General features: G+C 47.8%; 7 protein-coding genes and 5 long non-coding RNA genes across 25 annotated transcripts; 5 read left to right on the top strand and 7 right to left on the bottom strand.

Annotated features, from left to right (window-relative positions):
• Nucleotides 1-63868: 63868 nt before the first annotated feature.
• N4BP3 (NEDD4 binding protein 3) lies at nt 63869-75422 on the top strand. The gene is made up of 5 exons (XM_072840577.1): nt 63869-64029; nt 69333-69683; nt 69926-70456; nt 70818-71072; nt 71187-75422. The coding sequence occupies exons 2-5, from the start codon at nt 69363-69365 to the stop codon at nt 71721-71723; spliced, it is 1644 nt and encodes a 547-aa protein (XP_072696678.1). The 5' UTR covers nt 63869-64029; nt 69333-69362; the 3' UTR covers nt 71724-75422.
• A 3584-nt stretch (nt 75423-79006) lies between these two features.
• RMND5B (required for meiotic nuclear division 5 homolog B) lies at nt 79007-94677 on the top strand. Of its 3 annotated transcripts, none has more exons than XM_072840570.1 (11): nt 79007-79238; nt 80979-81202; nt 87316-87466; nt 90247-90392; nt 90524-90664; nt 91153-91253; nt 91386-91552; nt 92376-92541; nt 93727-93829; nt 93922-94076; nt 94163-94677. In XM_072840570.1, exons 3-11 carry the CDS (start codon nt 87328-87330, stop codon nt 94224-94226), a joined length of 1182 nt encoding a protein of 393 aa, XP_072696671.1. In that variant the 5' UTR covers nt 79007-79238; nt 80979-81202; nt 87316-87327; the 3' UTR covers nt 94227-94677. The 3 variants fall into 3 exon arrangements, with proteins under 3 accessions (XP_072696671.1, XP_072696672.1, XP_072696670.1); XM_072840569.1 differs by lacking the exon at nt 79007-79238 and adding an exon at nt 79656-79880; XM_072840571.1 differs by lacking the exons at nt 79007-79238; nt 87316-87466 and adding an exon at nt 79654-79880.
• Nucleotides 94678-95518: 841 nt separating this feature from the next.
• NHP2 (NHP2 ribonucleoprotein) lies at nt 95519-99835 on the bottom strand. Of its 2 annotated transcripts, XM_072840575.1 has the most exons (5): nt 99694-99835; nt 98727-98968; nt 98575-98644; nt 96448-96553; nt 95519-95871 (listed from the first exon to the last, which is right to left on the bottom strand). In XM_072840575.1, exons 2-5 carry the CDS (start codon nt 98884-98886, stop codon nt 95746-95748), a joined length of 462 nt encoding a protein of 153 aa, XP_072696676.1. In that variant the 5' UTR covers nt 98887-98968; nt 99694-99835; the 3' UTR covers nt 95519-95745. The 2 variants fall into 2 exon arrangements, with proteins under 2 accessions (XP_072696676.1, XP_072696677.1); XM_072840576.1 differs by lacking the exons at nt 96448-96553; nt 99694-99835 and having other exon boundaries at nt 98727-99023.
• Nucleotides 99147-114739, top strand: LOC140641151 (uncharacterized). The gene is made up of 2 exons (XR_012037662.1): nt 99147-99812; nt 114366-114739. It is a non-coding gene; the product is annotated as an uncharacterized lncRNA (long non-coding RNA).
• Nucleotides 105656-115119, bottom strand: LOC140641152 (uncharacterized). 3 transcript variants are annotated; one of them, XR_012037664.1, is made up of 3 exons: nt 114578-115119; nt 113938-114132; nt 105656-106213 (listed from the first exon to the last, which is right to left on the bottom strand). It is a non-coding gene; the product is annotated as an uncharacterized lncRNA (long non-coding RNA). The 3 variants fall into 3 exon arrangements; XR_012037665.1 differs by having other exon boundaries at nt 105656-106210; XR_012037663.1 differs by lacking the exon at nt 105656-106213 and adding an exon at nt 110226-111284.
• A 65-nt stretch (nt 115120-115184) lies between these two features.
• LOC140641150 (uncharacterized) lies at nt 115185-120934 on the top strand. Its single transcript, XR_012037661.1, has 3 exons — nt 115185-115387; nt 118943-119138; nt 120374-120934. It is a non-coding gene; the product is annotated as an uncharacterized lncRNA (long non-coding RNA).
• A 5756-nt stretch (nt 120935-126690) lies between these two features.
• Nucleotides 126691-133093, top strand: HNRNPAB (heterogeneous nuclear ribonucleoprotein A/B). 2 transcript variants are annotated; one of them, XM_072840572.1, is made up of 8 exons: nt 126691-126848; nt 126932-127163; nt 127892-128060; nt 128729-128887; nt 129083-129214; nt 131277-131394; nt 132066-132206; nt 132483-133093. In XM_072840572.1, exons 2-8 carry the CDS (start codon nt 126955-126957, stop codon nt 132551-132553), a joined length of 999 nt encoding a protein of 332 aa, XP_072696673.1. In that variant the 5' UTR covers nt 126691-126848; nt 126932-126954; the 3' UTR covers nt 132554-133093. The 2 variants fall into 2 exon arrangements, with proteins under 2 accessions (XP_072696673.1, XP_072696675.1); XM_072840574.1 differs by lacking the exons at nt 126691-126848; nt 132066-132206.
• Nucleotides 130169-164188, bottom strand: PHYKPL (5-phosphohydroxy-L-lysine phospho-lyase). 2 transcript variants are annotated; one of them, XM_072840568.1, is made up of 13 exons: nt 164049-164188; nt 163153-163271; nt 161758-161917; nt 158715-158789; nt 158087-158174; nt 157893-158009; nt 156860-156942; nt 156402-156627; nt 136516-136670; nt 136012-136101; nt 134351-134481; nt 133839-133908; nt 130169-130601 (listed from the first exon to the last, which is right to left on the bottom strand). In XM_072840568.1, the coding sequence occupies exons 1-12, from the start codon at nt 164105-164107 to the stop codon at nt 133859-133861; spliced, it is 1353 nt and encodes a 450-aa protein (XP_072696669.1). In that variant the 5' UTR covers nt 164108-164188; the 3' UTR covers nt 130169-130601; nt 133839-133858. The 2 variants fall into 2 exon arrangements, 1 of the variants encoding a protein (XP_072696669.1); XR_012037660.1 differs by lacking the exons at nt 130169-130601; nt 133839-133908; nt 134351-134481; nt 136012-136101; nt 136516-136670 and adding exons at nt 137419-138208; nt 140421-150130.
• A 4083-nt stretch (nt 164189-168271) lies between these two features.
• Nucleotides 168272-490285, bottom strand: COL23A1 (collagen type XXIII alpha 1 chain). Its single transcript, XM_072840567.1, has 29 exons — nt 490001-490285; nt 465969-466035; nt 234873-234917; nt 215874-215881; nt 214382-214408; nt 195589-195615; nt 193897-193923; nt 192563-192589; nt 188066-188182; nt 187224-187259; nt 186890-186916; nt 186408-186434; nt 184725-184778; nt 184149-184211; nt 183688-183732; nt 182203-182280; nt 180293-180346; nt 179609-179653; nt 178726-178815; nt 177812-177874; nt 177413-177469; nt 177112-177138; nt 175838-175900; nt 175699-175752; nt 175458-175484; nt 172142-172195; nt 171868-171954; nt 169790-169828; nt 168272-169355 (listed from the first exon to the last, which is right to left on the bottom strand). The coding sequence occupies exons 1-29, from the start codon at nt 490283-490285 to the stop codon at nt 169353-169355; spliced, it is 1623 nt and encodes a 540-aa protein (XP_072696668.1). The 3' UTR covers nt 168272-169352.
• LOC140640841 (uncharacterized) lies at nt 320416-343311 on the bottom strand. The gene is made up of 3 exons (XR_012037450.1): nt 343067-343311; nt 342037-342198; nt 320416-320618 (listed from the first exon to the last, which is right to left on the bottom strand). It is a non-coding gene; the product is annotated as an uncharacterized lncRNA (long non-coding RNA).
• Nucleotides 432172-452699, bottom strand: LOC140641144 (uncharacterized). The gene is made up of 2 exons (XR_012037659.1): nt 452534-452699; nt 432172-432392 (listed from the first exon to the last, which is right to left on the bottom strand). It is a non-coding gene; the product is annotated as an uncharacterized lncRNA (long non-coding RNA).
• A 10799-nt stretch (nt 490286-501084) lies between the features above and the next one.
• CLK4 (CDC like kinase 4) lies at nt 501085-527584 on the bottom strand. 7 transcript variants are annotated; one of them, XM_072840560.1, is made up of 13 exons: nt 527454-527584; nt 520507-520667; nt 515715-515937; nt 514506-514596; nt 514049-514115; nt 510135-510251; nt 509878-510044; nt 509588-509682; nt 509202-509331; nt 505921-506003; nt 502575-502654; nt 501837-501927; nt 501085-501747 (listed from the first exon to the last, which is right to left on the bottom strand). In XM_072840560.1, the coding sequence occupies exons 2-13, from the start codon at nt 520665-520667 to the stop codon at nt 501607-501609; spliced, it is 1446 nt and encodes a 481-aa protein (XP_072696661.1). In that variant the 5' UTR covers nt 527454-527584; the 3' UTR covers nt 501085-501606. The 7 variants fall into 7 exon arrangements, with proteins under 7 accessions (XP_072696661.1, XP_072696660.1, XP_072696667.1 ...); XM_072840559.1 differs by lacking the exon at nt 527454-527584 and adding an exon at nt 523981-524167; XM_072840566.1 differs by lacking the exons at nt 514506-514596; nt 527454-527584 and adding exons at nt 517073-517130; nt 523981-524065.
• Nucleotides 527585-550608: the final 23024 nt, after the last annotated feature.

The following is a 550608-nucleotide window of genomic DNA, read 5'->3' as shown; positions in this document are numbered from 1 at the left end:
ATTTCCTATTCTGTTCCATTGATCTACATGTCTATTTTTGTGCCAGTATCACACTCTTTTGATTATTATAGCTTTGTAATATAACCTGAAGTCTGGAATTATGACTCTCCAGTTATGCTTTTCAAGATTGCTTTGGCTATTTGGGGTCTTTTATAGTTCCATACAAATTTTACGATTGTTCTAGTACTGTAAAAATTGCTGTTGGTATTTTGATAGGGATTGCATTGAATGTGAATATTGCTTTGGGTAGTATAGACATTTTAACAATATTTGTTCTTCCAATACATGAGCATGGAATGTCTTTCCATTTCTTTGTGTCATCTTCAATTTCTTTCATCGGTATTTTATAGTTTTTAGAGTATAGATCTTCTACCTCTTTGGTTAGGTTTATTTCCAGATATCTTTATGATTTTTGGTGCAGTTGTAAATGGGATTTTTTTTTCTTAATTTCTCTTTCTGCTGCTTCACTATTGGTTTATAGAAATGCAGCAGATTTCTGTACGATGATTTTGTACTACGACTTTACTGAATTTCTGTATCAGTTCTAGCAGTTTTTTGGTGGAGTCTTTCAGGTTTTCTATGTATAGTATCATGTTTTCTGCAAATAGTAAAAATTTTACTTCTTGCAAATCTCAATGCTTTCTATTTTTTTGTTGTTGTTGTTGTTCTGCTATGGCTAGACTTCCAGTACTATGTTGAATAAAAGTGGTAAGAGTGGACTTCCCAGCAAAGAATCATCTGGCCTAAGATGTCAGTAGTCTTCACTTTTGTTTTTGGGGAGCCTGGATGGCACAGTTGGGCACCTGACTCTTGGTTTTGGCTTAGGTCATGATCTCAGGGTAGCAGAATTCAGCCCTGCATTGTGCTCTGTGCTCAGTAGTTGGCTTGAGATTCTCTCTCTCCTCTCCCTCTGCCCTTCCCACCCCCACAAATGAATAGATACATCTTGAAAGAGATAATTTATTATTATTATTCTTAAATTTACTATGAATGCCTTCTGTGCAGAGTACCACCAGCCTGCTCTATAAGCGAACTGTTTCACCTTTTCTAAGGCATTTAAGTTTTTCAACCTTTGATCCACCCATTTTCTGAAGAAGCATTAAATAGGCCCTCAGGGAAGGCCCTGCTTCATTTCTAGAAGAGATGCAGAGTCAAATCTTTTCACTGCAGTAATTCTTAAAAAGCTTAATTTTGGTTGATCTTAAGTAAGGCTGAGGCTCTGGGGAACACTGACATATATGTATTGGTCACTTATTGTAGAGAGGATAGTAAAATTGTTTCTTTTTGTGGTGACTTTTTGACCTGAGTGTCTACAGAGAGAAAGTTTCCAAGACCTGAAACCTCTTCCAGGAAGAACAAAAGAAGGCAAACCTCCTTCTGGAGGCCCTCCTGAGGCTAATCTGTGCCTTCTAGAAGAATGGTATGAGCTCACATTGTGTGTGTTGCAGTGGAATGCATTGTATGTTCACTGCTGTGGCTTAGTTGAGACTAGGTTATTTGATTGTTCTGGAAACCACCCAGTGCTAAGAGACTAAAGAAAACTGATTAAGATGTCAATAGGACTCCATTTTAATCTCTTTTGAAAAAAAAAAAAAAAAAAAGCAGAGGTTTTAAATGACAAAAGAAAGAGTACTGTTTGGGACAAGCTCTTACCTGGAACTAACACTGGAGCTGGAAGCTCTGAATTAGCAGATCACCACCACCAAAAGGCATTTTTACTTGTGTGTGTGTGTGTGTGTGTGTTTAAGATATTTATATATTTGATAGAGGGAGAGATTTAACGAGTGGTGGGGAGGGGCAGAGGGAGAAGCAGACTCTGTACTGAGCAGGGAGCCCGATGTGGTAACTATCCCGGGACCCTGAGATCATGACCTGAGCTAAAGGCAGACACCTAACCAACTGAACCCCCCAGGTGCCCCCATTTTTTATTCTTTTAAATAAAAAGGACATCTCTCCAGGTGTCCCCCTGCCTTGCACCTTTCAATCACCCCACATACCTCATAAAAGTACACCAGCTAACCTAGGACAGCAAGTTGCAGAATCTCTAAGGGGGGCAGCAGGTGTCAGACCTGCTTATGTCCTACTGGTTCCAGTTCTGGTCCTGATTGGCTTCTGACTCTTGACTCTTTTCTTTATTAAAAGAAAAGGACCACTCCTGTCCCAGAGTCCAATAGAAGTATTTGGACTCTCTGGATGTCCTTTAAAGACTTGCCCTCCAGCTGTGAACACCTCTAGTAGAACAGCCTGCTCCCCACTGGTGGTTCCGGAACCACTTCCAGCTCCTCACATGGACAAAGATTCAGAAACTGATGCCTTTTCAAGGCCAGGATCACTGGGCTCTCCATTTTGCTCAAGAAGGTAAAAGAAGCAGGTAGTGGCCAGTCCTTCAGTAATTATCTGTTGAGGGGCACCTGGATGGCTCAGTGGTTGAGCATCTGCCTTAGGCTCAGGTCATGATCCCAGAGTCCTGGGATCGAGTCCAGCATCTGGCTCCCTGCATGGGGCCTGCTTCTCCCTCTGCTTATTTATGTCTCTGCCTCTCTGTGTGTCTCTCCTGAATAAATAAATAAAATCTTTTTAAAAAAATCCCTATTGAAATTATCATGTAAAAATGTAATTATCCCTTCTGAAAATTATCATATAAAACTACAATGAAGTAGTTTCCATAGTGACCCCTCAGAGAGCTTTGAATAAATTTTTGGAATTATCCTTCCATGAATTGATAGACTCTTCTGAATGAATTGGAAACTGCCCTCCAGATTAGGTTCCTGGACCCCCAAGGCTTCAGATTTTTCCTTTAGGTGGGAATCCACAAGACCTGCCAAAGTCCAAGGGCATCCAGTCAATTCTGAATAGCGCGGTGGTGGCAGGATTCTTTAAAATTATTCTCTCCGGGATCCCTGGGTGGCGCAGCGGTTTAGCGCCTGCCTTTGGCTCCCGGTGCATGGAGCCTGCTTCTCCCTCTGCCTGTGTCTCTGCCTCTCTCTCTCTCTGTCTCTCTCTCTCTCTCTGACTATCATAAATAAATAAAAATTAAAAAAAAATTATTCTCTCCAAGGTAAAAATATTCAGGAAGATGGTGTCTGTCTTTAGGCAACATATGTTTTAAAAGTTTTTTTTTTTTTTTAATTCATGTATTCATGAGAGGCAGAGAGAGAGAGAGGCAGAGACATAGGCAGAGGGAGAAGCAGGCTCCATGTGGGGAGCCCAATGTGGGACTCGATCCCAGGACCCCAGGATCATGACCTGAGCTGAAGGCAGATGCTCAACCACTGAGCCACCCAGTCGTCCCTATATACTTTTTTTTTTTTAAGATTTCATTTTTAAGTAATCTCTACACCCAGTGTGGGGCTCAGACTCACAACCCCAAGAACAAGCCTTGCATGCTCTGCAGACTGAGCCAACCAGGCAACCTTGGGAGTTATTTTTTGAATGAATGAATTCATTAGAAGAGTACTTTCAAAAAAGGAAGAATACTGTGTTGAACTAATTTGAACAAAAAGGGGGAGGACACTGGACAGATATGACATGGATTGCTCCAGTTCCCTACAACTCCAAGTAAACTCTCAAATATCTTATAACTCTTCCTCCTTTTTTTTTTTTTTTATTTATTTATGATAGTCACAGAGAGACAGAGAGAGAGGGGCAGAGACACAGGCAGAGGGAGAAGCAGACTCCATGCACCAGGAGCCCGACGTGGGATTCGATCCCGGGTCTCCAGGATCGCGCCCTGGGCCAAAGGCAGGCGCCAAACCGCTGCGCCACCCAGGGATCCCCTCTTCCTCTTTTATGCACCTCATGCCCAGGGGCTAATCTAAAATTTATTGGAAAAACCTTTATTTTGTTTAAGATGTGCATGTTGAAGAATGTACTCTCCTGGGACGCTTGGGGGGCTCAGCAGTTGAGCATCTGCTTTCAGCTCAGGGTGTGATCCTGGGGTCCTGGGATCAAGTCCCACATTGGGCTCCCTGCGAGGAGTCTGCTTCTCCCTCTTTCTCTGTGTCTCTCATGAATAAATAAATAAAATACATATATTTTTAAAAAGAATGTACTCTCCTTAGATGGAGAATATAGCTTTCAATAACCACTTACTCCCACAAATGAGTTTGGTCAAGTTTCTAAATTTCTTATGACCTTTAGTTTCTTCTTCTATAATAGATATTATCTATCCTGTCGGTTTGTTGTAAGGGTTATAAATAAAAATGGTTGGGATCCCTGGGTGGCGTAGCGGTTTGGCGCCTGCCTTTGGCCCAGGGCGCGATCCTGGAGACCCGGGATCGAATCCCACGTCGGGCTCCTGGTGCATGGAGCCTGCTTCTCCCTCTGCCTGTGTCTCTCTGCCTCTCTCTCTCTCTCTCTCTCTCTCTGTGACTATCATAAATAAATAAAAATTAAAAAAAAATAATAAAGTGTTTTTTAAAAAATAAATAAATAAAAATAAAAATGGTACACAATAGGCAATCAATAAGTACTATCATTACCATCACTATTACTATTATTATTTAAATAATTTCTATGCACAAGGTCGGGCTCGAACTCAAGACCCTGAGATCAAGAGTCACATGCTCTACCAACTGAGCCAGCCAGGCGCCCCAATCATTATTATTTTAGGACTCTGTGTTTATTCACATAGCAAGATTGTCCTGGTGGCGTGAAGCAAACAGTATTGCTTCACTTGTGTATATACACTGAATACAACCAATAATTTATCCCATATCTAACTCTGAATCCATGGAGGGCTGCCCAGCAATGGATATATTGTGCTAAAGAATATAACAAAACTCTGCTATGACTTAGGCAAACATTAGTTCAAAGATGTTCAGTATGATGGGTGGACAGGGCAAGAGAATCTAGGCGATGGTTTCACTCAGCAAATATCCAGTGACTCACTCTGTGCCAGGCAATTTCTTAGGACAGTAGATATAGTGGTGCATAAGGCAGTCCCTTTCTTTTACGGAGCTTACTTTACCACCTAACGGGGGTGTGGGGGGGTGGGCAGGCAGAGAGCACTGTAACCTACCTACTGGTGGATTGTTTAAGAATAAATGCTGGGAGGGTGGCTCAGTCAGACAAGCATCTGCCTTCAGCTCAGGTCATGATCTCAGGGTCCTGGGATCAAGCCCAGCATCAGGCTCCTTGCTCAGAGGGGAGTCCACTTCTCCCTCTGCCCCTTCCCCCTACTCCTACATTCTCTTTCTCTCTTGCATAAATTAATTAATAATTAATTAATTAATTAATTTAGCCCCCCACAGGCAGGGGCTAAACCGCTGAGCCACCCAGGGATCCATAAATAAATTTTTTTAAAAGAGTAAATGCTGGGAGGTCACTTGAAACTGTTGCAGAGGCACCTGGGTGGCTCCGTGGTAGAGCATCTGCCTTCAGCTCAGGTCCTGGTCCTGGGGTCCTGGGATCGAGTCCCATATTGGGGTCCCCACAGGGACCCTGCTTCTCCCTCTGCCTATGGCTCTGCCTCTCTCTGTGTGTGTTCTCACATGAATAAATAAATAAGATCTTTAAAAAAAGAAAAAGAGGGACACCTGAGTGGCTTAGCAGTTGAGCATCTGCCTTTGGCTCAGGGCATGATCCAGGGACTCCGGGATCAAGTCCCACATCAGGCTTCCTGCATGGAGCCTGCTTTTCCCTCTGTCTGTGTCTCTGCCTCTCTCTCGGTGTCTCTCAAGAAATAAAATCTTAAAAAAAAAAAAAAAAAAAAAAAGAAAGAAAGAAAGAAAGAAAGAAAGAAAAAGAAAGAAAGAAAGAAAGAAAGAAAGAAGAAAGAAAGAGAAAAAGAAAGAAAGAAAGAAAGAAAGAAAGAAAGAAAGAAAGAAAGAAAGAAAGAAAAAGAAAAAAAGAATCTGTTGCATAGTTCAGGATTTTTCATCCTTGACTTCATATGCTGTTCTTCCTTGAACATTCACTCACCTCCTTTACCTGGATAACTCCTGATTCAAAACTCACTTCTGGTGTCACCTGCCCTGGAAGCATTCTCAGATTCCCCCCACCCACCATGAGAGGCTGGGTTATGTGCTCTCGTTTTCCCTCATGCTCTGATTATCCTGGTGTTTCCCACAGTTCTTTGTACTTGTTTATTTATTCAATTTATTTACTGTAGTTGTCTATTTAAATATTTATTTTATTTTTAAAAGATTTTATTTATTTATTAAAGAGAGAGAGCTTGCCAGTGAAAGAGAACATCAGCTGAGGGAGAGGGAGAAACAGACTCCCGGCCTAGCAGGGAGCCCAATGCAGGACTTGATTCCAGGACCCTGGGATCACACCCTGAGCCAAAGGCATACACTCAACCACTGAGCCACTCAGGCGCCATTATTCTATTTATTTTTTTTTAAAGATTTATTTATTTATTTTTGATAGACATAGAGAGAGAGAGAGGCAGAGACACAGGAGGAGGGAGAAGCAGGCTCCATGCTGGAAGCCCAACGTGGGACTCGATCCTGGGACTCCAGGATCACACCCTGGGCCAAAGGCAGGCGCCAAACCTCTGAGCCACCCAGGGATCCCTATTTATTATTTTTTAAAGTAAGTGCTACATCCAACATGGGGCTTGAACTCACAACCCCAAGATCTGGAGGGACACACTCCACCCATTGAGCCAGCCAGGTGCTCTCTATTTAGGTGTCTGTCTGCTTTCTACACTAGTTATTCCTCAAGTGCGAGAAAGTGTTTTATGTAACTGTATGTAACTCAAACATAAGCTATCCCTAAATATCCCTAAATTTTCCAGGTTCTAGGAATCACTCTTTTCTGTAAAACCCCAGTAGTGGGATGTCTGGGTGGCTCAGCAGTTGAGCATCTGCCTTTGGCTCAGGGCGTGATCCGGGGTCCTGGGATCAATCCCACATCGGGCTCCCTGCTTCTCCCTCTGCCTGTGTCTCTGCCTCTCTCTTTCTCTCTGTGTCTCTCATGAATAAATAAATAAAATCTTAAAAAATATATAAAAATAAAACCATAGTAGCAGTAGTCCAGAGCCCATGAAATCACTAGTCACAGCACTCACTCTCTGGATCATTTTCAAGTCGTCTCTACCCTCCCCATCCCACTCTGCCTGAGTATGAGCAGAAGACCCTCTTCTTATTCCCCCAAATATAGATAAGAACAAGATATAATAGGAAATAAAACCTTATTGAAGACTTCAGGATAAAAGAAAGGAATTTCAGTGCAAAGAAGGTAATTTAAAAATAAGATAGGGGTCCCTGGGTGGCTCAGTGAGTTAAGCTTCTGCCTTTGGCTAGGGTAATGGTCCCCAGGGTCCCAGGATCGAGCCCGGCATCAGGCTCCCCGCTCAGTGGGGAACCTGCTTCTCCCTCTGCTTCCCTCCTCTGCTCCTGCTCTCTCTCTTTCAAATAAATAAATAAAATATTTTTTTTTAAAAGTATGTGTTGAGTATGTGATGTAATTGTTATCTATTATCTTATTGTTTTTAAGATTTTATTTATTTATTTGAGAGAGAGAGCTTGAGAGAGTACAAGGAGTGGGGAGGGGCAGAGGGAGAGGAAGAAGTAGATTTGCCACTGAGCAGGGACCCTGGGGACCATGACCTGAGCTGAAGGCAGATGCTTAACCGACTGAGCCACCCAGCCGCCCCTCAACACAGACTTGTAAGGTTCTGCACCAATCACTGTTCAAGATATTGGGCATAGAGCTATAAAGAAGACAGATAACAAGTCCCTACCTTCAGGAGCTTGCCTTCTCGCCACGGGAGAGAAAGAACATGAGTACACTCTGATCTCAGGGAGTGGTAAGAGCTATAGCTATGATAAACCAGGCTGATGAAGGGGAGAGTGGTAGGGATGGGGGTGCTTCTGTGGGGTAGGAGGAAGGCTCTTTGACCAGATTTTCTCTTCAAACCAGGATGTGAGGCCAGATAGTAGCAGCTTTGAGACAGGATCATTAAAAAATGTGTAGGCACATGGTGAAGCTCCTGGAGGGGGTGGGGGCAGGAGCAAATGCTGGGCGAGAGGGGTGGGCGTTGGTGGAATTCTCACCCCAGCTGCTGCCCAGATTGGTGGAAAGGAAGGTGTGGGCACAACTTGTTAAGGAGCTCAGGGCCTTTTACAGACAGCTTGCTCCAGTGTCTGAATCATCCATCTCGAGTCCCCTTTCCTGCAAGCTACATAGAACACCTCCTAAAAAAGCCAGCTCCCTTCTACCTCCCTGGAAAAGTCAGAGGCGGTCTCTTCAGGAGGCAACAGGAGGAAAACTTGTTTTGATTAAGGATCATCCCTATGTTAATCACAAGTCTGTTTCCCCAGGAATAGGACACAGAGGAACCGAGAAATGAGCTGGCTTGCTTCTGCTCCCTATTTATGCACAGTCCCACTGAGGGCAAATTGCAATGTTTCTGCTTGTAAAAATATCTTAATGATTTCTCCGATGTCTTTAAAAATGACGCAGCCAAGAGTCTGCAAACTAATCAGCTTCTCGCACTCAAACCAATGGCTCCCTTGTGACTGTTTTTCTAGAACTTTGCATTTTAATTCTATTCTTTTCCTCCATTGGCCTCAGCCTCTTTTTGGTAAAATAGCATTCCAGAAATGAGGATGGACCTCTAAGATTCAGCGATTTTGGTCTTTATCCAACAAAATTATTCAGCCTCTGAGCTTTTCTAAATGAAAGGTAAAAGTACCTCTCAGAGTCTTGCGGATTAGGTGAAACCCTCATCATGCCAACTCTTCGTGCCAACAAACCCAGAGGTTCACATTCTCTTCTACAAAAAGGACTGAGCATAATGTTGTTCTATATGCAACATAAAGTGAAATGGCATTTTTTTTTAATGGCATTCATTTTTCCAGGGACTTCAGATTTTTTTTTTTAATTCATTCATAGACACAGAGAGAGAGAGAGAGGCAGAGACACAGGCAGAGGGAGAGAGAGAAGCAGGCTCCATGCAGGGAGTCCCATGCGTGACTCGATCCCGGGCCTCCAGGATCACACCCCAGGCTGCAGGCTGCACCAAACCGCTGCGCCACTGTGGCTGCCCTTCCAGGGACTTCAAACAAGGAAGGAAAAGATTCCTCAAAAAGCTAAACACAGAGGAACACCTGGGTGGCTCAGTGGTTGAGCATCTGCCTTTGGCTCAGGTGGTGATCCCAGGGGCCTGGGACCAAGCCTCGCATTGGGCTCCCTTCATGGAGCCTGCTTCTCCCTCTGCCTGTGTCTCTGCCTCTCTCTCTCTCTCTCTCTCTCTCTCTCTCATGAATAAATAGATTTAAAAAAAAGCGCTAAACACAGACATTTGCAATGACATGGATGGAGCTGGAGAGTATGATGCAAAGTTGGTCAGAGAAGACAAATACCATATGATTCCACTCATATGTGGAATTTAAGAAACAAAACAAACAAGCAAAGAAAAAGAGAGAGACAAACCAAGAAACAGACTCTTAACTGTAGAAAACATGGTTACCGGGACCCTGGATAGCTCAGTGGTTGAGCGTTTGCCTCAGGTTGGCTCAGGGCGTGATCCCGGGGTCCTGGTCCTGCTTCTCCCTCTGCCTGTGTCTCTGCCTCTCTCTGTGTGTCGCTCATGAATAAATAAATAAAAGCTTAAAAAAAAAAAAAAGAAAGAAAACATGGTTACCAGAGGGGAGGAAATTGGGGGACAGGGGAAACAGGGAGTAAGGAGGGCACTGGTTTGATGAGCACCAGATGTTGGATGCAAATGTTGAATCACTAAATTGTACACCTGAAACTAATATAACACTGTATGTTAACTAATTGGAATTTAAATAAAAGCTTTAAAAAAAAAGCTAAACATAGAATTATCATATGACCCAGCAATTCTGCTCCTAAGTATATGCCCCAAAGAATCAAAGACAGAGACTCAAACAGACACTTGCCCATCAATGTTCATAACAGCACTATTCACAACTGCCAAAAAGTGGAAACAACTGAAGTGTCTACCAACAGTTAAATGGATAAACAAAAAGCAGCCTATCCATGCAATGGGACATTAGTCAGCCCTATGAAGGAATGAAGTTCTGACACACGCTACAACGTGGATAAACCTTGGGAATGTTATGCTAAGTGAAAGGAGCCAGACACAAAAGACACATATTGTATGATACCACTTGTATGAAATATGTAAAAGAGGCAAATTCATGGAGATAGAAAGTACATCAAGGGTCACCAGAGGCTAGAGAGAGGAAATGGAGTCTTACTGCTCTAGTGGGGTGATGAGAAAGTTCTAGAAGCAGATAGTGGTGATGTTTGCACAACATGCGAATGTAACTAATGCCACAGAAATGCACACTTTAAAATGGCAAATTTTCTATGAATTTTGCCACAAAAGAAGTTGCTTAAGAAAAAAAGTTAAGGGGGACACTGGGGTGGCTCAGCAGTTGAGCAACTGCCTTCAGCGCAGGGTGTGATCTCGGGGTCCTGGGATCGAGTTCCGCATCGGGCTCCCTGCATGGAGCCTAATTCTCCCTCTGTCTGTGTCTCTGTCTCTCTCTCTTTCTCTTTCCCTCTCTTTCTCCCTCTCTGTGTCTCTCATGAATAAATAAATAAAATCTTAAAAAAAAAAAAGTTAAGGGAGATAGGACAATTAGGATAAGTTAAAGTTGGGTTGCAGGGTGCCTGAGGAGCTCAGTTGCTGAAGCATCTGCCTTCAGCTCACTCAGGTCATGATTTCAGGGTCCTGGGATTGAGCCCTGAGTCAGGCTCCCTGCTCAGTGGTGAGTCTGCTTCTCCCTCTGCCCCTTCCCCACTTGTTCTCTCTCTCTCTCTCTCTCTCTCAAATAAATAAATAAAATCTCTTACAAAGGGATGCCTAGGTGGCTCAGCAGTTAAGCGTCTGCCTTCAGCTCAGGGTGTGATCCTGGGGATTGAGTCCCACGTCGGGCTCCCTGCATGGAGCCTGATTCTCCCTCTGCCTGTGTCTCTGCCTCTCTCTGTGTCTCTCATGAATAAATAAATAAATAAAATCTTAAAAAAGAAAGATAAGATCTCTTACAGAAATAAAGTTGGGTTGAAATACTTAGTATCCTATTCCTTTCTTATGAGACACTTATTATTCTAAGAGATATGATTACATTCACCTTCTGCTATGCCTGTAAAATGGTTAGATAGCGGGTTTTCTTTCCACATTTAGTAAACAGAAAGAGTGTTTGAATCAAAGTCTAGAAGAGTGATGTGCTCCCTCCTGGTGAGTTTGGAATAGCACTGAGACTAAGATGGGTCCACAATTACATGATATGTATGGAACTAGGATCCAAGCACCCTGTCTTAATGATTTTTTAAAAAGTTATGCAAGTGGGGCACCTGGGTGGCTCAGTGGGTTAAGCGTCTGCCTTCAGCTCAGCTCAGGGATCGAGGCCTCAGTCCAGCTCCCTGCTCTGCGGGGAGACTGCTTCTCCTTCTGCCTCTCATGAATAAATAAAATCTTTTAGAAAAAAAGTTATGCAAGTAATACATGAATGTTCTCATTGAAAACGCATGCCTTTTTTCCAGGAAAATTCAAAAGTTCCAAATTGCCGGATCTCTCTGGGTATTTAAGGCGGGGTGGGCTTTCATGATCGCAAACCAGATTCCACCCTTTGATCTCCCTGTTTTTTATTAGTTGAGCTCCACATGTCAGAACTATCCTCGGTGCCTTCCTCTCCCCAGCTCCACACTCCAGTCAATCTGTAAACTCTTCCTTTGAAATGACTGGTTCTTAGACTCTCTCTGCCAAAGTGCACCATCCTCATCACCTTGTGACTGGGTCCTATCACATCCCTGACCTGAGCTCCTGGCTGTCTGATGCAGGTCTCTCTATTCTATGATATACACCAGGGATTAGCAAATTCTTCCTGTGAGAAGAGCCACATAAAAAATATTTTAAGGGCAGCCCAGGTGGCTCAGAAGTTTAGCGCCGCCTTCAGCCCGGGGCCTGATCCTGGAGACCCAGGATCAAGTCCCACGTCAGGCTGCCAGCATGGAGTCTGCTTCTTCCTCTGCCTGTCTCTCTCTCTCTCTCATCCTCTCATGAATAAATAAATAAAATCTTAAAAAAAAAAATATATATATATATATATATATATATTTTTTTTTTTTTAAGCTCTGTGGGCCTTACACTCTTTATAGCAATGATTCCATTCTGCCCTTGCAGCATGAAAGCAGATATACATAAAAGAACGGGTTTGGCCGTGTTCCAATAAAATTTTATTACAAAACCAGGTGGAGGGCCTTAGTTTGACAACCTCTGGTGTATGCTGAGTATATACCTCCATCCTCAAATGTCATTTAAAATATGATTCCCCTTTAGAAAACAACCATCAATTGCTCCTGGTCATCTATGAGACAAATTTCAAACTCCACAGGTTGGTATTCAGGGTTCACATTATCAGATCTCAACCTGTCTTTCCAAGCCTATAAGTGCTTCTGCTAATTGCATGACTCCTCTGGTCTCACCAGATGGTCCCCTAAGTCAATTCAATTCCTCCCATCTTAACTGTACTCTTAAGAATTCTCTTAACTGGAAAAAAAAAAAAAAAAAGAAAAGAAAAGAAAAGAATTCTCTTATCTGGAAGGTCTGTTTTCTTCCCCAAGAGATTCAGATCATTTCTGTCCTTCAACCCCTGTCTCAAACCCTACCTCTTATGGAAGGCATCCCTGCCAAGCCCAACTTTTTGTTTTGTTTTGTTTTAAAATATCTTATTTATTTATTCTTGAGAGAAACAGAGAGAGGCAGAGACACAGGCAGAGGGAGAAGCAGACTCCATGTGGGGAGCCTAATGTGGGACTTGATCTCAGGACCCCGGAATCACGACCTGAGCCGAAGGCAGACGCTCAACCATTGAGCCACCCAGGTGCCCCACAAGCCCAACTTTTGACAATTATTCCTTCTGAACTCATGGCACATTTTGCCTCTCTTTTGGCATTTAGCTTCAAGTCTTCATTTGAGCTGTGATAAAGAGAACAAAGTACAGCTATTGTTCATGTAGAAGTGCCAGACTTCTCAGAGGACATGGCTTGCAGTATTTATGATGATCCATGGTCTCAACTTTTAGTCCATAAATGGAATACAGCCAAGACTGAGGAATGGCTTCAACTGGGTAAGTGAGACACCAAAACAGTAATTTATGGTGAACAGGTTAACAAATTCCTTAAAGTACAGTCCCCAGGGAAAGTGTAATGATTACTGGAAGGTTGCTTGAACCAGACTGACCCTAAAAGGTCCTCAGGCCCAGATGGGATGCCACCACCATCTCATTGCAGGGACAGACCTGCCAGGGACACTAACATGGTCTGATTCTCTATTAAGATGACCATGTGGTTTTTTCCTTTGATCTATAAATATAATTTTTAAATAATTGATTTTTGGATGTTAAGCCAAACTTGCATTCCTGGGATATATTTCTCTTTGTCATGATGTTAAAAAAAAAAAAAAATATATATATATATATATATATATATATATATATATATATATATATATATTTTCTGGCTTTGGGTTGCTAGTGTCTTTTTTTTTTTTTTAAGATTTTATTTATTTATTCATGATAGACACAGAGAGAGAGAGAGCCAGAGGCACAGACAGAGGGAGAAGCAGGCTCCAGGGAAGGAGCCCGATGTGGGACTCGATCCCAGGACTCCAGGATCAGGCCCTGGGCTGAAGGTAGGTACTAAACCGCTGAGCCACCCAGGGATCCCAGGGTTGCTAGTGTCTTATAGAGAATTTTTGCACCTACATTCATAAGAGATATTTGAGTTTTCTTGTGATGTCTTTGTCTGATTTTGAATAAAATTAGGATAATTCTGGCCTAATTGAATGAGTTTGGGGAATCTTTCCTATCCTTTCTATATTTTGGAAGTTTATAAATGATTGGCGTTAATTTTTCTTTAGTGTTTGGAAGAATTTATTGGGTTTTTGTGTGTGTGTGTGTGTGTGTTTTTTAAGATTTTATTTATTTATTCATGAGAGACACAGAGAGAGAGAGAGAGAGAGAGCAGAGACATAGGCAGAGGGAGAGGCAGGCTTCATGCAGGGAGCCCGACGTGAGCTCGATTCCAGGTCTCCAGGATCACGCCCTGGGCTGAAGGCATTGCTAAACCACTGAGCCACCCGGGCTGCCCGGAAGAATTTATTGTTGAAACTATTAAGATCTGGGCTTTTCTGTATGGCAAATTTTTAAATTACCAATTTAATCTCTTTATTTGTTATAGGTCTAGTCAGTTTTTCTATCTCTTCTTGATTCAGTTTCAATACTTTATGTATTCCTAAGAATTAATTAATCTCATCTGAGCTATCTAATTTGTTGGCATACAGTTGTTTATAGTGTTCCTTATAAGTCTTTTTATTTCTGTAACATTGCTAATAATGTCCCTTCATTCATTCCTGATGTTAGTAATTTTAATCTCTTTCTTTCTTTGTCAGTCTAGCTAAGTCTGAATTTTTGTGGATCTTTTAAGGAATGAACTATTTTTTTAAGTTTTATTTATTTAAATAATCTCCACACCCAACATAGGGCTTGAACTCATGACCCTGAGGTGAAGAGTTGCATGTTCCTCCAACTGAACCAGCCAGCATATGATCTGTCCTGGAGAATGTACTGTATGTGCTTGAAAAGAATGTGTATTCTGCTATTGTTGGCTGGAGTATTATTCTATAGGTGTCTATTAGGTCTGTTGGATTATAGTGTTGTTTGAGTGCTCTACATCCTTTTTGCTTTATCGCCTCATTGCTGTATCTATTCTTGAAAGTCGAGAATTGAAGTTTCCAACCATCATTGTTTTTGCTTTATTTTTTTATTTTTTATTATTTTTTAAAGATTTTATTTATTTATTCATGAGAGACACACAGAGAGAGGCAGAGACACAGGCAGAGGAAGAAGCAGGTTCCATGCAGGGAGCCCGATGTGGGACTTGATCCCGGGTCTCCAGGATCATGCCCTGGGCTGAAGGAGGCACTAAACCGCTGAGCCACCAGAGCTGCCCTTATTTTGTTTTTTTTTTTAAAGATTTTATTTACTCATTTGACAAAGCACAAGCGGGGGAGCAACAGGCAGAGAGAGAGAGAAAAGCAGACTCCCCTCTGAGCAGAGAGCCTAACGTGGGGCTCAATCCCAGGACCTTGAGATCATGACCTGAGCTGAAGGCAGATACTTAACCAACTGAGCCACCTTAGTGCTCCATCATTGTTTAACTGTCCAGTTCTCCTTGTTCTGTTGTTGAATTATGCATCATATTTTGGGGGATTTTTGCTAATTGCATATAGTTTATAAAAGTTGTAACAGAATAGATGAAACTTCATGGCAAATATCTTACTCTAAAATTATAAATAGGGGGATTCCTGGGTGGTGCAGCGGTTTGGCGCCTGCCTTTGGCCCAGGGCACGATTCTGGAGACCCGGGATCGAATCCCACATCGGGCTCCCGGTGCATGGAGCCTGCTTCTCCCTCTGCCTATGTCTCTGCCTCTCTCTCTCTCTCTCTCTGTGACTATCATAAATAATAAATTTTTAAAAATTTTAAAAAATTTATAAAATTATAAATAGGGATCCCTGGGTGGCTCAATGGTTTAGCGCCTGCCTTTGGCCCAGGATGTGATCCTAGAGTCCTATGATCGAGTCCCACATTGGGCTCCCTGCGTGGAACCTGCTTCTCTCTCTGCCTGTGTCTCTGCCTCTCTCTGTGTGTGTTTCTCATGAATAAATAAATAAAATCTTTAATAAAATAAAATAAAAATATAAATAATGCATTGCTTCTATGAAGCATAAGAACAAGGAAGAAATAACAGCAGTTGGGGTAGAAATCGTGAGCAAAAAAGATGAGAAAAAAAAACAAGATGAGATAAAACATAATCTGTCAGAGCTCAGGAAAGAGGCAGAAGAAAAATAAAATAAACTCATCGCTCCAATGATACTGAAATTCAAAGCCCTTAGAAACAGATAAAGACACTAAAGTGTCCTAATGGAGGATACACATGAAAAAAAGCCATCAGGATGAAGCTGATCTAAAGGTATTAAAAGAGGGCACCTGGGTGGCTCAGATAGTTAAGCATCTGCCTTCAGCTCAGGTCATGATCCCAGGGTCCTTGGGATAGAGCCCCGCATCAGGCTCCCTGCTCAGTGGGGATTCTCCTTCTCCCTCTCCCTCTGTTATCCCCCTGCTTCCCTCTCTCAAGTAAATAAAATTTAAAAAGTAAAATAAAAGTATTAACACAACTAGAGAGAAAATTATAGCTATAGAGGATAGACAGAAAGACACACGTAAGGACACTCCTTGAACAGGAAAGTCAAAATAAGACAACAGAATATGCAAATATTTTTAACGACAAGGAGATTATAAGTTACTAAATTACAGGCCTGTGCTATCCAATAGAGCAGCCACTAGCCACATGTGACTATGTAAGCTGTAATTAAGTAAAATGTAAAATTCAGTTCTTTAGTCATACTAGCCACATTTCAAGTGCTCAGTAGCCACATGTGCCTAGTGGCTGCCATGCTGGACCACACAGATTAAAACATTTCATTGTCACTGAAAGTTCTATTGGACAGCATTGTCATAGACCAATAACTTCTCATGAACATAGATGTAAAATTTCTGGACAAAATATTAGCAAATCAAATCCAGTGATATGCAAAAAGGATGATGTATCTGACTAAGGTGGGTTATCCCAGAAACACAAGGTTGCTTTAACATTAGAAATATCAACCAGCCACCACATTAACAGAATAAAAAAAAAAAGCACAAGATTTGCTCATCTGATGTGGAAAAAGCATCTGAAAAAAATTCAAAACCCATAAAAACAAACAAACCTTGGTGAATTATGAGGCAAAGGGAATTTCTTCAGTCTGATGTCATCTACAAAAAATTTCAACTAACATCATAATTAATGGTGAAATAGCAAATGACTCTCCCTCAAGATTAGGAAGAGGAAAGGAAGTCTGCTCTCACGATTACTATTCAATAGTGCCCTGAAGATGCCAGCAAGAGCAGTATGTCAGGAAAATTGAATAGAAAGCATAAAGATTGAAAACAAGGAAGTAGGGGTGCCTGGCTGGCTCAGTCAGTGGAGCATACCACTCTTGATCTCAGGTTTGTGAGTTCAAACACCATGCTGGGTGTAGAGCTTACTTTAAAAAAAAAAAAAAAAAAAGGAAAAACATGAGGGGGATCCCTGGGTGGCGCAGCGGTTTGGCGCCTGCCTTTGGCCCAGGGCGCGATCCTGGAGACCCGGGATCGAATCCCACATGGGGCTCCCGGTGCATGGAGCCTGCTTCTCCCTCTGCCTGTGTTTCTGCCTCTCTGTCTTTCTCTCTGTGTGACTATCATAAATAAATAAAATTTTTTAAAAAAATTAAAATAAAAGAAAAACATGAGGAAGTAAAGTGGTCTTTATTCACAAATGTCATGATGGTATATATAGAAAACTCTAAGAAACATGCTAAGAAAAAAACCCCACTTGGATTAATAAATGAATTTAGCAAATCACAGGGGAAAGGCAAATTCATAAATTTAATTGTATTTCCATATACTACCAACAAGGAAGTGAAAAACAAAAAGTTAAAAAATATATTTTTATATATTTATAATAAATATATATTTTTATATTTTATGAAAAACATAAAATACTTAAAAATGAATTTGCAAAATATCTGCAAGACTTTTCCATACGTGCAATGACAAAACATTTCTCGGAGAATTTAAACACTTAAATAAAATGGAGAGATACACCATGCTCATGGATTAGGAGATTCATATGTTATTAGGATGTTAATTCTCCCCAATTTGATCTATAGGCCAATAAACACATGAAAATTTGCTCAATATCATTAGTCATCAAAGAAATATATGTTAAAACCACAATGAAATACCACTTCACAATCACAAAAAATGGCTCATATCACAAAGACTGACTACATATTGTCAAGGACGTGGCATGACTGGAACTCCCATATGTTGCTGATGAGAGTGTAAAACTGTACACTCATTTTGGAAAAGCATTTGGCATACTCTTGTAAAATTAAACATACACTGACCCTATAACCCAGCAATTCCACCCCTACCTATTTACCCGGAAGAAATGAAAACATGCCCCAAAATATACTTACTCAGGAACATTCATAAGAGTTTTACTCACAATTGCCCCAAGCTGAAACCAAACATGTTCATCAATAGGAAAATAAATAGACAAATTGTGGTATATTCATACAACAGAATACTGCTCAGCAGTAAAAAGGACTTATACGTGCAACAGCATGGAAACATTTCAAAACTGTTGTTTAGAGGCACCTGGCTGGCTCAATCAGTGGAGCGTGCAATTCTTGATCTCAGCGTCATCAGTTTGAGCCCCACATTGGGCATGGAGATTACCTTTAAAAAAATATTATTTTTTTTGAAAACCAAAAAACCCACATTATTTAAGCAAAAAGAAGCTAGACACAAGTAGTACATACTCTATGATCCCATTTCTGGGAGGTTCAATAAAATCCTACTATTAGGGATGCCTGGGTGGCTCAATGGTTGAGCCTTTGGCTCAGGGCATGACCCTGGAGTCCCAGGATCAAGTCCCACACTGGACTCCCTGTGAGGAGCCTGCTTCTCCCTCTGCCTGTGTCTCTGTCTCTCTCTCTCTGTCTCTTTGAATAAATAAATAAAATATTTTTTTTAAATCCTACTATTATGTTACAGAACAGAGCCTAGCATTTCTCCCCAAACTGACCTATAGATTTCAATACAATACCAATCAACATCCCTAATAGATTTTTTTTTAGTGTAGAAATTGTCAAGCTCCTCCTAAGACTTATATGGAAATGCAGAAAGCCAAGACCACACAAGTCTCCAAGAAAAAGAATGAAGTGGGTTGACTTTCCCTACTAGACAAAGAGATGATATCTACACTGTGGGGAAGGCACAAGGCTAGCAGACCAAGAGAATAGCCTAGAAACAGGCTCAGGCATGCATGGATATCTGGTTGACAACAAAGGTAGTCAATCAGAGCAGTGTGGAAAGAACAGTTATTTCAATAAATCCTTTTTTAAAAAAGATTTATTTATTTATTTATTTTAGAGAGAGTGTGTGTGAGCAGGGGGAGGGACAGAGAGAGAGAATCTCAAGCCAACTCCCCGAGGAGCACAGAGCCCGACATGAGGCTCAATCTCACAACCCTGAGATCATGACATGAGTCAAAATTAGGAGTCAGAAGCATAACTGCTTAATCAGCTGAGTCACACTCACGCGCCCCAAGATTTTATTTTGAGGTAATCTCTACACCCAGCTTGGGGCTCAAACTCATGACCCCAAGATCAGAAGTTGCATGCTCCACTGACTGAGCCAGCCAGGTGCCCTTCAATTTCAATAAGTCTTGCTCAGACAATTGAGTATCTATTTTTTTAAAGATTTTATTTATTTATTTATTCATGAGAGACACACAGAGAGAGAGGCAGAGACAGGCTGAGAGAGAAGCAGGCTCCGTGCAGGGAGCCGGACACAGGACTCGATCCTGGGTACTCAGGTTCAGGCCCTGGGCCGAAGGCAGCACTAAACTGCTAAGCCACCCGGGCTGCCCGACAATTGGGTATCTAAATGGAAAAATAGAAACAATCCATACGTCACCTATACACAAATATCAGTTCCAGGTGGATTATAGATCTGCGTGTAAGAGGCAAATCCATAAAGCTTCTAGAAGATAACAAAAGATAAGTTTGGGCTGGAGAAGGATTTTTTAAATGGAACACAAGAAAGTGTAACTATAAAGGAAAATATTGACCAAGCCGACTATTTTAAGAACTGTTAATCCGGGATCCCTGGGTGGCGCAGCGGTTTAGCGCCTGCCTTTGGCCCAGGGCGCGATCCTGGAGACCCGGGATCGAATCCCACGTCAGGCTCCCGGTGCATGGAGCCTGCTTCTCCCTCTGCCTGTGTCTCTGCCTCTCTCTCTCTCTCTCTCTCTGTGTGTGTGTGTGTGTGTGTGTGTGTGTGACTATCATAAATAAATAAAAATTAAAAAAACCTGTTAATCCTGTGACACTATTGAGAGAGCAAAAAGGCAAGCCACAGAATAGAAGTAAATATTTGCAATACAAATAACAAAGAGAGTCTGTGTCCAGAATATCCAAAGAAACTCTATAAATCAATAAGGCAGACAATCTGATAGAAACACAGGCAAGACATTTATTCAAGAAGACATCTAAATGGCTAACCTGGGGCACCTGGGTGGCTCAGTCAGTTAAGCATCCAACTCTTGATTTTGGCTCAGGTAGTGATTTCAGGGTTGTGAGATCAAGCCCTGCACAGGGCTCTGCACTCACCAGGGAGTCTGCTTAAGATTCTCTCTCTCTCTAAAAAAAAAAAAGATTCTCAAAAAAAAAAAAAAAAGATTCTCTCTCTGTCTCCCTCTCCCTCTGCTCCTCTCCAGGTTCTTGCATGCTCTCTAAAATAAACAAATAAATCTTTTTTTTTTTTTAATGGCCAACATGGGACGCCTGGGTGGCTGAGGGTTGAGAGTCTGCCTTTGGCTCAGGGCGTGATCCTGGAGTCCTGGGATTGAGTCCCACATCGGGCTCCCTGCATGGAGCCTACTTCTCCCTCTGCCTGTATCTTTGCCTCTCTCTCTCTGTGTGTGTCTCTCATGAATAAATAAATAAAATATTTTTAAAAAAATAAAAATGGCCAACACAGCACGATTTTGTTTAACATCACTAGTAATTAGGGAAATGCAAATGAAGACTATATTAAGATGCCAGTCACCTAAAAAAAGCTAAAATTAGAAAGATTGGCAATACAGAGTATTCGTGTGAATGCCAAACGCTTAGAACACTCATACACTGCAGAGAGTGGTGTGAACTGATTCAACCACCTAGGAGACAGCTTAGCACCATCCTCTACAGTTGAAGATATGCATACCCTGTGGCCCAGAGATCCTACCCTAGCTCTCCTGAACTAACGTGTGCATATGTGTAGCAAGAAACATGTGTGAGAATGGGCAGAGTAGCACCATTTGTAATGGTAAAAAACTAGAGACACTCCAGATGTTGATCACAGTAGAAAAGATAAATGCATCATGGTGTATACATGTAATGGAATATCACAAAGCCATGAACATGAATGAATTCTAGTTTTCCACAATATTGATGAAGCACGCAAACATAGTTAAAGAAATAAGCCAGATTAAAATATATTTATGTATATATGTATATGGTCTATGATTCCACTCTATATAAGGTTCAAAACTGACAAACCCAAACAGCAATGTTTCAGGGTACATTCTTCATGGTAAAACCGTGAATATGAAGACTGGGCAGTGATTAAGACGGAGCCTGAAGAGGGCTTCTGGGGTGCAGATGGTGTTCTTGCCCCAAGGGGTGGCTGTAAGGACATTTGCTTCACGGTCTCACTGAACTTTACGTTTTTGCTTCATTCACTTTTCAGGGTACCATATTTCGTGACTGAAACACTTGAGTTTTTTCTTTTTTTACTTAAAAAATCTCTACACCCAGTGTGGGGCTCAAACTCACAACCCTGAGATCAATAGTCATGTGCTCTACTGACTGACCCAATCAGGCGCCCCACAGCTGAAAGAAGTTTAAAAGAATATGTAGTCCACAAAAACTTGCCTGGAGTAAAAGTAGACTTGAATCTACATGTTGGAAGGGAACCCTGCATCACCCAAAAAGATGATCACATTGGACAAAACTGAGTCATATCCTAGAAAAGTAATTGAATTTTAAATATAAAGATAGACTCCTTTATGCAGCCAAGCAAACAGATAAGGTTACTTACGAGGCAGAAAAAACAAGCTGGCCTCATACTTTCCCACAGCAACATTCCATTTTAGAAGGAAATGGAACAACTGCTACAAAATTACCATTGAAAATTGACCCAACTGGACTATAATAACATACAGGGATCACAGTATTCACATACACAAAAAATAACCAGTAAGAAGCTCTGGAAGAGAAGATCCCCATTCACAGAAACAACAAGAAAGAGAGATGATACAGGCTTAAACCTTTCAAGAAATATGCAAACCAAAAAAGAGAGAGAGAGAAAAGAAAAAAAAAGAAATACACAAAACTCCATAAGGAGAACTACAACACTCTTGAGAGACAAAAGTAGACTTGAACAAATGGAAAAACATATGTTCTTGGACAGGACGACTCAACATGACAAAGATGATAATCCTAAGATAATTTATAAATTAAATGATCTCAGGGCACCTGGGTAGCTCAGTTGGATGAGTGTCTGCCTTTGGCTCAGATCATGATCCTGGGGTCCTGGGATCAAGCCCCACATTGGACTCCCTGCTCAGTGGGGAGTCTGCTTCTCCTTCTACTCCTCTCCCCTCCCTCCTGCTCATGCTGTCACTCTTTCTGCCACATAGATGGAATCTTTATAAATTAATCAATTAATTAAATGATTTTGATTGAAAAATACTAATAGGCTTTTTTTTCTGATGCTAGGTAAGTTGATCTAGTTAATATGGAAAAATAAATGAGAACAGGCATTTTATTTTATTTTTATTAAAGATTTTATTTATTTCTTAAAGTATTTTATTTACTTATTTGAGAGAGAAAGAGCACAAGCAGGGGGAGCAGCAGAGGGAGAGGAAGAAGCAGGCTCCCTGCTCAGTGGGGAGCCTGATGCAGGGCTCAGTCCCAAGACCCTGGGATCATGACCTGAACCAAAATCAGATGTTCAACCCCTGAGCCACTCAGGCGTCCCAAAACAAGACATTTCGATAAGCGAATAGCCATTTGGGGAAAGATAAAAGTGGATCCACCATGCATTCCATGTGCCAGAGTTCAAAGTGTAAAACAATGAAAACAACCTCAGAGCAAGTGATGAGGGAAGTTTCTCTTTGGGCTGGATCATTCTATTGTCAGCAGGGCTAGTCTGGCTCTTCCCAGAACTCCCTTCCCCCATCAGCTGAAAGAGGAGCATGCAGGCAGGAGTGAAGCAGTGGCCGTGACAGTTCCATACCTGGTCTTCCTAATGTGACACCTGCAGTAGCCCCAGGTTTACCACTAAGTGTTTGGTTATGGTCACACAGATGCACTAGCCAGCCGCCCCTGCATGGCCTCACTCCAGCTTCCCTGATGCTCTGATGGCTCCTCTGAGCCTCAAACCACTCCTTTCCAACCTTTATTCTTGACTCCTCTCACACCTATGGAAGGTTGAGTTCCAGTGTTAAATCTTCCAACTTGGGGTGCCTGGGTGGCTCAGTCAGTAGAGTGTCTGCCTTTGGCTCAGGTCATGATCTCAGGGTCCTGAGATGGAGCCCCATGTTGGGTTCCCTGCTCAGTGGGGAGTCTGCTTCTCCCTCTCCCCCTGTTTCTCCCCCAATCTTGCTCTCTCTATCAAATAAATAAATAAAATCTTTTTTTTTTAATCTTTCAGCTCATGGCAGTCCTGCTTCCCTGGTTGAACCCCAAGCTGATGGATTTACTGGTGCCAAAAGTGGGTGCTTGACAACAAAACCCTCAAGCATTGGTCTGGGGACCAGTCAGGAGGCAGAAAGCGGAAGAGCAGCAAGGAAATTGCCATGAGATGTATTTAGAAGAATGATGTGTGCCTAGTGGTGAAACATTTGGAAATATTCTCGCCTGTGCTAATACTAAAGCTAGCACATGCACCTAACAGCCTTGGATATCTGGCTAAGGAGATTTCTAGGCAGGAAGACAAAAGTGCCAATCGCCTCTTTTAGCCGCCTGTGATAAAGAACAAGAAGAGAGAGATGAGCTAAAGAAGGCACAGTTTAGGAATAAAGCAGAGTTTAGAGGAAATATTTCAACCCAGTACTATTCAAAACCTTTTCTCGCAGCCAGATTTTCAAAGTAACAAAATAGCTTGAAGGTTAAGATCAAATCTAGATACAGCTGTAAAACTCTTTGTTAAAACCTCACAATGAGAGGCATCTGGGTGGCTCAGCGGTTGAGCGTCTGCCTTCAGCTCAGGTCATGATTCCAGGGTCCTGGGATCGAGTCCCACGTCGGGCTCCCCACAGGGAGCCTGCTTCTCTCTCTGCCTGTGTCTTTGCCTCTCTCTGCGTCTCTCATGAATAAATAAGTAAAACGTTTAAAAACACAACAAAACCTCATAATGATTTAGAAGGATGCCTCATGGACCCTCTCAGCTAGAGAAAAATGCTCCTAAGAATCTTAAGGGCATTGTCCTACAGCTGCTTGACATGCCTGATTCAGGACCTTTCTCTTGGAAGGAATCATGCGTATGTATTTTGGGGTATGAAGCAAACCCCAATCAGATTCATAGAAGACTTAGAGATTTTTTTAAAGAGAATTGCATTGGTGAACACACTTCCTGCTTGAACTAAAGGAGACAAACTGTTCACACTCACCAAGACTGAGTTGCCAGTTCTCTGCAGTTGTGGAGAAGGCTAGTAAAAGCCCCTCCATGGCACACACAGGGTATTTCCCTTAGAAGAGGATTTCTTAGTGAAGTCAAGAGCAAGTGAGAACAGAGGCTGAGGAAACCACTCCCAGAAAGCAGATCTGGGTCCTAATCAAGAAACATTCCTTGCTTCTGGAACATTCTAGGAATGTTCCTTGAATATGTGTTGCTTGCTGAATTTCAAAGTTTTCATGGATCCATGATTGCTTTATATTTCCCATTCTTTCCCTTTTTGAATAGACATGTTTATTGTGGTTTTCCTTACCTGGTTTTTATATTACACATTGGATGTATGGTGGGGGGTAAGGGTGGGGGTGCAGACACCAGAGGAATTGTATGTAGGGAACACCATCCATATTTGAACCTGACATTGTTTTTTTGTTTTGTTTTTTTTTTTTTTATGATAGTCACAGAGAGAGAGAGAGAGGCGCAGAGACACAGGCAGAGGGAGAAGCAGGCTCCATGCACCAGGAGCCCGATGCGGGATTTGATCCCGGGTCTCCAGGATCGCGTCCTGGGCCAAAGGCAGGCGCCAAACCACTGCGCCACCCAGGGATCCCCTGACATTGTTTTTTAATATTTTATTTATTTATTCATGAGATAACACACACACACACACAGGCAGAGACACGGGCAGAGGGAGAAGCAGGCTCCATGCAAGGAGCCCGATGTGGGACTCGATCCCAGGTCTCCAGGATACACGCACTGGGCCAAAGGCAGTGCTAAACCACTGAGCCACCAGGCTGCCCTAAACTTGATTTAGATAATAAGATGACAGACATTAACATGACTATGATATTAAAATGAGATATAATCAGGGTGCCTGGATGGCTCAGTGGTTGAGCATCTGCCTTCAGCTCAGGTCATGATCCCGGGGTCCTGGAATTGAGCCCCACATCCAGCTCCTTGATTGGTGAGAAGTCTGTTTCTCCCTCTGCCCCTCATCCTACTCATACCCTCTCTCTCACTCACATTCTCTGTCTCTCAAATAAATAAATGAAATGAGATAGGATCTTTGGGGACCTTGGGAGGGGGTGAGCTATTTTGCATCTGGAAAGGGTATGAGTTGTGGCCAGAAGGTAGGTAATCTCCAAAAGTGGCCACCAGCAATTCCTTCCCTTTCTATCAAATACATGTCAGTTCTCACAGCATGTGGTGGGTTCTATTCTATCTCTTGAAACTGGGCAGATCTCCTGACTTGCTTTGACCAATAATGGAACAGAAGTGATGCTGTAGCAGTGAAAGACCTACCTTTTAAGAGGACTGTCAGGTTCCACTTCCTTTCTTGAAAGTCTCCATCTATATAAGAACTCTAACTGCCCTGAGACCATCATGCTGAGGGAAAGCCCAAGCTAGCCATGCAGAGAGGCCATACAAGATAAAGAGGTGCCTGGCCTGCTCTCAGATGTGCTAGCCACCTGACTGACGCATCAGACTAGTGAGTGAAAAGCCCACTGTATATTTCAGGAACAGAATACACCGTGTGCAACTGAAGATTTGCCCAATAGATCTGGTTTCAGAATCATGAAAGATAATAGATTGTTTTTTTTTTTTAAGATTTTTTTTTATTCAAAAAAAAAAAAAAGATTTTTTTTATTCATGAGAGACATACAGAGAGAGGCAGAGACATAGGCAGAGGGAGAAGCAGGCTCCTGTGGGAAACCTGATGCAGGATGTGATTCCAGGACCCCAGGGTCATGACCTGAGCTCAGCCACTGAGCCACCCAGGCATCCCAATAATAGATTGTTTTAAGGTACTAAGTTTTGGGGTTATGCAATAATAGAAAGCAACCTCCATGATACATTGTTGAAAAGGCCCAGAACAGGGGTGCCTACCTGGCTCACTTGGTGTGGCATGTGACTCTTGACCTCAGGGTTGCAAGTTCGAGCCCCACATGAAGTGTACAGATTACTTAAAAATAAAAAAAAAGGGCAGCCCAGGTGGCTCAGCGGTTTGGCGCCTGCCTTAGGCCCAGGCCATGATCCTGGAGTCCCGGGATCGAATCCCACGTCGGGCTCCCTGCATGGAGCCTGCTTCTCCCTCTGCCTGTGTCTCTGCCTCTCTCTCTCTCTGTTTCTCATTAATAAATAAATAATTAATTTTAAAATAAAGAAAGAAAGAAAAAAGGCACAGAACAATGTATACAGTAAGCTATCTTTCATGTTGAGGGAGAGAGATATGAAAACAGAATCATTAAAAAATGTGCAAATAGGGGCAGCCCCAGTGGCGCAGCGGTTTAGCACCGCCTGCAGCCCAGGGCGTGATCCTAGAGACCTGGAATCCAGTCCCACGTCGGGCTCCCTGCATGAGGCCTGCTTCTCCCTCTGCCTGTGTCTCTGCCTTTCTCAATCTCTCTCTCTCTCTCCCCTCTCTCTCTCTTTCTGTCGCTCATGAATAAATAAATAAAATCTAAATAAATAAATAAAATAAAAATTTTAAATGTGCAAATAAAAAAACAAATCCAGGGATCCCTGGGTGGCACAGCAGTTTAGCGCCTTTGTTTTTGTTTTGTTTTTTTTTTTTAATTTTTATTTATTTATGATAGTCACACAGAGAGCGAGCGAGAGAGAGAGAGAGGCCTGATTTAGCAGGCTCTAAATCACTGCGCCACCCAGGGATCCCTAGCGCCTGTCTTTGGCCCAGGGCGCGATCCTGGAGACCCGGGATCGAATCCCACATCAGGCTCCCGGTGCATGGAGCCTGCTTCTCCCTCTGCCTGTGTCTCTGCGCCTCTCTCTCTCTCTCTCTCTCTCTCTCTCTGTGTGTGACTATCATAAATAAATAAAAATTTAAAAAAACAAAAAACAAAAAAAAGAAATCCAGTGCAGTTCCTGGCAAAATCTCAAGAGGGCTTTTTCATAGTGCTTGATAGGCAAATTCTAAAATTTACATGGTTAAAAAAAAAAAAAAAAAGGCCAAGAATGTTTAGGCACTCCTGAAAAAAGTACTAAGTAGGGAATTTGCCTATCAGATATCAAGACTTGTTAGAAGGCCATAGGAATTAAGATAACATAGTATTGGCAACAGGGGTAGACAGACCAATGAAATTAAATAGAAAGCCCATAGACAGGCCTATAAATGGGTGTTTGAGCCCCACGGAGGTAAGGAAGGCGTCCAAAGGGCACATCCCTTTAAACATACATACGAGGGACGCCTGGGTGGCTCAGTCGCTTGATCGCCTTTGGCTCAGATCATGATCCCAGGGTCCTGAGATCGAGCTCTGCATGGGGCTCTCTGCTCAGCAACAAGTCTGCTTCTCCCTCTCCCTCTGTGATTTATCTGGCTCTTGCTTTCCTCAAATAAATAAAATATTTCTTAAAAAAACATACATGGTAAAATATTTACATGTGCAAATATATGATGCTTATGATTTGTTTGAAAATAAAGATGTGGAGCAACAATAAATCTCATGCACTGTTTATAGGAGTGTAAATTTGTTAACTAGTTTGGCACCATTTAGCCAAGAAAACTCACACTGGTGCTCCAGGGGACAGAGGGGAAAAGATGCAAGCAAAGTGAGAAGCTTACTTATAATTTAAAAAGAAAAAAAAAGGAAACAAGACAAATGTCCAAATGGGATCACACATTAGTAAATAATGATTTACAGTAAAATGCCACAAGTGGTGCAAATGAACTACCTGTATTAGCACAAATGAATCCTTCAAACACAATGCCCAGAGAAAAAAGGCACATCACAGAAGACAAATATAGTCCCTTTTCATAAAGTTCAAAACTGAGCAGGGTAGCCCTGGTGGCGCAGCAGTTTAGCGCCGCCTGCAGCCCAGGGCGTGATCCTGGAGACCGGGGATCAAGTCCCACATCGGTCTTCCTTGCATGGAGCCTGCTTCTCCCTCCGCCTGTGCATCTGCCTCTCTCTCGCTCTCTCTGAATGAATAAATAAATAAAAATCTTAAAAAAAAAAAAAAAACTAAGCAGAAGTAAACAATATTTTCTTTAACAACATACAAACATAAATACATATATGGTCACATAAAAGAAAGCAAAAGGGAGGGATGCCTGGGTGGCTCAGTAGTTGAGCATGTGCCTTTGGCTCAGGGCGTGTCCCCCGGGGTCCTGGGATTGAGTCCTCTATCGGGCTCCCCGCAGGGAGCTTGTGTCTCCCTCTGCCTATGTCTGCCTCTCTCTGTGTCTCTCATACATAAATAAATAAAATCTAAAAGAAGAAAGAAGAAAGAAGAAGGAGGAGGAGGAGGAGAAGAAGAAGGAGAAGGAGAAGAAGAATCAAAGAAAAAAGAAAGCAAGGGAGCAGGGGTGCCTGGCTGGCTCAGTGGGCAGAGCATACAACTCTTGATCTCAGTGTCTTGAGTTCAAGCCCCACATTAGGTGTAGAAATTACTAAAAATAAATAAATAAACTTAAGGAAAAAAGCAAGGAAAGAATTAACAAGTCAGGGCCGGGTGACAGTGTGGGGTGAGGAAGGAGAGGATGCATTTAGGGAGAGGCTTCCAGGGAGCTTCGGAGAAAACCTTAGTGTGTTCTATTTCTTAAGCTGGATTTTGGGCACAAAAGGGTTCATTTTCTTATTTTTGCACTTTATACATACATTTATACATACTTGTTTCATATTTACAAAATATAAAATCCCACAATAAAAAACTGCAGCTTAAACAAAAAGACTATTGGCATCCCTCTGGCTGTTACAAGTGACAAAAACTCTTTTCTGTCACCACTCTGGGAGAACTCAGGTGAGCACACCTGTGGTTTATGCCAGTCCCCTCAACATCTCCTATGGAGCCCCTTTGCACTTTCAGAGTTCCCCAGGTGGCATCTACTGACAAGAGGGCCCTGTGCTCCTCGTGGCAGCAGCTATCACAATCGTTTGTCCCAGGACAAAGAGAAATGCCAAAGGAGAAATGGATGTGGTCTGTGGAATAAGGTAAGTGAAACCTTCTAATTATTTTTTTAAGGTTTTATTTATTTATTTATGAGAGACACACAGAGAAAGGCAGAGACACAAGCAGAGGGAGAAGCAGGCTCCCTGTGGGGAGCCTGATGCCAGACTCAATCCCAGGACCCCAGAACCATGATCTGAGCCGAAGGCGGACGCTCAACCACTGAGCCACCCAGGTACCCATCTTCTAATTATTTTTTTTTTAAGATTTATTTACTTTGAGAGAGAAGGAGGGACGGCATGGGAGGAGGGGCAGAAGGAGAGAGTTTTAAGCAGACTCTGAGCTGAGCACAGAGCCCAACTTGGAGCTCGATCTCATGACCCTGAGATCACAACCTGAGCCGAAACCAAGAGTGAGATGCTTAACCATCCGGTGCCCACCCAGGTGCCCCGAGGCCTTCTAATTAAATCATCACTTCCACTTATTTGGAAAGCCTCCTTTAGACCTAGTTTCTTCATCTGTAAAACAGACCTGATTGCTACCTTATGGGGTCGTGAGAATTACATGAAATTATCCAGGCTCAAGATGCAAGGAATGGAAATCTTTTTCAAATTACATTAGACATCCAAAATAAAAGGCCTAGTTGTGGGGGAAAAAAAAAAAAAAAATTACATTAGACAACAGCTCCAGCACCTGGCAGGAATCTAGTATTACCTAGTGTGGGTAGGAAAGGCTCCCCCACCTTTCTGCATCAGAAAGACTCCTCCCAGGCTTCCACAGTCCCATGAAGGTCACTGTAGATTAAAAGACATCTAAGGGACACATCCACCAAGTGCAGCGTGTGGACTTTAGATGGATCCTGAGCCAGACCAATTGACCATAAAAACAGATTCTTAAGAAAATGTCAACAAGGATTGAATATGAAAAGATACCAAGGTGTGATAATGGTATTATGCTTGGGATTTTTTAAAAAAATGCTTATGCTTTAGAGATACGGCCTAAGATATGTTGGCTAAAATGTGATTATGTCTAGGATGTGCTGTAGAAGAATCCAGAGGTGGAAGTGGAGAGGAGGTGGATACAGGTATAGCTGGCTGGTAGTGTCCGAGGGACTTCATCGGTCTCTTGGTTCTACTTTAAGGCATGTGTGAAATTCTCCATGGAGGAGGGCGGGGAAGAGGGAGGAGAGAAGATCCCAGGAACATTCCGGACCCCGCAGAGAAGAGCTCCAGTCTCAGAGCACAGCTCAGCTCTGTGTGGGTTTGCGAACTGCCCTCCTGCAGGAGATAACGTCATCAGCCCATGCGAACTTCAGAAGACAGTGGTTCCACACACTGTGCCACGTTCACCCAATCTTTTTGGGGCCAAACCCACCCAAAGGACTGCTGTACCGAGAGTGCACACAGGGCGCCTGGGTGGCTCAGTCAGTGAAGCATCTGACTTTGGCTCAGGTCAGGATCTCAGGGTCCTGGGATCAAGTGTGGAGTCTGTCTCTCTCCCTCTGTCCCTCCTCCTGCTCATGCTCACTGTCTCTGTCTCTCTCAAATAGATAAATAAAATCGTATAAATTAATTAATTAATTAATTAATTAATTTTAAAAAAAGGAGTGTACCGCATGAGCAGGCTCAGACACCTGTCCCTCCTGGATCCCACAAGCTCTGCGCTCTCCATCCCGGAAAACCATGCATATAAGAAGTGAGTCCCTTTCTGGGCCCCTCTCCCTTCTTGAAATACACCAACCGTTTCCATCCCACCCATTCCGGCACAGCCTGAGGGCCCTAGAGGAGCTTCCATCTGAGAACAAAAGAGCCTGGCCTTCCCCCACCTCTACCCCCCACACCCCCCAACCCCTGCTCCCGCCTGCTTCCTCCAGTAATTTCTGTTCCTCCCCCAACCAAATACCCACAAGAAGACTTCTTGCTATAAAAGCGCCACGAGGGGATCCCTGGGTGGCGCAGCGGTTTGGCACCTGCCTTTGGCCCAGGGCGCGATCCTGGAGACCCGGGATCGAATCCCACGTCGGGCTCCCGGTGCCTGGAGCCTGCTTCTCCCTCTGCCTGTGTCTCTGCCTCTCTCTCTCTCTCTCTCTCTCTCTCTCTCTCTCTCTCTCTCTCTCTCTGTGTGACTATCATAAATAAATAAAAATTAAAAAAAAAAGTCCTACAATAGACGTTAGGTGCTATGGGTCCCCAAGCTACAAGTAAGGGCAAGGAATCTTCAGGAAGCCGCCGGTACCGAAGGGCAGCCGTCCTTTCCCTATCACATCCACCGGCTCTTGCTGCCCCCTTGTGGTCACCTGCCTCCCACAGCTGTTCTTGCCATCTGGATTTCCACCCACCCTGCCCTGCCACAGGTGACAAAACTGGCCTCCTGCAAACCCTATATTGGGCCAGTCTACACAGATGGGCAGACATTTGGCTCGTAATGAGAAACTTCCTCCCAAAGCATGTCCATACATGAATATCTTCCAATTTCTTTGCTCTTTAAGAACTTTATTGTTTGAAATTATTTTTTTTTTAAGATTTATTGATTTATTAGAGAGAGTACATGAGGGGCACCTGGGAGCTCAGTGGCTGGGCATCTGTCTTCAGCTCAGGTCGTGATCCCGGGGTCCTGGGATCGAGTCCTGCACCCGGCTCCCTGCAGGGAGCCTGCTTCTCCCTTTGCCTGTGTCTCTGCCTCTCTGTATCTCTCATAAATAAAGTCTTTAAAAGAGAGAGAGTGAGAGAGAGCATGAGCAGGAGGGGCAGAGGGAGAGGGAAAGAATCTCAAGCAGACTCTGCACTGAGTGTGGAGCCCAACACGGGGCTCATCTCAGGACCCTGAGATCATGACTTAAGCTGAAACCAAGAGTCGGATGCTTAACTGGACTGCGCCACCCGGGCGCCCCTGAAATTCTGCAAAATAATTTGGGGATGAAGAAACTTTATGATGTGGCTTTTGGGAAAGGGAGCAGGAAAAATGCTCCCTGCCTCTACGTGGGTGAAGGAAGCTCTAATTCCTATAAAAATGCCGCACAGGACCTTGGGCTTGCTCCTAGCAGGGTGTGAGTGGATCTAACTCCCATGTACCTTTCTCAGAGCCCTGTCACTCTCAGTGACTTAGCCTCTGGTCACAGCAGAAGAGCATGTGGAGGTGCAGACAGTGTGGCCAGAGGCGAGAAAGTGTTACCCCAGCCTGGGGCAAGCCTCAAAAGCCTCCTGTTTGGCTGCTGCCTCCACTTCAGGGGCACAGTGGGGGCGGTTTTGGACTCCAGCGGGGGAAGGGCACAGGCAAGTGATCTGATTAACCAGTTTGTGGCCAGCCAGCCGCTGCTTTCTGTCCTGTGTAGGCCGGTTCTCAGGACACCAGAGAGCAGGTCTGTCCAAGGCTGATCCAGAGCCCACAGCGCCCGGGACAGCGTGGATTGTTCTTACTCCCAGAGATCCTTGGCTGGAAACCTCTTCCTCCGCCTCATCGCTGTAGTTGGGTGTTAAATTTATTTATTTATTTATTTATGGCAATGCAAGTGCCCAGTGTGAGCTTTTGATTGCCTACGCGTGCACTTCAAAGCCTGCTATCTTGAACAAACCCATTACCAGCCTCCTGACTAGGTACTGGGCCAGGCTGTAACCCCTGCAGTTCCTTTGTTGTACAGATCTTTGATTTGGTCATTTGTTGTTGGTTTTTTTTTCCTGAGCTGAGCTGTAATTCCCCTTTTTGGGTTTTACAGTCACCAACAAAGAGTGAACCCAAGAAGCCAAGGCCCCTATACTTGACCTCAATAGAAGCAGAGCTCTAGGTTCTCCCTCTACCTGTAACCTTGTGGTGTGGCCCTGCAAAGCATGCCGTGTAACCTCCAGGACTCGTAATAAACCGTTTTCGTTTTTCAAAGTTTTCTGAGTTTTGCCGACACCGGTGTATCTTGCAATTGTATCAGGAATCCCAAAGGCTGATCCAGCCACAAGCCTGGTTATTAGGCTGAGGCCAGCAAAAAACATCTGCTTTGCCCAAAGGGGCCTTCGTTTGGCCTCTGACATTCGTCAGCAGCGTGTCTGGAAAGCAGCGTTTTGGGGGCCTTGTAGGAAAGCTTGCCTTTCTGATGTGCTGCAGCCACAGCTCTCCTTGAGAGACTAAAAAATTGGGAGGGAGAGCAGTGCCGTGCAGATGCTCAGGCTGGGCAGCTGGAGAGTTCCAGATCCAATAACAACATGTCCTTGGGAAACTGGCTAACCCCCAAAGCCTCTTTTCTCAGTTCTGTAAGAGGGTGAATACCAGCACCGACCCTAAGGAGTGTTGGTGGGATATGCGTGCAGGAAGGTTAAGATCTGGGATCCCTGGGTGGCGCAGCGGTTTGGCGCCTGCCTTTGGCCCGGGGCGCGATCCTGGAGACCCAGGATCGAATCCCACGTCGGGCTCCCTGCATGGAGCCTGCTTCTCCCTCTGCCTGTGTCTCTGCCTCTCTGTCTCTCTCTGTGTGGCTATCATGAATAAATAAATAAAATCTTTTAAAAAAAAGGTTGAGATCTGTCCATACCGCTGCTTCGATGTACAAATAACTGTGGTCAAGTGCATCTCCTTCCCAAGTCATGGGGGTGGAGGGTGGGTTGGGGGGTGTCAAGATTTTAGCTCAGCATCTCAGTCTCCTCTGGTCCAAACTGTCTGTTCCGTGTCCCTTTCCAAGTACAACTTTGAACTAGGGATAGTTTGACAGTCTCCTGAACGATGATCTCTTTCAGATGAACTTTCTGTCATTCGATGGAAATGATACCATGTCCCCTCCGTGTGTGCCTGTCCGAAATGGCATCTGGGTACATGTGAGAGTTGCCGGAGAAGGGCCAGGAACCCACTGAAGGTCCATGCTGACCCCTGCAGTGGTGGGGGGTCAGTCTGGTTTGGTCTGGCTATGGACATGTGACTACTAGGGGGTGACTGGTCCCATCTGACACTACTCAAGTGTCTGGGTCCAGCCATTTGCCTGTGACCATGAAGGCCATGCATCTTGTCCCTACCCTAGAGTTCTGTGGCCCACTGGCCCCCCTCACCCCTGTCATGTTCTCCCCATGAGGCAGGTAGGAACTTCTAGATTCCCGCATATCTCTTCCAGCCCATGGGGAGCCAGAATCTTGTCTCAGGCTCATCTACCAGCTGCTTCCTTCTGCGCGTGTTAGGGACAGAATCTTAGTGCCCTCCCCCCCACCATATGTTTAAGTCCTAGCTTCTGGGGTGCCTAGGTGGCTCAGTTGTTTGACCATCCAACTCTTGATTTCAGCTCAGGTAATGATCTCAGGGTCGTGGGATCAAGCCCTGTGTCAGGCTCCAAGCTCAGTAGGGAGTCTGCTTAGGATTCTCTCTTCCTGCCCCTCCCCCACTTGTACTCCCTCTAAGGTAATAAATAAATAAATCTTAAAAAAAAAAAAAAAAAAAAAGGAAATTCTAACTTCCAGTGTGGATGGGACTAGTGTCCTTATCAAAGAGACAGAGAGAGCTCCTCCCCTGCCCTCTCTGCCATGTGAGGACACAGCAGGAGGACTGCTGTTTACAGCCTGGGGGAAGGCTCTTGACAGAACCCAAACATGCTGGCACCCTAATCTTAGACTTCCAGCTTCCGGAACTGTGAGAAACACATTTCTGTTGTTCACAAACCACCCAGTCTGTGGTTTTCTGTCGTAGCAGCCTGAAGGGACTCAGACACCTGCTCCTGCTCTCCTGCTCCTCTCTGCATGTGTCTATCAGGGCTCCCCCATCCTGGTTTCACTCTGCAGACAAAGCAAATGGAACATGTGCCTCTGACCTCCCTGTCCTCTCTATGCCTCGCTCTGCCTCGCTCTTCCTGCCCTTGTTCTGTGTGGGGGAGGAGGGGGGGACATCCTGGACTACCTTCTGCCATAGTTCCTTCTGCCCAGGGCCTTAGGGATCACTCAATCTCTTCATATTGGAAGAAACTTTATAATCTGGCCCATTGGTCTCCAAAGTGAGGCTGTTCAGGCACCTGACTGGCAGAGTTGGTAGCGCATGTGACTCTTGATCTCAGGGTGGTGAGTTCAAACTCCACGGGTGGCAGAGAGATTACTTAAAAAGAAATAGTAATAGAGATGCCTGAGTGGCTCAGCAATTGAGCATCTGCCTTCAGCTCAGGGTGTGATCCCAGGATCCTGGAATCAAGTCCCACATCAAGCTCCCCACAGGGAGCCTGCTTCTCCCTCTGCCTATGTCTCTGCTTCTTTCTGTGTGTCTCTCATGAATAAATAAAATATTAAAAATAATAAAATAAAAAATAATAAAAGTAAAATTGTTCAAAAAAATTTAAAACACACACACACACACACACACACACACACACACACACACATTGCTAAAGCTGTTCACCATGTCTTTCCAGCCCTCCATCTTCCAGCATGCAGTAGGGTTATACTTCTTGTCCCTGTGGTTGAGTAGCCAATTTGTGGCAGGAGCAAGGTCACCCCACCATGACACAGAGCCCCCCACCAACCCACAATCACTGTTTAGTGTGGGTGAGAAATTGGTGTTGTTCCAAGATATGAAGTTGTTGGGAATATTTCTTACTATAGCATACCTTGATGATCCTGACTGATCCACTTCTATAGCCCCTAAAGATTTTTAGAATCGGTGTGTACTTGGAGCACCTGGGTGACTCAGTCAGTTAAGCATCTGCCTTCAGCTCAGGTCATGATCCCAGAGTCCTGCCTGGGGTAGAGCCCCATGTCAGACTTCCTGATCAGTAGAGCCTGCTGCTCCCTCTCCCTCTGCCCACTGCTCCCCCTGCTTGCGTGTTCACGCTCTCTCATAAATAAATAAATATAAACAAACAAACAGTGTGAACCCTCTAACACATTTTTAACATGACATCTAAAATAGCCACTAAATATTCAAATTTCTACAAGGGACAGAATTTCCCACCTATTGTAAATACTAATATTTAACATAAAAAATTGTTAATATCAGTCTCCTAAATGTACCCAGTGAATTCTAAATATCATGAGACACCTGGGTGGCTCAGTCCAATACATATCCGACCCTTGATTTCTGCTCAGGTCATGAGATTGAGCCATGAGTCCACTCCACACTGGGCATGAAGCCTGCGTAAGATTCTCTCTCTCTCTCCTTTGCTCTCTCCTTTGCTCTTGCTCTCTCGCCATGCTCCCCCTCTCTCTAAAAAAAAAAAAAAAAAAAAAAAAACCCCACACACATAAAATGAGTAGATAAATATCGAAACACTTTCATACCCACTATCTTCAGGTTTTTAAATCTATGAACAAGCTCTTCTTCAACATTTGGAAATTTTACTCCCCCCACTTTTTCTCCTTAAATTCATGTTTCTATTTCCATACCCTCTGTATATTTTTGCTATAAGGGGATGTATTCTTAGGCTTTAAAGTCTTTTATCAACCACTTTATCATATTTAGCTAGAACAAAAAAAGTATATAGACTGAAATTTTTTTTAAAAGATTTTATTTATTTATCCACGAGAGATAGAACGAGGCAGAGACACAGGCAGAGGAGAAGCAGGCTCCATGCAGGGAACCTGACGTGGGACTCAATCCTGGGACTCCATGATCACATGCTGGGCTGAAGGCAGGTGCTCAACTTGCTGAGCCACCCAGGCATCCCTAGACTGAAATTTTGAAGTTTATTTTATTCCCTATCAACCATAAATCCTAAGTGTTAAATGTGTCTTCAGAACTGAATTGTTAACACAAATAGAATGAGTACATAATTGACCAAAACAACAGAAATACAAAAAAATTTTTTTAAGATTTTATTTATTTATTCATGAGAGCCCAGAGTGGGGGTGGTGGGGTGGGCAGAGGGAGAGGGGGAAGCAGGCTCTCTGCTGAGTAGGGAGCCCGATGCTGGACTTGATCCCAAGACCCCAGGATTATGACCTGAGCCAAAGGTGGACGCTCAACTGATTTAGCCATGCAGGCACCCCAGAAATACAAATTTTGATGAACAATTCTTAAACATAAGAAGCATCTTTTTTAAAGATTATTTATTTATTTATTTTTTTAAAGATTATTTATTTATTTATTTATTCATGAGAGACAGAGAGAAAGAGAGAGGCAGAGACACAGGCAGAGGGAGAAGCAGGCTCCATGCAGGGAGCCCGACGTGGGACTTGATCCCAGGTCTCCAGGATCAGGCCCTGGACTGAAGGCGGTGCTAAACCACTGAGCTACCCTGACTGCCCAGAAGCATCTTTTATTGAGGTATATACTGCTGAACTCTAATTAATCTGGTGCTAGCAATTCCTTTTTATAACACAAATAAAATATATGAAACATTTTGTAAGATGAAAACCGTAACTAGAATAGCTTATATGATTTGATAAAACAGGTTCGACTCCATTCTTGAATAACACGAAGCATCTGAAAGAAACAGAAATATTGGGGTGCTTGGTTGGCTCAGTTGGAAGACCATGCAATTCGATCTCGAGGTTGTGAGTTTGAGCCCCACGTTCACTAGAGAGATTACTTAAATAAATAAACTTAAAAAAAATGGAAATAGTACCTGTCAGTTTCAGCCACTGTGTCCTGAAAAGGTTGATATTCCCAGAGACCGTGCACTTGGCTCATACCACAACCTTCACTGTGCCTGCTGTTGAGAGGCTTGTACCACCTCCCCCCAACTAAGGGTGGTGCCCTCTGCCAAATCCTGCTTCCTCCCCTTTCTTTGATCTTCCAGCCTATAAACTCCTGGGCCCAGAACCCCATCTCAGCGTCTGCTTCCCAGGATCGACCCACAACAAGCCATTCAATAGGTTATGTGACCTTCCCACGGGCTCATGTGGGGGAACTAGCCCAGGGTGGGTCTTTGCCCCTGGAATATTTTCTAGCCATAACGTAAATTTTTAGGATACAATGGCTAACACCCATAGGTAAACCTTTTACAAGGTTTTGGGCTTTTTTCAGGCTCCATGTATTAGTCAATAAAGTAGTAAAACCTATTTTCTGGTTTCCCTAGCCCCCACTGCTGGAAAGACGCTGGGCACCCCAGAAGTTTGTGAGCTTGTCTACTGGGCCTGGGAACTTAAAAAAGTTTACAAAATCCTTCTTGTTTTCAACCCTGCTGGCTCTCAGCTCTGAGCTGGAGTAAAAAGCTTTGCATTCCAGCAAGACCAAGGCAATAATAATAACAATAATAAATGCTTTTGTCAGGGAGGTCACAACCAAGGGAAGGCAAGGAAAAAAATCACAAATAACATAATTCAAAACGCTTCTCCGCATTATAGCTGTAAAGTGCTTAGCGCAGCGCCTGGCAAGAGGTAAGCAGTAAAGGGGGGGCCAAGTGGATACATTTCACACGCATGCGGATCTGAGCCTCAAATGTCATTCACTGTGGCTTTTACTAGCTCGGTGCAGAGCGAACGAGGTAAGGCTCGCGCCAGCCCAGTGAGCTGTGCACGCGGCGCATGCCTGTCCCCCAGCCACCCTGTCCTCTAACTGTGCAAGGACAGCACTGTGGGCTCCGGGCAGGGGAGATGGTAACGGGGAGTCCGGGGGAGGGGGCTGGGCGTCTGCCAGCAGTCCCGGGTGGCCGCTCCAGTCCCCCTCCCCTGGCTGCAGGCTGGGACCCAGGGCAGAAAAGGCAGAGGAGGACTCCGAGAGGAGGACGCCCCCCTCCTTCCCGCCCCGGCTGAGAGTCCCGGGGAGCTGGCGCCGCTTTGCTAACCAGCGACCAGCTGGGGAAGGAGCCCAAGCGCTGAGCCGGGCAGACCCGGACTCGCACTCGGCCGGCCGGCCCCCCACTGACCCAACAGCCCGAGACGACTCTGCCCGCCGCGCACCCCGCCCCGCGCCCCGCGCACCCCGCCCCTGCACCCCGCACCCCGCCCCTGCACGTGCAGAGGAGGCGAGCCTTACCCGATCACCACAGCCACAGCCACGCCCGGGAAGAGCTGCCCCCCGGCCCCGCCCCCGGCCCCGCCCCCCCTGGATTGTCATCCCTCTCGCCCCCAAACGCTGTCCCCTTGATTCCGGAACCCAAGCCGCGCCGGGATGGCCTCTTCCCATATCCGCTCTCATCCTCCCCACCGCCGGGAGAGCGGCCTTTCCCTCATCACCTCCGGGGCTAAGACAGGGGCCCGTGCGCACCAACCTCGTGCGGCCCGACTGCGGAGACTCGGCGCTCTCCCCTGGTCCCCGACGGGATCACGGGAAAGACAGGCTCCAGGAGCACGGGGGTCTCCTCTGAAACCCAGGGAAGGCGCAGGGCCCAGGTTTCGGTGTGGGACGCCTGCGAACTCGCCTACGGGAGCTGCAGGGGCAGGCAGGCTCCGGCAAACACCGCCCTGCAGGGGGCGCCCTCGGCTCGGGGGCGGGGGCGGGGGCGGGGGCTGGCTTCTCGCCGACCCAAACCGAAGGAAGGGCTGGGAGGTTATTTGCTAAGTGTGTAATTATTAAAATCTCTGCTTTGCTATAAGCAGTCCCTGAGAGCTCAAGCAAATAACACTCTTAAAAGTTACAAGAAAGTACATGTATCCTGCAACACACACACGATTGTTTTAGAAATACAGGGGCAGGCGCAGCCCGGGAGGCGCCGCGGTTTAGCGCCGCCTTCAGCCTGGGGCCTGATCCCGGAGTCCCAGGATCGAGTCCCACGTCGGGCTCCCGGTGCATGGAGCCTGCTTCTCTCTCTCCCTGTGTCTCTGCCTCTCTCTCTCTGTCTCTCATGAATAAATAAATAAAATCTTAAAAAAAAAAAAAGAAAGAAAGAAAGAAAGAAATACGCCATCAAACCAATTCTACAACAGGCTTTAGCAAAGCTCAGGGTTGGGAGGCAGCTCCCCTGGACCTTAGAAAATGCTCTGGGCCCGGTACTGGAATCAAAGCTCCTTAAGTGTGTGTGGCAATGTTCTTGATTTGATAGGTAATGAGGTTTGCTTTTTCTTTCTTTTTTTTTTTTAAATATTTTATTTATTTATTCATGAAAGAGAGAGAGAGAGGCAGAGACACACTCCAGCAGGCCCCATGCAGGGAGCCCAACGGGGAACTCGATCTTGGGTCTCTAGGATCAGGCCCTGGGCTGCAGGCGGCACTAAACCGCTGAGCCACCGGGCTGCTTTTTCTATTCGCATTCCATTTCGGGTTTGCTTTTTTCTTTTCTTCTTTTGGTTTAACTTTACTTTTTGGATATGTAAAACATTACCATGATTTTTTTTTTAATTAAAAAAAAATTTTTTTTAAGATTTTATTTATTTATTCATGAGAGACACAGAGAGAGAGAAGCAGAGACACAGGCAGGGGGAGAAGCAGGCTCCATGCAGGGAGCCTGATATGGGACTCGATGCTGGGACTCCAGGACCACACCCTGGGTCGAAGGCAGGTGCCAAACTGCTGAGCCACCCAGGGATCCCTTTTTTTAATTTTAGATTTTATTTATTCATGAGAGGCACAGAGACACAGGCAGAGACACAGGCAGAGAGAGAAGCAGGCTCCATGCAGGGAACCCGATGGGGGCCTTGATCCCTGAACTCCGAGATCAGGCGGAGCTGAAGGCAGAGCTTAACCGCTGAGCCACCCAGGCATCCCCATTTCCATGATTCTAATGTCAAAACTGGGGTGCCTGGGTAGCTCAGTTGGTTAACAGTCTGCCGTCAGCTCAGATCGTGATCTCAGGGTCCTGGAATCAAGCCCCGGATCCAGATCCAGCTCCCTGCTCAGCCTGCTTCTCTCTCTCCCTCTGCCCTTGCCCCCTGCTCATGGTCATGCTTGCTCGCTCACTCTCTCTCTCCCTCTCCCACTCAACCTCTCTCCTTAAATAAATAAATACAATCTTTTTAAAAAATAAAGTCAAGGGCAGCCGGGGTGGCTCAGTGGTGTGGGGCCTGCCTTTGGCCCAGGGCATGATCCTGGAGACCCAGGATCGAGTCCCACGTCCGGCTCCCTACGTGGAGCCTGCTTCTCCCCCTGCCTTTCTCTCTCTCTGTGTGTGTCTCTCATGAATAAATAAATAAAATATTTAAAAATAAATAAATAAAGTAAAATATATATATATATATATATATATATATATATATATATATATAAAAGCAAACTCAGACAAGTTTGTTCCTCTGATTCTACACTCCACCCCAACCTGTGGGTGTTGTCCCCACCACCAAGCGATTATCCTGCACCAGCCAGGTGTCCTACAATTCACCTCAATTCTGACACTGTCCACATGGAGAGAGCATCAGATGCCACAGGTTAAGAGCTCAGCCCCATAAGACCATCCTCACTCCCAATACTTCGGATGCTCATCACAAATGAGGTGGATGCCTGTGCTTCTGACTGATGAGCTATGGATGGGAGGTTCCAATGACCTCCTCCAGGGTTTTATGAACTTGCTAGTGCGGCTCAAAGAATTCAGGGAAACACTTCACTTACTAGATTCCCAGTTTATTAGAAAGGATGGAACTCAGGAACATCCAAATGGAAGAGATGCATCAGGCAAGGTGTGGGGAAGAGGAGCCACTCTAGAGGAGCCACTCTCCCCAAATCTCCATGTGTTCACCAACCCAGAAGCTCTGAGAACCCCATCCATTTTTTTTTCATTATTTATTCATGGGAGACAGGGAGAGAGAGGCAGAGACGTAGGCAGAGGGAGAAGCAGGCTCACTGTGGGGAGCCCGATGTGGGACCCAGGATCATGACCTGCCACCTAGGTGTGCCTTTTGGGTTTTTATGGAGGCATCATGACATAGGCATGAGTGATTCAATCAAGCCACTGGCGAGATTGGTTCACCCTCCAACCCTCTCCCTTCCCCTCAGTTCAGAGGCTAGGACAGAAATTTCCAACTCTGTAATCACATGGTTGGTTCTTTGGGCAACCAGCCCCCATCCTGACTTAAGTGGGGGTGGAGGGGAAGGTGTCTAAAAAACATTCATTAACATAACAAAAGACACCTTGGTCGCTCTCACCACAGAAGAAATTCAGAAGGTTTTAGGAGGTCTGTGGCAGGAGTTGGGATGAAGACTATATATGTATTTGTTGTTATAAATCACAATTATTGGACACCTGGATGGCTCAGTGGTCGAGCATCTGCCTTTCGCTCAGGTTGTGATCCTGGAGTCCTGGGATCGAGTCCCACACTGGGCTCCCCACAGGGATCCTGCTTCTCCCTCTGCCTATGTCACTGCCTCTCTCTATGTGCCTTCATGAATACATTTTAAAATCTTCAAAAAAAAAAAATCACAATCATCACAGCTCCCTTTCCCATCTTGTTATGTGTACATTCCTGCCTCCAAGAGGCCCTCCACACCCACTACTCTGGCTCCCACCTTGTCTCTCTTGGATAGAGGGCTCAGCCGTCTGGGTGGCCGGGAGCGGACAGGGTCCCTATGTATCAGGCAACAAGACGTAAAATCAGTAAAAATTGGAAAGTCAGGCTTCTGGCCATCTGGGCAGGACCAGAACCCAGGCCTTGTGCACGCTCCCTCTAGGAACAGTAAGGCCTCTGGCAGGGCTTGGAGACAGGGTGGGGGAGGCTTTATCTTTATCCAGATGCTTCTACCAACCGATCTGTTTCCATCTACATCCTCTTACAACACCCATGGAGGGCTACTTTACCACCGAAGACCAGAGAGGCAGGAGGAGGTTAAAAGACCCGACTGCCCTGACCCAAAGCCGAGCTCCTCGTGCTGCACCACCAGAAATGTACCATCCTGCCCCTCCTGCTCCCCACTTGCATCCGGATTCCCCACTTGTACCAGCAGCAGCGGCAGCCACAGCCCTGCCGGCTTCCAAGCCAGCACCGTGCAAGCCATTTTTAGCCCTTCCTGATCCTTCACCTGGCATCCAGGCTGCGGGCACGGAATCCAGCCCTCCAAGACTACACGGAACCACAAACGGCATCACGCAGTTCGGCTGCCCACGCAACCCTTGGGTTCCCCGCAAAGGGCGCGGAAGCAATTGTCCTGGCGCAGCCTCAACACTGCCCGCCCCCGGGAGCCGGCCACTTCCTGACATTATCTTGAGGCGTCAGGAGGTTCCAACGTCGGCCTTCGGTGGAGCTAAACCCGCCTGCCGGCTGCCTCCTCTGCCGCCTCCCTCACACACAATTCTCAACGGTCCTAGATTTTTTTCGGGGGATTCACAGGACAGACCCGTCCCCCATCCTTTATTTTATTGTTTTGGGTTTTTTTTTTTTTATTTAAAGAATTATTTATTTAGGGATGGCTGGATGAGGGAGGCTGAGAGAATCCCAAGCAGTCTCCTGCTGAGCACTGAGCTGGATGTGGGGCTCGATCCCACGACCCAGAGATCGTGACCTGAGCAGCAACCACGAGTCAGATGCCCATCCCCGAGTCTTAGTCCTTTTTATTTTTATTTTTTTAAAGATTTATTTATTTATTCATGAGAGACACAGACTGAGAGAGAGGCAGAGACACAGGCAGAGGGAGAAGCAGGCTCCATGCAGGGAGCCCGACGTGGGACTCAATCCCAGGTCTCCAGGATCACGCTCTGGGCTGAAGGCAGTGCCAAACCACTGAGCACCCCCGCCTCGCCCCCGGGCTGCCCAGTCTTAGTCCTTTAAACGTGAAGGCTAGCTAGCATCACACCCCCACAGGGTAAACATCCCCCATTGCTCCAGCTGGGCTTCAGAGGACAGGGCTTCTCTTCAAGTCACTAGCCAGCCTGGCCCCTCCTCTGAGCACACTCCGGTTTATCCAAATCAAGCATTGCAAACTCTGCCTGTGAGGGCCAAGCAAGCAGTGAGTGAGGTAGGCGGAGGCATAATAGGGAGTGGTGGGGACTGTGGCAAAGAGACCCTGTCTCCTGTCTACTGCAAACAGCTATCTCAGTATCAGCCAGTTGTTGCCATGAAGAAGGGAGGCCCCAGTATGACCAGATCTCATTTTCCAGTTGCAACAGGAAATCTGGATTTGGATTTGCAATGTCTGGATTTTTTAGGTCCATGATTCATTTCACACATACGCATGCCTATATCATAGGATCAACGCGATACAGCTAAACAGAAATTGTGGGCACCAGGATGCAAGTTCTCCAGGCATGTGAACACGTGCCACCTAACACTGGGTGTGACCCAGAGGTGGTGGCTGACCTGTCCCATCCACCCTTCCTTGGGAAGGCCTCTTCCCTCCCCCTGCCATATCCACCCTGACTTCAGGTCTTTACCATCTCTTACCAGGATCAGGCCCAGAGTCCCCTGACCAGCCAACCCTCTTTTCCTTCTCCAGCCCTCCTCACCACTGTGCAGTGCAGCCCCGTCATCCAAGTCCCTGCCCTAGGACCTGCTGTGGCCTGAGTCAGCCAGGTCTGGCTCCTTCTGGAGAGCAGGCCCCCTCGGCCCCTCCTTTCCGCCCATGATTCCATACCTTTGCTCAAGCCAAGCCTGGCCACCCTCCAGGAGGCTCAGCACAGATTCCACACACCACTCCTCATATCTGCCCCTCTTGTCTTTCCAGCTAAATGATGGATGAACGTGGAGGAGACTGGCAGACCCGGGTCTGAATCCCTCTCTGCCACGTTTTACCTGGGCAAGTCATGCACCCTCTCAGTCTCTGCCTCTGTGTCTGTAAAGTGGAGCTAATGGCTCCCACCTGGCAGGGTTGTGATGAGGAGCAATGAGGCAACGGCTGCAAAGGTTCTAAGTAAATTGGAAAGAACGGTTGTGAGAAGCACAGGTTTTGAGGCAGAAGATTCCAGACCCACCACCATCCTGCTGGAGCCCAGGGCAGACAGGAAACATTGGACAAATAGCTCCTGAGCAGCTACTCTGGCACAAAAAGAAATGGGGAAGGAATCTACATGTTTCACAACCAAAAAATTAACTAAATGCAAAAGAAGATAGTAAATGCAGGAACTGAGGAACCAAAAAGAAACTATAAGACAAACAGAAAACAAATAGCAGGGATGCCTGGGTGGCTCAGTGGTTGAGCATCTGCCTTCAGCTCAGGTCGTGATCCCAGGGTCCTGGGATCTTACACCTAGCCTTGGGGACAGTTCAGGACCTGGTTCTACTCCTTTTTAGTCCCTACTCACTTTCCTAGGAAAGAAGGCTCTCATGGGCTCCAGGTGCACCGCACTTCCTCAGGATGGGTGCCTTTGCTCTGGCTGTTTCCTCAGTCCCAGGAATCTGGGGAAAGGTCTTTGCCAAGTTAGAGGCAGCTGAACGTCTTCTCAGTAGGAGAGCCTATTCTCAGCCCTTCTCACTGCTGGGGTCCCGGTCCCTCCTCCCCAGGGAGCCTCCAAAGACAAGTGTCCTTGTCATTTCCCCAGCATCCACACAGTGGACACTTAGTATCCAAGTGGACACTTGGGAATCTATCTGCAACGTGCACGGAGGAAGTAGCTGGTGACACATAACCGGTTTCATGGATGGCCACAGAGGTGACCAGAGAGCACCTTCCCATGGAGAGATTACAGAGGGTCTCTCATGGGGGGAGCTCAGTGGGCCTGGGCCTGGATGAATGAGCAGCATGTCACCACAGGGAGGAGAATCACTTGCTGGGTGGCTAGAGGGTCCAGCAGGTGCAGGAAGTTTCCTTCCTCCCTTCTACATTCTTTGGCTGGCCTAAACCTACTTCTCCCTCTGCCTATGTCTCAGTTTCTCTGTGTCTCTCATGAATAAATAAACATAATCTTAAAAAAAAAGTTTAACAACACGTATACCTCCTGTATACAAGGGGAAAGACCCAGGAAAACTGAGCAGCCACCCTGCCCTCCCTCCCTCCCACCTCACTTCCTCCCCCACCCCTGTCCCAGATGGCCCAGGCTCCTCATCTTAAATACCATCTTCAGCTAAAGACAAAGGATGTTGGGGGTGGGAGTCAGTTTGGGAGGGTTGGGGGGAGGGAGCACAGTAAACAAAAGTGAAGTTGTAATGCAGATTTAAATGCAGGCCTTAAATAAATAAATAAATAAATAAATAAATGCAGGCCTTATCCGCCCACAGCAGATTCTAGAGATTTAGATACCCTCCTCTTCCCAGTACTGAAGGGGAGACACCCTAACCAATGAGGATTTCCCTTATAAACACAAATGTTTCTTGCTAAATGGTAACCTACTTAGTTTGCAGAGCTTTGCCTGTATCTGTTTTTTTTTTTTTTTTTTTTTTTTCAGATTACTTATTTATTTGAGAGAGACTGAGAGAGCATGAGCAGGGGGGAGGGGCAGAAGGAGAGGGAGAAGCAGACTGCCCTCTGAGCAGGGAGCCCCAGGACCCTGGGATCCTGACCTGGGCCAAAGGCAGATGCTTAACCCACTGAGCCACCGAGGGGCCCGTGTCTGCTGTTTCTTAAAAATAAGGTTAAGCGTCTGCCTTCAGCTTGGGTTGTAATCCTGGGATCCCAGGATGGAGCCCCCATGTCAGGCTCCCTGCTCATTGGAGAGCCTGCTTCTTCCTCTCCCTCTGCCCCTCCCCCCTGCTCATGCTCTCTCATTCTCTCTCAAATAAATAAAACCTTTTTTAAAAAAATATTTTATTTATTTATTCATAAGAGACACGGAGAGAGAGGCAGAGACATAGGCAGAGGGACAAGCAGGCTTCCTGAGGGGAGCCTGATGTGGGACTTGATCCCAGGACCCCAGGATCAGGACCTGAGCTAAAGGCAGATGCTCAACCACTAAGCAACCCAGGTGCCCTAAATAAATAAAAAAAAAATTTTTTTTTTACGATTTTATTTATTCATGAGAGAAAGAGGGGCAGAGACACAGGCAAAGGGAGAAGCAGGCTCCATGTAGGGAGCCCGATGTGGGACTCGATCCCAGGTCTCCAGGATCACGCCCTAGGCTGAAGTCGGCCCTAAACCACCGAGCCACCTGGGCTGCCCAATAAATAAAATCTTTAAAAAAAAAAAAACCACCAGCATTAAAAAATAATAGCCAGCATAAAATAATCAATATGCCAAAGAGGCATATTTGGGGGTGATACATTTTGCTCCCCTTCAAGAGGCAAATGCATCATGGGACATGCTAGGAGCCAACCCACGTGCCATAGGCTAGAGGAAAAAGGAAAGGAACAGAACAGAGAAAGGTGGAGAGGTCACCTGCCCAGGAAGGGCCTAGAGTCATGCTGGGGAATCTGACCTCAGCCAGCCTTGGGTCAAAACTCAAGGGAGAGCAGGGGCAGTTATGGAGATGAGGCCCAGGGGATCCAGGAGAAGAGGAGACTGGGGCCTTCTAAAGAGAAGGAGCAGGAGCGCCTGGGTGGCTCAGTCAGTCTGATTGATCCCAGCTCAGCTCATGATCTCAGGGTCATGAGATTGAGCCCCACATCGGGCTCTGCACTTAGCAAGGAGTCTGCTGGAGATTCTTTCCCTCTCCCTCTGCCCCTCCCCTGCTTGCATGAGAGAGTGCACTTGGACACACACTTTATCTCTCTCAAATAAATAAATCAATTTTTTAAAAAAATCAAAAGGACAGCCCCGGTGGCGCAGCGGTTTGGCGCCACCTGCAGCCCAGGGTGTGATCCTGGAGACCCTGGATCGAGTCCCAGGTCGGGATCCCTGCATGGAGCCTGCTCCTCCCTCTGCCTGTGTCTGCCTCTCTCTCTCTCTCTCTCTCTGTGTGTGTGTCTCTATGAATAAATAAATAAGATCTTAAAAAAAAAAATCAAAAGGAGAGGCATTCTCAGCTCCTTAGTGACGAAGCCAAGGTAGATAAATAAGCTCAAAGCTGTCACGGTTTCCCATTTTTTGGAGAAGCCAGAAACCCCGTCTTTATAGTGAAATTTCCTGATTGCACACACCACCTCCCACACCCCTACCCCCGCCCCTCCAAACAAAACATGATCCTAAGACTTGGGTTTGTAGTGTAGCCTCCAGGGCAGAATTTTAGGTGGCAAGATCAGAGCTGTGCACTGGCCCACTAATGCCAGTAGCTGGAGCGGGAAATGGCCAGCGTGGAGGCAGGGGGGCTGCTGAGAGGGGGCTGCAGTCATTGCCGTGGGCCCGAGTCAGGAGTGGGATAAAAAAGGAGAGGGGTACGTTTGCCAGACAAAATACAGAAAACTCCAGGTAAATTTTATTGTTTTTTTTAAAGATTTTATTTATTTATTAATGAGAGACACAGAAAGAGGCAGAGACACAGGCAGAGGGAGAAGCTGGCTCCATGCAGGGAGCCTGACCTGGGACTTGATCCTGGGTCTCCGGGATCACACCCTGAGCCAAAGGCAGACCCTCAAGCGCTGGGCCACCCAGGTGCCCCCCTCCAGGTAAATCTTAATTTCAGATAAACAAGCTGAAAATTTTTTTCCCTGAAGTATAGTTGACACAAATGTTACCTTCGTACCAGGCATAGGTACAACATAGTGGCGCTACTATGTTTGTCACCAAACTGTTTTGTGGTATTAAAAAATGGTACCAAAAAAAAAAAAAAAAAAAACCCCAAACCACAAACTCCTTGTTTATCTAAAGTTCCAGTTTACCTAGGTGTTCTGTATTTTTATGTGCTAAATAAACCTGACCACCCTAGAGAGGGGTCCTATGGCAAAGGATCAAACATATGAGAAGTGGGCAGCCACAGTGGTGCAAGGTGTCAGCGGACAAGGTCAGGGCAGCAGCCTCTCCCTGGGGTACCTGGTGAGGGCGGCTGGGCCCTGTAAACCCAGGCCACCATCCTGGAGGAAAGAGCCAGTTGAATCCCGGAAGTCTATACCTCCTACCCCACCCCCGCCTCCTTACCCCAGGCCGTTCTCTGCTGGGTGAACCTCAGGCTGGGCTCAGGACTCTGGGTTCCTGGAGATGAGAAGGAATACAGAACCCCTTCTTTCCTGGAGCCTCTTCCCGCTAGCGCTGCTGCCCCTTGCCTGGTCCTCTCCCTCTGCTTAGGAGGAGGGCTCCCCAACTGTCCAATCTCCCAGCCCGGCTCTGTGCTGGACTGAGTGGGGTCCAAACCAGGTTTCCTCCTCCTCTTGGCCCTGCCCGGCTGGCTCCTCCTCCTCCTTGAACAACCTTCTCTGGGACCTTCAGCCTTAACCTTGAGCCCTGTTCTCTCCAGACATCTCATCGCCTCCGGGGCTTCAGTGACCATCTGTACTCTGAAGACTAACGCAGGATATATATATTTTTTTACCCTGCCTGTTTAAACCCCAAGGGCATGCTGACCTGCTGTACTGGGCATCCTCTTCAGCCCTTCAGCCGGCCCATTCCATCTCCCCCTCTCCCTTCCTCCCTCCCCCTCGGTTCCTCCTTCTCCCTTCTCTCTCTCCCCAAGTCCTGGTATTTTTCTACTCTTCTTTTCTTTCTTTCTCCATTTGTCTTGTTCACAAAACTGCTCCAAAGTTCCTCTTGGAGGGGTGCCTGGGGGGCTTAGTTGGCTGAGCATCGGATTCTTGGTTTTGGCTCAGGTCATGATCTCAGGGTCCAGAGATTCAGCTCCAGGTGAGCCCCTCCCTGAGTCCATGCTCAGAGAGGAATATGCTTGATTCTTTTCCTCTCCCTGTGACCCACCCTCCCAGTGAGCCACCCCCCACCTCCCCCGCACACCTGAGCTGTCTCTCTCAAATAAATAAATAATTTAAAAAAAATTTCTCCTGGATTCCCTAAGAAATGTAGATCTTTATTCCTCCACCCAACCACACAAAACAAAACTGATCACGGTAAAATGTATGGTTGCCTTAAAAATGTTGGAGAAGTCAGCTCTGCTTGACATAACCAAGACCTGCTAAACCTGATCCCAGAGACTGGAACTCGTAGAAGTAAAAGTTGCAAAAGTAAATACAAACTAACTGATGCAGAATTTTTTTTTTAAGATTTATTTATTTATTTATGATAGACATAGAGAGAGAGAGAGAGAGAGAGAGAGAGAGGCAGAGACACAGGAGGAGGGAGAAGCAGGCTCCATGCTGGGAGCCCGAAGCGGGACTCGATCCTGAGACTCCAGGATCGCGCTCTGGGCCAAAGGCAGGCACCAAACCACCAAGCCACCCAGGGATCCCTCTGACGCAGAAATTGATTTCATTTCAAAACTAGATTGAATAGGGACACCTGACTGGCTCAGTGGTTGAGCATCTGCCTTTGACTCAGGTCCTGATCCAGGGGTCCTGGGATCAAGTCCCACAGCAGGCTCCCTGCATGGAGCCTGCTTCTCCCTCTCTCTCTCTGTGTGTCTCTCATGAATAAATAAATAAATAAACAATATCCTTTAAAAAATTAGATTGAAAATAAGTGATAGCCATGAAAATAATTTTGGCAAACCAAAATGTAAATGAAAAAAAATAAGAAGAGAGTGGATTGTGCTGTATCTCATTTTATATCAGGAAGTTAATTTGTGGGCAGCCCAGGTGGTTTAGCGGTTTAGCGCCGCCTTCAGCCTGGGGCCAGATCCTGGAGACTAGGGATCCAGTCCCACACCAGGCTCCCAGCATGGAGCCTGCTTCTCTGTCTCCTGTGTCTCTGCCTCTCTCCCTCCCTCTCTCTGTCTCATGAATAAATAAATAAAATCTTAATTAAAAAAAAAAGTTAATTTGCTATGGATAGCCAAATATAAAAGAATGAAACAGAGCCACTATCTTATACCAAACACAAAAGCTAACTCAAAATTAATTAAAGACTTGGATGGAAGACCTGAAACCATGAAACTTCAAGAAGAAAACATGGGCAGTAAGCAACCTGACATCAGTTTTGGTGATGATTTTTTTGGATTTGATACCAAAAACAAAGGGCAAATGGGGAAAGATTCAGAATACATATCTGTCCAAAGATGTCCTGATGGCCAACAGGTAACATGAAAAGGTGCTCAACATCACTCATCATTGGGGAAATGCAAATCAAAAACACAATGAGATGTCACCTCACACCCCTTAGAATGGCTATTATCAAAAAGACAAGAAATAAACAAGTACTGATGAGGATGTAGAGAAAACGAGCCTGTGTGTACTTTTGGCAGGAATATAAATTAATTGCAGCCATTACAGAAAACAGTATGGAGGTTCCCCAAGAATTTAAAAATAGAACTAGGACAGCCCCGGCGTGGCTCAGCGGTTTAGTGCCACCTTTAGTCCAGGGCATGATCCTGGAGACCTGGGATCGAGTCCTGAGTCAGCCTGCTTCTCCCTCTGCCTGTGTCTCTGCCTCTCTCTCTCTCTCTCTGTCTCTCATGAATAAATAAATAAAATAATAAATAAATAAATAAATAAATAAATAAATAAATAAATAAATAAATAAAATAGAACTACTATATGATCTACTAATTCTACTTCTGGGTATTCACCCAAAGGAAACAAAAACATGAACTCAGGATGATATGTGCATCCCCATATTCACTGCAGCATGATTTACAATAGCCAAATGATGGGAGCAGCCCAAGTGTCCATCAATGGATAAATGGATAATGTGAAATATATATATACCATGGAACATTTAGCCATAAAAAAAAAAAAAAGGGAACTTTGCCACTTGTAGCAACATAGAATGACCCTGACAGCATTATGCTAAGTGAAACAAGATGGGGGAAGGGGGGAGAAATACCAACCGACCTCACTTATCTAAAAAAAAAACACAAGACCAAGCTCAAAGATAGAACAGGACTCTGGGTGGAACAGTCGCATCCAACTTTTGATTTCAGCTCAGGCCATGATCTCAGGATCCTGAGATCAAGTGTCATCGGGCTCCAAATTCAGGAAGGAGTCTGCTAAAGTTTCTCTCTTCCTCTCCCTCCGCTCCTACCCACTCTCTCAATCCTTAAAAAAAAAGTTAGAGAGAACAGAATGGTAGTTGCCAGAGACAGGGGAGGGGAGTATGGCTGATATGGGTAAAGGAGGTCAAATGGTACATTGGGTAGCCTGGGTGGCTCAGTGGTTTAGCGCTGCCTTCAGCCCAGGGTGTTGTGATCCTGGAGACCTGGGATCGAGTCACGTCCAGGCTCCCTGCATGGAGCCTGCTTCTCTCCTCTTCCTATGTCTCTGCCTCTCTCTCTCTCTCTCCCTCTGTATCTCTCATGAATAAATAAATAAAATCTTTTTTAAAAAATGGTACAGACTTCCAGTTGTAAAATAAATAAATAAGCCGTGGGGGTGTACACTATTGAGTATAGCATGGTGACTATAATTGCTAATAGTGTATTGCATATTTGAAAGTTGCTAAGAAAGTAGACCTTAAAAGTTCTCACCACAAGAAAAAAAATTCTGTAACTATGTATGGTGACAGATGTTAACTAGACTTCCTGTAGGTATACAACATAATGATTCAAATGTGTCTATATTGCAGGTTCTGAGCTCATAAGGGAGTCTGCTTCTTCCTCTCCCTCTGCCTGTCCCACTGCTTAATTGAAAGCAGAAAAAAATAATAATTCTAACTAAAATAAAAAATTCTTTTTTTAATATCTTTTTTTAATATCTTTTTTTAAAATTTTTATGTATTTATGATAGTCACAGAGAGAGAGAGAGAGGCAGAGACATAGGCAGAGAGAGAAGCAGGCTCCATGCACCGGGAGCCCGACATGGGATTCGATCCCGGGTCTCCAGGATGGCACCCGGGCCAAAGGCAGGCGCTAAACCGCTGCGCCACCCAGGGATCCCAAATTCTTTTTTTTTTTTTTAAATTTTTTTTTTTTTAATTTTTTATTTATTTATGATAGTCACACAGAGAGAAAGAGAGAGAGGCAGAGACACAGGCAGATGGAGAAGCAGGCTCCACGCACCAGGAGCCCGACGTGGGATTCGATCCCGGGTCTCCAGGATCGCGCCCTGGGCCAAAGGCAGGCGCCAAACCGCTGCGCCACCCAGGGATCCCTCTTTTTTTTTTTTTAATAAAAAATTCTAATCAAGATATTTCCATTCAAGGAAACCACAGGATAAAAATGCCCAACTGTTGAAGACTCAGCAATTTTATAGAATTGCCTGAGCTTCAGACACAAATATGCAACTTCCCACAGAACCTTCTCACTTAGATATCCCAAAGCCTCATCAAATATAGAGGCCCAAAGCCAAACTGTTGATTTTCTCTTACCAAATTGTTCTTCCTCTCAAACACCTGTCTTTGATGTTGGGACCATGACCCACTGGGTTATTCATGGCCAAGATTAACAAGAGAGGAATTGCTGTGCTGAGGTCCAGGAGAGGATAAGATTTCAGACAGGTGACCCCAGTACTTGAGGCTGCAATTGCCCTAGAAGCTTTTACCAATTGGAAAGAAGGTGGATGGGAGGCCAAGCTCACTTCTTGTGGCTTTGTGCAGCTGGCAACAAAAATCAGAGTCAGGATAAGGCACCTGGCTGGCTCCGTCGGTAGACCACGTGACTCTTGATCTCAGGGTTCTGAGTTTAAGTCCGATGTTGGGTGTAGAGATAACTTAAAATCTTGAGGGATCCCTGGGTGGCGCAGCGGTTTGGCGCCTGCCTTTGGCCCAGGGCGCGATCCTGGAGACCTGGGATCGAATCCCACGTCGGGCTCCTGGTGCATGGAGCCTGCTTGTGTCTCTGCCTCTCTCTCTCTCTCTCTCTCTCTCTCTGTGTGTGTGACTATCATAAATAAATTTAAAAAAAAATCTTGAGACACCTGGGTGGCTCAGCGGTTGAGCATTTACCTTTGGCTCAGGCCGTGATCCTGGGGTCCTGGGATTGAGTCCCGGGTCTGGCTCCCTGTGAGGAGACTTCTCCCTCTGCCTGTGTCACTGCCTCTCTCCCTCTGTGTCTCTCATGAATGAATAAATAAATAAAATCTTTAAAAAAAATTTTTTTTAAATAAAATCTTAAAAAAAGGGGTCAGGGGCCTGCCAAAGTTAGGGTCCCAATAAACCCTACATTGGGTTAAGCCCCAAAGGACTGCACCCTAGAATTAAAGGTGAACTGAAAGTAAACTGGCCCTTCCCTGAATTGCAGTCCAGCTCTGAGTCATCCTGGGGCAACATCATGCCCTAAGTATGAACTAACATGATCTCAGTTTCCTAATCCCTTCAGGCATCTGGCAAAAAACAATAACAGCAAATTCGCTTTGGCAAATGACAAACATCACCCACTGCAAATTATTTCTACAAATAATATCACAACTGTAATATTCAATGTACAAAAACAACCAGACACACGAGGAAGTAAGATTCCTTGAACTAAAACCATCAGAAATAACAGTCGACAGAAATAGAAACGGGAGAATTCCAGACTGTGAAACAAATTACACCTACTATGCTCAAGAAATTAAATACCAAAATTGAAACTTCCAGGAGGGAGCAGGAAACTCTATAAAATTATATAGCACATGTGAAAAAAGGAATAAACTGAAACTAAAAACTAAAACTATAAACTCAATGGACTGTTTAACAGCAGATTTGACAGCTGAAGAATGAATTACCGAACTGGACGGCTGGTCAGAAGAAACAATCCAGAAAGAAGTATGGAGAGAGAAAAAAGGATGGAAAATACAGAAGAAAAGTTTACAAATATGGAAGTTACAGTGAGATGCTCACATATGTCTAATTGCAGTCCCAGAAGAAGAGAGAGAAAGAGACCAGAACAGACAACGTTTTTTTAAAAAAATTTTTTATTGGAGTTCAGTTTGCCAACATATAGCATAATACCCAGTGCTCATCCTGCCAAGTGCCCCCCTCAGTGCCCATCACCCAGTCACCCCAACCCCCTGCCCACCTCCCCTTCCATTACCCCTTGTTCATTTCCCAGAGTTAGGTGCAGAGACAACATTTGAAAGATGTTGGTTGAAAATTTTCCAGAATGGATGGAAGATACCAATCTATAGATATAAGAACTGAAATGGATCCCAAGCAGAATACCTAAAAAGAAATCCACACCTTGACCCATTATAGTGAAAATGTAGAAAATTCAAGAGAAAGAGAACAGTAAAAACACCCGGAGGAAAACAATAGATAACAGTGCCGGTTACCTCCTGTCTCTCAGGTCACAGCTACAATCTGTTCCCTGATGCTGGAGCTAGGGTCTGCAAACTACATTTCCCAGACCCTCTTGCCTGCTGACTTCCTGTTTTGTTCTCCCAGTGGGAGGCACTAAAGTGAGATTAGCAGGTGAAGAAGGGGATTCCTCCTGTCTCTACTTCCTATAGGCTTCAATTCAGGCATCTCCAGCTCCTTTCCACACTCCCAGAACCAGCTACGCCATATCCCCTTGTACAAAATAGAGCAAGCTATCAGGACCCCTCTTCTGGGGGTCCCCACAAGGGGATCCTCCTCCAAGACCCTACATGCTAACCCTACCTCTTCCCTCTTATTCTCCCAGGCCCACAGGTGAAAACTGTAAACTGGACTAATCTCAGCACCCTCTTTTGTTCTTTTGGTCTTCCCAAAGCTGTGTAAACAATCCACTTTGTGTATTATATCCCCTTTGTTTGAAAAACTAGAATGGTTTGTTTTCCTGAGTGGACCCTAAGGGATCCAAAACTCTTTAAAGGAGCCACTGAAGGTGTGCCTGGGTGGCTCATTCAGTTGAGCTTCCGACTCTTGATTTTGGCTCAGGTCATGATCTTGGGGTCATGTGATCAAGCTTTGTGTCGGGCTCCATGCTCAGTGTGGAGTCTGCTAGGATTCTCTCTCCTGCTCTCTCTGCCCCTCCAACTGCTTGTAATTGAGCACTCTCTCTCTCTCTAAATAAATAAATAAATAAACCTTTTTTTAAAAATGAAGGAGCCACAGAGAACATGATAGATAGCATCTTTGTTCCCAACGATTTGCCACCAATTCCTGCAGGAAGCTTTTTCCACCCTGTGATGTCAGGCTTTGGCCAGTGACATGCAAGGGTAATGACATCTAAGGATAAGCAACACCTGCTATCACTTCTCAGAAAAAGCTTTAGGAGCCAGCACATGATTTTGCCATTGCTCTTCTCCCTCTGCCAGGAGACCAGCATGTCCCAGATAGGAGCTGCAGCTGACCACCACAGAGCAAAAAGTGAGGTAAAATTAAACCTTTGTCACTGCAAGCCAAGGGATGCAGGGGGATGTTTGTTACTGCAGCATACTCTAGCAAAACCTGACTGATTCACACAACTGAACCACATCTCATTCCTCGGCAGGGAGGGGCAGGCAAAATGGAAGGCAACAGATGGTCAATCAGAGCTTCCATGTACTAAAAGAAAATTAATGCCAACTTAGAATTCTATACTCAGAGAAGCTATCTTTCAAGAAGAAACACTGTAACAGCATTACCAGACAAAAACTGGGAGACTGGGCCACCAGTGCACCACTACACATTACAGGAATCTGAAGCCTGTTTTTGCGAAGAGACAGAAAATGATCTGAGAAGGAAGATCATGGACACAGGAAGGAAGGAAGGAAGGTCAAAAACCATGGAAAAGGGCAGCCCAGGTGGCTCAGCAGTTTAGTGCCGCCTTCAGCCCAGGGTGTGATCCTGGAGACCCGGGATCGAGTCCCACATCAGGCTTCCTGCATGGAGCCTGCTTCTCTACCTCTCTCTCTCTCTGTGTCTCTCATGAGTGAATAAATAAAATCTTAAAAAAACAAACAAACAAACAAACAAACATGGTACATAGGTGGGTCGATCTAGCTGTATGAAAGAGCAGTAATAAATAGAGTGCAGTGCACAGCTGGATCCTGAACCAGGAAAGGGCATTAGTGGGAAAGCTGGTTGAATCCCAAAGCAGCCTGCTGTTTATAGTACTGGACTGCCACTAACCTCTCCACTGTCATCACTGTGCTATGGTTAAGTAGGATGTTAACACAGGGGGAAGCTGAGTCAAGGATATCAGCGAACTCTACTCATTTTCACTTTTCTCTACATCTACAACTATTTGCAAATAAAACAGAACCACTGGGGACTGTGCTGCCAAGTGATGCCCTCTGCCCAATCCTGCTTCCTCCCCTTCCACAGATGGTCCTGCCAAGAGACTCTTAAGCTCCAAACCCCATCTTAGTGTCTGCTTCCCAGAGGATCAACCTGCAACAAGCTGTTCAGGGGTCTGTGGGACCTTCCCACCTGCTCATGCAGGGGAATCAGCCCAGGGATGATTGGTAGTCTTTGCCCCCATCTGCCTGGCAAGCTTCCCTGGGGCTGCTGCAGTATGCAGGGTTTAAGAAGCTGGTACAGGGAGGATCCCTGGGTGGCTCAGCGGTTTAGCACCTGCCTTCAGCCCAGGGTGCGATCCTGGGGTTCCGGGATCGAGTCCCACATCAGGCTCCCTGCATGGAGCCTGCTTCTCCCTCTATGTCTCTGCCTCTCTCTCTCTGTGTCTCTCATGAACACACAATCCTGGGTTCATCCTGCCACTGGACCTGCCAAGGGCATGAGGGACACATGCCTGGAGGACCTTGCCAAAGGCATGAGGGTCTGTATGTGGCCTGGATCTTGGAGGTGGCAGAGCAGGTAGGAGGGGAGCTTCCCAGGTAGGTTTGGTTGGAGGGTGGGGTGGGGGCGTGGCAGTGCCAGGCTGGTGAGGGTGTGTGTAAGCCTGTCTGGCTCCCCTGGGTGGGGCCGGGTTCAGATACATGGCTCTGGGAGTCAGGCCTGCTGTGGGTTGGGGATGGAAGCCAGACAGGCGGGCTGTGTTGCGCACATCTACTCAGTGGGCTGAGGAAGCAGGAGAGCAGGGGCCCGGGAAAACCTCTGCCTCAGCAGAAGACGCAGGGGAGAGAGTGCTGACTTTCAGACTTCAAGGTCTTAGACGCTTCATGTACCAGGGCCCAGGGCAGCGAGGGCTATGCCCCGACTTGGCTGACTGGCTAGATGTGGGTAGATGGAAGGGTGGGTGAGGGGCCCCTGGGTGGAAAGGTAAGTAAGGTAGTGGGCGGGCGGCCAGGTGCCTAAGACACCCCCCACCAGCCCAGGATCTAATCACTCAGGGCTGTGGCTCCCATACTCCAAGGAAAACATCCCTCTCTCAGCACTGAAACCATGTATACTGGCATATCAGCTAATTTCTCCACATAGGCAGGGGTCCTACAGGTGACCCCAAGATCACTCCTCCAGGCCTTTCCTTGAGGGGAGCTGGGCTCTCGGGAGACCAGTGTCAGTGGACAGGTGGCTCTTGTGCTGGTGGAGGGCATAGCAGAGAGGCTTGCCTGTAGGTCACCCCACCTGGCAGATCCCAAGGTGCCTGCACCCTTCAGCTTTGTTTCTGGCCATCGTACCTGGGCAACCACACACCCTAAAAGAAGTCTCAATTACAATTTAAAATATTTTTCTCCACTGAAATACCAACAGATGAAATATCATAATGTCCAGAATTTGCTTTCAAGTAACCTGGGGCAGGGTGGGAGGGGAGGATTCATATAAAGATGAATAAAATCCTAAAGCGGGTGATGAGTACCTGGGAGGGTTTTCGTTCTCTTCTTTCCACCTTTGTGTGTATCTGGAAATTTCTGTAATGAAGCTTTAAAAGTCATCTAGGTGAAGCCTTGCTCAAAAGGAAATCACCCACCTGCCACCAGTGCCTTTCAGTGTTTTCTTTTGTTTTTTAAGTGTAGCTGACACACAATGTTACGTTAGTTTCAGGTGTACCATGTGGTGACTTGACATTTTCTCCTTCCTTCGTCAATTTTCTAAATTGTGGTAAAATACATGTAACACGCAATTTACCATCTTAACCATTTGTATGCGTGCAGTTCGGTGGTGTTGACCACATTCACACCATCGTGCAACTGATTTCTACAATATGTTCATCTTGTCGATATATGATTTCACAGTGACTTCCCTAGACTTCTCTCAATACTCCCCCCACCCTCCAACCCACCCCATCCCACCCCTAAATCCCTTTTCCTTAGGGATTGGAGGCCAGGTCTCTCAAGCTCCAGAGCAAGGTACTCTGTTAACATCCGGGTGGTGGCCTGGCCTGGGGGCTCAGGCCTGGCTGGGAGGTGGGCCAGGTTTCTGGTGACCAGCCAGGGGGCCAGTTGGGCAGCCTAGACTTCCGGGCGGCGCTGGCACTGCAGTCCTGGCTGGCTCTTGCAGGTCTGAGTTCTCCGCCCCAGGGCAGGCACCTGAGCAAGCCCTGGCAGCTCTCAGCTTCCACCCTAACCTGCAGCCTGGGGCTGCCCTGGTCACCGGGGAGGGCGGGCAGTGGGGCTGAATAAAGCCTCCTCCCCTGGCACGGGTGACTCAGGGAGGGCAGTCCAGGTCCCAGAAGTCCACTTTCGCCGCAGGGTGTGTGGCACGACTCCCTGGGTATGGTATCGGGGCTGCTGCACTGGGTTTGACTGCCTTGACCCTGACAGCCGCAATGCCCTGCTGGGACACAGCTCTCCTGGAGGAGCGGCCATCAGCTGGGATGGGCACCAGGAGTCACCTGCTAGCCTGCTGGCTGCAGGCCAAGATGCTCAGGCCACCTCTCCAGGCATACCCAGCTCTCTCCCCTCCTCCCTTGGGCTGGGGCCTGGCCCAGGGGACAAGATAGGACGAGGGAAAGCAAGGAGTGAAAGGCAGGCGGGGGACTCGCTGCTGCCAAGTCCTCCCTTCAGGGCGCTGCCCTGGCACCCTCAAGGCGACTCTGCCTGCTTATACACAAAGAAACTGAGGCTCAGAGAGGTCACTGGGAAGTTACAGACCTGGGATTAGACCCAGGCCTGCCTTTCTTCTTCCTTCTCCTAGTTAGAAAGAAGCCAGAAAGTGGCTTTTTTGCAGATGGTGTGTTGGGGTTGAACACAACCAACTGTCAGGTCCTGGAGGAGGCCCTGGGGTGGGGGGTGTCCTGGACATAGAGTGGGGGCTAGTCGCAGTGTGTCCAGGTCTTGCTGTCTCCTAAAGGGGAAAGACACATGATCCACAAATGCGGCACTGTGACAAGTGTTGCCACAGTGACGGCGGAATGGGGGGGTGGGAGGAGGGACACAATAGGTGCCTTTAATGAATTCTCCCCCGACCAGCACTTACAGATGAGGACACTGAGGCAGAGTAGAGGTGCAGGCCCAGTCCTGGAGCTGGAATGCCACCACTCAAGCAGGGGAGACCGGGGACAGAATTCGTGGGCTGGAATGCACCCTCTGGGGCAAAGTGGGTGACAGCTGGGAGCCCCAGTACAACTGATGCAACAGTCAAGGAGAAAGGCAATGAGGCCAGAGGTGGCAGCTGGAAAGGAGGGGCGATTCCTAGTCTCCATAAGCGGCTCCGGGATTGGAGAGTCCTGGCCAGTCTCAGGCAGCAAGGAGCACATCCTCCCCAGCCCAGGGAGACAGACCCGAGGCACCACAAGCGCGTGCCAGGTACGGGCCGACACTTCAGGACAGGCCCCAGGAAGCATTCTGCCCTTCTGACAACTCTTCCTTTTCCCATCAGAAGGGAGCAAGACAGACTAACATTTGCAGATGCCTACCATCTGCCAGGCACTGTTCTGGGTGTTTTATAGGCATTATTTCACACGAGCCCCTTCTGTGAGATGAGTAACCGGAGGTGTGCAGAGATAAAGTAAGTGGTCCAAGGCCGGCCGATTCAGGAAATGGGCTGCAGCCAATAAGTCTGCTTTCCTTTCCCTGGCCTGGTGCCCTTGGGGCCTCACCCCTTGGCATCTGGGCATTGTTGCTTAATACTGCCAGCCCTGGTCTAGGAGGCAAGAACCCCAGCTCCTGGGCCCAGCTCTGCCAGTAACAAGCTCCAATGTGCGTTTTGGGGGACTTTTTCCAACAGAGGTGGTTGGACTGAAGGGACCCAAGGGTTCACTGTAATGCTCTGGTTTATGCCCTAAGGTTTGTGCTTGTGAGTCTGCACAGGAGGGCATGAGGGCACAGGGCACAGGGCTTGTGGAGGTGGACAAGGAGGCAAGGCTGGATTGGCACCAAAGCTGCCTCTTCCTTGGGGCAGCTGGTCCCCTGGCCCTGCACTCCCCAACTGGGTGATCAGAACAAAGTCAAAGGGCTCAGAGAAGCCAAGCAGGAAGAAGCATGTGCCAGGCCAGCTTTCCAATTTCCAGGGAGGGGTGCTGGTGGTGGCAGGGAAGGAGGACTGCTATTAGCAGCCCAGAGCCCAGAGCCTATATAGGAGGTAGGGGACAGACAGCCTAGTCCAGGCTGGAGGGGGCGTGGACAGTTCTGTCTCTCTGACCCTCTAGCTAGAGGGATAGAGCCAGGCTGCTCTCTACTCCTGCTCCTGTCCCCTCCACTCAGCACTCAGCACCCAGCCCACATCCTCCAAGTGGCTCCAGCTGCCTGCAGAGCTGCCAAGGCTCCAGAGACCTCTGCTCTGCCACTGCTCTTCTCTGCTGTGGGGCCACCTTCTTGGGATTCCATTCAGCCAGGACCCTCCTGCCCTTCCCCCCTGCCCTCTCTGTGTTTGACATCTCTAGGCTCCAGGGTATCTTCTGGTTTCTCTCCCTCCTGTTGGGACATTCCAAACTACTGAACACCCTTCCCCTCCCACCTTCCTCTAGCAACCTAGAGGTGCAGGAAAAAAAAACGTTTGATGGGGGTTGGGGATGGGGGTCAGAAGATCTTGGATAAATTGCCGATGTTTGTAACAACAGAAAAGGGTAGGGCTGAATCAGAGTTTTCACCAGAACTTATCTTTGACACCCCCCCATGTAATTTCTTGCCAAGACATGACAATTCTTTTTTTTTTTTTTAAAGATTTTATTTTTTTTTTAAATTATGATAGTCACAGAGAGAGAGAGAAGTAGAGACACAGGCAGAGGGAGAAGCAGGCTCCATGCACCGGGAGCCCGACGTGGGATTCGATCCCGGGTCTCCAGGATCGCGCCCTGGGCCAAAGACAGGCGCCAAACCGCTGCGCCACCCAGGGATCCCGACAATTCTTTAAACTATCTCATGAACTCCTCTATCTCTTCCTCTCCCCACTGCCCCTGCCTCCCTATGTCTCTGTCTCTGTTCCCTGAGATCCCTACACGCAGCCTCCCTGCCTTGACCTCCTCAGAGGGCTTGAGTACACACCCTGAAGTCCAGCTTGGTCCTCACACCTCTCTCTCTCAATACCTCAGAGGCTCCCGTCGCCTAGTTCTTTATCTTTTTTTTTTAAGATCGATTTATTTATTTGAGAGAGAGCATGAGTAGGAGGAGGGGCAAAGGGAGAGGGAGACAAACAGAATCGCCACTGAGCGCTGAGCAGCAAGCCCAATGATGTGGGGCTCCATCCCAGGACCCTGAGATCATGACCTGAGCTGATATCAAGAGGTGGCCACTTAACGGACTAAGCCACCCAGGCGCCACCCCCCCTGCCGAACCCTGGGCACCTATCTCTAACTTGCTTGTTAAGCTTGCATGTTCCTGACCATGATGGACACCTTCTACCATGGAAATGCTTCCCATCCTTCAAGTGCCACTGCAAAACCCATCTCTCCAGTGAGGCTCTTCCTTGGGTCCCCCCCCAAAAGGTAAAGCGCGTCTTTGTGCCAAACCTTCATCTGTCCTAAAGAGTAACCCTACCAGCCTGGGGGGTGGGATGGGGGGGCTCCTCGAGGGCTAACATCCAGAACAGTAGTGCGTTTTCTTAGAGATGAGCCCCCTAAGTCTGGCACTTAAAGAGGTTAGGACAGCACAGAAGACAAGGGATTCCAAACCAGTCTGATCCACAGGTGACACAACTTTTTCTTTGTTGTGGTAAAATTCACACAACATAACATTAACCATTTTCAGGTGTACAGCTCAGAGGCATTTAGGACATTCACAACGTTGTGCAACCACTACCTCTCTCTGATTCCAAAACATTTCCTCATCCCCAAAGGAAACTATGTCCATGAAGCAGTGGCTCCTGTGTTTCTCCCTACAGCCTCTGGCACTAATCTGCTGTGTGTCTCTATGGATTTACCTACCTCCTGTGAGTGGAATCTTAACCACAGGAGGGCCTTTCGCGTCTGGTTTATTTCACTTAGCCTCATTTTGTTGGCGGCTCATGTAGGCTGTACATGCACTTTACTCTTTTTCCCGGCTGCATAATATTCCATGGTACTAATACAGCACAGTGTGCATACCCATTCATCAGTGGATGGGCTCTTGGGATCCCGTGACCCACCTCTGGCGACTGTGACGAGTCCTGCTGTGAACCTCCGAGTACCAACACTTGTCTGGGTCCCCGTTTTTACTTGTTTGAATCCGGACACCTTTAGGTGTCCATCTGCGTCTCCAACTCCTGCCTTGTCTTTCATCCGTTTGACTCACATTATTTGTCTGGCCCCTGAAGGCATCTGAATTTGCTGCCCCTTGAAGGCTTGAACGGCAAAAAACTTAGAAAAGAAAAAAAGAAAAGAAGGAAAAGAAAAGAAAAGAAAAGAAAAGAAAAGAAAAGAAAAGAAAAGAAAAGAAAAGAAAGCAAGCTCAGCGCCTAATTCAGTCGCTAAGGAGGCAGAGACCTCGGTGAATGTCTCCAGGTCTCGGGTCCTGCCTCGCCGCACCTCGGAAGGGGCAATCATGCTTACCTAAGAGGAGGCGGCGAGGATCTGGGAGGTGATGGACGGAAGGCTCCTCTCCGGGAGCTGCCGAGTTCTGGAAGCCGAGAGGGCGGGCGAGGCCAGCAGGAGGAGGAGCGGGGCGGGCCGGGCGCCCTCCGGGGACGCTGCGGCGCGGGGGGCTGCGGACCCGCCGGAGGTCCGCGAGGCGCGCAGCCGGCAGAGGGACCGGGCGGCTCGGGCGCGGGGCGCGGGGCGCGGGGCGCGGGGCGGCGCGGCGGCGGGGCTGGCGCTGCGAGCCCGGGCGGGGCTCAGGTCGGCGGGCGGTGGGCGGGGGTTGCCCCCCGTCCCCGCCCCCCACATCCGGGGGCCCGGCCGGGCTCGGGGCTGGCGGCGCGCCGGTGAGTCAGGCCGGGTTTTCCCTCCGCCTCTGGGGCAGGCGAGCGAGCGCCGCGGAGCGCGTCCCTCCCTCGCCAATCCGGCTCCAGCGTCCGCCCGCCCGGCCGCGTTTTCCCGGCGTCTGCCGCCCGGCCGCTCCGGCCGCCTCGCGATCCCGCCGGGAGCCGGGGCTCGGAGGGAGGGTTCGGAGCCGCGCGGGGGACCCGCAGCGCGCGAGGAGCGCGGAGCGGCGCCAGCATGGTGAGTGCGACCCGCCGGGGCCGGGGGCCGGGGGCCGGGGGCCGGGGGACTGGGCTCGGGGGTGGGGCCGGCCGCCGAGGTCTCGCTTTCCCGGCGACCTTGGCCGAGCCGCAGCCCTTCGCCGGCGAGGTGCCCGTCTGAGAAGTGGGCGGGGGTGGGGGGCGGTGTGCGCCCAGGTGCCCCCCGCTTCCAGATACTGAAGCGCCGGGGCGCGGGGTCGGGGACCCACCGCGACGCCCCTCCGGAGGGGAGGCGGCGGGTTATGCCGCTCTCAGCAGCCCCTGCAAAGGCGCCGTCTTGGAGCGGCGCCCCGGACCCCTCCGGTGGCTGGGGTGGGGCACGCGTCCTTGGCGCGGGAGCCTGACCTGGGCTTCAAGCGCCCCTGGCTCGGCCGCTCCGGGCGGGCCCCAGGGAAGGGCGGCCAGAGATGCCCCTCCCGCCCCCCAGGTCGTTTGCGGACCTCCCGCAGTTCTGGGGAGCCCACGCCTCCGCCACAATCTTCCCAGGGGGGCAATTCCGTGAGGTTGCCAATATCGTCTGCTCCTCCGCCTTCCCCACGAGACCCCTCTCCCGCCGTCTCCGAGGTATCCCCTTCCTGCTCCAGCCTCCTGCCCTGGAAGGGCGGCAGCTGCCGGCGATCCCGACCTTTGGGGACACTACCAGCTCTTGGCAGCCGGAGCACCATCGCTGTCTGGCCAGAGCCTTTGGCTGAAGGGAGGGCCGGACTGGGGCCAGGCCGCGCGGACAACAGGTCCCTGGCTGTGTCGGGAAAGAGGACTGGGCTGGGACCTGTCACCTCCCACCCTGCACCCAGCGCCGCCCCCCCCCCCCCCCCCCGTGCAGATTGGGGCTCTCCTTTGCACCTGGGGCTTAGCCTGGCAGACCCGCAATCTGGGCTCCCATGCCCTCTCCCTGCCCAGCCAAGAAGGGAGCCGAGGCAGGGGGCCATCCTGCGCCCAGTGATCAGCCTCCTCCCAGGGCCCTCCTGGGCAGGGCTCCTCTGCTGGCTGGCTGAGTGTGGGTGTGTATGTGCGAGACTGTGAATGAATGCGGCCAGTCTGCTCGCGCCACTGCCTCTAGCACTAGCAGCTTCCAGGGCTGAGTCCTCAAACAGCAGTGCTTCCACTATTTCTCTTTGACCCAGGCACAAGCAGGAGGAATTCCATGCTGAGGGGACTGGGGTCCAAACCTACCTGGTTGCAGATGCCCTTGGGAAAAACAAGTGTGGTGAGCTGGGCAGATGCACATACACAGTAGTGTGTGGCCATTGGAGGGCTGCTGGTGACCCCTAGCTGGGACAACCATAGAGAAGAGGACATTGCCCAGGGAATCGGAATTGTTCATCATTGTGGGATCTTGGCCATCTGGCTTCTGGGCCTCAGTTTCCTTGCTTGCCCCCCCCCCCCCTACACACACACTAGGCTATTGCAGAGATGAGCTCAGATGACGAAATACAAGGATTCAGAGAAACTAGAGTGGCATATACCTCTACGTGACTCCACAATGATACTAACACTCACTCCGATGGAGTTAAGATGCTGGGCTCTGCCTCTTCAGGTGTCACTGTGGAACTGGGGGGTTTCAGCCTCTCCCGTCGCTGCCCTGGGCACCCCTCACCCACTGGCCCTCTTGGAGCTGGGACATTCCAGTCCAATTCCTCAGGAGCAGCTGCAGACACTCCCTTCAATAAAAGCTGATCCCCCAGCAGGTGGTGGGACCCTCCCCGGGGCCTGGGCTCTGGAGGCGCCAACCACAGCCAGGGTTTGACTGGGAGCTCCCTGCCCACTTGGCTCTGGATGTGCCTGTCAGCCTAGAGGAGGTTCATGGCAGGGTCAGGGTGGGCTTCTAAACCTGGGGAGCCTGTATACATTCTCCAATGTGGCTGAAGGTGACCTCAGGCACGTGCTTTTAGCTCCTGGGCCTCAGTGTCCTCTCTGAAGTGGAGCATGTCAGTATTCTCCACCTGTATACGTGTTGCGAGGCTGTGGTAAGCCCAGCATCAGGCCAACTAACAGATGCTGGGATGCTTCTCTGTGTGTCCTCTCTCTTTTCATGGCCAGGGTGGTTTCCAAGCTTTGTGTTCCTGTCTCTGGGTTGATCCCGGAAGAGATGCCCCTCTATGTCCAGGGCTTTCAGTGCTGCTGGCTAGTCTTGGGACCTGGGGTTGGGAACAGGGGGCCAGCTGGGGCCCAGCCCAAACCTAGCCAGCATGGTGGTGATGGTGGTGGTGGTGGTGGTGGTGGTGGTAATGGTGGTGGTGGTGGTGGTGGTGGTGGTGGTGGTGGTGGTGGTGGAGGAGGGGGTGGTGTCAACCCTGCGTAGAACTCTGAGCCCCACGGCATGTACTGAGCTCTGGGCAGGGGAGCCCTTGGAGGCATTTGGAGGAGGCCTTGCTTTTCGCCCTGTGATCTTCCCAGTGGGGCTACAAGGCACTTGCTGTCTCTCCCTCCCTCCTCCCCCACCAGATCCTCTCCAGCCCAGTCTGCATAGCTGCCCTGGCCTCACCAGGCCAGTCCCTTGGCCTCTAAGCAACGGGGAAGGAATGTGTGCATTGGGGGGTGGAGGGATGGACCCTTTTAGGAATAGGGACTGTCCCCAGACTGAGACCTAGGCAGGGTGGAGCCTCCTGGAAGCCTGGAGGCCCCAGCCCCTCTGGGATAGCTGATATGATAATACAGCCAGAGAAGTTACCTAGGAGGGGTGGAGGGCAAAGGCCTCGGAGGAAGACAAAAGGAAGGGGCTGTCTGTGTCCCCTTTCTCCAGCTCCACAGCTGTTTTTAATTGCTTAGGTCACACGGGGAGAGAAGCCCTTCACCACACACACACACACACACACACACACACACACACCTTTGCATCTAGCTTGGGGTATGGGGAGGACAACTGGATCTCTGAGCTAGAGTAGTGCTAGAGCATTCGCGTGTCATGTGTGTGTGTCCCAGAGGGTGCTTGGCGCCATGAGGGTGACCTTGTGCGTGACTGTGTGTGCTATTGGATGTGACCGCCCGTGCTACGTCCTCTAACTCAGGAGCTGCTGTGCTGTTCACTGACCAGACTGCGGTTTGTGTGCGGTTTGTGCACTCCTGTGGCCCATAGCTGACTCTGCCTAGTTCAAGGGCTCTCCCCTGGGACCTGAGACCCCTTGTGGGGAACAGGGTGCCCATTATCTCTCCTGGAGACAGGAAGCCAGGATCTGCCCCGGGGGAAGTGCGGTGGTGTGTGTTTGGGGTGAAGTGGACTTATTTGACACCCCTGCCACCATGCCCACCCCCATGCTTGCACTTGGTTTCTGGCCCTTGAGACCTTCCACCCCCAGTGTCTCTGTAATGGAACCCCAAAAGGAAGGCAGGGCGGGTGGTCTTCCCCACTTCAGAGATGGGGCAACGAGGCATGGCAAAGGGAGAAGTGATAGTGTTGGGTCCCTGTGGAGAGACTGTGAGGACAGGGCTGGAGACCGGGTTCTTGGCTGTCCACCTCCCTGAGACACAGTGGTGTCTGTCACGGGGTGCACTTGTCGTGGTAAGGAGGTATCTGACTGGGAAGCAGGATACTTCGATTCTAACTCTCTGGGCTGTGGGTGCCGTCCTGCCCTCCCGTCCCTGCTCAACATTCAACAGTCAGGGATCCCTGGGTGGCTTAGCAGTTTGGCGCCTGCCTTGGGCCTGGGGCGTGATCCTGGAGTCCCGGAATCGAGTCCCACATTGGGCTCCCTGCATGGAGCCGGCTTCTCCCTCTGCCTATCTCTCTGCTTCTCTCTCTTTCTGTCTCTCTCGTGAATGAATAAATAAAATCTTAAAAAAAAAATTCAACAGTCATCCTGCTGAGATCACAGGTGTCTCATTACAACCAGTTCTGTGACCTTGGATGAAGCTACTTCATCTTTGGGAGCCCCAGAGCCCTTAACCTTAAAAGAGGGATGACAGCTATATCACGGGACTCAGTGAGACCGCTACACAGGGCTATGTCGCTAGAGGTGGCCAGCACCTGTGATTCCTTAACTGGATGAGTTCCCCTGAACGTGAGTGCCCTGTGACCTCCTCAGAGGCCCTCAGCTGGCCACCGGGTACGGGTGGGGAGCAGGGCCATGCCTCCCCTGCCTGCCACTCCCGGAGAGCTTTGTCTTCCACAAACACAAAACCTGGAAATGGTGGAGGAAGATGGACCCTCCTAACGACCATTGTTTCAAGTGGGAGTGGGTGTCCCGGAGGCATATGGGCGGGGGGCACACAGCTGCTGTTTGCCTGCTGAGTGTCTGTACTGGGATGGAAGCAGCTGCCTGGGGGGCGGGAGGCAGAGAAGGTGGCATTCGCTCATTTGGCAGGTCCTGTCTGCGTCTCTACTGTGTGCTGGTCTCCGGGCTGGACAGGGGATCCGGTGGGGCACTGGGGCCAGGCCCCACCCTTCAGGGTATGATCTCAGCACAGGTGGGAGCTGGTCCCTAACCTGGTCCCTGGGCCACCTGCCGGGGAGGAGGTCATGTCTGAGCAGCTGAACCTGGCTGCAGGCAACCTGTGTTGACCCTGGCTACAGGCCAGGCCCTGAACAGGACCCATCATCCCAGCATCCCTGAGTGATAAGAGTACATTGGAAACTGGAGCCTAACATGTGATTGGCCACACACTGGGCCAAAATTTGGGACCCCCTGCCTGGTGGTGGGTTTTGGAGTGGCTGCCGAGGCAAGGGTGGGCAGGGGCTCCCACTGCCCCTTCTCCCACCACTGCCCCTATGACTATGTGGACACCTGTTCCGGAAACTGGCCATTGTTCCCACCATCCTTCCTCCCCTCGGGCCCTTCCTGTTTGGATCCCTCCCACTGCAACCCCCAACCCCACCCATGCCAGGTGCTTCCCTAGGGGAACTCTGACCCACTGCAGGAAGAGGCCTGAACTGGGTTTTTTCCCCTCCCCAGAGAAAAAGAAGGAATGGGAGTCATAGGCCACCCCCCAGATGGGGTGAGGAGCCTGGTAGGAGAGTGTACAAGGTCAGAGTCAGAGCCTGCGGCTTCAGCTGGCTCAGTCTTGTGGAGAGCCCTATCCTGCTACTCCAGGCCTATCCCCATTTCCCCCAATCACATCAGGCCCGTAGCTGGAGCTGGAGCATTAGGCTGGTGGCTTTGGAGCCTCTCCCCCTTTCTCTTGCCAGCCTAGGAATCCCGTTCTGGATTTTTTCTGGGACCCATATCTGCCTCCTGGGCCTGGGCCAGGTAGGGAGCTGACATAGAGAACGAGCACCTGGTTTCAGGGCATCAGGAAAGTGGGGTAGCAAGGGCCCACCTGCCCCTGATGGAGGCTTCTGATCCCCAGAGGCGGCTGCTGGTGCCCTGTTGAAACTTCATGGCCATAGCCCCAGGCCCTGCTGGCATTGCCATGGGCAGCGTGGGCAGTCTGTTGGAACGGCAGGACTTCTCCCCTGAAGAGCTGCGGGCAGCACTCGCCGGGTCTCGGAGCTCCCGCCAGCCTGATGGGCTCCTCCGGAAGGGCCTGGGCCAGCGTGAACTCTTCAGCTACCTGCACCTCTCTAAGAAGGACGGCAAGAACACCAAGAGGGCCCCTCGGAACGAGCCTACCGACTATACCACCCTCTACTACCGGGAGCATCCTCGGGCCGGTGACTTCAGCAAGACCTCGCTGCCCGAGCGCGGTCGCTTTGACAAGGTGCGTCTCTGAGCCTGCTCTAGGAGGGTGGGGATGGGGAGCTGGGGGGTCTCCGAGGATGCTGGGATGGGGCTGGGACGTGAAAATCCTACCCTGTGCTGGCCGGAGGCTCAGTCAGAGGCCACTGCGTCCCGGTGACATACACCCCAGGGTCCTCGAGATGATCGTGGAGGCTGTGGGAGCATCGAAGGGCAGAGCCGAGGTCCACCCAGGGCCTCCAACCCACCCTTTCCTCCCGGCAGTGCCGCATCCGTCCAGCGGTGTTCAAGCCCGTGGCGGGCACTGGGAAAGGCTTCGTGTCCATGCAGAGCCTGGCGGCGCACAAGGGTCAGAAGCTGTGGCGTAGTAATGGCAGCCTGCACACACTGGCCTGCCACCCACCCCTGAGCCCAGGGCCACGGGCCAGCCAGGCACAGGCCCGTGCCCAGCTGTTGCATGCCCTCAGCCTGGACGACGGTGGCCCCGAGCCCGAGCCCAGCCTATCTGACTCCTCCAGCGGGGGCAGCTTTGGCCGCAGTCCCGGCACTGGTCCTGGCCCCTTCAGCTCCTCCTTGGGCCATATTAACCACCTCGGGGGCTCCCTGGACCGGGCCTCACGGGTCCCCAAGGAGGCTGGGCCCCTAGCTATGCTGAACTGCCTGCCTGAGCCACCACCACCCTATGAGTTCTCCTGTCCCACCGCCACCGAGGAGGTGGTGGCCGTGCTGCCCGACACCTGTGAGGATCTCAAGAGGGGCCTTGGTGATGAGGACAGCGCCAATCCCTTCACACAGGTAAGGGCACCTGTTCTGTCTTTTGGCATTGGGGTACAGGAAGGACAGGAGGGCCGCCCGCCAGCTCACCTATGTGGCTCTGGCCACAAGAGAGTAAGAAAAGTAGAGGTGGTTATTCAGTCACTCAGACACATACGTGTGAGATGAGGATGTCATGTCCCTGATGGCCCTTGCTAGGAGTTGTGTGGAAAGGAGGAAGAGAGACTCCTGTGTGTTGGGGCCACTTCCTCTTGAGCTCCAGCTGCCGTCGGGTGTTGTGGGGAGGTCTAGCTATGGGAGCTAGCCAGCTGGCAGTGGGTGCCCAGGAGGTGGGGCGGTGCGTGGATCTCCCAGCATGGCAGGCACCTCTTCCCCTCGGCAGGTGCTAGAGGAGCGCCAGCGGCTGTGGCTGGCTGAGCTGAAGCGTCTATACGTGGAGCGGCTGCATGAGGTGGCTCAGAAGGCGGAACGCAGCGAGCGCAACCTCCAGCTGCAGCTCTTCATGGCTCAGCAGGAGCAGCGACGGCTGCGCAAAGAGCTTCGCGCGCAGCAGGGCCTGGGCCCCGAGCCGCGGCCCCCCAGCGCCCTCCCAGAGGCCGACCCCAGCGTGCGACCCGAGGAGGAAGCCCGATGGGAGGTGAGACCAGGCGCCCGGAAACCTTGTGTCCCCCTCGCTGCCTGCCGTCGCGCCCTCTGCCAGCCCCTCCGCCTCCCCGCTCACCCACGCGTTGCCCACGGGGTGCCCCTCCAGGTGTGCCAGAAGACAGCGGAGATTAGCCTCCTGAAGCAGCAGCTGCGCGAGGCCCAGGCGGAGTTGGCGCAGAAGCTGGCGGAGATCTTCAGCCTGAAGACGCAGCTGCGGGGCAGCCGGGCCCAGGCGCAGGCCCAGGACGCAGAGCTGGCCCAGCTGCGGGAGGCGGTGCGGAGCCTGCAGGAGCAGGGGCCCCGGGAGGAGGCCCCGGGCGGCTGTGAGACTGACGACTGCAAGAGCAGGGGGCTGCTGGCCGAGGCGGGCGGCCCCGAGGCCGGAGGGGGTGGCGGGGGCGCCGAGCAGCTGCGGGCCCAGCTGGTGCAGGAGCGGCTCCGCGCCCAGGAGCAGGCGCTGTGCTTCGAGCGGGAGCGGCGGACGTGGCAGGAGGAGAAGGAGCGCGTGCTGCGCTATCAGCGGGAGATCCAGGGAGGCTACCTGGACATGTACCGCCGCAACCAGGCGCTGGAGCAGGAGCTGCGCGCGCTGCGGGAGCCTCCGACGCCCTGGAGCCCTCGGCTGGAGTCCTCCAAGATCTGAGGCCGGTGGATGAGCGGGTGGCAGAAGCACCGCCAGAAAATGGCTTGGACAAGCCCGCCCTGAGGCAGCTGGCTCCTTCCCTACACCATTCTGAGGCAGAAGCTGCTGAAGCCGGCCAGGGGTGGGGAGGCCCACCGGGAGGAGGGGGTCCAGTGGTGCAGTGGGCTGGATAGGGTGCCAAGCAGCAGGAGCCAGGGCAAGACCTCCTGGCAGAGGGGCACCTCGGTGGGGCCCAGCCCTGCTTTCTGGAGTAGATGTGGCCGGGAGAAGGAAGTTGGGGAATGAAGAGCCCCGTGATACAGAAGGGCAGGCAGGAAGGGGGGGAGGCTGGGATGGGAACATTGGCCTCCCCGAGAATAAAACCACATTTTCTACAAGAAGGCCACGGGTGCTACATAGGGCCTGTTCCTGCGGATGGTTGGTGTTAGGGGCCCTTTACTGCACGGTCACGGTCAATGGGAGGGTGTGCCCTCTGCTCCCGTGTGTGCAGCTGCTGGGCATATGTGTTAAATTGGGAAGTGGAGGGATCCTTGTACTGACTCTGCACAGCCCCTTAGCTGCCGTGTGGGCTGAAATTCTTTTCTTCAGTGCCAGTGGGATTTTGCAGAAGGAACAATGCCAGAGAACCCAGAAAAACAAAAGGGCAAGTCAACCAAGGCATTGCTAGAACATGAAACATTCTCTTGGTAGGAAGTCTGGGCCCTGGGTACCCAGCACCCTGCTGGGTTTAGGGCTGGCCTAAGACAGCTTCCCCTGGAGCCACCCAAAGGCTTCAGCAGGGACCTGCCCCTCCCAGAACGCACCTTCTATCTCCATCTAGCTGTGGCGTACCCACCGTCCACAGCGATGGGAGGGGTGCAGGAAGGTACAGGAAGACAGGCAGAGAAAACTTGTGGATGGGTTACATGGTAAAGGGCCTGTACCACAGTGGGGAACATGGCCATTTCCCTGTAGCCACTGGAAGGCCAAGGGATATTTTTAAGCAGGGGTGAGATGTGACCTAATTTGTATTCTGAAAAGCTCTGTCCTGAGAGGAAGCAGCCCTCCACCTCCAGCCCTGCACCAGGCTCCCTGACCGTGGGTTTCAGACCCCTAAAGCCCACTCCCACCCTTAACCTTTCAGCAATCTGGTTTCCCCTCTGGGCTTTTGCTCCCTCTTGGATGGGTGGCCTGGAGCACAGACCCAGTCTGGCAGGCAGGTGGCTATTCCCCACTCCTTGCAGTAAAGTTCAGCGTTCTTATGAGTGTGTTGCTGTAACTGCTGCCAGGCATTGAGCACTTCCTGTCTTCTGTTAGGCCTTGGGTGCATGGGGGCTAACAGTTGAATTAGATAGGCTTCCTGCTCCAAGGGAGTCAGCCCACAGACGTCTCCCCTTCTAGTTGCTGCGGGGCAGCAGCAACCTCTGAGCTGTTTCTTCAGCTCTCTGCAGAAACCCCAGTTTGCACCCTCCAGCCATGATTCCCCCTTCCCAGGGCATGCCTGGCAGCCCCTTGGGCCCCAGCAGGTGGATCCTGGTAGAGTGGCTGTGCAGGGGTACCTGCGGGGCTCTGGAGTATGAGCTGATGTGCCCCACCTTTTTTAGGGTGGAGAATGGGGTGTGTGAATCGTCTGCTGTGGGGATGGTGTGTTTATGGTCATGTAAGTGGCAGGTGTGTGTGGAGCTGTCTTGGTGGTGGGTGTGTCTGGGGGTGTGTTTGGGGCTCCTGTGTTGGGAGGTCAGGAGGGCTGCTTCCTGGTTCCTCCTTCTGCTCTATTTCTTCCCGCCAGCCGCAGCCCCTGTGGCTCTGGCCAGGCTTGGGTAGAGCCTATGGCCAGGACAGACCCCTGCACCTAGCTGAGACCCATCTAGAACCACCCTGAGCCTCGGTCATCTGCCCCAGGGAGGGAAACTGGGAGCACTCAAGTGAGGCAGGCCTATCTCTCACGGGCCTTGGAATTTGTTCCACAGATCCCTCCAAACCGAGGCCTCAGGGCCAGTCACCCTCCAGAAGGCCCTCCCAGAGCTAGATGCTGACCTCAAGCCTGGGTCACTCCCTCCCCACAACCTGGAGCTGGTCAGGCCAGGTGCCCACATGCTTGACAGTGGCTGGGGTCCACCTTTCAGTGTACCATCTCTGCCTAACTCCCCACCCAGCAATTAGAGAGCTGGGCCGGCCAGTACAGCCAGCGGGGAGTGGGTGGGCGGTACCAAAACTTGGCAGCTGTGCCAGAAACCAGGGCTAGACCCAGATGCAGGGGGAAGGGCACAAGGGAGCTGAAGCTGGGGTGGCTCAGAGGGAACCAGATCCTGTTAGCTCATCCCTGCTGGGCAAACCAGTTCCCTGGTCCCCGAGCAGGCTGGGTGGCTCTGGGACCAGCTGATCACAGGTGCCACAGCGGTGGCTCCTGCTTTAGAGTGGCCCCTCCCTCCATTGCCTGGTGGGTCCCTCAGCTCCCCAGCTGCCCAGAGGCACTCCAGCAGACGAGGCTAATTCTCCAGAACCCCCCCACCCTGTGTCCACAGACCCATAGATTTGCTGGTATTTTGGTTTCTCTCCACTGGGCTGTGGGCATTGCCAGGCAGGGCTGTGTCTTCTGTCTTGATCCCTCAGAGTCTGCTCTGACTCCAGCCCAGAAGGCACTGGGGGACTCGAGTCAAGCCCCTTCCCCGACCCTTCCCTGACTGGCATGGGTTTGAGCTGGGGGTGGAGTGGAGTAGGTGGGGAAGTCTCCAGGTCTGAGTGTTAATTCACCATTCACAGGCACCTGTGCCCAGACTGTGGCTGCAGAGCCGGTCACCATCCCCTGCCTGGTGAGGCACTACAACGCCTCCCTGAGGGCCAGGCCTGGGTCTCAGATGAAGAAGCCATAGTGGCAAAGGCCCCTGCCCCCATGACCCTTCCCTGTGGGTAGAGGAGGGAGATAGCTCACATATATGTCCATGGTAGTGACAGGACGAGAAGAATGCAAACATATACACACACTTCCCGCCACGGTAGCAAGTCAGCAGAGCACAGAGAAGTACATTTCTCTGAGACTGAAGGTGGGGGTGGTGGCGATCGGTATTAGGGAGCCTGTCTTCAAAGAAGGTACCTGGCCCACAATGACAGTTCAGACTGTAACTCACCACCCTAGTAGGTGGGGCTTAGTCCTCTATACTGGATTCAGAAAAGAAGAATGTGTTATTTCTTGCAACAAAACAAGAGTGAAATAGGTCACGAAAGGTGGGACATGAGTGCCACGGAATTCAGAGGAAAGCTGGCTCACTTTTCACTGCAGGTGATGAGGGGTGTTTATCTGGGGGAGGGTGACAACAATTGACCACACTTTGGTCAAGTGCTTCTAACCTCTCTTTGCTCCTGACCTTGGAAGGTATCCCTCCTGATTAGTCCAGATCTAGCAAGATTCCTGCCAAGTTAGTTTAGCCAGAGTCCCCCATCGGCCACATCAGATACCCTGTCATCTTCCACCATGCCCAGGTGGTGGCTGGCCTGCCTTCCGCAAGACTCCTGTGAGGTGTGTTCAGCCGGGCTGCCTCCTGACCCCTGGAGGTATCCTCTTAGTAATGTTTCATCCACTGCCCCCCCTCCCCCTACCTGCTCCTTCACCATAAATTTGAATTTTCCTTGTATTTGGAGTTGAACCCACTCTCCCCCCCCCCCAACTACAAAACCCCCACTGCACTATCCTCTCTGAATAAAGTCTTCCTTACCACTCTTTGACTAGTGTCATGAGTATTGTTTTCTTTAGTGGGGCTAAACCTCTCTGAGGAAAGGAATGTGGGGGGATTTCCTCAGGAGCAGTGGGATGAGGGCATTCAGGATCAGCCAGGATTTGAACCCAAGGAGGCAGGGAGGTGTGGGGCAGTCCTGAGGGAGAGCCCTTTCGAGAAGGGTTTGAGGGGAGGCAAGGCAGCCCCTAGACAGACTGCTAAGCTGGCACAGGAGGACTTCAGCTTCGCTGCTGTGGTTGTGGGTGGGTCCATCAAGTAGCCAAAAGGGAGGACTAGAGCCAGAACTAGCTTTATGTGTGTGTGACCTGTGCAGTCACTCAGGACCACACTCAGAAGGTCCCTACACTTGATACAATGCTCTGCTGTTGCCATCTTGTTTTTTGCATGTGTTTTTCTAGATTTTATTTGAGAGAGGGCAGCATGGGTGGCTCAGTGGTTTAGTGCAGCCTTCAGCCCAGGGTGTGATCCTAGGGACCCCGGATCGAGTCCCATGTCGGGCTCCCTGCATGGAGCCTGCTTCTCCCTCTGCCTGTGTCTCTGCCTCCCTCTCTCTCTCTGACTCTCATGAATAAATAAATAAAATCTTAAAAAAAAATTTTATTTGAGAGAGAGAATGAGCAGTGGGGAGGGGCAGAGGGAGAGAGAGAGAGAGAGAGAGAAGCAGACTCCCCACTGAGCAGGGAGTCCAATGCAGGGCTCCATCCCAAGACCCTGAGCTGAAGCCAAACGCTTTAAAGAACTGAGTCACCCAGGTGCCCCCATCTGCTGTTGCCATCTTGAACTTCTTAATGATGTTTGAACAAGGAGCCTCACATTTTTCATTTTGCTCCTGAGCCTACAAATAATGTAGCTGCTCCTGGCCTGAACCAAAGCCTTGCTAGGAGGGACAGGAACAGAGTAGGAGCAGGAGACTGGTCAGGTGCCACTTGGAGGGTGGCAGGAAGAGATAGGACCTGTAGGCAACTTGAACTCCATGGGCTGAAGCCTGATGCTCCCATGTTCCACAGAGGGCAGGCAGTGTCTGTTGCTACCCTAATGCCACCAGCTATCAGGGGAAGGTCCATCTTTCCCTAGCCTGGCCTTCCATGGCCCACTCAGGGAAGCCAGGAACGCAGTATTTTCAGGAGAACACACCAGGGCTTGTCTTGTCTTCCACAAACCTTTTTACTTTCTTTCTCTCTCTCTCTCTTTTAAGTACATCTCTTGTATACCTGCCTCCCCCCCACCCCAGCTTTTTTAGGGTATAATTTACATACAGAAAATGCTTCCTTTGTGGAGTAGAGTTTTTAGAACTTTGACAAATGCAGAAAGTCCCATAACCAACACTAAAATCAAAATACGGACTTGCTCCATCACTGCCCCCCAAATTTCTGTGTTTCAGTCACTCCTCTCCCCCATCCCCAGCAACCAGTCATCTGCTTTCTGGATACCCTTTCTTTCCTTTTTTTCCTCTCTTTGTGAGCAGTGTATAACCCCTCCACGTATCAGAACATATTACACGGTAGCAAGTAAAACAATAAGACACTGGTGTAAAAATAATACATCTCAATGGAAAGAATGAAGAGCCATAAATGGATTCCATTCTGCAGAAAATCTTTTTTTTTTTTTTTTATTGTGTTTATTTATTCATGAGAGACACACAGAGAGGCAAAGGCATAGGCAGGGAGAGAAGCAGGCTTCATGCAGGGAGCCTGATGGGGAGCTTGATCCCAGGACCCCGGGATCTCGACCTGAGCCAAAGGCAGACACTCAACCACTGAGCCACCCAGGCGTCCTGAAAATCCTTTTTTTTTTTTAAGATTTTATTTATTTATTTATTTATTTATTTATTTATTTATTTGAGAAAGAGAGGCAGAGATAGGGAGAGAGAGCACAAGCAGGGAGGAGGAGAAGCAGTCCCCCCACTGAATAGGGAGCCCTATGTGGGGCTTGATCTCAGGACTCCAGGATCATGACCTGAGCTAAGGCAGATGCTTAACTCACTGAGCCACGCAGGCGCCCCAGAAAATCTTAATGTTATGATAAAAGGCTTCCAAACCAGAAGAAAAGGTACGATTGTTTAATAAGATATACTAGAGTAACTGGACAAAAATGGCGGGGGAACAAGTCATACTTTGCACTAACCCTTGCAAAATAAAATGGGCATGTATTGAGGAGTTAAATTTTTAAAAATCAAATCCTAGGAAACTAGCAAAATACTAAGCAGACGATTACCAAGTTAGTGGAGACCAGTTACGTTTTTCTGCTTTGAAGCAGCCCCACCCTTCAACACAAACAAAAAAAACAAAAACAAAAGCCACAGTCCCAACAGGAGAGATGGACAAAATCATCTATGCAATAAAATGGTGCACACTGAGAAGTAACAAGACTGCCAGGCCAGGAGAGTCGGTTTGGGGTGGATGACAATGACAGGTAGGGGTGGAAGTGCCTGATGTGTGTGTGTGTGCTCGTGCCTGTGTGTGTCCTAGGGGAAGCCAGGCTTTGCTCACGGCCCCCTGGGCGGTGAGGCAGACAAGGGATCCCCCAGAGGAAATGAGGAAGCCTAGGGCCACGGGGAAGGTGTGTGCGGTCCTGCTGGCTGGAGGGTGGCTTCAGCCTAGCCCTTGGCCCCAGGCAGGGTTCACTCAACTCTCCGCCCTCGCGGAGCCTATGCTGGCCAGGACCACCCAGGCCGGCGGTGCACAGACAGGCCTTTCCGGGAGGATCCAACAGCGCCCCCGCGAGCCGCCGGTGGGGCCTGGGCCAGCCCTCTTTCCGGTGTGTGTCATACAGGTTTTGGAGTCCTCGGTCCCCATTCATAAGTAGAACATAGTGGCGACCTCAGACTATGTTTGAGCACTTACGGTGTTCCGAGCACATGGTATTGGAGATGCAGCAGTGGTGACCACAAAGTCCTGGCCCCAGTGGCCCTTTTATCCTAATGGGGGTGTATGTGCTTTAGGGGCAGGAAGACAGAATCAACGAATGAACACACAATTTTGAGTCAAATGCTGTAAAGAAAACAAAACCGGATTGTGCAAACGCTATGCAGAAAACAGGATTGTGCAAGGGTGTTGGGGGCTTGTGCAAGGGTGTTGGGGGCGGGGAGCCCTAGTGTGTTGGAGGGGAGGCTGCTCTGGAATGACACTGGCCCTAAAAGAGAGCAGGAAGTCAGGGAAACAAGATAGAGCCCTTTCTCTTGGGCTGTTTTTTGTTGTTTTAAGATTTTATCTACTTACAGAGAGACAACGGACATAGGCAGAGGGAGAAGCAGGCTCCCTGCTGGGAGCCCTAGATGGGGGATCATCCCAGGACCAGGGGATCATGACCTGAGCCAAAGGCAGACACTCAACCACTGGGCCACCCCGGTTCTTGGGTGGAAATGGTGCCGAGGAAATGGGGTGAGGGGCTTCTCTGCTCCTCTCCTGCATAGCAAGGGGCCTGGGAGGACCGTGAATTCAGACCAGGCCTGCGTCTGGGGTCACCGCCCTTCTCTTCCTTCCTAACCTTTACCCTTCCTCCTGGGGACGGTGCTGCAATCCCCGTCGCTTCCCCTCCCCCCTCCCCCAGGAGGGCGGTCACAGGGGCTGGGGCCCCAAGCAGAATCCTTGTGTTGTATACCCAATGGATAGGTCAGGTACAGGTTTGGGGACCCGTGCGGCTGGGGTAGGGGAAGAAAGGACTTTTCAAGATCACCCGCTATTGCCACAAGACCAGCGAGGAGCCACGGCAGGAGCGCTCAAGCCTTGGACCTCTAGCACGCACTGGTGCCGCTCGGGGCTGTCTTCGCTTAAAGGAGGGCGAGAGGCAGGGCGCGCGGAAGGTGCAGTCGTTTCGGATTTCCCAGAGCAGGGATGGACAGCTGGCACCCGGGGAGGGGGGCACCAGGCCCGCGCACCCCGCCGCGCCGCAGGTGGGCCTGTCCGATTCCTTCCCGCACCCCGGGACGGTCGCGGCTCTGCCCGCAGCCTGGGCCGCCACGCCGGGCTCCCCGCCGCGGCCGCGCTCCTGAGGCGACGCCACTGTAGGCGCGCGGGGGGGAAGGCGCGGCGCTGGGCCCAAAGCGCCGGGCCGCGGGACGGACGCCCCTCCGCGGGGCCGCGAGTGGGCGGGCCCAGGCCGGCCGGGCTACCGCGGCGGCTTCCGGTTCCGCTGACAGAGGCGCCGGAAGTCGGGGTCCCGGCCGCGAGCCGAGGCGAGGCCCCGCTGGCTTTCTGGCCGGCGGCCGCGGGCGGAGGACCGGGTGCGTCGGGCAGGCCGACGGGGGCGCGGGGGCGGCAGCTCGGCCGGCGCCCAGGCCCCGGACCTCTCCGGAGCCCGCCCCCGTCAGGCCGCCGCCCGTCTGCCCGCGGGCTGCTTTCTCCTCTGCCGGCCGGCCCCGGGCGGGACCTTCGAGGAGCCGCCTCTGCCAGGGGAGTCGCGAGAGCCGAGACGTCCCGTCCTAGTGCGGCCTGGCCGGGCCGAGGTAACCCGGTGTGGACGTGGACGAGGGGGCCGGGCGGGCGTTCGGGCAGGGTCTTTTGGAGGATGAGTAGGAGTTTGCCAGTCATCTGCACGTTAGTGCGAGGGAAGCTCCCGGTAGGAGCTGCAGCCTAGGGAAAATGGGGGGGGGGGGTTGCCTTCCATCCAGTTTTGGCTAATGACAAAAGAAGTATTTGAAATTTCAAATAGCGATGTGCTGTGAAAAGAAGGAACAGGGTGATAAGATCTTGTGTCTGGTGTGGGGGTGGAGCAGAGGGGTCAGCGTCTGACACTGGAGGAGAACTGGACCCTGATCAGGAGTGTATCCGGCAGCGGAAACAGCCAGTGCAAAGGCCCTGAGACAGAAATGAACTCTTGTCAAGGACAGAAGGGAGGCTGGTGTGGTTGGAGTATGGCCAGTGAGGGGGGGATACGTGGTTGGGAGTCCATTCATAGAGAGCCTTGTGGGCCCTAAAAAGAAGTGGGGGGGGGACGCCTGGGTGACTCAGGTTGAGCATCTGCTTTCTGCTCAGGGTGTGATCCCCGTGGTCCTGGGATCCATTCACTCATCAGGCTCCCCGCAGGGAACCTTCTTCTCCCGCTGCCTGTGTCTCTGTCTCTCTCATGAATAAGTACATTAAAAAAATCTTAAAAAACAAAAAAAGGCAGAGTGGGGTCACCCAGGCTGGCTCTGTCAGAGGAACACTCAACTCTTGATCTTTGGGTCTGAATTTGAGCCCCATGTTGGGTGTACAGATTACTAAAAAAAAAAAAAAAAAAAAAAAAAAACCTTAATAAAAGGAAGGGGATGTTATTCTGATTACAGTAGGAATCTATTGGGTTTTAAGCAGAAGAGTGGTGGGTGGTGGGTAGGGTGGAGAATAGACAAGAGTTGAGGGGTGTGAAAGTCTAAGAGTTGGGTCAACCAAGGCTGTCCAGTTCTGTGTCAGGCAAAAGGGATCTTTCTATGATTTGCACAAACTTCTCACCTGTGGTCCCAGGAGGGGCCCTTCTGTTTCAGGATGCTGAAGACTGGGGACAAAACCCATGCGTACCTTAGTGGGGATTTTAATCCTTCCATCGTTGTTTTTCTTCCTGTCAGCCTCCCTGCAGGTTTGAGCCCAGGCTCCCTAGGCCACGGGTGAGGAAGTGGATGCACCATTTAATCAGCAAGCATTGGCTGAACACACACTGTGGACCAGGCCGTAGGCTGCGCGCTGTGGGGAGAGAGAGGACAAGACTGGTCTCTAGCCCTGAACTGCTCACCGTCTCGTTGGGGGAGACCTGAAGACAGACAGTTATTGTGCCACCGTGCCAAGGACTCAGGTGTGTGGTGTGAGTGTCCTCCACAGAGGTTTGTGAAGCTGAGGAGGAGACAGTGATTTCATTGAGGGCTTTGCGGGGAGCTGGTAATCAAACTGCATCTTGTAGTCTCCGTGCAGAGAAGTGCAGAGGGCATGCTGGACATAGGAACAGCTTGTGCAAAGAAAGCGAATGTGTAATTACATGGGGCATGTGTGTGAAGCCATGCGGTGTTGAGTCAGGGGCTGGCAGGATCAGATGTGTTTGTTTTGGAGGGATCCTCCTGGTGGGTCATTCCTCTACAGGTGAGACCTTGGGGAGGAGGGTTTGAAATGTACATGAAATTCCTTTAAAAAAAAAAGATTTTATGTATTTATTCATGAGAGACATAGGGAGGCAGAGATGGAGTCCCATGTGGGACTTGATCCCAGGACCCCGGGATCACACCCTGAGCCAAAGGCAGACACCCAACCACTGAGCCACCCAGGCATCCCTGTACATGAAATTCTACTGGATTCCTTGAGAAGTTGTCAAAGACAAACACACACTCATCCACCCCAGTGCCTGCTGAAGATGACTGAGTGGGGTTTAGGCAGAGTGGCTCACCATGGACAGACTGAATTAGCCTCCTGGGTTTTTTGGGTGGAATATCTGGAAGCAGTTCTGTTTTCCCAGCTAATTTATCTTATTTTAGATCTTTTGTTGAGTTAATCAGACTTTTCAGTTCATTATACATTTAATTGGTTCAGGCAGGGCCTTTATCTCTTTTGTATCTTCTTTTTTTTTTAAAGATTTTATTTATTTATTCATGATAGTCACACAGAGAGAGAGAGAGAGACAGAGACACACAGGCAGAGGGAGAAGCAGGCTCCACGCAGGGAGCCTGACGTGGGATTCGATCCCAGGTCTCCAGGATCGCGCCCTGGGCCAAAGGCAGGCGCTGAACCGCTGCGCCACCCAGGGATCCCTGTATCTTTTTTTTTTTTTTTTTTAATATTTTATCTATTTATTCACAAGAGACACAGAGACAGGCAGAGACATAGGCAGAGGGAGAATAGGCTCCCCGTGGGGAGCCTGATGTGGGACTCAGTCTCAGGATTCTGGGATCACGACCTGAGCCGAAGGCAGATGCCCAACCACTGACCCACCCAGGCGTCCCATCTCTTTTGTATCTATTGATGTTTTCCCTTTTTTTAAAAAATATTTTATTTTATTTTTTTAAAGATTTATTTATGGGATCCCTGGGTGGCGCAGCGGTTTAGCGCCTGCCTTTGGCCCAGGGCGCGATCCTGGAGACCCAGGATCGAATCCCACGTCGGGCTCCCGGTGCATGGAGCCTGCTTCTCCCTCTGCCTATGTCTCTGCCTCTCTCTCTCTCTGTGACTATGATAAATAAATAAATAAAAATTAAAAAAAAAAATAAAGATTTATTTATTTATTCATTCAGAGAGAGAGAGAGGCAGGCAGAGACACAGGCAGAGGGAGAAGCAGGCCCCATGCAGGGAGTCTGATGCGGGACTCGATCCTGATCCTGAGTCTCCAGAATCACGTCCTGGGCTGCAGCCCAGCGCCACTGGGGCTGCCCGATGTTTTCCCTTTTATCCCCATTCCCCACCACCACCATTGGAAACCACTCTGAGGTATTTGCGGTTGTCTTTGGTTGTATGCATAATTTTTTTTTTTTTTTAAAGATACATTTTAGTAGCTCAGTCGGTTAAGCATCTGCCTTCAGCTCATGATCCTAGGGTCCTGGAGCTGAGCCAAGTCAGGCTCCCTGCTCAGTAGGGAGCTTGCTTCTCCCTCTCCCTCTGCCTCCCTTGCCCCCAATCGCTGTGCTTGCTTACTTTCAATCCCTCATGCTCTCTTCTCTCTAACATAAAATTTTAAGAGAAAAAAAAAAAAGACACCTTATTTAAATTTAATTTTTATTTAGAGAGAGTGCGAGCTCACATGAGTAGGGGAGGGACAGAGGGAGAGGGAGTGCGATGCAGAGATCATGACCTGAACCAAATCAAGAGTCTTTTGCTGAACCAACTGAGCCCTGCAGGCGTCCCCATTTTCTTCTTTTTTTTTCTCTTTTTTAAAGTAAGCTAAAAAAAAATAAAAATAAAAAAAATAAAGTAAGCTCCATGCCCGACATGGGGCTTGAACTCAAAACTCTTAAGAACAGGATCACACATTCTACTGACTGAGCCAGCCAGGTGCCCCTGCATGTATAGATTTTTACTTTACATAATTGGTATACTGCCTAGAGTTCATTTTGATTCTTTTTTTCCCCTCCTCAGTACCATGTTTGGGGATGTTATTGATGTATTGATGCTCTTGTGAGCACATGGTTTCTTTTTTCTTTTTTTTTTTTTTTTTTTATGATAGTCACAGAGAGAGAGAGAGAGAGGCAGAGACATAGGCAGAGGGGCAGAGGGAGAAGCAGGCTCCATGCACCGGGAGCCCGACGTAGGATTCAATCCCGGGTCTCCAGGATTGCGCCCTGGGCCAAAGGCAGGCGCTAAACCGCTGCACCACCCAGGGATCCCCCTTCTTTTTTTTTTAATAAAGATTTTTATTTATTTATTCATGAGAGACACATAGAAGCAGAGACATAGGAAGAGGGAGGAGAAACAGGGGGACTTGTTCCCGGGATCCTGGGATGTGGGACTTGATCCCGGGACCCTGGGATCATGCCCTGAGCCAAAGGCAGACGCCCAACCACTGAGCCACCCAGGCGTCCCTGGAACATGGTTTCTAAATGCTACGCAGGTTTTTATAGATGCATCTCCCACATTTTACTTCCTTGACTTAACAGTTCCCCCAGTGCTGAGGCCCCTAGATTTTCTGCCCCTTGCTATGACAATACACAGTGCTGGGATGAAAATGAAAATTCTTGTATATACACATCTCCTTCCTCAGCATTTTTTTCCCCTAAGATTTTATTTATTTATTAGAGAGAGAGTATGTGAGCGAATGAGCAGGAACTAGGGAAGGGACAAAGGGAGAAGGAGAAGCAGACTCCCTGCTGAGCAGGGAGCCCAACAGGGCTGTATTCCAGGACCCTGAGAGCTGAAGGCAGACGCTTAACTGACTGAGCCACCCAGGCACTCCCTTCCTCAGCTTTGTAATACAATTTCAAATTGCTGACTTGGGCTTCCCTGAGATAATCTTGGCACCAGTTGGTGTTGGATGGGGCCATACTGTTTGACCTTGGCGAGGTCCTGACCTTTCTTTTTTTTTTTTTTTTTTTTATTTATGATAGCCACACACAGAGAGAGAGAGAGGCGGAGACATAGGCAGAAGGGAGAAGCAGGCTCCATGCACCGGGAGCCTGATGTGGGATTCGATCCCGGGTCTCCAGGATCGTGCCCTGGGCCAAAGGCAGGCGCTAAACCACTGCGCCACCCAGGGATCCCGGTCCTGACCTTTCTTAACCTGTATTTATATCTGGTAAATTGTGATTCTGGTTCCCAGACCCTTGGCAAACATTTCTTTTGTACTGCCAATCTTTCCTACTTGATCATCTCACAGGCTCTGTGGTCAGTTTCCTGTTTCTTGTCATCATTAATTGTTGCTATACACTTATTCCTTTTTGTTTTTTTTTTTTAAGATTTTATTTATTTAGGGCAGCCCCAGTGGCGCAGTGGTTTAGTGCCGCCTGCAGCCCAGGGTATGATCCTGGAGACCCTGGATCGAGTCCCACGTCAGGCTCTCTGTATGATGCCTGCTTCTCCCTCTGCCTGTGTCTCTGCCTCTCTCTCTGTCTCCATGAATAAATAAATAAAATCTTAAAAAAAAAAAAAAAAAGATTTTATTTATTTATTCCAGAGACACACACAGAGAGGCAGAGGCACACGCAGAAGGAGAAGCAGGCTCTCTGTGGGGAGCCCAATGAGAAACTTGATCCTAGGACTTGGGGATCATACCTGAACCAAAGGCAGGCTCCCAACCACTGAGCCACCCAGATGTCCCATATACATTTATTCCAACCACAATTATTGGCTGCTTTTACTTCCTGGTGAGAGGGTAGCCTGTTAGCCTGGTCCAGAGAGTAAAGTGAAGTTCCCCAGAGAAGTGACTGGCTTCACTTCTCAGGTCCTCCCTTTCTCACTGCATGACCTTGGGCAAGTTATCTAATCTTTCTGTGTCTCATTCTGTTATCTGTAAGGTGGGTCTAATGTATCTACCTCATAGTGTTTTGATAGGAATTAAATTAGTTGGTGTATGCAAAGTCATTAGAACGGTGCTTGGCACATAAGCCTGACAGAATGTTAACTAATAATAGCAATACTAATTAATGGTTATGACATTGTTTCAGACAGGAGTCCCTGGTATATTTTGCCCATCATGCATCATATTCACTTATAGGGTATTTGCTCAGGGGGCATGAACAGGAAGGCATGTCTTCTGGACATCATGATTATGATTATGAATTTTAATATCAATCACAAGGAAAGAGGGCAAAAACACATCTTTGGTCCTAGTTGCCATTTCCACATGGCTCATCCCTTATCTGGTAAGGAGATGGTAGCTATAGACTGAGCCAGAAGGATGAGGCCAGGACTGTGGTGTGGGTGGGAATGGGGACTCTGGTGAAACTGGAACCATCCCATTGGTCACCTTGGCCGTAGGACCTTTGTGATGTTACTCTGTACCCTTTGAGAGAATGGACAGCTGGCCAGATTTGAACGTTAGAGCCCTTTCATTTCAAATCCTTTAGACAGAAAGATAAGGAGGGACATCTGTCACCAGCATTTTGAGAGTTTTTTTTACATGGTCAGCGTCAGAGGCTGCTCTGGAATACAGAATAGCAGTGGTCCAGAGTGTAAGGGGCTTGGGAAGGGCACCTTGCAGGTGGCACCAGAAAAGTCAGCTTTCTTTCCGTGGTATAATGAACAGGGAGGGGTGTGTTACAAGAGCTGTTCCAGTCTTGTGGGAAAGGTGGGCCCTCAAATAGGTCCCTACTCGGTGATCAAAAACTGAAGCAGAAGGCTGCTGCGTGGGAGTTGAGGGAGCCAGGTGGCAGCTGGCTAGGGATGGCTGCTGGAGGAGGTAGGTGATCTCTGAGCTGACCCAGGAAGGATGAATCTGTTCCTCCAGCAGTTGATGAGGTGACGGCTAACTTAAGCATATCAGGGAGAGGGAGCAGCATGAACCTAGGCCCAGAGCTAGGAGGGAGCAACGGTTCTGGCTGGCTGGACACAGGGTGAGCAGCGGGAGTGGTGCGCCAAGCCCATCAGCCCATGTGCTTGGCAGTTGTACCTTAGGCTGCATTTTCAGTTATCTGCCATTCAAGGGCCGCCTTCATGGCTTCTATGACTGTAGTATGTGGAAAACGAAGTCTGCAGGCAGCCCCGGTGGCGCAGCGGTTTAGCGCCGCCTGCAGCCCAGGGTGTGATCCTGGAGACCCAGACCCTGCATGGAGCCTGCTTCTCCCTCTGCCTCTCTCTCTCTCTCTCTGTATGTCTCTCATGAATAAATAAATAAAATTAAAAAAAAAAAAGGGATCCCTGGGTGGCGCAGCGGTTTGGCGCCTGCCTTTGGCCCAGGGCGCGATCCTGGAGACCTGGGATCGAATCCCACATCGGGCTCCCGGTGCATGGAGCCTGCTTCTCCCTCTGCCTGTGTCTCTGCCTCTCTCTCTCTCTCTCTCTCTCTCTCTCTCTCTCTGTGACTATCATAAATAAATAAAAATTAAAAATAAAAAAATAAAAAATAAAAAAAAAAGAAAGAAAACCAAGTCTGCTAATTGAAGAGAAGGTGCTTATGGTGAATATAAAAATACATGAAATATGAAAATAGGTGGTATTTATATGTATTTCTAGTCGATGTTATTGCCTGCTGAGGACTGGAATCTCAAACCAGTTATCTGTTTTGGCCTGTTATCTCTTCTGATTAAAGAGAGATGAGCAGGGATTATAGAATAAAAGAACTGGAAACAGTAACTTTGTCACCATGATTCAAAAAACCTGTCCTCATGCCTGCCTAGACCTTCCTGGGCACCCCAGCTCAGGGTGATGGGCACTGTGGACACATGTTAAGCTGAGAATTTCTGTGCCTTGACAAATGACATGGGTCTGGTGAGGGGGATCTGGGAGCCCTCCCCAGCCCAGGTTGGGCTTGACACAGTGGACCCCTCCCACCCACAGGCAGAGGCCACAATGGAGCAGTGTGCAAGTGTGGAGAGAGAGGTGGACAAGGTCCTGCAGAAGTTCCTGACCTATGGGCAACACTGTGAGCAGAGCTTGGAGGAGCTGCTGCGTTACGTGGGCCAGCTGCGGGCTGAGCTGGCTGGAACAGGTGGGTGTCCCTCTATCAGAGCCCTCCACAGCTGCCTTCCCCGGGGGCCTGGGAAATGCCGAGGCTGTTTGATGACAGGCTTCCAGAAGGATGGTGGTTTGAAAGTCAGTATATGTGTCCCTAAGGCCTCCCTCCAGTAGGGTAATGGAAGTCATGCTGAGCTATTCCAGAAAGCCCAACAGAAATGATTAGTTTGGGTCCCCTGGATGGCTCAGGTCATGATCCTGAGACCTGGGATCAAGTCCCATATCGGGCTCCCCACAGACAGCCTGCTTTTCCTTCTGTCCATGTCTCTGCCTCTCTGTGTCTCTCATGAATAAATAAATAAAATCTTAAAAAAATAAAAAGTAATTATTAGTTTACCTGAGATTTTCACTTCAGATTTTCATTTTATATTTTGTTTTCCATTTGCTTTTCTATTTTGAATTTTTTAAAAGATTTTATTTATGTATTTCATCGAGAAGAGAGCATTAGAAGGGCGAAGAGCAAGGGGAGAGGAGGAAGAATAGCTGCTTCATGGAGCCCCGTGTGGGGGCTTGATCCCAGGACATGATGAGGTCCCCATTTATGTATTTTTTATGTATTTATTTATTTATTTATTTATTTTTAAAAAATTTAAAGATTTTATTTCTTTATTCATGAGAGACACACTCCCAGAGAGAGAGAGAGAGAGAGAGAAGCAGACACAGGCAGAGGGAGAAGCAGGCTCCATGCAGGAAGCCCAACATGGGACTCGATCCTGGGACTCCAGGTCATGCCCTGGGCTGAAGCCAGCGCTAAACCGCTGAGCCACCCAGAGGTCCCTGGTACCCCCTTTTTTTAAACATAAAGGGTGGCCTCAAGGGCCTGCTTTCCTGCACCTTGCTCCCCCTGCCCGCCCTATTTGTCTCAGTGAATGTTCTGTCTCAATGCATAGATTTCTGCCTTTTTTTTTTTTTTTGAAGATTTTATTTATTTTTTCATGAGAGACAGAGAAGACAGAGACATAAATAGAAGGAGAAGCAGGCTCCCTATAGGGAGCCTGATGCGGGACTTAATCCCAGGACCCTGGGATCACACCCTGAGCTGAAGGTGGCTCAACCACTGAGCCATGCAGGTGCCCCTTCTGCCTCATTCTTGCACCTGATGGCTTATCATTCCATCATCTGGTTGTGCCATGCTATAGTAAATGCCTAGGGTCCTTGCTTTTGATGGCATGTTATCTGTGTGGTAGAATGGTTTCCTCATGCGGGTCTGAAATGCTCTTATGCCATGCTGGTGGTTAACAAATGGTGGTGGCCTGCTGCATGCGTTTACAGGGAGATCGAGTCTTCTCAGAGGGGGGTTTGTCAGCACTAATGGTTTTGGGGGGGTCCTTGGGTAGGGAAGATTTGGGGATTTCAGGTTAAAAGGCTTTGGTTTCAGGGCCCCTGGCTGACTCAGCTGGTGGAGCATATAACTTTCAATCTTGGAGTCATGAGTTCAAGGCCCATGTTGGGCCTGGAGCTTACCTTAAAAAAAAAAAAGCTTTGGTTTCCTGAGAGCTGTTACTTTGTACTAAAGTGAGCATGGCCAGGGAGTGTGCAGAGTGTGGCCCTCCATGACCTGGATGGAGCAGAACGTGAGAGATGAGTAGCGAGCTGGGGTCTGTGGGGGTGGCACTGATGTCAGAGTGGAATGCAGCCCTGCCCCATCTCCCTGTGTAGGTGGGTGGACCAGCTGCTGCCTCCTGTCTGTGTTTGTCAGAAGGCCATTCAGTTACAAGTGACAGAAATCCAGCTCAGACCAGCTTAAAGGAATAGGCAGGGCTGGGGGCCACTGGATTCATGAAGCGTCCTGGCCCCGCTGGATCCAGGTGCTCATGTGATACCCTCAGTCTACACTGTCTTCATTCTCAGAGCCATACTGCCTGCCCCCCGCAGGTGATCACCATACTCCAGCCAGCTCCGCTTCCCATTCTGTGTGTTCAGCAACTTGGTAGAATGCATCTCTCTTCCAGGGCTTGTGGTATTGGAGCCGAGACGCTCTCTGGCTCTCTGGCTCTCTTGGGTCATGTTTCTTTCCCTGAACCAAGGCGCTGCCATCGAAAGAAGGCACTTAGATGCTAGGCTGGAGGAAGGGGCTGGTGCTCTGTCCTCCTCTCTTCTAAAGTCCCACACCCTCTTAGTGGTTGGTCTGGTTCTAGTCTAGCCATGGGGGTAGAAACCACTGCAGGCCTGGAGTCCTGAGCCAAAAACATCCCTGAGCTTCCCTGACAGTATCCTCTGGGTTGATGAGAGGAATTAATACAGGGACATTGCCTTATGGCTAGAAGCCTTCTCATCTGTGATGTCTCACTCAGAACAGTAAAGAGCCATCCGGTGTGGTGGTGAGGAGTGTGTGCTCTAGATCTGTCATTGCCATCGTCACCTGGCAAGGTTCCGCCTCAGCTTCCCTGGCTACAGGACGGGATACTAACAGTGCCCACTGCAGAGCATGGTAGTAAGGGTTAAATGAGCTCAAATAAAGTCCTTCTCCATAGGAAGTGCTGAATCTTATACATTTCACAGCAACAGGACAGGGTCGATACTGTCACTCCATTTACAGGTGGGGAAATGAACCCAGAAATGAAGCCGCTTGACCCACTTGACCAGTTCCAAGGCAGGCACTTAGAAAGTGGCAGGGTCTGGAACAGAAACTGGGCTCTTTCACTCTGGAGTTCAGGGCTGCCCCCTGGGCCTCCAGCTTGGCCTTGAGCATAGAGGAAGCAGGAACAAGGGTGCTCCTTTGTGCCCTTACTCACCACCACCATTTCCCTACAGCCCTCCAGGGGACCCCTCTGTCAGCCACCCTCTCCCTGGTGATGTCTCAGTGCTGCCGGAAGATCAAAGACACCGTGCAGAAACTGGCTTCAGACCACAAGGACATACACAGCAGTGTCTCCCGAGTGGGCAAAGCCATTGACAGGGTGAGCATGCAGGCAGCCTCGGGCCGAGAGTGGGGAGACCCAGGAGCCTAGTGTGTCCTGGGCTCCACAGGGAAAGTGAGTGTGAGAGCATGAATGCTGAATCACAAGGCCCTGTCTCCTGTCCTGGTCAGAACTTCGACTCTGAGATCTGCGGAGTGGTCTCTGATGCAGTGTGGGACTCACGGGAGAAGCAGCAGCAGATCCTGCAGATGGCCATCGTGGAGCACCTGTATCAGCAGGGCATGCTTAGCGTTGCCGAGGAGCTGTGCCAGGTAATGGCCTCACTGGGAAGGTTCTGCTGCTACCTGATGGGTGTCTTCATATGTGGTTCCTGTTATTCTTTATATAAATTTATTTTAGAAAGGAAATCACTGCCCCTGCCATAAATAGAAGGTAGCTCTAAAACTATATATGATGGAAAGTGAAGTCGTGAACCTCTAGCTAGAGTTGGTTGCCAGCCAGGGTTCTGCATTGAGGCCCAACATCTCTTTCTTGGAAAGAGAGATTAGGAAAATGACAAAGTAGCACTTGTTAGGTGTTAGAAACACACTCACAATAAAAGTAAAGGGTACTTTCTCTTAACGTAATTAAGAGGACTGAAGAGGAATACTTTTCTCACTGTGCTGTTCATCACCGATCTCGAAGAGCCTGGGGCTGGGGTGGGTTTGCAGGCTGCACTCTGGGAGGCCAGCATGCAACCTGCAGAACAGCAGTGTCCTGGAAACAGTCCTCCAGCAGTGGGACTGCCCTCTCCCCACAGGAATCAACACTGAATGTGGACTTGGACTTTAAGCAGCCTTTCCTCGAGTTGAATCGAATCCTGGAAGCTCTGCACGAACAAGACCTAGGGCCAGCACTGGAGTAAGTTGGCCTGTGGCTGGGCCAGTGGGGGGCCTGTGCCTGTCTGTGGTCTTTATGTACATGACATGCCTCCAGCCTGTCTCGTGGGCCTCCCATGGGACCCCCTGCCCCACCCGCTCCCTTTCTTCCCAGATGGGCCGTCTCCCACAGGCAGCGCCTGCTCGAGCTCAACAGCTCCCTAGAGTTCAAGCTGCACCGCCTACACTTTATCCGCCTCCTGGCCGGTGGCCCTGAGAAGCAGCTGGAGGCCCTCAGCTACGCTCGGCACTTTCAGCCCTTTGCGCGGCTGCACCAGCGAGGCAAGTGCTGGGGTTGGGATGCTGGGGGCGCGGGTGCCAACAGGGATCTGGTGGTGGGGTTAAGAGTCCCTGCTGCACCTAGAGGGCCACAAGTAGGCAGAATACGTTTCCCCAGCTGAGAACTGGCCCCCCGCCCTCACCGACTCCAGGTGAGGCCCTTCCCCCACATCTGCCTCTGCCAAACCCTTCCAGCCTGGCACAGAGTACTCTGCATACCTACCATGTGCCACCCCCACACTGCACACAGGCCATGTGTGCCTGACATACCCGCCCTCCTGCTGCAGTGCCTCTTCACAGCTGCCTTCCCAAGCCTTCCTTCTGTCACACCAGGATTTCCAAACCTCAGTTGCTGGAGTCTTCCCTTCCAGATGCTTACCATTAATAACCACTCCTACTGGTAGGAACTGGTTCTGGATCTCCACGCCTACCCATTTCTTGCCTCATATTTTATTTGTGAAATCATGACAAATCAAGCACCGTTAGTAAATCTAGATAGCGCCTGAAAGTTTTTGGAAAAGGGAGAGTAGCTAGTATTAGAGGAGTCTGAGTACCAAGCTGAGACTCTTCCCTAGGGCACATGGAAGGATGAGAAGAGAATTCAAACTCTCCTCTACCTGATTGCCCTGTGGCCTTGTCCCACAGAAGCAGCCCCGAGACTCGGCCTCTACACTGGACTTGAGGGAAAACCGGGTTTGCCTGAGGGCAACTCAGCGCCCAGTCATCTGGTGGTGGTGGGGACCTGGGAGCTGCGAGCCTCAGCCTGCTCCCCACCCTGCCTCTGAGCACCCCCCCTCACCCTGACCTGTACCCGATTGCCTTGTAGAGATCCAGGTGATGATGGGCAGTCTGGTGTACCTGCGGCTGGGCTTGGAGAAGTCACCCTACTGCCATCTCCTGGACAATAGCCATTGGGCAGAGATCTGTGAGACCTTCACCCGGGACGCTTGCTCCCTGCTGGGGCTTTCTGTAGAGTCCCCCCTCAGCGTCAGGTACCGGCAGTCCTGTGGGGGCGGCACGAGTGGGAAGGCTTTGAGGGAAAGTTTGCCAAGGTCCTTTCTTGTGCCAGGGATGGCATTTGGTGCTTTCAGACCTATATGGGCTCTCTTAGTCATTCTCCCTGGTAGGAGTTACCTGATTTTACAGTTGGAGAAACTGAGGTTAGGAAGAGTCATGGCCTGATGTCACTGCAAGGTCAGCGGTGACCTTTTGTCAGGTCTTTTAAATGAGGTCTCCTTCTTGCCTGCACCTCACCCCTGAATTATCCCAACACCCTCTGCAGCCTGGCTGCCTTTTTTCAACCTTCTCTCTCAAACATCTTCCCTTTGGGGAGATTTGAAAGTGCCTGAATAACACATATCAGGACCTTTCCCTTGGACTCCTTTAATGTTCTCATGATTTCACCAGGTCCTAGGAATTACAGGTAGTTATCCTCATTTTACCGAGGACAAAACAGACTCAAGGCATGAGTGAACTTGCCCAGAGCCCCACAGGGAAGAAAGGCTACAAAGACCTGGTCCCAGAATCCCATGCAGCAGTGTCACAGTGCCTTTTATTTAGACTGACTGTGGACTCTCCTGCCCAACCCCTTGGGGGGGGCGGATTTTGGTTAAAAAACAGTGTTTCCCAGCAGGAACACCAGGGACAACCCATGATGGTTCCTGGGTGCCCAATTTCCCCAAGCATCATAGGTATTTATTTAGCACCTGAGGCACCAGCCAGTCGACTCCCCGCCCCTGCCTGAGTCATTGTGAGATTTGAATCTGCCCCCGTGTCTAAGTGCCCTGATGGAAGATAAGCAGTTGTAGAGGTGCCTTATGACGGCAGAGTGGGGCAGACAGGCAGGCTGGGGCCCTTTCAAGCTGATCACTGTCCCCATCATACCAGCGACATTCCAGTGGTTTGGAGGAGCAGATAGCTCTCCCCTAGATCTTCCTTTTATCTTTCCCATAGGTCCTCAAACTCTGGGGTGCATTAGTGACTCTAGACTTAGACACACCTAACTACACATGTGGCACTTTATGAGTGACCAGAGAGATTTTCAAGGAGCAGTCTGACCATGTGCCACCTCAGAGCCCTGTCCTAAGACACAGGCCCACGACTGGGTGCTGGTGCCTTGGGCGTGTCTGCTGGGTCCTTGGTCAGGGGCACTGCAGCTGCTGCTCTTTGTTCTGCAGCTTTGCCTCTGGCTGTGTGGCGCTGCCTGTGCTGATGAACATCAAAGCTGTGATTGAGCAGAGGCAGTGCACGGGGGTCTGGAGTCACAAGGACGAGTTACCGGTGAGGCCCAGCAGGGGGAGGTGTGGGCAGAAGACCCTGGGAAGGATAGCTGCTGCCCCTGCAGGGACTCACCCCTTTGCTGGCTTCCTCAGATTGAGATCGAACTCGGCATGAAGTGCTGGTACCACTCAGTGTTCGCATGCCCCATCCTCAGGCAGCAGACGTCAGATTCCAACCCTCCCATCAAGCTCATATGTGGCCACGTTATCTCGCGGGATGCACTCAACAAGCTCATTAATGGAGGAAAGTAAGTTCCCCATGCTCTGCTCCCTCTTGACTGGGCTCTCCAGCTGGCTGGCCCCTGAGACATTTTTTGTTCTCCTCCCTTTGCAGGCTGAAGTGTCCCTACTGTCCCATGGAGCAGAACCCAGCAGATGGGAAACGCATCATATTCTGATACCTGCTCGGGATGAACTTTGTCAGAGGGGTTTCCCACCTATGAGCTGTGGTCTGTCTTGGTGGGCGTGGCTGACTTCAGATTGTGGTTTGCTTCAGAGCAAATGACTGAGTGCCACCATGGGTAGAGGCCAAGAAAGGAGACAAACCAGTCTGTGATGGGCAGCTGGCTCCTTGGCTGGAAGGGTGGGAGACATGGGCCTCTGCACTCCTGGTGTTTCCTGTTTATACCTGCCAGTGACTTGGTTGCGACCGACAAGAAGCAGAGGACTGGGCCAACAACGCAGACGTCCTTTCAGTCACATGGCTAGCCAGGTGGCTTATGGTTAACACCCCTTCTATTGTACAGCTTCACAACTGTATGTATCTGTTCCCCGCTGTAAATAGTCCGGGTTCCAACTGAATGCCACTGTTTTATAACTGAGCAAATATATTCACAGGCCTTCTCTGTATTTCACCTTCCTTTAGCCTCACTGACAAGGAACTACTGCAGGGCCCCCACACCCAGGGAGAACCCCACTTGCATCTCAGACTGGGCAGAGGCCCGGGGATGTCACGCCCTGAGCAAGAGGTTCTTACACAAACACGTATCAAATCTTGCCCCCTCCCTTCTAGGAGGCAGTGCCAGGGGACTTAGGAAGATGAACAGACTTGCCCTATGGGGCTCACAGCTTGTGAAGGAATTTGAACTGGATCTGACCCTCAATCTCAAGCTCTTTGTGGTTTACTGCAGGGTGCCTGGAGCTTGGTTGCTTGCTGCTTGTGCCAGCTGAGCCCTGTGCTGAGCCCTGGGGAGCAGGGAGGCACCTGAAGTCTGGAGTGCTTAAAGGGACTGGGTTACCAGGGTCATTCTGCTCAGCAGGAGAGCTGGCCTGGGGTCTGTCTCTAGCTTCATATACCTACTTCTGATTTGCTGTGTGCATGGCTAAAATTGCTTCCAGGAGTTCCCCAGTGGCATTTCAGGCTTAAGGGGATAGGGGAATGGAGGAAAGAGGGACGGGGGTATCTCCAACACAGGGGCCGCAGGCTTTTCATGCAAAGGGTCTGATGCAGCAGCCTTATCCTGCAGCACCGACCTACCATGGGAAGCGGAAGCTGGGGGTGGCAGCAGAGTCTGTTCGCAGCTCTGGTCTGACGGCGGCCCTGGCAGCCCAGCAGTAGCACTGAACACCCTCTGAGTCCTCCAGGTTCTCTGGTAAGAAAGGCTGCTTCCACTGTCTTCTGCCCACCACCTCCTTGGCCTTACCAAGCAGCTGCTGCTGCTGGAAAAAAACACCCACAGGCTCACCACACTTTAGTCTTAGCATTTACTTCCCCCACATTACATTCTCAGAGCTATCTGCGTTGATGCTCAACAGAAGACGCCGGCATTCCTTTAATGAAAAAGCTGGCAGAACTGCCTGGGAAGAGGACAGGCCACAGGGGCCCAGAGTGATGTGCGAGCAGAGCACAGACAGCGGCAGGGCAGCCAGCTGGCCCACTGCCAGGGCAGCAGCTTCCAGAGCAGGTGCCTGAACCCTTCACATGGGTGGGGGCAAGGCTTGCACCTCCTCCAGGCACTCGTCGTAAGCCTCCTGGTACTCCTCATGGGGCTTGACCATGATCACGCAGGTGGGACGCTTGGAGCCAGCGGCAGCACCCAGGTCCTGTGGGGGAGGGAGGGAAAAAAAAAGGGCTGTGTGGGAAAAAGGCTGCATGACCTGTATGCCAGGGAGTCACAAACCCCTGACCAGCCCACAGACACGTGCTGTTTGGTCCATGTTACACCATCATTTCAACTCTGCCAGCTTTCAAGCATGGTCTGGCAACACTGGGCCTACACAGCCACAAAGCAAGCATGAATGGGCTTCCGCCCCACGGAGCCTGCCTCTCTAGGCTGGGTCAGTGTTCTGGTCCCTGCGTGAGGATAAGGCCAACCACAGGTCCCTTGAGCAGCCCCCTCTCCCCCAAGTACTGCAACCACCTGACAGGGCTGATAGAGAGAGGCACAGCATCTTCACTGACAGGGCACGTCCACGCACACCTACTTTTTCATTCCCACGGTCCATAGGGTGGGAATTCCCAGTTTCCGAGGAGTCTGAACCAGGAACCAGCCAAGCCAAAGGTCCATCAGTGTCTGTCTCAACTCCCAAGCTTGCACTCTTTCCCACTGTGGCCTGCTCCCACAGAACCCCTCCTCCAGTGCTCCCCAAGATCAGGAAGGGGGGCTCATATGTTCTTACCGTCTTAGAGGGAATATAGACGTAGGGCAAATTCCGGTCCTCACACATAACTGGGAGATGGCAGTATACCTCAATGGGCAATGTGTCCCCTGCCAAAACCATGATCCTGAATTGAGAGAAATACTGTCACTTCTAACTTGCCCATTCCCTCTTTCAGTCCAATGTGGTACCTGTGGACTGGGCCTCCAAATAGGGATGGACAAGATGGCCCCAGCCGTCATGGACTCCAGGTGTGAATCTCCTGCTTTCCGAGAGTGCGTGCAAATGTGTTTGGCGAGCACTTCCTCTGGGGAGGTAATGCCTTTAGTTTCTGGCAAATAAGTAAATGTCACACAGTGTGACAAGTGAGATTCCACTGGGACAAGTGAGGTACGGGAGTGACACCAAGGAGTTCAGAGCTCAGCTCTCCTAGGAGAATGAAAAAAGGAACCAGGAGGGGACACTAGATCAGAAAGCTGAATGAAGGTGTCAGGCAGCCTGTGGCAGAGCTCTGGAGGTGGAGGGAAGCGTTTGAGACAGAATCAGAATGGCAGCACATACCCAGGAGCTGGCTGAGGGGGGCCTGGGGTGGCTCTGGAATCCTGGATAGGGATGAGGCCAGAGACCCTGGCAGGGGCCTCAAGTGCCAGGCTGGGAAGCATGAGCGTGGTCCAAGAAGGACAGGGAACTAATGAAGGCTTGCCAGAGAACCCTCAGGTAGGACTCATAGCTGGCAAGGTATCAGGGCTCTGGGACAAGGGCCTTGGGAGTCCTGAAGACACCAAGGAAAAGCGTTCTCTCAGGGTAGGTGGGCGGCAAACTCAAGTAAAGAGCTCTTAGTTCAAAGTACTGCGGCCCACACTCCTAGTTTTCCTTTGGTCTTCCAGGCTCTCCTCCACCAGCACCCATTCCTTGGAGGGGCCATTCAGTGCTGGTGCTGTCCTCACACGCTGATCCCTGACCGACCTGAGCCTCAGCCACGGCGTCAGATGCCATCTGTGTGCTGATAACTCCCAAATTTGTTCTTTCCTGCCTGGCCTCTCCCTTCCAGGCCCCAAATCTGTGCAGCCATCTGCCTATTTGACAGTTCTGCTGGGGGCGGGGCAGAGGGGGGTCACCTGCCAAAAAAGCACCTTAAGAACTAGTCTAGAGGGATCCCTGGGTGGTGCAGCGGTTTGGCGCCTGCCTTTGGCCCAGGACGCGATCCTGGAGACCCGGGATTGAATCCCACATCAGGCTCCCTGCATGGAGCCTGCTTCTCCCTCTGCCTGTGTCTCTGCCTCTCTCTCTCTCTCTCTCTGTGAGTATCATAAAAAAAAAAAAAAAAAAAAAAAAAAACACAAATTCACCATGGCTCACAAAGGCCACGGGAGGGTAATACTTCTGTCCACCACTCTCCCAGGTCAGATTTACTGCAGAGCATCGCACACACAAACACACACATACCCGGCACCAGCACTATTTTTCTCTCAAGCACCCCAACAGAAAAAGCACTGAGAGGCTTTATCTTGTTCTAAAAAGCGCTTACTGGGATCCCTGGGTGGCTCAGCGGTTTAGCGCCTGCCTTTGGCCCAGGGCACGATCCTGGAGTCCCGGGATCGAGTCCCGCATCAGACTCCCTGCGTGGAGCCTGCTTCTCCCTCTGCCTGTGTCTCTGCTTCTCTCTCTCTCTCTTTCTGTGTGTCTCTCATGAATGAATAAATAAAAATCTTTTTAAAAAATAAATAAAAATGAAAAGCGCTTACTGTCTGGCCTGAGAGGGAGAAAGATGTAATGAAGTCAATTCTCATCGCACCCTGCACATCCCCTCACAGTTGTCTCAGGACCTTTGATTTTGTGCGTCTTTGGTTAAAGTCACTGTCTCCCTATAGCACCGTGCCTGAAAAGTCTACGAGTGAGTGAGGCTGGGCTCTACCCGACGTGAGCTGGCTGATTCCCTTCCCTTCCCTTCCCTTCCCCGGATCTCACTGTCCCGGTGGGGCTCCTCCCAGCTCTTGGAAGTGACGCGATGCTGTCTGCCGGCGGGCAGTACCGGAGGGAGCTCACCGACTGCCTGATCACCTCGTGTCCCGGGGGCGGGCCGCCAAGCATTGGAGATGCCCATGCGACCACCCAGAAATGCAAAGTCCGGCAGGAGGGGGGCCTTACCCTTTCTCGCCTTTGTTGATAAACTTCTGTACCTCCTTCACCCCGCGCCGAATCTGTTTCTGCTTCACGGCTGCAACGACAGAAGAGTCAGCCGGAGGCCGGGGAGCCTCGGCCCGCCCCCGCGCCACCACCGGCCACCGCGCCGGCCACACCTTTCTTGATGCACTTGTAGAGCTTCCGCGTGAGACGGCGAGAGGCCAGTGGCTGCGCGATGGGATTCAGGTTCACCAGCAGCTCGTGGTAAGTGCGCTCCCCGAGGCACGCCTCCGCCTGAGCCTCCGGCGCGTCGGGATCCGCCTTTATTTTGGTCATCGCGGCGGCCACGGAAACCGGCTCCCCGCGCGGCAAACCCACGTGGCCCGGGCCTCAGGAATCACTTCCGGGTCGTCCGGTACTGCGGGAAGCGGCCGTACCTTAGCCAACGAGGAAACGACGTCTCCGACTCCAACCAATCGTCGTCCCGCGGCGCTTTAAACGCGGACCGCGGAGGGGCGGGGCCTCGGCTGGGGGCGGGGCCTCGGCTGGGGGGCGGGGCCCGGGCGGGCGGGAAGGGACGCGGACGCGGGCTTAGGCCGGGGGAGAGCTCCGCGTCGCCGGCTCCGGGGGTGGTGGAGGGGGCGGGGTCTGCGGGGCGTAACCACGCCCGAGGGGACCGGACCCCCGCGAGGGGCGGGGCCTGCGAAAGGGAAGAAAGTGGGTTCCTGGGCTCCTCGGAGTCTGGTCCTCCCGCGGTCCGGGCGGAGCCGGGCGCTGCAGAGGCCCCCGCGCTAGCACGATGCCTCGCTCGTTCTCCCCGTCGCCCCGCTCCCTGGGCGTGTCTCCGCTCAGTCGGCCGCCCGCTCGGAAGTCACCCGGGACCGACTCCCCCGCCCCCTTCCCTGAAACTGCGGTCCCCGTCGACCTCCACGGACTTCCCCTCCCCCTTTGTTTCCTCCCGGTTCCTACGGCTGCCCGGCCGTGACCCCGGCGGGGCGCGTGGGGGGAGAGCGAGCGCCCCCTCCCCCGGGGCCCCTGGGCGCGCCGGCCCGGAGGCTGGGACCTGGGGCGCGGTGGGCGGCGGCTCTGCAGCTATCCTCAGGGCGTCGGGGGACGCGGACGCTGGGCTGGGGGCGGGCCCACCTGGGGTGATCTGGCCTTCCCGCTGACCTCCCCCGCTTCCTGGAACGCCGGCTGGATGGTAATTCGACGATTGCTACAGATTGATTGCCGTGGATCAGGAGGCGGTAGGCCGGAAACTGGTAAGGTAGCAGAATAGGCCGGTAAGTGGAACTTTGGAAGTGTCAGGTGACCCGTGGGAGCACAGGTTAGTTAAGCCAACTTAAAAAATTAAACTTTTCACTCTGTCACCAAGTGTAGTCATTCAATAAAAATCAAGTCAATTTTAAAAATTATTTGTTTATTTATTTATTTGACAGAGAGGGCACAAGAAGGGATAGCACGAGAGGGAGAACCAGGCTTCCATTGAGCAGGGAGCCCAGGACCCCCCCCCGCCGGGATCATGACCTGAGCCAAAGGCAGCCACTTCACCGACTGAGCCACTCAGGTGGCAAGGTCAGTTTTTTGTATTTTCCATTAGAATAGCAAAAATCAAGATGCCGGCCATCCTAACCTTAGACCCCAAGCAGTTTTCATAAATAGAAACATAAATCAGTTGAACAATGAAAATATGTTATATAAACAATGAAAAAATAGTTTGAAAGTAAGCAAAATGGTACGCACAACATAACAGGATAATGATCTTTTATAAATGTTTTCACTTTGGAGTTTCTTGAGAAAAGATAGCCCCTGCCTGAAGCTTTGCGGCCGGTACTTTCCTGCCTACGACTCTGCTGTACCCCTGTAGGTCCAGTAGTAGCAATTCTTGCCTTCCTGGGGAAGCCGTCCTGAAGCTGTGAGAGCTGCTCCGTGGGCTTCCCTGAACACAGAACTGCAGGGCTCTGAAGGGTGCTTTTCCTTTCTTTTTTTTAAACCTTTTTTCAAAGGCTGAATTTATTTATTCATGAGAGAGACAGAGAGAGGCAGAGGGAGAAGCAGGCTCCCTGTGGGGAACCCCACGCGGGACTCATCCCAGGACCCTGAGATCACACTGAGCCAGAGGCAGACGCTCAACCACTGAGCCACCAGGCATTCCCCACCCCCACCCCCGCCCCCGCCTTTTTTTTTTTTTTTTTAAGATTAATTTATTTGACGGAGAGAGAGAGCATGAGTGAGCAGAAGCAGGCAGAGAGGAAGAGGGAGAAGCAGGTTCCCCACTGAGCAGAGAGCCTAAAGTGGGGCTCCATCCCAGGATTCTGGGATCATGAAAGATCAGATGCTTAACTAGGCCGCCCAGGTGCCCCTGAAAGGTGCTCTTCTAGTCTTGTCTCTGAGTGGTGTTCCTGTCAACTTTTAAAGCCTTGTAGGACCCCCCCCCCATAAAGTGTCAGGTCACAGAGGGGCCAAGTACTGCCACATGTATGCATGGGACAGGATGGACTGCGTCCTTATGGAGAATTTCATCCTCAAAAAACCTGATTCCAATAAATGTGTTGACCAAAGTCTCAGTTGTTGAAAGCCTCTCAGTTCTGATTGGCAGGAGGAAGGAAGTAAACGTTTATGCACCAAGTACATTACTCGGGGTATTTCATCCGTTGCTCACAAAGAATGCCTTTATTACTCACCATTTTTTTTTTTTATATTTTTTTTTATTACTCACCATTTATGGAGGCCCACGGAGTAAATAGCTCTGTCCAGCTCACACAGAGCTACATCTCAATCCAGGTCCACTTGTCTGCAAGCTTACACTCTGCTTGTGTCGTGTGATATGTCCTCAGTAAACTACATCACGCATTTTTAAAAAAGATTTTATTTATTTATTCATGAAAGACACAGAGACATAGGCAGAGGGAGAAGCAGGCTTCCTTCCAGGAGTCTGATACGGGGGTCCATCCCAGGACCCCAGGATCATGCCCTGAGCTGAAGGCAGATGCTCAACCACTGAGCCACCGAGGCGTCCTTACACGTGCATTTTTAAAGCCCAGCTCAGACCTCTAGGCTGGATCTGAAGTGGCATATGTGACTTAACTGATTTTTTTCGAATGGCTACTTGAGCTCACTTGAAGCAGTGTAGACTGAGTGAGACCATCTGGCTATGCCTAATGGACCAGGGCTCTGAAGAACAAGCAACCTTTGTTAACTCATTTAAACTCTAGGCTTCAGCACTTTGTCTAATAAAGTGAGAAAGTTTGACCCAGATGGACTAAAGTCCCATCGTCTGAAATGTTGGGGAGGTTGTTGTTGTTTGTTTTTTTTGTTTGTTTGTTTTTTAGTTCTGATAAAATTCCCATCCCATGCTGGTTGCCTATTTAAAGTGTACAAATCGATGTTTTTTGTATAGTTAGTGAATCGTGCAGACATCACCACAGTCAATTCGAAGATATGTTCATCCCTTCAATAAAAACCCCTGCATCCTGTGGCTATCACCCTCTGACCCCCACAGCCTCCCCAGCCCTAAGCAACCCCTAATTTAATTTCTGTTTCTATAGAAAGTAGTGTCCCTGTCCCGGACATTCCATCAAATGGGAATCATTGAGTACATCACGTTTTCAAGGTCCATCCATGTTGTCAGCATGTCTATTATTACATCGCATTCTGTTACATGGGTTTTCTGCATTTTATCCATTCATTAATGAATGATTGGATTGTTTCTACCTTTTGGCTACTGGGAATAGGGCTGCTACTTTTCATGTGGGCATATGTTTTCAATTCTCTTGGGTATACACCTAGCACTAGCATTCTTGGCTCTCTTTAGCTTTTTGGGGGGGAACCATCAGGCTGTTTCCCAAAGCGGCTGTACTGTTTTATGCTCCTAGCCACAAAGTACCAGCATTCCAATTTCCCCGCCTTCTTACCAACACTTGATGTTATCTGACATTTTTATTGTAGTAATTCCAGTCCTTGTGAAATTGAACCTGGCTGTGGTTTTAATTTGCATTTCCCTGATGGCTAATGATCCTGAGCAACCTTCCTTGCAGTAAGCTATTTGCATTCCTTTGGAGAAATGTCTACTCAGATCCTTTGCTCCTTTATTTATTTATAAATATTTTATTTATTTATTCATGAGAGACACAGAGAGAGGCAGAGACACAGGCAGAGGGACAAGAAGGCTCTCTGATGCAGGACTTGATCTCAGGACCCCATGATCACACCCTGAGCCGAAGGCCATCTCTCAACCACTGAGTCACCCAGGTGCCCTGAGGATGACTTTTTTAATTGACCTTTTATTTATCAGGCTGGATGCTTACTTTGGGACCTGACGTTCAAGTAAAAGATAACAACATAGTAGATATAGCTGACACAATTTATTGGAACTCTGCTTTAGTTTTATAGGCCAGGATCTCAGTCCTAGTATGGTCAGTATCTGTCAAGATGATTGAGGGAAACCTACATCCCAGCCTGGTTTTCTTAGTGACGGGTTGGTGTCTCCCCAGAAACAAAGCTTGAGATTTTGGGGCCAGATGCTAAGAGAGGCAGTAAGTAGGATTCTGGAGGTTGGACCCTTCCTCAGAAACAACTGTTTGGGATCTGGGACCTTAGAAAAGTCAGCGTGGCTCTTGAGAAGGACACGTTTCTTTAGGGTCTGGATTTGGGCTTTGGAATTTGAAATGTGATATTTTAAAGGTGATAATGTTAAAAAATTTTTTTCAGGTGGCTGAAGAGTTAAACATTCTTCCTAATTCCTATTCCTTCCATTTAAACTCTCCAGAGGGGGGCGCCTGGGCGGTAAGCATCTGCCTTTGGCTCAGGTCAAGATACTGGGGTCCTGGGATGGAGCCACAGGTCTGGCTGCTTCTCCCTCTTCCTCCACACCCCCCCCCCCCCACTTGGTGCATGCAAGCTCTCTCTCTATCAAATAAATAAAACCTTAAAAAAAAAAAAAAAACTCTTTGGAAGTATTCACTATTAAGTTTTTTATGTACACATGTGTACATGTGTTTGTTTATGTATGTTAAATAATATAATGTAGGGGCACCTGCCTGGCTCAGTCGGTAGAGAATAGGACTCTTGATCTCAAGGTCATGAGTTCCAGCCCCATGTTGGGCATAGAGTTAATTTTTTTAAATTAAATAAATAATAAAATAACATGAATTCTCTTTTTAAAATAACAATATGCTATACTGTTCTGGCAGTTTATTTCCACTTGTTAATGTATCTTGGGAAATGTTTCTATGTCCACCGTAGAGATAATTCTTATTCTTTTAATATCTCCATCACATCACAGTGTGTGGATTTCCATACTTTATTTCAGCAGTCCCTACCAATGGACTTTTGTTTTTATTATTACTTTTTAAGGTTTTACTTTTATTTGTTTGAGAGGGAGCTAGAGCACGAGATACAACAGAGGGAAAGGGAGAGATGCCTCAGTGGCTCAGCGGTTGAGTGTCTGCCTCCGCTCAGGTTGTGGTCCTGGGGTCCTGGAATCGAGTCCCCCATCAGGCTCCCTGCGTGGAGCCTGCTTCCCTCTGTCTCTGCCTCTCTCTCTCATGAGTAAATAAATAAAAATCTTAAAAAAAAAAAAACAAAATCCACAACAACAACAAAGGGTGAGGGAAAAGCAGACTTCCCACTGAGCACAGGGCCTGATGTGGGGATGTGGGGCTGGAACCCCGGAATCGTGACCTGAGGCAAAGGCAGATGCTTAACACACTGAGTCACCCAGGCATCCCCTTTAGTTTGTTTTTTTTAGTGTTTTTACTATTTTGAGTGAGTTTGCAATGAATATCATACCTTTGGTACTTTTGTGAGTCTGTCCAGGATAAATTCCTAACATTTACAATCTTTTTTTTTTTTTTTAATTATTTATTTATTTATTTATTATAGTCACAGAGAGAGAGAGGGGCAGAGACACAGGCAGAGGGAGAAGCAGGCTCCATGCACCGGGAGCCCGACGTGGGATTCGATCCCGGGTCTCCAGGATCGCGCCCTGGGCCAAAGGCAGGCGCCAAACCGCTGCGCCACCCAGGGATCCCTAACATTTACAATCTTGATATCTGCAATATTATCCGGTTATTATCTAAAGAGGCACGATTTACAATTGCTCTGAATGGTGTCTCGCCAGCCCTTGCCAAGACAGGATTTTAGCAACTTTTTTGAGAGGGAAGAAGGTTGGTGGTGATCCAGTAGGGACAAATGGTGTCTTGTTTTCATTTGCATTTCTTTAGTTCTCAGGGAAGCTGGAGATTTCATATTTCTATAGCTCATTTGTGTTCTATTCTTGTCCACTTTTTCTATAAGGTTGTCTCTTACCGCTTTAGAAAAGCTTTTAGTGCTTTAAGGAAAGTTTTTAGTGCTTTTGTGGTGTCAGTGTTTATATGAAAATGTTTGATCCATCAGGTTTAATATGATGTTAGGAACAAAAGAGAGCTCCAGCTTGACTTTCTTCCAGATGGCTGAGCTATTGTCCTGATACCATTTACTGAATTCTTACACTTGCCATGCGTTCATTTAAAATATCTCCGTTGTCTACAAGGCTCTAATATGTTTTTGGGCACTACTAAACTGTTTTGATGGTTGTAATAATGTTTGCTCATTGTCTTTAATCTGTTTTTGAACTATTTTTGGTATCTACTGGGGCTTTGGCAGTTCACTAGTTTAAAACCAAGCCTGGGGAAAGGCTAGATATGGGGAGAGAGGGAGGGTCTGGGAATCAAACAGGTCAGGGTTTGAATCCCAGGTAGACAGTTTATCAGCTTTTTACCCCTGGGCAAATTGTTTAACCTTACTGTGCTTCTGGGTTTTTTTGTTTGTTTTGTTTTGTCTTTAAAATCAGATAAAGATTGAATGAGATACTTGGATGAGGAAAGCCCCCAGGCTGCTGACAGGTTTCTGCTGGCTGTCTGGAGGTTCCCTTCTGGGGCTGAGCTATAGAGGGCCAGGCTGAGGAAATCCGTAGGACCTATCTGCACCCCCAGTCCGCCAGCTACAGGAACTCCCTGGCAGGTTGGCCCTGTGTCTGTCAGCAGGACCTGCTCAGCCCTCTCCCCCAATCTACTCTTCTGAGGGACAGCTGTCCCTGTAGATTTGAAGGGTGGTCGAGGTGTGGGTGGGTGGGTCATGGACAGAGTGTGGACATCTAGCTTGGGGGATCCATGTACTTGCATGCAGGTCCCTCATTTTAAGAGCAGGGAGAGGGGGTTGGGGGTTCCATCTGTATTGTCCTGCACCCGCCCAATATGAGGGGTGAGCCTCCCTCATTTCTCCTTTTTCTCTCCAGGATAGATTGCCAGAAGAGGGGGGCAGGGCTGCGGGGAGTGGCAGGGAGTGGGATGTATTCATCTGGTCAGCAAGCAGAGACTGGGAACAGACTGGGTATAATAGTTTTCTAGGGCTCCCCTAATAACGTACCACAAACCAGGGGGCGCTTAAAACAGCACTAATTTTATTCTAGAGATGAGAAGTCTGAAAGCAAAGTATCAGCAGGGGCAGGCTCTCTCTGAAAGCTCTAGAGGAACATCTGTTCCATGCTTTTCTCTTAGCTTCTAGAATTGCCGCCAGGCCCTGGTGTGCCTTGGCTTGTAGACGTGTCACTCCCACCTCTGCCTCCATCCTCACAGGGCGTTCTTGCTGTACCTCTGCCTTCCCATGGTGTTTTCCTCTTCTGCTAAGAACACGGGTCAGATGGGATTAGGACCCATCCTAACAATCTCTTCTTGACTTGATTGCATCTGTAGAGGTCCTATTTCTTCTCCTTCTCTCCTCTCGTCCCCCTTCCCTTTCCCCTCTCCTCCTCCTTCCTCCCTCCTCTCTTTTCCCCTTTTCTCTCCTCCCCTCTCCTCCCCTCCCCCTCCTTCCTCTTTCCTCCCCCCTCCCCTTTTCCCTCCCTCCTCTCCCCCCCTCCCCTCTCCTCCCTCCTCTCTCCTTTCCTCTCCTTTCTCTCCTTCCCTCTCCTTTCTCTCCTCTCCTCTCTTCTCCCTCCTCCTCCTCCCCTCTCCCCTTTTCCTCTCCTCTCTCCTTTCCTTTCTCCTCTCCTCTCTTTTCCTTTCCTTTCCTTTCCTTTCCTTTCCTTTCCTTTCCTTTCCTTTCCTTTCCTTTCCTTTCCTCTTCCTCTTCCTCTTCCTCTTCCTCTTCCTTTCCTGTTCCCTTTTCCTTTCCAGATTTTTATTTAGAGGCACCTGGGTGGCTCAGTCAGTTAAGTGTCTGACTCTTGATTTGGGCTCAGGTCATGATCGAGCCCTGCATAGCCAGGAGTTGGCTTCTTTTTCCCTCTGCCCCTCCCCCACACATGTGTGCTCTCTCATTCTCTCTAAAATAAATAAATAAATACATAAATTAAAAAGATTTTATTTGAGAGAGAGAGCATGAGCAGGGGGGAGGGGCATGACCTGGGCTGTGGGCTGTGGCTCCTGCTGGTGGTGGGGAAGGGGTGGCTGCTGAGGCTGTCATCCACCCCTAAGCTCTAATCAGAACCTGAAGCAGGCTTGACTCCAGGCCACCAACACTGGTCAAAAGTGTGCTTTTCTCCGGGCGCCCGGGTGGCTCAGTGATTGAGCATCTGCCTTCACCTCAGGTCATGATCCTGGGGTTCTGGGATCCAGTCCATCAGGGTCCCTGCAGGGAGCCTGCTTCTCCCTCTGTGTCTCTTGCTTTTCTCTGTGTCTCTCATAAATAAGTAAAATAATTTTTTTAATAAAACTGTGCTTTTCTCAGATAGGTCTTTTTTTTTTTTTTTGGTCCAGGGCTGCCTGGAGGAAGAGGTAGGGTTGGGGAGGGGTGTCACCCTGTTTCAGTTCTTTTTTCTTTTCTTTCTTTCTTTTTTTTTTTTTTTTTGAGATATTACTTATTTACTCATGAGAGACAGAGAAAGAGGCAGAGACAAAGGCAGAGTTCTGGAGAAGCAGGCTCCCTGTGGGGAGCCTGATGTGAGACTCAATCCCAGGACCACGGCATCACATCCTGAGCCAAAGGCAGATAGACACTCAACCACTGAACCACCCAGGCATCCTGTCTCCCTGTTTCAGTTCTGACTCTCACTTCCACCATCCTGGTGCCTCTGGGTGTCACTTGGGGTGGTTCTCCTCCGTGGCCTCCTGCAGCCTGTCCTGGGCTGCACTTCTTTCTCACCAAGGCCTTCATCTGCCATGGGCTTTGCACACTTCCAGAATTTCTCCTCTGCTGGAGACTCTTCTCTGGAGTTTACTCTCCTGTTTTGGTAAAGCTTGGTGGGCTGTAACTGGGTGTGTTGGAGGGTACCAAACCTGCTCCCTTTGCATGGCACCATGCTGCCACCCACAGCTTAATAGAATTCTGGAGCATGAGCTCATGGGCACATCTTCTGTTCTTGTGCCCTTTTAACACGGCCTCCTGGCATCAACATTGGCATGCCTGCCAGACTGCAGGCCATGGAGTGAGTTCTGTTCCGTAAATAGCTGATCCCCAAGCAGCACTGTCCTGGGCTCCACCTGCAGTCCACAGCTAGGGCCAGGCCAGGGGCTAGAAGGGCTGAACAGCTGGAGTTCTTGGAGCCATCAGTGACAGGGCACTTGGCAAACCTTCAGGAGTAGAGGGGTTGCTGAGGAGGTTTTGGATCTCAGATCTCATCTTGGACTTTGCATTAATTCTAGAAAATGTACTGAGCACCTGGAGTGTGTCAAAGTCTGTGCCAGGCATTGGAGAGAGTGATAGTGAACTAGAGTGAAACAGTCCTTGCCTCCCCAGAGGTTCCTAAGAGCTGGGAGAAGGTAGAACTGGAACCTGGGAAGGGATCTGGGAGACAGGGCTCCCTACTGAGACCTGCTGGGTGTGGTGGGTGGGGAGCTGGGGATGCCTGGAGGTGAGGAACTGGGAGGGGGGTGGTGAGGCAGGGCCCTTTGGGATGGCCACCCTCAGTGCTCACTGCAGCCTTGCTCTTTGCTGGGATCTGTTGTGTTATAACAGAAAGCTCCAGAAGGGCATACCTGGCAGGGAGTCAATGCTCAGAAAAAACTGGAGTGAATGAACTTTATTGGTTTTGTCTCAAGCTTACTGGAGAGGAAGGCATTGCAGGAGCTTAAATTGGGGAGCAAGTGCACCTGGCTGGCTCAGTTGGAAAAGCATGGGACTCTTGATCTTGGGGTTGTGAGTTTGAGCCCCACATGGGGGGTACAGTTTACTGAAAAAAAAAAAAATAAACAGGGGCACCTGGCTGCTCAGTTGAAAGAGCATGGATGGGACTCTTGATCTGGGGGGTCCTAAGTTTGAATCCATGTTGGGCATAGTGATTACTTAAAACCCTTTTGTGGTTGTTTGTTTCAACCACAAAAAAGGGTGCCTGGATAGCTCAGTTGGGTGAGCAACCAACTCTTGATTTCATTCAGCTCAGGTCATGATTTCAGGGTTGTGAGATCAAGCCCCATGTCAGGCTCTGCTTAGCATGGAGTCTGCTTGAGATTCTCTCTTCCTCCCTTGCTCCCTCCCTCTCTCTCTCTCTCTCTCTCTCGCTCTCAAATAAATAAAATCTTTAAAAATACATAAACCAAACAAAATAATAAAATAAACTGGGGAGTAAGCCAGATAGCTTTGTGCATGTGGAAGATCATTCGGCCACCATGGGAAAAGAGGGGAGTGGGCAATGGAGCCTGGGGCAGGAGAAGAAAAATGAGGGTGAGGGATCTACTTCAGAGACCGGTTGAGCCATGAGGGGAGCCCAGGGTGGTGGCCATGAGGCTGGAGCTTAGAGAATCCATGTGAGCAATATGTAGGAGCAGCAGGACTTTGAGCCTGGGCGTGGGGGTGGGGAAGAGGGCAAATGGGGTAGACAGAATTTCTAGAGTGGGCCCTGAGAGAGGTCCTGCCCTAATTCCCAGGACCTGGGAGTCCACTGGGCTATCACTCCTGTGAGTATGTGGCACTGTCATGGATTATCCAGGTTGGAAAGCATAGCACTTCCCTGGCTGGTGGCAGTGGGGCAATCAGAGAGATTAGTTGCTGGCTGTGAACACAGGAGCCCTGTGCAAGGACTGAAGAGCAGCTGCAAGGAACCAATGGTACCTGGCTGACAGGAAGGGAGACCCCAATCCAGGGGGTTCCCACAAGGCCCTGAATCCTTCCAACAACCGGAATAAGCTTGAAGAGCAGCCCGATCAGCATCAGGTGAGATCACAGCAGGTGGGAACTCTGACTTTGCCTCCTTGTAAAGCACTGGGCAGAGACCCCAGCGGTGCACCATCCATACTGCGCTACTCTGGTCTGCAGGGGAAGGAATGGACATGGTTTTAAGGCACGAGGCAGTCCTATATCACAACAGCAATAGAAAGTGAACAGGATGGGGCAGCCCAGGTGGCTCAAGCGGTTTAGCGCCGCCTTCAGCCCAGGGCGTGATCCTGGAGACTCGGGATTGAGTCCCACGTCAGGCTCCCTGCATGGAGCCTGCTTCTCCCTCTGCCTCTCTCTCTCTGTATCTCTCCCTCTCTCTAATAAATAAATAAAATCTTTAAAAAAAAAAAAAAAAGTGAACAGGAGAGGATCCCTGGGTAGCTCAACGGTTTAGTGCATGCCTTCTGCCCAGGTGTGACCCTGGAGTCCCGGGATCGAGTCCCACATCGGGCCTCTTGCATGGAGCCTGCTTCTCCTTCTGTCTGGCTCTGCCTCTCTCTCTCTCTATCATGAATAAACAAAATAAATAAATAAATAAATAAATAAATAAATAAATAAATAAATAAATAAAACCTTAAAAAAAAAGCGAACAGGGACATGCCAGGTTTCTGGATACATTCACTGAATTGGAAACAGAGGTGGAGGGCAGGGCAGGACAGGCTGGCAGAGAAAGAGGTCTGGGAGGACTTGCCTCGTCAGGTTATGGGGATAATGGAGAAAGCATTGGAAAGTATTTCTAATCCTGTGGAACTCACACACTGGTCTCAGCTGCATGTGCAGGGAGACCTAGAGACTTGGGTCCCAGATAGAGGGGATGTGGTGGGGAGAACCGAGGCCTGTCCCAGCGTCATTGATTCCCTAAGGTGTATCAGGATGGAGGAAGCAGGTAATACCTGCTGGGTGCAGGTGCAGCCCTGCTGCATCCCCCGAGACTGGAGTCTGTCCAGGGGGCTGGTCCTATCCCTCTCTGGCCTCCACCCCCCTGGGGTGTGCACCTACCCCAGCGGCAGCAAACTGGGAATTGCCAGGACTCTGCTGTGACCGTCTCTGGCTTGTAAACTGTTATGACCCTGTTTGGTTGACAGCTGGTTTCTTGCTTTGCCTTTGGACTGGCCGGGGTGGTCACAGTCTTTCTCCTACAAACACTTTGGGGACCCGTCTCTGACCCCTCATCCTGTAACAGGGGGAATGGGGAGGCTCTGGGAGGCAGCAGGGACCCCCCCTCTGGAGCAAACCAGGGACGGGCTCCCCTCCCTCCTTTGGCCATTGGCTTCCAGCTGGGGATGGAGAGAGGCAGAATTTGGGGAGCAGCTGATGGTTCCCTTCCTAGTTCTGTGCTCCTTCTCCACAGACCTTGCTGAGAAAGAGCAGGAACCCCAAACTGCCAGGCTTCTGTCCGGCTCGTCTTCCTTTTCAGCATCCAAGAAGGAGGAATCTGTTCTCTTCCTTCATGAGGGACAGGGAGGAGACCAGCTGGGCTGGAGTGGAGCAGACCGGGCATCGGAGGCCGGCGGGGATGGTTGAGGGTGGCCTTCTTTGATTGGGAGACCTTGGGTGTCTCGGAATTCATTTGATTTACATCTGGGGTCAGCACATGTTTTCTGTTAAGGGCCAGATAGTAAATATTTTAGGCTTTGTGGGCGGTACACTCTCTGTTTCAGTTATCCATTATTTATAAAAACGGGCAGTGGGCTGGAATTGGCCCGAAACTATAGTTCACTGTAGTTTGCAGACCTGCATGACCGTGATGCTGCTGTGTTGGTGGCTTTCGTTGTCCCCACCATCTGCTGCTGTCATTAGCATTATCTGGAGCCTCACTGTGGAAGGTCCTGGCTACCTAAATCACTTGCTGGTGACACAGAGCCCTTAGGAGACTTTTTAAAAATAGTAGTAGGAAAAAAAAAATAGCAGTAGAATTCTTTTTTTTTTCTGGGATGCCTGGGTGGTTCATTTGGTTAAGCATTCGCTTCTTGGTTTCAGTTCAGGTCCTGATCTCAGGGTTGTGAGATTGAGCCCCACATCAGGCTCCAAACACAGTGGTGAGTCTGCTTGAGATTCTCTCTCTCCCCCACAAAGAATTTTTTCTTTTTCTTTTTTTTTAATATTGTATTTATTTATTTGAGAGAGAGAGAGAGAGAGGGAGAGAGAGAGCATGAGCAGGGGGAGGGGCAAAGGGACAGGGAGAAACAGAGTCCCTGCTGAGCAGGGAGCTAGATGCAGTGCTCTATCCCAGGACCCCAGGATCATGACTCAAGCTGAAGGCAGGTCATGCTGCCTTTTTAAAAAATATTTGAGTAAGTAATACATTGACATGGTTCAAAATTATACCAAAAAGTTGTATGGTGAAAAGTGTCTCTTCCATTCTTGTTTCAGTTTCCTATTTTTCTACCCAGAAGTAGCTAGTGAGAGGCAATTCCTAGGTTGCCTTCCATAGATAGTCTCCATCTATCTACCTACCTTCCTACCTCCCTACTTATCCCCAAATACTGTTTTTTCCCCTTTTTACAGAAGTGGTAGCAGACCATGAACAGCATTATTGCATCCTGCTTTATTCAACAAGAGATTATTCCTATGAAATTGCTTTTATTAGGATAGCATTAACAAGTTAATCAAATGGGCCGCCTGAGTGGCTCAGTTGGTTAGGCGTCTGCCTTTGGCTCAGGTCATGATACCAGGGTCCTGGGATGAAACCCTGTGTTTGGCACCCTGCTCAGCCTGAAGTCTGCTTCTCCCTCTGCCCCTCCTCTCGCCTGCTCGTGTTCTCTCCCTCACTCTCTCAAATAAATAAAACCTTAAAAAAATGTTTACAGGATGTTTGACTTCATCATGATCTCGACTCTTCCTATTCAGAAACACGAAGCCCTTTGCGTTTGCTTACATGTTTTATGTGCTCAGCATTTCCTGCATTCTTCATCTGTTTCTTGTATATTCATTAAGTGTATTCCTAGGTGTTTTATATCCTTTCTTCCTTTGTATCTTCTGATTCTTGTTGACATGCTAAAACCACCTTGCTGAATTCTCTTATTTATTTAGAATGGTGTTTTGGGTTTTCCACATATGTAATCATATGATCTCCAAATTACCTACCTACTCATTTCCTACCTTTTACACCTCTACCTTCTTTCTCTTGTCAATTGCATTAGCTGTTCCTCCAGAAAAGGTTAAAGAATAAATGGGGGATCCCTGGGTGGCGCAGCGGTTTAGCGCCTGCCTTTGGCCCAGGGCGCGATCCTGGAGACCCGGGATCGAATCCCACATCGGGCTCCCGGTGCATGGAGCCTGCTTCTCCCTCTGCCTGTGTCTCTGCCAATCTCTCTCTCTCTCTCTATCATAAATAAATTAAAAAAAAAAAAAAGAATAAATGGAATAAGGTATTGTTTCATACTTTAATGAAAAATGCTTCAGGAAGATGACATTTGGATTGTTTTTAGAAATGTTTATCTTGGGACGGTTGGGTGGCTCAGCGGTTGAGCCTCTGCCTTGGCTCAGGGCGTGATCTCCGGGTCCTGGGATGGAGTCCTACATCGGGCTCCCTGCAAGAAGCCTGCTTCTCCCTCTGCCTCTGTCTCTGCCTCTCTCTCTGTGTCTCTTGTGGATGGATAAGTAAAATCTTCTTTTTTAAAAAAGAAATGTTTACCTTACTCTATTTTGTCAAGAATGTTTATTGAAAATGTATGTTGAAATTTGGGACGCCTGGGTGGCTCTGGTAGGAGCATCTGCCTTGGGCTCAGGGTGTGATCCCAGGTTCTGGGATAGAGTCCACCATCAGGCTCCCTGCAGGAAGCCTGCTTCTCCCTCTGCCTATATCTCTGCCTCTCTGTCTCTCTGAATGAAAATAAAATCTTAAAAAAAAAAGACTACTTTCCCCCCTCATTTTTCCTATTAATATTATCATTATATTAACAGAGTTCCTAATATTAAACCATCCTTAGCTTTCTTCTTCTTCTTCTTTTAATTATTTTATTTATTCATGAGTGACAGAGAGAGAGAGGCAGAGACACAGACAGAGGGAGAAGCAGGCTCCATGCAGGGAGCCTGACGTGCGTGGGACTTGAACCCCGGGTCTCCAGGATCATGCCCTGGGCTAAAGGCGGTGCTAAACCGCTGAGCCACCCAGGCTGCCCTCTTTTTTTTTTTTTTTAAATAGGCTCCATGCCCAACATGAGTTCAAACTCAAGACCCTGAGATTAAGACCTGAGCTGAGATCAACAGTTGGTTGCTCAACCTACTGAGCCACTAGACACCCCTACTTACTAGCATTCTTGCATCAGTATTCATAACTGAGTTCAGTCTGTGGTTTTCTTGTATTGGGCAAGTCAAGTCTGATGTCTGAGTTGACCTCCATGCAGAGGTGTGGAGGCTGCCCTGGGACCTGCGAACCTGGAGCTTGTGATAAAGAGCAGGACTGGAGAGAGAGAGATTGTTGAGTCTCTCACATATAGGCGGTATCTGTGGTAAAAAACAAAACAAAACAAAACAAAACAAAACAAAACAAAACATGGATGAACCTGGAAGCAAAAGTAACCAGACACCAAAGGCTACATATATGATTTCATTTATTAAAAATGTCCAGAACATGTAAACCTAGAGAGACAGAAAGTAGATTAGTGGCTGCAGGGGCTGGGGTTGGGGCGGGTGGGGATGGGAACGACTGCTCAGGGGTAAGAGGTTTCGTTTTTTAGGGGAAGTGAACGTTCTGAACTTCAATTGTGGTGACCAGTTGCTCAACTCTCTGAATATGCTAGAACCATGGACTTGTACATTTTCACCAGGTGGATTTTATGGTATGTCGATCATAACCCGATTAGAATGTGGGGGGAGGAAAAAAAGAACTGGGAGGTGGCTAGACTATGTAAGGGAAATTTGGAAACTGCAATGAGGACGCTGCGCTCACCCTGGGTCAGGCCTGGAAGCCCCCGTGGGAGGCTAGTTCCCAGCTTTGTGGCAAAACGGAGGAATGTTAACTAGAGCCATTCTAGGCGTCATTCTTCATTCTTCGTTGCCGGAAGTAGTTCTGACCCAACCGTCAAAGGGAGGGCCAGTCTTAGAGCAAGCACTTCCCCAGGAGGAAAAGGTTTACCGGCAGGACGGGCCGGGAACGTGGGTGGGCCGGGCCGGAGAGCCTAGGCCAGCGGCGGCGGGCGGGGCGAGTGCTGGGGCTGCACAGGGGCCCGTTCTGGAAAGGCAGAGGCACAAGGACCGGCCGAGTTCAACGAGGGGGGCCTGGGGGTGGCAGGACTAAGATGCTGGGGTCCGGGTGGATGAGAGCTGCGGCTGGGAGAAATGGGGGAGCATGTGGTCCCGGAGATCTAGCCCGCGTCGCAGCAGGCCAGCGAAGTCTCCGCGGGACCCGGGCAGGAACCGAGGGCTGGTGCGGCCGCCGCAGCCCCGAGCCGCCCCCGCTCCTCGCCTGGGGCCCGAGCCCCTGCGCATGCCCAGAGCGCCCGGCGGGCGGGCCGGAAGTGGGCGGGCCCGGCGGCGGCGCAGGGCGGGGCGGGGCGGGGCGCGGCCGGGCGGCGCGGCGGGCGCGGCGGGTGCCCTCCGGGAGGGACCCGGCTTAGGTGAGGAAGGTGGGAAGCTCTTCCAAGCAGGTGAAGGGTTGCACTTACAACGTGATCCAGAAGCCATCGAGATAAGGCGGGGCTCCAGCCACTGGAGGATGAGGATCCTGGGGATCGATGAGGACACTAGGAGAAGGCGACAGGTGAGGCGTCACCTGCACAAAGTACTGAGTCCGGCGAGGGTCTCGGTGGGCAGGTGTTGCGGGCGGAGGTGTGAAGACTGGAAACTTGAGCTAGGGAGACTGGTGATGAAGTCCCCAGCTCTACGGCAGGCGCTGGATGTTCACGCTACAGTCGTTGGAGTGCTGGCCCGGTTTTCTTTCTTTTCTTTTTTTTTAAGATGTTATTTATTCATTCATGAGAGATACAGAGAGGCAGAGACAGAGGCCGAGGGAGAAGCAGGCTCCCTGCGGGCAGCTTGATGCAGGACTGACTCCCGGGACCCCAGGATCACGCCTTGAGCCAAAGGCAGACCCTCAACCACTGAGCCACCCAAGTGCCCCGGCCTGCTTTTCAAATGAAGAATATTGAATATTCCCCCAAGGGGAAATTACTTGTTCTGAATTCCAGAGTTGAGATGCTGGGTGGGAGGCAGGATTTGAGTTGAGCACCCTGATTCCAAAGCCAAATCCAAATCCAAAGTTTAAGGGATGGGTAAATGGCCTAGAACAGAACTGACAAATATTACCCATACAGGATGAGATGGTAAATACTGTATTTTCTGTCTCCTGGGCCAAGAGACATTTCATTATGTAGCTAAGTTCATAATATAAGAAGATGGAAAGGGGTGTCGGCTGACTCAGTCTGTAGAGCACATGGCTCCTGATGTCAGGATGGTGAATTTGAGCCCCACATTGGGCATAGAGATTACTTAAAAAGGGGGGGTGGAAGAATATTAAAAAAAAAGAGATGAAACATTTTTCCAAATGCTTATTGACAAATCTTTATTTACAGACACTGACTTTGAAATTCACAGAATTAAAAAAAAAAGAAATTCATAGAATTTATGTCATGAAATACTATTTTGTTTTTTTTAATCTTTTTTTTTTAAGTTTTATTTATTCATGAGAGACAGAGAGAGAGAGAGAGAGAGAGGCAGAGACACAGGCAGTGGGAGAATCAGGCTCCATGCAGGGAGCCCGACATGGGACTTGATCCCGGATCTCCAGGATCAGGCCCTGGGCTAAGGCAGTGCTAAACCACTGAGCCACCGGGCTGCCCCTGTTTTTTTTTTTTTTTTTAAAGATTTTATTTATTTATTCATGAGAGACAGAGAGAGAGAGGCAGAGACACAGGCAGAGGGAGAAGCAGGCTCCCTGTGGGGGCAGCCCAATGTGGGACTCGATCCCTGGACCCCGGGGTCACCCCCAAGCCGAAGGCAGCCACTCAGCCACTGAGGGTCCCCGCCCCGCCAGTGCCCTTGGAAAGAGAAGTTAAGACCAGCGTTTCCAGCACCAGTGCTGGAGACTCCTCAGTCCTAGTACCCCCACCCCGCCTCCTTAGGCCCCTGAGGTCCTGCCTGCTCTGGCCTCGAGGAGGGAACCGATGTGGCTGCCAGGGCTGTGGCCTCCGGCGCCACTGTCCACGCCCAGGAGCTAGCTGGCTTTGCCTTGCCCTCGGCTGCGGCTGTGGACAGAGAAGGGAGGTGGGAGGTGCCAAGAAGAGGGTACCAGGCTGTGGCTTCCTGTCTCTGGGTGGAGACAGGCGGGGGTTCTGGGTGCATGTCTGTCCTGTGTCTTATTGCCTCTGGCTGCCTGGGCTCAGAGCAGCTCCAGGAGTGCCCAGAGGATACCATCCCAAGAGAGGCCTGGGTTCCAGGCCTAGTGCCACAGGCCACCTCTAGACTGCACATTTGTGTCCTCCCCCTGTTCGTATGTTGAAATCCTTACCCCCAATGTGATGGCATTTGGAAGTGGGGCCTTTCAGGGGGGCAGTTAGATCATCAGGGTGGAGCCTCCCACCCTGTGAGGATGCAGGGAGAAGACAGCCAGCACCCCCCCCACCAGGAAGCGCGGGGGGGGGGGGGGCAGGGGGCAGGCGCCTTGATCTTGGGCTTCCAGCCTCTAGAACTGTGAGAAGTACATTTCTGTGGTTATAAGCTGCCTCATCTACCGTGTTTTTGTTGTAGCAGCTTGAACGGGCCGAGGCCCTTTCCTTCCATGCCCTTTAGTTTTCTTCTCTGTTCATGAGGGGCTTGGACTTGATCTTTGAAATGGATCACTTCTTGATCCTTTGCCTGCGGTTGCCAGGAATGGGCGAGCGCAGTCAGAGGCAGGTGTGGGGCGAGGGGCCTGCCTGCAGTGGTGGGTGGTTTCCTCCTTGGCCGAGGCAGACAGCATCGCCCAGGCCTTCCCTGCCAGGCCTGCCATTCAAAGCCACCACTGGGTAGCTTCTGGCCCAATTTTCCAGCTTCACTGCTCACCTGCCTCTCTGTCTGGAGTCAGGGTTGTGACTACTAGAGATACAACGTTCCGCCCACTCACCTTCCTTAATAAAAAAAAAAAATTTTTTGGCGGGTGGGGGTGGGGGGCTGGGTGGATCAGCGGTTGAGGTCTGCCTTCCACTCAGGGCGTGATCCTGGAGACCCACCATTGGGCTCCCTGCATGGAGCCTGCTTCTCCCTCTGCCTGTGTCTCTGCCTCTCTCTGTGTCTCTCATGAATAAATAAATAAAATCTTAAAAAAAAAAAAGGGTGGAGGTGCAAAAGAAGCACTGAACTCTTGATCTCTGGGTCCTGAATTCAAGCCCCATGTTACTTGTAGAGATTACTAAAAAAAAATAATAATAATAAAAAAATTAAAAATAAAAATTTTTTTTTTTTAAAGATTTGGTTTAGGGCCCCTGGGTGGCTCAGTCAGTTGAGCATCTGCCTTCGGCTCAGGTTATGAACCCAGGGTCCTGGGATCTAGCCCGAGTTGGGCTCCCTGCTAGGCCGGGAGCCTGCTTTCCCTGTCTCTCTGCCTGCTGCTCCTCGTTTGTGTGCTCTGTCAAATAAATAAATAAAATCTTTTTAAATAAATAAAATCTTTTTTTTTTTTAGAGATTTTATTTATTTATTTGAGAAAGAGCACAACCAGAAGGGAGGAGCAGAGGAAGAAGGAGAAGCAGACTCCTCATTGAGTAGGGAGCCTGATGCAAGACTCGATCCCAGGACCCTGGCATCATGACCTGAGCCAAAGGCAGACAGACACTCAACCACTAAGCCACCCAGGTGCCCTACCCCCTTTTAAAAAAAATTGATTTGTTTAAGTAATTTCTATACTCAACATGGGGCTTGAACTCATGAAGATCAAGTGTCTCACATTCTGCTGACTGAGCCAGCTGGGTCCCCCATCCTCCTTGATGTCTTCAATGCCCCTCCTTCCATGGACTGGTGCCATCACCGTCATCACTGACTTCCTGTTTCACGTGGATAAGGGGATCCCTTTGTCGTGGCACTGGCTCATCTTCCCTTTCTCAGGTGGAGCTACCTGCAGTCTTTGAACCTCCTGCACCTTCTCAGGTGCCTTTGCCGGGACCCACTCCTCCCCCATCTCTGCCCAGAGAACCCCATTCAGTGTTCCTGGTGCAGCTGGGCATGTGCTCCTCTGGGAAGCCTCATGCTTCCTACCCACCTCCCCGACTTGGGTAAGGTTAGGGTTCAGGGGCATCCCTCCCACGTGTCCTGTTCCCCAATGTACTGTTCATCCCTCCCAAAGCAGGGCCAGGGCAGGGGTGGCCTTTGACAGTGGAGACCAGCAGTTTACCCAGGACAGGTGTCTGGTGACGGTTTCCGAAAAGCAGACAGACCAAAGGAAAGCTTTCCTCTTGTGTCTCCCTTCGTCGCCACTAACACGCAGTTGCTGCAAGCCTGGCGTGAAGAGTGGACACCCAGTCTGGCCTTGCCTTCATTGTGTAAGTATCCACACTCATTTCTCAGTGTCCCTTGCGGCCAGGCGCTGTCCTTTCTGTTTGCTCCCTCTGCCAGCTGTGTGCACCTGATAAGGCCCAGAGTTGGGGGATGGTGGCGCTGCAGGATGAAGGGGCCCATGTCCTTACATGCCACATGGAGGAGAGGGCCCCTTCTCTGGCCTGAATGCCTGGCAGGGGCTGTTAATCTGTAAGACACGATCTGCCAGGCTTGAGATCCGGTGTGGTTCGTGTAGAGTGATGCCCCTCAAGTGCAAGCCCAGGAGTGGGAGACAGAGACGGAGAGGCACGATGGGGCCTGGATGGCCCTGGATGGGTGGGGCAGGTGAGGGACAGAGGGCCACCAAGGCTGGCCCCATGTTCTGGTCTGGCATGGGTAGCTAAGGAGCAGACTACACACATTCTCTGTCGCCAGCGACACAGCAGAGGGTCAGGGCTCCGGGGAATGTGGTGCGTTCAGTTTGGGACATGCTGAGATTGAGGTGCTTCAATGCTCAGGGATACTTATGCCTGAGGGTCTGTCCCTAGGGTCGCGCAGGCCTGCTGATGGCGGTGGCAGAAGCCCAGGTGTTAATAAATGAGTGAATAGGGGCGCCTGGGGGGGCTCAGTGGTTGAGCATCTGCCTTCCGGCCCAGGGCATGATCCTGGAGACCTTGGGATCAAGTCCCACATCGGGCTGCATGGAGCCTGCATGGAGCCTGCTTCTCCCTCTGCCTGTGTCTCTGCCTCTCTGTCTCTGTGTGTCTCTCATGAATAAATAAATAAAATCCTTAAAAGTGAGAGTCCAGTCCCGGGTGGGGGTTCTGGGAACCTGGTTTCCAAGGTTTGCCGGGGATTGTGAGGCCAGGCTGGGCCCCTCTGAGTAGTCCGGGAAGCTCCTGATGACAATGGGAAGGGTTAGGTCTGTACATGGGCCACATGTTCCATTAAGGCCTGATTCCAGAAGGGTGACCCAGGCAATTCTGCTGGGCCTCTGGTGGGCAGAAGCTGTCTCTGAGACTCAAGCTGGGTGCGGGGTGGCTGTTGTAAGAATGTGTCCATGGGGAGCACGGTGCCACTAGCTGGCAGAGCTTCTCCAGATTTTCCATGTTGGTTCTGAGGATTTGACTTGAGGTAGATGGTAGTAGGGGAACCCAGCAGGGGAAGGAGTTTTCTCCTAGATCTGTTGCTATGGTTGTTAGTAATCTGAGCTGCTCTCCTTCACACCTACTTCCTGCAGGGCACTATGCTGAACCCTCTGCAGATGTACCGATCCCTGCAGGAGCTCTGCTGGGCACATGTTGCCATCCCTGTTTTAAAGATGAAGAAGCCTGGGCTTCATGGAAGCCGAGTTAGGGATTGACATCTTGGATGCTTTCAATTGATGAAAATGGTTTTAGGGGCCCAGGAGCAAGATATCAGGAACTGGTGGGGGGATGGTGTCAGCTGGATGGCATCTGCTGGGGGGCAGTGAGTCTCCGCTCCTGCTGATTGTGGACCTGTGGGACTGTGGCCCAGTGCAACTTCATCTGTTTTCTTTCTTTCTTTTTTTTTTTTTCATCTATTTTCTAGAAGCAGCCGGAAATGTGACATTTTGTAGAAAGATCATGCTTTGTAAATGTTGGCAAAGAATTGTGTAAGGTGTTCAAAACATGCAATCAAGCAGGCTCAGTTGGTGAAAAATCTGCCATCGGCTCAGGTCATAATCTAGGGGTCCTGGAATAGAGGCTTGCATTGGGCTCCCTGCTCAGCTCTCTCTGTGTCTTTCAGATAAATAAATAAAACCTTTTTTAAAAAAAAAGACATTGTTTATTCATTTTGCAGATATTAGGGTGCTCACTGGAGGTGTTGGGGTGAAGGAGACAGACCTAGTGCAGAGTATCATTGAGCTCAGCATCCGTGTCTGAGAGGTGCCCTTCCTTGGAGCAGGACAGAGCACTTCCTGGAGGAAGTGGAAGTGTCGTGGATGCTGTATCAGTCAGCGAGGACTGCTGTAACAAAGCACCACAAGTGGTGCAGCATACAACAAAAATGTTTTGTCTCATGGTTCTGGAGGCCAGAAGTCCAAAAGTCAAGGTGTTGGGAGGCCCATGCTCCACCTGATGGCCCTGGGAGAGGATCTGTGCCTCTCTCCGAGCTCCTGGTGGATCCAGCACTCTTTGGTGTTCATAAGAGGTGACACAGGAGGGTTTCCTTCTCCCTTCACTCTCGGTCATGTGAAGATATGAGAAAACAGCCATCCGCAAATTAGGAAGTGGGTCCTCACCTAGAACCAGATCCGCCAGCACCCTGGGCATGCTCCTCCCTGCCTCCAGCACTGAGAAATCAGTTTGTTGTTTAAGCCACTCAGCCTGTGGCATTTTGTTAGAGTAGCCGGAGCTGACTTACACACCTGACCTGGAGACTCCCACCTCAGCCTCCTTCATCACATGGTGTTTTCCTTTTATATCTCTCTGACTCCGTGTGTCCTCTCTCAGAAGCCTCCAGTCACGTTGGATCAAGGGCCTACCCTATTCCAGCATGACCTCATCTTGTCTCGATTTTATCTGCAGAGATTCCGTTTCCAGATCAAGTCACATGCACCCTCGAACATATCTTTTAGGGGGGCTGCAATTCAATCCGCAACAGATGTGTAGAGTAGGCAGGTGAGATTTGGGGAAGAGTATTCCAGGAAGAGGAAACAGCAGGTGCAAGTCACCTCCAGAGGCAAAAGAATGTGAGTGGGTTTCAGGACAAAAGCTGAGCACAGCTAGAGTGGAGAGTGGCCATGAGATGCTGCCATGGTGGCTCCGTTGGTTAAGTGTCTGCCTTCGGCTCAGGTCATGATCCCAGGGTCTGTCCTGGGACAGAGCCCTGTGCTGTTGGGCTCCCTGCTCAGCAGAGAATCTGCTTCTCCCTTTCCCGTTCCCTGTGCTTGTGCTCTCTCAAATAAATAAATAAATAAATAAATAAATAAATAAATAAATAAATAAAATTTTAAAAAGAAAGGAAGAAAAAAAAAAGAAAGCTAGTTTCTTTTGGTGGAGCCAGACTTAGCCCTGCAGCAGGGGGGCTGGAGCCCATGGAGTTGTGGAGTGTGGCCTGGCCACAGTAGTCATAACGCTCTTGGAGCTAACTCCTGCAACTTCCATCTCGCAGGCTCAGCCAAGGAAAACAAACAAATAAGGAGAATGTGAGGGAAATTATTCATATTCAGTTGACCCTTGGACAACATGGGTTTGAACTGTGTATGTCCACTTACACTGTTTTTTTTTTTTTTAAAAAGGTTTTATTTATTAGAGAGAGAGCACAAGCCAGGGGAGGAGCAGAGGGAGAAGGAGAAGCAGACTCCTTGCTGAGCACGGAGCTCAATCCCAGGAACCCCCACCTCTAGAACATAACCTGAGCTGAAGTCACATGCTCAACGGACTGAGCTCCTGGGGTGCCCCTTTTTTAGACTTTTTTTTTTTTTTTTTTAAATTCATAGAGACACAGAGAGAGAGGCAGAGACACAGGCAGAGGGAGAAGCAGGCTTCATGCAGAGAGCCTGACGTGGGACTCGATCCAGGGTCTCCAGGATCACGCTCTGGGCTGCAGGCGGCGCTAAACCGCTGCGCCACCGGGGCTGCCCTAGATTCTTTTTTTTTCGATAAACACAGTGTAGTACTGTGAATATATTCTCTTCCTCATGACTTTCCTAATAAGGTTTGTCTTTTTAGTGGCTCACTTTATTTTTATTTTTTTTTTAATTTTTATTTATTTATGATAGTCACACACACACACACAGAGAGAGAGAGAGAGAGAGAGGCAGAGACGTAGGCAGAGGGAGAAGCAGGCTCCATGCACCAGGAGCCCGACGTGGGATTCGATACCGGGTCTCCAGGATCGCGCCCTGGGCCAAAGGCAGGCGCCAAACCGCTGCGCCACCCAGGGATCCCAGTGGCTCACTTTATTGTAAGAATGTAGTATACACTACATACAACCTACAAAATACGTGTTATGACTATATTATTGGTAAGGCTTCTGGTCTACAGTAGGCTATTAGTAGTTCAGTTCTGGGGGAGTCAAAAGTTATAAGCAGGGATCCCTGGGTGGCACAGCAGTTTGGAGCCTGCCTTTGGCCCAGGGCGTGATCCTGGAGACCCGGTATCGAATCCCACGTTGGGCTCCCAGTGCATGGAGCCTGCTTCTCCCTCTGCTTGTGTCTCTGCCTCTCTCTCTCTCTCTCTCTCTCTGTGTGTGTGACTATCATAAAAAAAAAAAAAAAAAAAAAGTTATAAGCAGATTTTTGGCCATGCAAAAGGTTGGTACCCTTAATCCCTGCATTGTTCAAGGGTCAACTGAAATTTTAAAAACTTCCAAAATGCATTTTGTATCTGTTCTTTTTCTTCTAGGTTGGTTATTCTATGTATTCTTATTGACAGCCTGAATCCCTGAAACCAGGAGACTGTACTATATGGGCCTCTTAAGGGGGTTTCAGGAGGTAACTGGGCTCCTTCCTGATTTGAGAACCTCATTGTCATAAAAGATGTCCTCTGTTCAGTGTCTGTATCTGGGACCCAATAACTGGAGTGGGATCCTTGCATCAAAGGTACTTCCTGCTGTTTCCGAAGAGCCTGGTGTCCTGCCCGTGTCAAAAACCCCATTGGAGGCAATATAAAAGCATTCTGAGCTGAGACTGACTCCCTCTTGTCTGCAGTTCTTTAGAATTTATAAATGCTTTTTTTTTTTTTAATATTTATTTATTGGCGCACCTGGGTGGCTCAGTAGGTTAAGTGTCTGCCTTTGGCTCAGGCCAGGATCTCAGGGTCCTGGGTTGGAGCCCTCTGTCTGGCTCCCTGCTCAGTGGGGAGCCTGCTTCTCCCTCTCCCTCTGCCTCTCTTCTCTGCTCGTGCTCTCTCTCTCTCAAATAAATAAATACAATCTTTTTTTTAAAAAAAAAGATTTATTTGAGAGGAGCAGAGGGAGAGGGAAAGAGAATCTCAAGCAGACTTCCTGCTGAGCATGGAGCCCAACATGGGGCTCGATCTCACGATCCTGAGATCGCAACCTGAGCTGAAATCGAGTCTGATGCTTAACTGACTGAGCCACCCAGGTGCCTCACAAATTATTTTCTAAACTATTGCTTCATTTGAGCCTCAGAATAATCTGATATAGATCTAATTTAGACTAAGGAATTAGGGAGATCAGAGACCCCTTATACTACCATAGCCAGGAGCCATGGAAACAATGCAGAGTTGGTGTGGAGTTGGAGGTCTGGCTTTGTGGCTACAAGTTCATTTTTTAAAAATTATTTTTCATTTTTAAAAAAATTATTTATTTATTTATTTATTTATTCATGAGAGACAGAGAGAGAGAGAGGCAGAGACACAGGCAGAGGGAGAGAAGTAGGCTTCATGCAGGGAGCCTGACCTGGGACCCAATCCCAGGTCTCCAGGATCTTGCCCTGGGCCGAAGGCAGGTGCTAAACTGCTGAGCCACCCAGGGATCCCCCCACAATTTTAGGTATGATTTCAGTGTTTTTGTGCATCAATTATGGATACCGTCATACAAAAATTATTTTGAGGCTCCAAATGAAGCAATTTTGAGGAAAGCATTTTGCAAACTGTGATGGACTGTCCAAATGTTATCCTCAGGTCATGGAAAGTGTTTCCCTAGTTGTGCGAAAGGAATCCGTGAGGTCAAGAGCAGGAGCTTAAGTGAATGTATGCCCTCATCAGTAGTTATGTTCTGTGGCTGCATTTAGACTATTTGACTTTGAACTTAATTACCTGTATTATCTTCATCGCTTCGGCATCTGTGTCCATCATCCCCTGTTGCACCCAGTCCTCCCTGGACCTTATTTCTGTGGGTGGGCATGGGCTAGGGTGGAGATGGGGTGGGGAGTCTGTTAAATTCTGCAAGCCTTTCTATCAGATTTCAGTGAGACAACCACAGTTTTTTGGAGCTCTCAGTTCCAGTTGTGGAATCTGGTCTGAGAGTGACTGTCAGGAGGGCCTTGTGGTGAACTGGAGGGTCTTTACTCACCTGTGGGTCGGTGCCCCTGGTTTAGTTGATGGATACCCTGGAGGAAGGTAGCACTCTGTGACCAAATCTTCAGATTTTCTGGAGTTGATTATTTTTTCTGAATGTGGAACTGTTACATTTTTCATTCTCCCTGGCAACTACTGGCTAGCTGGATTATTAGGGAGCGAGCCTTGGGTCCACACTCCGGGCTTCAGTTTTCTCACTGATAAATTTGTGATGGTATCACCTTCCATTGGGTTGTTAGAAGACCAGGTGAGATGGGTGGCGCAGTGGTTTGGCGCCTGCCTTTGGCCCAGGGCCTGATCCTGGAGACTCGGGATCGAATCCCACGTCGGGCTCCCTGCATGGAGCCTGCTTCTCCCTCTGCCTGTGTCTCTGCCTCTCTCTCTCTCTCTGTGACTATCATGAATAAATAAATAAAATCTTAAAAAAAAAAAAAAAAAAGAAGACCAGGTGAGAAACAGAACCCCCAGACCCCCACACTAGGCCTGGCTGCAGGAACTCAGCGGGAAATGCCAGCTACTTAGGTTCTGTTGCTCTCTGGTAATCCCCAGGCTTCAGAGGTGGTAATCCTGGTGCATTTGGGGCCTCGGCACCCATATGATTATAAGGAATCAAGGGATTAACGCAGGCCTTTCAAGCGTGGTGGTCAAGCAGCTCAGATTAAGGGGTTTGGTGTATTAGGAAAAAAGAACCACTCCTCCCCACCTACCATCTTCATGATTTCAGGGAAATGGTTTTTCTTTTTAAAGAGAAATTTCAGCAGAAATAAGTGAATGAAGTCGAATGGGAAATGTGAACCTCCAGCGTGAAAACGACGCTAATCGCCTAGGTGATGCCGGACGCCCCAGGATCGGGGAACACCCCGGCCCCACAGCGTCTCCCGCCACATCCGCCGAGAACCAGCGGCCCCAGCGGCCCCAGCGGCCCCGACGCCAGCGGGCTCCACCCCCTCTCCGCTTCTGGCCCGAGGGCGGCGGCAGAAAGAGCGGGAGCGCTGGGCCGCGAGGGCACCAAGGTCGAGGGGGAGCCCTGCCGCTGGCCTTGGGGGGCGCCGCGCGCCCCGTCTCGGCCGCCCGCGTTCCTCCGCTTGCAGCCGGACGATCGGGGCTTGCCAGACTTCTTAGAGCCCCGCTTCCTCTTTTGGGAAAGCGGTGGGCGAAGCTAGCGGTGCCGGGCTGGGGCGCCCCGCGACGAGAGCCTGCGGCCTCAGGCCGCGGAGGGGTCGGCCGCCGGCGCCCTCGGCCGCGGGGGTCCCGGGCCCGGCGGCTCGCGGCAGGGCTGGGGTCGCGCCCGGCCCGGCCGACCTCCGCGGGCGCCGCTCGCGCGGGTTCTAAAGTGAGGACAAAGCCCGCCCGGATTTCGCGTACGCGCGCCGCTGCGGCCAATGGGGCGCTAGCGCGCGTTTGAGTGACGGGCGAGCGAAACCAATGAGCACGCGCCTTGTTGCGAGGTGGGCCCGGCCCCGGCATTATAAAGAGCGCCACGAGTCGGCATTGTCAGGCGGCGGCACCGCGCGGGCCCGAGTGAGCTTGTCGGTCGGTGCGTCTGTGCGGCGCGGCGGCGGCGGCGGCGGAGGGCGCGAGGTCGCGGCGGCTCCGTTGGCGGCGGAGGCTAGGCCCGGCAGCGCAGGCGTGAGCGCGGCCGAGCCCGCGGCGCCTTCCCGGCGGGTGGGGACGAGCGGGCCCCGCGGCGTCATCGGCGGCGAGGTGAGCGGCCGGGCCCGCGGGCGGCGGGCGGGAGCCGGGGCGGGAGCCGCGCGGGCCTGACGCGCCGGGGCCGCTCGTTGCAGGAGCTGCCGCGCCTCGGCCTAGCATGTCGGAAGCGGGTGAGGAGCAGCCCATGGAGACGACGGGCGCCACCGAGAACGGACACGAGGCCGCCCCCGAAGGCGAGTCGCCGGCGGGGTCCGGCACCGGGGCCGCGACGGGCGCCGGAGGCGGGAGCGCGGCGCCCCCGGCCGGCAACCAGAACGGCGCCGAGGGCGACCAGATCAATGCCAGCAAGAACGAGGAGGACGCGGGGTAGGTGCGGCCGCGGGCCGACCGGGGCGCCGCCTTTGTTCCGGGGCCGCCTTTTGTTGGCGCCACGCGGCGGGGGGAGGGGCGGGCGGGCGGCCGGGGCCTGCTGGCTGCCCGCCGCCCGGCCCCTCCGCTCGCGGGCTCGCCGTTCGCGCCGGAGTTTGCAGGAGTTTGTTGGGTCGGCTTTGGCGCCGCCCCGGGGCCGCTCGCGCTGGGCCGGGGGCGGGCGGGCGGCCCGGAAAGGGCAGTGCGCTCGGACCCGGGGCCGGGCCGGCCTGGGGTTCGGCGGGGCTGCGTGGGCGGAGTTGGCGCGCGCCCCGGCCGCGGCCTCGCGGCCTCCCCGTTCCCCCCCTCCCCGGGGGCGGAGTCACGGTCTGAACGCGGTCTCCGGCCCCCGGAAGCCTCGAGTTCCTTAAGAGCGAGTTCTCGGGGGTGGCCTGGAGGGGCAGGGACGACGGCCGCTGGAGAGACGTGCTTGTTCGGCACATGGCTCCCTCCGTGCGTTAAGGGCCGATAGGTGCCCGGGCCAGAGTGCCCTTGGTCCCCTTGCCCCGTCGGGGGCCACCGAGTCTGAAGCTGCCCTAGGGTCAAGGTTGTTTGGGAGGGTGGGATTTGTTGACGCCTTCCAAATGTAGGACCCTGGGGGACTCAGGGTAGATCTGTGTGCTAGATGGCGACTTTGCTTAGAACCTGTACCCAGGAAGGGCTGGCACGTGTCTTTACCATTTCAGAAAAATGTTCGTTGGAGGCCTGAGCTGGGATACCAGCAAAAAGGACCTAAAGGATTATTTTACCAAATTTGGAGAGGTCGTTGACTGTACCATAAAAATGGATCCAAACACTGGCCGGTCAAGAGGGTTTGGGTTTATCCTCTTCAAAGATGCAGCCAGTGTGGAGAAGGTAAGCAGGATATTTGATGTCAGTGGTCTTAAGTTCATTCTAAGAGAATACTGATACCATTCTGAGCATGATTAGTTGGTGTGTTCTGTAGGTGGTTGAGCTTTGGGGAAAAACAGGTGAGGAACTTAACTGTTTTTGAAGGGATTAAAAATACAGATTAAGGGGTGGGTAGTAGGTATGGACTCAGGTCGTGCAGGAAGAGTTTAAGTGGTGTTTGATGCCTACACTGGCACTGATAAAGCCATTGTTTTATGAGCACTAGAATAAGGAGTCTAGAGTTGCTGTGGAGTAGGCATTATTTTAGTCTCATTTTACAGAAAATACTCAGAAGTGTAAGTAGAAGAGTTTATACACCAGAAAGGGGTGGTTTCCAACCGAGCAGCCCACCCTCAGCCTGGACTCTTCATCACTGTTTCTTTACTTTTGAGAGACCAGCTTTAAACTGCTGCTCCTGGGAAAGCTGGTGGGGGCCGGGGTGGGCTGTAGGTATTCAGATAAAAGAGCTGTACTTGAAGTTAGATGAAGTTCGGTTGCTAAGTCAGATTGAGGGTAGTTTGGAGGGGATGAACAAGTTTGTGTACCAGTGTTGGGGCCTGTGTGGCTCAAGGAAGGGCCTTGGTGAGGGTGGTGCTGCTGAGTTAAAACTTGGTTTTCTTCTGTTGGGACAGGTTCTAGACCAGAAGGAACACAGGCTGGATGGCCGTGTCATTGACCCCAAAAAGGCCATGGCCATGAAAAAGGATCCGGTAAAGAAAATTTTTGTAGGGGGTCTGAATCCTGAAGCCACTGAGGAGAAGATCAGAGAATACTTTGGCGAGTTTGGGGAGGTGAGTGTGTGACTTTGGGAGTGACTTGCCAGTTGCCTTGAGCTTGCTTTCTCCCTGGTCCTTGGCAGCCTTGGCTGGCCATTGCCCTCGTCAGCAAGGCCTTCCTAGGGTCTTTTCTCCTTGGAGATCCCTACGGGTCCTGGGGGCCAGGTAGGAAGAGGCATTATTGGTTCTGAGCTTTGCATATATTTACAGATTGAGGCCATTGAGCTTCCAATGGATCCAAAGTCGAACAAAAGACGAGGTTTTGTCTTCATCACCTTTAAAGAAGAAGAACCTGTGAAGAAGGTTCTGGAGAAAAAGTTCCATACCATCAGTGGAAGTAAGGTGAGGTATCCAACTCTGTATTTTGGCCTCCTGCTGCTGGAGAGCTGGCTCTCACAGGTGTGGGTTAGGAGTTGGGCTCCCTCTCCAGGGCAGTTTGACCCTACTGTTATTTTTTTTTTGCAGTGTCTGCTGTCCTGATTGGGGCAGATGGTCCTGTCCTTCAGGGAGTCCCTAGGCTGGTGGCATTGGCAGAAACCCAGGATGTGTGGGAGGCAGGAGAAAGGGTGGTTTGTATGGGATGGAGCATGTTGAGTAGCCCCTTTGATTCCTGACTGAAAGCTAGAGATCATGCTGTTCTGAGTCTAGAATCCAAGGTGAATATGGCCTGCAGTTAAGGTCTCAGAAGATTCTAGAATTTGTTATTTATGGGTTGGTTTCCTCTGGGTTGAAGTCTTTCCTGCTGTGGAGCTTTTCCCCTTCTGTCAGAGCCAAATCTTTGTTTACTTCTATCCACTTTGGACTCTGATTAGTTAACTCCCACCTCAGGTGAAGATTCTTCCCAAAGCTTCTAGGGTTTTAGTTTTAGCTTACCCATGGCCGGTTTTGCCTTAAAAATGAGTACAGTGCTGTGCAGAGAGAAGTGCAGCCCTTCCCTCTGAACTCTGGTCAGGCTGGAGCATGGCAGTTTCAGGTATTCTCCAGGTGGCTAAGGAGGCAGTTGAGGGTGTGGCTCACCGGCAGGGTGTGGCAGGTCTGAGCAGGAGTGGCAGCCAGATAAGGTAGGACAGGTAGGGTGGAGCTCCTAGAAGTTTTAATCCTGGCTGGGAATTTAAACTAAATTCTGGATTTTTGGGCCTTTAAAGTACATGAAGTTTCGATTTTTAGGAACAGTTGGGTAAGAAGAGCTCGTTCACTGTTGCCTCACTGCACAGTTAATGACGCAGAGGTGGTTTCTTTCTGTGTCTCGATGTGAAAGGGACAAGAAGTACCTATAAAGTTAACTGCTACTGGTGGTGGGTTTTGAAATAAATGTATTCAGCATTTTTAATTCATTCGACAGGGTAGAAGATAGCAGATGGTATCACTTGGGAAGGGGTGGTTTGCCAGTTTTTTGAAGGAGTAATGCTTGAATGGTGACATAAAAATTTTTGACTGGTCCTAATTAGGGGAGTATCTTAAACTGTTTTAGGCAGGAGCCCTGGGAGGTCCCTGACCATAACCCCACCCACACTGAAGAGATTTTTGAGCAAAAGAAATTGAGTCTGGATCCTCAGGGGACACATCTGGCCCTTCCCCACAATAGGCCAGTGGTTGGGGGAAGAGGGAGGAGCAGTATGGCCCCAGGGAAGCCCTGCCCTGAGCCTCCTGAGCCTCAATGGCTTTCTTCCTCAGCTGGAGGTCAGGTCAGGGTTGCCATCTTAGTGTATTTGAAGGGGATGCTTCATTTCTGTAAAGAGAAGAAAAAAATGAGAGGTTTTTTCCCCCTAAGGCCCTTGATCTGAGAAGCCAGCTCTTGATCTCTCTTGCTTAGTAGGACCACGCTGGCATCACACCTGCTCCCTGCTGTGGGATCTTGCTACAATGGTTGGCATTGGCCTCACTGTCCTTCCTTCCCAGTCATTAGATGCGGAGCTGCCTCTGCGTGGCCATCAGTATATCTGGGGTGATAGCTGTTACCGCCCCCCCCCCAGTAAGTTGTCTGGGGAAAGGTTTGGCCAAAAAGGCCCTAGTGAGTCTAGGTCCATTGAGATTTTGGTTGTAGTCCTGAAAGCTTCTAGCCCAAATGTGGTTTCTCACATTTTATATCAGTGTGTCTTTCTTGTTTTTGTCTTTTAAAGATTTACTTTAGAAAATGAGTGTACGTGCATGGGGGAGAGGGAGAGAAACTTTAGCAGAGTTTGTGCTCAGCATGGACCCCCACATGGGGCCCAATCCCATAACCCTGAGCAAAAAACTGAGTTGGCTGCTTACTGGACAGAGCCATCTGGGTGCCCAGTCCTGGGTGTATTTTATTTTTGAGCAGATGGTCCCGAATGGCCATCTGAGTATCTGTCCACAAAGGTCTTTGTCTACTCAGATCTTGTCCCGGTGGTCTGATCCACCTCGTCTTCTCTGCTTTCAGTGTGAAATCAAGGTGGCCCAACCCAAAGAGGTCTATCAGCAGCAGCAGTATGGCTCTGGGGGCCGTGGGAACCGCAACCGAGGGAACCGGGGCAGCGGCGGTGGTGGCGGAAGTGGAGGTGAGTGCAGCCTGGATGAAGATGGGTCCCTGCCTGCATGGAGCTTCCGTGCCTGTCTGGGGGGCTCTCTGGCCTCTGGTGTGTGGTGTGCCAGGCTGGACGAGTCCCATCGGCTGTGCTGCTGCTGCTGCTGCTTGGCATGAAAGAGCCTGGCTCTCTTCGTGGCCTGGGGCCCTGGGGCGGAGGGACATTCGGCACTTTGGTCCAGGGAGGGTGGTGTGGGTGGGCACGAGGGGGTGCGCTCGGCTCTGTGGCTGTCCTGAGTCTTGGTACACCCGTGGGTGGGTGGGCAGAAGGTAGTGCAGGGCTGTGCCAGGCGCTTTACCTCCTTCTGTCCAGGCCCCTCTGACTCCAAAGCCTGAACTTCATCCTTTTTGTGGCCCAGCTGCCAGGGAGGGCAGGGGTGAGGAGAGGGAGATAGAGAGTGAGCTCCTGCCTCATTTGCCCCTAGTGAAGTTAAGCATTCAGGCCTTTCCTGGCCTTCAGATCCCAGGCTTGGGTCTCAATGCAGGGTCGGGCCCAGGGCCCTCTACATCAGGACAGCAGTCCCTTGATTTCTAGCTCTTGAGTTGCCATAGTAACCCCGCCACCCAAAGGGCAGGATTTCCTCCATCCTAGCTCCTGCGTGTGCTAAATGGTCCACGGGCCCCTGTGCCCTGCTCCCCCCACAGGTCAGAGTCAGAGTTGGAATCAGGGCTACGGCAACTACTGGAACCAGGGCTACGGCTACCAGCAGGGCTACGGGCCCGGCTATGGCGGCTACGACTACTCGCCCTATGGCTATTACGGCTACGGCCCCGGCTACGACTACAGTAAGTAGGAGAGAGGGAGGCCCCATCCACTCACCCACCCTGGGAGGCAGGACAGACAGTGCAGGGGCCGCTGGCAGCAGGGGCTTTGGAGTCGGACAGGCTGGGCTTTGCGGCCTGGCTCGGCCACTGGCGCGCCGCCTGATGAAGCTCTTGAGCTTCTGGGCCTCAGGAAGGTGGGGCGCAATCACCCCTACTGGACAGGGTGCAGGCTCTGGTGAGGATGCATGTCAAGCGCCTGGCACAGGGGTAAAGGCTCGTTGTTGTTCTCCTCCCTAGGTCAGGGTAGTACAAATTACGGGAAGAGCCAGCGACGCGGCGGCCACCAGAATAACTACAAGCCATACTGAGGCTTCATTCAGCAGGATGCCCGACTGATCGCACACGCTTTGTTTGGATATCGAGTGAACACAATTATGTACCAAATTTAACTTGGCATACTTTCTATGGCCTGTCCCATGTGCATCTTATTTAAATCTCCCCCCTGGAAATCAATCTCCTGTTGACTATTTCCAGAGCTCTAGTTTGTAGGCAGCGTGTGGGGTCTCTGAGGCCAGAGCGGCATTATGGGCTGATTTTATTCTCGGGTTCCCAGAGCCAGATTGGAGGGTCTGCTTCCTGCTGCCCCGCTGCAGCCTGGACCTGTGGACCCTGGTTGTAAAGAGTAAACTGTATCCTAGAAAACCAGTGTCACCTTTTTTTCACCTTTTAATTTTATATTATTTGTGTCATACATTTCCTGTTAATGGAAGTGTTAATTTTACTGTACTTTTTGGTACCTTTTGGGAATCTAATGTATTGTAAGGTATTTTACACGTGTCCTGATTTTGCCACGACCTGGATATTGAAGCTATCCAAGCTTTTGAAATAAAAATTTAAAAACCCCCAAAGCCTGGGTGAGTGTGGGGTATCCTGTGAAGAGCGGGGAAGGGCTAGGTGCTCCCGAGCCTTCAAAGCTTTAGTACCCTCCATGACCAGACAGCAGTCCTGTCAGGCAGAGCTGCACTCTCAGAACTGCTGGTTAGCTTCTTTTGAGGATTTGGTCCTACTCAGGACTCACCCTTTTAGAGAAAGTTAAACTCCAGGACCACAGGCCTCTTCAAGAGTAGTGTGGTTGGGGCCAATGAAGGAGGGTGTTCCCCCCCAGGGCAGTGGGGAACATTCTGGGACACCTGCAAAGTTCTGTCTGTACTTGTTGGTAGAAATGGGTATTTGGTCTCCCAGCAAGGACTGAACCTATAGATGGAGGCCATGTCCTAGGAGCCAGCTGCATTTGGACAGCGTCCTTTCCTGGAGCACAGCCTAGCCCCCTTTGGCAGGGCCTAGCTGCTGACTGGATGGGAGCACCCATGGGGCTGGTGGTTGAGGCCTCAGGAGACCTGGTGGCAAGAGGCAGCAGTGGATGAAGCCTGGCAGAGAATGTTTCCCATCACCTCAGAGGAAAGAACTGGCTCAAGGCAGGTGCTATTCCTGCCCTCTGCTGTCCACTATAAAATGCATCATGGAGATTTTTCTGGGGGGTGGCTGGAGATAACCTGGTTAAGAGCAAGGTTTGGCTTGCTTGAGGGAAGGAGCCCCTGCTGTTAATGGTGCGGTCCCCAGTTGTGTGGGTTATGAGGAATAAGATCCACTCACCCAGGGGAGGACAGGATGCCTCAGGGCCGGAGCCTCAGCGTCTCACAACTTCTCATCTTTTCTTCCATGTCTGAAAAACAGCATAAAGTCACCCAAAAAGGGTTAGCAATTCTCCAGTGTCCTTTCATCAGCTGGGTGCAACTCTCATCCCAGCAGCTCAGTGCCTGAGGGAGACCCCAGCCTTCAAGTGAGGCACAAAGGTCCTGCCATCTCTGTCTACATGGCTTCACTCATGACAGTGGGGTCTTTCACCCGAGCTCTGGTTCCCTTGCCCTGCATCCACAGTACCACTCAGGACGGCTAGTGCCTTCCTGCATGCCTGCCTGCTCGGTGCTCAGGAAGTCTGTGAGGTGAGTGCAGGCCTGGGCCCCAGGGCCGCCCCCCCCCCCCCCAGCTCCCTGTTCCTGCACCGCCTGGAAGACTCCTGGCTAGCACCCTGGAACGTCCTATATCCTGGCTGCAGGCAGGCTCTACGGACATAGTCAGCTGCTCCTTGCTCCCCACCCCCTCACCTGTCAGGATGGCATCCATTTTTGCCACCACGTGCTGTGCGTTGTCCACACTGAAGCACATTGGAGGTTTAAACTTGAGGACGTTCCTCCCAGGACCATCAGTGCTCAGCAAAATGTAGTAGTCTTTCAGTCTGAGGAAAGGAAGTGGTGAGGCCCTGCTGCCCACCAGCCAGGGAGCCTTTCCAGGCCCCAGCTCTAGCTACTCTGGCCTGGGGGCCCCATGGCAGACCAGGTACTACCCTCCACCACTGGCTCACCCCCATTCCCACCTGCTGGTCCTTTGGGGTGCCCTGTACCTGGCCCTCAGCATGCTGCTCCATCCCTGGAGCCCCAGCCTGAGCCAGGACCAGCCCTAGCCTACAGCGTGGACAGTAAGCATTCCTGCACATCAGCAGCACTTCTAAGCTGGTATGCTGAACCCCACGTCCCCCTCACTAGCTTCAGTTAACTTCCTTGGCCAACCCTGTTTCTGCTTCTTGTCCAGAAGTAATCTTTGAAATCCCAAAGGACTCTCCAGTTTTAATTTCCGGTTCTTTTTAGGAACGAGGACTTAACCCTCAACATAACTGGTACCTGAAAATGTTAACATTCCACATTGATGCTTTAACCTAGGGAGGTTATTGGGCCAGAGAAAAGAGGTCTGACGTGATTCTATTTACATTCTGACACCACTTCCAATCTCTTATTCCTTTTTTTGTTTAAGCTTGTCAGGCTGGCTCCTTTCTCCCATACCATTCTTCCTGGCATGGACTGTGGTCCTAGAAAGAACAATATCTGGACCTTAATCCAGCCCTGCCACCAGCAAGCAGGGCAGCCGCAGGTGCCACACCTGCCCCTGGTCTAGTCTCACTGATGGCACTAAACTCAGGGTGGGTATGAGGTGGGAGTCAGGCTGGGCCTCATGGCTGGCTCCCTCCTTCCCTCTGATCCCATTGATTCCAGTCCTGAGGCTCCCTGGGGGGAGGCAGTAGGTGTACCTGCCCGCAGAGGCAGGGCTCGGCCGAATACAGGAGGGGTCTTGTGTCAAAAATCCCAAGAACATTTTTACATTGTTTCTGTTCACATGATCTCAAAACAGAATGATGTGTTTTGCAATTGGAATAAGGACACAATCAGACACCAGGAGGAGGGTTTCCCCAGGTTCAGCTCCTGCCTTGGATCCAGGGAACACGCAGGCTGGGGCTGGGGATTTTGGAGTCTGGAGGTCCCAGTCATCTAGAAGCCTTCCACCTAGATGAGCAGGAGGCCTGTCCATCCCAAAAACCCGCTGCTCTGGGATCGGGGACCCCCCAGTCTGGCTCTGCCACAGCCCCTGGTGTGACTGGAAAAGCTGCTTCCCCTTGGGCACCTGGGGAACGTGAAATATGGCTTTTGGGTCTGAGAGCCCCTGTGGCTTTGGCATCCTTGGCCGAGAATAGCCTGCACCCATCAGAAGCCTTTGGCGCAGGGCACAGGCCACGGAGCTGACCGGGCTGCTCTTCCTGTCTGGAGTTGAGTGATGCACAGATGGGTGCCCCCTTCCTGCTCAGGCCGATGTCAGCTCCTTCAGGCAAGCCCTCTGTGAGCCCTGAGTGCCCAAGAACACGGTGACAAGAGCAGAAGCAGGAAGGAGGTTCTTTCCCAGTCAGGGTCCTAGATGCTGTGAAGGTCACCAAGAATACCTGGACACCACATAGTTTGCCTCTTCAGTTGCTGGCGTCCTGGTTGCCTCGTCTTTGATCAGATCCACACCAATAAAGAGCCCAGTGCCCCTAGAGCAGAAAGGTGACATCTTAGAAGACCAGGCCTGGTGGGGGTGGACCCTGGTCCTTGCTCTCCTCCTCTGCCTGGGCCTGTGGGAAGCACCAGGGCTTGTTCTCTGCTTCCTGGGCAGGCTGAGAGCCATAGAACCCTCAGATGGTGGTGACCTAGTCCCAGGGAGTAACTGCAAGGGGAAGGGCCCCAGGTGTGACCGAGGAAAGGTTGGGGGTCAGAGCCAAGTCTGACCCTGGTTTTCCCTTCCCTAGAAGTGTCATCTTGGGCCAGAGCGCACCTCAGTGCTTTAGTTCCTCCTCTGAAGATGCAAGTCCCCACCAACCCAGGTGCTTAGGAGGTCACAGGAGAAACCGCACTTGGCTGCTGGCAGGTGCTTAATCAGTGGGTAATAACTGCTGCCCCAGTCTCACCTGACGTCCCCGATGATCGGATGTTTGGCTTTCTGCTCCTCGAGGAGCTCCATCAAGTAGCTGCCCACAGAGGCGGCATGAGCCTGCAGCTGCTCCTTCTCCAGAACATCTAGGACGGCCAGGCCTACAGCACAGGATACAGGGCTGCCCCCAAACTGAGCCAGGGGACAAAGCGCATGTCAGATGCCTGGAAAAGCAGGCCACGCTCCAGGGAGCATAAAGGCAGCAGAACTGCCACACGCATTCTGAGGGCAGCGACAAGCACAGGCCTGCACCCCTCAGAACTCAGTAATTTGGGGGTAGACAGGGTTCTCCTGAAGCCCCTGTGGGCTGTCCTCTTATTTTTTTTCCGGTGCTAATGTGACTGTAACTCAGGTAAGGTACCCCCAGGGGTACAAGAGGAGCCCCAAGAGACCAAATCAGAAGAGGTGTGCTGTGCATTTTTGTTGAGAGGCTTTAGGAAGCCCCATCTCACAGGTTGGGCCTAGACCCAAAGCATCAGACTAGCCTCCATCACCTTAAAAAGGGGGTCAAGAGCAACATGCCAGAGCCGCACCCAGGAAAAGCCACTCTGTATAATTTGACTCAAGGCTTTATAGTTTTAGCTCAGGGCATATTTTAGGGCACAGAACATGATAAGCTGGTTGCCTGTAAGCCACATGTGGCCTGAATATTCATTTTGTTTGGCTTGTGTGACATCGAAAGCTTTGAATTAGGTGCTAATGTTAAATATGTAGTCCTGACTGAGAATAAACCTGGCCTATCTGGCTACACTGGCAGGGGCTGCCCTGGCTTGCTCTGATTCACTTCCTCCACCTGGTCCTGCAGGTGTCCGAGTGGGGACCTGTGTTACAGAGAGTCAGGAGCAAGGGTGTCTCTTGCAGAGTATTTTTTTAAACTATATTGAAAAAGAAAACTTTATTGAGGCAGAGTTTACATACAAGAAGCTCCAAATGTTTCCAGCATATATAGTTCATTGCAACTGGACAAGTACATGTACCTAGGGGACCTCCACCACAATGAAGATACAGAACATTTCTATCACTTTCCAAAGTTCTTTGTGCCCCTCCACTACAGGCTTATCCAACCACTGACCTGCTCTCTATCACTATTGTTTTGCTGTTTCTGGAATATCCTACAAACAAAATAACAGAGTACATGCTTTTTTGTGCCTGGCCACTTCCGCTCAACACGTTTTTGCAATTTCCTATCTTGTCCTGTGTATCAACAGCGTGTGTTCATGTCATTGGTGCCTAGTATTCCACTGTATGGACGTACAGTCGTTTGTTTATCCAATTTCCTGTTAATGGTCCCTTGGGTTGAGTTTGGGCTATTATGAATAAAGCTGGTAAGAACATTTATAACAAATCTTTGTGTAAACAGAGGTTCTCATTTCTCTTGGGTAAATACCTAGGAGTGCAGTTGCTGGGTTGTAATCATAAATGTGTATTTAGTTTTATAAAAAAAATGGTGAAGCTTTCCCAAAGTAGTTGTGTCTTATCACATTCCCATCATTAGCATACAAGATTCCAGGAGCTCTCATGGAATGATTGGAAATTTCAGTCTTTTGAACTGTAGCCATTCAGTTGGGGGTGTCATGGTGTCCTGTAGATGGGCTTCAGAGCTGGTGTGCAGAGCCCCGTACTTGAGGTCATCACAGGCTTCCCAGGTGATTCTGCCAGGAGGCAGATTTCTGATATGCCCAAAACAAATTACGCGTGAGACGGACAAGGGGATGGGTCGATGCTACTTACTATATAGTATTAACTGTGAACTTAAAGAGGTAGAGTATATATATATTAGTAATATCTTTTGTTTAGAATCATGACCTGGCCAAGATGCTGAACTAGCACAATAGGTAGATCGTTGCCCCAAGATCACCCCAGAGGAGCAACAGGAAGAAAATGAACAAGGTTTGACACAGTTCTGGGAATCTAGAAGGTCATGTGTACACATAGGGCTATGTTCGTGTCCTGTGCCATGTGCGTGTTCAGGAAAGACCTGAAAAGCTCTAAGCTCCTGCCACTGGCTGCCTTGAGGCTCTGCAGGAGGAGGAAGTCAAGGCTGAGGCAGAGTAGTAAGCTGCTTGGCTGAGTATTGAACTAACACACGGAACTACTTGTCAAAGGCTGAGGCACAGATTTTTAAGGAGGTATTTGTCCAATCATTAGATGATCATTAAGCCAGCCAAGCAAAGGCTACATACAGAACTAGTTCAGAAATGGCACTATACAGGTAGTAATAAAAAACACCACCAAACCATAAGGAGGGAATATGATTTCCAAGGTTGACAGATTATTTAAAATGTCCAGGTTTCAACAGAAAATTATGAAACGGGGATCCCTGGGTGGCGCAGCGGTTTAACGCCTGCCTTTGGCCCAGGGCACGATCCTGGAGCCCGGGATCGAATCCCACATTGGGCTCCCGGTGCATGGAGTCTGCTTCTCCCTCTGCCTATGTCTCTGCCTCTCTCTCTCTCTCTCTCTGTGTGACTATCATAAAAAAAAAAAATTATGAAACGTGCAAGAAGCAAGTCTATGTGGGGTGAGGAACAATCAGTAGAAACTGTCCTTGAGGAAGCCAAGACGGCAGCCTTATTAGACAAAGACATTAAATCAGATGGTATGCATATATTCAAACTAAAGGAAACCATATTGCAAGAACTAAAAAGAACTAAAAAGCAATGCATGAAGATGACGTATCACCAAATACAGAATATCATTAAAGAAAGAACTAAATAGAAATTCTGGAGTTGAAAAGCACAGTAACTATAACGAAAAATTCACCAGAGAGGCTCAACAACAGATTTGAGCAAACAGATGAAGGAAATCAGCAAATCTGAAGATAATGTCAATCGAGACTGGTCTGATAACCAGAAAGAAAAAATTAAAAAATGAACAGAGCTTCAGCAACCTGTGGAACACCATGAAGGAAACCATTTGCAAACAGGAGTCCCCAGGAGAGGAGGAGAGACACAAAGACAGAGGGTGGGAGAAATGGGTGAAGGTGGTCGAAAGATAACAAGTTTCCAGTTATAAAATAAGTAGTTCATGGGGAGGTAATGTACAGCATGGTGACTATAGTATTATATATCTGAAAGTTGCTAAGACAGATTTCAAAGTTCTCAGATGAAAAAAATTATACGTACATATGATGATGGATGTCAACTAGACTTGTGCTCATTTCACAACAAATAATTGAATCATCATGTTGTATGAAATAGAATGCTGTATGCCAATTATATCTCAATAAAAAATACTGAAATCAGCATGAGAAGTGACTTGTGCAAGAGATCCTCAACAAGATTAATAGCTGATTCCTCATCCAAAACGATAAAGGCCAGAGGCAGTGGGATGAGATATTTAAAGTAATGAAAGAAAAAGACTGCCAGTCAAAAATTCTATATAAAAGAATCCTTTAAAAATAAACAGGAACCTGGGAAGTCTGGGTGGCTTGGTGGTTGTTTGCCTTTGGCTCAGGGCATGATCCCAGAGTTCTGGGATTGAGTCCTGCATTGGGCTTCCTGCATGGAGCCTGCTTCTCCCTATGCCTATGTCTCTGCCTCTCTCTGTCTCTCATGAATAAAATCTTTTAAAAAAAATAAAAAAATAAACAGGAAACTAAAACAATTCCAGATAAATATAAACTGAAAAAATGTGTCACTAACATACTTTACAAAAAATACTTGTGGTATGTCCTCAGGCTGAGATGAAAAGGCATCAAATAACTCAAATCCACATGAAGAAATAAAGAACACTGGTAAAGACACAGAGGTTGAAAGCAAAAGGGTGGAGAAGATAAACCATGCAAACAGTAACCAGAAGACTTGGAGTAGCTGTGCTAATATCAGACATAAGACTTGCAGCTTAAGGGATCCCTGGGTGGCGCAGCGGTTTGGCACCTGCCTTTGGCCCAGGGCGTGATCCTGGAGACCCGGGATCGAATCCCACGTTGGGCTTCCGGTGCGTGGAGCCTGCTTCTCCCTCTGCCTGTGTCTCTGTCTCTCTCTCTCTCTGTGACTATCATAAATAAATAAAAATAAAAAAAAATTTTAAAAAAAGACTTGCAGCTTAAAATTAGTATTAGCAACACAGAGAAACATAATGCCAAGAGTCAGTCACAAGGATATATAATCATTACAAACACATGTGTACGTAAAAACTGAGCCCCAAAATACATAAAGCAAAAACTGACAGAACTGAAAGCAGAGATGTACAATTCAGTGACAAATGGAGAGTTCATTCTCTCATTTTCAGTAACTGATATGACTGAACAGAAGATCAACAAGGAAACAGAATTGAATGACACTAGAAACCAATTTACACCTAACACAGAGCACTTGAAAAAAAGAATAAACACTTTTCCCAAGTGCACCGATGGGTCAAAGAGGTCACAAGGAGATGAAAATATATAGATGAATGAAAATGAAAAAGGCATACTAAAACTTATGAGATGCAGTGAAAGTAGTATGAATATGAAAATTTATGTCTATAAACATGTATGTTAAGAAAGATGAAAGATTTCAAATGAATAGTCTAACTTTCCACTTTAAGAAACTACAAAAAAGAGCAATCAAAACCAAAAGCAAGCAGAAGGAAAGGAATCTTAAAGATTGAAGTGGAAATAAATAGAAATATAGAAAAAAGAAAGAAAAAAAATCACAAGCCAGTAACTAGAAATAAGGAACTACATGAAAGAAAAAAAAAATCTCATTGGAAAAGGCAAACATAGAAAAGGTAGTGGATCAACCATTTATAAAATTAATGAGGAAAAAATAATTAATGAGGGTTAAAGACAAAAGTACTAAAATCTTTATCTGCAACAATTAATGGATACACAAAACAGACAGATGCCAGAGAGATGTAGAAACACAGGCAGAGCAGAGGGAGGAGCAGGCTCCCTGCAGGGAACTTGATGTGGGACTTGATCCCAGGACCCTGGGATCACAACCTGAGTTGAAGGCAGATGCTCAACCACGAGCCACCCAGGTGCCCTTATACACAGGTTGTTGTATAGGAGCCTCAGGGTAACCACAAACCAAAAACCTGTATTAGTACACCAAAAATAAAGGAATTTAAACATAACACTGAAGAAAGTCATCAAATCACAAGGGATGAGAATAAGAGAAAAAGGAATAGAGAACTGGAAAAACAACCAGAAAACAGCGAACAAAATGTAAGTACTTACCTATTAATAATCAGTATAAATGTAAATGGACTAAATGATCCAATCAAGACACAGGGTGGTTGAATAGATAAAAAAAAAACTCAGTACCCATCTATATGCTGCTTACAAGAGACTCACTTCAGCATTAAAAGACACATACAAACTGAAAGTAAAGAGATGGCAGAAGATATTCCATGCAAACAGAATTGAAAAGAAAAGGGAGGGTAGCAATACTTCTGTCAGACAAATAGACTATTTTTTTAAAAAGATTTTATTTATTTGAGAGAGAGAGCATGTGAGCATGAGCAGGGGAAGGGGCAGAGCGATAAGCAGACTCCCCACTGAGCAGGCAGACTGATGAAGGACTCAATCCCATGACCCTGAGATCATCACCTGAGCCAAAGGCAGATGCTTAACTGACTGAGCCACCCAGGGGTCCCAAACAAAACAGACTCTATTTTGTTTTTTAAGGTTTTATTTATTTATTCATGAAAGACATGAAAGAGGCAGAGATACAGGCAGAGAGAGAAGCAGGCTCCCTGCAAGGGAGCCTGATGTGGGACTCGACCCCAGGATAATGGGATCACAACCTGAGCCAAAGGTAGATGCTCAGCCACTGAGCCACCCAGGTGCCCCCAAAATAGACTTTGAAACAAAAAGTATAATAAGAGAGAAAGAAGGATATATTTTTTAAAGATTTATTTTATTTATTCATTCATTCATTCATTCATTCATGAGAAACACACACAGAGAGAGAGGCAGAGACACAGGCAGAGGGAGAAGCAGGCTCCATGCAAGGAGCTTGATGCGGGACTTGATCCCGGATCCCGGGACCACACCCTGAGTCAAAGGCAGATGCCCAACCGCTGAGCCACCCAGGCATCCTGAGCTGGTTCTTTAAAAAATAAACAAAATTGAAAAATCTTTAGCCAGACTTGTAAAAAAAGAGAGAGAGAGGGAGAGAGAGAGAGAGAGAGAGAGAAAGGATCAAATAAAATTAGAAGTGAAAGAGAAGTAGGGTGCCTGGGTAGTTCAGTCAATGGAGGGTCTGCCTTCAGCTCAGGTCATGATCCCAGGGTTCTGGGATTGAAGCTCCCTGCTCAGCTTCTTCCTCTTCCACTGCCTGGCACTCTCCCTGCTTGTGCGCTACTTGTGTCAAATAAATAAAATCTTAAAAAAAAAAGAAAAGCAAGAAAGAAGTTACAACCAATACCACAGAAATACAAAGGATAAATTAATTGGACAACCTAGAAGAAATGGATACATTCCTAGAAACACAATCTGGGGCGCCTGGGTGGCTCAGTAGGTTGAGCAACTTCCTTCAGCTTGGGTCATGATTTTGGGGTCTTGGGATTGTGTCCCATGTTGGGCTCCCTGCTCAGTGGGGAGACTGCTTCTCTTCTGCCCCCTGCCCCCTACTCATGCTCTCTTACTTGTTTTCTCCTCTCAGATAAGTAAAATCTAAAAAATAAAAATAATAATAAAATAAAATAAAATAAAATAAGAAGAAGAAGAAGAAGAAGAAGAAGAAGAAGAAGAAGAAGAAGAAGAAGAAGAAGAAGAAGAAGAAACATACACTCTTCCAAGACTACAACAGGAAGAAATAAAACCTGAAGAGATTATTACTAGTAAATTCAATCAGCAGTCCAAAAACTCCCCAAAACCAAAAGTGCAAGACCAGACAGCTTCACAAGTGAGGTCTACCAAACATTTAAAGAGTTAATACCCATCCTTCCCAAAATATCAATATATTCCAAAAAGCTGAAAGGGAAGGAATGCTTCCAAACTTATATTTATGAGGCCAGCATTACCATACCTAAATCAAAGATATTTAAAAAAAAAAGAAAATTACAAGCCAATATCTCTGATGAACATAGATGCAAAAATCCTCAATGAAAATATGAGTAAATTAAATTCAGCTAATATATTAAAATGATCATACACCATGATCAAATAGGATTCATCACCAGGATGCAAGGATGGTTCAATATCTGCCAATCATATCTGATACACCACATCAACAAAGGATAAAAATAATCCAATCAGCTCAATAGATGAAAAAATATTTGAAAAAATTCAACATCCATTCATGATAAAAACTCTAAAAAAGGTGGGTATAGACAGAACATACCTCAACGTAATAAAGGCCATTGATAAACTCACAGCTAACATACTTAATAGGAAAAAGCTGAAAGCTTTATTCCCCCCATCTTAAGATCAGGAACAAGACAAGCATGTCCATTCTTGCCAGTTTTTTTTTTTCTCATTCTTGCCAGTTTTATTGAACAGTACTGCAAGTCCTAGCCACAGCAATCAAGCAAGAATAGGAAATAAAAGGCATCCAAATTGGAAAGGAAGAAGTAAAACTGCCACTAGTCACAGATGAGCTATTACAATATAGGAAACTGTAAAGCCTGCACCTAGAAACTATTAGTATAAAGGAATTCAGTAAAGTTGCATGATATAAAATATACAGAAATCTGTTGTTTCTTTTTTTTTTTTTTTTTTTAAGACTTATTTTAGAGAGTGAAAGAGCAGTGGGGAGGGGCAGAAAGACTCTTAAGCAGACTCTGTGCTGAGCCCAGAGCCTGACGTGGGGCTCGATCCCATGACCCTGAGATCACAAGTCTAGCCAAATCCAAGAGTTGAGTGTTCATCTGACTGCACCACCCAGGTGCCCCTTTTGTGTTTCTATCTACTAGTAACAAACTATTGCAGAAATTGAGAAAACGATCCCATTTACAACTGTATCAAAAGGAATAAACTAACTAGGAATCAGTTTAACTGAGGAGATAAAACACCTGTACTCTGAAAACTCTAAGACACTGATGAAAGAAATTAAAGAGTACAAAAATAAATGGTAGGATGTAGTGTGCTCATGGATTGGAAGAATTAATATTAAAATGTCCATACTACCAAAAGCAATCTACAGATTCAATGCAATCCCTATCAGAATACCCAATGACATTTTTTATAGAACTAGAACAAATATCCTAAAGTTTGTATGGAACCACAAAAGACTTTGAATAGCCAATGCAACCTTCAGAAAGAACAAAGCTGGATGTATCATGGTCCCAGATTTCAAACTATACTACAAATTATAGCAATCAGAACTGTATGGCACTGGCACAACACAAAACTAAACATGTAGATGAATGGATCAAAAAAAAACCCACACCTATATGGCCAATTAATCTACAACAAAGGAGGCAAGAATATACAATGAAGAAAAGACAAACCCTTCAATAAATAATAAATAATGTTAGGAAAACTGGATGACTTTTTTTACATCATACATAAAAAGAAGCTCAAAATGGATTAAAGACTTAAACAGAAGACCTAAAACCATAAAAGTCCTAGAAGAAAATGGACAGTAAACTCGTGGGCATTTGTTTTAGCAATACCTTTTTGGATCTGGACAATCACAACAGAAACAAAAATAAACATATGGGATTACATCAAATTGAAAAACTTTGCACAGTGAAGGGAAGTCATCAATGAAATGAATAGGCAACCTACCGAATGGGAGAAGATATGCAAATAATATATCTCCTAAGGAGTTAACATCCGAAATATATAAAAACTCAAAACTCAGTATCAATTGTTTTTTAGATTCCAAACTAAAGTGAAATCAAATGGTATTTGTCTCTGACTGGCTTATTTCACTTAGCATTATGCTCTCCATCTATGTTGCTACAAATGGCAAGATTTCATTTTCTTTTTTATGGCTGAATAATATTCCTGTGTGTGTGTGTGTGTGTGTGTATGAGAAAGAGAGAGAGAGGAGATAGAGACATCTTTATCTGTTCATCAGTAGATGGGCTCTTTATCTTGGCTCTTATAAATAATGCAGCTATGAACACAATGGTGTATAGGTCTTTTTGGATTGGTTTTTTCTTCAGATAGATTCCTAGAAGTGGAACTGCTGGGTCATATGGTAGTTCTATTTTAATTTTTTCCAGGAAAACCTCTGCACTACTTTACATAGTGGCTGCACCAATATACATTCCCATGAACAGTGCATGAGAGGTCCCTTTCCTACACATCCTCACCAACCTGTTATTTTTTTTGTCTTTCTGATAACAGCCATTCTGGTAGGTATGAAGAGATTTCTCATTGTGTTTTTTTTTTTTTTAAATGGATCATGGTGGATTTTTTTTTTTAAATTTTTATTCATTTATGATAGTCACAGAGAGAGAGAGAGGCAGAGACACAGGCAGAGGGAGAAGCAGGCTCCATGCACCGGGAGCCCGATGTGGGACTCGATCCCGAGTCACCAGGATCGCGCCCTGGGCCAAAGGCATGTGCCAAACCGCTGCGCCACCCAGGGATCCCTCTCATTGTGGTTTTGATCTGCATTTCACTGATGATGAGTGATGGTATCTTTTCATGTGTTTGTTGGCCATCCATATGTCTTCTTTGGAAAAATGTCTATTCAAGTCTTCTGTCCCTTTTTCAGCTGTTTTTTTTTTTTTAATATATTAAGTTGTGTAAGTTCTTCTTTTAAAAATATTTTATTTCTTTATTTGAAAGAGTGAGCATGAGTGTGTTGTGTGGGGGGGTGGTGGAGAGGCAGAAGCAGACTCCCCAATGAGCAGGGAGCCCGATGCAGGCTTTGATGCCAGGACCCTGAGATCATGACCTGAACCGAAGGCAGACGCTTAACTGACTGAGCCATGCATCTCAAGTTGTGTAAGTTCTTTACATATTTTGGATATTAACCCCTTACTGGATGTATAATTTGTAAGTACTTTTTCCCATTCAGTACATTGCCTTTGTGTTTTGTTGATATTTTCTTTCTGTTACAAAAGCCTTTTAATTTGATGTAATCCTATTTGCTTATTTTAGCTTTTGTTGCTGGTCAACTTTGACAAGGGTGTCAAGACCATCCAATGGGATAAAAATAGTCTTTTCAGCAAATGGTGTTGGGACAACTGAATATCCACATACAAGAGAGTCAAGTTACCCCCCTACCTCATACCATATGCAAAATATTACCTCAAAATAAACCAAAGACTTAAGTTTAAGAGCTAAAATCATAAAATTCTTAAAAGAAAGCAAGGTGGAAATCTTCATGACCTTGGATTAGGCAGTGGTTTGTTAGCTATGACTCCAAAGCACTGGTAAGCAAAGAAAAAAATAGACTCCCTCACAAATTTTTTTTTTTTTTTTTAAGATTTTACTTATTTATTCATGACAGAGAAAGAAAGGCAGAGACATAGACAGAGGGATAAGCAGACTCCCTACAGGGAGCCCAATGTGGGACTCGGTGCCAGGACCCAGGGATCATGCCCTGCGCCAAAGGCAGAGACGCTCAATTGCTGAGCTACTCAGGCATCCTAGGCTCCCTAAAAATTAAAAACCTTTGTGCTTCAGAGGAGACTACCAAGAAAGTGAAAAGACAACTCAGAAACGGGAGAAAATATTGCCAAAGTTTCTATCTGATAAGGATTAGTACCTAGGATATATAAAGAATTCTTATAACTCAGCAAAAAAAGACAAGTAACCCAATTAAAAAACTGGGCAAAGGACATGAGTACACATTTTCCAAAGAATATATGACTTTGTTAATAACCACATAAAAAGAACCTCAACATGACTAGCCAGGAGGGAAATGCAAATCATCATGAAAAACTATTTCACACTCACTGGGATGGCAATAATAAAAGATGGAAAATCACAAACGCTGGGGAGGGTATGGAGGAATTGGAACCCTCATACATTTTTGGTGGGCATGTAAAGTGGTAGAGTTAGTTTGAAAAAGTCCCGCCATTCCTCAAAAAGTTAAACCTAGGGTTGCCATATGATCCAGAAATTTCCCTTACAGGTACATACTCAGGAGAACTTTTCTGAAAATATACATCCAAACAAATACATGTACACAAATGTTCAGTGCAGCATTATTCATAAGAGCCAAAAAAGGGAAATAACCCAAGTGGTCATTAACTGAAGAATGGATAAATGAAATCTGCAATATTCCTACAATGAAACTCTTTTCTTTTTTTTTTAAAAGATTTTTATCCATTTATTAATAAGAGACACAGAGATATAGGCAGAGGCAGAAGCAGACTTCCCACAGGGAGCCAATGTGGGACTCGTTCCCAGGATCCGGGGATAATGACCTGAGCCCAAGGCAGATAGATGCTCAACCGCTGAGCCACCCAGGTGTCCTACAATGGAATTATTTTCATTCCTAAGAAAGAATTAACCACCGATGAACCTTTAAAGTATGACAGGAGTCAGACACAAAAGGTCACATGGTTTTGTGATTCATTATGAAATGTCAAAAATAGGCAAATCCATCGAGGCAGAAAGGAGGTAGTGACTGCTAGGACTTAGAGAAGGCAATGGGGAGTGAGTGACTGCTAATGCGTATAGGGCTGCATTTTGGGTGATGAAAATGTTCCAGAATTAAGACAATAAAATGATGGTTGCACAACACGGTGAGTATACTAAAACCCACCGGTTTATACTTGAATTTGAACCTACTGAATTTGTAGTTAAAGTTTATTTATTTATTGAAGTAATCTCTACACACAATGTGGTACTCAACCTTACAACCCTGAGATCAAGAGTTGCACATTCTTCTGACTGAGCCGGCCAGGTGCCCCTAAATTCTTATTTAAAAGAGTGAATTTGGGCAGCTCAGGTGGCTCAGTGGTTTAGCGCTGCCTTCAGCCCAGGGTGTGATCCTGGAGACCAGGGATCAAGTCCCACATCGGGCTCCCTGCATGGAGCCTGCTTCTCCCTCTGCCTGTGTCTCTGCTTCTCTCTCTCTCTCTCTGTGTGTCTCTCATGAATAAATAAATAAAATCTTAAAAAAAAAATAAAAGAGTGAATTTGGGCAGCCCCGGGGCGGGGGGGCCCTCAGTGATTTAACCCCTGCCTTTGGCCCAGGGCCTGATCCTGGAGGCCCTGGATCGAGTCCACGTTGGGCTCCCTGCATGGATCCTGCTTCTCCCTCTGCCTGTGTCTCTGCCTCTCTTTCTCTCTCTCATGAATAAATAAATAAAATCTTAAAAAAAAATAAAAAGGTGAATTCTTTGGGTATGTAAATTATGTCAACTGAAAAAGAATGAGTGATTTCTGCCCCTCAATATTGCATTCAGGGTAACAATGGAATATACTTTTAACATGCTGGAGGAAAATAGGACCTAGATTTTATATTTAGCTAAAATATTTAAATATAAGGGCCTGATAGAAATATTCACTCAGGATTTCAGAAGGTAGGTTTGGAATATAAAGGCTTGTACTGAAAATAATTTGGGATGAAATACTTTTAATACAGATACTAAAAAAAAGTATGATAAAGTAAAATTATAAATGAAGATGTTAGCAACAGGTCTAAATATATCAATAGTTGCATTAAATTTATTTTTAATAAAAATTTTTATTTATTTATGAGACACAGAGAGAGAGGCAGAGACACAGGCAGAGGGAGAAGCAGGCTCCATGCAGGGAGCCTGACGCGGGACTTGATCCTAGGTCTCTAGGATCATGCCCTGGGCTGAAGGCGGTGCTAAACTGCTGAGCCACCCGGGCTGCCCTAGTTGCATTAAATTTAAATTGTCTAATCACTTTGAAGTCAAATATTAGTGGATTTAGACTAAACCGCCCCCAATTCTAGATATTTGCTTGTTAAAAGAAACACACCTAAAGCTAATCGAAAGCTAGAATAGCTTTTTAGTATCAGATAAAATACAATTTAGTAGGCAGAATCATTATTTGGAATGGAAAAGATACTTCTCATGATAAAGATTCAATTCCTGGAAAACAAGACTACTATTTTACACCATACATACAAATGAACTGAAATGGATTAAAAATCTGAAAACCTGAAACCTCTAAACTTCTAGAAGAAAACATACGCAGTAAGTTCCTTGACATCACTCTTCACAATTTTTAGGATTTAACATCAAAAGCAAAGGCAACAAAAGCAGAAACAAAGAATTTGGGCAACACTAAACCAAAAAGCTTCTGCACAGCAGAGGAAACCATCAGTAAAATGAAAAGACAATTGACCTAACTGGAGATAATATTTGTAATCGTGTATTTGAAAAAGAGCTGTATGTAAGGATTGTAATGATAAGGAGTTCTATGTAAGAATGGAGCTTTATTGATAGAAAGAAAGGAGCTGAATTAATAAGGAGTTGTATGTAAGAAATCATTCAAGAGCAAAAAAAACAATACGATTAATATGGGCAGAACATCTGAATAGATATTTTCCTACGAAGACATACAGATGGCCAACAGTATGTGAAAAGGTGTCCAATGTCATTTATCATCAAAACCACAATGAGGGATCCCTGGGTGGCGCAGCGGTTTGGCGCCTGCCTTTGGCCCAGGGCGCGATCCTGGAGACCCAGGATCGAGTCCCACGTCGGGCTCCTGGTGCATGGAGCCTGCTTCTCGCTCTGCCTATGTCTCTGTCTCTCTCTCCTCTATGTGACTATCATAAAAAAAAAAAACAAAAAACAAAAACACCACAATGAGATACCACCTCATAACCTGTCAGAATGGCTATTACCAAAAAGACAAGAAATAGCAAGTGCTGGTAAGATGTGGAGAAAAGGAAACCCTTGTATTCTGTTAGTGGGAATGTAAATTGGGGCGGCCACTATGGAAAACAGCATAGCAGTTCCTCAAAAAATTAAAAATAGGGATGCCTAGATGGCTCAGTAGCTAAGCGTCTGCCTTTGGCTCAGGGCATGATCCCGGGGTCCTGGGATCGAGTCCCACATCGGGCTCCCCACAGGGAGCCTGCTTCTCCCTCTGCCTAGGTCTCTGTCTCTCTCTCTCATGAATAAATAAATAAAATCTTAAAAAAATTAAAAATAGAGAACTGCCACATGATTCAGGAATCCCATTTCTGGGTATTTATCAGAAGGAGATAAAAACACTATTTCCAAGAAATATCTGCACCCTCGTGTTTACTGCAGCACTGTTTTCAATAGCCAAGGCATAGAAGTAACCTAAGTGTATACATGTGGTTGAGTGGATACAGGAAATGTGGTATATATGCATAATGGAACATTAACCATAAAAAAGAAAGAAATCGGGATCCCTGGGTGGCGCAGCGGTTTGGCGCCTGCCTTTGGCCCGGGGCGCGATCCTGGAGACCCGGGATCGAATCCCACATCGGGCTCCCGGTGCGTGGAGCCTGCTTCTCCCTCTGCCTGTGTCTCTGCCTCTCTCTCTCTGTGACTATCATAAATAAATAAAAATTAAAAAAAAAAAAAAAAAAAAGAAAGAAATCTTGCCATTTGTGACAGCATGTCCTGTACCTTGAGGACATAATGCTAAGTTAAACGAGTCCAACAGAGAAAGACAAATACCGTAGCTCACATATTTGTGGAATCAAAACAAAAAGCAAAAAGCAGGGCACCTGGGTAGCTCCGTGGGTTAAGTGTCTGCCTTCGGCTCAGGTCATGATCTGGGGGTCCTGGGATAGAGCCTCATATTAGGCTCCCTAATAGGGACTCTGCTTCTGCTTCTCCCTCTCCCCTCTTGCCCCTGCTCACATGCTCTCTCTCTCAAGTAAATAAAATTAAGTAAAATAAAAAACAAACAAACAAACTCAAGATGGAACTCGTAGATACAGAGAACATATTGGTAGTTGCCAGAGATGGCAGTGTTGGGGGACGGGCAAAATGAGTGAAGATGATCAGAAGGTACAAACTTCCAGTTACAAAATAAGTTTGGGATGCCTGGGTGAGGCTCAGCAGTTGAACGTCTGCCTTTGGCTCAGGGCGTGATCCTGGAGTTCCAGGATCAAGTCCCACATTGGGCTCCCTGCACGGATCCTGCTTCTCCCTCTGCCTGTGTCTCTGCCTCTGTGTGTCTCTCAAGAATAAATAAAATCTTTAAAAATAAATAAGTTTTAGGGGTATAATGTACAGAATGGTGACTATAGTTAATAATGCTCTACTGTTTATTTTTGAAAGTTGCTAAGAGAATAGATCTTAGAAGTTCTCATGACAAAAAAATAGTTCTCATGACAAGAAAAAAATCTCTGTAACTGTGTGGTGATGGATGCTAACTAGACTTATTTTGGTGATCATTTTGAAACAAATATTGAATCATTATGCTGTACACCTGAAACTAATATGTTAGTTATACCTCAAATTTTAAAAGGTTCAAGGGATGCCTGGGTGGCTCAGTCAAATGTCTGGCTTTGGCTCAGTTCATGATCTCAGGGTCCTGGGATCGAGGCCTGTGTTAGGCTCCCAGCTCAGCAGGGAGTCTGCTTGTCCCTCTCCTTATGTTCTCTCTCAAAGAAATAAATAAAATCTTAAAAAAGAAAAAAAAAAAAAAAAGATGCAATTCCCTGGGTTGCCTGGCTGGCTCAGTAGGCAGAGCATGCGAGTCTTGATCTCAGGGTAGTGATTGAGCCCCACACTGGGTGTAGATATTATTTAAAAATAAAATTAGAAAAAAAAATTCAATTCCCAATGAACATATAGAAATAAAAAATATACTTAAATATATTTAAAGCTTAAATAAAGCAAAAACTTAACTGTAATACAAGGAAAAATTGATGTTTTTAAATACTGAGATTTCTACACAATTATTGATATGTTACGTAGAGAAAACATCCAGCAAGAATACAGAAGATTCAAACAATACAGTTAACAAGTGTGACCTAAGAGACATTTACAGAGTTCTGCAAACATTTTTTTCTTAAGAAAATGTAGAATAATCAAGTAACAAATCACCTCAACATATTTTACAAAGTATCACATAAGACATGACTTTTGACCTCAGTGTCATTAGTTGTATGTTAATAATAAAAAGATTAAAAAAAATAATAATAAAAAGATTTGAAAAACCTAGAATTGAATAATACTGTGGTCTTTACACTTTTTTTTAATTTTAATTTTTTTTAATTTTTATTTATTTATGATAGTCACACACAGAGAGAGAGAGAGAGAGAGAGAGGCAGAGACATAGGCAGAGGGAGAAGCAGGCTCCATGCACCAGGAGCCCGACGTGGGATTCGATCCTGGGTCTCCAGGATCGCGCCCTGGGCCAAAGGCAGGCACTAAACCACTGTGCCACCCAGGGATCCCACTTTTTTTTTTTTTTAAGTAGGCTCCTCTCCCAGCATGAAGCCCAATGCAAGGCTTGAACTCATGACCCTGGGATCAAGACCTGACCTCAGATCAAGAGTCAGATGCTTAACAGACTGAGCCCTCCTGGTGCCCAGGTCCTCCTACTTTTGGACTTAGAATCCCTTTAAAATTACTGAGGGATCCAACCTACAAAATTGACAAAGGACTAGTATTTTTTTTTAAAGGATGGATTGATTTATTTATTTATTTATTTATTTATTTATTTATTTATTTATTTATTTATTTATTTATTTATTTATTTATGAGAGACAGAGAGAGAGAGAGGCAGAGACATAGGCAGAGAAGCAGGCTCTCCATGGGGAACCCGACGCAGGACTGGATCCTTGGAACCTGGGATCATGACTTGAGCCCAAGGCAGACGCTCAACCACTGAGCAACCCAGGTGCCCCGACAAAGGGCTAGTATTAATAATATATATATGTGTGTGTGTGTGTGTGTGTGTGTATGCCTATGTATATGTACACACACACAAATATACACACACATACAGAGGCACACAGAAGCCTCACAAATAAGAAAAACTCTAGTAACTCAAGTCAAAAAATGGGCAAAAGAAAAAACATTTCACAGAAGAGGAAACACATGGCCAATAAACATATGAAGATATCCAAAATATATATAGAACTTATAAAACTCAACACCCAAAAAACAAACGATCCAGTTTAAAAATGGGCAGGAGACATGAACAGACATTTCTCTAAAAAAGACATCCAGATGGCCAACAGACACATGAACAGATGCTCATCATCACTTACCACCAGGGAAATGCAAATCAAAACTACATGAGGTATCACCTCACACCTGCCAGAATGGCTAATAGCAACACAAGAAACAGGTGTTAGTGAGGATGTGGAGAAAAAGGAACTCCTGTGCACTGCTGGTGGGAATGCAAACTGGTGCAGCCACTGTGGAAAACAGTATGGAGGTTCCTCAAAAACTTAAAAATAGAGCTACCTTATGATCCAGCAATCACACCATTGGGTTTTTGCCCAAAGGATATAAGAACACTAATTCAAACGGATACATGAACCCCTAGGTTTATAGCAGGAGTATTTACAATAGCCACAACATGGGAGCAGCCCAAGTGTCCATCGAATGATAAATAGATAAAGAAGTATCTCTCTATATATACAATGGAATATTATTCATCCATAAAAACGAAATCTTGCCATTTGCAACATGGATGGAACTACAGTATTATGGTAAGAAAATAAGTCAGAGAAAGACAAATACCATATGATTTCATTCATGTGGAATTTAAGAAACAAGAACAAGCAAAGGGAACAAATAAGAGAGAGAAATCAAGAAACAGACTCTTTAGAGCACAAACTGATGGTCACCAGAGGGGAGGAGGGTGGAGGATGGGGTAAACAGGTGATGGGGATTAACGAGCACACTTGTTGTGATGAGCACCGGGTGAGGTACGGAAGTGTTGCCTCGCTATATTGTACACCTGACACTAACAGTACGCTGTATGTTAACTGGATTAAAAGAAGAAAAGGAAACATATACAGAGATGTTTCACATAATTTGAAACCAGGGAATGGTATATCAAGACCATTTCCTGATTTGAGGGGGTACCATTTGACATGCCACTTGCCTGGCAAAAATTCAAAGGTGTTTGAGAGGAAGTGGACCCACAGAATCTTATACACCACTGATAGTTAACTTTTGAACTACTCTGGAAAACAGGTCATCGTCTCAAGTACAGAGTGGACAGAGACCCCATGACCCAGCAAGTCCACTTTTAGGCCTCCTCCTAAGAAAAACTCTTACAAAATAGAAACTTCTAAAAATGTTTATAGCAGCGAAAACCATGGGAACAACCCGAAAGCACATCAACAGGGATAGACAAATCACGGCATGTTCCTATGTGGGATATTATGGAGCAAACTTTGGTGACAAAAAACATGGACTCCTGGTGATATAATGTTAGGTGGAAAAGACCAATCTCCTAAAAGAATGCACAGCATGATACACTCTTTTTAAGGCTAAAAACAACCAGAATGAACAATGAACCTGGTGCTGGTTACCAGGGTAGGGGTGGGGGCAAGGAAACAGCACCAGGGGACAGCCACATGGATAGATGCAGGTCACTGTCCAGGTCCTAACTTCCATTTGGAATGATGGCTTCTTGATGCTTACAACATTAATCAGAGTAATGTAATCAGGTTAGGGTGCCTGGGTGGCTCAGTCAGTTGAGCGTCTGCCTTTGGCTCAGGTCATGATCCCAGAGTCCTGGTATCGAGTCCCACGCTGAGCAGGGAGCCTGCTTTGCTCTATGCCCCTCCCCGCTCCTTGTGATCTCGCGTTCTCTCTCTCTCAAATAAATAAATAAAATCTTAAAAAAAAAAAAAAAAGGTAACCAGTTATCTGGTTAAGAGACGATGGTGGAGGGACAGAGGATGAGTCTTTAAAGAATCAGTTTATATAATCTAACTACAAGCACTTCAGGTTAGGATAAAACCCCAGATAGTGCTCCATGGGGTAGTCTGTCTTTCAACCCACAGGACACATTCCTTCCTGCCCCCAGGGCTACTGCCTCCCGCTCTTCCTCCCACATGATGTCTCCAATGTCTGTCCCACACCTCTTCTCTGCCCCTCTCTGCGTCCCCTATGCTGTCCCTGTGCTCTCCGAGGGCCGAGGTCACATCACTTCCATCATTCTCTTGGCTCAGATGTCTGTGGGTCTGTCTTCCCCTCAACGGGGAGCTTGTCCAGGGCATCTGTCTGGGTGTCCCCTGGGCATCTAGTGACGATGTGCCGAGTCCTTGGCCCTTGCCCTTAACGACCTTCTCTGCCTCCTCTCCACCATCCTGCCCAATCTTGACCTGTTTCAGCCTCCAACTCAAACTGGCTTTCTTGGGTTCTTCTTCCCTTCGTCAACACTGTCCCTTCCTATTCCTTCCCTCTGGCCCACACCCATATTTAGGCCTCCTCCCTTGCCTGGATGGGTCTCCCCACCTCCAGCTCTTTCTCCACACTGATTGCCAGAGATCTAATGTTTATTTTACATCTCATCTGTCCCCAGTGAAAACTGTTCCATGGCTCGTCACTGCCTGCAGGATCGGTCTGGCCTCCTCAGCTCTGAGGAAGCCCCCGGTGACCACCACGCTCCCCATATCCACTGCGTGTTCTCTCAGTGTGACACAAGGACCCACTTCACTTAGGCAAAGCTCTCCAGCCTGTAGCCCAAGGACGGGGAGCCACGTCCTCCTTGAAGCTCCTACTGGAATGTCAACTGTGCTCCCAGACAGTAGGCACCCATACAGATGGAACTCTTGACACATCTGCATCGGCCCAGGAGCAGAGCCTGGCACACAGCAGTAGCATCTGGGGAAGGGAGGGCCCCTTGTATTCTTCCTGCAGACGAGACAAGGCATGCTCTCTTGTGACAGTTTTTGGATCAATGCTACTTTTTAAAGGTTGTGTGTTTTTTCCTCTGATCTGTGGGAACCCCCCGAGGGCAGCATCTTAGAAGTCTGTGCTGGGTATAGGGGAAGGGCTGTGGCCTCTGCCCACTAAGGACAAGCAGGCTGAGGCCCAGCAGAATCCACAGTGCCCCCTTGTCCCAGAGCCTGCACTCACCGTGTTGAAGTACTCAACGCCAGTGGCTTCGAAGGCCCTTGCCACAGCTTGGGTTGTGGCCACGCAGGCTACAGGGTGGCCATTGCCAATGGACTTGCCCATGGTGACAATGTCGGGGACAAAGTCTTCTCCCTGCAGCTGGAAGGCCCAGAAGTGCTTGCCTACTCGGCCAAAGCCCACTTGAATCTCGTCTGCGACAAAGACCCCTCCGGCCCCGTGGATGTGCCTGTAGCAGAGGACACACAGCTGATGGGGTCTGTGGCAAGAGGGATGGGACCAGAGCTGGGGGGTCCTGGACTCTGAAACCTGGCTCTGCCAGCAACAAGGTGGGGGCATCAGGCAGGCGTCTGGCTTTCTCAGGGCCACCATTTCTTTCTGGTCAAGAGGCCAAGCTGAGGCTGGAATTAGGAACAAATGTCGGGAAGCCCCATTATAGCGCCCCCCTCAGGGCTACTCACTCTGCCACTTCCTGGAAGAAGCCGGCAGGGGGGATGATCTGCCCCGCGACACTGGGCAGAGACTCCACGAAGAATGCTGCAATCTGTGGATGAGACAGGATGCTGGGGCCACCCCGTGGAGACATGGGGTGGTATGCTGGCTCAGCGCTGGCTCCTTGGCGAGAGGAGTCGCCAGCGTTGCCATGTGGTCACCTTGAGCTCCGGATCACATCTGGCCTGTGATTGGGTTTTCTCTCGAGAAGCAAACCAACTCTTACCATGTGGGACTCTCCGGGCCCCTTGTATTTAGCATGTCCCAGATGAAACCCACGGATTCCTCCCCCATGGGCTTCCCTGTCCCTGCCTGGTGACTCCTGTCCCCCCCATGGAGAGAAACGTGGCTTCCATCCATGATCCATGAGTCAGCACAGCCTCTGCCTCCTCATTGTCTGCGTCTGTATCTCGGTACCTCCTGTGTCTGTGTCTCCTGCCCTCCACCCAGACACGCCTACCTCCTGGCACATGTGGGGCTTTCTGCCTTGGCCTCCTGCATCCCCTCTTGTTACTCTCCCTTCAAAGGTTCCCGGTGGCCTTCAGCTGCCCAGCACAGACCTTGTGGTCCTATGGCACTGGGGTGGGGGGGTCCCACCTGCCTCTCCAGGCTCATCTCCTGCCAGCTCGGCCAGGCCACCCCACATTGATGGGGTTCCACCTTTTCAGGCCGCCCCTCTGTTTAGGATGCCTTTCCTCTCCTACCTGCCCCTCCCCTGCCCACTGTGAGTGCTAGCTCCTCCTCACTGAAATCAGGCAGCACTTCCTCTGAGGACCCTCCTTCACACCCACACCAGTCCAGCCCGCATCCCTAGACTCTGGTAGCACCTAGGACACGTCTTTATCTAAACTTCCTGCTGAGCACCCAAACCTCCTACTAGATTCCTCAAAGGTGGGCCCTAGTTCCAGGGTCTCTCAGGGTCCCCAGTGTCGAGCACTGTGCTGGTAGGGAAGGAAATGACACTTGCTGTTCCATTTCATGGGACCCTGCAGATGTGGTTACCTTCCTGCCCTTCTCCTGCACGCTGCTCACCACGCGCTTCACCTCGTTGGCGTAGGCCCCAGCAGGATCGGGGTGGTCCTCCTGGTATAGACCCCGGTAGGTGTCTGGGAGAGGTGCCTGTGGGGAGTGACAGCACCGTGTCATTCAGGCCAGGGGGAGGGCACCGACCTATTGCCCAATTTGGCAGTGCATACCACATGGACCCATTCCTTCTGGCCATCCAGGTCTCGGAACTTGTAGGGACTGATGTCGATCAGCGAGCTCAGGTGACCGTGATAAGCACTGAGGGGAGAAGGGAGGGCTCAGGCCTGGGTGGCACGGACTCCATGGCCCAGCCCCAATGACTGTCTCCTCATATCAGGAGCCACAGGAAGACCGACCCAACCCAGTCCCCAAGTTCTGGGGCTGGGAACCAGCAAGACTTCCTGAAAGGCCATTTACTAGCTAGGTATTGGTGACTTATCATTTAACCTCTCTGGATTCAGTGCTCTCCTCTGTGAAGTTGGCGCAGGGGGAGGTTTCTTTTGCAGAACTGTCATGAATCTTGAAGGGGATAATGCTCTAGCCCTGGGCCTCATGCATAGCAGATACTCAATACCTAAAGCATGGGGCCAATTCTCGTGACATTACAAAGCATCCCTTATTCCCAGAAGAGGCCTGGGGGAAGTGCCCCCTGGTGTATGTAGGGGTGTCTCTGTGGCCTGGTCCTTATGCTTCCCTCTAGTAGCCCAGGCCCCTCATCCTCCTGCCCAAGGCACTCAAAGCTTGAGCCTTACTGATCCCCAGTAAGTGGTAGACCCAGGCTCCTGAAAGGGCACTTACTGGTCTAATACCACCACGTCCCAGTGTCCTGTGTATTGGCGGGCCAGCCTCAGGGCCAGGTCATTGGCTTCTGACCTGTGACAGAAAAGGATGGCATTGCTCAGACAGCTGTCCAAGGGCTTTCCTTATGGATATATGCTTCCTACCGAGAAACCAGGAGGAAATGAGGAGCCCTTTCAGCAGCAGGAAGATCCTCAGGATACCACTTGTGAGTCGTTTGAGCTCATTCATTCAGTGAAAATTTTATCAGATGCCTTTTATGTGCTAAGAGTTGGGTGGTGGTAGGGGGAGGAGTAGTAAATGAAAGGTCCTGGCCCTCCTGGAACTTACATTCTAATATGTGTCAGGGAGGCCAAGTCAAGCCGAAACAAAACAAAAATGAAAAAAAAATGAAAGAATGATCATTTTGAGAAGTGTCCCAAGAGAATCACGCAGACGCTTCCTTCAGATAAAGAGGTCTGATGGGCTGAATTGTGTGCCCCCAAATTCCTATGCTGAAGCCCTAACCCCTAGCAGCTACGAATGTGACTGTATTTGGAAATAGGGCTTTTAAAGAGGTGATTCAATTAAAATGAGGTGGGCAGAGCAGGCCCTAATCCAATCTGACCTGAGTCCTCCTAAGAGGAAATGTGGACACACGGAGACACAAGAGGCGTGGAGATAGAGAACGCCCAGTGAAGACTCAGCAGGAAGGTGGCCAATCATATACCAGGGAGACAGCCTAAAAGAAGCCAAAGCTGCTGAGCCCCTCTTCTTGGATGTTGGCCTCCAGGAGCAGGAGAAATACATTTATATCACGTAAGTCTCCCAGTCTGTGGTGTTGTCATGGTAGCCCAACCTGACAGGGGTCAGGGAAAAACTCGGGGAGGAGATGCCACCTGAACGGGGTCCCCAGGGGAAAGGTTCTAGGCAGTGTAAGTAACCCAGTTCAGGAGAGACACTCCGGGGCCTTGCATACAGGGCCTTGGAAGGTGCCGGATTTTCTTCACTGTGCCGTGCCAAGCTACTGAAGAGTTGTTTTGTGTTTTTAAAAGATTTTATTTTTTAAAATAATACGGGGGCCTTGAACTCACTCTGTGTGAAGCTTGAACTCACAACCCCAAGATCAAGAGTCAAAAACTCTGCCGACTGAGCCTGTGCCAGGCACCTCTGAAGAGTTTTAATCTGAGAAGGGACATGATTCAGCTCCTACTTGGGGAGGAGGCCTCTGGCTGTGTGGGCCTAATGGAATAGAAGGGGTGGGGAGGAGAGCTAGGAGGACACCATGGAGAGCAGAAAGATGGTAGAAGACAGAGGTAGAAGACAAACCTGGTGACAGACGATGGGGACATGATGCGAGCCTGGGAGGGTGTGCGGTTCCTGCCTGGAGCAGAGATGCAGATGATACTGCCGTTTATGAGGGAAGACAGGGTGGAGGTGGCCTTGACGGGGGATATCATCCTGGGAATGGCATCCTGGGAATGGCCAGGAGAGCCTGTGCCCTGGTCCCACACCAGGTGTTGGCAGAAGACAACCAACTCCTTTTGGACACATCAAGTTGGAGATGGTCCAGAAGTAGGCTGTTGGAACCTTGCACCTGGCACACGTGGGCAGCGCCTGGGCTTGAGACACAAATTTGGGAATCACCAGCACATGGACGATATCTAAGCCCATGGGAACGGATGAGATCACAGAGGGAGAAGGCTCAGAAAGACAGCTGCAGAAATCTGGAGCAAGACCAGAGAGCATTTCCAGAAAGTGGCAACACTAGCGACACTGCTGTGAGACAGAACAAGACAAAGACAGCAAAGAGGCCACTGGTTTGGCAATGTGGAAGTCACTGGAATCCAGAGTGAATGTGGTGGAGTAAACTAGCAAATATCACTGTCCCCACTGCCCAGGGAGCTCTGACTCCTGGACCTAGCTCTCAGCTCTTCCCAGAGACGTACTGGTGCTGGCTTTGCCTTCTCCCATGTGGATGACCCTGGGCCAAGCTGGATCCTTTCTTTGAACGACTGTTTCCTTATTGGCAAAACGAAGATGGGAAATTCCACTTCCTAGAAATTACTGGGGACTGGTGTGTGAGAATGACAATGATGATGGTAACGCTCATCACTAGATTCCACATGCCAGGGCACAGGATTTGTAGGAACGTGCTCTCCCAGGTGGGCTAGGTTGGTTCTATGCACACATCATCATCTGCCATTTCTGTTCCCACTGCCACTCCTAGTGTGAGCTACCATCACCTGTCAACCAGGCCGCTGAGCTGGTGCCTATCAATGTCCATTCTTGCTCTTCCTCAGCCCTGAGGAAGCCCTCACTTGCCTGGTTAAAACCCTCAGATGGCTTCCCAACACCCTTAGGATAAAAACAAATTTCTCACTTGGAATGTGTTGGCTCATACCCGCCCCTCCCCCTTTGGGTCCTCAAGTGTGCCGGGTGCCATGCTGCAGGGCTTTGCACTGGCTATTCTGGGTGCTGAGGAACCCTGACAAGAACACTTCCACTTCCAATGTGGGCAGCTTCCTTCCTGCTCATCAGCTCTTTGCCCCATAGTGTTCCTTCAGGGCAGCCTTCTCTGACCCTCTCCGAGCAAGCCTGGAGCCCCTCACTGCATCTCTGCCTCATCAGGTCCCTTATTTCTCCTCCAGACAATGGCCCCTCTTAGTAATTCTGCATTTCTGTGAAGGACCACTCAAGGTTTTCATTCCTCACTGAGCAACCTTGGGGCAGGGATTTCGGCTGTAACCCCCGAGCTGCGATGGATATTCATAGGGCAGAAACAAGGGAACAGATCACCTAGGTAAGTCCCAAGGACAATCACGGAACTGGCAGTCACGGAACGGAGGTAATGGCATGCCTTAGTAAGAGACCAGAAAACTGGACCCAACAGAGTCAGCGCCAGGGTCTACAGCTGGGGATGCGGGCACCCGGCCAGCCAGGCCAAGGCTGCCTCTCCCCCAGGGCACATTGGGTCAGCTGCACTAGGTTTCGCCCATGTGAGCAGTTCTGTCAGTCTTCAGCATCTCACCCTCTTGCTGGGGGCTGGCCAAAGTCCACTTACCCAGAATTCAGGAAATAAAACACAGACAGCTTCTCCGGCAGGGTCTCTGAGAGCCTCTGTGCATAATCCACGATGTTGTCGTGCAGGTATCGGCTGTTGGTGTTGAGCACCTGGTTCTGTTCGTGTGCCGCCTGGACCACGAGAGGGTGGCAGTGGCCAACTGGAAGAGGGCCACCTCCATTACATGGTGGCTCTGCTCAGCCAGTCCCACTGGGCCTCCCCAGCCTGGCCCCATCCATAAACCTAGCAGAGCAGTTGTGGGGGAGGGGTGGGGAGGAGAGAGGGGAGTCTGAAGACAGGTGTGTGTGACAGAGATGCTGGTTCCGGAAAGGCGTCCCTGAGATTCTGGCAGAAGAAAAACGTCGTTGACAAAATCCCTATCTAGCAAATCCAGGTCTTTAAGGGAGCTTCTTGAGGCCTGTTCGACAGACAGTATGTGGGGCGCGTCTGCGGGCAGGCCCGACCTCTTTGCTAGTCAGGGGGGCTGGAGGCAATGCTGATTGCCAACAGCCAGGGGTTACAACAGTGAACATGTGCTGAGGGCTCACCACGTGCCAGGCACACTCAAAGCAAATTATCCAAATTAACTCACTTATTTCTCCAAAACACCTTGAGGTAAATATTACGTTTATTTTGCAGATCAGCAAACTGAAGCACAGAGAATTAAGTAGCTTGCCCAGGAGCACAGAGTTAAGTGGAAGGCAGGGACATGAACTCAGGTAGTCTGGACTAGAGGCCCTGCATTTTTTGTTTTGAAGATTTTAATTATTTACTTGAGAGAGAGAGAGATTGAGAGAACAAGTGTGTGTGGGGGTGGGTAGGGGCAGGGGGAGAGGGACAAGCAGGCTCCCGGCTGAGCAGGGGCTTGATCCCAGGACCCTGAGATCATGACCAGAGCTGAAGGAGGATGCTTAACCGACTAAGCCATCCAGGTGCCCCTAGAGACCCTGCTTTTACCCTCTACTTCATTAACTCCTAATATGTCTGCTGGGTTACAGGCTCCCTTTGGCTCCATCAGCTCTGGCAGCCCCACCTGGACAGCTGAATTCCTACTTCAGTTTCCTTGCTTAGCACCTGAGAAGGTCGCTGGGGCTGAAGCCCTGCCATGACCCCCAGCACCTGGCCAGGGCTCTGCTGTGTGGCTGGTCACGGCCAGGTGGAATGACGCTCTCTGAGCTGGCCCCCAGTCCCAAGAGGAACTGGACTTCAGACCTAGGTTTGTCTGGTTTAGCACAGCAGCCGCGCGGAAACTCTACAGTAGCTACACCTGAAAGACTGGGCTCCTCTGCTCAGCTCAAGCTCTCCACCTGTCTCTACAATCTCGGGATCACCCGGGACCAGGTTCACAGCCTCAGCCCCCTCCCCTGCCCCACCGGCCCGCGGTATGATACTAACCATGAGCCACGTTGTTGATACAGTCGAGGTATTCTGCACCCTGTTCATCATACAAATACTGTCCTTGGCCCCGGACAATCTTAATAGGATCCTCAGGATAAAAGAGTCTGCAAGAATTGCTGTGGGGACAGCAAGCAGGGGACAGCCACGTCTGAAGACCTGACGGGACAAGAGCACCCGCCGCAGACACCGTCCCCTTCCCCCCGAGTTTCTGGAAGGCACAAAAGCTTGAAGGGCGCAGTGTGCTTCCCTGCTTCTAGACCCCCACTGTACAGGTGGCTGGGAAGGAGGAAAGTGATGGCTCAGAAGCGGCTCCAAGTGAAACTGCCTAAGTCACTGGGAGGCTGTATGGCCCTGCTCATTTCTGCAGGTGCCCGCCTTAGTCCCTTGGATCCCCAAGGGAAGGTGGGGGCCCCTCAGGGCGGCGAGGGAGGGCGCCCCATCAGGTGGCCGCCGCTCGGTCCTGAGGGTCCCGGCCGGCCGAGCGCCTCCGAGCGTCTCCGTAGCCCGCCGGGGTCGGCCCCTAGCTCCCGCCGGGGCTGCCTCACGCGCCCTCCCGGTGCTGGGTGGACCGTCCCTCTAAGGCTTCCCGAGAAACGCCCCCCCACGCCCACCCTTCGTCTGAACCTTCAGTCCCCTTCCGGGTCACCCTCCGGCCAGGCCCAGGTCCCGGAGGAGGTCCTGCCCGGAGCCGGGGCAGAGGCCTTCAGGGAGCGCAGTGGGGCGGCCCGGCGAGGGCGCGCGGGGGCGGGGGCGGGGGCGGGGGCGGGGGCGGCGCGGAGCTGGGGCCGCGCGGCCGGGGCTGCGGTCCCGGGGCTCCGCCGGCTCCGCGGGCTCCGCGCTCAACGTGCGCGCGTCGTGCGGGCGCGCACCGCCCCTCGCTACCGTCTCGGTACCTTAGCAGCCGCCGCCTCAGGGCCAGCGTCTCGACCTTCCCGCGCCGATCGGCGGCCATGGCACCGGGCGCGTAGCCGCGCGGAGACTGCGCCGAGAGGCCTCTCGCGTGCTCGGCCGCCAGGCCCCGCTCCGCTCCGCCCCGGCCCCGCCCCGGCCCGGCCCATCTCGAGCCCCGCCCCCGGCCCGGCCCCGCCCCGGCCCGGCCCCGCCCCGCCCCGGCCCATCTCGAGCGCCGCCCCCCGCCCAGGCCCCGCCCAGGCCCCGCCCAGGCCCCGCCCACAGGCCCATCTCGAGCCCTGCCCCGGCCCCGCCCTTGCGTCTCTCCCGACGCTGCACTTTCCCTCCGCGAAGGAAGGGCTCCGGGGTGAGCCCGCTGCGGCTCCGTCTCGCAGCAGCCTTCTGAGGTCAGGGCTGAGGCTCCGGTCGCCTCCTGCTGTATCGCATGGGCTGCCCCGTGAGCGTTAACCGGGGATGGGTGACAGACACCTAGCCCGGGGCCTCAGGGTGGGAGAGGAGACGGTCGGTGCGCGGCAGGGGGCTGCGTGCCTGGGGCCGACCTGCGACTTCCGACTTCCCAGTCTCCTGAACCAGCAGCGGGAGGGCTCAGTGTCACTGCCGGGACTGACCGGGGGGGGGGGGGGTCACGGGCATGGGCAGCACGCCTCCTGCTGGCACCCAGGCAGGGGGAGCAGAGACGTCGGAACTCTCAGAGAGCCCATGCAGTGTCGAGGCAGGAAGAGAGTTGGGAGGCCTGCTGAGCCTTCCAGTGCGTGGCCGGGAGACCCAGCCCGGAAGGAGGGAGGCTTTGCTCCCAGGCACAGAGCAAGTGTGGAGCCCAGGCTGGACTCCAGTCAGGGTCTGTCTGATGGTCAGTCCAGTGAATGAGAAGCAAGCAATCATCCCCCATGGGCTGGGCAGCTGGGCTACCAGAGAGCTAACCCCAACTGGGGTGAGGCCCTGGGACTTTGTGCCTTGGCAAGCCTCTCAGAACAAGGGACCTGGGTTGCATCCTGAACAGGCTGAGGAAGAGGAGGTTCCCTTCTGCCACCTTTCATGAGTTTCAGCCTCCTCCCTGCTTCGCTCCCTCATCGCTGATTTCTTCATCTCTTCCCCATTGCTGTAAAATGCTTAACGTATTTATTAAAGAACATTTGGAATTTGTTTTTTTTTTTTAATTGTGGTGGTATGGGGGCACCTGGGTGGCTCAGTGGTTGAGGGTCTGCCTTCGGCTCAGGTTGTATCCAGGGTCCTGGGATCCAGTGCTGCAGGGCACTCCCTGCAGGGAGCCTGCTTCTCCCTCTGCCTGTGTCTCTGCCTCTCTCTCCGTGTCTTTCATGAATAAATAAATAAAATCTAAAAAAAAAAATTGTGGTATCATATAAATAACCGTACCACTGAAACCATTTTTATTTTATTTTTAAAATATTTTATTTATTCATAAGACAGAGAGAAGAGGGAGGTGGGCAGAGACACAGGCAGAGGGAGGAGGAGGAGGCTCCATGCTGGGAGCCCCATGCAGGACTCAATCCCGGGGCTCCACAATCATGCCCTGGGCGAAGGCCACGCTAAACCGCTGAGTCACCGGGACTGCCCTGAAACCATTTTAAAGTGTACAATTCAGTGGGATTCAGTACATTCACATCGTGCAACCATCACCACCATCCATTTCCGAACTTCTTTGTCTTCCCAAACTGATTTAGAAGGACTGTCCTGATTTCCCTCCCCCCCCAGAAAAAACATAAAAAATAATTTGTACCTAAAAATAAATAAATAAATAAATAAATAAATAAATAAATAAATAAATAAATAAAATAGAAGGGGTTGGGGGTGGGTGGGTAGGGAGCCTGAGAATCCTGTTTGGGCCCCATCTTTGGCAGCTCAGAGAAGTCAGGTTGGCTCAGGGACTCTTCCTGCCTTGGGGTAAGGGGGTGAAGGTTGCAGTTCATATCTCATCCATTCCTGGGGTGTCCAGGTCCAGGAGGTAGTACAGCTGGAGGTCTGAGCAGACTCGGCTATTTCCTGGATGGAGAGTGTCTCCCACAGGGTCAGTACAACACCAGGAAGCTTCACCTTCCTGCTCAGAAAAGCCCACTCCTTGCCTCTGGGCCCTATGCCCACTACTCCTCTGTTACCTCATGCATCAGCTTCGAGGTACCATCAGAGGCCAAGAGGGCAGAGGATGGGAGGCAGTGGCTGAAACCGGATCTGAGTGCCAGGAGTGTCCCCCAATCATTGTGACAACCGCACATACCCCATGTGTTCCTAGCAGTATCCTGGGGATCAGGAGGAAGCCTGGGTAAGCCCATTCCTCTTCCACCTCCGTTCGTCTGGAGAAGGGGATAGTAATCCTTGTGCTAGTGTAGCTGCCATGGCACACACTGGGGCTCAGTAATTGTGCTTCCCTCGCTTTGGAAGGGGGTGGTTGGAGGCAGAGCTACCTCTCTTTGCAGAGACGCAAAGCTTCAGTCCTTAAGGCTCAGCTGTGAGGCAGGGGACAACCCCGAGTCTCAGCTGGGACCTGAAGCACATCATTCACTCTTCTAGTCTCTTGTCCCCAACCCAAGCTCTTGGAGGACTCCATCAGCTTGAACTTTGAAGCTTGTGAAATGTGCAGACCTGATGATACACGGTGTGCGGCCACAAGGGGGCAGCAGTGGGCCACCAATGAGCTGGGATGTCTGGGGCCGTGGGAACATGTGGCTTCTGCCCCCCCAGGAGCATAGCCCTACCAATCCCCCATCATCAGGACACTGTCTAGCAGACTCCATGCCCCGCCAGACAATTTGGAAGGATAAACTGGTGGTTATCCAAGAACCTGGGCCCCATCTGCCTGTCACCCTGTCCTGGCTGTGTGTCCTTGGGGAGGTGACTAACTGCTCCATCATTTATAAAGTGGAAACAGGGACACCAATCATATAGGTCCTGTCCTTCATGGGACTGGTTATGGGATCCAGGGAGGCACCTGGCTGGAGGGAGGAGCGGATTACAGACTGTGGAGCACATTCGATTGGTGAAGTTATGCTGGGGCTCCAAAGGATGCTTGGGTGCCCAGTGATCTCCATCAGTTGCCAGAGCCCCATTGTGCTTCTGTCCCTTTCCATACTACTGGCCTCCCCGGTGAGCCACACAACTGGCCGACAAGTAGTATGGCCTGCCACTTATTTCCACTTAGGGAGACAGAGGCGGGGACATCACACTTTCTTCCTCCCTAGCAGTACATGGCCAGGCCTCTTCTGCATAGTGAGGAGGCCATGTAGCTTGGTCTGGGGCAGGTCATGGGGGACATCTCGAACCGTGGCCTCCTTAGATGTCAGCCCTTGTAAGGAGACCTGCAGGCCTGTTCTTGTCTACACTATCCTGGATGTGCTTGATTTTGTCATCTGTGAAATAGACATATTCACTGGGCTTCTCTCCCAGGGTCGTTACAAGGATGAGCTGGGATGAGGGAAGTTGAAACACTGCAAGACTGTGGCCCTTGCTTGCTCCCCTACTTGGTGTGGAGAAGGGAGGAGATTTAGAACCATGAGTGCTTTCTGGTGTCTGACCCATCCCAGGGGTAAACATTGCTGTCCCATTTTACAGAGGAGGTGGTAGGTTTGAATTTTCTAAGTGACAGCTGCAACAAGATCCACTCTCCCACATTTTCTCCTTAAAATAACAGTGTTAATTCTTACCCATTGAATTAGGGTGTACCTCTGATCCCGGCAGGAAGTGATACCATATGATTTCTGAGGCTTGGCCACAAAAGGTCACCAGCCTGCCACTGGTGATCTGGGACAATCACCATGGGGACCCATGCTCTGCAGAAGCCCAGGACACATAGAGAGGGGTCCTGGCCCTCTGAGGTCCCCGCTGCCAGCCAGCATCAACCACCATGCATGGGAGAGCTTGAGTGACAACTACCCGGCTGAGCCCATTGAGAGAGAAATATTATTGGTTTAAGGTAAGCTTGGAGGTGATCTGTCATGCAGCAGTCATTGGTCACTGGATCAGAGGAGCATCTGGGAACTCCATGACATGAGTGAGAGGACACAGGGCTGAGCCGGCATATGGCAGAGCCCGGCTGTGGGTCTGTCTTTCTAACCCCAAACCCTATCTCTGCCCTGACCTTGAACAAACTTCCTCTGGTTTCTGGGGTGGCTCTGATCTGGGGAGCGTCCCCTTGTCCCTCCCCCCACCCCCAGAGGTGCTCAGCGGCAGTGTGCAAGGAGAAGCACACCCATACACACATTGTGGTTTATTACACGCGGCAGTTTCCGTCTATACAGAGAAGGGAGGCAAGCAGCTGTACTGGATGGAGGTTGCAGCTGGGATCCCTTGCCAGGGGTGGGGAAGCCTCTCTCCTCAGGGCACCAGTGGCTGGGTCTCAGACCCCCTGCTCAGGCTATAGCCCAGAACCAGCCCCGAGGCTTTCTTGGTCTGCACAGCTCATCCGAAGGGGCAGTTGAGGCAGGCTGACCAGAGTTCTCTTGGGTGGGAGAGCTGAGGCCGGTGCAACCCAAACTCTGAGCTGCAGGCCAGTCTCCTTGGGCTCTCAAAGTCCTGTCATGACCTTCTTTTGGGTGATGCGAGACAGGCGGGAAGTGGCAGCCACTCCAGTCTGGGACCCACTGTCCTCCACACTCAGGGATCACGAGGCTTCTTTGCAGCTGGGTCCACAGGCAGTGGTGACAGTGCGTGGCCTCTTCTCCAGGCCAGAGGACACATGTTCTCTTGGCAGGCTGGGCTCCTGAAGCCTACTGGACTTGGTGGGAGCTAGGCCTGCTGGGGGTGCCCCCCAGAGCTCCCAGCACCCGGCTGCAAGTGCTGGGCAGGAATCTGATCCTGCCCTGGGGAACCCAGGGCCCAGACGGGCACTAAGGGGTGGGCAGCTGGTTGTGGCTGAGTCCACAGGCCAGAGAGGCTGGGACCCTTCTGGATGGAGTGGGCTCCAGGGCTCCAGGGTTCAGGGGGCAGTCTCTCTGCTAATCAGGTGGCTGAAGGCCCAACCCAGCATCTTTGCAGCCTCTCCTGAGCCAGACACTTTCACCCTCGTCTCCTTTCTGGGATAAGCCAAGTCTCATGGCTGCCCCCTCAACCAAGTACACAGCTCCCCTGGACTGGCCTGTCTACTTTCCGGCCAGCTTCACATGCTGATCATTCTGGCACTGGGCCAGGCACACTCTTGAATGTTAGAAGGCCACAGGTGGTGCATCCCGTGAAAAAAAGATCAATATATTACTGTTTTTTGTTTTTTGTTTTTTTTTTTACAAAAATTAAAAACGTCCACACGCAACTGTACAGGTTGTGGCTGGGTACGGGGGTCACTGGAAGAGAAGAGACAGGCGGAAGGTGAGGAGGGAGGCCCCAGAGGCCTCGCCCTGGTCTGGGTTTCCTGTCCTGCCCAATTTTTCTAGAACAGGTGTGCCCTCAAATCTCTCATCCCCAGCTCATGGCTTCCCCACCCCCCTCAGTAGGGCAGTTGGGACGAAGTCCCAGGGTACGTGGGTGGCTTTGCCCTAGCTGGGCCAGGTGCCGAGTAAGCCCAGAATAACCAACAGGGTGGGCCGTGCATCACCACCTAGGACCACAGCCCCAAGCCCTGGGCCACATGATGGGAGAGTCAAAACTAGGGTCACATCATCATGGGAAACCCGGCTATTCTGTCCCTGTGTGGGGAGCTGCAGATACCAGCCCCCACAGCCCCCCTTGCTGGCCCCCTCCTCCCAATCTGTCCTAGAGACTCTCCCCTGTGAGGTACCTTATGCCAGCAGCCAGGCACTGGCAGTCCATCAGGGCCCTGGAAAAGAGAAATGTTTCAGCGATGGGGATGGGGGACCGATCAGCTCCCTACACTCCAAATAGTCTTGCCCTGGGTGTAGGGAGTCTTGCCCTGTGGGAGGAGGCCCCTGAAGCAGGGCCCAAATGCTCCTTCACCTAGGTAGTTGGGTCACGAGATGAGACACGAGGGCCTGTGTTCACTCTGAGTGAGTGCACCCCTGTGGGGCTTTGTTGGGACATTCCAGCAGGGGACAGAACCAGGACTTGTGCTTGAATGTGTTGGCCAGGAGCAGGGCCTGGCCCTGGCCCCAGCCCTGGCCCCCTGAGGGGTTGCATGGCCTCCCTCCTGGTAGCCATGACAGTGGCTCTGGCCCCTCACACTGGGGGCCTGAGAGCTCTCAGGAGTTTCTTCAAGAGTGTCTGAAGGACAGTCCAGGGAGCAGGATGCCCGTCTGGCCTGGCCTGGTCCCCGTTTTTGGATCTGAGTGGCAGACAGAGTAGGCTGAGGCTCTCAGGGTACAGATCGGGGTGTGAGGGGCTGGGGTTGTCTGGGGCACCAGCGATGCCAATGCTGGCTCAGCACTCAGACACAAAGGGGTGGGGCAGGTTTCAGGTGGCCCAGCAGCAGAGCTGGAGAGGGACAGGCTGACCCATCAATCAGTCCAAAGTCCCTGCAGAACCCCAGTTTGGGAAAACACTGCACTCTGGAGGCAGCCATGGGAGCACAGGCCCTGGAACTCTGCGCATCCACCAGGGCACTGGCTGGGACCCAAAGAGAAGTGGGGAGGAGGGGCAGGCAGGACAGGAAGGCAGGATAGGGGGTGGGATTCAGAGTAGGGGGCACAAGCACCCAGATGTCCCGCCCAGCACAGCACAACACAGCACACAGCAGGCCAGACCTCGTACCACAGGGCAGGGCCCGCTGCCCCTGGCCAGGGCCCTGGAGCCCGGCGCCCCTCGCTTGCCTCCACAGCTAGGATATTCCTGTTTGAAAGATGAAGGCTGAATGACTTGGAGAGAAGTCTTGGCCCAGGGCCGGGGCTGTGAGGCTGGGCCACCGCATCCCCCTGGCAACCCTGCACCTCATGTGTATGCCTACCTCTCTGCTCTTCTTGTTTTTTTCTCATTCACTCCTCAAGACCTCTGGGGATAGGGACGAACACCCCCACTGCACGGATGAGGAGACTCATGGATGAGGAGAACAGAGGCCAGTGTGACTTATGGTCAGAGGACCAGGCCTCTGGGGTTCCTCACCCTGATGCCCCTTTGGAAGGTGGCTGGGAGTGGCTATCTGCTCACTCTTAGCATGGAAACTCCCTGCTTTGTCTTGCCTGTCTTTTCTGAGCTCCATGGGAGAGTCTGACGTGTGAACCCTCTCTGCCCTCGGTACTGGGTGGTTGGGGACTAAATCGTGGTTACTTCAGGCCCAAGGTCTCGTCGCCATCAGAAGCTGATATGAGAGAGAAAGAAAGGAGGAAGGCATAGGGAACAGGGAAGGACTCTGGGGGACACAGAGGAGGCGCATGGGTGTGTCAGGGCCACCCATACCAGCCAAAGCCTCCTCCTTGGAGCACCTGGGTGGCTCAGTGGCTGAGCATCTGCCTCTGGCTCAGGTCATGATCCCAGGGTCCTGGGATGAAGTCCTCCATCGGACTCCCTGCAAGGCGTCTGCTTCTCCCTCTGCCTGTGTCTCTGCCTCTCTTTCTGTGTCTCTCATGAATAAATAAATAAAATCTTTAAAAAAAAAGCCTCCTCCTTGGGGCCTACACCCAGAGAGGTAAGAGTGCCCTGATCCCTGTGAGGGCCAAGGAAGCTGAGAAAAGAAGGGCAGTGACCCTGGCAAACACTCTGCCCTGGGCCCTGCCTCCATCTGTGGAGGGGCTGGGGGGTCTCCTGGAGCCATGCCGACGGAGGGGAGTCAGGACCAGAGTGAGAGGAGTGACACGATGGCAGTGACAGCCATGGTGGTCTCCCCGAGGACAGAGAAGACGCTGGCCTGACCTTGGCCTGGGGCAGCAAAGACCTGGGTCAGGGCTCCCACTCTGCTCCGACACGTACCACAGGACATGGCTGGTCCAGGCCTGGCGGTCCTGGCTCACCCTTCTGGCCCTTCACGCCTTTCCGGCCCGGGACGCCTCGTTCCCCCTGCACAAGGAGGGAAATGCGGGGGATGGTTGTGGCTGCAGGGCCCAGGACCCCTCTTCCAAGTCTCAAAGAGATGGGCCTCCAGCCAGCAGCCACCCCTGTCCTACTATCCCCACCCCAGCCTTCACCTGCCTTGGCTCATATCTTGCCACCACTCCCACCCCCCGTTCTCTCCACCTGCCCCCACCTTCTCTCCACGTTCGCTCCGGTCACCTTTCTCTCCTCGGGGTCCAGGGAAACCCTGGCAAAAAGAATACAGTGAGGTTTGAGGTGTGCTATCCCTCTCCATGACCCTCCCATCCATCACTGCCTTGCCTAGGCAGATCAGTGGTACAAACTGGCCCAGCGCCAACTCCTAGGTGACACATGTGCTGGGTGCCTGGCTGATTTAGAGAAAAGCATGCATTCAAGATGCCAGCACTGCTTCCTCCAGAGGAGAACACCATCGGTGTCTCTGGACAGAAGCCCTCAGGCAGAGGGACACCTGGGTGGCTCAGTGGTTGAGCATTTGCCTTTAGCTTAGGGCATGATCCCGGGGTCCAGGGATTGAGTCCCACCTTGGGATCCCCACGGGGAGCCTGCTTCTCCCTCTGCCTATGTCTCTGCCTCTCTCTCTGTGTCTCTCATGAATAAATAAATAAAATCTTAGGGAAAAAAAAAAGAAGGCCTCAGGTAGAGCCCCTGGCAAGGGGTTTTCTCTCCCATCACTGCCAGATGCAGCAGGGCATGGCTAGGGACATGGAAATTCATGGAAGTTTACGCCACCAATTTTGTCAGACTGAGAAATGGTGACCTGTTGTCTGCCTCTGGCTGAATCTCTTATACACCTACCCACCCCTCCATCCACCTGTCCATTTATCCATCTACCCATGGAGGCAACATTTCCAAGCATCCACTAGGAACTGGGTTGTGGGCTGTATGCCAAGGACAGAGAAACAGATTTGATATGTCTCCTTTCTCCCCCTATTTATTTTCTGTTCCTTATGATGTTTTGACATCTTAAAGAACTTGCTGGGTAGGGAGAGGCTGGCTAGGGGGCGTAGCAGAGGGCTGGTCTGGGAGCACATTTCATGTGTAAGCCAACAATCTCCCAATCACCCCCTTTATCTGCTTCCCACACACCATCTGATGATGCTTCCCCTGCCCCAAGTCATCCCCGGGCCAGGTACCAGGAGAGCGACACCACCCCTCCAGCCTGGAGCCTGCCTGCACTCTTCACACCTTTTTACTAGCCAGTCCTCAACTGTTTCCTCTGCCCTGCCTGCCTTTTGCAAGGAAACCCCTATAAACACTGCCCTCCACTCCTTTCTTTCCCCCCCGACTAAACGTGGTGCTTCCCCATGTGACCCTCCATAGCGAGGTGAGCCCTTCTCTAAGGAAACATAAGTAACGCACTCTTCCTTTACTGGCATTGACCTCTGTGGGTTGTCACTCGGTCACATGCATAAATTAAAACCCCACAGGAACAAATGTGACACTTCCTTCGTGGTCTCATGTGACAGGCAAGAGGGTATAGAAGACAATGGTCAATGCTCAACGGCATAGGATGAACCAGATGCCATGGGGAACCAGGGAGACAGGCTATTCTATCCAGGTATGAGGCCAGGGAGGCTTCTGAGCAGATTCCCCATGTTGGCTGGACCAGGTGGAGTGGGTGCGGAGCCAGAGGCTTGCCAGGTAGAGCAGGTAGGCGTGGCTTTGAGATGCCACTCTGAGCTCCAGGCCTCCTAGGAGCAACTGTGGTCTCACTGCTGGTGGCATGGTCTCTTTAGCTCCACGACATCGTTGGGTCCAGAGCCTGAACTGGATTCAGCATTGGCTTCTTCTCTGGACACTTTTCATGGATGGGCACCATCTTCCCCATCAGAAACTCTGTGTCTACAGTTGCTCTCTAAGGTGGCATTCTCTCCTTAAAGTCTGGCACAGGCACCAGAATCCCTGCAGCCCTGCATCTGGTCACCATTCCCCTTGCAATAGCTACGAGGTGTGAACAACCCTCCCTTCATATAATCCACCCACTCTGCTCCTGGCTCCAGAAGGGAGCATGTGATCCGGGCTGGCCAATCAGGGCACTGCATTTCTTATGGCCAAGCGATATTTCAGCACTTGGGGCCAGTGAGAATTGATAAGATATGTCTAAAAGAAGAGGGTGAAGCAAATAGTCTTTCTCCAGGGTTTGGGTCTGGGAAAATGTGGGTTTGGGGCTACTGTCTCCATCCCATCACCACATGTAACTTGAAATGACACCCCCACAGGGAAAGCACAGACAAGAAAGCATGAGAGGCTGGGTTGTGTGGATCTGTGCATTGTCCCTCTGGATTTCTCAGTTAGGGCTTTAAACCAGTTTGAAATGTTTTCTGTTGCTGGCAACCAAGACACTTGATCCAATCAACTTTAGGCTAACATTTTCTCTCCTTCCCTTCCCACAATAAGGTCCTAGCTGAAGCTCCATTGTCTCACCAGGATATTGCAACACTGCTCTCTTCTTGTTCCTTTAACCTTCCTGTTCCAATGCATCATCCTTCCATCCAGTTGCCCATTACCCATCCACTCATCAACCATCCACCCATCATTCATCCATCATCCATCCACCATTATGCATCCATCATCCATCCACCCATTATCCATCCATCCATTCGTCCATCCATCATCCATCCAGCATTATCCATCCATCTTCCATCCATTTCCCATTCACCCATAATCCACCCATCTTCCACTCATCCATTACCCATCTACCATTATCCATCCATCTTCCATTCATCACCCACCCACCCATCATCCATCCAGTATTATCCATCCATCCACCCATTCATCCATCCATTCATCCATCCATCATCCACCCACCCACCCATCGTCCATTCAGCATTATCTATCCATCTTCTATCCACCCATCATCCATCCACCATTATCCATCCGTCATCCAACCACCCATTATCCATCCATTCATCAATCCGTTTATCCATCCATTCATCCTCCACCCACCCATCATCCATCCACCATTATCCCATCTTCTATCCACCCATCATCCATCTATCTTCTATTCATCCATCTTCCACTCATCCATTATCCATCCATATTCCATTCATCACCCATCCACCCATCGTCTATCCATCTTCTATTCACCCATCATCCACCAACCTATCATCTACCCACCCATTATCCACCTATCATCCTTCCATCTATCTTCCATCCACTCATCTTCCACCCATCCATTATCCATCCATCCACCTATCACTCATCCATGAATCATCCATCCACCCATCATCTATCTACCCATCTTCCATCCGTCTATCACTCATCCATCCATCCACTCATCAAGTACTTACTCTGGGCTATGAACTAGACTTGGCACTGGGGACACAGAGGGATCCAGTTAGTTGGAGTCCCAGCCATGGGGAATGGGGTCACATCCAAGCCAAGCAGATCAGATTACTGTATGGCCAGCAAAGGGCAGAAGGTACATAGAGGAGGAGCCTGATCACAGTGAACGATGAGATACTTACATCTAGTCCTGGCTCCCCGGGTCTTCCCTGAGGAAAGATAAAGAGGAGGTATGAGAGGCCCGTGGTGGGGGGGGGGTGTGTGTGTGCCAGGAACACTACTGCTGAGACGTTCAGCCTTGTGAGTTGTCTACAAGCCTGATTTCTGGCCCTGGGTCAGTGTGTTGCAGGGGTTGAGTCCCCACGGCCAAGTGACACTATAAACGTGCAGTCATACTTGGGAGGCATTAAAGGAGGTTGTTACCTTTTCTCCTTTGGTTCCTGGTAGCCCAATAAGGCCCGGTGGGCCAGCTGGCCCCTGGGTGGAAAAGGAATGGGTCAAGAGGCATGACAGGTACAGAAATTAGTGCCCTGGAGGGACAAACAAGGCTCATGACACTCACAGGCAGGCCGCTGGGGCCTCTCTCACCCGCCACACCCTTCTCTCCCTTTGCTCCATCCAATCCCTGGAAGGAAAGAGTAGACATCAGTCAGGGGAAAGGAGTCAGAGAAACAGCAGGACAGGAAAGCTTGGAGCTGTGCTGGGGTGTGCAGGGCAGGGGGACAGACTCTAGGCTCTCACGGGCTTGACCCTGGCTTCCTTCCAGTGCAAATAGTAATCAGAATGAGCTGTTAAGTGTGGGCATTTTACCTTTTCCGGCATATGAGCTACCTCACAGCCATTTCACAGATAGGTAAAGAGAGGCAGAGAGACAGGCAGGGACAGGTCCAGCCACACAGCCAAGAAGCAGCAGAGCTAAGGACCAGTAGAGTTTCTTTTCTTTCTTTTTTTTTTTTTTTTTAAGATTTATTTATTTATTTATTTATTTATGATAGACATAGAGAGAGAGAAAGGCAGAGACACTGGAGGAGGGAGAAGCAGGCTCCATGCAGGAGCCTGACGCGGGACTTGATCCCAGGTCTCCAGGATCAGGCCCTGGGCTGCAGGCGGCGCTAAACTGCTGCGCTACCGGGGCTGCCCACCAGTAGGGTTTCTAAGCCATAGCGTTGGACTTCGTCTATGCCAGCAGCTGTCTCTTTTAAACATGATCTGGGGGAGGTCTTGGGACAAAACAGAGCCAGAAGCTGCACATCTGGTCAGGCCACAGGCTGGGCTCCGCTCAGCTGTGGGATTCATGGCTGAGTCCTGCCGGCCTCTGGGTTGGAGAATCAGAGATGTGTGCTCCCGCAGGGTGAATGAGAGAGAAACCAGGCGTAGCGAGCAGTGAGGCCAGCTGGCCTCCCCCATGCAGGGCACACGGGCAGGCCATGCTCACGGTTTTAATTTAAGAGCAGAGGACAGGACATTATGTAATACACACCAAACCCAAGACTTCATGTCCAGGCTGTGGGCAGTTGAGAGACAGATGTGCGTATGGGGGCCATGCAGAGAAGTGTGTAAGGAAAGGGGGCATGGTACACGGAGGTAGAGGCAGCTGACTAGGGCTGGGGCAGAGGGACAAGGTGAAAGAACAGAGTCCCCGTGTGGGGCTAGGGGACACCAGCCTCGAGGGCATCAAGGAGGTTGCACTCCAGGGGATTCAGAGTGTTCAGGGCCTGGGGTAACGCAGAGGTGGTCAGGGGCCAAGCGTGGGGCCCATTCGCAAGGCTTTTTGGAACTATGCAGGCTGTGAGTCTGCAGTGAGTAGAGAGGTTCCCCCCACGCCCCAGAACTCACCTTGGGACCCTGGATTCCCTGAAGGCCCTGGAGGAGGACAGAGCAAATCAGAAAGGCCATCAGGTTGGGTCTGGATCTCAGAGCCACATTCCTCTTGCAGTGGTCACCCTGGCTTCTAGGCCACTCTGTAGCCCCTGTGATCCTGACCTCTGCAACCTCCCAAGCCCAGACCCAGGCTCTGCCAGATTGCTAGATATGCCCCCTCCCTGCCGGGAAGTCCTGTCCTTCTCTGGGTCACAGCTCCAAGCCTGGGCTCCCCATCCTCTGCATATCTCGGCTACTTCAAGCCAAATGTTCTTACCGTGGGGCCTGGGGGACCAGGGGGGCCAGGGGGCCCTGGCGCCACTATGATCTGGGCCTAGGAAGCAGTTAGAAGTGGATTAGACACCCCCGCTCCATCATACCTCACTCGTCCACACTTGAACACACTGGACAGTGGATGAGCCCTCTTAGGGGGGCTAGGCCCTGAGCCACTGGGCTGAGTCTTCTTCCCACCCACAGAAGAGTGCACAGGGGCTGGCCTTTGGGGTTCTCAGATGGGCCTCAGCTGGAGGACACAGCCCGAGGCTCCCTCCTTCCACCTCCCTCACTGCCCTGGGTTTGGTCAGGCCACATGGCCTTTCTGTCCCAAGGTTCAGGAACCCAGTTGGCCTGGGCCTGACACTGAGGGGAGACCTTGGTCCTCAGCAGCCCCCCTTACCAGGCTCTCCCGTAGGCTGTCAGATGCTGACTCTCCCTTCTCCCCCTTGGCGCCATCGGTGCCCTGCAGGAGAGGATGGTCTTCAGCCCTTTCTGTCCATCACCAAAAGCACCACCCACGGGTTGGTAGCTCCCCTTCCTTCCCCATGAGGCCTGCAGCATCAGCCACGAGCTGGCCTCTGCAGCTTGAAGCAGTTTCCCCTAAATTGGTGCCACTCTCTGGGTGCCCAGCAAGTGGGTTTTTGGAGAGTCCATTAAAAGCGATATAAACTGTATCCTGTGAGGTGGGTGTTGGGGGCACCCAGCGGCTCTGGAAGCAAAGACCCGGGTTTAAGACCAGCCACCTCTCTAGCTGAAGGAGCCTCATGGATGAACATCAGATGTGAAGAGGTGGCACCTGGTAGCCGCTTGAACCCACAACTATTTGAGTCCAGCCATGATGATGGTGATGGTGGCTATTTATCACGTGGCCACCACTCTCAGCCCTGTTGTACAGGCTCATGTACAGGATCTCACGAGTGGGAGACAATCATCCTCATTTTAGAGGTGGGGAAACTGAGGCCCAGGGGGGTTAGGATGCTCGTGCAGGGTTCCAGAGCTGGCAGGAGACAGAGCAGGATGCCATCCTGAGCGGTCAGCCCCCTGTCAGCTCCCTTCCACCTGTTCAGTGGCCTTGGGAGGCAGGCAGAAGGTAGGTCCTTGTACGGAGAAGGAAGAGAGTTCAGGGACTCCGAGAGTCCAAGCGGCATGGGCTGAGGCAGAGCTTCCTGTCAAAGATCGGTGGCCCGGGGCTGGGCGGTGTCAGCGGGGCCCCCGCTGTGCCCCTCTCCCCCGCAGCTGCAGGTGGGTGGGCACGCATTGGCCTTGGAACCCCCCCGCCTGGGCAGAGCAGGGCAGGGCCAAGCAGCCACTTACCGGGAGGCCCGACAGCCCCATCTCGCCTGCCTCCCCTTTGGGTCCTGTCGGCCCAGCCTCTCCTGGGTCTCCTTTAGCTCCTTTGGGACCCTGCGAGCCACAAGAACAAGGAGTGGGTGGAAATCAGCAGGCAGGCTCCCCGCCCTGCCCCAGCGGGTCCCCGGGGCTTAGTCCGGCCAGGTTAGACTCCCCCTTCTTCAGGTGGGTCCCTGCCTCTGACCCAGGCAGTGACTGCACCAAGGGGCCCGGGTGGGCCAGCGGGGGGAGGGGTGGAGTGAGTGGGACTGGGCAGCCCCCGCAGGGGCCCTCACAGGGCTTGGGAGGGGGGTCAACCCTGTGTTCACATCTCAGACACAGGTGAGTGGAGCCCCCAACCCCCACATACCCCCCACCATCCACTCATTCCCTCTCTCCATCACGTAGTGTCGGAGGTGTGGCACACCTAGGGACCTGGCACTACAGCCACTCCCATGAATGTCAGTGATGCCCCTGACACCGTGCTGTGTGTACAGGAACACACACATAGGTGTGTACACTTACAGCAATGTTCACAGCACTCACTATACTGAGAGTAACTGTAACGGCATTAGGTAACATTTGAAGACTCTTCGCTATATCACGCACAATGCATCGCTCTCTGTTTTCCACACACAGGATTATCTCTTAATAACTGTGCCATCCTCCCCTCCCAGTGGGGAACCAGAAAGTGAGCAGCTGGCCTGAGGCCTCAGGGCAGAACCAGGACATTCACCCAGGCAGCGTACTCTGTTCTGTGGCATCTAACTCTGTACACACGCGCACACACACACACACACACATGCATACACACACACAGCCCCACACTAGGCACCAGCATCGCCAAGCAAATGAAAGGCCCAGAGACCTTCTCTCCGTCGATTCCCGGGGCACCAGGCAATCCCAGCTCGCCCTGGAAGGGAACAGAAAGCAAGAGAGGTTACGGCGTCTGGTGGCCCCTGAGAGAGACCCGTGGCTGGTCTGCTTCTCCCAATCAGCACAATGTCCCTGGGTCAGGTCTCTGTAGTTGGTGGTATCTCAGAAGGTGCCCATTGGGTACCCAGCCAGCCCCGTGCCAGGCACTGGCCCTCTCCTCAGCTCCTCTGGGCAGATACAGACCAGAGTTATAATCTATAGTCTGGGAGGTCACCAGTTTGGAAGTTGAGACTCTGGGGAGGGGAGTATTAAATGACTCATTGCAGGCCACACAGAACAGGGCGATGGCCAGGACCAGATCTTACCCGATTTCCAAGTCTGAGCTCTTTCTCCTGAGCCAGCTGGGTGGGGTAAACAATGTGTATAGGCCGTAAGAACACCTATGTCATCTCTGGGACCTGGGGATGTCTTAAGGGTTTACACTCGTGAATGAGGTTTCCTGGAGGAGCGAGGGCCAGGAGGAAGGCACCACGCTTGGATCGGAAGGAGCAGGGCCACCTTCTATGAGCTCCCAGAAGTTGGGGTGGGATCCAGGAGAGAAGCAGAGAGGAGAGGGGAGGTGGGTGCTGGAATTAAGGGGTTTGGAGGGGGCCCACACAACTGTCCATGAACTGACCTTGGCTCCGGGGATCCCTGGTGGTCCTGGGGGACCCTGTGGCCCGGGAGGACCCTGTATGTGAAAGCCAAGCTGGTGAGTATTTATGCAGATCGTCCCCCCCAATTGTTGGCTCATTCCTTCCCCCCGGGGCCTGGGGCTCTGTCCGGCTGGCCTGCAACAGCTGCCCTCATAGCCTGCTTCCCACCCTGTCAGGTCAGGTCAGGCACTCTTGTCTGGCGGTGGCAGGGGGTAGGCAGGCAGGGAGGTGGCACCAGGGACTGGATGAGATACCATGGTGTCCCACTACCACAGTAGATCCAGAATCCCTCTGCCTTCAGAGCTAGTATACCCCAAATACAGCTTTCTTCACAGTACTCCTCTGCTCAAGATCCTGCGATGGCTCCCTATTGCCTCTTGAAGCATGGGTAAATCTCCTGTTGGTATTCAAGACCAGGCAAAAATTTTATCCCTGACAGTGGCCGAGCATCTCTATCCCTCCCGTGAGCTCTCTGCCCATCAGCTCTGTGCTCTGCTGTTGGCCAGGGCTGGAGAGTCCTAGGTGTCATGAATAAGAGATGGTGTCTCATCCTACTCCCAAGCTCCCATTCTGGCCCAGGCTTCCTACAGGCCACTTGCCCACATGGCTCATCGTCACCCTCTGGATGCATGCCTCCTCCTCAAGGCTGCACCCTGCTCCGTTAGTCCCCTCATCCCAGCAAACTGTCCCCTTCTTGCTAGCACCTCCATTGAGACATCTCTGGTCTTCCTATCTTCTTCCATTCCACCTGCCCAGGCCCAGAGCCCACCCCACCCCACGAAGGCCCCCCTGCCATCACACCCACTTTTATTCACTGTCCACGCCATTCCTCAGCTAGCCTGCCCACAATTTATACACACACACACACACACACACACACACATATTTTAAAAGATTTTATTTATTTGACAGAGAGAGAGCACAAACAGGGGCAGCAGCAGGCAAAGGGAGAGGGAGAGGCAGGATCCCCTCTGAGCAGGGAACACAGGGATCCATTCCAGGACACTGGGATCATGACTTGAGCTGAAGGCAGATGCTTAACTGACTGAGCCACCAGGCACCCCCACAATATGTATTATTAACATTGCTTCCCTGATCAAGAACCAACTGTCAGCCCACTGCCCATTGGCTGGATGCCTCATTCCAGTCTGGCAGCCGATATCTACATCCCACCTCCCTGAACTCAGGTTGGTTCTCCAAGTGGGGCCTGGACGCACCATGCCTGTGCATGCCTTCAGACCACACTGCACCATGCAGGCCTGTGGTGCGACCGGCTTGTGTTTCCCTGAGGCCTGTGGGGGTTAACTGGAATGGAGCTCAGGTGGGGTCAGGTGCCGAGGCTCAGTCTGGTCTCTGATGTTTGTTCCTGTCCCTCCCGAGCTCCCTTTCCTGGAAGCCGTGAACAGCTGGCACCCAACCTCTCTCTCCAGTGGTGATGGGTCCCAAGTCTGTCAGGCACCGGGCAGGGCTCAGCGGCCACGCATTCCCTGAGGCTCCTTGTGGCAGCCCTGCCGCTGTCATCTTCCCCCACCAGCTACTAGAAGACCTAGCCCTCTGGCTTGTTTCCTGGGAAGGTGCAAGGAGGACATCAGGAAATGCTTTGAAAGCTTTGTCTCCTGCCCCTCGCCCCCAGCAGGGAGCTTCCCTTCTATGCTTTGGCCTCCAGGGAGCTCAGGCCCACATAAACCGTGTTCACAGAAGCTCTTAGCACCCAGGGAAGTCTCAGCACAGCCCTGATTTCCTTATCAGGTGTACCTGGGGAAGCTGGGGTCTTTGTGCTAAACTGCCCCCTGTCCCTTGTGCAAAGAAATGCAGGATTAATTTGCATAGTATGTGGTTGTCGCCTCAGGAAGAGAACAAGGGTGGGGTCCTGGTCCTGCCAGGAACCTACCTTCAGGGCATCCAAGATCCTGCCATCGTAGTCGATCACCACTGTGTCTCCTTGCTCGCCCTTGAGGCCCTGGGGACCCTGAGGCAGGAGGAAGAGTAAGAATTTTAGGGCAGAGCCATGGTGGCAACGTCTGTGTCTCAACCAGGGAATCTAGGAACCTGGATCACATGGAGGTCTGTGTGCCGTGTGCTGGCTCAGCTGTAACCTGATGGGACCCCCCACCCTGCCCCTCAAGCTCATTCTCTGGGATCTACAGGGCCACTGGTATCCCAGTCACTGAGAAAACGCTCCAGGGGCCAGGCAGCAGGTGTCCGGGAGGGAAGGGGGCGCAGGCCTGGAGCCAAGAGAGGAACATGCCACTGCCTAGTCCTGCTGTCATTCGTGTGGGAACTGAAGTCCGCTGCCCTAACCCGGAGTTCTCCGGGGGAAAACAGAAAGTCTCACTTTGACATCAAGTTCCTCTGATTTTTAAACGTTGGCAAAAAGGCAAAAATAAACATTCTCCTCCCAAAGCCCAAACACTGCTTAGATCGATACGAGATGTGCCGGCTGGATCTTGCCCTTGTGCCTCCATCTCCCCGGCTCTGGAAGGGGCTGTGGGCGCCGTGTGTGACTAATAAGCACATGCCCACCAGGCCTGCACATTTGTGTGTGCGCACCACTGTCTGCAGAGGCACGTGTGTGGGCAGGCAGGTGCTCTGCTGCAGGTCTTGCCCTTCCTCTCGGAACCTGCCTCTGCTCCAGGCTGCTCTCTGCTGGGGCCATGGCCAGGGGGGCTGCATTCTGGTCAGGCCTGGGGCCAGCCCCTTGCAGAGGGCAAGGGACCCGGCTAGGGCCTCACTTGCCAGCAGCCTCTGTGGTCATGGCCTGCTGGGAACGGTATGGTTCACACAATTCCATACTCTGTGCCCCCTGTACCACCAAGCTATGGGTTAGTCTCAGTTTTGTTTTGTTTTGTTTTGTTTGAGGAGAAAAGCCACCTCTGGGAGCATAAGGGCATGTGACTGCTTGGAGGCCCCAGCAAGGAGAACAGGATGTTAACCGGAGGTGGATCTAATGGTGAATCAATAGCGTCTGGGCACAAAAGGTCTGAGGCCAGTCGGGGAGGCTATGCTTCTGGAGACAGGGAGGAACCTCGAGGCTGGGGAAAGTGCCCCACTTGTGGGGTGACACCACAAGTGATGCACTGAAGGCCTCTGCTTGCACCTGAGAAGAAAAGACTCTGGGAGGCCAGCCACTCTACCAGTGCAGGACTTGTTTTCCATATTTGCATTTGAGCATTTTGCCAAAAGCACGTACCGTGGGATGAAAAATTTAAAAATCGCTAATGAATGATCATTAAAAAAAAAAAAAAAAAAAGAGAGAGACTCCCATTTCCTGGAGCTCTACTGCTTCTCTGGGGTCCCTGGGGTATTGGTCTCTGGGGGTTTTAAGAAGCCGGGGCCCTGGGTCCCCTTGCTGTGGCCAGAGGGGAGATTTGCTTACCCGTAGTCCTGTGGCCCCATCAGTGCCTCGCTGGCCAGGCTCTCCCTGTGGGGATGTGAGGTTGCAGCCATGTGCCCATGGCCACCCCATGCCCCTCTGCCTCCTAGTCACCAAAAAGCACAGAACCCACTTGCTGGAGCCCTAGGGGACTAATGTAGGCAACTGGCACCCAAGGAACAGGGCTCCTGTAAGGGGCCCCATGGCGGGTAGAGATGGGCAACCGAGGGAGGCCCTGGCGCCCGTGGCTACGAGATGCCCTAGGCACATGGCAGAGCTTGGAGGACGCCTTGTCACTCACCCAATGCCACCTGCGCCCATCCCCAGCCAGCCTCTGGCTGCCCATGGAATGAGACCCTGGGGCCCAAGCCCTCCCGGGACTCCCCAGTTAAGAGGGCAAATGGAGGCAAAGCCCTGTCACCCAACGATGGGGCCCCTGGTCTGCGCCACACACTGTAAGGCACCTTGGGCCCTGGGACGCCGTCCACACCATTTTCTCCCCGAGGCCCCGCATTCCCTGGCTCGCCCTGCAACAGAGACATTCGCAGTGAGTGAGTACCAAGGGCAGGGGAGGGGCTGCCTGGGCTTGCTGGCTTTGACAGACTTCTGGGGAATGTGCCTGAGCCCCTCTGGGCCTCAGGACTCCTCCCCAAACCCTGGGGACTCCGGATCTTGCCACCTACTCTAATCTGGGTCTTGGCGCATCGTTAGGGCAGCTCAGGGGCTCAAGAGACATTGTGGAGGCAGGCTGGCCCTCTCCAAGGTCTAGGAGAGCAAGGATGATACCCTGGTCCTAGCCTGGGGACAAGATACAGTGGGGGCCACCTGGGATGGGAGGGAGGAGGGCGTGAGGGTATGCGGGGAGGCAAATGGCTGGATGGGATGCCCTGGCCAGAGGCAAGTGGGGCCCAAGGCCTTCCCACTGCCTTTCTCTGGCCTGCCCCGGGCATCAGCATGTGCCCCTGGCATTGTGAAAGGGCCAGCTAGGAGCCTCCCCGGACAGATGGGAGCCATGGGAGGTGGGAGGCACAGGTACCTACCTTGGGACCTGGGGGTCCAGGAAGTCCTGGCTGGCTTGGCATCCCGTCATCCCCCTGAGGAGAGAGCAGCTGAAGCTACAGCCCTCAGGCCTGGGCATACCAGCCGGCTTTGGCCATCTCTCCCACCCTGCGCTCCCCTGCACACCAGTCCTCTGCTGGCACCGGCACCTGTCACCCTGGGTTGGGACAGGGGTGGGACAGAGCTCCGGGACCAGCGGAGAGCGTGGGCCAGCAGCTGTGCACCAAAGGAAGGGATGGCCAGATGGAGGAGGGGGGATTCATTGTTCAGTCAACAGATATCTTGTGAGCAATGTTGTGGGCTAGGCAGATGGGGTCTCTCACTCAGTGGGTGAGAGGGGCCTGAGGGCAAAGAAATATCCTGATAAACACACAGCACCATGCCAGGGGGTGGAAGCAGTGTTGGGAAGAGAGTGTAGGGAGTGGTGGGTTGGAGGGACTTGGAGGGATGGTCTCCTGTGGGAGGGGACAGATTTTTGGGTGGGGGAAGATAATCCCAGGCCAGTAGTTCCCAAACTGGAGTGCATGCCAGCATCACTCAGGGGGGCTGCTGATTAGACCCTGGCTACGAGTTCTGGTCGCCAGTTCTGATGGTGATTCCAAGTGATTCTCTGCCATCAGCCAGGTGTCCTATAGTTCAACCCAATTCTGATACTTGTCTACCTGGAGAGAGCATCCGATCCCACAGGGTAAGAGCCCAGTCCTACAAGAGTGTCCCCTCTTTCCCACTAACCCACACATTTCAGGCACCAGGAGTAAGCCTGGTTGTCACTTGTGCTTCAGATCAACCCCCTATGGATTGCAGATTCCTGCTACTTCCTCCTTGGGTTCCGTGAACTTGCTAGAGCAGCTCACAACACTCAGGGAAGCGCTTCACTTACTAGATTCCCAGTTTATTAGAAAGGATAGAACTCAGGAACATCCAGATGGAAGAGATACATCAGGCAAGGTGTGGGGAAGGGGAGCTTCCATGCCCTCTCTAGGGGAGCCACTCTCCCCAAATCTCCATGTGTTCACCAACCCATAAGCTCTCAGAACCTTATACTTTTGGGTTTTATGGAGGCATCATGACATAGGCATGAGTGATTAAATCGCTCGCTGGCTCTGGTGAGACTGGTTCAACCTCTAACCCTGGAGGGGTGGAGGGGTGGGGGTGGAGTGGTCCCAAGGTCACCTAATTCACATAACAAGACAACTTCAAATTAGGTTCATCACTCAGGATATTCCAAGGGTTTTAGGCACACTGTTCCAGAAATCCAGAGGATGGAGACCAAATATGGATTTATTGTAAATCCCTATATCCCCGTGGCCCACCCCTAGTGTCTCTGAGGTAGGCCCCCAAATGTGCCTGTCTAGGAAGCCCCTAGCGATGCTGATACCACCGGCCCCAGGTCCACACCTTGAGAACCACTGTCCAGGGCTCTGAAGTAGGAACAAATTTGCTGTGTTTGTGGAAAGGACGAGCAAGTGAATGAACAAACAAGATCCTGGTTTCAGAGATGGAGGCCAGAGCAGCCATCCACAGTGAGGACTCAGGGCTGGTGCCAACTTCCCTGTGGCCGCCCCCTGCCCCCGCCCCGGTCCTGCTCCATGGGGAGCCCCTGCTCATCTCCCCAGCTACTGCCCACACCCCCAACCCAGAAGCCCCTCCTGGGCACCCCTCACCTTCTTTCCAGGAATGCCGGGCTCACCCTGAGGGGGATGCAGGGGAGGTGCAAGAGAGAGGTCAGAGCCCTCAGAGCATGGCCCAAAAACCAGGCCACCTGCTCCTCTGGTGGAAGTGGCCCCAATGACTGGGTACTGCCCAGAGACCCCCAGCCCCTAGAGGGGTACACATGGATGGTGGGTCGGACAGTGCTGGCCTCCACTCCTGACTGGGTCATCCCTCTGGCCCCCCACCTGCAAGCTGAGTGACCTTGGATGAGTCACTGCCTGAGGAAGTGGGGATGTGAAGCCCCATCCTCAAGGGGTGTTTCCGAGATGAGGGAAAAAGCAAGGAAAGCCTTTCCCCTTGGGGCAGGCCACAGCTCTCTTTGCCACCCCTGCTCAGGGAGAGAATGACCTGTGGCTGGCAGCTGGGGGGGGGGGGGGGGCTGGGGAGCCCATGCCTCCCAGGCCTGGGGTAGGGGACAGGGAGGAGCACTCACCTTGGGGCCTGGGGGTCCTGTCAAGCCCTAGAAGAGAAGAGAAAATGTTAAATGGGCTGCTGGGAGCTGCTTCTGGGTGTCTTTCTCATGTTCAGTTTATAAAGGATAACACCAGCTGCCAGACAGCAGGGGATAGGGCCTCGCCTGCTCTAGGCCTGCTCTAGGCCGACTCCCGACTCCCCATGCCTAGGGCTGCTTCCCTGCAGATTGCAAGCAGTGTGGTGGGTGCGCTGCAGGGCTGGGGGCCTGGCCCATCGTTTCCCCACTGCTGGCTGTGAGTGGGACAGGGGCTTCCGGGCTGGGCACCACGGTCCTACCAGCCCCAGATACTGACCATGTCACCGTCCCGTCCAGCCTCTCCTTTGGGACCCTGAGGAGGCAGAAGTGGGGAGCCTCTTAAGGGGGTGCAGGGGCTCTGCAGTTCACTGAGCCCCCTCCCCCTGCCAGGCCCTAGGCCAGGGCTCCAAGTGGTCTCTTGTTTTGTGAGTGGCTGTCATCATTCCCACTTTGCAGATGAGAACGTTGAGGCTCAGGGAGTTAGGTGCCCCACAGGAATAGGAGTGGATGAGCTCCTGGAGTAGCTAGCTGCCCTGAGAGGGGACCCTGGTGGCAGTCTGGTGGAGGAGCTGGCTCTGCATGTGAGGGGAAGCACTGGACTGAGTCCCTGCCTTAGGGGAAGGGCTTACAATGAAGTCTGGCCTCCGGGGTTTGGGTAGAACTACAGGAGGACAACTGAGCCTAACTATTTAATACTGGAGGGAAGGAAGAAAGGAGGGGGAGAGAGGGACAGAGAGGGACTTCCTGTGGAGGAAGTGACCACATACGGGTCTCAGGGCTGAAATCGCAGCCAAGGTCAGGTCTCTGGCTCTATTTGGGGTTAGGGTGTAGGGTAAGAGCTGGGTTTGGAGTCAGGGATCACAGTTAGGGTCTGCATAATAGCCAGAAATGAGGGTGTCGACCAGGATTTGGGAGTGTTTAGGATCAAGGTCTTAAATGGCATTTAGGTATGAGGCTGTAGTGGGTTTGTGCTGGATTGGGGTTGGGGTGGGGGTTAGGCATGGGCCTGGGTCTGGACTAGGGATAGGCTATGGCTGGGGATGTTTCTGGGTCAGGATTCAGAGTCTGGGAAGGTACAGAACCAAGTCTGGAGTGTCCCACCTCCATGTCCTCTCTTACCGCTGGGCCTTGTGCTCCTTTGGGGCCATCTTTCCCAGTGTCACCGGGAGGGCCCCGGGCCCCAGGGGGTCCAGGGGGCCCTGGAGGCCCAGCAGCTCCATCTTGCCCTTGGTCTCCCTGGAAGAGATGGGGCCCGGTGGACTGTGAGGAGGAGGGAAGGGGCTCCAGTCTCCAGAGAGAAGCCTCCACAGACAGACAGCCTGATGCCTTCCCTTCCCCAGCCCTTGGTGGGCTCAGAGGAAACCATTTGGTCACTGGGATTCTCACCACCTCTTAGTGGCCACATGAAGGGACAGGTCCCCATTCTTTGGCATAAGAGGCTAACTGGACCTCTTATACCCCAAGGGATGGGCCTGGAGCCCAGCTGAGAGATGAGATGATGAGAGATGAGATGAGATGAGACACGCTGGGTGCAGAAGCAAGCATGTGGGCCCCAGCGGCCCACTTCTTCCTGGAAAGGACCTTTCCAGGTCCTGGAGGACCTTCCTCATTGGTCAGCTCCTACTTTCTTAGGTGATGGAAGTGTGCTCTGGGTGCTCAACCAGAGAGAGAAAAATTCAGGCTCACACAAAACCCTGCACATGCAGGTTCACAGCAGCTCTAGGTGTGAGGGCCCCACACTGGAAGCGACCCAAATGTCCCTCAGTGTGTGAACAAGTTGGATGCATCTCAAGGGGATGACACCAAATGCCAATAAGCCAATCTCAAAGATGACCTACAGTATGGCTGCGTCTACACGACAGTGTTGACATGGAAAAGTCACAGTGATGGGGCACGGGTTAATGGAGGCCAGGGGTCTGAGATGGGGTGGGGAGGGAGGTGACTGTGGCAGCACGAGGGATCTATGGGTGTGATAGCATCGACCAGACTCAGACACCCAGAGGAGTAAAATGGCTGAAATCCAAATAAAGCAAGGGGAGTGTAACAATTTCCTGGCTGTGAGATTGTGCTCCGGGGAGGCAAGGTGACACCACTGGGAGGGGCTGGGGGGAAGTGGATGACAGGTACACGGGCTATTATTTCTTACAACTAATTGTACACCTACAGTTATAATAAAGTAAAAAATAATATATTTAATATAGAAATATAATAAACATATAGACATAAGTATTATAATAATATAATATAATAAATATAATAAACATAATGAAATATAATAAAATAAAATGTTGGGAAAAAGAAAGAAGAATGTCGAAGGGTCATATGGTCCCTGTCATGCAGCATCCTATTTCCAACTCAAGGACCCAATGTTAGTACTAGGTCAGACCTCAGGCATCCAGAACCTTCACCTTGTGGCCGCATCTGCAAGGAGGGAGGACACGGTGCCATTGGCACTTCCTATTGCCTCAGTGCTACGTTTCCAGTACTGGCGTCAGGTATAGCAACAGGGCAAGCCTGGCTCACAGGGACGGCAGCCCCCAAATGTCCCATAGCCAAGCAAGGAAGAAGCCGCTTGTGGAGGGACCCCTGCTGTGTAGCCCAGCACTGATGAGCCAGAACCTCCCAAAAGCTGGCTCACCCAACCCTTGTGACCACCTGGCCAGGGCATTGCTATTGTCCCATTTTACAGATAGAGTGGTAGGGCACAGAGAGGGTGATGGTTTACCCAGGGTTACAGAGCAAGGAAAGGCAGCACTTCCTCTGGCCACCGAGGCAAGCGACAGCTTTTTGACACATTTGTAACCCTCAGATCCCATGACACGTAAGTTCGCCTCTCTAGCCAAGTGTACCTCAGAGACAGCTCATTTGTTTTCCCAATTAAAGTTAAGTGGAACTCTCAGTGTCCACCACTCAGGTGTGACACTGCCAGGGTCCCGACCAAGAGGCTGTGAGTCCAGGCCAAGGTGAAGAAAACCGCCGGGTTGGTTAGCTCGCCCGTGCGTGGGTGGGATGGTGGTGGGTAACTGCAGTTTCATTTTATGATGTGTCAGGAAGAATCTGAAGCCACCCACCCCGCTCTGCTCCCCCTCACAGCCCAGGGGCCCCACAATGGGCCACTGGCCTGGACTCTACGTATTGAGGAGGAATATGGGTTCAGACACTTGAACAGGCCCCAGGGGAGGTTTTTAGGCTTTGCTTTGAGTACTTGGGACATGAGGCTGGCCAGCCGCCTTGCCTGTGCGCTGGGATCGGATGGCTGAGGTCTAACCCTGGAAACACAGGGGTGGGTCAAGGGAGCACACAAACCAGCAGGCCCGGACACGCCACTGGGCCAGGCTACCTTGAAGATGCGGCGGCTGTACACATGATGCTCTCTACTTATAAAGCCCGGATGGAGCCGTGGGAAAACCATCTAGCCAGTGAGCAGGTTGTGTGGTCAGGAAGGCAGAAAGGTCATTTAGAAAAGGATGAGGTGATTTCTGGAGACAAAATCACTTAACCCAGCCCAGCAACCGAGAGAGGCAGACGATGTTCTCCAAAGGTGGCTGCTACGCCCCTTCCCATCCCAGAGGCCCCTTGCAATGGGACCCCAGCACTCCCCATCAAGGGCTGGGGATGCTCCTCTTCCCCCACTTTGACTCTGGATGGGCCCCATGAATGACGGGACAGATCGTACGCAGTAGAAGGGATGCCATGTCTGCTCCAGATATAGCTCCTCACTGGCCTGGCAGGTAGCTTCCAGCCTCCTGGAATGCTAGTCTTGGGATGCCCCTCGAGGAAGCCCACTGCCATGCAGGGAGAAGCCCTGACTGCAGAGATCATCCCCAGCCGAGCCGGGGGGTGGGGGGTGGGGTGGGGGGGTGGGGGTGGTGGGGGTGGGGGGTGGTGGTGCCAGCAGCCTCTGCCTTTGATGAGAGAGATCCCTCCCACTGCCCCACAGGATCCTGATGGACAGTGACACATTGTCCTTTTAAGGCTCAGAGCTTTCTAGGGTGTCAGTTGTTTCAGAGATGTCTAGAACCCTGGGACAGGGCACCTGGGTGGCTTAGTGGCCTTCGGCTCGGGTGGTGATTCCAGGGTCCCAGGATCCAGTCTAGCATTGGGCTCCCCACAGGGAGCCTGCTTCTCCCTCTGCCTGTGTCTCTGCCTCTCTCTCTGTGTCACTCGTGAATAAATAAATAAAGTCTTAAAAAAACAAAACAACACTGAGACAACAAGAGGATACCCATGAAGAGTGGAGAGAAGGCTTTGGGGAGAATCTCTCAGGACTCCCAGGCTGGGTGAGTTCTAGTGTGTTGAGGACTGAGCACTCCATTTTAGAAGATCAGCTTTCACACATCCACTAGAAAGTGAGCAAAGAATTTTTCTTGGCAGCCACAAAATTCAATGTGGGTGCCTTTTCTGACTTTGGGGACAATGTGTCGGCTTTTGGTCCTGGGGACTCAGCCTGGCCAGCCCCGTGCTCTCAGCTCCTACTCACAAGCCCCTGTGGTGTGGGCCCTCCTAGCCTGGCTGCACAAACTGGGCTCGGAGCTGTGTCATGGCCACAGAGCTGGGACTGGGACCCAGCCCACCCCTGGCTCTGCAGCTGTTTCTCCTGTCCATCCCCCACACTCAGTGCCCACCTCCCACCCTTGCTCCATCCCTGCCTCCAGTGCTTGCAGATGCCAGCTGGGGGTGACTCACTCACCTGGCTACAATTTCCACCCCATATACCTTCTTGAAAACACCTTGGGTACTTGATGGGATGAGCACTGGGTATTATACTATATGTTGGCAAATCGAACTTAAATAAAAACAAACGAAAAAAAAAAAAGAAAAAAGAAAGAAAAAGAAAACACCTTGGGAGTACACCATTCTGCTGCCCTCCTCTGGGCAGCTGCAGTCAGACCTCAGCCCCTGTTGTGGCAGGAAGGGGGGGGGGGGCGTGCGTCAAGGGCCACTTAAGTGACCCTCTGCCTAGATCTGCTTTGTGGGGCCTGCCCCACCGGGGTCTCCATTCTGCTTTGTTGAAGAGATCCCAGGATTGGCACGAAGCACTTCCGGGTACCTTGGGTCCTGGAGGCACTGTGGGCCAGGGGATCTATCTACTGTCCCCACCCTGGGTGCTGGGTGCCTACTTTTATCACTGCCACAGCAGCATGGGGCAGGGGCTGCCACTCCCACCTACCATAGTTGGAGAAACGGAGTCTCAGAGGGGAAAGCGAGTCGCTCAAGGTTACGTGGGCTGATAATGGCAGAGCTGAGCTTTAGGTTCAAGGCTGCCGATCCTGTAACCTGCCCAGGGTGCCAGCCATGGATGGTCTGGGGCCAGCACTAGCTCCACTGTACCCCCCTCCTCCATGCCCCCATCCATGGTGGTAAGTATGACTGGGATGTCTGTCTGCTAGAGACACCCATGTGTGCAGTGGGGGGTAGCCTCAGCCAGCCCAGGTCCTGGGGCTTCCAGCCAGCAGCCACTTCAGTGAAACCACACAGGGCAGAGTGTGGGTAGTGGGCAGAGCCTGAGGACCTGTGTGATATGTGTAAGGACCCAGAAGAAATGCTAGATGTGCCTTATTATACAATAACACGAAGTACATGGGGTGGGTGAGGGGGTCTTGCATCGGTTCTTACCCGAGGGCCAAAGTCTCCTGGTGTGCCCTAAGAATAAGAGACAGGAAGACAGATCACTGCTACTATTATTACTTTGTCATGTGTATTGAGGGTTTATTCTGTGCTCTGTTTTACTCACATCATCTCACCTAAGTGTAACAAACACATGGGTTCTGTTTTTAATCTCCATTTCCAATGAGGAAACTGAGGCACAGAGAACCTGCCCGAGGTCACACAGCCAGCACATGCAGGGTGTGCTGTCGGTGTGCTGTCTGTCGCCAGCCCCTAGATAAAGTATTCCCGCTGCGTCCTCTTGGAATCCTGGAACCTCAACACAGTGAGGCATGGTAATTACTTGATCGTTTTAAGTCACCAAGTTTGGGGGCGGTGATAGATGCCAAGACACCAAGTTGTCTCTGGTTTCGAAGCCTCTGCTTTGTTCAGCCAGAGCCAGCAGGGAAGAAATCACCGCTCCTGCCAACCGCAAGTGTGCCTCACGTCTACAGAGGACACTCAGACCATTACCTCGTGCAGTCTTCCCCCGTGGCTCTGTGAGGTTGCTGTAGCTGACAGAGGGAGAAACTGAGGCCCGCAGAGCCAGCTAACCCATTGAAAGCCATACAGTTGGTGGTGGAGTCCTGATGCAAACCTGATGCTCTGAGCTCTGGGTCCCACGTCCGGCCCAGCTCTGTTGGTGGGCTGGAACCCTGGCTGCCCTCATCTCAGCACGCACATCCCATCCCAGCGGGGCGCTGGGGTGGATGCGGCCCTGTTCACCCAGCCCTTCCCTAGAAGCATCCTGCCACAGCTGCGTCTGCTCTGGGCCCTTCCTGCTCTGATCCTGCTGTGGGACACTGGGTCTCCCCTCTCTCCCCTTCTGAGGCACTAGGAGGTCTCATTTAGTGCCAAATGTCAGGGAAGCCTTTCTCTCAGGGGCTGTAGAGATCACAGGGGCAGCAGTCCATCACCTGTTTTCCTGGGGGGCAAGCACTCCTCACAAAGAACACCACCCACAGTGACTGTTCGATCACCCCTGCCCAGGGCTCTCCTGGCATCCCCCTTTCATGATTACTTGCTTTAGAAGCTTCTCATTCTGGGAAGACTGTGCTTTGAGTTTTGTCATGTTCTGGTGCTGGGAGAACTCCAGTGTAACCCCTCTGGGACTTTAAATTGTTAAACATAACCATGGAACCACTAGGACGGGGGCACTATCAGTCCCACTTTCCAGATGGGGAAACTTAGGCTCTATGAGGGGATATGACATGCCCAGGCCACACTCTGGAGCTGGGGTTTGGAGGCAGTTTTCTGGTGTCCTTCATCATATCTACATCCAGACAGCTTCCAGCATCACTTACCTTTTCCCCTTTGGGCCCTGGAAGTCCCTGGAGAAAAAAGTTGCAGAAAGAACAGGCATGAGCGAGGAGGACTGGGCTGGCTCCCCTTCTGGTTTCCCTAAGGCTTTGGGGGCAGAAGGGCCTGTGAGGCTGAGCTGGGTGGGGAAGCACTTAAGTCTGTCTGCTGTTAATGAGGGTTGCCCTTGCTGGACAACACCTCGGTCTTCTGCATGAGGGAGGCAGGGGACTTGGGGGTCCCCCTGGTACCTCTCAGTTGGGGTAGGGGCACATGTGCTGTCACTTCCCCTGTGAAAGCAGAGCCCTCCCAGCTCAGCACCTGCTGTGCCCAGTGGCTGCTGAACCCTAACTCTCCATTATCCCTTCAGTGGGTAATGCTTTTGCTCATTCATTCACTTAACAATTGTCCATCCAGGCGGTCCTTGCATTCCTCCATCCTTTATTTTATTTTATTTTATTTTTTTCCTCCATCCTTTAATACTGCACATATCATCTGACCACTCCTCAATCACTTGTTTTATTTCATTCATTCCTTCATTCCCTTGTCTGCTCAACCATCATGAATTTGTCCACCCACTAACTCAGCTACTCTCTCATGCATCCGACTGTTGGTACAAATATTGACTTATTACCTCTTTCCATCCAACCATCTTTACTTCCTGCCATCTACCCACCCATCCACCTGTTCATCAACCCATTCATCCATCTATCCATTTGTCCTTCTATTCAACCATTCATAAATCCATCCATCCATCCATCCATCCATCCATCCATCCATCCATCCATCCACTTCTCCATAAATTCATTCATACACCCTTCTTTCCATCCACTCACTCACCCATCTGTTCATCAACCCATTCATCTTTCTATTCATTTGTCTGTCCTTCCATCCAACCATTCATCGATCCATTTGTTCATCCATCTATTCATCCAACATCCAGCCAGTCAGCCATCCATCCATCCATCCATCCATCCATCCATCCATCCATCCATCCTACCTTTGTTCATTCCTTCCATCTATCCATCCATCCACTCATCCTTCCACCCATCCATTCATCTTCCATCAATCCATTCATATATCCTTCCTTCCACCCACTCACTCATCCGTCTATTCAACCCATTCATCTGTCCATCCGTCCATCCATCCTTCCATTCAAATATTTATTATCCATTTGTTCATCCATCTATCCAACCATCCATCCACCCACCTGCCTATCTATCCACATCCAATTATTTATTTAATTATGCTGTCTCCCTGAGCAGCTTATTCATTCTGCTGAAAATGCCTGTGGACCCCAGGTTCCTCATCCAGGTGTTAAGATCTTACCAGCCCAATGCTTACCACTGAAGTGTTGAGACTGTGTCTGGGGCTGGCTAGGAGGGGCTTGTATGCTTTGAAGGCTGACTAGACGTCAGGAATAGTGCTATCCATACTTCTCCACTGGTTAATGTGGGGACGGTTAATTGACCGCACTTGACAGAGCCCAGGCTTGGGAGGTGAAGGGGCCTCCCCAAGGCTGTAGAGTCAGCAAGTAGTGGGTCTGGATTTGAATTGAAGTCTGATGCCCAAATGACGTCTCCATGATGAGCCAGGTTCCAGTGGTCCCTTCCCTCTGGCACCCCCCTCCCCATCACTTCCAGCCCCACAAGTGGCCTGTTCCCAGGACCACGTAGAATTGTCCTGTCATCACTTACAGGCTTGCCATCCAGACCCAGTGGTCCCTGGAAACGAGAGACAAAGAGCAGAGGTTACACACTGGAAAGGCGTTTCCTGTGTGTTTTATTACCCAGAGATACTACAGAGTATCAAAGACCAAAGCCTTACATCAGCCCATGGTCTGAATATGCTTTGCATGGACCTGGAGTAGAGGCATCTGGGTGTTTGCTGCCCAGAATCCCCTCCTCAGACAAGAGATCCTCTCTCCTTCCCCGGAACCACCTGCATCTGCACACAGGTGCGTGGTCACATTCCCTCAACCAGGGTGACTGGTTCAGGGATGAGCATCACGTCTGGAACTTTGAATGGTGGCCCTTTGGCGGAAAGAGGGCTCTCTTCTCCTGGTGGGGCTAAGGTGGAGCTCCTGGGGGTACCATGTGGCTTGAAAAAGAGCCAACAGAGAGGAAGTCGGAACTGAGAGACAGAGAGAAAAAACAAGGCAAAGGGTCTAAAGCTGAAACCACTAACCCCTGCCCACTTCTGTTCGTCAGCAGCTTTTCTTAAAGCCAGTTCAAACTGGGTTCTGCCACATGTAAGTTGGTAGGGACTGAACGTGTCTCCCCCAAACACATGTGTTCAAACCTAACCCCCAGTGTGATGGTGTTGGGAGTGGGTGAGGCTTTGGGGAGGCGATTAGGTCATGGGGGTGGAGGCTCATGAATGGGATAGTAGTCTCTTTATAAGCGAGGCTTCAGAGAGCTGCCTGCCTCTGTGTCCTCCACGTGAGGACGCAGAGAGGGGACGGCTGCCTGGGGCCCCGCAAGAGGGCCCCCACCAGAACCCAGCCAAGCTGGTGCCCTGACCTCAGACTTCCAGCTTCCAAGCCTGCGAGAAGTAGATTTCCGTAGTTTCTAAGCTACCCAGTCCATGGCTCTTTGTTGGAGCAGCCCAAACAGGCTAACACAGAACTGTAAGAATCTCGAAGGCTCTTTCAGTTCCCCGCACTGCCCTGGCCTTCGTAGGCCAAAGCCAAGGCCGAGAGAAGCAGCCCCCATGGGCACCCTCGCCCGTCCAGCCCCTGCCCACTCAGAAAGCCCCCTGAGCTCCACCACCACGTGAGAGTACACAGGAATCCAAGGGCAGGGCCGCAAACTGGGTCCATCTGGTTCCTGTCAAACCCACCCTCCTCCCTGCCATGGCCTCCTCATCCCCACAGACACCGCAAATGTTCTAGGCAGCTCAACTGCCCTGAGCCTTTGCACACGTCCCCTGCCTGCCTGCCTGGCACACCCTTCACCCCCTTGCATGCCATTTTCAGCTCAGTCACCTCCTCTTCTGTGAACCCTCCGGGCTTTTCCACTTCCTAGAGTCAGGCCAGCCGTCCCCACACCCAGCACATTTCCTTAGTGTGCACAGGACCTCATGCATTGTCACTGTGCTGACTACACGTCTTCCAGTGGATCCAGGGAAAGGGTTTGATCCCCATGTCTCCAGTGCTTGGATGAGGCCTGGCACAAAGCGTGTGCCTCTAAATGTGTGTGGAGTCAAGCCAAGGAAGGTAGCTACAAAGATGAAGCACGTGCAGATACATCTGGCATAAAGAGGAAAGATCAGGGGCAGGACAGACAAAGGGTGCCACCAGCTCTGAGCAGGGTGACAGCCTGCCAGGCTCTGTGGGGTACTGGGAAAGATGAGGGCATGCTACCGAGAAAGTAACATCCGGGGTTTTAGAGAGGGCACTGTGGGCAGAGACAGCAGCCCAAAGGCAGGGGGCTTGCAAGCGGAGGGGCCACTCTGCCTCAGCGTCAACCTCCCAGCCTGGTCTCCCTCACAGGGACAGGTCTGTCCCTGTCACCTTTGTGGCTGCACTCCCCGGCCCAGCACTGGATTCCTCACCACCAAGGCCAGCCTCTGCTTTTCGGGTGTCCTGTGTCCCTGGTTTTCCCAAGCTCTCTGCTTCTTTCCCATCTCCATGCCCTTGCATGGGCTGTTCCCTCTGCTTGCAGAGTCCTTCCCTGGCTCCTCCACTTGGGAGACACTCTGGCTCCGGGAAGCCAGTCTCTTTTCTCAGGCCTGCATGCTGCCTGGAAGCTGGCAGCCCTGCCTGCTGGGCCCAGCAGCAAGCAGCCAATCTCCCTAGCTCAATCACCAGACCTCCGTGCCCCAGGACAGCCCGTCCTAGGCCCAGTCTCCATCACTGAGGCTCACTGGGAGCTGCCCTTGCAGGGCTAGCAGGAGATGGCCCTGGATCCACATGCCTGAAGCTTCCACCCCTTAGTCTCCTAAAATTGGGCCCTGCACCTCCCCTCCTCCCCATGCTGGCGCCCTGCTAGGCCTCACCCAGACCTGATCCCCTCTGCTGCCACAGCACACTTGGGGTCCAGTCCCACCCTGGCTGTCTTCTAGGGGGGCTCTTTGTGGTCCCTATACTCAGTCTGAATCAGCACAGTAAGCCTGTAAGGCAAAGGAGCACCTGGGGGGCTCAGTGGTTGAGCGTTGCCTCAGGCTCAGGTCGTGATTCCGGTGTCCTGCTTCTCCCTCTGCCTGTGTCTCTGCCTCTCTCTCTGTGTCGCTCATGAATAAATAAATAAATAATCTTAAAAAAAGGAAGCCTGTAAGGCAGGTGTTCTCATTCCTGTCCTACAGAGGAGGAGACTGAGGCCCAGGGAGGGAAAGACCTTGCCCAGGGCCACATGGCCAGTAACAAGGCAGGGCTGGAGGCCAGAAAGGTGCTTTGGTTCTCTTTAGTGCTTTAGTCCTCTGGGTGCTAAGCCACCTGCAGTGGCCTCGCCTAGATTCCTGGCCATGCTACCCAGTCTGCCTGCCCTTGAGTGCCCTCAAAGCTTCCTGCTCCGTCCCACTGCCCCCTGGGGCTCGGCTGCCTATGGGCCCCTGGCCAACCTGTGTAGCGTGGCTGCCACCACAGATGCTGTGCTCAGGCCTTGTATACATCCCGTGGCCTGCTGAATTGAGCCCCCAAACAGCACCCTTCTGCAAATCTGCAGGGATTAGGGAAAAGCCATACTGCAAACTGAGATGAAAAAGAGACTGAGGTGCATCTTGGCACTAAGTTAATCTCCTTCGTCTTCACACGCTGGGATGGAGGACATAGTGAGCTTCCTGGCCAGTCACTGGCAGCAGCATGAGTTCAGGGGGCCCCTGAGTGGGGCTGGGACACAGTGCAGCGCTGGTCTGGGGAAGTGGGCACCCCACCCCTGGGGCCCCAGAGGCAGGGACTCTCCAGGGCAAGTCCATGAATGCTCTGGTACTCATCCGTATGGATTCCACTGAATCCTGCCTCACCCTTCTCAGCCTCTGCCCTCACTGCTGCCCTGTGAGGCGGGCACCACAGTCCCAGCCTGCTGATGAAGCAGCTGAGCCAGTAGGACTGCCCAGGGGCTGAAACAGGCCCTCCTCTCCATGCAGTGCTTCCTCTCCTGCAGCATAGGCAGCACGGTTGACAAGTGGTTGTCCCCAAGGAGCTGGGATGGAGCCCCGCAGGCCTTGCCTTCCTTCTGGGATTCCTGGTACCTCCATCTCACCTACTGAACAGACCCTCTCTGGACCCTCTGTCACCCTAGCTCTCCACCAGAGGGAGTGTTGAGTTGGACAGACACACTTGCTGTGTGACCCTGGGAGATCCAGTCAACCTCTCTGAGCCTCAGCATCCTCATTACCTGTTCTCCCAGGGCTGTTCCTGTCCTGGGTTCGCTCTAATTTTCCCCTAAACGCTGTCACACCACAGCCTTCTGACAGCTCTTGGGATTCAGAAAGAGATGCTCCAGGGGTCTTGGGTGCTGCTGGAGGCCCATGGACTTTCACCCATCATGCTGTTTCCTGGCCCCAACCTGTGCTTTCCCATTTCCCTCCACTGCACACAGTCCTGCCTCCACCTGGAGAACTCCTACTTATTCCTCAAGGCCCAGTGCAAATGGCCCTTCTGGGAGCCACCCCAAGGAGAAGCAGCATCCCCCTAGCCTGTCTGCCACTGAGCTGGTACCTCCTCCTTCTGGAAGAAAGCCCTATGACTGGGCTCCAGGAGATTTGTGAGGTGGTCAGAGGAGGCAGGCTCTGGAGTCAGACACATCTAGGACTGGATCAGGCTTTCCCGCATGCCAGCTGGTGCCCTGGGCCTCATCATCTGTAACAGGGAGATGCAGGCCTCCCTGCGTTGGAGGCCTGTGTGTGTGTGCACGTGTGTGTGTGTGTGTGCGTGTGTGTTCTGCTGAAAAGGTGCTACATGTGCTAAAGTATGCAGAAAGAGACAGGACAAAGCAAACGTCCTTCCCTTCTGCTCAGCTCCTCTCCCCGGGGGCAGCATGGGCACCATGTCTGCATGACCCCCAGGAAGCAGCTGATGCCTAGGGAAGCACATATAGGGCAATCTGGTGGCTGGCCCCATGAGGCACATCATAGCATTCCTCACTGCATTCCATGAAAGCCCTATGACATACACCTGAGACCTGAGCACCATCCCTATGGCCCTTCCCTAATACCTGCACTCTCCCATGCAATGCCCTGGAGAACTTTCTAGAATGCAAATCTGCTCTCCTGCTTGAACCCCTCTTGGTGGCCTCATTCCTGAAGGATAATGTTCAGACCACCTGATCTGGTGCCCAAAGCCCCCCTACCCCACACTGGGCCCTGGGCATGGGTCCTGGTTCAGCCTTTCCTGATTGGTCCACCACTGGGTCCCCAGCCAGGTTCTAGAATGTCGGCTGGCTGGATGTAAAGCACACAGAGCTGTAGGTGCCCTGCTTTTCTAGAAAAGTCCGCTGGGGAAGGGAGCCCAGGACATTCCCTTGGCTTGGACCCCACAGGAGGAATCTCTTGTTGCCTCTTCTTGAGAGTGACCTTGGGACTCCTGCCTCCTGGGAGGCTTCTGTCCTCTTTCAACTCTGAGATTATTCCTGGTGTTCCCAATGGCTCTTTCTGGTGGGTGTGAGAGAGCCTGCGAGGGGCAAAACCCCCAATTTTCCTTCCTAGGGCCTGCCTCTAACTGGCATCACAGACCACTTGGTTCCCAGGACTTAAGAGTTCTCAAAAAAAGTCAACGAAGTATGTAGTTTCCGATAAAGGCAGGTGATGTGATGAGCACTGGGTGTTAAATGCAACCGATGAATTATCGAATGCTACACCTGAAACTAACGATGTACTCTATGTTGCTAATTGACTTTAAAAAAAAAAGGGCAGAAGGTGCAGCCTGAGCAGTGATCTTGGACACACCTGCCAGGAGGCGGAAGGGAGGTCGTCCTCAATCCCCAAGAACCAAGACTGGGCGTTGAATCTGATGCTGAGCAGATCCCTGGGGCACACACAGAAACCCCACTGCCAGGCCGGCCTTGGGGACCAAGCTGACCCAGAGCCGGGGTCCTGGTCTGGGCAGGAGGCTCTGGGCTCATCTCTGTTGACGTACAGGCAAGAAAACTTGTGCCCGGGCCCCTGAGTTCTTTGTGTGGGGAAAGAGCTGACCCCTAAAGAGGCTGCTGGGTGACCAGTGGTCACTGGGAGGCGATAAGGAGGGAACTCAGTGGGGGCAGAGGAAGGAAACAGCCTGGCTTTGGGGCCAGATGGACCTGCCTGACTTCAGGCAGTGAGCTGATCCCTCTCATCCTGGGAAAGGCTGGGCCCTGGGCTGTGAACCAAGAAAGGACAGATCCCCACTCCTGGTCACCCTAACACTGTCTTGCCCAAACTGGAGTCCCCTGGAACACTGTCCTGCAGAGTGTTAAGGGGCTTGCTTGGAGAATGGGTTCGCCCGTCAAGTAAGTCTGAGAAACACTGAGTTACACGCTATGAAACAGGTTTCCTTCCTGCAAGTTGGGTCTGAACCATCGTCCTGCCTGTGGCCCTTCAGGACGGCAGCATCCCCAGGCTCACTGGGAGGCCGCGTGGACCATCTATTCACCAGGTGTTTCTGCAGGCTGGAGGGAAGCCCAAGCCTGGCTCTGGGTGCTCTGAGAGGAGGAAGACACCCCAGGGAGGGGCCTGGGATTGGTTTGAAGGGAGCCAAGGACAACCATGGGGTGGAGGGCCCGGTAAGCCTCAACCAAGGCAGGGCAGGGTCCACGCTGAGCGTCCTAGCTGACAACAAGCCAGTTTTGTGCAGAACAGGGCCACTTGGGAAGGTGAGCAGTCTGGACTAGCAGAGCCCCAGCCTGGGCGGAGGCACGCCCTTGGTGTCTGGGTCCTACCTGGTCAAGGCAGTGGTCTCCTGGCTCGGATCAGGGGCATCTCCCACAGGAGGAGCAGGAAGGAAGGCACCTGGGGCAGCCCGTGGATGTGGGCAGAGTGCTGGCCTTGCCAGGGTTCAGATCCTCTCTCTGAGCCTTAGTCTGCATGGGATGGGTGCTCCCGAGGGTCAGATGCCACACCACTGTGCCCACAGGAACTCTTCCCACCAGCTCCCTCTCCTGCCTGATCAAGCCATGGAATTTACCAGAGGTTTTCAACACCTTCTGCCCTCCACAAAACCCCACGGCTATTTACAAGCCTCAATTCTGCTTTAAATCACTCTATATCCCGCCCCCCGCCCCCACTTGCCCTGACTCCGTGCAGATCAGCAGAGCTCTGGGATGCTTCCAATGTGCTGCGTACGAGATGCAGGCCAGGCATGCAGAGAGAGCCCCTGTGTGCTGCTTTGGCTCCTTGCCCTGGCTCAGCGACCTGAGCCATCTAGAGCCTCAGTTTTCCTACCTGTAAAATGGAGCACATGTCTTTCTTCTCCCCAAGGACAAGTTTAACAGGAATTCCAGGTCTCTCTCCTCTCCCTCCTCCTCTGTCAGACCAACCCGAGGCACAAGACCCTGTAGCACCTGACACAGGCAAGGGGTCTGCATTGGCCCTGGGCAGGCGCAGCGGGGATGCAGTGGGCAGTGCTGGGATGTGAACTCGTGTGGTCTTCTGAGTGGCAGGCAGTGGGACTCTGCCTTCGTGGGTCTGTTCCCCCCCACCCGCCCTGAATATTTCCTAAGCAGTGTTCCCCAGAGCCATCTTTTGGGGGAAAATAAACAGGAATGGTAAAGGAGGGGAGGTTTCTTAGTGAAAGAAGTTTGGGAGGTGAAGTCTGCTGGTCCATCACTGAAGGCTCAGTGTGTATCAGCTTGGGGTGGAGGAAACTCCAAAACAAAAGGGCTGGGCTGACTGTTTAACCCATACTGGGGGGCGGGGGGGGGGGAGTTATTGGTTCTCTTCTTCCCTGTTAGCTGGGGCTCAGGCCTCCCAATCTGCCAGAGTCTCTGCTGAACTGACTTAATAAACTGGCCATGTTTAGATACAGACAGGAGTTGGATGCTCAGACTGGCTGGAGCGGGGTGGCTGTCTCATTGGCTGGCTATAATTCCTGCTGACGGCTCCTGTTGGGGAATGGAGCCTCCAAATTGCACCAGGATGGGGCCCCTGGATGTGAGGAGGCTTACCAGGATTATCAGTCCAGGGACCAGTAATTATGGTCCAGATGTTGACAATTCATCAAATTACAAGGCTGTTAGGCCCCGGGGTCCCAGCCTGGGACGTGTGCATTCCTATGTGAAGGCTCCCTCATTAGAGTGGGTGGGCAGGTCAGCACCATGTGGTCCTGATTTCTCAGACCAGGCTCCTCACACACATGGGCCACAGCAAGATGGTCCTGGTTCAGCGATTTCCCAGACTTGAATTTTGCCCTTAGGTCCAGCCCAGCTGCAGCTCGTGCCCTGTGGTGGTACCCGGTTCCTCCTGGGGAACTCTGACCTGGTATCTGGGGCACTCTGTAGAGCCACCAATTAATTGCACCCCAAACTCAGCCAGCCGTGAAGACTTTAGCTGGGTGGGGCTCAAGGAACCTGCTGAGGTAAGGGGGCTGCTCAAGCTTCCCCCCTTCTCTGTACGGTGATGGGCTGGCCGGAAGCCAGATTGGGTTTGGTCCGTACAGTTAAAAAAAAAAACAAAAAAAAAACAAATCCAAACCAAACTAAATGAATTAGTTGCAACATTTTAAAATTGTGATGTTCTACAACAACATCGAGAACTTGTACTTTTCTAGAAAAGTTGGAAGATGGTGCCCTCCCACCCTAGGGTCTGCTTGCCTGACAAAGCTGCTGTGCCAAGTGCTCCTGAAGCGTGGCCCTGCCACAGGACTACAGGCTCCGCCCACCCTACTGCCCCAGCCAGGTGACGTGCAGGCTCTGTAGAGGCAGCTAGGCTTGTCAGCCTCTGCCTAGAAAATCTCCTGGGTCCCTTTCAGCTCTACAATTCTGGTGAGGCCAGGAAGCCAGCTGGCTTCTATTTTGGGGAGAGGGCATGCTCAGTATATCCTGTGTGTGCTGGAAGCAATTATACATATGTCCATATTATACATCATGGCTGAAAGAGGGGGTGCTATGCCTTTGAACCGATCCCAAAATACCTGCTTAAATTACACATTTGCCTGCTACATGTCAGGTATCAGGACAAATCGTTCCTGGGTGGGGTAGAGGGAGTCATGAGCCTGACTCCCATTGGGGTGGGACCGTGGAGGATGGGCAGGTGAGGTGCACTGTGTGCGCCTGAGCGGTCTGGTCTCTGGCCTGGTTTCTCTAGCTCAGGCACGTGGGGATGGCCTGGTGGAAGGTACTGGAGGTAGCAGACAGGCTGGGGTACCCATTTTGGTGGCAGACTGTGCTAGGGTGAGGGGCTAGCAGGACAGAGCAGCTGACCAGATGGTAATGATCTGAGTGTGGTGTGAACCACAAAAGGGAGATGGTCTAAGAGAGCTAGAAGGTGCAGCCGAGAGACCAGGGGACAGAGGGACAGAGACAGCTGGCAGCAGACACTGAAGCTGCAGGTGCTCCACAGAGACCCCCCAGGGTCCTGGCTACCCCCAGGCCTCTCTAGTCACCATCCCCTGGGCTGTAGGGTGGGCCCTCCTTGGTTTCCAGACAACACAATTGTCACAATTATCATGGTGGTGAATTGGTTGGAATCCTTAAGAATCCAAAGGTTTTGTGTGAAATTTGGATTTCCAGCTTCTCTTGAACTGTTGGGATGTGTGATATGTGTTATGTGACCTGTGCTATGTGAGGATGATCAACGTGCATGGGCTGAACTGTGGCACCCCCTTTAGGTGGGGCGTGTGTTCCCCAGTTTAGCCCAGGCTCTACCATTCCCTGTGCTCTCCCAAACTTCGGAACCCTGTCCAGTCCCCCACCTGCCCCTGCCTAGGATTTGGTCTCCCTCCTGTACCAGCCTCCACCAGCCTCCCTGCCTCCAGCCCCCACATGCCCAGCCTTCCTTGGGAAGGCCAAGAATTGTCAGGTCTGCCTGGGACAGAAGCCTGAATCTCATGCCTAAATCTTGTGTGCTTCCCATCTCATCATCCCCTCTCGCTTCAGCAAGCACCTGGTAAGTACCCCCACACCTGGCTCCCCAAGCTAGGCTTGTGCATCCTGTCTCACTGGGTTTGGGTCTGAGTGGCCCCCAAAAGAGGCCCTATTGGTGAAACAACTCACTTGTGGGAAGATGACCTACTAGGGCCAGCCTCTCAGATGCCCTTCCTAGTAAGTGAGTGTGCAGCCTTTGCGCACCTCCAGTGACGGGGAACTCACTACTTCCTGGACAGCATGATGGGTTTGCAAATTTTTTGTGTACGTCAGGTCCCTCCCAGGTTGGATGCTGTGGCAAATTCCCTCTACCTTGTGGCCTCTGGGGAGGCAGCTAATTGGTTCAGGGATGCTGGGACTTCAGGGTCACTGGCTTCCTCTTTCTCCTGCCCCCACCCCCCCTTTCCCTAGCCAACCTGGCCTGTTCACTGTGTTCTCTGTCTGGATATACCTCTGCAACATCCTGTGTCAGCACCTACTTGTCTCCTGCCCTCGGCTCACACCCTCCTTGCTCAGGGCAGCACCCCAGACCCCCAGCAGGCCAGGCCCGGATTGCAGGTGGTCTCAGCCCTGACCACAGTGCATAGTGAGTTTGGAATTTCCATGAATTTTGATTCTCTCTCCCGCTCAACCACAACCAACCTAGTGAGAACACAACACACAGTTGAAAGAACCAGTTGCCGGTGGTTGTCTCTATGAATGTGGTTTCCCACCAGTGCTGATGTCTAAACCTGGGATCACCAGGGGGCGCTCTTGACCAGCTGAAGCCTGCCCCAGGCACCTGAGGACTCCTGCCCTGGGTGGGTGGGTGGGGTTGGGGGGGCAGCTACGGTGCTGAGTGCTGGGGACACTGGCCCAAGAAGGGCTCCTTCAGCCTCAAAGGCTCCACTTGCTGAGGTCAATGACCATTCATGGTGGCAGGAACTGTCACTCGCTGAACCCAGCTTGTGTGCCTGACACCAGGGCTCTGTAGGGTCACCTACCTGGTTAGCTCAACGACAGAAGACAGGTTAGGGATGTGCCTGAGGCCACGTGGTCTATGAAGCCCCAAAGCCCATTCTCTTTCCACCGCATGGGCAAGGCATGGGTCCAGTCTCGGGTTTCAGGAAGAGCTGGCTGGACCACCTTTGTACCCAAATAGCTGCTTTCTCTCAAGTCTACTTCCTTAGAGGGCCTGAGGCTGCCTCTGTGACCTGGTGCAGCTCTGTGAACAGGCCTTCCATGCAATGCAGGGAGGCGTGCTTTGTTGCCTGGGGAAGCGGGAAAGGTCCAGCCGGCAATCCTGCACTCTGCAAAGATGTCTGTGCGTGCACTCCTGCAAACGGTGGGGAGGGGTGGGGGACCTCCTCTGCAGACCCCCCACAGGGCTGTCCTGCTAAGTGCTTTCCCAGAGCTGGACTTGGGGAGGAGGCTGATAATCTGGGGTTGGGGGTTCTTGGCTACTGTCAGGAAATGCAAAAAGCTACAGAGGGTAAGCAAAGCATCTGGGAACCCTACATGTGACAATCGAAGGGACCCTGGGGACACAGCACGGGCCTGAGGCCAGGGGCCTGGAGTCAAGGAGCGCCTGCCCCAGGCTGACGCAGGACCCTGGGGAGGAAATCCCTTTCCCTCGGGCCTGGTGGTGTTTCCCTGAGGTTCCAATCTGGGGGCCATTATCGGGTGGCTCGGGAAGTCTTTCATCCCATCCCACTCCACCCAGAATCTGGGGAGCAAGGGAGCAGCCCGGCAGGGGGCCAGATGAAAATGAGATGTAAGTTGTCGAAATCTAAAAACAGATGAATTTGGAATATTACAGATGAATCATTTAACTAATTACATTTTTACAATCAAAGCTGTTTTTGAACTTTGAGAGTGCAAGAAAGCATATGAATGTGTGGTGCTCTGTGGTCCTCTTTTGCTCACTTGATTAATTCCAAACGGTCCAACTGAGTGTTTCATTTCAAAATTGGTCCCAGGCTGAGACCCTGTCTTGCCTAGTACAGTTCAGCTCAAAGCTCGGCTCTCCCTGGGACCAAGGCTGGCAGTGCACCCATTGCTGATTCTGGAGACAGACACAGTGGAGCTCCTGGCCACCCTCTGCCCCATTCATTTCTCCTGCTGGGTGCAGGGTGGTGCTCAGGGGGCAGGGCACTGCCCAGCCCAGGATCTCTGGTTCCCGCCCCTCCCCTGTCACCTGGCCTGCAATCTCTGCCAGCTCTCATTTCTGCCATCTGTCTCCTTTCACTCTGTTCTCCCTGGGGCAGTCTTGACTCAGGCTTCCTCTGCAAATTATTGCCCCCACCTCCTCCTTGGGCCCCCTTCCTTGCCAGGGAGGTCTCTGCAGTGTACACACCTGTCCACGTCACTCAGGGGCTTCTGTGACCTCCAAGCTCTGTGGCTGGGTGGGGGGGGGGGGCGCCCTGCACTCAGCTTTACCACCCTCCTTTCTCTGTGGGCCTGCAGAGTCACTGTTCCCCAGGGACAGGGGACCACATTGTATCCCCTGAGGTGTAATCCTTTTCCAACTCTTGCTCATCCCTCAAGACACACCTTAAATGTCCTTTTTCTGTGAGGCGTCCCCTGGTCCCAGGCAGAGTTAGCCACTTGATCCAAGGCCATCTGGATGTATTACAGCCCCACTGGCAGCACTGGAAAGGTCTCTGTATGGGAGGCTCTCACGGTCTGGGTTTTGGGGAGTTTTCAGAAGGAAAGCCAGGCCCTGAGTCCTTGCCCACCTTGACATCTGGAAGAGCAGCACGCCCCTATAAGCTTCAGCTTTTTAATACATAAAATGGGCACAGATCATAATGTATGGGGTTGGGATGTGCTTATAAACTGTGAAGTGCCACTCGGATCTGATTCCAGACGTTTTCCACTGGGGCCAAGCCTCGCCTTTGGCCAACATGGATACAGAGACCAAGAAGGCCTAAGTGATTGCCAAGGCAGGTCCCCCAGCTGGGCCCTGCTCCATTCAGTGGCTTCTTGACAGGGACAGGACGCTGGCCAGGGAAACAGAATTGGACACTTCATCTCAAGGGGGATGCCTCTCTTCCTAATTTCTAATAGCGGCTATAATACAAACATGAGTGAGGAATAGCAAAGAAGGTGGAATGGAGAAACAGACTTCTTTCTTTAAGTTAGACTTGATTTTCCATTTTGGTTTTGACGGAGAGCAAGAAAGGGTCTGGGCCATGTGATAGCGGAGGTGGCCTGGGGGTGAGCTCCAGGCCCAGGTAAGAGCAAGGGGTAAGGATGAGGAACAGAATACGGACTCCCAATATCATTTTCCCTGGGTGCTAAGAGGAGAAAGAACCTCCTGCCACTGCACAGAGGGTCCTGAGCTCCCACCTGCTACTCCAGCCTGCTTCCTGATGGGGTGGCTATTGTGCCCGAGGTGTCCCCAGCCTATGCGCCAATCTGGGCTTTGTCCTGCGGGTGGGCCTTGTGTCTCTGCCAAGTGCTATTAGCGGGGAGCTCAGCCTCCTCATCTGTCAAGTAGGGAGGAGCCCATGGACCTCCCAGGGTGAGAGCAAGCACTCAAGTGCACTTGCTTCCCTGGCATGCTGGAAGGGCTTGGGGGGAGGGGAGGAGACGAGACTGTTCTGTCTTCCCTCAGAAAGGAGGGGAATCTCCGAGCCCCTGGCAAGGCAGTTTGTGGTTTCTGTAAACACAAAGCCAAGTTTCCTTGGCCACCAGCCTTGGTCAGCCTGTTAGCCTACAGCAGACGAACTTCTCTGCGCAGCCCTGGAGCTCTCTCCGGCTTACCCTTCCACCACACCCCCCTCATCTGCTCGCTCACTCCTGCCCCGCTGGCCTCGCGTGTACTCTGGACATGTGAAGATCTTCCCTACCTCATGACCTCATGCACTTGCTTTTTTTCCCTCAGGAACACTTCCCCCACAGGTCTGTGCATCGTTTTTACCATTAAAAGCTCATCACCCCCAAGAGCCTTGCAATGATTTCATCCTAGTTATGCCCACCCATGCGCCCAGCTGGCACTCTCGATACATCCCTACTTTATTCTCTTGCTAGCACATTTCACCGCTAGTTTATTGGTTTCCTTGTTTATTGTTTCTTTCCCCTTCTCTCTCTCTCTTTTAATTTTTAAAAAATATTTTATTTATTTATTCATGAGAGACACAGAGAGAGAGGCAGAGACACAGGCAGAGGGAGAAGCAGGCTCCATGCAGGGACCCCTACACGGGACTTGATCCCGGGTCTCCAGGATCACGCCCTGGGCTGAAGGCAGCGCTAAACCCCTGAGCCACCCGGGCTGCCCTCTCTCTCTCTTTTTAAAAGGTTGTTTATTTATTTGAGAGAGAGCAAGAGAGAGAGAAAGCACAGAGGGAGAGGGAGAAGCAGATTTTCTGCTGAGCAGGGAGCCAACATGGGGCTCAAGCTCATGACCTGAGCCCAAGGCAGCCGCTTAACCGACTGAGCCACTGAGCCACCCAGGCACACCCTCTCCTTGTTTCTCTTATTCAGTGCTGGTCCAAAGATCTGGGAAAGCATCTGGCATAGAGTCATTGATTGGCTCCCCACCCCCACAGCTCCCCAAAGACTGTGACTGGTCTGATTCATCTTTGTGTCAATGCAATACCCAGCACAGGGCATGACCTTCCAAATTCATTGAACAGAGCCAAGCCTCCTGTGTATGAAATGGCAAAAATCACTTTATCTACATAAATGCTGATCCCCCCACCCCCAAAATGCAAGAAGAGCCCAGTGCCTAGAGCTCCTCTGTGGGTCCAACACTTGACCTACAATATTCGGAGCTCAGAATTACTCCAAGGTTGCTAATTCCAATTCCTGGACAGAATGGGATCTGGAAGCTCTTTTTTTTTTTTTTTTTTAAGATTTTATTTATTTATTCATGAGAGACACACAGAGAGAGGCAGAGACACCAGGCAGAGGGAGAAGCAGGCTCCATGTGGGGAGCGGGACGTGGGACTCAATCCCGGGACTCCAGGATCATGTCCTGGGCTGAAGGTGGGTGCAACCCAGGGATTCCCTGGAAGCTGAGCCACCTAGGGATACCCTGGAAGCTCTTTTAAAAAGTGGTGGGACACCTGGGTGGCTCAGTGGTTGAGCATCTGCCTTTGGCCCAGGGTGTGATCCCAGGGTTCCAGGATCCAGATCCATTTCCATATCGGGCTTCCTGCATGGAGCCTGCTTCTCCCTCTGCCTATGTCTCTGTCTCTCTCTTTCTCTCTCTCTCTCTCTCTCTCTGTATCTCTCACAAATAAATGAAATCTTAAGATAAAATAAAATTAAATTAAAAAATGATTTCCTCGGGCAGCCCGGGTGGCTCAGTGGTTTAGCACTGCTTTCCGCCCAGGGCCTGATCCTGGAGATCCGGGATTGAGTCCCATGTCCGGCTCCTCACGTGGATCCTGCTTCTTCCTCTGCCTGTGTCTCTGTCTTTCTCTCTCTCTCTCTCTCTGTATCTCATGAATAAATAAAATCTTAAAAAAAAAAAGTGATTTCCTCTTTTTTTTTTTTGATTTTTTTTTGATTTCCTCTTTAAACTATACCTGCAATTCTATGCTCTACCACCAGGTGGCAATTAGGTCTGCACAAACTTTATTAAAACTAATTTTAATCTCAAAGACAGTATTTCTCTTTAAAATAGACTTTAAATTAAAACAAGATACATACACTCACATTTTTTTTAACTTATCATACTGGCATAGATTTAAAAGCATGATAATACCGTAGTTGGCCAGGGTTTTGGGGAAATATGCGACATTTGTATGCTGTTGGTGGGAATGTAAATTAGAAGAGCTTCCAGGAGGGCAATTTGGCAACACACATCAAAAGCCTTCAACATGTGCAAACCCTTTTGTCCAGCAATTCAGCTTCTAGACATTGATTTTAAGGAGATAGCCATGGAAATACACCTACATTTATTCCTGGGATGGTGACCATAGGGCTAAAAGATTGTCAATATAAACACTCTAACTTGGACATTGGTCAAATTATACAGACGGTAAAATACTATGGAGCAACTGCCTTCCAGAAAAATTCTTAAGGATGTGCAAACATTTCATGCTATATTATTATTATTTTAAAGATTTTATTTATTTATTCATGAGAGACACACAGAGAGAGGCAGAGGGAGAAAGAGGCTCCAAGCGGGGAGCCCGATGTGGGACTCGATCCCAGGACCCCGGGATCATGCCCTGAGCCAAAGGCAGATGCTCAACCACTGAGCCACCCAGGCGTCCCTCATGCTATATTAAAGGAAAAGAAAGAAAAAGGCTACAAAGGAGTATGTCCAGTAATTCTATTTTTAGAATAACAAATATAAAAACAAACCCACACATAATGAGTCCTGAAAGAACAAACACGGAGATATTGGGAAGTCTTATCTGTGTGTGGTAGGATTATGGATGATTGCTTTGTCCTTTTTTGTGCTTTTCTTTATTTGGGGACGGTTTTATAATAAACACACTTCTGTTGTCATCAGCAGGGAGCTCTTCACAAACTCTTGCAGCAGCAGGGCAGGCTGGGCTCTTTGTAAGGAGGCTATGAACAAGATGACCGCGTGCCCTCATCAGTCCACAACCTGCCCCACTGTCCTGCTTGGCTCCTGCCGCCCCAGTCTCTGGACCTTGGCTCTCAGGTCCACATATGAACCTGGTTTCAGCTGGTCTTACTCAGCGGAGGGGCCAGCCTGCATGAATGCAGAACACAGCCAGCACAGTCTCCACCATGACCCTTCTACTTGACATGTTTCTTGCCCTCACTTCCTTTTAGGAAGTGACGTGTTTTTAACAAAGAAAAAAAGTCCTTCCTGAGGCTGGTCTTGAAGTTTCCCTGAGCTTCAGAAAAACACCTCTTCCTAAAACTGATCATTCTTAAAGCCACTTTATTTTCCAAACACTGTCAATGTATGTTGGTGGATGAGAGTGATTTCTGGGGCATCTGGGTGGCTCAGTTAAGCATCTGCATTTGGCTCAGGTCATGATCTCAGGGTCCTGGGGTCCTCTCCCTCTGCCCCTCCACTCCGCTCGCTTGTGCTCTTGCTCTCTCTCTCTCAAATAAATAGATAAAATTGGGATGCCTGGGGGGCTCAGTGGTTGAGCCTCTGCCTTTGGCTCAGGGTGTGATCGCGGGGTCCTAGGATTGAGTACCGCATCCGGATTCCCACAGGGATTCTGCTTCTCCCTCTGCCTATGTCTCTGCCTGTCTCTCTGTGTGTCTCATGAATAAATAAATGAAATCTTAAAGTAAATAAACAAAAATTTAAAAAAAAGAGTGATTTCCTAAACCTGTCTTTCTTTCTCTTGCGGCTTTCCTTGGTGAGGAAAGAGAGGTGCCATCAAGGGGCTGCCGCATGCCATGCTGCACTTGGATCCTGCGCATGTTACCCTATTTTAATCTTCCAACTCTGTGTGTGTGACCCCAGGCTCCAAAAACCCGAATGCCCTGCCCGAGGCCACAGAGCTGAGCCAGGATCCTGAATGGGGTCTGAACCACTCCAAGCCCGAGGATACTCGGTACACGAGATGCCTCTTAGGAGGCCTGGGCCCCTGTAGCTGTGGCCATTACCCCCACCTCTGGGATGACCATGGTGGAGCCATCTGTACCACACCTCAGGCTGGGAGCCAGGCCCTCCCCAGGCCAAGGGATGGTAGTTTCAGCTCAAAGCACGTGGGCCCTGTGAGCCCACGGAAGGTTCTCCCACCTACCTCCTGCCCGCATGAGCCTGCTTTCCCTCCTGCAGGAAAACTCAGGGTCTCACTCCCACCCTGAGGGCCTCATGGAAAGGACTGCCGTGGAGTGGTACTGCTGAGAGAGAAACAGGGGTGCTGGGGGCACACAGCTGGAACTGGGCCAGGTCCTGGTGCTCAAGGCATGGATGCTTTGGATCCAGCCAGGGGGCAGGGCCAGCCCAGCAGGGGAAGATGCCCATATCCATGTGGAAAGAGCAGTGTGCATGCAAGCCAGGGTGCCCCGGCCTGTGCACTCGTGGGTGTGTTGCCAGAGACTTTGACAGGGTCCCCTCACCCGTTGCCAGGGCCGGCCAGGCAGTGGGGAAGGCTTGCTGGGCCCTGATCCACTTCCTTCCCAGAAAGCTCCCAATTCCCTACGAGAGGGACACACTGCATGCACATTCATACCCCCCAGCCTCCCTTCCCCCAATGCTCAGAGCCCCGTCTTGGGCCCAAGCTGGGCATAAAGCCCCTCTCATGCTTCATGGCCTGACAGCTGGGTAACAGCCCCAGTCACCTGTCCACTGTGATCTTTGGTGTTTGGATGCTCCAGGCATGACCTTACTTCACCTGAACCCCACTGCCCTTTTCACAGGGAGGGAGATGCAGACTTACAGCTTCATAACCAGGGAGCAATAAAAACAGGATTCAAACCCTGGCTTCCTAATTCTGTACCTGGACATGGTAGCTGGTCTGGAACCCCTGTCTTTCACTGGGGAAAAATGATTCCCGTCATCAGCCAACATCCTCTCTCATGCTCACTGCCAGGGAGAAAGGAGTCAACGTCACTCTGCTCAGAGGAGCCAATATGGGGAGAAGAGGGAAGAAGAAACCCATTTACCCTAATGACCACCCACTCTCCTTGGGGCACCCAGCTAGGAGGCCCGGCGTTGGCTTACAGGCCCAGGTCTGCCTGGTACTCAGGGCTGGGCTGTAATCTGCAGCCTCTTGGGAAGGCAGCTCCTGCAGGACTGGTGGACCCCCCCCCCCCCCTTCACCCTCCATCACCAGCCTGTCCGGACTCTGGACAGAGCTGGTCGTTAGTGAGGCCTCAGAATCCACCGTTTTCCTCCTGGCATCTTCCTGGCCTGAGGTCATAGGACAACCCTGTCTCCTAACCACACCCCAGGTCCTGCCATGGTTACCACCAGGTAACCCCTCTGCCCCCTGCTCTGAAGCATCAGGACTTCTGGATGCTGCGGCCGTGATCCTTAACCCCTGAGCAGGACTGGATGTCAGCACAGCTCCATTTCATTTAGCTTTTCCTGCAGTGCTCACCCAGCCTGGGCCAGGGGACATTGATTCCAAATACAAGCCAACTCTTAGGTTTCATTCAAAAGATCTGAGAAGTGATGACACCACAAAGACCCAAATGGAACCAACCAGTCTCCTGTTTCTGAGTGTTGACAGGACGCAGTGGGACGGGCAGCCCCTACCCCCTGGGAAGAGGCTGGCAGTGGAGTCAGCCCTGGTGAACGGGCTGTGGGGGGTGGGGTGGGGAGGAGGGTGCTCTCCAGCCAAGGAGCTGCACCCTCCGCTCAGGGCAGACGGGCCAGGCAGCAAGAGTGTCGGGGGCATCGGGGATGCCAAGAAGCCTGCCTGGCCTGCAGGACCGTGGGGGACTGTTCCCGGCAGGCGAGCCCTGGCAGTGCTGCTGCTGATCCCCCTCCACCTACAGACCTCAGCCGCCGAGAGCAGAAGAGGAGGAGGGCGGCAGGGGCACAGACAGTTAAAGGCTCAGAGGAAGATCAGCTTGAGAGGAAAGGTCAGAAAGCAAAAAATAAATGGCAAATTACCGGGTAGCCATCTCGTCCTGATTGCCCCTGTGGTAATTAATACGTCATTAATAATCAGACTTTGAAGCAGAAAACCATATGGCAACACTTAGGTCGCAATCAGCACCCCCTCCCCAGGTCCCCTCATGCTCTGCGGGGTCTGCAGCAAGGCTGCCGGTTTGGTAATGAGTCCTGGCCGGGAGGGGGTGGCCGCGCTCAGGGCCCCACGGGTCTGCGGATGGAGCAGCCACTTCCCGCCTCTTGGGGCGCGGCTGCAGGGGCCGGCAGGGCGCACACCGCGCGGTCTGGGGCAGGGACGCTCGGGGAGGCCCGCGGGGGTGTGATCCTGAAGGGCGGGACCACAGCCACCGCCCGCAGAGGCTCCCCGCGGAGGGGGCACCCGGGAGCGGGAGGAGGGGGGCGGGGCGCGGCGGGGCGGGGGGCGCGGGGCGCGGCGCTCCTGGGAGGCTCCCGGGGTCCCCCGCGCTGCCCGCGGGCGGCCCGGAACGCTGACGGCGGGCGGGGGTCCCGCACTTGGGCGCCCACGTCAGGCCGCAGCTCGAGAATCTGCGCCGGCCGATGCGCTTCCGAGTCCAACAGCTAAGCGCCCCCCCGCCCCCCCAGGAGGGAGGGAAGGAACGAGACGAAAACCACCCACTGCCGGCTGCCTACAGCCTGGCGCCGGGCCGCGGGGCTCGCGTGCGGGGCGGCCAGGAACGACTCCGCAGCCGGGACCTGCTCGGGCCCAGGGCCCTGCCGGCGCGCACGTCACGGCCAAGCCGTTCACCCGAAGCGCTCCCTCGCAGGGTCCCTCTGGCTCCTGCACGCGGCCAGTGCGGTTCCCGAATTGACTCGTCAGGGTTCCTCGGGCTCCGAAAAGGCGCCGGGAGGAACCGAGGACCCGCGGCCTGTCGCGGTCTCCGGGAGCGTCCCGCACTGCCCCCTGGCGGCCGACCCCTGACGCACACCCTCCTGGGGCCGCGCTGGGGGTGCGGGGGCGGGTGCTGCGGGGCGCTCGGCTGCCCCAGCCGCAGAGGCAGACGCTTCTTGGCAAATCAGGATGCCCCATCGTTGCGGGCATCGCTGCCTGACTCCGGAGCCCTTTGTGCCAAAGCACGCGACACAAAGACATTTCAACAGAAATGAGTGTCAACACTCAGAAAGCCCCGCAGAGTGGTGCTGGCATCTCTGCGCAAGAAGCTGAGCCAGAGAGCGGGCCAGGAACGGCCAGGCCCACGCCCGCTCTCTTGCAAGGGAAATGGTCACGGAACGCACAGAATGACTTGCCCTTATGGGGCAAGTCAAGCCCCTAGAGTTCTGTGATCCCTTCATCTACAAATTAAAAAAAAAAATGCATGGCCCCTGTCCAGGATGAATTATTTGCTTTTTTTTTTTTTTTTTTTTAAGGACACAACACACCTCTCTAACTAAAAGTTATTTTCATGAAATAGCTACAGAAGAGAACGAAAAGTCTTATCTTTCAGGAGCAGAGAGCATAATCCAGGACACTTACAGGAGGACCTGCAAAACACAAGCAGAGAAGCCACAGTCAGTATCAAAGGGAGAGAGGGTCCCCATGCCCAGGCCAGCCCCTTCCTCACACAGCTACTGGCCACCCCTCCTTGCAAGCCTCTGATGCTCTCCCCGGCCCCAAAGCCAAGCAGCAGGGCAGGGGGGTGCTTTTGCCCTTGCAGGGGCAGGAGTGACCATGTGGGCATGGGAGTGGACAATCCCACCATGTATTGGTTTGTGCCTTCATTTCGAAAGGCTGCTGTTGATCCCTGCTTGGGGCCCCCCTGGGTCTAGTTTTGGTAAGCCAGGCACAAATCAGACCGGTTCCTGCTTGAAGGACAAATTTTGGTGCTCACCTAGAGGTCAGTTCATTTCTACTGAAGGGGAAAGCCTTGGGGGAGAAAACATTTGGGGCAGAGGGAAGAGCACTCCTAAGGGTGCAGGTATGTGTGTGGCTGGGCTGACACCACAGGGGGTGCCCATGGCTCAGCCTGGGGTTAGTGGTGCTGAGACGGGGTGTGCATGGGGACGCAGAAGGGGCTGAGGCCAGAAGTACAGGTGGTTGCTCCAGGGAGGGCCGGGACCTGTCCCCCCCCAGCAGATGAGGACTCTCGGAGAACATTTCTGAAACTCACAGCTGTCTTCTTCACTTTACAGTGTACAAAGCACACATTTGACCTTCTCAGCCATCTCTGGGAGGTGTGAGAAACATGCTACTTGACAGACAGCAACACAGACGCCCAGGAGAAAGCAGTGACTTGTCCAAGGCCAGCTAGGTGGTTAGGGGTGGAAAAGAGCTCTCACACTTCTTGAATCCCACCCACTTTCCACTAAAGCCAATCACTGCTCATCTAGCGAACCACTCTGCTCCATGCAGACCGTGGGCCTCACTCTGGATAGAGATGCCGGCACAGGGAGATGGCTCTGGCAGTCCGCAGGCCCACACGTATTTATGGATCACCACCTATGAGCCGAGGGGCCCACCAGTGGGTGTGAGAGGCAGCATCTCGGACTCACAGAATTTTTCTTGGAAGGATAGATGCTTAAGAAAACAATGACACAAGGAGAAGCGCAACAAGCTCCTTGCACATACTGAGGTGCCCCTGCCAGGCTGGGTCCTGAAGGTGAGAGATGATTATCTCAGAGAGGAAGAGGGTAGGAGCCACGTGGTGGAGATGGTGATGCTGCTCCAAATGCACTGGGACACTGGGATTGTTGGACTTCAGAGTGGCTCAGACCCACGGGACAGAGGGCCTGGGGAGAGAGCCAGCTAGAGTTCAGGGCCCTGTTTCCACGCCATGGTGCAAGATTTGAAGAATCCTGCATGGAGGAGTGATGGGAGGGGGCGAGAGTGGGTGCGGGGGATGCCTGTCAGCTGTCCCTGTAGCTGATGGTGGCCAAGACTCACATGCTGACAGTGGAGAGAAGTGAGTCAGGAGACACTTGGTAGTGAGGACCATCAGGGCTTGCTCATCGATCTGATGGTCAGGGGTGGGGGTGGAGGGGTGTATTGGGCACAGAAAAAGGAGACACAAGACAAAGACTTTTGGCTTGAAACAGTGATATACGGTGGTGCTAACACCCAAGAATGGTGACATGGAGGGCTGTGTATCCCCTGAGTCTAGACTAGGGTGGGACAGGGCATTGGCCACTTGGACATCTGTACCACTGACTTCTCACCTTCGGCCAGGCACCTCATGCCTTGTTTTCCTAGGAAAAGAAAAGCCAGTGGATGGATGGACCATCATCTTTCTGATGCCGCATGCACACACCTGCCTGTACCTGCGTCTGGGCCCGGCCTCCTGCCTGTCTCCTCAGGTTAAGGCAGAGGAACTGACCCACCCCACCTGCCAGGGGCCCTGAACCCACCGTGCCTCCCTGCCTGTCGCATCAAACCCACTTTCTCCAGCAGATGCTTCCCAGCAGCTCTGGATGGGCTCCAGTTTCTTCAACAAAGGCACATCCTTTGCTCACACACCCTCCTATGCTCTGGCCCTGGATCTCCTCTCCCTCACTGCTGGGAGGAGGGGTCCCCTGTCAGCACCTTTAATTCCACGCCTTCCACACACCCTGTGACCCTCTGATATGGGTTTCATCCCTATAACCACCAGAACGGTTCTCATGGAGTCCCGCACACCTGCCTCCACATCAGTAAGCCCACCAAGGATTTCTCCTCCTCATCCCACACTGCTGTGTGTTCCCTCCTTCTGGAGGCGCTCTCTCCCTTCGGCTTCCAAAAGGTCCCGTTTGTCTAGCTTCCCTGGCTAACTCAATCTCTCCCAGCCTCACGTAGAGGCTCCTCAGAGCTCACAGCAAAGGCTTTCTTCTCTTCAGTTCTCTGGCAGACTCATCTAGCCCCTCTCTCCTGTCTTCCCCAGGGATCTCATCACGCTTATGACTACACCAGGCACAAGTGTCCCAAGTGGGTGACTTCAGCCCCAGCTGTGCCTCAGAAGCGCAGACTCCTTCTCTCGAACTGTCTGCTTGCCATATCCCTTTGAACAGTCCTGAAGACTCCTCAGACTAAGGTACACAGACACGCTCATGGTCTTCTGCCCACAGACATGCTCCTCTCCTGGTTCCTAGCCTCTGGGGGACATTCCCTCCCTCCCAGTGAGAGGTTCCCCTTGACACGCTCTCCCTCCCCAAGCTATTGGCACATCCATTCCACAACCATTCACTGAGTGCTGTTCTGGGGACACAGGATACAGCAGTGACAATGACAAAGATCCCTGTCCTGAGGCGGTTTACCTTCAAGTGAGGGAGGTAGCCAAGATACCATAAGCATAACGAACCAGTACATCACCTACGAGATGACAAGTGCAACAGAAAGAGAGGCAGTGGGACGCCTGGGTGGCTCAGCGGTTGAGCTTCTGCCTTCAGCTCAGGGAGTGATCCCAGGATCTGGGATTGAGTCTCACACCGTGCTCCCCGCGGGGAGCCTGCTTCTCCCTCTGCCTATGTCTCTGCCTTTCTCTTTCTCTGTGTCTCTCATGAATAAGTAAGTAAACCTTAAAAAAAAAAAAAGAGAGAGAGAGGCAGTGAGGCAGAGGAAGGGGGAACTGTTAGTACCGGGGCACAGATGAACACCGGGTGACAGATGGGCATGTTCTATAGGGTGGCTGGGGTAGAGGTCTTCCCTAGGTGACATTTAAACAAAAGCTCGAAGGACATAAAAGACAGGGCCTGCAGATTCCAGGGAAAATCTGTACCTGCCAGAGGGAACCCCCAGTGCAAAGACCTGTACTCTTGGGGGGCAGGACAGTGCCTGGTGCGTTTAAGGAACAGCCAGGAGGCCACTGAGGCCACAGCAGAGTGAGAGGTGGCTTCAGGCAGGTGGGGGCAGATTCACTCCTAGGACTTTATCTTCTCTCCGAGATGGGAGCCCCTGCAGGGTTTAGCACAGGCATAGGACAAGATCTGGCTGACACATGAAAAGGCTCACACCCTGTGGGGGTGGCAAGGGTACAATCTTGCAGTGACGCCAGAAAGGAATGATGGTGGCTGATGGTGGCAGTGTAGGGGGTGCAAGTGGCAGGGCTCTGGATGGAATCTGAAGGTAGAGCCAAGAGGATGTCTCCAGACTCTGGAGCCTGAGAGAGAGGAGTCAAGAATGATGTCACAATTCTAGCTTGAACAACTGCAGGGATGGAGTTGCCATCAACAGACATGGGGAGACCATGGGTCAGGCAGGTTTGGCTGGAAGGACCAGGAGCTCAGCCTTGCACACACAGCACTCGGGGGGTGTTCCAACTGTTAGGGGTTGGTAAGGAGAGGAGGAAGCTGAGTGGAGAAAGTGCATCGAGGAGGAGGGGGTGGTTGCCTGTGCCCCTCAGTGGACAGCTGGGTAAAATAAAGACCAAGACCAGCCACCGGGGGCACCTGGGTGGCCCAGTTGGTTAAGCATCTGCCTTCGGCTCAGGTCATGATCTCATGGGTCCTGGGATGGAGCCTTGAGGTGGGCTCCCTGCTCACAGGGAGTCTGCTTCTCCCTGTGCCCTACCTCCTGCTCATGCTCTCTCTCTCTCTCTCTCTCTCTCAAATGAATAAATAAAATCTTAAAAAATAAAAAGACCAGTCCACTGGCTCTAGCCACGCAGGGGTATGGGCAGGGGCAGTGATTGGTGTGCGAATCTAGTTAGAGATGGTTTCCGGGAGAAGGGAGAAGAGGAATATGGGCAGTGAGAGCTTTCAAGCAGTTTAGCTGCAAAGGTGAGCAAAGACACAGAGCAGGTGCTTTGGGGCGAGGTGGTGGGATCTGTGGGTTGAAAGATGGATGAGATGGAAGGAACATAAGGGTCAGAGAAGGAGGCGGTGGGCTGGGGTGAACTGTATGAATTGGGGTGCCATGGATGCTGCATTTACTGGTGATGATGAGGCATCAATTAATACCATGGAGGGGAGGTCAGCTGGAGGCCCAGCTCACTCGAGGAGGCCTGGGTGGGTGAGGGGCTTCTTATTTATTTATTTATTTATTTATTTATTTATTTATTTATTTATGATAGTCACACAAAGAGAGAAAGAGAGAGAGAGAGGCAGAGACACAGGCAGAGGGAGAAGCAGGCTCCATGCACCGAGAGCCCGACGTGGGATTCGATCCCGGGTCTCCAGGATCGCGCCCTGGGCCAAAGGCAGGTGCCAAACTGCTGCGCCACCCAGGGATCCCGGGTTAGGGGCTTCTGTGTGCACATCAAGATCCCCAGGGATGGGGATGCCTGGGTGGCTCAGTGGTTGAGCATCTGCCTTTGGCTCAGGGCATGATCCTGGAGACCCGGGATCGAGTCCCATGTCAGGCTCCCTGCATGGAGCCTGCTTCTCCCTCTATGTATGTCTCTGCCTCTCTCTCTCTCTCTCTCTGTGTCTCTCATGAATAAATAAATAAAATCCTAAAAAAAAAAAAAAGATCCCCAGCAATCGACCCAGAAAGAGTGTTGGTAGAAGGGCCGCAGACCCAGGAGCTCAAACCCATGAGCAATGAGGGGGATGTTCCAGGGCCAGGGCTGACTTAACACTCCTCCAATCTCTCCTCTGGTGGCCAGGATCTGTGTTTTCAAGATGCAGATCTGATCATGATACCCCCATCCCCTCATTTTCCCATTGTTCTTAGGACAAAGGCCCCCAATCCTATACCACTTCCATGCTGTCATCTGTCCCTGACTCTTCACCTGAGCCCCTCAAACCGCTTGTGGGAAGAGAGGCGGTGTTACTAGAGGGTCCTGGGCAGACTGGTAGCTATGGGGACAAAGTGAAGTTGGATCCGCGTTTGAGCATGAGCCAGGATAAATTCCAGAAGGATCAAAGACTTACATGTTTTACAAAAAATCATGAAAATCCTAGAGGAAAACAGACCCATAAATTCAGAGAACAAACTGGTGGTGGCCAGAGGGAAGGGGGAGGATGAGCAAAATGGGTGAAGGGGAGGGGGAGATCCAGGCTTCCTGTTATGGAATGAATAAGTCACGGGTGTGAAAAGCACAGCATAGGGAATAGAGTCAATGGTATTGTAATAATGTATGGTGACAGAGCACAGCACAGCCTATAGAGAAGTTGAATCACTGTGTTGTACACCTGAAACTAATGTAACAGTGTGTCGATTATACTTTAAAGATTTTATTTATTTATTCATGAGAGACACAGAGACAGGCAGAGACACAGGCAAAGGGAGAAGCAGGCTCCCTGCGGGGAGCCCAATGGGGGACTCTATCCCAGGACCCCAGGATCACGACCTGAGCCAAAGGCAGGTGCTCAGTCACTAAGCCATTCAGGCGCCCCCATTTCAATTAAAAAAAATCCCAGAGGAAAGGTCCTTTCTAACTGTGCAGATGGGAAGCCTTTTCCAATGACAGTTCATAATCCAGAAGCCATAAAGTTAAAGTCTGATTCAACCAGATAAAACCCAAAATGCCTACAAAGCACCATAAGCAAAGTCAAAAGCACAAGTGGGAAAAATATTTCTGACTCACGTCACAGAGGCAGATACACCTTAATGTAAAAATGCTCCCACAAATCAACCCTAAACACATCAACAACGTAAGAGAAGAAATAGTCAAAAGACACGGAGAGTTTGCAGAAAATATAAGTAATCTCTAAGTATATGAAACAGAAGCGATTCTTCATTTACAGTACAAGGAATGACCGTTAAAACGATCATCACAGCAGATACCCATTTGGCCACATTAAGTAGGGCTTGATATGTATGTGCCGATTGTCACAACAATGATCCTCCTAGAAATGTATTCTGTAGATGTGTTAGCATAAACATAAAAGGACAGGTACATAAAAAATATTCATAGCAGAAATATTTGTGATGGCCAAAAATTAGAAACAGGGCAATGGAACTGTGTAAAAGAAAGGATGGTACGGGGATGCCTGGGTGGCTCAGTGGTTGAGTGCCTGCCTGCCTTCGGCTCAGGGCGTGATCCCGGGGTCCTGGATTGAGTCCCACGTTGGGATCCCTGTAGGGAGCCTGCTTTTCCCTCTGCCTGTGTCTCTGCGTCTCTCATGAATAAATAAATAAAATCTTAAAAAAAAAAAAGGATGATATGTTTCAACTTTAGATGGAATAGCATGCAGTTGGGAAAAAAACTAAGGTGATTCTATAAGCTCTAATGCAGAACAAGCTCCAAGGCATATTGCTACATTTTTAAAAGGTATGGAACAGTCTATTACTCTTTATTTGTCCATTTTAGTTAAGGAAAAAAAACCTGATAGGCTTTTGTTTGGATAATCCTGGTACATCTCTGGGTGTGGACACAGAAAGTGGTCATCAGATTGCCTCTGAGGAGGGGAACCGAACGGTGGGAGAACCGATGTTGTGGGAAGAGACTGACTTTTCACCACTGGGTTTTTTGATGTCACTGGATACACGCATGTGGCTTCTGACACAAGTCCGAAAAGGCAATAAGCTTTATTTATTTATTTTTTTTTAAGTTTTTTTATTTATTTATGATAGTCACAGAGAGAGAAAGAGAGACAGAGACATAGGCAGAGGGAGAAGCAGGCTCCATGCACCGGGAGCCCGACGTGGGATTCGATCCCGGGTCTCCAGGATCGCGCCCTGGGCCAAAGGCAGGCGCCAAACCGCTGTGCCACCCAGGGATCCCGGCAATAAGCTTTAATGAAAAATTGGCTGTAGTGAGGTCTGTGTTTTTGTCTGGTCCTCTAGCTTTGTCTGACTTTTCTCACACATCTCTCTAAATTCCCTCCAAGGAAGCTCAGACTGGGGGGTGCAGAGGGGGGTGGGATGCTCAGTCAGCTGAGCATCCAACTCTTGGTTTCAGCTCAGATTCTGATCTCAGGGTCGGGAGACCGAGCCCCATGTCGGGCTCTGTGCTCAGTGTAGAGTCTGCTTGAGGTTGTCTCCCTCTGCCCCTCCTGCTTATGCTCAATCTCTCTCTCTTCCTCTCAAATAAATAAATAAATCTTTAAAGAAGAAGAAGAAGAAAAAAGAAAGGTCAGACTGGGATTATCATTGTGAATGCCTGAGGCCCTGAGTAGGCAGCCCAGGGACCTGGTGGGAGCAGGAGCTGTAAGAGTAGCCATCACTCACTCATCCTTGTGCACGCTGGGAACTGCAAGGTTTTTCCCAAACATCTCATTTAATCCCTGCTGCGTCCTCACCTCTTCACCGGGCACAGGTTATAGATGAGACCACGGTGCCCAGAGTCACATCCTGCTCTGATCTGGGCAGAACCCAGACTGTCTGATTCTGAGCCTCACAAAGAAGGGTGGAGAGGATCCACTCTGGCAGCAAGAACTCTGATGTTGACTGGGCTTCCCTGCAGTGCCTGGGAGGGCCTGTGGCACCTCTGAGGTCACCAAGCTGGGGAGAGGGCAGCCCAGGCTGGAGGCAGTCTCCTGGGGCCCCAGATCCATGTCTCCAGAGGGGTGGCCAGAGCTGGAGAGTGATCCTATTGCTGGTGGGACAGCTCATATCTAGCCCGTCTGAGAGTCTTCAGAGCACACCAGCCACCACTTCTCTCAGGCCCTGCTGGCACCAGACCACCAAGCCACCACTGCTTCACAGTCTCCTAACTGACTACCTCTGGGCACCCCAACCCACCAACCAGTGAGGCCTCTTGAAAATGCCCAGCCCTTCCCGGGGCTTCCCATGGCATGCGGAGTAACACCCAAATTCCCTCGCATAGCTCTCTGGTGTGGCCTGTGGGTGCCCTTGGCCTCAGAACATTCACATCCACCCTGTCCCCGTGGTCGGCAGGCTGCGGCTTTTCCTCCTCTGCCCTCCCTGCTATTTACCTTCCAACTACTTATCATGATCTTTAATTATTATTATTTTTTACAGATTTTATTTACTTATTCATGTGGGACACAGAGAGAGACACACACACAGACATAAGCAGAGGGAGAAGCAGGCTCCTTGCTTTGGCTGACTTTTTGGGGAGCCCGATACAGGACTCAATCCCAGAACCCTGGGATCGTGCCCTGAGCTGGAAGACTGACATTCAACCACTGAGCCACCCAGGCACCCTGACGACCTTTAATTATTAACCCCACTGCTTTGTGTGTGGTTTATTTTCTGCCAGCCTCACCAGTGAGGCGGCTCTCCGAGTGCTGGGACCCCAGCTGCCTGGCTTCATGCTGTCTCTCTGCTGCCTTGTAAAGGGCCTGGCAGGCGCAGCACTTAGTGGATCAGGGAGACCAGATGGGCAGGCATGCGGAGCTGACTGGCAGGTGGTTACCACTTCCAAACCCTGGGCACCCAAGCCCTGGGCACCCTCATGGCACAGGGTTTGGGCTGTGGCTCCTGTGACCCCTGGAGATGGACCCTTTGACCTGCAGGTAGCTGAGCAGCCATGAGTGATGGACTGGGCTGAGGGCTTGGCTCAGGCCTCCCAGGGGTCGCTGCTTAGAAAGTGAAGCTGGCTGCGGGGCCTCCCGATGACCACGTTCCCCCATGGCCCGGCCTCGTTCTGCACATAGCTTTCAGACATGTGTTCCAGGCATTGCCTGGATCTGTTGACTTTGCCATCGGCATGTGGGAGCAATGAAATAAGAGCCAGATGACTTGGGAACTCAATAAAATGGGTCAGAATAAAGGGTTCACTGATCTCATGGTCTCTTTAAACAGAACTGATGTGGTCCTAAGGGGTTTCCCAAACCAGCCTCTCTTAGTCCCTCTGGGGAAGAGACATTTCTTGGCTGTTTCCCAAAGGGTATATTCCTGGAAAAGTGAACTGGGAAGAATATTTCCTACTGCCTGGCAGGTGTCCAGCCCACACACGGGGGCAGGGTGAGGAAGGGGGGATGATCTTGAGGTGCCCAAGGCTGCTGGGGCCATGGTCCCTGTGGACAGCCTGTCCCCGGTCCTCTGTGTTGTGCCTGGACTCCTGAGTCCTGCTCTGACCCAGCCCTCTGCCTCTCCCCACTCATCCTGCTCAGGGTAAGAGGTCCTAAATCCTGAGCCTTGAAAACCCAGCCCATCATGAAGATAGAGATCTCCAGCCAGGCTTCTCTGGGACTTTCTCTGACATAGCTGACTGGGCCAAGGGCTTTTAAACTGAGTTTGTGGGTAGATGAAATGAGGCCTACAGATTGGCAAATGCAGAGCCAGTAATGAGTCCGAGAGCTGGCACTTAGCTCGGGTCTCTGGCCCGGATTTAATTTGGCCAGTATTATCAGGGAGGACAGAAAGCTTGGCTCTCCAGCTGAGGAGCTCTAGCTCTTGGGCAGGTGCCTCTTCTCTCTGAGGCTAAGTCTGCTCCTCTGAGTTTAAGGGGTAGTAACCATGCCTGCCTCTCTGAACTGCTACAAAGATTGAGTGACACACTGCACCTGTGTGAAGTGCCCCAGACAGCAGTGGCAGAGAAGAGGCACCAAAAAACAGTGGCAGAGAATCTAGAATGATAGCATCTAGAACTCTTTCTCTCATTCTCTCTCTGGCATGCATGCCCCTCCCCCCCAGACAACACGAACATGCAAATGCACACCCCTTGGATCGTGCATCTTAGAAACATAGATGGTAGTTTTCTGTGGTTTGGATTCAAGTTGCAAAACAGATCCTAACTTAACAGTCGCTCTGAAGTGTGTTGAGATGGTGCCTCGGAAAGACCTCCGGAATTTTGGCTGTGGCAGCACTGTCACTGAAAAGGGTGCCTCCCTGGGATTCAAGGTTAGGCAGGCCAGCCCAGGCATAGAGGTTGACTCTGGCAATTACCCTGTTCACATACTATGCAGGGCAGGCAGTGGGAACTGATGAGAAGCCCGAGTGGAAAATAAACACATTGGATTTGTTGTTGTTGTTGTTTTGAGTAGGCTCCACAGCCAGCATGGAGCCTGACACGGAACTCGATCCCGGGACCCTGAGATCATGATCTGAGCTGAAATCAAGAGTTGGCCATTCAACTGACTGAGTCACCCAGGCACCCTTCTGTGGATTCCTTATATAAATAAGCAAATAAATAACTAAGTAGTGTGATCCGAAAGGCACTCAACATCATAATCAAGAAGGCAATGCAAATCGAGACTACAATGAGACATCACCTATCTGTTAGATAGAATGGCTAATATAAGAAAATAAGTGCTAGTAAGGAGGTGAAGAAATCGGAACCTTTGTGCTTTGTTGGTAGGTTATGTCTGGACTCCTGTTTCTGTTTCATTGGTCTATGTGCTTAAAGGTGTCTGTTTTTAAACCAGTACCATGTTCTTTTGATTACTATAGTTTTATATTATGGTTTGAAACCAGGAAGTGGAATGACTGGCTTTGTTCTTTCTCAGGATTTCTTCAGGTATTTGGGTTTTTTCTTTTAAAGAAACTTTATTTTTTTAAAAGATTTTATTTATTTATTCATTCAGACAGAGAGAGAGAGAGATTGGCAGAGACACAACACAGGTAGAGGGAGAAGCAGGCTCCATGCAGGGAGACTGATGTGGGACTCAATCCCAAGACTCCAGGGCCATGGCCTGGGCTGAAGGCGGTGCTAAACCGCTGAGCCATCCAGGGATCCCCAACTTTATTTTTTTTAAGATTTTATTTATTTATTCATGAGAGAGAGAGAGAGAGAGAGAGAGAGAGAGGCAGAGACACAGGCAGAGAGAGAAGCAGGCTCCATGCAGGAAGCCTGATGTGAGACTAGATCCCAGGACTCCAGGATCACACCCTGGGCCCAAGGCAGGCACTAAACCGCTGAGCCACCCAGGGATCCCCAGGTATTTGGGTTTTTAAAATCCATTTACATTTAATGTAATTGCTCAGAAGACAGGATTTATGCCTGCCAATTTGCTATTTAATTTCTCTATGTTTTATGTCTTTTTTCTTCCTCTATTACCCATTATTGCTTCTTTTTTGTTAAATAGATATTTTTTTAGTGTACCATTTTAATTCCCTTGTTTCTCTTGCCATACGTTTGGAATAATTGTTTTAGTGGTTGTCTTGGAGTTTATAATTACCATCTTAATAAATAATCTGGCCTGGATGAATAACAATTTGCTTTCTGTTGTAAACAAATACATTGCTCCAATATAGCTGTGTTAGTTATTTCCTTCTTTGTACTTTTGGTTGTACTTTTAGGAAATTACTATTTTATACATCTTAAGCCCATCAACACACTTTTATTGTTATTGCTCTACACAACTGGTTTTTAAATCAGAAGAGAGAAAAGAGTAACAAATAAGAATATATTTACATTGTCTTTCATATTTACTGTGTAGCTACCTCTTTATTGCTGTATGTGGATTTGTTTTTATTTATTTTTAATTTTTAATTTTTATATTTTTAAAGATTTTATTTATTTATTTATTCACGAGACAGAGAGAGAGAGAGAGAGGGAGGGAGAGAAAGGTAGAGATACAGGCAGAGGGAGAAGCAGGCTCCATGCAGGGAGCCCGATGTGGGACTGGATCCCAGTTCTCCAGGATCAGGCCCTGGGCTGAAGGTGGCACTAAACCGCTAAGCCACCGGGGCTGCCCTATTTATTTTTATTTTTAAAGCTTTTACTGATTCATTTATTTGAGAGAGACAGAGAGAGATAGAGAGAAGTGGGGAGAGGGGCAGAGGAAGAGGGGCAAGTGGGCTCCCGGCTGAGCAAGGAGCCCAACATGGGGCTTGATCCCAGGCAGGACCCTAAGATCATGATCTGAGCTGAAACCAAGAGTTAGACGCTTAACGTACGGAGCCCCCCAGGCACCACTTCTGTATGTGGGTATAAATTACTGTCTAGGGGTGCCTGCGTGGTGTAGTTGGTTAAGCATCTGACTCCTGGTTTCAGCTCAGGTAGTGATCTCAGGGTCCTGGGATCAAGCCCCGATCAGGCTTTGGGCTCAGTGGGGAGTCTGATTATCTTCCTCTCCCTCTGCTTCTTCCTCCTGCTTGCACCCTACTCTCTAAAATAAATAAATATTTTTAAAAACACAAATTACTATTTGGTGTCCTTTGGCTTCAAATTGAAGGAATCTTTTTAATATTACCTGTAGGATAGGTTGATAGAAATAAATTCCTTTTTTTTTTGTTTATCTTAGCATGTTTTAATTTCTTTCACTTTTGAAGTATACTTTTGCTGTAGATTTTCTAACAGTTTTTTTCCCTTTCATTAATAGCTGATTTCTTTTCAAGAAGAATCTTATCCAAGATTCCTTTTCTGTGATGAGTCATTATTCTCTTGCTCCTTTCAAGATTCTCTCTTCATTTTTTGCTTTTGGCCATGTGGCTACGAGGTGGTTAGGTGTGGATCTCTTTGAGTTTTTCCTACTTGAACACTCCCCCCTAGTGTTCTTCCTGGATGTGTAGAATAATATTTTTGTTTATAGCTGGGAAGGTTTTGGCCACTAGTTCTTCTTTATATAGTTCTTCTGCCTCTTTCTCTCTCTTCTTTCCTTCTAAGGCCTCCATTGCATGTATGTTGGCACACTTGATATTGTCCTACAGGTGTCTGAGACTCTGTTCATTTTTCTTCATTCTCTTTTGTCTTTCTTAGACAGGATCATCTCAACTGATCTATCTTCAAGTTTGCTGATTCTTTCTTCTGCCAGCCCAAATCTACTGTTGAACCTCTACAGTGAATTTTTCATTTCAGTTATTATAATTTACAGCTTCAGAATTTCTATTTTTTTAATACTTTTTATCTCTCTCGTGATAGTCTCCATTTGGTGGTATATAATTCTTCTGCTTTCCTTTAATTCTTTAGACTTGGTTTACTTTAGTTCTTGAAACATAATTTATAACAGTCAACATAAAATTTTTGTCTAGGGGCACCTGGATGGTTCAGTTGGTTGAGTGCTTGTCTCTTGATTTTAGCTCAGGTCATGATTTCAGGGTTGTGAGATTGAGCCCTGCATCTGGCTCTGTGCTCAGCATGGAGTTTGCTTGTCCCTCTTTCTCTGCCCCTCCTCCTGCTCACATTCTCTCTCTCTCTCTCTCAAATAAGCAAATAAAATCTTTTTTTTAAAAGATTTCATTTATTTATTCATGAAAGACACACACACACACACAGAGGCAGAGACACAGGCAGAGGGAGAAGCAGGCTCCATGCAGGGAGCCCGATGTGGGACTTGATACCAGGACTCCAGGATCACGTCCTGGGATGAAAGCAAGGCGCTAAACCGCTGAGCCACTCAGAGATTCCTGTAAATAAACTCTTTAAAAAAATAAATAAAATCTTTGTCTAGTAAGTCTATTTGGGCTTCTGCACAGTTTTTATTGACTGGGGTGAGTTTTTTTTTCCTTTTTCATTGGCATAGTTTCTTGTATCTTTGTGTATCTCGTAATTTTTTTTTTTTTTTTTTGTTAAACACTGCATTTAAAATACTTTAATGTGGCTACTCTGGAAATCAGCCATCCACTCTCCTTTCCAGGATTTTTTGGTGCAGTTTGTTGTTGCTCTTTGTTTGCTTAGGGGTCTTCCTTGGACTAATTCTCCCAAGCATATACTCTTTGTTATGTGCAGCTTCTAAATTCTCTCTTGGTTAGCTTCATGGTCAGCTTAGACAGAGGTTTCCTTTAATGCCTTAGTCTAGTACAGCCTCCATTCTGTGCCAAGGGGCTCTTTGTGTCTGTTGGAACACAGCTTCAGTGCTCTGCCAGCTTGTAATTCTGCCTTTTCTTTCACTTCCTGCTTGAGCAGGGCCTCAAGGTCAGCCAGAAGTGAGAAATTGGGGCTCTTTCAGGTCTGCTGTGGACATGTACACAGCTTTACACATGCATATGCCTTCTAGATTCCCAGGAATATGCTGGAGCATTTGGTCAGCTTCTTGCTTGTTCCAATTGGTGTTGCCACCTTAGGCAGCTGCAATGTTAAACACTTGCTACTGAGTGTTTTTGGCAAGCATTCTGGCATAAAGCTTTTCCCAGTGAGTGAGCTCTGCATCAGGTCAAATAAATACAAATCCTATGTATGGACTCTTCCTGGAAGTTGACAGATAGTGACAATTCTCTGGGAAGGAGCATTTGGGGAGCTTAAAATTGTTTTGCTTCCTTCAGTGAGTGCTACTTTTTGCAGGGACTGTGTTTATGAGATTGATGGTTTTTAAGGCTACCAAGGAGCTGAGAAATAGGCAAGTTAAATGCTACAAACCTCACTGTTCTTAGCAAGGTACTTGTCTTGAAAAAATATTTCTTTGGTTGTTACCAGACATTAATTTCCAGGGTTCTGAAAAGGTCGTTTTTCCCCACTAGTGTTATTTTTTTTTAAGATTTTATTTAAATAAATAAATTCATGAGAGACACAGAGAGAGGCAGAGACACAGGAAGAGGGAGAAGCAGGCTCCCTATAGGGAGCCCAATGTGAGACTCGATCCCAGGACCCTGGGATCATGTCCTGAGCTGAAGGCAGATGCTCAACCACTGAGCCACCCAGGTGCCCCTCCCCCCTAGTGCTCTTGCTGCTTTTTATGGAGAAGCCGATTTTCCAAGGTCCTTGCTCTACTATTCCAGAAGTGCTTCTTCCACTGGATTTTTAGAAAAGGTTTCTTGGGGTCAGGGTAGATTAAAAATCCTAGCACAAACATGGTAAGATGGACCTGCATGACTGTAGTAGAGCTGATAGGTAACTATCCTTTAAAGTACTAGTTCTTAAGCCACAGAAACTTTTGGAACTCTGTGATCTAAAAACCCCTCCAAGGACCAGGGCAGAAAGTGAACAGCAAAACCAGGCCAAGTGGTCTCCATGGGCTACTGAACAAGTGAAGAGAACATTGTTGTATGAATCAGAACACAAAATATAAATGATTATCTTCTAACAATCATTTACAAACTATATGGCTACTGTTCTAGAATTTTTCAGTGGGGGACCCCTGGGTGGTTCAGTGGTTGGGCATCTGTGTTCGGCTCAGGGTGTGATCCCGGGATCTGGGATCGAGTTCTGCGTTGGGCTCCCCGCAGGGAGCCTGCTTCTCCCTCTGCCTATGTCTCTGCCTCTCTCTCTCTGTGTCTCTCATGAATAGACAAATGAAATCTTTAAAAAAATATAGAATTTTTCAGTGGAACTCACAGAATGGTTTCCTACCGTAGGGGTCACAAACTCCTGGGAGTGCATGTGGAGTAATTGACGGTCCTCAAATCCAAATGGAAAGGAAGCATCATTAGTAGAGTGAATACATCTGTTTTGTACTTAGATGTACTTTCAAGTGTATACTGCCACTAATAAAGACACAGATCTATTTAAAGCAACAACAACAATAACAGAACCCTAGCACCGAGACTGTTGATCTAAGGTAGGCAGCTGCAGAGACCAGGGGAGCGCCTCCATTTGTCTCTGCAGGTTTAGCATGGGCACTAGCCAAGCAGCATTTGACTGCTTCCTTGTGTCTTCCTGGCTCCTAACATTTTATCCATCATTTGTCCACCAATCCCTCTTTCCCTCTTCCTCCTCCCTTTCCTCCTTCCTTCCTGTCAACAAGCATTTACTGACCATCTCCTGAGTGCCTAAGGGTCCAGTCCCGGTTCCAAGGAGCCTCTGCTTTGGTGGAGAAGGACAGGTGTGCAGGGATGCCTGGGTGGCTCAGTGGTTGAGCATCTACCTTCAGCTTAGGCCCTGGTCCCCGGGTTCTGCGATTGAGTCCCACATTGGGCTCCCTGCGTGGAGCCTACTTCTCCCTCTGCCTATGTCTCTGTCTGTCTCTCTCTCATGAAAAAATAAGTAAAATCTTAAAAAGAGAGAGAGAGAAGGACAAGTGTGCAGAGCAGACCACCACAACCAGGCACAGAGGTGCTGGGACAGAGGCAGATATCTGGGGATGGGGGAGATGGGGAGAGTGGATGTTCATGGGGAAAAGAGTGTCTGGATGGAAAAAGCATCCTGCCCAAGGTCCCTAGAAAGAGGACCCCAGAGTGCAAGAGTAGTGTTGGGCTTCTGAGGCTGAGAAATGGGGGAGATGAGAAATCTATTCCATTATGATGGAAGTGTGTAAACACTGTAGGGTTCTGGAGGCATTTCCAGGCAAAGACTCTCTCGGCCTGGGTCAGCTCTGTCTGTAGGTCCGTGGCGGCAGCTATAGCAGGAAGGCATCTTGGCCAGATATCAGTCCACCAGACAAAAAGAGCCCTTCTCTGTGAGATGCAGGAAAAGGCCTGGTTTGTACAAGGGAAGACACCAAAGTCAGGATGTGTATGGATATGAAACTATCTGGAAATAAACAGGAGGCCCAGCCAAAGCTAATCTGAGAGGGACATCTGCTCTGTGCTGCTCACACCATTCCCCGAAAGGCAGAGAATTAGGATCCCGTGTGGGAAAGGGCAAGAGGGGGTGCTGCCCATCCCTTGGCCAGCTGCTGACCTCACACAAGACACTTATCCACTTGGAGCCTCAGTTTCCTTATCTGCAAAATGGGGATGATAACACATTCTTATCTTTTCCATGGCTCTGTGAGGGTCACATGAGATGAAGGCCTTCAGAGGACCCAGCACAGAGGCCCAACAAATCCTTGTCTTTCTTTGACTTTTAGATGTTTTTTTTTTTAAGTTTTTATTTATTTATGCATGAGAGACACAAAGAGAGAGGCAGAGACATAGGCAGGGAGAGAAGCAGGCTCCCTGCAGGGAGTCCAATGTGGGACTTGATCCCAGGACCTCGGATCACGCCCTGAGCTGACTGCAGATGCTCAACCACTGAGCCACCCAGGTGTCCCTGACTTTTAGATTTTTTAAAACTGGAGTCCTAATTCAAATGGATTTTTGAGTAAGCTGGGTAATATTATACTTTGTCCTAAAACAAGTCACTATGTATTCCTCATTTCCTTTCCTAAAGGACATCAGAAGCTACAATAAAATGCAACGAAACTTTTTACAAGAGTAGGAAAGAGAGCTGAGTCATGAAGTGTGTTGTGGAAAGCTGGTAGTGGTGTGTGTGTGTGTGTGTGTGTGTGTATGTGTGTGTGGCGGCGGGATTACACACAAAACCCAGAGTAAAGAGAAGTGCTAGCAACCAAACGCAAAATGGCCTCAGCTCTGGAAGTCAAAGTGTGCAGAGATCCATGAGGAGTGTTTCCTAGCAGTGAATTCTAGGGCGTTTATCTTGAAGTCCTCTACCTAAGGAATTAGATAGGGCAAGCAGGCAGTGGTACAGGGGCGGGAAGCCCATGCTGGTGCCAGGGAGAAGACTCTGAGGTCCAGAGAGAATGTGCTGCCCTGTTGCCCCCTGGGTTACAATCTGCCTGGGGTCCCATAGGGGCTGGGCTCCTCTGGCATCAGCTACTACGCTCTCCTGGTGAAGCTGCTTAGGAGCTGAGCATGTGTGCATTCATTCCTTCTCTGTCGTGTGGACGTGCTTCCCTGAGCCTGCGGGGTGCTGGGCTCTGCACTGGGTGCCGAAGACTCCGGGTGGGAGCCCCTAGCCGGCTGGGTCAGAGGAGGCTTTTTGGAGGAGATGCCTGAACTAGATGTAAGGACAAATAGTAATGAACTTGGACAGAGACTCTGGGTAGAGGAGGAGATATCATGGGCAGGCTCGGGGTGGGAGGCCCTGACCCCCAGGTAAGATTGGAGGGGGGGACATTGTGGGGTCAAGGATGCTGCCCTAGAGTCTGCATGGGAAGGCTGTGGCCGGAAGTCTCCCTGAGATGATGGGGAGCCTGAGAAGAGCATGTAGGGTGGCAGGTGCTGGGTTTGGGGTGGGCAACATTCAGCCCCCCGGCCCAGAGATGACTAGGAGGAGGTGTCATCAATATCATGGGGGAGCTGAAGCCACAGGGTGGCAGAAAGGACAGAAGAGGGCCACAGGCAGGCTTGTTTGAAAGTCAGGTAGGGTCCCAGGGAACAAGTAGAGAGGGAGGGGTGGGAGATGCGGGAGCAAACAGACTGGAGTTGAGCCAGGAACACGGGGGCAGGGCTGACAGTCAGGATCAAGGAAGAGATGGCACAGGGGCACAGCGTCTGCCAGCATGGCCATGGGAGGTCAGAGGGCCTCTGGGCAAACTGATGTCGGTGGCAAGGCTGTGGAGGGACCAGAGGACTGGGATGATGGAAGCTGAGGGTGTGGAGCAGGGGTGGGCACCAGGTAGGTCTAGAAGCTTCATGGCCACAGGGTAGGGGGTGTGCAGGGTGAGTGCATTTTGGGTGGAATGAAGGTGGCAGAAGGGAGGGGGCGGCAAGTATAGGTGAGTCTGCGGGCCGAGTGTCAGGACAGTGGAGGAGTCCCCTCCTGGGACTGTGCCCGGGGAAGGACAGTCCAGGTCTGGGGAGGGCAGGGGATGCACCCAGCAGGCCAGTTCATTGTGCGGAGGGACCCCTGGTAGAGACAGGGGCTGGTGGAACCATCACTAGCTCCCACAAAGGGAAGAGGATGTTTCAGGGGCTGACAGTGACCTTTGGGAGTGGCCAAGGGTGCAGAGGGACTGTCACTGGAAGCACAGATGCGGAGAAGCCAAGGTAGACAGTGTTGGACCCTGGGGCTTAGGGGACAGTGGCCAGCTGTGAGGGAGAGGAAGGCCCGGCCCCGGGGTCCAAGCATCCCAAGTTACGAGGAGGAACAGGTACTGGCACCTGCGGCCGGGTGTCAGGCCAAGGGCGGACTTGCTGGCCTGGGTTTGGAAATCAAGAAAACCAAGGACTCACCAGGGTCGCCTCTTCTTCCAGCCTTGCCACGCCGTCCGGGAGGGCCTGGGCAGGAGAACAAGACACCGGTTGAGAAGGGAAGCCAGGGGATTTGAGCACAGCCCACCCAGCCCTGTGCCCCTGCTGGCCACACAGAAACATGTCGTGGCCTTCCAAATACCCGAACTCGGGAACAAGAGGCACTGTCTTGTCCACTGCCTGTCCCTCCTCCACCACCTGGAACTTTCCGTACCTCCCTCCCCCAGAGCCCAGGGGGGAGCTGCTGATGAATTGCTCATGTTTTATGGCACTTAAAATCCACACCAATGTGCGATGGCCTGTGTCCACAGATTTGCTTTTTTAAGATTTTATTTTTTTATTCATGAGAGACACACAGAGAGAGCAGAGACAGGCAGAGGGAGAAGCAGGCTCCATGCAGGGAGCCTGATGTGGGACTTGATCCCAGGACCCTGAGCCAAAGGCAGAAGGTCAACCACTAAGCCACCCAGGGGCCCCCATCTTAGCCATTTTTAAGTGAACAGTACAGAAGTGTTAACTGTACGCATGTTGTGCAAACAGAGCTCTAGAACCTTTTCATTCTGGAAGATTTGAAATTCTATCTGTGGAACAACTCCCCTTTCCCTATCTTCCAGCCCCTGGCAACCACCACTCTATTTTGTTTCTAAGAGTTTGCTTATTCTAGGCATCTCATTTAGGGGCAATCATACAGCATTTTTTTGTGACTGGCTTATGTCACGTTGCATAATGTCCTCAAAGTTCATCCATGTGGTAGCAAGTGACAACTTCCTTCTTTTTAAGGCTGAATAATATTCCACCGTATGCATACACCATGTTTTCTTTTTTTTTTAAGCTTTCAAAGGCTTTAATTAATTAATGAATTGGCTTTTATTTATTTATTTATTATTAATTGGAGTTCAGTTTGCCAACATATAGCATAACACCCAGTGCTCATCCCGCCAAGTGCCCCCCTCAGTGCCCATCACCCAATCACCCCAACCCTCCGCCCACCTCCCCTTCCACTACCCCTTGTTCATTTCCCAGAGTTAGGAGTCTCTCATGTTCTGTCACCCTCACTGATATTTTCACTCATTTTCTCTCCTTTCCCTTTATTCCCTTTCACTATTTTTTACATTCCCCAAATGAATGAGACCATATAATGTTTGTCCTCCGATTGACTTACTTCACTCAGCATAATACCCTCCAGTTCCATCCACGTTGAAGCAAATGGTGGGTATTTGTCGTTTCTAATGGCTGAGGAATATTCCATTGTATACATAGACCACAGCTTCTTTATCCATTCATCTTTCGATGGACACCGAGGCTCCTTCCACAGTTTGGCTATCGTGGCCATTGCTGCTAGAAACATCGGGGTGCAGGTGTCCCGGCATTTCATTGCATCTGTATCTTTGGGGTAAATCCCCAACAGTGCAATTGCTGGGTCGTAGGGCAGGTCTATTTTTAACTCTTTGAGGAACCTCTACACAGTTTTCCAGAGTGGCTGCACCAGTTCACGTTCAGGAGGGTTCCCCTTTCTCCACATCCTCTCCAACATTTGTGGTTTCCTGCCTTGTTAATTTTCCCCATTCTCACTGGTGTGAGGTGGGATCTCATTGTGGTTTTGATTTGTATTTCTCTGATGGCAAGTGATGCGGAGCATTTTCTCATGTGCATGTTGGCCATGTCTATGTCTTCCTCTGTGAGATTTCTCTTCATGTCTTTTGACCGAGTTCAAAAAGGGTGTTGCCTGTGTTCTCCTCTAGGATTTTGATGGAATCTTGTCTTACATTTAGATCTTTCATCCATTTTGAGTTTATCTTTGTGTATATGTAAGAGAATGGTCTAGTTTCATTCTTCTGCATGTGGATGTCCAATTTTCCCAGCACCATTTATTGAAGAGACTGTCTTTCTTCCAATGGATAGTCTTTCCTGCTTTGTCGAATATTAGTTGACCATAAAGTTGAGGGTCCACTTCTGGGTTCTCTATTCTGTTCCATTGATCTATGTGTCTGTTTTTGTGCCAGTACCACACTGTCTTGATGACCACAGCTTTGTAGTACAACCTGAAATCTGACATTGTGATGCCCCCAGATATGGTTTTCTTTTTTAAAATTCCCCTGGCTATTCGGGGTCTTTTCTGATTCCACACAAATCTTAAAATAATTTGTTCCAACTCTCTGAAGAAAGTCCATGGTATTTTGATAGGGATTGGATTAAACGTGTATATTGCCCTGGGTAACATTGACATTTTCACAATATGAATTCTGCCAATCCATGAGCATGGAATATTTTTCCATCTCTTTGTGTCTTCCTCAGTTTCTTTCAGAAGTGTTCTGTAGTTTTTAGGGTATAGATCCTTTACCTCTTTGGTTAGGTTTATTCCTAAACACCACGTTTTCTTCATCTATTCATCTCATCAGGTGATGGATGCTTGGGTCGCTTCTACCTCTTGACCATTGTGAACAGTGCTGGGATGGACAGGGGTGTACAACCATCGCCTCAATATCCTCTTTCCATGGGATGCCTGGGTGGCTCAGTGGTTGAGTGTCTGCCTTTGGCTCAGGGCGTGATCCCCGGGTCCTGGGATTGAGTCCCACATCGGGTTCCCCATGGGGAGTCTGCTCCTCCCTCTGCCTCTCTCCCTGTGTCTCTCATGAATAAATAAATAAAATATTTGAAAAAAAAATCCTCTTTCCAATGCTTTTGGATATATATCATACAGCAATTCTAGTTTTACTTTTTGGAGGTACCTCCGTACTGCCTTCTGTGCTGATACCACCATTTTACATTCGCACCAACGAAGGCCTCAATTTCTCCATAGCTTCACTGACACTTGTTAGGCTGCCCTAATGGGTATGATGTGATATTGCATTGTCATTTTAATTTGCATTTCCTTAATAATAATTAATGATGTTGAGCATCTCCTCTTAGACCTGTTGGCTATCTGTATGTGTGTCTTCTTTGGAGAAATGTTTATTCACTGTCCGTTTTTTAGTTGGATTTTTGTCATTGTTGAGTGACAGAGTTTCATATTCTGGATATTAACCCCTTATCAAGCACATGGTTTGCAAACATCGTCTCCCATTCTATAGGTTGTCTTTGTGCTCTGTTGATGGTTTCCTTTGCTGGTTGGAAGTTTTTAAGCTTGAGGTGGTCCATTTTATCTATTTTTGCTTTTGTTGCCTTTTTAACCTTCTGAGTTAATTTTTGTCTATAGCGTGAGGTAAGGGTCCCACTTCAATTCTTTTGCATGCAGATATTCAGTTTTCCCAACACCACTTGTTTAAGAGACTGTCTTTTCCCGACTATATAGCCTTGGCACCTTTGTTGAAGATCATTTGACCATCTAAGTGATATAGCCCTGAATATTGAGAGCAGAAATTAATGCCAGTTACATGGCTCTTGTTTTCCCTTAATACCAGACACAGACCTTGAGTTTTGTGCTGGAGTCACCCATGGGCCATGTTGACTTGGCATGGCTGAGATTCTGGCATTCTCATAACAGACAACAGCTCCTCACACTGGCGAGGGACTTGCAGCTTATGGAGGACCTCCAGGTCTGTAACCTCAGTTGAGGCCTGCTCACGCCCATACCACTGGGTCACTGGCCAACTTGACATCTCCATGTGGATCTCACCAACATCTTGGGCCTGTTGTGGCTGAAACATACATCCTGGTCTCCTTCCCAGCTGGTGTGTGCAGCAGGCCTGGTGTTAGGCTTTTTTTCCTCTCTGGGCACATCTGTTTTCAGGGAGAGTGAGGGTGTGGGAACAGGAACCCCACTGGCACACAGAGCATCATGCTTCTCTGCTTGTAAGAGGAAAAAGGCCCACTTTCACTCACAAGGCCCAGTGCGTTGGTCAGGTCACTGGCTTCCAGGCTTTCACCAGGCCACAGAAGCTCATGCTTGGCTCAGCAAGCTTCAGCAAGCACGTTTGGCCTCAGACTGAGGGGGGACATGGCAGGAGGGGGTCTCACAAGTGGGAGAGTAAGACAGGCTCTTCCTGGGTCTGAAAGCTAGAGCACACCATGGTTTCCTGCTGGTCATTACTGGGCATGACTGTAAAATTCTCTGTCTGTGTAACTCAAGCCAGATGAAGATATTTGCCTTCGTTGAGGCAGCTGAACTAATGGATTTGTCTGGTGGTTCTCCTGGGTGGCATGGTTAGGCAGAAGGCCCAATGAGGAGGGGTGCTAGCAGGCGAGCAGCTGCCTGGGCAGGGTGCAGCTGCCCGGGCTCTGCCTCCCAGAGCCTTTGGGGAAGTTTCCAGCAGGCCTGGAGTGGGGTAAGGCCCAGATATACCTGGGCATCCAGGGCCTATGGGGCTGCAGGCTCATGAGGCTGGGTGGGACTCCCAATTGAAAGGGCCTAGGTAGAAAAAAGAGAATGAGCCTGATGCACTTGAACCCTCTCCAAGGCCAACCCAAACCAGACACTAGAGGCTGCAGCATGAACAACTCACACTCTGACGATTGGTCAACCCTTTGTGCAAACTAGCGAAAGCAGGCCCCTGGCCCAGTAGTTTGCCCCAGAACTTTCTCCTTGCTGTTTTTCTCCTTTTTCTTCCTTTGTCCAGTGGGAAAACTTCTCCCACTGCCAGCACACACTCAGACATTCAGGCTACCCTGGGAGGCATCTGGGAATTTGTCTAGATTGGCCTGGTATGTACAGATGGGAAAAGTGAAGTTTTGAGGGGGAACGCAGGTCTTGCCCAAGGATGCTGTTGGAAAAGCTGTTCCAGCTGGAAAATCTGCATGTGATGAAGCCCAGGTCCTGCCCCACCTCCGCATGGGACCCACACAGTGGCATCTGTGAGGTGTCTTTCCAGTGGCTGTGTACAACAGACACCAACCAGAAGGTGGCAGCGCAAGAGGAGAAAGACATGACTCATATGGCTGTCTGCCTGGAGTAGTTTACTCAACCTCTCTGGGCCTTAGGTTCCCAACCCACAAGTGTTGGGGTGGCAGGATTATAGGTGCCGTGCAGAGCCATTAAACAGAAGGGCTGGCAGCGTTTCTACCAGCTGCACAAACGAGGGGCCTATTTGGGATCCCAATAAGTAACTGGCTGGATGGGCCTTTGGGTCTTTGGAACATGGGGGCACTGATGTAAATGGGCTCTTATGTGTCCCCCAGGGTGGGTAAAGCCTGACACAAAGCAGCTGCACTCCAGTGACTTTGTGGGCAGGGTTGGAATCCAGATGCAAGGCCAGTCTGAGGATTTTCCATGTTCCTCCTCGTGGCCTGCCTGCAGACTTAGAGATCAGGACGCATGGGCTGGGCATGGGGCTTCTCAAAGAAATCCTGAGGTTTCAGGCCAAGCCTGGGCTCCAGCCAGCTGCAAAATGACCATAGATGCCTACAACAACCATCTGCATAGTAAGTAACCACGGAGGATGAGGGTTTTCGCAAGCATTGTTTGAAGCCAGACAACATGGGGCCGTTTCTAACTCATAAAAATCTCATCTCTGGTTAGGCTAGAGAACTCACGCCACTTACCAGTGGGGTTCCAAAGCAGGGCCCGAGTGCCAACAGGCTCCTCTGGAGGTCTGAACTCTGGGGATGTGGCTCTCAAAGTGGTGGTCTCCTCAAGTGTAACTGGCACCAACCTCCCCTGGGACCCCTCTTCCAGCAACATCTGCCTTATTACAGCCCTGGGCCTGCCCACCTGGCCAGGTCACATGGGGGATAGCCTGCCCAGGCTCCAGTGGGTGGGGATGGGTGACCTGCGAGTCACCCAGTCCTCGGCCCTCCCCACGCTCTTCCCTCCTGCTGGCCCCTAAAGGCTGAGGCTTTTGCACAATTCATCTTATTGAGTCTATACACAGTTCTAGAAAGTGTTTTCATCTCTTTCCACTCTCTTCTCCTTCAAGACTGAGGAAAAGGAGGGGTACCCAGTAGCTCAGCGGTTGAGCATCTGCCTTTGGCTCAGGGCGTGATCTCAGGATCAAGTCCCGCATCGGGCTCCCTGCATGGAGCCAGCTTCTCCCTCTGCCTGTGTTTCTGCCTCTCTCTCATGAATAAATAAATAAAATCTTAAAAAAAAAAAAAAAAGAAATGCTCTTAGGGTCCTCAGCTCCCAAGGGCTGGAGCATGACCGTGAGTTCAGGTTGGCCTCTTGGAGACCACAGAAATGTTGTTGGCCGAGTGGCTGATGACCGTCCACAGTGGAGTGTCTCCTGAGAGCCTGGCACTGTGCAGGCCCAGGGACCGGCGGTGTCCCTGAGATCACACAGCAAGGAGACGGCAGAGCAGAGATTTAAACCCAGGTCTGTGTGACTCCAGCGCTTGTCTTCTGAACTCCTCGGTCGTTGTGACCAAGGCCAAGCTCTTCTCATCATCCCAGGGCGTGTCCAGAGCCTCCTGCAGCCTTCGGACCTGGCCCTTCTCATGGGCATCGGAGGCCCCTTTATCTGACCCTCTTCCCAGAACTCGGGGAGGGGCCTTGGGGTCTGGTCGCCTCCTTGTGGTCGCCTGAGGCCCTGGGGCCATCGTGGGAGTATGTGTTGAGCAGAGAAAGCAGAAGACGACCCTGGATGTGAGCTTCTGGGATCAGATCATTAAAACTTCTCCCCAAATAATTTTGTTTTCTAAGTTTCAGACCAACATTTGGGGAAGGGGAGTGTTCTCTGTGCTCATTTCCTGCCTGGGCTCAAGAAGCCCCGTGTCCCTTGCAGAATTGGGGGACACCTCTGGAGGGGCCCGGGGGATATGGCCCTCCTGGAGGGGCTTTGCTGCCTGGAGTAGGTGGCCAGCTGGCAGATTGCTCAAGCATGGCTGGCACCAAGGGCCATGTTGTCCTCTGGGAATTAAAATCACTTAGCTTCTTACTCAGCAAATATAGCTCATTCCAAAAGGGGTTTATTGTTCCCACAGGCTCCACCATCCATCATGCCACGGGGAGCCCTGCTGCTTTTTGGAAGGTCCTGAAGCAGTTTGGAAAACCAATGCCACAGGCTGCTGGGGTGGTCGGGCAAGTGTGTGTTTGGGACCAGGGTTGTGTCCAGACTGGTGACAGATCCCTACAGCCCCGGTGACCAGACCTTAGCCTACTCAGATATTGTGCCATTCAGTGGCCTCAAATGTGAACACTGCTCTTTTCTCCAAAGGAGCTGATAATACTGATGGCCCCAGAGGCCCCCTGGCGGTATTAAAAACAACAGGTAGGCAACACCATTTATTGTCTGCTTTATGGTTGGTACTAATCTCGGTTCCACAGTATTAACCCATCTATTCTTCGCGTCGAACTTATGAGGACTTCATCAAGATAAGAAGCTTTTGCACAGCAAAGGATACAGTCAACAAAACTCAAAGACAACCTACAGAATGGGAGAAGATATTTGCAAATGACATATCAGATAAAGGGCTAGTTTCCAAGATCTATAAAGAACTTCTAAAACTCAACACCAAAGAAACAAACAATCCAATCATGAAATGGGCAAAAGACATGAAGAGAAATCTCAAGAGGAAGACGTAGACATGGCCAATAAGCACGTGAGAAAATGCTCTGCATCACTTGCCTTCAGGGAAACACAAATCAAAACCACAATGAGATCCCACCTCACACCAGTGAGAATGGGGAAAATTAACAAGGCAGGAAACCACAAATGTTGGAGAGGATGTGGAGAAAGGGGAACCCTCCTGCACTGTTGGTGGGAATGTGAACTGGTGCAGCCACTCTGGAAACTGTGTGGAGGTTCCTCAAAGAGTTAAAAATAGACCTGCCCTACGACCCAGCAATTGCACTGTTGGGGATTTACCCCAAAGATACAGATGCAGTGAAACGCTGGGACACCCGCACCCCGATGTTTCTAGCAGCAATGGCCACGATAGCCAAACTGTGGAAGGAGCCTCAGTGTCCATCGAAAGATGATGGATAAAGAAGATGTGGTCTAGGTATACAGTGGGATATTCCTCAGCCATTAGAAACGACAAATACCCACCATCTGCTTCGACATGGATGGAACTGGAGGGTATTATGCTGAGTGAAGTAAGTCAATCGGAGAAGGACAAACATTATATGTTCTCATTCATTTGGGGAATATAAATAAGAGTGAAAGGGAATATAAGGGCAGGGAGAAGAAATGGGTAGGACATATCGGAAAGGGAGACAGAGCATAGAGACTCCTAACTCTGGGAAACGAACTAGGGGTGGTGGAAGGGGAGAAGGGCGGGGGGTGGGGGTGACTGGGTGACGGGCACTGAGGGGGGCACTTGACGGGATGAGCACTGGGTGTTATTCTATATCTTGGTAAATTGAACACCAATAAAAAATAAATTTATTATAAAAAAAAACTTATGAGGAAAGCTACCATTGTCATCCCCATTTTATAGGCGAAACTGAGGCACAGACAGATGAACTGACCCTCCGAGTCAGTAGGTGGGGCCACACCGTGTAGACCATGAGTGCGAGCACCAAACCCTGCCATCTGCCTCCCTCACAAGGAGATGCTTGCTGGAGGGGACAGGGGCCAAACAGTCCACAAGTTCTAGAACCACTTCTTGGCATCTGTTGTTATTATGTTTTATAAAACACTGGGAACCACACAAAATGGAAGTCGTCTGGGGAAGGCTCTCAGAGGCCTGGGAATTGAAGACAGAATTAAAAGGCCACATGCTGCCACAGGCACCGGAGCCCTGACGTGACTCGGCCGGAGGCTGGCATGCCCTCCTCACGCCATCCCAAGTGTCCGCTGTTTCCAGGCTGGTTCCTGTGTCTGAGTCAGGAGCGGCTTTAATAAAGTTTTAAAACAGGGTCAAGGAGTTCAGACCCATTACTCATGCCGGTGGCACACCAGGCCCAAGGGGGGCCTGGCGGGAAGGGCTCCGGTGAGGTGGGGACAGTAAGCCCCAGGAGGAAGACGGACACGCTGCCACACGCTGGGTGCTCCTGCCGGCTCTTTAATCCCGATCGTGACTCAGGGCTGTGGATGCGGACAGGGACGGAGACCCAGAGGAGGGTGCCCTGTCCAAGTCACAGAGCCAGTCAGGAGCCAAAAGTGGGGCTCAGGCGGGTCTGCCAGCACCCGCGCTGCCCCCCCCCCCAAGTGCCTTATTTTCAGGGAAAATGGACTGTGGTTTAGGTACCAGAGCTACAATTATGGGATGTCTCATCCAGAGGCAAGAGCAAGAAAGACCTAGAAAGAAGCAGAATGTGGGTGGATGAGGGCTTCCGGCTCCAAGTGATGGGGCTCACGGAAGGGAAGCTCCCGGGGCTTCTGTGTTGTAGCCTAGAGACTTCCAGGGACGTCCTGAAGGATCCTTTTGAGTAACAGGTGTAAGGCACGTAGGTAGCGCATGTCGGGGCCACCCGGTCACAGGCCATTCCTTGGGCTTGGCAGAGCGCCTCCCCACTGCCCTTGGCTCAGATGACAAAAGCAGCAAAGCAAACTCTCATGAAGCTCAGAGGGGCTGGGACACACCAGGGCGCTTCCCTCCCACGGGGCTCAAGGCCACGAGAGCATCTCCAAAGGCTGAGGAGGCCTGGACCGGAAGGGGAGTGTAGGGAGAGACCCCAGAAAAGGGAGAGGACCTTCCTGGACTCCCGAAAGGTGGAGCTTGAGAGGTAGCCTGTATACGGAGAGAGCTGGGGCCCAGGCGAAGAAAGGTAATCGATCCTGAGAACCGTGGCTGCACCGGGGTGTACACCCGGGGCACTGGCCAAGGGTAGCTGGTGTTGGGTAGAAGAGCTTGGGGTGACCTCCGTCTGTGTCCGTGCACATTGGCATCTCCCCAGAGCCGATCACCTCCTGAGATCCTGTCTCCTGTTGGAGAACAGACTCCAGAGAGGCACACCTCAAATATACCAAATTCTTCCCCTTCCCATTCACCCCAAAGCCTTAATCACTGACATATGGGCCAGAGGATCCCTCCAGACTTAAGGAAGGCCAGGATTTATCGCTTTCAGAAGGAAAACATTCTTATTTTATTTCATGCTTAACTTAACAGATATTCATGGGGGCTTTGATTTTCATGAGAATTTCTTCATACCCTGTGGGTTAAAAGCCCCACCCTGTGCCACGCAGAGGGTTCGAGAAAAGGGCCAGTGAGGATGGGCAGCTGGAGGCCTTTGGAACGTGGCCAGCATGGTGGTGGTGGGCACAGGCTTGGGGAGTGATGCTCAGGAAAAAAGCTGGCCACTCAGCATAAGCCACCTGCTCCAAGGTGACCTGACCCTGTGGGCACTGGACTGTGGACTCTTGGCTCCTTGGGACCGGAGAACCAAGCCCTCTGGAGGGAAAGGCATGCCAGCCCCTGGCAGGGCCTAGGGCACTTTAACTTCTGCATCTAGTAAAAACAGGGGCAGCTGGGCACTAGGATGACCAACCACTGCAGTGTGCGCAGGGCTTTTCTGGGACCCTCAGTGCTAAAACTGGGGCAGTCTGAGGCAAACTGGGATGGATGGTCATTCCAGCAGGCAGCCCGTGAGGAATGGGGCTCTCAACACTGCCCATATACCACCTGCTCACCCCCTCACTGCCCACCCTCTGCCACATGGCCTTCCTTCTGCTTCTCAAATCTGCCAGGCCTAGTCCTACCTCAGGACCTTTGCACGAGGCATTCCCTCTGCCTGGGCCTCTTACACATCTCTATGAAGCTGACTACTTGCTGTGCTTCCAAGACCCTTGCCCTGACCACTATCTAAAAGTGCCCTGCCCCCGGGGATGCTCTGTGATAGTTTCCTGTTTTCTTCTTTTAAAGGTCGTATTTATTTTTGAGAGAGTGTGAGAGAGAGGACAGGAGCAATGTGGAGAGGCAGAGAGAGAGAGAGAGGAGAAGTGGGCTCCTCACTGAGCACACTAGTCCCTTGTTACAGTGTCAGGGAGGGAGAAGTACTGTCCAAAGTCAAGTGCCCCCAGCCTGGTCTTGCTGACAGGACTTGGGTCTAAGGAACCCGCTCTGGCTTCCCAGACCACAAGCCGCAGAGGTGTGGGAGGATTCGTGGGGTCCCCCAAGGGCTTCTCCCAGCATCCTGGTCCACGAGGCCTCTCTCTTACCATCCCACAGGGCCTCAGTGATTCACCCTTTGTTCCTCTTGAGCCCCAGGCCAGGGCTGAGGCACTCCCTGGAGACTTTCAGCTGGGTCTGACTGCCCTGGCCCTCATTCGCCGAGTCTGTCTTGCTCACAGGTGACTCCAGTGTTTTCCAGTTGCACTGTCTCTTATAAAGCAGGGGCTCCCTGCCCTTTGGTGCTGCTAGGGCCTACCGGGGGGTCAGGAGGTCACACGGGCCCTAGCTGGGACTGCCATCTCCGCACACGCAGAGGGGCGAGGGGGCAGGAAGGCCCGAGTACTCTGACACCTGCAGTTCCTCTTCCTGGCCCTCGGGGGTGGTCGGCCACAGTGTCCAGTTGTGTTTGAGGCAGCATTATTGTCCAAACAGCTTCACTGAGATATAATTCACATACCATATAATTCATTCAATGGCTTTGGTATATTATATTTTTAAATATTTTTCTTCTTTCTTTTTTTTTAAGATTTTATTTATTCATGAAAGACACAGAGAGAGAGGCAGAGACACAGGCAGAGGGAGAAGCAGGTTCCCTGTGGGGAGCCCGATGTGGGACTTGATCCCAGGACCCCGGGATCACAACCTAAGCTGAAGGCAGACACTCAACCACTGAGCCACCCAGGCATCCCCATTTTTCTTATTTCTTAAAAAATTGTGATGGGGTGCCTGGGTGGCATGATTGGTTGAGTGTCTGACTCTTGGTTCTGGCTCAGATCATGGTCTCAGGGTCATGGGATCGAGCCCCCATGCTCAGTGGGGGCTCTGCTTGAGGCTTCTCTGTCTCCCTCTTCCTCTCCCTCTGCCCCCCCAACTTGTGCTCTCTCTTTAAAATGAATAAATAAATCTTTAAAAAATTGTGGTAAAATACACATAAAACTTAGCATCATAACCATCATGAAGATTCAGTTCAGTGACATTCAGAATGTTCACACTGTTGTGCAACCATCACCACCACCCGTCTCTGGAACTCTCTGGTCTTGCAAAACAGAAACTCTGTCCCCATTAAGCACTGACTCCCCATCCCCCACCTGGCAGGCCCTAGAACCCTTTCCATCTCTATGGATTTGCCTGCTCCAGGTCCACCCTATGAATGGGATCACATAGGATCTGTCCTTTTGTGACTGGCTTATTTCAGTTAGTCTAATGCCCTGAAAGTTCATTTAGGTTGTACCATGTGTCAGAAGTTCCTTTTGGGGACACCTGGGTGGCTCAGTTGGTGAAGCATCTGTCTTTGGCTCAGGGCATGATCCTGGGGTCCTGGGATAGAGCCCCGCATCAGGCTCCCAGCTCAGCGGGGAGTCAGCTTCTCCCTCTGCCTATGCTACTCCCCCTGCTTGTGCCCTTTTTCTCTTTTTCTCAAATAAATAAATAAATAAAATCTTAAAAAAAAGAAATTCCTTCCTTTTTAAGGCTGAATAATATAGTCTACTGCATGTGCATACCACATTTCATTATTATATATTTTTTTTAAACACCACCAACTTATACATAACATAAAATTTGCCTTTTAGACTAATTTTCAGCATGCAGTTCAGTGGCATTAGGCACATTCATAACATTGGGCAACGATCACCACTGAAATTTCCTTTCAGAAATTTCTTCTTTCCCAGAAGAAACTCTATACCCACTAAGCATGGACTCCCCAGTCCCCCTCTGTCCCAGCCCCCCATAACTTGGAAGCTATTTCCTTTTTTTTTTTTTTTTTTTTTTTTTTAGCGGAAGCTATTTCCTATCTATGATCTGCTTGTTCTAGATATCTAGACATTTCACGAACATGGAACCGTATAGGATTTGTCCTTTTCGTGTCTGGCTGATTTCACTTGGTGTGATGTCTTCAGTGCTCACCCAGGTTACCCCACTGTTAGAACCTGAACACGTGTCCCTCCAGAATTCAGATCTTCAGACCCCAAGCCGCAGTGTGACGGCATTAGGAGGCGGACCCCAGGTCCCGCGCACAGCTCCTGCTCAGGCTTCTGCAATGAGGAGATGTTACTGCCACTCTGGCTGCTCCCAGAGCCCTGGAGAGGGGCACTCAGATGCCACAGGGAGCAGGGAAGGGGGCTCCTTGCTGTGGACCTGTCATATGCCGGGAAGTGTGCCAAGCACCCCCGCCAACAAGGTGGCAGCTATTTGACCCTGCAGATGAATTAAAAGATGGCTTCGAGAGAAGAAACGTGTCCCAAGTCACACAGCTGGTGTGTGGCAGAGCTGGGATTCAAAGCCAGCTGTGTCCAATTCCAAAGCACTTGATTTTTTTTTTTTTTTTTAAAGAAAAAGAAATGGGTTGTGCTTGAGGCTTGTGCTTGAGGCTTCTCTCATCTATTCACAAGCTATTGTCTGGCTAGAGACCCTGGGTGTCTCCAGACTCACGCAGCTCCTTTGCCATCCTAGGTCTGGTACTGCTGTGTCGAGGTGGGAGGGCTGGGGTTATTTTTGAAAGTGCTGGCGATACTCCGTGCTATCCCTAGTCTCAGATTCAGTGGGACTGGGGTGGCCCAAGAATTTGCATTTTTAAAATATCTTATTTATTTATTCATGACAGGCACACAGAGTGAGGCAGAGACACAGGCAGAAGGAGAAGCAGGTTCCCTGCAGGGAGCCCGATGTGGGACTCATCCCAGGACCCCGGGATCACCACCTGAGCTGCAGACAGATACTCAACCACTGAGCCACCCAGAGGGGACCCAAGAGTTTTCATTTTTAATAAGTTCTCAGGGTAGAACAAACACACTCAAAAACCAATGCATTTCTTCTCTCTCTCTTTCAACATCATTTTCTCTCCTACAAAATATTTCAAGCCTCATGTACTTTTCACAATGCCATGTCGCGCTCTGCATGCTCAGGGGATGGGAGGCTGGAGTCAAGTTGTGAGTTTATAAAACCCCAGGACACCTGTTCTTGACTCATAAACCACCAGAGATTATTTCTACTCCTGCTACTGTTAGGAAATGTAAGCATTTTCTGTGTGCCAGGTGCTGTTCTGAGCTCTGTTATGCTAAGTCTCATGAAATTTTCGTAGCCACCCTCTTTCTCATCCTATCGAGGAGGAAACTGTACCCAGAGAGGGCAAGTCATTAGCATGAGGTCACACAGCACCAAGTGGCAAGGCCAGAATTTGGTCCAGGGTGGTCTGGTGCACGAGTTCATGCTCTGAGCCACAGGCTATTCAGAAGGTCCTCACCAGTTCTGGTGGAAACTGGCTGAACAGCCCAAACCAAGGTCCTCATTCCCTGTCCCCACCTCATTTCTCCATCTGAACCCCCAGGCTCTTTGAATGGCATCATCATCTACCCTGTAGACCCTGGGAATGCAGGTGGATGTACCTGTTCATACCTCCTGAGCACTGTCTCAGAATATGAAAGGCCACAGGGTGTTGCTCTGTGTGGCTGACCATGTCTCGGCACTGTGCTGGCACTTTCCATGTCTTACTGGAAGCCCCACAACAGCCCCATGTGACAGACGCTATTATGCCCATTTCACAGATGTGGAACCGTGACATTAAGGGGTTACGTAACACTCCCCAAATCACAGTCAGGAAGAGAAAGACCCATTGTCCCCTCTCTGTCCTTGTGGGGTCCTGTGCCAGCATCTCTCCATGGGTTGATGGTCACATTTCTGTGACCATCATTCTTTTCTTTTCTTTTTTTTTTAATATTTTATTTATTTATTCATGAGAAACACAGAGAGAGGCAGAGACCTAGGCAGAGGGAGAAGCAGGATCCCTGAGGGGAGCCTGATGCAGGACTCGATCCCCAGACTCCAGGATCATAACCTGAGATGAAGGCAGACGCTCAATCACTGAGCCACCGAGATGATGCTCCAAAAGGTTAAAAGTTTCTTTTAAATGTTTGAAAGGAACATCAAAGACACCTGGTTTCTGGGAAAAACTCCTAGCTGTGTGACTTGCCCTGGGCAGGTCATGTTTCTTCCTTCAGCCTTTATCATCTGTTCCATGGAGATAATACCAACCAACCTTCCCCATTTCTTCTCATTCTCTACCTGGCAGTCAGGGCACACATCTGATCATACCACTTCCCTTTCAAGCCATCCACAGGCTCTCCACTTCCTTGGGACATAGTCTGAGCTCCTTGGCCAAAGTCTTTCCAGGCTGAGCCAGACGTGCCTCTCTAGCCACTCTCGACTTGTCCTCCATACATCACTCTTGGCCCACCTTTTGCCAGAACACCTGGCCCCGGACACACTACAGCTCCTGAACTGTGTTGCTCATGCCTCCAATGTCCCTTCTCTCATTTCTTGCCAGAAAACCCCTAGTCATCCTTCAAAACCCACTTAAGACATGGACTGTCTTCTGGGAAGTCTTTGTGGCTGCCTACCCTTGAGCCAGGGGACTAAGTGCCATAGTACTTAGTGCACTGAAATGGAGACATCTTCCCATCTGTTTCTCTGTCAGACTAAGCCCCATGAAGCAGAGACCACATCTAGCTTGCCTTGGTCCTCTGAGAACCAGGTCGAGGCCTGGGCCAAATGCAGCTAAACTGGACCAAGGTGGATGGTCACCAGTGGCCCCATCAAGAGGCTCTGGATTCTGGGGTGTCCACCAGCAGCTTGTGTCTGGGTCTGATCCCCAGACACTGGGCACTGGGAAAGGAAAAGACACAATCTTTATTGTTAAGCACCTGTACTTGTCCCCCTCTGCCCTCTCAGGCTGGAAAATGCTTGTTCAGGAACTAAGGGCAAGGTCTTTCTAGCCAGGGCTGCTGGAAACCACTCAGGGCAGATGTAACCCAGGGAAACTGCTCTTAACCACTCTTCAGGGAGAGCCTGGAGCCGCCAGATAATTAGCCACATGTGTGTGGGAGACAGGCCTGTTTTTTTTCCCCAAGGATTTATGAGAAGGGGGAGTATTCTCATTGACCTCCATTTCAGGAAAGGCCTCTTTCTGGAACACTTGCCGAATATTCCATCAACAGGAAGGCACATATGCTCGCAGTCTGCCTGCTTGACATCGTCATGCCCGGCATATGTTTCTTGTCTCATGTGCATTTTAGCACTCGCGGTGGGGACCGCGTATATTTCTGAGGGTCCCTAAACACAGCTCTGAATGAGGCACTTAGAATTTACCGAAACTTCCTGAAAACCATCTCTGCTCTTTCCAAATATACTTGGAAGTGGAGTCAAAGTTTATTTAGAGAAAAAAAAAATTTTTTTTTAAACAGAAAGAGAGGGTCTGTGAATTCTTCCTTGCCAGCCCTCCTCCTTGGGACCCTGAGTAAACTCCCTCGGCTGACAGACCCCGACATCCGTAGGTGGACGCGTGCACGCGGGTCATCTGTCTGCTCAGACGGTTCTCTGAGGTCGCCCTCTGTTTACTCACTTGTCCTGCTGCTTCTCCCTTCTCCCTCCACCCCGCTGTCTTTCTTTCCCTTCTACTCAGGCACTGCTTCCTCATTTTTTAAAAAAGGTTTTATTTATTTATTAGAGACAGACAGAGAGAGAGAGAGGCAGAGGGAGAAGCAGCCTCCATGCAGGGAGCCTGATGTGGGATTCGATCCCTAGTCTCCAGGATTATTCCCTGGGCTGAAAGCGGCGCTAAACTGCTAAGCCACCGGGGCGGCTGGGGCTGCTGGGGCTGCCGGGGCTGCCCGCACTGCTTCCTCATTATGATTCATCCATCCGCTTAGTCTCTGTTGAAAAATGCCTCAGTACATTGTGTCAGGTGAATGATCGACTTTATTCATCCAGGTGATCGGAGGTCCATCTGGATGTTGGTTGGTCCATTCATCCATCCACTGAGCCATCCATCTATGTTTATCCATCCTTTCACTCATCCACGCATCCAACATTAACCCACTCTCTGCTGGGCACTGGGGATGCACATCAGGAGCTGGGAGGCGACACGCAAGCAGCCAATCACAGCACAGCATGTGGAGTGACGTTAGGGGGATGTACAGGTGCGGCGGGGCCGGAGAGCTGGGCACGGATGCCTGGGAGCAGTGCGGGTACAGAAGGGAAGACAGGGTCATGCACAAGAGGCAAACCTGCTCTCCCTCCCTGGGGCTCCCAGAACCCACAGAGCAGCAGCTCAGAGTCAAGGCCACTCCCTGGTCTGAAACTCCACCTGTGCCTCATAGACATGTTCTGTTAGAAACAGCCTTCCTGACTGGGCCTGTTCACATGCGTCTCTCTTACTTGGTCCTTTGTCAATCCTGCACCTCTATTCTGCAGGGGAGGAAGCGGGGGCTCAGGGAGGGGAGGGGCCGATAAGACGAGACAGAGCCCACCTGCCACAGTGTGGGGACTGGAGGTCAGCCTGGGTAGCCCAGTGCAGCCACTGGCCAGGACAGCACCAGCCACCAGCCTCTCTGCTCCCCCTCTGAAGGCTTCCAGGCTGCTTGGGACTTGGGCTCCCCGCAGGTCCTAGAGCTAATGGGACGTCCCTAGCAGATGAATTGTGATCCCTCTCTCAGGAAGCCTATGGCTCAAAGTCCCTCCCCCCCATCCTGCTATTTCATTGCCTCTTTTTTCCTGGCCTTGGGCCAAGGGGCTGGGAAAGAGGGCCTCGCTCACACAGCAGGGACCATGCATGACAAATTCCAGGCTCTGATCAGACCCTGGGCTCTAGATCCTGCACAGATAGTGGCCATGGTCCCAGAGAGAGCATTCTGGGAGCTAGCTTGCCCAACACTGCCCTGCCTGGATGAGCTTGGCAGGCAGCTCCTCTGCAGAGCCTCAGAAAGGAGGGAGTTCTCTTATATTTAAGTCTTCACAGAGGTCTTTAGCTTTATGTGGTACATTAATTAATTAATTACGTGGTTCAATTAACTTATTAAAGAAAACAACAACAGAAAAGTGCCATTTGGCAAAGATACACAACCTAAACCAACCACAATCAATGTTGGTCCTAGATGCTCAAAGAGGGAATGATCCTGTTAAAAAATTAAAGGAGGCTGCCTGGGAGTTAAAGACGGGAGTGGAGTGTATACATTTATCTCTATTAGGCCAGAAACCTGAGCTCCAAGAGCAATGAAGTCAGGAGAGGACACCTTGGCAGTAATATTTAGGAAGCTGGGAAGGAAACCTAGGAAGGAGGGGTTACTGCTGGTGCAGAAATGAAATAGCTGAAATTTTAAGCCAGCGATGGGGAACAACTCAAGGGGAACCAGCATGCCATGTAGAACATCCAAAGCTCAGGAGCTGAGAGCACCAGTCACCTGGTGAGCTAGAATCCAGACCAGGGGGTCTCGAATTATGGTCCAAATCTGTCCCCCTGCTGATTTCTGTATATAAAGTTTTATTAGGACACAGCCGTATCTTTATTTATGGACTGTCTATGGCTGCTTTTGTGCTATAGGGGCAGAGTCGATTTCATCAGAGATGATTTTGGATCTAGACAGTTGCCCTTCCTCGCACTGGGCAGCAGGCTGGGGGAATTATTTTCCAGAGACAGAAAACAGCATCTACCTGCAGGACGCCAGGCAGAGATGAGCAAGGAGGGCCATTAACAGAAAGTTTACAAATGGAATATGGGGGCCCCTACACCTCTCCTTCCTTAAAAAAGCTCTAGGATGCAGGCAACCAGGCCTTTGCTTCCAGATGAGAGGTGAAGAGCTTCTTCCTAAGGAATCTAATGAGGCCAGAGAAAGAGCCAGCCAGCTCCCAACCCTGTGACACCACTGCTGACCAGCCCCATCTGCATCCAAGGAACTGATGGTTGGCTTTCTTAGGTTTCCACCATGAGAAAGAAGTGCTGAAGCTGCTGGACATCTGAGAGGGCCTCTTGGTGAAAGATAGAGGCCAAAACACATGGAGAAAGGCAACTCAGAGGATGCAGATTTTCAAAACCAGGAAATCTAAACAATGACAGAAATAGGTTCAGAGAAGTGGTCCATATATCCATGTACAAGAGCAGAAGTCTATTACAAAGGAATACTCAGAGAACATTTGCATAAAATGCCTTGCAGATTGAAAACCTGAAGGCAAAGATGAGAATTGCATAAGAAATGGAGCTGCAAAAATATGGCTGGGGCCTGGGATAGGCACCTGTTGCAGTTCTGTGGGAGGAAGACGATAGGGTGTCCCAACCCAGGCAAGGAACTAGAGGCAGAAAGGGCATTCAGATGGCAGGACTGACCACTGATACCTTCTGCGGGGTGTGCAGGAAAACAGCCTGTGTGGGCAGGTCTGGCCTTAGGGGCTCCGGACTTGACTTCAGGCTCCCTGGTGCTGTCCACTCCAGTGCTGCCTCAAAGCCCCTTTGCCTGACAGGAAACCCTTTTCCAGGTGGCTAATTTCCAGTTGCAAGTGTCAGCTGGATCTTCTGCTCAGTCCCGTCAAACCCACCCGACGGTTCACCGCCAGGTTGATCTCCAAATTTTATGAAAATGATTTATTCACAGGTGAAAACCGTATCTGGTTTCTTCTGTGGATGCCCCCATCAAGATGGAAATCTGCTGTGTCTGACTTCAGAATCCACCAGGGTCAGCTTGCATTTTTTTCTCTCTCTCTTTTTTAAAGATTTTATTTAAAGGTGGAAGGAGGAGCAGAAGGAGAGAGAGAATCTCCAGCAGACTCAACTCTGCGCATGGAGCCCAACACAGGGCTTGATCCCATGACCCTGAGATTGTGACCTGAGCTGAATTGAAGAGTTGGACGCTCAACCGACTGAGGCACCCAGGAGCTCCTCAGTTTCCATTTCTAAGACAAGTGGACAAAGCAAGCCTTGGTTCCAACTGGGCCTCTCAGATGGTGTGGGCTGGTTCCTGAGCCTGACTGCAGGAGAAAGCCCTGGAGACTCCTACTGTCCTGTGGCTTTCAGGGCTCACCGCTGTCCCTCCCCTTGAACATTATGAAGTACTGACTACCCGACGCACTGTCTCTGTGGGCTTTGCCTTCCATGGACTGATTCTGTCCTCAGTCCTCACAGCAAGCCTCTGCACACTGCCCACTCCTCTCTGTGTCACTCAGACCTTTCTGCTCATCCTATGTGCCCATCCCTGTTCCTACTTCCAAGGGGGTGGGGCTCTCTTCCTGGGAGGCCCTGCCCCCTCCTCATGACTGGCTCCTCTGTCATTTGGGTCATGGCACAAACGTCACCTCCGCAGGGTGGCACTCTCTGCCGGCCCTCCCTCACTGGCTCCCTGATCACCTGCCCTTTGCTGTGATTCATGCTATAAGAATGTAAGTTCCTTGACAGGACAGATCTTGTCTCAGGACCTGTCTCAGGTCCTAGTGCTTGGCATACAGTAGGAGCTCAGAAACACTTGTTGAACAAATAGGATGAGAAAACAGAGGCCAGTATGAAAATGACTTGCCCCAAATTGCACACTGGCAGAGGCCTGGGCACAGACCGGCTGTCACAGTATGCTGAGGCCAGTCCCCTCCCCTCACTTGGGTACTGGGTGTGGTAGCTTGGGGAGGCTTTGTGTGGTCATTGACTCTGATGAATGCCTCTTAGCTGAAGGAACCTTCTAGAAGGCAGAAATGTTGCTTCTGGGTTTCTCTTGCAGAGAGAGCTGCAGAGCCTGCAAACTAGGGAGCAAAGGGCAGGGGGTCCCAAGTGGAGGCCGTGAAGCCACACAGGCCTGGGCTGAATCCCTGGGTAGCTCACCTTATCCCGCTGAGGCTCGGTTTCCTGGTCTGCAAGCCCAGGATCCCATGGCATCCACGTTCTTGAGTTGTGAGGCTTACATAAGACCTGCCACTCAAGCAATCCATCAATGTCGCAATCCATACCAGAGGCCGCTCCACCTTCCAGGGCCTGAGGCTCGGAACTCACAACCCTGCTCTGATGAGGGATCCTGGCCGTGCACCCCGGGGCTCCGCGAAGGGCCCCCAGGGAATCAGTGGCTTGGTGACAGGGTCCCCTGGGGCGGGGTCCTTAGGTGGGTGGGGCCCTAAGGACTGACACAGCCGCCATCAGGAGGGTGGGGCAGGCACGAGGGCCACAGGGCACCCGGGTTTGGATCCATACCCTTGGCTTCTCGATTTCCGGCAGAGCTGGGACATCTGCTTGGTGTTTCATCTTTTTAATCCCAGCTGTTATCAGCTGCTGGGAAAGAGCCGAGCCCAGTCTCCAAGCTGGCAGAACCTTCCTCTGAATTCCACGAAGAGAACAAAGAGTTCCCAAAGAGTGACACAGCTTCCCTGGGGGACCAGCCGGCAGGGTCAGCCTGGGAGGAAGCCACGTGCAAGCTGAGTGAAGACGCCTGGCCAGGAGTGGGCACAGCTGCCAGGAGCCCTGAACCAGGAGCCACCTCAGGCTCTGGGCGGCTGAGGCTGTCTTTCCCGTGAGCAATGCCATTGGGAACTCAGGAGCCTCCTGGAATGTGAAGTTCCTGGTCCGAGACCACCTCGGGCAAGGGGCTGGCTAGGGGCCTTGGCTAGGTCTCTCGGCTGGATGACCCCTGCCCTCCACCCCAGACACCAACACTACCTTCTTCTCCAGAGCTGGAGTGGTCAATGGTCATTTCCAGCCAGCTCAAACATCTCCGTCCACCCTCTGCACTTCTGGATGTTTCCCCTTGCAACACCGGCTACAAACCTCTCGCTTTCTCGGGGCGAGTAGTGAGTGTGATTCACAGTCCACACATCGGTCCCATCTGGGCTGAGTTCCGTGGAGACAGAGGAAGGACTCAGGGCTTCCAATCTGCAGGAAGAGGCAGCATGGTTCTGAGCCAGCAGCTGCAAGGAAGCATCCTGACCTGGCATTCCAGAGGAGGCTCTGGAAGCCACTGGAAGCTTTGTCTTCTTTCATAGCCCTTAAGGAATCTCTTTTTCTTAAACCAGCTGGAGTGGATTCTGTTGTCTGCAACTATGGATCCTGACAAACTCATCCAATGACTCTCTGTCAGAGTCTCAAACTTTACTGCTACAGGGACAAGTGGGTTCCATAGACAAAGGGAACAGACTCAGCAGCAAAAAATTATGAGACAGACCTCTTGGCCTATATTTGATATTTGACAGAAATGTGGTTCAGGTGAATGTGGTTCACCCTGGGTGGCTCAGCGGTTTAGCACCTGCCTTTGGCCCAGGGCATGATTCTGGAGTCCCGGGATCCAGTCCCGCATCAGGCTCCCTGCATGGAGCCGGCTTCTCCCTCTGCCTATGTCTCTGCTTCTCTCTCTCTGTGTCTGTCATGAATAAATAAATAAAATCTTAAAAAAAAAAAGAAATGTGGTTCAAAGAAGCCTTTCTTTACTAGGAGAAAAGAGAATGTGGGGCGCCTGGGTGGCTCAGCAGTTGAGCATCTGCCTTTGGCTCAAGGTGTGATCCCAGGGTCCTGGGATCAAGTCCCACATCAGGATCCCCGCAGGGAGCCTGGTTCTCCTTCTGCCTATATCTCTGCCTCCCTCATGAATAAATAAATAAAACCTTAAAAAAAAAGAGAGAGAATTGCAAGCCTCTGATTAAATGGTGAATGATATGCAATTTTAGAGTTCGGGAGATGATAAGGAATAGTGGGGACTGTGGCACCCCAGAGACAGTATATCTAAAGGGGGCAGTTACAACAAACTTTCTAGATCTTTCAATTTTCCAAGAGAAGCCAGAAAGCTTCTCTTTTTATGTGAAATGTCCCATATTTTTAGATGTCTTTATTTTTAAGCAGTCTCTACCCAGCGTGGAGCTTGAACTCACAACCCCGAGATTACAAGTCACATGCTCTACTGAGTTGGTCAGGTGCCCCTGAAATGCTCCGCATTTTTAATTGGTAAGTCACATTTAAAAAATACATTACAAGCCAAAAACACTCCAGAATCTCAATCCCTTCAAGTCTGGGCTTTGCCTTGGGGCTGCTCCTTTGTGATTACAGCCTACAGGATCAAGTTCCAGCTCTTTTTTATGGCATTTAAAGCCCTTTGTAGGAATCCAGCCTGGTTTCTTCCCCCCTCTCATCCCTCTCTTCCCCACCTAGGCATGCATGGACCCTTTGCTCTCCATCCAGGATACTTCCCTGTTCAGCTATACCCTTTCTCTCCTAATTCTCCTGCCTCGCGAATGCCTATGCATCCTTTAAGACTGCCTCGATGACCAAGTCCTTGGTGAAATGAACTCCAATCTCCTGGATTTGAGGCATCCAGCATAGGGCCTCCCACAGTCCCTTCTATGTCCTTTCACCTTGGTGCTTCTAACCATCAGGCCTTCTCTGTCCCCAACCTAGTGTCAGGGGGATGTCCATCTTTATAAAAAGTGAAGGGGCAATAGGCTGGCCTTCTGAGGAGGTGGGCTGTTCCCAGGGGTCTCAGAGAGCAACTGTCCTAGTGGAATGAGGTGAGGGGGTGAGTTTAGGAAACCCAGTATAGGGGTCTGCTTCTTCCTGCCTTGGTGACATGGCAGGGATCCCCAAGCCTGGCTGGGGGCATTGTGAGGGCAGTCACAGGGCAGCTGGATTCCCTGCTCAGTTGAGGGAGCCCCTGGCCAGCCCGCTTTCTCTTTTGCCCTAGGGAGTAGCTGGGGGAGTGTTCCATGTCCAGGGGGAAGAGTTTGAGGCCCCTCTCACCAGGCTGCAGGCTAGCACCCCAGCCCTTCCATCTTTAAGTGAAGAATCATTTTGCCTTTCTCTTGTTCTCCTGGGCGGGTGGTGAGGCATGTCTGTGCACTCACGCCTCTTAAGCTCTGCACGTGTCTGACATAGTACTGGGTGTGCCCGAATCTCCAGGAAGCCTCACGATGTCTCTCTTATGTTGGTGTTAATGCCTGTCTTAGGCTCAGAGGGGCGAAGCGGCCCTACCCAAGGCAGGCACATGAACCAAGACCTTCGTTGATGGCCAACACTGCTGTCTTTCCAGAAGCAAGGATTCATTACTGCAGGGCAGGACGTGAGCCACCAGGAGGCACCGGCCAACCTTTCCAAGGCTCCTGCTTCCCGAGGGGAACTGAACAGAGATTATTGGAACATGTCCACTGTAGCATTTCACAGGGGACCAGAGTGCTTACCACGTGCATACGCGGGAGCCTCCAGCTGGGGGGGCATCACCTGAGCAGCAACCCGGTTTGCTTTCGATAAGCCATGCTTTCTCTAAAGAGAGAGGTGCTGCCCTAGAAAAGCACTATGGGAGCCTGTCATTTACCTTCCATCTGCACCTAGGCAACAATAAATGTTTTTTGTTTGTTTTTTGTTTTTGTTTTTTAACAGGACAGCGGACTTCAAAGTCTTCCCCACATGCCGGGCCTGGATCAGCCTGGGCACATTCCCAGTTTTCTTCCAGGCAAGGGAGCCTGGCGAGAGGGAAGGCCCTGGGTCAAACCCAGAGCTTGTTCATGACTAAAGGCCGGACAGCGAGATGGGAAGGTAAGCTTTACACTTCCCGGAGGGCCAGCTGTGGTGTGCCAGCCCAGTGGGATTTTCAGAAGCAAGAAGTTTTCTAATTAAATGGAAGGTAGGGTTTCACAGCAATGCCCTGTTTTGAACCTTCTAAGACCTTTGAATGAAAATGATGTGTTCACAATAATTTTTGAGTAGACAACATAATTTCCAAGTCCAAACTGTGTTTCCAGGTTTTAAGGGATAGATGGAAGGTGAACAAGAACTTCATGGGGCACAACAGAGTTTTTGTCCAGTATCATGGTAAGAACAATCCCCTCGGCAGGTATAAGGAGCAAGGAAGACAAAAAAAAAAAAAAAAAAAAAAAGGTACTGGCTGCTTAGATCACACGATTCCCACTTATTCCATGAACTTATTCTATGAACCGGGGCACACATGCACCCTGGTTATTCCCTCCTGAACCTCCGAGCCAGGGCAGGTAGTCTGATTTACATTTAAATATCTGGAGACCCTCATGCTAGAATATGCCAACCCTCCCTCTCAGGCCTATATGAAACTTCAGTATCTCCGGAAGAAGGAGAAGAGAGCTCAAAAAGGAGTTTCTGCCCAGCCCATTGTCAGCATAAGCTGACAAATCCAGGAGAAGGGTCTGCAAGAAGCCCAGGAGACTTGGAACTACTATTGGACACTATAGTAATGTAAAGTTATTGCAAAATGCCAGTTTGCTCATTATATTTGAGCTATAATTAATCAACCACGTTTGGAAAGAATTCCGAATGATCTAGGGTATGCAAAGTACTGCTCCATTACAGTTTTCTAGGTGGCCGTGCTTGCCATCTGGTTGTGGTTCTGTCTTGCCCTATATGAGCTGGCAGACTGATGGGGAAGGGAGCCCCGTGTGACATGGGCAGAAGAAGGCAAAAGAGGCACAGTTTTGGGAATCTGAGGAGGAGGAGGTGAAGCTGGGACCTGGTATAAGCTGTGTCTTAATCTGTCTGAGCTGCTATAACAAAAATACCAGAGGGTTTTCTGGGTGGTTTCTTTTCTTTTCTTTTCTTTTCTTTTCTTTTCTTTTCTTTTCTTTTCTTTTCTTTTCTTTTTTTTCTTTTCGTTTCGTTTCGTTTCGTTTCTTTTCTTTTTTTTTCTTTTCTTTTCTTTTCTTTTCTTTCTTTCTTTCTTTCTTTCCTTCCTTCCTTCCTTCCATCCTTTCTCTTTCTTTCTTTCTTTCTTTCTTTCTTTCTTTCTTTCTTTCTTTCTCTCCTTCCTTCTTTCCTTCCTTCCTTCCTTCCTTCCTTCCTTCCTTCCTTCCTTCCTTTCTCTCTCTCTCTTTTCTTTCTTTCTTTCTTTCTTTCTTTCTTTCTTTCTTTCTTTCTTTCTTTTCTTTCTTCTTTCTTTCTTTCTTTCTTTCTTTCTTTCTTTCTTTCTTTCCTTCCTTCCTTCCTTCCTTCCTTCCTTCCTTCCTTTCTTTCTCTCCTTCCTTCCTTCCTTCCTTCCTTCCTTCCTTCCTTCCTTCCTTCCTTTCTCTCTCTCTCTCTTCTTTCTTTCTTTCTTTCTTTCTTTCTTTCTTTCTTTCTTTCTTTCTTTCCTTTCTTTCTTTCTAAAAAAGATTTTGTTTATTTGAGAGAGAGAGAGAGAGAGAGAGGGAGAGAGCATGATGGAGGGGAGGGGCAGAGAGGGAGAAGCAGACTCCTGAGCAGGGAGCCTAATGTAGGGTTCATGACCAGAGCTGAAGTAGACACTTAACCCACGGAGCCACCCAGGCACCCCTAGGTGGCTTCTAAAGAACAGAAATTTATTTCTCACATTTCTGGAGCCTGAATGTCTAGTGAGAGCCCTCTTCCCGGTTCACAGACGGCCACGTTGCCCCTGTGTGCTCACATGGCGGAAGTGGCAAAGGAGTTCTGGGGTTGCTTTTTTAAGGGCACTAACTTCCTTCGTAAGGCTCCACTCTCTTGATTTCATCACCTTCCCAGAGACCAGCTCTTCATACTATCGCTTTGGAGGTTAGGATTTTAATGCACAAATTTGGGAGAAACACAAACATTCAGTGCAGAGCAGGTTAGCGCACACGCTTAGGTACTAACAAAATCTAAACGAACCTGGCTGTTCCTCAAATAGTAAAACCTAGAGTTATCATAAAACTGAGCAATTCCACTCCTAGGTATATACCCCAAATAACTGAAAGCATGTGTTCAGACCACATGTACAGGATTGTTCGAGGCAGCATTATTTACAAGGTGGAAACAACCGAAATGTCCATCAATATATGAACGGAGAGAATATGGCGCAGCTGTACCATGAGATGTCACTCCCGTGAGGGACTGACACATTCTGACACAGATGACCCCTGAAAACATCACACTAAGTGAAAGATGCCAGACAGAAGAAGCCACATATTGTGACTCCGTTTATATGAAATGCCCAGCAGAGGCAAATCCATAGAGGCAGCAAGTGCATTAGTGGTTGCCAGGCAGTGGGGGTGGGTAGGAGTGACTATTAATGAGGGTGGGGTATCCTTCTGGGGCACTGAGAATGTTTTTGAACTAGGGGTGGCAGTGGCACAACAGTGTGACTGCATTAAATACATAGAATTGTTCACTTAAACTAATTAATTTTGTGTTACGTGAATTTCACCTCTAAAATTAAAAAAGAGAGAACCCAGCTCTGGTAAAGGCAGCCTGTCTCATCTCTGACTTAATGATGCTTTTAAAAATAAACAAAATATAAATGGGGCAGGGTAGGGGTGGGGGAACAGGCTATGGTAAGAGGGGAGAAAGAAAAAAAAAAGAAGGCAAAGCAAAACAAGTACAGCTTTTGTGCAGCCAGTTTGCCAAGCCCTCCGTTTTACTGAGAGCACTTGCAAAGAATAAAAGTACTTTTCTGCAAAGCCAGTGGCCCTGAGAGAGAGACACAAGAATCACACGGCTCTCTCCCCTCCATCTCTGGCTCACCAGCAGAATTCATCTGGAGGGAGCAGTCTCTTTCAGAGGGGTCTGGGCGTGGAGATGTGGTGCGTGGGGAGGAGAAAGGCTGCCTGGCCGCCCGTCCCCACTCGGGCTGGGGTGCAGCAAGGCCCCAAGCAGCTCTGACACTGCCCTGCACCCCCTCTCATGCTGCCCGCCCTCAGGGAGGAGTAGCCAATTTCTCCTAAGTTTGTGCACCTTGTATATGACCCGGTTTCACCCACTTTTTCACCCAGGAGGCAGGCTCTCATGGCAAGGTCCAGATATCGTCTCTCCCTGGTTCTAAAATTCATGCTATAACATGGAGTAAATTCAAACACATGAGACCCTTTCACGAGCTGGGCTGGCTGCCAGGCTCTCCAGAGGTCCTGAGTGGGAAGGGGCTGGGGGGGCGATTCCTTCCAGATCCACAGTCCCTTGCTCTAGGGATATGTGGGCTCTGCAGGGATGGGGAGGTTCTGCAGGGGCCCTCCCTGGCACCCAAAGATTGGGGGCCCTTTCTCTGCCCAGACTGGGGCTGCTTTACTGACTTTCTTCCTCTGGGCACAAAAGCATAATTCACTGTCAACCGCCCAACCATCACTTAAAAAAATTTTTTTAAAAATTTATCTGGGAGAAAGAGTGAGCAAGTGCAAGCAAGAGTGGTGGGGAGGGACAGAGGGAGAAGCAGACTCCCTGCTAAACAGGGAGCCCCATGCGGGGCTGGATCCCAGGACCCCGGGATCATGACCTGAGCTGAAGGCAGACGCTTCACTGACTGAGCCACCCAGGTGCCCCAATTGTCACTTAAAAAAAAAAAAACATGTTTATTTATTTGAGAGACGCTGGGGCGGGGTGGGCAGAATGCACATGAGCAGGGGGAAGGGCAGACCTGGAGGGGGAGAGAGAGAATCTGAAGCAGACTCTGTGCTGAGCCCAGAGCCTGATGCGGGGCTCGATCTCCTGACCTGAGATCATGACCTGAGCTGAAACCAAGAGTCTAACTGACTGAGCCACTCAGGCACCATCTCCTACCATCACTCTTCAGAGATGGAAGGGGTTCCTGGGATCATGGAGGAGTCAGACTAACGATAAAGAAAACTGTGATACGTGACATTTACTGAGCACGGTGCTAAGTACTTTGTGTGTGTGGATGATCACATGCAGGCATGTAATGTTCCTGTGTTACTACCCAGGGAACAGCTTGGGGATGATAAGTGACATACTCCGGGCCACACACTTGGGGAGTGGGGCAGGGGTGCCACTGGGGTGGTCTCACACCAGGGCCGCATTCTTTTTTTTTTTTAAGATTTTATTTATTTATTCATGAGAGACACAGAGAAAGAGGCAGAGACACAGGTAGAGGGAGAAGCAGGCTCCCTGTGGGGAGCCCAATGTGGTACTCGATCCCAGGATCCCAGGATCATGACCTGAGCCAAAGGCAGACGCTCAACCAGGTGTCCCCAGGGCTGTGCTCTTAACTACATATGACCTCCTATATCCAGGACCCTCCGGGTGTCCATGTCTGGCCCGAACTCCTGAAGCTTCCTTGCACCTCACCTGGGAGGCAGCTCTATGGTACAGAGAACACGGGCAGGGAGACAGGCCCACCTTGGAACCAGCCCCCCTTGGAGGGACAGTGACATCTCAGCTGGTCTGGGCTGGATTCCAGAATGTCCAGGGAGATAACAAAGGCAACCATGTACCCAGAACATACCCAGGGCACACAAGGAGCTGTTAACAAGCCTGCCCTCCTGACACCTAAGGCCAGGCTTCTCCTGGTGGTGCAAACAGCTTACATCGAAAGGCAGCTTTCTGGGCAAATCAGTGCATGCCTGAAACCATCCTGGAAGATTCTGAGGAAGGTGTCAAGCCAGAAGCAACATCCGGCCTCTTAATGAGGCAGAGGCAACAGTTTCCTCCCCAGAGCTGGTTGCTCCCGGGTGTGTGCCAACACCGGATAAAGCAGTCACTTGTGTCTGGTGGAAACCAAGTGTTTAAATTCTAGATGCTCCCCGGGGAACATACAGAACAAACCCAACCACTCTTCACAAAGGCCCCTGTGAGACAGACAGGCACAGCCTCAGCCCCAGTTCCCAGAAGCATTTCTGAGAGACGTGCATTTGGCAGCCCTCTACCATCCTGGAAGCCTCTTCTAGCCCTGCCCCAACTAATACGTCCCTTCCCTGTACACCATGGTTCCCGGAATTGAGTCCTCAGGGCAAAGTGGGATAATCACCTTCCTTGTTGAAGGTGTTATGCTCCTGTTAATGATCCCAGCACTGGCATGCCAGCAGGGGAAGTCACAATGGGTGTCTCACTTGCGGCTTTATGCTGCCCCTCTGTGGGCTTCAACTCGTTCCTATGTGAAGGGTGCACAGGCAGAGGTCTGATCTCTTTCTATCTGGCTGGTCTGCTGTTGTATGAGCGGGAAGGTGCTGGCCATAGGTGTGAATCCCTAGCTGTGCCTTGGCTGTGCAATGGAGATACATTCTTGCTGACTTACCACTAACTCCACGTGTTGGGGAAAACAAGAGATGAGTGATGTAAGTACCGAGGATATATTCCCTTATGCACTGCAGCAAGTGTAAGACGTGAGTCTACCAGCCACTGAGTATGCCTTGGTTCCCAGGCCTTGTGTGGGGGGAGCGCCCCCAGCTGGGCTTCTGGCGCGTGGTGCCTAAAACCCTGCTGGAACTCAAGGGCTCTCGAAGGCCAGCCTAAGCCGTCTGTACCTTCCTCCCCATCCCAGCACTGGAGCAAATATTGGCTCTGTGTGGCTTCAGGGAGATGGTGCACTCCTTTATCTTATGGACCATCAGACGGATTTTCAGGAGGACTGGGCCATGCAAGATTTTTGCCGTATATAATTACTTTAGAATAAAAATCCCACCTAAAATGTGATTTTGCAACAATGACTTATTTTGCATGAACCCTCCAGCTCTGGGAAGGCAAGGGTCATGTATTTTGGCTACCTCTGTCTCCTCATTAGGAGATCACAGAAGGAGTGGGAGGATGGGTGTGTGAATAAATGATGAATGGGTGGACTAAGAGGATGAGTGGGTGGAGGGTGGCCAGAGATGGGGCTACAGGGATGAGTGGGTACATAGATGGCAGGTGGATGGATATGTGGAGGAAGGGGTTGGGGAGTGGAGGAGTGCATGGATGAGTGATGAATAGATGGTTGAGGGGATGAGTGGGTAGATAGATGGCAAGTGGATGGATGTGTGGAGGGAGAGGTGCGGGAGTAGATGGGTGGGTGGGGGAGATGGGATGGCCAGACCCGTGCTGGGCTCGCCATAGGTGCCCAACCAAGTGTTTGGAGGAGTGGATGGGTGGGTCAGGGGGGGACGATGGAATTCTGGTGTTGCCTATCACTAACTCTTTGACCTGGGGCATATCACACCTTTGACTTTGGGGGTGATGTTTCCTCCTTGTAATGTTCTTACGAGGAATGACTCCATGAAAGCACAGAGCCTTAGGCAAGAGGGCCTGGGTTGAGAACCAGGCCACCTCTCTGACCAGCATCCCCCAAGATGGGCTCATATAAAAGTAATAGGCAGCTTCCCAAAGGGCAAACATCAGAACAGGTGTATAGGTGCTCCAGAGTCAGAGTTGAAAAAAGGGTGAGGAAAGCCAGTGCTCCTGGCAGCCAACTTTCACTCCCGCCTTTGCCTCCAGCATAGGAAGATTCCCCCTTAGTCCTTCGTGCTCCAACAGCACAGGCTCTGACCCCCACGATCAGGGCCATCCCACCCCACCATCTTTGCCCCCCAGGCCTGGGCTCCTCCAACCTCACGTGTATGGAAATCATCTGGTGATTGTGTTAAAATGCAGGGTCTGAGGCATGGGTCTGGAGGTGTGACTCGAAATTCCTCCTGAAGGAGCTGACACTGTGGCCCAGGGCGTGCGTGGACCATCTACCGGGGCTCAGGAGTTGTCATTGTCTGCCTCCTAGGAGGATCGAGCGAGGTTCTTTACAGGAATAGATGTGGACAGGGTGGGGCATCTCTTTTCTCAAATGACGTTACCACCTCCTATCTAAAAAGCCACACCGTCATTGTTCCTTTTGTGGACAAGGATCGTGAGACAAAGCCCCGTGGCTGATGCGCGGTGGCTGGGGAGCCCAGAGGCAAGTCCGGTGTCAAAGTCAGAGCCTCTGCAGCTGTGGCTGTCCCACCAGACAGGGATCTCCCACCAACCAGGCCAGCTAGCTCTGTCCCCCCATTCTGATGCTGAGCAAACTGAGTCCCTCACACTGAGACTGTAGGCAGGGCACTGTGGCTTGCCCCCCAGGATGAGCAGCCATCTCTTGCAGGTGCCTGCTTGAATGGGGCATTGCAAAGCTCTCATAAGCCTCCTCTTCTCTGAGTGACAGGGTCTACATTTTGTTTCCAAAATCTACAAATAAACAGGACCAATAGGCCATGTCTTGAGCTTTGTTCCAGGCCCTGGGCTGGGGAGGCCATGGGAGGGCCAAGAGTGTGCTATTCCTGCAATACAAGGCATGCCTCTCACTCCAGGGCCTTTGCACTGGCTGTTCCTGCTGCCTGCAACACTCTTCCTCCCGATGGCCACCTGGGAAACTCCCTCACTTCCTTTGCTTCTCCAGCACTCAGATTCACCCTCACTCACTCTGTTTTTTTCCACACCACATTAACCTTCCAACATATTGAAACCTTATTTACCACCTATCTTCCCCAACTAGAAGGTAAAGGGCAAGGATTGCTATTTTTGTGACTCTCTCCTCACTGGTCAGACCCATGCTGGGCTCGCCATTGGTGCCCAACCAAGTGTTTCCTAACAATACCTGCCTGCCTAGGATGCTCATGTGGTTGCTTCTGGGAGCCGAGGTCTGTGAACCCGATTTACAGACCAGAGGGCATGAGCATGTAATGTGCCGGATACAACACAGTGTAGTTACAAGTATGTCCTGCATGGGTAGCTGCCTCTGCCACAGGAGAGGTCCGGGGAGGGTGTGGTAGTTCCCACATTAACAAAGTCAAACGCACCTTTCCTTTTTTTTTTTTTTTTTAAAGATTTTATTTATTTATTTATTTATTTATTTATTTAGGAGAGAAAAAGAGAGAGAGAGAGAGCACATGAGCTGGAGAAGCAGATGGAGAGAGAGAGAAGAGAGGCAGACTCCCCGCTGAGCAGGGAGCTCGATGTGTGGCTCTATTCCAGGACCCTGAGATGAGTCATCCAGGTGCCCCTAAATGTGCCTTTTTATTGCATTTGTGTTTTTATTTGCTGAAGCCTGGATACAGTGAAGCTGCCAACTGTAGCAGGTAGCCCCTGGCTGCTCCAGTCAGAGGGGCACAGCTAATGGGGCATCGTTGAAACTAGAGCAACGCTGTGTGCCTCTGCCCAGGGTACTCACAGACAGGGAGGGGGCTTCTGAGTCTCTGCCAGGCTGGACGGATCCAGGCTGATGTGGCCAGGAACAGGAGGGGTGACATACAGCTTCCTGTGAGGCCACCTACATACCAGTGGGGACCAGGGGAAGGGACCAGGATGAGGAGACACAGGCTGGGCCAGACAAATACAGGAGGGAGGTGTGGCCCATGGAGAAGAATGCAAGAGAACCTGCTTGCTGCTACAGATTTCACAAGTGAGCTGTCACCTGGCCAGAGGACAGTCCTCCTCCCAGATCTGCTGCAGCTTCCAGGGAAAGACACCATTCTCAGTGCAAATGTCTCTTTGTCTTGGGTCATGGGGAGACCGGAATGATATCCAGCAGACCCTGGCAGAGAAACTGGAGAACTTCCACCCTGACGTTGCTCTGCCAATCAAAGAGCTGCCCATGCCCAGCTGTGTGGCCCTGGATGGGCCCTCCACTTCCGGATGCCATAGGCTCCTCATCTGCTAAGTAGGACCTGCCACGAGGGGCTGATGCAGGCAAGAAGCCCACCCGGAGAGCCAGCACAGGGCAAGGACGGAGCAGGCTCTGGAAAACATTTCTTTATTTAGAGAAAGAAGATGGCTGTGATGTGCCAATCATTCTCAACCTGTTCCTTTCAAAAGCTCCTCCTTTTTCTATGAATATGTATTCTTATTAAGTCAGAAATCACACTTTATTAATATTTAATAGAGAAACTGCCAAGAATACCTGCAGGAAGAAATGACTGATAATAGAGAAATAATAGAAATAAAGAGCCTACTAGAATCAAAGAAAAATGGAAACTCTCAGATGGCAAAGCCCCACAGTACACCAGAGTTTGGAAAGAACCCATACCTCAACGAGTTATAGGGAAATTAAGACTCTTGGAGTCAGCAAGAGGGCAGAGTCCACGACAAAGGGATAAGACTCAGACTGACACCACGCTTTCCAAGGGGCTGGTGGTGCTGGGAACTGACATGAGTTTTGAAGTGTTGACTACTGCCCTTGGAAGCTTATATCTGGCCAACTGGGATCCAAGTGTGGGGGAGTGACCAGGACATTCTCACACAGAAGGCCACACAGAGACCTACACATGGGCAATAGCCCTGGAGGGAGGACTCAGAGCAGCCCCGGAGATGCCCCAAGACTCATACAATCAAGGGGTGGTCAGATTCCCAAGTGCCGACTCTTGTCCCCACCCCTAAATCAGCTAAGACCAAGAAAGGAGACAGGGGAGGCGTGCCCATCATGACACAATGGAGGGGGACACTGGGAACATGAGGGCCCAGTAAAGGTCTTGTCTTGACGAGGGGCATATGGATAACAATTTTATTTGTAAAAAAGAAAGCATTCATGGAGAAACATAGCAAAAAAGCATGAGACAAGCTGAAGCCATAAACTTCTCAATAAAAAGACAAAGACTATCCATTGGCTGAAACTCAAAATCCAGCTGTAAGCTTTGTGCAAGAAAAGACAGCTAAGCCATAAATCAAAGTTATGAAGGGGAGAAAGGGGTGAGGAGGGGGCTGTGTCTGAAATTTGTTGAAGCTCGTTGTAGAGCCATGGGAGTTCATTATGCTACTCTGTATACTTGTGCAAGTGCCTGGAGTTTTTTTCCCTTATAAATGCTTTTTTAAAAAATTTTTATTTTAAAGATTTTATTTATTTATTCATGAGAGAGATACACACAGAGAGGCAGAGATATAGGCAGAGGGAGCAGCAGGCTCCATGCGGGGAGCCCGATGCAGGACTCAATCACCACCTGAGCCAAAGGCAGATGCTCAACCACTGAGTCACCCAGGTGCCCCATTAAATGGTTTTTAAAAGTGTATTTTTTAAAAAGATTTTATTTATTTATTCACGAGATACACAGAGAGAGAGAGGCAGAGACACAGGCAGAGGGAGAAGCAGGCTCCACGCAGGGAGCCCAATGCGGGACTCGATCCCAGGACTCCAGGATCACGCCCTGAGCCGAAGGCAGATGCTCAACTGCTGAGCCACCCAGGGATCCCCTTAAAAGTGTATTAAAAATGTTTATTTATTCATTTGAGAGAGAGAGAGAGAAAGAAAGAGAGAGTGCATGTATGGGGCATGATGTGGGCCCAATGTGGGGCTGAATCTCACGACCCTGAGATCATGACCTGAGCTGAAACCATGAGTCAGACACTTAATAGACTATATCACCCAGGTGCCCCTAAAAGAGTATGTTTTTCACTAAGATCCCCTTTTCTCCAAAAGTCCAAGACAGTTGTGAATTGCTAATTTTTACACCATACCCATCACTTGAACTTTTTTTTTAAAGATTATTTATTTATTTATTCATGAGAGACACACAGAGAGAGAGGCACAGACACAGGCAGAGGGAGAGGGAGAAGAAGCAGGCTCCATGCAGGGAGCCTGATGCGGGACTCGATCCCAGGTCTCCAGGATCACGCCCTGGGCCAAAGGCAGGCGCTAAACCGCTGAGCCACCCAGGAATCCCCCCAGAGAACTTTCAATATTTGCTGTGCTGCCTGATGTGGAAGCTAAAAGCCACACGTGGCTACTGAGTACCTGAAATGTGACCAGTGCGACTGAAGAACTGAAAATTTCATTTCATTGAATCTTAATTAATTTATTTGTTAATTTTTAAAAGATTTCACTTATTTATTCATGAGAGACACACAGAGAGAGTCAGAGACACAGGCAGAGGGAGAAGCAGGCTCCCTGAGGGGAGCCTGATGTGGGACTTGATCCCAGGACCCCACGATCTCAACTTGAGCCAAAGGCAGCTGCTCAACCGCTGAACCACCCAGGTGCCCAAAACTTAATTAATTTAAATTTAAATAGCCATGGATGGACCTTGAAAACATTATGCTAAGTGAAAGAAGCCAGGCATAAAAGGCCACACATTGTCTGATCTCATTTCATAGGAAATGTTCCTGGCAGGCAAATCCACAGAGACAGAAAGTAGAGCCCCCCGTGGCCAGCGAGTGGGAGGAAGTGGGAATTAGAAATGGTTGCTAGTGGGGTCCCTAGGTGGCTCAGTCAATTAGGTGCCTGCCTTCAGCTCTGGTCATGGTCCTGGGGTCCAGGGTTGGAGCCCCCTGCTTCTCCTTCTCCCTCCACCCTGACCTTGCTTGTTTTCTCTCTGTCTCTCTCCCAAATGAATACAAAAACTCTTAAAAAAAAAAAAAAAAAAAAAAAAAAAAAAAAAAAGAAATGGTTGCTAGGGAATGTTCTGGAATCAGGTAGTGGAGATGGTTGCACAGCATTGTGATTATACTAAAACCCACTGAACTGCATACTTTAAAAGGATGCCTTTTATGTTGTGTGAATTATATCTCAATTTCAAGAACTACAAAAAATAAATTTAAAATACCACACAGGCTAGTGGCTAGCTACTTCACTGGACAGCACAGTTCTGTGAGCTTTTGAGGAGGGGCCCAGGCTTTTCATCATCCTCTCTCACCCCAAATTCATGCCTCCCAGCCCTGGTGATCGTGTCCCTGGGCTCCTCACCTGCTACCCTTGGCCCGGGAAGGCTCTTCCCCCCATGCCTCCTGCAGGGACATCTCCTCATGGTCCCTCCGCACTCAGTATGGTGACCCTCAGGTACCATTACTTGCACACTCCTCTTGTTATTTTGCTCAAAACACACCCTCCAGGGTTATTTTCCCTTTGGGCTTTCTGAGGAGGGGACACCTAAGGCAGGAAGCCACCCCAAACCGGGCCCAGTCCTCCTCCGACCCTCACCTCCACTCCATGGCCCCCGCCTCCCTGCAGCCACGGCCATGCTCCATTCTCATCTGAACCCCCTATTCTCATGTCTGCCTCTACCAACCTGGCAGGAGGGGCCTGCTGGGTGTGTGGCCTCGGCACCAAGCACAGGGCTGGGCCAGGTGGGCGCGGGCGCAGATCTGCCGAACAGGATGGTGGACAGTGACCGTGATGTTGTCATGCCTGGTTAGCCGGTCACAAGGCGCCTCCACGCCCATTCACCACTTGGCTTCTGGGCTGAGCTTTCCGCACACCTGCCTCGGGAGGGGATGCAGGGAAGGTCTGCAGGGCCCCTTCTCAGGACCAGCCGCACATGGGTGCCCGATGGCTCCCGCCTTCCTAACTAAGCCTGATCTAGGGAGGGCTCCCAAGAGGTCCTGGGTCCTGCTGGTCACCTGCTTCCAGTCCAGCACTTCCCCTGAGAGCCCCCGCCATGCAGCTGTGTCCGGGGGAGCCTGGGGACCTGCTGACTCCTGGCAGGGGCAGAGAGGCCCAAATGAAGGTGACAGCTCTCCCCACCGCAGGCGGCCAGCACCAGCGGGACAGGCGGACCCTCAAACCCTACCCGAAGTGGTGCCCGGGCGTGAGCAAGCGTGGCATGAGAGGTGCTTCACTAAACACACAGAAGGCGGCATTGTTTCCCTGTGTCTGGCCGGGCGAGTCTAGAAGGGATTCTTGGTAGGAGTCCTGACCAGGGCTTACCAAATTCTTAGCACAGCAAGGACCTGGTGATTGATGCGGAGAAAAACATTTTCACCAGCCCCCTCATCTGGTTTGTATTAAGAGATTTCCATGCTTGGATTTTTTTTCCCAAGGTAAAAACTGATGATGAGCTGGGAGCAGAGAAACCATGGAGGAGCCCCTCACCCTCCAGGGCAGTGAGAGACCGAGCCCCAGGGGGGTGGGTAACCCAGTGGTGATGGAGGCACTGTGACCAGCTTCCTTTTTCACTTTATTAAAGTCACAGTGGGTTTGGCAGCAGCAAAGGTGGTCCCTAGGAGTTGTGCCCCGAGGGCATTGCCGCAGCGCCCATCGCCCAGGCCTGGCCAGTTGTGGCCTCTCCCCTTCCTGCCTCGTCTTCTTCCCCAGCACCCGCAGCATCTGATCGACCTGGAAGCTTCCCTTTTGTTTGTCTTCTGTCTTCTCAGCTGTAGCAGGTAAGTCCCTGCAGGACAAACGGGTTGTTGACTGTGTCAGTGAACCAAATCTTGCCTTCTCCAGCCTCTGCCTGGGCTCCAGCCTCCTCAGCACCTGGGCGCCAGGTCTGTGTGGCTCCAGCCCCACTAGCGTCCAGGTGGGGTGATGCTTAACCTCCCGCTGGGTGCTTCTGGCCCTTCCAGGCCTGGAGAGGGTGGGCATGAGTTAGGAGAAGCCAGTGCCCACCCACACGGGGCCGCAGCTCTAGTCATGTCTCTCTGGCCATTCAGGTGCTCAGGTTCAAGAACCTGCCTTTCCCGGCACCACAGTCAGGTTAGGAAACAGGGCTGGCTGAGCCCACAGACACTAGGCTGGGGCATGCTGTTTCCCTGTCTAGAATGACCTTGAGCACCTGCCCACGAGCCAGCTTCTACTCCTGGCTCAGGGCTGAATGTCCAAGTCACCTCCTCCAGGAAGCCTTCCTGGTCCTGCCCTTCTGTCCTTCCTTGCTCCTGGCCCCATGTTGCTCTGAAGCACGGCCTGTTTCTCCATGTTGTGCTCACCTGGTTAGAGCTCCTTCTGGGTCCCAGCAACCATCACGGTGCCTGGCATACAGAAATGCTTGCAGGGGGTATGCTGGGCACATGCATGAAGGCAGAGAGTGGCCAACCTAGTGTCCAGCACCCAGCACGGGGTCCAGAGCAGTGTGGACAGGGGGTAGGTGGGTTTCTCACCGCCCCTCCCTACCTCCCAGCCCGTTCAGCCCATGCATGGGCTGTGTGCTCTGCTTCTCCTTCCCTCCAGCTCTCCAAGTTCTCTCCCTGACCACAGGCTCAGCTGTGTAGAGCCCTCTGCTTCAACAAACTTGGGTGCAAAGTGGCACAGCAGCAGCTGTTCTACGACCATAGTGCAAGGTCAGGCTCCTCCTGTCCTGGTGGGGAGGTCTCCGCGGGTGCCAGGAGATCCTGCCAAACCTGAGGGGGCCAAAGGTGCTCTGGAGCCCCTTCACGCATGCCAGTGGCATGGCACAGGACCGCCCTCCAGCCACGTGGGGCCCCTGCAGGCTCTCTCACTGATGCACCCGGAGACGGCTGGTTCCAGACGTCGGGTAGAGCATTCGGACTCTAGATAGAGGAGGACAAAGCCAGATAAGGAGTGAGGGAGGGTGATCTTAGCCCTGGTGCCAGCAGTTTGTCAGCCAGTGGAGATGAAGAGGGAGGAACCACATCTCTGCCATCCTAGCAGCAAAACCTCTGGATGAGCCACAGTGCATATACAGAGCATGGGTGGTCCATCAGCGAGCACGACCTGGGCAGCCCACTCTGTGCCAGCCCGTGCGGGGTGCTGGGAACGCATCCCAGCAGACCCCTGCCGGGGACACTTCTGCTCAGTGGAAAGATGTCCCAATGGGACAAGTGGTGCCGTAAAGGGGGGTAACCAGGGTCTGACCTGGTGTGTGAGTGTTGGGGGGCGGTGTCAGGAAGGACTTTAGGGGTCTGGGTGATGGTATGCTGGTCGAGGGGGAAGAGGTGGGGCCCTGAAGTGGGGGTGTACAGGTTGAGGTGAATCTGAGACAGGACAGTATGTCTGGAGTGGGGGAGGCCTGAAGCTCTAGTAGTCTGGGACCAGGCTTGGGGTCACAATGGGGGCTTTCACCCTGCTGAGGGCCTCTGGGGCTGCATTCTACCCTGCAGGCTGTTAGGGCTAGAGCTAGGTCCCTCCCAAATTCATACGTTGAAGCCCTAACTTTCAGGAGGCCTGGTAATGAAGGTAATTAAGAGGTAAGACATAATGAGGTCATAAGGATGGGTGTCCTAATCCAATAGGACTGGTGTTCTTATAAGGAGATGCAGAAGCACCAGAGACCTCTAGCTGTCTTTTTCCACCCCAAGGAGACCTGGCGAGAAGATGGTCACCTATGAGCCAGGTTAAGAGCTCCTGTTAGGGAACAACCCTAAGAGCCCCTTGATCTCGGACTTTTAGCCTCCAGAACTGTGAGAAAGCAGATTTCATGTGCTTGTTGGCCATGTGTAGGTCTTCTTTGGTGAAATTTCTGTTCATGTCTTCTGCCCATTTCATGATTGGATTGTTTGCTTTTTGGGTATTGAGTTTAATAAGTTCTTTATAGATCTTGGATACTAGCCCTTTATCTATATGCCATTGGCAAATATCTTCTCCCATTCTGTAGGTTGTCTTTGAGTTTTGTTGACTGTTTCCTTTGCTGTGCAGAAGTTTTTTAACCTGATTAAGTCTCAATAATTCATTTTTGTTTTTGTTTCCTTTGCCTTCATTGACGTATCTTGTAAGAAGTTACTGTGGCCAAGTTCAAAAAGGGTGTTGCCTGTGTTCTCCTCTAGGATTTTGATGGACTCTTGTTTCACATTTAGATCTTTCAACCATCTTGAGTTTATCTTTGTGTCTGGTATAAGAGAATGGTCTAGTTTCACTCTTCTGCATGTGGCTGTCCAATTTTCCCAGCACCACTGTCCTTTTTCCAGTGGGTATTCTTTCTTGCTTTGTTTAATACAAATCAAAACCACAATGAAATACCACCTCACACCAGCGAGAATGGCGAAAATTAACAAGACAGGAAACAACAAACGTTGGAGAGGATGCGGAGAAAAGGGAACCCTCTTGCACTGTTGGTGGGAACGTGAACTGGTGCAGCCACTCTGGAAAACTGTGTGGAGTCTCCTCAAAGAGCTAAAAATAGACCTGCCCTACGACCCAGCAATTGCACTGCTGGGGATTTACCCCAAAGATACAGATGCAATGAAACGCCGGGACACCTGCACCCCCATGTTTATAGCAGCAATGTCCACAACAGCCAAACTGTGGAAGGAGCCTCGGTGTCCATCGAAAGATGAATGGATAAAGAAGATGTGGTCTAGGTATACAATGGAATATTACTCAACCATTAGAAAAGACAAATACCCACCATTTGCTTCAACGTGGATGGAACTGGAGTGAAGTAAGTCAATTGGAGAAGGACAGTCATCATATGGTTTCACTCATACGGGGAATATAAGAAATAGTGAAAGGGATTATAAGGGAAAGGAGGGGAACTAAGTGGGAAAAATTAGAGAGGGAGACAAACCATGAGAGACTCCTAACTCTGGGAAACAAACAAGGGGTAGTGGAAGGGGAGGTGGGCAGGGGGTTGGGGTAACTGGGTAATGGACACTGAGCAGGGCACTTAATGGGATGAGCACTGGGTGTTATACTATATGTTGGCAAATCGAATTTCAATAAAAACAAATGAAAAAATAAATTTAAAAAAGCAGATTTTGGTTGTGAAACCCTTCAGTCTGAGGTGGGAGGTGGTACAAAATCTTGATGGCCTCAGGCATTTAGAATGATTGCTCTCCAAATGTTTATAAAGAGGGGTGCCCCGGGTGGCTTAGTGGTTGAGCCTTTGGCTCGGGTCGTGATCCCGGGGTCCTGGGACTGAGTCCCACATTACGCTTCCTGAAGGGAGCCTGCTTCTCCCTCTGCCTATGTCTCTGCCCCTCTGTGTCTCTCATGAATAAATAAATAAAATCTTTTAAAAGAAGTTTATAAAGAACAAGAATTCCCAATAAAAGAAGGTTTTTTTTTAATTTAAAGATTTTATTTATTTATTCATGAGAGATAGATAGAGAGAGAGACAGGCAGAGGGAGAAGCAAGCTCCATGCAGGGAGCCTGATGTGGGGCCTCGATCCTGGGTCTCCAGGATCACGCCCTGGGCTGAAGGCAGCGCTAAACCGCTGAGCCACACGGGCTGCCCCAAGAAGGGTTTTGATCAACAGGGAAGATATGGAAGACTGGATCTTTCAAACTCTTGTCTCTTTCCAACATACTATGAAGACAAACCTCTGCACTTTTTCCTCCAGAAAAGGAGAGATGAACCACCCCCCAGCTTAGAGAAGGGGCATCAGTTTTCCCGCAGCCTGATAGGCAACTCATGATAAATCCTTCCAAAGACCAGTTAGATGTTTGAGGTTGTCACTCTGAAGGCTGCAGGTGGGATGCTCACAGCAGGTGTCAGGATCAGATAAACAGACACCATCCCCAGCCCAGCCTGTTGAGAGGGGGATTTCCACTCCAAATGCTCCAACCTCCAATGGGTCTGCTTGTCTATCTTCCCCAAACTGAATGTTTTGAGAAGAAAAGAAAGGAGGATGTTTTCCATTTGAAAAAACAAAAAATGCTGGCAAGGCTGAGACGCAGAAGCTCTTGCCCCCATGGAAAGGAGGAGCACAGGACAACCTCTTCAGAAAAGCAATCTGGCCACCTATTTTCAAAACCTAAAATGCAATGTCCTTTGATCTAGCAATTCCACTTCCATGAATTTGTCCTGGGCACAAAAGCAGGACGTACCAGAGGATTCGCTGCAGCATCATGTTTCGTAGAAAGGACAAAATGACGCAAATGCCCAATCACTGGAGACTGGTGGGGTAAGTTATGATGGACTCATGCAATGAAATTCTAGGCAGCTTTTAAGAAGAATGAAGCAAAATGAAGCCAAACACACTAAAGGGAACCATAAATTTCTTTTATAATCTCTGATTTGAGAAGGTCCTTTTATATACAACACAAACCTCAAACTATAAAATAGACGGATAAATGGGGAACATTCACATTTCTTTTGTTGTTTTGCATGACCAAAAAGAAAAACAAAAACTAAATCCATCAAAGAAAAGGTATAAAATGGTAAGAAAATATCTCTCACTCATAGGACAATTTTCTTAAAGCATTCCTGCAAATCAGTAAGAAAAAGATGAACAACTCAGCAGAAGAATGGAACAAGGATCTGATTGGACAATTTGCGAAAAAGGAAATAAGTTTCTCTGAAGTACATGGGAAAAGAATGCTCAACCTTCATCAAAGAGAACTGCAAATTAAAACTCTCCTGGGATATTGTTTCTCATCTCTTAGAATAAGGTCAAACGAACTACATTTGACCCGTGACCAACACGGGTCTGAATTGCACGGGTCCACTTATGTGAGGATTAATAAATAAATAAATACAGCAAAGTGCTATCTATACATGTATTTTCTCTTCCTTATGATTTTCTCAATAACATTTCTTTTCTCTAGCTTATTTGGTAAAGGACCAGGGACAGAAGGGACTCTCCTCCCTATGAGCCTTTTTATGCCTTTGGAGTCTTGAATTAGAAATATCTTGCCAAAGGGACACCTGGTTGGCTCAGTCATTAAGAGTTTGCCTTTGGCTCAGGTCGTGATCCCAGGGTCCTAGGATCATGTCCCACATCAGGCACCTTGCTCAGTAGGGAGCCTGCTTCTTCCTCTCCTGCTGTTCCCCCGCCCCACTCGTGCTTTCTCTGTCAAATAAATAAATAAAATCTTAAAAAAAGGAATATCTTGCCCAAATGAGGCAGATCTATTTAAGAGGCAAGGTGCCAAGCATGCGACGACATGGACAAACATTGAAAACATTGCATTAAATGAAAGAAGCAGGCACCAAAGACCACATGTTATGATTTCCATTTACAGGAAGTGTCCAGAACAGGCAAGTCTATAGACATGGGGTAGATTAGTGGGTAGGGGACTTCTTTTCTGGGGTGGTGGTGGTGATGAACATGTTCTAAAATTGGTTGTGGTGATGGCTGCACAACTGTGAATATACTAAAAACCATCAACTTGTACACTTCAAGCAGGCGAAAGGCATGGTATGTGAATTATATCTTAGTGAAGCCTTACTACAAAAAAAAGGCCAGATGCAGAACAGTGTGTACAGCATACTGTAGTGTGTCTAAAAGAGGGGCATCTCTGTGTGTGGAGTGGTTTGGATATATGAACTGAACTGAATCATACTGGAATGGGGAAGGAGGAGGTGGCTGGTCTCCACAAGGTCCAGGGGTCCCATGGCCTGAGCCCCAAAACCTGGCTGCAAGATAGGAGCCACAGAGGGAAAAGTGTGCTCATTTAAGATTCTTTTTTTTTTTTTAAGATTTTATTTATTTACTCATGAGAGACACACAGAGAGAGGTAGAAGGAGAAGCAGGCTCCATGTAGGAATGGAGTCCCAATGTGGGACTTGATCCCGAGATTCCAGGATCACACCCTGGGCAGAAGGCAGATGCTTAACTGCTCAGCCATCCAGGCATCCCATCATTTAAGATTCAAAATAATGATGGCCTTTTGCAGCAGAGTGTAGAAGACAGGGCTGTCTCAGGCAGTTGTGTTGTCCCCAGTAGCAGGCATCCCTGGGACTCTTGCAATAAGGTTGATGAGCACAGGGTGCAGACAGAGCAGTGGAAGCTCAGAGAGGCTAAACAACTTGTCTAAACCACACAGACACATCAGTGCTGCGCCTGCTCCTGACACAAGCTACGACTCTAAGCCCACATGCTCATCCACTGCAGCCGTATAAGGAATGGTGCAGAGAGCAGCCTGGGAATAGGCATGCACCCTGCTGGTTCAAGTGCAGCCCCAGTGTGGAACCTGGTAGGATTATAAAAGGACTACATGCCTCCCATCGGAGCTTATGGAACTCAGTGCCACCAGCCCCCTCCTTCTTCCTCTCCCCAACATCACCTGCATCTCCCATTGCCTCCATTTCCTGAAAGAAGCTGGGATAGCTAACACGCCCTAGCACGTATTAAGTGCCTGACACTTGGCATTGGTTGCTTGTTTAATCTTTAGGAAGTTTACCTCCAAGCCCTCACCACAGGCCTTGTGAACCTCCATACAGAGCTCAATGTTTCCAATCAAAGTTCCACTTCTTGGGCAAGGTATTAGGGAGATGCTATGTAAGACAGGACTTCTGGAAGAGTGGTGAGGCAGTCAGGGATCCTAGTCTTGGTTATCTAGCTCAACCTCCCAACAAGCACGGAGATGTGTTCATCCATCTACCCACCCATTTATCCAACCATGCCTCCACACACCCACTCCAGCACCCATCCACCCATCCATCTACCCATCCATATATACACTCATCCATTCACCCACCCAATCTACACATCTGTTCATCCATCCACCCAACCATCCACTCATCCATCCACCCACCCATCCGTCCATACTTATCCATTCACCCATCCATCCACCCATCAACCCACCTCTCCATCCATACACCCATCCATTCACTCATCCATCCACCTACCCAACTACCCATTCATCCACTAATCCAACCTCTGTTTAGTATCTACTCTGTAGTCAAGCAGTGGATCCTACGCCAGAGATATAACAGTGATTCACATTTTGTCCCACTCATGAGGTCACTTTAATGGGGTTCAATTCAGCATCTTTTCCCATAATGGCCTTTAAGCCTGGTTTTGCTTACTTCTTATGCTGGGGAACTCACCACCTGACAAGGAATCTCATTCTATGTCATGGGACACTTGGACTGTTCACCCCCTTCGCTTTCAGTTGAGAAACCCAGCCCTAGGCAAAGGATTACATGGCTGAGCTCATACACCAGGGGAAGAGCTGGATGCCTGACTCACTGCTGCTTCTTCCCGCTTAGAGCTCTCTCTGCACTGTGGCATGTTGCCTGCAGGTACTGTTTGAGACACTAAAGCATTAAAAATTCATAAGAAGTTTACATTGATGACCAAAATTTCTATTTAGCATCTCAAATGCATAGCATACTGACAGCTGACTATGTAAGTGCAACATCAGACGAAATCAATTTCTCTTTTTGTCTTAATTTTTTTTTTTTTTTTTTTTTAGGTACACCTGTGAGGGGTGAGTGGTTGAGCGTCTGCCTTTGGCTCAGGTCATGATCCCGGGTCCCTGGGATCGAGTCCCACGTCGGGCTCCCTGCATGGAGCCTGCTTCTCCTCCCTCTGCCTGTGTCTCTGCTTCTCTCTCTGTGTCTCTCATGAATAAATAAATAAAATCTTTTAAAAATAAAAAAAAAAAGAGAGAGAGAGATTGTGCCTCCTCCCCCTAACCCCCAGGCCTCTTGCTCCAGGAGATTATAACAGACCTTGAGCTTGTCTCTTTATCTTTTGATCCCAGGCTCCAACATGAGACCTGGCATGCAGATTGTCTAACGAGCAGGAGAAAGAGCTTAGACTTTCGGCCTCAGGCTCTGCTCCCTGCTAAGGCCCCAGTGATCTGTCCAATGAGTCTCTCTGAGCCTGTTTCCAAACAAGGATACTCGTGCCCCCTTCTCCAGATAATGGGAGCGACAATGTATAAGAAAAAAAGGTCTAACATAGAGCCTGACACTAATAAGTATCAACAGCAAAAGCGAAGTTGGGTTTTTCAACAGAGTACTTTGAATCAAATTAAAGGATTGTTGGAATTTCGCAGAAGAAAGAACAGTGAAAGGAGCCTTTTACAGGGGCTTTCCTGTTCCGCTGTCCCTCTCTGCTCTTTGAGTCTCTAATTGCATTAAGCACGAGTTCCTTCCCCAGTGACCCGAGCTGCCCAGCAGGAAGTGACCTTGAGGCCTGCCTGCCCAGAGATCTGCTCCCTGAAGTCCGGGTGATGTGTCCCCATGTGAATGTGACCCTCCCTTCTCACAGCTTCCTGGTCCAGCCCGGCCCACAGGAGAATGCCTTTTCTTCACTCTTATGAAAGCGACCGCCTCTGAGCTTGGTGCAGGGAAGTGGGCTGCACCCTCTGGGCCACCCCGTGCCCCCTCCCCCCCAAGCCCTGGGGCTGGCCAGCGAGGCTGCAGGGCTGGGGGTGGGGGCAGCCGCATCTCTGAGAGCATTTATTGCAAAATGAGGTTAGGCAGGGTCAGGCCAGATAGAGATGTGGGGTCTTGCTGAGAGCCACACACTGAAAAATTACATGCCTTTGAGGTTTGAACCATCCACTTGGGAAACTCTTTAGTGAGTTCCTTAAAAGAAAACATATTTTGGAATTTGGTGTGATGACACCACAAGGGCAGGCAGCGTTCAGATGCCAGCCCTTGACTGCGAGGCCAGAGATGGACTAATGATGAGTGTCCGCCTCAATTTCAAAATGTTTGCTCCAAATATAAAGGAATTTACCCATCAACTGAAATTTTCCGTTTTTCTCTTGTCTCATGTCAGGTCAGATTCAAAATATGTCAATACGTGTGTATGTTTAAACATGATATACTCACGTCCAATTTAATATATTTTTCAGCAACCCACACACATATAAAATATTTACATACGTGACATATTTTCAAGATGTTGGTTTCTTTATAAAAGTTCTGCTGACAAAAAGTTTAAGCAAAAGGGAGAAAATGATCCATGATTCCATTATCTTCAGATGGCTATGGTTATAATTTTGGGCCTTTTGTTGTGGGACAGATGTCACATCAGTGTGTTAAACAGAAGACTTTTTTTTTTTTTAAGATTTTATTTATTTATTCATGAGAGACACACAGAGAGAGGCAGACACACAGGCAGAGGGCGAAGCAGGTTCCCTGTGGGGAGCCCAATGTGGGACTCGATCCTGGGACCCTGGGATCATGACCTGAGCCTAAGGCAGATGCTCAACTCCTGAGCCACCCAGGTGCCCCAAATAGAAGACTTCTGATTTGCTCTGGAAGAGTAAGGGGTAATCCATGCGAAGAGAAAACACAAGGGGAACAGTCATGTGCAGAGTGGAAAGGGCTTGGGTTTTACAGGGGGTCGGAGCCGGCTTTGCCGCCAGCACTGCAGTGATCACTAGTGGGACCTTGGCACTTTTAAGCTCCATGAGCATTAGCCTCCACCAGTGACCCAGCTGGTTTCTGAACGGAAGACAGAGCAGGGCTATGAGGGTGCCCCAAAACAAAGCGTCTTCCTCAAGGGGTGGAGGGAGAAGAGAGCAGGGGAGGTGGAGGGAGAGGGGCGGGAAGTCGTGAAGAGGGGTCTCGGGGAGCAGAGGTGGGGTGAAGGCCCCTCACGTGGTGCTGGCTGGTGACTCTAGGCAAACATCTCTCTGAGCCTCAGTTTTTCTATCCTAAAAGTGGGCATTATAATACCCACCTAGTTGGGCCACAGAGATGACTGAGTGAAAAACATCAGAAACTCACATGTAGGGCACCCGGGGTGGCTCCATGGTTGAGCGTCTGCCTTCGGCTCAGGTTATGATCTCGGGGTCCTGGGATCGAGTCCTGCATCAGGCTCCTCTCAGGGAGCCTACTTCTCCCTCTGCCTATGTCTCAGCCTCTCTCATGAATAAATAAATAAAATCTTAAAAAAAAAGAAAGAAAGAAACTCATAGGTAATACCCAGCCCATGGAGGTGTTCAGGAAGTAGTGTCACCATGTACTACTGCTTCTGCAGTCAAATCCTTTGGGGAACCAGTCAGCCTGGAGAGCTATAGATGCTCTAAGTCCTTAGACTGGAAATTGGCCAACAGAGCAAATGGGATGCAGGAGAAAATGTTATGCACTTTGGGGCTTGAATAAGAACAGGCTCTGTGGTCCCTCTTAGGTCACCAGGATACTGAAGAATGACGAGAAGAATTTTTTTTTTTAAGAGTTTATTTATTTATTCATGAGACACAGAGAGAGAGAGAGAGAGAGAGAGAGGCAGAGACACAAGCAGAGGGAGAAGCAGGCTCCATGCAGGGAGCCCAACGTGGGACTTGATCCCGGGTCTCCAGGATCACGCCCTGGGCTGAAGGCAGGCGCTAAACCTCTGAGCCACCTGGGCTGCCCAACGAGAAGAATTTTTGACACTTAGCTTCAGAGTCAGCAAACAGGAATGGACACACTTTGGTTTTATCTTTGTTATCTCCAAGCAAAAGCTGCCCAGAGCTGCTCTGAGAGTCTGTCTTTGGATCTTTTGTCATTCTTGTGCCATCTGTACCATTTTTGTAAACCTCTTTTCCCTTTAAACCAGCTTTTCTTACTGAAATAAATATGTTTGGAAATGAAACTTCCATTGCAACCCACAGCCACAAAAGGAAAACCAGTCTCCCAGGCCATAAGATGGCTATTGTTAAAATGCTACACAAGGAAAGCAGAGTTCCAGCCAAAACCCTTGCCTGAAGAAACTGAGCCCAAGGTCTGAACTGTTTGCAGAAAGGGAGATTAACACATATTAAAGGAGCGTCCAAGACACAGTAGGACCAAATTGCGGCGGATCTCTTGGAGCAGCTGGGAGGATTGAAAGAGACTTTAACATGAGCTTTTTTATGGGGCATTCCTATCCTTTGATATTGAACTAGTGCTCGTGTGCTTTGAGACACTGCCCTGGTGGAAATGTGGGTACACGGGGCCTGAGGAATACAGAAATGGATGCTCTTGGATTCTCCTTCATCCCACATCCCCCGTGTGCACATTTCCTCCCCACGTGGCTCTTGTCTCCACTTCCGCACATTTCCTCCTGCAGCCTTCCCCAGAACCCCACTTTGAGCATTCCCATTTCCCCCCGCATCTCCAACTCTGACTGCTCCCCCTCCACAGGGTCACTCCAAGCTGGACCCTTGTCCCCTCAGAGAGCCACAGCCACCTCCAAGACAGGTGCTTTCACATACCTGCATTCACTCGTGGGCACTAGCCCTACCGTGCCCTTCTGTAAATGGGAAAAAGTGAGGTCCAGCAAGATTAGCTACTTGGTGTGGGTCCCTCAGCTGGTTGGCGGCCAGGCAGCCTTCTCATCCTGCCTCCTGCCTTCCCTCTGGGGGGTCTTCCCACCACCTCACTCTGGAACTCTCTCTGCAAACCACAAGCTGAAATAACACAGGGAGCTCCAGGCACTGCCTAGGAAATACAGAGTGGGAGATAAAAGAGTTGTGATTTTTACACAAAGCCTTCCTTCTTCCTCTCCTGGGGATGTGGAGTCACCATAACCAGCAGCAAGGAAGTTCCCTGGGTCTGGCTTCTTCTAGGTGACATGATGCAGGTGTTGTGGGGGGCGGGGTGGGGGCATGGAGTGGGAAGGGTGTTAAGGTGCCTCCTTCTACAACTATCAGCCAGCTGGCTCAGGACAAGTCTCCAGGGCCACTCCTCCTGTCCCTCCTGCCTGGGGGCTGTTAGGTAAAGACACCGGTCCAATTTCTACCCAGAGCCCAGGAGAATGGAGGGAGCCTCAGTTTGGAGCCAGATAGGTGAGGTTTTGAATCACTGCTTCACCATGGATCCAAAGAAGGGGAAGGTTAGGAACTTCTATGATGGGGTGTAGCCTGGAGGTAATGCCATGGGGTGGAGGGCATGTGCTGCTGAACCTCCAGGCCCACTGTGCCTCTGAGTGGGACACATGGGGCTCGCTTCTTCTGGGGCTGACACAGAATCTAGGCTAAGCCACCACTGAGCTCACATGGAGGGTGTCTGGGGCTGCCCCGCAGCCCTCTCCCTTCTACTGTCATCAGCATCTCAGTGTTCCTTGGGAGAACCATCCCTCCCCACTCTTGGTTCAGTGAAGTTGCTAAGTCTGGACCTCTCACACCTACTCTGGCTTCCAGCGTGTGACTTTGGCCTGGCCCACCAGCGCACACTTGCTTTTCTGACCATAGTGATTGGCATAGAGATGGATAGGCCACCAGAGAGACTCAGTCATGGGACTTTTGTTGGAACTGTTAGAGAGGCTCTCTTTAGGCAAGCTACAAGAGCCTGGGAGGCCCCACTTTCTGAAGAAGGAGCCAGCAGGGAGCAAAGGACACCCAAGCGCTCCTGTTCCCCCCAGTTCCATCCCGCTGAGGCCAAACCAATGACCCACTCTTTCTTTCTCTTGGCTTAAGCCAGTTTGAGGTAGGTTTCTTATGACAGGCTGCGAACACGTCCTAATAGGTGCAGATGGCTTTTGGGGGACTAAGCATCAGTCCACTACCTATATAGTTTCAGTTTCTCCTATTTTTGCTGAATTTTAATTCTATCCTCTGAATTAGTCTCATCCTCTGCAAATGGGATCACTGGACACATTTTATGTCTTCAACGTGTTAGAAACAAATGAACAGGGTAGGCCTAATATAGAACCCACGGTCCAAGAGAAGAAAGCTACCTCCTAGCTGATAGTGGCTCATTGATTGATTGATTGATTCATTCATTCATTTATTGATGATTCATTCCTTCAGTTTTCACTGAGTCCTACTTTGGGCCAATCATTGTTCTGACTGGCTCTGACTATAACCACCAACTACACTCCCAGTCTGACTCTGGTTCAAATGTCTCCTTCTCAGACAAAAAACCTGGACATCTTGTCCACCTGTCTGAAGTCCAAATGCACTAGTTAAACACGCCTTGACCAGCAGTCACACAGGGCACCTGCTTGGTGAGTGGCTTGTATGTACCTGGGTGGCCCTGATGCTCACTGTCAGCTGGTCACAGAACTCACGGGCCCTTTGCTCTCTCATCTGCTCTAGATGGTGGCCCCACGTCCCGGTCTGGCTCACCCACCTGGAGTTTCTAGAATTCACCGTTCTGAAAATGGGTCTGACAGTACATCCCATCCTCTGCTCTTCCTCAAAGACACAGCCCTATTTCTATGGTCACATTAGCAAGTTCTTTCCATGCTCTGGGCACAGCTTATGTGGATCGAAAGACTCAATTTCTGTGGTGGGATTCATCAAATGCTTTTTTCCCCCGCACCTGCTTTGTGACAGACTCTTACAACCTCCCCTCACCCCTCACCCTTTTTTCCATGTCCCTTTGCATTGCTGTCCATCTAACGCTCATGCCGAGGCCCCAGGGCATCCTCTGTCCCCACCGCTGCCTGCTAATCCTACGTCTGGGGTCCCTAGACACATGTCTGGCTCTCTGTTCTTCTCCTTGTGCCAAACAGGCTTTTAAAAGCCAAGTGTGCTTTTCCGCACATTTTTGCCATCCCTGGGCCTGTTTTCTGGGCCACATCCCAGCTCCTGTCTCTCCCATCTACACACACACACACCCTTTCTGAATCTGAGAAGTGCATTCCAAATGCAAGCCTGCCCCCCTCTCCCTGGAGAGAGTCTCTTGGTTTTCCTTCAAACATCCTGACATCCACTTTCCGAATTCCCAAGAGTTGAATCTTTTGGTTTGTTGGCATGGTGGCTGGTGCCCAGGACAGTGAGCCAAGGATGGGGTGGGCCCACGAGGGGTGGAGAGGGCACAACTTTGCCCCTGAAATGTAGGGGTCTGGTCACCCGGGGTAGCCCATTCCTTACGGGCTCTGTCTGCTTGCTCCTTCCATCTCTAATGCCAAAGAACACTAGATTCTAGGATGGGGGTGGGGCAGGGGGAGGAGGAAGGCCCCTGGGAATCATCTGATCCAACAGTTACACCTTTAAATGGCAGGATCACTGGGACAGCTTTTCCTGACCTAACCCCAGAGACTGAGCCACGCACTGGGTCTGGGATGGGCTTCAGGCAGCTCATCTGTAAAAAGCACCCCAGGCCCTCTGACTGCTGATGAGCCCCCCTGGGAGTCCCCTCACCTGTGGGGCAGTTGGCACCTGGCACACCTGGCACCTGGCATGGCCAGGATTCCGGGCCCCAGGCTCCCATGAGCCCTACCCACTGCTCCCATACCCTCACGCCGCCTGGAGTCTTGGAAGTCTGGGCTGGGGGTTGCTGACTTCCACACCCTTGTAAAGACAGCCTGGCCTGAGCGACAGGGACTATCCAGTCCGACCAATAAACAGACGCTCAAACAGATCAATCAATGAAGCCATAAACTGCAGGGTCTGTAATGGTCCCTTTACAATTCCCTCTTTGAGGGTAGGCTCTGCAATGTTGCTTTGTGTTACTTTCATTTTAAATAAGCAACATTGTTTTCTTGGGACTCTGTCCAAGAACATTAGATAAATAGCTGTGGTCCAGCTGCTGGAGGGAAACCCTGTTGGGGCAGACAGTGTGGGAGAGTGAGGCTGTGCTTTGATGTGCAGGGTGGGGGCACCCTGGGGCCGTGGAGGCTTTTGTGAAAGCCCGAGGCTCCACTGGCTGCCCCCCCGCCCCCCGCCCCACCAGGCTCACACGTGCTGGATCTGACCAGGTGCTTCCCTCTGTCTGCCCGCAGCCCTCCATCCTCTTGATGCCTCAGGACCAAGGACAAGCCCCTTGGCAGGTGTCAAGGCATCTCCTGGATCTACCTCACCGCCTCCGGGTCTCTATCGCACAGCTGAGCTCTGCCCATGGACCACTCAGCATCTGCCCAGGTCTGCAGGGACCCTTGGCCCCACTTGTCTTTGCTCTTTGGGGCAGATGCTTGCGTTTTCTGTTCTCCTCCCTGGAAAGCTGCTCCTCCAAGCCTGGCTCTGTCATCACTTTCCCCCACAGAGAAGCCCTCCCTGACCCCGCGTGGGGGCCCCACAGGCCAGGCTCCTCTGCGGTCCGCTTCTCCCATTACTTTCTCCCTGTCACGCTGGGGCTCGTGAAGGGTGGAGCCTGTGTCCTCTCTGGCCAGGTCGAGCAAGGCAGGAAGGGCAGCACGGGTTTTGGAGGCAGACACTTGGGGTTCAAACACCACCCCTGCCCTCATCAGCCGGTCACTCCTTACAGCTTACAATGACGACGAAGTTATCCTCTCAGTGCCTGGCACCACCTGCTGCCAGGCATCCTCCCAGCTGGCTCCCTATCCTCAACAGGGCAGTATCCCATCTGTTAGAGACCCATGTCCCCGACCAGCCTGTGAGTCTGTGCAGCAGGGCTGGGGCTGATTCCTCTCTTCCCCTCCCCACAAGCCAGGCCCCGAGGGTGGCTCAGGAACTCTGCTGGCTGGAGGGGCTGCTCTCAGCTCCACTGGCTTGCTGTCCCTGCCTGTGGTTGGGGTTCCCTCTACACCCTGTGGTGGGCATCACCTCCTCTGTCCTCCAGGGCACTAGTTACTTTTACTCTGAGCTGCTGTGCATTCAGCCCCTCCTCGCTGCTGGGGTCCATCTTTCCAAATCTCTCTCCTGCTCCTTGCTATCTCCTGAGCTGGCCCCAATGTGCCCATCTGGCTGATGCAGGCTTCCCTTTACAGTCTCCTCTCAGCTGGCATCCCATCTGACCCTCCCAGGCTGTTTCTCAACCTCCTGCCCAGGGACTGCTTTCTTCCATCCCTCATCAAAGATTTTTTTTTTTATTTTTTAAAGATTTTATTTATTTATTCATGACAGAGCAAGACAGAAGCAGAGACACAGGCAGAGGGAGAAGCAGGCTCCATGCAGGGAGCCCGATGTGGGACTTGATCCCAGGACTCCAGGATCACGCTTTGGGCTGAAGGCAGACACTCAACCGCTGAGCCACCCAGGGATCCCTAGATTTTTTTTTTTTCAATTCATGTGAGACACACAGAGAGAAGCAGAGACACAGGAGGAGGGAGAAGCAGGATCCTGCAAAGAGTCTGATATGGGACTCCATCTCAGGACCCCGGGGTCACGACCTGAGCTGAAGGCAGATGCTCAACCACTGAGCCACCCAGACTCCTCCATCCATCTTCAAACACCCATCACTGTGAGTAGTCCCCATGTCTCTCTGTCTGAACACTGACCCACTTCCAGTTTCATCTAGGACCCAACAGTGCCCTGCTCCAGTCCCACGATAAGGCCACACGGAGCTCCTCCAACCTCCCTGGAAGCCATTCCCTCTTTCTTCCTGTTCTGTGTTTGCCAGCATCATATCTACCACTTAGGCCCAGAGCAGATGTCACTCTGTCCATAAAGACTTTTCTGAGTCTCTCGAGGAGTAGGGTCCTGCCCATTCCCTGTGACTTGTTCTGGGTGAGGGGGCAATGTGCCGGATTTCCCAGCTATACTATCTGGACTGGGCTGTTTTAACCCCGGCTTGGCAGACATTTCGTCCAGGCCTGGCATGGGGTGGGCACTAGGTAAGTGCTTGTTGAAACAGTATTGCACAGTTATGTGTCTCAGACCTTGCTCTGAATGGGTTTTGGTCTCAATGTTCAGCACTCCCTTTGCTATCAGACAAAATTCAGTTGCGGTCAGGTCAGAATTTTTCTTATGGCCAAATCATGATCTGACAATATCGCTGGAATATAAATCAGCACGATCTCGAGCTGCTTGAAAACACCCGATGGCATTCACTTCAAGTTGTTTGATGATGTCCAGATGTGGGCTGCTGCTGTGAAGTACATTTTCTATAAGGCAGCTAATAGGAGCTCCACAGTTGACAGGAGCATTCGGCCATGAGCAGGTCACCTCTCTGCGTGCCCCATCTCTCCCCTGCAGCAGAGAGGGAGCACCAGCTGGCTTACCAGAGAGTTCACACACAAGGTGGAATGATTCCCATTTTTCTGATGCAGGTTATACTTTGAAATCAAGATGTCTGCACATTCATATAGAGTTTGGAGCCCCTGTAAACTGGGTGTGCTCCCCAAGAGCTAGAGCAGCTAGCCTTGCCACAACATTGAATGGAGGAGACCTAGAGGTGGATATTAAGTCCCACTGGATAAGCTGGGGATCACTGAAGTGTTAGGGGTTCAAAACCAAGGTCACACAGGCTCCAGGGGACTCATCTTATTCTGTTGCCAAACAATTACTGGCTGCCTATGACTGTGTTTTTTCTTTTTGGTGCACCTATCAAATGTGTCCTCTTCCCACTTTGGGGGACTTCTTGCTCCGAAACACAGAAACTGTCCTGGGGCACCTGAAGGTAGGCGTACAGCTGCGTGCCAGCCCAGGCCTCCTTGGACCTCCACCACCCTCCAGGGCCACAACCCAGCTGAGCCCTGGACAGAGAGCAGAAAGACGAGATCCAGGCACTGACCCTGAGGAACTCATGGCCAGGCCAGGTGGTGGGCCGTGCACCAGGAGAACTGCCCTATGGGAGGTGCCATAATGCGCTATGGAAATTCATAGGTTAGGGGCATACTTTTTGTATATGGGGTGATCAGGAGAGGTTTTATCAAGAAGGTAGTATTTGAGTAGGCTTTTGAGGGTAGGAAGAACTTTGACACAGTCTGAGACAAGCTATGGAAGTGAGTAAACCTGGACCAACTTGTTTTTTCTAGAATTTTCCATGTATGAAAAACATGAGAATAAAGTCTATGTGGCCAGGACAGCAGGATAAAGGGGGTGGGGGAAATCCTATGGATTGAGCAGAGAGGATCTACTATAGATTTGTGCAGGGAAGTACCAGAGCCAAGCGGGAGCTGCCAGAAGACATATCCTTCCAAAGCAGCACCACTAAGCAACCTTTACAGTGACTTTCTTCCAGAAAGACCAGGTACATTTGGCATTGCTCCAAGCCAAGTATGGTTACTTATTTAGATACCAAACACTCTTTATTGTTCCCAGGTTGTGAGGCCATAACCATGCTTCTCCCTGATTCCTATTGGCAGACAAACACATGCCCAGCACACAAAGTTGCTCCTCTGTTGCAGTAAATCCTAACCAGTTCAACCTGAGAGAGACAGAGTAACACAGATTGTACAGGGTGCAGGGAGGAGAAAGAGATGAAGACCTACTCATGTGTGTGACCCTTTAAGGCTTAAAAGGTCCCCTCACATCCACCTTCCCAAAAAAGCCATTAGTGAGGACCATGGGCTGTGTTTGTCAGGCAACCTTTGCCCCTTGGGGGGTTGGTCGAACCCACTTAGTACAGCATCAGTCATGTGCACACATCCAGCCAGGGCTCAGAGAAACTGGCTTGATGGGTGAGTCCTGTCCAAGGGCGAGTGAGCAGCAGGTCTGGGGGCCTGACCTCAGGAGAGAGGAAACAGCCCCCCACCCCAACCTCCCCCGCTTCTTGTGTGGACACCCTGATCCCCAGTTCCATTTCTCGGGCAACTGGACAGCAGGAGGAAGTGCCTTGCGTTAGGGGTGATGCCCTTCTGGAAACTGGAAGGGCCACCCCCATTGCAGATCAGAAGAGAAATTTTATCTTAATTTCTTTTCTTTTGTCCTTTTAGAAAAGCTTCCAGACAAATTACAAAAGTACAGAATGAAAACAAGGAGCAAACAAAACAAAACAAAACCATATTGGGGGCAAGATGAGCATCTAGGATACAAGCCTCGAGGTTCTATGCCCTTTCTAGACCTGAGTCCCAAACATATGAGTCAAGTTGACATGGAAACCCAACCATGGAAGCTATTTACAGCTTATATAGGAGTAAAAACCAACCTCAGCCAACCCCAGAACTAAGACCAGAACCAAATTGATACAAAATATCCCCAGAGCAGGACCCTACATGATATCCCTTATGTACTGCCCCAGAGGGCTAGCCCTGGAGAGATGGCCAGAGCCACAGGAATAGTGAACGCTACCCGGGAACAGCTGCTAAAGAGACTTGCTGCAGGAATGTGAGGAGCCAAGCTGCTGACCGGCAGACTGGGAGCCAGGAGTGTGCTTTACTTTTTGCGTTTATAGTGTCAGGAGAGGGGCTGTGTGCAGATTTAAAGAGTCAGAACCTGACCCTCATATCCAAGTATCTGCACTTCCTCATCCTAAGTAAGTTTAAGCAGAGTCACCGGGCAGAGGCCCCCAAACCAGGGCAGGCGCCGGCATGCCTGGTGTATAGGCCAAGAGGGGCAAAGACATATGCTCACATCCACGCAACTGATCCGATTTATTCAGATAGCTTTATGTCAAGCGATGCTGGCACAGAGAGGAAAGCTGAAAGAGGGGCCAGCTGTGGGTTTTGTTTTTCTGACTGCAGGTAATGGTTAGACGGGTCTCTAGGCACTCAGCTCCAGGTCAAAGTTCTCACTCCTCCTGGCTGAACCAGTTAACCTTAGGCTGGCCAGGCTGACACTGGGCAGCCAGGACCCAAGAGATGAAGTCTCCTTCTGGGGCACGGTCCCCAAACCCCTGGGCTGACAGCCCCCAGCACGACCTTGCTCTGGCTCCCAGCTCCCGCAGCCTGTGTGCCCCAAGACCGAGAGCCCCGAGTCCATGGTCCCTTCTGAATGTCAGGTTTCCTACGAATTGGAAATGGCTTTCCCTTCTCATCTCCAAGCCCCCACCTCCTGGCCCCCAGCCGAGTCTCTACTGACTGTTTCTCTCTACAGAAAGCCAGCCCCCACCCTGCCCCACTGCAGGAGGGGGTTCTATCGTGTCCAACCACGAAGCAGAGGGTGAAGCCTTACTGTTATAGCTATTACCAGCCAGAGTTAAACCCTTTTGATTTAGCTTGCACTCTGGAACTACAGTTCCGAAGGTCTGATAGGTTGGTTAAGAAGGATTTTAGGGGGAAAAAAATCATCAAACCTGAGTATCCCTATGCTAGGAAATTCAGTATAATTTTTAGATTAGTGGTTGCACAATGATAGCCGTGGGCTGGAGGTGACCCACAGACATGTTTTGTCTGGCCTGCAGTGTGTTTTTAAAACATGTGAATTAGTTGCCCAGAGTTAAAAGTCAGGTGATTTTACTCACAGACACAGGTTTCTGTTCTTCTCTGAGAAGGGAGGGGGTTGGGCAGGCAGCAGCTACCCCTCTGAGGATAGGGATCGGCTCAGAAGGGTGAAGATGGGTGTGTGGGGGCAGGGAGGGCGTCAGGAGGTACCAGGAGAGGGTGCTGCTCATGGAGAAGCATGGCTCAACATTCCTGGCTCCCAATGTAGACCTGGCTTGGCTGGGAGCCCTGGCATGATTTACAGGCTTGGCAGGAGAGCCATTTCCTCGTTTTCTGTTTCTCATTAAAGCTTTTAGGCAAAGGGCTTAGTTGCTGATTCTGGGGCCTGGAGTTAGCCTGGCCTTATGAAACAGAAATATACAGCCAGGAGGAAATGAAGGAGGAAGGGCAAACGATGCCATAAGGGAAAAGTGAGACCAAAACTCAGAGCATCTCTCTGGGAGTAAAATACTGGGGGACGAGAAGGGGCAAGACATAACTATTTCAGGTTTCTCAGGAGAATTGCTGAATCCATGGGAGCAAGGAATCAATCCCCTTGGCAAAAAAACAAAAACAAAAACAAAACAAACCCCAAAGGCTTATAGCACCCCCCCCCAAAACCTCTCACGTGTGGTCCCATGCTGGGGCTGCCACCTGCCAGCTGGCTCTACCCCTAGAGCCCCTAGTGGGTTGGCACCTCTGCTAGCCTTGGTTTCCTCAGCTGTAAAATGGGCACAGCAACAGTAATAGGACAGGGTTGTGAGGGGAGGAGATGAAAGCACTATATGGAAGCCCACCAGCAGGTGAGCAGAGGGCTGATTCTCAGCGGCAGGACCCTGGGTCTGCCCTCGGTGGTTGGCAGGACTCAATCTGCTGGTCCCTTCAAAGTCACCACCAGCTGAGTCATGGGAGACCAATCTAGACAAAACCCACTGGTGGGCATAGTCCCTTCCAACACTTCTCGCCTTGTCCAGGTGGGGCCACCTCCCACAGATGGGAACAGTGAGTGAGCACCCAAAGTGCCAAACTGGGGTCAATGCAGGTGAGTCAGAGTCACCTTCAAACACACCTGAGCAGGATGCTCGCTTGGGCTGAGGCACGGCAGAGCTGGGGTGTGACCCACCCCTTAAGTTAGGGCAAATCCTCTCCACGCCCACACTCACCCCAGGAAGTGCTTTGGGGTGGGAGGTGGCTTGAATGTGTGCGGGGAGCAGTCTGTCTAGGTTACATGGGTGTGTGAGTCCTCCGTATGCTGGGAGGTGTTTAAAAAATGCGTTCTCTTGTTTTTAATCAAGCAGACCCTGGAGGATATAATTCTCAGGACATACTGGCTTCTATTCAGAACTGAAGTATTTGATCTAAAACTCCCATGCCGAAGCGGATAACAGAAGAGCTCAGTAGTTGGGCGGAGGAGGTGGTAAGAGCGGGCTGGTTCCGCCAGGATAGCCTGAGCCAGACCTCCGCTCTCCCCGGCCTCTGCCTGCCCTTCCACCTCCGCAGTGTCTTTCCACGCCGCCTGCCGCTGGACACACTCCAACTCAACCCCAGCCCCAGGCCCAGGCCAACTCTCGCCCGCCCTGCCCCTGTTTTGCTGGGGCTGCCGCAGGCTTTGTGCATGCGCCAGGCGGAGCTCCTGTGGACATCATGGGCCGTCTCCCATGCTCTACGGGTTTTGAGCGTGGTCAAAATCATGGGCTTGGGAATTTGGCTGCCTGGGTCTGCATTACAGCTCTGCCACCTGTGATGTCTCAGTGCCCCAATCATGTATAAAGTGAGGATGAGAGGAGCATCTCCCTTTGCTCATCTATAAAGTGAGGATGAGGGGGGCATCTCCCTTTGCTCATCTATAAGGCCAGGATGACAGCATCATCTCAATTTGGTCATCTATAAAGTCAGGATGAGAGGAGCTCCACCTGGGAAGGGCTGTTGGGAGGACTGGTGAATGAACACACATGGAAGTGTTGACAATATCTGCCCTCAGCAAGCCCTGAAAACCTGTGAGCTAAAACCACAGTGGGCTACCATCTCTCATCCCCTGGGATGGTCAGAATAAAAAAGTCAGCTAATAACAAGTGCCGACGGGGTGTGGAGAAATCAGAGACGTGCATTCACTGCTGGTGGGAATGGAAGATGGTTCAGCCACTTTGGGAAACGGTCTGGAGGTTCCTCAAATAATTCAACAGAGAGTTACCGTCTGACTCAGCAAATTCTCCCTTTGGTGTCTTCCCAAGAGAAATAAAATATATATCTGCATACAAATTTGCAGATGAATGTTTGCAATAGCATGATCTATGAGCCTCAAACTACAAACAAATGTCACTCACTGGACAAACAGATAAAGAAAACGTGTTCTATCCACACAATAGAGTATCATTCAGCCCTAAAAAGGGATAAAGTACTGATCATTGCTACAGCATGGATGAATCTCGTAAATATTATGTTCAGTGAAAATACCAGTCACAAGAGGCCACCTACTCTGGGTTTCCATTTCATATTAAAGTCCAGAACAGAGAAATCTCTATGGGCAGAAAGTGGATTAGCGGTTGCCAGGGGCTGTGGTAGGGGTGGGAGGTGAGGGGGTGTTGGCTAAAGATCATGGAATTTCTTTAAGAGGTGATGAAATCTTCTCAAAGTGGCTGTGGTAAGGGTTGCACAATTCTGTGAATACACAAAAAACCCACTGAATTGTATACTGGAAATGGGTAAATTGTATGTATGGCATGTGAATCCTGTCTCAATAAAGCTGTCTTGAAAAAAATCAGTTGCCTACCACGGGGGTGGAGGGGAGGGGATGGGAAAGAAGGAAAGAAGAGAAAGCTGTTAGCTGCTATACTCGGTATCTTTACTACACAGGGTCCAGCCCAGAGCAGGTTCTCAGTCAAGTCCGGGAAAGCAACGAGGTAAATGAAATAATCAGCACTGATTATGTGCCCACTGAATGCTTTCACATGTCCTTATTTAGTCTCCGATGCTTCAGTCTCTCACTGCCCTTAGCCACCCTGTTAGCAAATCCCCCCAGGATCCCACCTTCCAAATGTGCCCAGAATCTGATCTTGTCTTACCACCTGCACTGTCAGCCTCCCCCATCCCATGGATTCTCCAACCCAGCTGAGTGTCCCTGGGAGCACTACCCTGCTCCCTACAGCCTGTCCTTAGCAGGGCAGCTCATGTGATCCTCTGGGAACCAAAGTGGGCACTGCACTTTGCTCTATCTCTCAGAGCCCTTGAATGACATGTCTTCTTGCTCAGAGAATAAAAAGCCCAAGCCTGACGCTGGCCCACAGGCCCTTGCAGCCCTCAGCCACCGCTCTTCCTGCCCCCTCTGCCACTCCTATCCCCAGGCTTACTTCTCTCCAGCCAGCCAGGCTGACTTGCACCAGGCATATGATTGCCTTAGGGTTTTCCCCTCGGCCTGGACTGCACCTCCCTCAGAAATCCTCTTGACTATAAACCTTGACTCAAACATCCTTGTCCCTGTGGGACCCCCAGAGCTCCCCCATCCCCCACCCCATAATACTTCACCTGCACATTCCATATCCCAAGTGCCTTCATCTGCTTTTTCTCTTTTCCATAGCACCTGTCATCTTACAAAATACTACACAATTTATTTATTAGAGTCTTGATTTATTGTCTGTTTCCCTGGTAAATGGGAGCTCCATCAGGTCAGGGATTTTTTGTTGTTGTTGTGTTGATTTATGTACCCTGTCGTATCAGCGTGCTCAAGAAACATTTATTGGGGGATGCCTGGGTGGCTCAGCAGTTGAGCATCTGCCTTCGGCTCAGGGCGTGATCCTGGAGTCCTGGGATCGAGTCCCTCATCGGGGTCCCTGCATGGAGCTTGCATCTCCCTCTGCTTGTGTCTCTGCCTCTCTCTTTCTGTGTCTCTCATGAACAAATAAATAAAATCTTTTTTTTTTTTTTTAAGAAACATTTATTGAGGACTTGGTCTCTACAACATCTCTGAAAAGTAGGCTCTGATTTTCCCCTTTCTCAGATGAGGACACAAAAGCTCGAAGAGATGAAAGAAGCTGCCCAGGGTTCCACAGTGGGGAATGACATCAGGCAGAAGCCCAGGATTGCATGGTGCCATGGCTACTTTTTTTTTTTTTTCCTTTTTCCCACACGGATTTATTGTTGGTGACGATGCACATGAGGTGCCGACTACGGACAAGACAGACAGACGTTGATGACACCGTTATCTACGCAGAGTACTCAAGGTGCCTCGGAAGGAGAGGGTAAACCCGATGCCTTGTGGCCACAGCTGCCAACAGCCTGCAGCCCACAAGCTCGTGTCCCCAGTGGTAAGGTCCTCAGCCCCTCGAACCACGGTGCCCTTGCAGGGGACGGCCTCACACCAGCCTCACGGCAGCTGCTTGGCGCCTCTGGTTCCCTAAAAGCAGGAGGTCAGGTGACAGCAGCTCCTATTTATGAACCCAGCGTTCATAAGTTAGGTGCTTCATTTTATTTTATTTTTTGAGTAGGCTCCATGCCCAGCGTGGAGCCCAACATGGGGCTCAAACTCACGGCCCTGAGATCAAGACCTGAGCTGAGATCAAGAGCCTGGTGTTTAATCGACTGAGCCACCCAGGCACCCCGAACTGGGTGCTTTAAAGATATCACCTCTGATCTTTACGCAGTCCTGCAAGTTCAGCCTTTTACTGGAAGACAAAACAGGCGCTCAGAGGGGTTATGTGACTTGCCCGAGGACACACAGTGAGTAGATGGCAGGGGTGAATGTTTATTGTATAAAGGGGCCACAACTGAGCTCCTTCCTCTCCCTGATCTCCCAGATATATGTCATATCCTGTCTACTTCCACGAGGTAAGCACCGTTGGATAAACTGTGCTCAGAAGCTAAGTTAGGACTTAGCTGGTCCAGCAGAGGAAGGGAATCATCCACAGGCCACCTCTCCTGACATCCTCAAAGCAAACCTCACCACTGTCTTCTTCCTTTACAGAGGCCATTCTGCTGCAGGAAGTATCCTTGCTTCATCTGGCACCCCAAGAGCTCCGGTCCTGGGATGGGGTTACCTGCTGGAGGATGGCTCAAGGACAAATGCGACCACCCTGCAGCCAGTTTTACAGGGTCTGGAAGGAAGATGCGTGAGACTAATGCGCTGGCGCCGTCACTGTGGGCAGGGGAGGATGACCTTGTATCAGCAGCCGAGAGCGCTACTATCATAATTTGAGTAAAGAGTATCCTGTCACGGGCTGACATTTCACGTCTGCCAGATTCAAACTGCCTCCCCCAAACAATGAACGCTTTGCCTTCCTAGCCATGCGAAGGGAGCCCCTCCACCTTGCTTCTGGTGATGGAGAGACGAACCACAAGGTGTTCCAGCAGCAAAATTCCCATCTCCAAGGGGCTGTTACTCCACTGCTGCCAGAGAATGAGCCCCAAAGCATCAGGCAGTCAGTACTGATGATGGTTTAACAAAACATGTTTGGGTCAAGTGACAGTGAGGCCAGGGACACCTGGGTGGCTCAGTGGTTGAGCATCTGCTTTCAGCTCAGGGCATGATCCCAGCATCCTAGGATTGAGTCCTGCATCGGGCTCTCCATGGAGAGCCTGCTTCTCTCCCTGCCTATGTCTTTGCCTCTCTCTGTGTGTCTCTCATGAATTAATAAATAAAATCTTTTTTTAAAAAGTGACAATGAAGCCAGAAACCCCAGTGAGTCTTAGATGATCCTTTTCTTCAGCCTGGACCACCAAGTCACCTGGTCCTGGATTGTGGCACCTAACATTCCTCCCTGGAGGCATTTCCCCTCCTCGTCTCCCTCTCCAGGGTGGCCTGAAGAGTTCACAGGTACCGTCTGTCTCCCACAGGCAGAAGGTTCCATCCCGTGCATGGAGAGGGCCTTGGGGGATGTCGGGCTGGCAGACAGCTAGAGCGAAAGGAAGGGCAGGTAGGGCTAAGGGAACTGCATATACCTTTGATGAGGACAAGAGGATGGGTCTGGGGACAGCGAGGGATGTTACCCATGTGGCAGAAGACTGGGGCCCCAGACGGGGGCAGAGAAGATTCTGGAGAGCAGGGAAGGTCAGATGAGAAGGGCTTCCTCTAATATCCACAATATTAACCCTCCAAGAGGCTAACAACTTCCGTGAAGCCCTGGGAAAATGTGCGGGTGCCCATCCACTCTACCCCAGTTGCAGGGTACTCGTGCATCCTCTGAAGCCCACTGCCCCCATCCAAGGCAAGCAGGCCTCTCATCGGGTAGGAAATAACCACCATTGGACCCAGGCTGCAGAGAGATTTGGTAGATACTGAGCAGAGGGAGAGAAGACAAGGGAAGGTCTGGGGAAAAACCCCACAATAATGCAAAGAGCTCTGGTTAAATCCAGTGAGGTCACAAGGGTAAAAGTGGTGCTAAAGCGAGGCGGGTAATCAAAACAACCTGAGAGAGTAAAGACAGTCCCGGAGATTGGAGAAGGTCCCTGGAAGAATGAAGATACAGAGACAGATCCCCCAGCTCCCGAATCTGATCAGGTCGGTGCGGGGAGGAAGAGAGAGGGGGATCCGAGAGGGAGCTCAAGGGACTTGCGTTGGTTGAAGCAGCTCCAGGTGCCAGAAAAAGTTTGGTGCTTCTGGGGCCAGGCTACCCTGCCCAGTGCTCCCACCCCCAGCTCTTGGAGGTGGAGAACAGAGGCAGTGAGGACAGGGAGGTGTGGAGATGGGGGGACTCCCATTTCAGCCATGTTTGCCCAGCAGGCCTGCATGTGCAACACCTATAAGCAGAGGCTCACCCCCTTGTCTTATCCTGAACTCCAAGAGTTCTAAGTAGAGAGTATATCTTCAATTATGGCAGGCTCATCTGGAGGCAAGCCCTGTCTCATGTGAGGCTGTTCACAGATTTTATTCATCCCACTTTCTTTATACATTTCACTGCAGAAATGTTAAGTGTGTCTGGTTACCAGGGCCGCCCTGTGCTACTACCTTTCTAAAATGGAGCAATTTTGAGTTCTGCACACACACGGAAACCCCAAGGGACTGGAGACCATGTCGTGACCTGTAGTAGGGAAAGTGTGATTCAATGATTATACCTCTTTGCAGCAGTCAGAAAGAAAACACAGCAAGATCTCTAGGTTCAGGTGAAAAAACATGCTAATTTAACCATACAACAAAAATTTGCACAATACCTAATGAGTGAGGCACTGGATGGTATTAGAAATGTCAAAAAAGGGGTGCCTGGATGGCTCACTTGGTTAAGCGTCTGTCTTTGGTTTTGTCATGATCCCAGGGTCCTGGGATCAAGCCCCATGTTGGGCTCCCTGCTTAACAGGGAGCCTGCTTCTCCCTCTCCCTGCTGCTCTTCCTAATTGTACTCTCTCTCTCTGTGTCAAATAAATAAAATCTTTAAAAAAAGTAAAAAAAGGTAAAAATACTAAACAAAGCTCTCTACATATACTGTGTATAAAGAAAAGCCTGGATAGATCCACAGGAATCTGGTAATAGTGGGCCTTCTGGGGAGAGAGATCCTGTACAGATGAAGGTGGACTCTGACATTTTATATACTTTGGTATATAAATTTAAATACTTTTTTATTTTATATACTTTGGTATTATTTATGTTTTTTTCTAAAGAGTGCTATAGACTGTTTACATTCTTACTGAATTTATATGTTGAAATCTTGAAACTCAAGGTGATGGTATCTGGAGGTGGGGCCTTTGGGAAGGTGATGAGGTCATGAAGGTGGGACTTTCACGATGGGATCAGTGCCCTGATAAAACAGACCCCAGACTGCTCCCTCACCCCTTCCACCACATGAGGACACAGGCCAAGGCAGCCATCCATGAGCCAGGAAGTGGGCTCACCAGACACTCAATCCGTTGACGCCTTGATCTTGGACTCCTGGCTTCCAGACCTGAGGAACAGATGCCTGGTGTTTATAAGCCACCCAGGCTACGGTATTCTGTTCTAGCAGCTTGAACAAAGACAGTAAGTGAGAAATCACGTATGACTCCTGTAATTAATAGAGAAAAGAAGAACCAGAACTATAAAAACAAAAACAAATGAAAACAAAACAAGGAAACAGAAACTATCCATTAAGTCCAACCTGCTTATTTCACAGATGGAGAAACCGACGCTCAGGGAGGCCCCATAGACCCCACAGCCTTACAGCGGAATCGGAACCCCATTCCATAGACTGGTCTAAGGGTTTGCTCCTGAGCTCGTGCTGCCTGCGACACAACACCCCAAATGATACCACTGATGTGAAGGTGCTTTATGAACCGGATGCATGCCACTCTTCGGTGGATATGAAATTCCATATTTGGCTTTTTTTAAAAAGATTTTATTTATTTATTCATGAGAGACATGGATAGAGAGAGGCAGAGAGAGAGGCAGGCTCCATGCAGGGAGCCCGATGCGGGACTCAATCCCGGGACCCCAGGACCACGCCCTGGGCCGAAGGCAGGTGCCCAACCGCTGAGCCCTCCAGGCATTTCTGGCTTTTTTTTGGCCAAAGCCTTTCTGCCCACTGAAGGACCACTTTATTTGTTATCTATAGTAGCCACGGCAAGGACCTCTGAGAGCAGGGAAGGGTCGACAGGTCAAATGTTGCCCAGAGTCAGAGCAGCTGAAGATTGTGCCCCATGGTTGGGACTGTGACCCTCGGCCACGGGTGACTTTGGGGAGGGGAGTACACCACAGGCGCTGCTGTGTCACCTGGCAGGGTGGGGAGGGGAGCGGGACACTCTAGTGTAGCTGCACAAAATTTACCATCCTTGGATTTCCAGTGCTTGTACCACTTTTTGGGGCTTTCTCTTCTCTGTTTTTGTGTTTTCTTTCTTTTCCTCAGAGAGGGAAACAACATTGCCACCCATGGCACCCAAGGTGCAAGTATTGATTTTGCAATTGTAGTTGGTGTCATTCATTATTCATTACGTTTAATGTAATGTATTAAGGGTTTTTTTTTTTTTTTTTACACAGAAATCTGTTTTTTTCCAACATTTTGAAAACCAGAAGGAGGGAATGAAATGCCATATTTAAGCGAGGCCTGAAAGGAAATGCTGAGGTGGGTGCCGGCCCTGGATGGGGTGGGGTGGGTGGCTGGCATGGACAGCACGCAGGTCCAGGTCTGTGGCAAATGTGAGGATGAGCCCCTGTGGGAGACAGGGGTCACCAGGACAGGACTCAAGGCTGCGCTCGCAGAGCTGTGGACTCCACCTACCCCTGAATGTCCTGCTAAGGATGAAATGTAAGTGCTGGAGGCAGGAGAGACCCTTCCAGGGCAGTGGGTGTGGAGGCTGGCATAGGGAGAGCTCAGGGCAGCGGGTCAGGGAGAGGCTGGGCAGATGCGACCCCTGTGGCTAGGCTGGCCCCCATCTGTGATTGCTGTGACATAGGGCAATTTTGCATTCAAGTCATGATTCCTCGCTTGAGAAAATCAGAGGCTCTGACCTCCCTGGGTTGAGGTCACGGAAGGGGACCCGGGCTCTGACCCCTCTCAACCCCCACTCATCAACTGGACCCATCTGAGCTGGCAACTCCTGCCCTCAAGAGATAATCATGAAGTGGCTTTTACAGACCCCTTTCAGCTTGAAGGGGGGACAGATAGGAGGCCGCCGGTCAGCTCTGCTCAGGACTTAGGGAAGTGCGGAGGTTGCGTGAGCTGCCCAGAGCCTGTCAGCTCATCCCTTCCTCACCCTCCATCTCCACGAAGGCTGAAGCGCACACCGCAGGCTCTCCTGGCTGTGGGGACAGACTCAGTCAAGGCCTTCTGAGTGGGAGGTTAACACTTAAAGGGGCAAGTGAAGGGGGTTAATGGTGACCTGGAAAGTCCCTTGCATGGTCCTGTAAGTGCAGTGGCCAGGAAGATTATGTTCCTTTAAGCCCAGCACCAACCAATGGATGCCCTAGCCTGGATTTCTTTGATCAAACTGGCATGTTCCCTCTCCTGTGGGGAATCCCGGGGCTCCCTGAGGGTGGTGCAGTCTTGAGCCTGAGTCCCTCCATGATGCAGTCTGACCTCTTGCAGAGACTCTTATTTTGGGGCTTCACACTACCCTGGAGCCTTCCTGGAGGAGCTGGTTTTCCACACAGCGCCTGTGGGGCTGAGGTTTCTAAGCTGGGAGGCTGAGGCTGAGAGAGGCTGGGTTGTCTGCCCAAGGCCACACAGCTGCTAAGGACAGAGCCATGATTCAAGATGTGTCTGGGGCCACCAAGCACCCCAGCTCCTGATCAGAGGCACCCGCATAGCCTAAAGGGAATCTTGCATTGTTAGGGTGGAAATGAGAAGCTTTGAAAAAAAAAAAACAGAGAGAGAGAGACCAACTTCCAGGATTTTTTGTTTCTTTGTTTCGAATAGATTATTTTTTTTTCCTAAGATTTTATTTATTCATTAGACACACAGAAAGAGAGGCAGACATAGGCAGAGGGAGAAGCAGGTTCCTTGCGGGGAGCCCAATGAGGGACTCGATCCCAAGACCCTGGGATCATGACCTGAGCCAAAGGGAGACGCGCAAACCACTGAGCCACCCAGGTGTCCCTTGAATAGGTTCTTTTTAAAACTCTCTGCAGGTCTGCGGTGTTTGCCATAACAATGGAGAAAAGTTAAAGCTGGAGACCCGACCTGCTCCTTCTTCCTCTAGAGCAAGGGGCTATTAGGGGAAGGTGATGGAGGCATATGACCTATAGGAGGGGTGCATGGATACTCCACTGGTGGCCAGAGTTGAGGAGCCCATGGGGGCCCAGCTGAGCTCTACAGGTAGTAGGGGAGTGGCTGAACCAGCTGGTTGCATCCTGGGGTCCCACTGAGCCTAACGAGACATGGCATCAGTAAGTTCTAAGCCCCCTTCCCTCCCAGGGGGCAAGAAATGACACCCAGACCCCCGAGGGCTGTGGGATGGAAAAGCAACCCCTGACCCAGGACTATAAGATGGACGAACCCAGAGTGGGCCATGTGAGGTGGTAAATGTCTCTACCCCTGGGACTCCACTCTGGCTCCCCACCTCCTCTGAGGCCTCTCAGGCAAGAGGCCCTGGAGGGGGAAAGGCATAAAGCTGAAAGTCAGCTGTGATTCTGGGCCTCCTGGAAGTAAAGTGAATCCAGCTGGCAACAGGGTCCTACGAGGGGTGTGGGGAGGGAAGGGGACGAAGAGGGAAGCAAGTACACATGTGTGCAGACCTGGGAGGTATCCTGCTGCCGCAACAGGTCACAATAGCCACAACCTGAAGTTCCCTCCACGGAGGTAGGAACAACCCGAAGATCCCTCCGTAGTTGTAGGAACAACCTGCAGGTCCCTCCATAGTTGTAGGAACAACCAGATGTTCCCTCCACGGTTGTAGGAACAACCTGCAGGTCCCTCCATGGATAAATGGACAAACAAAATGGGATGTACCCATACGATAGAGCATTATTCAGCCATCACAATGAGATAAACCCCTAAAACATTATGCCAAATGAAAGGAGACACAGTCATCTATCGTGTGGATCCGCTTATACAGTGTCCAGAAGAGGTAAATCCACAGCCCCTGATGACCACTAATCTGCTTTCCATCCTGTGGATTTGCAGGGGAGCAGGGGAGTTCCTGCAAAAGTTGCTGGATTTCCCTTTAGGGGGCTGACCAAATTCTGGAACTGGGCGTTGGCCTTGGTTGCACAACACTGTGCAGGTACAAAGTGCCACTGGAGTGCCACACACTTTACAGTGTCCCCGGGGCAGGCTCCCCTCTCCAGAGATGCTCCTCATCCAGGAAGGGCAGCAATCATGAGATGAAGCCAACCAAGAAGGTGCTTTTAAGAAATAACAGGTGCTAGCTTAGAAATCACAGGTGTCAAGAGCAGTGTCAACCTAGACACACCAGACACACTGCGTTGGTGACTGCCAATCCACAGTTAGCGAAGCAGTGTGGCTTCACACGCAACCCCCCTCCCTTGCCACCTCCCCCCCCCCCCACCGCCCCGCAACCCACAGCCTCTACCTGGGATGGCTATTTCCTCATAAAACAGATTTCATGAGGTGTCGGCTCCTCACTCGTGACAAGAGACCAAGCCTCAGGAAATCCCAGAGATGTTGATCCAGGTCATAAACAAGGCCACGACTTTTCAAAGGCTGCTTTCTCCTCCGCGAGCTCCCCTCAGCCCATGGCGTTAGAAGCCATGTGGACGGCTCTGAGTGAAGTCCTTCCCAGAGGCCCCAGGGACCCGGGGCCAGGGAAAGAGGTGGCCCACAATGGGGACCCCTCAGCTGGGCGCCGTCATCTCCCTCCCCTCTCCTGAGCAGATTCTATGCTCCACCGCTGTGAGGTCAGGTTTGCAGGAGGGGAAACCAAGGCTCAGTGGGGTCAGGAGGCAGGTCTGGATTCACTCTCAGGTGTCTGGTGTCAGAGCCAGGAGCCTCCTCGGACCGCAATGACTCCACTGAAAGGGCACTTATGGGGGTGTGTGCAGTGAGGGCCCATCCCGAGCCCCTGTGACGGTAGCCTAGACTGTGTACCAAAGGGGGAACATTCTGGTACCACCTAGGGTGTGCCGTCTCCCCAGAGACAAATATCCCCTAATGGAAAGCCTGATAAAAATCTGCTAGGAAGAGACCAGTAGAAAGGCTTGCATTCTTGAGGTGTGTCCCACATTCCCTGCCCCCAGTAGAACCAGGTTCCTGGGGTACGCACCCCTCTCACCCCCTACCAGGAGCACAGTTCCTAAAGCCTGAGCACATTCTGACACGGGCAGGACCTCTGTGGCAGCCCTGCGCCCACAGCCTGGAACACAAGGACTGGGGGTACGGGTGGGGTTCACAGCAGGGAATCCCAGCCCACCCACAGTCATGTGGTGTTGCCTACACCCGGTTCCCAGAGCGATCTGATGTAGGAGACAGTAAGCCCAAAGCTGCCTCTCCCCAGAGGCCAGGCCAGGCTCGGCCCTGCCTGCCTTCAAAGGCGTCAGTGATAAAACCAGAACGGTGAAGTCAGAGTTCCCACGTGGGCTGCCCGGGTTTTCCGGAGGCTCATTCCATCTATTTTAGCTTGGATTGAATAGAAGATTTTACCGATTTCCCCTACATTCAAAATAAACCTGACATTTCTTGGAAAATTGAAATCCGTGCATCCTGTCCACGTCGTATCAAAGCAGAAGAAAGCCCGGCGCACGGAATTTACCCGTTCGCGATGGCAGCTGAGAAAACGAGCGCTCATGTGGCCGGCTACGTAGTACTCACTGGGATACAACCGGGGCTTTTTGTGTACGTGGGTGTGTGGATTTTTTTCAATATTATAATTAAAAAGACACTCTATTATTCCAGGAAATTTTAGGAGTAAGACCCCCCCCCCCCAATCCCACCGACCTAACACAAATATTTCCATTTTTGGACATTTGCTTCCAGCCTGTTGACATCAAGAAAGAACTGTGGGCATGAGTGGAGGGATGAATTTTGGTAAAGCAGGGACAGGGGTCTGTTTTCCCCACAGGTCACCAAGACCTGGGGTGCCCATGAGCCCAGGGGAAGGATGCATCGGGAGTGCAGAGGGGTCCCCTCCCCTGTTCCATCAGGAAACCCTGAGAGGGAACTGTGGCCTCCAGGAGGGGGAGTGCTGGGGCTCTGTCCTGGGCAGGGGGGTCCCCACGAGATGGTGACACCCACACTCCACAGGGCTGTGAGTGACACCAACTTCTTTTGCCATTATGTTTCACAGCTCCATACTCTGCCCTACGATTTACTTGGTCACTCTCCCTTACGGTCATTTAAGTGGCTTCTGTTATTTTACTATTAAAATGGGTGCAGCACATGTCCACATGCAGACCTGTGGTTTGCCCTCAGACTACAGGTGTGGTCTGGCACTCATCTCTGCCCCGTAGCTCTGGCTGTCTTCCCCTCTACATCCTGATCCTTCCTCTTGCAGTGGGGACTTCTCTTCCTTCTCCTTGGAACTGACATCACCCCGGTCCCTCCTTTCTTTCTTGTGTGTGTGTATGTGTTTTTAAATATTTCATTTATTTATTCATGAGAGACAAGAGAGGGAGGCAGAGACACAGGCAGAGGAAGAAGCGGGCTCCCTGTGGGGAGCCTGATGGGGGATGCAGTCCCAGGACCCGGGGATCATGACCTGAGCCGAAGGTAGACACTCAACTACTGAGCCACCCAGGTGCTCCCTTCCTTTTTTGTTTTATCCATCTTGGGGCTGCCGGCCCATAATAACCCTGTCCAAGAACCTTCCATGGCTCCCCACAGATAGCCACACTCTCTAGCATGGTGGTCAAGCCCCCCATCCCCTGGGCCGGGACTCCCCACCTCTCTGCCTCACCTCTTTTCACACACCCTTCAAAAGTCAAGGAGGTGCCCCTCCCTGGAGCACCCCTGCCCGAAAGTGCCCACTCCCCATTCCTACTTCCCTCTTAAAATCTCAGCTCGGGCATCAGCCCTGCCTGGCCTCCCGCCCACAGCCTCCCCAGGTGGGATCAGGACTGGTCCGGCTGCGTCTCGCTGCACAGTGGACACAGCTCCATCATGCTGCCTTTTGCACGGACCATATCTTGGGGTTTACTTATCAGCCTCCCTTCCTGGAGCCTCCTGGAGGCTCATGACCATGTGTCTTTTACCCCCAACACAAATACGAAGCTCAGGCACAATTGCACAGGATGAGGGAATGAATGGCCTCGGGAGTGAGCCTGAGTTCTCCCTGCTGGCAGCGTGGACCGTGGCCCCCCAGCCAAGGAACAACACCCCCCCCCCTCCCCGCCCTGGGCTTCCACACCCAGGGCAGGAACAGAAAACAGGCTGGAAAATACTGGGCGGTAAGCAATCTGCCCATGAGGCCCTCCTCCCGAAGACTTCCTAGCACGGCAGCAATAGACACGAGCTGCCCGGACCAAGAAGGGAAAGCAGGGCCTGGAAACAGAAGGCAGAAAGCCTCCCTGTCCCCAAGGGCCGCCCACACTGACACCTGTACTCATTTTCTGCCAGGTGTCATTTGCCCGTGAGGCTGGCCGATGAGAGTCTGTGAGTCACCCCTGGATATGTGGTTCGCTGCCTTGAGTCTCCCGTGGCTTTGCAGATAATGAATTATTCAGAGATGCCTGAACTGTAAGCCTTCTGCCAGCAGGCAGGTCCGATTTTGATTATCCCTTGGGAGATCCAGTCCTCTCCACTCAATTTAAGAATGTGGGGGCTGGGGTAATCTGGGGATATATTGGATTTGTTCTGTTTCCCCTCTTCTTGAAAGCAAGATGTGGTCTGAGGGAAGCAGGTGTCCCTTGGAGCCTTCAAGGGAATAGCCCCAGGCACAGGACCTGCATTTACCAAACGTAAACACACACTGGCAAGGAGGAAGCCCTTCAAATGCTCTCCTGCTTTCAACTCCTTCCCCATCTAGGGATTTTGCTGGGTCCTTCCCAGACATCCAGGTAGCCATTGAGATGGCCCTTCTGACTTAGCCAGTGTGACCAGCCACCTCGTGGGCTCCCTGCCTCCAGCACGGCCCGGGCATCTGCCTGTCATTCCCTTTCACTGAAACCTCCCATCACTCCCCAGTGCTTGAACTATGCTTCCTGTGGAGCACAAGGTTACAGGATGGTTTAATGGAAACCCCCAGGACTGCTGTAGGACTCCTCAGGACCTTCAGGGAGGAGGACTTGCATGTGAGGTCTCCCCAGCTTGTGTGATTGTGGAACGCTTTGTCCCAGGAGCATCTCATGAATCTGTTCCTGGGACACTGATTTGGGAATCACTAACCAAAGGCTAAAATTCACATTCCTTATCAAAGCAATTGAAGCCTGCATAACCTGGCCTCACCTCCTTTCCCCCACATTCCCCACTGCCTCAGGACTTGCTTTAAAAAGCAAGCTGGAAGCTCCTTCCTTCTTCCTCCATCTCCTCCCAACACAGCTTCCCAGTCATATTCTTTGGGAAGCCCTCTCTTGCTCACGGCCCTTGTGCATGGGGATCATCCTGCAGTCTCCCTCAGTAGGACAGTGACACAGAGCATAAGGCAACATTTGCACTTTGTCACATGATTCTTTGGTTTGCCCTTAAAAGATAAGCTGTATGAAAACTTCCACCCTCGCTCAGATGCTCAGACACTCACAGGGCTCTCAGAAGCTGATGCCCCCCCACCCCTCAGTGGGGCTGCACATTCTCAACCCTGCCTACAGAGAGCACTGGTTAGCACTGCTTAAATTAGTTCTCTCTCCTTTTTGCTATTCCTGGACTTGTTTTTTTTTTTTTTTTTTTTGCCAAGTTATAGCTGGGTTTGTATCAGTGTATAAAACATGATCCTGGGGAGCAGGAGGGGGTGGGTGAAATGGGTGAAGGGCATCAAACAGTACAAACTTCCAGTTGTAAGATTAACAAGATTAGTCCCGAGGATGTAAAGTATAGCATGGTGACTATGATTTACAATATTGCATTGTATATTTGAAAGTTACTAAGACAGGAGATCTTAAAAGTTCTCATGAGAAGAAAAAAAATGTTTGGGCTTCTTGTGTGGTGATGGATGTTAACTAGACTTGCTGTGGCAATCATTTGGCAATATATATCAAATAATTCCATTGGGCAGCTGAAATTATATTATGCTATATGTCAATTATATTTCAACTTTAAAAATACATGAAGGGGGTGCCTGGCTGGCTTAGTTGGTGGAGCATGTGACTCTTGATCTCAGGGTTGTGAGTTTGAGCTCACGCCGGGCATAGGGATTACTTAAAAAAAAAAATACATTAAGAAAACTGAAAAAAAAGAAAATAAGAGAACTCATTTTTCAGGGGGTGGTGCCTGGGTGGCTCAATTGGCTAAGTGTCTGCCTTTGGCTCAGGTCATGATCCCAGGGTCTTGGGATGGAGGGTCTGTGCATCCATCAGGCTCCCTGCTCAGTGGGGAGTCTGTGTCTCCTTCTCCCTCTCCCCAACACCCACCCCCGCTGATTCCCTCCCTCCCACAAAATAAATAAATATTTAAACAAATATTTTAAAGAAAATGTTTAAAATATTTTTTAAAAAAAGAAAGTAAGAGAGTTGGATTAGTTACAAAAGCAAAACACATTATTCCCTCCTATAGGGAAGTGCCTTCCCCTCTTGTTGGGGGCAGGATTCCTCCAGAACTGTCCTAGTCATCATTTAGTGGCAAGAAGTTACATGTCCTGTGCTTCTTGAGGCTGTGGAACAGGCACACACAGGTGGCATGGGCAGGGACTGCCATGTCTCACCCTCCTGACCCTTTTGGAAATAGAACCAGGCTGCCTGGGGCCAGGACACCGGTAAACTCTCCATCGGGTCTAATCTCAGAGGCTCTCTCAGAAGGCTTCTGAGCCACGGGAGCCCGCTGAGGCTGCACATCCTACCAACTGCTATGTTCACAGTAGCTTTGTGGGATCCAGACTGCATCTGCTGAGGCTTTAACTTTGAAGTGCAAATTGAGTTCTCCCTGTCAGTGCAAAGGATGGCCTCAGATTCTGAGTACACAGCTGGGGCCCACGGACATTCTCATCCCAGTCTTTGCTCTATGAGCAGGTGACTCTATAATGTATCATCCACACCGAGATATTTTAAGAGGAGAAAATACGCATAAATTGGGACCGTCCCAATATGGTGGCACATAGAATCATTTTAGCTATGGCCAGCTCAAAGAGGGCAATGAGGAGAAATGAGGCAGGGCACTCTGGCAGGTCAGGTGTTTGTGTACTGCAAGCACGGTGCATGCAGCCTTCCGCAGCCAGACGTATTTTCTTCTCAGGCATAGAGGTGTATCCATGAAAAGCAAGAGTTGATATCATCCATTCTAACCAGCTGTCCTCCCAAGAGTCTTCCAACCCAGATACCCATCCTATTCCTACCTGCAAAGTGCACAGGGTTTTGGATGGCAAAGACAACTCAACCAGATGGCCCCTTAAGGCCTCCCAAAACTGTGTGCACCCCCAGCCACCATGTGGTGGTGGCTGCTGTGCTGTACTCAGGAAGGTTCTTAAAACCTATTGTTCTGACAAGGATGACAACGCTATTAAATAAGGGGAAGAATAGTCTTTTCAACAAATGAGTCTGGGACAACTGGATATCCATAAACAAAAGAATGAGGTGGACCCTTACTTCACACCATATCCAAAAAATAACTCAAAATGGATTAGCCGCCTAAATAGAAGAGCTAAAACTATGAAATCCCAGAAGAAAACACAGGTGAAATCTTTGTGACCTTCGATTAGGCAATGTTTCAGATAGGACACTAAAAACATAGGCAACAAAAGAAAAAATAGGGATATATTGGATTTCATCAAAAATTTTAAAAACACAATTTTTGTGCTTTAAAGGATATTATCAAGAAAGTGAAAAGGCAACCCATTTACTTGTACCAGGAATATAAAGATCTTTCACAATTCAATAATAAAAACACAAACAGGTCAATTAAAAAATACACAGAGGGGAGTGCCTGGCTGGCTCAGTTGGTGGAGTGTGTGATCTTGGGTTATAAATTTGAGCCCCACATTGGGTATAGAGATTGCTCAAGAATAAAATCTCTAAAAAATGGAGAATTTGAAGAGACATTTCTCCAAAGAAGATACACAAATGGCTAATATAAGCACATGGGGATATTCAACATGGGAGTTGCAAATCAAAAGCCACAATGAGGTACCATTTCATACTCACTAGAAGAGTTGGAACAGAAAAGGCAGATAACAATAAGTGGTGAGATGTGGAGGAATTAGAGCCCTTATATACTTTGTGGGAATGCAAAATGGTGCAGCAGTTTCGTCAAATAGTCTGGCAGTTCCTCAAATGCTTAAACATTGACTCTTTCATGACCCAGCAATTCCACTCATAGGTGTTGACCCAAGACAAATGAGAAAGCCATGTCCTCCCCACCACTCATGCAATATTTTCACAATAGCCAAAAAGAAAGAATAGCCCATAGGTCTCTCAGCTGATAAATGGATAAATAAAATGTGGTATATCCAAATAGAATACTATTTGGCAAGCCATAGGAATGAGGTACTGATTCATGCTTCAGCATGGATGAATCTTGCAAATATTCTGCTAAGTGAAAGGAGCCAGTCACAGAAACCTACAGACTACATATTATATGATTGCACTCCTGTGAAAGCATAGAACAGGGAGATCTATAGGGATGAAAAGTAGATTAGTGATTGCCAGGGGTTGGAGGGTGGGTGACTACTTGTGGGAGGGGGTTTCTTTTGGGGGGGTGATAAGTCATCCCAAAGTTGACCGTGGTGATGGCATCGTAGCTCTGTGGATATACGAAAACTCACTGATATGTGCAGTTGAACTGGTGATCTGTGTAGTAAGGGAACGACATGTCAGTAAGGCTGTTATAGAACAAACCCCATCTGCAAGGCCGAGCCAGCACCACACTCTGGCCCTCAGGAGTCTCAGGACACATTCATCTTTCTCTTTCCAACAACATGCCCACTGCATTCCTATCTTTCTCCTAAAAGATTGGATGCATCTTCAAACAAACCCCAAACAGGACATACACCCCCAAGCACTAAGCGTCGGAACATGAGGAATTTTTAATAGAGGCAGAAGCACAAACGAGTGTAAGTCATAAGTTCTCCACCTTCTTACTGTGATTCCAGGCCATGGGATGGTGCAACAGAAGCTGGACAGCAGAGCTGATGTTTACGCAGACAGAGCAGTCCTGGCTGGCTTTCTGGAATAAGGGAGGAGAAGCCAAACCACCCTGCTGGGGAGAGCCCTCGATCCCCTTGCATCTGACACCTGCCTTTGCCACCTGTCCTTGGAGCCAGATCACTCATCTGATAAGAGGATGACTGCCAAGATGTGGCAGGACCTAGGAACCAATGTCCCCACAAGAGGTGGATGCCTCATGGGGATCTGCCTGTCTGCCAGGGGATCAATAACTGAACTCCTGGGCTTGGTCATTTGGCTTCTCTTCATTTATTTAAAGATGGTCATCCTGCACTTAAATAATTTTTAGAATGCTTCCTGCCCCAAGGAGCAAGGTTGGGAAAAAACAGTTGTGTTGAGAGATCTTCAGTGTCCAAGAACAAAAAGAATATCAATTTGCCAAACACAAGTCCAGTGGGACCCAAAGCAGTGTGGCCTCGGCATGCTCCAAACCTAGGCATCCAAATCAGAAGTCCAGAATAGCTGCAAAATGCAAATGGAGCCAAGCCACACAGGGGCAAACCGCAGGTGCACAGTCCTGCTCAGGACAGCTCTAATTATTGCAGCTCCTCATGCCATATGGAGTGTTCCCTGGTGCCTTGGCCTCCACTTGAAATCACCTGCTGGGGCCTCTGTCTTGTACAGTGGATGAGAGCCTGAGGACCCTGGTGGGCATGTGCTGGAGAATAGCCCACACTCAGGCCCGCTCAGCCCAGGCTGTGCACCATTATGTGACTGGCACTGGCACAGTTATCTGCTCATGTCCCCTGTCCTGTGCTATCTGCTCGTGTCCCTCTGTCCTGTGCATCCTGGAGCTTCTGGAGGGCAGGTGCAGGGCTGTGATGAGACATGGGACAGGAGCCCACGGTTCTCAGAGAACCTGTTCTCTGCCCTGTGCTGCTCCAAGCAGGAAGGTCCCAGCCCACCCTCCCCCAGCTCACTCCCCAGAGTGATCTCCATCCAACAAAACTATATTCCAGGGGCTCGGTGACTGCTTTGCTCTGAGACAGGTGTTCGTTTGCAGAGCCTTGATGTTCTGGCTTTCATATGGTGTCTAGGCTGCTCAAAGAACCATGTGGCCTGAAGGTTCATATCTTTGGAGAAACAGGAAATAAGCCTGAACTGGCATTTCTGGCTCAAAGCTAGTCTCAACAGAGAGTGAGATGTGGGCAGCCTTACCCTCTTGGGCTATGAAGGGGAAACTGAAGCCCAGGAAGATGAAATAGTCACTTGAGGTGACAAGCTGACAGTGCTGACAGTAGCAGGGCTGGAATGAAAGCCCCCAGGTCATGGGCAAGGGCTGAGGGACTCTAGGCCCCGCCCGCCCCAGCTGTGGCTCCCCACCCCCACCTCCCCTCACCCCATGTCAGGCTCTTTCCCCTCACTGGCCAGTACTCCGGGCTCCTGCCCAGAGCTGCTTGGCGTGGACTTCAAAGGAGCAGGACAGCTGAGCATCTGCGGCCTGCCTGGTGTGCACTGAGCAGACGTCAATGATGCTGTGCTGCGGGGCCACCTGTCCCATGGGTGGAGGCTTTCTGGGACACAGCCCGCCTGGCAGCTTGGTCAGCTGTGCACACAGTGTCCAGGAAGGGGGTGCAAGAATTCTGCAACACACAGCCAGGCTGGCAGGACCACTGAGGGCCCATTTATAAAACAGCCCGGCCACTTATAAAACATGAACTCTGGCCGAGTCAATGCGTACCTCTCCACCTCAGCTTTCTCCTCTGTAAAATGGGGGAGTCATACTGACACTTCGAGGCTATTTGTAGAAATTAGATCAGATGACACATGGAAGTGCCTGGAATGAAGGACGGCTTGATAAATGTCATTTCCCTCTTCCCTGGTCCCCCGAGGCACATCGGGGCCACTCTTGACCTCTTTTATCTGCTAGAGGGGCCACAGGGCGGGAGCTCTGTGCTGAGCTGGGAGCAGGGGAGGGGCGGAGGGAAGGGGGCACAGCTACTTGAGGGCCCCTTCTTGAGGAGGTGTTTAGGGGCTCAGTCCAGCTCTCCGTCTGAGCACCACATCACACATGCAGCTGCCACCAGGTGGTGACAGCACAGGGATGAGTGTTCCAAAACCTGGCTGGAAGTCCCGGCTCTCGCCCTTACCAGCTGTGTGACCTCAAACAATGCCTGTTTCCCACTCTGTGCCTTGGTTTCCTTGACTGTGAAGTGTAGAAAACTGTACCTCCTGCCTCATTTCATTGTCGTGAGGATAAATGTGGCAGGCAGAGCAACAACTCCATAAAATATCCATGTCTGGGTCCCCTGACCCTGTGAATCTCTTACCTCACTATGATGTACTGGGTTGTATAGAGTCCCTCAAAATTCATGTCCACCCAAAACCTCAGAACACGACCTTATTTGGAAAGGGTCTTTGCAGGTGTAATCAGTAAAGATGAGGTCATATGGATCAGGGTGGGCACTCAATCCCACATGGCTGGTGTCCTTATAAGGAGAAAGAGACACACAGACACACATACAGGGAGACAGCCCCGTGAAGACAGAGGCAGAAATGGAGTGATTTAGTAAGAGACCAAGGAATGCCAAAGATTGCTAGCAACCACCAGAAGCTAGGAAGGGGCAAGGACGGGTTCTTCTCTACAGCTTTTGGAGGGAGCATGGCCCTGCCGACACCTTGATTTTGGACTTCTGGCCTCCAGAACCAAAAATAAGTTTCTGTTGTTTAAAGCCACCAAGTTTGTGGTATTTTGTTGTGACTCGGGGGAACTAATGTATATGACAAAAGGGACTTTGCAGATGTGATGAAATCAGGCATAGGAAGGTGGGAAGATTATTCTAGACTATCCAAGTGGGAACAGATGGAATCACAAAGGTCCTTATGAGCAGGGGAGCAGGAGATCACAGAGAAGGTGATGTGATGACAAAGCAGAGACGGGACTGATGTAAGGAATGCAGGTAGTTTCTAGACGTTGGAAAAAGAGTGGATTCTCCCCTGGAGCCTCCAGAAGGAACCTGCCCTGCTGACACCCTGATTTTAGCACCATGAGAGCATGTACTCTGGATCTCTGACTTCCGGTACCGTAAGAGAATAAATTTCTACTGTTTTGAGCTCAACCAACTTGTGCTAAATTATTATATTATAGCAGCCCCCAGGAAATAAACACAATTCAGTCCCTTGATAGTACTGGGGTACACTGGAGGCCTCCGACTCCACCCTGATGGGTCTACACTAGGCCAGGCTGTTCTACCAACTGCGATGGTTTGCTAAGAAATGCGGAGCTTTGCCCAGATCAGCTGGAAGATAATCTGGAAAGTGGTGTCCGGGAGCGTGTGTTTTACCAGCTTTGGGTAATAACTCCGATGTGCAGGCAGGCTTGGGGCCCCCTGGGCCCAGGGCCACAGCACATCCTCATTGCTCTGGCCATTGAGAGCTTGAGGGGAGGGCTTTGGGCTCAGGGGCTATACTTTCTTTCCCCGGACCAAAAAGGTGGGTTTTTTCCCTTCTTTCTGCCTTTATTTCAACCGGATAAGTATCCTGCATTTGGTCCTGGGGACTCACTAGGCGTCTGGTGAAGGAGGCAGATGTGGTCGATTGTGGTGCAATGGATCTGTGCAAGCAGAGGGGGTGCCGTGACACCTGCGGGGCCCTGGAACAAGGAGTCAGTGTGCTGGGGCAATCAGAGAGGGCTTTTTGAAGGAAGAGGCAGGCTCTGGAAGGAGGAGATGGATGTCAGGGAATCAAGAGAGAAGGTGAGTCAAAGATGCAGGCTTTCATGAAATGGAAGAAAGTGTTGGAGAATTGCTTGGATCAGACACCAAAACATCCAGAGATGGGACTTGCTCTGCTGAGTGAGCCCAGTCACAGCCCAAGAGGGGAAGCAAGCCAAGGGGAAGGCCTCCAAGGCCACTCCCAAAGAGTGATTCTGGTGAGAAGAAGACCAAGAAAGACTTACAGGGAAGCTGATTATGGCAGCCCTTGAATGCTGGTGCACGATTGCTTCTCTTTATTAACATGCTGTGACCTTCCAATGTAAAAAACCTTATTGTGCTCTCACAGAACTGTAGCGGTAAAATTCAAAAGTCATTCTTTTTTCTTTTCTTTTTTAAATATTTTATTTATTTGAGAGATGGTGCACACATGCACAGGCAGGGGAGAGGCAGAGGGAGATGGAGACACAGACTCCCCACTGAGCAGGGAGTCCTGATGTTGATTGAGGTGGGGGGCTCCAACTCCATCCCAGGACCCCGGGATCATGACCTGAACTCAAGGCAACATGCTTAGCTGACTGAGCCACCCAGGCACCCCAATCATTCCTTTATCAATAAAAAAATTCTCTTAGAGTTTAAATTATAACTTAAACATCATTAAATATGAGATAAAATTATGAAAAAAAATTTGCTTTTGGTCTCTCTCTCTCTCTTTTTTAAGATTTTATTTATTTATTCATGAGAGGCACACAGAGAGAGGTAGAGACATAGGCCAAGGGAGAAGCAGGCTCCCCGTGGGGAACCCAATGTGGGACTCAATCCCAGGATCTCAGGATCATGACCTGAGCCAAAGGCAGATGTTCAACCACTGAGCCACCCAGGTGCCCCTTGGTCCTGTTTTTAAGATATAGTCTCAATGAGCCTGTGTTGACTCATTATAATGAAATTCAAGGCCTTTTCCTGCCCCTCCCACCCCATTCTTACATAAAAGGGCCTCTTGAGCACACCTTTTTGTACAGATCTGCCTCTCTCTAGAGCATGGGCTCTTAGGGCAGTAGTCATGTTTTCATCTTTATAGCCCTGGACCCCCAGGCAGCCTGGCATGCAGTGGCCACTCTGTAGGGTCTGTTACACAGATGAATGAAGAAGACACAGAAGAATAACTGTGTTTTATATCATACTCACTGGGATGTTTGCTTAGTCACTGTCTACAGCAGTGGGCCTGGAGGGTCCCCATGAGGTGGCACAGATGGGGGGTGGAGCCTCTGGGCATGTAGACTCAAGCACTGTTGCCAGGCTGAGAGAGTGTGCCCGAGGAGCAGGGCAAGGCTGTGCAGAGAGAGAGGCTCTTGAGCAAGTGAAGGCACACCAGGCACAGCAGGTGGAAGGGGCCGTTCCATATCGTGCATGTGTGTGGATGCTGACAGATTGCTTCTCAGGAGGAAAACCCTAAAAGCAAAATGACTCCCGAGAGTGGGAGTAAGGTGTCTCTCTGGAGGAGGTCTCCCCAGCGGGCCTAGCTGAAGAGCAGAGACTGTGAGCGGTCGGCATGGAAGAAGTCAGGAGTCAAAGAATGGGCTGGACTGGGAGAAAGAGGGAGCAAAAGATAAACAGAGAGACAGAGAATCAGGAGGATACTAATTAAGTGCTGGGTCCAGCCATGCCTGAAGCTAGCCCAGCATAGGAACCTTTACATTTCCTCAGCCAACACCTTCTGCTTTTTGTTGAAGCCAGCCACTCTCACTTGCAACTTAATTGCCTCTTTTAGCTGCTCTCTGGGTACATGGGAGGGAGCGGCTGGCAGCAGGCTGAAGGCAGTGCCCTGCCCTGAGGGAAGCCCTGAAAATCTGGACTGTCTCCCTAGCTTTAAACAGCCCTGCTCAAGAGTGGGAGGCAGGGTAAGGAAACCTGCAAACAAAAGCATAAACCAGAGATGGTTTAAAACCAGAGCATCAAAGGGAGGCAGACCAAAGGAGGCAGATGGGTAGGGCTGCTGTACACACATACTGAACTAAAAAATGACTTGAGAAGGTATTAAAACACCCAGAGCCACCAGATTTCAGCTGGTCTCCCAGAGAAAACTTACTGACATGATTTTTTATCAAAATTACACTAAGATGGCCACATTGTTCTCATCTCTTTTGATTCATCTGTCTCGGGATCGACCCCATGTCCAGCCCTCCGGTTCCGGGGAACACGTGTTGTGCCTAGTGCACAAGTGGAATTAATTAATATTTGTTGGCTAAATGAATGAACCAGCTGGAATGCCTCTTTTCTTTTAAATTTAATTTTAAATTTACGTTAAGTAGAATGCATTCATTTTTGGTGTACAGTGCTCTCTGCACAAATGAACAATCACATGACTGCCATGACAATCAAAGATACAGAACAACTCTGTCATCCCCCCAAGTCCCTTGTCTTACCTGACTCCTCATCCTTCATCCCTGGCAACTACCCACTGGTTCTCTGCCTCTTTAGTTTAAAACATACCTAACAGGGATCCCTGGGTGGCACAGCGGTTTGGTGCCTGCCTTTGGCCCAGGGCGCGATCTTGGAGACCCGGGATCGAACCCCACATCGGGCTCCCGGTGCATGGAGCCTGCTTCTCCCTCTGCCTGTGTCTCTGCCTCGATCTCTCTCTCTCTTTGTGACTATCATAAAAAAAAAAAAAACATACCTAACATAAAATGTACCATTTTAACTGTTTTTGTTACAAATTCAGCAGCATTAACTATATTCACAATGTTGTACAATCATCATCATGATCTATTTCTAGAACGTTTTCATCATCTCAAATAGAAACTTTGTACCCATTAAATGGTCCCCATTCTCCCATTCCCAGCCCCTGGCAACTACCCTTCTCCTCTGCGTCTCTATGAATTTGACAATTGTATTGTTTCATTTAACATACTAGCCTCAAGGTTCATCCATGTTGTGGTACGCGTCAGAATTTCCTTCCTTTTTAAGGCTGAATAATATTCCATTGTGTGTGGGGCCCCTGGGTGGCTCAGTCAGTTGAACGTCTCCCTTTGGCTCAGGTCATGAGCCCAGGGTCCTGGGATTGAGTCCCACGTTGGGCTCCCTGCTTAGTGGGGACTCTGCTTCTCCATCTCCCCCTGCTCATGCACCCTCTCTCTCTCTCTCTCAAATAAATAGAATCTAAAAAAAATATTCCATTGTGTGCATATATCACATTTTGTTAATCCATTCATCTATGGATGGACATTTGGGTTGTTTGCGCTTTTTGGTTACAGTGGATACAACTTCTATGAACGTACGCGTACACATACTTGTTTGATTCCCTGATTTCAAATACTTTCCTATCGTTTTGCCTTTTACAAAATGTCAGAGTGCAAGTGTACAGTACGCAGTGCGATTTTTGTTTTCCAGTCCCACTAGTTTTTCTTAGCGTAGTACATTTGAGATTCACCATGTCATGTGTATCAACAGCTTGATCCTTTTTACTGGTGAGTGGTATTCTGCTATATAGATGCACCTCTGTTTGCTCACCCATTCTCCATCTGAGGGACAGTTGGGGGTCATTTTTAATTTTGTGTAATTATGAATCACATTGCTATAATCATGCACGTCCAGATCTTGGTGTGAACCCAAGCTTTCACTCTCCCTGGGTAAATAGTCAAGAATGGGATTGCAGAGCCCTGTGAGGGGTGGATGCCTTCCACAGCAGCTGCACCATTTTGCATTCTTGCCCATGTGAGTTTCATTGCTCTGCATTCCTCACCAACACTTGGTAGCGTCAGTTGCCTCCATCTTATTTAAACCCACAAACTACCCATTAGTTGCCATTCTAAATAATAGAATGATTTTAGTGGTGAGAAGTGAGTCAGTGAGCGAAAGTGCTATTCACTAAGGCATTCTACATGTGAGGCACATATGAAACTAGAGCTGTGTGCCACACGTGGTCCTTAGACTCTTCATGTGGTTCATCACAGCCCATCGTGGATGAGCTAGACTTGAACTGAGGTTCTGAGCCACCGCGTCTGCCCCCCTCACACACAGGTGGGCACTAATAAGTGGCATTTCTCCTTCCTCCCCTTGGGGAGTTTAATATTATTATTATTTTTAAAGATTTCTTTATTTATTTAAGAGCAAGTGAGCACAAAATGGGAGGAAGAGCAGAGGGAGAAGGAGAGAAAGAATCCAAAGCAGACTCTCCGTGGAGTGCAGAGCCTGACAGGGCTTGGGGCTCAATCTCACTACACTGGGATGAAGCCTGATGATTGAATCAAAACCAAGAGTGGCAGGCTTAACTGACTGAGCCACCCAGGTGCCCCAGCCCTTGGAGGGATTAAGCGCATTGGCTCAATTCTTGCAACACCCCATTCAAGGAAAGATAATTCTTCCCATTGCAGAGATGATGCTCACCCAGCCCATGTGAGGTGCCAGCCCCTGGAGCCTGAGTCTGCCTGCCTCTAGAGTCCCAGCTCTTGTGGGAGACATGCCAGGTTCACATTGTGCAAACCTGCTGCTTTCAGGCAAAAGGCCAGCCTTAGGTCTGTCCCTTCCGGAAACAAAGGCCAAGCCCTGAGACCTGACACCCAACACCCTGCAGTCGTCTGAAGGCTCAGAGCGCCACGGGGTCTTCATAATTCGGAGCTGGGATGCCTTGCAAGTGCAGCCACTGTGTGAAGCCACCTCCCTCTGATCCAACTCTGCCCAACATCTGCAACGCTTTCTAAGAAAGACAACATGAGGCCAAGGGAAAGGGAACAAATGTATTTGTGAAGAAAAATGATGGATCTGAAGGTGCCTTCTAGCCTTCTGGGGCAACTCATAAAGTGACAGATGTGGGAGGCTACCACCAAGGCTTTGAAACCACAGGCTCGTCCAACTCTTCACTATGAAAACCTCAAAAGAATAAGAGATTCTTCTAAAGGGAAGTTCAAAGGGTCTTTTCTTGCCTTCAGTGAGATTCCTGGAAATGGAAAGGCAAAGGAGACAGAGGCTCAGGTTGGGGTGTCATACATCCCATATGTCCCCATGGCCCTCACTTACCCTACCTTCATGCTCCTGGTGAACACGATCAGACAATATGGCAGCCACTCACTGGGAGGCCACTGTGGGCCAGGCAGTAATAGAGGGAATTCTAGGGTTCCCTCCCCAAATCCCCCATCGAGAACCATGCTCATCAGAAGGGATGGCCATGCTACTGGGTGTGGGTGCCTTAGTAACGCACTCAGTTATAATCATCACCATCATTCTTTTTCCACCCACCCATCCATCCATCCAACCATCCATTCATTTCATTTAACAATAAAGAACCACAGTTCAGTAAGGGATATGGAAGTAGATGCAGTGTGGTCTGTAAGCACGGCAGGCACAGCACCACATTTGTGGTGGCATTGGGAGGAGGAATCAGTTCTGTTGGGCATGGCTCTTCATGGAAGAAGAGACCCAAGCTGAGTCTGCAAGAAGAATGAGTCTGCCAGGAAGAGAAGGGCATTCCAGGCAGAAAGAGCAGCATATGCAAAGGCACTGAGGTCTGAAATAACATGAAACACTTGAGGGAAACACAGGTAACTCCTAACGGTGGGAGTGCGGGGTGAGGAAGGAGTGTGAGCCCAGATTAGCCCCTCTGTTCGCTCCTGTGACTCCAACTCCCACCACACTCCTCAGAGATGCAGGTGTCCACACAATAGTGAGGATGGAGGCCCTGGTGTTCACACACAGACCTGGGCCCAATCCCTTGGCATTCCCCAGGGGACACAAGCAATAACTCTCCCCTTTCTACTCAGAACACTAGCATGAGAATGGGATCACTGTGCTACTAACATTTATTTTGCTTAATTTAGAAAAGAAAAGGAAATCATTCACAAACCTTGATCTTTTGCTTCTATTGATATCACATTACCAGTGGTGCCCCCACACCAGGGTGCATCAGTTGGGGTGATCCCTCCCCATGCTCAGCCAGGTGACCCCCTGCACCCGGCTTACAGCTTGTCTTCACTGGCCCCATGGGCATCACAGGCTGTAAGCACTGTGGTGGTCAGCAGCCCAAGCCCCAGAAGGGCTTGCAGGGTATCTAGTCCTGTGTTTGCTCTGGGAAATGATGCCAGCGAGCCACAGCTCTGCTGCAAGGCCAGCGCACCAGAAGCTTCTGCTTCTTGTTTCTGAGTCAGCACATTCCCCTTCCACCCAAGCTGCTTTACGTGGTGACATATTCCAAGACTTCTCATTAACACAGCTCTGTTTTTGTGTAGATTATTCTCTACACATGCTGCTATTCCATTTTTGAATTTTCTTTCTGATCCACTAATTATTTAGGAGGGTGTTTTTCAATCTCCAGATGGCAAGGTTTTTCTATGTGTAAGTGCCTTTGCTACCCATGCCTGGTTTATGATGCTGTGCTAAGAGGGAGAACAGAATAGGTAAGTTCTCCCTGCTGCCCTATTAAAAAACAGTGTTGCAAACCACAGTCCAACATGCTATCGTGCCTCTCGCTGAAATACTGAAAGCTCCCCCATTAAAGTCAGGAACCAGATGAGGATGGGCCACCACCGCCACCATTACCGAACAGTTTTCTGGAAGACCACAAGAAAGGAAGGAATGCTAATGTTGGAATGGAACGTGAAAAATATAATTATTAGCACATGCTATGATTTGATACCTCCGATCTATGAGAATAAACTACAAACCACTAGAAATAATGAGTGAATACACTAAAATAAATGGATATAAATGTAACGTGCAAAAAATGAATGGCATTCCCACATATAAAGAATACCCAGTGAGGAAGGCATAATAGAAAGGCATTCTATTTGTGATTGCTCTAAGAAAGGATAGAGCATTCAAGAGTCAACTCAACAAGAAATTAAAGGATCTCTAGGAAGGGAACTTAAAATAATTCTACCAAGAAATGCTGAAAAGGCAAGCATCCTTGGATGCTGGAGAGGTAGACAGAGGTTCAGCATTGAAGAGATGCTCATTCTCCTTAAATTAATCTACAAAATCAATGAGATTTTGTAACACTCATAGCTACACTCTTATTTTGGAGCTTAAAATAATAGCAGGGTTCACCTGGAGAAAACACACAAAATAGCTTTGAAAACTCTGAAAAATAAGAGTAATAGTGAAGACAAGCCCAATTAGAAATTTGAAGCATGTTATAAAACTATAGTAACTAAAAACTTGGCAGAAAGATGGAGCAGACATAATTTTCCCTACTCTACCTGTTGAAAGAACAGCTGAAAACCCTGGGGGACATTTATAAAATATTAAAATTTTTAAAATATTAAAATTATATATAATTATTTTATATATGGGAACATTATACACATACACATACATATACATACTCTCTCTATATATATACACACTCTCTCACATGTATATATAGAAGATTCTGAAAGCTGGGAAGAAAAGCCAGGCTAGCTAGAGACCTTGGCATCTGAGAAATGACAGGTAACTTCACTTGTGTGTATGTTTTTGCTTTTTATTGTTTTAATTTTTGTTTTGTCTCATCTATTCTAAACTGAGTGATAGAGAAGCCAGTGACTCAGAAACATCAATGAACAAAAAAGTCAAGGAAAGCCTGCTCTCTGTACAAGAAGAGGAGAAGCATAACAAGACAAAACTTCCAGAGAATAAGAGCTCTACACCAGGCATATAACACCAAAAACTCTAAGCTGTACTCCTCCCTCCATATACCACGGCAGAGTAGTGAGCAGACTAGACTGCCCCCTTAGCCAGACTGTAACATAAAGCCTCCATTGGGGTGGTATCAGAGGAGCCAGAACTGAGCTCCCTCCCAAGGGTAATGAGGAGGAGCTTTCCCCATCTTGGATGTCAGTGGAGGCTGGGTGGAAAAGTTGGCCTTCCATCCTGCTGGAAGTAATGAATACATACGTGTCTGAGCAGGCCAGCTAACACACAAGATTTCAAGTAAGATCCCAAGTCTTATAACTATCCAAAATGTCCAAGATTCCATTAAAAATCACTCATTGGGAGCACATGGGTGGTTAAGTTGGCTAAGTGTCTGCCTTCAGCTCAGGTCATGATCCCAGAATCCTGGGTTTGAGTCTTACATCAGGCTCTCAGGTCTGCTTCTCCCTCTGACCCTCTCTCTCTCCTGCTCTCTCTCTTTCTCAAATAAATAAATAAAATCTTAAAAAAGAAAAAAAAGAAATTCACTCATTGTACCAAAAACCTAGAAAACCTCAACTTAAGTGAGAAAGACAATCCACAAATATGAACACTGATATCATATGGATGTTAGAATTGTCTAATAAAGATTTTTTTTAGAGAGTGAGCATGTGTGCACATGCAAGTGAGTGGTGGGGAGAAGAGCAGAAGGGCAGAGGGATATGGAGAAAGAGAATCTTAAGCAGGTTCCATGTCCAGTGTAGAGCCTGACTTGGATGCCCAGTGTAGAGCTGGGCTCGATCTTACAAACCCTGAGATAGTAACCTGAGCTGAAAAATCAAGAGTTGGATGTTCAACCAACTGAGCCACCTAGGTGTCCCTGACAAAGATTTTAAAACAGCTCTAAAAAAAAAAAAAAAAAAAAAAAAAAAAAAAAAAAAAAAAAAAAAAAAAAGCTTTTGCGAGCAGTGAAGAACACACTTGAAACAAATGACAAAAACAGAGACTCTCAGCACAGACAATGTAAAGATAGAAGATATAAAGAAGAACGAAATGAAAATGTTGCAACTGAAAAATACAATCATTCAAATAAAAAGCTCAGTGGATGGAGAATGGAGAGGACAGAGGAAAGACTCCAAGAACCAGAAGGGAGAATCAATGGAAATTACTTGATCTGAACAACAGACAGAACCCAGAAATGACCAGAGCGCTCAGGAACCTTAGGAAGGTAACAAAAGATCTCACATTCCAGATTCCCAGGGGAGGAGAGACGGAGTGACTTCCAAATGGGGCAAAGACCAAAACTTACCAATTCAACATGTTGGATAAATCTCAAACAGGATAAACTTGATGAGAATCAAACCAAGAAATATCATAGTCAAACTGTTGAAAATTAAAAACAAAAACAAAAAAACAAATTTCTGAAAGTAGCCAGAAATGATACTTAACCTATAGGAGAAAAACAATTAGAGTGACAGCAATTTCTCATCAGAGACCAGGGAGGCCGAAAGGAAATGATGAACATTTTTTTTTCAACGGCTTAAACCAAACCCAGAATTCTGTCCTTCAGGAACGGAGGAAAATGTCCTTTAGGAACAAAAGAGGAAACCAAAATACTCTCAGCAGATCTACCCTGAAAGAATGCCTAAAGCATGTTCTCTAAAAAGAAAGTAAATGACCAGAGAAGGAATCTTGGAACATCAAAGAGTAAGAAAGAATAAAGTAAGCAAAAATATGGGTGAATACAATATGGGTGAATACAATAGTTCTTCCTTCTGCTGGGTTTTCTGAATTCTGTTTCATGGTTGAAGCAAAAAGTAAAACACCATTCAATAGGGTTCTCAATGTATGGAAACAGTTAAGACAACTATACTATAAATGGAGCAGGGTAAAGGGATAAGAAATGAGTTAGGATTTCTACACTTGGCTCACACTGGTACAGTGTGCTCTGGAAAATAGTTTCTAAAAAAACCCCCAAAACCCAAAAACAAACCAACCAAACACAAAACTGTAACAATGATAAACCCTAGAAATATACTTACCATATAGTCCATCGATTACACACTCATGGATCTTTATCTCAGAGAAATGAAATCTTATGTCTACACAAAAATCTGTTGGTAGATGTTCACAGAAGTGTTCATTGTAGTAGCCCAAAACTGGAAACAATCAAAATGTCGTACAATAACTAGATGGCTAAATCAACTGTAGTATGTCTGCACCACAAAACACTACTTGGCAATAAAAGTGAATAGAATTAACTGTTGGTGGGTGAGAGGATGGGGGAAATAGGTGATGGGGATTTTTAAAAAAGATTTTGAGGTTGGGGGGAGGCTTCGCATGTGTGCACATGTGAGCAGGCGGAGGACAAGAGAGAGAACAAGCAGCAAACCCCCTGTTGAGTATAGAGCCACTAATGGGCTCCTCCAAGATCATGATCTGAGCAAAGGCAGATGCTAACCGAGCCACTCAGATGTCCCGGGGATGAGGATCAAGGAGGGCACTTATTGTGATGAGCACTGGGTGTTGTATGCAAGCGTTGAATCACTATGTTATACACCTGACACTGATATCGCACTGTATGCTGACTGGAATTTAAATAAAATCTTAAAAAAAAAGAGCTATAATGAGATATCACCTCACACCTGTCAGAATGGCTAAAATTAACAACACATATTGGTGTGGACAAAGGGGAACCCTCTTGCACTGCTGGTGGGAATGCAAACTGGTACAGCCACTCTGGAAAACAGTATGGACATTCCTCAGAAAGTTAAAAATAGAACTACTGTATGATCCAGCAACTGCACTACATTATACAAAGATACTAATACTAACATGCACCCCTATTTTTATAGCAGCATTATCTACAATAGCCAAACTATGGAAAGAGACAAACTATCAATGAATAGATAAAGAAGATGTGGTATACACACACACACACACACACACACACACATATGTATACACATACATACAATAGAATATTACTCAGCTATAAAAAGAATAAAATCTTGCCATTTGCAACAACATGGATGGAGCCAGAGAGTATTAAAATAAGTGAAATCAGCCAGAAAAGGACAAAAACCATATGATTTCATTCATATGTGGAATTTAGGAAACAAAACAAATGAGCATGGAGGGAAAAAAGAGAGAGAGGCAAACCCAAGAAAGAGAATCTTAACTACAGAGAACACGTTGATGGTTACCAGAGGGGAGGTGAGTAGGGGAGATGGGGAAACAGGTGATGGGGATTAAGGAGCGCACGGGTGATGAGCAGGGGTGATTTAGGAAAGTATTGAATCACTATATTGTATACCTGAAACTAATACAACAGTGTATGTGAGCTAAGGAATTTAAATACAAACCTTTTAAAAAGTGAATGAACTTTTGATACATGAAACAGCTTGGATGGAAATGAAGGACATTATACTGAACAAACAAAGCCAATCTTAAAACATCACATACTATATGATTCTAGGCACAAAATTTCCTTTGAAAGATATTTATTTATTTATTTATTTATTTGAGATCATGACCTAAGCTGAAATCAAGAGTTGGAAGCTTAACTGACTAAACCACCTAGGTACCCCTAATTTAATTCCTAACAAGGATGCCATGGGAAAAGAAGTGTCTCTTTAACAAATAGTGGTGGTAAGAATTGGATATCCACATGCAAAAGAATGAAGTTGGACACTTACCTCTCACCTGAGACAAAAACTAACTCAAAATAGATCCATGCCCTAAGTATAAGAGCTAAAACTATAAAACTCTCAAGGAAAACATAGGGATAAATCTTCTTGAGATGGGATTTGGCAATGATTCTTGAATATGACACCAAAAGCCAAACAAAACAAAACAAAAAAACACAAGAAAAAAAATAGATAAATTGGACTTCACCAAAGTTAAAACAAATTTCTGTATTAAAGGACATTTCAAGAAAGTAAAAATGACAATTTTTAAAAGCTTTATGCTCAACATGGGGCTTGAAATCATGACCTTGAGATCCAGAGTTGCATGCTCTACCAACTGAGGCAGCCAGGAACCCCAAGAAAACATTTTAAAATCATGCATCTGACAATGGTCTGGTATTCAGAATGTGTCTAGAATATACATCCAATATAAAATGAACTCTTACAACAACAACAGAAAGACAACCTCATTGAAAATGAGCAAAGGACTTGAACAGACATTTCTCCAAAGAAGACATACAGATGGCCAACAAGCCCATGAATATAGATGCTCAACATCATTAATCACGAGGCATTGCAAATCAAAACCACAATGGCCTATGGACTCTGCTCTTTGAGGATTGCTGCTGTAAGAACTACTGTGCTCTGTCAAACTTACATCTTACTCAATTTATGGAAAAGACTAAAGTTGCTAGTCAGAGATCCCTCATAGATAACACTTCACTTTTTTTAAAAAGATTTATTTATTTGAGAGAGAGTGAGAGAGCACAAGAGCAGGGTGAGGGGTAGAGGGAGAAGCAGACCGCCCCCAGAGCAGGGAGCCCAATGAGGGGCTCCATCCTGGGACCCCAGGATCATGACCTGAGCCAAAGGCAGACACTTAACCGACTGAGCCACCCAGGCACGTGACAGAAAACACTTCTAATGGACTCAAGTCTTGCATGAGATATGTTTATGTCTACAAGGGTCTGCTGCTGCTAGGAGGGTCTCAGGGATGAAAACAGGATAGTTCTCTTCCGAGGTCCTCTCTGCCTCCACAAAGGATAAAGGGACCATGTGGGCAGTCATTGAGGTGGACAGGACATGGACACTTTAATGCCACAGCTGTGCCAGAACTCCTGCCGGGCATAGGGATGCTAAGGAGGCCACGGCTCTCACTCACTGCCCAGTGGAGACAGAGAGGCCAACCACCAGGCTGTGAGCTCCTCCAGCCCACGACCTCAAGAGAGGAGAGCCAGGCTACCTGAGAGGATACTAAAGACGGAGGCAGAGTGGGCGGGGCCAGAGAGGCCTGGGGGAGGGGCTGTGAGGGCTGAGGGGGCCGAGTGGGAGGGGCTGTGAGGGCTGGGCCCGTCCAGAGGGAGCTTCTAGGGGAGGAGCCATCAGGACTGGGCGGGGCCAGAGGGGGAGGAACTGTCAGGATTGGGCGGGGCCAGAGAGAGCTGGGGTGGGAAGGTGACCTCAGGGTTAGGAGAGAGCCAGAGGGAGCTTCCAGAGGAGGAGCTGCGAGGGCTGGGCCTTGAATCCTACTTGATGGGTGAGGGGCAGCAGGCAAAGCAGGGCACATGAGGGTCCATCAGCCACGGACCAGGGACAGAGGTTCAGAGGCAGTCTGCCAGTCTGAGGCTGAAATCCTCAAACATCAGTTGCCACGATGCCATTCTTCCACAGTTCAGAATGTTCCATTTACTCACTCACTCACTAAATACATATTGAGCACCTGTTCTTTGCCAGACATTGGATACAGTACAGAAGACAGTGAGCATCCTTGTCCTCAAGAGCCTTATGTCCTAAGAGAAGGGCAAAGATACAGAGCTCTGGAGGCCAGCCTGCCTCACTCAGGAAGCCCCCAGGGCTCTGAGTTGCTGGACCTGATTGGCTGGGTCACCCACGTTGTTTCCATCATTGGCTGACTGCCAGTGATCAGCACCTGTCCTCTCCTTTCTGTCTGGATCAGATCTGCTTCATGGAAGACCCCTAGGGTAGCAGTGCTGGCTGGAAAATGTATGGAAGGGAGAGGGCCTAGAAAGAGCTGTTGCCTGGACCAGGATAATGTAGTGGGGTTAGAGAGAGACCGATGGGTTCCACATGTTACAGAAGGTAGATTAACCAAGCTCTCATACAATCCTCCCAAATAGTAATAATATCATTCCCATTTTACAGATAAGAAAACTGAGGTTCAGAGAAACTAAATAATGTGTCCAAAGTCACACAGCTGAGTAGGTGATTAATGGAATCTGGAGTGGGAGTTGCTGTGGATGGCCCAGGTCTCTGGACAGGCTGATTCCTGAGATGGGAAGCACAGGCAGGCAGTGCATTCAGCAAGAGGAGGCGGCTGACATCCAGGCCCATCACAACCTGACCCACGACCTGGGGTCTGGCCTTGTCCCATTCATCTCCTGTCCCTCTTGGACGTGTAAGTCTTCCCCATCAGAGCGGGAGTTTTCAGAAGCAAGGGATTTCACGTGGTTACACATCAGCCTCAGGCCTGTTGACAAACATACTTGCTGAATGAGTCAGGATGCAACAAAAACATTCCCAGCACCAAATCAACTTTGTTTGATCTTAAAACAAGGCTGGTGCTTATTAGAATTCGGGACAAGGCAGAACCAGTCCTCCCTGATGGATGGTTCTTCTGGACACACACACACATGTGCAAACACACATGTTACGGAAATGCACAATACATGCCCAAGACATGTATGCATATGCACAGCCAGACACACATACACAGGCACCTGGACAACATAAGGATGTAGACAGATGCACACACACACACATATGTACAAATCACTCACAGTCTCACACACACACACACACACACACACACACAAGCACTTCTAACAGTGGAGGCTTGATCCTGCTGACTGTTGCCTTCACATTCATGCTACTGCCAGGTTTTCTTTCTTTCTTTTTTAAAAAAATTTATTCATTCATGATAGAGAGAGAGAGAGAGAGAGACAGAGACACAGGAGGAGGGAGAAGCAGGCTCCGTCCTGGGAGCTCGACATGGGACTCGATCCCGGGTCTCCAGGATTGCACCCTGGGCCAAAGGCAGGCGCTAAACCGCTGAGCCGCCCAGGGATCCCCTGCCAGGTTTTCTACAGGTAAAGAATCTGACATCTCCCCAGAAGCAGAACTGTGCTTTTCTCTGGTCCCTGCTCCGGCAGGGAATCAGGCATGCAATGTTCCGGATTCTCCTGTCCGGGAGAAAAACCACAGTGGTGCCTCCCCATTCCATCTCACATTCCCCCAGCAAGATATCATTATACAGCCGAAAACCACAGAGTCTGTATCAGACGGAAAGCCAACCCTTGGTGATAAAGGGGCATTTGAAAGAATGCCCAGGAACACCAGTATCTGATTAGATGGTTTTTCTAGGTAGCTATGCCCCCAGCCCCCGGCTGCCCCCCCCCCCTTCATCCAGGCCAAGGAGACTGGGTTCATTAGCAGAACAGATGTGGCCTGTCTCTACCATTAGGATAAAGATCACAAACTACCCACCGGAACAAGGACATTCTGAACTGGGTTGTACCAGCAGCATCTGACTTGGGCCCAAAGAAAATTGCAGTTTTTCCCTTCAAGTTCAATTAACAAACATTTATTCAGGGCCTGTTATTTGTTCAGCTTTATGTTTCAGTCCTTGGCTCTTCTGTCAAGGCCTCCCCCTTAATCCTGAGATCATCCCTGAGGAGGCAGCCTGAGGTCTGTCAGCAGAGAGGGCTGCAGGACGCTAGTCCTACGCGGAGCACCCGGTGTCTGAAAGGTCTGACACCTTGTACTCACTGGATTCAAATCCTAGCTCTTCTGCTCAGTAGCTATGTGACCTTGGATAACTGACTTAATCTCTCTGTGTCATGGTTTCCTGACTTGTAAATTGTGGATGATGATAGCATCTGCTTCGGGGTTTTGATGATTGAACAAGCACATACTCATAAAGTAGGAGACTTTTATGCACTCAGTAAGGATCTGCTATTATCATTCCTACTAATTTCATATAATTATTATTGGATTAACTGAGCCCTCTTAGCTGAGCTCGAGGCTCAACTCTCTTGCCCTGTGATACTTCAAGCTCCTCCACAGACTGGAGCCCTTACCTGACTCTCAGCCCTCCTGGCCAGACCCTGACCCTGTTGTCCCCTTAACAAGAAACATGTACTTTGCCCCCCACAAGCCCATCTCAGCCATGGATCTCAGCTGCGTCTGGATGCCTAACCCCAGCTTAGGTGCTGCTTGCCCCTGATTGCCTGGGTCCAGCCTGCTGAACCTCAGAAACCTCCATCCTCAGCCCTCCCTGAAGCCCACTGTAGCTTGGGCATCAGGCAGCTGGCCAGCCCTTCAGCCAGCCTTCCACGCCCACAGTGACCTGTGCAGCGTGCAGAATCTAACCTCACATCCCACCCGAGCCCTCTGGCAGTAGCAGGGTGAAGATGAGAATGTCAGAGAGAGAAAATCTGAAACAAGCCTCGGGAATGCACATCATCCTCTGCTTGTCTGTGTCCAGGGGCAGCCTCACTCTACATCCTTAGTCAGGGGTGGTCAACGACATGGCTTCAGTTTGAGCAGGAGTGCGGAGGTCCAGGAACTGTGCCAACATGAGATCAGGAAATTACAGATTCAATGTGTGCCACTCCCTTCTAGAACGTGAGCCCCAGTGGAGCAAGCACATGCCTTCCTTATTCACTCCTTAGTGTCCATAGTAGATGCTCAAGAAACACTTGTAGAATGAATGAGGCAAACAGAGTCGCCCCCGCACGGTCTGCTTCCTACCCCCTTCCATCCAGGCTTGGGCACTGTTTTTGTTTAAGATTTTATTTATTTATTCATGAGAGATACACAGAAAGAGGCAGAGGCACAGGCAGAGGGAGAAGCAGGCTCCCTGTGGGGAGCCTGACTCAGGACTCAATCCCAGGACCCCAGAATTATGATCTGAGCCAAAGGCAAACTCAACTACTGAGCCACCCAGGAACCCCAGGGCACCAATTTTTAAGGAGAGTGGCAACTTGGCCATGGCCACACCATGGGTGTGGCACCAGGACCAGGGGAGAAGAGGCAAACTTCTAGCCCTTTGATGCCAGGGCTGAAGTAATTGATAATGACACCTAAACATTTATTGGAAATCTGTTCTGGGCCAGGGGCTAGGCACTGTCCCCCTGAATTAGCATCTTCCACCTGCCCAAGCATACGAGGTAGGTATTACTATTATTATGTTCCCATTTTGTAGACGAAGAAGGAAGGCACTGGGTGATGAACAACAGCCCAAAGTCACAAGGTGTTACGTGGCAGCACTAGACTTGAAGCCAGGTGGCAGCAGGGTCTGGACTCGGCACCTCTCTCTGCTGCTCTACTGCCTCCCTCCTCTCCGGCCCCATCCCCAGTTTCGGAGGGTTTTAGCTTTTTTCCCCACTCTGCTTGCAGCTTTGGGGAAGGCTGACCAAGGCCTTCTATTGTCAGTAGATTGAGTTTCTGCCCCAGCCTCTCATTTACCAGCCATGTGACCTGGGGGAAATGATGCCACGTTCCTCAGTCTGCTGTTCTATAAGATGGGGATAAGGGAAGTCCTTCTGTGGGGCTGTCCTGCAGATTCAAAAGGCAGCAGAGGGCGGACTACAGAACAGGTCCTAATTCCTTCCTCCCTATTGTGAGATGTTACTTCCTTTTTGGCTCTAGCACAGGGCGAATATGGGCTTTGGGACTTGAAAAGCGCAAAGAATGTCTCAAACACTGGGAAACACTGAGCTCTAAAGCCTGTGCTTTGGGTGGTCATCACGCCCACCCTGGGGGAAGGCCTGACCTCACGGGGGCCTTTGCTGTTTTCATTTTATTAGTAGGACTTGAAACAGAGTTCCATTCCCAGGGAAAACTCTGCTGAAAGCAGAAATAAAAACAGAACGCCCCCTCTCCGCTAGAGGGGTCACAGAACCCCAGCCCAGGAGAGGACAACCAGTGTTCTTTGTTCACTGAGAGCCTTTAAAACTCTCTGTTCTTGTTGGGTTTTCTCTCCGTAAACAGATCAGGCTGGAAAAAACCGGGGCTCTCCTTGTTGGCAATTCCTACGTGTAGCCCCAAACCACTTTTGAAGTGCATTATCAATTAGACACGATCTCACGTTTGGAGATACAGGTTGACCCCATGGGCATGTTCCATTAAGAAAAATGATTTTTATAGGAGAAGAACAGACATGGTGGGGAGTCGGCCGAGATATTGCTGAATGGGCACCAGACTCTTCTAGGAGGGCTTGGATTTCTAAGCAGGCTCCATCCCTACCAGCTGTGTGACCATGCTCAGGTCACTCAGCCTTTCTGAGCTTTGTTTTCCTTCACCTGTAAAAGGGGGTAGTTAAACCTGTGTTGGGAGCTGACTGTGGTGATGGATTAAAGTCTCAACACAAGGGCACCTGGGTAGCTCAGGGGTTGAGCATCTGCCTTCGGCTCGGGTCGCAATCCTGGGGTCCTGGGATCAAGTCCTGCATTGGGCTCCCCACAGGGAGCCTGCTTCTCCCTCTGCCTGTGTATTTGCCTCTCTCTCTTTCTGTGTCTCTCATGAATAAATAAATAAAATCCTTTAAAAAAATTCAACCACAAAAACACATACCAAGCCCTGGCATGGTCCCATTTCCTTTGATCCTTGCCTTAGCGCTAGTCCTGGAGGTACATTTACCATCCTCGTTGGACTGTGGGGAAACAGAGCCTCTGTGAAGGCTGCTGCAGGGTGGGGACCTGGTACCACGTCCCACGGTCACACTAACTAATGCCAGGATGCTCCACTCGCTATGGGTGGAGAGGTCTGTGAGCCAGTGGCTGAGTGGGGGTGGGTATGAGGCAGTAGTGGTGCCTCACCCTCCCGACCTTGAGTCAGCCCTCAGCCCACCCAATCCAGGAGGGCTGAGGGCTAAGAAGCCCATTTTACAGATGACGACACTGAAGCTTGGCCATCGAATGATTGTCTTAACATCACATCACAATTATGTATTAGAATCCGAGGGCCTCTTCCTTGAGGGTGGAAGCAGGAGTTGGAAGAAGTTCAAGCCCACTCCCTGCCCCAGCGGGGCGGGCAGGAACTGGGTCGAGCAGCCTTGTTTGCAGACAGGCATGTATTCATCATACAGGATGCCGTCACTCATTCACTCACAGTGACTTCCACTGTGTTGGGGGCCAAAGCACCCCTCGTATCCTCTCCAGGACAAAGGCTATACACACGCTCGTTAAAAACCAGCTTCACTGCGTTGGGTGCGGGATGTCGTGTGAACCTAAATCTGGCTGGCCTGCCCAGCGCCCTGGGGTGAGCTCTGTTCCACAGGGTGCAGACAGAACAGCAGGGCTTCAGGGGAAACCCTTTGATCTGGGTCCCGAGCATGTCCTCTGCCTCACCACTCCTTGCAAGAGGCAGTAAAATGCACACATCGTTTTGGAGAGAGAACATTGAATGCTCTTCCCTGCAGCTGAACAAAGAGAGGGCATACCAACAGCTCTCGGATCTGAAACATCTGGGTGGTTGTGGTCATTCTGTGTTCTCTGGGTCAGAAGTGAGGTCCATGCTCTTAAAATAACAATTCCTCAACGAAACCTGAACGGTTTCGGTTATGGCTCGGGGCCACCCTGGCAGGTTATTTCTCCTCTGAGTTTCAGACATTGTCCATAAAGTGCACACTCACCCAGGCCACTTTGAGGATTCCATGAGATCATGGGTGTAGAAATGGCACAAAATGAGGGTTTGGTGCATGACCCAGGGTACCTCTCTCCTTCTAAGGGACCAAATACAGGTCCTGGACCTCACCTCCTTCTCCTCAGGAGGGAGGCTGTGAGGTAGAAGGGGCGGAAGGACTGTTACCCAAAATATACAAAGAACTTTTGAAAGTCAACGAGAAGAAAACAAACAATCCAGGCAGGAATGCCTGGGTGGCTCAGCAGTTGAGCGTCTGCCTTTGGCTCAGGTCGTGATCCTGGGTCTGGGATTGAGTCCTGCATTGGGCTCCTTGCAGGGGGCCTGCTTCTTCCTCCTGCCTATGTCTCTGCCACTCTCTCTGTGTCTTTCATGAATGAATAAATAAATAAATAAAATCTTAAAAAAAAAAGAGAAAACAAACAATCCAATTAATGAGTCACAGATCTTAACAGATACTTCACTAGGAAGACATACAGGTGGCCAATAAACATATAAATAGGTGCTCCATATCCTATGTCATCAGGCAGGTGCAAATTACAATAGCAGTGAGATATCACTACATGCCTATCAGGATGGCCATCCAGACTGCTGACAACACCTAATGCTGTCGAAGGTATGGACCAATGGGGACCTTCATTCAGTGGTGCTGAATGTGCAACATGGTACAGTCACTGTGGGAGATAGTTTGCCAGTTTCTTACAAAACTATTCTTACCCTTCGGCCCAGCAATTATACTCCTTGGTGTTTATACAAAGATGCTGAAAACTTATGTCCGCATGAAACACTGCACATGGCTATTTACAGTAGCTTTATTCATAACTACCCAAACCTGAATGCAGCCAAGGTATCCTTTGGCAGGTGAATGGATTCATAAACTGTAGGCCTTCCAGACCATGGAATATTAGCACTAAAGAACCGAGCTATCAAGCCATAAAAAGATACAGAGGAAACCAAAATGCATAATCACTAAGTAAAAGAAGCCAATCTGCAAAGGCTACATGTTGTATGATTCCAATCATATGACGTTCTGGAAAAGGCAACATTTTGGAGACAGTAAAAAGATCAGTAGTGGCCAGGGCACTAGGGATCAGGATCTGAGCTGAAGGCAGATGCTTAATTGACTTGAGCCAGCTGGGTGCCCCAAGAAAACACATTTATTGTAATGTATATATGTATATTCATTGAAAAAAAATCCACATGTAAGTCTACCAGAGCAGTTCAAATCCTTGTTGTTCAAAGGTCAACTGTATACACGTATCAAATCATTATGTCATACACCTGAAACTAATGTAATGTTATATGTCCACTATAACTCAATTAAACAATAAGTTTCCTGGGCATTAACCATGTGCCAGGGCCATGCAGGGAGACCCTTCTCTCCTTCTACCCATTTGTCCACTTTGGCCCTGACCACAAGTTTTGGGAAGAAACTGCCATCTCCTAGCTCTACCCTGGAGCAGCCACGCAGCACTGGGAAAGATGCCTGTGGCCAGTGGTCAGAGCAGGATTTGGCCACTGTGGCCTGTGACCTCCCAACCGGTGGCACAAGTGTCTTCACTGTTGCAGGCCCTTAAGAAGGCATGGATAGGACCAGCAATGGTTGGCTGGGTGGGTGTCTGCGTGTCACCCTCTGGGACCCCACAGTCTGGACTCCAGAAAGAAGTGCTAGGAAGCCCACTGGGCTCGGGGCCAAGTCCCTCCCTCTAGCTCAGCCTTTCCAGCAGTGAAGCAGGCATTCTGAGCCCTGACAAGTCTATTTGTATTCTCAGTTGCTTCAGATCTCAGGTAGCATAGGAGGAAGGGGAATCACAAATCCTCAGAGGAGACTGAACACCCTGTGCTGGGAGGGCAGCCTCTGGCTTCCCGGGCTGCCTTCCATCCAGACAAGAAGGTACCAAGGCTGGCCTCCTTTGCTGGAAGCTGAGAGACCCCTGGGCAGCTCTTTTGCTTTCTATTTATTTTATTTTATTTTAAATTTTTAAAGATTTATTTATTTATTTATTCATGAGAGAGAGAGAGACAGACAGACAGACAGACACAGGCAGAGGCAGGCTCCATGCGGGGAGCCCAATGTGGGACTCGATCCCGGGACTCCAGGATCGGGACCTGGGCCAAAGGCAGGCACCAAACCGCCGAGCCACCCAGGGATCCCCCTCTATTTATTTTTTAAAAGATTTTATTTATTTGAGAAAGATAGAGCACACATGAGCGCATGAGGGAGAGAGAGGAGCAGAGGGAGAGGAAGAGAGAGAGAATCTTAAGCAAACTCTGTGCTGAGCGAGGAGCCCCCCATGTGGGGCTCGATCTCACCACCCTGAGATCATGACCTGAGCTGAAACCAAGAGTTGGACACTTAACTGACTGAACCTCTCACCTCTTGTGCTTTTCAAACTGAAGGGATAAAGCATAAGGAGAAGCCATGATCAACCAAAATCATTCAAGAGACTTTTTGTTAAAAACCTCAACCCACCAGATATTGCGGGGCCAGGAAAAGATGAGCTCCATAACCCTACAAGTTTCTCATTATTTTTCTGAAACTTCAGGCAATGAAATCTAATTACATGGAGTCATAATATAAAAGCTGAACATAAACTTCAGTAGTTTCTGCACAGAAACCATGAATTCTCTTGGGAGGGACAAGTGGCTTTGTGGTTTACACGCTGGGGCCTCAGTGCCTTGGCCCCGAAAGGCCAGCAGGATGGATGTGCACATGCCAAGCTCAGTGTGGGGCCCATGACCTCCCACCACCAGCAGTGACAGGGACCCAGAGACAGCCTCCGGGGCCTCGGACCCCTCCAGTTCCTTGGCACTCTGTGAAGACTGAATAAATGAATGTTGTGGCCTGGGCTCCGTATCCAGGAACAGGGCATCACAGCCTGGCCTGCTGGATGGGGTCTGGTGGCTGGCAGCCTCTGCTCAGAAGCCCCGTCCTTCCAGCCCCTGAACCAGGACAGCAGCCACTTCTCCTGACCTCATTGTGTCAGCGCCCAGCTTGTGAGTTGGGGCTGGGCTAGGGACAGGATGTCTCCCGCTCTTCCAGGACACTGTCACTCTCTTGGTCCATGGTATTTCTTTTAAGGCCTCATTTCATTCCTGAACCAGGACTGGCAATTGGATTTTAACCCCTCGGATGCCTGATGGAGGCTGCAGAAACAGAGGCTACCAGCCCAGTGGGCCTGGGCCTCAGAGGCTCCCACAGGGCAGCGTTTCCAGGTGCCAGCACACAGATGGGGCAGATCCTCCATGTGTTTCTGAGACCCTACTGCACCCCAGACCTACACAGGCCTGGCATCCTCCTGACCCACGTTTGGTAAGGGCATCCAACCTCCCTCTCTAGACCAGGTGCTTGAGGGAGGAAGGGCAGGAGAAGCAGGTGAATATATAGGAATATCGGCCTGTGGTGGGCACCTGCCATTTCAGCAGCCGTAAATCTCTCTCGGCCTTGGGCATGGGGTGGTATCCCCATTCTACAGATGGGGGCAGGAGACATGCGCCCCAGGCAAGCCTGCCTGCCTCAAGCTTAGCATTCCTGCCACCACGTTTCAGCCTCCCCCTTTTGACTCCTCAAAAGTCAAGTACCTTTCCTTTCCTCTGCAGAAAGATGCGGTACTCCCTTGATCGGAGTCTCATGGTAATCTAGGCCCATGGGGCATCGATGCTGAGGACACCCCAGAGTTCCAGTCTGGCTCCATTTTCCTGGTGGGGCCACCTGGTCTCCTGCCTGGAAAGTACAAAGCCCTCTGACTGTCTCCCCCAGCCCGCTTCCACACTGATGTCAGAGGGACCTTCTGTGAACAGAGTCCTGTGTCCCTCCCTCCCTGCTCCACCCTTCATCACTTCCCCTGGCTCCTACCAGGTGCCATCCAAGTGTCTCCACTGAGAGGGTCTCACAGGGCAGGGTGGCTCTGCTTTCCCCCTCCAGCCAGTGGCCTGGCTCTGTCCATACCATGCTCTTCACCCTCCAAGGCACAGCTAGAGCTCAGGTTTGGTCTGTCCCCACTGACTGCACCCTTCCTTCTGTCAAGGCCACCCTTCCAGGCTCCTGGTCCAGACAGGCTCTGTGCTCATACCACGACCACATCAGGTCCCATGGGTGTTCACTCAAGATCAGCTGGGAAAGACATGTGTGTAATTGCTTGCCACCATGCTGAATTTTAAAAGCATGAAATACTTATAGGTGAAACTGTCACTCTGAGACTGTAAGCCTGAATATAGGTCACTTAACTCAGAATGTACTGCATTCTCTTGACTGTACATTCATTTCCTGTCTCCTGAGAGCTGGTTTCTTAATGTTCTTCCTGCTGGGAATAAGCGATCACAACCCATGAGGAATTTCTTCCCCACAAGCAGCTAATAAAGGTGCACAGGTGACCTCACCAGGGCCCCAACTTCCAGGACCTCTGCCCACTGGAATTCCGCCACCATTGCCAAGAATTCCAGAAATGGATTCCGATTTTCCAGGCATGTGAATGGCAATCCCATCTCCAGGGCTCACTGTACCCTGGAAAGGACAAGATGGAAGCTGGGAAGAAAAGAGAAAGAAGAGCGGTTTTGTTTTGCTAAAACAAAACTTTTTATCTATCTGAGCTTTATTATCTATTCCTAAGGGCTGTCACTTCCCTGGCTTGTCTACCTCTGTGGGAAAGGTCCGTGCATGTATGCACACGTGGTATGCACATACTGGTATGTGTGGGGAACACGTGCTTATTTATGATCTCCAGGCAGGATGTTGAGAAAGAGACCAACAGAATTCCATGGTTCCTTTATTTTTTAAAAAATTTTTGAGGATTTTATTTATTTATTTGAGAAAGAGAGAGCTAGAGAGCATAGGCAGGGAGAGTGGCAGAGGCAGAGGGAGAAGCAGGGATCCCTGGGTGGCTCAGTGGTTTGGCACCTGCCTTTGGCCCAGGGCGCAATCCTGGGGTCCCAGGATTGAGTCCCGCGTCAGGCTCCTGGCATGGAGCCTGCTTCTCCCTCCTCCTGTGTCTTTGCCTCTCTCTCTCTCTCTATGTCTATCATAAATAGATAGATAAATCTTTAAAAAAAAAAAAAAAGAGGGAGAAGCAGACTCCCTGCTGAGCAGGACTCTGGGATCATGACCTGAATCAAAGGCAGATGCATAATGACTGAGCCGCCCAGGTGCCCCTCCGTGGTTCCTTTAAATGGCACCTTGGGAAATAAGGTCTGCTGATGAAATTATAATGAGATCATCTGCACAATTCAACACAAGTCCTGTTCTCCAAGTAACTGCTGTGTCCTGAGTGATTCCTCACGCTGATGCTCATGAGGAGTCGCCAGGTACGTACGGTGAGGCAGCAGGTCCCTACCTGGGGAGTCAGGCAGCAGTAAGTCTACTGTGATGGGTGCATTAACACAGAACCAGGGATGGGAGCACAGAGCAGGGAGACATGGGGATGAGCCATGAAAGATGAGCAGCGTGCTCCAGGCAGAGGTGGGAGATGGGAACCCAAGCAGCAGGTCCAGCATGAGCAGGGCACAGAAGGCACACGGTCAGTTTATGGAAGACCAGCAGGAGAGCCAAAGGTGTGGGTGATGGAGGAGCTGTGGGAAAACTACCCAGAAGGTCAGTGGGTGCCTGCAGGGCAGGGGCTGGACCTGTGTCTGTAAAGCTCAGGAGCCACCCTCACGTTCCACGTTGGGTATGTCCCAGTTGGAGCTGGTTTTGGAAAGCTCATTCTGGGAGCAAAAGCTTATTCCCACAGAGATAGTTGTAGAATACAGTCGCCATGATGAAGTTCTGGAAGACACTATGTTTGAAGACGATTGAATAGTGGCCCCCAGAGATCTCCCTGTCCTTCTAATGCCCAGAATTTGTGAGTGTTATCTAAAATGGCAAAAGGGACTTTGAAGATGTGATTAAGTTAATGCTCTTGAGATGGAAGATTATCTGGATTATTCCTACAGGTGATCACAAGTGTCCTTATAAGAGAGAGGCAGAGGGAGGAGAAGGCAATATGACTATGAGGGGGGAGACCAAAGTGATGTGGCCACCAGAAGTTTGGAGAGGCCAGGAATGCGTTTCCCCTCCTCCACATGAGCCTCTGGAAAGAACCAGCCCTTCTGACACCCTCACTTTAACCCCATGAAACTCATTTTGGACTTCTGGCCTCTAGCATTTTCAGAGGATAGACATAGGTTGTCTTAAGCCTCTAAGTTTGTGATAATTTACTACAGAGTCCACGGGAAAGGAATACAGACACCCTCTGGAACTGCCACAGGTTCCAGCCACGAAACCTCTCATGATGAGGAGGATTCTATCAAAACTGTGCTGAAAGGGAGACAAAACATGAGAGACTCCTAACTCTGGGAAACGAACTAGGGATGGTGGAAGGGGAGGTGGGCGGGGGGTCGGGGTGACTGGGTGATGGGCACTGAGGGGAGCACTTGATGGGATGAGCACTGGGTGTTATTCTATATGTTGGCAAATTGAACACCAATAAAAAATAAATTTATAAAACAAACAAACAAAAGTGTCTGTGCTTACTTCACCTAAGGAAGCTAACAGTGGACTAGGGAGAAACATCTTCTGCAACTTTCTATAGGCAGAGAACAGAAATCTTTCAGAAGTCCACAAGAAGTAAGAGAAATGAATGCCAATTCTGATTAGATATAAGCAGTTTAAAACTCCTGACTGGAAAGAAGAGGACATATGAAAGCTGCTTTTAAGGTCTTGGAATAAAAAAATGCGCAGGCACTTCCTTATGTGTTAGGACTCTAGCTGCAATTAGGTCATCGCAGAGCCTTTCAAAGTACCTTCTGGAGCGGTGTCCTTTTATTGTGAAGGCTTCAGAAAAAAGTCTTTACATCTTAGTAGACAGGGTCTAATTAAGGCAACAAAAGTATTTACAACAGAGGGAATTTACTTTATTTTTTTAAAGACTTAATTTATTTAGTCATGGAAGACACAGAGAGGGAGAGGCAGAGACACAGGCAGAGGGAGAAGCAAGCTCCCTGCAGGGAGCCTGATGTGGGACTCGATCCCAGGACCCTGAGGTCATGCCCTGAGCCCAAAGTAGATGCTCAACCACTGAGCCACCCAGGTGCCCCGAAAAGGGGGAATTTAATGCAGGAGGCTAGTCACACAGGTGTTGGAGATGTCTAGCAGCCGAACGGAGGATGTTTCAAATAACTCAAAGTTTAGCAACAGCGGAAGCTACTCCCACGCCCCTAAACTGGGTCAACAAATGAGTAGAGGTGGTGTTGCTGGAGCCCAGGGACTGAGTCACCAACAAAAGCTAGAACTGCCACAGGCTATTCCAGTGTGTGGCCCTCTCATTCCGTCCTGTGATCCCACTGGCTGAACCCAGTGGTGGTGGGGGAGTGTGGTAGGGAGGCAGGAGACCCCAGAGCCAGGGACAGCTGATAAGGGTCACTCACCCATGGTCAGAGCACAGCAGAAAAGAGGCTGAGGCCACACAGGCTCCGTCATTGACTCCTGCTCCTCAACAGCCAGAACTGGCTTTGTGCATTTGCACCCAGTGAGGCCTGAGGTCACCTGCCCACCAAAGAAGAGTCGAGCCAGGAAGGAGGAAGATGATGCTGGGCAGAAGGGGAAGGAAGAAGGAAGCAGGCAAGTGAGGAACTTCCAGGGCAATGTCCCAGGGACATGGGGAGTGTGGCAAGGGCCCATGGCCCTGCTGCACAACCATCCTCTGAGCACCTCCCGGCTGTCCACCTGCCTTCTCTCCTGCTCTGCCAGCGAAGTCCTGGGCACAGACTCCGATATCAGCTGTCTTGCTGCTTTGAGGCCCTTGCCTATGGGGCCCCTCACCCACCAACCAACCATCTGCTCAAATCTTTTTTTTTTTAATTTTATGTATTTATTTAATATTTTATTTATTTATTTATTTATTTATTTATTTATTTATTTATTTATGAGAGACACAGAGAGAGAGAGGCAGAGGCACAGGCAGAGGCAGAGGGAGAAGCAGGCTCCATGCAGGGAGCCTGATGTGGGACTCGATCCTGGGACTCCAGGATCACGCCCTGAGCGGAAGGCAGGTGCTAAACCCCTGAGCCACCCAGGGATCCCCATCTGCTCAAATCTGAAGGACCACCTCACCACATCCCACCCCACACCCCTGGCCCTGAGCTCCTGAGCTCCTCAAAGGTCAGGTGCCCTGAGCTCCTCACTCTCCGACATGCCCTTTCCCCTCCTGACATCCAACACATGGTGTCATTTCCAAACTCACTTCTCTAGCTCTCCGTCATCAACCAGGGGCCCAACAGTTTAATTCAATCCAGATGCTAAACTGCCTGGAGTTAGCACAGACCCCACAGACATCAAGGCTCAATCCCACAAACTGCAAGTATCAGGCCATCTGTACTTCTAACCAACTGGCTATAAACTGGGGGTTTCCATGAACCCCTCCTCAGGTTCCATAATTTGCTAGAATGGCTCACAGACCTCAGAAAGTTACTTTTCCTATACAGAGGATATAGATGAACAGCCAGATGAAGGGACACAGAGGATGAGCTCACAAAGGTCCCAAGAGCAGGAGCTTCTGTCCCCATGGAGTTGGAGCATGCCATCTTCCTGGAATGGAAGGGGACGCTCTCATCTCTGTACCTGGCTCCTTGTGCTCACCAGCCTTGAAGTTCTCCCAACTCCAAACCTTAGCCTTTGGGGATTTATGGAGGTTCCATTAGTAGGTGTGGCGATTAAATCATTGGCCATTGGTGATTACACTCAACGGTCAGTTGACTTCCCACCCTGGGGGTGGGAAAAGAATTCAAAGTTCCCAACCCTGTTATCATGGATTGATCTTTTGGGAAGCCAGATCACACTATCCCCCCCCCACCCCCCCACCCCCTCCCCCCCCCCGTGCCCCCATGCCCTGCAGCTCTCTGGGGACCTCAGACACCAGCCATCTCATTGGCATCCACAACTCTTATCACTCAAGATTCCAAGACTTTAAGGAGCCATGTGCCAGGAATCGAGGACAAAGACCAAATATTTATTTTTCATTACAGCCCACTCTCCCCTCATTTAACCCTCTGTGTGGGCTCAACTATGTCCCTCCCCTCTCCCCACCAAATTCATATATTAAAGTCCCAGCCACAGGACCTCAGCATGTGGCAGTATTTGCAGATTGGGCCTCCCAAGAGGTACCGAAATTAAAATAAGGTCATTAGGGTGGACCCTAATCCAACGGCCGGCTGCTGTCCTAACAATAAGAGATTATGACACAGACAAGCATAGAGGGGAGCGGGGAGCCCATGTGAAATCGCAGGGAGAACACAGCCATCTGAAAGCCAAGAAGTGAAGAAACCACACCAGCCCGCAACTTCACCTGGGGCCTCTAGCCTCAGAGCTGAGGGCATACCTACAACAAGCATGCAGTCTGTGGTTCTCCATCCTTGCAGCCCAGTGGACTGATATAGGCTCCCATCCGCCCCTAGAAAGCAGGTGCTATTATCATCTCTACCTTACAGATGGGAAATCAGGGTTAAGAGAGTGTAAGTAGTGGCCTAAGGTCACGCACTCCCACCCCAGGCCACACTGTGGGGAAGTAGCAGGCCATGTGCTTTTTCTCAAGGGGCTGGCTCTTCAGCCTCCTGGAGCACCTCCTCATCACACACTCCCTGGCCCTGAGGCTCCCTCTCCATGACAGGCCACACGTGGTCCCACCAGGATGTCCCCCCCTTCCGCAGAGGAATTGAGCAAAATGGCAGGACCAGGACTTGAACGTTGGGTTCTATCCCACGGCAGCCGTGTGGCTGGGGAGTCTCTTCCATCTCTGACGCTTGGTCCTCCTGATGCAGGAACAACTTAGGGCCAGACAGGGCTAGGCAGGGAAAGATAAGGGAAAGGCCCCAGAGCCAGGCTCCTACCCATCCCAAGAAAACAGAGATAAGACAGTAAAAATAGAAAAAATAAACCTGGCTCCCTAGCTCCAAAATGTTAGGGAGTATCCCCCTTTAATGGGTACTAAGTAATCACAGAAATATGTCATTAAGGTGCTATAATAGTCCCTGCTCACACCAAGACGGCACAAGAATCTCAAGGCCATGGGCAACCTGACTAGGCTCACAGAAACCCCAGATGTAGAGAAATGCTATGGAGGAGACACTAACCAAAGAGAAGGGAACCCTTGTTCCCATGATATTTACAAAAACATCTTATGTGCTATCATGATAGTTACAAGTCCACCCTGTTTGTTCTAAACACCCCCCCTCCCATATCAACAAGAAATTTACCAAGTACCCTGGTCAGTTTCCTATAAAAGACCATAAAAGCCCTCAGTGGCAAGCCTTGTTGGGACTCCTCCCACTCCGGAGAGCTTGCCCTGTGCCTCTGCTTGATCAGCCTCTAGGCCCTCCTCGCTGCTGTCCGCGAGATTCATTCTTTGAGTCCCTGAGACCAGAGCCAAGCTCTGCCGTCCCTCGTCCCTTGTCCCTCGTCCCTCGTTGAGCCGTGAGGCTGGGGGTGGGGGGCCGAGGCCGTGGGGCCCAGAGACCCGGCTCAGCAACTCCCTGGGACCCCAGCCCGGAGGCCTCAGTTTGTACCTGATGCCACCAAGGGAGGGCGACCCAGCACCATTGTGCCCTCCTGTCCAGTCCACAGCTGAGGGTGCTGGGGGGGGGCAGCGGGCCGGGCAGGGAACAGATAGAATTTTCTCCGGGCCACAGAGGTGGAGCTTAACAGAGGTGGGATTCAAACCCGTTTGGTTTCAGAGCCCCTGGCCGTTTTGAAAGCCAGTGGATTCCTTCTGACTTGCAGCATGCCCTGCCGGCCAATCACTGTCCTGGTGCCCCGAGGGGCTCATGCAGGGCACCCCAGCACTGACCCGGCCGGCCGCTGGAGCCCGCCTTTCCCAGGAGCCTCTGGGGCCGAGGGAGGGGGTAGGCACCAATCCAGGGCAGCTCGCTGGACTCTGAGAGCACCGGATACAGACCCTGCTTGCCCAGCAGGGTAAGCAATAATCTTCTCGTCTATTCCCGGCTCCTGGAGATTTGCCTCTCTCTGGGGAAATTACTTTGGGGTCACAGTGAAATTTCTGTGACAGCTAATAAAGTAACTTTCTGTTTCTGGAACCAGATCCTGGAGTCTTGGACCCCTGGGGGATGTGTGTATTGTATTTTTTTCCTCCTCCCTTTTAATCACCAGATGGAGTGGAAAGGAGTGAGTGGGTGAAGGGCAAGAACTCTGAGCTGAATTACCTCCCTGGCTAGAGTTCACTTTGACGTTGTCATTTGCAGACCCGGAGCCGGGGGAACACGGTTGCCTCCCCCGAGGCCTGCAGTGACCCTCGACTGTAGGTAGGTGGTGTGGGAGTCCCAGAGCTCAACCCTCCAGCCGGCAGAGCTGAGCCAGGGGCCAAGCCCAGAGCTGGGCGCACGGGGAGGCAGGGAGGCCCCGGGATTCTGACGGTGGTCTCACAGAGGCTGGTGCGTGGGGTTCCAGCCCTGCCCGCCAGGTGACCCTCTCGCACTCCATTTCCCCATCTGTAAAACTGGACAATGATAGGACCCGTCTCCTAGGGTTCCCTGGTTGCTCCACAATTTCTGATTCAGAAAAGTGTAGTGGGGTGGAGGGCAGGCGATCCAGCCTCAGGGCGGTGAGATGGGAGCCACAACTGCATACCAGGGCGCTGTTTTCACTTAGATGGTGTGTTTTGGGGGTGGTCCCCAGGGAGGCTCCCTCGTCCCCCCAACCCCCTGTGACTTCCTGGCCCTGTTGCTGAGGAATGAATCAGCCTGTGTACAAGAGTCACCTATTACAATGCTTGCCACCTAATTACACGGAATATGCTGACTGGCCCTTCTTTTATTGTTTTTGTTAATAATAGGATATGACCCTTGCCCTGGATATGTTCACGGAACAGCAGGGGAGGCAGCCATACAGCAGGCCATTATGAACAGCATCATAATGTGCCAGGCATTACGAGAGGACACAGAGAGCCTGTTTCATTCTGCCTGGGCCTCCAGGGCCGACTTGTCAGAGCCGCTGACATTCTATCAGAGCCTTGAAGGATGCTCTGGGCTCCGGGCAGGGCCTTCCGATAGAGGTCAGCTGAATGAAGAGGGAGAGTGTGTGATGAGGGACCAGCAAAAAAAAAAAAAAAAAAAAAAATTCAGAATGGTAGCAGAAGTGGGCTTGAGGTAATCACCTTAGGAGGGAGAGGATTCAGAGCTCCAGACTCAGTGGCCTGGCGTTTAGCTGTTGGCAGGGTGGAGAGACAGATGGGGAGGCAGGGAGGCCAGTAACGAGGCTGCCAGTGGTGTCTAGAGCCAAGGTTGTGGCAGGGACATCGAGAGGGCATAGAAGGTAGGCAGAGGGGGATCAGGGTGGCTGGAAGGGCCCCAGTTGAGGTGACTGAGGTGGGAAGGGAAGGGGAGGGCAGGGTGGGTGGTAATGCTGTGTGTCAGAGAATGCACAGAACACCCTCTCTGGTGAAAACCATATAGAGGAACCCTGTTTGCTTTTCCCCAAGATGTACCTCAATCAAGGACTCCCCAGGGATGCCTGAGGACAGAGGCATCAGAATGGTGGACAAGCTGCTGCCTTGCTTATGGTGTCACTGTGCAGATTCCAGTGACCTGACCAAGCCATCCTTCCTGAGCAAAAGGGGACCCAAAGGTGAACCGTGCTCACTGCACGGCTGCCGACCCGCCTGTCTGCTGAGGGCACAGAACCAACAGCTAACATTTATTTGGGATTTATCTGCATAGATTGTGCCAAACTGCTGGCATGTTCGATTCCTTCAGTCCTTAAAGGGGTGAGACCCTTCTTTTGCAAAGGTAGAGACAGGGTCACAGAGGTTACTCATGCCTGTCCAGGACTGCCTGGCTTGTGCAGCTGACAGGACATTTTTGTAGCCTCATGTCCTTGAGACTCCTTGTTTCCCATCTGTCTCCCTCCCCGAGGTCACAGTGTTGTAAGTGGTAGAACAGGCACTTGAACCCAGAACGTCTGCCTCCAAGGACAACTTCCTCATGTCCCCACTGTCCACTTCGGTGGAATATAATCTCTTATCTCATTCCTGGTGGGAGGTAGCAGGTGGGGTCTGATGGTAATCATGGCTCTTTACGCTCTACCTGGGGTGAAAAAGGCCCAGGCAGGGTTTGTAGGTGAGGAGTCAAGCCCTGAACCCAGGAGCAGGTGGGCACCAGGAGCCAGCCCACGTCTCTGGCACCCTGGGGCCCAGAACAAACCTCATGCTGAATTGTTCCTAATGCATAAATGAATGTGTGGGACTCCTGGCCTCTGCCTCAGTGGGACTATAGCTGGACCCCAGCTGCCACCTGCCTTCCACCATCTGTGACCTCTCTTTTGCTTCTTCGCCCAGGGGCACATCTAAGTCTCTGAACCTGTGGCCCTGGGTCCTGATTTCTAAGGGACCAGGCCCTGTGGGTGGTCACTATCTACTTGGATTCCCCTTTGTCATGGCCCCATGCTCCCCCATTGCTCCTCTGGCCCGGCCCCTCTGAGGCCAGCCCTGTGTCTTCATCAGTGCCAGTTATTAGCTCCCTCTCCACTTTCAGCCAAGATACAGAAGTCAAAAAGACCTGGGGGCACTGAGGGTCTGGACCCAAACACCTGGAAGAAGAGAAAGGTGCAAGCCATCAATCTGTTGATTTGATTCACTGAAACTATTCGGGCAAGAAAAGTATGTGTAAATGAGCTTTCCAGTGGGGTCCTGGCAAAATAAACCATTTTATCCACAGGTACTCTGCTCATCACACATGCAGGCAACATACAGCTAATGTGCTGGTTCCTTTGCCACAAATATCTTTAAATTCCTTCTGTACTCATATTTATAAATATTTTATGTAAGCCAGATGGATTTCTAGAACATGTGCCCTGGAATCTGTTTTTTGTTTTTGTTTTTTTTTTTAACAACACGTATTATAAAATGCTTCAGGAGAAAGGACCTGCGCGTTTTGGAAGGGAAAAAGATTTTCTTGGTTGAGGAAAGGCTGACGCTGGCTGCCCGTACCTGAAATTCACTCTTAGGTCCCCACAAGCCACCTAGAGCAGGGGGTCTCCAACTTGGCTGCACATTATGATCACCTGGGGGAGATTTTAACATTCTGGTGGTCGGGCCTCATCCTCTGCCAATTAAAGGCTCTGGGTGGGATGCAGGCATCCCTGGCTTTTTAAAAAAGAAGTTTCCTGGGTTGGGACGCCTGGGTGGCTCAACAGTGTCTACCTTTGGCTCAGGGCGTGATCCAGGGTCCTAGGATTGAGTCCTGTGTTGGGCTCCCCACAGGGAGCCTGCTTCTCCTTCTGCCTGTGTTTCTGCCTTTCTCTGTGTGTCTCTCAAGAATAAATAAATAAAATCTTAAAGTTTTCTGGGTGCCACTGGGGCTAGGAATGACTTCCTTCAAAGGATCTGGTAATGATCCTAGGGGACAGGACTGGTGAGCTGGTCTTACTTGATTGGAACCCAAGGCAGGCCAGAGGCTTTGGCACCACTGTCTCTGTCCACAATGCAAATCTTGCTCCCGTGACCCTCGGCTTCTGTCTATCGCTCTCTACCACTTATAACTTATGTGACTCGGAGCCAGTTCGAGAAGTACTCTGTGGCTCCTGTCCCCTCCACCTGCTGTGACGTCTCCCAAGGCTTCAGAAGTAACCTCCTCACCCTGGAACTGGAGGGTTATTTATTTATTTATTTATTTATTTATTTATGAAGGAGACAGAATGTGCACAAGTGGGGAAAAGGGCAGAGGGAGAGGGAGAAGAAGGCTCCTCGCTGAGCAGGGTACCCAATGTGGGGCTCAATCCCAGGACCCTGAGATTATGACCTGAGTCCAAAGGCAGACACCTAGCCAACTGAGCCACGCAGGCGTTCCTGAGGGATCTTCTTAAATGCATATGCCCACAGCTTTCTCAAATCCTCTGCTCAGATCCTCCAGCAGATGTGGACATTGGAACCCTGTACACTGCTGGTGGGGAATGTGAAGTGTGCAAGTCAGCTGTGCAAGTCAATGGAGCTGCTTCTTACAGAGTTAAACACATACTTACCATATGATGCAGCAATTCCCCTCCTAGGATTGCCCTGGGAGAAATGAAAACATATGTCTACACAAAGCTGTGGATGCAAACGCTCACAGAAGCAATATTCATATAGCACCAGACTGGAGACAACCCAAATGTCCATTGGTGAGCCTATATATATATATATAGGCTACACTGCAGCAAACCCAGTCAATGTAATACTACTACCCACAACATGGATGGGTGCTGGAAATGTGATACCAAGGAAAAGAAGCCAGACTCAAAAACTGTGATTGCATTTGTATGAAACTTCCAGAAAAGACAAATCTATAGAGACAGAAAGATCAGTGGTTGCCTGGGGTTGGGGAAAGAAGCAAGGATTGACTAGAAATGGGTACAGGGAACTTTCTGGGGGTGATGGAGAGGTTCTAAAACTGGATCATGATGGTGGTTACAGACAACTGTATAAACTAACTCAAAGGCATGGAACTGTACACTTGCAATGTATGAGTTTTATGGTGTATAAATTACAGTTGGCCCTTAAACAACTCCGGGGTTAGGGGCTCTGCCCCCTCCCCAAGCAGCCGAAAATCCACATATAACTTCTGATTTGCCCCACACTTAACTACAAATAGCCTACTGTTGAAGGATAGTCTTACCGATCACATAAACAGTCGATTAACACATATTATCTGTGTTATATGTATTTCTACTGTGTTCTTACAATAAAGTAAGCTAGAGAAAGTCGTAAGGAAGAGAAAATACATTTATAGTATTTATTGGATATATAGTCCATATATATGGACTCACTCAGTTCAAACCCACAATACTCAAGGGTCAACTGTATATTTCAAATAAAACTCTTTAAAGAAAATCCTTCTGGTGGCGCACACAGGACAATGAACAAATTCCTTGCCTGGTATGCAAAGCCCTCCACCATATGCTGACCTATCTTTCAGGACCTCCCCCCACATACCCAAGCCCCATGGAACTTAGCTTTCCCCAAGCACACACATGGCCCCTCTGTCTGGAACTGCTCGTTACCATGGCTGGCCTCTCCATCTGGTAAACTCCTTCTCAACCTTCAAGACTCACAACAGGGGCACCTGGGTGGCCTAGCTGGTTAAGCAGCTGCCTTCAGCTCAGGTCATGATCCCAGGATTCTGGGATTGAGCCCCATGTGGGGCTCCCTGCTTAATGGGGAGCCTGCTTCTTCCTCTCCCTCTGCTCCTCCCCCCACTTGTGCTCTCTCTGTATCAAATAAATAAACAAAATATTTTTTAAAAAGACTCGGAGCAAATAACATGTCATCTGAGAAGTCCACACCATCCCTATGTATTATTACACTTATTAAAATATCATTATTTGCTTATATATCAGCCACTACCATCACAGCGATACTTTTAAAACTTAAGCTACTTGGTTGTGAAATCAATGAGCATTTTTAAAAAACGAAATAGAACAGTAAAGAGGAATGCACTGTACGTAGGAAGCACGTCGCTCCATGAAACTATCATTTCACTATTCTATGGATGTATATATGTATGTGTACTGAGTTGCTTATTTCTTATTCTGCATTGAGGCTTCACAAGTCTGAAAAACACTTTCTTAGACAAGGAGTTTCTGGACAGCAGGAGCTGTACTGTATTTCTCTCTGTATCCCTGTGGTCAGCACGGGCTTGGTACCCAAGAGTCCCCCAGGATGGTATCTGCTCAATGAAGACTGGTTTTGTGCACCTGTGACCCCCCCAACCCACCCAGCAACTTGATTGTGGGTTGGTTTGTGTCTTATATTTTCTCCTCTCCTACAAATTACAAACGGTTTTTTAAAAGTTTTTTTTTTTTTTTTTTTTTTAAGATTTTATTTATTTACTCATGAGAGGCAGAGAGAGAGGCAGAGACACAGGCAGAGGGAGAAGCAGGCTCCCTATGGGGAGCCTGATGCAGGACTTGATCCCAGGAAGATGCTCAACCATTGAGCCGCCCAACTGCCCCTAAAAAGTTGTTCGTTAGCCAACATTCTCCTACAGTTAGACAGGCAGCAAACCCCAGCAAGAAGTGCAAATGATTACTATAAACACTGAGTTATAAGATTAAATACAAATGTCAAATATATTTTTGACACCTAAAAATAATAATGTAATAATAAGTTAAATCTAAATCTCCAGAGAAGACTTGCTACATAATCTGTGGGATCTAGGGCAAAATAAAACTGTAGGGCTCCTTGTGCAAAAACTGAAGAATTTAAGATGGGGACGGCAGAGCTAGTGAATTGAAGGAGGAGCCCTTCTCAGTTGTGGGGCATAGGGTGATTGCCCTGAAGCCTGGCCCTGATCACAACCCCACACACAAAGACAGACTGGGGTGCAGGGGACTTTAAAAGCTTCCTCTCAGTCTTAATGGGTAGGGGCACAGAAGATCCCATTTAACTCCTGACGTTTAGAGAAATAGGGGTTCAAGATGCTTTTGAAACAAACAAAAGAGCCAAGGACCCAGGACTGGTAGGCTCAGCATTAGGCTCTACCACAGACCCTGCGTGTCTTTTGGCAGAATGCTCTCCACCATTTGTCCAGATCGTGGGAGCCCATCCAGCCCAATACAATGGCAATGCCCAAGGAAGCTCATCAGAGGTCTGATAGGGGCCCACAATCATCCATGACAAAAGGATTTGGGCTTCTCAAAGGAAACTCCATACTTCATAGCCTGACCATGACTGGGCTGAGGAACCATCAGTAAGCCTCTGCCTCGGTTTCTCTGCTCTGCACCTCCACCTGTTTGCCCAGGGCTTTGTCTTTCAACCCAAGCCCCTACCTAATGGCCTGGTCTTCTGGAACATCCCATTGATGCCAAGTCTAGTGTTCTCATTTGTCTCTCCCCAGCCTGGCCCATGCTTTCTCCTCTTATCCTTGGCCAGGATCCCTCAAATTAAAAGAGTCTGAACTAGGTTGCTCTACATCTGAGGAAACCCAGGGGTGGTGGTGGTGGTGGTAGCTGTGTATGTGTGGTCAAGAAAGATGAAGAGACATATTGCAAGCATGAAAGTATAATGCAAGGTCCTACGTGCTGCTAATTCCATGAAGACAATTACCTTTGACATGTTTGTACAAAACAAGTTTACAAATTTAGTAGATGGGAACTTCTTTCTTTCTTTCTTTCTTTCTTTCTTTCTTTCTTTCTTTCTTTCTTTCTTTCTTTCTCTCTCTCTCTCTCTCTCTTTCTTTCTTTCTTTCGGATGAACCCTCCTGTCTACATGACTTAAAATGTCATTCAGGGCGCCTGGGTGGCTCAGCGGCTGAGCGTCTGCCTTTGGCTTAGGGTGTGATCCTGGAATCCCGGGATCAAGTCCCACATCGGGCTCCCTGCATGGAGCCTGCTTCTCCCTCTGCCTGCGTCTCTGCTTCTCTCTGTGTCTCTCATGAATAAATAAATAAAATCTTTAAAAAAAATGTCATTCAAATCATTTGGAGTTTCTTTTGAGAAACTTCCTACCCCTAGGCATGTCAAAGCAATTTTCTGTCGTGAAGGCTTCATGAATCCAGATTATAGGCCTGAGCATCTCCCTTCGGAGAGTTGGGGTCAGTGTCCACAGCCAGGGGGTGGGGGTGAGCAGCAGAGTAGGAGCGTACTTCTAGCTGACTCTGGGATCACGAGGCCCCTGGGGAACCTTTACAGATCATCTGGTCCCATGGTGATTAAACCTTTGTTTAAAACAGCAGAAGCCACTCTTTTTTTTTTTTTTTTGCCACTCTTTAAATAGAACGCATCTTGTAGAGGCCAGTCTATAAAAGACTCAGAGTAAAACAGCTCTGGCTGTTGCCTGGCATAAGGAACTTAGGCCTGAGTCCCTGCAGCCCCTTCACCACAGCTTCCCACCCCTTCCCACCCTTAGAACTGGGCAGAGCGCAGGTGCAGAACCTGTGGTCTATTCTGAACCTTTTTTCCTTTTATAAGCAAGGGGGACCTGCCATCACCCCAAGCCTTTCCCTGTCTCCAGGCCAGAGATGGTTCCAGCACCCCAGGCGGCTTCTGTTTCCTTCCAAACATTTGAAGCATCTTGTGCATTTGTGTGGTCCCGGTGGAGTCTGGTGTGTGCCACTGCGTTCACTTGGACCTGTGTGGCCTGCAGTCCTCCGCTGGAGGCAGCCCGTCCACACGTCCGCACCCCTACCCACCTACGGCGTTTCCCTGAAACCCATTAGAGTTACAGAAGTGGTGCCCATGTGAAAACACTTACCATGTGCCATTTTGGCTCTAAGCAGCAAATGAACCCCACATTTAAAGGGAGCAGAAACCTGAGAGGCCTGAACTGTACCAAACCAACACCAAAACCCCCTGCTTTTGAAGGTGATTCAGCAGCAAACACACAGGGGTCTAATGCCCTGTGGCCACTTGCCTTCTCTTGGTTCAGATTCTGGAAAGTTTTAAAAATTTAAACACAATAAAATTCTGTGTTTTTTTTTTTTTTTTTTAGTGTACTGTTCTAGAAATTTAAGACATGCAGATTCTTATAGTTGCCACCACTTATTGGGATCAAGGACAACTCCCCCCAAAACAACCCCAAAAGTCCTTCACGCAATCCCCTTGCAGACTGGCCCCCTACATTCAACCCCCATAACCAATGATCTATTTGCCATCACTAGTTTTGCCTTTTTTCCATTATGTGCTATAAATGGAATCACATAACACATAAGTAACCTATTGCAATGATTTCTGTCCTTTAGCAGAATTCATTTAAGCTTCATCCAAGTTGTTGTGATAGGATGTTATAATAGCTCATTTCTTTTGGTGTGCCTGGATGACTCAGTCGGTTAAGGGTCCAACTCTTGAATTCACCTCAGGTCATGATCTCAGGGTTGTGATATCAAGTCCAACATCAGGCTCCATGCTCAGCACTTAAGATTCTTTCTCTCCCTTGCCCTCTGTCCCTCCCCCATCACATGCATGTGCGCTTGTGCTCTCTCTCTCTCTCTAAAAAAAAAAAAAAATTCATTCCTTTTTCACTGCTAACATTCTAACAAAATTCTTTACCCATTCACCCATGGAGAACATTTGGTGAGCTTTTGGTGATTATGAATACTGCTATTATGAACATTCATGTATAGGTTTTTTGTATGAACATATGTTTTCGTTTCTCTGGGATAAACGTCCAGGGGTGGGATAGCTTGGTCATTTGCTAAGAGTATGTTCACCTTTGTAAGAAACTGCCCAATGTTTCCAGAGTGGATGGACCATTTTGCTTTCTCACCAGCAAAGCAGGAGGGTTCCAGAGGCTCCACATCCTCATCCACACTTGGTATTGTTGGTATGTTTTTTGCCACATGATGGTATCTCACTCTGATTTTAATTTGCATTTTCCTAATGACTCATGATGTTATGAGTCCTTTTCATGTGTTTATTTGCCATCCATGTATCTTCTTTGATGAAGTGACTTTTGCTCATTTTTTATTGGGTTGTTGATTTCTCACTGTTGAATTTTGAAAATTCTTTGTATTTTTGATATGAGTCTTTTGTTGGATATATGATTTGTAAGTATTTTTTCCAAGTGTGCATCTTGTCTTCTCATTCTATTTGGGATGTCCCCACAGAACAAAAGTTTTATATTTATGTCCACCTTACCAATTTTTTAAAAAATGGATTGTGCTTTTTGGTTGTCATCTTTAAGAGCTCTCTGCCTGATATGAAGATTTTCTACTACAGTTTCTTTTAAGAGTTTTATAGTTTTATGTTTATATCTGATCCATTTTGATTCAATATTTGGAGACAGTATGAGATTTGAGTTGAGGTTCACTTTTTTTTTTTGTATATGGATGTTCAACTATTCTAGCACCATTTGTTGAAACTGCCGTCCTTCCTTCAGTGAATTATCTTGGTAAAAAATCAGTTGATTCTATTTGCATGGGTTTATTTCTGGATTATCTCTGTTGATCAATATGCTATCCATTTGCAAATATTATTCTGTCTTGATTTGTGTAGTGTGACTCCTCCCACTTGGTTCTTTTTCAATATTGTTTTCACTATTCTAGTTCTTTTGTCTTTCCATACACATTTTAGAATAAGCTTGTTGACATCTACAAAGATTCTGGTTGGATTTTGAGGGGGGATTGCATTAAATCTATAGATTATTTGGGGAGAGATGACATCTTAACCATATTGAGTCTCCCAACTCAGGAACTGAGTAGGTCTCTTTGTTTAGTTTTTCTTTGATTTCTTTCATCAACATTTTGTAGTTTTCAGCATACAGCTCCTATACATACTTTGTTATATTTATGCCTAACTAGCTCATTTAGAAGGGAGTACTGTAAATCAGGCTGCTTGTTAAATTTTGGTTTCCAATTGTTTGTTGCTAGTGTATGTTGCTAGTGTACTGTAGAGTTTTACAGTAAAAACTGTAAAAAAAGTTGATCTTGTATCTTGTGATCTTGCTGAACTCATTTATAAGTTCCAAGAGCTTTTTTTAAATAGTTCCTTTGGATATTTTTATGTAGACAATCATATCATCTATGAATACAGATAGTTTTATTTCTTCCTTTCAACTTCAATGACTGTAGTTTCTTTTTTCTACTTTTATTGCATGTGCTGGAACTTCCAGTACAATACTGCATAGGAATGTTTTCCCTGATTATTGGGAAAGCATTCAATCTTTCACCATTAGGTATGATGTTAGCTGCAGGGTTTTGTAGATGCTCCTTTTCAATCATACCATCCCTCCCGTCCCTGACCCTGGAGACCATTGGTCCATCACTATTTTTGCCTTTTCCAGAATGCCATGCAAATGGAATAATACCTGTTGAGGTATTATTGAGGTTGAGGTTTACCTCTGGTTTCAGGTTAAAAGTGTTCCTTTCTGGGCAGCCCTGGTGGCTCAGAGGTTTAGTGCCGCCTTCAGCCCAGGGCGTGATCTTGGAGACCCGGGATGGAGTCCCACATTGGGCTCCCTGCATGGAGCCTGCTTCTCCCTCTGCCTGTCTCTCTTTCTTTCTCTCTTTGGCTCTAATAAATAAATAAAAAATCTTAAAAAAAATAAGAAAATAAAAAATAAAAGTGTTCCTTTCTCAGAGTTCCTTTCTATTTCTCTTCTAGTTTGCTAAGAGTTTTTATGGTAAATAGATGTTGAAACCTATCAAATGCTGTTTTTGCATCTGTTGATATGATCATGTGATTATTCTTATTTAGTTGTTAATTTGAGGGATTTCGTCAGTTGATTTTAGCAGGTTGAACCAGTCTTGCATAGCCTGAAAGTTTTAGACACATCTATTACTTTCCACCATGTATTAAAGCTGTTTAAGTGTATGTTATCTCTGGGATGCCTCGATGGCTCAGGGGTTGAGCATCTGCCTTTGGCTCAGGGTGTGATCCCAGAGTCCCTGGATTGAGTCCCACATTAGGCGCCCTGCAGGAAGCCTGCTTCTTTCTCTATGTCTCTGTCTCTTGCTCTGTGTCTCTCATGAGTAAATGAAAAAAAATGAAAATCTTTTTTAAAAAAAGTATGTTATCGCCTTATGAGGGTATAGACTACCTTTTATTCAATTAACTTAGATTCATCTCATGTGCTTTGAATGCCCACTAAGTGCCAGGCACTTCTTAAGCTTATCTGATTTTCACCACAGCACCCGGAGGTAGATATTATCATGCCCATTTTACTATCAAGAAAACCAGAGATGGGAGGTTAAGAGGCTTACCTTATTCATGTGTAGGTCTCCCAGCCCCACATCCAGTATTCCTCTTGCTGCAACTGCAGCCTGCAGTTCATCTGAGAACCCACACCAAGTTCAGCATGGTGATAGTGCACAGCAGGAGGCCCATAAACACGGACTCAAATAAATGATTATGCTTCCTTGCACACGCATACTTGAAAAAAAAAAAAAACCAAACACCTTGCTGGATTCCAGCATAGTGGGAGCTTTCTTATACCTTATACAAAGAAGTTTACCAGTAAACCCAACTTAAACAATCTAGCCTCAGGACAATGACATGGAGGTAGCAAGTTTTTACCTACTGGATCTCAATGAAAAGAGCAACTCCACTTAGATATGTCATTATTTGTCTATACTCTTTGATCACAGGTGATTCTGAAGAAGGAGGAGATAAAGCTGGAGAGGGCTAGGTGAATTGCAGAATGAGCAAACTCACCAGGCATACAACTCCTGAGGCCAGACAGGGGTGAGTCCTGGAGGTGCTAGGGATCCCTAAAAACAAATCATTACAAATCAGCTACATTTTGTTTCTCAATAGTGAGGCAAGCATCATAGGCATACTATAGCCAGAAAGCCCTTCATCTCTGACATCTGGAATGAGGACTAACAATAGGCAGGTGAAAAAGTATCTCTTGATATCCTCATATACTAAATGCATAGGTGCATTCTAAAAAAGCTGCCAAATCTGTTCAAATATCTACCCTACAACTCGTCTCCTTCTGTCTTCCTCCTCACTAACTGAACTCAGTTTGGTCAGGGAGGACATGGAGATGCTTCAATTTTATGAAATGTAGGTCCCCAGCCTGACCCAGACCCAGACCCAGAGTTGAATCATGGCTGCTGGTTCATTCTCCTAGATGGGCAGGTGATAGTTTGGGCTAATGAGACAGAATAGAAAGTCTGTAAGAGAGGGGTACTATCCTGAATGAGAGGACAAAGCCATGCCAAAAGAAAGTTTTTTCTTCCTATTCCTTCTTCCCTTCTGGTATGAAGACCTAAGAGCTGGCGGTGGAGTGGCCATCTTGGGACCACAGAAATCCAAGTATGAGATTCAGAGCTGACAGATTAAAGATGGTGAGACAGACAGAGCCTGGGACCCTGATGGCATTGTCAAGCAACTGAGTCAATCCCAACAACTAACTACCTCCAGAGTTCTGATCATTAGAAAAAAATAAATTTCTATTTGTTTAAGGCATCAGGAGTCTGATTTTCTGTTACTTGCAGCCAAAGCATTCTACTCATACTTACAGAACCAGCTTCCTCATAATCCCTGCTCCCTGAGACCTCCATGCTTCTCCTGCTCTGAGCTTAGGGGCACCCGCACCAGACAAGCAACGCCCCCTTCCCAGACACAAACTTCAAGTGACATGTATGATATGCAGGGACGGTGCTAAGTGCTGTGTACACATTCACTCCTTTAGTCCTGTAAAGAAAAAAAAAAGAAAGAAAGAAAGAAAGAAAGAAAGAAGAAAGAAAGAAAGAAAGAAAGAAAGAAAGAAAGAAAGAAAGATAGAAAGAAAGAAAGAAAGAAGAAAAGAAAAAAACCACAGGCCCCAAATGGCATCAGGACCTAATCTTTTTTTTTTTTTTTTAAATTTTTATTTATTTATGATAGTCACACAGAGAGAGAAAGAGAGAGAGAGAGAGGCAGAGACACAGGCAGAGGGAGAAGCAGGCTCCATGCACCAGGAGCCCGACGTGGGATTCGATCCCGGGTCTCCAGGATCGCGCCTTGGGCCAAAGGCAGGCGCCAAACCGCTGTGCCACCCAGGGATCCCCAGGACCTAATCTAATTACAGTTTCAGTTTCAGCTTCCCCCAGAAATTTAGTCGGAACTTGCTAGTCAGGAAACTTTTAATCAGTGCCAATGAATCTGCCACGTGGCGGTAGGGGAGGCTATCCCCTCCATTCCCCCGAAGGAAAATGAGTCACCAGCATGATGAGACCCCTCTTAAGGGAAAGCCACCTTGTCTGGAGCAATCCTTTTCTCTTGCTAAAAACTTTCTTGCTCTACCCTTCTTCTATAAAAATGTCCTATTTTGGGCAGCCCCGGTGGCCCAGCGGTTTAACGCCACCTTCAGCACAGGGTGTGATCCTGGAGACCCAGGATCGAGTCCCACATCAGGCTCCCTGCATGGAGCCTGCTTCTCCCTCTGCCTGTGTCTCTGCCTCTCTCTCTCTGTGTCTGTCATGAATAAATAAATAAAATATTTTTTAAAAAATGTCCTATTTTGTACATTGGTGCTCTCTTCTCCTTGCTGGTTAGGATGCTGCCTGACTCAAGAATCATTCAGTAAAGTCAAGATCTTTAAAATTAAGGGCACCTGATGTGACGAAACAAAGGGAGAACGGCACCATGTGAAGATGAAGGACTGGAGTGATTCATTCATCTACAAGCCTAGGAATGCCAGAGATTGCCAGCAAATCACCAGAAGCTAGGAAGAAGCAAGGAAAAATTACTCTTTAGGTTTCAGGAGGAGCATGGCTCTGTTGACACCTTGATTTTGGACATGTAGCCTTCATAACTTTGAGACAAGACATTTATTTTGCTTTAAACCCTAAATAAATAAATAAAATTTATGGCACGTGAAGGGACTCAGTCAGTTAAGCATCTGACTCTTGATTTCAACTCATGTCATGATCTCAGGGTCATAAGAGCAAGCTCCGCCTTGGGCTCCATGCTCAGTGGAGAGTCTGTTGTGATTCTTTCTCTCCTCTCCCTCTACCTGCCTCCCCTGCTCAAGTACACACACTCTCTTTCTAAAAAATTAATAAATAAATAAAATAAAACGTATTCCATTTGATTTCTGTTATTTAATGGTCTTCATAGGTGCCATATTACCCCCATGTTAAAGACAGGGAAATGGAGGCAGAAAAGGTTATGTAATTTGCCTTATGTTCTGTCATTGAACTATAGTGCTTCAGTATTCCATTTCACTCACCTCTCATTTCAAAAGTAAGGGGCATGGAGGAAAAAAATCTAATACACATCCACACATACTTGAAGTAGAAATCTCAGGAGAGAACTAAAGAAAGTAACTTTGAAAGGAAAACTCAGTAGGTTTCTCTGACTCTTAAGCTCAAAAGGTCTCACTGAGTAGCAGCTAAAATTAGTAACAAGAGACCTACCTTGATATTTTGGAGGATTTATTGATACTTTCTTTATACCTTTCTTTATATATTTTTGTAGGTGACCATATTTTAAGTCACAATATATTACAGTCAAATCAGAAGGTACATAGGCTGAACATTAGGCCATACAACTAGAAATAAACAATAAAAGTAAAGGCAAAAACAGCTCATAATTTTTTTTAAAGTCTCCTCTTTTTTTTTTAAATGCTTAGATCCAAGGGGCGCCTGGGTGGCTCAGTCAGTTGAGTATCTGACTCTTGACTTCAGCTCAGGTCATGATCTTGAGGTCGTGAGATCGAGCCCCATGTCAGGCTCTGTGCTGAGTCTGGGGCCTATTTGGGATTCTCTCTCTCCCTCTCCATCTGCCCCACCCTGAGTTTGCACACAGTCTTTCTCTCTCTCTCTCTCTCTCTCTCTCACACAGACACACACACACACAAACATACACAAATAAAAATTTTAAAAAATGCTTAGATTCAAAAGAAAATAAAAGCTTCAACTGCAGGGAAATAAAACACACATATTTTTGGAAAGCCTAATCAAGAATAAATAGAACAAAATCACTATACTTAGCAGCAGAGATTAGAGGTATGAGAGACTAGAAAACACTGTAGGAAAATATTATTTATAATTCAAAAATTTGTTTGAAAAGAGAAACATAATTATTAGAAATGACTAGTCCTGAGTTCAATCGGTGTTTTAAGCACATTGCTTGAACCATTTAAAGAACACACAATTTTTAATTACTTTAAATATTTTCACATTTTAAGAAATACAGAAAACTTCCCACTTCTCTTTTCTAAGCCATTGACATCCTTTGTACTTTGGGTTGATATTTATCAAGTGTCTACCATATCAAAGACACTTGACCAGGCACTGAGGTTTTGATAGCAAACTAAAGACAGAGAGGACAACTACCATCATGGCACCAAAGATCTATGGGGGAAACAGGAATAAACCAAAAATCATATAAATAATTAGTTACAATACCCCTCTCCCAAGACCCCAGTACTAACAATAATTACTTACAGTAAAGGTCACTGCTATAAAAAAAAGTTCAAAGTATTTTGAAAGGGAATAACAAGAAGAAACTTAAACTACTATATGTAGATTGGTGATTTAGGCAAAGCATCCAAAAAGATGAGTCACACTCAGCAGAGTGAAATAGAACAAGAAGAGATCTGAAAGATAGCAGGAAGAGAATGTGCAAAGGTCCTGGGGCAGCAAGGGCTTCATAGGTTAGAGGAGAGCTTCCCAACCTATGTGTTAGGAAGCAGTTTAAGGTTTGTTTTTAGTTGAGAATAAGTAATGTGAAAAATGCTGTGCTGGAGCAGAGCAGGAAATGAGGATCAAGCACATTCAGAGTCTAGTGGGCGATGGTAGAAATTCTGATAAGAAATCAGCACAGGGTTTTTAAAGTTGAGAGCATTCTAATCTAATTGTGCTTTAAAATTTAAAAAAAAGATTTATTCATTTGAGAGAGACAGAGAGAGAGAGAGAGAGAGAGAGAGATTCCTCAAGCAGGCTCCCCACTGAGTGCAGAGCCTGACACAGGGCTCAATCCCAGGACCTTGAGATCATAACCTGAGCCAAAATCAAGAATTGGCTGCTCAACCAATTGAGCCACCTAGGTGCCCTTTCTTTCTTTTTTTAAAACATGTTTAAAGATTTATTTATTTTAGAGAGAGGATCTAATTGTGCTTTTAAAAGATCACTAGGTAACATTAAACCTTCTCAAACTTTTCAAAAATATAGAAGAGGAGGCTACACTTATTTCATTCTATGAGACCAGCATTACTCTGATACCAAAGCCAGACACAAACATCACAAGAAAACTATAAGCTTTATGATGGGATGAACACTGGGTATTATATTATATGTTGGCAAATCAACCTTAAATAAAAACAAATGTAAAAAAATAGCTTTATGAATACAGATGAAAAAGTCCTTTATAAAATGCTAGAAACCTGAATCAAGTAGCATATTACAAGGATTATACATCATAACCAACTTGGATTTGTACCAGGAATGGAAGGTTGGTTCAATGTACATAAAATTAATGAGTGTCCCACACAGATAATAGAATGAAAGAGGAAAAACCCACTGAGCATCTCAATTGATGCAGAAAAAGAATTTGACAAAACCCAACATCCTTTCATGATAAAACACCTTAAAACCTAGGAATAGAAGGAAATTTCTTTAATAGGATAGACAGCATCTAGGAAAAACCCACAGCTAGCAGAATCCTCAATAGTGAAAGCCAGAAAGCTTTCCACCAAAGATCAGGAACAAGACAAGGATGCTGCTTTTGCCACTTCCATTCAACATAGCACTGGCAGTTCTAACCAGAATAATTAGGTAAGAAAAAGAAATGAGAACATCAAAGCTAGAAGAGAAGAAGTAAAATTATTTCTATTCAGAGATGTCATGATTCTATATGTAGAAAATCCTGATAGAAACACTCACAGGGATGCCTGGGTGGCTCAGCAGTTGAGTGCATCTGCCTTCAGCTCAGGACATGATCCTGGGGGTTCCAGGATCAAGTCCCACATCGGGCTCCCTGCATGGAGCCTGCTTCTCCCTCTGCCTGTGTCTCTGCTTCTCTCTTTCTGTGTCTCTCATGAATAAATAAATAAAATCTTAAACCACCCCCCCCAAACACAAAATTGTTAGAGCTGATAAATTTAGCAAAGTTGTAGGATACAAGATCAACACAGAAAATCAGTTCAATTTCTATACATGAACAATGAAAGATACAAAGAGGAAATTAAGAAAAGTTTTCCATTTACAGTAGCATCAAAAAGAATAAGGTACTAGGGTGCCTGGGTGGCTCAGTTGGTTAAGTGTCTGACTCTTTATTTCTGTTCTGGGGTTTTGATCTCAGGGTTGTGAGTTCAAGCCACATGTCAGGCTCCTGCTAAGTGTGGAGCCTACTTAAAAAAAAAAAAAGAATAGGGACATAGGAATAAATTTATTCAATGAAGTGCAAGTCTTGTACACTGAAAACTATAAAATATCATTAAAAGAAATCAAGAAGACCTAAACAAATGAAACGACATCCCATGTTCATGGATTGGAAAACTAAATATTGTTAAGGTAGCAATACTCCTCAAAATAATCTACAGATTTAATGCAATCCCTCTCAAAACCCCAATGGCCTTTTTCACAAGTGGAAACCATAGTCCTAAAATTCACATTGAATTGTGAAAGACCCAAGACAACCAAAGCCATCTTGAAAAAAGAATAACAAACTTGGAGACTCATACTACCCAATTTCAAAATTTACTACAAAGCTACAGTAATCAAATAAAGTGGGACTGTCATAAGGATAGTCATACAGAACTGATAGTCCATAAATAAACCCATATACCTATGGCTAATTGATTTTCAACAAGAGTGCCAGGACCATTCAATGAAGAAAGAGTAGTCTCTCCAATAAATGGTAGTGGGAGAACAGGATATCTCCATGCAAACTCTTACTTCACATCATATACAAACATTAACTCAAAATGGTTCAAAGACCTAAATATAAGAGCTAAATTTGGCTGTTTTCTTAGAAGTGTTAGCAAGGATATGGAATAAATTGAAACTCTCACACATGCTGGTGGGAATATAAAATGGTTCAGCCACTTTGGCAGTTCCTCAATAAGGTAAACATAGAATTACCATATGATTCAGCAACCTCATTCTTCCATTGAAAAAAGGTCCATCATTTGAAAACAGATACTCAAACACATAATCATACACAAATGCTCAGAGCAGCTCCATTCATCACAGCCAAAAAAGTAGAATTAACCCCAATGTCCACTGGAGGATGAATGGATAAACAAACTGTGGTATAGTCATACAATGGAATATTGTTCAGTCACAAAAGGAATGAAATTTTGGTACATGCTATGACATAAATGAACCTGGCAAACATTATGCTTAATAAAAGAAGCCAGACATAAAAGGCCACATATTGTATGATTTAATTTATATGAAATATCTAAATTTGGCAAATGCATCGGGCCAGAGAGCCGATTAGCGGTCGCTGGTGGCTAAAGGTAGTGGAGAATGGGAAGTGACTGCTTAATAGGCATGGGATTTCTATCTGGGGTAACAAAAAAGTTCTGGAATTGGATAATAGTGATGGCTGCACAATATTGAGAATGTACTCAATGCCACCGAATCATACACTTTATGTCAGTTATAATGGGTACATTTTACGTGATATGTCTTTAATCCCAATATATTAAAAAATGCAAACAAAAATGCCCCAACTAATCAAGGAACTTACCCTGTTTTTTACTATTGCAAAACTCAATAAACAGACATTTTATGCAAAAAAAGCTCCACATCACCTTAGTGTTATAAGGACAATGGGCAGAGCAGAAGCCACAGCAGAGGTGGGCAGCCCCAGGAAATAGAGCAGAGAGGAAGAGAATGAATGGATTTGTGAAGTGCTGGGAGGCTAGAAAATGATTCTGGACTGGCAAGATAACTGGGGGAAGGAGAAGGACATGCAGGCACATTATCCATCACAAGTTCAGTTCTAATAACCAGGCTTTATAACTATATAGACATATATAGTGACATATAATGTCACTTCCTTTTTTTTTTTTAATTCATTTGAGAGAGACAGAGTAAGCAAGAGCATGCGCAGGGGGAAACGGCAGAGGGAGAGGAGAAGCAGACTCCTCACTGAGCAAGGAGCCCCACATGGGGCTCCAACCCAGGACCCTAGGATCATGACCTGAGCCAAAGGCAGACACTTAACTGACTGAGTCACCCAGGCACCCCAGACCAGAGTTACTTATGAAGATAGGTACCTAACATCTTAAATAAAACATTAGCAAATCCAATTGTGACACTGACTAAAAGAATAATACACGATGTCCAACTAGTATTTATTCTAGAATTGTAAGGTTGGCTCAGTATTACAGAACTTATTAATATATTAACTCAAAACATTAATAGTCAAAGTCATTCATGTAACCATCCTTTCCTTTTCCACTGATATGAAATATTTTGCTCCAGTGATATGCTGTACTAACTTACTTTATATCTTTGGGTCCGTTTCAGAAATTTCCATTGTTTCATTGATTTGACTGTTTCATACTGGCAACATGTGGTTTTCATTTTCATTACCATAACTTTATAATATATTTTAGTATCTGATAGCCCAAGTCCCTCTTCTTTGAACTTTTTCTTTCTAAAAATTTCTTGGTTGTTTTTATATGTTGATTCTCTTAGATCAAATTTAGAATCACTTGGTCAAATTCCCAAAATAGCTCATCATGATTTTCTTTAGAAGACTTTATTTACTTGAGAGAGAGAGAGAGAGAGAGAGAAAACACAAGCGGGGGAAGGGAGTTGAGCAAGAAGCCAGACATGGGCCTCAATCTCAGGACCCTGAGATCATGACTTGATCCAAAGGCCTACACCTAACTGACTGTCATCACAATTTTGATGGAAATTGTACAACATTCATAAATTGATTTGGAAAGAACTGGCATCTAAAATAGCCGACCAGCCATCTCTATGACATTGCCATTTTGAACGATTTATTACCTAAGTTGGAGAAGAAAAGTAAATTAAAAGCTACACTTACCAAGTACAAAGAATAGGGAGTCTAAAAATTTACATATAGACAATTAGTCCTCGTAAATACTAAAGGAAAATATTTCCGATGTTCAAAGTGTGAAAGATTTTGTCAAGGTATGACACCAAAGAAGGGGGCCATGATGGAGAACATTAAAAAAAAACACACAGATGCACACAAAAATCTCCCCCCAAAACCTGCCCACTAAACCAGAATAAATAAAATTGAGAAAGATTTTGCAAGAGTAAAGAGTTTAAATACCTAATAGAAAAGAGAAAAAAAATAATAGAACAAACAATTCACAAAGGAAGAAGTACAACTGTCTGATTAGCATATGAAAACATCTTTCATTTCTTTAATTACATGAACCCAAGTTATTTCAGAACTACTAACTAACATAATAATAAGATAGTTTTTTTACTCAAAAATTTCTCAATACATATCTTTTTTTAACATTACAACAAATACCCCGTGCAGAAGACACAGGTCAGGGGTGTTCTTACATATAGGAGTCTTAAAATTGTGAAGACATGGTTTACAAATACGGTTTATACAAGATTACTTAAGATAACAGAAATGGAAAAGAATCCAAATTTCCAAAACTGGGGAGTTTTATGCAAAAATATGTAATATCCTAAAAAGATGTTCACATAGCATAAAACTCTTATGTGAAAAAATGTTTTTATTCCATTTTAAAAAAGCAAAGAGAAAAAGGAAAAAAGGATGAAAGAAAAAAGGAAATTACATATACATATTTTTAAAACCAGATAGGATACACACAGTGTTTATGGTACAAGGGCAAGATTATAGTAATTTAATTTCTTTTGGCTTCTCTAAGTTTTATACAAGTATGTATTAGTTTTTCCAAAAAGAATAAAAAAATTTTCCATGGATCATTTTCATATTTACAAAGCAGGAAAAAATTTAGAAAAGAGCATGATTGTTACTGCTGTCATAGGTACTTATGAAAGTAGCATTTTCAAACATTGTAGCATGATAAATCAGTATGCAACTTCTGAACTGAACATCAATTTTACAATATTAAAGACTATAAAATTTTATTTCTTCTGACTTTGTGAATCTATCCTGGAGAAATAGTTCAAAATACTGAAAAAGTTATGCACACAAAAATTAAAATGTTCACTGTAATGCTCTTTGCAAGTGAAAACTTACAAGCCAACTTAGTATCTTACATGAGGAGAGTGATAAAATAAAATATGATTATATCTACTGAACAACTGGATAGAATTTTTAGGGAAAGGCTTATTAACACAATGAGACACAACCAAGATAAAAGGCTGTTGATCAATTATGATTATGAGAATAATCATGCTTATGATTGAAAATACAAGGAAGACATGTATGAAAATTACAGATGGCTGTGAGGATGCAAAATTATCCATGATTATTTCTTCCTTTTTTCTGTTTCCTAAAGGTAATTATATTACTTTTATTCCTCTAAGAAATTATATATGGAAGAGGAAGAGAAGAGGGAAGTTTAGTGGCAAGATGGAGAACATGATGGAAGGAGGGGGACAATGTGAAGGTTCTGAACCAGGGCAGAGAGAATGTTGGTTCGCCTGGTGAAGCCCTTGAAAGATGGGGCTGATGCGGTTTTTAGTTGGGCCAACGAGCTGATGGTGCTGCCATAATCTGGAGCGAGGACAGTTTGCATGTCATATCAAAAATAAAAATGTCTGGCTCTCAGGACACTGATGCTACTGGCCTGTGTCCAGCGCTGGCTTCCCAAGTGGCTGTCAGTAGGCGATGGTCATGGGAAGAGGGGCACCCAGGGCAGCCTCTATCCAGTGATTCCCTGATAGCGACTCACCATGTGTCTTCTGGCCAAGGCTCTCCTATGTGGTTTCTGGCTCAGAGCTTCTACAGACCCAACAGCAACAACTCTCTGTCTTTCAAGCTTAGTAAATAACACTGTTTTACATGCTTGGATGCTAAAAGCGCTCTTTTTTTTCCTCCTTGAAATGAAGGCATTAAAAATAATGCTCATTAAAGTCAACTCAGACAGGATAATTAAAGACACAACTGTCCCGGTCTAAACACAGCTTTCAAACTCGAAAGATGCCGCACCTCCCCCACCCCACCCCATCCTTTTTACTTACTATTTTTCCTAATTAGAGAAGTGGCCTGAGAGACAGGGAGGCTTTTGTTGTCTGGTCTTAATAAGTTACTAAGAGGATTTATACATAAAGCATCCTCTTCCACTTCCTGAGACAAAAGCAGTGGCACGCGATCATATCCCACGCTGTTTACCTAGTGAAGTGAACTCAACTTTGTTGACTATGTCCAAATCCTTTCACTGGAATCAGTCTACTAGTCATCAATCAACATTTAGGGGCACCTACTGTATGCCTGCCACTCTCCAGGCACTGAGATGGTAGCAAAAGAGAACAAGGTTTGATATTTCCCAGAGTGCCTGACTCACCCCAGCAAATATCAAGATACCTGAGTCCAGGATATACCTCACTGCCTCACTTAAGCTCCACTCACCATGAAAAGGCAGCTTTCCTGAGCAAGCCCCTGAGAATGAGCAAGGCCAATCTGCATATGGTAATTACACACCCTCACAGGCCTACAGTGAAATAAGGCACAATACTAGACACTGAGCCCTCCCATTCCCACCACCCCACCATCAAAATAGGTCACAAGCAGGCCCAGGTATGTGGCCATCTGGTGGTATGTGGGAAATGTCAATTTCACATAACAAGCATGTCTCTGACTACTAGTGGTTCCCAGTGTTCATTTTCCCTGTCTTGTATATTAAGAAACGGTTTAGAAGGACATAAATACTACATTTCCCAGGTTCCTTTGTGATTAGGTGTGGCCCTAGGACTTATGGCCAAAGCTAAAAGTGGAAGTGATAAGAGAAGCCTCCTGGGCATGATCTTAAGGACAAGGTACATGTGCCGCCCCCCACCCCCTTCCCTTTTTTGCTTCCCATGGGCTGAGTGAGGATGCCATGGTGAGAGCTGGAGCAGCCATCGGGGACCATGGGATGACACCTTGTGTTGAGAATGGTAGAGCCAGAGAACAGTTGGAACCTGGGTCTCCAGTACTCCTGAGCCACTATACCACTGCTTGAACTATTACAGAAGAGGAAAACACACTTCTGTCTTGTTTAACTATCATATGTGGGGGTCTAAGTTATAGCAGCCTAATCTGTATCTTAACCCAACAAGGGTGGCTTAATGGATATATAAATAAAAATAGCCTTATGTGTTGATATAAGCCAGGTGCCATGCAGTGTTCTAGGTGCTGTCAATATATATGATCTCATTAGATTCCTCACAAAAACCCTGTTTGATAGTTATCATCAGTCCTATTTTATAGATGAAGAAACTGAGGCCCAAAGAGAGGAACAACATTGCAATGACTTGGCGACAGAACTAGGGCTTGAACTTGTCTTTGTCTTTGAACTCAGTTTACGGCTCTTCCCATTACCTCATGCTGGTCCCTAAGTTAGGTACTTTTTCTTTCCATAAATTTATTTCTGAGAACATACTACTTCTTAAATCAAAATTAATTCTGAACACAAATAACATAAGGAATTATAGATCTCTATTTTATTAAACCTGGCAGAACTCAATTTTCAACTTCTATTATACTGACTTTGCTTTCAAAGCAATTATTTTCTGTTATAAAGGGGGAAAAGGGAAATTTTTAAATCTATTTCCTATATAAAAATAAAAAGTTATAAGATATAATAGAAGAAAAATCCTACTTCTATTCTATTTTAGTCCATCCTATCCTATTCTAAAATAGCCAGATACCTAGGAATAAATTTGATAAAAATTTACAGTATCTATGTGACCAAAAAGCTTAGGCCTTCTTTTTTTCTTTTTAAGGTTTTATTTATTTAAGTAATCTCTACATCCAACATGAAGCTCAAATTCATGGTCTCAAGATCAAGAGTCACACACTCATCTGACTGAACCAGTCAGGCTCCTTGAAAAAACTTAAGTCTTATAAGAGACGCAAAAGAAGGTTTGAGCCATTGGAGAAGGAGGTCCTGTTGTTGGACAGAAATATTCAACATCATAAAGGTATCAATTCTTCCTCTGTTAACCTTTAAAGCCAACACAACTCACACACACACACAAATACCAACAGGATGTCTCTTTGAACCCGACAGATTTATTCCCAAGCTCATATGGCAACAAGACTCACCAGGGAAATCTTCAAGAGTTACAAGCAAGGAACAGCCCCATAACATATTAAAACAAATTATAAAATCTCAGTAATTCATTGGCATTGACACAGGAAGAAAAAGATCAATGGGACACAATAAAAAGTCCATAAAACAGATGAAGGAATGCCTGGAAGGCTCAGCAGTTGAGCGTATGCCTTTGGCTGAGGGTGTGATTCTGGGGTTCTGGGATGGAGTCCCCCATCAGGCTCCCTGCGGGTAGCCTGCTTCTCCCTTTGTGTTTCTGCTTCTCTCTATCTCTCATGAATAAAGAAATAAAATCTTTAAAAAGAACAAAAAAAGCAGATGAAGCCACTTTTGGGAATTTAATTTATGGGAAAGGTGACATCTCAAAACAACAATGGGAAAGGATGTATACAAAGTTAGAACAACTGAATAGCCATATGAAAAAAAAAAGGTGGATTCAACAGCTCTTACTTTATGCAGGATAAATTCCAAATAGATTAAAGATTTAAAGGTAAACATGAGACCATGAAATGCGCTAGGAGAAACCAAGGGAAAGTTATTTTAGAAACTCAGAATGGCAAGGCTCTTTCTAATCCTCTGGACCGCAAAAGACTGATAAAATGGGCTATATGAAAAGCAAGAATGTCTACGTATCTAAAAATTGCCATACACAGAATCAAAAGACTAATGATATAAGGGAAGAAATACATTCAACTCCTTTTACAAAGAGCTTTTGTCTCTCACACACAACTCCTATACATTTTTAGGGAAAAGCCCTATGACTTTAGAGAAACGAAAGCAAAATGATGACACAATTTATAAACAAAGAAAAGATGCCCAGGAGCACACTTAGCGAGAGCACCACAATGAAGACTTCTCTGAGAGACTATTATTTTACTCACTAGAATGACCTGGATCTGCTCCTGATCACACTGAGCTGAGGTGAGGGTAAAACAAGCATAAAACAGTATACCTTGATAATAGGCAATTTGTCAACATCCATCAACATTAATGGTGCGAGGGCCCCTGGGTGGCTCAGTCAGTTAAGCATCTGACTCTTGATTTTGGCTCAGGTCAGGATCTCAGGGTCCCGGCATGGAGCCCCACACTGGGCTCCATGCTCAGCAGGGAGTCTTCTTGGGATTCTCTCTCTCTCCTTCTGCCCCTTCTCACTTGCCCTCTCTCTCTCTTTCTCTGTAAATAAATAAAATCTTTAAAAAAAATTAACAATGCAGGTATCCCTCGCCCCACGATTTCTACTAGGAACTGATCGGGTGGATGTCTATGTATATGGGGAACAATGGATACATAAACTGATTCTACAGTACCTGCTTATAATATCAGGAGAGTAAACACAACCTAAATGTCCATGAGGAGAGGACTGGCTAAAGACACCGAGACACGTCCATGCAACAGAACACTATACAGCAAGAAAAACAAACAAGGAGGATCTTTATGTATGAAAAGGGAAAGATCTCCAAAGGGTATTGTTAAGTGAAGGAAATGAGTGCAGAGTAGTGTGCTGTGTTTGCGGGTCATTAAAAAGTAGGGAAAAGAGGGACCCCTGGGTGGCTCAGTGGTTTGGAGGCTGCCTTGGGCCCAGGGCGTGATCCTGGAGTCCTGGGATCAAGTCCCGCATTGGGCTCCCCACATGGAGCCTGCTTCTCCCTCTGCCCGTGTCTTTGCCTCTCTCGTGTGTGTCTCTCATGAATAAATAAAAAATCTTAAAAAAAAAAAAAGTAGGGAAAAGAGATATCGAAGTCCCTCTTCTCTGTGGGAAGTCTGTTGCAAGGACCCCAGTGGACTCCTGAAACTGCAAATAGTCTGAATCCTATGTCCTTATGTTTCTCCCTATACATACACACCTATGATAAAGTTTAATTTATAAACCAGGCACAATAAAAGATTAACAATAACTACTAATAAAAAGGGACAATCGTAAAAAATGTTATGCGAATGTAGTTTCCCTCTTCCTCAAAATATCTTATTGTCTGTACTCAACCTTCTTGGGATGATGTCAGGTGTTGAAATGCCTTCGTGAGGAGAGGAGGTGAGGGGAATATGCAGGCATTGTGATATGGCATTAGGCTGCTATGACTCACCTTCTGATGATCCATCAGAAGGAGGATCACCTGTTTCCTGACCACAGGGCACCTCGAGGATGCCTGTATACACACAAATATATATTTATACATGTATTTTTAAAATCTCTGGATGTATACTGAATGCAACAAAACACTGATGTCCCGTGAGGAAGAAAACTGGGTATCCAGAAAACCGTACACACAGTACACTCTACATACATCAACATTTTTCAACCACATGAGCGGATTACCTATTACACTTTTTCAGCCGTTAAAAAAATAAACACGTTGGAGCACTTTTCTTCTTATCTCACTGACCCACTCACTTCCAAGATACTTCCTGTGTGTCTGGTGCTCTTATAAAGTGTGTTGGGAGACTGTGATGTGGATTTGGAATCCACATTCTTTTTATGGCAAACATTCATTCTCAAGTACCCAAGCTTTATTGAGACATGGAATCAATCTGCTCCTTAATTAAAAACTTTCAACTTCAGGGGCCCCTGGCTGGCTCAGCTGGTAAAGCATGTGACTCTTGATCTCAGAGTCATGAGTTCAAGACCCATATTGGGAGTGGAGACTACTTTAGATTAAAAAAAAAAATTAAAGATTTTATTTATTTATTTGAGAGAGAGAGAGAAGCATGAGAAGGGGTAGAGCCAGAGGGAAAAGTAGACTCTGCCAAACTGGGAGTCTGATGCAGGACTCGATCTTAGGACCCTGGGATCACGACCTGAGCTGAAGGCAGATGCTTAACTGACGGAGCCACCTAGGAGCCCCCAAACTTAAAAATTTTTTTAAAATAAAAAAATTTTCGACTTTAACAGAATCCCAGCACACAGAGCTACTAGGCATTTCTTAAATTTTTAAATTTATTTTGAGAGGAGGGGAGCAGTAGAGGGAGAGAGACTCCTCAAGCAGACTCTCTGCTGAGTGTGGTGTTCAATGCAGGGCTGGATCTCATGACCCTGAGATAATGACCTGAGCCAAAATCAAGAGTCAGATGCTCAATCAACTGAGCCACCCATATGCCCCAGTTTCTTTTTCTTTTCTTCTCTTTTTTTTAAGATGTGATGCTAGAAATTCCCTTTTATTTTTTTAAGTGGGCTCCACACCCAGCATGAGGCTTGAATTTACTAGCCTGAGATTAAGAGTCATATGCTCTATTGACTGAGCCAGCCAGCCACCCCAGAGATACTAGAATTCTTAAGACTCATCTCCAGTATTCTTATGTGTGGACAGTCCATTTGTTCAATCAGCCAACTCGCCATGATGAAATTGAAGGAAAAGATGATTATGATGATGGATATTATTCCCATTTAATAGATGACAAAACTGAGGCACAGTAAAGTGAAATGATTTGTCAACATCCACCCTCTCTTTCTCTAGGAGTGGCAGAGCAGAGATTCAAACCTAGGCAATCTGTCTTGCTTCTCACACGATCCCATGAACTCTTAAAACCAACTTGAAGCCATGTCTGTGCCAGACTGGAGATTTTATCAAAATAAAAGGAAAAATTCATGTTCCATCTTCCAGGAACTTCTGCTTCAGAGCAGGGGTGTAGGTACTGTGGCCAGGCAGTCACAGAATCTGATAAAACCATTTCACAGAGTTCAAACCTCTTGTTCTCGGAGTGGAGAGACCCTTATCTCTATCTTGGCAAACCTTCTGTCCCTCTTCATACAGCACAACATGATAATTATTACACACAAAGACAACATCTGGGTCGTTCAGTAACAGCCCTGAAGAGTGGTCACAGATGAAACTCAGAGGACTTTCTTTTAACATGCAGCTCACCCACCACCAATCATACCTCAAATACGAGGCTAACAAATCCAGGCCATGTTTGAGAGAATCCCTGACATGTACTAAGAAAGTTCATCACACGATTTTAGCCAGTTTCTAAATGTAAAAGCCTACAAAGAGCAGCTCAGATCAAAAAGTGGAGAAATGGCTACTTTCTTTATGGTTATCAAATGTACTAATAACTTAGGCATGCATGCTGTCAGCCAAAAAGAATATGTCCAGGACCAGGAGCCCCATGGGCCCCAGAGCAAGGACAGATGGGCAGGGGAACCCATGGCTCAGCTGGGTGTAGCCAAGAAGAAGTCTGCGGTCTTTGGGCAAGGCATGAGATGCTCATGGGCCTCAGTTTGCTTCCCTGTGAAAAGGGGATGATCATGCAGGGCCACGCTCTTCCTAAGACTCTGACACATTCCTTCCTAGCTTCCAGGCATGGCCAGGACTGCTAGTTTCTTGGTTTCCAGTTGTGTCACTGCAGTTCCTGCTCCTGCTGTCACTGCTGTCGCAGGGCATGCTCCCTGTGTGTCTGTGTTCACAGGGCATGCTCCCTCCTACAAGGACACCCATCATAGGGGATGAGGGCACACTCTGCTCTAGTATATGACCTCATCTTAACTGCATCAGCAATGACCCTGCTTCCAAATACAGCCATGGCAATCTGAAGTACTTGAGGGGTGGGACTTCCACAGATTCTGTTGGGGACACAGCTGAACACTGAGTGTGCCTTTACTGAGTCCCACAATGCAAGGTGACAAAAGAGATGTCAGGTCTGCACCAGCCCTCTTTGGCTGTCTCTTCAGGGAGAGGAGATGGCTCAGATTGACAGTGAGAGGGCCAGCCCCTGCTCTGGCAACACAGGGTGCAAATCCCATGGCCACCACGTATGCCCTGTGTCACCAGGGCAAGTCAGTCCATGATGGGACTCTCTATGTAAAATAGGAACCCCTCACCACCTGGGTAAACAGAAGCAAGGACATGTGCACAGAGCATGGAGTGTATTTTTTTTCTCAAGTCACAGAAGCACAGAATCTTAGAGCCACAAATCCTGTGACAGGGAAAAGCTTCACCATCTAGCTGGTGGACCCAACAGGAGACTAAGGTGTTGTGCCAGATTCCCTTCTGCTCCATGTGCAAGCATGCCGTCATCCCCCTCCTCACTGTCCATTCAATACGCTTCCTCTGTGCCAATCCAGCCAGATCCCACCGGCTGGCCAAGACCCCAGTATCCTTCTTCTGCACAGCTGCATCTCCCATGGCCATCAGGTCAGAGAAGCCATAGGAAACACACACCCTAACCCATCACCCCTCCTGGGAAACTTGCCTCGGGATGGCACACACTCCCATCAGACAAAGTCCCAGCTCCTTTTAAAGCCATTCCGATCAATAGATCATTGGTTTAACTTGACAAAATAATTCTCATGTGTACTTAGAGAATAAACAAGACAAGAACAGCGAGGGCGGTTTTGAAAAGGAAATGTCACCAAAGAGTGACTTGAGTTGTTGAGGAGTATTATTACACAACCACACGAACTAAAACAAATTGGCATTGGTACAGATTAAAAAAAAAAAAAAAAAGACGCTCACAAACCAAACTGTTTTGTGTACAATACAGGAGAAAAACAGATTCTGTTGGCATAACTAGTCATTTGGAAGACCTTCAAGTTAGATCTTCTCTGTGCTCTGTATATCGTAATAAATTACAGATTTTTAAAAAGTTAAGTATAAACATAAAGGAAGCTCTCTGTGTTTTCCCTAAGCTTTTATAATTCTGCAGGAAATCCATATTCCTTTTGTAACAAGAGGGAATGAACAATGAAGGTGAAAAAAAATAAATGAAGCCTTATATAAACTAGAAAGAAGGAAAGAGAGGTAAACATTTAATGGATATCAGGTGGGGCTTTTTTTCTTTTAAAGATGTATTTATTCATTTTAGAGAGAGAGCAAGAGTGCACACATGAGTGGGGGGAGGGGCAGAGGAAGAGAATCTTCAAGCAGATGTGAGGCTTGATCTCATGACCCTGAGATTATGCCCCGAGCTGCAATCAAGGGTCGGACGTTTAACGCACTGAGCCACCCAGACACCCCTACAGGTGGGACTTTGTCAGCATAAAAGCAATGAAATAAACAGAATAACAAAATTGATGTATTTAAAAATCTCAAATGATATACTTAAAAAAAAAACATAAATATCAAAAGGCAAATGACAAAGTGGGAAAAACATTTGCAACAAACGCAGCAAAGGATTACTGTCCTTAAGATATTAAAAATATCTTGCAAGTTGGTAAGAAAAACACTAAAACTCCCTGCTTCCTCACCACAAAGACAATTCTAAATAGAACTGAAACCATCGAATAAACATATGGCTGGTAGTAATCTTTTAAAAAAAACCACAGAGATAAAAACCACGAGGCACCCTTTCTTGGGTCTATTTGGTAACACTGAACCATTTGTTATGGAAAATGTTGACTAGGGTGCAGGGATTCAGGTTTTTTTGGGCACAGTGCGTTCTGAGAAAAGCACTGTGTACTCTACGTGTGGGGCTTAGGTGTGTCCACCACCTCTGACTGTCTCCTTTCACTCCCCTAAAGCTGGCATAAAGAAATGATCAGAAATAAAAGCAAAGGCAAGGATGTTTAGCTCAGCATTCTCTAGAATAGCAAAAATTTGAAGGTAACCCTAACATGCAAAAGGAGAAAATTCTCCCTCAAATATGGATTATCATGCCCCCCTTCCCCCCAAATAAGGTTTTCCTTAAAGACCAAAAGAAACGCCCCCCTCCACAAATTAAACTGTATAGTAAACTTATTGTTGAAGGTAGGGTGACATTGTTATTCTAAGGCTGTTTTCCATGTATCATAGGATAAATTCTCTTTCTAAAGCAAGAGAATTTAGTGCATGTTGAGAGGCAGGATTTTCAGTATGAAAAAGATCTGTTAAATGAAAACCCTGCAGGCTTGCTTTGAATTGAAAATAGCAGCATGATCTGAGGAAGCATTTTATCTTAAGAACAAATAAACATTTTCTAGTTCTTTCCAATGAAAAGGCCAAAGACAAAAAATGACTAACCCAATACCAGTGGGTTACCCACAGTGCCCACATTATGGTCTCTATAAACTTCCTACTTAGAGAAATATATAAGCTGAATCTGGACCATCTTTTTCATTGTCAAAGCAAAGACACTGCAGAAACAACTCGGATCATGTCAAAAGGACTCATGGCTCACCTTGAAGAGGTTCTCACTGGCCAAAGACAGGACCCCTTAAACATCAATAAAAATAACTGCAATGGATTAAAATATGTGAAAGATGTTTAAATGCATTTCACAAGGGTACTAAGAAAGAGAACTCAGCGGTCACCTCGCAGGATGCTAAGGAGGAAACTCATGATTTGAAAATTGGTAAATAATTGGGGAGAAAAAAACCCCATGTGTTCTGCTGTTCATAGGTGTACTCTACCACAGGTTAACCGAACAGTTGGTCTTTACAGAGTATTCCAGCTAACAAACAAAGAATAGCAGAATTAGACTATCATCATCTTACAAATCCCTAATAAAATAATGGATCTGGGAAAGGACTCCCAGTGTCTCCTGACATCACAAAAGAGACACATTCCACCAAGTGCTTCCTGGTGGAAACACACACCATCACTGTGTAAGTATTCCCCCCATCCCCCAACCAAACCTGAATGTCATCAAGCCTCTAGATCTACCCACCAATTTTTAGGAAATACAGAGGCAGAGGAACATATGAAATGACAGGAATGCAATCATCAAAAATCCAGACTGTGGGGAACTCTGCAGGACAAATGATCAGTTTCTTCAATAAATACATCACAAGGAAAACTGAAAGAGAAAGACACAGAACCCACAGACCAAAAGAGACTTAAGAGATTTATCAACCAATCACAACATATGAACCGTATTTGGATCCTGATTTAAACTATTTTTTAAAAATCATGAAATACTTGGGGAAACTTGAATACCAATTGTATATTTAATTGACATTAAGTATTTGCTAGCTTTATTTTTATGTATTTATTTATTTTGAGAGACAGAGAGAGTGCAAGTGGGGGGAAGGACAAAGAGAGAGGGAAAGTTTCTTAAGCAGACTCTGTGCTGACCACTGAGCTCAATGAGGGGCTGGATCTCATGACCTGATCAGAGATCAAGAGTCGGATGCTTAACCAATTGAGCCACCCAGGTGCCCCAGTATTTGTTAACTTTAAAATCTTTTTAAAAATGCGGTTGACTTTTATTTAAACAGTTATTTTTTTTTATTTAAACAGTTATGCTGAAATATTTATCAAAAAAAAAAAAAAAGCTATGATACCTATAGCTGCTTCCAAATAATTCAGGTGGGAGTTGAAAAGCAACAAGATTGGTTATGATTTGACAATTGTTGAAAACCAGTGATCAGTACCTGGGATTCATACTGTTCTCTCTATAAAATGTTTGAAATATTCCATAATAAAATGAGATTTTTTAAAAAGATTTTATTTATTCATGAGAGACAGAGAGAGAGAGCGAGCGAGAGAGAGCGAGAGAGAGAGATTGGCAGAGACACAGGCAGAGGGAGAAGCAGGCTCCATGTCGGGAGCCCGACGTGGGACTCGATCCCGGGTCTCCAGGACCATGTCCTGGGCCGAAGGCAGGGGCTAAACCACTGAGCCACCCAGGGATCCCCAGATTTTTTTTTTTTATAACAATTTAATGATATGAGGAAATGCTCAAGATATGGCAATGATAGGAAAAGCTACAAAACTATTATGTAGTGTTATCTCAGTCTTGTTATACATACATCAAGAATTTTTAGGCAAAAAGTAGAAAATTCAACATAATGGTTTTCTCTTTATGGTGGTTGTGATGAGTGGTTTTTATTTTTATGTATTTTGTCTTCTACACTTAGCCTTATTTTATAATTACAGAAATATATTTTTAAAAGCACTTAACTTGGAATTTGTCAAGGAAAACCAAGTTGTTATGCTTGCCGTGTGTTTATTTCTATTTCAGCCTAATCATTTCCAACAGTCTCTGGAATTGCTGTGAACCCGAGGACCCTCACCGTGCAGAGAATCTCCAGACTTGATAAAATAAACAACGTTCAGTAGACCTAATACGGAAGCACCTTTCTCAGGCCTAGGCTTTATAGAACCCCTGAGTCTCTCTACCCCAAGGGAAAAAGAATCATGCAGAATATAATCCCTTGCAAAGATGAGCACAGCAGTGCCCCTCCCAGCAGGGGACAGCTGGTCCCAGCCCAGGGCCCAACAGGGGCCCCCAGCCCACAGTACCAGGCAGTTGGCCCATGACCATTAGCTAAGATGGGCATGGGATCTGTGCCAACAACACACATAAAACCTGTGAGGAAAGTTCTGTCAGTGAAAACAAATGCTAATAACCTGTGAATCCCAACTAGGAAACATAATTTGGGCTACCAGAATGAAAAGAACATCTTTACCAACGCACTACCTTGCAGAGCCTCTTCTGATTGTGAAAGCCTAGCTTCCAGAATGCTCCACTATCTAGTCTGACCAATCTACCCCCTACCTCGCTGCCTTGTGTTCTAATGGAAACAAATAGGCCCATGGAACCTGCTTCCTTCCTTTCCTTGTCTTATACCTGCTCCCCTGGGAAAAAGAAATGCACATTTTTTTGTTCTTTGCATTTTACAAAAGGTTTTATACCAACTCTACCAACCCTACCTCATTAGGACCTGTGGGGCTGGGGGTGGTGGGAGTAAGTTCCAGACCTTGCTGATACCTGGTTTGTAATCCCCTGGGGAGGGAAATCAGACACCCAAGATCTCCCCATGCCCTTCCCCCACTTTATGATATTCAAGTTTTGGGGGTGGGGCTGTGAATGGGCATCTCAGTTCATAAAAACATATGTATATATTTTTTAAATATAAGGATAAGGAAATAAAGAGGAGGGATTCCCATGGGAATGTCTCACCGGCACCTCCCCGAAGAGCGGTGTCCTCTAAGGGAGGCTGGTGGGCAGAAAGCAGCTGCTGTCTACTTGGTTTTGGCAGCAGGACCATAGGCTGAGATGGGAACTGGCTGCAGCCCCGGGGGCCTGGATTCCTTGTGCTGCCCCACCCCTTGGGGGTGGGTTGCTTCCCCTGACCTTCCAGCCAAAGGACAATCCAGGGAACTATAGGGCGCATGCTTAGGGTGCTCACCATTGTCAGGCCAGAACATCTCTGGTCACCCCTCCTGGCTGTAGTGACCATTTCCACCAGAGGTGGTAGCAGCAGCAAAGGGGTCAGTTGTTTCCCCATGCTGGGAAGAGGGGCTGGGTGGGGGTGAGGGGACCAGGTGGCCCACCACTCCTCAGTGCCCCTTGTTCTCCCAAAGGGGGCTGGAGCAGGCACCAGGCCGGGGCAGCACAAGATGGTCCCACCCAGGGAAGGGCCACTCGGTGGTGTGGTGAATATGGACTGCTCTCAGGACCAACTTTTAAGAGTTTGGACAACTGTGGAAGCACTTTGGGACATCTAAAAAAATTTCTCTACTCTGGGGGCACCTGGTTTGCTCGTGTGGTTAAGCACCGGGACTCTTGATTTCAGCTCAGGTGATGATCTCAAGGTTGTGAGATCAAGCCCCATGGAGCGTGGAATCTGCTTAGGATTCTCTCTCCCTCTCCCTCTGCCCCACCTCACCCCCAGCTCAAGTGTGTGCTCTCTCTCAAAAAAATAAAAATTAGAAAAAAGAATTCTCTACTTTGGAGTGACGAGAGTAGCCAACACACCACAGTTTACACAAAGGCACCACATCTGGAAGTTCCTTCCAGCTCTAACTTCGGCAATTAGCCTTACCTCTCTGGGCCTCAGTTTCTCCTTCTGTGACATGAGGAAGAGCACAGCATTCACCTCAGGGGAGTGTGTGAGAGGGCCGTGGCTGTGGGCAGGAGGAGTCTCGGCAAGCACACGGCCTGTTCTCAATAAATACTAAGGATCCTCATTGTGCTTTTTTCCCTATTCAAAATAATAGGAATTCGAACACAAATTCTAGAAGTGATGAAAGACACTGAATGGGGGTTGGGGAATGCCCAAATGTTCCCACCCACGCAACCACCTGCCACCCTGCGGATCGGTTCTCAGTGGGTGCGTTCACTCAGCACTGGGCTCCTGGCACACAGGAGGTGCTGATTCCAAACTCTGGGGGGAGTTAGGATAAAAGCAGCCATACAAGCAACACTTGCTCTGTGCCGCGCATGGTAAAGTAAACATTTCCACGTAATTTAAACCTCACTGGTTCTGTTACCACGATTTCACAGATGGCACCAAGAGTTTCCCAAGAGATGAAGTCGCAGGTCTCTCCTCAGCCATCAAGCCCCATTCCCAACACAGCTTTTAAATCAAAGCAGCTGAGGCATGTACCCCGGTCAGTAATGAAAAATTCAACATTCTTCTGTCATTGATATAACTTATAGGGAACTTTTCATATTTATTCCTTTTATCTTTGCATTTGAGGCCAAGATAAACCTGTATGCATTTAACTTATTTCAGTCATTTCAGGAAATAAAGAACAAAAGAGTAGAGTCTGTATTAAATCAGGCACAATAAGAGGAAACGTTTTTAACAAAATATTAGGTTAAGAGCTTTGACTTTCTACAAATCACCCCCGTTGAGCTCTGAAATCCCTAAATTACTGTTTTGTTGTGTTCTTCAATATTTCTCATCCATAACAGCCGATGAAAATACAAAACCAGGCCAAAGAGTCGTGGAAAATTTTACTTTGTTCCCACTCCACTCCACTGAACAACAACAACAACAACAACAACAAAAGAATCCAAACCCTCCAGGATTCAACAAATTTCACGACAATTTACTAGTCCTATCCTTTCAACAATTAAATGCTCGTCTGGGAAGAACAGCTCCCAAATAACATTTCCCAGATTTTTCATTAACCAACGTCCCCATGGTTCCCTCTTCAGATCAAGAGCCAGAGAGGAAACTGGTGTGAAGATTAGTGAGCATTTACCATGATCAGGCGAGAGTAGGAAAAGGCGAGAAGCAGCAAGGCAGCATTTGCTCCGTATTTGGCAAAATTAGGAAAGCAGAACCAGCTGAAGGCTGGCATCCGCGTACCTTGCCCAAATGCTCGCAGAGGGGGAGCGTGTTCAAAGGGCCCAGTAAGTGGGTGGTTAGGTGCAATTTCACGCCTCACTACACAGCTAAATAAAGGGAAATATTTTTTTAAGTGTAATTGAACTTCAGTTAGATGCCCCGATGGGTTGGTTTGCTCTGGGGGATTCCACGTCTTTGGAGAGCCGCCCGCACACCTTTCTAGCAATGATGAGGGTTTTGACAGCAGGCTAGATGATATGTGAGTCAAAGAAAGGTTTCTTTCTGCTCTCCCCGGAGAATAAACAAACACTCTGAATGTCAAGTGCTTGCAAAAACCCTGCTTTTAATTTGATGCGTGGAGAGGAGTTTATTTTCTCAGAAAGCCCAAGATATCGGTGGATTTGGCTTTTTTTCCCCCCAGGCTGGGCTGTGGGGTTGAATGAAAACATTACTGTGTCTGGAAAGGGGCAGGAGAAGCGGGGGTGGGGGTTGGAGGAAAGGAAGGGGGCAGCAGGAAGGAGGCTAGCATGAGGGCAGTGCAGCCATTAGAGCACTTGCTGTGGGCAGGCACTGCTCTGAGTGCTCTGCAAATGTTCCCTAAGACTGGGCCTAATGACAGGGCATGATTAGCATCTCTGTTTTACAGATGAGTGAACAGGTAGGAGTTTACTAACTCTCTGAAGACCTCGCAGCTAAGGATGGTGGTGGGGGTGTGCCCAAGAGCATCTGGCCTCTGGAGGATTCCAAGTGTGCACGGCCCGACCACAGCCCTTCCCCCCCCCATTCTGTAAACACGGAGGGTCTGGATGGGAACAGACGCTTCGTTTATAAACAAGGGAGAGCTCAAACATCTGGTCTTGGCTTTGCAGCCGAGGACACTGTGCAGGTACAAGCCCTTTGGCCTGCTTGAGCCACATGGCATAAATACCAGGAGGTCTCCCCTCCTTGGGAAACCAGCCTGGTTATGCAGTGCTCCTGAGGAGGAGCCCTGCTCCTTGTTGCACTGGGTCTCCAGCGACTGGTGTGGGCATGGGTGCAGGCTTAGAGGCCGAAATCTGATACCCCCCAATCTGCAGGTGTCAGCAATTCATTCACATTTACCCCCCTTCCATTTGGAAATATATACATAACATAAAATTGTTCAGTGGTGCAAAGTCCGCTTACATCTCCACTTTTTCATCATCCCAAATTGAAACTCTGATACTAACTTCCCATTTCCCTACTCCCCAGCCCTGGAAACCACCATTCTCCTTTCTGTCACTATATATTTGACAACTCCAGGGCGTCATATAAAGTGTAATCTGCTCCTTATGTAAGTGGAAGCATGCAGCGTTTGTCTCTTTGTGACCAGCTTATGTCACTGAGCATGCTGTCCTCAAGTTTCATCTGTGTTGTGGCAGGTGTCAGAATGCCCTCCCTTTTGAGGCTGAATAATATTCTGTTGTAAATATCATATTTGTGAATTTTCATATTGCAATGTAAATACCACATTTTGTTTCTCCATCCATCCGTTGATGGACACAGGTTGCTTCCACATTCAGTACCCCTTTGAGACACAGTATCTTCTCCCTGATGTAACACATAATTACAGCACATTGCTATTTATAAGGCACTGTTGTCATCCTCGGGATACATGTGAAGGCTGTGGCTGTCACTCAGTCCTGACTGTGGAAATGCAGGAATGCCAGCCTTCACTGCTAGAGCTTCCCACTTGGTAAAGAACATAGAAAGCGGGCTTTTTAAGGGACATCCATATTTTTAACTGTTGATTCAAATGCTTTAAAATGCTGTGCCAGCCAAACAAAACTGGCTTGGAAGCTAGGTCTGAAGATTCCCCCGTGTGCCCCAGGCCTGATAACAGCTTGGTGAGCAGGTTTTGAAGGCCGGGAAGCACAGCTCAGAGAGTTTGAGTTGCCCAAGGTCACACAGCAGTGAGTGTACTTGAACAGAAGTATTCTACTTAAGCTCAATCTCCTTCCAACACGCCACTATTTTGTAAAAGACAACATGTGCCATGCACTGAATACATTACTGTTAACAGGAGTGAAGTAGAGGCTCTGAGTAGAACCTGAGTTAAAGAGTTAATTCGATTTGAAAAGGCTATCCAAAGCCCAGCCAGGTGGAGAACACAGGTCTTCTGAAGTGTTCCTGACCTCCTGGTGGCAAAAGAAAACAGTTCTACCTCCACACCCCACGGGATGTGTACATTGAACCCTCTGGGAAGCAAGGGTGGCCTTCTAGTTGTTAATCAGACCCTGACAGGTGATGGGCTTCTGATGGCTGGGGTGGGGTGGGGGGGTCAGATATCCTGCAGCAAGTTCTGGGACTTATAAGGTTTGGTTCTGGGAGCACCAGGGGCTCTCATTAACCCTTAGGGGTCCAAAGGCCAGAAACTCTCTAGCGTGGGTCCGGTCCCTGAAAGCTCAGATGCTGGGCTCCTGCCATGGCAAGAAGGGGTTAAAGCATGCATCTGTTTTCTCTCTCTCTTGGGAGGTCAGGAACCCAGGCACAGGTTTAATAGCATTCTTCACACAGCCGCAGATAACACCCCTGACACTCCCTGGAGCGGGCCTGCTGCTATGCAGCCATGGCTTAGCCGGGCCAACAGGACAGCTTCCACCAGGCCTGCCTGAAAGCAAGCAGCAGAGGAGCCTTGTCTGGCTGGGGCATGTTTTCGGCCCACCTCACTCCCCGGCATCCTCTACCGGGCATGATCTGGGCCTCTTGATGCAAGGACCACAGCCGTGAACAGAACTGCCAACATGCCTGCGAAACCGAGACTTTGCACCTTTGACTATCACCTCCCGATCCCTCTGTTTTGAGCCCCAGGCAACCACCGTCGGCTCCCTGCTTCTCTGCGTCTACTTTATTAGATTCCTCATGTAAACATGATCATGTAGCATTTGTCTCTCTGGGGGGTGCTAAGTATTAGCCAGTGAGCTGGTGACCACTCAGTGCGTTTCTAGATCAGCTTCTTGATCAAATCCAGGTGTTTGTAGACAGTGCATGCTGCAGAAAACAAGCCTCCAGAAACCCTCCGAGAAAGCCTCTCAGATGTCCACACCAACTTACTCTCTGAGTCTCCCTGCCGCTACTCAGCTCGGTTCTCGAGGTCCCCGGCCATCATCTTTGCAGTCCCTGAGGGCTGCTCGTCCCCCTTCTAAATGCCTCTCTGCTTCTTTCCCTCACTATGCTATCATCACATCTTTCAAATGAAAACATCAACATGACCCAGCAGTTGTGGGAGGACGAGATGAGCTGGCATGCTGCGAGCACAAGGAGCCGTCGGGCATAAAAGCTGGATTTTGTTTTTTCCTATAGCTAATCCGAGAGGCAAGCGCTAATTTTGTGTGATCATTCTGAGGTTCCCCAGGCTGGAGGATCCCCGTGCTTTCAGACACAGCGGCAGAAACCTGGATGGGCCTGGGTGCCCCCAGCGTATGGCCTTCCTGGCTGAAACGTGCACCCCTGTGCCCAGCCCCATGTGTTGGGGACTCCCTCCTAAGTCTTGCCAGTCTGTGGGCCAAGCAGGCTGTTGTCTCTTGGGTCCTTAGAGCTGGGGGTGGTGGCGCGCACCTGCTGCCTCCTGGCCACACGGGATGACATCAGACCCATAACACTTCTGCCCACCTAGAGGGGCTGTCAGAACAGCTCCAACCCCTCCAGGGCTGGCTAGCGGGAGACAGCCGTGTCTGAGGGTCAGCCGGTGACACAGCAGGCATGGCGGGGCAGCAGAATGGGTACAGGAATTGGGAGACGGCAGCCTGTGTCCCTAGTCGAGCGGCATGACCGTGGAGCAAGCTAGAGCCTCAGTTTCCCTGGCTCTAAAATGGGGATAATACTCTCTCCACTGAGGGACTTATTTTGAAGAATAAATAAAATAATACATGTGAAAAAACAGGTATGAAATGTAAAATGCCACAGTCCTGTAATCATACACTAGTGTTATTATTACAAGATTCAGTTGGAGAATCTCATAAAAAGATATGTGGAGCCACGTGGACAAAATGAATTCATAGGGCTCTCAGGGTAGACAAACAGGAGCATCTGCTGCCCACAGTAACAGGGCCTTTGGGAAAGAAAGAAGTCTGGGAGAGCTGACCTCACCTTGTCCCCACCCCCAGGGGAGACCCTTCTATTCCTCTCAGCCAGCAGCCTGGAGGTTACCAGCATTCCTGATGTCTGCTCTAGGCTGGCTCTGGGATGGGGGATGGGGACCCAGAGGTGGCCCCATCCCGCTCCCTGTCTCAGTAAGCATATTCTTTACGCCCACGAAGAGGCCATTTCCATTTAGTGCGATACAGGCCATGGATATTGGCCGCAGTCTGCGTCATCTTGTTTGGGTGCTGGGGTGTCAGGGGGAGCTGCAGGAAGAGCTCAGTGTCTGGAGGATGCCCAGGCGTCTCCAGGGCAGGGTCTTCCAAACCTCCAACCCAGTGTCACCCAATCTATGCCGTGTTGTGCACCCCCCTCTGTGATTCCCACCAGAGCCACACACTACTCCTATTACTGATTTAATATTTCTCTTTAAATCAATTCATGTTTTCTTGCACTCCAAGTTATTTTAAAAGTAAACGTGGTACACGACGGTAAATAGAAAACCAGGTCCACCTGCCAAAAATAGAAAGAAATCCTAAAAATAAATACAAGGAAAGGAAGTTATTAAATTATAACCAGACATTGCAGCTCGCTGGAGACATGGAGTCTGAGGCCAGCGCTCTCCGTGGCAAAAAAAGAAAAAAAAAAAGGAGGGGGAGGGGAATCAGCCAGAGTTTTAAGTGTTAAGGACACAGCAGCACCAACGTGAGGCTTTCTCCTTGATATCCGGGCAGGCTTGTCCAAAGCAGACTGATGTGACTTAATGCCGTGTGTGTGTGTGTGTGTGTGTGTGTGTGTGTGTGTGTGTTGAAGAACAACTTCTGCTGGAGGATGCACATCCCTCGCTTTAGGAGAAGGTGCTGTAGTGGGAGAGGTGGTGGGATCCTGAGGTGGTTGTGCAACTGCAGAGGGAGTAGATGGAGCTCACAGTCGGGGGGACCCGGTGCAGATGACTATGAGTGCAACATCAGCAACAAGCCCAGCCAGCATGTCCTGGGCCTGACACCTCGGGGCACCATTTCACTTCATCTGTGCCCCGCTTCAGAGGGAGAGGCAGGTGGGAGAGGAATACTGTCATCTGATGAGTGGAGACTTTGCAGTTCTTGGCCTTGACCATCAAAAGCAGGCTCCTCCCACCTCTTTGAGAGTGTCTGAGATCGGGGCCACCTCTCACTCACCGCCATGCATCATCCGCATGGCTCCGAGCCAGGTGACAGTGCACCCACGTCGGGATTCCCGGGAGCCTGTGGGGAGGGGGTGGCTGACGGTGAGGCAAGCCCAAGGTGGGTCAGGGGTGGAGCTGGGCACCTCTCTCAGTCTGCAGGTTGTCCCCACTTGCCCAGACAAAACACTGTCACCTCTGCCAGGGAGGCAGCTCAGTGCCGAGGACTGTGCCAAGGTCTCAGGGTATACGGTTCTCCGTTGTGGCGTGCGTGGAGATGGGACCTAATGTTTAATTTATAAAACCCCAAGTTAAAAACGTGTTTCTATTGTGGTAAAATACACATAAAATTTACCATTTTGTCTATTTCTTTAAGTGCACAGTTCAGTGACATCAGGTCTGTTCATGCTGTTACATGGCCATCAGCACCATCCAGAATTTTTTCCTCTTTCAAAATGGAAACCCGGGTGCCTGAGTGGCTCAGTTGGTTAAGTATCTGCCTTCCGCTCAGGTCATGATCTCCGGGTCCTGGGATCGAGTGTCACGTCAGACTCCCTGCTCAGTGGAGAGTCTGCTTCTCCCTCTCCCTCTGCCCCCGCTCATGCTTTCTATCTCAAAAGAAAAAAAAAAAAGCAAACAAACCCCAAAAAACCCTGAAACTGTGTCCTCATTCCTCCCCTCCCCCAGCCTGGGCAGCCATCCTCTACTTTAGGTCTCTGTCAATCTCACTGCTCACTGTTCTCGTACCTCATGTGGGGGGACTCCTACAATACTTGTCCTGTTGCAATTGGCTTGTGTCACTTAGCACCATGTCCTCAAGGCTCGTGCGTGTTGTGGCATGTGCCAGAACCCCCTTCCTTTTTAAGACTGAATGATATTCCATTGTGTGGAGAGATCACATTTTGCTTCTCTCTTTATCCCTCATTGGCCACTACTGTGAACAACGCGGCTATGAACACAGGTATGCAAGTATCTGCTTGAGGCTCTGCTTTCCACTCTTTTGAGTATGTGCCCAGAAGCGGTTGAATTCTCAACTTTGAACATAATCAGAAAGGACCTCGTTACGTCTGGGACACTGCCTATGGGCAGGCCCCCTCCGCCCATCTCCTGTCTATCCCTCCCTGCTCCCAGCCTGGTCTGCCTGGGCAGCACTCAGATCCCTACTCTGAGATACTGTTTCTAGTGGCCCCACCATGTTCTATAAAGTCTATGCATTCTACACACACCTGGTGGAGACTAGAACCCCGATTCTGAAGGGGTGTCAGGTCCAGGAATAGTGCTTGGATAAAGAGCAGGAGATGCAGCAATCTGCACCCAGGATCCTGGAGAAAGGCCCCAGCCCCATGCCTTCAGGGGAGCTGAGCACAAAGTAGGCAGCCAGGACTGGTGCTTACATCTGTCAGCATCTGACAGAGCTGGGGGCGACCTGCCACCTGCTCCCCTCTCCAGAAAGCCCGTGCCTGCAGGCAGAGTGGACAAGCTGCCCATTTTCCCACCAGGATGGTGGTGGCAGGAGATGGCATGTTCCTCCCTAGGAGTCCTAGGATGGATAGAATCTTCTAGTCCTGGAAGCAGGAATGAACCACAAACATTTCATCCAGCCAGCTCACTGTGCAGAGGCCCAAAGGGAGCCTTTATCATGCAAACAAGGTTTTGTTTTATTTTTCTTAAGCGGCTTCTCTCACTGGCCTTTCACGGCAGTGGCAGCGAGCCTTGTAATATGTCATTCACTTAAAGAGTTTCCCCCCCAGTTGTCTCCCAGCACAAGTGGCACTCCAGGCAGCTGAATCAGCCCATTTAAATCTTTACCCTTCACACTCCCAGGACTTCATCCCCTCCATAACCAGAGACTGAGGTTCAGCGTGCAGACTCTGCTTGATAAGCAGAGCAGCTATCAGGCCACACTCATAAATCAATAGTCCCGTGGATCAACATCTGGCTCACTGCTTTCTCGGACTCCTCCTTCGGAGGCTCTGCATCAGCTACAATTTGAGCTCTTGGCTCCCTGTCCAGCCTCACCCTCTCTCTGCTCCTGTGTCCTTCCTTTGCCAGGACTCAGTGTCCAAGGGCCAGCCAAGCAGGCCTGGGCTCCTGGGATTATAGATCCCTGCAAACCCAGCCCAATCGATCTTCCTTGCATAAGAGACTGTCTAGAACAATCGTCCAAAGCCACAGAGCTGCGCCGTGAAGCCCCCTCAGACTCCCACACGGACCCTAGCTAGGGCTAGGACACTGGACATGGACACCTCCTGTCCTGAGGAGCCAAGCCCCCCCTCGGTGGCCACCAACTCCAAAAGGCCAACCAGAGGAGCCAGTCTGAGGTCTGCAGCAGGCACTTGAGCCTCCAAAGCCAGTTCTTGGCACAACTTCCCCCATCAAAGCCTATGCTTTCGTATGTTCCTGGTTATCCCACTCTACAACCATCCTCAAGTCTCCCCTCCACCCTGGCTTACTGTGAAGGCCTAACCAGACTATGAGCAGGCTCCGCAAACCATCCACCCTGTACACACACGAGCTGCTTCTGAAAGACCCCCTTCTTCCAGCCACCAGATAGCTGTGTCGGGATCTCCTGGGGAATCTGGGAAACACCCTTCTCCCTCACATGTCACTTGGGACTCTGGCAGAAAACAGCACTCTTCAGGGGTAGTTTCAGGAGAGTTTAATAAAAAAAAAAATTACAATGCTGTAGACAACTTATGATGCAGCTTTCAGGGGCTATAGACATATTTATCACCCTTGCCATCTTCTGATGCTTTGCTGGCCTGGGAACAACCACCCCTCTATCTGAGTTAAGTGAATTCCTAGAGATAGCAAACAATTTTTCTTCAAGCACATCTTTTATACACAGACTGATCAATCCAAAGCCCATACGTACCCCAACTGCCTCCTTTAGCTGACTCTCACACGCCAAGCAGCAAGCCCTGGCCCCAGATCATCCCCAGGGCTGGGTACCAGACAACTAAGGACCATCCCTTTTGTCCAGAGCCTGGTGAACTCATTCAAACGATGCAATCCTAAGCTTGTTCATCTTGTCTATCCTGCCTACCCACTCCTCCCCATGAGACCCGCAATACAGGCTCTGGCCATGCATCCCCTCTCTCCCTATGCCTCCTGATGCATCTCCATGTGGCAAGCCATAGCACATGTCTCTGCATCTGTCACCTTGCCACTCTTGATTAAAATAAAATCCCAGGTACATATTTAAACAACCAAAAGACTGAAGGGGCTGGTAGAGGCAGCAGCTGTCTGAACCTGGAGAGACAGTGAGAGAGCCGTGTGGAGATGCTATGTGATGGGAGCTTGAGGGACATCCCTTGGCTTGAAGGTCACAGGCTGCAGTGGCCTTTAGAAAGTTCAGCTGAGACCCAACTGGAAGCCACCAGCCATACCTGTCAGTCTCCTGGGGCCCAGACCAGGGTGAACGGTCTATGAAATGATCTGGAGGAGCAAATGGCAGGTGCCCAGTATTCCTGGGCCCTACTCTAAGAAAGTTTGATTCAGTAGTTCTTTGCTGGCAGAGGGGGGTGGGGTTCCTAAGAGTTTTTCTTAAATGCTTCCCAGATATTTCTGATACATGGCCAGATATGGGATATCCATCATGAACTATAAGGTCCCGTCAATGTTAATAATATTAACAACAGCTACCACTTCTGTGCCAGGTGCTTGTAACGCATAAATCCTAATCTCTACCACAATCCCAAAAGGTAAGTCTTATTATTCTCATCTTACATAGAGGGAAAAACGGAAGCTCAGGTGGGTTAAGGGACTCGCCTAAGATCACACAGCTTGTCAGTGAGACAGCTGGAACTTTGTGTCTACCCAAAGCCAGTGGTTTTTCCACTTCCTTCTGCCTCTGAACAGTCAAGGCCACATGCTGATTAACACCCTGCACCATTCCCAAAACCTCCCTGGGGGGCCTCACGCAACTCCTATACTGTTATCCAGCACACCTCTATGGGGCTTTGTTCCTACTTGCTTCAAACAAGGTGTCCTGAGAACTGTGAAAGAAAGAGGTCATTCATTTTTGCAATTGTTCAAATGATTTCACATCCCTGAATAACAGCAAACGATTTTTCTCCCCTACTACATAAAGAAATGGTGTTTGGCCTTGATGTGTAGACGCTGCCCCTAGCTCATCCCTGGCCAAAGGGATGTGGATTTTGGCAAGGGGACGGGGGTCAGTCCCAGTCAGGAATGTGGACGTGCTTTGATGGATTCTTCAGGACAAGAGTTCTTAACCTCGGGCCTCAGCAAATCCTCAAAATCCTGACACTACACGTGAGGTTTCGCATGAATGGGCACTTTTGTCTAAGCTCTTGGCTTTCATCAGATTTTCAAAGGAGCCTTTCGAAAGTCAGAGTTTTGTATCAGTTTCTTTCCTAATTAACGCTAAGTGTTACCCTTTCCAGCCCCTTTCTCTGTTATTGTCAGCGAAACTATGTCCTACTCCCAAACCAGATGGTCAATGGAATTTAGTTCACAAAGAATTTATGCTACAGTAGCAGGCTACATGAAAAATAAATTTTCAATAATTCTCTTCCTTTTTTGTATTCATAATGAAATCATTATTTTCTTGAATTTCATGTCTGAGGTTTTTACTGGAAATATCTTTTTCCTAAGGATTCAGTATCTTCTCTTCCCCTGTGAGATGTTAAAAATAAATTCATCATGAAACAGATCGGTAGAACTCACCATATTTTTTTCTTAATCTTTTTAACTGTAGAAAAGTGTGGCATATACAGGATTTATATCATGGACACTTTTTAACTAAATAAATATTCATCAATTCATTCAGCACATTTTTATTAAGTCCTATTCCAAGCAAGCACTGATTTAGGTATAGGGAGTTACACTGGAAACAAAAGGAAGTCAATTGTTCTCAAGAAACTTAATGCCAGTGGGGAATGCAGACCATAAACCATACAATAGACCAATAGGTAGGTAGGTAGGTAGGTAGGTAGACGGATGAATGGATAGATGGATGGATAGATGGATGGTTGAATAGAGAGATGGATGGATAGATAGATAGATGATAGATAGATAGATAGATAGATAGATAGATAGATAGATAGATGAATGGATAGATGGATGGATGGATAGATGGATGGATGGACAGACAGATAAATGGATAGATGGATGGATGAATAAATGGATGGATAGATGGATGGATAGATAGATAGATAGATAGATGCATGGATGGATGGATAGATAGGTGGATGGATGCATGGAAACATACATACATACATACATACATACATAGATGTATAGATTGATAGATCATTCGTGGATAGACAAAAATAAAGAGAGATAGATGGTAATAAGTACTGTATTAATATCCTTTGGCTGCTACAACAAGTACATGCAAACACATTAAAACAGTGGAAATTTATTGTCTAGTATAATAGAAGCCTTGGGTCCAAAATCAAGGTGTCAGCAGGGCTATGCTCTCTCTGAAAGCTCTAGAGGAGGACCCTTCTTTGCATCCCTGGTTTCTGGTGGTTGCCAGCTGTCCTTGGCATTCCTTGCCTTGTAGATGATTAACTTCAATCTCTGCCTCTGTTGGTCACATGGTGCTCCCCCTGTGTGTCTGTGTGTCTAAATTTTTCTCATATGGACACTAGTCATTAGGTTAGGGCCCATCTTCATTGAGTGTGACCTTACATTAACTTGGTCACATCTGCAAAGCTCTTAGTTCCAAATAAGGTCCCATGCACAGGGAGCAGTGGTTAGAACTTCATTATTTTTTTAGGGACACAATTTAACATACGACAAGTACCATGAAAAAAAATTAAGTGGTTATACAGGAGAGAGAGTGATGGGTGCTAGCGTGTTTGGCGGGGGAGTTTCTTGGAGGAGGTGTCCCTGGAGCAGGAACCGAAGTGAAATGAATGAATTAGCTCTGAGGACATCTGGGTCCAAGCAGAGACCCTGAAGTAGAGGCATCCTATAAAACCCCACCTGCATTCCTAACTCCCGGAAACTGTGAGATAATAAATGTTAGTGGTTTAAGCCATTAAATTTTGTGGAAATTTGTTCACAGCAATAAATAACTAATGGTCACCCTGCAGTGGTTCTGCCCATTGCATTGGTTTTCTGTTGCTATAAATTGGCACACATTTGGCAGCTTAAAACTTAACTCATAGCTTCTGTAGGTCAGAAGTCTGGGTCCTCTGCTCAAGGTCTGCATCCCGTGAGGGCTGAAATCACATTCGTTTTTGAAGCTCAGGGGCCTCTTTCAAGCTCACATGGTTTTTGGCAGAATTCAGTTCCTTGTGGTAATAGGACAAAGCCCCCCACCTTGCTTGCTGTTGGCTGGGGGCTACTCTCAGCCCCTAGAGACCATGTGGCCCTTTGCAAAAATCTCTCATGCTACATATCTTCTGACTTCTTGCCTCTGACTTCTCGACCCAGATTCAAAGGGCTAGTGTGATTAGGTCAGACCCACCCAGATAATCTCAATTAACTCAACTCAAAGTTAACCCTAATTCTATCTTCAAAATCCCTTTGCCATCAAATGTGACTTAATCCCAGGAGTAGTATCCCATCACATTCCCAGGCTACCCACGTTCAAGGGAAGATATTGCAGAGCTACATACCGGGAGGCAGGAATCCTGGGGTCCCCGAGGACTCTGTCTGCCACACCCATCCTCCATGCCCATTGGGGTAAGCAGCGGTCATCTATGGGCAGCATGACTCTGTGTGTGCCCAAGTGCACCTGCCAACAACGTGGGTGTTGTTGCCTCTGACTTAGCAAGAATAATAATGATGATAATTAATAGTCTTAGTAAGAATAATGCCTGCTCCCATTCTACCCGGCTCCCATTCTAGGCTCTTTCTATGTGCAATTTCATACAACCCTTTTGTACAGGCATGATCAACTTCTTGTCATACAGATGAGAAAAACCAGGGCTTAAATGACTTCAGCGACCTCTTGAAGCTCTAAATACCAAAGGGCACAGCCAGGATTTTAACCCAGGTTGTCAGAGAATCAGGAGTCCAGCTCTAACATTATTATCTGTGTCACTCCACTCCTCTGAGTCTTACTTTGCCCATCCATGTAGGGGGGTTAATAGAATATCTGTGCCTCCTCCTTCTCAAGGCTAGTGTTTGGGTTCTCTAAGCAATCAGGCTAGAACTGCATTTTCTAAACAGCAAAGGGCCATAAAAGGCTGAGGGATTGTGACTGTTGACGTTCCTGTTAAATATTTTATCTTCTTTTACTGGAAGAAGTTGTATTCCAGGCAACCCTCGGATTCAGAAAACAACCAGAACATTAAGTCATCTTGAGGATCACAAAGCTCTGAGCCGGAGAAGCAGTGCCTGGGCTCTGGGGGAAAGGTACCCATCCTAGAGCAGAAGCAGGGTGGCTGGACTGGCTCAACTAGAGACACGCATACGCGGAACTTTCCAGTGTCATTCACACTCATGCAGGGCACTGACACACCCTCAGAGCCCAGCAATCCATCTTGCATGCAAACAAAATGGCTTGTTTAAATGGAAAGCAGACAGTGTAAGCAGAGTCGTCCCCCAAAGAGTGTCTTTCATGCCTCCTTATTAGGCGCCAGTAGGTCTTTTTAGACAGTTTGGCCCAAAGGGAAGAGTGGTTAATCACTGTGCCTGTTGCCTAATCAGGAAGCACAGACCTCGAAGGATACATCTGAAGAATCCTTGCAGAAATGCAAAACAGCTTGAGCCCCTCTCCAAGTGGAAACATCTATGTTTACAACCAGCCACATATCCCCCCTTCTTTCTCTTCCCCAAAGACCATGAAATAAGAAAACATTTCAAGTATAGCAGAGAAGTCATTTGTTTCACAGAGTAGGACTGTTTGGGACGTTGATCCCCGGGGGTGAATCGTGCCACTGGGAGGCTCATGGCTGCCCTCTGGGGGAGCACTGAGCGTCCCCGTTTCATGGATGAGGAACTAAAGGTGAGATGGCAGTTATCAGAGTAGCAGACTCTTGAGCCCCTCGTTTGGGCTGGGAGGTCTCAGGGCCTGGACGTGGAGCTGGGGCAGGGAGATCCTCGCTAGGGGGAGAGCAGGCAGGGAAGCAGCCGGGGCTGGGGCTCAGGCAGGGTTTGATGCAGTTGGGCCAGATGGCCCCGGTGGCTACCCGGCAGGCCCCACTGAGCCCCACCGGGGCCTTAGACATGAAAGTTCTTTCTGAGCCCCGTTCAGGAGATTGACATGTGAGATGGGAAGATACCAGGGTTTGGCCAGAAGAACCAAAGGGTTGCCAAGATGCCTGGGGAAGGGTGGGTGGGAGAATTCACTGAGGCTTTGGGACATGGGTACAAACCCGGATTATCCCGGGCTAGATGGAACAGCTGTTCCCCCGGGCTACACATCTGACTGGTGCAGAAGGAACCAGCCTCCAGACTCCAAACAATAGTTGTCGTTTCTTATATAATCTACATGTTATTTATTTATTACCCAAATGCTGAGGGTTTTCCTAGCTCTGGTCCCTTTTATTTGGAAGTTGCTCTTTCCTTCCAGCATCCTCCATACCAACATCAAGGCCCACGGCTCGGGGAACATCTGGGTGGCCTCCCCTAGAATGGGTCCCATCTGGGCGGCAAATATTTCCTGTGCCAACCCCCTCCCTTCCTGTGTCCACGGAGAGAGTGTCTGGAGGAATCTAATGTTTTAAAATAATAGTTGGGAAAAATACCCAGGCCAGCTGTGTTACCTTTGAAGCCAGATATACTCAGGTTGAAAGAGAAGGAAGGCACTATGAAAGTAGCTGGTGTGGCCCTTTGAAAGTATCAATGCCTGCCACTTGTCCCCTTGATTCACAGAACACTTTGTCAAAAGGTTCCCCCAGAGAACAAGAGCACAGAGAAATGCAAGCCAGCACTGAAGTTCTGCTGGAATTTCTGTTGTGGCACCATACTGGAACATCAAAACACCATTGGGCTTTCAAGAGGCACTACTCTCCAAATCATTGGGTTGCTCTGCAACTTTGGTGTCCCCAGGGGGACAGCCAAGAGCCAGGTTATGAGCCTCAGTGGCCTGTGATCTTCACCAAGATAATAATCACCCCAATAATGACCATGGTGATGGCACCGCTGACAACAGCCAACCTTCACCGAGTACTTAAAAACACTGTCAGGCCCTCTATGTGCACTCTTACTGTTCCCATTTCACAGCTGAAGAAATGGAGGTTCAAAGAGGTAAAGCCACCTGCCCAAGGTCACACACACTGGTAACAGGAGCCAGGACCTAAATTCAGGCTATCTTATCTCAAACCTGTGCTCCTAACTACAGATATGCACAACCTTGAGCTGGTGGTCACCTCTCCCTCTTGGCTCCTCTACGAGTAGTCTCACTCAACCTGATGCTGGGAATGCCAGCCAGCTCAACTCCATGGTCATGCTTCCCTTCAACACAGAAGTATTTTCAACTCCTGATTACATTCCAGAAATAATTCTGGCTCCTTGAAACCAGAAGATGTGGGACTAGTTCTCAGGAAGGAGCCTGACGGGGGTCTGTGTGATACTATGCTGAGGTGACACGATTTAATTCAAGTGAAAAAAATCTGAATTCAGACTGCACTTATGTGATATTCAGGATTCAAATTAATTTTAGGTGTGATCATGGCATTGTGGGTCTAAGGGCAAAAAAACCCCACTGTAACCCTTGAGCGATACACAACGAAATATTTGCAAATAAAATATAAGTTACCTGGGATTTGCTTTAAAATACTCCAGAAAAAGGATGCCTATGTGGCTCAGTCAATTAAGCACTCAACTCTTGATTTCAGCTGAAGTCATGATCTTGGTGTCATGTTATCAAGCCTCGTGTTGGATCCTCACTGAACAAGAAGCTGGCTTGGGGCTTGGGATTCTCTCTCTCCTTCTCCCTCTTCCTCTTCCCCTCTCCTGCAATTGTGCATGCACATGCACATGCACATTCTCTCTAAAAAAATTTTAAAAACTCCAGGAAAAACAAAAAGCAGAGGAGACAGATAAAACCAGATCAGCAAACTGATGATAACTGTTGAAGCTGGGGGACAGGTTCAGGGGGTGATCATAAGACCCTTCTCCAGGGACGCCTGGGTGGCTCAGCAGTTGAGCGCCTACCTTCAGCCCATGGCGTGATCCTGAGATCTAGGATCGAGTCTCATATCAGGCTCCCTGCATGGAGACTGCTTCTCTCTCTCGGTGTGTCTCTCATGAATGAATAAATAAAATCTTAAAAAAAGAAAAGACTCTTCTCCAGACCAAATTGAACTGTACTGCCTCAGTCTGGGTCCTGCTATCCCCTTGGATCCACAGTCCACTGCAGAGTCTGCTCTGCTCCTTCTCTTAGAGGCCATAGGACTTCTCAAGCAGTTGGACCTTGGTACATGGCCTAGTTTCTCGGACCTCCCAAACCCAGTGGACCTCCACTCCCACCCCACCCCGCCACCCCACCCCAAGACCCTGCCACACCACTGCAACCCATTTAAAAGCACCAGGTACATACACATCTTATCATAAGAACAATTCAAAATGGCCCAATCATATTTTTCAGTTTCCTACTTTGAATGACATGTCTTTGTCTTGCATGCAGTCAACACTGTATCTGTCATTCTGTAATCCACTGCCCAAATCCCAAAGGAAGTGTCATAGTGGAAATTCCCAAGGCAAATCAAAGTCTAATGGTCACAGATAACATCCAGACATCTGGTCAACAAGGATGCAGAACTGTTTCTCACAGGTTTAAGTAAATTAGACTGTGTGAACCTATCTTTGTGTAAGATGTCAGGGACATTCATAAATATTTTTAATATAAAAAATAAATGTGACCACATACAACAATTAGCTTATAGATCAAAAACCTCAACTCAAGAGTTAAAACTATGAAACTACTGGGAGAAAGCACAGAGCAAATTTTAATGACACTGAATTTGGCAATGATTTCTTGGCTATGATGTCAAAAGCACAGGCAACAAAGGAAAAAAAATAAACTGGACTTCATCAAAACTAAATAATCCTATGCATCAAAGGCCACTATTAATAGAATGAAAAGACAACCTTGAGAATGTGAGAAAATATTTGCAAATCATATATTTGATAAATTATCAATATCCAGAATGCAGGGGTGCCTTGGTGGCTCAGCTGGTTAAGTGTCTGACTCTTGATGTTGGCTCAAGTCATGATCTCAGGGTGTGGGATTGAGTCCTGCATTTGCCTCTGCATGAGTGTGAAGCCTGCCTAAGATTCTTTCTCTCTCTCCCTCTGCCCCAAACCCCATTTGCCCTCTCAAAAAAAAAAAAAAAATCCAGAATGCATAAGGAAATCCTACAGTTCAACAACAAAACACAATTAAAAATGTGCAAAGGACTTGAATAGACATTTCTCCCGAGAAGATATATAAACGGGGAGTAAGCACATGAAAAGATGCTCAATTCCAGAAGAAAAGACACAAGGAACAATAGGTGTGGGCAAGGATGCAGAGAAAGAGGAACCCTGAACTGTTGGTAGGAATGCAAGCTGGTGCAGCCAGTCTGGAAAACAGTATGGTGGTTCCTCAAAAACTTAAAAACAGAACTATCCTACCAGCAATTGCACTACTAGGTATTTATACAAAGGACACAAAAATATTGATTCAAAGGGGCACATGCACCCTGATGTTTATAGCAGCATTCTCAACAATAGTCAAACTATGGAAGCAACCCAGCTGTCCATTGACAGATGTGGTATATATAAATACAATGGAATATTACTCAGCCATAAAAAAAGAGTGAAATCTTGCCATCTGCAATGACAAGGATGGAGCTAGGGATTATTCTGCTAAGCTAAGTAAGTCAGTCAGAGGAAGACAGATACCATATGTTTTACTTATGTGTGGAATTTAAGAAACAAAACAAAGAAAAGAAGAGACAAACCAAAAAAACAGACTCTTGACTATAGAGAACAAACAGATGGTTACCAGAAGTGAGGTGAGTAGGAGGATGGGGGAAATCAGTGAAGGGGATTAAGAGTACACTTAACACTGTGAGCCCTGAGTAATGTATAGAAGTACTGAATCACTGTATTGTACACCTGAAACTAATATAACACTAATTGTTAACTATGCTGGAATTAAATTTTAAAAATTTAAATGTAAATTTAAAAATGTATCTACAAAACAAGAACTCCATCTATTGTTCCATTTTAAAAAGACAATATCATTAGTCATTAGTAACATGCAAATTAAAGTCACAATAAGATACTACTTCACACCCATTAATATGGCTATGATGGAAAAAAAGGAAAACAAGTGTTAGCAAAATTGTACAGAAATTGGAACTCTTGGACACTGCTAGTGAGAAGTATAAATGGCAAAGCTACTGTGGAAAATAGTTGGGCAGTTCCTCAAAAGGTTAAATGTAGAATTGCCATATGACCTGGAAATCCCACCCTTAGTACCTATCCAAAAGAAATGAAAGAAAGGACTCAGACAGATACGTGTAACCAATGCTCATAGTAGCATTATTCGAAATAGCCAAAAGATGGAATCAACTCAAGTGTCCATCCGCAGATGAACGGATAAACAATATGGTCTATTCATATTGTCTTAGCCCATTCTGGCTGCTACAGCAACATACCATGGACTGAATGGCTTATACACAGCAGAAACATGGAGCTCACAATTCTGGAAACTGAAGTCCAAGATTGGGGTGCCAGTATGGTTGTGTTCTGGTGATGGCCCTCTTCTAGCTTTCAGACTGCAGACTTCTCGCCATATCCTGACATGGCAGAAGGGGTGAGGGAGCTCCCTGGGGTCTCTTTTATAAGGGCACAGATCCCATTCATGAAGCTCCACTTTCATGACCTAATCACCTCCCAAAGGCCCCACTTCCTAATACCATCAGTTGGTGAGTTTGGATTTAAACATATGGATTTGGGGGAGGGGTACCCAAACATTCTATCTGTAGTGCATAGAGTGGAATGTTATTCAGCTAGAAAAAGGGATGAAACTCCAGTAACAGGCTACAATATAGACAAACCCTGAAGATACTGTGCTAATGTGCTTACAAAATAAGCCAGATACAAAAGAACAAAAATTGTAGGATTCCACTTAGATGAAGTCCCTAGAGTTGTCAAACTCATAGACTCAGAAAGTAGAAGGGTAAGTTGTCAGGGCCTGGAGGGAGGAGAGAACAAGGAAGTCACAGTTGGGTGGGTACAGAGTTTGAGTTTGGAAAAATGAAGTTTCTGGAGATGGACAGTGGTGATGGTCGCACAATGTGGACATTCGTCATGCCACTGAACTCTGACACTTAAAAATTATTGAAAAGGTAAATTTCATGTTATGTATATTCTATAACGGTAAGAAAAACTGTAAATAGGGTTAATACACAGGTCACTGATAAGCACTTTGGTGCACTGTGAAGGCTTGCAAGTGATCCATTTGCAGACCCCTAATTAGAGCTAAGCATTTGCATGTAATTTCACATAATCTTCCTTTGAAATGAATTACTGGGGTGGGGGGGACAATCATATAGGAATTTGTTGGAGAAGGCAATAGATGCCACATGAAATAGGAACAAAAAGAAACAGAAAAGAATCTCCAAAAGGTGGGTAACTCAGTGCTGGGCAGTGTCCCCAGTGAGATGTTATCAGATTCAGATCCAAGGAACAAGGGCCCTCAATTTGCAGGTTATTTCTGCTCACGTCCTCCCTTCTGTTTTCCAGCGCCTCAGCTGACTACATCTTGGAAGTGGGGAGTCATATGTGAGCAAATAAGAAATATAAGGTCAAGTTTTCAAAAAACACTCATTTAACTTTTTGCATGTTTAAATATTTATATGTTACCCAAGGCCCATCTAAAGACCACAAGTCATATTCAGAAAAGTTTAGCTTCTATCCCTACACATTCAGTTCCCTCCCTCGTTGGTTTTGTTTTGTTTTCTTCTGATTTGGTTTTGGTCTTGGTCCATTCTTCCAATACCAGGTTCAGTTAGGTGTGTTTGTGGGTTCTAATTCCAATTTGACCATCTTTATCCCACAGAGTTGTAAGGAGCATTGTCCAAGAGTGTTTGTCTTTAAAAGGAAACTTTTACACTAAGATCGGTAAATGCCCAAAAGAAAAAAGGAATACAGATTCAGAAATGCACATTTTCTTGCCTCTAGTACAGCACACATTTCCCTGGACACCAAACTCTGTGCTAGGCATGAGATTTTCAAAAGAAGTTTGTTTTCATGTGCTCTGTTTAGAGGCTAACTCAAATTACAAATCTATCAAAAATAAAACAAAGCAAAATAGCTAAACAAAGCCAAGGGCAGTTTGTTGAAACCACAAAGATGGGAGTCTCCAGGGCAGAGCTACTTACCCCATCTCATGATCCCTGTGCAAGAGACCATCAACGATGACCACGTGATGTGATGACTGTGTATGTGTCTAGGTCCCCAAACCATAAGCATGATGGGATTGGACAAGATGTGTTCTTTCTTTCTCATCGTAAGAGAACATATTTGTAAAGAGTTCAGCATATAGGAAATGCCCTTCGGATGTCAGATTCTGGCTATGGGTCTCCAGTGCTTGGCAAATGAGCACAGTGAGCATCCAATAAACATGGGTTGAATAAATGAATGAGGAGAACTTCATCAGTTGATGCGGAATTACCTTATGGCTCTAGCAACTTGACCTTCCAAAAAATTTCTGAATTATATAAAAATGTCCTCCTAAAATTCCAACAATAGGATATTGGTCAATTTATGCATTTACTCCCCACCTCATTCCAACAACATGAAATTGGTGTGATTTTGCTCGTAAAGAAACTGGGTGCAGATATAAAACTTGATATTAAAAAGGAAACCCACCAGGGGGCCTGAGTAGCTTAGTTGGTTGAGAAAATCTCAGTTTCAACTCAGGTCATGATCTCAGGGTCATGAGATCGAACCCCACATCAGGCTATCTGCTCAGCGTGGAGTCTGCTTGAAATTCTCTCACTCTCCCTTTTCTTCTGCTCCTCCCCGCCCCCCCTCCCGCCAGCTCATGCTCTTTCTCTCTTTAAAATAAATAAATACATCTTAAAAAAAAAGAAAGAAAGAAACGCACCAGCAAACTGAGTTTTGTAAGTAGAACCACAATTCCCATGCCATTGCACTGGGCAGTAGGGAAGCTGGTGGTGATGGCAGTGGGAGAAGGGCTCTGCATAAAAGAAGCCTCCTAACAGCAAAGAATATATATTGCATATTCCTCGACTTTTGAAAGATGGCAAAAACATCTGCCCTCAAATCTTGATGCCTAAACCAGCTAAAATTGTGTGAAGTGACCTGATCACACAATGTGTAAGCCTACAGAACAACAGTTAAATGGATACATATGCGTGATTACCTATGTCAATCTAGGTCATACATGTGGTGCCAAATTTGACTGTTGAAAATTTCAACACATAATTTACAAAACACTTCCAAAGATGTGGATGACCTTGAACGTTCCAAAGATGTGGGAACATTCGACAAAGTTCAGGAAGCTGCCAAGTCAGCACAGTTACACTCAGGTGACGTGACACATACAGGTTGCCAAGAACCCTCCTCTGGATGAACAGAAAGGTCAGGGTTTTGGAGGGGCCCCTCATGTGTCACAGAGAAGATCTGGTGCAGAAAATACTGAGGGCATGAACCAGGATGGAAGGCAGGGAAGTCCACCGCGCAATGACCAAGTTCTGGAAAGTGAAACGTTGACAAAACTCAGTCATTTGTTAGGGAGAGGCAGATGGAACATTTAAGAAGCTGAACTAGATGAGAAAACTTGGGAGCTTGAAAGAAAATGAATAATTGGCAAATGCGAAGAGGCTATATCAGGGAGAGGCCAATGGTTTTGTCAAAAGCGGAGATAACTCCAGGTCATGGGGATGAAGGCCGTGGGGAGATGGGATGAAAGGAAAGCCAGAAGCTAGGGACCCATTGGCAACCCAGAAGCCACTTCCCACTTGCAAGGCAGAGGTGCTTCCTGTAAAAAAGAGCCACGGTGAATGGGGTCAGTTGGAAGGTGCCCTTGGGAATGTAAAAATTCATGAAAACCTAATGTATCTTGCCGTGGACTATAAGAAGGGTACCTGCAGGGGTGCCTGGGCAGCTGAGTTGGTTAAGCATCTGCCTTCAGCTCAGGTCATGATTTCAGGGTCCTAGGATAAAGCCCCACATTGGGCTCCCTGCTCGATGGGGAGTCTGCTTCTCTCTCTACCTCTGCCCCCTGCTCATGCTTTTGCTCACTATCTCTCTCAAACAAATAAAATTTTGAGGAAGAAGAGAAAGAAGAAGGAGGAGGAGGAAGAGGAGGAGGAGGAGGAGGAGGAGGAGGAGGAGAAGGGTACCATCTGGACGGCACTTCACATCACAGGCAGAGAATTGGGAGATCAGACAGGATGTGGTAAAGTTAAAAATCACCTCTGGGCCTCCTGGTTCTGCTCTCCATGATCAGCCACATTAATGACATGTGAGGAAAATTAGATACTCTGCACCTGATCTTTCTTTCCTTTTTTTTTTTTTTTTTTTTAAAGATTTTATTTGAGAAAGAAAGAGACAGCACAAGTGGGGTGGGGGAAGGAGCAGAGGGAGAGGGAAGAAGAAGCAGACTCCCTGCTGAGCAGGGAGCCTGAGTCCAGGACTCTGAGATCATGACCTGAGCAAGGCTTGATCCTAGAACCCAAGATCATAACCTGAGCTGAAGGCAGACGTTTAACCGACTGAGCCATCCAGAAGCCCCTGCATCTGATCTTTCCATTTAAATCCATTTTATACCAGTAAGCCAAGGGCTCACCAGTTCTAGAATCAACGTACTCATAATATATCTCTCCCCCAGTGCCTCCTATCACAGAGGACTCTGGAGGTGATGCTCTTGGAATCCAGATGTTCCAGGGCGGGACCACCTCTGATTCCCAATTTACACATGGACTCCAGCTTGAGGCAGGGCTTGTCTTTCCAATCAGTCTCTGAAGGTAGCCACAATGCCAGGCTTAGTGTTATTTTCTGGCAGCTTTTAGAGGAACTTGGGTGTAGTATGGATCTTCCCCAGGAAAGCCAGGCACCTCTGTGGGCTGGAAGGTCCCCATATGATACTTGCCCTGGGAATGATTCTGCAGATCACAGGACCTGGCTCCTGCAGAATCTCATGTTCCTCCTAGGAGGGTTGGTGGGATGGACAATTGATGACATAGGAAGCTAATCAGCATTTCCTCTAGCTCTTTCATGATAACTACATACCCCAATTCTAACCAAACTTGAAACAGGGTATCAAGACCCCCTAAAAACCCTGCATCACAGATCTGGTTAGATGGAAATGAGTCACATTTAAAATCACCTCTACTGGGCAGCCCAGGTGGCTCAGCGGTTCAGCACCACCTTCAGCCTAGGGTGTGATCCTGGAGACCCGGGATCGAGTCCCACATCGGGCTCCCTGTGTGGAGCCTGCTTCTCCCTCTGCCTGTGTCTCTGCCTCTCTCTCAGGAATGAATGAATGAATAAATAAATAAGTAATCACCTCTACTCTAGGTCATAAAGTTTTTTTTTTAATTGAGATGTAACTGGTATTCAACATCATGTAAATTCAAGGTATACAGCATGTTGATTTGATTTATCTGTATCTGGAAAGAAGGAAGGCATCCTGCCATTCGCAACAAGGTGGATAGAACTGAAGAGTGTTTTGCTAAGTGAGGCAAGTCAGAGAAAGACAAATACTGCATGAACTCATTTATGGAAGCTAAAAGAGCCAAAGTGATAAAAACAAGGAGTAGAATGGTGGTTAGGAGAGGCTGGTGGGCAGGAGAATCGGAGAGGTGTTTAAGAATACAGACTTGCAACTAGTAATAAGTCCTGAAGATCAAATGCAGAGTATTGCGATCATGGTCATAATACTTCAAAGTTGCTAAGACACTGCTCATTTCCTGCCCACTTCCACTCACTGGCTGCCCAATGCTCACATGCAGACTCTATCCCAGCCACACTCCCAACAGGCCAGCTGTTTTAACGCCTTCCCACTGCTGCACACAGGTGCCCTCACCTAGACTGGTTGCTCATCTTTTCTCCGCCTGACAGGATTCTCCACCCTCCTGGCCCCTGGCCAGCGTCAGCCACTCATCCCCTGGGTGGGGGGGTCCCCACTCATCCCTGAGAGGTGTAAGGAGCATCGACTCTAGCACCGGGCTATCTCTGATAGATTGCCAGCTCCAACCATTCTCTCTCCTGTGATCTTGAGTCCTAAGCTTGGGTTACCAGGCTTCCCTGTGGCTCAGATTCCTCATCTGTAAAGTGACAATAATAGTGGTGCTAACCTCACAGGGTTATCAAAAGGATTACATGATGTAATCCATGTAACACACTCCCAACAGAGTCTGGTACTCAGTAGGTGGCACCACGTAAGTGCTACCTGGCAGGTTAACCTTTAACTGTGGGTCTCGTACCCTGAAAGTATACATGCCTCGAGGGCAGGGACTCTGACTAGGGATCCCCATTCTTCTGGCACTGGGCTAAATGAATGCTCTGACCTTTACTGTAATGGAGAGGAATCTCCAGCTGCCCTTAGCTCAATGTTCTGTGGACTCTGAAGCCCAAGAGATCTAGAAATACCTTCCATGCCATAATCCCTCCCTATAAATCTATGGATATGGCCCTATAAATCTATGGATTGGAAACCACTCCTCCCAGCTCGCAGGCTTCTGGGTTCACCAGGACTTGCAACTTTTCTTGGAGAGAGTACACACTTTGTAGTGGATTCAGGATTATTCTAAGCCAGCAGACTCAGATCATATCAAGGGAGCCATTGGCCAGCAGAGTTCCTCCCCACCGGGAGAGAGCTCTATCCACATGGGGTTAGCCAGCTTCTCTTTCAGACTTCTGAGGCCAGCAACACCAACCCGCCTGCCCATGACCCTCACACCAGTATAAAGATGCCCCTATGGAGTAGCTTCTGGAGACCAGTCCTCAGGCCCTGTGGCCAGAGTGGCCCCTCTGGAGGCCCCCATAGTCGACGGTCCCAGAGAGGGGAATTCAGGGGAAGCTCTTTTTCCATTGGCCCATCCACACTTCAGAGGGCCAGAGGTGGCTGGCAGATGTGACCACTGCAGCCATAGAGGCTGCAGAGGAATCTCATGCCCTTCCATCCCATGCCAACTCCAGGGACACACCTTCTGCAGGCTGGTAGGCTGAGTCCCACCAGCACTTGGCAGGAGTTTCTCTAGGAGAAACCAAATCCCGCCAGCTAAGGCCAAAGCCTGCAATCATGCCAGGCCACAGGTCACTGCCAATCTCAAGCCTGTTTCCTTCACAAATCCCAGGACAGACTTTTCTTAGGTACAAGCCACCACTATGGATGAAATTGCCACTGCTTAAAAAAGTGCAATTTAAGCTCCTCTTTCCTGCATGTAGAAACACAGGAGTTTGTTCTGGCAACCTGGGCTGTTTCCAATTCGACAACTGGAAAAACCACAGCAGGGCAGGGGACAGGGGGAGGTATATAGGAGCACGGATCCAATCTATTTTTGCAATACCTGGGAGTGTCTCAATTGTATCAAGAGGGGGTTGTGAAAATCTTAAAACATTCTTCAAATAAAATCAGCTTTCATTCACCTAGAAGGATATATTATTCAGTTTTATTTTGTTTTTAAAGATTTTATTCATTTATTCATGACAGACACAGAGAGAGGCAGAGACAAAGGCAGATGGAGAAGCAGGCTCCCTATGGGGAGCCCGATGTGGGACTCAATTCTAGGACCCCAGGATCACGCCCTGAGCTGAAGGCAGATGCTCAGCCACTGAGCCACCCAGGGGTCCCTATTACTCAGTTTTGATTCAGCATTTATGGAGGGAGGACCAAGCTGGATATCATGCCGCCCCTCCTTCAAGAGGCAAGGAGGTCTGTGGGGAGGGCTGGCTCACCAACAGGAGGTCACATGCCTCCATGAAAGTGATGGATCACAAGGGTGGTGGGTGTTATGGACTGAATTGTGTCCCTTTGGGATTCACCTGTTGAAGCCCTAGCCTGAAATGTGACTGCATTTGGAAGACAGAATCTTTAAGGAGATAAATGAAGCTAAAGGAGATCATAAGGATGAGGTCCTAATCCAATGGAGCTGGGTCCTTCTAAAAAAAAAGGGCTCTTGGGCAGCCCTGGTGGCTCAGTGGTTTGGTGCACCTTCAGCCTGGGGGTCGTGATCCTGGAGACCTGGGATCAAGTCCCACGTCGGGCTTCCTGCATGGAGCCTGCTTCTCCCTCTGCCTGTGTCTCTGCCTCTCTCTCTCTGTGTGTGTGTGTGTGTGTGTGTGTGTGTGTGTGTCTCATGAATAAATAAAATGTTTTAAAAAAAAAGGGCTCTCTCTCACTCTCTCTCTCTGCACACACAGAGGAAAGCCCAAGTGAGGACAGCAAGAGGTGGTGGTCTACAACCTCAGGAGAGAGTCCTCACCAGGATCCTGCTGACACCTTGATCTTGGACTTCCAGCCTCCAGAACTGAGGAAGATAAATTTCTGTGTGTGAACACCTCAGCCTGTGGCATTCTGTTAGGGCAGCCAAAGGAGCCTAACCAGTGGGTTACCATTTCAATGGAGGCAAAAGGTCAGGCTCAGATGGCCACGTTGAGGCCACGTCCGTCTCAAAGGCACAGGGTGAGGGGCACAGGCATCAAATCCAGCAACGTGCTTCCCACCAATGCTCCAAACAAGAGAGCGCTGCTCCCTATGCATTCCTAACACTGCCCAATAGTTCCTCTTTTGCCACCTTGTCCACTATTCAGGATTCTGCCGGTTTGTCACTGTGGTTGCCACCTGAGTCATATCTCAAGAAACCTCTGCCCCCATCATCACAAGGCAGAAGACTTTTTCTTTCCCCTTCACACACACATTTGTCTCCAGATCACCGGAAATCAAGAGCTACATATGGGTGGCATCAGATGTCAGATGGGGACGTTGTGACTCTGACACCAGTCATGGCATGCCCATAGTCAGGGCTGGATCTTCACAAAACTGGGGTTGCCAGAGATCATGTCCAGTGTCCTCCTCCTGGTCCCCCCAACTCTGAACTGAGATTTGCCCAGAACCCCAGAATACAGTCTCCCACGTGGGCAGTGATCACCCACCAACCTGTCCCCAGGCATGAAACTATGCTCCCTGGACCACAGGCTCCCTGGGCCCATCCATCATCAGCAAGATCCTCAATGTTGCTGGAGAGGTCAGATGTCCCACAGAATAACCTGGAATGTGGAATTAAGTAAGTGAAATATTCTGCTCATGGGGAGAACCATAAGTGGCCCAAATCAAGGATCCAAAAAATGCTCTAACCCAGTTCCACACTTGCAGGCCAATCATGAACCTCAGAGAGGAAGGAGTCTGAGACACTATTGAGATGAGTGAACTAATAGATGAATGAAAAATTTTAATGTAGCAGCCTGAATCCTAAGAAAGGATGCTAGCTGTCACTCTAAGATGGGGAAGAAGAGTGGAGAAGTTGACCATGAGTTGGATAAAGGGCATCACTGCTCAAAGAAAAGGCTGGTAAGGAATTTGCAACCATCAGATTGCTACAAGGGTGGATGAAGTTGGCCAAGCAGAGCAGGAAGAGGAGAGAAGGCACAGGAGCCAAGACACCATCAAGTTGCAATAAGAAAGTAGTGAGGTTTTAGCTAGAGATGCCCATGGGACAAGTTTAGTACAAAATGGGGAAAAGTCCCCAAAGTGTAACAACTGGGAGGTTCCAATAGCATATTTCTGGTCAGTGTAGCCCCTGTAGCAATAATGATCAATAATGATCATCAATAATGATCAGTGTAGCCCCTGTAGCAATAATGATCAATAATGATCAGTGTAACCCCTGTAACAATAATCTAAAGACTAGTAGTCATGGGGTGCCTGGGTAGCTCAACCAGTTAAGTGTCCAACTCTTAATTTCGGCTCAGGTAGTGATCTTAGGGTCATGAGATGGAGCCCCTAGTCAGGCTCTGTGCTGGGCATGTAGCCTGCTTAACATTCTATTTCTCCTTCTCCCTTTGCTCCCTCCCACCTACCACCACCACCAACCCCTTGCACATGTACTTGTGCTCTCTCCCTCTAAAAAAAAAAAAAAAAAAAAACTAGTAGTCATAACAATGGTTAACATTTAGGAATGCTTGCTCTATATTCTAAGTACCTTCCCCACATTTAATCTTTTTGTCCTTAAAACAGACGTGGGAAGTATCTAGATACCATTATTTTTCCTATTTTACAGATGGAAAGACAGAGGCACAGAGAGCTTAAGTAACTCTGCTGAAGGTCACACAGTTAAGTATGCAATGAGTGGTGAAGAGACTAGTTCCAAAGCCCATGTTCCTAAGCACTTCATTTCACATCTTCACTCAGAGGAACTAGTCAATAACTGTGACTCAAAAGATGACAAAGGGCAGAAGTCAGAAATCACAGAATGAGCCTGTTAAGGATACCTCAGTACTGCCTTCTATAATTCAGGGATGTAAATGCCTACCTTTTCAAATGCTGCAAACAGAATGTATGTTAGTCAATTTTGAACTCTCTGGGAGAATGCCTTAGTAAGATCCAAGGTCTAGTTCTTACTCTTTTTTTTTTTTTTTTTTTTTTTAATTTATGATAGTCACACACAGAGAGAGAGAGAGGCAGAGACATAGGCAGAGGGAGAAGCAGGCTCCATACACCGGGAGCCTGACGTGGGATTCGATCCCGGGTCTCCAGGATCGCGCCCTGGGCCAAGGGCAGGCGCTAAGCCACTGCGCCACCCAGGGATCCCCTAGTTCTTACTCTTAAGCAGAGTGAAGCCCCGAAACAATTCACTCTACACTCCTGGCCTACAATAAAGTCAAAGGAGGTGTGCAAAGAATCCCAGTTCAGCACAGTCAGGACACAGCTACCTTCAAAGGGGGAGCAGAAAGAGAAATGCCCTCATGTTCTACAGGAAGTTGTGTTTGCTTACTCATGCCTTGAATATGAAGCTTCAGAAGTTGTAGCCAGATCAATTTTCATAAATATTTCAGATTATGCCTTCCCTCTGGATATTTTAGGAACACAAGAAAAAGAAATGTAGTTGTAAAATGTTTACAACTTTTAATTTACTTATAACTTGCCTCTTTCCATAAGAGATACAGAGGTAGATAGAGTATAAATCTCTTAACATATAGACACAAACTAAAAACCATGCCTTTTAGTTGTAGGGACTAAAAAGCTACTATGATTTGGCATCTGTTTTGACCAGTGTTTCCTGGTAGCTTGGGCAAAAAGGAAAATAAGATGTATTATGAAGCTCTTGCTGTAAGACAGAAGTTGGCCTATCCCTCTAGGAAGGTAAGATTTTTCCTGGCACTAAGTTCTGAAAAAAATTTCTCATGCTGAATCTTTATGTAGAGCACATGGTGACTAATGATTCTCTGAAACTCTGGAGCCTGAGGCCTGACTTTTCAAGGCCACAGACTACTCTGAAACGGTACTTGTACTACTGAGACACATTTTTCTAAGTTCTAAGGATTTCACTTCAGTTCCTGCCTGATGAGTTGAAAATCTTTTATCAGAACTCTGCTTCCAATATTATGGATGTCAAGGTGTTCTGGGTAGGAAACACGCTTTGAGGCAGTGCTGCTATCAAAAGAGTATGCTTCATTGAGGACCTCACCCACTAAATACCAAACAAAACATAAGCTACATGTAGCCTGAACACTGAGGAGCCAGAATCTGTCCTAAAGGCAAAGGCAGTAGAAGTGTATCAGGACATATTGTCTTTGCTCAAAGCGTAGGAGACTTGGGTCTGGAATTTCCAGCATCACTAGGTCAAGATCCCTACAAGTGGCTGATATGGTTTCAGGGCAGTGACTCACCATGGAAGCCAGCTGAAGGACAGGCAAAACTAATCTGGAGGAAATCTCCAATTCAGAGACTCAGGAGTCTTATAGATTAGTATCAAGCAATGGGCTTATAATCAAGGATTAACATGTGATAAGGTGAGACCAAGACCCCATTGCATAACAATCAGCAGGAACAATAAACAACAGATATCTTCTCCCCTGTACTAAGAATTTCAGAAACAGAATGACAGAAGCTATGTATAAACATTCATAGAAAAAAAAAAAGATGGAATCACAAAGATGAGAAAGAAAAACAAGAAGAGACTGTGAGGGAGATGTGTGGTTTCTACATGGGAAAATATCATGACTGAAATAAAAAAACTCATTATAGGGGCACCTGGGTGGTGCAGTTAGTTAAGAATCTGACTCTTGATTTCAGCTCAGGTTGTGATCTCAGGGTCATGAGATTGAGCCCCACAACAGGCTCTGCGCAGTCTGCTTGAGGTTCTCTCTCCTCCCTCGGCCCCTCTCACTCATGCTCATTCTCACTCTTTCTAAAATAAATAAACAAACAAACAAACAAAAAAACCTAAAATAAATAAATAAATAAAAAATAAAATAAATAAACAACTCTTTTTTAAAACTCAATATATATGTTAAATAGTAGACTAGATGAAGCTGAAGAGAGGTCAATGAATTGGAAGGTACAAAGATATCATCAAAAATAAAATAGAGTAAGATATGGTATGAATATGAATGAGATGTTAAGACATACTGAGAACATAATGAGTCCCCAAAAGAAAGAATAGAAAAAAATGGAGAAGAGGCAATACTTTAAAAAGATAATGTCTATGAATTTCTTAGGACTAAGAGGGAAAACAAAATGAATCCACAACATTAGGAAATAAAACATATCCCAAACAGGATAAATAAAAAGAAGTCCACATCTAGATACATTAAAACAATATAACCTCAGAGACAAAGAGAAGATCTTAAAACTATCCACAGGGAAAAAGGCAGTTCATCTGCCTTTTTTAAAGGAATGTCTATTAAAAGGACAATAGACTTTTCAACACAAACACCAGAAGCCAGCAAGTAGAGGAATATCTTCAGAGTATTAAGAGAAAAAAATTGATGGTTGAAAATTGTCTGTCCAGTAAAGAGATCAAGCCATACACTTAGGGTTTGTGCATCTTACTATTTATTTTGTTTCAATAAAATATGAGAATAATGGTAGAGTGTGTATATTATAGACTGGTAAAGAGGAAACAAATTAAAATAGAATATAAATAACAAAATAAGACAAATAAAAGGAACTAGAAAAGACAAGCCTAGACAAAGTGAGGCACTTAGAAATATTTTTATTTTTTAGAAATATTTTTAAAAGATCAAAGAAACAAGTCCAAGTATATCCATAAGTACCACATACATAGGTGGACTAAACTCATTATTTAAAAGAAAGATATTGGTAATTGGATGTTTAAAAAATCAACTATCTACTGTTTATAGGAGACCTGCCTAAAATACAAGGACATAGAAATTTTAAAGCAGAAAGCGAGGGAAAGGCATGCTTGTCAAATATCAGTAAAACAACAAAATAAATATCAATACCCTCAGAGAGATAAGAAACACACACAAAAGAGAGAAAAGATGCTATTTTAAAAATTACAGAATAAAAGAGAGCACTTTGTATGAAAAGCAGTGGGTCAGGGGTAGTAATATTACAGTGGGGAAACTAGACACACACTAGACACACACTAACTCAACCAAGTAATCAAGCTTCCTCCTCTGCCCAACCTCACTCGTGCTCTCTTTCACAAAAATAAATAAATAAAATCTTTTTTTAAAGATTAACAATGAGAGGTATGTCAATAGTAATGTGCTCTTTTTTTTTTTAAGATTTTATTTATTTATTCACGAGAGATACAGAGACAGAGGCAGAGACATAAGCAGAGGGAGAAGCAGGCTCCATGCAGGGAGCCCGACGTGGGACTGGATCCCAGGACCCCAGGATCACAACCTGAGCCGAAGGCAGACGCTCAACCACTGAGCCACCCAGGTGCCCCAATAGTAATGTGCTCTTGATCTGATGTGATGAGAATCGTATGACACCCTGAGGGGATCCCTTCTAAAAATCCATAATCCTAGTCTAATCATAAGAAAAATATCAAACAAATCCAAATTGAGTAAAATTCTATAAAACACATGACCATTACTCCTCAAAACTGTCAAAGTCATCCAAAACAAGGAAAGTCTAAGAAACTATCACAGCCAAGAGGAGCCTAAGGAAATAACAACTAAATGCAACCTAGTGTCCAGCACAGGATCCTAGAACAGAAACAAGATATTAGGTAAAAACTAAGGAAATCTGAATACAGTATGGACTTTAGTTGATAATAACATATCAATATTCCTTACTTGTAACAAATGTGCTATACAAATACGAGATATTAATAGCAGGGGAAATTGGCTGTGGTGTATGCAGGAACTCTCTGTACTATTTTCACATTTTTTCTGCAAAACAAAATCTATTCTAAATTTAGAAATTTATTTTATTTTAAAGATTTTATTTATTTATTCATGAGAGACACACACACACAGAGAGAGAGAGAGAGAGAGAGGCAAAGACACAGGCAGAGGGAGAAGCAGGCTCCATGTAGGGAGCTTGACATGGGACTCGATCTCGGGTCTCTAGGATCACACCCCAGGCCGAAGGCAGCGTTAAACCACTGGGCCACTGGGGCTGCCCTAAAAGTTTATTTTAAAAAGAGTTTTTTAAAATTAAAAGCACAAGGGGCACCTGGGTGGCTCAGTTGGTTAAGTGTCTCACTCTTAATTTCAGCTCAGGTCATGATCTCAGGATTGTGAGATTGAGCACCACACTGGGCTTCATGCTGGGCATGGAGACTGCTTAAGACTCTCTCTCTCCTGCTCTGCTCTCTCCTCTCTCCCTCTCTATAATAAAAATAAAAAATTAAATTAAATTAAAGTACAATAGCAGGATGAAAAACTCATAAAAATGGTTAGAAGACAGGGGGGCCTGGATGGCTGAGTCAGTTGGGCATCTGCCTTCAGCTCAGGTTGTGATCTCCTAGTCCTGGGATTAAGCCCCATGTCTGGCTTCCTGATCAGTAGGGAGTCTTCTCTCTCTCTCTCTCCCCCACACCCCATCCTTACCCTCACCACTGCTCACTCTCTCCCTCTCTCAAATAAATAAATAAAATCTTTAAAAAAGGAAAAGAAAGGATTAGAAGACAGAGTTAAGATAACATCTCAAAAAGTAAAGCAAAAAGAGTTTGAAGGTAGAACATAAAGATAAGAAAATGAAAAGACAATCTAACAGCCAAATGTGTCAGAAAGAAAAAAACAATGAAAAACAATGAGAAAACCATCTTCTAAAATAATTCAAGAGGGAATTTCTGGGTGGCTCAGTGGTTTAGCACCTGCCTTTGGCCCAGGGCATGATCCTGGAGTCCCGGGATCGAGTGCCACATTGGACTCCCTGCATGGAGCCTGCTTCTCCCTCTGTGTGTGTCTCTGCCTCTCTCTCTCTTTATGTGTCCATCATGAATAAATAAATAAAATCTTTAAAAGAATAAAATAAAATAATTCAAGAAAATTTCCCAAATTAAAGGACATAAATTTCCAAGCTGAAAAGGGTCTACTAAGTACCCAGCATAATAGGTCCCCTTGAGACACTGAGGACAAACAGAAAACCATAAAACTTTGAAAGAAGGAGACAATGGAGTAATTTATTCACAGTTCTGAAAGAACTGTTCTACATGCTTTCTAATGTAGAATTCTATATCCATCTAAATTACCAATGAAATGTCCAAGTAAAATAATGATTTTTTCAGACAAAAGAGATGTTAAAAATTTTACTTTTAAAACAAATGCATCTTACTGATGGCTGTTTTCCACGAAGATGAGAGAGCAAACTAAGAAAGAGGTAGGGCAGCCCAGGTGGCTCAGCGGTTTAGCACTGCCTTCACCCCAGGGCGTGATCCTGGAGACCCAGGATTGAGTCCTACATCAGGCTCCTTGCATGGAGCCTGATTCTCCCTCCACCTGTGTCTCTGCCTCTCTCTCTCTCTCTCTCTCTCTCTCTCTCATAAATAAATAAAATCTTTAAAGAAAGAAAGAGGCATGGAATTCAGAAAACAGGAAGTATAACACAGGAAAAAAGATAAGAAACTCTCCAAATTAAAGAGGAAACATCCTGGAATAATGACAGTTACCAAGTTTAAAGGGCAACCAGTCCATATTGGAACAGTATTACTGAGGAGTAAGGTTTATGAACCATGTCCACCAACATGATTTTCCACCACTGTACTCCTATTTAACCTGATGAAACTCCTGAAGGATAAATGCCACAAAGAAATGAAATGAAGAAATAAAAAGACATGAGACCCAAAAAGTAAAACAAAAAGATAATGTCATGGGATGACAATGTGGGAAGAATTATCAATGGCTACACACACTTAAACAAATGAAGCAAATACAAATCCCAAGCAAATATTAACTTCAAACAAAACAAAAAGAAACCAGAACACATTCAGAACTATGAATAATACTGGCATACACTTAATTATACAATCCTAAATGTTGATTTAAGTAAAAATTATATATAAAGCATATACAAAGATGCTCAGTATCATTAGTCATTAGGGAGATGCAAACTAAAATCACAATAGGATGCCACTATACTCCTGTTAGAATGGGTAAAGTAAAAAAAAAGCTGACTATACCAAGTGTTGGTAAGGATGTGGGGCAAATAGAACTTTCATATACTGCTGGTAGAAATGGAAAATTTAGGGGGCACCTGGGTGGCTCAGTGGTTGAGCATCTGCCTTTGGCTCAAGTTGTGATACCAGAGTCCTGGGATCAAGTCCTGCATCAGGCTTCCTGCAGAAAGCCTGCTTTTCCCTTTGTCCATGTCTCTGCCTCTCTCTCTCTCTCTCTCTCTCTCTCTGTGTCTCATGAATAAATAGATTTTTTTAAAAATCTTTTAAAAAAAAAGAAATGGAAAATTTATGGAAAACGGTTTGGCATTTTCCTAAAAAAGTTAATCATACATCTATCATATGATCAACCATTCCACCCCAAGGTATTTACATGTAAAAGAAATGAAATCATATTCCATGCAAAGCCTTGTATGCAAACATCCATAGCAGCTTTATTTGTAACAGACTCAAATGGAAACATTCCAAATGTCCAACAAGTTAATGGATAAACAAATCACATTACAGACACACAATGGAGTAATATTCAGCAATAAAAAGGAATGAACTATTAATACACACTACAACATGGATGAATCTCAAAATAATTAAGTTGAATGAAAGACACCAGACCAAACAAAAATAGTATGAACTGTATGATTACACTTCTACAAAAATCTCAGAAGTCCATACTAATTGAGAATAACAAACGCCAATCAGTGGTGGCCTGGGGCTGGAGGGAAGGTGGGGAAATTCAAGGGGAGGAAAGATTACAAATGGGCAGGAGGAAACTTTTAGGGTGATGGATATGTTCATTTTCTTTATTGTGGTGACAGTTTCACAGGGTATACATATATTTAAAAATCTATTAAGTTGTACACTTTAAATATGTCTTCTTTATTGTATGCTCATTTACACTTCAGTGAGGCTTTTGAAAATATGAAATTGGATCCCTACCCCATAACATAACCCAAAATCAGTTCCAGGTGGATTCAGAACTTAATGAGAAACAAAAGCATTAAAAATTTCAGAAGAGATTATCTTTCTACATTTTGGGTTGTTTGTGTTTTGTTTTGTTTTGTTTTTAAGAGAGAGAATGAGTGCACACAAGTGGGGGAGGAGGGGCAGAGGCAGAAGGAAAGAAGAATCTTAAGTAGACTCCACACCCAGTGCAGAGCCTGATGCAGGACTAAATCTCATGAATCTGAGATTGTGACCTGAGCTGAAATCAGGAGTCAGATGCCTAAGTGCCTGGGCCATCCAGGCACCCCTATATTTCTACAATTTGGATAAGGAATTATTTCTTCAACAGGAAATAAAACTCACTAACTCTAAAAAGAAAAGGGAAAGACTGGTAAGTGCAACTACATCAAAATCAAGGACATCTGATGAAACAGATGTCAAAAGCACTATCAAGAAATTCTTTTAGGACACCTGAGTGGCTCAGCTGGTTAAGTGTCTACCTTCAGCTCAGGTCATGATCCCAGGGTCCTGGGATTGAGCCCCTCATCAGGCTCCCCACTCAGTGGGAAGCCTGCTTCTCCCTCTCACTCTGCCTGACACCCCCCTGCTTGTGCTCTCTGTCAAATAAATAAATAAAATCTTTAAGAAAAATTTTTTAAAGCCAAAACCTGAAAAATAATATTTTCAATAAGTGTAACACTACTTGAGTAAGGATTAGTATTCACAATACATAAAGAACTCTTACAAGTCAGCAAGGCTTCCACTTCTAGGAAGATGGGGTAGATATACTTTTTCCTATTTCTTCCAGTAAACACAATGGAAAACTCTGGGAATTAAATAAAAAGCAAATCTATATAAAACATAAGAACATACTTATGGTGGAGAGAAGAAGGCAGATCACCTCGGTACCTCAAGACACAAGAAATGAACAAGACAGTACTGAGTCCCTGGGTTTTCTTTTTGCCTCATCAACCACATACTTGGAGCTGGAGAAGCCTGCAACCTGCAAACGCCAACGAGCACAGACAAAACTACCCCAACAAAAGCTGACTCTCTCTAGTCCAAGGACCTGAAAAGGGGCATCCTAGTACAGCAAGACAATCAATTGTTTGCTTCTCTACTCCAGCCAAACACCTCAGAGAAAACAGTGACTCCTCTCTTGCCCCTGTCATCAAGGATGTATACATGAGACTATGTACAAGGGGACATCCTAATACCTCTGCTGGATGGTTTCAGAGAAGGCCAAGTAGGGAGCTGAGACTTTCACCCTAGCAGGCGAGGAGTGAAGCACCTCCTGAAGTATCAGAGACCAAGGGGGCTGCCAGAGCTCCCACCCACAAGCAGCCACAGCAGAGGCATGGTGGGGGACCTGGACTTGCACCTCCACCGGCAGTGAGGTGACACTCTCCCTTTCCCCTGGGCAGTGTCAAGAGAAAACTAGCTAAAAACCAGAACATGTAAAGGAGTCAAAAGGAAAAGACAAATAATTTGATAGGAAAAAAGGGCAATATACATGATTATAAAAGAGGATAATAGAAGTACCTATCTTATTAGGTTGTTTTTAGGATTAAGTGATGTGTGTTGCATAAAATAGTTTCTCACACACAGTAAGTTGTAAACAAGAGGTGGTATTATTATCTGCTACTATTATTTCAGAGGAAATGGCACACGTATGCTCAAAAAATGTGAAAAGATGTTCATCACCATTCGTAATTAGAGAAATGCTAATGAAAACCTCAAGAGACAATAATTTATTATATATTAATTTTATACTAGTTCCCCCCCTCCACAATTAAAAGTTCATAGGCTCTCTTATTTATTGCTAATGGAGGATAAGAGGACACACCCACTTTGGAAAATAATTTGGAATTATCTTGAAAAGCCAAATATTCAGATGGCTGATGGTCCAGCAATTCCCTGCTGGATATACCCCAGAGAAACTCACACTTTTCCATCAACAGACATGCACAGAGGTGATCCAAGCAGCACTGCCCACAATAACAAAAGCCTGGAAACACCTAACTGTCCCTCAACAATAAATGGCAGTGTATGCACACACTGGGACGGATTCAGGACCAACGACAAAGGAGTTACAGCTCTACATACAGAAACACAGCTGAGCCTTTAAAACATAATGTTAAGTCACAGAAAAGCACATTCAGAAACAGGATACAATAACCACTCAAACTCAAAACAAGGAGCGTTTTATTTTTTTAAAAGGGGAGAAAAGAGGGAGAGAATTTTTCCCAAAATGTCAATGGTATGAAAATCAAAGAAAGTCCGTGGAAACATTCCAGATTAAATGATGCTAAGGAGACATAGCTGGATCCGGTACTGGAAGGGAAAAAAATGTGGTCAAGGGCATTATTCAGTCAACTTATTGAAGTTAAAAACTGTAATATGGTTGAATGAGACAATATTCCTATCATTAGGAAATAAATACACACTCAAGTATTTGGGAGAGGGGGGACATAACATGACAGCCTCATATGGTTACAAAAATACCATGTGTGTATAAGTGTGTGTGTGTGTGTGTGTGTGTGTGTGTGTTTAGGAAGGGGTGAGGAAGGGACAGAGAGAATGAGATCATATGATCAAGACAATGGGGTAAAATGTTAACAGTGAGTGAAATCAGGGTAAAGTCTAAACAGGTATTCTCTGTATTCTTTTTACTTTCAAAAATTTTCTGTAAACTTGAAATTTCTAAGTAAAAAGTTCAAAGGAAGCCTTTTGATAAATTCAGAATAACAATTAGTTGAGACACAGTGAGCAGAAGAATGGGCTAAGTCAGGAGGGGACTGATCCGAGCTTTCATTTGTGTTCAGGCTCTGGATTTGGGAAACAGATCCTTGGGTGTTCATTATACTGTTAGCACTTTATAGCTCAGCCACTGTCATTTGTATGGTATCAATTATTATATATGAAAAGGTAAAAGGAAAAGACCTCATCTCAGGAAAGACATTTCAGGCTGATACCAACTAGAGCTTTGAATGTATACTCCATTCCTAGAGTCTTTTTCCTTGGAAAGATGAAATAATTCACACCTTTTTCTGTTTTGCATATTCTACAGCTTCTCATTCGTATACTTTTGAATTGGGACAGGAGGGGCAAAAGTGTAAAACACACTGCTAAATCGGATAGACCAGGTCAGACCAGCTCTGGAGTTTTCAAATGATCTTTAAAAAAGAAAAATCTACTTTCCATTGGTCAACGGCTAGGTCTGGGATAGGGGACAGTGGGCAGTGGGATGGCTCAGGATAAATGGCTTGGATACCACAGTCCTGTCCACTGTGGGGCAGGCCCAGGAAAGAGGTGGAACACAGGAGCTGGGGAGGATAGCAAAAGGCATTGGGTGGTGCCAGCGGGATCCATGCCAGAAGAAGGATGTGCCACCTCCCAGATGGAGAGCAAGGTGCAAGGTCAAGGGGTCTGGGCAGAGGCAAAAGGCTGGAATCTCAGTGGGTGCTGGTGACAGCTGATGACAGACAAGTGGACTGGATGTGGATGTGGGGTAAGGAGGAGCTATGGCAGCCCTGGTCCTGGAGGTACTGGAGCAAAGATCGAAAACTCAAATGCCTCCTGGGGCCAGGCTGGTCCCCCCCACTGAGTGAAGCAAATGCATCTGTGGGGGTGAAGCACCTTGTCTGTATTACATATGTTCATATTACACATATTCTTCAGCATGCACTGAGTTGGTTGTAGGATCTGTGGCCAAAACATGAGCAGCCATGACTCTGCTCCAGCCACCTATGGCCTGCCAGGAATGGTTTGGCAGGTAGCAGATGTTCTGACTTCTCAAGGGAAACCAGAAATCTGAGGGCTATGGATGTATACATCTTGGCTCCAAGCTTTTTAAAACAAGAAGCAGGCCTGACAAACGTGCAATAGCCACCTGATCATCTGCAAAGACCCTATTTCCAAGTAAGGTTCTACTGACAGGGGGCACCTGGGTGGCTCAGTAGGTTAAGCATCTGCCTTTGGTTCAAGTCATGATCCCAGGGTTCTGGGATCGAGCCCGCTCCGTGTCGGGCTCCCTGCTCAGCGGGAAGCCTGCTTCTCCTTCTCCTTCCACTCCTTACCCCTACTCATGCTCGCTCGCTCTCTTTCTCAAATAAATAATCGAAAAAAAGGGGGTTCAACTGACAGGTACTGTGGATTAGGACTTCAACATCTTTTGGGGGGGACATAGTTCAACCTGTAACATTGAGGTATGATGACTGGCAGATGATCAAAGCTACCATGGAGGCCTGGGAGGGTCATGAAGAGGACAGAAAGGGGTTCAGGAGTGGGGCCCAGATTCGGGGATGAGGTATCCTATCATTGAAACTGGACACACAGAAGGAGCTGGGCCAGGCTGAGCCTGACATCGAGGACTCAGACAGCTCCTGAGAGGGGGCAGCCCTCCCTGGAGAAGGGTGTAAGGGGCCAGCAAGCCCAGCAGGCTGTGACCCTATGCTGAGTCTCACAGATGCCACAGACCCACAGTGAAGATGGTTCCTCAAGTCCATGGCTTCAGACCTGAATGGGGCCTCTGACGGGACAGGCCCACCCAGCACTGTACCCAGAGCCTGCAAAGCACATGTGAGGCCATGTCTGCTGAAGGATTTGAGAAGTTGGGTTGAACAAATAAACAAAGAAAGATTTAAAAAAAAAAAAAAAAAAAAAAAAAAAAAAAGCAAAAGCCTCTTCCTGGACCGGGACTGAAGGACCGTGCCACTTCCCAGGATGAAGCGAGTCCTGGCAGTCAGGGCTGAGCCTGAGGGGGTTTCCGGTCTTCGGCAAGGACAGTTTTCCAGCCTGATGGAATGGCTGACAGTTCTTGGAGGCCTCAGGCTTCCTGGGTGTCCCACCCCACTGTGGCCTGCACACATGTGCAGCAGCTGGTGCCTGAACTTGGGGGCCTCAATCGGGAAAACTAGAGAGCCCATGGGCACATTCTCCAAACAGACATTGGGGTCACAGAAGCCATGGAAATACCTCTTCACCCCATTCATCCAAAGAACACCTAGGTTATAACACTCGAAGATGAACACGTGGGCCAGTGGGGAAATGGAGGCTCAGTGTGAGGTTAGGAGGAGGGCCTGACCCAAGGCAGGAGACCCAGTGTGGGGCTGCGGTTGCTCCTAATGACATTAATGCAATTGCTTATGGAATAAAGCGAGTACTTTATACTGCTGTTTCCAATTCTCACTAATGATGACAAGATTTACTTAATTTCCCAGATTTTATATCTGCACCCTTTCCCTTACAATGAAAACCCCGGTTTCCAAAGACATGAGTATAATTTTTTATGGTTAAATGTGTATATTTGTATATATAATAGTTTCAAAACAATACCAATTTGATTAGCAACAATAAGACTGCTGAATACAGTTTAGGTTCTATTTGTGGTTCTTTTTGTCTTTGTCCCACGTGAAATGCACAAATTACTTCAAAATCACTTGAAACAATTCTCTGTGAGATTACGCCATCAATTTTGTATACAGGACCATTTCTTTCAGTTGGTTTTCAACGTTACGAGGCAGCTTTTATTCTTTTCAGTTTAATTTTGGTTTTTAGTTATGTAAAATGTTTACATAGGTCCAAAGCCAACTTATGAAACAAGGTACATTGTTTGGTTTGTAAACCTGTGGTTTATTCTTCTATTGTTTCTTTTTAAAAATGTAAGCAAATATGTATATATATTCCTATTCCCCCTCCCTCTTCTCTCTAATATAGAAGGCAGCATACCACATGGTTCTGTACTTGGTCTTTTTCAGTTTGCAATATATCCTGACAATACTTCACAGGGATATATAAAGACCTCCCCATAGGGCACCTGGGTGGCTCAGTTGGTTAAGGTCTGCCTTCTGCTCAGGTCATGATCCCAGGGTCCTGGGATCGAGTCCTGCATCGGGCTCCCCACTAAGCAGGGAGTCTGCTTCTCCCTCTCCCTCTGTTGCTCCCCCATCCCCTGCCCCACTTGTGCTCTCTCTCTCTCTCAAATAAATAAATAAATAAATAAATAAATAAATAAATAAATAAAATCTTTACGTTAAAAAATTAAAATTAGAAAAAAGACCTCCCCAGCTCCCTCTTATGGCTCCCCATTACACTACTGTGCAAATGTGCCATTCCCCTCTGGATGGATCCTTGAGGGATCCTCCATCACTGGCTTTGCCAATAGTACTGCAAAATACAGCCTTGCTCATGCCTCATTTCATTCTGTTGAGAGACTCCAAGTTGAATCTTCACTTTTCACCACGAAACCTTTGGCTGGTCCACTTGCATTCCACAACTCAGCCTCCTCAGCAGTAAAATGGGGATAAGAATAGTATCTAGTTCTCAGTTCCAAATGAGTGAACCTGTTTTTAAAAATAACATGTTTAGGGATACCTGGGTGGCTCAGCAGCTGAGCTCCTCCCTTCCACCCAGGGCATGATCCTGGAGTCCCAGGATCGAGTCCCACATCGGACTCCTTGCATGGAGCCTGCATCTCTCTTTGCCTGTGTCTCTGCCTCTCTCTCTCTCTCTCTCTCTCTCTCTGTATCTCTCATGAATAAATAAATAAAATCTTTTTTTTTTTAAATAACATGTTTAAAAGGCCCGTAGCACAGTAGAGTCAAATGTGTGTTGTTGCTTTTTGTTTTCCATTTTGTTGCTGTTGCTTTTTGTTTTCCATTTTGTTTTAGTTGTTTACTGTCTGGTACTTTCAAAGCTCACTAGCTGGAAGGAGAGAGAGAGGTAAAATTTTAGTTGCTAGATGGGGTACTGAGTGCTACCAGAGGTACAGTAACACAGGCAGTTGGAGCACACAGTGGCAGCTCATCCACCCTGCTGGAGATTAGGGAAGCTGCAGGGTATAGCCCTTGATGTGCTCACCCTGCTGACCCTTCTTCTTATGTAAACCACTCCCCAGTTTTCCATTCTCAACCAATGGAACTGCACCAATGCCCTACCCACAAGATGAACACATGACCCAGGGCTGGCCTCAAAGGAATTCAATGTTTGGCTCTGGGGATGGGCACATGACCCAAGCCCGGCCTCTCAGGGATCCAATGATTGGCTCAAGGATAGGTACAGTGACCCAGTGCAACCAATGAGAGTCAGCCCTGGAGCTCACTCGGGACCACTAGAAAAGACAATCTCATTTACCACCAGAGTGCAGATCTGGTTAGATGTACACCTGGAGCTGCCAGAGGCAGATACATGGCAAGGGGGAACATGAAGATATCAGAGCTCAGAGGTGGAAGAGAGACTCCCAACACTGTCACTTGGATACTGGGGATTTCAGTCAGGTGAGCTGAAAAAAATCCCTTTTCTGACTAAGCCAGCTTAAATTGAGTTCTCATATACATCAAGGTTGGCAAAGACAGAGGGAGGAATCCAGAGGTCTGAGGCTTAGTGACGAGGGGCATAAGGAAAGGAAAGACTTTCCTGCAGAGAGAAAAGCATGTGGGAAAGTCCAAAGGAAATGTTGCAGTCAGCCTCTTTCATATTTTTAGCTAAAGCAAGACCTGGGGGCTGACACGCATCTATCACCTGAACAAATCCATCTTCTCAACTGCAAGACTGAGCTCCAGATTCTGGGGAAGAGCAGGACGTTCTCACCTGGACGATCATCAGTCAGGTGTTGTCAGAATTGATGGGAGCATGCAAATGAGTTGACGGTGGTGACAGAGACTCAGCCTTCCGGCGTGCAGGAAGTTCCTGGCTTCCCCTCCTCAAGTTCACAGCTCATGTTTCTCGTGACCTTCATAGTTTGCAAGATATCCTCACAGACATGCTCGCATTGCTAAGTGTGGGCCTTAACTAGCATCTGCATTTTACCCTGGGGCTTCCACTTCCCTCCACAGGTACCAGTGACCTGTCACACTGTCACTTTGGTTTTTGAAGCCTCCTTTGCTCTAGAAGTCCCTTCTTTCATGCCCCCATATTTTCCACACCACTTTTCCACACTAGATCAGCTAATGAACCTTCACTGGGTGCCCATGTTGAAACACACCACAGAACAGCTTGTGCTGAGCAGGGCAAAGGGGCCAGGCTGTGCATGTCTGGTTTGGAGCCGGTGAGGGTAGTAGCAGGGGAAGGGGGGAGGTGATGTCGAGAAACTGGACTTTGCTACTTAGGAGACTTTTTAAAAAAACTTTTTATTTTGAAATAATTAGAGATTCATAAGGAGTTACAGATAGTACAGAGAAGTCTCTAGAACCCTTTGCCCAGTTCCCACCTCCACCCTCTGTTACATCTTACTTAACTAGAGTGCAATACCAAAACTGAGAAGTTGACGCTGGTGCACTGTGTATGTGTGCTTCTGTGCCATTCTATCACAGGTATAGATCAGCATAACCACTACTACAATCAAGATACAGAAATGTTCCAGCACCACACAAATCTCCCCTTACAGCAGTGACTTTGTCTGGTTCGCTTTTCAGTTCTTTCCATTGTTGCTTCACATTTTTTTGCAGATCTTTTGTTTGGAGCATACACATTAGGATTTTTTATGTCTTCCTGCTGGATAGACCCTTTTATCATTATATAATGTCCCTGTCTGTCCCTAGGAATGTTTTGCTCTGAAGTCTACTTAATTTGAAATTAATATAGCCACTCCTGCTTTCTTTGATCAGGGTTTGCATGATATATCTCTCTCCATCCTTTTGCTTTCAGCCTACCTATATTCTTTTATTTGAAGTGGAATTTTTCTAGACAGTTTATAGTTGGGTCATGTCTTTATAATCCACTCTGATACTCTTAATTGGCATATTTAGACCATTTATATTTAATGTAATTATTAATATGTTAGGGCTTAAGTGTGTCATTTTCATTTTAATTCATTTAATTAGTGAAATTTAATTAAATTTCATTTAAATTAACTTCATTTTAATTCATTTAATCTACTTCATTTAATTTTAATTCTGTTCTATTTTTTATTTTTCCTGCTTTCCTGTGGGTTATGTGAATGTCTTTTATTTATTTATTTATTTATTTATTTATTTATTATATTTTTAAAGATTTTATTCATTTATTCATGAGAGATACAGAGAGGGAGAGGCAGAGACACAGGCAGAGGGAGAAGCAGGCTCCATGCAGGAAGCCCGATGCGGGACTCGATCCTGGGTCTCCAGGATACTGCCCTGGACTGAAGGTGGCACTAAACCTCTGAGCCACTGGGGCTGCCTTGAACATCTTTTTAGAATTCCATTTTGGTATATCTGTAGTGGGTTCGGGGGGGTGGGGGATGTTTGGTTTTGCGGCTGTGGTTGTTTGGCCAGAATTTCCAGCATCAAAGGCTTTTTAAAAATTTAAATTCAATTAGCCAACATATAGTACATACTTAGTTTCAGATGTAGTGTTCAATAATTTATCAGTCACTAGTGTTTAAGTGCTTCTCTTTGCACAGCTTTTTTCGTAGTTGCTCTACATATTACTTATATACACATAACATCACAGTCTACTGGTGGTGTCATTTTACAAATTGTAGAAAACTTCCCTCCCTTTAAGTCCCTCTACTATCCCCCACTTATTATATAATTGTCTTAACTATTTCCTCTACATACATTTATAGAACCACATAAGACAGTGTTAACATTTTTGCTTCAACTATTGAATTTGGAAAAACAAAACAAACAAAACAAAAAAAAATACTGAACTTGGAAAACTAAAGAGAAGGAAAATGTATCACATTTACCCATTTTAAAAATTTTGTTACATTGGTCTTTCTTCTTTCTGGATGTTCCAACATTCCTTCTTTTATTATTTCTTTTCTTTAGAGAATTTCCTTTAGCAATATATTTAGTGTAAGTTTGGTGGCAACAAACTCTATTAGTTTTCCTTCATATAAATATCTCTGGATTTTCCCCTCATTCCTGAAGGATATTGTCAGTATAGGATTCTGGGTTAACAGTTCTTTTCTTTGAGCACTTGAAAACTGTAATGGCACTTCCTTCTGGCTCCATGACTTCTGATGAGATACCCACTTTTCATTCAAATTGTGTTCTTCCTGTGGGGCACCTGGTTGGCTCAGTTAGAAGAATGTGTGACTCTTGATCTCAGGGTTCTTTTTTTTTTTTTTTTTTTTGATCTCAGGGTTCTGAGGTCAAGCCCATGTTGGGTGTGGAGTACTAAAAATAAATAAACTTTAAATAATTTTCTTTCCATAGGTTAGGCATTGTGTATCCCTGGTTCCTTTCAAGACTGTTTCTTTGTCATGAGATTTCAGAATTTGACTTGAGTCTTGGTGGGGATTTCTTCCGGTTCATCCTACTGGGATTCACTCCATTTTTTGAAACTGTAGGTTTATATCTTTTGTCAAATTTGGAAAGTTTTCAGCCATTATTTCTTCAAGCACTTTCTGACCTGCCCTCTTTCCCCTCTCTTTCTGGAACTCCAGTAAGATGGATGTTAGATCTTTTGTGATAGTCCCACAAGTTTCTGAGTCTCTGCTCTTTCTTTCTTTTTGTCTATTTCCTTTGTTGCTTCGATTGTGTAATTTTTATTATTCTGTCTTCTAGCTCACTAATTCTTTATTCTTTTATCCCTATCCTGCTGTTGATACCAACTACCGAGTTTTTATGTTTTGGTTTTATGCTCTTCAGTTCGAAAATCCTCATTTTTTTTTATCTCTTTTATTTCTTTGTCAAGACTCTACTTTATCATTTGTTTCAAACATGTTCATAATTTCCCACTGGGGCAGTTTTATGATGGCTGCTTTAATATTCATTCCAGATACTTCTAACATCTCTGCCATCTTGGTGTTCGGCACTGATTGTATTTTCTCATTCAGGTTGTAATTTTCCTGGTTCTTGTTACGATGAGTGGTTGCCAATTAAAACTCACACATTTTTAATATTATATTATGAGGCTCTAGATCTGATTTAATTGTATGTTCCATTTTATCTGGCTCCCATTGAACCACATTGGCAGGAGAAGGGAGGTACCACCTCATTACTGCCAGGTTGGGGGTAGATGTCTAGGTCCCCACCTGGCCTGTATTGTCACCTGAAGGAAGGTCCGTCTAAGTGGGAGAAGGAATTCCATCTCCCCTCCAAGCTTCCACTGACTCCATCCTGGCTAGGAGGGGCTGCTCTTCAGGCAGCTCCATTGAAACCATGACGGGGCAGAGGCAGAGGCAGAGGCAGAGGCAGAAGCAGAGACAGACTTATTTGGCAGGAGTTAAGCAGTTATTTAAACTTTTCTGTCTTGCTAGGCTGCCCCTTTCCAGGTCCTCTGGCTACAGGGAGCAGGCTTTTGTTAAGAACCCACCACAATGTCATTTCTTGTGTCCTGAGGTCCCTAAGGGGCCTGTCTTCTTCTACCTTAACAGTCTTCTTATGTTTGTTTTATATATAATATCCATGGCTTTTAGTCATTTTTAGCAGGAGAACAGGGAAAAATACTTTTCCTCTACCTTTCCATAAGTGGAAGTTACTTGGAGCCTTTTAAAATATGTTTCAGATGCCAAAGTGGAGGAAAAGTTAAACAAAGCCAAAGTGTGTAGGACAAATATTTTAACCTCTTAGATGGCACTGAAGGTAGTGGGGGTTATAAGGTGGAAGAGCATGAGCATGAGGCTGGAATGGCCTCAAACTAACTCAACCTTGGGCAACCTGCTTTGGCTGTCAGAGGCTCAGTTTTCCTTCTGGAAAATAAAAAGCAAGTTACTTCTTATGTAGGGGTGTCATGAGGAGTAAGTGAGATAAAGTAGGTCATGTGAGATAAAGTATGGCATGTATTAAGAATACATGCCATAAACAATTTCTTTAGTTTTCTCAAACAGTTCCAACCTCATATTCTAGTATCTCCTATGTAAGTCTTTGGTTGTAGTCCCAACTGTCTATAATCTTGCTGCAGCTGCTGCCAAGATCCCTGATGTAGGAAAAGACCCTTTTACTTGCTGGGACTCAGTCTCTCCAACTTCAAAAGGAGAGAGCTTGTCTAGATCCTTGTTATTCCATGGATGAGTCACAGCAGTTTATGGGAGCTTGTTCAAAATGCAGAATCTAGGGCACCACACCAGACTACTGGATGAGAACCACAAAACCCCCAGCGATGTCTGGCATATTGAAATTTGAGAAGCAGTGCTGATGGGGACCTTCAAGGCTGTTTCCAGCTCTGACCTTATCTGTATTGGGCTGTCCCACCTCCACACCCCTGCTGAAAGTGCTAACCATGCAGGGCTAACCATCATTAAAGGCACAGCCCTATCCCTCTCTATCCTGCCACCCCACACATAAAACTTTCTCTGACCACCCCAACCCAAAGTCATCCTCGATACGCCTTCAACAGCCACTGTCTGGACCATTAGTTAGATGATTGATTAATCATGTGCTATGTGACAGTTTGCCTGTTACTGTCTTGAATCACTGTTGAAACCTTGTATCATGTATTCTTCTTAAACTTTCTACATCTTCTAGGATCCTGTGGTTGCACACAGCTCCTGGAAAGCTCTTGGGGGACAGACACCATGACTACTACCTGCCTTAGTGCTCACCAGCTGGTTTCCCACACACAGGAGATACTCAAATACACAATCATTTACATTGTGAACATGTTCTAAGCACAGCTTTCAAGCCCCTACTTACAAGAAAATGTTATGATGATCAGTATTTCAAAAGAGCATAAGTAAATCCATATTTTCTGTTCCCTGAGATATTAAAAAGGAAACTTCTTTTTTCTTTTTAAGACAATATCCAGTGCTGGAGAAATAGTGCTGAAACACAGCTTTTTTACCAAACACAATGGCTACATGCAGTATGGAACAAACAGAGGTTTCCAGAAAACCCACTCCTGGGACTTTACAGGACTTTTCATCTTCATTAAGCAAAAGGAAGAGCTTATTTATATGAAGAGTCATAATATATAACTGCAAAAACTTGGACATAATCTAAATGCCAAACAGTTAACTAGAGTACATCCTTTTGATGGACAACCAGGGAGCCATTTGAAATAATTAAGAAGGCCATATTCAAACATAGAAAAATACATATTCAATATTAGGTAAAAAAAAAAAAAACACAAAGTAACACATGGTCCTGATTATAACTAATATATGTAAACAAGAACTGAAAAGGAACAAAAAACTAGAAATCGCACTTGAAATGGTAAAATTAGGTTTAATTTCCTGTACTCATTTTTCCCCCAATTTTTCATTTTGGCAACTTTTCTGTGGATTACAAAGAAAACTTTTAAGTGCCACTAAAAGTAGATTTGGAGATCACCCTGGGACAATTTGTTTAGGAACAGATCTAAGCCCATTTTCTTAGTAGGTTCACCCATAATGCTATTAAGTGGGGCCTGACAATTATGTGACATTTAAATTAATAACCAAGGTCTTGCACCAACAAGTTCTCAGCAGCAAGGAGGCCCCAGGGTGAAAAGCATCATCTTGAAAGAGACATCTATAGCTGCAAGCTGTCATTCATTCATCCCCAACCCCCACTAAAATAAGACTTTATTTGCAGATTGCCAGTGGAATGGAGATCATTAAAGAGTGGCTTTAGCACACGTACCAACCCTATCCTTAGCACTTCGCTCATAGGGAGCCCCAGGTCACCTCCCTCCAGCGATTGTAGGAACATTGAGGGGGGCAGTCGTCTTCACTGGTGACCCATAGGTCCCTTGATCTGCAGTGACTCCAACCTTCCATGACCCCCTGACCAGCTCCTGAGCCTCCTCCATCTGCAAAATGGGGGTGCTGCAGCTTTCCACAGAGGGAGAAGTTAAATCACATGGTCATTTTGAACATTCCTAGAACATGGCAATGATTCATATATGTTCTCATCTCAGATCTCAGTGACATCCTATCAGTTTTTAAAGTTAAAAATTACAAAAATGTTAATTGATACCACTCACTGCTAGATGAGAATGGACACTCTTGTACATTCCTGGTGGGAGTCTCTGTTGATACAGCCTTTTGAGAAGGCAATTTGGGAATATGATGTGTAACTCAAACTTTACAAATGTGCACATTGCAGGTGGGGCGCCCAGTGGCTCAGTCAGTTAGGTGTCAGACCCTTGATCTCAGCTCAGGTCACGATTTCAGGGTCGTGGGTTCAAACTCCATGTTGGGCTCCACACTGGGCATCAAGACTGCTTTAAAAAAATGTGCATACCATTTGACCCAGCAAATCCACTTCTGGGAATCTGTCAAAAGAAAATTAAGTGGAAGAGCAAATGTGTGTGTACAGGGCTGCTCACTGCCTATAAATAATATAAGCAGAAAACTGGAAACAGCCTAAGTGTCCAACAGTAGGAGACTGTTTAAATAAATTTTGGCACATACCTGCAGTGGAATCTTACTCAGCACCCTTGAGGCTTTAGAAGTGTAGTTAATCATGTAAAGGAATGGTTGTGGAATACTGAGCCCTTTTAAGCTGTAGTGTTTACAGTGTGATTCTGTTTTGCAAGTGTCGGTCTTCTGTTTTGCAAGAATCAGTCTATCTAAATGTAGATGATAGATGTACCATATTTTTATATCCAGTTTGAGAAAGCAGTATCAATTATGGACCTTCCTTGACCAGGTACTTCCTGGGTATCCACACTGTGGCAGGTGCCTGTGGTGAATTAACACGGCCCCCGTCCAGTGGGGAAGAGATAGCTAGGTATACAGAGTGCCAGGGAGAAGGGATCAGTGGAAAGGTCCAGAAGACGAGCGGCCATGTGCTGGGGATGTCCGCAACCCTGCGGAGGCTCTAACCCCAAAGGGTGGGGTGGGTGTCCCCTCACGCCGTCTCAGCTCAGAGAGGGACCTAGAGTCCTGCTGCTAGAAGGGGAACAGGGGGCTGCTCTTGGAGGCTCCAAACCCCTGAGCAGGCAGCACAGGAGAACCCTGCCTCTCCCACCCGCTCCACCCCATCTCCAGCAGGTTCCAGCTCCCTGAGTTCTTGCCACCAAATCCCATGGGACTGACATCAGTTCCAAGCCTGCTCCTTTTTGCTGCAACCCCTTGCACCTTCCCATCCACTCCATCTTCCAAATAATGGATGGAGGCTCCCAGGATCACACTGCCAGCAGGAGGCAGAGCAGAGGTTAGTCCACGCAGGTGGGCACTCAACTCCGTGCACCGCACTGCACAGACCTTCACCTGAGCCTGGTTTTACGCTGGGGGATGAAGGAGGAGGATGCTGTGTTCCAGGAGCTCCAGCTGGAGAGGACCAGCGTGCCCCAGAGGGACAAATGGAGAGAAAAAAGACAAGATGCCACCCAGTGGTAAACCACCTTGTTCTGGAGGGTGTGACAGGGGTGCGAGGATCCCAGAGGATGGCAGCATGGGAGAGAGCCCAGGGGACAATAGCCACAGGGGTGGCAGTGGCAAGAATAATACAGGGGCACTCACGGTGATGCCAGGCACTGCACGAAACATCGGCTAGGAACTCATTTATTCCTCACCAGGGTCCATGAGGTGTAAATAGCCAACTGACCGCTGAAGAAAGTGAAGCATGGAGCTCAAGAAACTTGTCCAAGGCTACACAGCTGGAAAGGGAGAGAGCTGGGCATCAAATCCAGTCTTCCTTTTCCTTTCCCTTTCCCTTCTTTCTTCTTTTCTTTTCTTTTCTTTTCTTTTCTTTCTTTCTTTCTGTGACCTGAAACCACAGCAGGTAATTATCCTAAGTGTTCTGTGGGTCAGAGGTCCAGGATGCATCCCGTCAGACTAAAATCAAGGTGTGGGCAGGCTGTGTTCCTTTCTGGAGACTCTGGAGGACAATCTGTCTCCTGCATATTCAGGGTGTTGGTAGAATTCAGTGCCTGTTATCACAATGAGGTCCCCTCTTCCATGCTGGCAATAAAATGAGGGCTGATCCCAGCTTCTAGGAGCCACTGCATTCCTTGGCTCATGCCCCCCTCCTTCAATCTGCAAAGTCAGCATTGGCAGGTGGAGTCTTTCTCATGGCTTTTCTCTCTGACTTATCTTTTTACCCTTTCCAAATTTACTTCACTTTTTTGGAAATTATTTTTTAATTGCAGTAACATAGATTTCATAAAATCTACCTTTTTTTTTTTTTTTAAGAGAGAGAGCATGCATACATGTGTGAGCATGTGAGGGGAGAAGAGGGGAGAGGGGCAGAGAGAGGAGAGAGAATCCAAAGCTGGGTGTGGAGCCTGACACAGGGCCCGATCTCACAACCCTGAGATCATGACCTGAGCTGAAACCAAGAATCAGATGCTTAACTGACTGAGCCACTCAGGTGCCCCAGAGTGTCCTCTCTTTTTAAGACTGAATCCTATCCTATTGTATGGATAAATCACATTTTGTTTATCCATTCATCCATTGATTGGACACTTGGGCTGTTTCCCCCCTCTGGCTACTGTGAGTAATGCTGCTGAGAACATGGGTGTACAAATATTTCTTCCAGACCTTCTTCTTTTAAACTCTTTTGGGTATGGACCTAAACATGGAATTGCTGGATCACGTGGTAATTATACTGTTTTCCGTAGCAGCTGCACCATTTTACATTCTGAAGCCAAGCAACCTTAATCCACAGCCTGTGCCCTTAATCCTATGCTGTCTGAGGAGGATGCTCTGGGTTCAAGGACCCAGGGATAAAGCTGCAGAGGCAGGATGAGAACATGTGTTTGGAGGGCAAGGAAGAGGCCACCTTGGCTGGCATGGAGGCCCAAGATGTGCACGAGGCTGACATTTAGACTTGAAGCTGAAGAAACAGGGACCCACTAAAGGTTGTCTTTTTTTTTTGAGATTTTATTTACTTACTCATGAAGGACACAGAGATAGAGGCAGAGACATAGGCAGAGGGAGAAGCAGGCTCCCCGAGGGGAACCTGATGCAGGACTCGATCCCAGGAACCTGGAATCATGACCTAAGCCAAAGGCAGATAGATGCTCAGCCACTGAGCCACCCAGGTGCCTCTAAGTTCTGAGAGGAGGAAGGCTGAAGACAGGGCTTCACTGGGAAGGTTATTCTGGTGGCATCACATGGCTTGGATCGACAAAGTCCAAGTCAGCACAAAACAGACTTTGAAGCTCATGGTTCTCTGCAAGGAGTTGGATTATTCCCTCTTTATGCATTTAGTTCATCCAACAACCCACTGATTCAAAATCCATCACCACACCTGGTGCCACATCCTGGGGCCACCAGGGCTGGCGCTACAGACAGGAGCTGACCTGGGGCTCACGACCCAGCAGGGAGGCTGACACAGCAGCCCACTGCCCCCCCGCAACACACAACGAAGACGCTTTGAGAATTCAGGGGTGTGGGCCAGCACAGACCATCTATATTTATAACTGACGTGTATGGGAGGAAAAACACCATGGCCCAGGGGACTGGTAACCTCCCAGTGTGAATCCCAGCTCCTCACAGAGCACAGGTCACCCTCACCCACAAATGCATAGTGCTGGCTGTAAATTCTAATTAAGGCAGCATTTTCGGAGCTTGGCTCAATCATTACAAACAAAGCTAAGCCAAGGGACCAAGTCCCATTTGTGTTCTCTGCTGAGGTTCTAATTTTTAGAGTTATTTCCCCCCTAGAGTCCAGTGAAAATAAAATCACTCCTTTGAAGCAAAACTGTTCCATGCAGAAGAAAGTTGCTGCCTGTTCAAATGGACACACAAGAGCCATGTGCTCCGCAAGCTTCTAGGAGGCAGCTGAGCTGCAGATGTGGTGGAGGGCTGGCCGGGCCTCAGCTCCCAGCCGGCGCTCCTAGGGACATCTGCTGCAGGGCACTTTACCTCTGGAAGCCACATGGCCCTAGGCCTCTCCTGCTTGTCTCCATGCTCCATCCACGGCAGACTCACCCCCACCCCAGCCTCCACACCCATGCGGGCTCCTTCCGTACTCTGCCCTGCTTCATGGGGATGGGACCAGAACCCAGCGAGCACCTGTTGTGAGCCTGTTCTAGGGCAGGTGTCCACCCAGGAGCCAGGGGTCCAGGACAGGTGTGGAAGTTTTCGGGAGCTTGGGGATGGGGAGTCTAACCAGCCTCAGCAGGGAAGGGGTGCTGAGGAAAGGGCATGCCAGACCCATAAATCTCCCATGGCCCTCAACGCCTGGATTCCCTCCCCCTCTTGTCCATTCAGCCCCACCAGCCGCTGTGGTTCTGAGCCTGCCTCCTCACTTCACCAAAGAACCAGAAGCAGTGAGGGGGCACTCAGCCTTCGCTGCTCAGGCCCCATGTCCTCCTGCCCCTGCAGCACCCCCACACCATACTGATCTTAGCCCCTGGTCTGGCTCCACTGCTTACCCACCCTGCGCTCCCTGCTCCCTCTTGAGCCCCTCCCAGCACCCCATGCCCCTTCCAGGCCTACCCACTTCGCCTCACCTCTTCCTTTCCTCGCCACCTCCCACCCATTCCTCAGGTGGCTCCCCACAAACAGTATGTGCCAAGTTCTATGTCCAGATCCAGTGCTAGTGCTCAGTGTTAGCTGCCTCTGATGGCTGGCTCACCTGAGGCCTCTGTCCCACGTACATGGGAGGCTTTCCTCCCCACCCTGCTCCATCTGCTGCTTTCTCTGTGGGCCTCTTTTCAGTAAACTTCCCTTAACTGGGGTCCCCTTCCCCCCTGTGGGTTCTTCAGGACCTCACCTCCTCCCATCTGGAGCCTCAGAACCACATTCCCAACCGCTATCCTGGGCACCTTCACCATGGCATCCTCCTGGCCGATCCCCTCTGCACCCAACCTGCTCCTCAGAGGCACCCAGGAGCCCCAGAGACCTTCCATGCCCTCCCTGCCCTCCCCTCCCATAGCTAATGAAACCCAAGCCCCAAGCAATCCCACTCCTGAACATCTGCATTCAAGAATCATTTACTACCTGCCTCTCTTGCCCCAGACTGCTGTGCAGGCTGCTAACTCACACCCCACCTCTGCCTGAGGTCAAGGCCCTCAAATCCATCCTCATCCAATGAAAATGCCCAAGTGCTCAACATATACCCTGGCCATTCATCCTGGATGAACAGATAAAAGTAATCCTGTGCCCCTGACGGGTGGAAGGGGAGAACACAGTGCCAACATCCCAGCATCAAAGACACAACAAAAAGGGTCAGGATGCTCCCTGAGGCCCGTCTAGACATGGGCACTGGAAGGACACAGAGTCCCCCATGGCCACCCCGAAGCAGCACAAAAGAAGGACGCCACTGAGTGGTTCACCTCAACTAAAAAGAGAGCATGTGAAATGCAACACCCACCCTACTGACAAAGCCCTGACTCACCCTCTCCTGACTCAGGATTCAACGAAGACAGCCCCCGCTTTGGAACAGCATGATGCAGTCGGCAGGCCTTCTTCAGCACCTTAATCATCTTTGCCTCCCCCCTGCCCCCACCATCCCTAACAGTCACCATGCAGATGGGGAAACTGGGAGTTCAGGGGCAGAATGGATTAGAACAAAGCCCAGGCCTCAGGCTAGAGGCAGACTGTGAGGATAGCCAGTGCAGCTACAGATACAGCTCTAGTCGGGGGAATGGACTCACAGGCCACCTGGGCCAGGCATACCATGTGGCTCTGGTGCCAGACAGCAGACAGTGGCAGACTGTGGTGAGCTGGGGCAAATGCCTAGCTCTGGGAGCACTGCCAGGTGGCTAGCCACACTCTGTGCTGCCTGGTCTTTCAGGTTTTCCAAGAGAAGCCAGGAATCGGGATTTTGAATAAAAAGTTTCATGACTTTTAACACATTATACTGGTGGGATCCCTTTTCTGTTGAAGGCTATTTATCCCACAAGTCATTGATGCTGCCCACCACTATGTCCCAGAGCTTGGTACAGGATGTAGCATCCACCAGGCCTACAACAAATATTGTCTGGATGGATGGATGGATGGATGGATGGATGGATGGATAGATGGATGGATAGATGGATAAAGGAATAGATGGACAGATAGGTGAATGGACAGATGAATGGAAGGATGGATGGATGCATGGGTGGATAGACAGATAAAGGGATAGATGGACAGACAGGTGGATGGATGGATGGATGGATGGATGGATGGATAAATGAGTGGATGGGTGGGTGGAGGATGGATAGATGGATGGGTGGATGGATGCAGACATGATTCATGTGCAGTTGGATGGATGGATGGATGGATGGATGGTCGGAAGGAAGGGAAAGAGGGAAAGGGAGAGAATGAATGTGTGATCAACAAGGTTGGACAGTCCCTGACTTTGCTGAGAGCAGAAGGCTCAGTGGAGGTAGCTGGTCACTGGTTCCCCAACTGCAAAGCAGATATATCTATCATTACTCAAAAGCCTCTTCCAGGGATCCCTGGGTGGCACAGCGGTTTAGCGCCTGCCTTTGGCCCAGGGCCCAATCCTGGAGACCCGGGATCGAATCCCACGTTGGGCTCCTGGTGCATGGAGCCTGCTTCTCCCTCTGCCTATGTCTCTGCCTCTCTCTCTCTCTGTGACTATCATAAATAAATAAAAATTTAAAAAAATAAATTAAAAAAAAAAAAGCCTCTTCCAACTCCCGAACACCTCCCTAAGAGCAGGCACTCACCTGACTCTTCCATACTCTCCCTCCTCACCGAAGAGTTGCTATGGGGTAAACTAAGGACAAAGGACCAAATCTGGGTCATTCTGGACATTAGCTCAAAGCTCTGTTGATGCACTTGGGAAGAAAGCATCTGTGACAGACACACCTCTAAATGTGACAGAGCAGCATGAACCAGTTTGTCTCCAGGATTAATGAGAGGAAACAGACAGAATGGGCACATGTGTATTTGGGAATTAAGTGGCCCAGGATTCAAAGCTCAGTGCAGTCACATACTTAGATATGTGACCTTGAGGAAGTCCCTTATGGCCTCGGAGACTGAGTGTTTTCATCTGCAAAAGGGGGCGGTAACACCTACCACACACCATGTTTATGAGGAGTAAATACAGTGTGCACAGGCTAGCACAGAACCTGGTTTATGGAAGGCAGGCAATAAACATTAGTTCCATTCATGCTAGCCAACTGCCGAGGCAGTATTATGAAATGACTTGACAGGAATAAAATGTTAAGATTCAACTTACTCCATGAAACTACTCAAGACCGAATCTAAGAATGAGGAGGTTCAAATGACTGCCAATGGAATGGATGTACAAAGCGTGGGAGGTACAGACAATGGAATATTATTCAGTCATGAAATGGAAGAAGCCTTGATTCACACTCAAATGTGCTGAGTAAAAGAAACTGGACACATAAGGCCACATATTTTAAGATTCAACTGACATGAAATACCTAGTCGAGGCAAATTCATAGAGACCCAAAGTAGACTGGAGGTCACCAGGGGCTGGAGGGTGAGAGAAAAGCATTACAAACTTTCTATTTTGGGTGCTTGAAAGTTTTGGGAGTTGACAGTGGAAACAGTTGCACAATGCTGTAAACGTAAGTGATGCCACTGAATTCTCTGCTTAGAAATGGGTACGATGGAAAATAGACTTTTACCACAATAAAAGAATTTCTTTTTAAAAAGTGGGAAGTCTTAGGAAAGTAACAATTCGCCTAGTTTGCTTAAAAAGGAACACTACATGACTTTGTGTCATATAAACATTAAAAATCTTTAAAGTTAACTAGATGAAGGTGTTCTTTTTGCCCTTGAGACCTCCAGTGTATTTTCGGTTTATGAAATGAAATTTGGAAACATGACCTGATGTTCTGCTTTCTGTAATTTCGGGGCAGGCGAAAGGAGAAGGAGAAACACAAACCAGGCAAGTGACCCCCTCTGGAAGACAACCAACCATGGAATAGCTTCTTTCCCCCCTCAAATTAAGCTGCGTGGATTCAGCCCATGTGAATTTGGGCCAGAACATACTTTAACAGAGGCCACGGTCTGCTCTCCCCATGAAGCCAGGTGATGGTTTGAAAGCTGCAAAGACCCTAACCCAAGTGGTTCAGCGAGGGACACCAAGGCCACTCTCAGCCACCCTCAGCCCATGAGCCACATCCACAAGTCTTTTGAGAAAGAAGGCACTCAAGGGTTGGCAATGAACTTATATTTGAGGGCAAAAGGGACAGTGTTGGAGGGCAGAACGGAGGCTGGGGGGCTGCCTAGAATCTTCAGGCAGTCTGACAACATGTGCCAACACCACAAACTGTCATTCAGGCAGGCGCCAAGCATTCATCATAGGCGCTGCCCAGGGACCACAGTCAACTTATAGGGACTGCTCGTCACTTCTGCCAAATGGTAACCTTTCTCTCTCTGTCTTTCTAAAATATTTTATTTACTTATTTGAAAAAGAGAGAGTGAGTTAGCAGAGCTTGGTGTGGGGCTCGATCCCACAACCATGAAATCATGACTTGAGCTGAAACCAAGAATGGGATGCTTAACCGACTGAACCACCCAGGTGCCCCGGGCATCCTTTCTCTTATCTTGCAGTCCAGTCGCCTCCCCCATCCCCACCCCCTCCACTGTCTGGGAAAGAAGGTCCATCTTGAACCCTCGGACACCGAGCATGGATGTCACAGTACCGTTGTGGCACACAGCTCCAGTAATGAGCTGTGTACCACCACCACCACCACCCCCCATGTGCTAAGTCTCTCTTAGAGCCTCCGATCTGGGCCCAGAAGTGAACTTGAAAAAACCACATGATATGACCAAGTTCCAAGCAATGCATGTGGCCCAGGTTTGAAGACGTGTCACTGGAAGGGGCCAGGCAAGTGCAGCTCCAAAGCTCTGTTCCTGTTTAACCATGGACTGAAATTTTTATCCCCTGTGTTCACGGAAGCACTAGGGTGGGGGCTTTATATCATTTTCTTTCATTTACTGCCATGCTTTATCAGTGTGTGTGATTATTTCCATTACCAAGCCAACAGTGCGTGTGAAATCTGACCCAACGTAGCCAGAAACAAACTAAATGGGATCTTGAATGAACAATGGGCAGGAAACTCTTCTCAATGTGGTCAACACACATTCCAGATTCTGGTGTCCCTGGGACCGGGCCATGACACAACATGGTGCTATGTCTGAGGGTGTCCCTAGGACCAGGCCACGACATGACATAGTGCTGTGTCTTGAGGGTGGGACAAATTCTGGTACATAGCCTGAGAACATGGCTTTCACTCCCTGCCATCGTAACTTTCTGACAACCTCCCCCAGCTAGGGCAGTTTCTCTGGGTGACCTCCAAGAAGGGCCTTGAAAGTGCAAACACTCATGGGAATGAGCCTCAGTAGGGAAACCTGGTCTGTGTCATGTGGTTAGGATCTCTGGGAGAGAACAGCTTTCGGTAGGGTGCTAGATCAGCCAGGATTTTTTATCTTCAAAGGTCAGAACCAGGTCACATTCACTTAAAAGACAAAGAGAGGGATGCCTGGGTGGCTCAATGGTTGAGCATCTGCCTTCAGCTCAGCGCATGATCCTGGGGTCCTAGGATTGAGCTGCACATCAGGCTCCCCGTGGGGAGTCTGCATCTCCCTCTGCTTGTGTCTCTGCCTCTCTCTCTGTGTGTTTCTCATGAATAAAAAAATAAAATCTTAAAAAAAAAAAAGACAAAGAAATCATATTGCCTCCCTTGAGTGACAAATCCAGGGAGCTTCAAGTACAGCTAGATCCAGGTGCTCCGATGACGTCACCACCATCATCAGGCCTCTCCTTCCCCATCTCTCAGCTCTGGTTTCCCTGTGTTGGATTCATTCCCAGCAGAAGGGAGGAGGAGGGCTGACCATACTATGGCCCTAGCAGCTCTGGGGTTACATTCTACCAGCTTTATAACCTCAGTGGAAAGAGACCCTCTCTTTTTCAAAAGTCCCAAGAAGTGGGACCTGGTGGCTCAGTCAGTTCAGCATCTGCCTTCAGCTCAGGTCATGATCCCGGGGTCCTGGAGTCAAGCCCCACATCGGGCTCCCTGCTCAGTGGGGAGTCTGCTTCTCCCTCTGCCCCTTCCCCCACTTCTGCTGTTTCTCAAATAAATAAACAATTTTAAAAAATGAGTCCCAAGAAAAACCGGGAATCTGCCTCTTTTGGGGCCGACCAGGTCTTATACTTATCACTATATAATGTGGACAGCGCACCCTCAGCCACAGCCTTGGAACAGGGCAAAGGGTGCTGTCACAGAAGGCAGGGGCCAGAGGCAGTGCTGTCCAGCACAGGCAGACATTCTGCTCGTGGCTGGGCCCTGACCTGACCAGGCCCTGGCCCTTGTTGGCCTCTTCCTCTTCCCTGCCAGGCAGAGCCAGCTGACCACCCCTGCCGATTCCTCTGCAGCTCTGCCCCAGCTCCCAGACCAGCCCAGCCTAAGGCCGGCAGGTGTTGGCTGGCTCTTGCCCCATTTATGATGAGGCCTCCTCAACATCACAAATTAGGAATTTCTTTTTTCACAGAGTCCCCTGTCCAAAGTCCACCAGGTCATATGGCTCAACACCCGACTGATTCACTCACTCATTTACCAGCTGTCCGTGAGCCCAGTGCATGGCTTCCGTCTTCACTCCTGTTGCATCTGCATGATTCTTTAAGGCAAGTGCTCCTCTCCCCTTTGCAAAGAGACCAAGGCAGCAGGAGGTTCAACGCCTTGGCTAAGCTCACATGGCGAGTAAAGGCAGGCTACAACAGGGATGCAAACACTAGGACCCTAAGGCTTGGCCTAAAAAAATCCATGCAAAAGGGAAAAAGGTGATGCATCCAGAGCTCACAGGAAAAGCTTCACTGATATAGAAAAACACCCCACAATACATATAGGACAAAAGCCCAAATGCATAAAAAGCTGAAGATGCTAACAGCCTGAGGCAGCAGACCGACAAGGCCAGGGCAGGCCGAAGAGCTGATGGGCCAGGGAGCTCTGCAGCGGAGGAATGCAGAGAGCGCTGGGGTAATCAGAGGTAGCTTCCTGGAGGAGGTGAGTGTGGGAGGCTCTTGAGGAGAGAAGGCAGAGGGCGGATTCTGTGCTGGGGGATGAGAAGGAAAGGAACGTGGGGAAGCCTAAGAGCTGGTGTTGAGCTTACCTGCCTAGTGCCCTGCCCTGTTCTTTCACTGGTGTACAAAGTTCCCCTCACGAGCCACCACTTTGGCACGCTCGCCCAAGTGGGTTTGGTGGGGCTGATCCTGTCTCCTGCCCCGAGGGTGGGCAGAAGACCCATAGCCTGGCCAAGCAAAACCCCACATCCTCTCAGCTACAGTGACAGGTCTGAAGGCCAGTGCTATAGAGGGGTGCTGGCTGGCCCCAAAGGGCTGAAACCCCAAAATGTGGGTTCAGACTCAGAACTGCCATTCCCTCAACGATAGGCCGCTGCCATGCAGATGTCAGGGTCGATAAATGGCAATTCTGGGGCTTCAGGAATGATTTGATCATGCTGCTCCTTGGACTCCAATTGATTACACTGAACAGGGACACCTGGATGGCTCAGCAGTTGAGCGTGATCCCGGGGTCCTGGGATCGAGTTTCACATCAGGCTCCCCGCAGGGAGCCTGCTTCTGCCTCTGCCTGTGTCTCTGCCTCTCTCTGTGTCTCTCATGAACAGATAAAAGCTTTTTTTTTTTTTTAAAAAAAAAAAGGCCAAATTGGAAAAGGTGAGGTGACATTCCCCAGAGGTGCACCCCAAAAGGGTATGGACTGGCAGGGCCTGGGTTTGGGGGATGGCGGGCGAGTTGTGCAGGGAAGGGGTGGTCAGGAGGGTGCAGGGCAAAGGCCAGTGGCTCTGGGGCCAGTCTGAGTGGTGAAAGAGCAGGGCAGTGTCCTTGAGGGGAAAGCCTGAGCTGGAAAGCATCTAAGTGTTTTTACAAACACCAATCAGTCACCACTTCCTAACTGCAAATCCCAGGAGCCGTGGCCTCTCCCACCTTTCCAAACTGTCTGTCTGGAGATCAGCAGCCGAGCCCTGCACCTCCTGTTCCTGGGTTCCTGGGCCTCTGCCAGCAGTAACAGGCCTCTGGGGCACCCTCAGCCCCGGGGAAATGGCCCCTACTTGGGCTCTATTTCCAGGAGGCAGTTGGCCCAGATGGTTGCTGGGTCACAAGCTGGCTCCAGGCGCATCATTAGGTACAAACCGTCCTCATGACTATGACCAGCTGGGCTGGGGTGGGGGTGCCTGCCTCTCCGGAGAGCTGGGACAACTCTGTGTCTGGTTTAGGGCTGCCTCTGAGTCTCCCTTGGGACCCAGCTACAAGCTGCCACTCAGAACCCCTGCTAGACCCCCTGAGTGGCCCGGATACGAGGGCTCTGGGCTCCTGCAGAGCCACCTTTCTTTGCTACAAACCTGGGACGGCTGAACGTGGCTCGGCCCAGCCACATGCAGCCTCTCCTTCCTCAGATAAACAGTCTTAAATGGCAGGGGACAAGACAAACCATTTCCAGCATTTCTGGGACATGAGACAGCTATACACACGTGTGTGCACACAGGCACATACCACTGACTTACGTGTAAGTGAATCAGAAACACCTAGACGCTTTTCTTAAACTACAAGTGAGTTTAGGAGCATCTGGGTGGCTCAGGCAGTTAAGCATCTGCCTTCAGCTCAGGTCCTGGGATCAATCTTTGGCTCAGGTCACGATCCTGGGGTCATGGGATTGAGCCTCATATCTGACTCCCTGCTCCACAGGGACCCTGCTTCTCCCTCTGCCTCTCCCCTGGCTCATTCTCTTTCTCTCTCTTTCAAATAAATAAAATCTTTTAAAAAAAATACAAATGAATTTTAAATTCAAGAGCAAAAGCCTAATCTACATGTGGAGTCTCGGCAAATACACAGCTTTTGGCTAAGACATCTGGCTCTGAGCGCAAAGTGGATTCCATCTGGCATCCACTTCCAGCTGTCACTCACCCCAAGTGCACTCATTCCCACTTCTGGGCCTTCTCCTATCTCCTGTTCTACTCCTCGGCTTGCTTGCCTCCTAAGACCCTTGCCTCTTAGTAGCAACAAGTCCTGTCTTAAATCATTAGCCCTCTAGGGGTGCCTGGGTGGCTCAGTGATCGAGTCCCACATTGGGCTCCCTGCATGGAGCCTGCTTCTCCCTCTGTGTGTGTCTCTGCTTCTTTCTGTGTCTCTCATGAATAAATAAATAAAATCTTTAAAAACAAAATCATTAGCCCTTTAAAAAACTCTGTCTCAACTAAGCCTGCTCACAGTTACTCACTCACTCACCCCTCACTGGTTTAACCTACTCCCAGTGCAGGATGGTCTGTTGAGTGAGTCTCACTATTAAGTTTTCACTCCTTCCCCACCCCTGCCTTTCTGCCCATAAACAGCATCAGTTTTTCCCCTTCCTTACTCCACCCTGTTCATGGGTTGGGTGGGACCAAACCCCACCCTCCTTCCCCAGCTACAAGAATGGGTACACATCTCTGGCCTGGTGTTCCCTTCCCACTGGACATGGGGATTGGTTCCAAGATCCCCAAGTGGCTTGCATTAGTGACACGAGAGGCACTTCCTAAGCCTGCAGTCGGTAGCAGCCATCTTGCCACCACTTAGAGAGGATGTCTTAGTCATCTCTGGCTGTGTAACAACATGACCCAAAACATTATGTCCTAAAACATCAATGAATTAGTTGTCAGGATTCCATAGATGAGCTGGGCTGAGCTGGATGGCTTTCTTTCCCATATGGTGTGACTCAGTAGAGAGCTTGTCTAAGTGGCTGGGGTGTCTGTGATGACCTGCCCTCCAAGGTCTCTCTCCATGTAGCCTTCTACCTTTGGTCGTCTAACCCTGAACTCCTTCCCAGCTGGGTGGCTGGGTTCTATAAGGGAACTCCAACAGCACAAGCCCTGGCATCCAAGTGGCTTGTTCTAACCTACTCCTACCACACTTGTTAATGTTCAATTATGCAAAGCAATCTGCACAGCCAAACTCAGAATCAACGTGAAAGGAAGCTACACGTGGCATGAGTGTCAATTTGTATCACTGATCAGTATGGTGGTGGCCAATGCTGCCTCTATGCTGAGACCAGAGTAAACAGTGACACAGGCTGACATCAGATGTGGCTGACTCAGCTAGGTGGGAGCATTCCCAGCTGACTGCCTCTCCAACAGGACTGCCTACTCCCAGTTGGTGGGACCAGACCTCAGGCCCAATTTTTAACTCATTATGCCCAGCACAGTGCTAGGCACACAAGGAATGGTTTGTACAAGCGTGATGATGACCTATTATAAAACTATACATTTTCAGATGGTGCTGTATCATTATTCTCAAGTTGTGTGTTCTCAAGAGACAACTCTCAAAATGAACCAAGTATTATTTTAAGACTGAGGAAGGTCCTGCTCGTAGTTCCAGGGAGGTCAGGCCAAGGCTTTCCAAAGCAGCCCATGACGGTAAAGCCTTCCCCTTAATGGCTTATCAGCAGTCTTTGCCCTGAGAAGTAACCTCCCTTGTCTTCTGGAATAGTGACAGTGGGCGTAAAAGACACATTTTGTTTTGGGGTGGGGGGTAGGGGGTGGTAGCTTGTAACCCAGCAATAAATGTGGAATCTGGACCCAGAAAGAGGGGAATTTTGAGATAATATAGTGCAACTTGGCCACCTGACAGGTGGGATAGAGTCCAGAAGATGCAAGTGGTTTGCCCCAGGATGACCCAGAGAGGGGCGTGGACTCGTATCTCTCGATTCTAAGTCTAACATTCTTCATATCACCTACCCGGTGCTGACCCAACACTCATTCAGACCCTGATCACCCTGACCTCTCCGTGAAGATAAAGGTCTGCCACTAAGGATGGAGAGATGAAAAGATAAAAGGAGCCCAGGTTCCGGAAACATCCCTGAGCAGCCACACCAGCCCTGCACTGTCCACCTCCGGAATTAGCATGCAAGGAAAGTCAATCTCTGTGAGTTTAAGTTCAGGTTCCTGTTATCTGCAGCCAAATGCATGCCTAGCTGATACACTGGCTTTCAGACTGTACTGGATTCAAAGCTCCTACTGGGGTGATTCCAACTTATTTTCATACCATTGCCAAAACCAAGTAACCAAGCTAGACCCTGTGAAACCCCAGGGAAGTTGACAGAGCTCCCCACCATCTTGAACGCTGCCAGAATCGCCAGAATTTTCAGAGCAAGCTGGTCCTCACCCACCCTCAGCCTTCAAAGCTGACCCGGGCAGACCCTAGCATCCTGAATGCTCCCTGCAGCTGATGGGGAACAAAAGATGCCCAGTGCTTTTCTCAGCCAGTTGCTGAGCTCCAACACCAGACTCGCCAGGGACCGCCAAAGCCCTCAAGAGGGGATGATGAAACAGATTACACAGCCCCTAACTGACAACCAGAATAGGGGAGGCCCCCCAGTGAAACTGTGTGGTCACAGCCCCCACCCCTGAGAGTGTGCAAGTAGGCTGGCTGGGGTATGTCACCTGCTGACATGGGCAGGCTTTGCTCGGAGACACCCCTCCACCACTCAGGTCCTGTCCCAGCTGAGCCCCGAGGTCACCCCTGTGCAGAACCAAAAGCTGACCAGGTTCTGACTGGAGGCTTCATCCAGGTACTTTTTTCCTAAGTCTGTTTACCTGGTATTCACTAGCACTATCCCTTTTAAAATAATCAGGTTTTTAAGAGAAACCTTCATGATCATGTCTTGGGCAAGGCTCCAGAGGATGGCTCACTTTGTGGCTGCCTTAATCTACAAAACATGAGCATGAAGGTAGCCTTTTTAGGAGAAGCCTTGCAGAGATGGACTAGCAGGCATGTCCTTCCTCCTAATGCCACGTGCACTTGGCTAAAAGGGCCCCCAGCATCCTTGAGACAGACTCCAGCTGACCCCTAACATGTCTAAGTTCCCAGAGCTGCAGCTGACAAAGGTGTCTGTACCTGTCACTCCACTGGAGTCATATGTTAGCTCTATATAAGGTTCGGGGGGAGGGGGCTATGAATGTCCCCATTTTACAGATGGGGAAACTGAGTCTTGAGGGACTACAGGGATTTGTCCAAGGCCACAAGCAAGTGAATGGGGGCTACAGATTGAATGTTTGTGTCCTCCCCAAAATGCATGTGTTGAAGCCCTAACCCCAATGTGATGATTTCTGGAGGTGAGACCTGTAGGAGGTGATTAGGTTTATGTGGGGTCATCTGCATGACAGGATTAGTGCCCTTACAGGAAGACAAAGAGACCAGAATTCCCTCCCTCTCCGGCACTTTGCTGTGTGCTCACATGGTAGAGAGTTCATCTCCCTATTCTTCTTAACCATTTTTTTTTTAAGATTTTATTCATTTATTTGACAGAGAAAGAGAGAACACAAGCAGGATGGAGAGGGAGAAGCAGACTCCCAGCTAAGCAAGGAGCCCGATGTGGGACTCCATCCCAGGACCTTGGGATCATGACCTGAGCCAAAGGCAGACGCTTCACCAACTGAGCCACCTAGGCGTCCCTCTTCTTAACCATTTTTAAAATGTTTATTTATTGATTCATGAGAGACACAGAGAGAGGCTGAGACAAAGGCAGAGGGAAAAGTAAGCTCCCTGAGGGGAGTCTGAGGGGACTTGATCTGAGAACCCTGGGATCACGACCTGAGCCGAAGGCAGATGCTTAACTACTGAGCCACCCGGGTGCCCCCTCTTCTTAACCATTTTTAAGTGCACAGCTCAGTGGCATGAAGTACAGTCACACCACTGGTATTCAACCACCACACCATCCGTCTCCAGAACTTTCTCCTCTTCTGAACTGAAACCCTGTCCCCGTTACACACCTGCCCATTCTCCCTCTCCCAGCCTGTGGCCACCACCATTCTACCTTCTGTCTCTATGATTATGACTCCTTGTATACATGGAATCATACATTCTTTATCCTGTTGTGGTTGCCTTACTTCAAATCCACATAATGTCCTCAAGGTTCATCCATGCTGTAGCATGTGCTGGAATGTCCTTACTCTTTGAGGCTGAATACACGTATATAGTTGGGCCTTGAACAGCATGAGGGTTAGGGACATCAAGCCCCATGCAGTAAAAAACCTGAGTGTGACCTGTGCGTTCCCAAAAGCTGAACTACTAATGGCCTGCTGTTGACCAGAGGCCTTATTGATAACAAAGTCAATGAACACATATTTTGTACATTAAATGTATTACAGATATTTTTTTTTGAGAGAGGGAGAACAGTGGGGGGGGGGACAAAAAGAGAGATAATCTCAAGCAGACTCCCCACTGAGTGTAGAGCCCGCCATAGAGCCTGATCTCACAACCCTAAGCTGATAACATGACCTAAGCTGAAACCAAGACTCGGATGCTTAATCAACTGAGCCACCTGGGTGCCCCTGTAGACCAGATTCTTACAAGAAAGTAAGATAAAAGGAAATGTTATAAAGAGAATCATAAAGAAGAGAAAATACATTTTCAGCATTGTACTGCATATAAATGGCCCTGTACAGTCCAAACTATGTTGTTCAAGCATCAGCTGTACATTTTGTATGTTCATCCATCTGAATTACCCTTTATTATCAACATTAGTGCAGAGAACCTGAAATGCAAGTTCCTCCTCCCTCACCACCAACTAGTCATTTCACTTCTCAGCCTGTGGCCGCCGTCTAGCAGTTCCACGTCTCAGCACAATTCCTACTGAAACACATTAAGGAGGTGAACTCCCTAACCCGTGCTGGAGAGCTGGCTGTGCTTTTCATCCTGATTTCCAGTTTGTCAGGGACCAATGCTTTTGGTAAATACGATAAAAGGATGCAGCAGAAAATATAATTTTTAAAACCAAAAACATAAAAGTACCATAGCCCATATTTTTTATTATTAGAGTCAACAGACATAAAATTACTGCTTAAGTTGCTATAAAAGTTTCCAAATACTCTCAATTTCTATCCTAATCTTGTTACAGGCCCATAGCAAACAGGTCCAGGACCTGCATCCCCTGGCAAACCCATTTGGAGTAGCAGTGCCCAGAGCACAGTCCAACAGCAAAAATGCAAACATCATAAATGACCATCAATAACACAGTTGTTAAATACACTTTGGTATATTCATGTTATGGTTTAGCAATAAAAAATAATGAAGTCTGTGAGTCAGCAATGCCACTCCTAACTATATAGCCCAGAGAAATGAAAACATGCTCACACAAAGACTTGTTACACAAATGTTCATGGCAGCTATATCCATGATAGCCAAATGGTGGAAACCCAAATGTCCATTAATGGATGAATGGATACACAATATGTGGTATATCCATGCAATGAAGTATTATTCATCTTTTAAAAAGGAAAAAAGTTGGGGCCCCTGGGTGGCTCAGTGGTTGAGTGTCTGCCTTCGGCTCAAGTTGTAATCCTGGGGTCATGGGATCAAGTCCCACATTGGGCTCCCTGTAGGGAGCCTGCATCTCCCTCTGCCTGCATCTCTGCCTTTCTCTGTGTGTCTCTCATGAATACATAAATAAAATCTCTTTTTTTAAAAAAGGAACAAAGTATGACACATACCACACATGGATGGAAAATACTATGCTAAACAAAAGAAGCCAGACACAAAAGGCCACATCTTTACAATTCTGTTCATATGAAATGCCCAGAAGAGGCAAAGAGAGATTAAAAAAAAAAAAAAAAAAAGATTCGTGGTTGCCAGGGGCTGGGAATGACATGGGGGATGGAGGGTGATGCCTCAGGAGCACAGGGCTCCTACATGGGGTGATGAAAATGTTCTAAACACAACCATGGTGATGGCTGTACCTCTCTGTGTACCTTTAGAGATCACCAAATCATACAGTTTAAATAGATGAGTTATATGGTATGTGAATTCCATCTTTTTTCTTTTTTTTTAATTTTTAAAATTATTTCTTAAGTAATCTCTACACTCAACCTGTTGCTTGAACTCACAACCCCGAGACCAAGAGTTGCACACTCTTCCAACTGAGCCAGCCAGATGGCCCAGTGAGTCCCATTTTAATAAAGCTATTATAAAGACATAATGAGGGGTGCCTGAGTGGCTCATTTGGTTAAGCATCTGCCTTTGGCTCAGGTCATGATCCTGAGGTCCTGGGATTGAGTCCTGCATCAGGCTCCCTGTTCTGTGGGGAGGCTGCTTCTCCCTTTCCCTCTGCTGCTCCTCCCTCCTGCTCATTCTCTCTCTCTTGCTTGTTCTCTTTCTCAAATAAATACATTTTTAAAAAAAGACATACAGAGGCAGAGACTCTGTATGTAGCTATTAAAACAAATGAATTAATTATTTAAAACCTAAAGAAAATCCTACATCTGATGTTTTTACTAGCAACTTCTCCCAAACATTTAAGAAGAGAGCAATGCTAAATCCTATACTAATTCCTCCAGACAGAAGAAACAGAAGTAACATTTCCCAACTCATTTTATAAGGCCAGCATAACCTTGATACCAAAACCTGACAACAGAGAAGGACACTTAGAGACCATCTCTCTACAAAGACAGATGCAAAATCCCCACACAAAACGTTAGCAGATTGGATCCAGTAACATATTAAAATAACACATCCTTTCCAAGCAGTTTCTTCCAGGAGGGCCAGGCCAGTTAACATTCCAAAATCAATCAACGTTATACACTGTTTTGACAGAAAAAAAGGGGGGGGGGCTATCATATGTATGATCAGCTCATTAATGCAGAAACATCACTAGACAAGTTTTAACACCCAATCATAACTGAAAGCAAAAAAACAAACAAACTTTTCAGCAAACTAAGAAAAGAACACTTCTTTAGCCTGATTAATATCTGCAAAATCCCTAAAGCAAGGGTTGTACTTAGTGTTTTCTGAACTCAGTTATGAAACCAGGATGCCTGCTCCAGAGCTGAGAATATTTCTATTCAGCACGATGGAAGGTCGTGGCCAAAGCAGTGAGGCCAGTAAAAGAAATAAAAGGCAGAGAATAGGAAATGAATACAACTCTATATGGACAATATGATAGAAAATACGCAGAAAATCCAAAGACCGTTAAGCTGTTAAGCGTGAAGCAAAGGTGCCAAGGACACTGGAAACATGGGCAATATGTTACTTCTCAGCAACAAATGGAAAACAAATTTTCAAAACTATTATCATTTAAAGTAGCAGGAGAGGGGAGGTGCCTGAGTGGCTCAGTGGGTTAAGCTCTGCCTTCGGCTAAGGTCAAGATCTCGGGGTCCTGGGATGGAGCCCCACAACAGGCTCCCTGCTCAGTAGGGAATCTGCCTCTCCCTCCTTCTCTGCCTCTTCCCCTGCTTGTGCTCTATTTCTCTCTTAAATAAAGTATTAAAAAATATAAGATAAGATAAAATAGCAGCAGCCGATGAAATCAGAGAGGGAGACAAACCATGAGAAACTCTTAACTCTAGGAAACAAACTGAGGGTGGCTGGAGGGGAAGGTGGCGACGGGGTAACTGGGTGATGGGCATTAAGGAGGGCAGATGTTGTATGCAACTGATTGATGTGTCACTGACCGCCATCTCTGGAACTAATAATACGCTGCTACATTTTAAAAATTGAATTTAAATTTTAAAAATCAGAAATTAAAACTAAAATAAAATAAAGTAGCAGAGTCAGTAAATTGCTAGGAATAAATCTAATAAAATACATGTAGTTTATAGGTTAAAATTATAAAATATTACCAAATCAAGTCAAAGACCCAAATGGCAGGGATACACAATGCTCATAAACTGGAGCCCTCAATATGGTAAAGATGTTATTTCTCCCTGCAAATTAATCTCTATTCAATTAATCTCATTCAAAATCTCAGGTAGAGTTTTGGAGGGATTCTATTCCCTCTAACAGAAATAGGAAAACTAGTGGTAAACCTTGTGTGGACATACATAGGCCCAAGAATAATAGCCAAGGTGATCCTGAAGAACAAAATACTCCCTGGGGGACACCTGGGGGGCTCAGTTAAGCATTTGCCTTGGGCTCAGGTCATGATCCCAGGGTCCTCGGATGGAGCTCCACGTCGGGATTCCTGCTCAGAGCAGAGTCCACTTCTCCCTCTGCCCCCCACCCCATACTCTCTCAAAAATAAATAAATAAATAGGGACGCCTGGGTGGCTCAGCGGTTGAGCACCTGCCTTTGGCTCAGGGCACAATCCCGCGGTGCCAGGATCAAGTCCTACATCAGGCTCCACGTAGAGCCTGCTTCTCCTTCTGCCTATGTCTCTGCCTCTCTCTCTCTCTCTTGTGTCTCTCATGAATAAATAAAATCTTTAAAAACAAATAAATAAAATCTTAAAAAAAAAAACACTCCCTGAAATCAACACTAATGCATTGAGAATTAAAATAACGTAGAATTGGAACAACAGGACAGAAAAGGCACACACTGTCACCAGCACAGCTGCCATGGAAAACCCAGAAGGTGATTAGTGTCAATCGCCACCCTCTCTGGCCAACCAGAGAGGCCCTGTGCACTGTGTGTGGCCCTGTGCACTGCAGTGTAATGCCTGCATAGCTCACACCCAGCAATTCTACTGTAAGATAGAATTGCATCTAAATGTTCACCCAAACACATACAAGATCGCTTGGAGCAGCACTGCTCACAAGAGCCCCAGACCCGGAACTGGTCCAAAGGCCCATCAGCAGTAAAATGAATAAATGAGCAATCCCCAGCCACATGCAGCCAAATGGCTTAAATCTCATCAGGCTTGCCGAAACACACAAACAAATCTACATGTTTGATTTCATTCAACTAAAGTACAAAAACAGGCAAAGCTAGTCTATTATGTGAGACACTGGGATAGAAGTCACCCCCACCCACACCCACCCCTGGGGAAACTGTGGGGAGAGGGGTGTCTCGGGGGGTGGGGTCTGTGCTGTTCCTTGCCGGGACCCAGGTGCTTGCTGTCTGTGCAAATTCACCAAGCCGCAAATTTAGGATATGCACTTCGCCTACGGTTAGTTCTATTTGAACAAAAAGTTACCAAAATAACGAGGCAGACGTCGGAAATCCAGATCTGCTGGAGCTCCTGATGGTCGCAGAGACACAGAATACTAACCGTGTGCACAGTCGTCGCTTTTCTGCCATCTCTGGAAGCTTGCAGCCACAATTAGAAGGAGCAGGAGGCAAGCAGGGAGACTTTAACACTGGAAAGGGCAAAAACCACTGGCATGGAAGGAAATGTTGGAAAAGCTCCAGGAAGGCAGAAGGGAAGGTGGCCGGGTTGCCTGGAGTCACCGTTTATTGTTTATTTGAACGGTTCTCCACATAAAGCTTGGCCAGGGGCCCCTGGAGCCCATGCAGGCTGGACAGCTGATAGAGAAACGAACCTTCAAACTGCGAGGGGGGAAAAAAAAGTGCAGACTACCACGCATTATTTTATTTCTGCAAGAATGTAAATGTGTGTCTTCATAAAATATGGACATCCAAGGGATGGGATTAGAGAGGGTGGTGAGGCGCAGGATCAACGGAGACTTCACTTTGAACATGAGAGCTATGTTGTTTTTGAGGAGGGGGGCAGTGCAGTAATTTTAAAAAGCACACTTGCTTTTATCATAATAATTTTTTTTAATTTTTTTAAAAGGTGGGCAGTCTGCTAAGAAGACTGGAAGGGTTGGGGTGCCCTATGGGCAGGTCCGGACTTTCAGGATGAAGCAAACAATCTTCCAGGTAGGAAAGGAGCCACTCCATCATCAAGAGGTGCCCTGGAGACCCACTGAGTCAGCCCGGGGGCTGTGGGAGATTCTGGGCAGAGGATTCAGCACCAGTGCGAGGGGTTCAGAGCAGGTACACCAGAGTTCCCAAGTCACTCCCCCATCCCTCACCCCTCCCTCACCTCTACCTTCTTCTACCAAAGCAACCTCTCTTCATTCACCCTCCTGCAGAAACTCCCTCCTGAGTTTATGCCTCCCTTGGCCCCCCACGTGCAACCGATCCCTCCACACATACACCTTCTCTGCTTTTCTACACTCCTCCCCCACCCCACCGCAAGCAGTGAAGGGGCCAGTATCCCAGTAGCTGAACATGACCCTCACAGACCCCTCCTGATGGAGCTCCTGTATTCCAAAAGGGGAGGAGGCAAGAGGAGAGGATGTATGTCTGGGGGGAGTAAACAGGCATAGGGGGTGGATAGAAGGCACTACTTGCCCCCTGGAAGTTGAGCCCAAGTCCTATTTGGGGTGTAGGGCAAGGGGGGGCAGTCACCCCTGGGCAGCTGCTCCTAGCCTTCCTGGGGAAGCAGACCTCATACATATAGTCACAGAGAAGGTGCTAACACCCGTGGTCAGGCCCCCTCTGGATGCTTGGAGGCCCCCAGTCACAGCCAGCAAGTGTGTGCTGTCCCTGTACACCTCTGACCTTTCCTGGAGAGCTGGAGTCAATGCGGTCTCCTTCATTTCCCCTGGGTGACAGGCAGTGCCTCTGCTCGGAAGTGATGCTCAGGGGTAAAGTCACTGTCCAGTCTTCTGTGGGTGCCACAGCTCTGGGGCATTCGCCACCCTGCCTCCAAGCCACCCATCCAGGGGCACATGTGGTCTTGTATATATGTTTTTTTTTTTTTTAAGATTTTATTTATTTATGAGAGAGAGGGAGACACCACACGCACAGAGGGAGAGGGAGAAACAGGCTTCCCTCTAAACCTAGAGCCCAATGCGGGACTCAATCCCAGGACCCCAGGATCATGACCTAAGCCGAAGGCAGATGCTTAACCATCTGAGCCACACTGGTGCCCCATCTTACACATTTTAAAGGTACATTTGGCAGAAAGCACCCCAGGGAAGGCAGGTGTGTGAGCTTTTAATGGGGGAACCAGGTCTGGCCCCTCCTCCACACTGGCCATGCAGTGACCTTTGTTTCCTGGATTTTTCTTCCTCCTGAACCCCTGGTCCCCTCAGAATCTCAGCCTGCAGTGCTTTGAATGTCTTTCTGTGCTAGGCTGTGAGTGGCCGCCCAGGGCTACTTCTAAAGAAACAGACCAGGGAACGGGTCACTTCAAGCCAAGAATCATGAAAATCATGACCCCATGGGGAAGGCAGCTGGGCTGGCATTCAGTCCCATTTCTAAAGGCAGGGCTGAAACACTAAAAAAGAACTGTAGGGTCAGGGAAGAGGAGAGGCGAAATCCAGGGTCCCCCCAAATAAAAGAGCTTTATAATGCTTCCTGATTGATAACCAAGTTCAAGGGCTCCCCCAAGGCACCAGGAATTGCTCCTTCTCCATCTGGGAGCAGAAGCTTCACTAGGGAATTTTGACACCAAACGAACCAAGTATCCAAGCAGAAATGGCATTCTGTTCTGCAGGGGAGGCAACAAAAGGAAACTGTCCCTGTGGCCATGCTGTCCATGCTCCCTCAGTAACACCCCACCCATAATGATGATCTGTGTCCAGCTCTCTCCCACCTCTTGGGACTACAGGTCACTTTCCTTCGGGATAATTGCACAGGCATTATTAGATGCCTGGTATGCCAAGCACTTACATGTGTACTTATCTCAGCATATCCTCCACACAAACCCAAGACAGTTTTTGCTTTCTTAAAAAAGATTGTATTCATTTATTTGAGAGAGAGAGAGAGCACTAGAGATAGCAGAGAGCACAAGCGGGGAGGAAGGAGGATGGGGTGGGGGGGCAGAGGGAGAAGGAGAAGCAGACTCCCTGCTGAGCAGGGAGCCTGATGTGGGACTCGATCCCAGGAACCCGGATCATGACCTGAGCCAAAGGCAGACACTTAACCAACTGAGTCACCCCAGCGCCCTGGACATGGACAGGTTAAAGAATCAACTCACAGAGCCCCTGGGTGGATCATGGCTGGATCCACCTGCATCCAAACCCAGATTCCTCTCCTAAACACCGAAAGGCAGCCAGACACCTGGAGGAGAGGTGATTCCCTCCCACTCCACCCTGCATAGAAGCCCCAGATGGAGGGAGGGCCACAGGGGGTCTGCCCAGGAGGGCTTCTCCTCCTCCGGAGACCCCAAACCTCAAGCAGAGTGACACACATTAAAAACAAACAAACAAAAAACAGTGGGTTGGGACATATCTGACAGGCCTCTGTCCCTTGGGGACCTGCTTCCCAGATTCCCAGAACTTGACCTGCATCCTGTTTGACCCCAAGCTTCCTGGCTTTGGTGGGCACTTCCCCTCTGTGAGCTCCGGCACTCCTCCCGGTACTTTGGGGTTCTCCCTAAATCTGCCCCGCTTGAGTTCTGTTGCGAGTGATGATGCAAAGTTGCTCACCATCCACTGGGATACCCTCCCTTCTCCCCACCACCCAGAAAAACACAGATCACATAGGGCCGAGGCCGCCTCTTCCATGGGGTTGGGGGCTCATCCCAGGGCCCGGCTCCTGTGACATGCAGCTGCTAAATACTTAGGGACAATGAAGCCAGCAGGTGCATGTGGCACAGTGGGACGGAGGGAGCCAAACGAGCAGATGAAGGGGGAAAGAGACATTTCTGTGTGTTTCTGCTACCACTGATCCTCTTTGTACAATATAGCAAGGGCAGCTATTTCTGTTCACACCCCCCACTTTGCTCGACCCCATGAGGACGGAAGGCAAATTGAGGCCACCCAGGCAGCCATACCTAGGCAAGGCTGCAGGGAACCCAGCTCTGGGGTGGCCCGCGGGGCCTGCGTGAGGCTGTAGGGGGGACAAGGGGAGACAGAGGCTTGGCCATCGAGGGCAGTCAATACGTGGAGGGGGCCCTCCAGTGCAGAGCCAAAGCTTTCCGATCTAGGGGTGCCCAGGTCTACATAACTCCCAAACCCTGCTCAATTTAGGCAAAGGAGGGGGGAGGTGGCTAGAACAGAAAATGTACAGGAAATGTTAGCTGCAAGAGACGGGATGGCTTTTTCCAGGACGATATTTCTGAAGTGTTTCCTCCTTGGGAACTCTCTCTGACACAGAGCGGGAAGTGCCCCACGGCAAGCCGGGCAGATCTGATTCACGGAAAAGGGACCCCGGGGCCAGCACCAAACCAAATGCAAATGCTTCCAATGGTCGGAGTGTGGGGCCAACTCAGAGCGCAGCTGAGCCAAGCCCTGGCTAGAGTGAAGCCTCAGTGGGCAAGGAGAAACCACTGGAAAGAATGGGAAGAGAGTCAGTATCAAATTTTAAAACAAAAAGGAGGCTGACAGCCCTCGAAGGGGCTTCCCCACGGGGATGGAGGGGGTGAGAAGCTGCCCCTGCAGGCCACCTCACCCCTGGGCAGGGTGTGATCCCAGGACAGTGTCAGCCATGGCAGCTTCCTCAGATTTTATTACCCTTTCCCTGAAGCCATCCTCAAGCAGACTTGTCTCGCACGCCACACATCACCCAAACATATTTACAGAAAGAGCTGAACTCCAGCCATGCAGCCAAGGGATCGTGAAGAAAGAATGTGTGGGTGGGATCTTCAAGGAGAACTGCGTGGAGGAGAGAGCCACTTGGGGCAGAGGAATGACACACAGGCTCTGATTGAGAAGCTAAGTCATTTTATAGGGCGCGGGATTTGAGATAGGAAGGCGGTATGATGTGAGAGATGGGTGCAGGGAAGGAGGCAGGAATCAGATGGAGAAACATCAAGACATAGATTGCACACTCGATCCTAAAGGCTGTGGCTCTCCATGGAAGGCTTTGAAACCGAACAACATCACTTTGCCCTAGTCCTGAGGAAGGTCTGGAATGGCTGAAAGCCAATGAGGGTCTGAAGGAGGCAGTGGTGGAGAGATGCTGTAGGGAGGACTCGTCAACATATGGGAAGCAGGTAAGATAACTGACTGGCTAGAGAGAGAGCCGAGGTGGGAGGAGGAGACCCCAAGAGAAGTAACAGAGGAAGGTGTGAAACTAATTTCATGGGTCACCTTGGCTGGGGCATGCTGCCCAGATATGTGGTCAAACATTATTCTGGATATTTCTGTGAGGATTTTTTTTTTCAATAAGATTAACATTCAAGTAAGTGGACTTGGAGGAAAGCAGATGGGCCTCCATAATATGGGTGGGCCTCATCCAATCAGTTGAAGGCTTGAATAGAACAAGAAGACACAATTCCCAAACAAGAGAGTTCTCCAGCTGACTGCCCTTGGACTTAACCTATAACAACTGCCCAGCAGAAAGATCAAAACAACTTACACATTATCAACCTGATCTCATTTTACTAGGAATTTCCACAATTTATTTCATGGATGGATGATCTTTTCAAGTGAAGGAAAGTGTCACCATTTATATTTTTCATTGGTGACTTCCTATTCATATTCTTTGCACATTCTTCCACTGAAATATTTGACTTTTCCTTATTCTTTTGCAAGAACGCTTTATACCTCATGAATATTAACCATACATTTATTGTATGTGTTGAGTTTTTTTTCAGTGTTTTACTTATCTTTAAACTTAGTTCAGGGGAGATCTTCTATACAGAAAATGTAAATTAAACATTTAAGAAAGTACTTTACACTCTGGAGGGTTTTCAGCCTCAACACTGCTGACATTTGAGGGAAGGGTCATTTTTTGTGCTGGGGGTCGTCACCAGCAGGATGCTTAGCCACATCCATGGCCCTCCATCCACTGGATGCCAGGAGCACCCCACCACACCCCACACTGAGACAAATCAAAAATGTCTCCACACATTGGAGACACTGCCTAATGGCCCAGACTTCAGTGCCATGCTTAGAAAGTCTACTTCTACCTCATGAATTTTTTAAAATGACCTATTGTATTTTTGTCTTGCCCTCCTCATTTTTCACATTTAAGTCTTCAATCCATGTGGAATATACTATGGCATAAGAAATAATGTAAGAAAAAAAAAGAAATAAGGTAAGAGGCCAGATATGATGACTACATTGAACTTATCCTGAGAAAAGGCAGTGCTAGCAAGTGAGAAGCTCCTGATCTGTGGGACACTTACTAATTCATGTTACACAAAGTTACATGACACCTCATGCAGTGAAAAGTGACACCTGTCACCCAATCATTGGCACAGAGTTGGCCAAGCTGAGGTCAAGATACTTTTTGTCCTATTTTCCCACAGCTTCAAGATTCTCAGCTACGGCTAAACCAGATGGCGCTCAATAAATGTTGGGTGGATGGAGCAACTGTTCCAGGAATGTGTTTGCTGATGGCTATTTTACCCTTTACATAACCCATCACAGCCTCCAGCAAACCCCTTGATTCTGGAATCTTCTGGAAAATTCTGAGGTATCTTCCACTTTAGTAGAAAAAAACCCACCAAAGTGGGTGCTTGGCTTTGTGTTTCGCTGCCCCTGGTATGAACTTCTATGTGCTTTCTAGTCACTAAAAAACAGAAAAATTAGGGACTCCTGGCTGGCTCAGTGGTTGAGTAGTCTTGCCTTCAGCTCAGGTTGTGATCCCGGGGTTCCGGGATTGAGTCCCGCATCCGACTCCCCACAGAGAGCATGCTTCTCCCTCTGCCTCTCTCTGTGTCTCTCCTGAATAAATAAATAAAACCTTTTTTAAAAATAAAAAAAAATAAAAAAATTAATTATCCACTGCCTTTAAATTTCCGTTTAATTTCTATCAAATTTAATGAATATGGTGGGCTCCCTCTGGTGGTCACAAGAAAATCTCCAAATTTCAATGGTCAGCACACAGTTAAACTCCAAGACCTTTACTCACAGGACATGTTATATTTCATAATTAACAGATTCAGAGTAGCTGGACGGTGCCCGAAGAGAAGACCTCCAATTATTTTCTCCCATCCACCAGCGGGTCTACTAACTGGTTCATGAAGCCATTCACTGTCCAAAACCAAGCTTACCATCTTCCCTTCCTTCTAAATCCCTCTTTGGGGATTTCCTGTTTCTGTTCAGGGCATCAACCTCCCCCAGGCTTGCTGCTTCAGGCACCTCTGTTCTCTTCTGTGCCCATCCATCCTGTTTGTGACTTCTGTCCCCCACGTGGCTCCGGGGCTCCTGCAGCTGTTGCCTGCCATCAATTCTCAAGGCCTCCATTCAAGTTCTCATGACCTCTCCTCCACAGAAGTCATCCAGCAGAAGTGTCTCATCCCTCCTTCACATGCCCAGCACCATTCTAGGCTCAGATGACACAGCAGGGTACAAGATAAATATCATCCCCACCCTGAGCACCCCCTCTCCGGGGGCTTCTCTGCTACAACCAAATCTGCCCCCCGTCCTTACCCCCATGCTGTTTCTAGGGTACTCTTATCGCTGAACTCCACTGATGTTCCCTCAGCTGTGTCCTCCTGGGAAATAAAACCCACATCCCTCCATAATCGAGACCCATCCACACTTCATCCTGTCGCCTTCCAACCTCCTAGAGCTCCCCATTGCCTCTGCTCAGAACAATGGGATCATGGACTGTGTCCCCTGTCCCAGCTGGCTGAGATGCCAAACGGTCTTCAAAACCCTGCCCGGCTATCATCTTCCCCCTGCTCAGGTCCTCCTGATCTGAGGCGATCTCTCCCTCTTTTTGTTTCTGTAAAGACTTATTTTTTTCTCTTCCCATTCTTAGGACAGTAAGGTTCTTGTGTCTGCCCCATGACCTCCAACAACAGGCTTCATCCTAATGCCTCTTCCCAACCTTTGTCAATACCGCCCATAGGAAAAGCAGGAAAGCACAGGGGAAGGGAGAAGTGAATGAGAGAAAGGAACAACTATCCGGGCGTAACGGAGTGGGGACCAGAGACCATACCCCAGAGTAGTCCAGCCAATAAGCGAGCAAACCAGATCAGACACATGGATTGTCTCCTTCAACTCTGCAATGTGACATAGTAGAACAGCTGCCATCAAGCTGCTATTGTAGGCCGTAAATTTCAGTCAATGAGGATTTTTTTTAAAGATTTTATTTATTTATTCATGAGAGACACAGTGAGAGAGAGAGGCAGAGACACAGGCAGAGGGAGAAGCAGGCCCCATGCAGGGAGCCCGATGCAGGACTCGATCCCGGCACTCCGGGATCACACCATGAGCCCAAGATTCAACCACTGAGCCACCCAGGCGTCCCCAGTCAATGAGGATTTAAGTGTTATTTTTTAAATTCTCTAAACAGATCATTTAAAAGGGGAATAACAATTTCTTGGTACCCCCTTCACTAAGCTCTTTCCTACGCCAACAAATAAACAGGCTGGCTCCTCTGTTCAAACTTCCAAATGCTGTCATAGATCCGTGAATTTCCAACTCTGATCAATCTGTTCTTAGTGTACAGCATTTGGAAACCACACACAGCATCTCTGGTATATTATACAAGGATACAGAAGGGCACAGAAATCAAGAGTATTACTACTTTTCTGACAAGTTCCTAAGAACTTTCCAGGGCAGGTGGAGCCGGGGTAGAAGCCAGTGTGAACTGTGTGAAGGGGGTAGAGCCCCAGGCTTTGCACACATCCTTCCGGATGCTCTTGTGGCTGACAAGAGCTCAGGAGCTACACGTTTCCTGTTCCATTCTGGTTCTCTCACTCCCGTGCTCTGTCGCCAGCCTTTTCTCACCCACGTCCCAGAAGAACATGCCAATACAGTCTGCCAAGGCTTTGTTCTTTCCCTCCAGAATATTCCCAGACAACCGCCAACTTGAAATCTCCTCTCCCCATCTCTCTGGAGGCCCTGCCTGACATCAGCAAAAATCAAGAAGATAACAGGCGGCATGGGTGGGTCCGGGTGGGCTTGGGGACAATGGATCTGAGTTCACGGTGACCACAGCTATCTAGCTCTCCAGAAGCGGCAGCAGGCCCTATTTTAAACAACTTACATGCATTAACGTATGCAATCCTTGCGACAATCCTATGATGCGGAGACTCCTGAAACCCCATTTCACAGATGAAAATCTGAGGTACCAGGAGGATAAGTGGACGAGAGTCCAAGGTCACGGCGCTGGTGAGTGGTAGAATTTGAACCACAGAGTCTGGGTCCAGAGTCCAGGCACTTAATCACTGGGCCAGGCTGACTGTCAGCAAGTTCAACAGGAGGGAAGACTTTGCCCTTGTGTGCCTGGGGTGGAGGCAAGCCTCTGGTCAAGCTTAGACTCTGTCTACAGTCCCCTGCCGAGAGCCACACACGGGGCTGGCCAGCTGCCCCTGTGGTGGTCATCTCGTACTGATGCCCGCCCAGCTACGAATCCTTTGTGTCGTCTTCTGGGAACAGTACCCTGGGAACATTCCTTCTGGTAACTACCTTCCCCCAATCTCAGCGCACATGGTTCTGGAAGTATCAACCCACCCCCATCAGGGGCTCCTCCAGGTCTAAGAAGAGTCACATGACCCAGACCTGGCCAATCAATGCATCCCATCCTCCACGCATGGCAGTTAGTTCGGGGATACGCGTTAGGAGAGTTAGTCACTGCAAGGACCCTGAACACCAGATTGGCCCATCCCAGGACGTGCAGGATAGGACCACACAGCAGCTGACCGGGTGGCAGAGCCAGCCACATCCAGGGCTCTCAGGCCCCAAGGTGTTGGGTGCCAGCCCTGACCCATCCCTTAGGATGCTCCTGGGTTGTAGCTGTCAGGGCAGCGGGGGCCGGGTTGTAGCTTCATCTGTCACACAACAGGCTTGGGGGACACTGCTGCCAGAGCCCTTCCTGCAATGTTCTAGAATTGCTGCTCTGAGAGCAGTCTCCTCAACAGCCTGTGGGCTCCCGTCCTTCCAGCCTGACACCCCCAGGCCGCAAAACCATAGGCACTCACCACATGAGGCAGTTTAAATTAAAATTAAGTAAACATTTGGGGCACCTGGGTGGTGGCTCAGTAGTTGAGCGTCTGTCTTCATTCAGCTCAGGGTGTGATCCCGGGGTCTTGGGATCAAGTCTTGCATCGGGCTTTCTACAAGGAGCCTGCTTCTCCCTCTGCCTGTGTCTCTGCCTCTCTGTGTCTCTCATGAATTAATAAATAAAATCTTTTAAAAATAAAATAAAGTAAACATTTTAAAATTCAGCTCCTTGGTGGTACTAGGCACCCACCCATCAAGAGCTCAGCAGCCACATGCAGCCAGTAGTGGCTGATGTATTAGCATGATATCATACACTTCTGCATCACAGAAAGCTCTGCTGGGCAGTGCTGCTCGGAGCACACTGGCAAAGCTTCTAGAAAGGCGAGCAGAACTGGGGAGAACGGGGAAGGAGAATTATTCTTCGTGAGTTATCTTTAGAAGCACTTGAACTTTTTTTTTAGCACATTAGACACAACCTCCTATTCAAAAATAACCACTTTTAAACTTTATACGTAACACTCTTAACGTAACACTCTTAACCTTTGAGCTCATTTTCAAACATTGAAAATATATAGGTAACAGAAGAAGAGAGTGTTGGAATACCCAAGGGGCATGGATGAGTCGAGGGTGTCTGAAGGCTGGAGTCCCCCACCCGCTGAGCTGAGGAGTGCAGAAGTGTCCCTTCGGGAAGGTGAATGATAAGGAGCAGCATGGGGGAGAGGGGCTCCCAGGGAAGCAGCCCCCTCCCCTCAGCTGTGATCCTCCTCCTCACCGACCTTAAGGTCCACATCCCTGTCACATCACTTCCTAGGGCTGCCACGACAAACCACCACAACTGAGATGGCTTAGAATGACACACACTTATTCTCTGTGGTTCTGGAGGCCAGCAGCCTGAAATTAAGGGGCCACCAGTGTTCCTTCTTGTGGTGCCAATGGAGCATCCCCTCCATACACCCTGTCCAGCTTCTGGATGGCTCTGGGTGATCCTTGGCGTTCCTGAGCTTGTAGATGCATCCTTCTTTTATTTATTTATTTTTTATTCATTCATTCATTCATTCATTCATTCATTCATGAGAGATAGAGGCAGAGACACAGGCAGAGGGAGAAGCAGGGTTCCTGTGGGGAGCCTGATGCGGGATCACACCCTAAGTCGAAGGCAGACACTCAACCAATGAGCCATCCAGAAACCCCCAGATGCATCCTTCTGATGTATGCCCCTGTCGTCCCAAGACCTTCTCCTCTGTGTGTTTGTGTCTCAAATCTATCCCTTTTGTCTCATCAGAACATTCATCATTGGACGTCGAGCCCACTCCAAATCCTGGATGAACTCATTCAATGCACTATACGGTTTAATACAGGATGATGAGGAGGAGAGCAAGGCTCAGGCCCCTCCCTTGCCCGAGGCCACAGGGTCCAGCCCTGCCAGTCCTCCCAGTAGCTCCGGCCAGAGGCCTGCCCTCTTCTCAGCTGCACAGCTCCCACTCAGGGCCCGCCTCACAATGGGCAACATACAGAAGAGTGTCTCCCTTCTCTGGCCTCGCTTATCTGTTTCATCAGATCTCCTAGGATCTGACAAAAGATCACACAGTCTCCAGGCTGTGAGAAGGAACTGGGTGGGCAAGGGGGGCATTGACAAGTCTCTCAAATCAGATGGGGCCCCACGCTAGTGAGGGCGGCTTACAGGTCCAGACTCCAAAAGTATGCAGGGTAGGAAGATCAGAGCCCCGGAGAAAGGCTTCCAGGGCTGGGGGGAGAAAAGGCCTCTGTCCTTTTTATGACAGGGAGAATGTTCCAGTCTCCAAGGTTTGCACCGATGAAGGTGTCTGGTCCAAAGGGCTCAAGTGAGTCCTCTGGCTTGAGCAGACAGGGTGAGAAAGAGCGAGTGTAGACATAGGTGTCCATCAGGGCCTGGCCACACTGACCATACTGGGCACAACCTCCCAGGGCAGCTGGATAGCAGCCATGAGTCCCTCGGACAAAAGCAGCACAGTGCTGACAGCCAGCAGGGCCCCCTCCAAGAGCAGAGGAGGTCACTGCCCTCCTCTAGGCAGAACTGGGGGGTTCTGACCAGCCTTTCTGTCCCTAGGGACCCTCTTGGGGCCTCTCTTGGTGGCTCAGGACTCAAGGGAAGGCAGGTGACAGGACTGCCTCTGGGGTCATGGGCTTTGACTTTCTCTATGACCTCAAAAAAGCCTCAGAGCCCACTCCAATATTGTTATCAATTTCAGATAAAGATCCTAATAGTAAGTGGCAGATTCATATTTCTTCAGGAGCTCTGCACCCCCTGCTCCCAACCACTACCTCCTCTTCCCTCTCCCCTCATCATCTCTATTTGGGCCTTTCAAATTTCCGGTCAGCAGTGCATAGCAGGAAACCCATTTCAATCACCATCCGGGTCACACACTACAAATATAAATAGCTCAAATGAAAACTTCAATCCAACATGTTTTCATTCCAGTCTATGGCTAGTTCAAAATTTCAAAATGCTGGCTGCCACACATAGCATGATTTCACATCCTACAAAAGCCTTGTGACCCCCACTTTAAAAAATACTTAGCCATATAACTCGCATGAACTGATCCATACAACACTCAGAAAGAGGAGGGGGGGAATACAAAAGGACACAAGAGGAATCATTCCTGTTCTATGCACTTTGCAGATCATCCAAAAGCTCATTTGTGGATCTGATGGGGTTTTTTCCCCCACTGAATCAAATGTCTGACTTCCTGATCTGCAAATGATGTTTCGTCCTTAGTTGTCATGTCCTTTTTCCTCCTGTTAAAATGCTGGAGGTACTAGTAAAGACGAACTCAAGCTCAAAGGAAGAAAGACCCCCCCGGATGGTCCACAAGGTGCCCATAAAATCCTCTCCAGCCGGGGCCTTGGGGAGACTGACTTTTCACACCATGCAGTCGACCTCTGCAGAAAACCCCAGGCATCTCCCAATACATAGATGCTCATTTTCAAAGAACCTCGTGTCTCCACCAGCTGAAGTTGATTGGGAAAAGCCAACTTGGCTAGTGGATGGAGTGACAGCAAGGACAATGGCCGCAGGGCTCAGCTCCTGTGATCTCCACCTTGTCCTGCGGGTGGGAAGTCTAAGATGTATTGCTAATTTCAACTCATCCATGGGTACTACATGCTGTTCTATAAGGATAATTCTAACCCTGAAAATACCAGGGCAACACCACACATCTAAATTCTCAATGATGGTCTGTGCAAAGCTCCCATGAGGACGACCAGAAGACCTGATAGGACATGGGATTGGCCACACAGATTGGGAATCCAGAAATCCTGGTTATTCACAGCCATCCTGGTTATGCTACCAAAACCCAAGAGAGATAGGACTATGTGAACCATTCAGACCACGTTCCCATCTTCCTTCCTCTATCTCCACCAAAAGAAATGAAAACCAAAAAAGCCTATATTTACCAGATTACTCCTTCACACCCACCCCCCTTGTGTCTGAAATAGAGCTGGGGTCATGATGTCAATATGGTGAGGATGGTCCAGGCCTGTTTCTTTGGCTTTAAAATGTGATGGCTGTCACTTTCCTAGTGTCTAAGCCTTCATTATAAGCCATTCCTAATAGTTTCTTAGCTGCTACCCTGACATCACCATCCTCATCAAACCAGGTCAGTGAACCTTGCTAGAATCCTTGACTGGTGAGCTGGTCAAGGAAGACAAAGGAAGAAAGACCCCCCTGGATGGTCCACAAGGTGCAAGAGACAGCCTGAAACCCAATGAGAACCTCTTGACCACGTCTTCAGCAGTTCTGAGCAGACAGAAGAGAGGAGGCTGGGCCTTGGGAAGTCAGGAACCAGCAAGGATCCAACAGCCACTTACCTGGTGGGCAGATGCATGCTGTCGGTGCTTCCCGAACTGTCCGGTGCTTGGCCAGTCCTTCCAACTTCTGAACCAGAAAGAAAACAGAGGGGGGGCGGAAAAAAAGCATGAGTTTGAGGGTGGAGAGGGGTAAAAGTGGAAAAATCAGCAAACACCAATGTATTGGAAAGATCTACACCAGGGGTGGCATTGCCCAGCACATTTTTTACAAGGTCCTTAAACATTACAGGAAATTTTAGGATGAGAAGAGAAGCAAAAATAAATGTGCAACAGTCACTTGGGAGTCCCTGGAAAGAAGGCACCAGGTTTCTGCATTGTTACAACATTTTTCAAATAGGAATCCAGAAAAGCCAAAGTGACTGTGCAGTCTGCATGAAAAGGGGAGGGCACAGCAGAGGAAAGCTGGCCCTTGGCAGCCAGCCCTTGGTCTTCAGATAGGATCCAAACCCAGGCAGCCCCAGGTCCCCCTCACTGCAGCCCCCACCCCACCCTGCAGCTTGTGGGCCTCAGACCCCAGACCCAGGCCTAATCCACCCTGAGGACATCTTTCTTCCTTCTTATCAGCAGGGATCCTTGGCCTAGAAAATTTGGCTGAGTACAGTTTAACAAGAATCTCTACACATGCCTGGCCCTGTGCTAGATTTGGGTGAAGGGAAAAGAATTACTCCAGAAATAGGGTCAAATATCCCAGCTCCGCTACTATGCTAACTCGCAGCACAGCTCTGGCATAATCATCCCCTGATGTGCCAGCTCGAATAAACGGAGAGGCCCGAATCACTGTCCCTGCCTTGCACGCAGGGAACAAGCTTGGGGAAAAAAAAAATAAGAAATGAGTCCTCCAAATTCAAATCCAGGTTTAGGAGAGTGAAATGAGGGGTCCATGATCCCAAAACTAGCCAAGACTTGAGTCCTAACAAGAAAAAGTAAAGTATTAATGTTTTCCTAGGAAGCAAACAAATAATAATAATGATAAAAATCCCCCTAAAAGCAAAACAAAGCAAATCCCAACCAGGAGAATTGGAATGACAAAATGTGATACCACCACCAGAAAATTAAAATATAAAAATGTTATTTTTCTTGAGGGACCCCTGGGGGGCCCAGTGGGTCAAGTGTCTGACTCTTGGTTTCAGCTCAGGTCGTGCTCTCGGGGTCGTAACATGGAGCCCCATGTAGGCACAGAGTCTGCCTGAGAGTCTCTCTCTCCCTCTGCTCCTCCCACTCATGCTCATTCCCTCTCTCTAAAAATAAATACATAAATCTTTTTTAAAAATACAGTCTTTCCTCATAAAAATAAATAAATGAATAAAGACATAAAATTTTAAAATAGCTTGGAAAATGGTACAGCAAGCAAATAAAACCATCATTAACTTTTTTTTTACATAATCTTTGTACCCACAGTGGGACTTGAACTCAAAACCCTGAGATCAAGAGTCATATGCTCTATTGACTGAGCCAGCCAGGTGCCCCCAAAACATTATTTTAAAGTGCTGCTTTGGAGGGGGTGAGAAGTGCACCCCCAGTTTTGAGTGCCTGACCACCAAGCCTACAATTTTCACAGGAGGTGGCATTCTGGCCAAGCCCTGTCTGCCTCTGGCTGGGGCAGCCCAGGACCAGAAGCTCTGGCCACCTGCAAAGCACTTCCAAGGTCCACCTCCGCTCCTGCCAGACTCATCCTCATTTTACCAATAAGTCACAGAGGCTGGTACCCACCAGAGATGGGGTAAAGGTTTGCAAGTTTTGGGGGAACACAGGGGTGTGTGATTATGCACCCCCCCCCCATCGTGGTGGAGGCTGCATGGTAGGAGTTCCAGGATAGGCAGGCAGGGGGTGCAAGGGTACTGCCTTGAGGTGCCCTAACTTATCCATCTTAACTGCACCTCCCCAGCCTCCCCAAAGCCTCAACTTGCCCTAGAAATCAGAACCTGGCTAGGCTTCTGGACCCAGGCTCCCAGATCCCAACAGGGCCCCTACCTGCCACTCGCTCCTACTCTGATCCACCTCGCCCAGAGCAACCCTAGAAGCATCCAGAGCCAGCCCCAGCCTCCAGAGCACCCCCTGCCCCCACCCAGCATCATCCCTAGCTGGGCCGGCCTTGTTGCCCTGGGCCCTGGCACACTGCAGTGGCTACCAGCTACCGACCAGGGTCACCGAACCAGAACCCCAGAGCGGCCCCGGGTATGTGGATACAGGCTCCAGCACGATCTCCTGAACTCACTCCCCCGACCCCCTCCCCCCCATTGTATCTGTGGATACTATTACAGATTGCAAAATTTACACAGCAAACGAATCCAGCCTTCTGGGTTAAGCCAGTCAATTTGTGCGAGACACTCTCATCTGTTTTTATCATTGCTAGACGGGCCAGAAGCCCACTCACTTCCTTGTTTTAAACAAAGGCATTTTCATGCTTAAAAAAAAAAATTCGCTTTTCACAGCCCACCGCATCTGGGCCGCTCTCCTGAAAGGGAGGGAGGGAGGCTTTATCAAATACTAATAGGAAGTACAACCATTTCCAAGCAGCTCTTACTGTAAAATAAAAAACTAGAGAGGACACTATTGAGGTGGGTGGTGGGGGCAGGAAGGCACCTTATTGTGAATGCTGGTAGGTGGGGTCATGACACAATGGGATCAAGGTTTTGTTGGGTCACTTATTCTGACTCCATCTACGCGTGTGTTTCTCTGGATCATAAGGGTGAATCTGCAATTTTATCTGCTAGCGCCCTGCCCTCCGTTCCCCCCATGCCTCCTCCCCAACTTTGTGTGGGTTTGAAATGTCCCCTGCCGTGAACACGAAGTGAAATGTTTGAATGAGAAACCCAATCCCACCATCTTTATTTCCACGCTTTGCTTTCTCTTTTTGAAATCTAAGAAAATATTCTTTTGTGTCCAGGTTTGTAAAAATGATTTAAAGGCCCCAACATTTTTCCGCATTCAATTATCTGGCAGCACCCTGAGCATCTGCAAACAATATGGTCCCGGTTTTACATATGCAAACAAGTCCTAACTCCAAAAGTAAATAAAGGAGGAGTCTTGAAGAAAAGTCCCTGAGATGGTGGGGAGCTTGGTTCCCTCCAGTGGGAACCTAGGAGGACTTGAAATTGGGGGAGGTGGAGGGACCACTCCTCAGGGAAAATCACAGTTCTCAGAAAAGCTACACTGTTAGATAATAAATTTATTTATTTATTAAAGATTTTATTTATTTATCTGAGAGGAAGACAGAGATAGCGAGAGAGAGCACAAGCAGGGAAGAGAGGGAGAAGCAGGCTCCCCACTGAGCAGGAAGCCTGAACTGGGGCTCCATCCCAGGACCCTGGATCATGAACTGAGCTGAAAGCAGATGCTTAACCACTGAGGCACCCAGGGGCTCCAAATGATAAATTTATTAATGACCTTGGGAGCACTAGTCTAGGGCGCTTGGACAGATGTTTGATCACAGCCTTGAACGGTTGCATTTTGATGAAAATATAAATTAATATACATAGAGGGATGTCACGGTTTATTTCTGGAAAATGCTGCAAATAAAGCCACAAAGACATGCCTTATCCTCTTTGACAGAAGATTCCTGCTCTAGGGAATAAATCTTAAGAAAATAAGAATTAGCAGGAGCAGAGAACCATACTGATGAACTTGCGCCCCAAAACAGTGGGGGTGGTTTAGAGAAGGGTGGTGAACCCCCCTCTATTTCATGAAATATCAGGTAATAGGAAGGAGAAAGAAAAGGTTTATGGTACCATAAATAAAAGACCAACATCTGTATAAAAATTCAGGCATGAGGTGGCAGCAGCTACCAAAACATGAACCCCCTTGGGTGCCAGGATTATGGCAATTTACTTCTTCTTTTTTTTTCCGCTATTTTAAAAAATTTATTTAAATTCAATTAATTAACATATAATGTATTATTAGTTTCAGAGGTAGAGGACGGTGGTGCATCAGTTGCATACAACACCCAGTGCTCTTCACATCTTGTACCCTCCTTACGCCTGTCCCCCAGTTACCCCCTCCCCCACCCCCAACCCCCACCCAGCGACCCTCAGTTTGTTTCCCAGGGTTAAAAGTCTCTTTTGGGGAACCCTGGGTGGCGCAGCGGTTTAGCGCCTGCCTTTGGCCCAGGGCGCGATCCTGGAGACCCTGGATCGAGTCCCACGTCAGGCTCCCAGTGCGGTGCGTGGAGCCTGCTTCTCCCTCTGCCTGTGTCTCTGCCTCTCTCTGTCTCTCTCTCTGTGTGACTATCATAAAAAAAAAAAAAAAAAGTCTCTTTTGGTTTGTCTTTCTCTCTCTCTGATTTCATTTAATTTTATTTTTCCCTCCCTTCCCTTATGCTTTAGAAGTCCTCCCTGTATTGTCACACCATCTTCTCAGTTAAAAAAACAAAAACAAAACCCTGAAAGTAGAAGAAAAACCAAAATGAAGCCCTGCCATCTCCCTGCCCAGGACACTGTGTGAATGACAGGTGATTCTATCCCCTCAGGGAGCTGCACTTCCAGGACCACGCCTGTTAATAGTACTCATCTGAAGCCCCAAAGGACCCTCTCTGCTCCAGCCACAAATCCTCTGCCCTCCCTCTGCTCCCACAGGGAAGGGCTCCTGGGTGCGTGGGCACTGCCACCAGCAGCCCAAGAGGGCAGCAGGATCTAGCCTCTGACATTCTTTTTTTTCATACCTCAGATGAGGAGGATGACAAATACAAAGTATTATTTCTGAGTTACTGATTACTTATAACAGGCCAGGCACTGTGCCAACCGCTGTTACCTCATCTAGCCCTGCCAATACACCCCCGAGGCCGGGCCGATCATTAAGCCCATTTACAGATGAGAAAACTGACACTACAGAGGGTCATGTAAGCAGCAGAGTGGGACCCAAATCCTGGTGTCAACCAACTCCAATCACAAATCAAGACAACCTCCGCTTACAAGCAATCTTCATATCTAAAAACAAGCAATCCGGGCAGCCCTGGTGGCGCAGTGGTTTAGCGCCGCCTGCAGCCCAGGGCATGATCCTGGAGACCTGGGATCGAGTCCCAGGTCGGGCTCCCGGCATGGTGCCTGCTTCTCCCTCTGCCTGTGTCTCTGCCTCTCTCTCTCTAGCTGTGTCCCTATGAATATATAAATAAAATCTTTAAAAATAAATAAATAAATAAATAAATAAATAAATAAATAAATAAATAAATAAATAAAAAATCCAAAAGTTGCAATGCACAGCTGGCCCCTACAAAATGAAAAGGGTTGCTGGAGGTTGAAGAGTATGAGGCACAAAGTTGAAGGAACCACAGGAGAAAATGTGAGTTCTGACAGAACTGTTTGGAATGGCACTGAGGGGCTGCACACATGCTTTTGAGTCTATGCTTTTGTCAAAAACAGTAAGACTGGGGGCGCCTGGGGGGCTCAGTCAGTGAAGCATCTGCCTTCAGCTCAGGTCATGATCTCAGGGTCCTGGGGTCGAGTCCTGCTCTGCCTACTTGTGCACTCTCTCTCTGTCAAACAAATAAAATCTTAAAAAAAGAAAGAAAGAAAGAAAGAAAAACAGTAAGGCTGTACGTCACCAAAAATGAACTTTAATGAATACAATTAAAAAAAAAAATCAACGAGGATGTCAGAGAATCCCTGGACGAAATGTAGGCTGTGACAAATGAATCTAACCATGTTAAAACTGTTCAACATAATCTTACTGCAAGTGGTGGGGAAAAGCATGTACCTGACCTAAGCAGCTTTACAAAACTAGTGTTTTGGTTGAGGACTATCAGGCTGAACACAAAAGGAACCATATAGAAATGCTGTACTGCAGGAGGTAAAGTCGTTTCTCACAGGAGTACAGGTTAGCAATTTTGAAAGTACTTTACATACATGTTAGGGTTGAACAGGTACGCAAATAAGTTATAGCTGATGAGAGCCAGGCTTCTCCCTTGACGGGGCTCAGGGTGAACCAGCCAGCCTCCTTCGCGGTGCAGCTGAATGGTGCTCGGGGTGTGATCGACGCTAGAGTACACATGCCCTTGGGTGCAGCGGAGGAGTGCTACGTCTCTGAGCTGGACAGTGGTGAGCTGCCCCAGCCTTGCCCACCCTGTGAGGCCCTTCCAGGAAAGATGTTCTAAACACACAACGGGACAAAGATGGAATGAATCGTGTAGTGCTGCGTCAGTCAGACACCACTATGAGGTCACAACTAACGTACACAGGAAGAGACATACAGAAATAATCATGGGTATGTGCACATAGGGGAGTGACTATTCATGCATATTTATGCTTGCGGTCTGCGGACAAGGCCTATAACCAATGACATCCTGGAAGAAGCAAGCACACCCAGCACCAGAATCTTGGTTTCTAAATACCATTCTCCAAGAAAAGGAACCAGGGCTCCTTGGAGAAATGGCTGATTCTAGGCCCAGGGCAGGAAATATATAAGAGGGAGTACCTTGCAGTGACAGAAAGTAAGGAAGTTCTTTTTGCAAAAAGGAGGTAAGGGAAGAATATGTCAAAGAAACACAAAACCAACCCAAAAGGGCTCAGAATAGCCAAAGCTTAAACAACTGAGGCAATAAAATAAATAATGCAGTATGGGATTATAACCCAAAGAATAAGTTAGAAACCCAGAAGTCCATACTGATATAAATGACTGAATAAATAAGTGGGAAGAAAAGAGAAATATTCCCTATAGAAGAATGTCCAATAATAAATGTAAATAACTGCCCTCTCCAGGAGGTGCAGCTAGATTCCCTTCTTCTTGAGTAAAGGCTAGACTTACTTCCTAAAAGCAGAGAAAGGAAAAATAGTGACTCTATAATGTGGAAACCGGGAAGATACTACTTTAACCAAGTGATCAAGGTTAATGTTACTCATGACGGGTTATGTGACATAACAGACCCCTGACACAATGCCATAACAATGGCAATCCACCTTAGTGCTATGCTTCCCAAGCCCTTGTAACCCAGTCTAGTCACCAGAGCAGCCCAAACTGAGGGACATTCTAAAAAATACCTGGCCAGGCCTTCCAAAAATTGTCAAAGTCATAAAAAACAAGGAAAGACTGAGAAACTGTCACAGATCAGAGACCAAGAAGACATGACAACAGAACACAATGTGGTGTCCTAGGTGGAATTCTGGAATAAGAAAGGGACTTTAGAGGGAAAACTAGGGAGATTTGAATAAAGTCTGGAGTTCACTTTTTATTTTTTAGATTTATTATTATTATTATTCATGAGAGACTCTGAGAGAGAGGCAGAAACACAGGCAGAGGTAGAAGCAGGCTCCCTGTGGGGATCCTGATGTGAGACTCGATCCCAGGACCCCAGGATCATGTCCCGAGCCGAAGGCAGACACTCAACCACTGAGCCACCCAGGCATCCCTGGAGTTTACTTTTTAAAAATGGGTAAGAAAGAAATCACAAAGTCCCTTAATACCCACTAAGATACAGCTTTGCTATTTGCTATAACACATCTATTTTTTTAATTAAGGTGAAATTCACACAGCAAAGAAGTGAACAGTTGGTGGCTTGCACAACCACCCCTTTATCTAGCTCCCTCTATCTAGTTCCAAAACATTATCATGACTCCAAAAGGAAATCCTGTACCCACTAAGCAGCTGCTCCCTATTCCTCCCTCTGAGTCCCTGGCAGCCACCAATCTTTCTGTCTCTATGGATTCATGTATTCTGAAACAGAATTACATAATGTATCACCTTTCATATCTGGTTTCTTTCACATAGTGTAATGGAGATTCATCTATTCTGTAGCACACATCAGGACCTCATTCCTTTTAATGGCTGAATAAAACTGCATCGTGTGTCTATACCACAACTGGTTTATCCATTCACCTGCTGAACATTTGGCAGGAACACCTGCTGTGTCCACCTTTTGGCTATTGTGAACAGGTCAGTTGTGAACACAAGTGTATGTATTTGTTGGTGTACCTGTTTTCAGTTCTTCTGGGTATAGGGGTCGAATTGTTGGGTCATAGGTAAGTCCACATATTATGTTTTGAGTACCCACAAAACTTCTCCACAGTGGCTGAGCCAATTTATATTCCCACCAGCAATGTATGAAGGTTCCAATTTCTTCCCATCTTCATCAACAGACCCTAGTGGGTGCAGAATGGTATCTCATTGTGATTTTTGATCTATACATCCCTAATGACTAATGATGTTGAGCATCTTTTCATCTGCTTGCTAATCATTTGCATATTTTGTTTGAAGAAATGTCTGTTCAAGTCTTTTGCCCATTTTTACTTTGAGTCCTTTGTCTTTTTGTTGTTGAGCTATAAGAATTCTTTATGTTTTCTGGATACTACATCCTTATCAGATATATGATTTGCAAATATTTTCTCATATGAAAGATCTATTGTTGTTGAAGATTCTAACCATCTCCAACCAAGACACAATATAGCTGTATTAAAATCATCTTAAGGGATGCCTGGGTGGCTCAGTGGTTGAGCATCTGCCTTCAGCTCAGAGTGAGATCCTGGAGTCCCGGAATCGAGTCCCACATCAGGCTCTTTGTGCCTGCTTCTCCCTCTGCCTGGGTCTCTGTGCCTCTTTCTCTCTGTCATGAATAAATAAACAAAAACTTTAAAAATAAATAAATAACAATAAAATCATCTTAAAAATTAGAGGTGGTGGGGGCCCCTGGGTAGCTCAGTTGGTTAAGCATCTACCTTTGGATCAAGGTCCTGGGATCAAGCCCCACATTGGACTCTCCACTCAGTGGAGAGCCTGCTTCTCCCTCTGCCACTCACTCTCCCTGCTTGTGCACACATTATCTCTCCCTCTCACTCTCTCTCTCTCTCTAATAAGTAAATAAATAACTAAATCTTAAGAAAAATTGGAGGTGGTGGGAATGGACCCATGGCTTCATGGTGGTCCTCACATTACTCTTGGTTGAGATCTTGCTAGATTAGTAGTGGGATATTGTTACTAAGGAATCTGACCTGGTCCTTTTTAGTTGGTAGTAATTGTATTAGTTTTCTTTTTCTTTCTTTTTTTTAATGTATTAGTTTTCAATTGCTGTGTGACAAATTGTCACAAAATCAGCAGAATAAACAGTACATATTTACTATGGTTTCCATGGTCAAAGGTCTGGATATAGACAAGTTTGGTTCTCTGCTCATGGTTTCCTGAGGCTGAAATCAACGCACTAGCTAGGTGTTTCTTTCCGGAATTTGGGGTCTTCTTTCAAGCTCACGTGCTTCCTTGTTCTCTGTGAGCCCCAATCTCTTGCTGGCTGCCAGACAGAGGCTGCTCTAAAGGTCACACACAGTTCCCTGACATATGGCCCCCTCCACACACCCTCCCATGCTTCAGATCCCTCTGACTTCAGGAAGGGCCCAGTCCCTTCTAAGGACTCACCGGCTTATGTAAGGCCCATCAACAATAAGCGTTGTAATGAACTCAGTCAACTGATTGGTAACTCAGTCATGGGAGTGATCCCATCATAATCACAGGATCTGCCTACACTCAAGGGGAGGGGATCACACAAAGTATGTACACCAAGCAGTTGGAATCCTGAGAGTTGTCCTAGAACTCTGCCTACTAGAAAAAGGTATCAGAATTAATTTCTAACTTTTGATGACTGTGCTACATTTAGGTACATATGTAAGTATGTTTTCCTATAAATCTAAAAATTGGGGATGCCTGGGTGGCTCAGTGGCTGAACGTCTGCCTTCAGCTCAGGGTGTTATCCCAGATCCCAGGTCTGGGGATTGAGTCCCCCATGGGGCTCCCTGCAAGGAGTCTGTTTCTCCCTCTGCCTGTGTCTCTGCCTTTCTCTCTGTCTCTCATGAATAAATAAATAAAATCCTTAAAAATAAATAAATAAATCTAAAATTATTCCAAAAAATTTTAAAAGCTGCATCTTCAATTTCTACTTCTGGGCAAGGTAGAGTAGCAGCAACTATATTTATCCTCCTGCATAAAACAACACCACCAAAAACTAAAACAAAACAAAACAAAATCTGCAAATAAAACATAGGAGACACAGGTTTTGAAGACATTGATACCAAGCAGGAAAGGAGAGTGATCTCAGACAGAGAACAACAGCTCCAGCTTCCTGGCTGGGGAGAGTTTCTAGGCTGTGGCACAGGGCAGGGAAACAGACATGGGGCCTGGCAGCCTTCTGAGGTTGAAGAGATGGAGTTGGAATGTCTACAAGAGCCAAACTATGGGAAGAGTTCAGCTGTCCATCGACAGATGAATGGATAAAGAAGAGGTGATATGGATATATATATATATATATATATATATATATATATATATGCACACATAATGGAATACTACTCAGCCATCAGAAAAATGAAATCTTACCATTTGTAACAACAAGGATACATGGATAGAACTAGAGGGCATTATGCTAAGTGAAATAAAACAATTATATTATTTCACCCATATGTGGAATTTAAGAAACAAAACAAAGGATCAAAGGGGAAGGGAGGGAAAAATAAAACAAGACAAAATCAGAGAGCGAGACAAACCATAAGAGACACTTAACTCTAGGAAACAACCAATGGTTGCTGGAGGGGAGGTGGGTGGGGGATGGGATAACTGGTGATGGGCATTAAGGAGGGCACGTGATGTAATGCACACTGGGAGTTACATACAACTGATGAATCACTGAACTCTACCTCTGAAACTAATACACTGTATGTTAGTTAACTGAATTTAAATAAAATAAAAAAATTTTTAAAAAGAGATGGACCTAGGAGTCCAGGGATGCCAGGCAGCTGGGGCTGCAGAGCAAAGGACTTCAGAGAACCAGAGCTCTGTGAGGGTTCTTTGCAGATGTCCTATGGAGCACTGAATAGCACATGTGGGAGGCAATGACCCAGCCCAGGGGAAGAACCACCCAAAGGATGCAGAGAACAGAATCTAGCTCTTACACAGGGCCAGGAAGGGTGCCCATTCCCACGGCCAGATAGTTAAAACCTTCATTCACACTCATAAATCACTGAGTAGAGCACCAAGAAGGGTCTTGCCTCAGACACAGGGAGTAATCAGTCCTAGACTACACATGACTCTGGTCCCACATAATGGATCCTAAAAACAATACCCAAAGGATCCAGCTATTTCCAAACAACTCTAATACAACAAAGCTCGTGAAAATCTACAGAAATGAGGTAAAATTCATAATGTCCAATGTCTAATAAGAAATTACCAGCAGGAAAACAGGCCCCATAATAAGCAAGAAAATCAATGCACTGAAAGACCAACAACTGCACAGATGTTAGTATCAGCCCCCATGGACCATAAAACAAGGACCGTAACTACATGGTACACGTTCAGGGAGTTCCGTAGTGGTGTCAAAGCTACTAAAATACCTACACTGAAATTCCAGAGTGAAAAATACTACATCTGAAGTGAAACACAGGGCAGAGGGGAATGATGAAGATTAGACACTGCAGAAGAGAAGATTAGTGAACTGAAGATGGCAGTAAAAATTGTCCAAAATGAACACAAAGGAAAGAATGAAAAAGAAAAGAAGAAAAAGAAAAGCATGAGTGAACTTTGGATCTTCAAGTGCATATATAGGTAGAACCTCCAAATTGGGGGACAGAGAGAGAAGAGAGCAAAAAATGTGAAGCAATGAGGTTCAAAGGTTGTTTTTTTTTTTTTAAGCTTTTCTTTATTCATGAGAGACACAGAGAGAGAGAGGCAGAGACATAGGCAGAGGGAGAAGCAGACTCCCTGTGGGGAGCCGATGCAGGACTCAATCCCAGGATCCCCAGATCGACCTGAGCTGAAGGCAGATGCTCCACCTGAGTCATCCAGGTGTCCCGAACACTGTTCAAAGTTTGACTTGAACTATAAACCCACAGATCCAAGAATCTCAGGAGAACTCAAGCACAATAAACATAACAAAAATCACACTAAGGCATATCACCTTTGAATTGCTTAAAACCAGCAATCAAGAGAGAATGTTAAAAGAAGCCAGAGTGAAAAGGACATATTACATGGATAAATTGAACTCTCATTCGATTTATGTTGCTGGTGGGAATGTAAAATGATACAGTGGCTTTGCACTACAGCTGGGCAGCTTCTTTAAAAGCTAATCACACACCTATCAGACAATCAACCATTTCATTCCAAGGTATGAATGTCCAAGAGACACGAAAGCATGTGTCCATACAAAGACCTGTACACAAATGTTAACGGCGGCTTTATTTGTACTCACCCCAAAATGGAAGCAACCCAAATGTCCATAAACAGGTGAGGGGATAAACAAACGCTGGCCTCTCTATTTGATGAAACAACACTTGGTAATGGAAAAGAATGAACTGGGAAGCCTGGGTGACCCAGTGGTTTAGCGCCGCCTTTAGCCCAGGGCGTGATCCTGGAGACCCAGGATCGAGTCCCACAATGGGCTCCCTGCATCATGGACCCTGCTTCTCCCTCTGCCTGTGTCTCTGCCTCTCTCTCTCTCTCTCTCTCTCTCAATAAATAAATAAAATCTTTAAAAAAAGAAAAAGAATGAACTAATAAAAGATGCAAAAATATCAATGAATCTCTCAATAACTATACTGAGCAAAGGAAACCAGGCATCCTACCCCCTGCAAAATAAAATAAAATAATTTTTAAAAGTCATTTTGTGTCATTCTATTCATATAAAAATCCTTTAAAAAAAAAAGATGAATCAGTAGTGAGAGAAATCAGCAATACCTGGGTAGCAGGTGGGAAGGGACATAATTCAAGGTGGCAGACAAAACTTTTAAGGGTTATGGCTATATTCACTACCTTGGTTGTGGAGATGGTTTCACAATTACACACACATGGTCACAAGGTATCAAATTGTAATTTTAAAATATTTGGAGTTCATTATGTATCAAATATACCAAAAAAAAAAAATCAAACAAACAAAAACACCCCAGCCTGGGCTCCCACAGGCATGGCACCCATGGGGTGGTGGAGCAGGGTCCTGGGGTCAGAAGGCATCACTTTACCCCATGGGGAAGGGGGTTCCACCAGGGGGCCAGGTAAATGCCAGTAAAGTCATGGGAAGACAGAGAAAGTGCCTAGCCCAACCCTGGCATGTGGCAGGAGCTAGAAACCTTTCTCTAAAGCACCTGAAGTTTCCTTAGTGACTCCCACTGGCACACTGAGTGTGCCCCAAACCACACGGGAATGTATTTCCTTAGGGTCCCCGCTCAGTCCTGAAACATGCTGGCATGCTCTGAACTGTTTAGTGTGGCAACAGAATGCAGTTCCTGAGCCATCTTTAATTCCCACCCCAATTTATGATTGTTCAAAAAGACACACATCCCTTCTTGTCAGAATGCAGATTCACCGCTCGGGGCTGACAGGAGGAAATCCCACGCGTGGCCCTGGGTGGTGAGTGGACAGGCTCCAGCATGGCTTTCAAGAGGTCAAGGAGAACCCTCGAGGAGGCCCCCCAGGCGGGCCTCCAGGCCTCCAGGCCTCCTCACACCGCAGCCAGCCTTCCCCAGCGGCCCGGTCGCCAAGCCAAGCCCTGCCACATCCCCACCCGATGTGGCCTGCTTCCCACGAGCCTGGCCACTCAGTCTTGTCCACAGGCAGTGCCCGTGGTTTGTCCTGGTGTGCCGTTGGATTCGACCACGTCGGGCGCACTCGTGTTCCCCCAGAGTCCACGTGTTGAGGTTCGAACCTCAGGACCTCAGAACGAGACTGTATTTGGAGACGTGGTGCTTAAAATTTTTAAGATTTTATTTATGTTTTCATGAAAGACACAGAGACAGGCAGAGACACAGGCAGATGGAGAGAAGCAGGCTCCTCGCGGGGAGCCTGATGTGGGACTCGATCCCAGGACACTGGGATCATGCCCTGGGCCAAAGGGAGACGCTCAACTGCTGAGCCACCCGGATGTCCCTGGAGACTAGGTCTTTAAAGAGGTGATTAAGCCCAAATGTGGTCCAACTAAAGTGGCTCCAATGTCATGTGACCGATGTCCTTCTAGAAGAGGCAACAAGGACACTGACACACAGAGGGAGGACCACGAGAAGATGCAGGGAGGGCATGCTCACATGCAAGCCGGGGAGAGGCCTCCGGAGAGGCCACCCCAGCCGACACCTTGACCTCTGGCTTCCAGATTCTACAGCTGCGAGGAAATTAACTTCTGTGGTTTACGCTCCACTTTGTACGGCAGCCTAAGCACATAAAGACAGAGGGGGTCTCCCAAACACCCCAGCTGCCTCTGCAAAGCCCTAGGTGTGAGCCTGGCTACAGGTGGGAGGAGGAGGGGGAGGAAGAGGAGGAGGAGAGAAGGAAGGGGAGAGGGAGGAGGAGGGGAGGAGGAGGGGGACAGGGAGGAGGAAGAGGAGGGGGACAAGGAGAAGGGGGGACAAGGAGGAGGGGGAGGAGGGGGGTTGGAGGGGGAGAGGAAGGAGGAGGAGGAGGAATCGCTCCAGAAAGAGCCCTGGCACTGGATGTTAATTAACACTCTTGGCAGCCACCCACTGTCAGGATCAGCAGAGCGGGGAGTAAGGGCGCGACGTGACATCTCACTCATCTCACTCATCGTCCTGAGATGTGAGCGTCACTTTATCCTCAGGGAAACGGGGTGGAGCGGACACTACCACTCCTTTTCCAGTGGAGAAGTAGGGGCGCTGAAGAGGCAACTCCTTGGTCCTGGGCTGCTGTGGCCAGTTTAGGAGCAGCTCCAGACTCAGCTTAGATTTTGCAATGCTGGAGGCCACGCATGAGCCGTGAGGGCCCAGAGAAAGGGGCCTTCAGGAAGACCTGGGGTGGGGGGCGGGGGGTGGGGGCAGGGGACATGCAGGCCCATTCGCACACCCAGGCACACAGTCACACCCATGCATCTATAGGCACACACTCGAAGGTACACTCACGTGTGTGCACACTCACATGCACCCACACTTGCTCTCATGTGCTTACACACTACATGCACACAGTCTTGTGCCCTCCACACCTCCCAGCGGCTCATCCTCACACACAGTCCCCATACTCCAGTCCAAATGCCACACAAACTCACCCTTCCACTTAACCGCAGGACACACCACAGGGCAGAAAAGAAGATGCCATGGATGACGGCAACTCGCACACCACACACAAAAGGGCACTGTCCAATCAGTGGACAGACTGTGGGTTTTTTGTGTGATGATCCTCCTGGCCAGCCCCAAGCGGAGTAGCTTTTATTTCAGCTGTCTCCTAAAAATCCCAGAAATCACTGTAATTGCTTTATGACTTGTTTCACAATTCAAAGTTGGAGGCAAAGTCCGTTTTAGAAGCTGAAATCAGTCATTTGAAAGCACATTCCTCCTCCTCCTCCCCCACTACCCGATTTTGCGGCTACATCAAAAAAATAAAGATTTTCTCATTTTACCAATGTGCCTTGAAGCAGATGTGTGTGAGGCCTCTAATCCATCAGGTTAATCACGAGCATTTGGGGGTGTTCGTGCCATGTTGCATAACCACAAGAACAGACTTATTACTTAAAGTAAATTTATTAGGTGTTTGGGTGCCCTTTTGCAATGAGAAATCCATCTCATAATTCTTGTGAATAAATCAGGTTTTTATTCTGGTCATAAACATGAATTTTTCTTGTCTAGATGAAAACAGTTTCATTCCGCCTAAAGAGAAATGGGATGGGGGGAATAAATGGAGGGATGAAGGCAATCTGGTCCCTGCTTTTTTTTCTGCAGTGACCAAGCAGTCCCATTTCCCGTCACTGACTCAGAGTCTGGACCCATGTTAATACCTTTTCCATGTCCGTGTGGCCTTTAGAAGCCGGCAGGATACCAGCGTTAAAGGGACCGTGGGGGGACACCTGGGTGGCTCAGTGGCTGAGCTTCTGCCTTCGGCTCAGGTCGTGATCCCAAGGTCCTGGAATCGAGTCCCACATCGGATTCCCAACAGGGAACCTGCTTCTTTCTCTGCCTGGGTCTCTGCCTCTCTCTCTGTGCCTCTCATGAATAAATAAATTAAATCTATTTTTAAAAATAAAATAAAAAGGACCATGGGGCCTTCTCTCCAATTTGCAAACAGACAGACACATGTCTTCTGGATTCATGCAAAGAGAGCCTTCTAAGAAGAACAGCCATGTGCACCATGTGTATGACGTCTGGGGTACTTGGGGCATATTAGGTTTTGTAATCCCCATAGAAACCTCATGAGGCAAGTACTATAATCCTCATTTAACAGATGGGCAGAGGTGCACCTGGGTGGCTCAGTCAGTTGAGCATCTGACTCTTGGTTTTGGTTCAGGTCATGATCAAAGTCCTGGGATCAAGCCCTGCATCAGCTCCAGGCTCAGCATAGAGTCTGCTTGTCCCTCTCCCTCTGCTCCTCCCCGATCCTGTCTCTTTTTAAATAAATAAAATATTAAAAAAAAAAAAAACAGATGGGCAAACAGAGGTTTGGAAAAGCAGTCATTTATCTGAAGTTACAAGCCTGGGAAATGGCAGAGCTGAGACACGAACTCTGGTCTACTTAAAGCTAAAGCACTCCCTGCCACCTGCACATCTGTCAGGCCAGGAGGATGTCCTCACTGGCAGAAAAAGCTGCTACTGCAGCCAGGAGGGTGAAAGGGCTCAGGACTAGGAGTCAGGTCCCTTGGGTTCAGGTAATCGTTGACACCTGGGGCCAGTCTGCCCCTTCTAGAAGGGTGCAGCCCACTTGCCAGGGGGTGGGGGTGGAAGACTGGGGTGAGGCCTTTTAGAAACACCCTGAAGATGCACATGTGAACCCTCTGCCCGGGGTGTGCCTCAGAGAGGCACTCAATCATCTCCCCTGTAGCTTCTAGGAGCGCACTGACATGCCTTTCTCTAAAACTACATCTGTGAACTTATTTTTTCTCCCAACGATTCGTGCTTAGTCCTGAAGTATGTTTCCGGATATGATGAAGGGATGTTTTTTGAGTGGCTGTGTCAACAATTAAAGATTAATCCTGATCCTGCACGTGGAGAAAATCGAACCAGGAAGGAGCTGGAGCTCGTGTGTGGCCTCCAGAGAGCACTCCCAAACCAAATTACATGTGTTCACAGAGTTAGAAAGGAGGTACAGCCACACACTGAAGGAAGGCAATGCCTGGCCCTGCCAAACACTGCTCCAGAAAGGGGTTGGCACCACACCAAAAAAAATGAGCCTAATTCTGAGATGGATCTTCAATTTTTCTATATCTCATTTTCTTTAAAAGATTTTATTTATTTATGTATTAGAGAGAGAGAGAGAGCAAGAGTGGGGGTGAGGGGCAGAGGGAGAAGCAGACTCCCCACTGAGCAGGGAGCCCGACGCAGAGCTGGATCCCAGGACCCCGGGATCATGCCCCCAGGATCGAGCCCAAGGCAGAAGCTTAATCGTCTGAGCCACCCAGGTGCCCCTCCATATCTTGTTTCAAGGTTTTCTTTATAATTGCCTTTTGCTTACAGCAACAACAACCCCAAATGAAATTAAAAATTCAACCAAAAGATCAGACTCCATGCTGCCCATCATAAAATCTGAAGCATGACTTCACTACAATACAATTTTGGAATACCACAGGAGGATAAATGAGCATGGCCTGGACAAATTTGGATATTCTAAAATCAAAACAAAACAGAAAAAAGCCCTAAAGATGTTCCTCTTTAGGCAGTTACTTACATCCTACAGAACAACAGAAGGAAGAAACTTGCCCCATGAAACTACTGGCTGTGCCACATTCTGTGCCAACAAAAATCTGAAGGAGGCCTAGATTCTGTTTTGATAGAAAGGTGCAGATTCCATTTATGGGATCAGATGCAGTAGTGAAACATGACCATAAAGATTGTGCAGAACCTGGAAAGATGTTTTTGATAGAAGGCTAAAATGCATACAAGGAAGGTATAAATGGTGCACACTCTGTGGTTAGCACTGGGTAGGTGTAAATCTGTCTAAAGATTAAAGACTGGATGAGATTATGCAAAATGTTAAATAGGCCTTGTTTCAGGGTGGTGGGCTTATCAATAACATTAATCATGTTAAAGCAACCATATTTTGGTTTGGTTTGGTTTTTAAGAAAAGGAGGAAAGGGAAGGGTAGTCCAACTGGAATGCTGTCGCCCAACACTGGGTCCAACACCCTGGATATGGAGGTGGCCACAGCTCAGCAGCTGTGGCAGCTGGAGAGCCAATGAGCATGGCAGGAGGCAAAGACAAAAGGGTCTGTACCTGCCTTGCAGAGAGCAGCTTTGAAAGAACTCCATTTCCCAGCAACATCTATCAATGTGTCATAGTGGGGGTTAGAATTAATTTGGGGAGAGGGAGAAATGTGTAGAAATCTGGTAAAGGAGAGGGCATTTCTGAAGGTGTAGGATTATATCAAAACCCTCTGGGGCCCTGCACGGGAAGAGCAGGGGATCCAGTGCCCAGAGTTTACCCCTATGTTGAAATCTAATCCTCAATATGATATTAGCTGATGGGGCCTTTGGGAGGTGATTAGGCCACAAGGGTGGGACCTTATGATGGGATTAGTGCCCTTATTAAAAAGACCTCTGAGAGGGGCACTTGGGTGGCTCTATGGTTGAGCCATCGGCTCAGATCATGATCCCAGGGTCCCAGGATCGAGTTCTGCCTTGGGCTCCCCACAGGGAGCCTGCTTCTCCCTCTGCCTATGTCTCTACCTCTCTCTGTATCTCTCATGACTAAATAAAATCTATTTTAAAAAAGTGCAAGAATCCAAAGTCATGTAGAAAGGCTGAATCTAATGAGATGATGCTCATGAGGGTAAAGGGGACATCCTGCTCTGGGGACCACGGTTACTAGTGTACATATGCTAGAAGGGAATCTGGGGGCCATGGTGACATATAACAGCCGAGAAAAGCCACGGAGACCACGGCCAGAGGTAAGGGAGGATGAAGAAGAGAGCTGTCTGGGCACACCTGATGGATACAGGGCTCCCTACACGAGTTTGGGTGTAGTGATCTTCTTGTCCTGGGAGCAGCTGAACCAGTTTCTCCAACCTGACCAGCCTCTCCCACCTACTGCAGGGTGACACAGGTATTCCCATTCCCTGTGTCTGCTGCAATGTGGGAAAAAGCTGGAAAGTGGGACCCCAGAGTGCCATCCCAGGATGGAGGTCAGCCCAGCCAGTCACTGTGGGGTCAGAAGAGCAACCATAAAGACCATACCCCATAAAGAAGGGGGTTGTGCTGGAGACAATCCCCGGACACACCAACCTTGCCTTTGACTCTGGCTGGGGGCAGAGCTGGAGACCTGACCTTGAGGAAAAGAGAAATTTTGTGGCTGAGGAGCATTCTCAAAGGGGGTGTGGTTATGAAAACCGTGGTGGGCTGGTGGATGACCGGCCCCCGCATGCCCCTATTCTTCTACAGCACCGACACTGCTGGTTGCTCCCCAAAACATTCTCAGTCCTCCTTCCTAACAAAGCCACCATTCTCTTCCAGTGGCAATGTGCCCAGCCTCAGGGGAGGAATCAAGATTGGTCCAGCCTCCTGTGGCAACCCCATTACCTTGCCAGTGACAGGATGATGGCAATTGGGGGCCTTGGCTCTGGTTGATGGCCATCCAGGATGTCTCCTGAGAGGTGCTGGGAGCTTCCCCTCTCTGACTCAAGAAAAAGGGAAAGCCTATTGAGAAGATAACTTTTTTCCTGCCCCCTTGCCTTCTACCTTGGTTACTCTTGTATGAAGACACCAGCTTGGCGCTATGGCAGCCATTTTGAAACCATGAGGAAAAGCCAAGAGAATGGCAGACCCTGGCCTGGCCCCCACTGGTGCCCAAGTTGCAGGACTAACCCAGAACTGCTAACTAACTTCCAGGCTCCTCTGGTTATGCAAGACAATTCAATGGCTGTACTGTTTAAGCCACCACCCTCAGGTATTCTGCTACTCACCATCAAAAGCACATTCATTGGCCAACACTATCCTCTATATTATTTTATTTGCTTGTCACTACACAGGTCCTTGTGAGCCTCACATTAGGAAACAGGAAGCTGCCGCCCAGGAAGTTGAAGAGGTGAGATGACACCAGCTGGCAAATGGCAGGACCGGAGCCCTTCTCTGCCAGCTGGGATAACTTCATTCCATTTGTGGACGATCCAACTTTGGGAGACATGCTGCAAATCTTCAAAACCAGTAATGTAAATGTCTGATTAACATTTCCAAAATTTGTTTGCAAGAAGAATGCCCTGACAGCTGGCTCATCCTAAGCATGCTGCTATTTTTTTTTTAAAGATTTGCTTATTTATTTATTTGAGAGAGAATGAGCATAAATAGGTGAAGGGGTAGAGGGAGAGGAAGAAGCAGACTCTGCTGAGCATGGAGCCCGATGTGGGGCTTGATCTCATGACCCTGAGATCATGCCCTGAGCTGAAACCAAGAGTCAGCCACTCAACCGACTGAGCCACCCACACACTGCTATGTTTTAATACTCTGGTTTCTCTTCAGATTGCATTAATCTTTCGCCTTTTCCTAAACAAGTTGCTGTATTCATAAAGTTCTCCCAAATTGTTCCCCCACCTCCACGAAAACAAAAAACACAACAACAAGAAGAAGGAAAGAATAAAGGGAAAGTGAGCATGCCAGGAAGTCATTGGAAAGAAACTTTTTGGTCTGAGAGCCAGGAAATGTCAAGGAAACAAATGTCACTACAATTGACCCTCCATCTCCTCTGGTTCCGTGGGATTCCAAGACTGCCTCTTTATTAACGGGTACACTGTAGGGCAGTCCTGACAAGTGGCAGGCTGCCACAGAGGCTGAAAAAGCTACCTGTGATTCTGGGGTTTATGGTAATTTAACTAATAGATATAGTAGTTGATGGTAGGGAAGGAAATTGAATTTTACCCTGAGTCTCTGAGTTTTTCTTGTTTTCAAACTGATTGGTCTGGACAATGGAAGACCAGGAGCCAACAATAAATCCATTGTAAGCTGGAAATGGTCTCCTCTGAATACAGCTAAATATTTCTTTAATCCTTGTATTAAATTTGTCACTGTAGTATGAGAGCTATTTTATTTACTCTAAAATTTAAGCTGTTGTAACACTGTAATTATAGATGTAACAAGTGGGGGGCTTGATATCTTCGGCAACCTATTTAAGGCACTTTAAAAGCATAATATCAGATGCTTGGGTTGCATTTATATTTTCAAGTCACGATGAAGATACTATCATTAATGACTTTTTTATGTTCTGAAAGCCATCTCTTTCATTTTTGTATCATGGGAAGGGTCTTTAATAATCCCAAGTTAACATGAAAATGCCTTTTTTTTTTTTGTAGTTTCTCTGTCTACATTATCGGGCACATCAGCCAGTCCCCAAAAAAGTTATGTCACAGTTCTGTTCCCAAGGGAACAGACACATTGGGTCCCCTATTAACAGTGGCTTTTGTTGGCTTGTTTTTTAATTTTTTTTCTGACATTAAAGTGGTGTGTGGTTGGCAAGGATTTCTCTTCCTCAATTTGGATGTTGTTTCTGCCTCTAAAACTCTGAAAACAAGCTTGTTGATAAAGGACAAGCTGCAGGCACCCTCACATGCATCACTACTTCATCAGAGACTCCAAAGAGGCTTCACCAAAAATAAATCAGTACTGAAAGCCATGTTCAAGTCCAAACGTGCTTCCCTTAAGAGATTTTCAGCTCAATGTGTACTTGTCCTCCGTATGTAACAGTTCAAAGAAGTATCTTCACATCTATTGAAAGCCGATTACTAACCATGATCGTGCACCTCCCAGCCCCCACCCCTACTCCTCATCTCAGCCAGGGGCTCTAGGGTCACTGGCCAGCCAGACTGTGTGCATTTCCCATCCAGTGACACTGGTGAGAAGAATGGCTCATCACAGGAACAGACTGGTGTCCTGGCAAGAGATGCCTTCTCACAGAGGACCCCCAGACAACCGGAAGCTCCACCCTGAGGGCGTGAAACCATGGCATTCTGACACTCCACGGGCCAGTCTGGACTCCAAGCACTTAATGCTCTTCAACTACATCCAACTGAACCGAGTTCAGTTAGCTAGTTGTACAACATGTTTACCAACGTCCCATGCCAGCCTGCTGAGTGGTGCAGGGAATTTCACCTGGAAGTCCCAGGATGTGAAATTTCCCCTCTGCCTTGCTAGTCAAGAGCAGAGAGACTGAGACAGAGCCAGAGACAAAGAGACATGAAGCTCTGCCCAAGAATTTTTAGCTCAAGCACTAGAATCCCACCCAGGTAAAATCAGTGCCTCGGGAGGGAGCAGAATGAAGTCATTGTAGTCTCTCCCCTCAGATCCTTAATCCTCAAGGTCTGGGACTTGTGAATCCACACTTTTTCAGCTGTGGCTGCTCTGCCAGGACACCTGCCCCGTGCCTGCCACCAGAACGTGGACACAATTTGCAAGATCCTTGTAAAAGATTTTACCGGGATTTCCATTTTGCTCCATAGGGGCTTGCGGTTTATTTTTAACCAAGAGGGGCCTCCTATCAGAAAGGACGGCTACAGTTATTGCTCTAGCAGAAATGTTACTGGGCCTCCATAAATCAATTCAACACCCTGGCCTCTAGGGATTTGCCAAAAGATAACAGGCAGCAATTATGAAAGCTTCACCACCAGTTGCCAGCAGGGCTCCACGGAGATTTCGGAAGTCTGGGGGCACACTTTCAAGGCAAAAATTGTAAATCAGGGACTCCTGGATGACTCAGCAGTGGAGTGTCTGCCTTCGCCTCACAACAGGACCCCAGGGTCCTGGGATGGAGTCCCCCGTTGGGCTCCCCGCGGGGAGCCTGCTTTTCGCTCTGCTTCTCTCTGTGTGTCTCTCATGAATAAATAAATAATTTTTAAAAACTGGAAAACACGAAGCATCAATTCTGCTCAAAACCATGCTGGAGGACAGGTCATGCTGGTTTAAATTAAAGCCACTGAGAAACAGGGACTTCGGACTAGAGGGTGTGGGGCAATCTTCTCCCATTCCCCCAAAGATTCCAAATGAACTCAAGAGTGGACACAGCTTACTTGATACCTTGATAAAGATCACATTGGACGCAGTTTAGGGGAATCGGTAGGTAACAGGCCTGGCCTACGTCTCCTTTACCTTGAAACCCTGGCCCTTTTCAGGCTATCTTTAAGGATGCTAGGATCCAGGGATCCCTGGGTGGTGCAGCAGTTTAGGGCCTGCCTTTGGCCCAGGGCGCGATCCTGGAGACCCGGGATCGAATCCCACGTCGGGCTCCCTGCATGGAGCCTGCCTATGTCTCTGCCCGCCCCCCCCCGTGTGTGTGTGTGTGTGTGTGACTATCATAAATAAATTAAAAAAAAAAAAAAAAAGATGCCGGGATCCATTTTTCCCAGGAGACCCCTGGCCAGTCCACCTGCCTGTCACAGTTCTCTGGGAGTCGGGGAGGGAGGCACTGCTGCACCAGAAGCGGAGGTTTTTAATGAAAATGATGGGTGAGCACTTTGAGGCTCCCAATGTGGCTTCTGCTTTGAGGACACACAACAGCAACCTTCGAAGTGTCACAGAGTTTCATAAGACGCTTCCAACCAGCGCAAGAAATTTCAGGATGTATCTGCATCGCTTGAAACCAGAATCGCTTTGGGTTTTGTGTTTGTTTTCCTGCCCCTCATCTTCCCAGGTTTCGGTGGCACTGGGTGTCCACGCGGGTCCGAGAGCCCCGGAACGCAGCCCCTCCAGGATGGAGCCGCCCGAAAACAAGCGTCTCCGGAGGGCGGTGGACAGGGAAGGCTGGGCTGACCAGGTCGCTCCGAGGCCCTCGCCTCCGCCGGGGCCGCCCGCCCGCTGGGGAGCCCGCGCGTCTCCAGGGGCTGCGCAGCGCTGGTGCCGGCGGCCGCTCCGCTCCGCTCCGCTACCGAGGAGGCTCATCCGCCCGAGCCTGGGCATCAGCCCCGCGCAGAGGAGCCCGGCGCCCCCCGCCGCGGGAAGCGTCCGGGGCGAGCGAGCGCACAGCCCCGGGGAGCCTCGCGCCTCCAGCTCCGAGACCCTTCCCAAGTCCCTAGTCTTTCCTCGGACTCTCCCGCGGCCAGAGCGGGGACCGCAGGACGCCCTCGGGGACCGCACCCGCAACCTCGGCTCGCCGCGCAGGCCCCGGGGGGAGAGCCCTCGCCGGGCAGAGGCGCCGCCCCGCCCCGCCCCGCCGCGCCCCGCGCCCCGCGCCCCTCACCTCGCGCAGCAGGCGCTCCAGGTGCGGCTCGGCCCAGGCGGCCAGGGCGCCCGGCGGCCCCGCGCGCCGCAGCAGCTCGCGCTCCTCCTCCAGCGTCGCCACCCGGCCCTGCAGCGCGGCCGCCTGGGCGCCCAGCAGCAGGCAGGCGGCCGCGGAGCCCACAGAGAGCAGCAGGCACAAGGCGCTCACCGCCCAGGCCCCGGCCGCCGTCGCGGGGCGCCCCCCGCCGCCGCCCGCCGGGCCGTCCTTCCGCGCGTCGCCGCCGGCGCGCTGGCCCGGGCTCATGGCGCGCTGGTCGCGCGGGGGTCTCCGAGGGGGCGTGCGGGGCCGCGGGCGCGGGCTGGCGCGCGGGAGCCGGCGGGAGAGCCCGAGGCACGAGGTCGGCCGGGCGCGGGGCTTGGCCTCCGGGCAGCAGCGGAGCGCGGCGCACGCCCCCCTCTCCCCGCCAGCTCCTCCGCAGCGGCCACTTTGGGCAGTTTCCTCTATGCAAATGGGCCCTGCCAGAAAAGGAGCCGGGACCCACCCAGGGGAGGAGCGGCCCGGCCGGCCCCGCGCCGCGAGGGGCGGAGAGGGAAGGGAGCTGGCTCCGCTGAGCCCCCCGCCCCCGCCCGCGCGCGCCGGGCCCACCCCTGGCCCGGCCCGGCCCGGCCCGGCCCGGCTCCCCGCCTCACCTGTCCCGGTCGCCGGGCTGCTCCCCACTGCCGCGCGCGCACCTCCGCGGTGCCCCAGCCCCAGGGCCCCTGCCATCCCCAGAGGTCTGCGCTGCGCCCAGAGACGCAAGCGTCTTCTGCAGCCCGCCTCGGGCTGGAGCATCGTCCGTGGCTGGAGGAAATGCCCCTAAACTTGTGAATTAACCTTTCTGACACTTTTTAAAAAGTTCCTAACCTCAAATCCCGTGAAGTTAGTGAGTCCGTCCTGGACGGTGCCTTGGCGCCACTCGGTGGCCGAAAGCGTTCTCTGCGCCACTCGCGCTTACAGACGCAGTCCGGAGGTGGAGATCTCTCTGAGCAGAAAGGTGCCTCTTAGAATCTTAGCGCTCTCACCACTTATTAGGTGCCAGACATGCGATGCTGGGAGCTGAAATGATAAGATCTTGTTCCTGACTTAGGAGGATTTTCATTTGAGAAAAATCGAGACTATCACAAATGGAAAAGATGGGGAGAAAGATCTCCAACTTTCGTTCAGGTGATGGCTTCATTCTGTAGTGGAAGCGCAACCACACTGAGCCCACTGCGCGGTCCTGCTGCAAATTTAGATCACAGGTAGGAAAGCCTGAATGAGAAGGAAGAAGCCCTTACAGGTTGGTGGGGGTTTTTTGGTTTTTGTTTTGTTTTTTTGAGATTTCATTTCTTTATTTCAGAGAGAAAGAGCTCAGAAGCACAAGCATGAGCAGGGGGAGGAGCAGAGGGAGATGGAGAAGCAGACTCCTCACCGAACAGGAAGCTGGATATACAGGACTCTATCCCAGGACCTGCGGATCACGACCTGAGCTGAAAGCAGACGCTTAACTGACTGAGCCACCCAGGTGCCCTGAGGCCTTCACAGTCTTTCCAAAGAAAGGGAAGAAAGGCTGGAAGTCAGGTGTTATATTTATATTCTAAAATGGGTCTCACCATAACACTTCCACTAACATCTATAATACTCAAATAAAGCCAAATAAAACTTGATGCTTCCACTAATGTCTATAATACTCAAATAAAAACACTTAGATTTTTGTGATTTGGGCAACTCCACAACCATTTTTGAAAAAAAAAAAAGATGTTATATCTATATCTTCCCTCTCACTTTCTGGCTATCTATGGATTATTAATTTCTGTAGCCAGATTACAAAACTGTTGGCCTCCAGCTGACATGTTCCTCCTTACTCCCTTAATTCAGAGGGGAGAATTACCTCTGAGAGTGGGATAAAACAGAAGTGACTGGCATCTTACTTCTCCAAATAGCTATGAGCTTCCTTAGGTAAATTGGGGTTATGGTTAGGTGATTATACAGAGATAGGTCTCAGGCTATGCTAAAATCAAGTGTGTGCCCAATAAACAGTCTGAAAAGTAATTGCTAAGCAAACCAGATTGTCTACTCAGAAAGAGCCCAACACCATCTTATAGGTTAGCACTTCAGTCTTGGTGCAGACACGTAGGCTAATTGCCCATCACCTGTTAATGTTACTGCATGTCCCCGTGTTTATAGCAGCATTATCTACAGTAGCCAAATTATGGAGGCAGCCCAAGTGTCCATCGACTGATGAATGGATAAAGAAAAGGTGGTTAATATACATACAATGGAATATTACTCAGCCCTAAAGAAGAATGAAATCTTGCCACCTGGAATAGCATGGATGGAGCTAGAGTATGATGCTAAGCGAAATAAGTCAGAGAATGAAAATACCATATGATTTCACTTCTATGTGGAATTTAAGAAACAAAACAAATGATCCTAGGGGAAAAAGAGAGAGAGATGAACCAAGGGCAGCCCCAGTGGCGCAGCGGTTTAGTGCCGCCTGCAGCCCAGGGTGTGATCCTGGGGACCTGGGATCGAGTCCCACGTCAGGCTGCCTGCATGGAGCCTACTTCTCCCTCTGCCTGTGTCTCTGCTTCTCTCTCTCTCTCTCTGAATAAATAAATAAATCTAAAAAAAAAAAAAAAAAGAGAGATGAACCAAGACTCTTAACTCTAGAGAACAAACTGATGGTTACCAGAGGGGAGGTAGGGAGAGGATGATGGGGGAGATAGGTGATGGGGATTATTAAGGAGCACACTTGTGATAAGCACCACCAGGTATTGTATAGAAGTGATGAATGACTAAATTGTATGCCTGAAACTAATACAACACTGTATGTTAACTCACTGATATTTAAATTACCAAAAAAAAAAAAAAAAAACCCACAATGCTAAGCTCATTGATCCTTTAGCCTTTGTCTGCCTCCTACCTCACTATCTGGAATGTTCTGCTCTCAGGTCTTTGAACAGCAAGTTCTTCCTTCGAGTCAAGGTCCCCAGGTCCTCAAACCTCACCGCCTCTGAAAGACCTCCCCTGGCTGCCCAGCCTAAGGTATTTGCACCCGCTGCCCCTCCTCCAAAGGATTACTCAAGGGATTAGGCCATTTATCACTGTTTGAAGTGACCTTTTCATTAGCAAGACATTTGTCTTGCTCACCACTGTTTTCTCAAGAAACAGAACAGGATCTGACACAGGCTGATGCTTGATAAATATTTGTCAAATGAATTAAGGAAAGGTGAAAATAGGTTTACTGCCTGCGGCTCACTTTAAAAGGCTGGGAAGAAAATACTCTTATTTTTGTTAGTTGGAGTCCTAGAAGGAACAGATGGCATCCTCGGACTATAGACAGCCTGAATGTAAAGACTCTGTACAAAGTGAGGCAGTTTAAGGGAAGTCAACGGGGGTGGGGGTTGCTCAAGAAGCCTCCTGGGGTATCAACAGTGGGGAGCCATTATCATTTCTAACTGAAGGCCTGAGGAGAAGGAGCTGTTGTGGGAACCCCATGAATGTTCGGAGCTATAAAAAAAGTATGCACAAGAGGAGCTGTGGACTCTGGTTAAGGGCCACCATGAGGCGGAAGGTGGGAGTTGCGGGGGGAAATCTTTCTCTCTTCCTGCTCTCTGATCTGCTGGGTCTCCTCCTTCCCACTGACTGAACCGACAGGGCAGGGAACCCAGATGATGCAGTGCAAGAGGTGAGCCTGCTAAGGACAGAGGGGTGGAGAGATGAAGAGCAGCTCTGTAGGGTGTGGGGGGGGGAGGGGGGAGAAGAGAATCTCCACCATGTTACCAAACATGCATATAGCACCTACCGAGCTCAATATAGCTACTGCTGCTTCTGGATGGCTAACCCATCAGCAATAGGTACTAATCTTCAGGGAGACCAACTGGCTGCTTGGTGGCAAATCACCTATTTTGGATTCTGTCTGTCTTCCACGGGCCAGCAGTTTGTCTCTCATGAGGATAGCTAGCCAATCCAGGTATGGGTTTCTTTCCTGTCTGCAGAGACTCAGCCAGAACCACTATGCTTACAGACTGCACAGCATGTAGGTATGGAATACATTACAACATAGCATCTGAACAGGGACCCACTTTACCATGGCAGTGAGCCCATAACCATGGAATCCACGGGTTGCGTGGATATGCTGCACCAGCCAGAAGCAGCCAGGCTCACAGAAGATTGTAACTGCCTTTCTTTTTTTTTTTTTTTTTTAAGGTTTTATTTATTCATTCATTCATGAGAGACACAGATAGAGAGAGAGAGGCAGAGACACAGTGGAAGGAGAAGCAGGCTCCATGCAGGGAGCCCGATCTGGGACTCGATCCCAGGTCTCCAGGATCACGCCCTGGGCCAAAGGCAGGTGCCAAACCGCTGAGCCACCCGGGCTGCCCTGGAACTGCCTTTCAAAGGCACAGGTGAAGAACAAACTCATAGTATTCAGACACAATACAGTGGTGCCTTTATCTATGGGGAATAAATTCTTTATCTATGGGGAATAAATTCCAAGACCCCCAGGGGATACCTGACACTGTAGATGGTACCAAACCCTGTATATACTATATTTTTCTCCTCTATACATTCCTGTGATAAAGTTTAATTTATAAATGAGGCACCATAAAAGATTAACAATAAAAAATTGGAACAACTATAACAATATACTGTAATAAAGTTATAGGAGGGATGCCTGGGTGGCTCAGTGGTTGAGTATCTGTTTTTGGCTCAGGGCATGATCCTGGGATCCTGGGATCCTGGGATCCCGGGATCCAGTCCTACAGGAGGCCTGCTTCTCCCTCTGCCTATGTCTCTGCCTCTCTTTCTGTGTCTCTCGTGAATAAATAAAATCTTTTTTTTTTTTAAGATTCTATTTATTCATGAGAGACAGACAAAGAGAGAGAGAAAGAAGCAGAGACACAGGCAGAGGGAGAAGCAGGCTCCATGCAGGGAGCCTGACGTGGGACTCGATCCCGGGTCTCCAAGATCAGGCCCGGGACTGCAGTCGGCGCTAAACCGCTGCACCACCGGGGCTGCCCAATCCAGCAGCTTTTAAAGTGCTGGACTTTTTAAGTTTAAAGAAAAAAACAAACAACAACAAAAAAACATGTACATTTCATTTCTATTTCTAATGGGAAACATTTTAAGTCATGGGGTGGGGAGAGAGGCCTGGGAACTCTCCCAAATCTACATAATCTTTGATTCATCTCATTACACACAACCACTGCTAATAGTATCTGAAAGAACTAATAAGTCTATGAGGTACCTGTCTCAAAGGATACTTCAGGTGGTTTCAAGTCTTCATAATTAAATCTATCTTTTAATTACTTATGATATCCTCCTGAAATCGTGACATTTAAACCAGACTAAAGTCAGGAAGGGAGTGAATGTAAGAAAATGTATCTGAATAGCAGACATTCTTGATTGGTAAAAATAAAAACCAAATTTCTTTGAAAATCCTATTCTCCATGATTTTTCAGTGAAATGTCACTTTGTAAAAACCAGAACTTTAGGGAGTCAAAAATAGATTAAAGATATTTATTTATTTATTTATTTATTTATTTATTTATTTATTTAGACGGGGGTGGTAGAGGGGCAGAGGGAGAGGGAGAGAATCCCAAGCAGACAGACTCCCTACTGAGAGCAGAGCCTGACTTGGGGCTCAATCTCCCAAACCCTGAGATCACAACCTGAACCAAAATCAAGAGTCAGACACTTAACTGACTGAACCACTCAGACACTTCCAAAAATAGAATTCTTGATAGTTTAGTAATTTCTGGTGCCATAATGAGGAACAATTAACATTGTTAGAAAATTTTTTTTTAAATACAAGAAGTCATCTGGGTTAAAACATTTATAAAAAAGAGTGACTGCTTTTTATTAGTGAGAGCAGGTAATTTGCTGGATGTTTTTAATCACCCTATAGCAGAGCTATTACCCCTAAGAAATTCCAAGTAACAAAGTTACTTTAAATCATTTACTCCCCAGGGACACCTAGGTGGCTCAGTGGTTGAGCGTCTGCCTTTGGCTCAGGTCCTGGGATCGAGTCCTGCATCAGGTTCCCTGCAGGGAGCCTACTTCTCCCTCTGCCTAATGTCGCTGCCTCTGTCTTTCATGAATAAATAAAATCTTAAAAAAAAAAAAATCATTTACTCCCCAAACACAGAGAAGACCCGGTACTGATTTTGGAACCATACTGGGAAGAAGTCTGAGCTCTTTTGGTTCACTGAACCCTTACCCCAAGAAATTATCTGATAGGTGAGAAATGAAGGACACAAAAGGGCTGGAAGCTTTTTTACATCATGGTATTTCAACTTGGAGGCTTGATGAGAACTAGGTTTTTGTTTTAAGGCAGTGATACTGCACTGGTGCTATGTATTTCCTATTGCACCAACCCAGAAGCACATCTGTACGTCACCTGGTTGTCGGTCTGAGGTTCAGATTGATCCGAGTTCATGTGTTCTCAACCTGATACCTTCATCATAAAGTTCTCCATCAATTTTTCACCCAATGGTTTTAACCATTACTTCATTAAGCATCGCAACATAGTGCTTTTCTAGCATTCTTTCTGTGTTTACTAGGAGGAATTCTGTTTTAAAAATTTCAGGATAAAAATCCTGTTTATAGGATCAGTGGGGACTACAGAAACAGACATCACTCTGATGAAATATTAAACATGAAAAAATTTTTTAAAGATTTAGTTTTTCATGAGACACACACACAGAGAGAGGCAGAGACACAGGCAGAAGAAGTGGGCTCCCTATGGGGAGCCCGATGCAGGACTCAATCCCAGGACCAAGACCTGAGCCAAAGGCAAATGCTCAACCACTGAGCCCTCATATGGGAAATTCTTTAAAGAAAAATGACCCAGTTTCATTAGCAAAGAAAATGAGTGGACGGCAAAAAGCAACACACCATGATTCTAAGAGACCCAAGGCACTGTGTGGATGGATCCCTTCTGGGTCCCGATTCAAAGCAACGATTACAAAATGACATTTTAAGACAAACTTCATTTTTAAAAAGTATTTTTAAACTTTATTTATTCATGAGAGACACAGGCAGAGAGAGAGGCAGGCTGCATGCAGGAAGCCCAATGTGGGACTCAATCTGGCCAGGACCCCAGGATCACACCCTGAACCAAAGGCAGACGCCAACTGCTGAGCCACCCAGGTGTCCCTCTTAAGACAAACTTTAAAGAGACTCAATATCAGATACGAAACTATTTTGTTAGATATGTTAATAGCATATTTTTAAAACTGATCTGTTAAAAGGTATACAGAAATATTTTGGGCAAAAGGATATGGTATCTGGCATTTGTGTATAAATACGATAGGAAAATAGGTTGAGGAAGAGATGAAACAAAATTTGCAAAGTGTTTTTAATTTTTGAAGCTGGGCTGTAAGTACTTAAGAGGTTCATTATTTTACTTTTGCATTGTATTTTTAAGAATTAATTACCAATATGGAACTAGTCAGCTTCCTTTCCCTACCTACATGACTCAAAATAAGTGTATTCACATTACCTAGATCCCAGAGGCTGGACTGACCAAATTGTAAAACTCACCTTTGACTTTACATTTCCTCTATCTAAAAAAAAAAAAAAAAAAAAAAAAAAAGACAAAACCAATTAACCGAACAAAACTTTAGCTTAAGGATTTTGCTGGAGATGGCAACTTCCTAAAAACTGTTAAAATGATCAACTCTTTAAGAATTAAAATTGTTTCCTATTTATTTACAAACCTTCAATCTATAAGCCAACAATTATGACACTGGCATCAATACTATTATTCGAAACGAATCCTTTTGACCATATTTGAAAATGTAGCCTATTAAGTAGTACTGGATATTTCCATTTAAAAGATTTTATTTGCACCAAGTTTTGTGGGAATCACAAACTTCAAATTGAAAAGGATTTTAAGACTCAGTGCACCTTACTGGCTAAGTTTGTCTTCATTTATTCACTTCCTCATGTCAAGACAAGCTTTAAGGCATGTGTCTACTTACTTAAAAAAAGTTTTAAAATTCAAATGACCATACTATTTTAATCATTTTGACGGTTGAAGCTACATGTCATCTGTAGTAAAGAACACTGTGAAGCTGGAATCCAAGTAATAAAACTTCTATTAACCATTACTTTCCATTCCATCACAACTCATTTCACATAAAATTGTAAACATGAATCTAGGAGACCTGAGTGTAAGTCACAAAAGACAGCCACAATTGAGAGAGTTGGCCAAATCATTTCCAATTCCTCCAGCATCTAGCTCTTCAAAATTACTTGAAGTTTTCAATGTTATGAACTGTAAAACTTCACAGGGTAACTTGCTATCAATTAATAGCGGGCATCAATTTTATTCATCTGCTCTGAACATTCTGATGAATGCGCAGGTGAATGACAACACTTGAGAAACCAGCAGGAGCTGAAAACACTGCAAACCATCTATTTAGCTGCACTTTAAAAAATGCCTCCTGGGTGGCTCAGTGGTTGAGCGTCTGCCTTTGGCTCAGGTCATGATCCCGGTTTGGCTGTTGATAATGCTATAAACATAGGGGTGCACGAATCCCTTCGAATCAGTTTCGTATCCTTTGGGTAAATACCTACCAGTGTAATTGCGGGTTGTAGGATAGTTCTATTTTTAGCTTTCTGAGGGTCCTGGGATAAAGTTCTGCATTGTACAAACAGTAAACTGCAAGGTCTCAAATTAAGAAAGATACCTAAATATAAATGATCCATATTTATTCATTGGCCATTCTAACTCTTTCCTGTTAATGCTGAAGCTCCAAGTGGCATCCAGTAAAAATCTGGTGCTTTTCAGGAGAGTTCAGATGCACAAGGATAAAGCCATAGGAACCTGAGAGGAAGGTTGGCAGTAAACATTCCTAACGATACCAGAGGTACTACCCTACCAAAATATTTCTTCTAATTTATTGAAATTTCACTTTAATTTCCAAAATTCTAGGAATTATGCCTAGAAATTAGCAAGCCCTCTGTGAAGAACTTAAGTACTTTTGAGATGAGAAAGGGAGTTAGCAATCATTAACTTCTTAGAAAAAGCACATTTTTCTTTCTTCCTACATCTTAAGTTCAGCTACTCTGAGAAGTGAGTTTCCTGATGGAGGAGAGAGTAAACATTAATCTGGGAACTTGAAGCACCTGTAGGGGAAGCACAAGTAGACTGGAAACAGGGAACGTAAAGGATGGCAGACATCTTAATCTACATGGCAATGTTGCTAGAGTCAGGGAGAACATTTTCTTTGCATCAAATAAATGCTTTTTAAAAACCTTGTTACACATCCAGATGGCTAACACGCATAAGATGCTCAACTTCACTCATCATCAGGGAAATACAAGTCAGAACCATCCTAAGATCCCACCTCACACCTGTAAGACTGGCTAAAATGAACACAAGAAACTATAGGTGTTGGTGAGGTTGAGGGGAACCCTCACACTCGGGGAAAGCAAGCTGGTGCAGCAGCCACTCCTGAAAAGATGGAGACCCCTCAAAAAGCTAAAAAGAACTATCCTACAACCCAGCAATTGCACTATGTATTTACCCAAAGGATACAAAAAACTGATTCAAAGGGTTACATGCACGCATTTATAGCATTATCAACAACAGCCAAACCATGACAGAGTCCAAATGCCCATCGACGGATCAATGGATAAAGCAGATGTGGCATGAATACAATGGAGTATTACTCAGCCATCAAAAATCATTTTGCCATTTGCAACAACATGGATGGAGCAAAATGAGAAAGACCAATGTATGATTTCATTCATGTAAGTTTAAGTACAAAACAAACGAGGATAGGGGGAAGAAGAGAGGAAAACCAAGAAACAGAATCTTAACAGAGAACACAGTGCTACTCACCAGAGAGGAAAGTGGGGAGATGGGGGAAACGGGTGATGGGGATTAAGGAGGGCACTGGTTGTGATGAGCACTGGGTATTGTATGCAAGTGTTGGACCTCTAAATTCTACATTTTTATACTGTATATTTTTTTAAGATTTTATTTATTTATCCATGAGAGACACAGAGAGAGAGGGAGAGGCAGAGACACAGGCAGAGGGAGAAGCAGGCTCCATGCAGGGAGCCCGACGTGGGACTCGATCCCAGGTCTCCAGGATCACACCCTGGGCTGCAGGCGGCGCTAAACCGCTGAGCCACCAGGGCTGCCCTATTATACTGTATGTTAACTGGAATTCAAATATAAAGGAAGAAAAAAAAAAGCACCTTGTCACATATAGTTCGACTACTATGAAGGAACAGTTACTCTATATGTTGACGGCATCAGAGGCCCAAGCATAATTTATGCAGTGAATCTGTGGCAGAATTTCAGCTTTCTTAAATTCCCAGTCAACTTCAGGAACAAGAAGCCAATTTGTTAAATTGGCAAATGCCATCTGTGAATAATAATGTAGACGGCCCAGCCTGCTTTCACTATTTGTCATACAAGACAATCCCATGTGTTCCATGTTTAAAATAAAAACCAGGCAACTCCACAATCTCTGTGTAATACGTATAAAATGCCAAGATTTTGACAAAAAAACAAAACAAACCCCACCCTGTATCTGAATATATGGACTCTACAACAAGAAATATTTCTACCTGGCAGTTCTTGGTTTTTAATAAATTAAGTAACATTAACCATGTAGTTTCTAATGTGAAACAAGTAATAGTAAGAAAAAACACCTATATGGGAACAAAAAAAGTTACCATATTAACCAATTATGGTCTGGAAATTTCTGGTTTCTTTTCAAGTGTTCTCCAATTAAATCATTCTTTTGTTCCACTAAAGATTAACACAAATATAAACTGCTCAATAATCTTAATTCTCATAGGCTGAGGGTGAAATATTTATTTACTGCATTTGATGCAGAAACTGCTGTTCCACAATTTCAAAACTCCTTGATGTGGAACTAAAAATTAAATCCTTAGTCATCAGAATTCCTATTTTTTTTTTTGTGACTTGCCAGTTAGACCTTAACCTTAAATGAAGCGTGTATGTGGTTTTATTACACCACCTGTCATGATGGATAAACTGATCTTTCCATGAATGCTCCTTATCACCACTGACATTACCCAATGAGACAGAACACAATTCTTAAAATTTAATGAAATTCCAACAGTAAACATTTTCCTATGGGTTTTGGTTTCCAATACCTGCCTATTGGGAGTTAATACTTATTACCTGTTCAACAATTACAGAAAAAACTTTAAAGTTACGAAAAGTTTTGAATTTGAGGTATATAAAGAATAAAGTAGTCAAGATTTCCTTTTACTCAAAAAAATCACTTCAAAGAGTTGACCTCCATGTACAAAAGACAAGATCAATCACATTTATCACTGGACACAAAGAATATTCCAAAGATCTTTAAAAATGGTAATTAATCTCAAAAAGGAAAATTAATTTTAACTTTTATAGTTCATTCATTATCAAGACCATACTTCCTCATTAACAAGGTAATTATGCTATGGATACAAAACATACAGTATTTACACTTAACTGTACAAAATAATTTAATGTTTACAAAAATATTAGAATGTTTAGAGTTGACTGACACAGTCTTAAGTAATCTCTTCTAGAGAAGTATATAGTAAGACCACTAATTTCCATTTCATTTTTTGTTTAATAAGTCAAAGAAAGGATGCTGCAAGGCTTCATCCAAGGTGATTCTTTTCACTGGGTCATATTCTAACATCCTTCGTACCAGGTCAAACAGTTTCTCATGTTCTTCATCATGACAAAGCATAAATTCCTGGGGAAAGAAACGTTTTTGTTTAAGAGATTTAAAATAGTTTTTAAAAACATTTTTTTAAAAACCTTTCATCATCTTCTTTCTTTTACCTTTAATGGTTTACAGCGCCTCCTAACATATCGGCCAGCAGAACTGTGCTCATCCCAGTCTAACTGGTTATGGTGGAAATACTTGCGTTTTCTACGAAAAAAAGAAGTCTGGATCAGTAAGAGTAACAAAAGAGCCACACATTTACTCTACCCCTACTAATAGATGGAAGCATGGACGGCCCTATGTAGACACATAGACATGTGTACAATTTTTAAAAACCTCAGCAATTACATATCAGATCCTTTATAACGCATCTTCCATACTGTTGCACCCTCTGAGGTTTCAGTGCCCCACCTGAGTGGTTCATAAATACCATGCATAGAACGGTGAAGAGGGTTCAGTCCTAGGAGTTCTCCTTTCACTACATGTGGAATGGGGTGGTGCAGCTGTTGGCAAACCACTCAAGTATCTTGTCCAAGGGCAATACAGCTAGCTAGCTAGAAGTATGGAATAAAAACTTCAATTGATAGGACTCCAAAATCAAACTCTTTTTTACTATTCTATTGTTTTTATCAAGTTAGGAAAACATTTATGCAAAGGTTAACTTGAGTGTAAAAAAATACCACCTTTGTTTGCTAGATCACGAGGTAAATTATTTTAAAATTTTGATTTTATGGAAAAAAAACATTCTCAATCGCAAGTCCTTGGAACAAGCAGTAACAACAAAGCTGGGTTTGTGCAGTTTGAATACAGGGCATTGGATGTACCCAAGAAAGGGCTTTCATTTTAGAATGTACCTTGTTTTCTGAATCATGTGTGCTGGTATGGGTCCTAATATTCGTTCCATCATTGCCAGGTGCTCTTTACTATCATGAGTCTGAAACACACAGGAAAAACAAAATTAGCACATTCTCTGTCCCTACATGCACAATAAAGGAAAATACAAGAAAACAGCATGGACACTAAAGGACATTAGACAGCTGCACAGTTGATACTACACTCTGCTTAGAAGATGAACAATACTGAATGAGCTGTATTATCTGTGCAAACCAGTAAAATGGAAGTCTTTCTGATATCCAACAAGGTTCTGCATAGTGGATGACACGTAATTTAATGTGAAACTAACGGAACAATTTCCTTATTTTCATTTTTTGCGCTGCTTACTGAAGAACGAAGGAAGAATACCAGAAAAAAGCTCTCCTCCTTTATTCAGCTACTGACCCCAAAGTGGCCTCCTTTCACCAGTGAATATATGTTACCATCTAATCCCAGGCAATAAAAATATAGTTCCAGTAATTCTCTCCACAATCCTCAGCTCCGTATATGGGAACATGAGTGTCCAAGACGCTGAGATACTAGCTCATAAATGAGGAAAGGTGAGCCATGGATCTAAGTCAAAACTCATGTTCTTAAGTCACATAGTAACAAAACTCTGGCTAAAGGGAAAGAGAGAAAACCACCACACTTACAGCTGAAATGGTGTGCTCTTCAATCAGAAGCTGGCAAACTTTTGTAAAGGTCCAAGGAGTGAATATTTCAGGCCTGGCTAGCCACGGATGATCCCTGTCACATAGTCTTTTTCTTTCATTAAAGCACACATCAAGCAGAATATCATTTGCCAACTCTCAATCTAAAGAGCAGAGGCTGTGTGTAATGCTTTTTAAAAACAACTAGTGTTCCTAGCGCAGTGCTTAACTCATGACAGAAGTAATACTAGCTCCATACTTTTCTTTGGTTTTAAAATATCATAAGTAAGTCTGAAAGATCATCCAGCATCTTGCTGTTTCTGTAATGTGACAACTCAGATGTCATTCATCAGACTGCTCAACTGTTCCTTTTTCAGAGACCACCCCTCAATTTCCTGAGATCCTTGTTTTTAACTATTGTTGGCTTGCTGAATCAAAGCAGCTGAATTTGATACAAGTTCAGTGTCATTTCCTTCAAGAATTAACTCCTCTTTTTGCTTGAGAGATACTGAACAAGCAACAGGTGACTTTATCCAAACCCTGCAAACAGTTTTCACTGAAGAAATTTCAGATTTAATTTTTAATTTTTTTTTATTTATTCATGAGAGACACAGAGAGAAAGAGAGGCAGAGACACAGGCAGAGAGAGAAGCAGGCTCCATGCAGAGAGCCTGACGTGGGACTCGATCCTGGGTCTCCAGGATCACGCCCTGGGCTGAAGGCAGCGCTAAACCGCTGAGCCACCCGGGCTGCCCTGAAATTTCAGATTTCAACAAGAAAACCATTCTCCTGAATAAGAACGTTGATGGGGGAAATAAGCATACACAGACCTCATCTGGAAATGGAAGCCCAGGGTAACGCCCTTGCTCATGTTCTATACAGGACTACAGACAGAAAAGCACTGGCTACAGCACATACTATTTCCTATCACTTGTCAACTTGGAGCCTCTTTTTCTTTCCAAGGAGACTGAGTTCTACATTGATGTGACTGAAGTCCCTCTGCAGGGTTCCCCTGGAGTTCTTTACAACAACAGTGCATCCCTTCAGTCATGTTGACATTTTCTGGAATGTTGACAGTCTGACGGCTATCAATGGTCTTCATTCTCATAGTAGATGCAGCCAAGAGCTAGCTCCACAATTTAAAAAAAAATATTCTGGAGGGTGGAATTTAAAACAGAAGTCTTTCTTGGCTCTCAGCTTAGTACCACAAACCATATACACCCCCTCTAAAAACTGACTGGTCACCATGGTTCTAGGTATCAAACTTGTCTATAAACTAAGAGTACTTTTAACAGGATCTCTGTGGATCAGAAACAGAAACAAGTCTGGTGATAAGCCCCACAAGCAGAGAACACACAATTTTACAACAGCCACCACCTGACTCTTAACTCATGATACTTCTTCTCCATCCTGCATCACCCACTTTCAAGTCAACCTCAACAGTGTGAGCCAGAATGTGCCAAACCTGCATCCCTACCCCTACCAACTCCCCAAACAGATCAGAACACTGATCACATCACAGCCCTACTTAAAAGTTCTTCAATGCCTGCACAACCTAAAGCTTTTAAAAGACTGTTAGATTTCAGATGTAAGTAGAATTTAAGGGAAGAAAGTAGAGACTTAAGTAAGGTTTCCTACTTTTGTTTTGCCCAGTAAGGACTTTAATTAAAAACAAAACAAAACAAAACCAACTACTAACACCTATTATCATTGCATAAAACGGACATTTTAGTACCAAAAACAAACTAAAAACCTAGAGGAATAATCTCTAAATAAATAAAGGTCAGAATGACAAGCGTACAAAATCATTTTTACTTTGGATTAGTCTACATCCTGGAAAACTAACTTCTGGGAAACAAGTACCTTTCAATCCAAAAAGCCCATCATAAGTCAGTCCCTGCCTACTGTCATTTCCCCATTTATACAAGATACTCTGACAGCACTATTTACTGTTCCCTAACTACACATTTATTGGTACAATGTCTTCTTCCTGAGGGGGCCACACACTCCTTAGTTTTCTTACAAATCCCTGATCTTCCTTGTAGCACTGGTTTAAACTTCCTACCTCCTCAGTGACTTTCTTCGAAGAAATAGAACTGTCTATCTTTCCTGGGTTCCCACTACACTTTCTACACTGTCCATGATAGCAAATCAACCACATTAAACTGTGAACTTTCCCACATCTTATCTTTTGCACGACTTCCTTGAGCACAGAGTTGCTGTTTCTTCTTTATACACTTAGTGCCTTGAAATGTGCCTAGGGGGTCATAGTGTAAAATACAACTTATTATTCCTGAATTATTTTATAAAAAGGAATAAGTGGCTTGTTCATGGCCATGCTATAGTCAACATAATTAGAAGTGAATTAAAACTGGCTGCAGTAACATGGTAACATTGCAGTAACATTAATTATGCAGGAGAGCTCAATAAAAAATGGCAACACAAGACAATATGAACCGTGTGTTAAAAATAAAAACTCAATCACATGCAAAATGGACTATGACCATTTACCAAAGAGTTGTTCACCCAATTCTGGTCTTAGAGAAGGATGACCATCTTGCAAATGTAAGTTTTAAAGAAGAACACTACTACACCAACTTTTCAATATGGAAGCCAAAATTTTCACATGCCTTTAACACTGAAAATTAATTATGAAACAGTATTTAGTAAATACATACCTGAAAGACTGTGAAACCAAGGTAATATTCAATAAGAATGCAACCTATACTCCAAACATCACAAGGCTGAGACCAACCTAAAGCTGTAAAAAGAAAAAAAATACACACTTGGTTTTTTTTTTTTTTTCTTTTTAAATTAAGTTATTTGAAAGAGCGAATGAGAGAGTGCAGATAACGGGGGGGGGGGGGGGGGGGGGGGGAATATGCTGAGCAGGGAGCCTACTCAGAACTCAAACCCTAAACTCATGCATGACCTGAGCCCAAAAGCAGATGCTTCACCAACTGAGCCACCAAGGCACCCCCCAAAACACACCTGTATATGCAACAATTTTTAATTGCCAACACACTACACCCTTCCCTACATGTATGCTCTCTTCACCTAGCCCATTTGGGAAAATTGGACAGTAAACTCAGTTTACATTTTTCGTTTTATATTAAATGTTACTCAGTAAATGCTCATAATTCTCCATATCCTTACAACAAACTAGTGCATTAATCTGGGGAGGGGGCATTTTACGTAAAATATGAGAGCGACTAGCAGGATTTTCCACATATAACTACCAATTTGTGCAAATACTCCATATTCTCTGAATTGCATGCAATGGGGAACACAGTCATACCCAGTTCATGGTTGTTCCAGGAAATTTTACATTTTATTTAGTGAATACAGGTTGGTAATCACCCTCAAAATGTAATTACTAACCACTTATCACAGCTTAAAGCCTCAGTTTACATCTTGCCTTAAAATACTACTATAGTTTTACATAAATTATATAAGGATTATAAATAAATATTATAAACAGTTTCATAATAAGCAGAATTAGCCATTTAAAGTTCACAGGGAGGGATCTACTTATATATGTACTTTTCAGGCTGAGTATAATCATACATATTTTCTCCTTCACAATCCTCAATAGCAGTGCTAATCAGGAAAGAATAAAATACCTAGTTTCCTTAAGATTGTACGTAACTGAAAAGGAGAAAAAGAGTAAACCATAGAGCTGTTTTCATTTTGTTAAAGATCAAATATTTAGTAAAATAATAATGTATAAATAAAACCTACTTTAAAAGACATTTCAATTAATTTCAGCAATGTGAAAGGGAAGAAACAACACATTCAAAAACCTTGCCTATGATTTAGTCATCTTATTTACTTATTTTCGGGCTAACCCTCACAGTGCCTATCATTCGAACAAATGGATAACTGAACCTGGGTCTACCTACAGTGACACATAAAAAAAATCTGCAAATGATAGTTCCTTGACCTAAAATTAATGTTTTCTTCTCCAGCCACTCCAATCTCCCAAAGCAGCTTCTCTCCCAAGTGATGTAACCCTTCTTGCCGCTCGCCGGTCTAAACCATCCCCATTCTCTGCCAAGTTAGTGCTCGGACTCTCGAATTCCCCATCATTCACTTCCTTGTATCTCTCTCAACTTTAATACCTGTTCACTACCAACATACAAGACAGGAAACCAACTGCTCTCTGGAATGGCAGCCCCTGACTTCGTCATCCTCTCCAGCCTAATTCTGCCTTAATCCTAAAGATTAATACTCCACAAAAACAAAGAGGACCATACTAATCTCCCAATCTCCCAACCTCCTGATTTCTTTTCCTCAAGGGCAATAACCCCAATTTTGGATTTCTATCAACTATCTAGTCTGGCCATACTTGGAACTGTGTTACTGTAATTACTAAGAATTACTATATTTTATCCAATCTAGGAGGCCATTAACAGCAAGACACATGACTGTTTTATGTACCAATAACAAAGGAAAAATGCCAGTTATTTTGTGTTGTGTTCCTCATGGTAACATGTGGGGGAAATCTGCATCTTAAAACTGAGAACACAGGAAGTTATGTCTTTTTAAGCTCTGAAAAATATCTGTCCACAGACTCTTCATATCATTTCTTTCACCTTCCCTGAAGCCTTTATAGTCCTCAACCATTAATACACTTTCTAAACTACTGTAATACAACAGCTCCTTTCAGACCATACTAAGCAGAAATCCTATCATCATCCATTCCAAGACAAGCTCAAAACGTGTTGTCCAACATGGCTGCCACCAGCCACATGAAGGGCTATTTACACCTGAACACTTAAAATTCAGTTCCTCAGTCCCACTACCTACGCTGCAAGCACACAGCAGCCTACATGTGGCGAACAGCTACCACACTGGATGCTGCAAATATAGAATATTTCCATCACATGGAAAGTTCTACTGACCAGCACTGCATATCTTATGCCTCTACCAAGCTTTCAACCCAAGTAAAAATCTTCAGGGGGCTTATTCTTATTCTGAACTACCAACTCCTGCTACACAAAAAAAGGTGAAAAGTGGAAACAGTCCATAAAAATGTTCTACTACCCAACCTCAGCTGGACCCTTCTTTTGGCTAAAAAGCTTGGTCCATGTAACCATTTCCCAAGAGTACCTGATCTGAACTTCCCCCACTGTCTCCGAGCTCCCAACCCCGACACCTCCCTACTCTATTAACAAGACCTGATCTCTGACATTATGAGTCATAAAATACACACTCCCTTACTGAATTCCCTCTTATTTTAAAACTGAACCATAAAGTCATTTTCTTCTTTAACCTTTCTCACGTTAAGAAGCTCACCTCTTAAGACTACCCTTCTTTCTCCTCGACCTCCATCTGCCAACCAGACCTTTAGCACTTCTATAGCACCATGCTTTTGTGACATGAAAGTAAGTATCCCCATTATCCCCATCACTTCACATTGCTGCAATATACATTGCCGACAGAACTTGCCCTTTTATGATCTAAGATTAGCTTGTTTAAAAAAAACAAAAAACCACCAAACCAAACAAAAACAAAAAAACTACTATTTGGGGCACCTCGCTGGCATAATCAGTTAAGTGTCCAACCCTTGATTTCAGCTCAGGTCTTGATCTCAGGGATGGGAGTTGGGAGTTCTGCACTGCGCTCCATGGTGAGCGTGGAGCAAGCATACATACATTACTTATATAAAATAAAAATTAAAAACAAAACAAAACAAAACCACCACCACTTTCAATGTCCTTACAGATGGTATCACATTTTTCCCATTCAGGAAGTTTTTATAGCAATGTCCAAACCGTCTTTCTTAGGATAGATAATATTTTCTGTATGTGTACAGAAAATCACACTCATCCCTAGTAAACCATTTTTTTTGGGGGGGGGGGGATCTTTTCTTTTAATTACAGTATTAGGAAGGGTGGTGTCAAAAAAAAAAAAAAAAGAAAGAAAAAGAAAAAAAGGAAAGGTGGTGTCTACTGACCCAGAATGACTTCTGGAGCTCTGTAATGCCGCGTAGATACCAAAGTACTATGATGCTCATCGTCATATGTTGCACTTCCAAAGTCAACAACTTTGATATCTGTGTTTTTTAGTGTGCGTTCATCACGTTTCTAGAGAAATACAGTTGAGTCAACATGAAGATCAGTAAAGACATATAATACTTTATAGTTCTTCAAAAGGCTTGCACATGAATTATCTTTTTGATTTTTAAAATAACTCCATGAGAAAGGTAGAGAAGAATTATCCTTTTTAGATTAAACATCAGGATATAACCAGCATCAGAAGTGAAAATTCCTCATTCAAGGATCACCAAGCTAAATTAATTTAAAAAACCACCAACAAAATTAAAACAAGTCTTTAACTTACCATTTTAGAATTATATTTGACTACATAATCAGACTTCACAAATAAAATATTTTCAGGCTTCAGATCTGTATGGGTTAATTTATTATGATGCAAAACTATAAGAGAACAAAAAGACACTATTAGTTTCACTTACATATTTTATCTATATTGGGGGAAGTAAGGATTAGCAGTGGATATAGGAGTTTCATCTTTACCTGTAACGTGTATTTTTAGTGACAATGTTGTGAAATGTCGTTGTATAATGAAAGCTTTAAATTTTCTGGTGTTTAAAGTTTATCAAGTATACTTACAATTTATAGACTGGCAGATCTGATATGCCATCTGCCTGATGTGGTCAATTTGAAATGGTAGAAAGCTATTTTCTTTAATGAAATCATAGGTACTAAGTCCCAGTAGTTCAAACACAATACAAACATGACCATGATGATCAAACCATTCTAGCATCTGGACACATCGGCTAAAATAGATCAAAATAAAAACAAGTCAGTTCACAGAATTCTGATTATTTGAAGCAATATGATGGATCACAGTTCAAGTTTATACTTACAAGACACTATTGGGATCAGTACTATTTAAATGTTCCAATACTTGGATTTCTGAACGAGCTGCTTCACGGTATCGACCTACATTTTTTACAATTTTCACTGCTACGTGTATGCCATCCCTTAAAAACAAAATTAAGGTGAAAAAGATATATGTACAAAAGTAGGTTGAAGATATGTGTCCTCTAAAACATAACCTTACTGAATATTAATTACTGTTATTTTTCTAAAAGAGTCTTTCAGGGCATCCTGTATCAGATTCCATATAATACCTTTTCAAAACGTTCTGAGAAAACATTTTATAGAGGTTAAATACTTACAAATTTTAATGTTTCCAGAATTTTAAATTTACCTAGATTTTAGACAAAAATTAAAAAAAAAAAAAAAAAAAAGACAACGATAAACACAAAACCTCCAACAGAATATGCTACTGCTGAAAGCATTTGCTCATTCACCAGAACAGACCCACCCTATGCCAGAGGGTACATAGGTATTAGCGATGGAAGACAAGGTTCGCCCCTATGTACCTCAAAGTCTAGTGGAAAAAAGACACATGAACAGCTTACAAGGTTATAAGTACTTCGTATGAGCTACCATATAGCAAAGAGATGAGAGAGACTAACATGTAGGGGGTTAGGGGAGCTCAAACTTATTCAAAGAAGAGGTGACACATGACTGAGCCCTGAAAAATAGCTGCCAATCTGTAAGATTTGGGAAGAAAGAGGAACACGTTCAAATATAGGAAATACCATCAGTTAAGTCAGGAAGCCGAGAAAATGTTTAGCACATTCACTGATTCAAGTAGGTAGAAACAGCTAGCGTAGGGCATAAGATTTAGACTGGTGTATCTGTAATACTTCCTAAAAAGTAACATGTCACAAGTGATCTAGAGGAAATGGATTTCTAAACCTTCCAATTCCTTTTGTCTTCTTTATAAATCTGATTTTCCTGAAGCTGTATCAACATTCAAGCCTCTTTTTTTTTTTCTTTTTTACTATGGCCCTTCTACCTTACACAAGAGAAAACCTCATACACCTCTAATTAGTATATTAAGGTATGTGCCCAAGGGACACCGGGGTGGCACAGTCTGTTCAGCAGCCAACTCTTGATTTTAAGCTCAGGTCATGATCTCAGAGTCACAAGATCAAGCCCAAAGTCAGGCTTGGTGGTCAAATCACAAGAAGTCTGCTTGAGATTCTCTCTCTCCTCTGCCCTTTCCCTCATGCTCTCTCTCTTGCTCTCAAAATAGATAAATCTGTAAAAAAATCTTACAAAAGGATGTGTCCTACAGCTATAAAAAAAAAAAAAAAATCTTTGCGGCAAACAAATTTTTCTAGTGGCAGGATAGCAAACCTTTTTCCCAACTCAGGTGGTCCCCAATTCACTGTTTTCAACAAAGCCCCAGTCAAATTGTGAGTTGATAATTAAAAACTTATTTTGATGGTATCTCCCTATGACACTTGGCATATATCTCAAGGCTTCAAAGAGCTGCTATGAAACCACTGTGACAAACCTCCTTCTAGTCTTATCTACCATATGACCAAGTTTTCTCAGTGCTTATACCTCTATGAATGAAAAGTTACTAAAGCTGTTATCTAACACTACTACAGTAATTATACTGCACTGAACAGCTGTATACCTTCAACTTACATGTTACATCATCTTAAAAAAAAAGAAAAATGCTACGTCATCTTAAAAAAAAAGAACACATTTAATATTAAGCACTTAAGGCATGCTATGAATACGTGTACTCCTTTTTTAAAAGTCCCAACCAACCCAATAAAAGACATATTTCCAAATAACTTTTATATTTAAGTCCAATAAGTATCAAAATTTGCCAAAGATTTGTACTTGATCAACTGAATACCTCAAACACTCATTTTGGAAACTTCTAACAGTATTTCAAAATATTTCAAAATTTCACTTTACGTTCAGATTTTTGTTGCAGAAAAGATAGGGTGATAATAAAAGATACTTAGAGTAATATATTTTATGGAAAACAGAATAAAAGTAACTTCAATAACAAAACATGTTTAAGCATTTAAAAAGAACTGGTTCATGGTAACACTAGTAGGTATATTAAGTTGCTATAGTATTTAGATTCCCTCAAATACATTTAAAGACAAAAGTTTTTAAAAACATATCAATGTTTAAATAAGGAGGAAATCACATCCTTCTCAACTATTTTACGATGAAAAATTTTAGATGTCAATTTAGAGATGTGCAATTGAACTATAAAATTGTTTTAAAGAGGTTCACTTACAAAAAAAGCTTGCTTAAAAAAAAAAAAAAAAAAAAAAAAGCTTGCTAACTATAGAACAGAGACCCTGGAGGAAAATGTTAAAACAAGACACAGGGGGGTCAAATCAGAAAGCATTTAGTATAACACGTTAAAGAATTTGGATTCTATTCTGCAGGCTTTAACAGAATTTCTTTATAGTTAAGAAGCTAACTCTAATATGCAAATATAACCCTTTGGCAATAAAGGTTTTTGTTGTTTTTGTTTTTGTTTTTTGCCATAGAAACTTTTATTTCATGAAGCTTAAAGAAACAATATACAAGATCTGCAGGGTACGGAGCACAACTGTGATAAAATGAAATTCTTCTACTGGTACTTAGTACTTAATTGCAGAGTTCCTTTCCAGTGGTAATTATGGATCATTCCAAAATAAAGCTAGAAGATTCCAAAACCTTTTACTTTTATTTTTTAAGATATATTGATTTATTTGAAGGGGGTGGGGAGAGAGAATGTACGTGAGCAGGGGGAAGGGAAGGACAAACAGACTCCCGGCTGAGCAGGGATCCTGATGGAGGCTTGATCCCAGGAACCTTAAAATCATGACCTTGAGCCAAAGGCAGACACTTAAACAACTGAGCCAGTGCCCCTAGTAGGTTCCAAAACCTTTAATTTTTTATTTATTTAATTTTATTTTTTAATTTTTAAAAAGATTTTATTTATTCATGAGAGACAGAGAGAGAGAGAGAGGCAGAGACACAGGCAGAGGGAGAAGCAGGCTTCATGCAGGGAGCCTGATGTGGAACTCGATCCAGGGTCTCCAGGATCACACCCTGGGCTGAAGGAGGCGCTAAACCACTGAGCCACCTGGGCTGCCCTCCAAAACCTTTTAAACGGAAGATGTTCCCTTCAACTCCCTTAACTACACTCCAGGGCAGACTGCTTTTTGCTAGGTCATTTCTTCCACTGTGCAACTTTCAGATCAGGAATACATGTTTTTGACAAAGATGAGACAGGCTTTAGTTTTAGTGTCTCTGCTACTCAAAACTAAAGCAAAGCACTCTAAATGTCATTTAAGGGCCAAGGCCTAAGTTCTGGGAAATCCCTTCACTTGAAGACCCACTTTAATAAATGCCATCTGATAAAATTAGTTGGTTTTTTTAAGATTTTATTTTATTTATTTATTTATAGTTGTTTTTTTAAGATTTATTTATTTATTTATTTATTTATTTATTTATTTATTTGATGGGGGGGGCGGGGCAGAGACACAGGAGGAGGGAGAAGCAGGCTCAATGCCGGGAGCCCGACGCGGGACTCGATCCCGGGACTCCAGGATCGTGCCCTGGGCCAAAGGCAGGGACCAAACCGCTGAGCCACCCAGGGATCCCTAAGATATTATTTTTAAGTAATCTCTATACCTGTGGTGGGGCTCAAACTCACAACCCCGAGATCAAGAGTCACACACACTCCACTGAATGAGCCAGCTGGACACCCCCGAATTTGTCAGCATTCTTGATCAAAATCCATACTCATGGTAAATAACCAAACACAGCCAAGAAATTTCAGATATTTACTCCACCCAGAAAAACACATGGCTACTACTTAAAATACCATTTCATCTAAATTAGGGATCCTTCCCCTCAAGAAATATCAGGATGTTCAAAAAAGAAAAAAACAACTTACATGCCATGATCAATGCACTCTACGACTTTGCCAAAGGCCCCTTCACCCAAAGTGTCCACGATTTCATCTAAAGTAAGGGAGGAGAAAGAGGGGTAAGTACCCGAGGACAAATCATCTAGTTATTCAAACAATGAATACTTAAGTGTGGAATATTTTCAAATGATCTCTATCAAAGCATAACTAAGGTTCCAGCACTCAAATTATTTTATTTTCAGCTGCTACAAAAACAATTAGATAGAGCTATCTTTCTTGCTCTAATCTCAAATTCCACTGATTATTTTGGAACTTTAGAAATATTTAAATTCTACAGAAAAGAAGAAATACAAAAGAACAAACAAACCCACAAAAAACAAAACAAAAAAGCAATGAAGAGTTCTTTAGCCCCCCGCTGACAAACTATTCTTAAAAAGATTATTCTGTCTGCAAAGTTAAAAAAGTGTTGAAAAATATTCTATACATCTTGCTCTTAGAACGTCTCCACTTTGACAGATCAGGTGACCCTCCTCATCATCCTCTATACTCCTGGATCTTTTCCTTCGGTGGCTCTTCTGGAACGGCAAGTGGGCAGCACCAAGATCGTCCAGCCAATCAATATATCAGAGTGAATTCAGGGCAGAATACGCAATTCATTCAGCGGGGAGATATTCAGGCATTCAGATAAGCACCAGGCCACGAACAGTTGGCAGGAGCAATTTCAAATTCAGTCCCCAGAAATTCACAGGGCACAGTTTATGTTACAGAAGAAAAACATGGCAAGGAACAGATTTTCAGATAAGATACTTAAAGTGGCAATAGAAAAAAAACAACACAATTGTCTCTTTAAAATACTGATTTAATTGAAGTCTGAAATTTAAAGAATGCAATGTCATGATCTACTAATCTCTTGCTATAAAATAGCATATGCTGTGAATTGAGATGTCTAGATGTCAGGAAAGGCTTTAAAATGTCAGGATTAGCTGAAATTGTTTATTTAGCAATATTTTAAAATATACATAATTAAAGTAAAAGGGGAAATAAATGCTAGTTAATTTCAATGTTCAATCTAATCAAAGCTAGTTCTACTAAAGAAAACTTGGGGAAGAAAACAATTTATTCAAAGTTTACTGATTAAACAAACAAGTGAAGATGTCTCAGTGTAAAAAAAGGCACGCTTTTGGCTAATGCATTTTCCATTTAGCACCCATTTCAGAATTTCAATGGAACTAGCTATGGATAATGATGCACTGTGCTCTGGGACTTCCCTACGTAGAGAATAACAGTTAAGCATCCATCAGTGCAACATTCTAGATTAGTATCCAACTATCAGGAAAATGGCTTCTTCTAAAGTGTTTAAAAAAAAAAAAAAAGTTTAAAATGAAAAAAAAAAGATGGGTGCTTCATCTTTTCATAAAATTATATAACAAAACAAAAATATTTTTAATACTAAAATCAAGAACTCATGATCTGGACTGCAGAAAATGAGTAAATGTGGGCAAATGAAGGCTACCTAATAATATAGATTAGCTATGAGAATTGGATGTTTAAGAATTCAAGTAATATAAACACAATTATAATATATCCATATAATATTATATGTATATATACACTTTTTCAAAACTTACTGGCTCATTAGGAGCTTTTACACACAAATAAGCATCCACCCAAAATAAAACAAAATCAATCATACCGAACGTGACTGATGACTTGAACAGTGTCTATTACGCTTCCTTTTAGGACTGCTTCTCCTGCTTCGGACCGAAGATTTACTGCAGTGGACTCGATAACCGCTATCAACGTCTCTGTGATAATGTCTAGGAACATAGCCTTCGCAGTAGTCATTTCTGTATTCATCAACGTATCTCCGATCTCGATAATCTCTCTCATTCAAGGACCTTGCTTCTAAATAATGACTGCAAACACAGTAAAGGATTTCAAATCATTCTCTTCATTCTGCTACAGTGTGATTCAAACATAACATTCTCTCAGTAATTCTCGGTTTAAACAGCTAGCTCAATAAAAGAAAAAAACCTCAAACTGATGATTAGAGCTTATACTTATCTCACAAATTTAAAGACAAAATTTTGCCTTAACCGAACAAGCAAGTTCACATTCTCCATCAGATAGACTTCTATCAAATATCTCGTATCAAGGAACAAAGCTTGAGTCAATTACGTTATGTTCAGGGTTTACTTAAGTGTCCCTTTATCTTTTAAAGTTAAAACCAAAAATTCACGAAACTGCTCTTCTGAAATTTATCCGTCTTATGATATATGCATCTGTAACTAGGCTTGCTTTCTTTCCACACAGAGCCACACACAATCAGAGGCAGGCAAAACAGGATTCCTTTCTCTTTTAATGTAAGTGAATTTATGTCTGGCACACACAGAATGCTTTCATGAAAGGTGTACTGGAGCTAAAAGGAATCTTACATATATTCCAGCCCTTTCATTTTACAGATCACTAAATTAAGATCCCTAGAAGGAAAGTAATTTGCCATAGTTGTAGAGCACTTTCTAACTGCTATTATATGGGCCAATTTTACTACACATATCACCCATCCCATCTCCTCTCTTTGTATTCCTAGCTTCCTGTTTTTCCTTTTTGAGAAATAGAAAACACCACTTTTGAAGGTTGCCTCATGTGTCAAAGACATTAAAATATATTCCCCATAAATGAAAAAAGGATCTTGTAATTGCTTGCCCAGGATTACAAAACATCCACCCGCACCACCCTATTTCCCTTTCCATTTTTAATTTCCTGTCATTCCTGCTTGCAAAATACTAAAAAAATCTACATGGGAAACCTTATCCTAGTGCCACAGTGCTTATTAACTTCTGAATCTATCAATCTCTTTAAAAATCTGATGAAAGAGCTAGGGACCCTCTCCCCTAAAAAATGCACAAATGCATAAACAAAACTCTGGCAAGGAATTTCATAGAGGTCACGGACCCCAGGAAGTCAACAGATCGCAGTTAAGTAGCCTTGGTCTGATGGAAAGAAAAGGACATAGATTCAATTGGCCCAGTTTCCCGTCCCCCTCTCTACCTGGGATGGTGTCCTCTTCAACAGAGTGCGAAGCTTCAAGAGGGATGCACATGGAGCACTGAGGGAGAGAGGGGACACCTGCCCAGTCAGACAAATCGGCTAAAAGAATCCTGACAAGCAATGGAGTGACAGATGTTGACTAGCTGCCCTCACCAACCTCATTATTTTTCCCCAGAATATGCTGTGCTCTTTTTCCCAGGGGCTGGTTTAGGCAGAAATAAAAGGGAAAGCATCTCTAAACTCCTACTCAACAGAGTTGGCATCAAATCCAGGCTAGGGAAATGGAGACCCCCATCCCCTCTCCCTTTCCCCAATTTCAATCTTAAATTCTAGAAACAACTCAGAATATTAGGATGTGGGTCTAGGTCAAGGACCTGATCACCTGGCTTCAAACTGTCAGCGAGAGATCTACAATACAATGTGCTAGGAATTACCACACTCTTAAAGGCATCCTTTTTAATTCTGTAAGGCATCCTTTCCATAAAAGTCCAAAACCTATCAGAAAAAAACTAATAATCTTTAGCTGGAATAGTGCATCAAATTAGAGCTGCAGATAACCCATAAACAATATACAGACTAACAAACATGAGGTGAAGTAAAGCCATGAGGATAAACTAGAAAGATGAGGAACCTCTTCAATCTATAACAACCAAGCCTTAGAGATTACATAAACAAAGTCTATAGAATTATAAAGGCTATGTATGGACAAAGTGGACAAGATGAACAGATTGATTTAAATTCTCAAAATATTCACTCAATGTCCAGTGAATATTTCACTGTTGTCCTTCAAATTAGCCAAGACTAATGAGGCTACGGGCATTCGTTTTTATTTCCACACAGGTCCTGTGGAAGATAAAAAAATATATATAAGGCAAAATCCTTGCCAACAAATGAACAATTTGAGATTATTCACATAAAAACAAAACTCAACAATGCAGGAAATGCTGAAAGGTTACATGAATACTTAGGATCATAGTGTGGGTGGAAAACTCAAACTGCTTAAAACGGTCAGGGAAGACTTCATAAAAAAGCAGCATTGCATCTTAAAGGCAGGTCAAGATTTAGACAAAGTAGAAAGTAGAAGAAATGCCAGGGGAGAAGAATGGCATATTACCATCTCACATTTACAGATCACTTGCAGCCATAACGTCCCGGGAGATAAACTGTCTACATATTACCCAGGAAACAGTATGTACACAATTACAGCAAGACCAATTTTCCATGTAGGGGAATGAACAGAGCCAAGTAAGTTAGCTGGGAACAGATCATGCAAATCTGGCATGCCAGGCTGAGTTTAAGAAATAGTGTTTCACAAAGGGTGGTCTGCTTATAACAGTAATATCAAAATAGGGAATTATTAAAACTGAAGATCCCTAGGCCTCAGGTTATACTGAATGAATCTATATCTGGTAATATGCATTTTAAACATACCTCTGAGGCGATTCTATTCATACTCAAGTTTGAGAATTATCAGTTTAAGAATTCATACTCTAGGTTACATGAGGAGACACTTAAGAACTTTTACCTCAATATATAAAAGCATTGTTATAGCCACACCAGTCTTCGTAATATACTGTACAGAACTAATTAAGCCTGTAGCAAAGGAGACCAATTATAGGCTACGGGCAAAAGACAAATTGGGAAGAAAACCCTTTGCAATATGTATGAAAAGGTTAAAAAAGTTGATATACAATAAAATCAGTAAGATACTGAAATAGATAAAATAGGTATTGGACAAACTAACTAAAAACTTAAAAAATTCAAATTAAGACAAAATACCATTCCTGGCATTTCAAAACGCCAGAGTGGTAGGAGCATGAAAGAGCATGTAGATCACGAAAGAGCAAAGAGTTGTAGAACTTGGTACAAACTTTCTAGAAAAAGATATGACTATGCAGCAAGAGCTTTATGAGTTCACACACTTTAACTTAAAAATATCCTTCTTAGAATCTATTTCCAGGAAATAACCAGAGCCAAAGACTTATAAAGAAAGATTTTTTAAGAACAAATAGAAATAATGGGGACTAGCAACCTATTTAGGTTGACTTACAACCTAAAGGTTGTAAAGAAGGTTGTAAACCTTCTCTACAGTTTACGGTTTTCATTTTTTTTCAATAATTTTATAAAAAACACTACTGTAAAGATTTTAAACCTTCAAATATTAGAATATTCCAGATTATAGAGAGCAATTACCATGAGACACCTCTGGTGCCAATGTCAAAACAGCTGTTGGCCTGGTTAACTGGACTGATATAGTATCATGTTTACGTAGTTAATTGTGAACATGAAAACTGTTCATTACTTAAGTCACTTCCTTCCTACATATACAATGAATAATAATCTATCCATTATTTACCATGACGTTAAGCTTACAGGGCATTTTGTATTTGTAACAGAAGAGTACAGATGTTTCTCTACAGTGTTTTAATTAGCTCAGGTCACTGAAATCCTGGCATAAATCCTCCCTCTTCCCCCTGTGACAGTATGTGATGAAGAAAGATTAGTCTGCAATGACTACCAATAAACTCACTGTTCCACAGAACAAGTCTGTTTTAGCATGGAGAAGGAAAAATATTACATACTCTTTTTTAAAGTAACCCCAGCTGGCTAATTTAGAAAGCAATCTGGTAAACAGTCTCAATGGAACATCTGTACAAAACGAGAAAACATAGAACCAACAAAACAAATGAGAAAGGGAAGTTAATGGAAGACGGACTGGAGGAAATGCTACTCACCTAGCCTTTCTTTAATCCTTTGGGAACTTTAAAATTCCTTTATTTCTATATAAATATTACCTCCAAATTTTACACAGTAAGCATAATTAAACAGGACACATGCCATTGAAAAATTTTTATTGAGACCCTTTCCTAAATTACTGGTTCTTACAATAAACAAGCTCCTAAAAATCCTACACACCCCCAGTGGCTATATCTACAAATATAACCCATGGAACAGTGTCCGTGACTGATCCCCCATGCACTTTACCATTCCCAAACAGCACATGCTGGTTTTCTTCTCATCTGGATGAACTCTCCCAAGCCCTCATCGTCTCTCATTTGTAGAACCCTAAATGAGCACCCAAAAATACCTATCTCCTCCTGCATACAAGTTAAAAGCACCCACTGGACATCCTATCGTCACTACTACTAACCCGTTTGTGTGTCTTACAGCCCCAACTACATTATTGGCAACTGGGACTCAACCATCTCCCACCACTCCCAGATAGACATCGATAAATAAGAGTAAGAACTGTTTTGTTCACCACTGTAGCCTCAGCACCTACACACTGTCTAGTTTATAAAAGGACCTTGATAAGCATTTTCTGAATATTTGTTGATGGAATTATACAACAATCTGACAGAATAAAGCTACTTAATCTAATAAGAAATCATTAAAACTAGTTTTAAGATATTACTAATTCAAAAGTAATTTACCAATCAGATTCTTTAAACTGGTGATGGGGTTTACAATGTCTGTTCTCTTGAGTACTACTGTGGGACCTCCTCTTCCGTTTGTGACTCCCACTGTAGCTTTCATGTCCCCAGCTTTCTCTGCTATCCCAGTCAGGGCAGTGAGTTCTTTTGGAATGCCGCATCTGTTAACAGAAGGGAAAAGTGAGTGGAGACTATAAATGGCTATGTTTAGTAAATAAAACATTACACGGTATTTAAATACAAACACTCAACACATGGGCTCACACAGGTTCTAAAATCTTTGTAAGTAAAAAAATAAATAAGTAAATAAAATCTTTGTAACTGATGTTTCCTAAGGCATGGGGCACCATTCTATGGTATGTCAGATGACTGTAAATAGCATACAGATCTAGTACCAAATGATGCAGAACACTGAGAGACCTTAATAATACATCTTCTTTCAATTTTTCTTTCTTTCTCTTTCTTTCTTTCTTTCTTTCTTTCTTTCTTTCTTTCTTTCTTTCTTTCTTTCTTTCTTTTTTTTTTTTTTTTTTTTTTAAAGATTTTATTTATTTACTTGAGAAAGGCAGAGACACAGGCAGGGGAGAAGCAGGCTCCATGCAGGGAGCCTGATGCGGGACTCCAGGATCATGCCCTGGGCCAAAGGCAGATGCCAAACCACTGAGCCACCCAGGGATCCCCTCTTCTTTCAATTTTTCTAAGTAAATACTCAGTTTGGTGTTTATCTTCAACTTCCTAACTGCCACTGTAAAAATAGTTAAAGAGCCAGGATTCAGGCTTAGAACCTCCAGTAGACAACAATATCTAGCTAGAAATTAATAATCTGGGGAGTTTTAACTCATTTTTATTACCTTTAAGATTTTAAGTAATCTCCACATCGAACTTGGGGTTTGAACTCTCAACTCTGAGACCAAGAGTCACAAATTCCATCGACTGAGCCAGCCAGGTGTCCCTTACCTTTTTATAATAAGTGATCTCCTAATTAAGTTATTAATATGGTTTAAGAAAACATTAACTTCTATGAGCTATTTTAAAAATACGTTAAAAAATTTAAAAAAGAGAACTATGTTAAGTGTCGTACAGCTTTGGAAAAATTCTGTAATCCAGACAACTGAAGTCAGAGAAACACTTAGGGACATTAAATATAGGTGATGACATTGTTTTAAAGGTAAACATTATTAAAAAAAAAACAAAACACTAAGAGAGTTCCTTTTTTTAATCTCAGAATGGCTCCAAGCTACAGGGAAAAAACTAGGACGTGAATAGAACACAGAATTCAAACGGAGAAACTGAAAAGCAAAACAAAGATTTTTTTATAAACTCATTTTCTCTATCCAAGAACTTTATCTTCATATCATCTCGCAATTAGTCCTAAAATGAAAACATAATTGCTGTACATACATCCGGGATGACTGAAGAAACCAATCTACAAGGATGCATATGGTCACGGTGAAATCAGATGAGGACAGTGCAATTCCCTGATTTCCTGCCTCAATCTACAACTTCTAATGCATAGGTTCCTTTCAGGCTCAGGGTGAAGGACCTGAGACACCTCATTGGGTGTTCCAACAATGTAATCACTATCTGCTGCTCCCCATCTGAATTCTTTTACAAAGCAGTTAAGTTTTTAACAGTGACATCCAAACTGCTGAAAGGATGAGTTTCACAACTCAAGAGCTAAAAAAAAAAAAAAAAGGTAAAACAGAGCAAAACCAGCTTTGTTTATGCCTTTAACTTCCAAATGACTTAAGTAACAAGCAAACAAATCAAGGAAAAATTTAAATGATTTCAAATGGATTAAAATAAGACTTGAAAGGCAGCTGCAATTCTCCTGGGAAGTATTCCCTAAGAAAATATTTGTATCATGCTTTTTGCTTAAAAAAAAAAAAAAAGAGAAGAGAGGGCACTGGTCAGGTAAATCGAATTATTAAGTGAGCATTCCAGTTTGATACAATTACCTCAAAATGGGAAACTGAAATGACAGTACAAATTAACTTGAGGCAAAGGACAACAGAAAAGCCATCTAAAAAAATTTGTATTTCTAGTGGAATTCTTCCAGACCTTCCTTTAATCACCCCAATTGTCTTTTAACCACATCAGCAACTCTTTAAAATAGCTTAGTTAAGCATTCTTAAATCCCAGCCAGCAAAATTACATTTGATGACTGAGGATTATTATTATGACTCTCCATTATTACTGCAGTTTTTACAAGACATATCTACTCTAGTTTGTGGGAGTGCCTCCCCCCCTTCTGTCAGTCTGCTAAAACCAGCTCACCGCTAACAAGGGAGAATTGTACAATCGCAGAGGAAGAAGCAGGCTCCCCAGGGGGAGGACCCTGGGATCACGCCCTGAGCCAAAGGCAGATGCTCAACTACTGAACCACCCAGGCGTCCCGATTTTTTCATTTCTCCAGTTAAGGTCTACTACTTTAAATTTAATTCAGGTGTTAGGAAGTTTTCCCCTCCTAATGTTCAGAAACACCGTCTGAGGCGGCAAAGAATCCCAGGCCTGTATGTTACAGCTAAAGTTCCTTCACATCCACACACAAGAAGGAAAAAAAAAAAACAACTGTAATTATTACACTACCTTCAATTAATAAAAAACCTTTTATGTCAGAATCACCGCATTATCTTTCACTGGAAACCTCGGACACAATGGATCCACCTTAGAAATGACTCTCTGCCTTTCATACCCCACAATTTTACGTTATAACTATGGCTTGTAAACATCCAAACAGGTTACAGTTACGATTAGACGGCTCCAGGCCTGCACTAGGTGGGTAACGGGGGGGTGTGCACGGGGCACAATCACACCAGGACGGCTGTGAAGCAACACCGGGCAGGGTGGCCAGGTCAGCTTGCGCTCAAGGATAACGTGACGCGGAAGTATCAGAAACGCCGAGAGCGGCGCAGCGACAGGAGGGCCGGGCCGGGGGCGGGGGCGGGGGCGGGGCCGGCACAGCCCCTCCCAGTCTCCACCGCTCCCGAGCACGAGCTCAGGGCCACCACCTGGGCTCACGGGCAGTCCCCACCCCCTCCGCCCCGCCCCAGGCACCCGGCCAGGGCCTTCGGCGCACTGGCAGTCAAGGCCGGCGGTCCGGACTCCGGGAAGCCCCCGGGTCGCTACCCGCGCGCGGCAGCCACCGGGCACAAGGAGGCTCGCCTCGATCGCCGGCTACACAAGCCCTACGGACCGCTCGCCAAGGGTCTTCCTCACGGGTCCGCGCTGTCGCCGGCGGCGCGAGCGGCCGGGGCCCCCGGAGACCAGTCAGCGGCAGGACCGCGGCCCCGCCGCCTCAGCGCTTCAAACCTACAGGGCACCTAAACAGCCCGAGGCTGTAAAGGCCACCAGCGGGGCTGTGCGCCCCAGACACCCCGACCGCCCAAGGCTCCGCACCGGGTCGTCTCTCCGACACCTGGCTTCGAGACTTCAGACTGAACACGGCCCAGCCCAACCCACCCAAAGCCTCACCTCCGCAAAACCAAAAGGCCCTCTGGCCGAGAAACGTCGCCAAACCGCCGTCTTCTCTCCGCAGCCACTGCGACAAACACCCTACAAAATGGCGGCAGCGCCGTCTCCTCACAACCCCCAGGCGGCCTCTAGCGCCACCTACGTCGCGCGAACGCGCCTGCGTGACAGAGGCTCGCGCGCTCCCGCCGCTCGCGTAAGGGGCGGGGCCCCTGTGGCGTCCAGGGCCGGGCCGGCCTTCCGCACTGCGGCTGCGCGGCTCAGGCGAGGCCCCGCCCCGACGCCTGGTGGGGGTGGGGGTGGGGTGCGGGGAACCTTCGGTTGTTTTCATCGCGCCGGGGTGGGGGTGGGGGTGGGGACGCGGGCAGAGGGGCGGAGTATGGAGGAAATCCGGAGGAAATACCTGTGCCCGGCACTAACCCGGTAGCACGCGTCTGCTCCTTCAGGTGGAATTGAGGGCGGCTTCCCCCTCCGCAGAGGCGGAGCCAGAGCCAGAGCCAGAGCCAGAGCCAGCCGCGGCCCCGTTTCCCGTTCGCTCTCTGGGGCGGACCGCGCCGTGGCTCTCGGGCTGCCGTCCCTCCATCCCTAGAAAGTGCCAACAAGCAACAGCTAAGCCCCAAACCTGCTCTGTGCAGGTGCTAGGGGCAGTTCAGAGAACAGGAGACGAGGAGTCCAGCCTCCCTGGAGCTTCCTACAATGGAGTAGGGCCGAGAAAGAGGATGTCTCCGAAAACAAGCTCAGGGTGCCTTCTCCTTTTGAGGCCCATGCTTCTAATCAGAAGAACACAACAAAGAATGAGGAAGCTTCAACGGAGACTCCGTACAGCGTTCTTCCTGTTAGGGCCCCTGCCTCCTGGGCAGATGGTAGCTGGAAAAGTTCCCTAACGATGCCCCCATTTTCGCGAGTTTCATTTAACCGAGGCAGAGTAACGTTTGAGAGCTAGTGAGCATCTCTTAAAGGGCTTATCTCGAAGTATTTTGCAGTTCTGAGAATCCCTAGACCGTTTCCAACTCTGAGTGGGTAGAGAAAAGAGAACCAGTCTAAGCCCTAAGAAACATTTCAAAGGGAAGAAGAGCCTGAGAAGGAATGATCAGGAGAGGAGAACCAAGAGCATGGTGTCAGAGAAAGCACGGGGGAGAAGGGCTTGAATGAAGGAAAAGCTTTCAGCGCCAAATGCAGGGAAGGGGTCAGGTACCCTAAGTACTGGAAAGTGTCAAGGGGATTCTATACTCTGACAAGGATTCACTGGGTAAAAAGGAGAGCCGGAAATCAAATTTAGGAGAGCGAAGTTGGATGGTTATGGGCATAAACTCAATAGTGTGTGGAAGATCTGAACTCTTGTATATTGTTAGGTGAAAGGAAATCACTGTAATTTCATGATCTGATATCCTTGGAAACTTGTGTCACCTACTTAAAATAAATTGAGTTGTAATGGAGATTGTACCACAGCCTTCAAGAAGTGAAGTTGAAAATACATCAATTCTCACGAAGATTGTGCCACACTTCAAGGAAGTGAAGAAATTGAAAAGATAATTGGAAAATTGGAGGTGAAAATTCTTGATGCTTTAGAATGAAACAGACAATATTATTCAAATCTAAAAGAGCCAACATTTCTGTATCTACAAGTTTAAATCTTGCCCATCCTTCCACATCCATCTCTAAAATTCTGTCCTTGACTAGATCATTTCCCAGCCATTACCCTGCTCTTGACTACTCCAGTTAGAGATAAGGTCCTAAAACAGGTGGCCACAGCCTACTGATGTGCCTGGAGCCATCAAGGTATATCAGCCAATTTTGGAAAAAATTGGAATTTACTGGTTCTACAACTGATTGCACATACTGTTTCAGGGACATTTATCAGATGAAATGTTGAACTGAGTGGACTGGGCCATCTTGCAAGGTAAAGTGGGGCTCGGCTTGCTGCATATATAAAGGCATAAATTGAAGCTGGCACCAAAGAAAAGTTGCTTTTTTTTTTTTTTTTCTTTTTGCTGTAGCATGAGGCATATGAGGCATCTTTGTCTCAAGAGACTATAAGAGAATGTGGTCAGGATAGTGCACCGTTGTGTTCAAACAGCAACAGCAACAGTGTTGCAAGGTAGCCTAGTAGAGGGGCATCTGGGTAGCTGGGTCAGTTGGGTGTCTGACTCTTGATTTCAGCTCAGGTCATGATCTCAGGGTTGTGGGATCCAGCCCCGCTTAGTGCTCCACACTGAGCGTGGAGTCCGCTTGTCCTTCTCCCCTAGCCCCTCTCCCAATTGCATTCATGCTCTCTCTCAAAATCTTAAAAGAAAAGTCAGCTAAGTGGAAAGGCACCTACAGAGGCATTTATAGACATCACAGAATAGTGTTACCCAATAGCAGGGTCTGCTTTGTACTTGCCACTATTTGTTTTAGTGTCATTTTGAGTTTTTAAACTCCAGAGTGCCACCAAGGAGACTCATACTTGACAGTATAGAGTGATCAGATAAGGTTGAGAACATCCTGTGACTAGTGTCTCTATTACATGTAATACAGCACGATGGTGTTCCCAATTGCTCTCTATGGCTTATGTGCTTTGACTGGAGACAAGGATTTGATTTATATTGTCTTTGGTATTTCAGTGCTCCAAACCCAATGCCTATTTGTAGGTTATTTACATAAGCTGCTTTTGGCCATTTTACTCAGTTGGTTTAAATTGGATTAAATAAAAGTAGGAATTTACTCTCAGACACCCATCTAACTGCCAGTTAGTATAATAATCTTACATGGTACCTCAACCTCTTTCTATTTAGTTACTATTAAGTCAGTTACCTGAAAATAAACACCCTTTGGTCAGAAGACTTAATGAAGTCTAAATTTCTGTGAATCTACTACCAACACTGGAAAAACTGCCTAATCCAGTAGCTTCATTTCAATGCAAGAACACATATGCCCAAGAAAACCTTAAGTTAACTTGCATACGTGTTCTTGCATAGAAATGAAGAAAATCTTAGTTTTGAAAAGCAACCAGAGGAATATTCTTGTATAGTCTGGCACAGATATTCTATGTGCTTAACCTCAGACATAGGAAACAGTCATCTCTGAGAACAGAGCTCCAGAGAAAAAGTCTAAACTGTTGCATAAATTAATTTTAACAAAATCTTAGTGTCTCTATAGAGAAATGTGAAGACATAAACAATCCTTTACAGTTATAACCTCTGGTTTAAGTTGCCTATTACTGATAATTACCATTGTGTACTCAAATTTTTCATTCATGTTTAGCTATCAAATATCCACTAAGTAATTAAATAACCACCGTATATCCATAATGTCCTAATTTAATCATCTAAACAATACCCTGTAAAGTGATTGATCTTTGGTATTTGCTCTAGGTCACAGTTATCAAGTATTAGAACTAAGATTTAGTCTTAGGCTTTGCTTGCTCTGAAGTACTTTGCATTTAACCATTCTGCTAACTGCTTCAACTCCTTACAACAAAGTACATAGCAACTTACTTTACTTAGTCCTTATGGAAAATATGCCGAGTCCATCATTCAGCAACACCAAAGGAGTTTGTCTTAAAAAAAAAAAAAAAAAAAAAGCCAAGCCACTTTCCACAGTGATATATCATCGAGAGCTGCTCATGATGAAACAATGGGTCAGTTTTATCTCCAGCACATCAGGATCATGAAAGGCCTCAGTGTGCCTCATTCACTGTTCAATAGGAAGTCACAAAGGACTCTCCTGCATCCCACGTTCCTCCAGTGTCTCCTGATGCTGGTTGTGAGGAGATTCACACAGCACAGGATTATTAAGCAGGATTCAGTCCCATCAGAAAATGCTAGAAGAGTTCCCTGCTACACAAAACACTTGGCCTAGTGTATATGAGGAGGGGCGTAAAAGGGTGCTGGAAGGTGCTAGAGGGACTAGGATAGGCTGGTATTTCCAATCTCCTTGTAAATTTTCACTGCTTCCAATGAAAAGGCTTTGGAGCCAGGTTAATAAATTACTTTCTCAACCCCCACTTGCCAATAGTCTCAACTGTCAACCATCCAGTAAGCCATTGCAGGGAAAATATATTTACCTAAATCCTAAATATCTTGCAAACATTGTAGAACCCTACGTAAAATGTGTAATACATATTCGTCTTCAAGTCTTCTGGAGTTAACCCTTTCTTTTAATGTATAATCGTCAAGTTCCTATGTCATGTACTTATGCCACACACTGACCTAAGTACTAAGGATACAAAAGTATACAAGACAAAGTACCTGCCCTTATACAGCTTAGATTCCAGTGGGGGAGAGAGAAAGAAACTAGAATAAAATATTTCAACTTTTTTTTTTTTTTTAGATTTATTTATTTTAGAGAGTGAGATCAAGGGTGGGGGACAAAGGGAGAGGGAGAAAGAATCTTCAAGCAGACTCCCTGCTGAGTGTGCAGCCTGGCACAGGGCTTGATCTCAGGACCCTGAGCTGAAACCAAGAGATGGATGCTTAACTGACTGAGCCAGCCTGGTGCCCCCAAATACTTCCACTTCTTCAAGCCTTTTAACAGAGTTAGCCAGGGATGCTTGGGTGGCTCAGTTGTTTAAGTGTCTGATCCTTTTTTTCAGCTCCAGTTATGATCTTAGGGTTGTGAGACTGAGCCCACATTGGGCTCTATGCTGGGCATGGAGCCTGCTTAAGATTCTTTCATCACCCTCTGTCCCTCCCCTTCCCAATAAAACAGTTACCCAAAGGCAGATCACTTAGCAATTCTTACAATTACCATTCAAGTGCCTCCAGCTACTGCATAAGCCAATGTTTCACCTCAACCTGAACCTCATCCCAGTTCACCACCAGTGAGAGTTTTTTCCTAGATCCAAAGGCAGTATCCTTTTTTTTTCTAGTTCATCACCTTTGTCTCCACTAGAAGCGGTGTTAAAGGGACATCTTTGCCCTATTCCTGTTTGTAAAGTGAATGCTTCCAAAGTTTTTATTAGGTTTCATGTTGTAAACTTTTCTCTCAGTATATTATGAAAGTATGTCCATACCAATAACTATTTATATACAGCCAATCCTCGTTATTGGCAGATTTTGTATTTACAAATTCATTTACCCATTAACATTTATTTGCAACCTTAAAATCAATACTCATGGCACTGCACGGTCATTCATGGACATGAGCAGAGCGGCAAAAAATTTGTTGCCCAACGCATATTATGTACTTTAACAAATCAAACTGGAAAATCCGTTCCCAGGGTTATTAATTTTATGCCAACATATGTTTAGTACACTTGGTCATAGTGTTCATGTTGAGGGTGCTTTTTTTATCAATGAATATTAGCTGAGGTAGCAAGGCAATGTTATGTCTTCTTGCTTCAGCTCTCACACTGTAAACAAGTGCCCTTGTCAGTGTATTTACTGCTATGTTTTCTACATATCTGTGCTTTTTGTTGGTAATATCACTATTTAAAATGGCCCCTAAGTATAGTGCTGAAATGCTTTGTAGTGTTCCTAAAAGCAGGAAGGCCGTCCTGTGCTATATGGAGAAAATGTGAGCGTTAGGTAAGCTTCATTCATGTATGAGTTCTGGTGCTTTTGTCAGGAGTTGAATGTTAATGATTCAATATGTGTTTGTTAAATAAGGAGAAACACACATTTCAAAGATTATGTACTGATTACTTGACAAAAAATTAGAGACTCTGAGGAAACTAATTTTATTTCCCCCAGGAGCAATAATTTAGTCACTAAGCGTTCTTAGCAACTTTATGTAACCTTTAAAGAATTACTGCAAATGATGAGAATCAACTGCATACATTAAGATACAAGAAACATTGCATGGGATATACTTGTCCTAAAAAAGTACTCATTGATGTGGGAAACAAAAGCAGAAGAGAAATTGTTAAATGGGGAGCTCATTTTCAGAGTTAATTAATTAGTTATTAGTTTCATGAACTAATTATATTTCCCTGATTATTTGGGTCTTCTTAACAACAGTTCCTTGTTTTGTAGAATTTGCTTGTAAAATTTCTTAAAGTTATAACCTATCTACACTGTTCTGTTGTTCCATTTACATTGTTACATGGCTTCCACAGGGGTCACACCAACTCATTTCACTCTTTTGTCCACTAATTCTCACTAATGAAAAAGCACCCTCAACATTAACGTTAGGAGTCCATATCCTGAACATGGATTGGTATAAAATTAATAACTCTGAAAGCGGACCTCCCCATTTAATTTGTCGAAGCATATAATACCACCTTTCATGGCATAACTTTCCGATATTTCTACATTATTTTGCATCTCTTCATCAACATCTATGCAAAAGAAACACTTTCTTCAAGAAATGTAATCCACTTTAAAAGATGGTCATGGCAAATGTCATAAAAAGGATCCACTTCAGAATTTTTCATTTTCATAAGCAAAGCTCTCCTTTTTGAGAATTGTCTTGACAAAGGGATAAACTTTTCATCAATTGTTTAACACATTCAACAACTTCCTTTATTTTTTATTTTTTTTAAGATTTTGTTTATTTATTCATGAGAGACACAGAGAAAAAGAGAGGCAGAGACACAGGCAGAGGAAGGAGAAGGCCCCATTCATGGAAGCCTGACAGGGGACTCAATCCAGGATCATGCCCTGGGCTGAAGGCGGCGCTAAACCGCTGAGCCACCTAGGCTGCCTCAACAACTTCCTTTAAACTATAATCGCACTTCGGAGGAACTATTTGCTTTTCTTTCAATTTGAATAATGCTATTGATAATGAGGTATTAACAACTATAAACAAGCAATAAAGAGGCTTCACTTAGTGGACTATTTAAAAAGTCAACAAAAATTTGGAGACTTTTTTCTTCAGAATTAAAGTGTGATTTTCAGTGCTTTCTAAATAAACCAGGGATTCTCCCAACTGTATTTGTTAAAGAGAACCAATGGGTTTTTGAGTTCAAGAGAATTGAAGAATACTGAATGCCAACAAACTCAAAAAATCTTAGTCGCTGAGTTAAAACAGTATAAAAGAGTAAAACAATGACAATTGCTTTAATGTCAGTAGAATGACAATAGATGCCGTTTGAGCAGCATTTTGCAGAACATGGCCAACAAACAGCCAGCACCTTGGAGAGAATCGTGTGCTGCTTCACTTCTGGACCAATATTGTCTGCACCTTTATGTAAATATCCATTGAAAGTTGTATTCGTTTTTTTTTTTATTTTTTATGATAGTCACACAGAGAGAGAGGCAGAGACATAGGCAGAGGGAGAAGCAGGCTCCATGCACCGGGAACCTGACGTGGAACTCGATCCCGGGTCTCCAGGATCGCGCCCTGGGCCAAAGGCAGGCGCCAAACCGCTGCGCCACCCAGGGATCCCTGAAAGTTGTATTTGTATTCCACACTAAGTTTTTTCTCCTATTAACTCCTAACTCAAACTCATCTCTGCAAAAATTTGCTCTTCTTTCTAAGCTTCTTATCTGGGATGGATTTCTCTCCGTTTTATAAGCAAGACCTTTTAATGAGAAAAAAATTTCTACATGTGAAAACGTACTTGGAATTTTAGAATTAGAAAATATTCCAGAAGCACTAAAGCCAGTGATTTGAGCTGAAAGTCTTATCTATACAGCATAGAAGGCCATCTGTTACAACTTTTTCTGTGATTATTTTATCTTCATTAATCAAAAAATGTGTTATTGCTTTCTTTGATGCTAGTTGAAGAAATCATGTATCCCTTATGCTCAATGCTTAGAATATGCTGGGTTATATCTGAGTTTCCATCATTTTTTATATTAAATGAATAATTGCACACATTACAAAAAGCTATGAAGAATTTTCCTTTGTTTAACAAATGCCAGTGTTTAGAAAATTCATCACAAAATTTGCATTTGCATTTTGGCATTTTGGAGTTCATATATATACAAATAAAAAAGAGGGTGATAGCAATCACCCTTAAACAAAAATTAGAAAAATTTAGTTTGATCATTTCAAAGCTGTGTTAGTGCATCTGCCACCCATAAGTCTGAACTAATAACAGATTGTAATTTGGAATTAATCCAGCAAAAAGGTTATGAATTCAACATAAATTGAACTTGTTATCTGATGCAAAAAAGGTGAATTCCTGTTTGCTTGCAAGGGACAGTCTTCCCAAACGCAGCCAGAACTGATCTTACATAAGGTTTTGGGAACCTTGCATTTAGACATTGGTGGGTTTCAGAAGCAGAGGTATTTAGGAATTGATGGACATTCAAAGGTGCTAGTGTGGTTACTGATGTAAGGCTGCAATGATTGTCTATTCTTGTCATTTTTTTTTTTTTTAATTTTTATTTATTTATGATAGTCACAGAGAGAGAGAGGCAGAGACATAGGCAGAGGGAGAAGCAGGCTCCATGCACCGGAAGCCCGACGTGGGATTCGATCCCGGGTCTCCAGGATCGCGCCCTGGGCCAAAGGCAGGCGCCAAACCGCTGCGCCACCCAGGGATCCCCTATTCTTGTCATTTTTAAAAAAGGTTTTATTTATTTATTCATGAGAGACACACAGAGAGGCAGAGACACAGGCAGAGGGAGAAGCAGGCTCCATGCAGGGAGCCCAACATGGACTCAATTCCAGAAACCAGGGATCACGCCCTGAGCCGAAGGCAGATGCTCAACCGCTGAGCCACCCAAGCATCCCTATTCTTGTAATATCTTTGGCTTTGCTATTAAGGTAATTATGGCCTAATAACCAGGAAGCATTCCTTCCTCCTCTATTTCTTAGAAGAGTTTGTGAAGTGTTGGAACTATTTCTTCTTTAAGTGTTTAATAAAATGTACCAGTGAAGCCATCTGGGCCTTTCCTTTTCTTTATAGAAAGTTTTGGGTTTTTAAAAAAGATTTTATTCATTTATTTGACAGAGGGAGCATAAGCAGGGGGAATAGCAGGCAGAAGGAGAAGCAGGCCCCCGTGGAGCAGGGAGCCAATGTGGGACTTGATCCCAGCACCCCAGGATAATGACCTGAGCTGAAGGCAGACACTTAACCAACTGAGCCACCCAGGTGCCCCTGTAGAAAGATTTTTTTTTAATTATTAGTTTCATTTCCTTACTTATTGGAGGTCTATTTTGATTATCCTCTTCTTCTTGAGTCAGTTTCAGTAATTTCTAAGAATTTGCCCATTTTATCTCAGTTGTTTAATTTGTTGGCATAAAAATGTTCACTGTATTTTTTTAAACGTATTCTTCTAATTTTTCCAGGCCTAACAGCGTCATCCCTTCATTCCTGATTTTGGTGATCTGTTTTTTCTCTCTCTGTATTGGTCTAGTTAAGGTTTGACAATTTTGTTGCTCCTTTCAGAGAACCAACTTTTGGTTTAATTCATTTTCTCTATTATTTTCCTATTTTCTATTTCATGAACTTCCACTCTAGTGGGAGTTACTTCGCGTTCAGTTTTCTCTTCTGTATCTGGATTCTGAAGACAAAAGCTTAGATTTTTGATTTGTGATCTTCTTTACTAATATGTGTTTAAAGCTAAAAATTTCCCTCTAAGAACTGCTTTAGGTGCATCCCATAAAGTTAGATATATTGTGATTTCATTTTCATTCAGTTCTAAAGACTTTCTAATTTAACTTGTGATTTCTTTTTGACCCACAGATTATTTAGAAATGTGTTGTTTAATTTGCAAATGCTTATGGATTTTCCATTTTTAAAAAATTGTTGTTTTCTTTTTTAAAAAGATCATTTATTTGAGAGACAGCAAGACTGAGAGAGAGAGAGAGAGCATGAGCTAGGGGAAGGGGCAGAGGGAGAGAGAAGCAGGTCTCCTGCTGAGCAAGGAGCTAGATATGGGGCTTGATCCTAGGACCCCAAAATCATGACCTGAGCTGAAGGCAGACACTTAGCTGACTGAGCCACTCAGATGTCCTCGAAATTATTGCTTTCTAATTTCATTCCCTTGTAGCCAGACAATATACTTTATATGATTTCAATTCTTTAAATTTATTGAGACTAGTTTTATGGCCAACCATAAATTAGATACATAGTAGATAGATCATGGTCTATTATCAAGAATGTTTTCTGTGCAATTGAAAAAAATGTATATTCCCCTGCTGTTGGCTGGAATTTTCTATAAGTGCCAATTGAGTCAAGTAGATTGATAATATGGCAGTCTTCCATAAGTGACTCATTCACTTTTTGTGTCATATATTTTAGGCTCTGTTGTTAGATGCATATATGTTTATGAATGTTTTATCTTCCTGATAAATTATCTCTTTTAATATTATAAAACATTTCTTTTCATCCCTAGTAACCTTTGCTCCCTTAATTTTGTCTGCCATTAATATAGCCACTCTAGCTCTTTTTTGGTAACTACATTGTCTATCTTTTTCCATCCTTTTAATTTCGACCTATTTGTATATTTGAATTTAGAGTGTCTCTTAGATGGCACACAGATTGTGCGTTTTTGCAAACCTGCCTGTCAATCTCTGCCTTTTTATTGAAGTGTTTAATCTATTTACATATTGATACCATTGGATTTACATCTGGCATTTTTTAAAAAAAGATTTTATTTATTCATTCATGAAAGACACATTGAGAGGCGAGACATAGGCAGTGGGAGAAGCAGGCTCCATGCAGGATGCCTGATGTGGGACTCGATCCTGGGACTCCAGGATCACGCCCTGAGCCAAAGGCAGACACTCAACCGCTGAGCCATCCTGGTGTCCCATGACATCTAGCATTTTGTCATTTGTTTTGTCTATATAGCTTTTTTGTGCCTCTGTCCTCTTATTGCCTTCTTTTGTGTTAAATAGATATTTTCAGGTGTGCCATTTTCCTTTTTGTTAAAAAAAAAACTTCTATATTTGGAGTTATTTTTAGTTGTTGCTCTGGAGAAAACAATATGCATTTCAACTTATACAATTTCAAGTGAATATTAACTTAATTCCGATAGTATACAAAAACTACTCAAATATGGTTCTCTTCCTACCTCCTCCTTTGTGATATTGTCATGCATATTCCATTCTCATACATTATGAGCCCAACAGTAGTTTTTTCGTTTTAAGATTTTAAAAATTCATTTATTTGACAGCACAAGCAGGGGGAGCAGCAGGCAGAGGAAGAGGGAGAGCAGACTCTCTGCTGAGCAAGGAGCCAAAAGTAGGGCTTGATCCCAGGACCCTGGGATCATGACCTGAGCTGAAGGTAGACGCTTAACTGACTGAGCCACCCAGGCACCCCTAATAGTAGTTTTATAATTATGGTTTTATGTAGTTGTCTTTTAACTTATTTAAGAGAAGAAAAGACTATGTATCATATCAACAGAATAAAGAACAAAACCCTCACAATCATTTCAGTAGATGCAAACATTTGACAAAATCCAACATGATAAAAACACTCAACAAACTATGGATAGAAGGGAACATCCTCAACCTGATAAAGATCATCCATGAAAATTCATAGTTAACATCATACTCACTGGTGAGTGATTGGATGCTCTCCCTCTAATTCCAGGAACAAGACAAGGAAGTCTGTTTTCATCATTGCTATTCAACATTGTACTAAATGTTTTAGCCAGGGTATTTTAGGGAAGAAAAAGATATAAAAGGCAACCATATTGAAAAGGAAGATGCACAATTATATTCACAGATGACATGAAAATATATACAGAAAAAACCCAAGGAACACATAAAAACATTGTTAGAACTGATAAATGAATTCAACAAGGTTGCAGGATATGAGGCATACCTTGGAGATATTGCCGGTTCAGTTCCAGATCACTACAATCAAATGAGTCAAATGAAATTTTTTTTTTTGTTTCCCAGTGCACACAAAAGTCATGTTTACCCTATACTGTAGTCTATTAAGATGCAATAGCATTATGTCCCCCAAAATAATGTACATACCTTAATTTAAAAATACTTTAGTGCTGGGACGCCAGGGTGGCTCAGTGGTTGAGTGTCTGCCTTCAGCTCAGGGCCTGATCCAGAGATCAGGGGATCGAGTTCCACATCCCGCTCCCCTGGGGGAGCCTGCTTCTTCCTTTGCCTATGTCTTTGTCTCTCTCTGTGTCTCTCATGAATAAATAAATAAAATCTTAAAAGAAATACTTAGTGCTAAGGTTTGCTAACAACTGTCTGAGCTTTCAGTGAGTCATAATCTTTTTGCTGGTAGAGGGTCTTTCCTCAGTGTTGATCATTGATTGACTCATCCTTCATGAATGATTTCTCTTTAGCATGAGATGCTGTTTGATATCATTTTACCCACAGTAGAACTTCTTTCAAAATTGGAGTCAATCCTCTTAAACTCTTCTGCTGTTTTACAAACTAAGTTTATGTAATAGTCTAAATGCTTTGTTGTTATTTAAACAGTCTTCGCTGGCATCTTCACCAGGAATAGATCATATCTCAAGAACCACTTTGCTCATCCATAAGAAGCAACTAAAGTTTTACCATGAGATTGCAACAATTCAGTCATATCTTTGGACTCTACTTCTAATTCTAGTTCTGTTATTTCCACCGCATCTGCAGTTACTTCCTCCACTGAAGTCTAGAACCCCTCACAGACATTTGTGTGTGTTGGAATCTACCTCTTCCAAACTCCAGCATTTACAAATGCTGATATTTTGACCTCTTCTTATGAATCACAAATGTTCTCAATGGCATCTAGACTGGTAAATACTTTCCAGGAGGTTTTCATCTTACTTGATCCATACCCATCAGAAGAATCACTATCTATGGCAGTGGTAGCCTTATGAAATCTATTTCTTAAATAATAAGACCTAAAAGTCAAAATCACTCCTTAATCCATGGGCTGCAGAGTGGGTGTTGTGTTAGCAGACATGAAAATAATATCAATCTCCTTGTACTTCTTCATCAGAGCTCTTGGGTGACCAGGAGCATTGTCAATGAACAGTAATATTTTGAAAGGGATCTTTTTCTGAGTAGTAGATCTCAACAAGGGGCTTAACATAACTAGCAAACCATATTGTAAACAGATATGCTGTCATCCAAGCTTTGTTGTTCCATTTATAGAGCATGGGCAGAGTAGATTTAGCAGAATTCTTCAGGGTCTTAGGATTTTCAGAGATGGTGAATGAACACTAGCTTCAACTTAGAGTCATCTGCTGCATTAGCCTCGAACAAAAGTCAGCCTGTCCTTTGAAGCCAGGCACCGACTTCTCCTCACTAGCTATTAAAGTCCTAGATGGCTCTTCCAAAAGAAGGCAATTTCATTCACATTGAAGATCTGCTGTTTAGTGTAGCCACATTTATTAATGATCTTAGCTAGATCTTCTGGAATCAGAACTCGCTGAAGTCAGAACATAGCATTTATCAAATACATTATATGAGTATGGTCTGCAGTGCCCCAAAACAATCACAATGATAACATTGAAGATCACTGATCACAGATCCCCATAAGACATATAATGATGGAGAAGTTTGAAATATTGTAAGAATTACCAAAATGTGATGCATAGACATGAAGTGACAAAATGCTACTGGAAAAATAATGCTGATAGACTTGCTCAGTGCAGGGTTACCACAAACCTTCAATTTGTGAAACAAACAAAAAAATAAAAATATTTGTGAGGTGTAATAAGATGAAGTATGCCTGTACAAAAAAATCATTGCCAAAACCGATGTTAAGGAGCTTCTTCCTATGTTTTCTTCTAGGAGGTTTATGGTCTCAGGTCTTACCTGTAAGTCTTTAAAATATTTTGAGCGAATTTTTGGAGGATAAGATTAATTTTCTGCATTTCATTTTTCTGCATGTGGCTATCCAGTTTTCTCAATATCATTTGTTGAGGAGACTATTCTTTCTCCATTGAATGCTCTTGCTTCCCTTGTCAAATACTAGCTGACTATCTATGGCGGGTTTATTCCTGGGTTCCCTAGTCTGCTTCATTAGGCTCTGTGACTGTTTTCATGCCAGGACCATATTGTTTTAATTACTATAGCTTTGCAGGGTAGTTTGAAATCAGGCATGTGATATCACTGTCTTTGTTCTTTCTCAGGATTGCCTTGGATATTTGGGGTCTTTTGAGTTTCCATACAAATTTTAGGATCGTTTTTTCCATTTCTGTGAAATATATCATTGGAATTTCGATAGGGATTGCACTGAACTTCTAGATGTCTTTGGGTCTGTGGATAATTTAACAATATCAATTCTTTTTTAAAGATTTTATTTATTTATTCGAGAGAGAGAGAAAGAGAGAGAGGCAGAGACACAAGCAGAGAGGGAGAAGCAGGCTCCGTGCAGGGAGCCCGATGTGGGTGTGGGACTCAATCCCGGGTCTCCAGGATCATGCCCTGGGCTGAAGGAGGCGCTAAACCGCTGGGCCACCGGGGCTGCCCTATCAATTCTTAACAATATCAATTCTTCTGATCCCTGAACACAGGATATTTTTCCATTGGCATGTCTTCTTCGATTTCTTTCAACAATGTCTCATAGTTTTCAGTGTACATATCTTTTACTTCATTAAACATATTCCTAAGCATTTTATTCTTTTGGATACTATTGTAAACATAGTAGTTTCCTTTATTTCTTTTTAGATGTTTCATTCTTAGTGTATAGAAACAAAACCGATGTCTGTATTTTGATTTTATATCCTGCGGCTTGACTAAATCTTGTTGATTAGTTCCAACAGTTTTTTGGATGATTCTTTAGGATTTTCTATGAATAAGATTACGTTATCTAGCAGAGACTCTTTTATTTCTTCCATTCCAATTTGGATGCCTTTTATTTCTTTGTCTTGCCTAATTGCTGTGGCTAGGACTTCCAGTACTATACTGAATTGAAGTGGTGAGAGTGGGCATCTTTGTCTTTTTCCTGATCATAGGAGAAAAGCCTTTATTTTTTCACTATTGGGTTTAATATTACCTATGAGTTTGTTGTATATGACCTCCTATTATGTTGAAATAGGTTCCTTCTTCACTTTGTTGAGGGTTTTATCATGAAAGGATGTTGCATTTTGTCAAATGCCTTTCTGAATCTATTGAAATGATCATATGCTTTTTATCTTCATTCTATTAATGTGGTATATCACATTTACAGATTTGCATATGTTGAACCATCTTTGCATCTCAGGGATAAATCCCATGTGATCAAAGTGCATATAATTTGTTTATTGCGTTGTTCAATTTGGTTTGCTAATACTTATGTTGAGAGTTTTTGCATCTATATTCATCAAGGATATTGTCTGTGTTTTCTCGTAGTTTGTTGAGTTTTCTCAAAACAGCTATTTCAAATCCCTTATCAGCTAGATCACAAAATTCTGTGACTTTGGGCTTGGTTATTGGAGGATTACCATTATGTTAAAGGACAGGTTTCCTTGATTCCTTATAGTCTTTGTAGTTTTACATTGCTGTTTTCACATTTGAAGAAGCCGATGCTTTCTCAAATCTATACTGGTTGCTTTTATACAGGGGCATATTGTTTGTTGATGGGGTTTTCTCCAATCTTCTTTGGATACACCTGCTCCACACTTCTTGCTTCCTCTTTTGATCTAATTCTTACTTAGGCTTTTATGTCTTCTCTGGTTCTCACCTGACTGCCTTTCTTTTGTTTTCCAGAAGGTAGTGCCAAAACTCAAGCTTGTGGCTTTTCCCTTGCCCATAGAAGGAGGGAAAGATCCTGTCCTGTTTTCGGAAGGCACTCAATTTACCAGACTTGTTCTCACTGCTGTACTTGGGAGAATGCATGAAGAGCTGGCCACTACATAGAAATACAAGGAGGTTCACTCGTGTCACTGTCCTCTCAGTTTTTAGGGATTTTTTCATTTTTACTTGCCAGTTTTATAATTATATAATTCCACTATTGAAATTGTAAAACAAGGTACTTTTTTTTTAAAGATTTTTATTTATTTATTTGACAGAGAGAAAGCACAAGCAGGGGGAGCAGCCAAGGGAGAGGGAGAAGCAGGCTCCCAGTCAAGCAGGGAGCCTGATGTGGTGCTCCATCCCAGGACTCTGGGATCATGCCCTGAGTCAAAGGCAGCCACTTAACTGACTGAGCCATCCAGGTGCCCCAAAACAAGGTACCTTAGAAGATATCTGATTCTGTGCCTATTCCCTCCATTATTTTTCTTCCACTGTCATACAGATAACTGCTCTATTTTATTGGGGCTTTGTCATTTTGTTGGCTTTATCTTTTCTTTTATGAAATATACAAATATTATATATATTTGTTTAATTGGTATATATTTTATATACATTATAATATTTCATTCTATCTCCTTTCTCTGATGAAATTGCAATATACACGTTCTACACCTTTTTCCTAATAAAGTCACATATCCTATGGATCACTCCACTGTGGAATTTATAGAGCTTTTCTTATTCCTTTTTAAAGCTGCATAGAATAGAATTGCTTTGTGTAAATGTACCATAGTTAATCTAACCAGATTCCTATTGATGGATATTTGTGTTACCTCAGATTTCAGTGTATTTGGAAATTACATTTCTACATGGATGAAAGTATACATTTAAATCAGTTTCCAAATTCCTGATCAGCAAATACCAAATTTATAATATCTTAACCCAAGCTGGACCTTTTGAGTTGACATCTTTCCAAGGCACACATACCCAAGACCAGCTCTCCCTGCAACTAGGAATAGAGCCAGCCAAAGTCCTTTCAAGCCACTCTTCAGCCCTCTACCTCCCAGATGAAGCCTTCTTTTGCATAAAACATTGGATCCTGACCGCAAAGAACTGATGACCTATCAGAGGGACACCAGATCTCATAGCACAAATCCTTGGCCCTCTTTCTTTTGAAGATTCAGAATAGTGATGTCAGAATGGGTGTTCACATCCTTCAAGATACTGTTGGAACTAAATCTGCCATGCATGTTAAATCTCAGTCTCCCTGTATCCATAATGGCACAACTGTCCACCTGGATGCTCAAGGAGCAGTCTCTTCTTTTCATGTCTCTCACCTGTGCCATCAGCACACCTGCTAGATGTCCTCCCATGGCTGATCATCTAGTCTTACTCCCCATTGTCTCTCCCCTAGGCTACCAGAAGTTCTCATAACTGGTTTACCTGGATGTTCTATAATTTATTTCAATTCTGACACTATCTATCTGGAGACAGAATCATATTCCACAAATCCTATAGGACTGGCCTTTCATCCCCTTTCAAATATCAGTTGCAAGGCCAAGTTACTGCCTGTGCTTCTGAGCAACTGGCTACAAATGGGGGTTCCCACAACCCCCTCCTTGGACTTCAGATGTCAGCTACAAGTCCAGGTTGCTACCTGTACATCTGACCAACTGGCTATAAATCAGAGGTGCCTTCCTCCCTTGGGTTTGATTAATGTGCTAGAGTGGCTCACAGAACTCAGAGAAACATTTTACTTACTAGATCGCTAGTTTATTACAAAAGGAAGTGACTCAGGGACAGCTAGATGGAAGAGAGACATAGGCAATGTTCAGGGGAAAGGGCCAAGAGCTTCCATGCCCTCTCTGGGTGCACCAGTATCCCCAGATCTCCACGTGTTCACCACCTGGGAAGCTCTCTGAAACTTTTTTTTTTTAATTAAAGATTTTATTTATTTATTCATGAGAGAGAGAGGCAGACACAGGGAGAGGGAGAAGCAGGCTCCACACAGGGAGCCTGATGTGGGACTCTATCCCAGGACTCCAGGATCATGCACCGGGCTGAAGGCAGGCACTAAACTGCTGAGCCACCCAGGGATCCCTGAAACTTTGGGGTTTTTATGCACATGTCATTGCATAGGCATGATTGATTAAATTATTGGCCATTGGTCAATGATTCAACTTCTGGCCCCTCTCCTCTCTCCAGGGGCCAGGGGGTGGGACTGAAAGTTCAACCCTCTAATCATAGATTTGGTTTTTTGGCAACCAGCTGGTACCCTTCAGTGGGAATCCCAAGTCACTTCATTAACATAACAAAAGACACCACTATGGCTCTCTTTACTTAAGAAACCTTATTTATCACTTAGGTTTTTGGAGTTCTGCACCAGAAATGGGGATGAAGATTATATATTTCTTATTATAAATCACAATATCACAGAAGCTTAAAAGTCAGCCTTAGAAAAGTCCAATGATTTTGAGGCCACCTAAATGCATCACCAAAAAAGAGCTCAAATCTTTAAAGGTATATAACAAATTCCAGCACAAACAACATAAAATTGACACTGGCATATAATAAAATATATATATTTTTAAAACCCGGAAAGAAACAGGAAAATATAACTCACAACAAGATTAAAATTAATCAATAAAAACAGTTCTAGGAAGAACATGGATAATAGAATTTGTAGACAAGGGCCTTCAACGTAATTATATTATACTCACTTTTTTTCAAGACAGTAAAGGAAAAATTAGGAGCATAAAGTGATTGTATTAGAGTTCTTCAGAGAAACAGAATCAATAGATTTGTGTGTGTGTGTGTGTAGGTGTATGATTTATATAAAAACATATTTTTATAAGAACTGGTTCATGTGATTATGGAAGGTGGCAAGTTCCAAAATCTGCAGGGTGAATCAGGAAGCTAGAGTCCAGGGAAAGCCGATGGCTAGCTCTATTCCAAGTTCAAAGGCCCTTAGTTATGGCTTTCATACAAACAGAAAGTCCTGAAATGTCTGGGGAATGTATGGACTTATTTCCATTCCTGGCATTAACATACATGCATTCTGGGCTTCTCAATGGACAATGGCAGTTGTATTACCGACTCTGCTTGCACTTTTCCAAAGATAAAATCCGAACTACCTGGTTACTGCCTGTAATCCCAGTTCCTGTGGCTTGTTCCTTGACATCCCCACATCTCATTAGGCTCCTGCTCAGTATGCATGCTGCAGCCACGCTGACCTTTGCTCATTTCCAATATGGCAGGCAGTATCTTTGGCTCATGGCCCATGGTTCTGCTCTCTTTGCCAGAGTGCCTCTTTTCCCATACTCCTAGTTACCTCTTATCAGCTCTTAGGTTTGATGAGAAATTATGGCCTCCCTGGGAGGTCTTCGCTGACTCTGAGACTTGCCCACAGACGACGTGAGGTGTTCCGCCCTTTACCTCTTTGAGAACTTGACAAGTCTGTGGTGCCTCGTCTCCTGTTGTTCTGCAAACTTGCTGACACCAAGGGTCTTGTGGGCACAGTGAATGTACCGTGAGAGCCATGCTTCTCACAATGAGCACTGAAGTCCCTGGAGGGCATTTCAGAATTTCCAAAGTTAGAATTCTTTTTCTTTTTTAAAAAAGATTTTATTTTTATTCATGAGAGACACTGAGAGACAGGCAGAGACATAAGTAGAAGGGAGAAGCAGACTCCCCATGGGGACCCTGATACTGGACTTGATCTGAGAAACCCTGGATCATGCCCTGAGCTGAAGGCAGGTACTCAATACTGAGCCATCAGGGGTTCCCCAAAATTAGAATTCTGTACGCTTCAGCCTTGTGAGTTATTAGCCTATGGTGGGATGTAGGCCTTTTGTGAAAAAAGTTTTTGCAGGTGGTTCTAATTGACAAGCAGATTTGAGAACTATGGCCTCAGAGTCACCAAGAGGGGATTTTCAGTGGGCTCTGCCTAAGATTAGCATTTAACAATCAGAGAAGCAGGGACTTTATTAGCTTCCCAGCACAATGTGATAATACAGGAGAGCCTCCTGGAGACTTTCCAAACCTTTTTAAAAATATTAAAAATTTTTTTCTGTTTATTTACTCGAGAGAGAGAAAGCACAGAGAAGGAGAAGCAGATTCCCCACTGAGCAGTGGCTCTTGATCCCAGGACCCCAGAATCATGACCTGAGCTGAAGGCAGACACAACCAACTGAGCTACCCAGGCGCCCCTCTAAACCTTTCTTTAAAAAAAATGTAAAGGGGGAGGATAAATCCTCAAGCTGACTTCCCACTGAGCAGGAAGTCCAATGGACCCTGGGCTCAATCCTAGGATCCACGAGTTCATGACCTGAGCTGAAATCCTGCAGACTTTCTAAGTAGATTTGGCCAGCTCTTGCCCATCAGACTTGATTAGGCCCCAGATAAGTCTAACCACCCTGTATTCTATAGGCCCAGATGGTTCTCAGGGGTATTCAAGGTTGAGATGTTCTGCTTCAAGTGGTAAATCGCTCTTTGTCCTGTACTCTGAGAAGATGATGGAAAGCCATGGGTAACCTGATGATCAGCCTCTTGATAGCATAGTGTGGTTCACAAACATCAGGGAAGCATTATATGACCCTGGCCCTTTGTTTGGAAATGCGGAGCCCCAGATGCAGCCACTCACAGGCAACAGGTGCTCCTGGGCCAAATCTGTACTCCAGGATATCTTGCCATCCACACTGGTTTCTGGGGGACCATGGAGTAAGAAGTAACCTTGACTTCTGAGTCATCAAAGGAACACAGCACCATGATGTTCCCATGATAATCTTGGTATGCTCCATGCTGTCATATGGTATGGACTTGTCCCTGGAGTCCTGTGGCAAATGAAGAAGAGGGAGCTGGTGGGTGTTTGGGTCATGAGGCCCTAGGGCAGGACGCCCCCAGTCTACAGATGGGAACCCAAGGGGAAAGTGTCTAGATCCCTTGGAATGCCTGGGGCCTCTGCTTTTAACCACCTCATGGAGGAGAGCCTCAGAGGATTGAGCATATTCAGGGCCTTAAAGCCTGTGGGCATCTGCTTCACTGCACAGAGTCCCCAGCCAGCCTGGAGAATGGAAGAAGGGCAGCTGAGCTCAGACTGTGGCACTCCAATCTCAGTAAGGTCCATTGAACCCATGGCTGCCTGTAAGTAACCAACAGACTCCTTTATCTATAAGTGCCCCCTATATAAAGGACCCACCGTACAGCAGGAATGTTGGGGAGAGGAGAGTGAGGAGAGTGACATATCCCAAGTCACCTAGGAATCTTGAGTTCCAAGTTGTCCCTTGGGTTTTGTCTTCATTATATTGGGACCTCTCCAATTCTGGCCCCCAGGTAGAAAGAGAGAAGGATTGACAATGAGTTTCAATTTTTAATTTGACAATGAGTTTGAGGAAGAGGAACATGGACTGTCATGAGAACATGGACTGTGATGTTCCTTTGTCCCTCAAAAGGAATCAAGATCAAGTTTCAAACTATAAGTCCTGGATTTGGTTCAGGTCATGAAGGATGCCCCAGGATCCTGGGAGAGGTGATGAATAGGAAGACAGGTCTCAGGTTTCCCAGGAAGCTGAGCACCTTCCCCCTGCCCCTTGCTCTGTTTTAGGGTTGAATCCAAGCCCTGGTCGCAAGGCAGAACTAGAGCATCATTTAGTTCTATTTCACATTTGAAATGTTTGGGGAAGGAAAGGAGTCAGGATATCTCTTATCTCTCAAATGGCACGGGGTCCAGGTTCAAATTTTCTTAAAGTTCAAGATCTGGATCACAATCAGAGGGGGATCAATCAGTGCTGCTGGGGGCTGAGGACTCTGCAGGGGAGAAAGACAGGAAATGGGCATGGACTTGACCATGGAAGGTTCATGTTCTAGGCCTTCTTTTATGGTTTCTGAGAATTCTCTGCATAGACCATGGATTTGGGGGTCCCAAATGGAAGTTGGGTGCTGGTCCAGGCCTGGATCTGGTACTTGGTGAAATGGCACGTCAGCCATGTCAGCACAGGGAGGACTTGAGAGAGAGAAAGGCACATGGAGAGCTCATGAGGATGTCACCCACCCTCTCCCTGGATCTCTGCCTATGACCTAGCCATGTCTAGGGGCCATGTCCACTCTAGGAAAGCCCAGGACCATTGCCCTATTGGCAGGACAACCAGTTTTAATGAAGCAAAATGATTGTACAGTAAAATGTTATACACACTCACAAGACAACCCTGGCAGCCTTCTAGGTATCACAGAGAAAGCCATAGGAACATATTCCTTTTTTTTTTTTTAAGATTTTATTCATTTATTTGTAGACAGAGAGAGAGGCAGAGACACAGGCCTTAGAGGGAGAAGCAGGCTCCATGTAGAGAGCCTGATGTGGGACTTGATCCAGGGTCTCCAAAATCACACCCTGGGCTGCAGGCGGTGCTAAACCGCTGCGCCACCGGGGCTGCCCTGTAGGAACATATTCCTGTGGACATTCTTCTTCTTGGGGTTAGAACTGGAGATTAGCATTTCGGTCCTTTGACTTCAACTCCATTGGCTTCCATTATTGTCCTCCTGTCAATAAGCGCCTTAATCTTCCTCTACTGGCAATCAAAGCTCTAGTTTGTCCTTGGTTTCTTTGAAATGAAATGCCTGGTTCTCCACCCTCCAGACATCTTTTTTTTTTTTTTAAGGATTTTATTTATTTATTCACAAGAGACACACAAAGAGAGGCAGAGACATAGGCAGAGGGAGGAGAAGCAGGCTCCCTGCAGAGAGCCCAATGTGGGACTCGATTCCTGGACTCTGGGATCACGCCCTGAGCCGAAGGCAGATGCTCAATCCCTGAGCCACCCAGGTGCCCCTACCCTCCAGACATCTTGATGCCAGCCTGGAATGCAGCCTTGGTCAGAGAGCCTCCTGGGTGTTCATATACTCACAACATTCCCCCTGGTATCGTGCCCCTGGTTCAGCTGCTATAACCCACCGCCCAACATTCCCCACAGCCATTCATCCCTCCTGTCAGGTTAGCATGCTGCGTCACTGTTGGACATGTGAAAGAAACCTCTCAGCCTCTTCTTGTCCTCTGGCTTCTTCAGAGAAACCAGTGCCTTTCCAGTCAGGAATATGGCAAACTCCTCTTTGATAAGCTTGATCAACTCCTTGGCAGACCCAGGTCCTTTGTCCATGTTTGTGGGCTCACTGCCACTTTCTGCTTCTCCAAGTAGCTGTGCCACCTCTTTTTGTCTCTTGGTCCAGCTCTCAGCCTGGGTCTAGCTCCCTTCCCTGACATCTGTCCTGTTCTGTGTCCTTGTGTCCCGGTCACAGAGGGTGTATCATCTGCAATGCCTTCAAATATGACAGCTCTGAAGATTTCTTTTTTTCTGCCTCCTCTTTACCCTTCATCATGATGTTTCCTGTTGCAAGGATGCTGCCTCCAGGAGGAAAGGATCTGGGTGAGCTTGCTGATAACAATGTCACCTTGGTCAGTGTGGACTGGGCCTCCGTGGTGGGGTAAGTGGTTTTGCTGTGGATGGAGCAGGAGGGATATCTGTGTGAGTATTGCAACCGCTAGGCCTGTCACCTGGACCACATGGCCTGGTGGGACCAGCTCCCTCCTGTATTGGGTGTGACTCCTGAAGAGACTGTGGTAAATACTGGGACCCAGAAATGTTTTAAATTCCTCTTAATCTCAGGATCTTCATTTTTATGGGCCTCCTTCTGTGGATTTTCCACCAGTTCCCCTTTCTCTTGTGCTTTCTGGAACATCAGAGCTTGGACCTTCTTTTTTTTTTTACGATTTTATTTATTTATTCATGAGAGACACAGAGAGAGAGGCAGAGACACAGGCAGAGGGAGAAGCAGGCTCCATGCAGGAAGCCAGATGTGGGACTTGATCCTGGGACTCCAGGATCATGCCCTGAGCTGAAGGCAGACAGACTCTCAACCCCTGAGCCACCCAGGCGTCCTGAGCTTGGACCTTCTGAATTCAGTAAAGTAAAATACAAACCTCTCAAAAAATTGTCAAGTTAGCCTGATTCACAATTTTTAATTGCACACAGAACAAAGTCAATATTATTAAAGGAATAGAAAATATCCAATACATAACCATGTAAAATGCCCAATGCAGACCTCTGTCTAAAATTACCAAATGCTATTTAAAGAAGGAGAAAGGAAAAGTAATAAAATGATCAGGTATGATATTCACCGCAACAGGAAAATCGCTCTGAAATGATAGAGGGTGAAGTTACTAGAGAAGAACTTCAAAACAGCTGTTATGAAGAGCCTGTTGCAGGCTATTCATGGTTAAGCATGTAGGGAGAGCACGAGCACAGGTCACTGAAGAACATCAAAAGGACCTAAATGGAACTTTGGAGATGCAAAATGGAGTGAGTCAGACGAAAAAATCAAAACAGACACACAGTTCCATTAAAATCAGGAATTTTGAGGGGCACCTGGGTGGCTCAGTTGGTTAAACATCCAACTCTTTATTTCAGCTCAGGTCTGGATCTCAGGGTGGTGAGATTAAGCCCCATATCGGGCTCCATGCTGAGCATGGAGTCTGCTCGAGATTCTCTCCTTCTCCCTCTGCCCCACCCCTCTCATCAGAGCACTCTCCCTCCTAAAAAATAAAAAAAAAAAAGGAAGAATAAATGTAAAATCAGGAATTGTGAAGGATTGCCCCAGGAAATATTTCAGAAGCAGCATTAACAGCATCATGCACTCTAGAGCCGTGGTGTTGGGTGTCTGTTTCCAGCTCTGAGAAGTGCAGCTGGTCCAGGTAGCTCCCATTCCGCTGTGCCAAATGAGTATGGTTAACACCTTCCATGACATGCCCAGAGGTTTGGATGAGTTTAGTATTGGAAAAGTTCATAGAAACATGCAGGGCTCCTACTTTAATGGATATAAAAATGCTAATGAAATGAAAGACAAATAATCCAGTCATCCTCCCACAAACACACAGGAATATGATCCTTGGCTTGTCTTTTGACTTCAGGAACTCAGCTACAGGTCAGGAGTCTGGACCCTACACAGAATAAAACTCGAGTCTTGGCGACCATCCTCCCCATTTCTACCCCATCCTTCAGATTTATGGCATCTATCTCAGGTGGTATCTGAGAAGGCAGGGAAAGGGGCTTTGAAAGAAGTGGTAACTTTTTTTTTTTTTAAAGATTTTATTTATTTATTTGAGAGAGAGAGCATGAGAGTGCACAAGTGGAGGGGAGGGGAGGGACAGAGGGAGTAGCAGACTGCCCACTGAGCAGGGACCCGGATTTGGGACTTTTTAAAAAGAGTTTATCTATTTATTCATGAGAGACACACAGAGAGGCAGAGACATAGGCAGAGGGAGAAGCAGGCTCCACGCAGAAAGCCAGATGTGGGACTTGATCCTGGGACTCCAAGATCATGCCCTGAGCTGAAGGCAGATGGACCCAACCACTGAGCAACCCAGGCATCCCATGGATTTGGGACTTGATCCTAAGGATTTTGGGATCATGACCTGAGCCGAAGGCAAATACTTAACCGACTGAGTCACCCAGGCACTCCAGGGAGTGGTAACTTCTTAAGTCAACTCAGGCTCAGTTATCCAGCAGCTAAGGGGGAATCCTTAAAAACAACACAGGCCCTTCATTTCCATAGAGATTCTGGGCTTCCATTTCCTGATGCCCATACACCCAGGAAATCCCCTAACGAGACACTGGGCTTCCCAATCTGGGCCTGTCCTATACACCCCACTCTGATGCCTAAGGAAGCGTGTTAGACAAAAGTCTGTCCTTGTTACCTGCCCTCCTCATCCCTCTCCAGATACTACTAAAAACCAAGTTTCCCTCTCCAGGTTAGCGTCCTCATAGCAAAGCTAAGCTTCAGGACTCTCCATGCTCAGCAGGGTCCCACTCAGAGTATCCTCACCCAGCATCCCCCTCAATCTAACCCCTGTCTGGGCCTCTCCCTTTGGGTAAGTGGGGGCTTCTTCCAGGCTGTTTCCAGAGAAGAAATGCAGAAACAACTCATAGATCCTTTTAATCACCATACTGAACGGTCTTCTCAAGCAGAATTATTGACATCCTATCTTATTCTTTTGAAAGATTTTATTTATTCATTTGAGAGAGAGAGAGAGAGCACATGCGTGCACAAGTGGGGTGTGGGGCAGAGTCAGAAGCAGACTCCCCGCTGCGCAGGGAGCCTGACCTTGGGCTCCACCCAGGACCCTTAGCTGAAGGCAGACGCTTAACCAACTGAGCCACCTAGGCACCCCAATATCTTATCTTCTAAATATATGTGCCACTAACTGTTCCAGTTTCCAGCGCGGGAATTAAAGCAGTCCAGGCACTCAGAGGATTTCCAGGAACAGCAGGTATGATATCTAACAGGGACTATCCTGCTTATATCTGCCTCTGTGTGCAGCCAACATGTTCTGACTTTTCAGGACATTCTTCATTCCTTGTCCACTGCACAGCTTCAGGTCAAGCTCAATTTCCTCCTAATATTGGAGCTCCAGTCACACTTCTCTGATATTCTTGACTACCACTTTGTACAGTTGAATGGAACTTCCTGGTCAAGTCTAGCTCAGCCACTGGTCTGGAAATTCAGCAAAATCATGGATCCTGTTTTCAAGTGAATTCAGCTGTAGAACAGCTTCCCAGGCCTAACTCAACCATGGAATCAACTGGAAGGCATTCAAAGGTCAATCCCTGTGGCTAAGAGTTAATTACCCTGGGCTGGGGCCCAGGCATTGGGTGTTTGTGGAGAGCTGTCTGGGGGGTGTCTCACCTGCAGCCTGGGTTGAGATCTGCTGCCCCCAGGAGGAACATCGTGCACTCTGCCCTGAGCTGCACTTGACCAGGGCCGTGGCAGGGGGTGGGGGGTGGGGGAAGAGGGGGAGTGCCTGGGGACCTCCTTGGGACTTGCCACCTGCGGGGGCTCCAGGCAGGGTAGACTCCAGAAGGTCTCAGGTGGTACTAATGCACTTTGGGGCCAAGAAGCTCCTGTTAAAATGGGTCTTTTTCTTTGAGGAATGAGAGTGCTCTCAGAGGCTCTTTGGGGGCAGAAGCCTGATCTAGGAAAGCCTTCCTGAGATTTCAGGTTTATTCTAGATGGAGCATGTGCATTTCAAGGAAGTGAGGATGCCAATCTTAGGGCTGCTTGTCTTCCTGTGGATGAGGGAACATA

This window comes from Canis lupus, chromosome 10 (genome assembly GCF_048164855.1).
Source record: "Canis lupus baileyi chromosome 10, mCanLup2.hap1, whole genome shotgun sequence".
Classification (NCBI taxonomy): Eukaryota; Metazoa; Chordata; class Mammalia; order Carnivora; family Canidae; genus Canis; species Canis lupus.
Note: the sequence above shows the minus strand (reverse complement) of the source record. Positions and strands in the feature narration are given on the sequence as shown.

Coding starts and splice junctions, on each gene's coding strand:
- N4BP3 (XM_072840577.1), top strand. CDS start 69,363: ATGGCCATAGCCCCAGGCCCTGCTGGCATTGCCATGGGCAGCGTGGGC. Junction 69,684..69,925: donor AGCGCGGTCGCTTTGACAAG/GTGCGTCTCTGA, acceptor TCCTCCCGGCAG/TGCCGCATCCGTCCAGCGGT. Junction 70,457..70,817: donor GCGCCAATCCCTTCACACAG/GTAAGGGCACCT, acceptor TCCCCTCGGCAG/GTGCTAGAGGAGCGCCAGCG.
- RMND5B (XM_072840570.1), top strand. CDS start 87,328: ATGGAGCAGTGTGCAAGTGTGGAGAGAGAGGTGGACAAGGTCCTGCAG. Junction 91,553..92,375: donor TGCGCGGCTGCACCAGCGAG/GCAAGTGCTGGG, acceptor ATTGCCTTGTAG/AGATCCAGGTGATGATGGGC. Junction 93,830..93,921: donor GTCACAAGGACGAGTTACCG/GTGAGGCCCAGC, acceptor TGGCTTCCTCAG/ATTGAGATCGAACTCGGCAT.
- NHP2 (XM_072840575.1), bottom strand. CDS start 98,886: ATGACCAAAATAAAGGCGGATCCCGACGCGCCGGAGGCTCAGGCGGAG. Junction 98,645..98,726: donor CTACAAGTGCATCAAGAAAG/GTGTGGCCGGCG, acceptor CTGTCGTTGCAG/CCGTGAAGCAGAAACAGATT. Junction 96,554..98,574: donor ATCAACAAAGGCGAGAAAGG/GTAAGGCCCCCC, acceptor CTCTCAATTCAG/GATCATGGTTTTGGCAGGGG.
- HNRNPAB (XM_072840572.1), top strand. CDS start 126,955: ATGTCGGAAGCGGGTGAGGAGCAGCCCATGGAGACGACGGGCGCCACC. Junction 128,061..128,728: donor ATGCAGCCAGTGTGGAGAAG/GTAAGCAGGATA, acceptor CTGTTGGGACAG/GTTCTAGACCAGAAGGAACA. Junction 128,888..129,082: donor ACTTTGGCGAGTTTGGGGAG/GTGAGTGTGTGA, acceptor ATATATTTACAG/ATTGAGGCCATTGAGCTTCC.
- PHYKPL (XM_072840568.1), bottom strand. CDS start 164,107: ATGGCCGCCGATCGGCGCGGGAAGGTCGAGACGCTGGCCCTGAGGCGG. Junction 161,918..163,152: donor TATCAACAACGTGGCTCATG/GTTAGTATCATA, acceptor GCCCTCTTCCAG/TTGGCCACTGCCACCCTCTC. Junction 156,628..156,859: donor TTCTTCCAGGAAGTGGCAGA/GTGAGTAGCCCT, acceptor CCTCTGCTACAG/GCACATCCACGGGGCCGGAG.
- COL23A1 (XM_072840567.1), bottom strand. CDS start 490,285: ATGAGCCCGGGCCAGCGCGCCGGCGGCGACGCGCGGAAGGACGGCCCG. Junction 193,924..195,588: donor TGGGTCTGGATGGCAAGCCT/GTAAGTGATGAC, acceptor TTTTTTCTCCAG/GGACTTCCAGGGCCCAAAGG. Junction 187,260..188,065: donor AAGGAGCACAAGGCCCAGCG/GTAAGAGAGGAC, acceptor CTGCCTCCTCAG/GGTCCCAAAGGAGAGGCTGG.
- CLK4 (XM_072840560.1), bottom strand. CDS start 520,667: ATGCGGCATTCCAAAAGAACTCACTGCCCTGACTGGGATAGCAGAGAA. Junction 514,597..515,714: donor CAAGTCATCAGTCACGTTCG/GTATGATTGATT, acceptor TTGCCGTTCCAG/AAGAGCCACCGAAGGAAAAG. Junction 509,332..509,587: donor TCAAATATAATTCTAAAATG/GTAAGTTAAAGA, acceptor GTATTTCTCTAG/AAACGTGATGAACGCACACT.